Source organism: Thunnus thynnus, chromosome 6 (assembly GCF_963924715.1).
Source record: "Thunnus thynnus chromosome 6, fThuThy2.1, whole genome shotgun sequence".
NCBI lineage: Eukaryota > Metazoa > Chordata > Actinopteri > Scombriformes > Scombridae > Thunnus > Thunnus thynnus.
This window is the reverse complement of record NC_089522.1, coordinates 20364205-20865359: the sequence shown is the minus strand read 5'-3', so window position 1 is coordinate 20865359 and position 501155 is coordinate 20364205. Positions and strand designations below refer to the sequence as shown.

The 501155-nt window shown below is 41.1% G+C and overlaps 12 protein-coding genes and 4 long non-coding RNA genes across 43 annotated transcripts; 5 read left to right on the top strand and 11 right to left on the bottom strand.

Annotated features, from left to right (window-relative positions):
* Positions 1-25136: 25136 nt before the first annotated feature.
* On the bottom strand, positions 25137-26962 carry bhlhe23 (basic helix-loop-helix family, member e23). The gene has a single exon (XM_067593690.1). The coding sequence runs from the start codon at positions 26537-26539 to the stop codon at positions 25856-25858; it is 684 nt and encodes a 227-aa protein (XP_067449791.1). The 5' UTR covers positions 26540-26962; the 3' UTR covers positions 25137-25855.
* Positions 26963-40928: 13966 nt separating this feature from the next.
* On the bottom strand, positions 40929-77444 carry LOC137184642 (uncharacterized). Its single transcript, XR_010928694.1, has 3 exons — positions 77269-77444; positions 68226-69063; positions 40929-41007 (listed from the first exon to the last, which is right to left on the bottom strand). It is a non-coding gene; the product is annotated as an uncharacterized lncRNA (long non-coding RNA).
* Positions 77445-78812: 1368 nt separating this feature from the next.
* LOC137184640 (YTH domain-containing family protein 1-like) lies at positions 78813-87726 on the bottom strand. The gene is made up of 6 exons (XM_067592502.1): positions 87325-87726; positions 86474-86498; positions 84462-84541; positions 82278-83930; positions 82040-82084; positions 78813-81809 (listed from the first exon to the last, which is right to left on the bottom strand). Exons 1-6 carry the CDS (start codon positions 87349-87351, stop codon positions 81783-81785), a joined length of 1857 nt encoding a protein of 618 aa, XP_067448603.1. The 5' UTR covers positions 87352-87726; the 3' UTR covers positions 78813-81782.
* Positions 87727-87878: 152 nt separating this feature from the next.
* birc7 (baculoviral IAP repeat containing 7) lies at positions 87879-92565 on the top strand. Its single transcript, XM_067592503.1, has 7 exons — positions 87879-89803; positions 90313-90412; positions 90562-90643; positions 90796-90841; positions 91558-91767; positions 91974-92039; positions 92192-92565. The coding sequence occupies exons 1-7, from the start codon at positions 89263-89265 to the stop codon at positions 92389-92391; spliced, it is 1245 nt and encodes a 414-aa protein (XP_067448604.1). The 5' UTR covers positions 87879-89262; the 3' UTR covers positions 92392-92565.
* Positions 92566-92639: 74 nt separating this feature from the next.
* nkain4 (sodium/potassium transporting ATPase interacting 4) lies at positions 92640-147831 on the bottom strand. 2 transcript variants are annotated; one of them, XM_067592499.1, is made up of 10 exons: positions 147751-147831; positions 144082-144185; positions 143469-143688; positions 142003-142425; positions 121717-121854; positions 120299-120379; positions 113184-113384; positions 104135-104195; positions 95881-95965; positions 92640-95165 (listed from the first exon to the last, which is right to left on the bottom strand). In XM_067592499.1, the coding sequence occupies exons 4-10, from the start codon at positions 142054-142056 to the stop codon at positions 95156-95158; spliced, it is 630 nt and encodes a 209-aa protein (XP_067448600.1). In that variant the 5' UTR covers positions 142057-142425; positions 143469-143688; positions 144082-144185; positions 147751-147831; the 3' UTR covers positions 92640-95155. The 2 variants fall into 2 exon arrangements, with proteins under 2 accessions (XP_067448600.1, XP_067448601.1); XM_067592500.1 differs by lacking the exons at positions 143469-143688; positions 144082-144185; positions 147751-147831 and having other exon boundaries at positions 142003-142441.
* A 561-nt stretch (positions 147832-148392) lies between these two features.
* Positions 148393-184760, top strand: LOC137184637 (uncharacterized). 7 transcript variants are annotated; one of them, XM_067592492.1, is made up of 9 exons: positions 148393-148751; positions 173644-173851; positions 175513-175567; positions 175748-175838; positions 175956-176377; positions 176798-176962; positions 177833-177994; positions 180381-180515; positions 183778-184760. In XM_067592492.1, the coding sequence occupies exons 2-9, from the start codon at positions 173724-173726 to the stop codon at positions 184285-184287; spliced, it is 1668 nt and encodes a 555-aa protein (XP_067448593.1). In that variant the 5' UTR covers positions 148393-148751; positions 173644-173723; the 3' UTR covers positions 184288-184760. The 7 variants fall into 7 exon arrangements, with proteins under 7 accessions (XP_067448593.1, XP_067448599.1, XP_067448594.1 ...); XM_067592498.1 differs by having other exon boundaries at positions 148414-148751; positions 175751-175838; XM_067592493.1 differs by having other exon boundaries at positions 148414-148755.
* LOC137184639 (uncharacterized) lies at positions 178815-180477 on the bottom strand. Its single transcript, XR_010928693.1, has 3 exons — positions 180345-180477; positions 180043-180144; positions 178815-179810 (listed from the first exon to the last, which is right to left on the bottom strand). It is a non-coding gene; the product is annotated as an uncharacterized lncRNA (long non-coding RNA).
* Positions 184761-188911: 4151 nt separating the features above from the next.
* On the top strand, positions 188912-231353 carry slc2a4rg (SLC2A4 regulator). 2 transcript variants are annotated; one of them, XM_067592489.1, is made up of 9 exons: positions 188912-189397; positions 190961-191196; positions 216390-216490; positions 218818-219056; positions 221356-221456; positions 223474-223747; positions 225766-225912; positions 228953-229080; positions 229544-231353. In XM_067592489.1, the coding sequence occupies exons 1-9, from the start codon at positions 189128-189130 to the stop codon at positions 229653-229655; spliced, it is 1608 nt and encodes a 535-aa protein (XP_067448590.1). In that variant the 5' UTR covers positions 188912-189127; the 3' UTR covers positions 229656-231353. The 2 variants fall into 2 exon arrangements, with proteins under 2 accessions (XP_067448590.1, XP_067448591.1); XM_067592490.1 differs by lacking the exon at positions 225766-225912 and having other exon boundaries at positions 188913-189397.
* A 4388-nt stretch (positions 231354-235741) lies between these two features.
* Positions 235742-297692, bottom strand: zbtb46 (zinc finger and BTB domain containing 46). Of its 6 annotated transcripts, XM_067592488.1 has the most exons (9): positions 295706-296363; positions 275903-276126; positions 274786-275722; positions 251474-251755; positions 245637-245992; positions 244128-244170; positions 243879-244004; positions 240323-240498; positions 235742-240224 (listed from the first exon to the last, which is right to left on the bottom strand). In XM_067592488.1, the coding sequence occupies exons 1-9, from the start codon at positions 295749-295751 to the stop codon at positions 239784-239786; spliced, it is 2631 nt and encodes an 876-aa protein (XP_067448589.1). In that variant the 5' UTR covers positions 295752-296363; the 3' UTR covers positions 235742-239783. The 6 variants fall into 6 exon arrangements, with proteins under 6 accessions (XP_067448589.1, XP_067448588.1, XP_067448587.1 ...); XM_067592486.1 differs by lacking the exons at positions 235742-240224; positions 240323-240498; positions 295706-296363 and adding an exon at positions 297230-297692 and having other exon boundaries at positions 240524-244004; positions 275903-276123; XM_067592484.1 differs by lacking the exons at positions 235742-240224; positions 240323-240498; positions 295706-296363 and adding an exon at positions 297230-297691 and having other exon boundaries at positions 240524-244004.
* An 18402-nt stretch (positions 297693-316094) lies between these two features.
* Positions 316095-333494, bottom strand: uckl1b (uridine-cytidine kinase 1-like 1b). Of its 5 annotated transcripts, none has more exons than XM_067592477.1 (15): positions 333362-333494; positions 326958-327151; positions 326143-326249; positions 324753-324923; positions 324381-324452; positions 323009-323198; positions 322735-322796; positions 321791-321807; positions 319621-319719; positions 319414-319507; positions 318854-318916; positions 318582-318704; positions 318139-318246; positions 317890-318046; positions 316095-317798 (listed from the first exon to the last, which is right to left on the bottom strand). In XM_067592477.1, exons 1-15 carry the CDS (start codon positions 333433-333435, stop codon positions 317719-317721), a joined length of 1611 nt encoding a protein of 536 aa, XP_067448578.1. In that variant the 5' UTR covers positions 333436-333494; the 3' UTR covers positions 316095-317718. The 5 variants fall into 5 exon arrangements, with proteins under 5 accessions (XP_067448578.1, XP_067448577.1, XP_067448580.1 ...); XM_067592476.1 differs by lacking the exon at positions 321791-321807 and adding an exon at positions 320461-320480; XM_067592479.1 differs by lacking the exon at positions 333362-333494 and adding an exon at positions 330415-330854.
* An 805-nt stretch (positions 333495-334299) lies between these two features.
* znf512b (zinc finger protein 512B) lies at positions 334300-360693 on the bottom strand. 9 transcript variants are annotated; one of them, XM_067592467.1, is made up of 18 exons: positions 360464-360693; positions 359740-359962; positions 358095-358229; positions 349269-349348; positions 348991-349119; positions 348503-348678; positions 348108-348391; positions 347928-347999; positions 347024-347158; positions 345581-345708; positions 344294-344386; positions 341520-341618; positions 340704-340964; positions 340225-340563; positions 339786-339887; positions 339549-339611; positions 339198-339296; positions 334300-338198 (listed from the first exon to the last, which is right to left on the bottom strand). In XM_067592467.1, exons 3-18 carry the CDS (start codon positions 358225-358227, stop codon positions 337860-337862), a joined length of 2532 nt encoding a protein of 843 aa, XP_067448568.1. In that variant the 5' UTR covers positions 358228-358229; positions 359740-359962; positions 360464-360693; the 3' UTR covers positions 334300-337859. The 9 variants fall into 9 exon arrangements, with proteins under 9 accessions (XP_067448568.1, XP_067448570.1, XP_067448569.1 ...); XM_067592469.1 differs by having other exon boundaries at positions 340704-340862; XM_067592468.1 differs by having other exon boundaries at positions 359740-359917.
* Positions 360694-364092: 3399 nt separating this feature from the next.
* On the bottom strand, positions 364093-418319 carry samd10b (sterile alpha motif domain containing 10b). The gene is made up of 5 exons (XM_067592466.1): positions 417996-418319; positions 393095-393279; positions 380058-380226; positions 373195-373335; positions 364093-365860 (listed from the first exon to the last, which is right to left on the bottom strand). Exons 1-5 carry the CDS (start codon positions 418006-418008, stop codon positions 365838-365840), a joined length of 531 nt encoding a protein of 176 aa, XP_067448567.1. The 5' UTR covers positions 418009-418319; the 3' UTR covers positions 364093-365837.
* A 16305-nt stretch (positions 418320-434624) lies between these two features.
* On the top strand, positions 434625-448879 carry prpf6 (PRP6 pre-mRNA processing factor 6 homolog (S. cerevisiae)). Its single transcript, XM_067592465.1, has 21 exons — positions 434625-434851; positions 436069-436231; positions 436355-436473; positions 436578-436656; positions 437239-437415; positions 438080-438208; positions 438415-438509; positions 438608-438764; positions 439097-439259; positions 440191-440309; positions 440402-440620; positions 442156-442278; positions 442400-442521; positions 442715-442853; positions 443015-443134; positions 444486-444662; positions 444796-444929; positions 445402-445493; positions 445833-445947; positions 446099-446225; positions 447276-448879. Exons 1-21 carry the CDS (start codon positions 434664-434666, stop codon positions 447426-447428), a joined length of 2910 nt encoding a protein of 969 aa, XP_067448566.1. The 5' UTR covers positions 434625-434663; the 3' UTR covers positions 447429-448879.
* LOC137184629 (uncharacterized) lies at positions 448451-450024 on the bottom strand. The gene is made up of 2 exons (XR_010928691.1): positions 449889-450024; positions 448451-449521 (listed from the first exon to the last, which is right to left on the bottom strand). It is a non-coding gene; the product is annotated as an uncharacterized lncRNA (long non-coding RNA).
* A 2391-nt stretch (positions 450025-452415) lies between these two features.
* Positions 452416-455921, top strand: aar2 (AAR2 splicing factor). Of its 3 annotated transcripts, none has more exons than XM_067592463.1 (4): positions 452416-452522; positions 452785-453560; positions 453691-453920; positions 454837-455921. In XM_067592463.1, the coding sequence occupies exons 2-4, from the start codon at positions 452792-452794 to the stop codon at positions 455002-455004; spliced, it is 1167 nt and encodes a 388-aa protein (XP_067448564.1). In that variant the 5' UTR covers positions 452416-452522; positions 452785-452791; the 3' UTR covers positions 455005-455921. The 3 variants fall into 3 exon arrangements, with proteins under 3 accessions (XP_067448564.1, XP_067448563.1, XP_067448565.1); XM_067592462.1 differs by having other exon boundaries at positions 452424-452522; positions 452734-453560; XM_067592464.1 differs by having other exon boundaries at positions 452433-452522; positions 452766-453560.
* Positions 455922-493022: 37101 nt separating this feature from the next.
* Positions 493023-498999, bottom strand: LOC137184626 (uncharacterized). The gene is made up of 5 exons (XR_010928690.1): positions 498067-498999; positions 497705-497801; positions 496440-496577; positions 494359-494953; positions 493023-493327 (listed from the first exon to the last, which is right to left on the bottom strand). It is a non-coding gene; the product is annotated as an uncharacterized lncRNA (long non-coding RNA).
* Positions 499000-501155: the final 2156 nt, after the last annotated feature.

Here is a 501155-nt window from a genome sequence, read left to right as displayed (position 1 = left end):
TCATACAAAGACATTTTCACTTGCTATATATGGCAAGTGTGCAGATTTCTCCTAATTTATGCATATGGGAAATATAAAATGATCTTCCTGTGTAAACAGAACAAGTATGCTGTATGTTAACCACTACGGTAAGAGGGAGAATGGTTTTTTACAGAGGAGAAAACCTAAAATGATGAAACAATTTAAAATAACTGCGTATTGCTCATTATGTTAGCCGATGGTTCCTAATAATCAGCAGCATTCTGTTTGTGCATGCATGTGAGGAGGTTAAATACCCCACCCCCCGTCGCCCCCCTTCAACCAACCCCCCCACCCCAGTACCCCTCCACTCATCTGTTCCAGCTCTCCCCAGCTTCACACCGCTCACATCTCCAACACCACCAGATCTCCCCTTTTTTCCTGCTTGCTCTTTACTAAAGTTTGGCTGTCAATCAGCAGTGGCCTCAGGCAACAGGCACTGATGAAAAGACCCCTGAGACAAGGAGACCCAAATTAGATTTCAATAAGGATGTTGAATATTCATATCGGGGAAACATCTAAAGGTAAATGCTTTTTGATCTCAGCGCACAAATATCACTTGTGTGCATTCCCAGGTCCTGGCGCTCTGGTTCTACAGTGTTTTCTCCCCCAGCCTGGTCCGGCCCCGGCCCCGGCCTCGGCTCTGTCTTGCTCCTCGGGGGATGCGGTTGAATAATGATGATGGAGCTACAAAGGAGAAAAAGAGCTATAATGAATGTTTATACTAAAGGGACCCAATAGAAAGGGCATCCGTACTAAGTATTCAGTAATTAGTATTTAGCAGAAGTTGATCGCTGAGTGCACACATTCAAACGCACGCACACGCAGACACACACACACACACACACGTCCAGTGCAGAATCACTGAAGCATAATCATTTGCTGTGTAAACTTTAGAGAGGGAACCTCCCTTGACAGCAGCAGTCAAAACACAGTTTCATTCCTCCTGTCAACATGTTTACTTCATTTCTATAATTGAATCCACTTTGGTGGGGTCTTTTTCCCCCAAAATGTCAGAACAGAATTCACAATGTGGCTGTTTGTTTTTCTTAACATACCTGATTTACTCACTACAGAATCATAATTGTCAACTTGAATATTGCATATTGTGAACAATTATGTATCCTAACCCCAGTGTTCATTTTTGTCTTACCTTTATGTGCGTTTTGTATGTAAACTGCACTTATTATGAGATATCTAAAAAAGGCCAACAATCCCTGAATAGCCTGAAGAAATTGCCATCACTTCCATCTTCATGGAGATGGAAATGGTTGGAAATGGTGGAGGAAGTGGGTTGGAGGGGGGTGGGTGGGGGGGGGGGGACTGCCTCAGGCTCTTCTCCCCACAGAGAGTCCACTCAGCTCGGGAACACACTATGAAGTGAGTCCCGAAATGAGACCAAAGGATGGGAGCACCATCTCTTCTTGACGAAGGATGGGACCATCCAGCTAATAGTCCACGTCAAGTTCCATCATCAATAATGTGTCAGGAGCGGCCATGATAGTCCCGATCGAGCAACTGTGGCTCATGATGCGGGGAGACAAGCCAACTCGCAAGAAAGCCATTCTCATCTTACATTATACTTTTCTCTTGTTATTTCTCTCTTCACTCTGTGTTCCTCTCAACCTCCCCCCACCCCTTCCTTACAACATGATGGTCAATCCATTGCCAGGCAATCTGGTCTGTGATGTTGTTCACACCTCTATGGAGCCAAAACGAAAAAAAAGAAAATCTTTGACAAGATATAATGACTTGCCCAGGTGGTGTGTTTCACTGGTCTCTTGGTCTTATGGGTGAGGGCAACCAACCAAGGTGTGTCTCTGTGTGTGTGTGTGTGTGTGTGTGTGAGAGAGAGAGTGAGTGTGTACGTCATCCTACAGTATATGATGGTGTGTTTACCCCGGGCCCTGTGCTGTGGTGCTGTGATGCTGAGTGTCACCCAGCTCCGGCCTGAGCCCTGCAGCCAGAGAAACCAGCTGTGAAACTGACAGGTTTGTCTTCTGCACTCACCTACACTTCTTTCTTCCCCTGCACACATACACACACACACACGCACACACTGATACATACACATGCAAACACGTACACATAATAAGGCACACATACAGACACACACACTTTCATGGCCTGAGGTTTAAGTACACATGCACACACAAGACCGCCCCCCACCCCTCCCCTCCACATCCACACATATCCACAGACCATCACACAAGCTGCAGGCAGTCTCTCTCATGCCAGCTACAAACACAGTGCAAAAGGAATATGCTTACAGAGCTCCGATATATAGTGGCTACTCATAACCTGAACACATTTTTACAATTTGAGCAAACAATGAGCAAACAAGGACGTTTAAAATAAAAGTATGAATCAGTATTCATTATTCAGTCACTAGACCATGCTGTCCTTTTTATCTACATTGTTTTATTAAGCTGTAAATAGCAAAATGCAGGTAGTCATTATCTTCCAAGACCTCAGTTACAAGACAAATTAGATGTCAATACCTCTTACTGAAGAAAACAAAAGGCAATTAAATTATGATCAAAGCAGTTTAAGGTGGTATATGTGAAAATATAGTTCAATATCTATTTATGTAAGTAAGTTTCTAACCTGTTTTATCGACAAAAAAATTAACAGTGTGAGAAAAAAACAGATAGTGTTGTAACATCTTTACATACATGTTGATTTTTTTAATGTCTTTTGATTATGTGCAATTGTTGTAAATTAATTGTTCATATCAAATCTAGTTCAAATAAACCGGAAAGCATTTAAAACACAAAGGAGACAGGTAATAATTGTATCTCTTTGTGTGATATATACTATATACAGGTTTTAGTAACCTTTCCGATTAGAAACCATTTGTCTTTTACACACTTTATTTTCCCTGACAGCCTTCATTCCCTAAGAGTTCGGGTAACATTTAATTTGAAATTAATCTGCATAAGCGTTGACAAGGATTTGCATGATCGAATATGACTTCATTCTCCCACGTGAATCCATGAATCTTGCAGTGTGCACATGTAGTTTTGCATGGAGGTATGTAGCACATACATGTACATGAGTATTCTGTATCATGTAGGTCAATGAGGACATGCAACATTGCCACAAGCATCTGAACTTGTGGTCCATCCAGGAAAAGCCGATGAGTTACCCTCAGGAGATGCTGCCTTACATGGCACCTTCCCCCACACCTAACGCACACCTAACGTGCACACAAACCCTCACACACACACAAACACACACACACACACACACACACATACTTTGACACACAGTAGTGAATGATGCCATGTGTATCCAGGTGTCTGGCTGTGCTGTAGCACCCTTCAGATGTCACAACGACAGAAATCAGTGTTCTGACCAGAACGTCTGCAGGCAGCATGCATGCGTTACCGTGCCACATTTGTATACGTGAATGCGTGTGTGTTGGTGCATCTGTGCACGCACAGGTTTGTGTGTGTGCGTGTACTTCTATGTGTACTTGTGGTTTGCTTATTCCTAGAGGGTGGGGGTGAGAAAAACAAGTGAGAAAACAGCAAAACAAGTTAAGAGACAATGAAGAAAGCAACACTGGCACCTGTTTCCCCTGGTGTGGAGGGCGAAGAATCCACCTCAGAAAACTACATTGCTCCTGGTCCTTCGATGTACTCTGCCACTAATAATGCCACTGATAATTTTATCTCTAGATATTTCAGTCCAACAGCATGCACTGTATCACCTTTATCTCTCCTTCTAACCCTCCATAAACATGCGCCCTTCCTCACACACATGCACACGTTTTTTGGTTCAGTTATGTGGCCAGATGTCCAAGTTGACATAGCGCTTAAGGCGTTTGACTGGATGAAACAGTGCATTGGCTGCGGGTAAAGAGGGATTAAAACAGGGCCTGAGGCACTTGTGTTATATTGAAAACATCCTGGGCTGCTTTGTATGGAGATTTGCATACATTGGGGTCTGTGCAGTGATGGCCCATCTGCTGAAGTGCATTGTCCCCAAACAACAAAGTGTGTTTAAATATTTCACATCTCCATCTATTGGGACAGAGGTACACAGAAATGAGTGGAGACTGAATGAGAGAAATAGAGGGAGATGGAGGGGTGGGGGTGAAAAAAGAAAAAAGACAAAAAAAAAAAAGGAACGAGTAGATTGGCACAGCTTTGAATTTGAACTGCTCCCAAATGTGCCTCAGTCAGAGCCACAGTAAATAACACTATTGCCGGCCAGGATCCTGGAAAATGAGGAGAATCTAAATATAATATGTTGTAAATCTGAATTCTGGTGGAAAACATAGTTGTCTGAATACAGAAATGAAGACGCGAAGTGAATGTTTTGTCTGTGTTTGTCATGTAGAACAAAGATTATGCTCAAAATATTCAGCTAAATATAAAACAGGTTTTAATAGCACCCATACAATTTTACAAACTTCGCTTTTGAGTTTTGAAACTTTGAAAAGATTCTAGTCTGTATCATATTAACCAAAAAGACATTTTAACCTAATATAAATAGATTTATTTTATCATGCATGCAGTGTCAAATTAACTATGGAAGACACTGACGATGTTGGTAGAATAAAACTGGCAAAGATCCACAGTAGACTGGTCCAGTATTAAGTTATCATCCCTCTGGCCCAAACCCTCTTTATTGTATTAATGCCATAACTCTGGGTTTCTGTGACATTTAATGGCACTGTAAAATTAGATAATTACTGTAATATATCTGTGTACTCATGCCCGTTTCTGAGGTCAGAAACATAAAAATTAATAAGGAACAAGTGGGAGAAAGGGGACAGAGGAGAGATTAAATGAGAGAGTGAGTGTGTGTGAGTGTGCAAAAGAGTTTGAAGTGACAAAGATAGCAAAAGTAAGTTTTATTAATGCAAAGAGAACACAGTCAGAAGTTACTTTGTCATCCAATGTTTATGCATCCTCTCTCAATACCCCTGCATTTTTTATTTTCATTCTCCTCTCCCCGTGTGTCTTTCATTTCTACCAAAACACACATCAAATGAAAAACATGCTCAGGGCAGTGGATGGTGGATGGAACAGTAAGGTGATTTAACGACGGGATGGTTTGTGTGTAGGCTGGACAGCCTGGTGCAGCCTCCGTCTTCACAACCTGCACACACAAACCCATGCGCACATTTACACATACACACACACAAACACACAGACAGACACAGACACACACACACTGACACCAAATATCTGAAAAAACAGCCAAGATGGACGTGAGGAACATGTTGCCTGCACGGGGGAGGATTTTGGAAAGAAGAGCGTGGTCAATCTGTTTGTTTCTCTGCCACATCCAAGAAGAGTGATAATTTCATTTTCTTTCATTATTTTCTCTCTTTTATTATACTCCTAATGTCAGATTTTGAAAGCTGCTGAGGTTTATGTTCATGAAAAGAGCACATCAGATGATGGTTTTTATTTATTTTTGCAACAAAATGTCATTCATTCCGTCTTTCTTGTTCCCACGAAGTGAGACATCAAGACAGCAATACAGACAGACCTACTAGTGCTACCTGAAGCTTGCATTTCCCTCTGTCTAATCATGTCTCATAAGCCAGTTCATTTATGCAAACTCTTTAGTTGTAGAAGGTCACGGTTGGAGAGTCTGTGAAAAAGTATAACAGACACACACTAACCCCCATTTAATCAGGATTACAGAGAACAACCAAGCATTCACAGAGCATGACAGCAGTGGGGAAATATGGGACACACACATACATACACACACACACAGACGCACAAACACACACACACACGCACACACACAAACACACGCATACTTACAGGCATGCACACAAACAGAGTGCAAACACAAATCCAGCACAATCAATCTAATGGTGCGCATTAGTTAACTGCCAAATGTTGGGCTTTTTATGGCAGGATCACCCGTCCCTTGAAAAGATAAATACGGTGCACAGATCCCAGTAATTACAGCAATCCCCTTACAGCACACAGAGACCGTCCTCACTCACCAGCCTCTCTGGAGGACTGTCGCCCTGTAGATTAAGTCATTTAGGACAGTTTTAGGGCACTGGGGTGACTGACAGAAGAGGAGCTGGATGGAGAGGAGACAAAGGGAGGGAGAGGGGTGGTGTTAATGTGTTTTGTCTTTACAGTATTTTGAGGGAGGGGGTTGCAAAAAAAATGTAGGCACATCACGCAAAATTAATAGATACGGACATGGTCAAATGCATGTCGATACACCTGGGATAAAAGTAGTCCAAAGGCAAACTGGAGGCAATACTGCAAACTGGTGAAAACGTCTCTGTGGTGAGCAGTAAACTTCCTGTAAACTAATCATAATTTTCCAACTAATGAATGAATGAAAAGGAACTTGTCATCAGCCAACACATAAATTAATGTTCAGTGAAGGTCTTTTATTTATTTATTTATTTACAGATTTAAACTTAGTTTATTGATCTTATATTGTTATTTCACCAAATAAAGCAAACATTTAAGGCTACTACTCTGCCTTATGATAAAAAGGGAACAATATGATTATGTACATTGGATGGACACAAAAATATGAATATATGCAAAAATATGAACGAATATATGCAAAAATATGAACATGTGCACAATATAATACAACATAATACAATAAATTTAGCTACTTATACATCGCACAACAACAAATACATCCATCTCCTTAAAGCAGCCAAGAAAAAGTTCTTCAGCGACCAGTTTACAAAATCTGAAAGCAATATCAAGGCTACATGGAAAACTATTAATCAGCTACTTCAAAGACAAAAGGCCTCCCCACAGTTTCCTTCAGCGTTCACAGATGGAAGTTCTACTTTCAGTGATCCCACGGCTTGTAGTTTCAATGATTTCTTTTCAAGTGCTGATGTATTTCTTGCAAAAAAGATAGTTGATACAAAAATTAATTAATTAGATTATATAAAGGGTTCTTCTCCATCTTTTAGTAATTTTGATCTGCCTGACTTTAAGGAGGTGAATGATAATATATCACAATTTGAAAAATCAGCTCCAGGTCATGATGGAAGTTGCACCTCCCTAGTCAAAAAAGTCATGACCCCTATGATTGAGCATTTATCAATCATTATGGCATTATCCATCATAACCTTCTGACCTGAATGGCTGAAGTTATTCCACTATTTAAAACTTTACAAACTATCGTCAATTTCAATATTGCCATGTTTTTCAAAGATTTTGGAAAAATGAATGTATAAAAGAATCCTGGAACGCTTGAACTCATACAATATTCTGCATAATCATCAGTATGGTTTCCAAAAAAATCATTCAACTTATACGGCACTTTTAGAACATACTAATAGGTAGATTTATACAGATTTAGATAATAATGAGTATGCAATAGGTATATTTTTAGAATTTTTGAAAGCATTTGATATTGTTAACCATGCTATCTTGCTTTCAAAAATGTATAGATGTAAAATAATGGCTCAGTAATTATGACCTTAATAGAAAACAATATGTTTTTTTTAATGGTAAAAAGTCAAAAATAAATATAATGCAATATGGTGTACCACAAGAATCCATATTAGGACCTTTATTTCTTATGTATATAAATGATCTTGCTGCAGTAACTAACATGAAATTGCCATTGCTTTTTGCAGATGACACCAACTTTTTTTGCCTCAGATAGAGATTTAACAACTCTCATTAGAGAGCTGAATCATTTGTTTCAAACAAATACATTGTCATTAAATGTCAAAAAGTCTAATTTCATATTATGTGCAGGAAATAAGAAACGTGACAGTGAACAAATTAAACTTCATATGTCATATATTATACGTCTATTATAATTATATACTATACTACTATTATATACTATTATATACTATTATATTTCATATATTAAGTTTCATCAACATGTTTTTAGGTATATATATATATATACATACACATACATATATACATATATATACACACACATATATACATATATACATATATATATATATATTATTATAAATAAGAGGTACACAATACATGTTTCTTAACATCATATTATGATTTAATTTGTCCATATACTACATACTGTAGTAATAATATTGTATGGGCAAGTAGGCTACTTTTCCAACTTATCTGTACAAAATATTGCTGCTGCAGAAACAGCTTATTAGATTAGCAACTTTTTCCAAAGCTGTACCAAGTGCACCTCTTTTGTTAAATTGCAGTTGTTGACTATTTTTGACATTAAAATTATTGAAATCTGTACATTTGTCTTTAAAGTGAGATATAATAATGCAGATTTACCTTACAGTTTCAGATATTTTGTTAATAGTTCACAATTTCATAATTATCCAACTAGTCAGGGTAAGAATTTCCATCTTCCTTTGTATAAAACATCACATGGTCAGTTTTCTATCAAATATCATGAAGTTATCTTGTGGAATGAAAATGTACATTTAAAGGATTCCTTTGTCTATATACAAAAAGAGACTTCAAAATGCCCTGCTGTCAAAAACATTTGATTTGGAACAATAAGTAACTGTTGTTCACACTTACACTTCTCCTACAACTATTTTATAGTGCAATTTTTGAAAACTAATGTTTAAAATGTATTGATGATTCTGTTTTTATTTTACTTTTTTTACTGTATTTCCTCAAAAAAAAAGACAGTAGTTAATTAAAAGCCGATATAGCCGGGGACGTCATCGACACAAACAGGCCGGCCCCAAAAACAGGAAAAAAGGGTGGATAAACTGCTGTTACATAATGTGCACACCAGTTATGCATAATATAGCTACACGTCCACCACTTCAATTTAACAAATTCAATATAATCATACTATTTTCAACACTTTGTTGTTCTGGATTACTCATCTAAAGTATTATTGTCCTATTTCAGTCACTGTGTGTTATGTTTCTCATGATCCTCGGCTTCCGGAAGTGCTGTCACTTTGACAAACTTGCCAAACTCTTTTTATAATTCTTGATATTTTAAAACTTTCCTTGCTGAATATTGGAGATGAACATTGACTTTTAAGTCATTTTAACTGATCTATAGTTCAGCATTACTTTTGGACTTGCTGGGCCTAAATTCAGACAGCCTCCGTGTGGACACCATAACACAGCTAGTGGAGCTAATGGCTAACGGAGCTAATGGCTAATAGAGCTAAGAGCTAACCTCCACTTTAGAAAAGCCTCCCCTAAACCTACATTGTATGGTAAAGGAAAATGTCAAAAGTCCCATAATGTACAATAATTTGATCATTTTGTGACACTTTGTATTAGTAGTTGTAATTAGTCTAGGCTATTTTTTATTTCTCATTTTTAAAAAACGTGTCTAGATTTGTAGACATGTTAAAAGATTGTTTGTCTCAATAAATATGTGTTCTCTGAAAATTACACATTTACGCCTATGTGTTCTCTTGGTTATGACTCGCGTATGATAATTTTCCTCAAAATATGATAATTTTAAGCCTCTGGTATGATATTTCAATTAATTTATTTCCCATCTGGCAATGCTGTCCACAACACAGTAGAGAGCGAACAGAAGCAGATCAGAAAAACAAGGAGGCTTCATACTTAAATATGAGCTACTATACTTTAAACAGAGGGAATTAGAAATAAAGGCCTGTCTCTAATATAAGCCTGCTTCCAATAAAGGCCTGGTCCCTCTTCAGTTGAGGTAAATAAAGTGCCCACTATTTTGGTATTTATGGTTTTCATATAAGCCATTACAGGTACATCCTCACACATACTTTTACATTTCCTACAAGTGTTTTATGTGTGTGAAACAAATAAAAAATAAAAAAAAAAGCTGTACAATGAATTCTACCATTTTTAAGCTTATGTATTTTCTGTGATTGTCAGTGAGGTGTTGCTGGTCTTGCTATAAAACACAATGCAAAGGTACAGTGTTTCAGTCATCAAGGCCAAAATAAGGGATGTTACAAACACCTTACAAGATGATGCAAGTCAATGCTTCAATACAATACATGCTACATAATATTTGAAATTTAAATCAACACCTCACTGACAGTCTCAACAAAACGTGTAACATTTTGAGCTTTGGATTGTGTTGCATAAATTCAAGCCGTACATTTTTTGAGCTGTGTCCACTCCTTGTATGCTGTGCAATCACAATGTTATCACATAAGAGCTGTAATATGTTGATACATTTCCTTTTACCACAGAAAGTTTAGACTCCTCAGGATGCCTCGACTGTGTCTGTGCATGTAGATCTGTGCAAGTGTGTGTGTGTGTATGTGTGTGTGTGTTTCAAGGGCAGCAACGGGTGCAGTTTAGCAAAGGGAACTGAGTAAAGCCTTCAGGCCGCAGGGCGATTGATGTCTAGCGGGTGCCTGAGGAACACTAACTCACACTGCTCTCTGACTGCATCTAAAACTCTCATTAGTTTAAGTGTGGGAGAGTTCTCTGCCTCTGCACCCTTCAGACCACACAAAGAGGCAGAGGGCCAAAACCTCCTCAGATGGCTTTCACTACAGGGGAGACATGCAAGGAGGAGAAAGTGCATGTCTGCAAGCACACACACATTCACACAGGAGCACATTTCTACACACACATTAGTCTCTCTGCCTTTTCTCTTCCTTTATTTTTCTTGAAGCATGCATGTACATCACCATGAGCACGCAGCTTAACAGCAGGGCCTAATGAGGTCTGAAATATGAGCGGTAAACATTTGTATGGACAGATGTGGATTAATGTTCATCTTTTCTTCAAGCTAGAGATTAAACCTGATTTACTGCCTAACCGGTTTTCATTTTTTTCCTGCTTGATTACAGAGAGATAGAAATGAAGAGAGGAGGTAAATGAGACACAGAAGGAAAGAGAAACAAAGGAGGAAAACTGAGTGGTTGTGTCTCTTACTTATGGGGAAGTTGCCAGAGGGAGCCAGACAGTGAAAGTGGAAGGAACAAAGAAAAAAATAGCGGGATTGGATGGAAGAAGAGGCAGAGGGAGTCGTCAGATGCTCCTCATTCCTGTTGTGGGTTGCCGAAGTGAAGGAGGAGAAATTTGAGTCACAGGGACGGAATCAGAAATGTCAACAGATTGAGTCAGAGCAGAGCTGGGACCGTCTGGAAGGAGAGAGTATCAACACTGGCTGAGGGGCACGCAAGATTTCGGGACTGTCACTGGGCTAATGGCAAAATTATTGGACATTATGTGTGTGCGTGTGTGTGTGGATGTGTGTGTGTTGCATGGGGGCGGATGTGGGATTGGCTTAGTCTGCTGTCTATAATGAATGGTTAATGTTAGTCGGGGAAAAAATGAATACGGTCACCATCTGCTCGATCTAAGTCTGCGTTCTGTGCATGTGTGTTCTGCGTGTGTGTGCACATTTGTGTGTATGAGAATCATGAAGACACGCACACACACACTCACACACACACACACAATGTGCTCTTGGAGAGGGATTTGGAAATATGGAATGGAAGAAAAGGGGAGGGAGGAAAATAGAGAAGCGGAGGCATCAGAAGACAGATAAGCAACAAAAACCTGCACAAAACTGAGAGAAGAAGGCACAAGTCATGAATTCTGTCAGGTTTCTCATGCACATGTAGCCCATGGCTGCAACACACACACACACACACACACACACACACACACACACACACACACACACACACACACACACACACACACACACACCAAAACATTCACAACAACAAAATAATACAATAAAGGAATAGAGCATTTTTTATTACCAGTGCTGTAAAAGAAGTTGACAATTAAACTATACATAGCTTTTTAAGATCATGCTACACATGCTTGGATTTATGTTAGCAACACACTACAGACACACAGCAGTGGAAGAAATATTCAAATCTTTTACTTGAGTGAAAGTAGCAATATCACAGTGAAAAAAAATGCTCAAGTGAAAATGCATTAAAAACTGCACTTAAGTGGAAGTACAGCAGTACAGTATTATCAGTAAAATGCACTCACTGTAAGTATTAAAGTACTCTATATGCATAATGGTCCCTTTCAGAGAGCAAATTTTTAAATGTATATTTTAATATTGTATTATTGATGCATTAATGTCTAAGGAGCATTTTAAACCTGTAGCGGTTGCAGTAGAGCCAATTATAACAACAAATAAAATAGCTGTCAAATGAATATAGTGCAGAAAAATTATGGATTTTAATTCGATATGTAGTGAGGTAGAAGTATGAAGTAACATATAATGAGAATAAACTGTGAATATGACAGAGCTTTCGTTCACATTTTGTTCACATTTTTAGTTTTTGTAGCTCGAAATGTTCATCATATATGCCAAAGCCTTAAGTCGAGTTTCACACTCTGCATAATTGTCTGGAGTTCAGTGTGAAATAATAAAAAATTAGTGTTGAGTTATGTAAGATCCAGTTAATAGTTTTGACTGGATAGGCAGGCAAAAATTTAAAGACATTGTAGTTAGTAGTTTAAATGTTATGACTAAGAATTTAGGACCTCTGCACTGCTATCTATTACTAGATGACCATTTGAATACACAGTAACAGTATTTAAAGCTTTAGGGGGATTACAAGTGTTGAGGACACCGGAACAGTATCATCCCGGCTGTGTTCACACACTCTCTTGCGCCCACTCACACACCAACACAGAACAAATGCATGTCTGTTAGGTTTGTTTTGTTTTTTTCTGTGTGTGTGTGTGTGTGTGTGTGTCTGTGAGCACATCACATTTGTCTCCAAAGTTTAAAACACAGAAACCCTCACTTTTTATATATCATCACGCTCTTGGGTAACATTTACAGGGAGGAACTGCAGCACAGATAAAACATTTGTGATACATCTCAGAACACTGGGTTGATAAGTAAATACAGCCTACATCAATAATCCTCATGTCACTATGCACTCTGTATTATGCAGAGTTGCATACACACACACACACACACGCACACACACACACATAAACACACACTGCCAGGTTGTGATTAAATTCTCTGCGGCCTATGATCCGCCTCTAAATCTTTGCAATTTTCATTTTATGCAGCTTTAATATGGATCATAGTTGCTCTCAGAGTGCCCCATCTCCTAATCTGGAGCAATCTGAGTTGAGCCTGGCTGGGCCAACAGCTGACGCTAAGCCAACCAGTCACACTCAACCAGCCAGCAAGTCAGCCATGAAGTCTCTATGCAGTCGTTAGGCCCAAAATGCCACAGGATAGGAGAGGTTTGAGATATTTTTTGAGTCATTTTTTAGCAGATATGCAGCAACTTCACACTGTGGTAATGATCAATTTTGCCTAGAAACAACTCAACAAAGATGTGAGGTTGTTTAGGTGTCAATGAAGGGAACACAAATCATCTACTATGTTGACAATTTTGCAAAATAATATATTTCATAGTGAGACATTAGTGAATACTATAAATATCAAAGTATAAAGATGCCCCTCTAGTTGTGGCTGCTGATAATATATGTCATCTTGATATTATTATGATCTGATGGGCCTGGATTTCGCCGAGGTTGAAGGAGGTGGAGGGAGGGACTGAAGGCTAATGTTTGGTGAGGTCATGGAGCTGCGGTGTGTTTGGGAGGAGTATCGTGTCTGCATCAGAAGAAATCTCTGTTAGACACACACACGCACATGCAGTAGATTTGTACATGATATTCAGTACTGTACATGCAAGCACACACAGTAAATACACACACACACACACACAAGATGACCCTGTTTTTCAGAGCGTTGGAGGGGACATAAGAGGATTAAGTAATTAAGGGTACACTGTTAAAAAATGTATATTAATATTGTAATGCTTACATCCAGGAAATCCAAACCCGCCGTAAAAACTCTCTTGAAATCATGTAACTGTTCGTGTCAAGATTTAAAATAAATATGCATGATATTTCTAGTAAGATGAAGTAGGAATTTGCATGTTGGTGTGTTGTTTCTCTCAATCTAGATTAAGCTGTCATGTCAAAATACCACGCAGAAGCCAGCTGAAGAGCAGGCCCCCCACTGGGACTCCTGTAAATAATACTGCTGCTGATGGAGGAAAGCCCACAAACTGAGCAAAGCTAACTCTCTCCCTCCCTCTCTGTCTCTCTCTCTCTCTCTCTTTCACACACACACATAGCACATACACACTGCCTTACATTACAAGTTTGCTCAATTCATCAGTTGCTGTAATACTGAAGTTACAGTAGGTGAGTGATGATTATTTTTAGGGGGGGGGGGGGGGGGACATATGATTATTGTTACTGATATTAATGAGGAGCAGAGAGTGAAAATGCAAGAGGGAGAGTGAACATCAGGGGAAAAGGGGGCTCACCTCATCACCTCAGCCTGGTTAATCCCCCCAGTGGCAGACGGCAAGACCAGTCAGATATCAGAAACCCCTTATGGACATATTTAGAGCTCTGCTTTTACACTTTTCACGCTTTTAAAATGGTGGTAGGTACAGTATGATGAACGACTGAAGCAAAAAAATACCTTAAAAAACCTTCTTGTCCTTGTGATTTGTCAGTAACTGTTTGCATTGATTTTATCTTTTGTGCATTGTTCATCCTCATGACATTTGCTTATCCATAATCTGTGTATTATCTGTCTAGGGATGTTCCTCTAACTAATCCAGTCTCACATTAAAATGTTTAGGGTCCCTCCCTGCCAACACCACCCACCCAGACATCCAACCCTCCAAATCCCTACACTTTCTCTTCAACCTGTGCATCTGTGTTCGCAAAACCTTCAAACCTTTTGTGTGTTCCTGTCACATAATCTTCTTAGATCCCAACTCCAATTAGACACATTCAAGTGCACTATCCTAAAAAATATATATTACATTTCTCATTCCTCAAGAACAATAAGAAAAATGTCACAAATATGTTCCATCGTACACTATGGCCTTTCATACTTTGCAGCCAGCAGTACCAGCAGAATGGTTTTAGCACCAACAAACTTGTCCCTCTCTGTGCTTCAATATTAAGCCCTCTATTTGGCTGTCAGGAAGTGGACAAGTGCAGGTTCACCTCAGCGAACATGATTAAATCACACAATAACCTCCTTCCCCTTATCCAATCCTCTTAAGCAGACTGTATTACATATCTGCCAAACAAAGAAAACTCAATCAGAACAATCAACCAAGCCAGGCCAAGCCTGCCGCACCAGCTTGTCTGATCCCATTGCCGTGATTAAAATGAAAATGGAGCCGGGACATTACCAGAAATCCCATGTTCACCTTATAAGGAAGATCAGAAGTCTGTGTGTGTGTGTCTGTGTATCTGTGTGTGTGTGTGTGTGTGTGTGTGTGTGTGCGTGTGTGTGTGTGTGTGTGTGTGTGTGTGTGTGCGCACAAAGGGAGATAATATAAATGTGTCCTATGTAATTCCCTGGCTTGGATCACAAAACACTGTTTTTATTGTTTGCAATATTAATAGAGGAAAGATTACGATCGATGGGATTGGATTAGTCATATTTAGCATTTTCATTCTCAGAAAGTAATAAATTAATTTGTTTGTGAGCAGAGTTTTGAGGAAAACATGTTATGATTGTGCACGACAACACAGAAGCACCTGTATGATGACATTTGAAACTCAAAACAGCACCACAAATGTGCTGCTACATTTTAGATTCTGCCTGTCACAAAAAACAACATATCTGGCAATAAATGACCATACCTGTTGTAAAACATGAAATACAAATCATGTATACTATACAGCATTTTTAGATTTGAGTTGTTTCAGGTAGATACTTATTTCCATGAATTTTACAGAATATTTAACAGTGTGAAAATCAACTTGCAGACACTTAAAACTTGAGATTGATTGAGACAATCCACCACATTTTGTCACCTTTATTTTTAGCTACTAACCAGACAAAAACATAACTTTGCCAGAAAATATAAATCAAAAGCACATCATGTTAATATGTGATGCAAATAGAGGTTCAAGATGGAATTCATTGTCTCTCTATACACAAGACTCAGAAGAACAGATACAGTAATAACTGAAACAAGTATATGAATGTAAATGAATGCCAGTTGATTTTCATGCTGTGCTGAAATTTTTTTTAAACTATCAGGCTACTAACAGCATTTGTCGTGTTTGAATTACATGAGCAGTATTGCAGTGTATGTGTGATTTGTAGTTTACAGCACAAAACATGCAAAACCATGTAACATGCAAAATCACTATTATGGTCCTTTGATGAATTATGCATGTCTGTGTGTATATCTATTTGTGTGTGTGTGTATGTGGGGACTGTCCCTTTCCAGAAAAGCGTGTGTGTGTGTGTGTGTGTATGTGTGTGTTACAGTCTCCTGAGCGGGCTTACAGTAAGAGGCCCGCTTCACATTACTGTTGCTCCAATTCACTTCCTGGGATAATCCTTAACACAACAGAGGGAACTGCAGGTGACCTGGACCAACAGAGATACAGTATGGGGCTCCATTACCAAACACACACACACACATACTCACACACACACACATAACCATCCATTCATAAATAATATCAATATGACCCTCCCTTCACCCTTCACTCTTTCCCTCCTGCTTCATCTCCACTCCTGTGTTGTATTTTCCTCTCTTTCCCTCCCCTCCACAACTCTTAGCGAAACATATTGTAGCCCCGCTGCCAGAGATGACAGAGTGTCATTCATCCAAGGCTCCAAAGTCATCTCCCCCATTAACAGCAATGTCTAATTAAACCTGTAAATGACAAACACGTAGACACAAACACAGGCTGTGCTCTAATGGCCGGAGCAGGAGACTGATGGGCAGCTGTCTCTTGTCCATCCTCTGTGCAGATCAACCTTGAGACAGCAGACCTGGGGGACATTAGCAGAGCATTGATAATGACTGATTTATATACACTAGCCTGGCAGTTAGATAAGGTAATTGAATTCATTAATTGAGAACAATATTGTCTTTTTTTTCATTGCATTGTGGTATGTCTCACATATGATTTAATCCCTTTACAGATATTTCGCAATAGCAAAACAAAAACAGCAGGGGACACCTCGCAAATAAACAAGAGGTGTTTTTCTGTTGTTTGACTTGTGACCAAAACAATTGGAGAACAATAACTGTCTCCAGGGATCATATCCAACGTTATTATCCTCTTATTTGCATTCTATGAAAAAGGAATAACAAGGTAGTGGTGCTGTGGCTTATCTAGAGCTCCTGTACTAACCACTGTGGTATTAGCATTAGCAGCCTAAAGCTAACTCCTTCATGTAGCCCATAATGAAGACAGAGGGTGACAAAAATTAAAAGCCTTGAAAGTCGCTCTTGCTTCCTGAGAGAGAAAAAGAGTGGTGGCTTCGTTGCATAATGTTTTCACTGAAACTCCATCTCTCAGTGTCTGTTTTTTTCTGTCTCTCTCTTTCAATCACTAAAATTGTCCACTCTTCTACCACGGTGTCCTGAAGAAACCTCAGGATAAAGAAAAAGCTGAAATCCATTTCTATATTAGTACGAAAATGTTAGAATATTTCAGAGGAATTATCCCTTCCACAAAACAGAATAAAACCCCTCTTATTCCCACTAATCCTTCAAAGGCTGTGATATTACCTGATAGGATGTTGTACAGTGTGAATACTATCAACAAGACATGCCGAAAATAATGTAAGCAGGTCCCAATTGTAGAGATTAGAGTGAGCATGTCTCTATCCCAATTTATCTCTTCCCCGAAATGTAACGCCTCTTTTTTCTCTGTATTTCACCCTCTCCTCCTGTCTTATTTTCCGTCCTCTGATTCCACAGTGAATTATCAACCAACTGGAAGCTACACTTGTTTCTTTTCTTTTGTCCCACAGCTCAGGAAACAAAAGCTGTTTACAAGTTGTACAGGAAAGGGGTTAATGAGGAAAAAGAGGTGATTGATGAGCGTAATGGAATAGTTTGAGGAAAAATGTACTTATAGATGGGATTTTTACCCACATGAGATGATGACAAAACAAAGTGGCCTGAAGCCACCGTGAAGCCCTAAAATAAGCATTTTCCAAGCCTGGAGACACTGTGTCCTCTTTCATAGCTCCAAAAACATACATAACATTGTTTTATCACCTTGATACTTAATGAATTTTCCCATTTTTATTAGAATTGCTCATAAAGTTTGATTTTGAACTGAAGACATGTTTCAGAAATATGCTGAAAAGAATTATGCATTACTTCTGTTTCTGTTCTGTTCCCAAATCTCAAATTAGTGCATTTGGATTTCTGTTATTGGAGTTTTATATCAGTTAATGGGTAACTCTGGGGCATAATTGACTCCACACATACGCAATTAACGTCACTATGTAGGATAACACACTGTACATTTCAGTCTGTGAATGACTTTCTGGCCAACAAAAGGAATGTACAGTACTAGTCAAAAGTTAGGGTTAGGGAATTAGGGAATGGGAAGATGTGTCCAATCTTTTGACTACTGTACTGTACTGTATATTTCTTCATGCAAAGCTCATATAATTTATAAAACCTGAAATATTTCCTTATTTGGTGTAATCATAAAGCTCTATCCTCATTTCTGTATTTTATCACCTTCATCAGATGTGCAAGCTCAGTTTGTGGCAAAGGGAAGCATAACCACTTCAGTAGTTTTCTCTATGTGGGGTTTTAATAAAGTCAGAGGAAAACAAAAACATATATATACAAAGTAAAAAGAAATGGTTAATTCTGTGATGATTATTATTGTCATTTTTACACATAAAGCAGCACAATAAGGGAGACCAATGTCAACAAAACACAATTATCTTGTTTCTTTATATCATTTATATCTTATTCATGAGCAATTGTTATGTTTTTTGTTTTCTTGTTGACAGACAAGTAAAATTTCTCCTCAGTAGATGATAAATCCTCATTCTGGCCTTGTTTGCCTTCAACTCACATATTAAGTTCATCTTTGAGCTATTATCCGAGCACTTTATTATAACCAAAACAGACAGGGGAAGTCAATGGATGGGAAATAATCACCTTCAGGGTGGCTGAGAACTTGATGGACTCATGTACACTAAACCTGTGCAACAAAGGAGCCTCATGTCATAGAGCAAAGTGCTCAGACTGTTTGTGTGTGTGGTAATTGGTCCTAGAGAGAGGAAAATCCCGGAGACTGAGCCGCAGGACACTCAAAGCCCCTCAAGTCCAGCTCTTTTCTGCTCTCTACATATTGAACAGTGGAGTCAGGGGGCTAAGAAGATTATCACAATGGGATGAAGAGGCCGTAAGAGCCTTTGTAACCTCAGTGTTGTGGGAGGGTTAACAGTGAAAGTTGCTGCAACGATCTGAAGCCCTTAAACTGCTTGACCTTAAAAGCTCTGTTTATGAAAGAAAAAGCTGTGAAATGAGAGGGGAATAAAAAATAGCAAACACAATACATGAAATAGAAAAACAAAGGGGTTGCAAAGAGAATGCAAAACAATGTCAGGTAGAGAAAAGGTGCCATCAAGATTGCCTGCAGCAAAAGTGTCATTGTCTAATTTTCACCTAAAATGGAAAAATCCTTGGTGCACCTTCTCCATTCAGCACAGGATTATTTTGTGTGTATGTGTGAGTGTGTGTGTGTGTGTGTGTGGTGAGAGCGACTGAAGCATTGAAATGACATGAAGAGTTATTTGGGCTGTAATGAAGCTGCTTAATGAAATCAGTGCCCTTGAAAGTTCTTCATCAATTTTAGCTCCCTTACTCACTTGCTCGCACTCCACCATTCCAGCCTGTCAGCTAATCCACGTGCACGGCACAATATTAATTAAACACAGCATTTCCTGAAGTACTTAAGTGAAGCGCTATCATTGATAATGAGCAGGTTTAAAGGAGTCACATCCCTCCAAAATTACTTTTTAAACCGGCCTTATTAAGCAGAAAATGAGGCCCAAATCAGCCTACAAGCTCCTCATTAAAAGCCACTGATCCTTGGCCACGCGCATGTTCCAATGGTTTTAATTAGGCTAGCGCAAGATAGTCGGCGACAGGAAGTGCCATTAATCTTGTCTTTTCATTCAGAGAGGGGGTACAGCATGTTGCAGCCCGGCGCTCCAGCCTGGGCCCAGTGGAGCCTCAAATGCCACAACAGGATGAGAATTATAAAGTCAAGTGACACACTTTCAATTGTTCTTCATTTGTGTAGATGCAGACTGAAATATACAGTGTTACACTTCCCTTCTGTTACAACCTCTAGTATCACTTTGTAATTACAAGCCAGTCTTGCTATTCAAGTGCATCATTAGCTACAAACACACACACACACACACACAAACATACACAAACACACACAGGATGAAATGTGTCTTCATTTTCTATGTGTGTGTGTGTGTGTGTGTGTGTGTGTTTATGAGTTGCTCTCGCTGTACAGAATGGTCCCGGCCCTGCCTGTCACACCGTCTCCGCATGGAGGATTATGGATGGCCAATTACATCGCTTTTGTCATTAATTAATGAGGATAACGAGCTCCCCCTGCTCCCCACAAAATCACGGTGCTCCTCAGCTGGTACTGAACAGGGAGAGGGGTGCTGGGCCATGTGTGTGTGTGTGTGTGTGTGTGTGTGTGTGTGTGTGAGAGAGAGAGAGAGAGACAATGAGGGAGAAAAAGATACAGAGTCGTCTATGTGAGTGAAGGAGGTTATAGTGTGCACAGAGATGATAGTTGACCTCAGGGCTTTGCATGTAGGTTTGTCCGGCAAGTTGAGGTGTGTTTGCATGTATGTGTGTGTGTGTGTGTGTGTGTGTGTGTGTGTGTGTGTGTGTGTGTGTGTGTGTGTGTGTGTGTGTGTGTGTGTGACTGTTTGCTCACCACCAGTCCTGTATCTGTGGGGCCATTACAGAGATTAGGCATTGCTACAGTAACGGATGCCCCCGTTTGTCAGCTCATATCCTCTGTCAAGACAACAAGCTGAAAGAGAAGGAGTGATGAGCACAGTGATAGAAAAATGGGGGGAGGGACTGTTGAGGGAGGAGTAACATGAGGAAGAAAAGAGGAGGAACTAGAGGCTTTAACAAAGTGGTGGAGAAGTCTTGCAACAAAACTGTGCACTTGAGAACAGAGACGTCATGAGATCTATGTCCACGCAAGCCTTATTTGCTCACAAAAGAGAACCTACGAGAGAGAAGCCACCGCAGTGCTGAGCAGGACATCATATTCAACAACGGCTTAGACTGTTGTCATCTAGTGCTGCGTATCCCTCCTCCACCTCCGCTCCCTCCCACCAGGCCCAATTTGGCCCCTGCTACACTGTCTGGGTCTACCATGCGTGGTGTCAGGTGCCTTGTGGCGATAGGCAAAACGCTTTGCCTGCCTGCCATGTTTCGAGGGTTTGCGGCCATATGAGCACAAAACACAGGCACACATACAACGCACAAACACACAGACACATACAAACAGACATCCCCTCTCCACCCCCCTTAGACATCTGATTAACGAATGGAAGGCCCTGGCCCATCCCGCTGCACTCGCAGCAACGTCGCCCCGAATCACATGGCTCCTCGGAACCAACTGACTCACCAGCTCATCGCTTCCGACAAGGCGGGGCTGGGAGGGACGATGGAGTGTGATGTCATAGAAGAGCAGAGAAGTTGGGGGGTCCATGGGTGATGGGTGGAGGATGGAGGGCGTCCTTACAGCACCCTGCCGGCACAAAAACACTAAGGCACCAGCACCTCTTCCTTCGTGTCCTACACTCTCTTTCCACCACCCCACACACACTTATGAACCTCCACACACACAAACACACACACACACACACGTGTCTAGCTCTATTGTTTATCTCACCTCATCGACCCTTCCCCCCTCACGAACCTGCCCAAAAACAACCAAGTCTTCTGTGTCACTTGGCATCTAAAGCCACAACTATGCTTCTATGAGCAAATTTTATTTAAAAAAACCCCACTACACTACAATCTAATGTTTTATAAACCCCCTCGGTCCTTCACAGTAAGCATAATCAGAGCTGAAGCATGTTCATTTTCCTTCAAGGCCCCTGTTGTAAGTACAGTATGTGTGCATAGGGCTGTGTGTGTGAGACAGAGTGCTACAATGTGCATCAGACACATGAGCTTGCACATGGAGAGAACTTAATTAGAGAAAACAGCGCTGTCAGAAGCATTAGGCAGAGGTACGCACTTAAGGGCATATGGTTTCAGTACTATACCATCGGGTTGGAGAAAAGCACACAAACATACCTCAAAGCTCCGAGCCATGCTAATGAAATCACTCCCTTTCTATCCCGCTGAGAGCAAACACAAATGTTTACAGACATCACACAGTCTGTCCGTACTCCTGCACCACACTGGGCTGTCGTGAGAGTGTTGGTGCGCTGACTGTAGTGCTGTGTGTTTGTCTGCATAAAGACATTGTCAACAATAGGAAATAAGTAAGACTAGGTGGTAAATTCTCAATCTGTAATGGTTCCTTGCAATGTCACCACAGCTGATTTATTTTATCCTATCCTATTTTGCAAGTATTCAAGCTCTAAATTAATATTATCTTGAAAGTGTTTGCAGAACATGGATCATTTAGTAATCTGTAAAACCTTTAATGGAACAAATGACAGCAACAATGTGATTATAAAATGAGTTTAAAATCTAAGTGGAAATTACCATGTGTTCATTTTAAATACTGTACACCACTTGGTTTGAAAATTGTTTTTTTGGTGTGGAGTGGATAGTGATGATGCAGGTCAAAATGTGTATTTATTTTTATATTCTGCTAAAACACATCAATTAGAAGCCACTGGGATATTTTTGTTGGATATTTTAAGTGGGCATAATTGCCTTCCTCTGAAAATCGTACCCTGGTTTTAGTTTTTAATCATCATTTTCAAGAATTTTCAAATAATTACAGTCCTTTCGAGTTTTTCCTGAAAGGCTCAGTTAGTGTGTGCTTTGTTTATTATCTTGACACACGTGGCTGACTTTCTGCAGAGGCATGCCCAGGGCATATTCAAGCATTGATCTGTTTGCTGTGTGGCATCCAAAAAACAAATGTGTTTGTATAAGTCTAATTGTTTTGCTAAAAAATCATCCTCTTATATGTGTGTTTTAGCCCTTATTTTACTGTATGCTGTATTTTTGCTTGGTATAAACACAATGAATTGAGTTTCTGATCAGTTTCACTTATAAAAACATAAAGTTGTACAAGAATAAAAATGCTACCAGTGACATAAATTGTGTATCCATTAAGATTCAAATTAAAACAATTAAAATAATAATATAATTTCTCATGTACTGCTCTCTACCATGAAATTGAATAAGCACTCAACACACACAGTAACATAAATACACAATAATAAAAAGTGTTGTCTCACTGCCTTACCACGTCTTTATCAATATTGTTTTCTGCAGGCCTTCGTCTAGGAAAAGACAAAATATACAAGGAAAATGTAGCTTACACATGCAGAAACTACAAAATTATCCTCATTACAGGGAAAGATTAAGATAATTGGTGCTTCTATGTACACTCCATCAATTACTGGTAGGCTAAAGGGCCAGAAAATACTACCATGTGACCAGCAAAAACACAAATCTGTCAGCCTACATGCCAAGTGACACACTGCCACCATGCACACTGATAGCCATTAAGATAATAAGGGGAAACAATAAAACATATATTTCAGCAGCTCGACGTTAGAGGCCTATAAGTGGGGGAAGTGACCACCCAGCCGTCCGTGCAAAAAGGCAACCATCTCATTTATGGCAATTAGGCTGTACGGAGACTGATGGAACGCATGGAGCCGGGTCCTCACATCATCGGCAGCATTTGTCACATTTCATCCCCGCTGCCCTGACTGTCTCGTGGGGCCTCAGACAAGACATGTGTCATCAGAGGGCCAATTTAAGATGCCATGGGTGGCCTGTTGTTGTGACATGCAGCTAAATTGTAAGAGAGAGACTGGGGTGGCTCACTTAGTCACTCTCTGACTAGCATAAATAGACTGGCCTGATTTAAATGTCTGGTCGAATGTATGTTAAACTATGGCTTAGTTTGTGTAGAACAAACACAGACGTCAAATGAATTTAGTTGATGTGTAGATATAAGAGGAGTAAAAGTAACAGTTTTTTTTGGTTCAGGAAAGTTTCAAAATGAATACGGCAGATGGCTGCATGTTAATCACAAAATCATTCAACTTTGTGGACTGTCAGTTGTGAAAAAAGATTATTTACTAGCCTGTTAGAAAAAACAATGTGATAATAATTCAATACTACTATATGGATTATACTGGAAAATAATTGTCACATCTCCGGTGTTAATATTCAAGCTACAAATACACTAAACATCTATTATTGTCATAAAGTTATAGGTGTTTTTATTTACACACAAAATATCTAAACAATATAATGATTATCTGAAAAAAGAGCCACATAAGAGCAGCAACTTCAATGTTGCAGCCAAGTCAAATTCTGACCAAGAAAGTGTTAGTTTCCAGGTAAAGGTGACTGCTGTCAGACAGATAAAGACAATCAGAGACAAAGGAAACACACACTTGTTTTCAGCGATATAAATATCACAACACCATTAATTTTCTGATGCTTCTCTAAATTCATCCACTCCATCAACCTGCAAAAGAAAACTGGCCCTGTAACGTTCACTGAATTAAGTCAAGCAGGGAGACAGGAGTTGAAATCGTGTTAATAGCTGTCCAGGGTATAAGAGCCCGCCATGGAAGCCTGCAATCACCCAAATACCCAGAGACAGGTCCTGGGTGCCCCGGGCGGCTCTTGCACCCTTCCCCTCAGCACCACCGACCCCACTGCGTGCCAAACGGGCCCCACCAGCCCCACTGAGCTCATTTAGACCTATCTCTTCATGTCAGAGGCTTCTCATGCAAGAAAAGAAAGTTGCCAACTCATTTTTGGGAGGGCCACTCACAGGATGAAAGCTGGAAATCATTTTAGCAGCGTGAGATTTGTGTGATTCACAGATTTGTTAGGATTTGTCCATGAAGGGCTATGTTCTATTTCACTTATCATCTTCATATTTATTTTAAAAATCACATCTTTTAAGTTTTGTGTTAAAAGTAGATTTGTTTTCAGTCACATATAATGTCCACAACATGACAAGCAAAAAGAAATATGTTTGAAATAATAATTTTAGATAATGAACCTTATATAGGCCTATATATGCAATTATAGATGCTATTTTCAGAAGTGACTTATTTGTTTTTAAATGTGTGCTTAGTGTAAAAATGTAAAGCTGATAAATGGCCATTGAAAGGAAGCAAACCGAGTCCAAGCATAGATATGTGTTTTAATTATAAAGACATATAAACAATATATGAAATCCATGTTGCAACACAACCAAAACGCTTCTTCAGTGTATAGGCTGTAGTTATATAACCATGAGTATAGCCGGGTTTGGAGTTAAGTAATTTTCCACAGTTGTACAATACAATCATGTGAGATGTGCAATAACTTAAAAAAAAACAAAAAACAAACTCGTCAATACATCGTTTCAGAAAATATATCAGCCAACATCACATCATTTGATTTTTTTTCCCCCACATAGCATCAGTACAGAAAAAGGGAAGTCCTTTCATAATTGTTGTGTTAAATCTAAAAGTCGAGATTGGGTCGCATTTCTTGGCATTTACTTATGCGTGTTGTCGTTGTTGAATGTTGCATAGATTACAAATGAGAGTTTATAACAAAACGTTTCTAGAAATTTACCAAAACTCATAATTTGGACATGGCCTGTAGTCTCTGTTAAACGAGAAAGTGACAGGTGTGACTTCATCCTATAAGAAGGCCTAAACAGTTTATTTCCTATGTAGCGTCAGTTCAATCTGGATGAAACATTGCAGTATTATTACTTAACCATATTTTAAGATTATGCATTAGACTAAAACTGTTTTTTTCTCCACAGAATGATTTAAAAATAACTAAAGTGGGAGGGAGACCGACGTGGGTGCAGTATAGGTAAAAGTTCAGGAAAGAGAATTAAACCAAATCAAGGCTTGTCGTTACAGTGTTTGAAGAGACTCGACGGTGTCCCGGAATAAGTAGTGCACTTTTCAGCACAGGTGGCGAGTGCAGAGCCCGAGAACGGGTAGACGGCAGCCTGTCCAAAGGGCGCCAGAGCGGTGGGGATTGGTGAAGTTATGGTCTGTCCCTGGTTCAGATACGCCACCAACCGCCTCATCTCCTCCAGAGCCTGAGCCTGCATGAGGATATAGTTCTTGGCCAGGAGGAGAGTGGCTATTTTGGAGAGTTTTCTCACCGAGGGGCTGTGGGCGTAGGGGATAACGGCGCGCAGGCCGTCCAGTGCGTCGTTCAGGTCGTGCATCCTCCTCCTCTCCCGGGCGTTGATGCTGAGCCGCAGGGACCGCTGCTCCTTGGACTTCTTAGCGAGGGGCCCCCCGGGCTTGTCGTCCCCAAACGACGAGCCCCTCTTCCGGGAGTCCAGCGAGTCGAAGCCATCCTCGTCGTCGCTCGTGTGCTCCCCGCCACTCTCGTTGGACTTCGCGGTCTGCCCGGAGAGGAAGTCGGTGGCCGGTGTGAGCTGGAACCGGCCGGGACTTCCAGCACCATGGCCAGCGCCAAACCCGAAGGCTGACTGTCCGTAGCGCTGCGTCAGGTCGAGGAGCGCGTCGTTGCTGATGGACTTGAGCAGATTCTCTTCGCTGACATTCATGTTTTCTCTTCCAGAGCAGATTCTGACCAGGAAAAGTCTACTCTTCCGTTTTTTTTCCCTCTATCCTATCTTTTTGTTTTGAAGACTGCAGGCTGTACTCACTAGTTCTCTCCAAGAGTTGCTGTTTTCTAGGAGTTCCCTCTCTTCCCTCACTCCTTTCCTCTGTCAGTGCTGTGACTCTTCAAGAAGGAGGCTGTGAATCTGAAGCTGAGCCTCTACATGCATTCACCTCCTCTGTACACTGCGCTCCCCCCTTGTTGCGCGCATAGCCCACGTTCAACAACACTTCTCTAATTGTGCTCGGTGAGACCGGAGCGCTCGTGTCCCCCCTGGTACAGTCGGTTTCCTCTCGCGCGTCTCCTTGCCCTCCCTTGCCTTGGGCAGATTGTGACTCGCGCTCTGCCCTGCTCGCAAGTTAGTAGGAGCACGAGGCCCGCCGGGATTATCTGCCCGTCCAATCAGGGGGGCGTTTTAATTAACTCGGGAAGAGCGCAGGTCTGCTCCCAATTTCAATCATAACGTGATAATAACAACGCAAACTGACACGCAGCCAAGCTGTGTCTGTACTGCATTATCTACCATATTATACTTGTTTGACTAAACATGGAGGTCTTGTGATACATTATAATAAACTTGAATAAACTAAAATATTTTTATTTATTACATCATTGTGGGTATTCTGCTATAGCTTTAAAATCCAATCCACAAACAAACATGAGCACAATGCAAACCTTAATTTAGCAATAACAGACAGATAGGTGGATAAAAAAGTACTCACCAGTCTAGATCAGAGACACGTGGGGTGCAGGAGGGCACTGACAGGACATAAGGACTGTTGTGAGGTTTTTGAACATGTGATCTCCCGGTTCTGCTCTTTCTTATCCGGACTTTTTGTTCTGGATTTGTGCATTTTAACAACAGTGACAGACAAGACATGATGACACCCTGGTTGTTATAAGACTATAGTTTCAGTTGTGCTGCTTTCTGTGGACAGAAAGCTTATAAAGGAAGCGCTCCTGACCGCCATTCACCTTGCACGCTAGCAGAGTCAGCATTAGCACCAAATGCTCAGGGACAGATTACACTCCATCACCAATGCAGGTAATGTAGCACTTTATACTGGCCAGTCAGTGATTAGTGAAAGACAAATAGCTTAATTCAGTTTTGTCTGTGTATTCAATTTAGTCCTACCCCCTCCAGTAATTTTATGACAATATTAAAGGCCTACATATAGGTTTTTGCACCAAAAAAACTCCAAGTACTTATTGGGACGCTGCAACAAAATATAGTGATGCCATGGGATATAAAAAGTCTTATAAATTAAAACAATGTCACTGTGAACTCACTGCTGAATAAACCCCTAGGCTGTATCAATACCAGAGGGTAGAGAATCAGTAAACACTAACACTATCACAAACATCTTAACAAGTCTTCTTTCTATGTAAAATGTCCCCTGAGACTAAGAAACAGGTGTCTGACTGACTGGCACCAAGTATGAAACTTAAAGTGAAGGTGAGGCTGCCACTCTGTGTCCAGTATGGCACATTACACTGTATCATACACAATTATAATCTACAGCTCCGTTTTATGGCTTCTTGCAAGCTCACATCTCCTCACATTTGTATTCAATATTCTTGGGGAACTTTTGTTTAGGTGATGGTGCCACCTTGTGGAGAAAGAAGCTAAAGAAAAAAAGTTAGAATCCAGAAAATGCTACTTTAGGTGAGATACATTTTGTTGAGAACGTCAGAGATTTTGATTCCACTTGAAGGTCATGTTTTAGGCCGTCTGTAGTGTTGAGTATGTAGTGTTAAAGCCCCCCTCAACTCAAAAATAAATGTTTTTTCTTATTGTTATTTAGAGGTTTGACCTTCGCTGTGCAGAAACAGAGTTTGACTTGAAAATTATGTACATTAATCAGCTAAAGGGGAAAAGTTTCTCTGTACCTCAAATCTCAGTTTAAGACGTGTGTCTGCAAGCATGATTTGTGACATCACAACTAGTTTGGAGCCAATCATGGTCCAGTATGCAACTTACACAGGTATGATGTGGAACCCTGAATCTTTCAGCATCCATACACTGAAAATGGACTTAAAGGAGACATCCTGTGTCCAGCAGTGTAAACATTTGAAATTAACAATATTTGCATATTCATAGATTCTGGGCTTTTCATCAAGGGTGAAGTGTTAGATGTGCTTTTTAGAATTATTGTTATTATTAAGTTATTTTGTGTCAAATCCATATCAGAAACATATTATTATTCAAAGCAGAGTATTTTTAAATGTCTTAAATTATGTCTATTGGGATTCTTTTAATAAATGTCTCAATAAGTGTCTTTCATTCAATGTAGATGAAATTACCATGAAAACATAAATAAAATGGTTGTCAGACTTCTATTAAAACTGAAACACACCACTGATTAGCATTTAACTTATAATGACTTAATTGTTTAGCTGTCGTTGTAATTGCCTGAATTGCACTAAACTGAATGTGATGAATGTGATAATATTCATGAATGTAATTCACTACATACAGTCTGCATATCCCTTTGGCTCATTATATGACATCCTGACCTGAACAGTCTGTTGAGCTCTAAATCTGATTAACAGAGTAATGGTGGTCAAACAGTCATGCTTGATTTAATTGGTTTTAATGCATTTCAGTGCATTTAATACAGTATTTTTCTGTGGTCGTGTGTGCTCATCATCGCTGAAAATAGTCTAGAAGTGAAGCAGACAGCAGAAAAACACCAAGCAAGAACATAAACATTGTTGGATCGAATACTCAAGAAAAAGCACATATGAAAGCATTCACACAGGAGGAATCAATAAAAACAGAGTGAAAAAAAGTTAGTAGACAACAAAGGTGTGAATTCATCGAAACAACTCATCAAAACAACTACCATGACGTGAAAACACACTCAAACAAAACTAGTACCAGAAATAAAACACCTACAACATGACAAAAAAAAAGTGTTTTCTTGAAATTGAAATTTATTTTGGTCTGTTAGTAACAATGAAAACACAACAAAAAAAAACACATAGGCCTTTCCACGGTAGATATTTTGACTTGTCAGTCAATTTGTTCCAAAAGAGTAATTGATTGCGTAGCAGTGTAACACAAGATACAAACACAATGCACACAAACAAAACATATAAATAAAAACATCAAATAAACATAAAATAATTATATTATATCATATTATTCCCAACAAAAACAGTACAACACAGCATAAATATTTTTAGACTTAACAGATGTAGACTGGCTCTATTATGTTGTGTATTGTATTGTCTTACAATACACAACATCAAACAAAATTTTCTAATATACCTTCCATATTTATATAGACTTTCCTTTCTGATCACATTTTTTATGTTTGTGATTCAGACCTTTGAGGAGAGATTTGAAACATTCAGTCACAAAATGCTGTTGCACTGCTCTCTGTGGATTAAAATCTCCAGCTGATGAAAAACACAAGGTATGTCATCAGTTATGTCTGTGAATATGGCCAAAAATACAACATCTTTCAAAGTTTACATTCATAAAAAGCACAGCAGCAGCAGCAGTTCCTTGGAGCATGTGTTGATTTACTTGTTAAAGGACAGGTTCACAACTTTATGTGTCTTAAAACAACAGTCAGGTGCACAAATTAACATTGAAACAGGTTTTCCTCACTGTAATCATTCCTCCTGTTCATACTGACCATTAGAAAAGCCCCTCCAAATGTGCTTTCAGTCTAAGTGATGGGGGCCTAAATCCACAGTGTGTCCAGTCATTTTGTGCAAATGCATTTAAAAGTTTATCTGAAGATTATATGAGGTTTCAGCAGTCTGAGTTAGTCAAATAAAGTGGATATCTTCCACAGTTACAGTCTTATTAGTAAAAAAATGTCCCTCTTTGTGTTCCAACGGACAGTGTTTTCCTGTTCAGCTGCAGTGGGAGGATGATAACAGTAAGAGAGAATTTGGCTCTGAAGATATTGACTTGATTTGACTAATTTGGATGACTAAAGCTACATATTCGCTTCAAATAAACTTCTAAATACATTTTTGCACAGTGGGAAGGCTGTGGATTTTGTCCCCGTTTACTTACCATACATTGAAAGTGCATAATGAAGGGATCTCTTAATGGCCAGTGTTAACAGGAGGAATGTTTACAGCAAGAAAAACATTTGTTAGTGTTCATACAGGAACCTGACTATTGTTTTAGAACAGACTTGAAAAATTGTGAACCTATCCTTTAAGACTCAAAGGTGCATGTACAAGACTTTGGCCAGCAGATGGCAGAAAAGCCCATGAGTTGATAAAATACTTAGAACGCATGATGGACAATAGACTACAATCATATCAGTCCATAAAACACATTTAGAATGTAATTTTTGGTGATTTACTTATTTATGTTCACAGTCTTGTGTATAATATTCATGTTAATAAAAAAGCAATTCATGAAGGAGATGCAAAAGAAAAGCTTCAGTGTCTACACTGCCTGAGAGCCTGTTTAAAAGAAAACACAGGATGATTTAACATTTAAACTATTAAACTATTGAGTATGAAAACTATCCAGTGTGAGCAATGATGGTACAATTTTACCTCTCAGTCCATTAAGATCACCTCCCCTAGTGTTCAACTGACAGCACTGCACAGAGTCGACACCTTTTTCCAGCAGGACCAAGCACTAAAAGCTTCTGATTCACAGAGAATAGAAGAAACGCAAAAAAAAAAAAAAAAAGTGTCAACACACCAACTAATAATACATGATGCTTTTAAAGCCTGTGCTGCAGCTCTGTGTCGCCATGGCAACTGCAGGCTCAGCTGCCATACAATGGTGGCATACCACATTTTGGCTGTGACTGTGTGTGTGTGTGTGTGTCTGTGTGTGCGGAGAGTACAGGCTTACATTGCAGTGACAGTTGAGCACCACCACGGGGCAGAAAAGTCTTTTCTATTGCTCTGAATCTGGTGTCATATTTGACAGGAACAATGCATGTGTGCCTGTACACAAACGTGTGTGTAAACCCATGCATGCATGTAGACACGTAGTCGCAAGCATCCATACTTCATATGTGCTGTGTCCTGCTGTGTCACCCTTACACTTATTTCATTTGGCTGTTAGTGTGGTCCTGTGGTTGCAGTGGAATGAGGGCATTTTGTGGGAACAGTACCCACATTTTAACTAGTATTGACATTCAAAGTTACACCAGGTCTTGATTATTTCTAATATGTTGTATATTGGGACCCAGCAGGCTCCACATATGAGAGTTTTCTCTTCTGGCTGTTTCTCATATCCTAAATTTCAGCTGCACTCTCTCTGTCTAAGTCTGATTCTCTCTCTCTCTCTCTCACACACATACACACACACACACACACATGCATGCGCACACATCAAAGTGCCGCTCTGAGTAAAGATGGAACAGGCTCCTTTGATCTCTCCCTGTCGCCTCTGATTAATGTGTGGATTTACAGTGCAGACCTACAGGGACCTGGCAGCCATGACACCCTTCTGCTGCACTGGAATCTAGTTGTCCTCGCAACCAATCAGAACCCTTAATTTTATACATTGCTCCAATCATGATGCTTCCATATAGGCAACTACAAAAGAACGGCACAAACCCAAGATTCACACTCAACCTTAGACAACCAACCCAAAGTCTCTAAAATCCCTCCACTGTCACAAATCACAGCATACTCTGTACCTGTCCAATCAGAGAGATTTCACAAAGTCCTCTTTGCAAAGCGTTTCACCCCCAATCCAAACACAGTTACATGAGATAGCTGTTGATCGGTGTGGTAAATGTTTAAAACAGCCAGTCTTGGCAGTCAGTTGCACTAGTGGGTACAGTGTTGGTGTTTGGTGGGAGGTTTGCTGACGATGTCGGAGCAAATGTTGGAAAAATGTAGCATCAAGCATCAAAGGAAGTGTTTGCCTGGCACACATTGTACTTTGCGCATTGCACATTGCACCCACGTTTCATCATAAGCCAAAATAAGTAAGCAAAGTACCCAGTCTTTACTCTGTCTTTGCTCTTTTTTACCCCAATCCCCTCTCCTCCATGTCTCCCCTCACTTCTTATCTCTCTCCCTCCATGTTGTCTCCCTACACTGCAGTGCAATGCAGATTTTTCACAGGGTGGAGGTATGGTAGAGATAGGCGGGGTCCCATGAATAATTGTTGAAGATATTTTTACTCTGACCCACTTTGGAGTCCCTCTCGCCCCCCTTAAAGGTGCCGCAGCCCTACTCTGTCTTAAGTCAACATAGGATGTGAAAATGAGTGCCAAAAGTGTATGAACCAATTCACGGGTAAGTTGTGTGGTCTCAGCTGTCAAATTAATCTCTTCAGCCATCTAAGAAGGATTTAAGACTTGTTGATAACTCGTATTATCACTGAGCAAGCACAGACTCTACTTATCCGTATTCTCACAATAAATATCCACTCATCAGCTTTGTTGAAATTTTGGACTTGACATAAGAGATTTTCTGAAAAACAAAGTGTGGCCCTATTTCATACTCTATTCCATACATAATTCATTGCGGAAAGTAGAGGGGTTTGGGAATACGTACAAATAAATCTTTAAGTCCTCAAACAGAATTGACTATACTGAATATTGAGTTTTTTGTTGTGGACCTCCCCTCGTTGGTGGCTGGTAATACTAGTGAAGGCATAGTTACCTCCTGGTTAAAAGTTTACCTTAAAGGGGACATAACATTTGATTTTCTGTCATGATGTTGAATGTCTGTTAAACATGGTCAGAGTTCCACAACATGAGGTTAAAGTATGTAAAAATGCTCCCTGAAAGTCAAAAGTCCAGGTTTCAGCCTGCTCTGAACACTCTGCTTCCCCATCCAACTGATGTAAGATTGGTTGCACATGCCCACAAACAGCCTCTTTCCCGGTAAATCGCATTTCAGGCACTGCTAGCTTGTGATTTTCACTATTCATACACGCATTTATATTCAGGAACATTTCCGTCTTGCGCCTTTTCACACATGTGATGGTAATGCCAGAGTAGACGGGGCAAGGGACAGTCCGGTAATTGGCGGCAATGCAACACTTATGGATGCCAACCGCTCAACAGAAGACAAATAAGAAGATGGGACAAGGGGGGGATGTCCGTGTACACACTGGAAGACGTCTCATTATTTTCAGGAACATGGCGGGTGAGGAGCACCTTGGTTTTTTTCCCACCTGCATTCCGTGAATACCTACCCTACTCTGCCTCTAATTGGCTAGTACTCTTTGCCATCGTTGGTTAGGCTGGTTAGGTTTAGGCATGAGGAGATGAGATGAGATGGTTAGGGTTAGGGTAAACATATCAGAGTCAGAGCCAATCAGAGGCAGAGTAGGGGCGGGTCTTCGCAGAATGCAGGTGGGAAAAAAATAATGTGCAAGGAGCTCCAATGTTTTTGTAATGTGTTTAATATTAAACAAATTTGCAAGACACCAACAAAAGCATTGGCAAGGCAACCGTAAACAAGTCGCAGATTCAAATATGTCATCAGCGGAGTCTTGTGATTGGGTTGTTTCATGGTTAGTTTGCGTTGTCATCGCACATTTTTTTGATCAGATTTGGGCTCAAACATGTATGGATGTATTTGAGAAGTTGACATGTTGAGTAAAGAACGTGAAAAAAGAAGTGAAATCCTGCTATTTTTGTTTACTATGTTTACGTATAACCAAGTGGGCTCATCAGGAGGCTGAACTGAGGGGCTCCATGAAGAGCCAGTTAAAGATAAAAAAAAGAGTTTTTTGAACTGTAAATCATCCCCATAGGCCTCTGAACTGAACTCAAACAAATCTTTCCTACTGAGACTTTTTCAAGTTTGCAATGTACCAGGTACTGGTACATACTGCTGCCAAGAAATAGCTCAGCTTTTAGTAACAAACTAACTTCCAGCAATCAAATGGGAATCATTCCAACCTTAAACAGTGTTACAAAATCACTTGAACACAGTGTGACAAAGTTTAACTTGTGGCTTTACTGTAGCTGTATGCGCTTGCTGCGTAGGTCATTCAGCACTATGAACCCGTATACTCAACTTGACCTGATTTGACTTGACTGCTGGTGATACAGCTCTCACACATACTCACTTTTGCAGGCTCGCAGGCTACTTTTATTGTCTGTAAGTGTTAATTTGTTCAACAGATTGCTTTAAATACTTCATTTCCACATAATTTCTATTTCTGCAACTGTCATGACATATAACACATACATGTTAGTAGATTTTGTGTATTTACTGTAAACTAATAGTTATCAGCTGAACAGGTTAATGTAGCATAACCCTGCACTTTTGTTGTATGGAAGGTGAACAGCGCCTAATACTTAAAAACCTGAAAATTCAGAAGTTTGATATATTTGGAAGTCCGGACCCATATATACTAAGGCAACATGACATTCAAACTTTCTGGCACCCAACAGTTTGAACCAGCAGCAGAAATCTTAGAACTGCAAGACTGAATGATGCAGCAGTGTGAACAGTGATATGATCGCTGATGAATATACTGAAGTGCATTTGAACAGTGATATGAAAAATGAACTAACTAAACTATTCAAATCGAAAAAAGTGATTCCTAATTTTCACCTCCATACTGAAGTTGCTGAACTTCCTCCAGAGCTGAAAACAGAAGTTGTGACAGCCTTTGGATTCAAAACTCTCAGACTTTGAGGTAAACTGCATTGTGTAGGCCTACAGAATGTGAAAAAAACCCAAAAAACATTGTATCTACTGTGCATCAATATTTACAAGGCTTCTCAAAACACATGCAGGCAAGTAACCTATCTGGTTATAGTGGTTAGCATTAGCAATGAGCTAACGTCATCACTTTCCCCACTCTAGGCTAATGTTCGATTTGTTGCACATAGATTTGCTAATGTAGGTAATTTTACAATCCCATACACTATGTTTCAAGGATCTTCTTCTGAGATTCTATGGAGTTTGATGTTTTGAGATAGTTTTGCTTGCTGTTGACTGGAAGGCTTCTTTTATTTCAGTTTATTATAACTTTGTAATAAAAAGCTAAGCTACTTAAAAAAAAATAGGAAGGAGTAGTTTGACATTTTGGTAAATACACTTATTTTTTTGCACATATTTAGATGAGAAGGTCAGTACCACTCTCATGTTAGTACATTAACTATGGAGCTAGAATAATTTTAATTGCAATTGAAAGTGAATATGTGTCATTTTTGGAGCCCAGCATCCAGTCCTTGTATTACATCCATGCTCCCCCTGCTTTCATTCTTTATGCTAAGCTACACTCCATTGTTAATGTACAGACATGAGATAGATGCTGAACCTGCCATCTAACTCTCGGCAAAAAAGTGAATTAATATTTTCCAAATATTATAATGTTATGTGTTGTGTGCCACCATTACTGCAGTCAAACTGAATGTATTGAAAGGACCAGTGTGTAGGATTTCATGAAGTGAATACCTCTCCCCTCACCGTCCCCTTCCAAGCGTGTAGGATAATCTATGGTCGTCGCGAAAGTCGTGAAAAATGCCAAAGACCCTCTCTAGAGCCAGTGTTTGGTTTGTCTGTTATGGGCTACTGTAGAAACATGTAGGTGCAACATGACGGTCTCCATGGAAGAGGAGGTGCTCCCTATGTAGATATGAAGGGCTCATTCTAAGCCAATGAAAACACAACAAATCTTCTTAGTTTCATGGGATTATACACTAATTAAAACATGCTTATGAATATAATATTCCATTTCTGCCAAGTCCTTCCTGCTAGATGCTACTAAACTGACTGACTAAACTGTAGAGGCTTTTTAATATCAAAACTCTGTGTGAATTTGGTTGTGACTACAGACTTTGGGAAAAAAAACAAAACATTTATTTACCATTCATGTCCAATCCACAGTGTGGCTCTGAAAGTGCTGTGGAACTAAACCCAGCAATTACTTGCTAGCTTATGATTATAAATAAACAAAGTTTTTTTTTTTGGTTTGATTGCACTGTCGTCAAATGAACCCCATCATTTGCTAAAAATATGAAACACGTGATACTGTAAAAGTGGAATGTCACCAGGAAACATAAGAGAGTACCAGTGAATTAAGTTAAAGTGAAATAATGTCACAGAAAAAAACACCTGGCTGTCTGATAAAAAGTTAACTTTTAAAAAAAAATATAAGCTTTATTTGGCATTTGATGACTATATTTGAACATGGAACAGGTTCTATATGATTTCCTGGACATATATTTTGATAAATTATTACAAAGTTAAATCCTTAATATATATCATGGTGCTTTACATATGTTTATAAGTTAGGTGCCACCAAGCGGCAACTATTACACCTTGAGTCTGACGTTAATGCAGAAGTACATCAAAGTGTAATGCTGGATGGATGCTGGCTCCAAAAAAATCCCTGCCTCCAATAGACTCCCATTCAAATAGCATCAACTTCTCTCTAGAAATACTATGTCATTTATTTTTTTCAATGAGTCATTATGGTCTCAATGACTAAATTCAGGGCCTCTAATAAGCTGCTGGTCATTTTGGAAATTATTGCTCTGTTAATAAGATTTGAAGACTTACAGTGGCTTTGATGTCTGCTAAGTGGGCGTTGATTGACATCTGTGATCGACAGTTTGATCACCTGCTGCTCTCCATGACTATTGTCACAATATTTGGGATGTGATTTCAACACATGCCCTGTTGAAAGCAAAAATACAGAAAAAAATACACCACTCACCCGGTATCAGACTTAACTGAGGTGCTGGAGCTAAAAATTCCTTGAAGAAGGTCTCTGACTGAAAGCTCACTAATTAAAAAGATACTTGCACAGATTGGAGTGCGTGGATGCTTTTTTCATTCAGTTTGATACATGCCCTGTTTGCAAAATTTAGGCATAGGAAATGATATCTCTAGAAATAGCCACATGGTTATGAATGACCCATTATGGCAGATTCAGATTTGACATGGACTCTAACTAAGACTTTACACTTGACTTGAACTTGTATTTTGTGATTTATGAAGCATCACTGGGTGAAAGAGGCTCTGAGGTGATATATGCTCTTTTAACAGCGCTCCGTTTCAACACAAACACAGTTGTTCATAAATGGTTTATTTATAATGCAACAGTGCTGAACTCAGGCAGTCAGCCCCATCTTTGTGAAGGCTTTGAAAAACACAAAATAAGCCATGAGACATCAGATTTGAACAAACATTTCTGAAAAACTATTTTATTGCCAGTCAGATTTCAAGTCTTTGAATTTTGAATGTTAGTGAGCTGATTTCGGCACAGAACTCATTTTCCTCCCACAGCATCTTTATCATCTTCCGTTTCTTCTTCTTCTCCTACAATCTTATTCTTCGTCTCTGTAATGATTTTATGACATTTGTTTTCTGTCAAGGCTTTGGAGGAAGATAACTATACACAAAAACTCAAAAGAAAGGATATGCTATGAATGCAAAACTGACCTGATGTGTGCTCTTGTGCAAATTTAGAGAGATCTGACAGGTCCTCGCCAGTTTCCACCTCACTGCTTCTGTTATCTCGCCTTGCTTATCCCTTTTATCCCCAGCTCTGCTATATTTCTCTCTCTTTGTCTCTCTGCGCAATAGTTTCTCTTTCTGCCTCCATCTCTCATTCATGCCCCCCTCCACTCCCACACTCTTCCCCATATTTCACAATGTGAAAAGTCACCCAGAGTTTTCCTTCTAGGGTTTTTTTGCGGACAGGAAGTCCATATTTAATGAAGTGACTCTCTTGTTAAAATGCTTTTAAGTGCTCCTGTGCAGGGCTTCGGGCTGGAGGGGAGGGGAGGAGGCGGGGGCTGAGGCTTTTATTTATTCATTGGGCGGTTCAGTGCCTCTTCCCTGCTCCGGCTCTGTGAAGAAGGGAGAGGATTAGAGGAATGAATCCCCCCCCCCCCCTCCCTGACACACACACACACACACACACACACATACACACCCTTCCTCCCTCTCCCTCACTGGCCGTGTTCCCTCCCTCGGGGGACACCCCTGCGTCAGTCCACATTAACATCCATCAGAGCATGGTGCTCTAGAGGGGGACGAGCCTCTGTCCCACTGAGTCGCAACATACATGCATGAATACACGTACAGTAAGCGCAGGCAAACCCACATACACACTAAATACAGCGTGCAAGCCAAGTGCACACGCAGGAACACGCATTGTGTAGCAGCAGCTACGAACCAACACTCCTCATAGTTATGAGTCACAGACTTAAAGCGTCTCTGTCAGCTGTTTCCGCCTTGAGCTACACCAAAATTGAGTTTTGTTTATATACTACATTCAAATTGGACTTGTTTCCAGAGAGCCCTCCAATGTTTGAGTTACACAAGTGCAGCTGTCCCCTACTTGATCAGTAGGCGTATATGAACAAGTTTGAACAAGCATTTGAAGACTGCCGCAAAACAGACGGAGGAGAAAGGAGACGGAGATGAAGAGAAAGTTTCTCTGAGTGAAGGCTGAGATGGTGCGTTGTGCTGATTCCTCTCCTCTTTGTGTGAAGTTTTGGGCTGTCTGCTCCCTCTCGTTATCTCTCCTCGCTCGCAGAATGGGAGGGGAGCTGAGACTCGGGCTGGATGAGAGAGGCATATCATTAACCAAGAGTGTTTCTACAACAAAGCGCAGACTCCATCAAATCCCACTCATTCCCACACACTGGTGTCACACTCATCATTCTCCTGCACTGAACTGCTGTGTGAAAAGATGCCCTCATTTGTCGAAGGCACACATCATTTTTCTTGTCAGAAGGCCTAATAGAAATTCCTTTAATATTTTCCTCGCTCAAATCTTTGAGAATTTTGAGATACTAATGCTCATATCTAAAATTGGATTATATTTGTTAGGGCTTGACTGATGTGTGTGTGTGTGTGTGTGTGTGTGTGTGTGTGTGTGTGTGTGTGTGTGTGTGTGTGTGTGTCTGTGCGTGGGTGTGTTGTGTGCATGTGAAAGCGCTTTTACATGGATTCTCATTTGAGGGTTTCGCTGTAGCCATGCAGAGGGATGCAGATTCACCACGCTGACCTAGATTCCAAAATAAGGCGCATGAAATGGTAGATGTTGCCCATGTCAGCACACACACACACACTCACACATTACAGACAAAAAAAATTAAAACATATTACCTTGTGTCTCACCCTAATGTGTGTTACAAGATCTCTCTTTTCCATTCATCACTACTTACTTCGGAAGATCCAGCTACTGATTCAATCCATTCACACCAAATCTTACACACATCTGTAATTCCTCCCTCTTTTCTCAGTTCAGAGCTTTCCCCTCCTTCTCTCTCATCTTGGAATCTAACATCAAACCGAAATGTTAAAATGCAAATTCATGTTCCCAGCTAGCTCAGTTCACACAAACTTATAATTGGATTCTGACTATTAATATAAAAGCTTTCTTCATCCTCATCATTCGATCTCGTATTAGCCTTTCTGCGATACACACGAATCGGCAGTATTCCAAGATAAGAAAGACAGAGGAGGACAGAGAGGACAGTCGTTCTCATTAGCATGGAAAAGTGTCTCGTTGAATCATGAAGTAGGTCCAAACCAAGGTAGCAGAGTTAGGAACGAGTTAGGAATTCATTAGCAACATAATGAAAGTGTGCACATCTGCCTGGTTAACGTGAGGTCTGTGGGTTTTCCTCTTGACACTCTCTTCCACATGGTTACATTAACTCTCTTCTCTTTTTTCCCCCCTCTTCCCATTAGCAGCTACATTCAAGCCAACCTGTGAATGTTTTTGAGGCGGATGGGAGATGTGACACTCAGAGGGGCAGAGGGGGTGAAGCTCTCTGTGACTGGAGGCTAACTAGCATGTTCATCATCGCGGCTACCAAAAGACAGAAAGAGAAAATAGAAACAGACGCAGAAAACAGGCATGCAACGTTTGGGAAAGAGACAGACGGCCTGAGAGAGCACCAGATGCTGTGTGGGAGGGTTATTTAATTGATGATATCACACCTCTCTTTCCCTCTTTCTCTCCCTCTTGTTCTCCCTCTTTTCTTCCTCTAACACACACACACGTGCACACTCGCAAATACACACACACATTAACATTCATGCACACCGTATTTGCCCTGTCACCTCCTTATCCTTGCATGACACACCGCCCACACTTCTCCCTGCTCCGTCCTGCCTACCTTGGGCTCCCCAGGGATTTGCGAGGCCTGTGGCTTGTGTGAACCCGCAACAACACACTTGAATCACTCAATAATGTGGTACACGTCTCATCTAAAGTTATGATTAGGAAAAGGAGTCTTGCTTGTAAATGAAAAGAAAGCATACAAAAGGAGGAAAAACATCTCAATTATATGTTTTCTCTGCTCTATGTGTTAAGTTATTTGAAATTGTGTAACAACATCCTTTTAGTTTCAAGCGTGAAAACAACATCACCATGGCTTAATGTTACTCACAGTTTCTGCTTTCTTTGCTTCTTTTACTTCTTGCTTCTCTGCATGCAGGTAGAAACTGTTCCACATGCTTCTTGCCAAACTAGAAAAGCCCCAGAAAACGAGTCTCATTAATTAGCTTCTCATTTGTAAATGCAAATGAGCTTAATTAAAAAATAGACTCTCCTTTTGCGGGCTTCAAAGGGAGACAGTGAGGCCTAATCAGGAGGTTTGTTCAGCTGTGGCACTAATGAGACATATTTGGCCTAACGAGGGAGCGATGCCCTAATTTGTTTATGCTAATGATATGAAACAGTGCTTGTCCTTTTGGTGTATCTGGGAAGGGATCAGTCACACACACGCCTCTGTGCGATGTACCTTCAGGGTTTCGTTCAGCGTTGGCGAGGTGGTGCAGCGGCCTCGCTGAATTGTTTCAGTAGGTTAATTGGTTTAATTAGCCTAATAGAGATCATTGAGGCGACGACTCAATGTCAAGGCATATGTGGGTTTCTGAGGCATTTTCCATGCAAATATTGTGCAATGAAAATGAATGAGGAAAATAAACTTAACTCAGTTGACCTTTTTACTTTAAATATTCCTGGAGAAGTAATAAACAAAACAAAGCAGGTCCAGGTCAAGTCTCTGGTCTAACAGCTAAAAGGATAATTGTGGTTTATCACAAAGTGGGTCTTGTTTTTGCAGTTTTAGCCATCATTTCTATAACTAATAATAACTTTGTACACACTGTGTTATTTGCTAAGATCTGAGAGCACAACAACCTCACTAAAAATAAGTCTGAGCAAAAAACAAACAAACAAGAGCAGTTAGGTTAAGTTTTAAAGCTGCACTAACCAGTTTTTTATGTTAACAATGGTGCAAATTACTATATGTAATGGGAAAGACTTTGCAGTTCCCTTCAGCTCTACAAAACTATTTAGTATGTTAAGATCATTGTTTTGGTTATCTGGCCCACATGTCCACTCTTATCAGCTTCATTTCTAACAGTAGCAGGAAGCTGTTTTCAGAGTAAAAGATCTGATAAACCACGAAAGCACGAAACTGCAGACACAGTTAGCAACTTGCTGGTGAACATAGTTGGATCTTTTAGCAGCTAATGAGCCAGATATTTCTCTCAGGAGAAGATGGAGACCAAAACAGAGCTGAAACGGGAGTGAATGTTGGACTGACATTCGTCAAGTGGCCATGAACACAATTCCAAATGAACGAGTTGCTCTGTGTTAACAAGCAACTGTTTGATAACTTGTTCACTGCAGCAACTTTATAAGGTCATAATGTTTCAATGTTACATTTACAGCTTGTTCTGCTGCCCCAAGTGGCCCAAAAAAATCGATTAATGCAGCTTTAAACAAACCTCAAGATTAGCCAAACTTCTCTGTAAAAGAAAACAAATAAAAAATTAAAAAATAAAATTATTACCCAAACTGTCAACTGAAAACATTTATCCTTCCTCTACAATGAGGTGTCACAGGTATTTCAGGTGTGATCACTAGATTTTTATGTTTAGAGGATGTTTACCAGATCGTCTGACTGCTTGAGTTTCTTGCCCCATCTAACCTTGATCTAGCTATGTCGCTGTGTTCCTAGATCTCAACAACTGTGTTAATTACAATGTTATAAAAGAAAAGAAGGGGAAAAACAACAAAAATAAGACTCAAGTAGTAATGAACAGGAATTACTATTTAAGGCAACACAGCTTTAACCCTGTGTAGATGGATTCAAAAATGTGACTGTTTGTGATTTTTCTGAAGTCACATGCATCTTGTGACTCGTATTTAGATATATGTGGGTGTACATGTGCTTGTGTGCATACTGTATGTGCATACATGTGCATGTGTGTGTGAGTGACAGGGTTCTCTCCGCTATTTTGTTCACCGTTGAGTGAGTGTGAGGCCGAGTGAGACGGCAGCATGGCTGGCCCTCACTGATAACTAGGCGCAGGCAGAGCCCTGTGTTTCTATTCAAAACACACACTCACGCACACATACATGCGCTCACACACAAATAACACATTAATTAATCCAAAAATGGAAGGGGAATAGAAAAAAACACTGTCTCCACTTTTAATTGGACTGACTGTCGTCCAACCATAAAGGGAAAACAAGCTCAATCATTCTCCTCCATCTTGTCGCTTGTTGAATTATTGATAGACGGCGCAAACTGCACTCGAAAATGAAATAGGGAAGGGGCACTGGGCTCGAGTGTGTTTGAACGTAGTGATAAAATTTGATTATTCATGTGTGATGCATGCTGTGTGGATTCTTGTAACAGAGTGAGGAGGAGGAGTACTGAGTTTCTCCATGGTGACTGTAGAGAAACTGTATGTGCCAGACAAGCCAGCTGGTATCTTGTTGTCCAAGTACACAATGCTCTAGCAAAAGAAAGTAAGAAAAAAGAAATAAGAACTGATGTAGATGAGGTAGTTAGTGAGTAGACATTGATTATTCAGTCATACTTAAACCATTGTGTGAATGCTGATCTACAAACCAGTACACATTACCTTTCTGACCCATACAAACAGAATATCTGCCCCGTATAAACTCACACAATATACTGTAATCATCTCTTCTTCATGTAATCATTTTCTGCACACTGAATTTGATCAGATTGGCTTGTTTCCTAACAGTCACTCTGGGATCTTTTTAAAAGATTTTGGCATGCGAGTTTTCTATTTGTCAAGATATTTGCCTTCTCAGTGACGGGAACCAATGGGGTCTTTCTTCAGTTTAACTGAACTGTAACGCCTCTTTAAAACCAACATGTAGTTAAAGCCTGTTTAGAATTGGCAACAAATTATATTATACAGGTGATCTTGTATCACCTGTATAATGGCATTAGACATGCATTTAAACTCCCATTATTGATAATAATAGCCATATAAAATGAATAAATTCATACTGTTTCATGGACTTTTTACTGTATAGCACCTTCATAGAAAGACATTTTTTGTCCTCTAATGTTTTGATACTTCAACCAGATAATGAGAATGGGGTTATCTCTGAATAGGCTTCTATGCTTTGACAGTGACAAAACATGTTCGACTTAAACTTCTAGAGGCCAAATAGAGACCTTGAAATATTCCCCTCATCAATTAATCTCCATTCAATGACACACTGCTTTACTAAGCCAACCATTCAGCCTCCTCTGGCTGCTATAATTGTCCCAGTTAATTGCTTTTCAACTCTCTTTGATTACAAGGTCGGCCCTGAATGGCTGGTGTACATGGCTCAAAGTTGGGTGCTGCTCGCTCTTCCCTCGGCCCTCCTCCCTCTCCATCCACTTCCTTATGGTCCCCCTCCCTTTCATCACAACAGATCACACCTCTCTTCTCCTCTTCTCTCCTCTCCTCTCCTCTCCTCTCCTCTTCTCTCCTCTCCCACCTTTCCCTGACCCTACAACCCGAGTAATCAGTGTCGTCCGATGTGTGATTCTCATGAACCTATTCATCACAGTGATATAAGTATAAAATGTGTCCGTTAACTTTGATATAGAGATATAACCTGTCCACTCCGAGGTTGCCCAAAGTAGAGCAGTATAAATGAACCCTGAGTTGCATATCTGTAATACAGTAATACCTCCTACAAGCAGAGGAGTAGAGCTGCAACAATTAGTTGATTAATCAATTAGTTGATCGAATGATCATTAATCTGCAACTACTACTGGAGAGTAATTTTCCAAGCAAAAATGATAAACATTTGATGGTTCCGGGTTCTCAAATGTGAGAATTAGCTGCGTTTCTTGGTCTTATGTGATATTAAATTGAATATTTTGGGATTATGGACTGTTGATCAGACAAAACAAGGCCTTTAATTATGTCATCTTGTGCTTTAGAATATTGTGATGGGCATCATTTATAGACCATACAATTAGTTGATTAATCAAGAAAATAATCAGCATATTATTCAATAATAAATATAATGGTTAGTTGCAGCCTTACACAAGAGAATTTAAATACAAATATATGATCTGTAAACAGAGTTTCAATGGCTCTGCGTATCAAAAATGATAGTTTATTATAGTCAATTTTTAGAATAAGCAAACTGTGCATAGGAAAATGTGGAGAAATAAAGATATATTGCTATTGGCTCTTGAAAAGAGCGGAGCACAAATGTCCCTGACAATTTATGAGGCGTTGAGGTTGGTTAAGGAAGCAGAGTCCATGATTGGAAAGCGATGGAGGTTGGTGTGTGGATGTGTGTGTGTGTGTGTGTGTATGAGTGTGTGTGTGTGTGTGTGTTGCTCCTGCGTCTTTCTCCTCTCCCTCCACAGCTCACACGGAGGCGACAGAGTCCCTCTCATTACTAAACAGCACAGCCCCCAAACAAAGGCTCACGCACCGACAGTGTCGCGTGTTCAATACCGATAACTAGTGTGGCCTCTCATCTGAATTAGCATGCCGTATAGGCCTTGACACATATTCACACCAACACACACACACACACACACACACACACACATAGGCATGCATTGAAGTCCAAACAGACAGGAAAACACCACATACATGCACACACGTTCAAAGGCACACCCTTATGTGCAATTGTTCAGCTCTACACATACACACACACACTCATCGAACAGATAGCGATTACCGGATTACTCTGCAGCGGCAACTCGAATATGCATTCAAGCTTTGCGTCGTCAGCACTGGCTTTTGTTCTCCATGTGGAGAAGAGCCGCACAAAGCCTTCCGACATCAAAGCCGCAGAACAACAGGAATAGCAACTTGCAAAATACTAACTGTGGTTCTGAGGGACGCCGGCGGGTTGCTGCACAGAAGAACCATGCAAATAAGCAACACAGCGTTATTTCTGCTCCACTTGAATGTAGCTTTCTCTTCATCTGGCCTTGTGCATGTTTCACACCTGGCTGGTTAAATGTGCCACTGGGCCTGGAGATGCCTGCTGAGGGGTGAACGGCAATGAGGCACTCAAACAGACACACATGTACCAGGCTGACCTTTGCTCTTTTAAGTTCATTTCAGACTAGATCCTCATATTGCAAAGTGTAGTAAAATGCAGCGTAAGATCATCAGAAAATAGCATCTTTAAAATAAGTCAATTGTGGAGCTCAGTGCTATAGCTAAATAAATACCTCTCTCCTTTTGTGGAGACCATGTGGTAAAAGCCGGCTACAGACATGTTACCACCTGTTGTGACAAATATCTGCAATCTCCCTGTCTCTCTGTCACACACAATCACAATGGCTTGTTTATCCTGCTGTCATATTGCTTTGATGCAATGTCGCATTCTGCTGTGATTGGGCCAATGCTCCTTACATATAGCTGGGTGCAATAACAGCAGGGAGTAAAATAGGGGGCTTTTAAAACATGTTATGTCCCTGTGCATGCAGCCATACACATCAATAATTGCATATTTCTAGTGAGCACAGACGATTTCGCCCCTATACACTGCATGCTATCGATATTTCAAAGGACACTTCAACGCAGGTGGCAGTGACCCGTTTTGCAAATCAGTTCAGTGTTGAGGAATATTTACCGAACAGGCAGATAGCATGTCATTTCTCATGCTGATAATGAGGGGGAAATGTGAGGGAAGAAAACATAGAAGGGGAGCGGAGGAAGAAAAGTGAGTGAGAGGTGGAGAGCAGGAAGGGAAGCCTAAAATATGCATGTCATCATGTGGATGACTGATAGCTTTCTGTGAAAGCTTCTCTTGATGCGCGCGTGTGAGGCAGGTCTCTAATTGAGCTCTGCTGCCAATCAAGTGCTCATAGTGTGTGTGTGTTTACTTGCAGTGTAACATTTCCCTGCTGAAGCACTGAACGAACACACACACACACACACACACATACACACACAACTCTGTGTCTTTGATCATCTGAGTGAGACTGTTCTCTCCATGTTCTAATTAGCTTGGTGTTAAATGTGAGAGACAAGAGAGTTCAAGCAGCAAACCCAACAGATGATCACTGCATGGTGAGGATGTAACCATCACCTCTAAACTATCAATGCTAGTCTGTGGGACCAACAATCTATCAGCACTTATGTTACTACAAAGTGATACAGTGTTTTTTTCTGTCATCTCTGAGTTTTCTTAGTACCTTGTGCATATATGCTGGTACTTTAAAGGTGCAGTGTGTAGAATTTAGTGGCATTTAGTTAAATGGACCTGGCAGAAATGAAATATAATATTCATAAGTATGTTTTAATTAGTGTATAATCACCTGAAAATAAGAATCATTGTGTTTTTGTTAGAATGAGCCCTTTATATCTACAGAGGGAGTGGGTCCTCTTCCACGGAGCTCGCCATGTTACACCGCCATGTTTCTACAGTAGCCCAGAACAGACAAACCAAACACTGGCTTTAGAGAGGGCCTTTCACGTTTTTTCCAACTTCCGTAGACACCGTAGGTTCTCCTACAGTCTTGGAAGGGGAGGGGGAGGGGTATTTAGTTGGTTGCAATCTGCAACCTCACCACTAGATGCCACTAAATTTTATACACTGGTCCGTTAAGGCATCATCAAAATAGCCTAATAGGTGGAGACAAGCACACTCTGGATAAAGTAAGAGAACAATTAAAGAAACTCTGAATGGTTTGTCACTTTCAGACTGTAAAATTTAATTCACATAACTAACTACAGTAACCATTTTATGTGGATTTATGTATTTTAGCTCATAAAAAAACACCAGAAACATAAAAACAAGTGAAGCGCATCGCACAAGCACAACCTCATAGCTCATAAGAGCTAGTTAGAAGTTAAATGTCTACAGTTAAGTCTCAAGGCCTTACATCCTCCTCTGTTGAGAGCTGTGAATATGATAGAACACATAGTGCAGACATTTATGTTTTCACTAAACCATAATCCTCTTAACCTCTATTAGAAAAAAAAGTTTTTCCTTTTGAATGACATACGACAGAATTATTCCTTTTTCTGTACCTGCAGACCTCTTCTGTTTTTCATCCTGCACTTCCTCCCTCTGCTGGTTCACAGTCTCAGCATATACAGACACAAGCAGTTCACACAGGAGTAATATCAGTGTCTCCCACCTCCCTGCCATTCCTTTATTTCCCTTCTTTTTCTTACTCTGTCTCTCTCTCTCTCTCTCTGTCTCTCCCTCATGAATAAACATCCCTTACATTCACTCAGTGCTGGCGTGAAATGGCCACACAGCCCCTGGCACACGCAGGAGTAATGCCGCAATCATTATTCCACTGCAGTGGTCCCACACAAGCATATTTCACCAATCATGTGGCTCTCTCCCCTGGCTTTTGTTTGGATGACTTAAACAAATGATGTGGCAGTGAGGAGGGCCTGCGTACCACAGCTCCCCCTGTTAACACGGCAACCGTTGACACGGACACAGCGAAATTTGCATAAGAGTACGCTTGAGTGGTACTGGCAATTCCAACAGGGGTCCAGAGATTTTTCCCTCTCTTTCTGTGAGAGGGTGGGGTTGAGGGTGGGGGTAAATGGGGCGGGTGGTGGTTTATTTTTGGTTCTCCCGCTTTTCTCCCTCCTTTCATCCTGTTCTCCCTCTCTCCTGCTCTCCTCTCCAACTGCCAACTCCTCTTTTCTCTGGGGTTTAGTGTTGAATTGGAAGTAATGAAAGATGCACACATGCCATGAGACTGACTGGGCATTCAGCAATAGAGATGGAGGAAGTCTATTTGGCAGTGCTGCTAAACACATGCAAGACAATGGTGGCATCTAAGAATCAGCCCAGTTACAAATGAGGTTGATAGTAAATGTCACATATACTTTGCTGTTTAGGAGACCTAATACTGAAGACTCAAACAGGCAGCTATCTGTGTGTGCATGAGTAAGAAGAAATAATTATTTTTAATTAAATACATCAGTAGTATGATTATATTGTAAGTCTTCATGCAGCAATCACTGGAGCATTTCAGAATAATGGCCGTGCTAAAGATGATGATGAGAAGATGAGTAAAACGTGGAGGATGTTCAATAAAGTCTGACATTTGAAGAGGGGGGATGACAACTACTGTGGCGATGAGAGCACTGATACATTTAACAAGGACAGCACTGCTGATGAAGGTGAGGAAGAGGAGGAAAATCATGATAATGCTTATTTCTGTTTTGGCTTTTTGTCGACGTTAATATCTGAAAATAGAACTAGGAGTGCTGCATTCAGAGAAGTTAATCAAGCAGCCCGAAGGGCCACTGCTCTGTCCTTTTATGTGCCTATCTCTCTGTGCATTTCCCCTATCTCTATCTCTTTCATTCCCCTTATCTCGCCCTTCTTTAATCACAGCATATCAATGTGACTGATACATCTAAGAGATCACTTTGTGAGAAAGTTCTATTTGAATTCCATGAATTCGCTCTCTCCTGACTTTCAGACTTCTCACAGTGAGAGAGCAGCTCACAGGAATACCAAACAATGAAAACAAGCAACAATATCTTCCCAAATGTTTATGTAATGCACGTGTGCTGCTCGGGGTGTGTGCATGTGTGTTTTAATGTGTGCGTATAGGCACCAGTGACTCTGCTGAGTCCTTAGGGTGGGTGTGGCACGCTGCCGTGCAAAGGTTGTCTCCATGGTGATAGATGTGGGGTCATCTCCATGACGATAGATCGGAGGGGGTGTTGGCCACCAAGGTCGTGGACCAAGGACAAGGCAAGAGTGATTGCAGCCACCCAGACAGGAAATCGAAGAGGAGCACTCCAAGGGGGGGTCGAGGAAAAAGGTGCAATTTCACAAGCCAAATTACTTCTGGGATGGAGGAGAGAAAAATATCACAGCAATAACGGCACCAGGGATGAGAGGAGGGAAGGAGAGGGAGGTGGTGGAGAGGCAGGGGGCAGCAGGAAGAAGGAAGGAGGAAGGAGGAAGGAGGAGGGAGGCCCCAAACAAAAGGAGCAGCTCAATTATCAAAGTCATCAAACATGTATGCTCACATAAGCAAACAGACTGACAGCCTATTAGCTTGATACCACACAAACTTTCCATCTTCGCGTGACTAAGAGGAATTTTCACAAGTCTCTGCCAGAGTTCGGCTGTGATTTTCTGTGTGGTTTATCAAGCATGGTTTATTTCTGAGACTGATGCTGACTGTGACTAGAAAATATTGATTGGATTGTGCAACATGTTCCGCTGCAGCACTACTGATTTCTTTTTCTGTTCGCTCTCCTCGCTCCTCCTCCGCTCTCTGGCTATTCCACAACATTAGTATGTGGAACAACAGCACATCAGTAAATTGTTAACTAGAACAGGCACAGTGAATAAATGACGAAGACAACTTAAAATTTCTGCCTCGCTGGCTTGTTCTCCCCCTGCCCAGGGTTTCCCCCGTGCATTTTCTGTCTCACTCAGTATGCCCTCTATTCTTGTGTGTGTTTGTGCGTGTGTGTGCTCGTACACATTAGTGTCTGTGTCGGCAGGCTGAGTGCATTGAATCATTAAGTCCACAGTGCCACTGTGCCCATTGCCTCATTGCACCTAATTAAGCCCCTTTTGTTTCCTATCAATTAACATTGTAATTAAAACTAGTCGTGCTTCTGTTTACCCAGAGTCTGCTGATTCAGGGGGAAATAACTCACTAACAGTGATGTACAGGAATTCATCTAATAAATGCCTGCATCACACATGCATACAGTCTATACATGTACACATCAATACAAATACACACATGTTAAGAAACATACAGTACATGCGCACACATTCTCTGTTACACTTCTGCAACATTGAAGCTCAACTGGGCCTCTCAATTCACCAGAGAGTGTGATAGAACAAGGGGTGCTGATGGAGCTGGGAAATGAGAGCGGGATCCTTTGGCATGTGTGTGTCTATGTGTGTGTGTATGTGTGTGTGTGTGTGCGCGCATGAGTGAGTGTGAACCGCTGTTGAGTCGTTAACAGAACCAAGGGATTCACCTCCAGATAATCTCACACTAATCACCTAATCCTCTCTCCCTCAGGTGAACAGACGGGAAAAAGAGTACTTGACATCAAGTGGAAACAAGACAACATGAAACTCACTCATACACACACACACGCATGCACATAAACATACAGTATGTATTTATTATCAATTGAGTGCCACTCCACCCCGGGGTCTTTCCTGGAGCCCAGCCTGGACCCAGTGAATGTGGTAGCTGAGAGGAGAATATTGGTCAAACTGCTAGCCATCATGGACAACGCCTCTCATTCACTTCATGACACTATGACCATGGCAGAGGAGCAGGTTCAGCAACAGACTCATCCTGCCTCGGTGTACCACGGTGCAGCACAGGCTGTCCTTCTCGCCCACCGCCATCAGACTATAACTAACAGACAAACACTATGCACCTGAACATTTGCTCTTTTGCACACCCAGCTCCTAAATAGCATTTGTATATTTCCACATTTGTATATTTCAATCTTGTAGAGTGTATTGTTTATTTTTATTTATCATTATTCTTATACCTACCCTTATTGCTATTGCTGCTGTGACAAAGAAATCCCCCTTCCGTGGATTGATAAAGTACCAATCTACCTGCCTACCTACCTACTTACCTACCAACGCCGCCCCCCACCAGCCCCATCCTCCTCTACACGCCAATGTACATTTCACCAAAAAAAATATACACCCTATCCTCTTGTTTCCATGACAACTGACCGTAGAGCTGTGGGTATATGAGGCAGCAGGCGGCAGGCGAAATCACTGGAGTGAGAGGCGTACCAGTCTGTCACCTCAGCCTCCCCGGAGAAACAACACATAATACTGTACTACTGTACTCTCATCTCTACTCTCTCGTTCTCTTACTGCATCCGTTGCTCTAATTTACAAGAATACACAGATTTATCTCCCTCTACACACACATACGCCATCCTCCATGTTGCTGTAGCTCGGGACAGACAGCACTGGTGAATCAAGGGCTACAACACTGGACATTTGTGTGTAAAAGGTGTGATCTTCTTACTAAAACATAATCATTAACTGACACCCAAACAAACACTGCACATGCACTCTTGTCCCCTCCTTCCTCGCCTTTTCCTTTGCTGTCGGAGGTGACTGCTGCTGCTGCTGCTAGTGGAGGCCAACCTGTCCTTGGGTGCAGTAAAGGATTACAGCAGCACACACCATGTGACCTTAATTCCCCCCTGCCTGCTTCTGCCGCGCTCAGCCAATCAGGATCAGGGATGAGTCCAGCGTGTATATGTGTGTGTATGTTAGCATGTGCATATTTGTGAGTGGTGTCTTTACATTCAGACCGCCATGTTTGTCTGGAGTGTTTGAGTGTATCTGCACTAATAGATGGATTAGGTGGATAAAGGGGAATGTGAGGTTTTATTGTGTGCGCATTTGTGCATATGTGTGAGAGTGTGCGTGTGCCAGCTTGTGTTTTTAAAAGGGGGGGGGGGGGCTGATAGTGTGAATCAGCAGCAGCAGCAGCCGCCCCGGCACGTGTCGCACATTTAGACGACCTCATTCATCCCCAGCAACCCCAAAATCCCTCTGCTCCTTCCCCTCATCCACGAACAGACCTCAACCCCCACACAGCCGCCGCCGTCAGCAGGCTCAGCTGGTGGCTGAGGGAGGAGGAGGGGTGAACAGAGAGATGGATGGATTGGTGGATGGGTGGATGGATGGATGGATGGATAGAGGGCAGGTGCTTTGAAGACTATTTAGTAAGCAGCCTTTTTATGTCATTGGTTGTGTTTTTTTTCTCAAAAGATAGAGCAACAGAAGAGAAAGAGAGTTGTGATGAAAAACACTGATGGAAGATGGACAGTGTGTGCGTGTGTGTGTGTGTAGTGGGGGTAGAGGTCAATTTGTGTGTGTCGGGGGATGTCAATTAGATATGGAGATCAGACACAACATAAGCATTACATCAGGGGGAGTCGTCTGGCTGTTACGTCGGCTTGCAGCCGCCAGATAAGGCCTCTGAAGCTTTGTGTGTGCGTGTGTGTCTGTGTGCGTGTGTCTTTGTGTCTGTGACGCAGCAGACGTAACAGACGCAGCACCTTGCCTCATAAGACACCCGCAGTTGTTGGCGACCTTTGACCTTAACCAAACCTTGACCCCAGCAGAAGGCAACTGATTTACCCAACAAAGACAGATGACACAGCGGAGCCTGAAGCCAGGGGTAAACTCTGACCTCCAGCCCTCCAGTCCCGACCCAAACTCCATCTGAAGCCAAACACAACCTGCCCTGTCAACACATGCGCACACTTTTAGACAATGAAGCAGGAGGAACGCTTCACTCATCCATCAAAGCAGCAGAAAACCAATACCATCAAATAACATCCATATGCAAGTGAGGCCATTATTATTATGCTAATTGGTTCAGTTTGCTCATTGTTCATGGGCTGAAATCAGACAATTTATTTTGTCTTTAACAGCTGAGGTTTCATACATCACATCACAATTTTAACTGAAGTAAATGCATAAAATGTCATTTTGTTTCGCACTTTGGTCTTCAGTACATATGAGCTTTGGTAAATTTAAATTATTAGACAAAGTGTGAAGATAAAATACTTTTATTAGTGTGTCTATTACTTTAAAAGCATCATGAAGTCAAATATTTAATTCAATTCACAATTCAAAATACTTTATTCACTCCTCATTTGCACAAAAACACTCAAGCAATGTATTCACATGCATAAAAAACCGTAATAATACAAACTATGATAATGTAAAGGAAAAAGTTGAAATACACCAGAGTTAATGGCAGTGGCCAACAATGTGCAACACCACAAAGACACATTATGTCAAAAAATGCATTTGTCAATCTATACGTAAAGTAAACTGAGCACATATTTAAAACCAAACTTCCTCTTTGTGATTTATATTCAGCGGGGCTGCAGCTAATGATAATTTTCATGGTTACTTGTTTAGTCAATAAAACATAAAAAAACAGTAACAAATGACAGCTCTAATATACTAACAATCAAACGTATTCCTAAGTAGTCATAATGGACATGTTTGGTGTCTTATATAACTTTTTAAGGACCCGTTATGTAGGAGATCTCTGTGTTTTGCAGAAATTTTAGAACTGAGGTTAATTATACATTGCAATCTGGGAATGTAAACCAGCAAATAAATTAAAAAGTTAAAGTGCTTTCAATGAACTAGGTATAAAATATGCAGATTTGTACAGAAAACTGGTAAAAGAGTTCAAGCTAATCAAAGCCAATACATGTAGTTAATGTAATTCAGTCCACACAATTAATGTAACACCATTCAAATTGCTGTATCTTTGAAAATAGATATCAGTAATGTTTCAAAGTAGTTAATTTCTTTCCCTTTGATTCAAAAGTAGATGTATTTCATGCATAGAGTGTGTTTTTATGACATGCATATTAACTACATATGGTATCTGGATTTTTTTCCTGTTTCTGAGTCATGTGAAGTAAATGTCTGGCCCCTGCACTGTGTCTGTAACAGATGGTGTGTGTTTGAACGTGTGTGTGTGTGTGTGTGTGTGTGTGTGTGTGTCCTACAAAGTCTGGCAGAAGCACCTTGTCGCTCTGCAGTGCATCATGCCAACTCCTATCGGCCAACCTCGCAGCACCTTCCAATTTACCGTGTTCTTCCTCTCATTATCAGACATGCAGAATTATTTTCTGTCTTTCGGTCATACAGCGGCAATAAAAAGTCAACTGGACTGAAACTTATTTTGGGGATTATCGTCATAATATATGATGTTGCTGTATGGAACATGAAGATTTGGATCATGACAAGAAAAAAAGTAAATACGCCCAGATAAATAACATTTCTCATATCTTTCTTTCTGTTCTCTCTTACTGTCAGACATGCGTCACTCCAATCCCTGTGTATACATGCTATCAAAATTCGCCATGTCAAATGAATTTTTATGAATTCCACTGTAAGATCTCCTTACAGATGACAGAGATACATCTATGCCCAACATATCTGAAAAATACGGACCTGTTGGTGTCATGGATGCTGCAGCTCAATGTGTAATGACAAGGAAAAAGGATATTGTCTGATTGCGTGTTGCACTTGTTCAGTGATATTTCACAACTGTCCTAATAAGGCTCATAGAAATGACTCCACAAGAGGTTTGACATTTTCAGATCATTTTTCACATAGAACCGTGACAAGAGAGAGCGAGAGAAAACAAGCTTCTGATAGTTAGATAGATAGATAGATAGATAGATAGATAGATAGATAGATAGATAGATAGATAGACAGACAGACAGACAAAGTGAAAAAATCAACAAAGAAATAAAGAAACATAAAATTCCCTGGGGAGCACATTTCACTGGTAATCCAGAACAGATTGGGCTTCAAACTTATCTCAGCAAACTTTCTGGATTCATTGAAAATGTGATTGAAATGACAAAAAAGGGAACGCGGGGCGATGAGAGGGGAGCGTGCAAGAGAGACCCGTTCACGCCTCTGAAAATCTGTCAAAGTAGTTTGGAATTCATGAGTGCTCCTTGGGAAAGCCGTGCACATAGATTTCATTTCATAAAAGCAGAAAATGCAATACCCAGCTGACGAGCCACGGCGCTACAGAATTCTCTTTGGCAACGCTTTGGTACCATCAAGAGCTGACTACAAACAGCACAGCAACATTGATTTGACACGTGTCATGGGTGTTTTGTAAATGCTTTGGATATTTTCCTCCCCCAACATTAGACTATGGCTGCCTCCTGTCACAGTGCTGCTGCTGTGACAACAGCAGTGTGATACTCCAAAGCCATCCTTTCTCACAGGTCAAGTGGAAAACATTTTCAGGGTTTAATGTGGGCGGATGAATTTTCCATTGATTAAAAAAGGCTGGATGAATTAGAAAATGATTATTTTCAGTGTATGAGGCAATAAAAGTACACAGCATGGAAAGGGAGTTGGTGTGAAGACGAGCGGGCACACATCTTAGAGCATATCTTCCCTCCCTCTCTCTCTCTCTCTCTCTCGTCTGTATTCAGAGTCCGTCTCAGGGTTCTCATGCCGTGCTGCTGCTACTGCTGCTGCTGCCGCTGCTGCTGCTGCTCAGGGAGGCAGAGGTAAGCGTGGGGTGGGAGCAGCGGGGTGGGTGACAGGGCAGCATCCATGCCCAGACAGACACAACCTCTCCTGGGCTGATGCTACCAGCATTCCTTGCTTCTGGAGACACGCACAGATGAGCCCTGTCTGAAACCGCCGCTGCAGCCACAGAGTGTCTATGTCAATGTCATGAAGTGTGTGTGTGTATGTGTGTGCTTGCTCTCCAGTGTGCTCCTGCTAGTGGTAGAAAGTAACTAAGTACATTTACTCTCGTATTGTACATAAAAACATTTCTTGTATGTTTCTATTTTGTGCAACCTCTTGTTTTGTTATTTTCTTACACTTCATTTATTTGAGAGCTAGTTACTCTGTAGATTAAGATTTTACATACAAACGTATGATCAGTGAAAGAAATACTATGTACAGTGCCTATAATAAGTATTCACACCCTTTGGAAGTTTTATTGTTTTACTTCATTGAATCAAAGTAAATTTAGTGTAAATTTAGGTTTTATTTAGACTGATCAATAAAAAAATACCTTTAATGTTGAGGTGAAAACAGATCTCTATAAAATGATCTAAATTCATTGGAAATTAGAGATACAAATACTTGTTTGCATATGTAAGTATTCACTGCCTTTAATAGAACATGACTAAATCATCACTGGTGCAGCCAAGTGGTTTTAGAAGTCATAAAGTTCGCTAAATGGAAATCACATGTGTTCAGTCAAGGAGTTTAAATTGATTGTAGTATAAAACACTTGTTTGGAACTTACTTGGAAGGTCCAACTTTTGGTGAGTCAGTAGCAAAATCTACATCATTCTTCATTCCCCATGAAACCTGACAGAGCATGAGCAATTTTTTTGCAAAGAAGAATGAGGAAAAATTGCAGTGTCCAGATCTGTAAGGCTGATAAAGACTTCTCCGCACACACTCTTCAAGGCTCTAACTGCTGCCATAGGTGCATTTACTAAACACTAAATACTCATTTGGAGGAGCTGAATACTTATGTGAAGATATATTTTATGTGTTTCATATGAAATTATGTAAATCACTTTGTAGAGGCTTGTTTTCACTGTGGTATAAAAGGGTCTTTTTCTGTTGATCGGTGTCAAAAAAGTCTCCTTTGATTCAATGTTGTGAAACCCAACAGTATATAAAGCAGATACACTAAGCTCTATTTCAACGAGCTACAGCATAAAAATGATGTTTACATGTTCATGCATCAATAAAAATAATCCTATAATATAATATACAGGATATAATAACATAACCCCTCTTTGAGAGGGGCCAATCTGCATAATAACTACTTTTGGTATTTAAAGATGTTGTGCTGCTAATACTTCTGCACTCTGACTTTTGCATGCATCACTTTTATTTGTAATGAAGCATATTTATATTGGTGTGAAAACTTTTCACCCCCCTGCATGGCTACTACATGCTCCCGTAGCTTCCGTGTCAGCACAGCGGTACAGCTGAAACTCCGAAGAGCACTCAGAGAAGACGTTTGTCCAAAACAGTCTGTTCATAAAGATAATCAACCTCTCCAGTGCATCTCTTTGCACGTGAATGGTGGAGCTGCATAGGTGAGGTGTCAGGGGTGAGTGGCAAAGAGGGGAGGAGAGTGGTCGCTGTGTGGAAAGAAAAGATGGATACAATGCCGCGGGGTCTTGGCATTGCCTCCTTATAACGACATTACAGTGGAAAGAACAAGCGGCAATGAGCGACACCGTCATTAACCTCTGGCTGGGCTATAAATCAACAGCAGTTCACGCAAATTAGACCAATTCCCCTCGATCTGCCTCCGAAGGCCCTCACTAGGACTACGCCATTATAAATCACATACAGAGGGAGGAGGAGGGACACACATACACACACACACACATACACACACACACAGATAGAGGGAGAGAGAACGCAGACACTTATTGGTAGTGTTTTACAGTGAGTCATATAAGCTAAAAGAATTAAATTTCTCAGGCTTGCCCTTGGTGACTCATACATATTTTCATCATGGCTGCTTATTACAGATAGCTTTTGATTCTGTCTAGGGGCTCAAAGAAATTGAGGTTACTTGTACCCGTGTTACAGGAGAGGAGATGCTTTCAGTATGAAGATGGTATAGGTTATGCAATTTCAGATTATTATTCTGCACAGTGCAGCCCTTGGGACTGATTTGATATAAATATGAAAGCATACAGCATCACTTTTTTTCTCAAACAACAAAAGAACGGTTTCAACAGAAACCAAAAATAACATTGGCTACAAATAGAATACTCTAATTTGCCACAAATATGCTCAAATCTCACTTTTTCACCGTGATATCAGTTATTGTTCCAGCCAGATACGATTTGACACCGAACATTATCTTTTTCTCTATGGAAATTTTCAGCTGAATTTGGATTGGGCTGCAGATGAACTGCGTGTTCCTCACAGGGCGGTGTGGGGAGAGGGGTGGACAGCTGCCGTCTCTCTGTGGTCGTCTGTAGGAAAGAGTACATATTGCACGTCATTCGGAAAGGTAACAGATATGGCAGTGTGTCCCAGCCATCTGTCACTGGAGCTTCTCACGTCCACACAGACAAGGGAGAGCAAGGCCGCCGAGACGGCAACAAGGCCCCAGCCTGCTATTGTCTCTCAAGCTTGTGGGTGAATGTAGGGCCCCTTATCATCAGGGCCCACCGCCCGCTGCAGCCCAGCTAACAGGAGCATTGTTCACCACACACACTCACTCAAGGGAACAGACAGACTAAGGAGGGCTTGTGAAATTAAGATTTTGGCATACAGTTAATCTCCAACAGCACTAGTAATCCCATTATTGCCCCAAATCCAAGGTTTTATGTGTTATTAATCAATAAGAAAATTTAAAAAGTTGCACTCAGTTTGACGTCTTGTCCCTGATTCCAAACACTTGTCTTTGCCCTTTTATCTCTTGAATAACCTCTCAGACACACACTCATGTGCACATACACTTCCATCCAGTGCAGACTCCCACAGATAAGGTCCCGGGCTTAGTGGTCAGGGTCGATTTTCCATTATGGAATGTTATAATAAAGATAAACTGTCACAGCAATCAAAGCATCACTATCTTAAAGCAAAGCCAGGACCTCTGTTTTCAACTGCAACCTCCTCCCCATCCCCAAAAATAATCAGCCTCAATCCTCCAAAACACTGAAGAACCACCAACAGTCCCATCTTTTCCTTTATCTCTCCCTCAGAAGAAAGAAAAAAAAAAAGGAAAGATGAGGAAGGTCAAGGATCTGTCAGAACTAGATAAAGAAGGATAGATGAAAGAGGAGATCGATGGAGAAATCTTAAAACCCTCGCAGATTTTATATATTTTTTCCTGAAAAGAAAACAGGAAGATAAACTGCTGTCAGACTCTATATTCGCAAGTTTCTAGGTTTCTCATTTCATGAGTTGGAGTTCCGCATTATTGTAAAAAGCTAGTCCTTTCAAAGAAATTGTTTCAGTAACATACAGTCAAATATGTATATAATAATATATGTGCTTCTGTGTTTCTTTCTCTGTGTCTGAGTGTAAATCTAGGGAGAAAAAAGCCTCACTTATTCCTTTTTTTTGGGCAGCATCTTGGAGCAACGTGTGAGATGACACCAGCTAATCCCTGTGTAATCTCTGTGTTCCTCTGCTGTGGAAGCTGCCTCGACATGAAGGTCCGATGGCTTTGCAAATCAGCTCTTAATACAGTAATGTAGAGTGGAGTGCAACAGAATGGAGAGTAAGCAGAAATCCGGGCAAAATAATCATTTCCAAGAAACTTGAGGCGTTCAAATCTTCAACATAAACATGCAGCAATCCCATAATGGTTCACAGGGAAGGGTAAGGAGCAAATTTAGGGAACCGGCACCGTGGAGGTCAAGGTCTGACCCCTCAGATCCCAACTCACTACGCATCAGAACGGTTCCTCCATGGTTTGAACTCGGGGGGTTTCCAATCAGACAGATTGGTGTTGGGGCCCCATTTGACACGAGGGGCCCCGTGTTGATTCAAATTCTGGTGGGCCAACTGGCAGCCTCTCAGGAAACCTATTTCAATTACCATAAGAGCCTTGGCTTGTTTCCCTTCATCCTATTCTTTAATGGACTATGCATGTACCATCTCATGCAAATGACTTATCGCAAGGTCCTCTCCTTTTAGTGGTGTTGTTTACTTGGTGTGTGTCTGGAAGTGTGTCTGCGTGTATTTACCTCTACACCAGTGTGTCTCGGTGTGTGTGATTAACTAGAAAAGATATACCAGCCATTATCCCTGACGCATCTCTGACCCTGTGGTGGCAATGTTTTGGGAAAGTCGATGAAAACAAAGAACTCCAATAACACATAATTTTCCGAGGCAGTCTGTGTTGACATTACATGAACAGGAGCGTTCTATAAACCAACCGAAAAATGCAGTGGAAGTTGGAGATCAGACACAAGTCGTATCTGCGTTGTCTTCTGAGGCAAAGGGGGGGGAGAACGACAGCAGCGAGAGAGCAAAAAGGTGGGAAGAGGGTGTGTGTGAGTAATACAAAGTCAGTCAAAAGATGAGAGAGGAAAAAAGTTGACTTCAAATAATAATTTGTGGAGCGCTTGCTTATGTTTGTGTGTATATGTTTGGCAGATAATAATACAGTGAGTCTGGTCATCGCCCCCTGTGATTTTCCACCCTGCCTCCCGTTGTTTCATAACATCTTGTTCCTTGTGATAAAGGCTTTCTTAATCTCTACAAATAGTAATAGTTCAAAAGCAATACTCTTTTATTTTTGTCTCAGGACTGAAACATGTTGATAACTGATTAAGATTTTACTGTTGATAGAACGGCTCACCTCTATGTTTTGAGAGAGAGGAGGCGACAAATGAGAAAACGTTCATCAGCCTTGTGCTAAAAGGGCACAATGACACAAAAGGGCTTTTTCACAGTGGATGTTTTGACTTGTCAGCTTAGGAAAAGCACAGGTGTTACTAATAACATAAATAATGGCTCTGTTATTATATTCAAGTGTCCCAGTGGGCCATGACAGTGTGACCGTGAGGCAGTATTCACAATACCAGGACCCTGAAACTGAAGCAGCTAAGTGGAGTTCAGCCATTATTAATTGTATTATTTACACCTGTGCTTTTCCCACTGTGACATTTTACACAGTGTTCTTTATTGAATGTTATATAATAATAAAAAAAATACAGTATAGAACAACATAAATAAGGCTAATGTTTACCATGTTCACCACTTTAGTTAAAGATCCCTTCCAGACATTTTAAGATATTTATATATATATATATATATATATATATATATATATATATATATATATATATATAAAATACCCTGCTTTGAATAATAATTTGTGTCTGATATGGTTTTTCTACAAAAAAGTTCAGTTAACTAGTTAAGATTTCTTAAAATGACATCTATTCCTTCTCCCACATTAAGAAATACAGAATCTATGAATATGTAAATATTGTCCATTTCAAAAGTTTAACTGCTTGACACAAGATGTCTCCTACTTAACTGAAAAGTCCATTCTCAGTTTTATGTGCACTGAAGGCTTCAAGTTTTCACATCACACTTGTGTAAGTTGCACACTGGACCAAGACTGGCTCCAAACTAGTTGTGATTTCACAAATCATGCTCATAGGTTTACACCTTAAACTGAGATTTTCGGTGAGCACCTTTGGTATATTAATTTGAAAACAGATTTTCAGTGTCAAACTCTGCACATATATTATTCTGCACAGTGAAGTGCAAACATCAGTTGACAATCAGAAAAACAAATTTTTGAGTGGAGGGGGACTTTAAGTGTATCAGCATGCTAACTTAGCATTAGATAATTAGCACTAAACAAAAAGTGCAGCTGAGGCTGATGGGAATGTTGTTACTTTTGCAGCTTTTTCGTAAACCAAAGTACTGGACAAATTGAAAATTTGACCTGATGATAGCGCAATGAAAGGTCAGGTCATCACCAAAGTCATTACGATATATTGACTAGAAACCATTGATGACCATGTACCAAATTTTGTGCCAATCCATAAAGTAAATGTGGCGATATTTCATCGGATATGTGAAAACTTTGACATGCTTAAGGCGTTGGATGAACAGTAAGGGGATCGACAGAGGGATTCATTGTTTGAGACCACAAACGTGTATAAGTTTCATGCCAATCTATCTAATAGTTGTTGAGACATTTCACACAAAGCCAAAAATGTCAACCTTGTGGTGGCACTATAGGAAAAATCAGGGTACCACCAGATTCATCTACTGGGGATCACCTGTGTCTCTACAGAATTTCATGTCTAAACCAAAGTGGTGGACCAGTCGACCAAGAGCAAGGCTAAAAATAAACAATAAGCATACATAGTGATGAATTAAAGGAAAAAACACGAGGCATGAGGGGTCACTGATGAGTATGAAAATTGTGTGAATCATATATTGTAGTCTATAATTAGACTACAATATAGAAGATAATAGAAAATAATTTATGCTGCAGTTTATGGCTCCTCATTTATTAATATGATCTATGTTTGTTAATGTTTCAGTTGCAAACATTAATTAGCGAGCCAGTCTAAAAGATACCTTATTCTCCACGGGGGTGATGAAGACAGTTGAACACATATTCAAATAAACTCGTAATTAATTATGTGTATGTAATGACTAAAAATACACTCTGGGACTGTGCAGAATGCATCCAACACTCCTGTCATGTGCAGAAGCAGAACACTGTGTAGGTATTTAATCTTTCTTCGACGCAGAGGTGAGAGCTGAAGTGGGAGCAAACCTGAAAACAACTTTGGACTTGTATGAGATCCAATTATAAGAGGTGGAAGGGAGCTTCCTGCTGCTCTCCCCAGGATAAGAGTTCATCTGCTGGGGATGAGCTGTGGGATTACCTGGCCCTGGGACCGGTTCCCAGGCCGCAGGAAAAGTCCATTAGCAACTAGGTAATCTTCCCTCGATTAAAATAGGTGGACAAGAACATGCCAGAACAGAGTGCAACCCGTTTGGTGTTTATATGTGTGTGATTATGTGTGTATGTGTGTGTGTGTGTGTGTCCATCCATCGAGTGTCTCTTATTAGTATGCTTGGGCCATGAGGCTACACTGACAGTGGGGCCTCTGAGAGAAGCAGCGCCATGAATTCTTTAGCATGAGCTTGCATGTACCCTTGCTCTCATCACGCCTGAGAGGACAAGTCCAGTCAACGGGGAGACAAGGAGACACACACACACACACACACACACACACACACACACACACACACACACACACACACAACCTTCATTTGACACACACATCTATGCCTTCCAGCCTACTCTGAGCAAACTGAAGGTTCCTCTGGCCTACATGCAAACACAGTCTGCATTTAACCATCTCATCAGCACACTCAACACATTTCCCTCTGACTCACAGAAGAGGAGCCAAACGTACCCATGTCCACACATGCACACACACGCACACACACACGCACACACACATAAACAGAAACACACGCATGCACAAAAAAAAAAAAAAAAAATCTGAGGGAATTTTCAATCTCTTCTTCTCCCTTTCTCTCTCCCTCCGCCTGTGGAGAACACTGGCAGGAATCAGGGAGAAGAGCAGGGTTGCTAGGCGACAGGTTGTGGTTGCCATGGTGAATTTAAGTGGAACAGCTGGTCCAATCAGCATAAAGTGCGGGCAGGCGGGGGCAGAGCCAGGGAGGCTCATGCCAACACAGACAGACAGGAAGGAGAGGCTGCTGAGGCATGCAGGATGGAGGAGGAGAGGAGAGGAGAGGAGAGGAGAGGAGAGGAGAGGAGAAAAGATAACAGAAGAAGAGAAAGATAAAGTAGGCTAATGAGTGGAAAAGACAGAAAGATAAGAGGACACTAAAAAAGGAGGGATGAGGAAAAAGAGGTAGGAGGTCAGAAAGACAGGAATAGCCTCAATGAGAAAAAACCATGTCTGGTCAGACAAATAGATTGGGACCAAAAACTAAAAGATAAAGATAAGAGGAAAACAAAAGTAAGTTGGGACTCGTTCAAGGATATATTGACAAATTTATGAATTCGGGGATCTGTTTGATAAATCTGGTTCAAGACACACATGTTCAAATATTATCTTCACCATCAGAGCAACAACATGAAATGTATGTTATGTTTGTTTTACACAGCAACACCGCTCATAACGCAGCAGCCACGGTAATCAAAACCTGATAGAAAATATTTAAAGGCACAACACAGACTGGAGTGAAGAAAGAAAAAAAAAAAAAAACAGCACAGGCACCGTCACAGTTAGATGTAGCTAATGATGACGTGGTGATAACGTGGTGATAATGATAATGGGGTGGGAAAACGTGTGGATGTGGGGACCAGGGATTTCACAGGCCCATCATCAGTTGTGTGTAATGGCTGTTTTTTTTGTTATTGTTGTTTTTTTTTACATTTCTCAAACGTGGCTAAGAGGCTGAGGAGTCTGGTTCAGTGTGGTGTAAAAGTTTTCAGTCATGAGAAATCAGCAGCTCTGAGAGATTGGTTGGGTATGTTGGGGTGACAATGAGAGGATGGAGACATAAAAGATCTTATCCCCTCCTATTTTTGTTTGTTTTTTGATCTGTTAACTTAAAATGTCATTATTTGTGCACATTTATGAGTAATATTGTCATTTTTGTGTCACCTTGTCCCCATTGATGAATGCGGTGAGACATACTGTACTTTGAGCTGCTTCTTTGCATGAAAGGGATGAAATTATAATTATTTTTAGTGAGAAAGATTGAAAACAAGGATGCGCAAAGCTCCACACAAACTGAAACTGCAACTGAGAGTTAAACTACATATCAGTATGACCTGACAGGTGCTCCCTGGAGTCAGTTATTTCTGATTTTGCTTATCTGGTCAGTGTTCAGGAAATGGTCTGTTTCCAGGTCCACCAGTGGACAGCACTGTCTGCTGTCTGATACTTTATCAGTTATTGGTTTCATACTTTATCAGACGTCTGAGATTGAACCATGCACTGCACAGAAACACACACACACACTTCCACACAAACAAGATTCGAAATTCAAGAGTTGATTGTATTGACGTCAGCACAGGCACACACTTGCATACACTCAAGTACTTATTGCAGACTGTAAACTACAGCAGACAACTGTCTTTTAATGAAGTCAAGCACACTTTACTTTACCTTTTACACACTTGGATCAGAATTACACACACACACACACATATATACAACATACAATACACAGACATACAGTACATAGCTATCTTCAAGTCTGGTTTGTATTCAGAGGAGAAAGGAGACTTACATTCTCAGGACACATACGCATGTTTTCCTCAAGGAGGACACACTCTCAGAGAGTCTTGCATGAGCAGGCACAGAGGGGAGCGAGATGAACACAGGCTGCCACTGCTGTAACCAATCATGGCAGCCACTTATCCTGCTCATTCCCCTCAACAGAGAACAAAATTATTTTGCCGCCGTAGTCGTAGATTTTGCATGATTTTTACACCGGGAATAAGAATTTGAACACGGAAGGAACAAGATAATTACGACATATCTTTAAGAGTCTCTACATGCAGCTTGGACAGAGCGACTGTACAGAATTAACAGTGTAAACTAATGTTAATGATGAGAATAATATTGTTTTCAGCACATGACAACATGTGAGGTAAACTGTGGCACATTCAGGCGCTGCCGATGAATAGAAAAGGCTTTAGAGCTTGTCCAGCTCGCAAGATGTCCATTCACACAAAGCTCTCACTCTGTCACACCTTCCTCCTGTCACTCACACAAAGCATGCTGGGAGGCATGGTTTCCAGGGCGACCGAGAGGCACCTTTCCTTGACGACGATTCAGAATGCGGAGATGGAGGACATTAGCTTGCACCTCAGGTGTGGCAATATTGGTGCCTATAGCTCGACCACGAGCAGAACAAAGCAACCGTGACCGCTATGCTGGAGAGGAAAAACATAGAATTTGATATATAGCGGAGGGAAAATAGAACTGAATAAAAATGGGAAGAGGTAAATATATATGGCTGAAACAGCAAGTGAAGTGGGAAGTGAAATTACCAACAAGCATTTGTTCCTTGATGAACTTCATAGGTTTTGTTCTTTGCGGCTAGTTAGGATCCTCAAGAGCTCGGTGTGACAGAGGACCTACTGGGAGTTGAAACAGCTCTTTGGGTATCTCCTCTCAGTGATAAATGAACTAAGCTGCTTCACACTTATAGTGTGAATTAAAATTTCACACACACACACTCTCTCAAAAGACCCTCACACACTGTCCTAAATATGCAATAACACACTCCTGAATCCCCCCTCAAGGCTCCAAAATACATCTTCAAAGAAACCGTCAATCTGCTTAACACATTTTACACACTGCACACACACACACACACACACACACGGCCATAGCTGCACACATGTGTGCACAGACGCACAAAAGAACACACTCAGACCCAAAGCACACAGATCAACGCAAGAAATGGTTAGACTTTGTGATATCGTGTTACTTTCGGTGAAGGCCAAACCCATGAAATTCATAAAGAGGAGACACAAGCAGAGATGGGTGTGTCGTGCGCACGAACAACACACTATACACGGAGAAGACAACACACATCTCAAGAGAAACACACAGCGAAGGGAGAGTGAGAGGGAGAGGAAAATGGGTGTGTGTGTTTGTGTGTGTATGTGTGTGTGTGTGTGTGTGTTTGTGTGAGCGAGCGAGTGAGAAGGAGACTGAGTGCATAGAGAATTGAGTGCAGTTAGTAGTGTTTCCCCCTCGGCTGAGGCATTAACAAGCCTATAATGGACCCTCTTAAAAAGCTGACTAGGATCTCCTCCAAAACTAACTGATTTAGAGTGGCCAGGGCCCCCATGGGCAGTGGCCAAGTCCCCCTCTGTCCCTCCCCAGCACAGCCACAGCCAGCCCCGGTGGCAGGCGGCACAGACACATTGTGTTTGTCTACTGAACCACAAGCAATAGCAGTTTATAACACAATAAAACACCATGAGGAGGCATTAATTGGATATAATAGCCAGGGAATGATTTAGATGATTTAACACCTTTTCTCCAAGACGAGTACATAAAAGAGGGAGAAAAGGAAGAGAAGGATGAAAGGGAATTAGAAATGGACTTACACACCGTTTCCGACTCTCATTTCAAATGTTCGCCTGGTTCAAGTTCTCACCCACACACACACACACACACACACACACACACAAATATAGAGAGCACAAATGCAGATGCAAACACACAGCTGAGCACACACACTCGCACAAATGTGAATATAATGTATGCAAGTCAAATTTAGACGCATCTAAATAAGTTTATATAGTTATCAAATGAATAATCAGTAAATTTCACAAGTGAGTCAAAGGAAATAAAATCTGTGCTGCCTTAAAATGAAAGCAGTGTAATATTCATGTTTAAGTCATTTAGTAATCCTTGAACTGATGGCAATAATCAGTCACAGATGCAGCTGATGCTGATAGGATATGACAGGCTAGCTGGTAGGGAAAAAAAAAAACACACACACCGACGTGACCCCTTTATCGCTCATCAATGTGTCGATAGTGGCGTTTTATTGACAATATACGGGTCAGGAAAATAACAGACTCCAGATTCTTGCAGCAAATTATCCTCAAGACCCGCTTGCTAACCTGTCAAGATATTCAGTCACCTTATCTCTCCTCTCCTCTCGTCCTCACCTCCCTGTCTTTTTGCTCAACACGGAGCTGAAAGGAAGCAGGGCCTCGCATGTATGTACATAATTGGCACTTTACTGTCATATCAAATTCATATCAGTGCAGGGTCTTGGGCTGGGAAGAACAATGAGGGCCAGACAAAAGCGTGGCTCGGTGCTCTGAGAGTCGCCCTGATAATCGCAGCATGGGCCAGTCAATAAAACCAATCATCTCTAATCTTCTTATGGGGGGACTAAACAGTTCCCCCAGATACTCCACAATGCCCACTAGACACAATGCGGCACCACTCTGTACAAATATAAGGAGGAAAACAATGGTTGAACCGTAACCTCAGTGCACGACCTCATCAACCTTATCTCTGGCTGCATTATTGTCATTTCTAGACATACAAAATTCTTTAGGATATGAAATTAAATAACGTTAAGGAAAATAACTTTAATATACTGTAGGTTTTGATGTGATTAAGAAAATTAAATTTCTCTAAATAAAATGTGTCAAGCAAATCAAAGAAGCTGTGTGTTTACATAATAAATCTTGTTTAAATAGATAGGATATATTTTTTATTGTATGGAAGACAAAATCCCTGATATTACCATATTTTCAGTATAAAGCAGAGGTGTTTTACTGGATTTTTTGTGGGCTGCTTCCTCATATTGTGTGCCCTGGGTTACAGTAATGAAGAGTGATGTAAAGAAACACCTTCATCTCCTGGACTCCACTCTGCTGTTCCTCTGGAAGCAGCTCCTGCGACATACAACAGAGATGATTAAAGGTCAGCACCCTCATCTTTTAACATTTAGCTTCCACCATCTCACTCAGGGGCAGCGTCTTATTTTCACTCAGTCTATCATTTCTCTTATTTTGACCATAAAACCTAAACACACCCCTCCCCTCCCCCAAAAAAATTACATTAAATGATTTTTTTTTCAAATTTCATTTTTCAAAACAATTTTTCTTGTTATGTTCTCCATCAGCCTGTTAGTGGAGTTGCCCCAGACTTGAATACAGCTGTATGCAAAACCTCCCTGATGCTCCAACGCCCAAACCTCTCGACTGGGGCCTACCCAATCTGCAAAAAGAGAAAAAAAAAAAAGTGTGGGGGATGGGAGAGGTCACAGGGGTGAGCTATATGGTTAGTGTAGCTTAATCTTTCAGTATCTATTTTTAAAAAGAGAGAGGAATATAATTTAATATATCTGGCAAAGTACAAAATATAAGCCAGGCAGAGGAAAAAGACACACACCAACATTTACAAAATGAAACAAGTGAAAAAAAATAATATTTTATGCACAATATGAATCAGGCAAAAATATAAATAGAATTGTAAAACTTCCTTTAGTTATTTGTAGTTTTTCATGTTTAAATTTCCAATATATATGCGTGACAAGATCACCATTTCTCTCTCTCTCTCTCTCTCTCTCTCACTGTCCTTTTATCTGTCTGTCTTCCTCCTCAGTTTCCCTCTCTCTCTGATGATGTTTGGCTGAGGTGCGGGTTAATTGCGGGGTTAACTGACAGCGTAGAGGAGCTGTGTGTGCTGTGAATATGAGACCAAAGCAAGGTTTAGTCACAGTGTGGATGAGAGAAAGCTGTGCAGAAGTTTACTGAATTGTTGCAGGTTTGCGTGTGTGTGTGTGTGTGTGTGTGTGTGTGTGTGTGTGTGTGACAGACAGACAGAAAGAGAAAAAGAAGGACTTGTGTGTGTCTTTGTGTGACTCCACATGCACTTATAAAACAGCATCAGCTGGGCATGAATGAGCATCAGTAAGAGCAGCGCTTTGAAGGGAGGTTAAACGTGCGCCTTTGTTTTCACGTGAACGGCTGACACGCAGGATTTGTGTAAAACTCACCTCAGCGGCGGTGTCACCTCTGCTCTCTGTCTCAGTGGAATAAAAAAAAAAATCTGTCTTTGCTGCAGAGGTATTAGACTCGTTGGAATTTGACTTGTTTTACAACAGCTAGTAATGAATATCTATGGAGGCAGTTAGTGTTCGTGGTTATTCAGTGTGTCCTTTCAGGAGTCTATTTCCTCTCCAACCTCCTGACTGCTCAGACAGGAGTACATGACTGAGGTGCAGCTTCAGTAATGTACAATCTAATGATAACATGTGTGAATGAAACTCCTCTCCAGCCTTATGAGCGCATAGACGCTCAAATACACAATCAGCTGAATTTTGCACCACTTACACATAGGCTATATAGTGAATCTATGCTGTTCCTGCGTGGACACTTCACAAGCATGAACATTGGGTGTTATCAGCAACATCACTCCAATCTAAATCTTCACAGTTCAAGATAGATCTGAGATTCAACAGCCGTTCAAACGTACAATAACCGTGCAGAGGCAGACAGGATAATGACCCCCTTTTTTCTGCCCACTGTGTCACAAACAGATCAATGCAAACAGCTCATGACATTTATCAGATAGAGTCAAGGACCTCCACATTAGTACTGATGCTCACCTCGCTGGTCAAGTGGCTCAGTATTATTGATATGGAGTCCACAAAGCAAAGGACAAATGCAATTCGTTCGTCTATTAAACATCCAAAATGAGGAATCGCTAAAGGAAGGGATCCTTTGGTGGCGTGTGCGTGCGCGTGTGTGCGCGTGTGTGTGTGTGCTCTGAGACACACAGGTGACATTTCATCTCTCAACAAATGTGCGGTGTAATTTTTCTCATAGTGAAATGATGAACGGTGATATAGTGGGGATTTTGTCTCTTTCTGTTGTGCGGCCAAAATTCAGCTGACAGGCTCGTCCTCAACGCACCGGAATGACTTTTAGTGCAACTTTGAACGGAGAACATGCAAATCTTTCTTTTCTTTTTTGCATTTTATTGTTTTGTTTTTTTGCATGTGTGTATCAATATTTATATATGTATCAAATAATTTGTGTTTTGTATTTGTTCTAAATAAACGAGATAAGAAAGTGAAATGAAATAAAACAGCAATCAGTGGAATATGTAAATGTACAAAAACTGTTAAAATACATTTTAAATCATATATTGTTGAACACGTCTATAGCAGTGACCTTATTATGGCTTAACTTTATGAGCTAGCATCATATTTCAAACCAGGTGATAACCGTGGGAACATAGAAACAATTATATCAACAAGAGAAGGTAGATATGCATATTAATTTAAATTAAAATTCATTTTTTTGGATAACAAATATGATTTTGGTAGAATTTTTAAAAATATATAATTTTAGGTAATATTTCTGCATCAATATAAGCTTACCTGTGACTATGTGGAGCAAATTAGCTTTACTGAGGCTCTAAAAAAACTCTGAGCAGGTGCAACACAGTGTATCCAAAGTACAGTAAACTTTGCTTCCAACTTCTCTGTCTGTCTACAGTGTGTGTGTGTGTGTGTGTGTGTGTGTGTGTGTGTGTGTGTGTGTGCGTGTGTGTGTGCGTGCACATGTGTGTGTACAGGACTCGGTAATAGCCCGGTTGCAAGCTTTTAATATAGGCTAGTGTTTGTTATATCTTGCCATATATTACCATTTCTCCTTGGAGGGGCCCCTTGCATTCAAATCAGCGGCCGGCTGCCTGATCGTAGAGGACAGCTTACTAGGCCCCTTGAATTGTTCACAAGGAACAATGGATTCCTTTGTCAACGTGTTTCTCTTTCTCTCCGTGGACAATACTAGAGGGTCCTTCTGGCTCTCTGCACTTAAGAAATGTTTGCAAAATTACACCTCTTTATGTGCCTCTCAAAACAAGTAGCAGTGCCAGTATAAAAGTGTGGGAGGTTTAGGGAAAATGCACCGGAGATTTGTTTCTTTTTTTTCTTCTTCTTCTTCTTCAATGTTTTAAAGTGGGAAATGTCCCGCATTTAGTATTTAATGAATGGCTTAGCAATATGTTTTTTGTTTTCTTAGAGCCCTTCACTAGCGACTGTTAATCTGTGAGTAATAACAAATAATATATTAATTAAATAAAACATAAGTACAAAGGTAAAATAAATAGTTTACCCAAAAAAAGAGAAAGAAAATTTCAGCTAATAAAACTAACAAAACTTGTGTGAAAATTAATGCAAGATATGCCAAACTAACATACAGCATATAAGTAACCTACATATATATACTTACAATAAGTTATATTAGTGCTTTAAATCCCTGTCACGTTTCTGATCACCTGATGAAGGACAGTTAAGCATCAAGGTGTCTGTGTTAGAGGAGAGTCCTGTTATAAACTATAAGCTGTGTATCTGCATAACGAGCTTATGGTGCGGAGCTGCCCACCGGGCCGCAGCGCTGACCTCTCCCTCCTCCTGATGAATAGACCCATAAGCAGATGCCCAGCTGTGCCTATTCGGGCCTTCAACAGCATTTCGGAAATCGGTATGATTTCCCTGGGAAAGTTGGCTCTCCACACCGGGACAATTTCTCCTACAATGTCCCCTATTTCAATCTGGCATCAATGTTATTGCATTATTATTATTATTAATATTATTATTAATGTTATTAATATTATTATTGTTATTGTTATTATTATTATTTAGGCGAATGTGATCAATATTTCTAATAGACTCAGAAATCATTTCTATGCGTAAAGACATAACAGAAGCTAAGTGGATGTTTGTTTGCTTGCATGTTGTTTACAGGTGAATAGAGCAGCATCAAGCTTTTACGAATTACCTTTTTTTTTTAAAGAAAAAAAAACATTTTTATAACAATTAATTTTTAGTTATTTAGGCTATAACATATTGTTTCAACGTTTTATGTGTAATCTCAGTTTAATAGGGGCATATTCCGCAATGTTTACAAACGCATGGCTTCACATTAAATTATATTTTGCATCTATGGTGTGATTTTGCGCGGAGAGAATAAACTAAACTTTCCCTGGCGTGTGCGTAATTCTGCAGGTTCCTGCGTGAGCCTGGTCGTGCACCTCTATATGTGTCACTCTCTCACCATATTTTACTCAGCTGTTTGCGCCAACTTTGCAATTCATAGAGAGAGACTTTTCCCTGCATGTTTCATCACACCTTTATTTTAATGGTCAACCGAGCTTCACCTGCTGCAGAGAGAGTCCGATGACAGGCAGTGAGAAATTAAAAAAAAACATATTTGTTTTTAAAAACGCTTTTGGTGCCAACTCCGCGTTAAACTCCACCACGGCACGTTCCTTAATGTAATTCAAACGCACAGGAATATTTTCCCAGCGTACCTCAAAAGTCCAGGGGCCGCAGCTCGCACAACTGGGGCCGACTCTCCTCTCTCTTTTGTTGGGGCTATTGTGGGGGGCTGCGTGTTGGGATTGGGGGTGTAATGAGGGGGCTGCGACCCCCCGATGGGGGTGCATTTGCTGTCCAAAGACCGTTAGACAGTGGCTGAATGAATGGGGCCTGAATGTCATTGTAATGCACAGGGACAACTCCCCCTTCATTCAGCTTAAGATGTGGAGGCCGCTCAGCTCGGCAGAGGGAGAGATGAGGGGAGAAAAGCAAGTGCAATTCAATTCACAATCTCGCCCTCTCCTTGCTCCAGCGTGCACGAGGAGAGAGGAAAAACGGAGGCTATTTTCACTAAAAGTTAGGCGTTACTCGCATGCGTATTCTGCACAGATGAAGGCCTGCGGTTGCACAAAATGGAGAGGAAGACGTGATGGAGCCACAGTATGGTGCATAGCTGGAGGATACCCGCAACGACGAGAGTAAGAAACTGAACAAAGGATTTTGAGTGCAAGCCGGCGTGGATTTATCAGTATATAGGCTGCTGGACGGAGGACGCTTCTCCTGTAGCAGGTGGCCGCTACTGTCGGCTGGGTTATCACGTTTTTCTCTTTTTTTTTCTTTTTTTTTTTTTGGCAATGGGGAACCAATAGACCTAAAGGCCTTACAAATGACTTGCATTAGTGAATTGACTTGCATTAATGCAAATGCAGGAAGCTCGTTTTGAGATGTAGATTGCGACGGAGGCTGATGTGAAACAATAGGCGCGCCTGTTTTAAAATAGTTAATAATTGCATTTGTTTGAAAAAAGAGCACATTTGCGATTCTATAGGCTCAGTTATGGAGAGTGAAGGGCAGCGGTTTCATCCTGGACACCGCTGACGGTTCCTCCTCTCCATCTCTTTGTTCAGCCAACAGTGGGAGGTAGACACAAGCCACGATAGGAGGGAGAAACATTTGAAAATCCAATGACATTTTCTTCCGGGACAGAAATCAATATATTCCTGTAGGATTTTATATTTGTAACGGCGCTGAAATGCATAATGTGAATACAGGTAGACGTATGGCAGTGCTAACAAGAGTTATTCGTTCAAGAAAAAGATTACTTGAAAAATATATATGTGGAATTATACAAATCGATGATGGGCTGCAGACTACAGGCCCACTGTGGGGTCAACCTGCAAAAAACAAATGCAAAAAATATTAAAAAAAAAAAAAAAAACAGAGGCCAATCATTTTAATCGACACATTAGTTAAATGAATAATCTTTAAAACTTTTTTTTGAAATAGGACGCTACACGCAAAATATCTGTTTTATGTAATTTCCCACAGGCCTGCATTTAGGAGAGCAGACAAATATTTACGTTTAATATGTCTGGCAGACAACAACTGTAGTCAACACTAATAAAATAATTGTTTTACTCCAAAGTCAGAAAGCAGAAAAGATCTACATTTATCACATAATCAATTAGGCTAAAGTGAATTTCCTCCAACAGTGCTAACAGTGATGAGAGAAAAATGCAATAGGTAATGTGCATACACGTGTAGCATATAGTGTAATAAAAACAAATACGCACAACATAAAAGTATTTTCTATCTTCTCCTTTTACGCAAAATATTAAGTGATGCACTCTGCAGCAGGCAGCATATGGTTTAAGTCCTTACCATCTGGGATCACAGGCCAAAGGCTTTAGAAAAATAACCGTGAACACTCTGTTGCAGATTTGTCAAAGATACAATTCTATAGATGCTGCATGAAACATTTAAAGCCAAATGAGAGAACTGTAAGCTGATGTGGGCCTAGTCTGCACCAGAAATGTAGTAGATGGTTAATACATCTATTGGCTGATCAATACACCAGTGTTTCATTTGCAGAGTAGAATCTATTCACCTTCATCTTGGCATAATTTAAGTGTATAGGCCAATGGTGGGGTGGAGGGGTGGGTTGACACGAGTGAAACTTTATTTGGTGCTTTTTGGAGACGAGGTTTGCCTCACGAGGATGAAAAAGTGGAGGTCATGATTGAGCCTGCAACATTGCTTTGTAGCAGCAATTATGCACTGGACATGCACCTGTCTGTGTAAAACCCCTCAGGGTGTCAGCATTCAGGTGTGTGGAAGAGGTGGAAGTGTCATGTTATTTTGGTTTCCTCTGCACCCAGGCTACACTGTGTTTGTTAGTGAATGCCAACCATCGGCTACAACTATTAGATTTGTGAGCGTAAACAGTATGTCTGCCCCGATGCATGCATGCATGACGCGCTGCAGAAAGTCAGGCCGGTGGTTTCAAGGACATTTGGGGCTGATGAGGATTTGGTTTTAATGGGGGGAGGTGAGGAAGGGGGGTGGGGGTGGGGAGGGAGGGGAGGGGGGGGCTTGGGCCCCGGGCCATGACGTCATTGTGCGCCCATGTAATCCTCTTGCGCTGAAGCCCAATCAGCAGAGACTCGCAATTGTCTAGGATGGGAAGAGAGGGGCGCTCTAATCCGGGAGACAGTGGATCACACAGCCCGAAAGAGAGAGAGGAGAGTGAGAGAGGGGGGCATGCATCCAGGGCTGGATTGTGCCTGAAATGGGTCAGATTAAAAAGACGCGATCCAAAAGGAACCGACTGACTCTTGGTGGAGAGAGGACCTTCCTGAAGACGAAGAAGCACATTTTTTTCCACTTCAAAGACGACAGAATCAGCCTCTCGAAACCAGCTTGTAGGGATCTGCTAGAGTGCTCTGTGGCGCATAGAAGAGCGACTTGCCTTTTTCCCCCAGATATACAGTAGCCTTGATGTAAAACTAGCCTTCTGTAGATTGTCAGCTGCATGAGAGGAGAGAAGAGGCATCGCGCGTTTTGTCCGAGGGCGTTGATCATGGACAAGTCGGGGAACATTCAAGCCAAGTTAAATGGAACATACAGTACTCTTCGCAGTGGGATGTATGACTTCAAACAAATAGCCTTGTGGTGTGCTGACACCGTTGCTTTCTTCTGTCTTTCACTCTTGTCTTTGTGTTTTGGGGTCAGGCTAATGTTGTAAATTGAGTGGTTTTAAGGAAGGACAAAGCGAGAGCCTATATCGCCTCAGCTGTCATTCTGTGCGAGGTAACCTGCCAAGAGATGCGTAAAGACGCACAACCACAGAATCTGAGGCTAGAGATGTTAGTAAATGCTATGCGGCTTTTCAGGTGCAAGCTTTGCTTCACATCCTTTGATTATGTGTCGTATGCTGATGGGGTTTACCGCCGAGCAGTGGCGCAGTGATATCAATATTTCTTTGCGTTGAATCCAAAAGAGGCGCAGGGGAAGAATGTGGCCGCGCGCATTATTGCTGGTGTAGGCTATAAATCGGCTTTAGATTTGACTGTCTACATGCGTGTGCGCGCGCGCGTGACTGTGTTGCAAAATCGGCTTTAGATTTGTGTGTGTGTGTGTGTGTGTGTGTGTGTGTGTGTGTGTGTGTGTGTGTGTGTGTGTGTGTGTGTGTGTGTGTGTGCATGCGCCCCGAGCGCGCGCACGGAAGCGGGAGCTGTACTTAAATCGCAGTCATACAGTCTTGCATCCTCCTTGGCGGCAGATGCTGGAGGTTTGGGCGCGGGGAAGTCAGGCAGGGTCAGAGACTGCTGGCTTGGTTTCATTCTGCACCCGTCAGCAGGGTGAGAAGGCGACTTCTTGAAGGGTTGTCACTCTGCGTGTTCACAGCGGACCTTGATTTAATGTCCATACAATTAAGGCACGCGGTGAATGCCAAGAGAGGAATCTACACAGCATCACGCTTCAGATTTGATCACTTCATTGTTTCATCAGCTGCCGCAGGTTTTAGTTCACTACTTTGACCCACGTTACAGAAACAGGCCCTGGCTGGAAACCAGAGCAGCAGGATAAAGCTGACTGCTGTACTGTCACTCAGCTGCGCGTGAGTGTGCGTGCGCACGCGCAAGCATGCGTATGCGTGTCTATGTGTGTGAGTGTGCTGCTTTGACTAGGTGGGTGCAATGCGTACTTTAATAGGCGATTATAGCATGAAATTAGGTTACCGCCACTTAACTGATAAACCGCGTCTTTAAACAGGTTTTTTGTTGTTGTTGTCGTTTTAAATGTCTGTTTAGTCTCAGTTATGCAAAATAAAAAATGTGCAAAGACTCGCGCAGAATACGACACAGGTTTACGAAAACAATTGGACTTGAGCCGAGTGGGGTCAGTTGGCCTGTCGCTTGAGTTTTACAGAAATATCTTCAGTTATCATTTAAATTTAAGATGCTCTTTACCACATATTATATCTATTTTTAATTTAGAACCTTGCGAAAGGTTTGATTCATTATCAAATGCGCCAGTTTTCTCTTCGGGGTCAAAATCAGTTTATTTTCAGACGTAAGCTCAGTGCTTAAAACGGGGAGAGTTGACCTAAATATAGAAATAGCCTGATAAAATTGTATATTTTAAATGTACACATGATCTAAAGCATGGGTTAATGCTTCTGATGCACCGGCCGCAAAGTCTGCCTGCAAACTGAACATCCTGACGATGTGTCTGATATTAGAAACATTATTTGTGCATTAATGTTAATTCCTCACCTTTAGAAGCCTTTGCGAAACTCTCTACAGTCATTAAAATGTTAAAGCTAAGACTCTGTGGGCTATGGTTTCAGCTGGTGTTTCAGTTGTTAATACATTATTTCATAAGCAAAAGTAGGCCAACAGCTCCAGTCCACCACACCAAACCTCGGGCCTACAGCAGAGGCTGAGGAGCCTTGCAGGCACACAAACTGACGACGGCTGCAGCGTTTAGGCGGATGGAGTCAACATATAGAAATATAAGTGATTCAATGCCACCTACAGGCGTACGTCTGACAACGCAGCGTTGAAGCTGTAACCAATTAAAGGCCATAGGATTTCATAGAAGACTAGACTAAATAAGGTAAACACAATTCAATTCAATAGTTACTACACAAACTGCAGTAGTTATAAACAGGCCAGTTTAAGAAGTAGAATATTTTACCTGATGACTATACAAACTATTAGGTTTTATTATCCATTTTATTTTAAATTCAGCTCAGAGAAATATGGCTGTCATGACAAGCCAAAGGCCTTTTATACATTTGTTTTGAACAATAATTACATTAAGTACTAACCAATGAACGAATGAACCAAATGGATTAATCAAATTGACCAAAAATAGAAGAAAGCATGTAGTTGTATTAATAAAAAGGTTGAGCAGACTTTCCTTTTAACATTCTCCATCTACATCACAGGATGTCATTACTGGTAACTTTCACATAACTTGAACTTTCAGGTTCTTAGAAACCTACATTCCCATATTCAAACAACTGATATACATACATACTGTGTATATCTCTTCAATTTGAACATTTAGAAATTTGAAACAAATATCTCAGTAATACACTGTATTTATGCTACATAAATCTACATTGAGCTCCAAATAGAAACTATTAGCCTACAGAACAGTGTGTGATGATTTTTGCTTATTTTATGTCTCAGTTGGATATATGCTTTGTAATGATGTGACAACAAATAAAGCCTGAGCTGCACTGAGTTTTCTGCTTGTTCTTGTGATTATTTATATTGTGAGCGATCGTACACGGCAGTCATACCAAGTTCTGCATCATGCAAGATGTATTTCCAGAATGAAATCTGATCTGATTTCTTCTTTTACAAAGAGGAAGAACTGAAAACTTGAAAATGACGTATTCAGAATCTTGTGAGGCAGATTTGTACCAGAGAACAAGACACACTCTTTTGGAAGCGTATAAATCCTTATGCGGCATAAAATTATATTCCATACAATATAAATAGTGCAAAATAACCTCAATCTCCATTTCATATAAGATCACTTACAGTGTTTTTATTCCAGAAAGTGTTCTTTGCGTCATTTTGTGACTAGAGCGTCCCACCAGCAGTTCCTCCAAAATCAGGAAATCAGCACCACGGAGAGCTCCTGTGAAGGAAAGAAAAGAAAATCTTTTGACAGCTGTGGAGCAGATTTTATATTGTATTGCAAACCTGTGCTGAACACCAAAACAGGATGTGTACAGGGCATCTCAGGCTAAAGAATTAGTTCAGCAGGATTATCCAAAAAAAAAATGGATTTGGCAAACACGTACATGGATTTGGACCTAAATCCTCAGCATTTAATTTTCAAAGTAATTCAAATAGCCACCAAAATATTCAATACCATGCACTTGTATATGACGGATTTGAAATCTATTTAATACATCTTGTAAATACCACAAATATTAATCCCAGACAGCAGCGGTCCAGTTGTGTGATTGTTGTAGATCCCTGGAGCTTGTGGAAACAGAGGCCTCCTGAGAGAACAGTATAGTCAACTGTAGCATCGTGATGAAATAAGACAACAGAAAGCAACAATTCCAGGGGAGTAAAACCTTTAAGTGACATTTAAGCACTGGGACAGCCCTGCAGAGCTTCCTCTCTTTATATAAGGTCACTATATGTGGCTGTTTAGTTCCTAACAGATAATTCATGAGATCAAGACAAAGTAATTTCTGATTGGACAGTTTATTAAGGCTTGATTTCTTCTATAAAGAAAAACCAAGATAGATCTTTTGAACAAGTTAATATGCCCACTGCATCTGTGGTCTAGAAGATAATCAATATTTATTTAATATCTCATGTCATTAATCCTTTTGTAGTGTCGATACATACACTTTCATGGCTAACCGGACATCTCTCTATTGCAGCAAAAGATCCTCTGACAGTTATCACTGACGTGCATGTAAGCTCTGTACTATCATCACGAGTGGTTCATGCTTCCTGAGTGACTCAGTCTTCAGTGGCATCCTTTAGCTCCTCACCCCCCCCCCCCCCCCCCGACTCTCTTCTGCTGGACAGAGCGGTGTTGGTCAAAGGCAAACATGTGAAGGGCGTTCACCGTATTGCTTGGATCAACCTATCTATTGATTAGTGCAGGTTAAAAAAAGGGAGAAGAGATGAAGAAGAAAGGATCCTGTTAAGAGGTCAGTTCTCTAGATTACAAGGGGATACACTAGCCAGGTAAAAAAAAAAAAAAAAAAAAAAAAAAATGCAACGCAGCTCCACACATCTGTGAATACAGTTGTGAAGCATACGATTCATACAAGTGACCTCTGCAAAGTGCAGCACTTCTGCCATCTCAACATTATAGGGGGTGAAGTTCTGACACAATCAAGATAGATAATAAAGCATAAACACCGTCTAAGGACCCAAAAAACCAAAAAACAGAAATTTGAGAATTGGGATTTGAATATTTGATTTGGTTACCACGAAGCTACATCAGATTTAAACGCTTAAACAGATACACAAAAATGTCAAAATGAGAAAAAAATCCCTTAACATGAAAGAGTATTAGCAGCATTTCTCTCTGCATTATGGTAACCTCGGAATCCACAAAATACGGAAGAGAAACAATTTCAAACTAATCAAATAGAGAGAGAGAGAGAGAGAGAGAGAGAGAGAACCCGCTGGTCTCAAAAAATAAATCTGCATCCTGGCTTTGAACGCTCTGAAATGACACGAAAAACAGGGGGACTGTCCTTTAAAACGGACCATTAACTAAACAACATCACCACTCTCACCACAGTCAAGCTGCAGGTTGGAAACAGTTTCAGCAGACTTACTATATATTCCAGCTTGCCATGCATGGGCACACACATCTATTAGTGACTTTTTTTTTTAATATCCAATCTTTTTTCCATTAACATACCTGAAAGTACTTTACTGTATCATAATGGTTTCAGTCTAGAACAAACTATTTTTTTTTTTTTTTGCAACAACAACCAAAAAACACACAGAAACCACATTTCATTCTTATTTTTTTCTTACTCGATAGTAAATCAGTTACATTAATTTTTAGGTTATACATTTTTAGGCTTTCTCCATGAATATATAGGCTCCTACGTTAAAGCTTAGCATTACGACCAACATGATAGACTTAGCAAAACCAAATTCAAGGAAAGAAAAAAAAAAAAAAAACAGAGGATTAAGACAGAATGATGGTGAATGGACAAATATGTGAACCCTCCCCCCATTTTGGAACAAAAATGCAAAAGCAACAATTCATTCAATGTAGCAGTTTACATCATTACATAATTCTGATTATAAAACAATTTAAAATGGTGGATGCGACAATTCTCTCAGACTGGGCTGCGTACACAAGCAGAATCTCCTGATGACGCATACAAAAACCCCTTCAAGACAAACATCAAAAAGAAAGCAAAGCAGAGGGGTGTGAAGGATGTCAATAGTACAATTTTTGATTTAAATGGTGAGAGTCCTGGTTGTGGAGGACACATCCGTTATTTCTTTCCCAGAGGCCTTTGCAATTCCTCCTTTGAAATGTCTCAAGTCCCGTGTGACTTCACACTATCCCTGATTTCTCCAGCAGTGTCACTGTTTGAGCAGTTCTTTTGAGAAGTCACCAATAATTAGAAAAAAAACATTAAGGCTCCAGAAAACAGGTTTCTGAAATGAAAATTGTCAGTAGTAAGCCAAAAAATAGAGATTTTGTCAATCTGAATGAAAAATAGATAAACCATTGAAGTTTTATTATCGCACAGTTCCAAGTCCGACATTGCCTTTGGGATCCTCCAACTCTGTTGGCACAGTTAAACCTCTATAGCATGGCAATGTTGCCCCCAAATGGACAAATAGGGGCAGGACACATCCGTTCCTGATTGTACTGAAATATAAAGTGGCAGATTTTTTTTTTTCCTCCATGGTGCAGTCAAACCCTGATTCAATTGGAAAGAGGAGGGGGTTGGGGGCAGGAGAGAGAAAACCAGTCTGGTGAGAGAAGAGTACGAGATGGTAAGAACGGGAAGAAAAATATATATTAAAAAAAAAAACTGAACTAAAGTGTGGTGGTGGCTAGGTAATACATGAAATCAGCTTGTTATCCCTGCACAAGAAGTGGGTGGTACATGGGGCAAAAAAAGCACAAGTCTCGACAATGGCAGAGATTCACCAGGATTAAATAGAAAAAAATGAAGGGCTTGGTTGCATTTTCATATTCTTCTGTCTCTTAAATCAAAAGTCCTAGTGTAACTGTTGATCAAGCCAAGGATAAATGTCTTCTATTGTTTATTCCTGTTTTGGCGCTCCTGTTTGGAAAAAGACAAAAGAAAAAACAATATTACACATACAAACATTACATAAGAGCACAGTGAACTGCAGATTTTGATGATCAGATGTCTACATCTATCCATTTAAAGCAGTGATCAAATATCTAATATCTAAAATCTTCACTGTGTGATCAATGGCCATCAGAAAAAACCTTAATACTCCTGGAGTAGTCAATGACACTAACAAGAAGAATATGACAGTTGTTTACCTGATCCAACCGAGAGCGGTTCTGTATCTGAGGAGGTTCAAAAGTCTGTCAAAAGGAGCAAATAAGAGGAAACAGGAAAAAAAAACAAGAATTAATCACAACTCAAGTCAAACAATCAAAAGAAAGTAGCATCTAAAAAAAATGAGCATACACATACACTTTTTTTATTCTGTTCAAAAGGTGCCAAACACACATTTCTGATGTATTCAAGGTAAAACAATGAGATGACTGTACCCACCTTGCGCACCTCCTCCTCTTCTTCCTGCCTTTTCTCATAATGGGAAAAGTCATCAAAGATGGAGGTGGTGTGTTTGTAGGTGGCGATGATCTTGAGCACCTGCTTGGCCTTCTCCAGTGGAACCTCCTGGGTGTCACGGGAGTTGGTCACTGGCTTGTTGTCGTTATTCTCCAGGCGGATATGGCGCAGCTGGCTATTAGGCACGTCCTTAACAAACAACCAGTCCACGTCAAACTTGCCCTTCCACTTGTCCTGTGCCCAAACACCAGCGCTGGTGCCATAGTCCACTGGTGAACGCATCTCTGCCACGCCGCAAAAATGACCACTGCCGTTGACACTGAACAGCAGGTACACAGGGCCTTTACCGTTCATGGCCCGGAAGGCTGAGTCCAGCCGCTTGTTGCCATGCTCCGTGCTGCACCAGATGGAGTACTTGATGGAGCGATGGATATCGTCCTCGGAGTAGCTCTTAATGATGAAAACGCGACCATTCTTCAGGTTCCATTCAAAGTCCTTGGGGTTGTAGCTGTGGGAGGCACGCAGCTTCTCTAGCACTGGATGGGACTCTCCACCGGGTCCCTGGCTGGCAGAAGTTTGGAGGCCGCTGTTTCCACCACCAACCACACCCATCACTCCACTACCGTCCTGGCCAGGGCCACCTTGCCCATAGCCTTGGTTACGGTTGCGTGGGGCAACCCAGCGGGTCTGGGGTTGTGGGGGCTGGGTGTGGTTTTGGTAGGGCTGAGGTGGTGGCTGATGCTGATGGTGCTGGTGATGGGGGGGCTGTAAGGCCATAGGCTGCATCTGGGGCTGCACCAAAGACTGTGGAGGGGGAGGCTGCATGGGTCCTTGCTGCATGGGGCCTTGAGGTGGCATGGCATGAGGCAGGCCAAGAGGCTGCTGCTGTTGCTGCAGTGGAGCTGTAGCTACTTTAGTCACTGGGCCCTTATCCCAGGTCCCAATGTTCATGTTGTGTTTGATGGGTGGTGGGGGCAGAGCTCCCCCTGGATTGGGCATCCCTGGCTTCACCTTAGCTTTCAGCTGCTGCGGCTTGGCGGGTTTGCTTGCTATAGCAGCCCAGGAGGTGGGTTTGGGTGGGGGCATTCCAATAGGTGTGGCTCCATTCCCTGTGGCTGCCACCGTAGGTCCACCAATCACAGATCCCACAGCCTTGACTCCTGAACCCTGGCCAGTGACATCTCCTCCGAGCTTCAAACCAACCATGCCCTGCTCCAGGCTGTTCATACCAGGGGCTTTGTTGAGGGTGTCACTGTGAAAGCCAGTCTGACCATCAGGCACCAGGGTGCCCCCCAGGGAGCTGGGAGGATAGCTGTAGCTGCCACCATACGCTGAACTTTGAGTCTGCTGGCCCTGGGAGCCACTTGTGCCCCAAGCAGAGAAGGCAGGGTTTTCTGGGAAAAAATTAAACCTGTGCGGGTAAATGCTGCTTCCCAAGCCCCCCGGCTGGCCAAACACTGTGTCCGGCATGAAGTGATGGTCTCCATTACTCAACGGTCCGTAAGGGGTGAGGTATGGAATAGGGGGGTCCCCGCCTGTCGACCAGGGAGCCTCACTGAGTGGGTACGGAAATCCGATGGAGGGGGCGTAGTAGCTGGACAGGTAGGGGTCGGTGATGGACTGGTAGCTGTTGTTCTAGATGAATAAAAGTCAGCAGAGCCACAACATTAGCAAGTGACCTACAGTTTGATTCAAAACTAGTCTATAAACTAAATAAAATTCTGCTAGCGCTACTTTAAACACAATAGTACTTTTAAAAATAGTTTTCTAATCTACTTTGTATCCATCTTAGGGCTGGGCAATAATTTAGCTTAACTTAATATCATCAGAATACGATTCATATCATGTTATAATTCTACAAATCTCTGTTGTACAGATTAATGATCAAGAGAAAGTTCAAATTCAAATTTTTTGTACATACATATCAGTTATGTTCCATGTAATGTTATGTTCACAGTGGAACACAGTTCATGCTGAAATCAGTTTATTTATAGGTGATGCGTCACATTTATCATATTGAGACATACATTGATCAGAAAATATCCTCAATAATACCAGTAATATGATTTGGATTCTAACCATATCATCTAGTCTTAATCCATCTTTATTATATTAACATTTGTTTATTATTTGCAAGTTTCTTAAAATAGAGATACTGAGTGTTACCTGAGTTGATTGACTAGTGAGGTATGGCTCAAAGTCATTGTCATGGACAGTCTCCTTCTGATGCAGTGAACCATTTTGCACTGCAACAAAAAATTACATTAATGTACATTTAAATATACAGGTATGGGTGATATAGTTGTTGTTGTTGTTGTTTATATGCTATAAATAAATGAATAGATAAAAGGGACAGAGAGCAACAACCTGCTTTAGCCATTGTGCGCTGTACTAAGTTTCCAGTACAGCGCACAACAGATTTCAAGCTAAATTTGAGATGACACACTGTCACTAAATTATGTTATCCACATTAATCCATGCAGACATTAGTACATTTCCATTAATGTGTGGCTTCACTGTCATATTAGTAGTATATAAAGAGATACTGATCTATGAAAAGATAAACAACTCACATTTTTTGTACTCAAATCTGTCTGTCCATTTTGTATGTGCATGCATTCTTCCAAAAAAACCCAAAAATAAATAAGATTGAAATAAATGAATTGAAAGGAAAGACTCATGTCAGACTGCCCCGTGGCCCTTGAGATGAGCCCACCCTTCAGGTGAATGAGCCTGCGACCTGCTGAAAACCAGGCCTGCAGGCAAAGAAAGTCTCAAGACCTGCCTGTTTCTCCAACAACTCCAGTGAATCAAAGATGACTTGAACATCATAAAAAAAAATACAATTACGAGGCCATAATAACACCCTCAACACTAATGTTAGCGAGGGACTTATGACAATAAATAACCACTAAATCATCCTGAACAAGAAGAGTGAGACTGGAAAATATATATATGTAATATATACTGAACTGCTAATTTATGTTTTATGCATCAAAACGTACATAGAAGCTTCTCAAACCACTCAAACCTATCTTCTATGTATGTTCCAAACAGTCAGTATTTTTCTGCAATAGTATTATAATCACTGCTTCTGTTTCAAATGACTTGTGCATATTAGAGTGCTCACTGGCCATGTTTCCGTTGGTCAGGAAAACTCCCCTTTCCTAGTTCACAAACCACTTTGACTAGGAGGTGGACTCTCTAATGTGGGCCAACCAAAATCCACGCCTGCTCCTGGACTCAACAGGGTAAGGATTGAGAGAGGTACCCGTGTATTTATCCAAATCTTGGAATATTATTGGAACATTCAAGTCAGCTACTTCAGAATTTTCACCACAGCTCTTTTGAGTCTCTGATGCTTGATTGTTTTGCCTCGGTTGTAAGTCGCTCTGGATAAAAGCATAATGTAAATGTAACATCCTGAGAATGCAGACTGAAGTGTGGTTTGAAAACTTTCTGTTATCCCCAGTGAATCCGACCTGGCCACAACCTCCATTTTCTCTGAAATAACAATTACAGACATTTTGCAGACACCTTTCTAGGCTACAGGGGTTGAGTGTGTCATACTTAAAATACAGAATTGGCTGGAATATCAGTATCCAAACCTCAAGAACCAAATATTTTACTTCTAAATGGCTACAGACTGCACCAGCATTGCGCAGGGAAAACTCGCTATGAGCACCATGGACATTTTCTTATCATGGATACTATCAGTAAATAAAGCAATAAAATATCTTCGCTCACAAGCCACAGTGTTAAAATGGTTATTCAATTTTACAGACAGCGGTGGCTAGAAGTTTCTGAAATTCACCTGCCCTTTTACTGACATGGTGGGTGTTGTAATCCAACATATACACTGTTATTAAACCCCTGACCCTGATACTGTTTGTGTCATAATCAATTTCTGAAGAACGTCAATCACAACACAGTCAACCAAATAATCAGAGGAAAGATATTTCCCTCTACATGTTAAAGTGATTTCTATTAATTTGTACATTTGTACCCAGCATATAATAATTGTTTTCCCCAAATGCTGTGTAGCCTGACAGTTGTGTAAATCAGAGCGAGATTAACAGTCCATGAAAAGCTGGTGTATGCAAGGCTGATTTAGTGGGAGAGAGAAGGCCCAGACTTAAATGTCCAAACTGTCTTGACTCTGTGATGCCACAGCTCACCTTTAGATGCTTGTCCCTTTGATCTCTGCATCCACGTTGGATCATGAAAAGAGAAAAAGGAGACGTGGTTATTTCCAGTTGGTTTGAGATTTCCAACACACACAGGTTGAGACCGTGTAAAGTCCCTTAATGTTACTTATTTGTTGTCCAGAGGCTGAACATAAGACTACTTCCTGAAGAGAGGCAATGCCAAACATCTACCTAACGTTATTCTCTGGTGAAAGCTGTCAAGATACTTACAGCTGTCTACAGGAGGTTACTGCCATTTATTTGGTGAATAAACACAATGTAGTGTGCGACTTGAGTTAGTTAAATAACCAGCTAACGCTTGCGTTAATTCACGCACAACTTCGCTAGCTTAATGTAGCCCCCCTTCAAAATGGCTTTCTAAACGCCAATTAATGCATCTTTTAACTTTAGTTTGCCCAAACAGGCTGCGAGCATTTGGGTCAGTTTAAACACATGCAGGTATATGTGACACTTTCCGTTAAAAAGTTATGATTTACAGAGTAAGTTAGCCTCTTGTGTGATTTTTTTTTCACGTTAGCTTTAGGTTTCACGTCTTCAGCCTTTTAAATAGGGAGTTTTTTCCTGCTACGTCGGTGGCACAATCATATAGTTTCACTTTGACAACTGTTTACACGTTAATGTGCGAGTGTCATCCGTCTTAAACGCACATTAAAACATTTCACCGTTTCACGGAATGTGGCTAACTCGCTAGCTACATGCACCGGCCACCACCGTTCAGTGGCAAGCTAGCACTTCCGAGGAATAGCCATAGCCCAGTTAACTCGTTAGCAGACGGCTAGCGTGCAAGCTCTCTACAGGCGGTGGTGTTTCGTCCTTCCTACCTGAGGGTCAATGCTTGTGGCAGACATAATTCATTAAGCAAGTCCCTGGATTCTCACGGAGCCTGAGCTTTGTGTGACTGGATTTCAAGCCCCGTGATTTGAAAGCAAGTTCACAGCTCAGTTACAGTTAGCTATTCAGGCTAGTAGTTGTAGCTCAGGCTCAGCTGTGTGTTTTCCGCTGTGCTCGGATCCCAACTTCCAACAGTTCAAGTCTGTCGCCACGGATAGTCTGTCCGAAAGCAGTCACGTCCTGCACCTCGGGGGGTTTCAAGTTAAGCTTATGTGTCGCCGAATGGATCTCGAGTATTTCTATCCTTGGTCGCCTTTTACTTTGTCTTTTTTTTTATTCCAGAGAGAGAGCACCTCCTCAGTTACGTTAAAGCCCTGTACACTTCCCCAATGGCTGCTGCTCCATCCGGGCTTTGAGCCGCCGATGCAGTTCACGTCGCTCCCCGCGGGGGGGCAAAAGTTAGAAGCGTCCCTCAATTTAATGAAGTGCACAGATAATGCATGAGATAGAGTGACATAACACCCAACTCATAAACATTAATACTTCTTTTCTTTTTTTCTGTTTTTAGGTTTGTCTCTTACTGATTTTGCTGCTATTTTCTGCAATCTCTGTGGGTGTAAACAACGCCAGCGGGGTATCAGCAGACTGTGTGTGGTTTTCTGCAGGGCGCCTCAGATCTGATACAGTTTAGTTCAGCAGTGCTCATGTGAGACCGAGCCTACTGGAATGTAAAAAATGGCATTAGGTACAAAAAGACCACAGTAAACTTTGCCATGTCATATATACCAGTCATATATATATCTAAGACATCAGTCAAATCCTTCAAGTGACTACACTCCACCTTTCTTCCAGCTCTTTTTGGCATGGGACCCCACTGAGATGAAGTCTTCAAATGTCAAATTCAAACTTGTAAAACAAAACACTGGAGCTATTTCTCATGAACTGGTTAGCCTCTGGCCTGCAGTAAATGAAATTACAATAGTTATTCTCTTTCACCAGCAGGAGGCAGCAATGATGCATCCACAACCCCACGAAACTCTGTCAAAGGTCAAATTTATAACTTATTGTATGGTCTTGTCTATGACGCCGGGTGTTTATTACATATAACACAGACACTGTAAGAGCAGGTCATGTCCCATTTTGTGTAGATTATGTTTGGCCTTGTCAAGTTCTGTCTGCAACCTTATTACCTTCTTGACTGCCTATTTCAAATGTTAATATCCTAAAATTATAGAATATATAAATAAAAGTTATGTTACAGTGTAAAAGACCACACAGCATATTATAGTATTTGTATCTTTAACTCTTCAGTCAACTCTTTCATCTTCACAATTAATCTCAGAAACTCAGGTGTAGAAGACTTACATCATCTAGGCCCTTGAAGACAGAAAACACCAACAGGGGAAAGGTTGGTGTTTTCACCAGTAGGATTAATAGGAAAAAGAGTCACTTTTGTGCTTGTTATATTTCAAAAGGTCAAGTTTTCTTTCCTACAAGAGATTAAGTCTACTGGCATTTGTTGAAATCCATTTGTCCCTAATGGAAAAGCACCACAGTACTCCCTGTATTGCTGTGAGCAGTTTATCAGTTAAGATGGTTTAAAGCTTAAGCTTAAAGTGACCTTCAGCTTAATGTTATTTTTTAACAACTCTGTTATAACCATTTGATAGTCATATTAGTTGTTAGGATATAGTACGCTTCTGAAATGATTCACATTGTTAGCCTTTTTCCTAAGAGGCGGAGCAACATGGCATGTTCAGGCTGTCATTCATTCAAGGATCAATGAGCATACATTCTGGCATTTGGTGGCTTTTCTGGAAAGCAGTCTCCTGTAGGCCGCTGTGCAGGCCCCCGCAGCTGATCATATTATTTCAGCTGGTTTGCTGCACTCACCTTCAGTGCGCGCTCCACTATGGACCGTAAAAGGGATGACTGGCACAGGACAAAAAGAGAAAGGAAAACCCACATGCCACAGAATGACGGATGACAGGAGTACTATGCTGCACATCCTTGAGGAGCCTCAGATGCGAAGGGAGGGGGAGAGACTTCGAACTTTTCAGAGCTGGCCGGCAGATGCACCTGTCACATCTGGAGACCTGGCCAAGGCGGGCTTCTTCTTTCTAGGCCCCGGGGATAAAGTCCAATGTTTCTGCTGTGGTGGGATTTTAAGATGCTGGGTACACGGGGACAGCCCGGCTGCCGAGCACAGGAGACATTTCCCCACTTGTAGTTTCATACTGGGTCAAGCTGTGGGAAATATTCCACTCCAGTTTGGATCCTCTGACTCTGTGGACGGCCAGCTGTTGAGTCAACTCCAGAGGATGACTATGGATGACCAGGGGACAGCTGGACAGGCAGTCTACCCTGAGATGGAGGCGGAGGATTCCCGGCTCACCACCTTCCACAACTGGCCCACAGAGGCCTCGGTCCAGCCAGACGTTCTCGCCAGAGCAGGATTTTTCTACACAGGTGCTCATTGTCTCACTATAAAGCCTAATGCCCTAATCATCTGCTTTCTTTAATATTTCGTGAGCAGCATTTGAGTATTATCAGTGAAACATTCAGCACTGACCCAGTCACTGCTAGAGTGACCTCTCTTTGTGAGAGAGTTCAGAGTACAATTGTCCTGCTGAGTCATGATGTTGTGGACAGAACAACCTGGACAAAGCTGGGGCTGCTAAAGAAGTAGAGCTCCACAGCTTCATGCAATACACAGGGTGTGGAAACAATATCATGAAAACCCATAATGTAGTCAAATAATAGTACTTTGTGAAGATAATAACGTTAGTTTTATTGAGACTGTGTCAGAGAGAGTCATTTCACAGGTTGTAGTTAACACATGACATTGATTGCTTGTAAAATGACAATATACATAGCCTGATTTTGTTAGTTCATTTAGGACAAAATGAGAGCGTTAAGAGATTTTCTGAGTCTCCGCCATTAGATTCTTCTCACAGTAGTCTCGTACATCCTGTCAGGTCACGGCGACAACGTCAAATGCTACTACTGTGATGGAGGGCTGAGGAACTGGGAGCCGGGAGACGACCCCTGGCAGGAACATGCCAAGTGGTTTCCACGGTAACAACAGGGCTCGTCACAGGCAGATATAAAGACATCAGTTGAATACATCATTTGCCTACTTTTGCATCAACAAATTGTCTTTGTTTTTTTTGTTCTGCATTCATGCTTTTGCAGATTATAAAACAGCATCTTTGTGTTTTTCTCAGATGTGAGTTTTTAATCCAGTCAAGGGGGCAGGAGTATATCAGCAATATACAAGATGCTCATTTCCATCTGGGTGATACTATGGTGAGGACATTTATCCCTCTTATCCGCTCAGTATAAAACCTGCTTGGCAGACGTTATCATCACACATTAATAAATGACAGTTGTTGTCATTGCTGTATTGAAATCATTCATGGCTTTCATTATGTAAATTCAGAATATGTTTACTTTTCTAGGGTGGCTCACCGACATCCACAGGCAGAGATATTGGCTCCAGAAATGGTAAGTCAAATAACATTGAAACAAGGTGAGGAATGATGGGTAATAAGCTTGTACCTTTCTGCTTTGATGCCAGTAATCATCTTTGTGTATCCTGCGGTGCAAAGCATCAAAGTGTCAACACCCACTCTTGTGTGTTCACACACCAGGGGAAAGGTAAAGCAAACATTGCAAGTTTGCACTGCAGAATGTGCCGAGTGCAGAAAATAAAGGCTGCAACCAGTTGATTTAATTATTTGTAGATTAAACTGGGTGCACCAGTTTGGCTGAAACATGCATTTTAAGGATAGAAGCGTACCTTACACCAACACTACTTAAAATCTAAATTCTCTTTACCCATTTCCTGAAAATGAAATAACTGCATGTAAAAGTATCTGAGCTAATGTCTGGGTGGATTTCAGTAATTAGGGGGCGCTATGGATACCATTTGACTGTGCAGGGCAGTCATGAGAGGGCAATTATTCCATACAATGATGAAATCACAATTATAATCCATTTCAGCGGATATACAGAAGAGGTCTGTGCTTTGAAATGTTAATATATTTGGCAGACAAAGGTAAGCTGCTGTTTATTTTCCCACTTATGGAATAGATTGTTTACAGCGTGTGCTGCAAAACTGAACCTAACATCCAGTGGTAGATGTTTTGCCTTATCTGTGTCTGGTCCCTAGACTGCTTCTCTTGTTTTCCTCACTCTTCCCTTCCTTGCATTTCTCCCAGATATGGTTGGAGGTCTGGGAGCTTCGTCTGCCATGCTCTCCCCTGTGGTGCAGACTGTGCTCCAGATGGGCTTTGAAGCCAGCCTGGTAGAGAGTCTGGTTCAGACCAAGTACCTTTTGACAGGCCAGCACTACACTTCTGTGTCTGACCTAGTAACTGACGTACTGCAGGCGGAGGAGGAGGACAGACAGAGGGGGTCACAGAGCAGAGGTAACAGCCAAGCATTAATGTGCATTTCCATAATAAACACTTCAAATTCAATTTTCTGAAAGACCTAATTAGTCATTTTTCACTATGTATATTCATATATGTAAACCTGTAATGCAATGCAAAACGAGTAATAACCCAAATATCAATGTTACAATGGATGTCTGAGTTCATAATGTGGGTTTTCTTATCATGTTTGTGTCCCTCAGAGCCAGAGATGAGGCAAGGCTCCAGTGCAGGAGGTGTAAGGACACAAACACCCATCAGAGAGAGAGGTCAGAGGTCAACACTTAGAGGATTTGCAAGAGAAACAGTTCTTGCGCATAATAAATTACAGCATTGACCTGCTGACATATGATTGCTCTTTACAACAGTTGTGCATGTTTGATTATCTGTTTTTTTTTTAAGTATGTGGTTTCTCCAACAGTGAAAGACCCCACTCCAGAAGAGCTCCTGAGGCAGCTGCAGGAGGAGAGGACCTGTAAAGTGTGCATGGACAAGCTGGTGTCCATCGTTTTCATCCCCTGTGGTCATCTGGTGGTGTGTGGTGACTGTGCCGCCAGCCTGCGTCACTGCCCCATCTGCAGAGCTGTCATCAGAGGCAGCGTTCGTGCCTTCATGTCCTAAGGCTGTAGTGAGAAGCCACCCCTATACAGGTGTTGCATGAGTGGCCTTCAGTTTTCCTCTGTACTCATTTTCCCTTTCACTGATGAAAATCAAGATTATTTTAGCTATTGCAGGTTGCTTGTGTTGTCAGAGTTTACCGGTAATTTTCTATAATAAAAATTTTAAGCTGTTAAATGTGTGTATGTATGGTTATTGTTAATGTGAACTTGCAGCAACAGTTTTAACACACATGATGACACACAAGATCATTAAAAGAGCACATTCTTTTATTAATAAAACACCTATTTACATGACCACAAAGCACAGTTCTGGATAAATTGGATTACACAATCAGATCACATGGGGTTTAGGGCAACACTGGACACAAAATAGAAGAGAGAAATACAAAAAAAGAGAGCTTTTCCACTTTCTATACAAAGAAAAAGAATTATCTACAAAGAGGTGGAATCTTTTTCAGTGGAGACTAGCACATACACAACCATAACAGGTTTAAACTAATTCCAGTCACCGGCGTTTAGGAAGAGGCTGTATTGCACTGAGAGGAAGACTAGTTTTTACATCATGATTTTAGTAGCTTTTGCTACTAATACTGATTATGTTACAATATGAGGTGCTTTGTGTTTTTACTACACACACACACCAGTTCACCTACCAGGAGTGCGTAAACTTTAAATAATAGAGACAATAATGACATAAATTATTGCATCTTGCCAACAGAGTAGTGACCAATCAGATCAAAATAGTTCACTTACATCATACTGAAATTAGTGGTCACGTGTCCAAGATGATTTTCACAATCATTGCATCATCATCATTGCAGTTTGTGGACTGTCTATCTGTCAGTGAAGAACATCTAATATCACAGAGAAATCTGACACCCAGCAGGATATTTTTGGGTGTCGACAACAGACAAAAACGACTGCGAACAGAATGAACAAAAAGCAACTTCTTTGTTCACAACTCTTTTGATCACAAAAAAAAAGAAAGAGAAGCTAAGCAGACAGTTGCAAACTCAGCACCAAAACATGTTCCAGATTCAGATTTAGTGGGTGACAACATATCTTAAAACTAAATGATAAAGAGACGGACCAGGTGTAACTTTGAAAACATGCAGTAAGTAACAACCAGGGCAAAGCGCTGATTCCTCTAACATAATTACTTAGTAAAAACATACTATTTTGAGATTTAATGTTATCTGCAAACGGAAAAAAAAATTGTTTAAGACAAAACATGGAGACTTATGGAAGAGCAGTGCCGCACCTTGTACATGAACAGTTTGAACACCAGAGGGCTGTAGTGATTCACACAAACAGTGAACTGGGGATCTGACTCAGGTTGACTTAAGTTCTGATTTTTCGAACATGAGCAAAGAAAAGTGCTACCAATCAGTTTAGAGAGATGTGACCCACGTGTGTGCACTTTTGTCTAAATGTTACTGGGTCAAAATAAAAAGAGATGTAAGCAGGAAACGACTTACAGTTACAGTTTAACCAGCTCATATGCAGCCTGTTGAAGAGTTTTGTTATTATTTTTATATGTTACACACATAATTACAATACAAACCCTGTAAAAACATGCTATAAAACAATCACAACTGAGACTATCACCATTGAGAATCCTAACTGTTGAACTGATCTGCTCAGGTATCACCATGCTACTTTTACACTGAAGACCATACCCATACAATTCAACACTGCTGTTTGCAATATGACTAGCAAAACAATTCCTATTGTTTCTTGAAGTTAAAAATAAGCTGTGTAACCTTTTCTTGAGTGTGTGTAATGATCATCCCTGTCAGCAGCGAGCTCTGCCAGCAGTTTAGAGGATAAGAACTGAAGTGAAAACAAAGCTTTCAGCACACCGTCTAACACAAACACCTGACACTTCAGAAACAATGACTTGGCTGTTGGTGAAAATAGTCACAATAATAAGACTCCGGAAATAAAAATTTAAGACTCACATGCCATTCCTTGTTTCTGAACACCTCTCATACGCTCTTCCTGCATTTCTGATAGTTCACATTTCACACTCTAAATTGTGAATTCTTCTTCCCCTTGTTTCATTATTTACATTTTCTATTTTTGACAGATGCCCCTGTAGGTTTGGTTCCTTTGTTCCCTCCCCTCCCCTCCACCTCTCCACTCCCTCCCTGCCTCTTCCTGCCTTGCTTGTGTATTTATGCACACAGATCCTGGCCTAAAGTAAACAGGCTGCGCACAATAGCTCATTCCACAGACTCCACTGTAATTCAGCCCTCCGGCCAAGATCTGAGCCAAACCAGCAATAACATGCTAAATCACTGCGTCCTCTAAGACACAGTACCACAAACTGGGAATGCTGGGCAGCTCCTGATTACATACACAATGTATTTATATGCCGTATATGTTCTATACAGTCATGTTCTTGGGCAGTAGTAAACCTTTATGGGCAGGTCACAGCATTGAGGCCTCAACAGAGAACTCAAGACAAAGAAAATGATTGATATTTCCCTAAATACACAATATGCGGCTTTGTTACACTGTAATCCCCCCCCTGTTCCCTGAACCCGTCATCCCTCCCCGGAAAACAATGAACTCTAACTGAGAAGTGTTGGCTTTTCTGGGCAGTGCACCAGTAAATGACATGTTTAAAGTACTGAAAAGATGAAATCAAGAGGGGGAGGAATGTCTGGCGTGCCCCAGTGCACTGGGACACTTGTGTCAAAACAGCCATTTTGTCTCCGTGGGAATTTGCTGTGTCACCTCCCTCCTGGACGCTCTTCTATTTACGTAGACCTGGAGGGAACAGAAACATGGAAAGGAAGAGCAGAGTCCTTAATGGTTGTTAGGCAATGCACAGACACGCACACATACGCACTTTCCTAGATGAATTGATCCAGGATACAACTCCCGGTAGGTTCGGGAAACGAAAACTTCCTCCCATTACAGACGGAGCTGATTAAACTGTCAAGAAGCTAATAAAATATTCATGTCATGTTGGCAGAGAATTATTACACGACATACCAGGCTTATTGTTATTAAGTTCCCCGTGCAGAGTAATTGATTAATCCAATTTTAGACAGAATTTTGTATGTTTTCCTTCATGTGATTCTATCAGTAACTGCTTGCGGGCATGAGGACATACACACGCTCCACACACACATACACACAAAAGATACCATGAGAGGCCTTCATGTTCCCTAAAGCCCTCTGACAGGATGTAGCACGTTTCAGAGAGTAGTTTACTCCACAGACTCAAAAATCTAGATACAGAGCAAGCAACCGCCTGCTACTAGCAAGTGTTGTGTTATAACTTCCTGGATCCTGATTAATGAATAGATTGAGGGAAAATGGGGAAATGTGACCTTGAAGAGGAATAAATGAAAGTATTTGCAGGCAACAAAAATGTACTCGACCGCAAAAGGTAACGGATAATGTGGATTATGCACATGCTCTTACAGCCACATTTAAAAACAGACATATGGTTGGATGACAGCACATTCATACTTACAGGTACATGGGCTTTAAGAGGAGATGAGATGGTTTCTCATTGACATGGTAGAGTGGGAATGGGTCAAATCCACCAATAAAATCAACTGAAAACAAAGGATTAAACACATAAATTATGGAGTAAATCAAAAGACAGACAATAACAGAATAAATAAAAGGACATTAAAACAAAGATAAAAGTAGAAACTTAATGAGAAATGAAATGGAAACAAAAAATACAACAGGAACAGATGTAATGCAAAAATGTTGAAAGGTAGGCAGCTTGCCAAGAACAGTACATGCTTTAAATTTTTTTTTTTTTTTTTTTTAGTTTTAACTTTGACAAAAGTCCAACAAAACCCAACAAAAACAAAACTTTTTTTCATCTGTGCATCTGCCTCAAGCCGCAGGGAAAGCTCGGGAACAGGTGAAATCTGGCCAGCTGTCAAAATAGCCTGAGCCTTTTTATCGCTCAGAAACAGAGGTGACCTTCAGCCACCGACTGAATGTTCAACCCCTTCTGTTTATTTTCTCACTTAAGAGTTCAGACTCTAGGCGAGGTGCAGATGAGCTAACCCGTGCTATGTCGCCCGAGAGAGAGATAGGGGGACATGCGGGGGAGATATTTTGGAGATGAAGGGAAAAGGCTTGCGGCTCTTTGAGGGGACACAAAGGCTGAGTGGGAGAGAGAGCGGAGAAAGAGAGGGGAGGACAGGGGTGCGTCACGCTTGTCGGCCTGACTGACAGGGGGCCAGAGAGATTAGGTTGAAGGAGTGCAGCATGTCCAGGAGCTGTGAGCCTTCTGTAAACAGCGCGAGGGGAGAAACTGATATTGAACCTGATTTAGTGGGAAAAAAAAAGACACCAAACAAATAGCAGCTTTAAGTTCGGGAGGGTGACAGAAAAATGGGCAGATCTGTTACTTTTCTGGGAACCAACAGCTGTGGGGGGAAAAAAACAGACACAAGCCAGCCATGGAAACTACTGTAAGGCCAAATCAGTTCCATCCTGATAAGAGGAGGCAGGGTGGTCTGCTGGATGCTGATAGATAGGCAGGATGAGTGCAGAGTGCCACAGGGGGCAACGTTGGGGGGGGGCGGCTGTCCCTTTCCTCTGACCCTTCCCTGGTTAAACTGGGATTCACCGTTTCATCTGCACACCAGATACACACACACACATACACACATACAAAGACCTCTTCCCTGCTCTTTTCTGTACCAGTGATTTTCTCATTATAAGCAGGTGGGAATCCATCCCCTGCTATGATAAACTGTGCTGAGGAATACAGTTAGATGATAATGATTGCTACCATTTGTAGACACACTAGCAGCTCAGGCGGTGCCTTCCTATCAGTCCATCTGTCAGTTTGGTCCACAGTGAAATACCATGACAACTAATGTATAGATTGACATGAAATTTCATTCTCTAGAGGATGAATCCTGATGATTTTGGTGATCTCCTGAGTTTTCATTTAGTGCCACAAACAGGTCAAATTTTACACTTGCGAGACGTCGAAGACTTCAGTTCATTAAAGGACACGTTGAAAACCAAAAGACAAATTCCTTTCATGCATATTGTCATAATTAGCACAGGGAGATCTCTGCATATCCACCATGTTACAGTAAATCTGAGGACTGGTCAACAGGTGCACCTAAATACCACTAACTACACACTATACGGTCAAGAACTGATTGTGAGACTTTCATTTCGGTGGTAAATAGAGCTTTTTTTTGATACACTCACATATGTCAGGTGATATCAGGCATCCCACTGTAATGAGCTCCACTTTGCTGAGATGCTGGAGACTTGCTAAAGCAATCTGTTGTTTATGCTTGCTCTGTAAACAGCAAACAACACTTTGAAAATGAATGTGAAAAGCTCAAGTGGCCTAAAAAAAGATGATTTAACTTTTCTGGTGTTCTGGTATTTCAGTGTGGATGGCAAACTTTAAAAAAAAAAAAAAAAAATCATCTGAAAACACCAGTGAGGATGGAAAACATGCAGCATGAAACAGCGTATTTAATTTGTCCTCTCTAATGCGGACGGTGTCCTTGGAAACAGAAGTTGGAAGTGTATGTGATCCTCTAATAGTGAACTAGTTCAGTTTTTTTCCAGGCAGAGGAAGCAAGCTGGTTTTCACTTGTGTAGACACACACGAGAAATGAAAGGTATGTAGGTCAATAGTTAAGGCATCTATGTGGTGCCCCTAAACAAGCAGGGAGTACCGTAAGACGATTATGGTTCAGTTCAAGTGGAAAATGCTTGAAATCAGAGGACCTGTACTGAATCAGGAGACAGTCGATCTACAGTATAGCGCTGCATCTACTTGTGTGTGTGTGTGTGTGTGTGTGTGTGTGTGTGTGTGTGTGTGTGTGTGTGTGTGTGAGGGGTTGGCAAGTTGACAGTGGAATGAAACACAGGCACTGAGATAAAGGGAAAAAGACCAGGAGGGAAAGGCAGGGTTGGCGAAAATAAAAGAGCCTAGTGTGCAGACGATCGAGAAAAACAAGGAGAGACAAAGACAGACAGGGAGATAAAGGGCAGATAGACTGTTCAAGATTTTAGAACCTGTCTGTTAAGCTGGAAGAGATGAGATAGGAGACAGAGTTGTGGTCTCTCTCTCTCACTCTCTGTCTCTTACACACATACCACACACACAAACACACATATATACACACGATATTTAAGGAGGCTCCTTGTGGTTGGCTCCATTCTGCTATACTACATCTCTATCTTCACCAGGGGCGCCGCATTAATTTCAGAAGTACGAGGGCCAAAAAGTGTGTGTGTATGTGTGTGTGTGTGTGTGTGTTAAGGGCAGAACAATTAATCCAAATATTATCTAAATCACAATATGGCCAAGTTCAATATCCAAATCGCAGAGGCTGCAATTTTTTGATAAAGGTAAAACATGTGACAAAACACCATTATAAATGAAGCACTGTGGTGCCTACAAATCTTCTCCAGATGTAAGAAAACATGTTTCTTTGATACAGACCCCAACAAATGTCACATCATCATGATTTTAATAGTTTTTTTCACTGAGAATGGAAATTGTAATGCAAAAATGATCATTCACACTAATTGTGAGTCATATTGCAATTGTAATATCTGTCAAAATATTCGCAATATGACTTTTTTTTTTACCATACTGTGCAGCCCTGGTGTGTGTTAGTGTGTGTGTACCTGTAGCGGTAGATAGACAGGACACGCTTGCACCACAGGGTGGCGGTATAATTCCAAACACAAAGCAGCTAATTAGTGTTTGTGGGATTAGATACAAGCCTTTTTGTTCAATTACCCAAAACTACGAGTTTACAGGACAGTAACGTTTCTGTTTTCAATGCAATATCATGATTTAACCAATTCACACGAACTTTCAAAACGTGTGTGTTGACTGGCTGGTTGCCTGCGGTTTAAAATAAAAATATTCTTCCTGTTCTATGTTTTTATTTTACCTAATGTCTTAAGAATGGAAGGTAATGATTGCAACGTCCTTTTACCGTAAGTGTTGCAATATAGGGGCATTTGCAGGGATACAGTGATTGGCGACAATCCGGACCCCCGGATTGATCACTGTATCCCGGGCACCGGACTACTTCCAGCACCCTCGGTCTTCACACATCATTACACAGCCATCATAGCTATACAGAGTACTCATTTACTTTAAAGACCAATTTAACCGTTTTATGCTTAGTTATTTTGCATATGAAAACTTCAGGTAGGTTTGATTGAGAATGTATTCAAAGTTAATCATCCATGTAAAGAGGAGAGAAGCGAAAGACCAGGAGAGCCACTGGAATATTTGCCTGTGCTGATTATGTTTAAAATGACAAAAACAGACATTAGAGTTTATTTCTGCCTTATTAATGACTGTGTGTCTGTTTTAAACCCTCATTATTTGTCTTGGTCACTGAAACTGTCAATCTCCAATTCTGTCACATGATGTCCAGTGCTGCCCTCTCTCTGTAAATAACTGTGAGATTCAGTCACGCACTAACCCGTTCACTCATTCATAACGTCCGCTATCCAATCAATTTAATTCATATGATGAAGAAAAAAAGCTTGAAATGTGCGTCTACTTACAACTTGCTGTGTCTCCTGCAACTATTAGTTCATATTTACATCAAAATGCAGGTTAAAAAGTTGTGTGGAGCTATGCTATTTCTTTTTCTTGATTCTAGTGTAATCTGCTATTCTTTGTCTAATTTCTGGAAACATGTTGATTTACATTAGAAATAGGCCATGTTTTAATATTATTATTATTATATTTTTAATAAAATAATATTTTTAAGATTAAATAATAAAACAATGACTTTAGAGGATGTTTTTGCTGTGTAATTTTGAAAAAGTTATTTGTGTATAGGCCTTTTTCACAGCAGACATTTTTGACTTGTCATAGTAGATAAGGCAGGTGTTCCTTAAAATTGAAATAAATCACACAGTTGTCTGTGGGCAAAAGAGTTTTACTCAGTTTTTGAGGAGGTGGATATTCTGTATATCTACAGGAATAATCTGTGCTGTAATGTTAACCATTAAAAATAAGCTTTCCCTGAAATTGTAGAAAAAGTGGTTTGAAAACGTTCTGTCAAAGCCAAAATTAAGGACATATTTGCATATCAAACAGAATTTTGGCCCTGAATTATGTGTTACATCTCATTTATCTAGAAGCCAGTTGAAAGCTGGTATTCTTCCTCTGGCCATTGAGGTTGGTTGATTCAAAAGTTTTCCAGAGGAAAACAGATTGTGTGAGCTGTGTGATTTGGGTGAAGTGGAAAATGAGTCCCATTTTCTGATGACTTGAGAGAGTTACTGTTCTATGAAATTGCTTGACAAAACCCTGAAATATTCTTGTGTTCAGATGAGCAACAACTGGAATGGCTGTTTAATTTCGATGTGTTTAAACTTTCTAACTTTATCATAAAAGCCTGGAAAAGGGGGCAAGAGAGATTGTTTAATTATTTGACCTTTTCACGCTTTCATACAACCTGATCCACCCATCATCCACCCGGCAATCCATCCATCCCTCCAGTTTCTCTGCCTGCTGTGGAGGATTTTCTGGGGATGTGACTCAGCACAGAGGGCGGCAGCGTAATTAGCAGACATGCTAAAGCGAGCTTATCCCGGCGCTAGGCGGCTAACTCCATGACCTACTTTACAAAGAGGATTTTCCCCACCACTCACTCTGACGATGCGTCTGCTCACCACCGATAACTCTGTGTAACAAATTCACACACAAACACCTACATTCAAACAGTGACACACTCAGCTAAACACTCACACATACACACACAAGCACAGGCAGTGTATAGAAACATGCAAGTGTACAGAAACACACACGTACAAAGTGACAGAGCAAGAGGAGAAGTCACATCAAAAGGGAAATCACACACACACACACACACACACACACACACACACACACACACACACACAGTCACATCAGTTAGAAAGCCTGAAAGCCATGTCAAACCCTGAGCTGATGGTATATGATGCTTGTTATTCTGCCCGTTGCTTCTTGCACGCGCGCGTGTCTGTGTGTGTGTGTGCACGACGTGTGTGTATCATTCCGCTAGTCTTTATGCAAGCCTGAGCACTCAAATCTAACTCATCCCTCTCCCCGGAGAGTGAGAGAGTGCTCGGCGTGAGAGGAATTCCTGTCTTATCTCCTTATTCGCGAAAAGCTCATCTTGTCTTGTGTTGTTTGTTCCTGCATATTACCCTGTCTCCGTTTTCCCTTCTCGGCTTGCTCCTGACAAACACCTCCCTCTGCCCCCCCCTCACGTACTCCTCTTTCCCCTCTTTCTTTCTGTCTCACCTGAGGATTCTTCCTACCTGTCTTTTCTTTGTGAGGTGCAATGAGCTGTGGAAGTTATTGACCAGCGAGGCACTTAATGAGGTTGATACAACGAGTGACCAGAGACCTCTAACTTTTTTTTTTTTACAAGCACACCTCATTAAAGCTCGGGCAAAGAGAGAGAGAGAGAGGGAGAGAGCGACGATTTCTGAAACACAGTAAAATTGGATTCTGATACGTGATTATTCCATTTACCTGTGAGGAAGCCAGGGAACAGGGAGGGGGAAAAAAAGCATTTGAGGGAGAAGTAAAGAGAGGGAAAAGTTCTGAGTAGGAGGAGAGATGCTGAGGCAGCCAGGGAGCTCAATGCAGAAACTTCCTTTAATCTACACATCAAATGAGAGGGAGAATGAGAGCAGCAAAGTGCCTTGTCTGGTTTTTGTGTTGGTGCGAGTGTGTGTGTGTGTGTGTGTGTGTCTGCGTGCTTGTGTCTGCATGAAAAAATATGTGTGAGTGTGTGTGTGTGTGTGCGTGCGCAGGCAAAGGGCTGATTACAATAACAAAGAGCTAGCAGTTGGAAGCGATGTAGCAGCGTTTTACTCCGGCACAGCCTCGATCAGAGAAGTACTACCAGATAATTAAAACCAATAAAAATCACACCATGTTCATGTTCTGTTTTGACCCCAAGCTTTTTTTTTTTTTTTTTAAACCCAACTGTTCTTTATTGCTTTCTTGTTATTTTTATCTCTGCTCGTTTTGTGTTTTTGAGAGAGGATGACTGCCCGCTATGATTTTAAACAAACACAATCTGTGCCAATTGTCCAGGCAGGGAATGAATGGAGCACAAAGGCAACCGAAAATAAAAGAAAAAGTCGTTGAGAGGAAAAAAGTTTGGGGTTTTTTTTATACTCTGAAATGGTATTGCCCTCCAGGGATTACTTAGGGGCGACTGGTGATTAAGTGGTACTGCCCAGAGCTGGGGGGGAAATCGTTTGGGTGGTGATGCTAACCAGTCACAGTCAGTGAATCTCTGGTATGTGACCACCGAAGAAGTGCTCGGACTTCTGTGCCACCGGTCTACACGAACACACAAAGAAACCACATCAGAATTCCCCCCAAATTACAGGAGACTGCTGTATAAGATGCAATTAGTGCCTGTAGTGCTTTGTTCATTACGCTGTTTTCAAATCTAATTAGACTTTGGGTATCTCACAACAGGGGCTGACATGATTACAGCCAGGATCCATATGCTTCATAATTAGTATTCTAACAAGCGTATGTGTATAAATACGTACTGTATACCTAAGAAACTCCATACAGTCTCAGCTAATCCTCACAGAGAGAGCTTGTCCATTCATCCATTACAGATCTGACACCTAAGCCTTTCTCTATTGGGTTTCAAAGCATTAGTTAAAATTCACAGGGCCAAATTATGTAAAGGTGGATTGTCATGCATGTGGACACACAGCTAAATCAGATATTTATGACTCCTATTGACCCTAGATTAAATGTTTCCTGCCCTCTGATTGGCTAACCTCCAGGAGGACCTCTGACCGGCTGCCTATAAGGTCACAGCAGCTGGGTCATTTATCACAAGTGTCCGTCTCTGGTTTCTCAATCTTCTCTTATGACTCATTTCACGATCCCCCGCTGTCTTTTCCCACACCCTTTTCTTGCTCTCTGCCTGCTTTACGCATGACAGAAAAAGAATCAGAGTCCAAGCTAGCTCTTGTCCTCATCTAACACCATGTTAGAGGTCTACACACACCAAAGTACGCCGACACAGACGGGAGCTAGAGTGCCGAGATGACACACAGTGAGGAGCCACTTGAAAATGAAGGATGGACATGTTTGACGAGCTGTAAGAGAGACAGACATGACGAGGGAAGGTGTGTGTGTGTGTGTTTGGGGAAAAAAAGAGGGTGGGGGAGGTGCAATCCTGGCTCATAAAAAAAAAAAGACACCCACCCTACCCAGGCAACAGACAGCTGGAGCGACAAACAAGGGGCACATGGAGAGAAGAAAGTGAGAAAAGCGAAAGCCAGAGTACATTAAAGGAGGAGAATAAGAGGTGTACAACAACAACGAGGACCACACAGAATGATGAGGAGGAGAGACGAGGCGACGGGGGTACACGTGAAAGAGAAAGGAAAGAATTGGGCTTGAAGAGGTGTGGAGAGGGAACACATGGCTCTTTTGGTTCTGGAGGGAGAGCGAGAGAGAGAGAGAGAGAGGGCCCAGCTGGCGTGGGGGAGGAGAGAGGAGGGAGACAGGGAGAGCAGAAGCGGTGAAAATATGGGGTGGGATACTGAAGAGAGGGAGATGAAGAAAGATGCGGCCCTGTTCTCCTCAACTCGGGTGTTTTCCATCTCATCTGTGTGAGTGGGTCTGGGTGTAATTCATTCATTGTTACATGGCTCTGTTTCAAGAATGACTGTGTGTGTGTGTGTGTGTGTAGGGGTGAGGTTAGGCGACTCACAGCTGTCTTCCTCCTCGGTGATAGCGCTGACAACATAACAAGCGTACACGAAGCCCAGGAGCTGTGAACACACAAGCAAACAAGAGAGGTTAGACGACAAAGAACTGATAATGTGCAGATTATTTATAGTGTATGTGTCAAGATAATACACAACATTTGGAAAAGTGCGAGCTTTGTGGGGACACAGCCTCTATTTGAGAGACCCCACCGGTGTGCAGATGATGCAAGACTGAGCAAAGAACATCTCAAGAGCTGAAATGATTCCTTGATTAATTGAGCAAACAATTCATTTAAAATTAAAATAATTCTTAATTGCAGCCTTAAAGTGGCTATAATCACTTTGTTTTGATAATGACAATAGATCAAATGACCATGTGTGATATGAAAGAAGTCCCCCACAGTGATGAACCTGCAGAGGATGATCACCTGGCTCTGCAGCTCCCCTCAGCTCTACGGAGCTTTATAGCATCTTTCATCTCATTGTTTTGGATTACTTTACTGCGTTGGATCAGTCTCACTCTCATTAGGGTAAGTTTTGGTCACAGCAGGCAGCTGTGTAAAGCAAACCCTACTGAAAAAAAATCCATTGCGCACACTTTCCCAGCACCAAACGGCAAACAGACAAAGTTAGCGACAAGCTGGTGAACATAGTGGAGCATTAAGTCACAAGAGAGCCAGATATTTCCCTCAGGAGCTGGCGGAGACCCAAAAAAGTAGAGTGAATGTTGGACTTTTATCAGGTGGACACCAAGCAGAAATTACTATGGCTTGAGGCTGAAGCCAATGTGCAATGGATCCGACAGCCACTAGATGCTGGCTCCAAAAAAATCCATGACTCCAAACTGACTGCTATTCAAAAGGAGCCAGTTTCTATCTAGAAAGTCAATCATTTTTTAAAATGAGCCATTATGGTCCCATTTGCTAAAATCGGGCACTCTAATAATTTGCTGGTGGTTATTTTGGAGATGATTGCTCCTCTAATAAGATCTGAAGACTCATAGTAGCTTTGATGTCTGCTGTCTGGGCGTTGATTGACAGCTGTGATTGACAGTTTGCTCACCTGATGCTCTCCTCGGGTCCAGGGCACTGAGTCAGACTATCCTCACAATATTTCAGTCACTTTGATGTTATTTGATTATGAGACCTGCCCTGTTAGCACAATTTAGCCAGTTCACAGCTCACAACACGGCCCATAAAGACTGCTGATAGCAAAAAATAAACACATTCATGTTTTACTCTGCATTAATATTTGTGTCTGCAACTGCCGGAGTTGACGGGGCTTCTAGTGTGTACATATAGTAGCTCGTACGCACAAACGCACCAGAGCAAGCACATGAGTGACTGTACGGCGACAGACGTGCGGGCAAACATACAGTGCTGAGAATAGCCTGTGGAACTGGCAGATGGCTGTCATCCACTCAGAAACAGACCCAGTGAGAGACAGAGACTGAGACACAGTCTCCATCCATCATTTGGCACTCCGCCATGCCAATTAAAACAGCGTCGGGCACGCTGCCCTCCTTGCACGCTGGGTACACAAACACAGAACCAAAGGGGGAAATGACTGTGTGTGACGGTGGCTATTTATATAACATTCACTCAACCTATAACTTGGCTTACGCAATTATAAAAAGATACAAAGATGACATGCAGTTTGCAGGTCTTTCATCTCTATCAGTTAGCTTTCATTTCATTTTTCATGCGTACAATATAGTTGGCCTTTATTGAAGTTCATGCAGATGTAGATTAAATGTTTTATTTATGAATGAAACGCAGGTGTGGTGTCTGGTGGGGAAGGGAATGGGTCTGTCTCTGTGTGGGCTAGATAAGATACACAACTCTTCTCTCTGCTTCTCTCTCACTCGGTTTTTTCTCTTCAATATCTAATTGCAGGTCTCACCCCATCCATTACAGTGGCAGTGAAATGGGGGTGAATTAGCATATGTATAAAGCTAGTGTCAAACACAAGATGGTGTTAACAGCAGGGGGCACACCCTGTACTGTATGGATGTGTGTGTGTCCATGTGTGTTTTTGCTTTAAAAGTGTGCACTAAGTGTGTGCTTGTGTAAGTTAATATCTATGCATGAGAGCACGTTTGTTTACTTTTTTACGATGGGCTGAGATTACTCTTGTGGTCTAGGATCGAGTCAAACATAGTTCAGCCAACATGTCACAACAGAGGAGGCTTGAGGCTGAGGAAAAAGCAACATTTTGGGTGACAAATTGAAGGAAAAACCAACACACGATGTCTTAGAGAGGTGTTGAGCCATCACGAACTGCTCTTTGGTTCAGTACTCTCTGGCATAGATATTCCAAGCCTGTGGAACATAACTGGAGGGATGAAACCCCATTCTTCCTAAAGATATTCTCTCATTTGGTGCCTGCTATCAAAAACGTAGCTTCCTCCTGCATTAGCATTCAGTTGTGCTCATGATCATTGTGTATCTCAGACTCTGCTACGGTGGGGGGGGGGGATTTGAGAGCTCATGGACAGTCTGTGTCAAGCTTGTTCAGATTTGATACAGAGCATCACTTGAGTGGAGAAACACTGCCAAACATGATAATTTTTAAAGTTGTAAAATCCAGTCACACAGTATTATAAACTGCTGTACAGTGTTTTGTCATCTTATAAGCTTTGTAAACCTTCCTAGTGCCCATTTCACACTATTATCACTCTCAAATTTCAGATACATTTGTGAGTCCTGCAGGGCTTTCATGTGTTCATGCATGGGTCGCAAATACGATGTTTGTTTTGATTCTAGTAACTTGGCACGAAAAGCGAGAGGAGATGACCACATGTTGCAAATCGCAGCTTACAAATTGCAGACTTTCAAAAGAGGCCCCTGGATTACATTTCATCGTCTCACTAGTACCTGAAGCAACACGCCCAGAATAACACAGCGCCTTACATCTGTTGTGCTGTTTTTGGTCGGAACACCCAGTGAGTGACCCCTCATGCACTGAATAGAAGCAGCTAAATTCCTTATGTTTCATTTATTGAGGTTTTTCTTTAATTGGTCACCTGTCAGTATCTGTGTGTGTGTGTGACAGGGAGAGAGAAGAGCAAAGAGTGTCGCTCTACTCCCTACAGATGTTTTCATCAAAGAAATTTAATGAGCGAAAACACAATCATGTTGAGGTGATGATGACAGAAACAGTATGAAATCAGTCTTGATCTAAAGACATGCTATCGCCTTGAGGATAAAAAAACCACACAACACGACTGACACGCTGTAGCTACTTTTAGCTGCAACGCACACTTAAAAATAGCAGTTGTGAACAGACAAATCCAACGCACCACAAATTTCAAACTGAATACTTTTAATGAATAAAGGTCAAAGCTTGGGGTTGTGGTTATATGGACTATAAAGAAGGACTATAAGTAATATGCATACTCATGTCTGCCCATCACGGGCTGATCTTAAACCACTTTGACTTCTAGTTTTCTTTTCTATGGCTTTGGCACATCAAGTGTGATGTACAGGAAGCTAATACGATCAGAGAATTGACTACTTGTGGCACTTTGCTGGAGGCATTGCTGTCCTCAGCCAATATAGGTCAGTGTCCTAAATAACAACTGACAATTCCACTTATATCTCCTTACACATTAACTGGCCTTAAATCACGCTCATAAAGTCCCTGTCTCCCCCCCCCCCCACACACACACACACACACACACACACACACACACACACACACACACATCCCTGAGCTTCTTCTCTGAGTCCCCCCTGGCACTTCTGGAGTTCAGGGGTCATTTTAGAAATTAATGTCATATTAATTAAGCTCATAAAGCCACTGCCTGTCCTCTGAGAATCGATCTAAGTCTGTCTATGAGGACATGCCACACTAAAGCCAACTAATTTGCCTGTCAATCATTTGTTTTTTTTTTATCTTGTGCTCTGCACTTTTTTCATTTGTTAGTGATTTTGTGTCCTTGTTTTATTGTTGTTAACCTTCCTCTCTGCTCTCTCTCCTCCTCTGCAGGTTGTTGGGCAGTGAACAGTGATCAGGATCCTAACAACTGACTGAGAAGAAAGCACACAGGCACAGAAAGTTCAGTGCTGGATGTGGCAAAACATCAAAAGCAAAGCTGTCCTCCAGTGGGCCTTCATTTACTATTTACTATGTTGCAGAGGAAACTTAAGGATGCATTTGTGATAATGCAGCATTATCTGTGTTTCTTCTCTCAGATAATGAGGGTGAAAAGAAGTTCAAGGCTCCGGCATTCGTGTGAGTGCGCGTGTGAGAAGGCTGCCAGCTGCTGAGATAGAAAAAAAAAGGTTACTTTTATTTGCATAGGCTAATGAAGGTCACGTTTACACTGAATGTGCCGGTCCAGAAAGACACATTACTACCTTTGACAACGTACACTCGCTCATCAACATCAGTCCACTAGGCATGACTCATATTTCATGTTCAGAAGATTGAACTTTTCTCAGTTATTCTAGACAACTACGTTTGGATGCCTGTCAAGACATTGCCAAAACTAAAATAATTCAATTATCAGTCTCAACAGACACTTGCACTAGTTATGGGTTCTCAACTGTGAGTATTTGCTGCTGCTCTCTTTTTAATATCATTGAGTTTTGGCCTGTTGGTCCGACAAAATAAATCAATTTGAATATGCCATCTTTGGCTCTGAGAAAAATTTTAAAGGGCATTTTTCACTATTTTCTGAAAATTTTGACACAATTAATCAATTACTTGAAAACATTATTGACAGGTTAATTGATTATGATGATAATAATTAGTTGCAGCCTTATATCTATCTGCCTCTTAGTATTCTGCTACCGACTGGCCTCTGCACGTGTGTATGCGATGATGTAAATCTGCGTCCATCTACAAGCTAACTAACACAGTATTGATTGTAGCTCAGTGTCAGGAATGAAACTCACTAAGTGTACTTTAATGAAGGGAATTTGTAGGTAAAATATATCACAAGAGGAAGAGAGAACAGCGAGAGAGAGAGAGAGAGAGAGAGAGAGAGAGAGGTGCAGATGTCTTGTAGGTTAATTACACAGGACTTTCTGCCTGACAATACGGCGCAGGCTTCTCTGCACAAAATTAGATGTGTGTGTGTGTGTGTGTGTGTGTGTTTGTGTGTGTGTGGGCAGCTGCATGTTTAATGACAAAACATGATGAGATAGGGACTGCTGAGACCGCATCCACCTGTTCTTTTCTACCAGCCCCCCTCTCCAAATGTGAACACACACACACACACACCAATCTATACAGCTAGGACCACATGGGGTTGTTAAGTATCTGCATTGCTGATTTGCATCTTCCACATCAAATAACTGCAAGGAACAGCATGCTAATGTACAAAAAAAACACAACACACAAACACAAGAGGAGAAAAAGCTGCATAAAGAAAGAACACACAACTTGATCTTCATGTAGCCGTATACCGAAGAGTTTAGATGATGTCTGACTGAGCGGAAGGGAGAGAAATGGTACTCTCTGGACCAAGAAACAAGAAATGGACAGGCAGGTAAATAAAACAACCAGTACACTCTTAACAAGCAAAAAGAAAAACAAGTATGCCACAAGAGGAGGTTTACCCCTTTAATGTTGCTTGTTTTTCACTTCTAAGTTCTCCCGTGTTCACTCTCCTTCTTGCCTTCTCTCAGAAGTTTAAAAAGAACCAAATATTAGAGTAAAATTAATCTGAGGAAAATCCATTTCCCCGCAAAACAGATTAACAATTAAAGCTCTTGGCAGAGACAGCCTTTGAAGTATAATGGCGGGCAGTCATGTTTTTTATGATGTACTGCGAGTAGCCTGACACAATATTCAGTGGCCAGCTGGAGACTAATTTTCCTCTCTGGTCTTGAGGTCTTTCTCTTCTTCTTCTCTGTTTTTGGCAGCAGCCAGCAGACCTAATAACTGCTCACTACTGCATCATAAGTCTTTTAATCCCGGGGATCTTTATAATCCATTGAGGCAGATGCCGTAAAACTTACAGTGTGCTTACAATGCAATGTCAGCACTGACATATTACAGAGGGGCTTTATGCTATTATTATACTAGACAATGCATGGCCATTTACTTATTCTGGACAAATTACTAGACTTCAAATACGAGCACATCAAAAGATCCCTGTAGTTGGCTCCCTATGCAGCATACGCACAAATAGAAGAAAAAAAAAAAAAACATATTCGCCCCAGTGGTGATGGTTGATCAGCATGAGAGTTTGAAAACACAACGCGGACTAATGGACTTATCAAAGGGAGCACTCTGACCTTTTGGATGGATGAGGGGGTGGGTGGGGTGGTCATGCTGTTTTCATGCTGAACTGAGTGAACTTGAAAAATCCGCAAAACACACACACCCGGCCCGATAGGAAAGCACAGCCCCGAGCAATAATCACAGGGGTCTGCCCACACTAGGCCTGCTCAGGGGACCCCTCTAATCAACCGTTATTTCGTCCCCCCACCCTAGCCGCTGGCATTAAACAAGTCGCGCTTTAACGTAGACCGGTGACTGACATGACAGAGCCCATCTAAGCTCCAGAGAAAACCGAGAGATGGAGCAAAAGTGACAGTGAAAAAGTGAGTGGCGGAGGCAGGAAGAGAGAGAAAAATGTGCATTGTCATTTTAGTTGGTGGGAATACGATAGACATGAAAGGTCAAACTGTGTGAGATCTGGGCAGGAAAAGGAGACAGGAAGAGAGACAGAGCTGATGGGGGGGAAATAGATGAAAAAAAGAGGAAATAAGCAATGGAACGAGAGATTGACGCAGACTGCCGTTCCTCCCATTATCTGCTACCACACAAAAATCCCAATGCTGGTTCCCAGGGAATAGGGAGGCAATAGAAGAAAGCATTGCCTGTGGCAGCAATAACCTCTGCTAAATGATATATCTGTGTGTGTGTGTGTGTGTGTCTGTGTGTGTGAGCACTTTTCTTGGGCTGTTTCATAAGCTCACCAGCTCTGACAACCCCCTGACATCTCCTTCTACTCCCTTTATCGTGTACGAGTTATGTCTACCGATGTAAACTGAATATCACATCTTGCACGTCTTTTTTTCTTCTTCTCTCTCTCATATCTTTCTTCCTAACTACCCTCCATCTCACCGGAGCTGTTTTCTCAGACTCAACTGTTTTATTCAACAGTCGAGGCGGTGCACGGGAGCAAAAGAAGACAGGATGATGGGAGGATTAGAGAGAGTGGGAGAAAAAAAAAAAAAAAAAAGAAACGAGTGTGGGTTTTCCACTGACTGCATTGACAGAAATCAGTCATTATTATGACTGTGGCAGAAAACCAACCATTCAATAGCAATGTGTACTGTTGGATGGATGGTTGGGTTTCAGTAAAGGCAACAAAGAATATTAAGAAGGGCAGATGGAGCAAAACACTCCCCTCAGTGATAAATGAATAATGCGTTATCCTAGTTTGAAAATGTTGCCTCTACTTCAAGCTCACCCTTTAAACTGCAAAGTTACTTTTTCGCTGAACGTAGCCTGCGGTGGCAATAAACAACAACAACACAGTGCTGAATTTACCAAAACCACAGTTTCACTTCTGAATGGCTTCCTCCTGACTCATGATGAATCTGAGCAGATAGATGACAGTGATGCCTCCATTACTGGGCCAATGGATCCACATTTTTCATCTTAATGAAACATGCTCCTTGGAGCCCAAACTAAATATTTAATGGCCTCTCACGGCGACCTTGAAAACCACTATAACAAAGACAAAGGGACACCCCACTTTCTCTCTTTTCTTTTCATTCATTCTTTCAACTCTCTCTGTCTGTCTTTCTGTCTCTCTCCCCTCTCTTCCACCAGGGAAGACAAAGGACGAACCGAGACAAGAGTGGACATCTCAAAGGACTTTGCTTTCCTAACCCAAGTGCTCTGCTTTTAGCTTGAGTGGAAGCGAGCATTCAAGGAAAATTATGCCATTTGTGACAACTCTAGGGAGCGGTTTCCACAGAGATGCCATTGAATGCTTGGTTGGACATCAGCCATGTAAAAATGCAGGCAAATGTGTGTTACCATTTCACATGGAGGAGTAGAAATCGAACCGTAGCGAGGAATAAACCAGTTCGGTCCCTATAGTGCAGGGGCTAATGAGGTTGAGTGTGAGAGTTAGGGCTGTAATGTGAGTTCAGCCATTTTATTACCTTTCTCCATGGGGGTGATAGGATGAATGGTACAATCCAATGCCTCATGATGAATCTGAGCAGGGTGGCTCAGATTCAAGGTGGCACACTGGATGCCACTTCTAGCTTTCTACTGTGTAGTTAACTGCTTTGACGGTGCAGTCCCTGATGGAAATTAGTCCGAGATTAGATTGTAAGAATGAAAACCAACAGGACGCCGAAACCCACTGATGTACTATAGTTCAAGGCTGATGAAGCTGCTGTGTATTATTAGCTCTCTTTCTCTCTTTTTCTCGGTCACACACTGCCACCATTAATTCCACTCCACACGCAGTGACAGTGAGTGTGAGAAATAGGCGTGAGTGTGTACGCGTGCATTGCAATGGAGTCAGAGTGCGTGGAGGTGAACGCTGCTGTGTGTAAATGTGCATGTCTGAAACCAAGTACTCACTGTGTGAATGCTGCTGAGAGTCCTGGCTCCGGTCCAATATGAGGTTAGTCAGTCATACATGAGTGTGTGCAAATGCGCATGCTGGCAGGATGTGTGTTTCTGGTGAACTCATACAAAGCTGTATAAAGAGGACAATAACAGTCCTTCCAGTGTTTGAGTAACCTGTTAGTAGCTGGCAGGTCTAAGCCTCAGCCAGACAAAACAACAGATCAATTTTTCATTCAGTGACCCGGGCAGAGGAAGGGTGGCTGCAATAGACAAAATAAAAGCCTGCTGTGGAAGTATATTGAGAAAAGTGTTTGAAGGGAAACAAAAACATCACCTTCCTTTCTGTCATGTTCACCTTTCCCACACATGAATCCTACAGTGAGTGAGGCCGCTGCTGGGATTAAGTATGTAATATGACTGGTGACTTCCTGTGACATGTTCACACATGTATGTCTCTGCAGAGAGAGAGTCACATGTGCATTGCTGACTTGTACTCACAGCAACAAGGATCTGCGTGCCGCTATGCACGACCTCGATGTACTGGTAGTCCATGAGGCAGCCCATGACGGTGATGTAGGAGTGGCTCTCTGTGGTGTGGACCCCTGGAGCCTGCGGCATCTCTCTCCTCACACAGCCTGGCCCGTGTTCGCTCCACCAGGAGTGATGGGCTGAGATGTTAAATGTCAGCAGGTCGCTGTCCTGGAATGAGAGAAAAAAGTGTTTAGTTGGATTGAAGTCATTACTTACACTGTACTATCATTTATTCTTTATGAAACAAAGGACGGATCACGGGTCAGGATGTGGAAACTCTGGACACTTCTGGTAGACGCTGGATGGTTTTTATGGCTGATCTCTATTGCTAAAAGGGTTGATTCATCCAAATTACAAAACACATGTTCTTACTTACCCGAAGCTTTATTTAGCTGTGTAAACAGCTTTGGTTTTGATTTTATTTTCCCACATTTCAATATAGATTTCTGCTGTCACCCCAATACAAATGATGTGAGTGGAGATTTTGTTTGTGGAGGTCAAAGCACTGAAAAATTACAATTTAACAGCAATGTTTCTTTCCAAAAACAAAATCCTGTTTGTCAGGATAATCCACAGACCTTAAAGTCAGGCCTCAAAAGTTTTTTTTGGAACTACTTTTCAGTAAAGAAACTGTTGACAATGTGTTTTGAAGTTTATTTATAGAATTTTTTGTAGTTTAGTCACTGCTGTGAGCACTAAAAATTAAATTCCATTCACCTCCATTGTATTGTGGTAGAGGCAGAAACCAGGGCAAATAAAAATATCTACCTGATGGCTCAATACTCCTAATGGTAAGTGAGAAAATATGTTTTTTTTCATGATTTGGTTGAACTAACCCTATCATACTTTTAACTGACGACTGACAACACATACAGTTGAAAGGAGAACCTGAGTTTGTTGTTTTCAAGGAAAGTTTCACAACTTCTTGAGCCGTACATCAGGAACTACTAGAGCCAGCATTTTATAGACATCACTCTTTTACACCCTGATGATGTCCAATCAGCACACAGCCATATAAGCCCCACACATACAGACGCTCACACCAATCAATACCCCGATACAGCAATCTAACCCCCGCATCTGCCCCTCGGTGACAAGACATGCATTATTAACAGAGCCGAGAGCTGTTAGGAAACATCTCCTAACCCATCAACCCCCACTCACACATGTACATATCAACAACACATACACACAGCGGTACTTTAAACAACAGATCTGTGCAGTCGGTGTAAACAATCTGCAACAGGGCTCATGTAGAAAAGTAAAATGATGCAACTATAAATTATTCCTCTCTCTTCTTTTTGATCACTTATCACAACCCTCTGCCTCTTATTTTTATTCTGTCATTCCCCTCGCACACACACACACAGGCACAAAAACAAGGGCGACTGAAGGTCAATAGGTAGGACAGTGAAGACTAATGACTTGACAGATGCCATTGACTAGGGAAACCATCTCGATCCAAGCTGCAGCCGCTCTCATGACTGGAGTACGTCAGCGGCACATATTGAAGAGGCTTTTGGCAACTTACTGTCAGGAGTGTTATTGTTATGCTCCCATGCACCCCAAAGCACAAATCAATCCCTCCATATCATAGATTCAAGGTTAGTCGACTGATACCGCTCACACTATTTTCTTTAACAAAAGTCAATACATATTTGGAGACAATTCTGTTACTGGAATCACTGGAGACATAAGGCATTCTATAAAGATAAACATCAAATGATTAGAATCGTATTTCTCATGATGTATTGCTTCTGAAATACGGAGAGAAGAGTTTGTGTTTGTGTGATCACATCAGGGAGAAAACCTGAGTGGCTAACTGGATGTTGCAGACTCTTCTGGGTCTGATGAGAGTCTCATATTTACTTAGATTTCACAAAAGGTGTGTGTGCACAGTGGTTGCATATTGATTCATGAGCTGGTGAGAATATGTAAGTGTGGTCTGCTTTCATTTGGAAAACAAAGTCCGCAGTCAGACTCTGGGGTCAGACAGAGAGAGAGAGACAGAGAGAGAGAGAGAGAGGCAGAGGAAAAAACTGTTTTAGGCTGAGTCCACACTAAGGGAGATAAATATGAAAAGTCAATTTACACTGCGTCAACACTGCGTCATTTTTTAAAAGTTCACACTGAAATGCAAGAAAAAATAAGAAAATCTCTTCTTATTCTTTTTTGTAAATACATTTTATTGATTTTCAGAGTTTCCATCCCACAAAAATAGACAAAACAAAACATGTTTACCTGACTAACCATCCCCCAAACACAAAGAAGCACTATTCATCAAATATCTTGACAAACTGAGTTCCCCATTTCCACCCAATCCACCAACTCACCCGTCTGATCCACAAGAATACAGCTAAAACCTCTTCTTATTCTTTTCTCTTTCAATCAGCAACAACAAAATTGTCTACCTGCCTTCACTCATATTGTGTTTTGATACAGCTGAAAACACAAATTAGTTGTCCTTACTGGCATATTTTTCAGTTTCTTTCCATAATATACTAAATGTTATTTAGAAACAATCATATAATAACTATACTACAGGTTTATGTCATGTAGGCCATTAAAAATCCAGTTTGTTCCTGTCAATTTGGCATGACAGATATAATCTGCATCTATAAATTAGTTCACTTTTAAACTTTTGAAGAGAGTAGTAAAGAGAAAGAGGAGAAACCAGTCAGAGGTGTGAATCAGAGCAGCAGTGGATTCAAAATGTGTCTTTGTTGATGCTGTGAACAAAACACAGTTCTATAGCTGCTGAATTCCTTCAAAAGTGAATCAATTTATAGGGGCAGATTGTATTCTTAGTTTTCTAAACAGTGTCGTCTTTAGCTTTTGCCCGCCATTAGCACTTAACTGAATTTTAGGCTCTGTGACTGGACGCTTTTTTGCCAAAATGCACATTGGGACTTAAAGTTAACTTTTTTCTAACACAGCAGTTCATCTTTTGTACTGATTTTAGTGCTACAACTATCAGTCATCTAACATCATCTATGGAGAAAATGAAAAGGACTTTTACTCCTGGAACCAGGAAAACCTGAAATAGCTCCTCCCACTTCGCCACTCTACAAAACTGTGATCACGGCTCGTAAATGCTACTTGTTAACTCAGGAAAAGAAGGCAAATTTATACACTGTTACACTGACATGTCCTACAACTCACTATTACATGCTCACAAAGTTTTCTGACAAAATAAACATGAATTACAGAGATAAAAAGGAATAAAAGTTGGCCTCTTAACATGACTGATACACAGCAACAGCACCCACTCGACTGTGTCTGTGCAGGCATATGTAATTATATTTTTTAGTCAAATACACTAAAGGCAAAACAACCATTTTCAATCGCACTGAAACAGCATTGGGGTTTTAAGGCATTTTACTGAATCTAAATCCAATATAGAATCCACAGATTGAATGTGGATCCTTTCATACCCCTTATCAGACCAATTTAGGTTCATCTTTCAACAATTTAAGGGTAAAGAAAGAGTCCAGAGAGTGTACAGACACATTAGTGGCTTTGTGAGGATGTACAGGCTTTGCGCTAAATGCCAACGTCAGCAAGTTAACATGCTTACAATGACAATGCTAACATGCTGATGTTAAGCAATTATAATGTTTACCATGTTCACTTTCTTAGTTTAGTTTAATTTGCTTAATTAGCACAAAACACAAAGTATAGCTGAGGCTGATGAAGATGCCGTTAACTTTGCAGGTATCCGGCCAAAGTATTGGACAAATTAGTTTTGACCTGATGATGGCACTAGATGAAATCAGGGGGATCAGTGACAAGAGCATGTATGTCTGTATTAAATGTAATGGTAATCCAGTCAATAGTTTTCAAAACAACAAAACCACAAATGTCACAAAGACATTAGGATTCATGACTGTCTGTACAAAATGTCATAGCAATCCATCCAACAGCTGATATATTTCAGTCTGGACTAACGTGGTGGAACAACAGCCAGACCACCATTACCATCCTAAGAGACATGCATCCCTACAACTTCATATATAAAGAGCTGAAGTCAAAAGATGGACATTCAAAGAAGAAAAAACTCCCAGATAGATTACCCCTGTCTGTTTTTTCACAATGTTTTGTACATCTTTCTCTGCTAATATCAAAAGACAGAGGAGAAAGATTTGTTCAAATCAGGGCTTAAAGAATCCATTTTATTTATTGGACAGCATTTTCGAAAAGCTGAGTTACTGAGTGTGAAATGCCAAAGCGGTACACAGCTTAGTGTGGATGTGTCCAAAGTCTCTATGTCTCCAGTCACTTAGTGTGCAGGGTGAATTAAAAATAGAGAGGCAGTGAATGACTGCGAATCGCTTTAAACAGAGGTGTGTGTAGAGTAGCAGGGGTCTGTCTGTCAGTCTGTCTTGCACCATGGGGGAGGGGATAAAGGATCAATAGGAGGTGACAGAGCATGTGGCATATGACTCTGACAACCTGACCCCCCACTTCGAGGGCTTGGCTCGACTTTAAAACACGCCAATCACACACACACACGCAAACACACCCTCCAGAACAGTCCTGTCAACATTGAACAAGGCAGGCCAGACAGAATTAGCTGACTCTGTTTTATGATCAAATGTGCTGGGGACCTCTCAGAAAGCTATGTGTCACGTTTGGTTCTGCATGTGGGTGTGGATGTGTGTGTGTGTGTGTGTGTGCGCTCCATTAGCCAGCTCTCCTCCTGGCCACCATATGCAGAGCCGGGAGCCCAGGCTGGCTCCATCTGTTGGGTTAATGCCCAGCCTCAGCCCCAAGCAGCTGGCCCCTACAAGCTTCATTATTCTAGCAGGAACTCCACACACACACACACACACACACACACTCACAGTGGACACACATAGACATATGTAGTGAGAGACGGACACACTTGATGGAGCCAAGGTCTATCACACAATGACAAAGTCACCAGAGCTTGGGAAGGTGTTTCTGAAATTCATTTTGGCTGTCTAAGCTGGTGTGAGATGAATGTTGCCTGCATGAATTCATTATTCTCAATGGTCAGGCAGGCAATTGGGCACGATAGCCATCAATAGCTTGGGGAGGGGAAGGAGGGAGATGAGAGGAGAGGAGGAGGAGGAGGAGGAGGAGGAGAGCACATTGTAATGTAAAAGACAAAATTTGAAACTTTCAAAATATGAGGAATAAATTAAAAAAAAAAACATCAAAGGAACAGTGTGCAGAATGAAAAAATTTGGGAGAGGACAAGTTGACAGGAGGGGGGGGGGGGGGATGGATACATTTACAGGGTGAGAAGTGACAACCCAAACACTTCTCTTTGTCTGGATAAATACACATCTAATCTGCACTCAGGAACCACAGGGGAGCCTTGAAGATTTAACAGTGTGCATGTGTGTGTGGTGGTTTGAGAGGGGATTTATTTCTGATTATTTACCTATCAAATTGTGAGCTTCCACTCGAAACTCGACAGGGAGCTAAATGACTCCCACGGGTCAGCGGGCGAACCGCACAAACAATGCAGAGGAACACAGACATTCTTCAAGGGCAAATTATACATCTCCGCTGAGGTGTTGCAGTCGTGGGTGTGTATGGCGCAGATTCCTACAGCTTTGGGAGTGATTTATAGTTCGGTGCAGGATTCTTACTGGATGTCTGCGTTACGCATTCATTATACACCGCAAGTAATTGTGTTTACTTGGGCTGCACTTGTTCACACCAGGGCATTCAGGCTTGACATAGGCAAACAGCACCTAGTGGCAGTGCATCACATTTAATTACAGCTAAAATATATGTTCAGTGCTGATAAAGCTCAAGAATTCGCAATTAAGCCTTGATATTTTACAACAATAATTCTTAGTGGAGGAGCGATGATGAAAAAAAACACGACGTGGCACAAGATCAAAATTAAAGCTGAATAATTTCAGGAGAAAAAAAAAAAACAAACTCTGACTTCAGGTGTTTTTCCTGGAGAAGATGATTCAGGGAAACATATTTGCTTCACCTGTCTCTGTTTTGTCCCTGTCTGAGAGTTGGACTCATTCCCTTATTCACTTTGTGAGCCATAACTATGGAGGAGAAGGTTTGGCCTGGAAATGGCACTAAAAAATTAAATGGCTCTCCCACTACACTTGCCCGTAGGAGGAGCCAGGGAGGTTGTGTCTGACTATTTACACCCAGTAAATACAGCGATTGGGTTTGAACTTCTCGCTCACGCCCTCTTTTTTTATTCTTCGTATAATTATTTATGTCACATTTTGTTTGAGCAAACGAGTGCAACAGTGTGAATGTCGTTTAGGAGGGACTGTCTAAATATGTGTGCCGTTTTCTCCGTATTTTAACAATTATTGCATCTTCCCCCGTCATGGCAGGCTTTTCGCTCCTTTTTTCGAGTGTGACCATTCAGAACATTTATTCACACTTACTTACCTTCCCACACCACATCTCACAAGCATAACTCGACCATTAACCTTCCTCAACCTTCTCTGTGTTGTCAACATGACCGACACCAGATTCAGATGGGAGAGAATACAAAACAGCAGCCCACACTGAACGGGCAGAGGTGAAGGCAGAGAATGCTAAATTTTCATTGTCGTTAACATAAATGTAGTCTGGTGTATCAAGTCTATGTGTATTGTCACATTAGCATGGTCCCTTATCACAGGCATAAAGAAGATGAGTTAAAATCCATTTGCTTGTAATCAGTTTAACCTGGTGACCTGTGTGAATGTAGAAGTTATTCAGTCTCAAAACCCCAGTGTGAAATTGATTATGAATCAAGATTTGGAGAAAAATACATTCTTGGCAAAGGTGTTTAAAAAGAGAAATACTTGATACATAAATTACAGTGTTTTTGCACAGGTTTACAGTGAGGTAATGCCAGCTTATTTACTTCCACCTTCACACTGGATTTGTCTTTTGCTTTTTAACAAAACACCCGCCAGCCAATCAGAAACAAGTATGTCAGTAATGACAGGTTTCCAAAAAAGGACACCTACATTGTAGGTGGCCCAACACTTGCACACCGGAGTATAAATCACCTGACTTTGCTGACAGATGCATGACGAATTATTCAGAGAACAGCGGACTGAAATTTTTGAGAGTCTCACCTTGGACAGGCCTCCTACGTCCAGGTAGAAACAGATGATGAAGACATTCCAGGCCACCCATAGAGCTGCCCATACTGTATACTGGAGGGCAAAGACACAGACAGATTAGCTCCATGGAGAGTAGATGAACTGAACAGAACAGGATATGACAGCTACTGAACAAATGGCAGGTTGAATGAATGAGCTCATACAAAAAGTAAAGCCGGTGGCCAGTGTCCTCCCACACACACACACACACACACACACATTCTCACATGACATGCATTAATACACGCTCACATTCGCTATATGCATACAACCTCCATACACACATATAATTTTGCAAGTTAGACCTTGTTTTTTTCCAAGAGTGCCAGTAAGTTCAGCAAGTCTCTTTGAGCCCTGAGGGAGCTGCAGGTTTTTAAACTGCTGAGGCTGAATGAAGTTCACGACTTTAACCGTTTATAAAGCTGTACAGTCAGACAGCCAACTGTTGACAGACGCAGAGTGGTATTGAGTGGTATTCTATGACAGAGAGAGAGAGAGAATCATCGGTGTGAAGGTTGTGAAATCTTCTGACTCACAATGAATTGTGTGTTTAAAATGTCAGAGGTGTCAGAGGAAAAGTGGAGGGCAAAAAGGCACCTTCGTAAAAACATACATGTCGAATCATGAAACCCCCTTAGCTTGCTCTCTTCCATTTTCCATGTGAGACAATAGCTCTACTTTCCCTCTTTCCTCTCCTCTTTCCGATCCCTGCTTCCTCTGTTTCTTCTTCTCATCCTGTGTGGCTCTCGTTTATCCTTCTCCCATCTCCCCTGTCTCTCTTTATTAACTCTCTTTTCCTCCGTATCTCTTTCTCTCTCTCTCTCCCCCCAATCTTTTCCTGTCATCAACATCGCCATCTGTGCTTCCACTAATGCTGCTCAAAAAAAAAAAAAAAAAAGGCTTTTAATGCCAGATGAACGTTATGGTGTCGAATAAAAACTGAAGTGCGTAAAAGCACATTTATGCGGCTTCATAGCGGCGCTTTCTAACAAAAGGAGTGAAACAAGAGGCAGCGCTTGTTTTGCACCGTAGTTTCAAAGAATGACCTTCTCTGTCCAGAATCTTGACGTCGAGTATAAATCTGATGAGCTCCTTACTACCCCCCCCCACCCCCCAACGCCCCCACCCACTTTAATTAGCCCTAATTACCTTGGGATTAGAGTGATTTAAGGGTGTCGCACAATGCACAAGAGAGTGCAGCACACTTTGCAATTAGAAAGGAAAGGCAACAACATGTCCAATCCCCATGCACAGGCACAGGCAGAGGACTAATGCAAAGTGATGTGACACCACTTAACAAAAAACAGTGAGGAATAGGATTATGTGACAGACTGTGCTGAGTTTCACATGAACTGCGGGTCAAATGTGATATTTCAGTTGTGTGTACTCACCACCACAATGTAGCGCGGCCGGTACTGGATGGTGCCAAAGAGGCCGAGGATGACAATGATGATGTGGAAGAAGTTGGCAAGGATGGGGGCCCACTGGTAACCCAGGAAATCAAAGACCTGCCTCTCTAAAGCCAAGACCTAAAAGGGCAAGAGGAAAAAGAAGAGACAAATGTTAACAGGTTCACATCTACTGTGAGTAAACTGTGTCTCCCGCTGCAACAGTGAGGAACGTTGTGGGGTTGCCAAATGTTACACAGCCTCAGAAAAATGGCAGCACATATAAACACACTGGCAGCATATACCATTTATGGTTTATTGGAGACAATATCTATTCACCTCACAGCAACTGGCCAACAATCCTACATTAAGTGAGTCGACATGAACAGCTTGAGTGTTTAGCCTCCGACGGTGGGAGCGCCCAGAGGTGAAGACTGGAAGTTTTATAAAATAAACAATGACAGATTTATCGATCCAACCCCTGCTGAGCTAAAGAGAAGCTCACAATTTCCATCCTTCCTGCCAACAGCCTCCAGAAATGAGAATGTTCTGGAACTTTATGGGAGGTGAGGGCCTTCCTTAATAATACCACTGCGGTGAGCTTAGGCGCTTATTGAAATATGTGTTCACAAACAACGTGTGTACATGCACACACACACACACACACACATTCACATGTACAAGGAAAGTTAAATCCTCTACAGTGAAAAGAGAAATTCCAAAGTTTTCCCAATAGTGACTCGCCCCTTTCCACTCCTATGTCAATGGTGGATTCAAGACTTTTCTTTTTACATTATTATTCATGATATCCTTTTTACTGTTTATTAATCGTCATCCATAAATCTTTCTATCTCCCTCTCTTCTACCCCATCACCTTGCATGTCACATTTATGCAACAGCAAAAAAAAAAAAAAAAAAAAGCACAACAAAGCAATTTGAACCTTTAAAACTGTGAGTCCCTATTTGCATCAACTCAATTAGCATGCCACTTGGGGGGAAAATACAGGGAGGGGGTGGGTGTGAACCATTTAATTAGAATTCCATCGCCAATCCAATTCCATTCCATTCCCAGTGTGTGTGCGCGCATGTGTGTGTCTCAAGCAACGATGTGTTTCGTTGTGCGTCGACATGTCATTTCCAGCCAAGCGCTTGAAGATGGATGAGGGAGGGAAGAATCTCGTCTCTGCCGCAATGATAGGAACGCACCACCGAGCACATTCACGCAAACACACACACACACACACACACAGACAAACACACACAGTTGGTGCACAGCCGCGGCTGCTCTTCTTAATGTAATGGAAATGTTACCAGCAACCCGATGAGATATTGTGACAGGCAGGGGAGGGAGATGATCAAATAGTGAGTGATAATTAAAAATGAACACTCCTTCGCATAGAGTGTCAGACAGGGTGTGAAGCTACAGAGGGCGAGGTGAGCGATCTGTGACCTGCACCAAGCATTATCATACCAAAGTCCAGGAACTGCTCAGCAATCCTAAGATAAAGATTCATTCTAGTGACAGGACGAGAAAAAAGAGAGGGAATAAAAATTGAGATGGATGGTGAGAATATGGCATTTTAGGTAAAAAAAAAAAAAAATCAGATAAATGGAGAGATGAGAGAAAATGCAGAGAAAATCACAAACGTCATAAGCTAACGTAGAATGACTGAGCTCTGAGCTCTTTTAATAACCTGTCTATCCCTTGGATAAAGAAGGGGCTGAAGGAAATGAATAAAGTCAAAAGAGTCATACATCTTCTAGTCGGCTGTGGGTCATGGTTAGAGAGCTCAATAAAACTCAGAAGGCAGAGGGACGTCAGCAAAGATGAGGTGCAGCTAGGCTGCAGTTAAATTGGCTGACGTGCTCACAGGCCTGACCCTTTTGATTTGACAAAGGGGTGGTGGTGTTATTAATCAGCTATGACTTGGAGCTATGCGTTTCTGGATTAGCATAAGAGTTTATTCCTTAACATTTTCTTAAGACATAATCAAGGTTAGAATCAAGGTTAATAAAAATACATTTAAGCGTCTTTTGTTCTGATCCAGTCGGATTAAACGGATCAAATGTATGAGGAAGGCAATATTACCCATGATCAATGATATCAATGAGTATTTCTTCAGTTGATTAGAGACATTACCATTAGCAATATATATGTGTGCGTATACATATATAATATTATTTTTGTGTAAAGTCAATTCCCTTGCACAAGCGGCAGTTCAGAGAGGTTATTTATCTACATTTATCTGAGCAAGGCAGAGCAAAAAAAAAAAAAAAAAAGGAAATGAGCAAGAAGCAAATACACAGAAAGCGTTGCGGATGCATTTTTCAGTTGTCCGTCTTACACACATCTACCGCAACAGATACAGATCTATTTTAAATCGATACAGTTGTCTTCACAGGCTGCGAAACCGCTCCCATTTCATTCATGCAATATGCTCGAATTTTAAGCTTCGAGTCTGTTTTCTCCTGTTTTATGTTCAAAATTACAGTGCTTGTGTCATGTATTGCTGCCAAAATACATGCTCAGCACTGCCTGAATGCATTATGTGTAGACACAGATGGATCACTGAAGCTGCTGCTGCTGCTGCTCTGCTAACGTGCTGCTCATGCTACGTTACCACTCTGCTAGTAAAACTGCTGCAGAGAACAGAAAAGCCTACGTCTGACATAAGTGGTGCCACTTTGTCAGTAACTTTTTCTCATGATGATGTTGATGATGACAAAGTAGACTTACTCGTGAACCTGTCACATTTTTTATCATCTAGAGAAAAACAGCCCAGAAAGAACCCTTCATTTTTCAAACAGCACTGTGCTGCATATAGCACATTATTTTTTCCTATCGATGAAATACGATCATCAATTCAGCAGGAAAAAATATGATACAAGTTAAGGCTGACTGTAAAGATAAAGTGAGTGAGGGGTGAGGGCTTCATGAATATGTTTGCCTTCAACCACAGTCTGCCCCGGCTAATTAAAAATTGAAAACTTGCAAATGGTCAATCAGACCTAAATCATTAACAAAAAGCAATACGCAGTGCATCGTATACATAACCTCTTATGTCCATTTGTCAAGTCGAGCTCTGTAATAATGTGACTCCCTCCACACAACAACACAAAGAGGATAGGATGCTGTTTATCTTCTTGTGTTGAAGATAGTGGAGTTGGGTGCTCAGAATGTCCTCTGGTAATCCTGGTGGAGATCCAAAAGCTCTGCAAAATCTGTTTAACAGCTTTTATTCTATTTGGCTGGATAAATGCAAAAAAGCCTCGGGGGTCTTAACTGCACTAACACTTGGTGCAGTTTTTACATTGCAATAATGATAAGCCTAACTGAATAAAGACATTTTAGTTTGAGGGGCAGCTCATTTACATCTTTTCTTCATCTATTAGTCAACTGTAAAATATCTTTGGCATGTCTGTGAATTGGATTTGTGACCGTTTTTATAGAAAAAGGTGTATTTCAACAAGTTAAAAATCTTTAGCTCTATCATTTGTCTCCTGTCTTTTTGTCTAACACTACACACGGCTCACTATTATTCAAATATACACAGAAAAACACACAATGTCCTCAGTCAGCACACATGCAATCCCACATGGACTGCTGCCTCAGCAAAGGGCAATAGTCATGATAATGAGCATGAACCTATATCCCTCCAACACACATACTTCAGATCCCTTGATGTATTCATTACACCCGGCCATGGACCCTTACCCTGAAATATTTCCACCAGTCACTGCATTAAAGAAATGTACAGGCATGAGGGACTTGTGTGTGTGTGTGTGTGTGTGTGAGTGTGTGTGTGTGTGTGTGCGAGCGAATTCTCTCCTCTGAGATGCTGTAGTAAGCCTATCACGTTCGCTGCTAACTCAATAATCCACCAAGATGACAACAATCAATCAAGGATAGAAAGGTCTCTGCTCACCCAGACACACACATGCAGGCACACACACACACACGCACACACACAAACCCATAAGGCACAATTAGCCCACAATTCATAGGAAGCAAGTTACTGGAGAGTGGGGTAGAATTGGATCAAAAAGATACCAATACTCTTCCAGGAATAGTGAGCCGGCTACATAACGGCCCGTAAAAGCCTCCCGCCGACCTCCTGCATGCACAAATGACTCCCTATAGGGTGACGGAATCTCTTAGTGTGTATTTTGGTTTGGGGTGTGTATATGTGGAGAAGCTTGTTGCCCACACATACCACTCCTCCCACCATAAATACTAAGCAATTAAGGGGTGGGTACGACAGCAGGATGCAACAAGCGCCTCCACTATTGCCCAGATCTTCTCGTTTGTTAGTTTTATCTTTCTATCTCTATGTTCACTCTAGTAATTTCTTACCACTATCCCTCGCTCTCAGAAACCATAATTTACTCTCCCCTTGAGCGGCAGTGATACCAGATTATTAGCAAGGATTGCAAAAGCCAATCCTGCCACTTATGTTACACGCTCTTAGCTGGTGTAAATTCATGCCATCTCTAGAGAGATGTGCATAAACAAGTAGATACAAAACAGAGGCGATAAAGAACACACAAATGGACACAGCCCTACACTATGATATCTCCTTCCTAAACGATCAAATCGAGCATATCAAAGCCCCAAAACATTTCGATCATCCCCATCTTCTTTAAAACACCACGAGGAGGAAGAGAGGGGAGTAAGCTGCAGATAAAAGTGATGAGAGGATCAGAGTAAATGTGTCAGGGAGAGTGAAAAAAAAAACGTTTGATCTACATCGTTTGATAGCTAATTAAGATGTGCATATGTGCCCATGATAAGTGGCTGAAATTCATGAAAAACAGTTGGACTAAAGCGTCCAACTGAGATTTAAAGAGAGCAGAAACCACAACAAGTGGCAGGTTGGCTTGACGGTAACTCAACTGTGTTGTCACGAGTTAGCGATACACAGTAGTAGGACACACTTCTGATGAGGCGTTAGGTGCAAAAGGGAGATATGGCGTATATACTGACCTGATGACATTCCCCCACAGCAGTGACCCTCTCGTTACCCTTCAGCTCCCCACCTTAGCCTCTAGATACTATAAATCACATCAGTGTTTCTCTTTCTGTGTGTCCTCTGTGAAATGTCCTTGTCTGATAACATGTTACTGAATGTGTCATCAGGATCTGTGGCTTTGAAAAGCTGGTTTGTGAGTGTGTGTGTGTGTATGTGTGTGCCCATTCTGTATGACTTTAGGCTGCATGAGTCAGTCTCCTTTGTGTTCAAGCGTATAACTCTGACTCAGACAGTCAGGCAGAAGGGCGACATTGACGGGTGCCAAGAGACGTGAAGGTTGAACTACAGAATTACAGAGAATTTCTACAACTACATTTAGCGTGGTTTTTTTTAAAAATCTCACTGGTTTCAACTTAGACATAGAAACACACATTAGATAATGAGGTCAAGCCTGATACAATTATAAGATTCAGAAGGGCAATTTGTATGTAATATCCATTACCAGTTTGTTTCATATGTGCTTTGCCCTCTAACGGGCAGACATACTCTACTACCTGCTGGGAGTCACAGAGTCAAGACAAGCCGGGGCAAAGCAAGGCACTTTATAAAAAGCCAGCCAGCCTCTGATTCATGCTTGTCTCGTGTACCGTCTCTCTTCATCTATTTTTGACACAGAACAATTGTTTTGAGTTTCTTCACAAAATATGGAAATTGCCTGGAGTAACTCCAGCTCTATGAGTGCTTGCATAGCCCTGTAAATCAGTGGTTCCCAAATTGAGTGTTGAGTCACAACACAAGTCTGAGGAGGTAGCAGATTAGACAATCAGAAAAATGTTTCTGCTACACAAAATCTGCTTATTTTTTTTATGATTTTCTTCTTTGCACTTTTTTTCAAATTGTCTGATAATTTAATCTCTTTAGGGCTCTAAAAAGATATTTTAAAAAAATTGGAGAGGAAATAGTCACCCTTTGGCTGAACTGGTCAGCCCCCATAGATATATGCAAACTGTGTTGAGGGGTCACAAAACCTTTGTTTTAAGGGGTCATCAGCCAAAAAGGTTAGAAAGCCCTGCTCATACCCAGCTGGCACGAGGTGGACAGAATGACTGCTGTGATGATCATAGAATATGTTTACATGCATTGTAGTAACCTGCTTACTATAAATTTGTGTAGACATGTGGCAGGTCAGTAATCAGATTGCTCTCATACCCCTGAATTTATTTTGGAAGCATGGCTTGATTATTTTAACAGTACTGACAGAAGTCGCTGCTCCCTGACCTTTGTGTCGGAACAGACCGACTGCAGTCAAAGGACCGGCAGACGGACAGAACGGAGCCTTTCCTCAAAAGGCGAAAGCGTGTGAATGGTCAGCAGAGTTATTTTTACTTCTGGAGGCTACATTCTGCTAGTTTTAGTTTTAGTCTGACGTAATTATTTTAAATACAAGGATGGATCCCTCTGTGTAATTTCATCCACCCGCTCTGCTGTTACAGTCCCTTTTTGCTGTCTATGGTTATGCACATGAGTACTTGTGAAAAGCAAAATTCCACCTACCTATCTACCTGGGGAAACCAGGTTTCTCTAATCCCCTATGCCGACTATGCTAACCAGGTTTCTTGTTAACATGACAGTTAGGAAAATGGCTTACTGGAAAAAGCTGACTATAACCAGGTTCCTTAGGTGCATGTAAAGAAGGGACTATTTGGGAACTACACACATACTGATAGAACTGGTGTTACTCAAAGTAACAACTATACAACTGTATCCTGAGAGAAATCAGCTATTCTATTCCAAATCTAAATGAAGACAGTAACAGAGACAAGCCATGAATCAGAGGCTGGCTGGCCGGCTCTTCTTTAATGTACCATGCTTTACACTGGCTTGTATTTACTCTGTGACTCCCAGCAGGCGGTAAAGAACTTCTCAAAAACTTTCTGCAATCCAATTTCTCACCTCTCGCCTGAGTAAAGTCATTATACTCTGGTGCCTGCCTGGTCCTTGTGTAACTAATGGTGCCAATCTCAGTATGTGTATGATGGGGTGTGTGTGTGTGTGTGGCTTTCATTGGGTACATGGAGAGTTGGATAGATAGATAGCCCATGGTGGTGCCTGGTCTAGCAGAGCTGAGACAGGGATTAAGAGGCAGGGTGCCTTCATAAGCCACTTTCTTCTTCACTGTTAGAAATATGGTCTGCATAGTCGAAAACACAGGAGCTAGTCCCTTTGTAGTTCTTTAAGTACCACTTGTTTTAGGTAGCAGTGCTAAACAGACACCGGTGGAAGTGCTTGTGGAAGCTGTGGTTTTTGCAGTGTGACTATTCAATTCAATTTAAATTTTATTTCAGACTCACAAGAGGGTCCATTATTTAATTTAAAAAACGTTTCATACGTAGGCTATCTTGCCAGTGTTTTCTGAGCCTGGATGAGTACAGAGAGCAGCTCATCCTAGGGCTATGATGTTGTGCTCTGACTCATCCAAGCGACACAAAATTTTACATCAGATGTCTTTGAAGTGCCTCACATGTAGGAACACCAGAGAGTACAAACAGTTGACTGGCACTGTGCCATCTGGGAACCCGAAGCAGCAACCTCATAGCATCATTGTAAGCCACTATGAGCCTCTGCTTACTAATTTTCCTGTAGCAACACCAAAGATGAGCTGAATACAGAGGTGTGCAGAAAGCTCTAAATAATGAGCATTTTACATTTGACAGAACACATAGAACAAAATTTGAGAAGCAACATATTGGCCTGAGCATATAGTTTACAACACTGTCGATTAATATCTCTTTCATTATTCAAATCATCAGTGAGAAAATGGCCAAAGTATTTTATTTCCATGTATGTCATGAGGGGAATATCGCACTAGTGAAACACAGGAAAAACTCATTTTTATCCTCTCTACTTCTGACTATCATGACATTACTCTTTTCAGCATTAAATTTAATATCATAATCCTTGCTGTACTGTGAGCACACCTTCAGTTATTGCTGCAGCCCAGCACTACACAGACTACATATTACCAGATCATCAGCGTACATAAGATGATTGATAATAGAGTTTTCAACAAGACAGCCTGTGTTATAACCATTCAATTGTTTCGATAGGTCATCCATACCAACACCATTATTTATATAAAACAGGGCAGATACAGCATTGCCCCATTTAACCTACATTGTCTAATGGGCATACCAGAAAACTAGTATTTTAAGTATATACTTTGGAACACCTCTAGCAAGCAATTTCAGAGATAATTTTCATGATTAATTCTGTCAAAGGCCTTGGATGCATCAATAAATCACATAAATACAGTGGAAGTTTGGCTTCCATATTTAGAAACTATTTCTTTTAAAGAAAAAATACACATATTAGTGCCATGTTTCCTTTTAAAGTCAAACTGATTATCAGTGGTGAGAACAAACATTTCCAACCTTGTTAGCAGGATCTTTCGAGCACTTTAGAGAGAATACTGGCACAAGAAATAGGTCTATCATTATCCATGCTATTTAATTTACCAACCTTCTCCCAAATGACAGGCACTAACAATACAGAGGTGATAGAATCTGGAAGGACACCATGAACTATGAGACCAGTAAAACACATGATCCAAACCACAAGCCTTGTTATCATCTAGCATCATGATGGCATCATCATCTGACCTGACTACCATGTTTTCAAAAAGATCAACATTTTCAGCTATAACTACGTTACTTTTAAAATAGTTTAATAAATTACATAATGATCACACCACACCTCAGTTATTTTATCTGGGCCACACACACCCTCAATGTTGGATGATAAGGAAGTTTTACTATTATTCATAATTCTGACCTCTTTCAAGAAGTCATAATCGTTATTATCCTGCAGCTTCCTGGCAAGTGAATCAGCTCTAATTGTGTTCTTATTGCTTTTAATAAAAGGAAGAGCATATTTAAATCTTGCATTGGTAAGTTTTCTTATGTTTAAGTAATGAGTATGACCAGAGTTTAAAAGCTTCTCTAGCTGCAGCATATTGCTCAGCCATAAAATCATTCCATCCATGTTTAATATTATGCACCTTGTTCTTATTTTTACAAAAGGGCTTACAAGAGGCATTAAGAGCTGTCACAATATTTTCATACATTGCACATAGTTCAATACCAAGATGTGGGTTTTTACAGTACATATTAATACACCAGAGCATCCCTAGGCTGTTCAATATTATTTAACAAGTTGTCAGTTGCAGTGGAATATCTGTTAATATCCTCCCTAGTTAGATTTGTCCAGTCCAGCCTCCCTGTATTAACATCATTACCAGTAACGGCCAGCATATGTATATTCTCAACATTTAAAGAATAACAATTGGTATATGATCAGAGGTGACCATCCCATAGTATATCTATATATTATCCAGAGGGTCATGAGCATCTGCTGTGCATATACAATGATCAAGCCAAGAAGGTTGTGTGCCAAGCGTCACTAATGTAAGTTAAACTCTTATCAGGCAAGAACATTTTACTGGATAAAATAAGATTGCTGTTATTACAGAACTGCAACAAGTGCAAATATAGAATTGCTATCTGACAAGTCAGCATTATAATCCAAACAAAACAAAAACAGTTTGAACTAAGTTGAACCATTGTCCTCAATGAATGAATAAACAGATGCTAATCTGTTCAGAAATTCATCCTCAGACTTATAAGATTCATAAGGTGTAAAGATATGATTGTAAACTTATTTTTATTATAATTAATCTCTAACCCAATATCAAAATCAACATTCAGTCTTACCACCTTCACCAGTGGGTCATATTTGCTATTTGCTCAGTATTGCCACTCCAGCAGGTATCCTACCTTTAACTGTTTTTGAAGGCACAGGATGTCACACTCTTCCAAAAGTGTGTCAACCAACAAACGTCTTGTTTTAGCTGCAGCACTGTGCCCTACACGCAGGCCACGTGCAGTGTATAATAAAACCTGGATCTTGCTTTTCCTCCTCGCTCCCTAGAGGGGGGCCCTGATCCCTGCCCCAAAAGACTTGAGGCACACCCGTGCATTATCACTAGGCGGCGGCACAGAGGTCTGAGAGCTGGGGTTTTCCCCTCTGGACCAAGCAAGACAACAACTATAGTGCCTCTAGGCTGGTGTGTCTTGTAGTAGTGCCAGACAAAAGATCCGGCTGGCCAAAGCTAAGGATCATACATTTCTGGTACTTTATTATATTCAGCGGTGACATGAAATTAGCTGAATCTGCTATGTGCCGACTCAGTCTTTCGACACATAACCTCCCATTGAAAGCCTTTATGAATCAAAGTGCTCTTAGTGCTAATAACAAGCTAATCTCTCAGTGCTATTGGGAACACACAACACACAAATCCGTCCCAGTGAAAGAAACACGATAAAAGCCAGTACTTTGAACTGACTCTCCCTCTGGATGCTGGCAAACCACTTTAAACTTTTCACTATTGTGGTTTGTCCTGTGTTATGTTTACTCTGTTACTGTTGGTCACTTTACGATTAAGCTAAGAGCATCCTCTGGAGTCCACAAGCATTTTCAGTTCAGTTTGATCCACTTCAGTTCAGTATGGTTCATGTTAGTTTATTAGAGCTTAATCAGTTCAGTTGAATGCTCTCCCCTCTCTGTATGTCCAGATCAATTGAGAGTTCTTGACCTGTCTGGTCTGTCAACTGGCCTCATTACTGGTTAAAGTTGCTCCACTCTAATGCACCATTCAGACAAAAACAGTGACGCAGGTCAAATCCACATTGGGGGTCTATCTGAATGGGTCCACCTCGCCCAAAAAAAGAGAAAGACAGTCAGTTGTCAGTCTCATGTGCATCTAAAAGAACAGATACACTTCTATTTTAAATCAATACAGCTGTGTACACAGCCCACGTAACAGCTCATGTTTTACGCACATAACCGCAACCCAAAGTGTATTTTTTACGCTTCTGTTTTCCTACGTTTTATATGTGTAACTGCAGTGATTGGGTGTTGGGCTCTGAGTGCTTCCAAAATGCAGGTGACCTACATTCAACCTGGTGTAAATGGTAGGGGTGTAACAGTTTGTGTATTTGTCCTGAACCATTCAGTACCGGAGGTTCAGTTCATTACTCGACTTTCCTCAGTTCGGTATGCTCCCTGACCCAAACAATTACTGTCAGAATAGTTTAATAATCCACTCACGTCCGACGTGCGGAATAATTCTAGCAATTGAGATTCACCTGGAACATTTTGACAGTGCATCACTAGGCTGTAGCATGCTCATGGATGTATGCTTCTTAGCTTAGCCAAGTTACCCTGGACGGTTGGCTTTTCACTCCAACTTTGAGTGAAGCCAATCGGAACAACTATAAACACATTTCATTTCCAACATGGTGGGACAGCAAGTTGAAGAGGAACCAGTTCTGATTGACCATAAATCATCACAAAACAGCTGTCAGCAGGTGTCCTGACTCCTGGCAGGAAACAGAAAGGTTGTTTTCTTTTTCCACTGTAGCATAATTAAACTGTTTTAGTAATAGTTATGGCCAATAAGCCATTGTTGGATGTTTACATTTTTCAAAATTAAGGACCAAAATATTATTTTTTACCTTTTTGTTTCCTGCTGTACCAAAAACGTACCAAACCGTGGCCCCAAAACAGAGGTACAACCCGACTGTGAATTTTGTGTACTGTTATGCCCCTAGTAAATAGTAAAATTGATGATTGCTCTATTCCATTTAGCTGCTTCAGTTTCAGGGTCCTGGTATTGTGCATGCTAGCTCACTGTCACATTGTCATGGCTTTCTGGAATATTTGAATATAACAGAGTTATCATTAATGTTACTAGTAACACCTGTGCTTTTCCTTCTATGACAAGTCAAGTGTGAGACTTGCTCATGTTAACAATGTGGGTCAGATGATTAAGATCAGAGAGGATCATGTCTACATAAGTAAAACAGAATTCCAATAATCCCAACAAAGGAGTCATTATCTTTAGCTTTAACTAATAGGCTATATAATTTTTAACAGTTAACCTGTCCCACATTTACCCATGTTTGACTACTTTCATTCTCTGTTTTATGAATTACAGCCTGGACAAAACTGACCAGACGGCATTTAGAGGATTTCTGCGCAAAAAAAAAAAAGCTGACTTGATGATGAAGCAAGGTTCACTGAGATATAACCCAAATTCATACATAGTGACAGCAAACATCCATCCTAACACAGCTGGTATCTCCTGTAAAATGTTTATCTCTCTCAGTTTCTCTTCCTCCCTTTATCTCTCTTCCTCCACTTTACCGTCAGCCAACATTTCTTTTTAGTTTATCTGCAAAGGTGGCAGTAATGTATGGATTATTAGAGGCTAGTTTAGACTTTGCTGCATCAACTTGAAGAGGAATGCTGCAGAATTGGGATGTGATGATTTCAGCCACAACGCAAGGGATTAACGTCATTTGTGAGGTTTTGTCTCCTTTTCTTGTGGCTCCAAACTGGAGCTGTGGCTGTTTGTTGAGTGGGTGTTGTATGGAAAATGAAGGATGAGACAGCATACCGGCATCACACACGGACACACATAAACAAGTGGTATATCAGGTAACACTCAGGCATGTTAATCTACATAAACACAGACATAAAGATCACACAAACATACTTTGATTTCTTAGAGGAGCTGACAGAAAAAAGCAGAACAAGAGGACAGCGACAGATAAAACCCAAACACACCAACAGTGGATAGGATGTGAGGGAAAGTGACGAAATGAGAGCAGCTTAAAATCAGCCAATCCCATCTCCCTTCCTTCCTCCCCATTTCCCGGATATAACAAAAAACTGTTTAGGTTTCGCCCCAATTAACAAGTAGGCAATTTAGCTCCGACAGAGGAAATTCTCATTATGAATACTCAGTCAAGAACGGCAAACAGCTGTCAGCAGTTGGTACCCTCCAGCTCTACTTTCCATAATTGAGTCAGTAATGTTGCTCTTTTCATCATAACACCATCACTCTTAATCTTTCATCCACTAGTAGAGGAAGTTATGCTTTGTGCATCCCTGTCATCCAACTGTTTGATCACACAACACAATTAGAGGAAAAACATCCATGAAGTCATCAGCCGCTTGTAAAACAAGGACTGAATGCCAAAAATAGTGGGGGGGGGGGATTTAAGTGAGATGAATATGCTTTGCAGCCATTCAACTGAATGTGATCTGTCAAGATAGTCATCCCAGCTGTGGTGCTCCCAAAGCAATTTATTCGATGCCACACTATAACAAATGACACCGCTGGAACCGGTGGAATGGAAAGAGAGAAATGGGCTTGCAAATAGTTCTAGTTTTATCTCCATTATAGCTTAATATTGCAGTGTCATTGATGTGGAACACACACAGACACACTCGCACAACCTTGTGCATGGATAGGTACATGCGCACACACTCAAGATTTTGCCTGCCCAAGGTTTTCACCATAACCGCATAATTAATGGTCTGTTAAATTGAAGACATTAAAATGGTGCACAGTTGTAAAAGGGGCCACCAGGGACAAAGAGGCGGATGTTTTTTTTTCCAAGAACACACATATTATTATAAACCAACATGCACATAGCAAGGGCACGACTCCAAACTCCTAGGAGGGTCGAGAAACAGCAGAAAGGTTACCAACTCTTTGCAGTTAGCAGGGAACAAGGCTGCTTTAATCTTTGCTTAACAAGTGACTTCAGACAAAAGTATAAAATAAGCAAATTTCAGATGTGTGTCTCTAAGCAAACCACTCTGCTACATCTGACTGGTTGCTAAGTAGCATTTTGGGTGGGTCGTTTTTGTGGTGAGGTTAAAGGCTATATGTAAGAGGAGCTATCTTTAGAGTGACAGTTGTCCTGAGAGCAGGATGTGTACTGAGCCCCGTGTTCTACAGCCCAACCCCCCAGGTCGTCCACCAACACTAGTCTCTCTCCTCAACATGCTAACTTAGATTTGCATCATCCCACATCTCCTTATGACAGGTTGGTCTTCATTTCCTGCAGGATCTTCAACATCTTATTGTATTCATAAAGGTTTCCATGATTACAGTGCACCCAAAAGAATGAGGGAGATGGAAAGAAAACGAAACAGGAGGGGAAAAAGCTAAACATAGAGATGTCAGGTCTCCAGGGTCGTGCTTATAATTGGCCCAGAGTGAGAGGTCGAGCCACCACCCATCCCCCTTTTCTCTCTCTCTCTATTTCTCTCCACCTTTCTATCTGCATTTCCCCCCAAATCTCCAGAGCCCCTGGCCCTGCTGATAAATCAGATGGCAATCAATAATTCAAGCATATTCAAACCTGGTATCCCAGCAGGGGGAGAATATGGGGAAGAGAATCAGGTGGGGGGGGAGAATAAAATAAAAGGAAAATGGAGATAGCACAAAGCCTTGTTGTGTTTCGACAAAGGATACACGTTAGGGGTGGAGCATGAACCGTCATTATACATTCAAGCAGTGCTTCTCATCCCTGAGTACCCAGGTTGCATTAGGTTCTCAGGTGCGATGACACACTGGAGGGAGCTCCAAAAGTCTGAGTTGTGAGTATAAATTTATTATGCAGTCACCTTGCCTTGTGACCTACAACACACACACACACACACACACACACACACACACACTGTAGGCTGTTGTTTAATCAACTTTTTTTTGATGTGGCTGGTACTTGTAGCTAAGGCCAGGCAGGGCCTGTCAGGGTCTGCTCTTCTGTGGATGAGGGCTGTTCAGGCATAGCAATCAACACAGTCTGGGTCAAGACCACAATCAGCACTGAACACCGGGGGTCCATTTGACAGCACAAGAACAGCACACACACACACACACACACACAGTACCTAATTATGGCGACCTGCATGACCTTCAAAAAGAAAAGAATAACAGCTCAGAGACAATGTCGGACGGGGTTAAGACCTTCATTTCTGAAATCACATGAACCACTCAGGCTTCTATGGCCCACAATCACACTGTTAGAACCTTCTACACTCCATCTTCCTCTTTTAAGACAACAATTGGCCACCAAATGAACCCTCCTTTAAAAAAGGACTGGCAAATTAAAATTTGCACCCATTAGTTGATTTAAAATAGTGGCTTACATATCTGAGTCTTAAAAAGCACAGAGTCCTTGTTAGCAGTGTCTGACTGGCTTTCCCCATTGTCTGAACAGCTGCTGTTAATTAATAAATCTAACAAGGTCCTAATGTCTGGTAACAGAATTTTTTATCAATAATCACGCCCTTCCATAGCCGCTGAACCATCGTAGCCAGCAGGCTTCAGCAGGCTTGCCAACATGGCTGTGTAGACTGCCGAGATGGTGCCTTGGGGACCGGGATTAATATATGTGGCTTCCATTCCAGCTCATAGTGGGCTACTGTCAATTCAACACAGATTTCACTGCTTTGTTTTTTTATATTATGGTCTTACTCAGTCTGGCTTGTGGATTTATTTAGTTGCCTCTTCTGCAGTAAATGTAGATATTGGTGGTGCACGGCAAGCTTAGTATTATTAGAAATGATGGGGGGTGTTTGTACCCATATATCAAACCGCTAAGTTCTATAACATAACATGTTTCTTAAAAGTGTCATTTTTGATTTTGCTGCTTTGACTGCACTTGAATTTGACACAAGCTTACAATGCTTTGGGCTCAGTAGTGATAGTCGATGCTTGCTGGTTTCCATATAATTAACTGACAAAGAGTCAATTTAGGCTTAAAAAGAGCACATTACAAGCCCCAACACCAACCCACATCTGGTGAATATGACCATCAGAGTGTATCTTTCTAAATGTAGTAATGCGTTTTCAAAACCTTTCATACACTCCAGTCACAGCTTCATTTAAATCTACTTTCCTAAATAAGAAATGAACTAAAAAGCAGATAAATATATTGCTATATATATATATATATATATATGTCTGTTGACATTCTTTGAATACACCTAGTTTAGAGGGAGTCTGTCTCTGTATAGTAAGCTGTGTCTAACACACACAGACACCACAATTTGTTTCTGCATGGATAATTCAGATAGGAGTGCTATCTTATTCTGCCACCATCTGTGCAAGTCAAAGCAAATAGTAAAAAAAAAAAAAAAAACAGGTTTCTGCACACAATGATATGAATCACAATCCAGAGAGGCTTTATGAAAACTTAATAGCGGGCCCAAAGAGGCGAAGACGAAGAGAAAGAAACCGAGAGATAAAAGAGCTGTGACCATCCACTCTATTCCCACTGGCCTATCTACTCCATCAACCTGGCACTGCCAAGGAAATACAGTTCATTATCATTGATCACACTTGTCTCCACACTCACAGAGACACACTAAAGAAGTTACACACATACACTCAACAAAAACACCCACTAGACACGTTAGCCTGAACAGATCTCTGGAGCATCTGTAGCTGCTGAAATTGAAATCTTCAAGCTTTTTCCAGTTTACAGCTTTAATATTTCACTGGTTACCAGGTTTCGATATTTCACCTCTCCCGGGGAGCGGCAAGACAGAACAGGATTATACAGTGGCAGTAACTCTCACACCCAGGTTTGTTGGCCTGATAGCATGCAATATTTTATTGCCATGCAATTTGCCCAGCTGCAGTAATTATTCTTAATTACAGCTGTGTGGTGTATTAGGCCAAGACCTTGTGTGTGCGCACGCGTGCATGTAAACTGGTGAGGTAGGAGAGACAGTATGTTGCTAGACATCCAGCATCTCTAAGCTCATGTATATTCAACAGCAAATTTGAATATTAGTGCTTCCATGAAGCAAATGAGTTAGCAGGAGAAGCAGGAAAAAAAAACCAGCCTAAATCCTTTATAATGTGTGGGAGATGACGTGATGCCTGCCAAGGGATAATGTCACGCCTTTAGAGATAACACTCTTCAGGATGAGGCGCTCTGCTTCTAAAGCTAAAACTTTCTTGGAAGCACTTTGGTTGAACCCGGTCTTCTTCTCTGAAGCCTCCACTACAAAGTTAGTATATTCTCTAGTTATGGCATCAAAAGAGCAGAGGAAAAATGGGCAGTGTGATGCAACATATTACACACATACACACTCACATAGAGCTTGTGGGTAGTCTGATAGTTTTTAAGGGTGAAGATGAGGTAAGACTTCTACATCTCTACTCCCTCCATACCGAGGGTCACTACACTGAAAGCACTTTGTCCTACTTGGGTGCTAGTCAAGCCATTCACTTTGACAACATGGACCACTTTTTTCTTCTCCTTGCCTGAGATCAAATAAAAGCCCTTCCAGCTCTTTCCTTCATTTCTCTCATCTTGTCAGAGGCCAACAAAGCTGCACTTCCTCCCCTTATACACAGGCTGTAATCTTTACCCAACACTAGACCTACTAACCCATAACTCACAGTTCAGAATGCGCAGCTGCGTCTGTGGGTGTGTCTGTGTGTGAAGAAGGGTGCATGAAATAGTGTCTCTGTGAGGTTGCATCCGTCAGTGCTGCCAGCGCAGTTATGACCAGACATTTTCAGGGTCAATGTTCACTTCTGAGCTCATTACCCTTGTTCACTGTGATTATGAGTGTGGGTGTATGTGTGTGTGTCTGCCCTTTCCCGAAAAACCATCATGACCAACGAAGAGGTCTCCTTCATCAATCACCCACTGTCCACAGAACTGCATTGGCCATCAGCTTCAGTCAGAACAACATCCTTCCTCATGGCCAGTCGCTGACATTCACAATACGTCTGGACCGGGTCCCTAATCTGTCCAATCGAAACGCTTCCATGCCAGGTCAGCTTTAGGTCAACACCTCAAACAGCCAACCCGTTGAGACAAAAAAAACGAGCTCGTCTGTTTCTCTGAGTACAAACAAATCATTAGACAGACAGGGCTTCATGCCAGAGCTTGCCATTCTCTGGGGCTGATCGGGGGTTCTGACAACCATCCAGCCCTACTGTCTGGAATAGTTAGGCTGCAAAGAGAAGAGGGAACAGAGGCGTTTCGATCAATACAGCCTCATTATCTGCTGCCTTCTGTCCCAGAGAGATGAGTCCCACCGCTCAGCCTGTTGATGAGGAAAGCGCACCACAATTCAATTAGGGGATGGTCGAGATGCCAAAAGAGGTTTGATCAAAGCACTCTGCCTGGCTAATTAGCACACACAGTGGTTCACAGGGGCTATTTTTACATCTGAGGAGCAGAGTATGTTGTTTTGTTAATGGTAGTTTTACCCTGTAATGGACTGGGAATAACCTGGCTCATTGTCAATGCATAGGTTTCAGCCAGGGGAAAGTGGGGCCCCTTGTGCTGCTTCACACTCATGCGCACATGTATATTCATGTGAACACGCACACATATAAGCACACACGCGCACATAAACACACACACGACTACAACCTGATGACCTTCTGAAAGGTCATGCGAGGTTTAATGCGACCCCTCTTGGCTGGTTAAACTCATCAGAAATGCGCAGGTGTGTATGTGTGTGAGTGTGTGTTTCTGCAGACAGGAAGTGTCAGGTCATCCAGAAATAGTGCCGAGGGAAAATAAAGCCGTTTCCAGGAGTCTTCAGGGACTTTTTAGGCAGCCCGCTGACAGCTTTATAAACCTCTTAACAAATGGTCGACCTCCTTCTCTCTAATGAGGCAAAAAGGTCCGAAGTCTGGGAAGGGAAAACAGGTGTGTCCCTCAAGGTGGGTTCATAGCCTCCTGTGTTTGTGTTTGTGTGTGATTGTTTGTGTGTGTGTCATCAGAGAATGAGTCATGATTTTAATACGGAAGCAACACTGAGGCCATTGTGACCTAAGCCATGTAAACACAAGCGGACTCTCTTTCTAATGTTCAAATTCCCTTTTCCTCACTATCCCACAAATTTACAGAGCTGAAACCTGATAGATACACAAGTGTTAAACACAAATACACACAAATCCACTACTCATTCTGAAAGAGGAAGTTGGGAAAGGGCAGCAGGATAATACGGTCGGATGCAGCAGTGAGTAATTCAAATGACACCAAGAAAAAACTAAAAAACAACAACAAAAAAACAATTGTCTTCATCTTTTTCCTCTGAAAAAACATCTCAACTCCAAACCTATAACTCCAAGAGAGAAGTCTGATGTTGGCTTGGAGGAATCTAACATGATGAAATGGAAGAGCACATGTTATTACTTAGTCGAACCAAACTTGGGTTTGTTTCCAACACAGTTATATGGCTGCTATCAACTGCCACTTCCCGTCATATTCTTTCATTATTTTATGTGTTGATGTGATGACTAAACTCTCCAATTTTTCTTTGTTCTTGGGTTCCCTCATGTGTGATACAATATATCAGGACTTTCCAATTTGACTCTTCATCTGGTGAGGATTTTATTGCTCCCCTTAGCTGTTAAAAACAGCATTTACTTGGGGGCTTGTGTGGTGTGAGCAAGCTCAGTTTTAATACCACCATAAATAACATTGTCACACCCTGTCAAGTAAACTCTACTCAAGTGATAGTAGCAAGATAAGCGGGCCTGTGAGTCAATGGGAAGCATCATCTCAGACTGCACAGTTACCATCAGTAAAATGTCACAGTCCCACACTTCACTGATCAGCAACTGAAATGCTCCAAAGAGCTATAAGTCTCTGCATCCGCTGTGGTTTGTGGATCACCACTTCCAGAGATACAGTTGATTTAGCTTCTTGATGAAAACATTCTTTCAATCTTAAGATCAGAGAGGAAATGTATGTATTGTTGGCACTTTTAAATGTTTTACATCATGAGGCAACGACAAATCTGGATATTAATCTGAAATACAGACACAGGCTTTGATGGCTGATGCCTCACACAGAAGTAGAATTAGGTGATGGGTTGTATCTGAATGTATGATAAGTCTTTATTTCGGTGTTCAAATCCATAAATTTGTTGATGCTCTTTCATCATGGATCACACAGCATAGTTACCCCAATACTGTCTATCACGGTGTCACTACTTGAGGCTGTTATTGCTGAGAGGAGCTGACTTCCTAACAGCAACAGCAGCATATGTTTTCTGTCACAGCGCCAAATGTCCTCATGGATCAGGTAAAGAAAATAAACAAGGCTCTCACTTAAAATCAGCACAAAATACAAAATCTATCAATCCAGGGTCATGATTTCTATTCAAACGCAATATGAGCAAATATCAGCAAAGGTGATGGATACTTGTTTATATAGTGTGTAACTTTTAGGATATATTGTGACATTTCTATAAAGCGTCCTGTTATCAGTTTTCAACATGTGACACTCAGCCTCCAATACCTACTGTCCAATAAAAACAGACATTTAATCTTACCCTGTGGTATTTAACTGTATTTTAAATACTAAAAGCTGTTTTCTCGCAGTGTTAAAACTTGTAAAACAAGTGCGGGTCAACTCACCAACTGTAAAGTGCAAATAAAGATGAGGGTGCATCGTCCGCTGCAGCAGCCCATTGTGTTCGCCGTGAAAACGTGACTCTCAGTCGGGAGAAACGGACTTGGAAACGGGTCGGAGGAGCTCGAATGTGCCGACCAGACTCAGTCCTGATCCAAGCACCGGCGTCCCATTCTCCTCTTCGGCTCCGGTGTCTCTCTGCTCAGCCGAAAGCCGCGACGGGATCGCTCTGGCTGGCTGTTTGTTTGCCTCCGCTACAGCCGGCCGGTCGCAGCTGAGGTGACTGACTGGGTGAATGGTTGCGAGCCGGTGTGTAAAAAGGAGGAGGAGGGGTTGGGGGGTGGAGGGGGGTGGATGTTGGTGTTGGTGGGGTAGTCGACCGGGGGCTGGTATGGGGCTGAGGGCGTCAACTGGTTTCCCGGAGCTGTCTGTGGTGTGGCAGGCAAAAAAAAAAAGAAAAAGTGAGCGCTTGTTAATTTAAAATGCTTCAACAGGAGCAACCAATTTATTGTCATGGTGACAGAACGCATTAAGCCACTTTAAAAGGGCGGCGTGCCAATTATATGTAAAAAAAAAAAAAAAAGAAAAAAAAGAAAAAAAAAAGTGATGTAGCCCGTTTCAGGCATATATTTATGTGGAAACGTTAAAAGATTCATACTGGTGTTTGTTACTAAATAAACATTAGGGTCTTATTTTTGAGATTCAACGAGTGTGTGTGTGTGTGTGCACGCGCAGGCGTGGGTGAGCGCGTGTTGAAGGGAGATGGGGTTAAATTAGCTGCAATTGAATGATGCTAAAGATGGAGAACAGGCGCCATCTTGTGACCGTATGATGAGACACACTAATAAGTTTTTAAAAAGCACCGCGCATTGTACTATACAGGGTCATTACACAAAATGGAAGCCAGATTTTTTTTCTCAGTTTAGCCTTATGTCAACTTTTTTTCAATTATTTATCCAGCCTAACTGTTAGTTTATTTACATGGGTCAATACAGATAAACAATGCGACACATGTACTGGTTAGTTCTGTAAATCCAGGTTAACACAGCTAAACAAATGTTGCCACAAGACAAATGTCATCCTGTTATTAAATAAAACCAACTGAACACATTTTCGTTTAGCACACACACACTTAAAACCACTTATCTAGCCTGTGCAGCACTTTATTGCTTATGATTATTTTCTGTTAAGTGTTTTAGGCTATGTCAAGTTTCTTTACCCTCAACTTCCACTTTTGTTCACTTTCTATACGCCTTCTGCCCCCCCCCCCTTCTCTCCAAATCCTCCTTGCCCTGCCTCCCTTTCTCCTCACAGACCTTTTGTTTGGATCTCCATTTGCCTTCTGGGTAGCCACTGCTTGGTATGATATATAATAGAAAAGATCTTAAAAGCAACTCTCTCAGTCACCCTCCTCCTTCTCCTCCATACACTGTCAGAGTGTATGGAGGCAGGTCCCACCTCTCCTCCTCACCAGCTTGATAAATCTTTTACGCGTCTGCGGGCTGAGTGAGGGAACACTTCACATCTCATTTCATCACGCACTCCTCCGCTCTGCTCCTATAAAGTGCCGCTCCTCTCCTCTCTTCTCTGCCGTCCCACGCCGCCCTGCCCACCTGTGTCCAGCACCCGGGACCGGGAGGAGCCCCTCCTCCATCGCCAAAAATAACCTGAGGGTATTTATGGAAGCCAGCCTGCAAACACGAATTGGGCTTTTTTTGGTTAAGTTAAAAAAAAGGGCTGAGCATCGGTACTAGTAGTCATGCAAAAAAAAAAAACCCACCTGCATCTGTCTATACTCCACTACCTTCTTTCCAATCATATTTTCTTGTCTCATATAGGCAGACTTAGGAACATACTTAAGTGTTTTCTGTAATCTGTGCACAGTCAGGTGGTGCATCTGTTGTATGACATGTTGCACATGTAGACCCATGACTGTGACTTAAAAAACTTTTCATTTTCAAGACTAGTGGTTTTTTTTTGTGAACTGAAATCCATAGACTACAGTTTAGCCATCTTTTCAGTCATCATTGTATGACAATACAATATACTGTAACGGCCACATTCTTCATTCAAGGTTCACTCACCGCTGTTTCTGGAGAGATTTTTAACCATATCTCTCCATCTTCACCAGCAGTTGGGAGTTCATTCAGTTGTCCACCGAACTTGCACCACTGACACCGCTTCTCACCTGTAAACCAACAAGGATGAGAAGGATGCTATGGAAGAAATCATGACAAATACTGAGCTTACATGTCAAAAAACTATAATGAAGACTGTGTGATACAGTTAAAAGCTTCAGAAAAAAAGGTACTAAATAGACTTTGAGTTAGGATTGTTTTGTCAAAGTAATATTTTTAAGGTCAAACATAATCTCTTTCAGCTGGTTTCAACAATTCATTAAAGCCATGTGATGCTTATACTGTGCGAAATACTCCAGATAATAATAATAATAATCTAGAACATCATGTTTCTACAGCTACCCAATTACAATAACATATTCTAGATATCAGGTGAGTCATATTATACACATTGTACCCCAAATTCAAGCTGTTGTATTTGCAATCTTTGGAAACGTTTAAATCTTTACAATAAAATTATGTGGATTTTGATAAGACTTGGCTACACAAGCCACGTTTGTACCAGCTGGTCTAACATGTTGAAGCAGGTCAAATGTGGGAACTAGTTTATTGTGCGTAGTCAGCAGGATTAACCAATTTGCTTGTAACAGATGTCTTGTTTTACTGTTACACATCAAGCAAGCAAGCACAAGAGCTACTAGTAGAATACATTTGTGACTGTCCTGCAACTCTTGCATGCATGAAGCTCACTCATTCACAGCTGCATTTCTTATGAGAGCATGTTTTCCGAATGTGTGTCATGTGGGTGGGTGGGTGGTTGGTAGTGAGTAAGACTGAGAGAGGAAAGCCGAGGCTAAAATAAGGTCACTGTTATAGTTCTATTAGAAGCATTGATGGAGGTTCTCCTTGTGTTCCCATTTTGCCCAACACCTCCTTATCAACTCACTTTTGTGTGTGTGTGTGTGTGTGTGTGTCTACGCGTGTGTATGTGTATGTGTGTGTCCAGAACATTTCTTTCATGACAAGTGTGTCCAGGCCCTCAGGGGCTGCTGTTCTCCACAAAGACACTAATGTGAAGTGACAGGACAGCCAGTGGTGCGCTGCTCTGTGGGGACCTGCATTGTGGAGGAGACCCAAGAGTCTGGCTCGTAGTGGACAACAATAGAAAAAAGACCTCAAAAGGACAAGGCTTTTCTCTCTTTGAAAGCGTCTTAGGCTGTCGCTTCTAGTTCCCACTCTCTCTTTCTTTCTCTCTGTTTCTCTTATGGCCTCTGTGTTTCTCTTCTCTCACGTTTTGGCGCTCAAACATACCAGCAAAAATCCCCCATGTAGGAAACTCACTCTGTTTCACTATTATCTAACAGCAAATTCATAATTTCTGAGGCTGAAGGAGACCTGAGAGCAAAATCAATCCCACCCCCCTACCCTTTCCTACACTTACAGGAGCCTGAATGATTTGATTTTTCCAAAATTATTGTGGTACAATACTAGTTTGCTTACACCACAGGCTTATAAATGATGCCATTATTCAGGCTGAAATACTGTATGTCACCCAGGGAACTAGTGTGGGCAACAGAAACAGCACAGGACTCTCACTATGCCAAACAGTTCACCATAAACTCACCTTAAATCATTAGCAAAATATTATTCATTCGACAATTCACTTTAAAAGGGACAGATTACATGGTTGCATCAAGGATAAAAGAGTTAAAAGAACATCAAGGATAACACAGGACTTCCATTGTGGTCCTTGTTGTAGTTAGATGTCATGGGGGTGTATGCATGTGTGTGCACGTACGTGCGCTTGGAGATGGTGGAGTATGGTGTTAGCGGCATATAAAAGCACAAAAGACATTATTATACAGAAAATATTCACATTGGGCATTAAAAGGCACCCTTCTTATTATACTAAAACCTGTCCATTAAATGAGCTACATACTATCCTGCCTACACAAGGGTACATTATCTAAAAGCCAGTTTTTTGCCTTAAATGTGACTGGGTTTGTAGTCTGTTTAATGCTATTAGGAACCTTGTTTCAATCCTGGGCACCCGCATATCTAAAAGAACTTTTACCCATCTGGCTACTGATCCTCATGAGCTGCTCCTTTCAGCTCTACAAGGACATCTATCAACACAAACTAGCCTACATAGCTGCAAATTACAGCCACCACTGGCTGTCCAACAAGCATATGAATGCTTTCTTTATTTAGGCCCATGCTCATAAAAGTTTAAGATTACGCATGTGCCCTCGGAGGCAGAGTCTCATCTGATTTTTCTTCACTATTTGGCCATGAAGAAAATTCCAGACACAATGAAGAATAAATACAGAGGCTATTATGAGGAGCATGTCAATAATTTATAATGAGATTATGCTTGCTGAGGAAATACTAGTCCCCACAATCATTTTTTTGGCAGTTGATGTTATTCTGACGCTGGCCGCTTAGAGGCGCTAGTCTGTGAGGTCGATTTTAATTGAATGGATGCCTTCATAGCTGCGTCAAGCCAGACACAAGCGTGACACATACAGGATGTCAAGTGATTTCTTTCAAATTAAAAACTATGATTAATTTGACGTTCCTTGCTACAAATACGCCTGACTGCAAAATAGTGTCCAGTCTTTGGTCTAGATGCATGAACTAGATAGGGGAGAAAGAGTTTGATCCTTCACTGTCTGTACTTCGTTATCTGAACCAAAGGAGATGGGAGGATCAGGCAGATCTGGGTATGCTATTTGTCAATCGGGTAACTCTGCCCCATGTCCAGAAAGGTCACTGACAGACGGAAAAACCTACTGTTAAAATCCAGACTTCATCAAAGCTATTAAACACGGTGACATTGCCAAGAAGGAAAACTTTTTAAAAGTGCAAAACAATGTGTTTTTCATATCAAAAATTTCATTTCAAGCCTCCTTGGTTCATTTCAAACTTGAACTTTACATTGATGCTGGTTTGAACATTGCTTTGTCTCTGCTACTAGTTCAAGACTTCATCTAGGCACAGGTTTGAGCAAGACAGCCTAATGCAGGCCTAATACTAAATATAATAAGTATCCTTGTAATATGTAATATATAAAATATCCTGGATATTAAAATTATAATATATTTCTAATTTTAATCATTTTAGTTGTTCGATGGACACTTCAGACATAACCAATTATACCTGGTTAACGTTAGCATACAGTTAGCTTGCCTTAGCCGTTACTGAGAACTAAGTTCATTGCATTGAAAGTCTCATTGATCTTTTATGATCTATTATTATACACATAGCTTATACATACTATTAAATATCGGAAAATATTTAACATTGGTGGAAACAAAAAATGAAGGTAAACTGTCATTTACATTTTTTAAATGCTAGTTCAGGGTTGTGCTTAATTTCGGGTCCTCCTTTAAAGGGAAACGTCGGTATTTTTCAAGTTGGACAATAGTTTTCGTTTTTTTTGTGTCTAAGTGACTAATGGGGACAACAATTTTTGTAACTGGTCCAGTATTGGGCGAGGACACTGCAGCTGGTAGCCGTGACATGGGCTGCAGTGTAATCAGACGGGGCAATAGCGCATCGTCAATGTGTGTCCACCAAAAGTGCTTGTTTTGCCACTGACAGGCTCAGATTATTGTAAGTATCTGACAACTTCATGGAAAGGACGATACAAAGAAATAAAACTTTTTTCTTTACCTTTGACTTGAACCGGTTTGTTTGTTATTGTGTCTTCTCAATGAGAAGTATCGCGAGAGTTGTCGAAATCAGCTAAACATTCTTCAGCCATGACAGAGTTAGAGAATAGGAGTTCCGGGAGGAGTTTGGTTGGAGTTCAAAAAGCGTAGCGTAATGTTATCTAAAAGATTTTCAAAGCCTTTGCTGAATATTTAGCTGATTTTGAAAGCAAAACTTCCTATTTCAGAACGAGACTTCTCCCTGAAGCTAGACTTGGTTAAACACAATGACAAACAGTCCCCATTAGTCACCAAAGAGATGGGAAAATAGGGTCCAAGTTGAAAAATACCGGTTTCCCTTTAAGTTGTATTCTCTCATGTATTGTTTATTATTTATATATAATTATCATAATGTTATATATTTGATGTACTCATAGTATATAATATTTGATATTTATACATATGTGATTAATATAATTTTATATATATTTAATAATTACATTATTAATTATTATATAACATTTCTAGATTACATGTTTTATTATTTTATTTCTTCTTGTTTATTATTTTAATTCTTCCAGACTTTTGGACCAACAGCTACAACTTTGCCTCGCGTTTGTCAATCACGTATGATTTTGAAAGCTTTAACCGGAAACTAAACGTGTTGTTGTGCGTGTGTTGACAGTGGTTTCAGTCACATGGTGCTGCCTCGCTGATGGAGCCAGATGAGAGAGGCAGGAGGCGAGCCCCTCCGGTTGCGCGTCAGCATCCCCTCAAATAGGAATCCGCTGCTGTCACTTCTGCTCTACATGCTGAGAGACGGACGACTGTAACCCTGAAACAACAATTAAAGCCCAGATTCACTGTGATGTCAAAGAAGAAGAGTAACGGGAGGCTGTGAGGAGGCTGGAGCTTTTTTTTGTTGCAAAGAATGATAGTGAGGATCAAGGCGCGCTGTCCCAGGAGAACTCATCCGAAGAGCTGGCCGTGAGACACCGGGATGCTCCTCTAACGCACCGGGGGGTGAGTGAGTACAATTCACCCGATCTCCGTGTCCTTCGTTTTTGGTTCCACTTTGATGACATCTGGACAGTTTTGGACAGTTCCGCGTCCCTGTCCCCTCTTTAACGCCTCTGAATTATTCCCTACTCGATCCCACCTGTCTGATCAATCATTCATAGGCTTCTTAGTAAAGTGCAGCATAACCGGTTGGTCAGCGATGTGTGAAAGTTGCAATTTGAAAATGGTGCACTTTGCACCCATCTCCCCTCCTCCCCTTGCACACACCCCTAACTTAATGCATGCACGCATCAAGGTTTAATATCATGCAGTGCATTACAGTGAGTGATCAGGGGGGTCGATCATGTCCCTTTTTTAAAGTTTTGATTAAAGTGAACATGTGTTGCACAGTGTCGGTGTGAGCCTAATTAATAAAGCCTTTGTTTGGGGCTCTCCAATCACAGACACTCATCATTAATCCGCTGATGGCCCGGAGGGCGTGGGTTGCTGTATGCGATGATAAAGAGAAAGGCACCAGTCCTACTTACACAGCAGGGTCGATTAATTATGGACTCAGAACTGAAGAACTCAGTGACTGTTAGGAGCACAAGAGGAGACGTGGACATGTCAGGCGGAAACAGTGGCTGTTAAAATCAATTTCATGTTTAATCTTCAGCATTAATCAGTGAGTTGAAGGATATTTTTCACAAAAAAAACACACACACTCTGTTCTTTAAGATACATGATTGGCTTACAATGATGTCTACCTGGAAATGACAACATTCCTGAGTGATAAAGAAATCATTATTAATCTTTTCCCATGACTACATATGTCAGATTCCATGTATTATGATTCTTTCACCTGTAATAAGCTATAGAGTGAAATGCTGGCTGTGCTGCTGAATGTGTGGGTGTGGGTGTGAGTAGAACTTCCACAGCAGGCTCAGTGCATGTAGATGAATGAAATGCACTTACTATGCAGCAAGGGTTCCCATCTCCAGTGTGCGTGTGCGCGTGTGTGCCTGTGTGTGTGTGTGTGTGTGTGTATTTCACCTCATTACACTCATTGTGTTGACTTAAGCAGGAGGGTCACCCCTGAGGCCCGTTCTCCGGGCCTTATTGAGGAGTGATGCCCTGAATTACGCACTGGTGCTGATCGCAGAGGCGCAGGAGCACTTTGGGAGAAGAATTTCAGCTTACGTGTGAAGTTCATGACTGTTTATTTTAAAGGAGGCGTCATGTATGAATGTGACGTTTACAGCTATTACACAATCACCAGTATGAAGCTGCACTTACTACAAGTGCGTTCTGTTGAGAGGCGCTTAACTCCTGGATCTTGTGTGTTTCAAATTTGCGATGGAGCTCCAGCTCTGGTTCAAATCCCGAGCAATTATGTTCACAGTCTGCCCACGCACACTTTGCACAGGAGCTCCTCTATTCTTGGTTGTTCTACAAACTGACAAAAACTCCCTTACAGCCTGTGTGCTGCATTTCTCCCGAGGCGTTCTCAATATTCTCCCCGTGTATGTATTAAACATCAAGCTTGTCGAACTGCAGGCGTGGGGCCGAGCACTTTAAGGCAGAGTCAGCCTTCTGTGGAGGGTGACAGAACAGTCAGATGGCCCCCACAGGGCAGAGAACAATTCCTGCTGCTGATGCACCCAAGGCGACAGGACTGGAGCGCTCCTCCTCCTCCCTCCCCTCCCATCCACACTCCATCCCATCATCCCTCCCTACCTTCATTTCGTAGAAATGAACACACTCTCTTGGGCTCTCTTGCACACTTGCACACCTGCACCGTGACTTCAGTACTCTGTCTATCTCCCTTTTGTCTCCAATGCCTGCATGCATACATATATATATATATACTCTCTCTGTCATAAACACATGTGCAGACATGTGCCTAAGGAGCAATATTTATGAGTGGCTTTTTAGGTCATAAATCATACCTGCCTACACGCAGCATCTCTATACTTCACAGACACCTTCTTACATCCACAATCATAATTTCTTGTACTCACATCTAGTCAATCATAATCTACATATGCTACTAATCCTCCGAGCACATGCAAATAGCCTGAAGCCTCTTCTATACACCAACACAGTGACCTACACACAGAACTATTGTCTCTTACACACACAACTATACTTTTAAGTGTCAAAGTGTTCATACTGAATGCAAATTTTAGAGACGGCGAGCTGAAAATGTTTCAAATTTAGCATAAAATTCATACTTATTCATTTAATACTTATTATTATGTATGACTCTGAGGAAAATAATAGAAAGAATTGTGATTTCTGGTACATTTTGAGGTTGGATTGAGTCTGAGTTGTCACACAAACATACCAACAGTCTCATACATAGTACACTAGCTAGCAAATGTACAAATATAACACTTGCTGTTTAGGGTGAGTACATACACACTCCACAAACACAGTGGTCAAATTTAGAAATAAATAAAGTATAAAATAAAGTAAGACTGTACTGCAAGGTACAATTATATGAGATTGATGAAGGAAGTGTGAGTAAAGCACACTGATGTGTAAATATATATATACGAGAAATCCAGGAGCCATCCAGGAACTGAAAACATTTTCAGTTCCTGGCCTACAGCCCTTTAAACCAAGAAGAAGAAATGGTAAATAATCATATAAATCAAAGTGACCTTGCTGTTGTTCTGACAAAACTTTTAAAGTTGTCCTTATATCATCTGTGCCTCGATTTAAATTCTCCTTGAAGCCTAAACATTGCTAGCAAAGCCACTGGGTAAGAACACGCTTTGTTTCCAAGATGTCTGTGAGGCAGTCAGGAGCTTATCATTTCAGTTGCCTTCCTGTTCAATGAAACGACATTCTTTCTCAAATTAAAACTCTCTGAAACATCACTATTTCCCATCCGTCATTCTTTCTCACACACAATCTTTCGCTCTGTCTCCTAGGTTATCATCCTCTCTCACACACACACACACAATTATAGTCTTCACACACACGCTTTCAGTTCTGTCAGACATATTTTTCAATCTCTCTCACATACCATCATCCTGTCTTATAAACAATACAATTCTCTCTCATACAAACTACCACTTCTCACTTGCATTATAGAGGGTATAGTTGCGTATGATGGTGTGAGTGAGTAAGAATGATAATGTTCCTATGAGAACAAAGCGGCTCACAGTTATTGAGGGATTGGAAAACGTCAGTCATTGTCTATAGCCTTTGGGTTGTTTGTAAAAGGTGCAAAAGTGTGATGTGAGCTCTACAGATCAGAGAGTAAATGGTCCGTGAATCCTGAAAGTGTGAATGCGCACGTGCATGCGTGCATGTCAGCTGTGTGCATAATAGCTCAGGGATTGGGGGGCCGTAGATTGGCCAGTCAGCCAGACAGATGTGCCCTAGCCTGGACTTGGAGTACGGGGCCTCAAACTGGCCTGCCACCCAGCATTAGTGCCATGGATCCGTGACCAAAGGGCTCAGGGCACCAAAACTCACTGTCTGCATAAAATGCTCTCAATTATTAATACTGTGTATAGGGCAATAAGAAGCATTGCACAGACCAAAGGAGGAAAAAAAGGAAGTGGGCCCTGAAGAAAGAAAGAAAGAACTTTGAGAATGTGTCTGCGAGGGATGGCAAGCAGCAAGAAAATGAACAGAAGGAATTGTCTTTTTCATTATCGATTAATCTGCCGGTTACTTTTTTGATTGATCATTAGTGGAGAAAAAAATGCCATTCACAATTTCTCTAAGCCCGCGGTGATGTCTTCAATATGCTCGTTTTGTCTGACCAACAGTCCAAAACCTAAAGATATTCAATTTACTGTCATATATGATTAAGAAAAGCAGCAAATCTTCACAGTTGCAATAGTTTTATTTCTGCTTAATCCAGTGGTGAACAAATATATGGTCCAGTGCATTGGTGATACTCTCCCTTAAAACATAGAAAGAAAAAGTACACCGACCAGTCAGACCTTCATCTTTTCACAGTACATGACATCTCAAAATTCACACCAGTCTTTGTGTCACATGATTTTTCAATCCATACATTGAACACACAATTATACAGAATCCTCACCATATATTGTTGAGTACATGGGTAGTTTAGTATCCGTCATGTCAGTGTGCACTAAATACATTTCAGGCTTGGTACCGTATTGGGAGTAGCTCGCCCATTAGAGTGGGAGCACTGTAATTCATAAGTATTGATTCATGTCTCAGCAGCATTACAGCATAATGTCCCTGTACACGACCATATACAAGAGCAAGCACAATAAATAAAACAGCAACAACAAAGCAGTGATTTACATACATATGCTGTTAACTCCCCATAATGTCTAATGTGATAAAATCATAACACATGAACATGTAATAAAGTGCTCGCTCTGAATACCGCAGCTCCATTATTACATGTAGATAATGTACTGCATTCTCTGTTCCCCTTTAGCAGCCGAGCACGTGAGCTCAGAGATAACATCCTCTTCCCTTGAAGCTCGTGCCAACTTGCGTTGCCTTTTATTTTTTTTAAGCTACAATTTTTACACCAAACTTTATTCTGCATTGTTTAATGAAATAACAGACCCGCAGGTCCTCATCAGGTAATCTAATGTGATCTCACTCCCAACTCAGCAATCATTTTAGTTAATGAAAACCACTTATTACGCTTATTTGTTTCTCTCTATTGATATATTATTTAGCCTAGTGAACTTCTTTTAAATATGCAAGTGTGGCTTTTCAGTAATGGCTTATCTCAGACACTATCAGCTACGTCCCTTTCCGTTTATCTTCTACCTGTGGTTTCAAAAATATTCAGTGTGGTTCCCACGTGTAAAAAAGTCAGTCTAAAGTACACGGAGATCTACTACGTTTAGACAGAGATACCGCAGAGACATTTGTGAGTTTGCAAAGACACAATTTTTAAGCGACCTAAGGAAACTTGACTCAGCGTGACCTTCTTCGGCACTGTTTCTGCCGTCGGCTGTCGGACTGTTCCACTCTGCGTTCAGGCCTCACAGCTAAAGTACAGCAGGGAACTCTGTGTGTATCGCTGACGAAACAGACTTAAAGTTTGAGTTTGTCACTTTTTGTGGGCGGAGAAGTGTTTATACCAACAACAGTTTAATCTGCGCAAACAGAGCGAATCACCTGGGTCTCATTAACGAGGACGGGGATGCTCCCTCTCTTCCACACTTCTACTTTGTTTTTTCCGTGCTGTTAGGTGCATTTTAACATAAAAAAATATCGCCTGCTCTTGCTGGAAAGGGAGGAGTGTTACATAACCGCTTTTTAATGCTCTTGATTTATGCTGAGCTTCAAAACAGTGATTTGCTGGCTACAGGTGTGGTTCTTTAGACTTTGCTTCGCACTTCTACCCAGAGAAATTTAATATCAGCTTCCATGAAAATACACACGGCGGCAACAAACCAGATCAGCAGCTCACAAGGCAAGAAAAAAACTTCTACCATAAAGTAGCAAACACGTCTGCAGTTAGAAATGGGCCTGTTGCGTCATTAGATCGAGATCATTTAATGATGTAATCTTAACATATGCGGCAGCTACACTGAGGTATGAGGACCATCTTGTGAGTGAATATATCAGGTAGAGGAAGGATAACTGTAACAGAAATAAACAGACTAATGTATGCTGTTGCCTCAGTAAACATTCTAATGCAGTATCTGTTGTGACTTAATATATATTAACAGGATATAATGTGTGTAGCATATGTGTTTGTGCAAGTATGTGAGTGTGTTTCTACGCCCCACTCAGCCATCTGTCTTTATTTGCATATTAGTATGTATTTATTTGTATGTTTTTCCCTAATTTGCAACACAATTATGGTAATAACATGAATATGAGGAGTGTCCCTCCGCTATAAATGTCTCTTCCTGTTCAAGACACAGACAGCCAGTGTGCGGCTGCCGGTGGGCGAGTTCACCTTTGCAACAGTAGCTGTTTATTGATTCCTCTGACAGTCACACAGGTGTTAGCGATGGAAGATCAGCCTCTGCACTGGAAGAGCGCGAGGACAGCGGGGCATTCATGCTGACTTGTGTGTTTATTTATTCATTAACAGGCGGTTTGCTCCTCAGCTTTTCCTCAGAGGACCGTTTTCACCTGTTTTACCTCCTGAGGTTTCGAGATAGCGATGCATGCGGTATCAGATCGGTCTTGGGGTCTATGCGTACACACACATATGCACAGTAGCGCTTTCCCCCCACTTCACCCTCCCATGCTTACCATGAATGAGCGAGACTGTTGGGACAGTGGAAGCTAGAGGAAGAATTAAGGGTGGAGCCGGGGACTCTCGGGACTGTGGCAAGGCAGATCCTTTATTGATTGGTTTAGTAAGAGAATCCTCAGGCTTTTAGTGGTGCTGCTTAATAAGAGTGGCTTGTAGAGAGAGAGATCACATCAGCTGAACTCCACTCCAGAGGCTGCCTTCGGCTCTAAAGAATAGTTCACAGCAAATCAAAACATCAGCAGGAGAGGGCTAATCCATTTAGATGATGTTTTTTTGGTATTGAACAACTGTCAAGATTTGGAGAAATCTCTTTACATGAGTACTTGCGTCAGACTCGACATTTTTCTCCGTGAGGTCAGTTATACTGTTCAGTTTTTCAAGAGTGAAATAAAGGTCATAGACTTTTGTCACGAGGCTAGATGTTAAACACACTTTCCCAGCTCTGTGATCTTCCTATATTGAAACCATAGCAGTCAAATGTATGTGTATACGTATCTCATAGTACGTAGCAGGATCACACAAAGTGAACCTCCAGATCTTGCAGTGGGTTTTGTGTGCATGTCGCAGCGAGGATGTTGTGGTTTATGCATTGACATAGCCTTTTTTTTTTATTTTTTTATTTTTGCTGCACGCATCCTATCTGTCTAACTTGGTGTTAAGTCAAGAGCCCGGCTTCAGAGAAACACTGAGCTATTTTAGGAGGCAGCAGATTGTGTTAAGCGAGGAAGTGAAATGACACAACTGGGGTTGAGATTTCTTGGTGCCTGAAAACCTTGAAAATATCTTTATTTAGCCTAGTGCTTCTCTCCCCTGACACCTTGCAGATTGCACCTAGCTACCATCAGATAATGGGTAGCTACGGAAGCAAGCAGCACATCAAAGCCTGGAGATACACAAACACATCACTGACATTTTATTGTAAAATTACATTTTTAATCAAGAAGACTGTTATCTCTATACATAGATTATTTTAATCTTGTGTAAATTGTGCGTCATTTTGACATTTTAATATATAGATTATCAAATTTTAAGAACCAACTAATTTAACTTTGAAGAATGTGTGTGTGTGTGTGTATTATTGAGAGAAAGGCTGCAACTATTTTGGTCTGTTTTTGATGATTTAATTTTATTATTTATGTATTCACCTCCACATGAAAGAGAGCCGAGGTCCCAAGTGGTCTCTGTCTTTTTCTCCCTCACACACGTATTTCTCTCGTTCATGCAAACACACACACACACACACACACACACACACACACATACACACACACACATACAAATCCATATTTATTTAGTCATTTTCGACCATTTTTGTGGTTGAGAATACCCGTCAGCACTTTGGTATTTTTATTTGATGGGATCTATACACCTCTACCCTACCTCTGTCAGACTCAAGCCGATGCAGTTCCAGTGTAATTTGACACATTTGTGTGTGTGTGTGTGTGTGTGTGTGTACGTGCAGTACAATGTGTTTGCATGTGCTTGCGCTTGTTTAATGAAAGCACCTGCTGTGTTGGTCCCTTTCATTCACCCATCTGATCAATAGCAGACTGGGTCTGTCGGCGTGATAGCTGTCATGGAATCTCTGCTAACCCAATTAACCAAGCCGTGCGCTAACCCAATTAGCAGAACCCCTGCACTATATTAACCCGATTCACACTATCACACACACACACACACACACACACATCTCATTGACAGCAAACATGCAAGGCCAGCAGGTCAAACACCAAGTGAAATCACTACTGATATCATTTGCTTCCCCCATACTGAGCAGCAATGTCTGTAAAATATTAATGTATTGTAATCTTATGTTGCTCCTTTCAAGTTTCCCTTATAGAACTCAAAACACTGGATTAGCTCAGAAATAGGACTTTTATTGAATGTGGCATGTTTTACATTTTGCCAGTTTGAAAGAAGCCAGTGATTGCTGTGCAGTAGATTCATCTTGTCTAAAGAAGTATTTCACTGCACTCACGCTCAAGTTGAAAGATTTTGAACATTGTTTTTCTCTACAGCAGCCCAAGTTATTCTTGTGATGTTTCTCATCAGCTATGAAGAAAACTCACTTACTGATATAACCAGATGGCTAGCACAACTAACTTTAGTCCTGTATACAGATTATGTATACAGTCATTTTTCAAGAACAAAATGTAAAAAGTTCTCTAGTTCCAGCCTCTCAAATGAATATAATATAATACAAATTCATCATATCATCATCATATTTTCTGATTTCTTTAGTCTTCTATGAAAACTAAATTTAGTAAACTAAATATCTTTGGGTTGTTTGCTTGGACAAAAGACAACATTAAAGGACGTCACTTTGGGCTTTGGGAAACATTTTTCACCATTTTCTGACATTTTAAAGACCAAATGACTAATCGATTAATCAAGAAAATAAACAACAGATGAAAATAATTGTTAGTTGCAGCCCAAAATCTCATGTAACTTTACGTGTTGTCTGAACAGCTAGCCACTGATTTAATGATTAGCTATTACATTACCTGATTAAAAGTGCCTCTTTCCCTGCTTAGTGGCTCTGCTTTGAATAGTTTTCAACTGGATTACTGCCATCGTTAACCAGAAATAGCAGCACAGACAGAGACACAGCATGCCATTCTTATAATCTAACACCACTCAACTATGCAAATGACATAATAGTTAACTAATATACTGTATATAAGCCATATTGTGTATGGCTCTCAGCCTTAAACATCACATATTTTCAGTGTAGCAGCAGGCATTTCAGCTGGATCCGATTAGTCATCTGTGACTTTTCGACAGTGTCAGAGGCTGTGAGTAGTGTAATGGATGAGCAGGCATAGTAACTTGGCAATAGCTGTGCTGGAGTGGAGGTGTAAGGTAGGTGGCCTTGGACAAGAAGTGTAAAGAAAGGCAGCATGACTCACCTAGAGAGGAGCCTGCATACTCCATTGAGAAGCAACCCACAGAGCTCTCTCTCCAGTCTCCTCTTCATCTGCGATGCTGTGTAGGATAGTCAGACAGGGAGGGAGGGAGGGAGGGAGGGAGATTGATCGCAAAACATGCATGTAGGTTAACATTTCAGAATTCACCTGAGGTAATGGCTTTTCCATAAGCCGCCATTGTCGAGGCTGACCTGGCTTTTAAGACTGAATCAAATCGATGGCTTCTCCGTCTGAGGCTGGGAGGAGCAGGGGGAGCCTCTCTATGTCTGCACAGCCATGATAACACTGCTCAATGGGCACTAACCACCTTTCAAATGGAAATGGAATATCCAGTGAAAATTAGACACAGTCATCTGGATGGTACTTAGCACTGGGCACTGAATGGGAGATGGTAGCGTGACGGTTGAGGGGTGTGTCGCACTTTGGTTTTGTTGTGTCAGAGCGTAGCTTTTACAGGGCATTTGATGTTCATGCTGTGCTTTTTTTTTTTTTTCATTTGCACAATCAAACACACACTAACAGAAACTGTGTTGCATATCGGGGCATGTGAGGTTGAAAGCGAGCTTACAAGTGCAGAAAGTGACTCACCCAAAACCATGGGGGTTGTGTGCTGCAGACAGTATGATAACTTACAGTATACACTCATCACAGCGCATGTTCCTGTATGTGCCCTACCTCCTCTCCCCACATCTCTACTTCCAGCCTCTTGCTCTATCCCTCATTAGCCTGCTTGCAAACACACATGCACACCCAAACAATCTCTGGCTAAGGGGGTACATTCATAAATTTGCTGACGTGGAAAGTCAGTGCTGTGATCAGATTGAGTACCGGCTCAATCCTGTAAAACCCCAGGGGAATGGTTTAAAATAAATCACTCATAGATTCTGCCTGCCCTAAGGATTAAAGTGGAGGAAAGTGTGTATGAATGTGTGTGTGTTGGTCATCTGTCAAAATGAGATAGCTAAGTTTATCTGTGCACACGTGTCATTGTGTTTCTGTGAATTTACTGCATGTACATACAGTATATGTGTGTGTGTGTGTTACAGAGTGTAAAGTTGATGAAAAGAGCCACTGGGCGGGTGCTGTGGTAAATGCTTGCATGGAAGTGTCGACATGTGTAACTGCTCCAATTGGCTCTCTGGAGTCGTCCTCAGGGAAATAAGGGTAGCGGGCACAAGCAGAGATAGGCTGCCACTGACACAGAGTTATGTGTCTGCCCTAAATGTGCACGACTTTACTTGTTTTTACATCAAAGATTGATGTCACAAGGTGCGGCCAATGTGCAAAATATGCAGATATATAAAAAATATTTGGAAAATGTGTGTATCTGTGTGTGTGTATGTAACTAGGTTTCATTTGTTTTTCTTTTTATCATATGTCTAATAATTTGTGTGTGATTTGTCATTGTGTCTGTAATTGTCATAACATGCGCATATGTGTACATGTGTGTGTGTCTATAGGCTATGTGTGAGCAATGTGTTTGCTCAGGACCTCCAAGGACTCCATATGGTGTCAGGGTTGGTAAATGTGCTCTAGGGGCAGCATTCAGCAGCTGTTTGTGGACTCATAGTAGCACTAGGGCTACTTGGCCCTAAAATAATATCACGATATTTCAGGTAGTTTCTGCGATAATGATATTCTTGACGATATGACAAAATACTGAAAAATATTTTATTATTAATTTCAACAACATACAATTGCAACAAAATAAGGGTTATAGTTTTGTATGTCAGCATAACTGTAACAGTTTGCCTTCCAATATTCAGTAAAAACTAGAATTATCTCTCAGTTCTTTAATTTGTAAACAATGTCTGCTTGGTTTAGAACTCAAAATAGCTGTTGAACTCCTTTTGGCTTTCCTCATACTCAGCAGGGTGCGCCTGCTTGAGGTGGTGAAATGAGTTTGTTGTATTGCCCCTTTTGTTGCCACAGTCTTCTTGCACTTCTTACATATTACTGTGAATCGATGTACATCTGATCTTTTGTAACCAAAGCATTTCCTCACTACTGTAGTCGCTCCCCTTTTTGGAACTGACTCCATGGAGCCGATAGTGATGTTACTTTTGCCTTCAGCCATGCTTGTTGTTGCTCTTTGTAATGGTATGACGTCATTACGTCAACAAGTCGGAATATTGTTTTCACGATATTAATTTTTTTTACCATATTAAAAATTATACCGGTGTTATCGTGAACAGTATGATATGGCCAAGCAGCAACCTCCAGGGCTGAAAAATTAAGCCAACACGGAAGTGCCAAATACTGCAGTTCCCCAAATGGCCACTTGAGGCTGGCTCCAAAAGTGAGTCAAACCTCACAGACCCCCATGTTAAAATGCCCAACTCATGACTCATGCCCATTTCATGACAACTGTATGAGGAGTGAATTTTTATATAACTCACCCGTTTAAATTTTATTATGCACTATTCAGGGCGTGGCCACTTTGAGTGAGAGCTGCTACCACAATGTTGGTGAGGTAACATAACCATGGCGTAACCCCAGATTCACAGTATAGGTGTAGCCATAGCATTCATGAAAGTTAATTGTAACTAATTTTGGTCACCTAAAAAAGTCTTGTCCAGCCTTTGGTTGTTCTGAAAGACCCTTTAAGGAGAGAGATATTCAGTTTTTTTTCTGGTAAGTACATTTTGTTTTAATGATTTTAAGCCTGTTTTTTGCTAGAGAAAATTAGCATTAGCATTATCACATTTAACCATAGACTGTAAATGCAACATGCTAACCAAGCTAGCTGCTAGCATTAGGGTCAGCTCCACCCTCTCGTCCAAATATGGTCACTTCTGGCTCCAAAAATCCAAGATGGCGACGATCAAAAGGCAAACTCAAGACTCCAAAAGGGAGTCCACAAACCAATGGGTGACGTCATGGTGGCTATGTCCATTATTTTTTACAGTCTATGGATATGGCACACCCTTAAGTAGCACACACTGAACCATGGCCTTAGGACTATACCGTGTAAAGGCCTGTGGCTGAGTTGACGTCTACCCACAAACCCAATATCATGCAATACAGCCAGCATGTTGTGGGTTTTAAACCTCCCACGTCACCTACTTAGCCAAATACCGTGCTTTTTCTCTCCCCTTTCGTTTTTGTTTTGTCTTTCTGCACTTTTGTTGAGACAAAGAAAAAAATGACAAGAAAAACAGTGTGTTATGCATGTGCCGGAAGATTTCTCATAAGAGTAAAAACAACAGGTGTGGTATGCTTTAGTTTCAGACCACAGGAGCAAGACTGCAGGAGGTGCTTAAAATGCCCTCTTGTGCAGAAAGGTTGAACGCCACGGTAGCTGAGTTTCAGTTTTGCTGGTAATTCAAAAAGTATTTTTCTTTGTAAGGTGCACAGTTGGCTTAGAGAGAAGATAACGGAACTAATTCCTTCCCTCTTCTCCTTCTGCTCTTTGATCCTCACCTCCCGCTTCATATCTCTTTGATTGCCATGTTTATGACAGCCTCTTTTCCTTCTCTCCTCTTGCCTCTCTCCTCTCCTACTGTGTGATGTGGCATGTCAGCGGTTCATCTTCCGTTGGAGGGCTTCTCGCACTCGCGCACGCTCAGACGCACACGTAGACACACACACACATATGGAACACACAGTCTGAGCGAGACACACCCGCCCTCTTTCTTATAGAGGTAAAGTGAGTGCACCAGCATCCGCGATGAATAATTGAGTTATCTGGCTCCGCGCAGAAATAGCAATCTCCCCACACAAGTGTGAAAACATCACTCGCCACCCGAGACCTGGGAACTGGCGCTGCCATGTGGGTCTACACGTGCATGTGTGTGTGTTTCTGTTTGTTTGACTTTGGGGGGGGGGGGGGTTGCATGCGAAAACATGGGGGTATAATCCTGAAGTCATCAGATGTTGTGCTGAGTTTTTGAATGAATTTGTGATGTCTGAGGATCTATACAGAAAAACTGAACAGGGCCATGACACATAAATGCCCTTGGAAACTGAAAAATCTAAATGTTTCTCAGTTAACTTTCCATCGAGCTGGGCTGCCATAAATGATTTGTGGGAGCGTGTGACTCTGGGATTCTTTTGAGTCTGTCTTGAGGAAGAGAAATACTTTGGAGTTTGATCACAAAATAGCTGCGCACATAGCCTGAAGCTTCAAAAATGTGTCTTATATACAGTATATATTGAGTTACTTCATTAGGTACACCTGTATCTAGCAATCCAACACAATACACCTGCAATAATTCCTACCTTTGTGACGCTTACAATGTTTTTTGGATCATCCATTCATCTGTGATCATTTTTGAGACTGTAGTTAGTAGTGAATAGCAGCGTTTCTAATATTTTGTCTAGAGCTGCAACAATTAGTCAATTAGCAGATGGACCAAAAATGTGTCTGCAACTACTGTATCTTGATAATCTAATAATTGTTCATTTATTAAGCAAAAATGCCAAATATTTGCTGGTTGCAACCTCTCAGATGTGAGGATTTGAAGCTTCTCTGTGTCGTCTGTCTGAGAGGAAACAGCATTTTTCTCAATTTTCTGGCATTTTATAGACAAAACGATTAATCAAAAAAATAATCTGCATATTAATTGATAATTAAAATAATCATTAGTTGCAGCCCTAATTTTGTTCTGCATTTACATGAAATTACATGTGCAATGACTTACCTGTCCATCTACATATGTGTAGGTGCACAGGTAAGTCAGTGCAGTCACTCTGTTGATGTAGTCATACAGTATATTAAAATGTAAAAGAGGACAATTCTTCATAGTGCAAACTGGCAATTTTCCTGCACCTCTAATATTAAATAGTTTAAAATAAATTGTCAGTGCTGCATGAAGAGTAAGCCCTATTTTTACAGCCTCATTTGATTGTGATGACAGCACCTCTGGAGATTATCATTGCTGTTTAAATCCTCATAACTAGTGTTATTGGTAGAGCTTAAGCATTCCGTCTGTCTCGGCAAGGACTGACCTGATGTAAATCAGCTACGAGGCCTGGCATATACCCTCCATGTGAGCGACTCCCGGGAGCTCTCTGAAGCAATCCGAGTGGTGACACGACAAAGCTGAGGGAGCAGAATCACAGCAAACTGACAAATAAGGCCAAATCTGACAGGCGAATCCTCAGAGCAGCTCCACGGTTTGACAGATCCTTCAGCAGAGGAGTGTGAGCCAACGCCCTTCACAGCGGCAACATTCATTAATGCTATTTCGTAACGCTACGGTAGAAATGATCACGTAGTAGCGAGTCTTTGGGAAATAATTAACTAAGCACATCAGATATATTACAGACATTATTGTACAGTATGTGTTTAAATTGAGATTAAATAGTGAGGTTTGTAGGTATCTACAGCCAGGCAGTCTTCTATGTAGTGCAGTAACGTGGGCAACCAGCTGTTAGGTATAAAAGCTCCGAGCTATGTTATGGGGAGACGGTGGCAGATTAAACAGCAATCCTACTGATCCAGCCCACACACTTCCCATCCCCACTCCCCCTCCCCCTCATACACACACACACACACACACACACACACACACACACACACACACATTCATCATGGTGAAGAGGTGCTGCTATGAGTGACCACTTTGTCTTCTGTTAGGCTGCAATGTTAAAGAGATCTGGTCTGTACGTGTGACAGGCTGCTGCCATAATAGGGAACAAACCTGGAAACAGGGCGAGGGTGAGACGGAGTCTGAGTGTGCGGGGTTAAATCTGGGGCAGGCTGTCCCAGGATGGACGGCTTCAACAGCTGCCAGTGTGGATATGGGGAGGGATGCTGGGATGATCCTGACAATATCAAGACACTAGAGATAGCAAGACATGATGGCAGAGCACACAACGAGCGAAAAACGGTGGATCCCGGCGTCTTGGTGCGGTTATGAAGAGTGTGTGTTTGCATATGTTTGACAGCATGCTTGCACTGGCATATACTGCAGCCTGTGTGACTTCGATTTAGCAACAGCAAGCAGTTTGGTTTTAGGCTAAACGAAGTGAGCTCCAGGCCCGTGGTCTTTGCTCTCTCTGTGTTTTCGACAGGCTTAAGAGTCTTTAGCGTGGAAATCGTCATTAATCTGCTCTGCGCAGACAAGTTGGGCAGAGCTGGGAATATCAAAACATGTAGGGAGAAGTCTCCCTGGATCATTTGAAATCCTGTTTGGATGTTTCACTACATTGCAAGCGGAGAGATTGAGCCGTTCCCGCTCCCGCTTTTTTTGCGTCTGTCTCACTCATTCTTTTGTTCTGGTGTTTTCCTCTCCCCTCTCCTCTCCCTTTTTTTTCCCGTCTTTCTCTTTTTCTGACGTTCTCGCTGTGACTTCTTTCTCTCTAGTCTGCCTGTCTCTCTCTCTCTCTCTCTCTCTCTCTCTCTCTCGCTCACTCTCTCGCCTCTCCTCTTTTTGGTGCTAGATGGGGGATTGGGAGGGTTCCTCCAAATTGGCACACAGATGAATAATGCATCTAAAGCAAAAGCAGAGAGCTGGGGTTGTCTGTCAAATTCTTTCTCTGTATTACAGTTATGTCGAGAGTTAGGCTGATACTTCAGAGGAGAGAAAAAGATGTTCATTGCTCTTTACCCAACTTCCCATTTACTTTTCCCGCTGTCATTAACTCTTTATTGTTGGTAAATGCGTGCATGCATGTTCACAGAGCACTGTGGGCATCACGCAACTCACACGCAGATGCAGGCTGTGAAGGATTCTCGGATTTTTTTGGAAGTTTTTCGGCAAGGCTGCTAGTTGTTTTTGCTACAACACACATCCATAATGCATGTGTGGGATTTTGATTTCATTTGATTCTCTGTCGCTGTGTGCATGAGTTTGTGTGCATGTGTGTGTGTGTGTGTGTGTGTGTTCGTATTTCTCGCTATTCCCAAACTGCGGTGTTAAAAAGCAAACTGCACTCGTGAGCATAAGCTCACAGTAGCACCATCATTAAAGTAATGAGCAGGAAGTTGGCACTGAAGTCAACCATAAACAGAGAGATAGAGAGAGAGAGCGGGAAACAGGGAGATCCCCAATCCCATAAGGATAAATCTTAAATCCTGAATGTTGCTTCTGACTCATTCTGGTTAATTAAGTCGAGTCAAGTGAGAGGAAAATGGGGTCTTGGCTTGCCTGAGTCTGTAGGATCAGCACTATACTATATTTGCGGCTTATGAAGGAACTGGAACTGTCCTCTGTGCACTCAGAAAGCACTGATAGAACAAACTGTATCAAGTCTATTCGGCTTATTTTTATTAGCTTGACCCCTCACAGCCTCTCACACACACTTCCCGTCAGGTTTTAAATTTACATACACACGCCAAGAGTGAATGCTCCCATTCAGCATTTGGTTTCAGGGTATGTACACTACAAGAGTTTTGTTCATCACATTTTAGCATTTTGCTCCCGTTTGTGGTAGATGTTATTTGCACATATCCTGCACTCAGCAGCTAAAACAGACACACACATCCACCCCGAAAACAGAGAGAAACAAAGAAATCTGTTGAGCAACCTTTTGGGATTTTCTTTGTTGTTTTATGGTGGAAAGATTTCGCCATGCGACACAGGATGAGGCAAACGAATGAAATGTCAAAATCCTGTGTAACTCTAAAAATAAAACAACACAAGGGTTTGCCATTTGAGGACATCATAGGCGGCACGATCGGGTGTGGGACAGATAAGACAAACAAGCGAAGTGGAGCTGCCAACTGTCCTCTTCTGAGAATAGAAGAGAGTGGATTTTTACAAATGTTTATGTGTTTAACATTTTTAACCAAGTCCCCTTAAGATTAGAAATCTTTTTTTTTTTCCTACCCATCATCATGACAGATATAAACATGGCAGACAAACAACAAAGGTCTTTACATAAGCAAAAATAGCATCAAATGAGGCCATATACAACATACACCCTATAATTTATTTATATAGTAATTACATCATACCATTTGATGAGGTAGTACAGACACAGATGTACAGATTTAACCTTAACCCTACCGACTGAGGTACCCGCAGACCCCAGAGATATACTTTCTTGTCATCTCTCACAAATGCTTTATTCTATCGTGCCAATTTTTCAGGACTTTGTCAATCAATTTGTTCCTAATAACTTCATGTATTGTGTTCTGTTTTTGTTTATAATTAGCACTTTTTAAAAATACCATTGTTTTGGGGTCCTGGGGGACCCCAGTCGAAAGCACACAATTCTGCCTATGCAGTATTAATAGATGGAACTACTTATTAAGTTCATGTTCTAGTTTAAAGTATCACACACTGTCGGTAGGGGGGGTGAGGAGGATGAGGGGCACTCTGTCAGTCATTTTGAAGGCTTTGTGGAAATATTGTACTTGGGATAAAAGCTGCAATTTGTATTAAAGACAAAATATATTTTCATTTTATACAATATGCAAATTAACTGTAACTTTCCCAAAATAATAATAATCTGTTGTTGTTTTTTTCAGATGACATTAATTACATAATTAATAATGTTTTGAGAAGAAATACATTAACATTTTCCTATGATTGTTGTTTCTTATAGTTTATTCTCGGGGTCCTTATTATAAGGCCGGCGTTATTCTACATTCTTCTTATTGTCAAGTCAACAAATGCCATGAAAGACTAATACCAGTAATACATTAGTCTTTCACTCAGTACTTTTTCTCTACCGTTTCTGTAGTACTCAATACCCATGCTTATTAATTCCTACTGAAAACATTGAAAAAAACAACAGAAACACAAACGTAAAAAAAAATTTTTAAAGGCTATGTAATTTCACGAAACAGGTGTTGTAGTTTTTGGCAAACATTTCACAAAAAGGAGTAAAAAGTGCTTTTGATGGGAACTATGTTCAGCTGCAGATTACAGTAATACACATTTGGTGCTGTAGTGAGTATTTACAGCAGTAAAGCAGTGTGTGTGTGTGCGGTTGATTTAAAATAAACTACAGTGCCAATCTCATCCAGTGCAACAGTTTGACTTATTCATCCATTTTTAACATGTTTTGATGCTGATGATGATGTTTTTGGACAACAGTGGAGGTCTATGACACAGAAGAAACACATACAAACCTTGTTAGTAGGATCAATCAGTTTTGATCTTCCAATCTGTTGACAATAAAAAAAACTTGAATTTCACCAACCGTATCCTTTAAAAAGTGTACATATAATGTACATGATCGCATTTAACAATTCAGAGATAATTGCACACTTGACACTTAATCGTCTCACTCATTAAGAGAGGGATGTTTTCAAAGCTTTGAGCAGAGTTCAAATCATATTTGCTCTTGCTTATGAGATTAGAATGTTAGTCCAGGACAAATAGCTCAGCAGGTTATGTTCACTTGATCTGTTATGTGACCACTTGTAGCGGGTCGCTTTGGGATAGGCACTAAATTGCAAACTGAATTTCCAAGTGCCGGTAGAAGGTCTTAGTCCTCAGTGGGTGTGTCTGTGAGGCTTAGAGATAGGCATTGCAGCTGATGGCAAAAATGTCAGAGGGTTAAGCTGTAACCCCCTCCCCACCCCTCCCACCTCTGCCTTCTACTGTCTCCCTGCCTCCCTCGCTCTTCCTTTTTTTTTTTCCTCTCTGTCTCCCCATCACTCCCATGTTGTTGTGCACAGTGCAGCAGTGTCCCGCGGGGCCAGAGATTGCCATGGACATGATGTGATTTCTCGTCTCTCCTCTCAGCTGTAATGTGCTGTAGTCCGGGCCTCTGATGAACTTGCCTCGCGATGTTTGGAAGACATGTTGCCCTCCACACTCCCATATTTTTCCTTTACCATCACCATTTATTTCCGTCCATCACAGATTATGTGTCCATCGATGACTTATCTTCAAAAAGCGTGATGGTTGGGTGAACAGTGGGCAGACTGCTTCACAGCTTGATATCCAGGGGCTGATGTAACTGAACATCTTTCATACATCTAATAGGGATTGTTAGCCTGTAACTGACGTCTTGGTTGTTTACCTCTTTTTCGAAGTGGCATGTGCTTAGTTCATTTCATTCATTTATCGAGCAAGAGTAGTGCCACACACTCCCCCACACACACACGAATGCAGCGATCCTCACATCTCGCGGTTTACTCCATTGTTGTTGCCCTTGATAATAATCACTTAGTTGGATTTGTCCTTATGTGATGACAGAGACTGAAAGCCGCACTCAGGAACATGACGGGGACATATCAGCCTTGTGAATCTCTGGCAACAATTAGGAAAATTGAACGGATGCCGGCTTTGTTAATCCAATGTAGAGAGAGGGAAAAGAGGCTTTTTGGGGAATCTTTATGTGATAAGTACGGCCGGCTTAGGGAGGGAGATACAAGGAAAAAGTGACCATCAAAGTGTGACACTGAATTGGAAGTGGCAAGTGGAAGTGGGCTGTTCTTAGGTGGGGAGGAGCACAAGGTCATATGGGTCATATTCTCACAAGCACTTGTAGTACGTATTGTGTTTGGAACATATGATATGACTGTTTTACTACGAACAGTTTCTCTTTTGGTTTGAGATGCTTAAAATCTAACTGGAGTAGTATCCAAGTATCCAATTATCTGTTAGCATCCAAATGTTTCGCTAAAATGTCAGTTTAAAATACTGTCTCAGTCTCTGTATGCTTCCCTATAACTCTTCACCAGAGCTGAAATAATAGAAAACACTTGAACACTAATGAAATACTATAAATATCATCCAGAGGCAAATTTTGATGGACCTCTGATGTTTTGAACCACTTTGTAGGTACAGCAAATGTTATAAACGGTTCAGTTCAACAAAAACATATTTTCTCACTCACTCATAGTGCTATCCAGCCAGGCAGATAGTGTCAGTTTTATATTCTTAATCTAGGGAGGTGAATAGAAGTTAATTTGTGCAGAACAGCTACATGTCTTTCCAGAAACAATGTCCTCTCTGTCAACAGTTTTCATAGAGACCATTTCTTACGTTGGAAGTACAGTAGGTTTAATGAAAACTGTTCTCTCCGAGGCCCGTGGGTTATGTAACTGGGACATTGATTCAGAAAAGACAAGCTCATTTTGAGTAAAAAAAAAGAAAGAAAAGAAATTCCATTCACATCCAATGAATTAAATGCATGCATTAAATCAATGCTCGTCTGCATGGCTGGATCATTACTAGTGATCAGTGAAGGAATACGAGGTGCTTTTTGCTTGTTTGATTGTTTGTTTAACTGACCGTTTAAGGCTGGTTAGAGACACCAGGAGCTGTAGAGCTCCAGAACTTGATTGATTCTTATTACATTAGTGGTTATAGTGTCGGGGATAACTGTAACAGGGTAAAAATACATCTAGATTCACTCCTCGGAGAAACACTGTGCTTGTGGTGTAATTTAAGATTGTTCAGTTTCTCAAACTGACAGTCACAAAACATTTTAATGTAAAATTCTGAGATCTAACACAGTATTACTGTATTATGATGCAGGTCTATGAGTCTGCATATTCCCTTCTCTGTTTCCAACACTTACATAATAGTTAAAGAGAATAATTTAACTGTGCTGAAGCTCTCATCCATTTAAAAAAAAACAAAAGTCAGGTGTGCTTATTAGTTTTGAGGATGTGCTGCTTTGTTTGTGATGTGATAATAAACTGAATCTTTGGTGCTTCAGACTGATGGATGAACAAAACAACCAATGTGAGATAATCAACTTAGTGTTTAGGAAATGGTGGTTGTCATTTTTCATTATTTCTGATATTTTATAGACCAAACAATTAACCAGTTAATTGTGAAAATAATCATCAGATTAATCTATAATGAAAATAATTGTTAGTTGCAGCCCTAATCATGAATTGTTATAATTGAGCCTTTGAGTATACGAGAATGAGCACAGCAGCTGCACAGATTCCTTTAATTTTAGGTGATTGCAAGGAATCACTTAATGCACTTTATACACACTCAGCCTCCCAAAAGCTGCTCAGTTTATGCTTTGTACAGCATTCGGCTCTGTTTGTATAAAAGTCAATGTTCAGTTTTTCTGCTCTTTCAGTAAAAGCGAGCCTACACAGGAAGCTGAACCAACATCTCTTGAGCCAACTACTGACGGCATTAACAATTTATAGCGACTCATGATGTAATCCAAAATGTAACAGTAAATGTAAATGTCATCCCTTAAAACGTAACTGAAATCAGGTTACGCTTATTTTTAAACCTTCAAAAACTGCCCCACTTTTGAAGCAGCGCTGCCATCCGAGAGACCCCAATATGATATTTCCGTCATCAAACAGGATTGTTCTTGGTAATTAATTACTCATTTAATTAAAACAGATGACACATCTAATTAAACAGATGACATTTTAAAAAAAAACCACTATAATATACTGTAAATTCATTTACAAATGAAAACCAGCATTATGTTATCAAGGTCTGTTGAATCCTGTTACTAGAAAAATGTTTTTGTGATTTAACCTACATGAGACGAGGCTGCATGGATCTGGATCTGACAGAATTGTGAATGATGAATAAATTCCTTCAAGAAAACTGTTAAAACACAAAGAAATGAAAGTGAACTGGGGTCTGTTGAAGCTGAGAGCTGGAAATTACAATTATAAAACTCAGATTGTCTCAGAGTTTGTCTCTTTTCAACAATCTATTTTAAGCATAACTGCGAGTAGAAACTATAATTAGCTTCTGTTGAGTAGATACTGAATAATAAGGAAGCTGTAGAGAATCTGTTAAGACCCCAGTTGCACGTCTGAGAGTTAAATACCGTGCTGGTTTGGCTTCTCATTGCAAAGTGATTGTGTAATCCAAAGATTGTTAGATTTGCAACACAACATACTAGCGTTTTTATGCTGCTGTGTGTTCTCTTCTTTGCTGCGTACGTGTGTGTGTGTGTATGTGTGTGTGTGTGTGTGATCTCAGAGGAAACCTTCCACCCTGTGGTTGCGCTGCACCGCTGCATCCTGCTTGCTGCTCTGCCATTTCTGCTGCCTGCATCCGCCCCTCGACGCGTCTTCGCAACTCTCAGTTTGACCTCATTACCACCACCATCATTACCATCTGTATCAGTAGCTGCACCCTTCATCCTCCTCATCATCTTCATCTGACATCTTTATTATAATCATCACCGGCAGCAGCCATCGATAGGGCTATCGCCGCCGCCGTCGTCATCGTTCTCAATATGCTGTTATTATCGGTGTCGTCATTTTTACTGGTTGATGTTCTGAGATGAAGACAGATGCTGGAATAAACATTCTTGCACCCTGACTGTGTGTCGTTGTTGAGCGCGCTGCAGGGGCGTTGTGCAGAAACTGCCTCTCCTCCTCCAGAGTCTTGTTCACCACTTGTGAGCTTCACATACTGTTAAGTATGCTTCTAGACATGTGCTCCCATCCTGCATTGTGTTCGCTGGCGTTTCAAAAAAAGAAAAAAAAAAAAAACGCACCCATTGTATGTGTTTCTCCTCTGAATTTTTCAGAAGGGGCTGACAAAATGCAGGCAGAAACAGACCGCTGATGACCTCCTTCTCATCGCCTCATCCTTTTTTTTTTTTTCTTCTTCTCCCTCTGTTCCCCCCCCCCTCCCTGCGCTCATTGCACATTCTCCCAGGCTTCCCCACTATTTCTCTCACTGTCTTCATCTTCTTCGTCTCATCACTCTCTTTTCTCTCTTCCCTCCCCCCCTCTACCCCTCCACTGTTTATCACAACCTCCCCTCTTCATTCCTCCTTCATGTTTTAAGTGTGCTCCCCTCTTTCTCTGCCTTCCCTCGTTTCCTTGCATCTTCTCCCACCTGTCTCTCCTTTCATCCCACTCATGTGTCTCATCACCTCTCTCTTACCCTTCCCTTTCATTCACTCTCTTCCTCTCATTTTCCCTCTCTCCACGGCGTTGTTCTCTGCCTGCCTGCCTTGCCTGTCTGTCTATTCTATAAAGGGCTGTCTGAGGCCTCTGCTCTGCTAATTCATTCGCTGTGCATCGCCTCACATATCTGCAGGGTCAGGCAGACAGACAGAGAGAGAGAGGAGGAGGAGGAGAGGAGATCTGGAGGAACAGAGAGGGGGTGAGGGACCAAGAAAAGAGGACATGAAAAAAAAAGATGCAGTTTTATCTCCAAGAAACAGAAAGCCAGAGCCAGATCCTGTGGTGGTATATTCCAGAATCGCTCTCTCTCACAAACACAATATATACAGTAGCTTGCCATGACCTCCTTCTGCTTACTGCTTGCTTTGTCATTTGGATCCCGGATGTTCAGCTTTCTCTCTAATCTAATACTTGAACCACATTGCTGCCATTGTCTCTGTTTATAAAGGAATGCACAGCATATGTAGTGTATGCATGTTTGTGTGTTGTTGTGCTTCTGGAAAAATGTGCAGAGTAGTGAGTGCAGGTATTCACAACTGTTCCAAATTCCAAATGTCTGGTGCTGATACATCAGTAATTGTGATCATGCGTTGTACCTGAAACTGAACATATTCTCATGTTCAAGTGACATTTTAGAAGCTATGCTCTGGGAGCCGGTTGCACCAACTCTTTAAATTCAAACTCAGCCTAGTTGTAATGTAGGTTTATGTGGAGAGTTTGCATCATGCATCATTATAAATAAAGCCCACAAGCTAGTTCAAATGCAGAGATTAGTTGTTACTAAATATTTAGACACTGTAACTGCTGCATAGCTAGCTGAACTTATGCTAGCGGACAAAATTAACATTAGCTTCCTAATGTATGAAATGTTTATATTCAAATGTATAAGAGGTAATATGGAATATGGTCAGTATACCTCAAATTACAAAACATTATGCCATTAACGTTAGCTTAATTGACTAAATAGCTTGGGTTTATGTTAGCTTAATCGGACTTCCCACCAATTCTAAACTGCATGAATACTGCTTGAACTCTAAAACTATTTTTCCATGTATCGATATACACAGAAATATAACAATGTACTTGTTCTGCAACCATTTGCAACGGATTGGTAGTTAAGTTTAATATATTGTTTGCCCTCAAAAACTGTTATTTGGGGTAGTTATGTTTTAGCTAGTGATGCTAAGTGCTACAGATGTTTTAGCAACAACTTTACACATTACAAGTTTTCAGTTGCTAAGATATCTATAGATATAAATTGTTTTTAAAGGTACTTTCGAAGCAGAATTCAAATTTGTCTAAACTAATCCAATACTGAAGGACGAACATGTAGATCTCCTCAGAGGTAATTCTGTCGGACATTGATTGAGTGCGTGTGGAGTGGGTGGTTGTGGAGGTTTTGTTTGCCCTTGTGTGTTCAGGTATAAGAGAGGTGAAAGGGCTATGTTGTTTGTAGTATAACACTCACTACAATATGTACCATAGTTTAAAAAATTTAAAATCTTGTTGGAGGTGTTTGAGCCACTGCTGATTGGAGAAAAGGGAACGTGTTCTGCCAGGAAATGAAGTGTAGCAGTAGTGGATCTGGTCCATCCTTCAGTAAGACACTACTCTGGGGAGCTCAGTTGGTTTTTCCTGTAAAACTAACAAAAGAATCTCTCTGGCTAGTCAAATGAATATTACGGCATTATTTGATCTTTTTTTTCTTGTTAACAACAAAAAGAAAGATGATGATGAAACCTTTTTTGGCATGCTCATTGTGGCTGCCTTGTAAGGTGTTCTATTTTCTGTGCATTATTCTTCTAGCAAGTCAAAAATAGAAACTGATATGTCAGAAAGAGACAGTGACAAAAAGCCACAGGCAAACCAAGCACGCACACACCATTTCTCACCTAACTCTCTGCAGCATTTCTCCAGTTTGTTCTTATCTCTCATGTCACTCATGTGTTGTATCTTTTCTTTTTCTTTCTTCCTCCTCCCGTATCTCTGCAGGTTTTCCTGAGCAGACGGTCTGTGTGGCAGAGTTTGAGCTCGAGTGGAAGTGAGTGAGTGAGCGAGAGGGAGTGTATGTCATGGATGACAACGGGCTAAATTACGGGTACCATCCCTACCGAAACTTGCTGCTCCTGGGAGCCATTGCAGCAGCATCCGCCTTTGTGGTCACCATCCTCATCGTCCTGGTCTGCGTGGGCTGCCAAAGGTGAGAGGGTGGTCACGTAATTTGAAATGTGTAAAAAAAAGTAGGGTGTGGGCAGAAATAAATAATAAAAAAGAACTAGATTTATATCATCTCCACTGCCAGCTTCCCATGCCCTCTCAAATCACACTCATCATCCACTCCTTCTTTTATGTGTCTCCACTTCTTCTGAACTCTTCTCCTCCCTTCTTTCTTTTCCCTTCATCCGTTCTCTTCGTCTCTTTTATCCCCCTGTTCTGAGCGGAGTGGCAGTAATGAATGTTAATGGCTGCAATTGTCAGATCAGATGAAATAATGTTTACAGGACAGTGAGGAGACAGGCCAGAGTCAGAGCAGCCTCACGTCACCCCTCTTAAGCAGACTCCTCAGCAGGCAAAAGCAATGGAGCACCCCGCGGTTTAAAGAGGATCAGACTCTGAGCTAGGCAAGAGCAATGGAAGAGCCTATGGCTTTTTTTTGTTTTTTTTCCAGAACCCTCGGGGACCAATCAGAGGCTGCACTGTGGCTTTGTTGCCATGGGATACACAGATAAGGATGTAGAGAAATGTCAAACCAGCTCATGTCATGGAAATAAAACCACACTATGTTGAGATCTAAATAATAAAATATATGTTCCCCACCGGTGATGTTGAGGGGCTGACTGCTCAGTAGTTCACCAGTTCAAATTCACTTTGTCATGCACCAATACAATAAATCCTGGAACTAGTATTGATTGAAAAATACCTCCCTGAACTGATTCTTTTCAAAGCCAAGGCTTACAATAGATATCCTGTAAGATCTTAGCCTAAAACCTACAAAATAATTGGTGCCCTTCTTTATACGTCTCAATGCCTCCATGTCATTTTTACCTTAAACCCCCTCCTGTGCAATCTTATTATGAACATCTCCAAAGGGAGCCCTCCTCACCTTCTCATGGTTCCCTTGGGGTATAGTGGCCATATGTTTGTGTGAATAGGATGGAGTTCCAGCTCACTAGAGGAGACAATAGCTAGCTGTGGTAACATGGATCTGACTCTGGTACTTTTTTATGTTCAGTTGTATTTCGGGCGACTTGTTTAAGACAATATTTGTGTGATTTCTGCACCTGTTTGGAAAACAGAATTGCAGTTTATTGCTACATTGTGTTTTGCAGCGCAGCAATAAGATCTCACATATTATGTGATGTAGAGCCTCGCCCTCCAAAGTGAGAGAAACGAGATGGGGGTAGAATGGTTCTCACATTCACACCTGCACCCAGGAGCTTTTGTCGTCGTACTTCATCTCATCTCTCCCTCTCCATATCAGCAGTTTCATATAGCTACAGCCTCCTTCAGGGATCCACAGTGATGTGTAACTCTATTCTAGTAACATTTTTTACACAAGACGAATAAGTAAAATGGCAAAGGGAATTAGCATGAAGGGAACTACATATTAGTAATGATCTTTCTGTGCAAGGATCTAGAAAAAAACACAAGAAAAGTTCCACAGTGAAGGACATCCTCCGCTTTGGCAAAAAACCTGAGTCACGCTCCACTCGCTGTTTGACTGGACTCTTGTTATCAACCAAGGACTTTTATGCCCTAACCAGAGTTGATGCTGATAGTATCTATCTGATCTGAGTGTGTGTATGTTCTCTCTCTGTCCACCGGCTCCATTTGACCTTCCTCACTTTGATGTTGTGTCAGAAAAAACAAGAGCAAGCACCCCCCAGCCGGACAGAAAGGGACATCTGTAAATATGGTGAGACATGTTTTCATTACTCTCTTTCTTTCCTTCCCTCTCTCTCCATCTCCTTCTTCTCCTTTCTGTCTATCCTTCCTCCTTGAATAGCTGGTTGTATATAGTGATGCACATGCACGTGCACGTGTTTGCATGGTTTATGCTTGAAGTAACATGTTCGTGTGTGTGTGTGTGTGACAGCAGGGCACCCTTCGACATCCTAAACTGAACCCCATGAGCAAATCTGACACCAGGCTGCATGAGATCAATCGCTTTCCCTGCAATGGAAACTGTAAGTGACAGTTTGTATATGACAATCTACAGCATAGCAAGCTCTTATATGATTTACAACCCAGAGCTGTTACACTATTTCAGTGCTGCCCCCTCCCTCCTCCTTCTCTCTGTGCAGCTGTTAGTAAGAGCCGTCCAGCCAGTATGGACCTCCTGCTCCTCCACAGCCGGCGCTCCCAGACGGACCTGAGGCCCTCCCATGGGCGCCAGCTTCCCCAGATCCCCACCAGTCCCCAGGGATCTGGTCAGGGGGGAGGGGGGGAAACAGGAGGAGATGGGGGAGGAGGAGGAGGGGGGGGAGGAGGGGGGGAGGCTAGAGACCACACCTACACTGAGGTGGGCCTGCGGAACAATCCAACCCCCACCCATTGCCTGGATGACGGACTATACGAAAGTGTAGGTGTCCGGGAAGGTGACGCGGGCCCCAAGGTCCCTTCTGCTCCACCACCCACATCAACTAACACTCCGGCTTCAATCAGAGCTGCCCAAAGCCCCCAAATTCAGCCCAATGGAGCCCGTAATGGAAACGGGCATGGGAATGTACGTACATACACACAGCACCAAAACTATAAGCTTTTATTATGATATAAATGTGAACTGGCTTGCGACTCATACATTCAGTGATTCACATTTGTCAGACAGCAAACTCTCCACAAGGGGGATTCAAGGGGTCATTTCCAAACCAGTGCTACACATGCTAATCTGTGCTGCCTATAGAGAAGGAAAGTAATATAAGCAGCACTTTAGACCTGCAGATGTAGACAGGTTGAAGTAATTTGTGCTGCAATTTGCATACACTTGTGTATAAACAGCTATTTCTTTGTTTGCCTATAGATTCGATGACAATGGCCGGGCCTTTTTTTTAGAGCGCTTTGCATCAAAGGTTCTGTTTCCTTGTTAATGGATTTGTGATGGTAATACAAACATTTATGCATGTTTCTGTGTCTTTTTTTCTCACAGGGTGGCAGAGGGAATGGCAGAGGGAACAGCACCATTAACGGACCGATGACAGGAAGAGGTAATGGGGCAAGTGGGGTCAACAGGTCACCTTTGCCCTCTGTCAACTCCCTAGCCATCCAAGATCCAGCTGCAGCTGAGTATGCTTCCATACGGAAGTTCAGAAAGGTAACAATAAACATTTAACTTTTCAAGTTATTCACAAGTTAACTTACATGAAAAAGATCATACTCAACTCACTGATTCAGTTAAAGGGGATGTTTGGTTTTGTGGAAATTCTTATTAATTAATTTATTTTTCTTACTAAACCGAACTTGGATGAACTTGTAGACAGTTTGTTGCAAGGCCATACAACCAATCCAACCAATGCTAATACAAGGTATGCTCTCACATCGTCCAACAAATAATGTCATATAATATAAATGATGTTTTGTTATTTCTGGAGGGTCATTGATTTGATATAATGTATTTACTATGTTTGCTTGGGTGACAGGTGACATTTATCCATCCCGTCATGTGACAGTGTCTATGGCTACTAACATCCCATTAGTGTGATATTAATCAGTCTGGGCACTGGGCTCAAAACATCACTTAGTCATTTGTGATGACAACACATTTTTTGCATTGGCAGCTTTATGTGTGTGATATGATGAGCTGTGGTTAAAAAGCCAAGTATTGCAGCATCATTTTTTAATGGTACAGGGTAGAAGCAAGACATCTCAAAGACTCAATACTGACAGCACAAAACTAAAGGCTGATGAAAGTAGCCATTATGCAAATGTAACTGTTTGGATTTTGTACATACTTGCTAATATTTCTTAGGAAGAGGTGTTAAAGTTCATAAACATTAACCAAAATTTAACTATACCTGAAATATTAAAAAGAAAAAAGACAACTAATATCAATCTACAGTCTCTATTAAGGTCTAAAATACTCTTCTGACATGCATGAGAAATCCAAATATACTTCATCATGTGGACTCTGTGCTGTGCCCATTGAGCTTTGTTAATGTTTTCACTGGTGACTCAATACCTCAAGGTTGACAAGACAAACAGGAAGGAAAATAACGGGGCCGACAGCCAGTCAGACAGCCAATCGAGCGTGAGTGATTCACCCTCTACTGCTCCTCCTCCACTACATCGCAGTCAGGAGTTGCCACGCAAAACGCTGGAACCGTTTCACCTCCACTCCTTCCCAAAGGTAAAGGAATCATTGGGTAAAAAAAATATATATATACTCTGCTCCAACCTTATGTGTTATTTTTCCTAAAAAAAATCCACCATCCTGTGTACATCTGTCTGCTTACCACCAGAGGGCACTGTCCACAAACACAACAGCTCTTAATGCTCAAACCTGAGGGTTGATATTATTAATGTCACTTCATCAGATTATACCATACATTTATACTTTTATGCATCATTATCATAATTGTCAGTTATGTTTATTTTTCAAATACGCTTATTTAGATAACAACTGATAAAACTTCCTAACTAACCAACCTTAATAACTCATTTATTTGAATCTGCATAATAAATCCACATAATAAAGCTGTTCGTGTCAGCTAAAGTGTGTTTACAAACAGTCAAGGCCACGGTTTAGGGCAGTGCTGAGAGGGAAATAGAGGGACAATGATCGGATGGTGATCAGCCTTTCCTGTGGGTTTGCTGGCACACATATCTGTTCTTCATGTCTGTGTGTAAGACTGTGTGTGTGTGTGTGTGTGCTTGGCAGAGCATAAAACAGTTGACTTTGTCTTTTCTTTTAGCGATTTAAAGAGATTGATAAGGTTGTTTAAACAATTTTGTCTTAGCTGTTGACTTGCTATATCCTTGATAGTGTGTGTGTGTGTGTGTGTGTGTGTGTGTGTGCGTGTGTGTGTGTGCATGTATGTGCATTTGTGTGTGTGTGTGTTTCTTCCGTCCTTTTGCACTGTGCTGCGCAGCATGGTATTAGAGTGGCTAGTAAAGAGTGGAAGGATGGATTATGTAAGAGCCTGGCAGGCTGCCAAACTGCCTGTGTGTGTGTGTGTGTGTGTGTGTGTGTGTGTGTGTGTGTGTGTGTGTGTTCCTGTTGAATCTATCAGCAAGTCTATCTAGAAACAGCTAACAGGTAGCCAGCAGCCAGTGAGGGGATAAATAATGTTCACATATTGAAGCCATTTACTCTGCCCCGGCTTCTATTACTCACTGCACAGGAGGAGCGTATAAAAGTTTAATCATCCTCGGTCGCATGTGCACACACCACTACATGCTTTCTAATTGGTTTCTAATTGGTTTTGATCACCAGCAGTGATAAAATTTAACAAGTTGCAGTCAGTTGTTTGTTTATTGTTTATTATGAAGTTTATTTCTTGGAGACCAGGTTTATCTTGTTTTTCAGGAAAGGATCACATTGACCTAATAATAAGCTGATATGCAAATACAGTAGTTTAACTTTAGCTTAACTAACAGTATGTAACCTTTAAATCATTCTTCAGTATTTGTGAAATGCAGCAATTCAAGTTTGATGAGGTTTTGTCATTTTTTTGACACAGATTTCTATTACCTCCCCTTGAATGTTGCCACAATTACCTCTACTAGAAGAGTCAGATCGGGTTGTTTTTGCAGCACTGTCTCCATGTCAGTGAAACTGCCTGCCTGTCAGAAGTTTATCTTTGACGAAACAGATTTGCATAAAACCTTGTGGAAAAGTTGGTCTCAAAGCAAGGAGGAACTGATTAACTGTTGCTGAAAATTCAAACTGAGCTGACATTCCTTGACATAAGACATACAGTAATTAAAGTAGTATTTAATTTTGTATAGCAGTTATTTTTCAAAAGATATAAAGTTCAATTTGAAAGAAAACTCTTAATAGCAACAAAAACATAAAGCTGTGGCAGCAAATGAAATGCAATAAGATGTCAGTAGCATCTGATTCCAGTTAGGAGCTGGCTGCAGGGATAATTTCCAACGCCCACTCTCTTTTTGACGGTGCCACTTGCTGATTCATTTGTTTGAATCTTGACATGAAAGCTACCCTTTGAGAGCAAAGAGAAGGAAAAAGCCACATCATTTGACATACTGTAGGTGGATTTTGTAGAAATGGAGAAATCGATCACGAGAAAGCTTTAAAAGTGACACTTTTATGACCATTACCTTGTTTGGTCAATAATTTTGATAGAAACAGTACTGACCAAATTTGATTAAAGCAGTCCACATCACTCCCACAATATAACAGCCTAATCCCTCCATGCAACCGTGACCTCTTACCTTCATAACAAATGTGTGATGCACTCTCTCTCCCTCTCTCTCTGTCATGCATGCACACACATGCACAATCCGCCCGCACTGTGCAACATGGTCACTGTGTACCTATTGAGCAAACACAGCAAATAAAAACTTCCGCAGCTCACAGGTCATAGGACGAACACTGACAGCAAAAAAGACAAAACAACCCACAGTCAGGAACAAAAACAATACAACTTTCCTTACATGTAAAAACATGTTTTAAAACTGCTGCACCCTTCCTGTTTAATTGTGCAATTTACTTTGGGATCAGAAATGCAACTTACCTACCCAAACTCTCCAATTGATTGATTGTTTACTAGGAGGCCGTGTTCATGGGCAACGGGGAGCAGTACATCTGGAAGCCGCCAGAAGATGATGACATCATCACCTTGCACCCACCTCCACACCGCATAGAGAACGGACAGGGGCACCCATCGCCTCCAACTGCAAAGGAGGTAGTGCATTTATGTGTGTATGTGTGTGGTAGGGAGGTGGGGGGGGGGGAGACGACTCCACAGGGGACTGGAAGGACTTCAGGAAGACGGATAGACGGACAGCTCTCTGATTTGTGACTGCTGTGTTTACCGATCGGGGCGCCCGTTTGATTGGGCATGCCGTCATAACACCGCTGCCCTGTGACCTGCCTGTCATACGAGGTCTCAGCTTACAGCCAGAGGTTACGTTACAACCATCCAGCGCCCCCACCCCCACGCCTGAACTCTGACCCCAATCTCCCAAACCCCCCACTCATCTATCTGTCTCCAACGCACGACTCACCAAACGAATCCAACATTAGTATCACCTGTCACCACTTTGCATTTGTAGATACGTTCGTTAAAGGTCAGCTTTTTTTTGTTTTGTTTTTTGCATTATCACCCCATGCAGACAGAATGTGATCAGCCCTGACTGGGATGTGACCTATACTGTATAAATATATATGGAAGTGTATTTCTTTTAGTGAGAGGGGTAAGTCTGTATTGGCCAATCATGTCACAATGTCACATACCCCATCACATGTGCTTCCACACGCAGCACTCCACCCCCACTTCTCCATTTTCAATCCCCTTTTCCTCGTTCTTGGCTGGACACAGTGTAACATACTGAGAGAGTTACAAGGAGTTGGGGAACTTTTGTCATGTCTGTGGGGCCTGGGGGAGTCAATATGAGTAGATGGAGGGATTTCCCTGAAATAGACCACTGTCTATTATTAGTTTGTTTAACAGAGCTTCTCTTTTCCCCTATATTTTTTATCAATTCAGGGCCGTTTTTCCATGTCATTAATTTTGCAGCTAAGAGTAAGTCTCTAAATTTGACACAGAAACATTACTTCATGCTGCTTATGATTATTAAGACACACAATGAATGTGTCGCTCACAGGATGTGATAAAAGATCATCTAGATAGAGAGTTCAGTAAAGCAGCAGTCCTAACAAGTTTTAAGCTGGTGAGGTTCTTTTCTTAGCTAGTGTTGAGCCAAAGAGTTTGACTGCTGCATGTGGAGATTAAGGGGTTAAGTCTTTGCTGTTTGGCCTCATGAGTTAAACCCCTCCTCTGCAAATCAGACTGGTAGCAGAGCAGCTGGCCTTGACTGCATTCTGCAATCTCTGTCTCAATTTATTTTTCTTTCTTTCCTGTTTTTTTTTTTGTTTTGTTTTGTTTTTTTTAACTTTTTCTCTCTGTTAGTTGCTGTGTTTTTCCGTTTAAGAGTTTGTTGTTGCCCTAACATGCCCATTTACTTTGTATCTTCTGGAGTTTGTCAGTAACAACCGTCAGAGGGTGTTGAGTTTCCACTCCCACCTAAATCCCCTCCTCTCCTCTGGCGCTCTCTCCTTCTGCTCCACTCCCTTCGTGGATATTAGGAGGCGCTGCCTCCCCCATCCAATCAGGTTGCACCAAGCATGTCTTACCAGATGAATATCGACTGCTACCAGACCGTTGCGGAAACTTGTGCCATATTTGCTATTCATAAAGTTGATCACACACAGATGCATCAGTCATGCATACTGTTGTGTTTCCATGGATAATCACTGTCGGTTGGAATTAAATGTGCCTTCTTGAAGCCTTGGTTTAAGCAGAGAGCTAAAGCATTATCAGAAGAGACAGAACAGAAAAAGAGCACAAGCAGAGGGGAGGAGAAAAGAAAACATACAATGCACAGGCTTCCTCAACAGCTGCAGCCCAGTTTTGAAATCCCCATCATCTTGTGACTTCCTTCCTCTGCTGCACAGAGCTGCAAATTCTGTGTGCACAAATGCACACACATACACACACTTGCACATACACACACACTGCACATTGTGTGCACACACTTGAAGCATACGCCAGGGTCTTTGTTTATCCAAAAAGGTCACACAAGAGATTTGTGGGGGCAGGGTATATGTGTGGCTTGAGGTCTGTCAGAGAGAGAGAGAGAGAGAGAGAGAGAGATTCACAATGAAAGTCATGGCGGTTTGCACTTGAATCATATTTCCCCAGTTAAACTATGCTATATTTTCTCTTATGTAAGACATGTAATGTAAAGGCACCATGTAAGTAAAGGGAAGGTGAGCACACATACAAAAAATGGAGTCCTGCCTGTTGTCTTTACACTCTCAAGTTTCAGTTATTTGGGAGCAGAACAATAACATGGCTAATCTGTGTGTGTGTGTGTGTGTATGTGTGTGTGGGAGGGAGAGAGAGGGAGAGAGAGAGTTTGCATAGCCAGTGTTTCTCAGGGCCACTAGAGCAGAGCTGCTGGTCTGGGTGTGAACACGGAAGGTAAACATGACCATGTCCCACAATCCTCCGCTCTTGTGCTCCCCTTGTGGAATTTTGACACAGAAATGCCAGAGGTCACAGCACTGGTTTATCCGAATTCTCTACAAGACCTCACACATGCCTTTCAGTTGTGACTTCCAGATATCAAATCTTACATGCTTCACTGTAAGCACACAGATACAGTATAAACATTTGCAGATAGTGTATATGTACTGTATGCCTGTACAGACACATGCACACACCTGCAGTTACTGTGGTCACAAATACATGTGCCTCATTCACAGCAAAGGAGATGTGAGCAAAGTCCATTAGTGAACACCACTGAGCAGGTTTTTTCTTTCTGCAAGTTGGCTGTCATCCAGATCTTTCACACCATACCCCGCTGTTCTGTTGCCAAAGCAGTTGTGAAATTTTAACAGGTCCATCCACTGCAAAGCTAACTCTGCCTAGACCTCAACAGACTGATAAGACAGTTTACTCTGTCTTATCCAACCCCGTCAAAATAGGTCAGGTTACAGCACAGAGCAGGCAAAGCACTGCGCACACACCCACACAATCCATGCTCACACTCAATGTGTGCACACCAAATTAGCAGCCTTATATTTTTCTCCTAAGTTAACAAATTGTACCTTTATGTCTGGCATACATACAGACAGAAATACACGCACATATAAAGATAGGTAGTCTGCAAATACTCATAGCTATCTCAGAAACACAAGACTTTAAGGTGGCAAACACATGATACAGTGACTGTTCATTTAAATTCCAGCACGCAGCATGTGTAGGCTATGTATCTGTTATGGTTATAGATGTTCACTTATAGAAACAAGGCCATGAATGAAGCAGAGTAACAGTCACCTTCTATTTCAGGAACTGTCACCCAAAGACTGTAGAGTTATAAAATAGTTCAGTGTCATTAAGTGACACCCATACTCTGCTCTCCTCCTCTGTGTGTTCTCAGATTGCAGATACCTACTCCATTGTATGTAAAACCCAGAAGAAGAAACCTCCCATGGAAAACAACGGAGCAAAGACCCTCCCACGCTCCTTCGGCGGGGATAGAGGAACCCGGGGCAGAGGCCGAGGAGTCCAGGCCCAGGCACGATCCCAGGAGGAACCCTGCTATGAGCCGGTGGGAGACAGGTCCTGGCCCACATGCGCAGTGGCCGAGTCCGACCCTGCGTATGCCACTATTGACACCCACCGGAAACGTGAGCAGGCGGGAACCAATAACAGCACAGCTGGGGGTAGTGCCACTCTAAAGAGAAAGAAGCAGCAGCAGCAGCAGCAGCAGGCGCCACCAGCGGTACCTCAGGGCTCAGGACCCACCGCCCCGCCTGTTAGAGGCCTGCCTGGTGGGGAAAACTTCTATGAGACCATCAGTGATGTGAAACAAGGGGGCAACAGCTCCAGCACCACCACCATCTTCACCTTTAATGATGGGATGGAGATGTACGTCACTGGCCTGTAGCTGGCTGACAGGCAGAAAGGGCCCAGAATCCATGAAAGGGACCTTCCTGTTCACTGGCAAACAGGTTGCTGTACATAGATACAAGGCCCTCTATAGACAAACAACATGAAGATCCATTTTGTGTTGACATCAGGTACAAACAGGGTCTTAATCCAGGTTCAGACTTCCCCTGATTGGTCTGTAGTTCAGAACCAGCCTAAGCCTAGTCCAGCCCAAATAAGGACCAAATATGTTTTAACAACAACAAAAAAAGAAAAACAGGAAAACTGCAATATACATCTTCAACCCACTGTGTCACTGACCATACTCACCTGTTTGTCCATCATTTTCCATAGTATCTTTATTTTTATATGAACACTGTCTCTTTAAAGAGTATGTGATGTAACTCACAACCTGAGAAGAACACACTTATATATATATATATATATATATATATATATATATGTATGTATGTGTATGTATATGTATGTGTGTGTGTGTGTGTTTGTATATATATATATATATATATGTGTGTGTGTGTATATATATATATATGTATATATATGTGTATATATATATATATATATATATATATATATATATATATATATATATATATATATATAAAAGAAATGTGCATGCATTGTGCAAAACACAAACACAGACCTGACTATAGACAGCAGTAGCAAGGAAATTAGGAATATATTAGGAGTATGAGGCACACAGTTAGCTATTGTCACCCATACACACACACCCACATACACACATACACACACACACATATGCCTCATCTGGTGGGAACTTATGTAATATAAGCAGATGGATGTCACAGAGATTTGCGGTGCTTAGCTCAACCTAAGCAAACATCTGAAACAGGTTCTGTCTGTGCAAACTGACCTGTTGCCTGGCAGGAAGCTTCATGTTTTGTTCAAACATAAGCCTTTAATTTGTAGGCCTGCTTAAACTCAGAGGTAAGTGAAGGTTATTGTCCCTGTTTTACAAATCACCATCAATGTGCCCTAAAAGCAGTTATCAATAGCAGCCCTCTTGATAACCCTAAAAAGTGAAATATGTTCACTAATGTAACCTTCACGTAAATTATAAGATGAGTTAACAATCCACACTCAGATTTGATAAACATCTGTAGCCAGAAGCATGATGACACACCCCAGCACACCCCCACACAGATACACACATACTTGGCAGTCATGTGGGGTGAGGTGATCAGGTCAGGGGCATTGAGCGGGTTGTGCAAGAATTTCACCAGAGTGGTACAAGTGACAGATTTCACAATGCGAGACTTCTAATGTATTATTGGGCTAAATGAGAAAAGAATATTTTCAAAAATAAGGAAATACTACAGGATGCTTCATCCTGAACAGTTAATATGTCTTTTGGGCGCTGTAAACATCTGATTTTATGACCATTGTAATTTTGCACTTGACAGCTGCAGGACTGGCTGGCTTAACTGCATATTAATGTACTGTAAAGGGCGTTTCTGAGCACAGTTCTGATTCGCTCTCCGGTCTCAAGTCAAAGCCAGAGCTCCCCGTAGCTCACTAGACTTAAGTCTGGTGGTTGAAATAGCAACAGAAAGCTTGGACTCCAAGGAAAACAAAGAGCTGGGCATAAAAATTACCAGTGAGTGTCCTTTGGAAGATTGCCTCTCGCCCTCTCCCCACCCTCCTCTACAGCCTCTGCACTGAGTTCTCCTCCATTATAAACAATGTCTTTCCCATGTAGCTTTGGGGAACATTAAAAAAAAAAGAACAGAGGAGGAAAACAAAACATTAGAAGGTTAATAAATGGGTGTAGAGATAAGAGGTGAAGAGGTATACAAACTGATCAATGGCTAGAATGATCTCACTGTGAGACAAACCATGCAAAGAGAAAGGTCAGTAACATACGTTATAAATGCTACTGTGTGACAAAGTATGTAAAAACAAATGCACTCTGTATTTTAATGCACTGTTTATTTTTTCTTACCTACTGACAATGCCGTTGGTTGAATAGCTCATGCCACTGCCATGAAAACAGTACTTTTATGTTGTTGGTGAAATTTTTCCTGCTTGATCAAAAAAGTGCATGCTTTGATATATGGAGATGAAACAAATATTGTGGTACTTAATTGATCTCTTGTTTGTTAATTGTTTCTGTTGTACTTTTTTTGCCATGTGATGCAAAGCAGCGTTCAGTTTTTTTTTTGTTTTTTTTTTCCAAAATAACAACTCTGAGGAGGAAGGGGAGAGAAATAGAAAGATAGATGGAAGCCACTGGGAGTTTAGGGCAGAGTGTTGTTTATCCTCTGCTCTGGGGGAGCAAGAAAAAATGATAGAGGTGGGGGAGGGAGAAGAAGAACAGCTAGTATAAAGCTGGATGAGGATCACTGCAAATGGACACGGACCCAAAGGACCCTCCTCCTCCCAATCTGTGTTTGCGCGCACACACACACACATACACACACACACACACACCGGCAGGCACACATACTGCAACTTTGAGCCATGTGCGTTTCCAGTTAAGGGGAGGAAGCACATTTTGCTTCCACTTGGTCAGCCCTTGCATATACTCCCTCCCCCAGCTGTGTTCATCCTCCAATAACGGACACAGACCTCTCTTTTCTCTGCTTCACCTCTCTCCCTTGCTGTGCAGGGGAGGGGCCTTTGATGTCCAGTTCTGAGGGACTCAGGGAGTGGTATGGGGGTTGGGGGGGGGGGGGGGGGGGGAGGCTGTGGGTCAGGCCAACCCAAGTCTGATATCAACAATGCACCAGTGGCTCAACTACTGTCTGATATGAGAAATGGCTAACAGCTGAGACACTTAACAAGCTCTGTCGAGGCTTCCCTTAGACAATGCTGGCTGGAAATCGCTATCACACTTAATCCTTTTTCTCTGGCTGTCAGTTTGTGTGTCACATTTTCTTTATCCTGAGAGAAAGCACTGATCTGATATATTTTGTTGAACACTGTTATACACTGATTGTGACAGATGTTCACTGCACAAATACAGTATAATGATGTAAATGTGTAAAATACTCTGTTGCTGTTCTGATGTTGTTCCAATGTAACATACAGTATACAGTATATTTGTTGAAAAAAAAAAAAGATGGTTATCACAGACACATTGTACTTTGTGGATGCAAAATGTTTCATGCTCTCCATGCAGATACAGATGCTGTTTGTTAATTGTCTTCAGATATAATTATGGGCCAATACTGCTGTGACAGCTGTAGCCAATGTTGTATGTTCTTAAAGCACAGGGTTTAGTTTAAAAATAATAAATATAATAAAAAATATAGTGTGACAGTGCAGATATGCAAAAGATTGTAATGTTTTATATTAACCTTCATAAAATATTAAAGTGAGTTTTTACTTTTCTAATAAAGTGGCACATTATAACGTGTGTTTGTCTTTTGCTTTTAGTGTTATTGCTTTGCACAGATCAGAGTATCAAACTAGGCAGCATTACAGTCTTACAACTCTGCAGCAGCCTCTTAATAATAACTGTAGCTTGCAATAAATGCAGCTTGCTATAAAAGGTGTTTGTGTAAAATTAAGCAATAAAACAAAAGTGGCTGCGCTGTGCAGGCATTTTAGAATAGGCTAGATAAAGAGGCATTCAACAACGAAAATGGAGAGAAAACAAATGTCAATATACTGTAGGCTATCTTTGAATAATAACTGTTGTTTGAATATGTGTATGGATTTCACATTTTCACAAAGCACTCATAACTTTAGGTAAAGGAAGTTGTTGGAAAAAAAGAATATAGAGGCAGGGACATGTTCTAATAATTTGCAATCTGATTAAACTCTTCAGAGTGTATTTTGTACACAGGAAGTGGACACACGAACACTAAAAATAAAAAAGGAAGAAATAAAAAAAATAAACAGTATGTACCTTTGTGAAGCGTCTGATGCAATTACCCTAACAATGCAATGTTGCACTAAAGAAAGAGTTTCTGTTACTTTAACTTATAATGCAATTAAGATAACGTCACGAACTATGACATCAAGTGATCATAAATCAAGCACAACTCTGTGACTGTCTCATAAAGCTGACCCTTGCTTCACAAAGTATTATTACAGGGCTATTTTCTTGGATTGCATCATTTTACACATGGAGTCATGTTATTGTGTCCGGACATTTGTTAATTTTGATATCAACTATGGTTAGGATATGAAATGTTTACTCTTGTCGACTAATAAAGGGGTTTATAACTTTTGGAGGAGGAAACAATCTGACCAGAGATGTTCATTTCATCGATAATAACCCGTTTGTAAAGTATAGTATGTGCAAGGAAAACACGATCAGCTAAATCACCATTTGATTAGCAAAAAACATAAATGCGTAGTTTGCAGCTGAGGCATGCAGGCATTTTTTTCCTCTGCCCTCCCTCTCCTACCTCGCAGACCGGCTCTTCGTCGTCGACAGACACCGGCCGGTAAACTGATGGACACGCCCCCTCCCCCTCTTCCACCCACTTGGATTAGAAAAAAAAAAGTGATTGACAGAGTTAGAACAGCCAATCACAAGCCGCCTCGCTGTGGACGCGTGCCAAAGTGTAATGTTTATGTATGGCGAGGACCAATAGGAGTGAACTAGAGGGGGCGTGGCATTCTTTTGGAGGAAAGAGGCAAAACAATCTTTTATCCTCCTGACCGGGCGGCTTTTTGGATATCCTGGGTAGTGGTGGCGGTGGCGTTGGTGGACAACTACATGTAGGCTAGAGTAGAAGTAAAGACACAGACAATACCTGTCAACTCGCGACAATCCTGATAAATGTATCTAACTCCAGTATATTGCACTAAAATCTATAGAAAGCTGGTTTTCTTTCTTTAGTCTCCACTCGCCCTGTCTGAATATGGATTCCAGATATATTTTGGACAAGCCGTTGGTCGGGACGAGGGTCGGTGGTGCGGATTTTCACTGCCGGGCAGGCCGCTCCGTGCTTCGCGACACCCGGGTCCCCACGGTGGAAAAAAGCGGTCCCATGCCGGCGTTCACAAACGGGCCCGTCTTCTACCAAATTGTAATGGACGGCGGCTCCGCGGCGGAGGTTAAAAGCGAGAAAACCTCTCCTAAAGGGAACGGACTGTCTCTGGGTGGTCGGATATTGCTCGACATGGAAAAAGTAAGTGCCATTTAGCCGTGTTAAGTGTGTACGCACGACTCCATTAGCCGGTACAGTCAACTGCACACCAACTCAACACTGATTATATCAAGCATGTAACGTCACCCTGTCATTACCGGCTGTATAATGATAAGTTTAAGAGCTCACACCGCTTTCATGCGCCGTTATTACATTTTAACGGTTGATATATTGCTAGTGCGACGCTCACGAGACACTACAACTATTGTGTATTGTGTTGTGCGGTGTTTTTTATTGAATGTCGTCTTTACAACTCTAAACCCACTTTATTTAAAGTGTACGCAACTTCAGCTGCTGTCAACCCTTGTTCGTAAGTCATGTCGGATCCCGACCGCTTTAAATGGCGGCTCATTCTGTGTGCAAAGTTTACTGAAAAAAAAGGGGGCAGGGACTGCTAACTACAGTAGTAGCCATACCCCCTCCCCCATAACTTGAGAGTGGAGCTACGGCAAGGCCCGGCTCCTCACATACTACTGAACAAGTATACGTACTTGGAAATAGACTTTTAATATATTTTCTGATTATTTTCTAGCAGTTTATTTTTGTATTTGTCTTGCACTGCTTGTGTGTTTTTGCACTGCATTCCAGCATTCCTGGGCCATGTGTGTTTGCAGGGTCAGTAACTTTAATCATGTCATATAGTTAATAATTGGCCCTGCAACATAAAATATGCATATTGGCAAGTTGCCACACCTACTTTGAGATGGATCAAATGGCATTTTATTCAAATAGGTTCTGTGGTTTGCTGTGTCTGTTTATAGAAACATGGAAATATTTATGGTGCATTTTGTAATTGGATATAAAAGACTTGTATATTCAAAACAATTAAACAAATCACTCAGTCATAAAATAGACAATGGTAGCTGGAACCTTCACCATCACACTAACAAATTGTGTCTTTATTTTGTTTCTGTGTTAGCTGTGGCCCCACTGTGATACTTTTTACTTTTCTGAGATTTGTAAAAAAAAAAAAAAAAAAGCAGCAGAAACAGAAATTGATATTTTTAAATCTGGGATTGCTTGTGTGTTTTGGTTGGTTCCTTAAGTTTCTTGAATGTGAGGTGATAAATAACAATCGTACTTCTTCTTTCTTAATTGCACAGAAAAGTGAAGACATTCAAAAAGGTGCTTTCTGACACCCTAGGGGTCAAGCCACTGACCATGAACTGCAGCGTCCCTGGTTAGCGTCTGGCTGTCATTTCCTGTCATCTATTCAATGTCAGCTGTCAGTAATGGCCCCTATACCCCCAAAATACTTTCAAAAAACGAGTCATCACTAAAAAGGTGATTTCTTTTGTGCACCAATCTTAAAAAAAAGTTTAACCAAAAAACACACAGGGTCTCTGTGATCATTCAGATTCAAATAAAGGTATAAAAACATCCAAAACCACCAAACAGTCTCATGTAAATATATTATATTTCATGTCACTAGTGATGATGTTGAAGCTGAAATTTAATATTTCTGAAAATGTCTGGTGTAGGCATGCTGATAAAGGCCTCAAATGTTAGATTGGCCGTCATTTTTTTATTTCTGCATTTTTCTAGACTGGCCTGGGGGACCAAAAAGATACCGGTTCCACTGGGATCCTGAAGAGGGCCAGTCCTACTCACTGCCCAGGCATAAATGGGCAAATGCCAGGCAGCTTCATGCACTTGGACATCAGGAACCCAGGGAAACAGGCAGAGATGGCCAACAACTTCAGGGCAGCACAAGGGCAAAACGTACCACCGACAGAGAGACAACCTCTCCCCTCCTCCCACATCCCCGTCCCCAGAAACAGGTACAGAGAGGCTGATGTCTCTTCATCTTTGGTTTTATCCCCTGAGTGTTGCATGTTAAGTAAATGAGACATCACATCCAAACAATAACAGCGATTGATACAATTCAGACTTTGGCTTGGTATCTAAACATGAGCTTTGGGCAGATGTGTAATCAACCCTATAGGATTCTGGGGCCTGCTGTGAACTATCAGACCTACATTTGTGTACCTAGCCCTTGTTTCTGCTGACTCTGAATTTATGGCAATAACTGATATTGGCTATTTTAATATTCCACTCACTCCAAACCTGTGCTCCCTAGCAGAGACTTGATTAGAAGTGGAATTCACCCTCTGGCTACAACTGTGCAGTGGTTTGGGCATGAATGGTGTGGGGGCGTACTGGTCAACTGACCACATGTTTGGTGTTCCATCCAGAATTGTTTCAAAATATGCGTTAAGGGAGCCAAAGCTTGAAATGAAGGCCAGGATTGCCCAATCGTCTTACAGAAGCAAAAAAGAGAGAGAATGAGATAGTTATAGTAGGTTGTAGGGGTGTAACGGTACACAAAACTCACGGTTCGATATGTACCCCGGTTTTAGGGGCACGGTTCGGTACGATTTCGGTAATGCAGAAATAAAAGAAAGATAGAAAATAGCATTTTGGTCTATTTTGAAAAATGTAAACATCCAACAATGGCTCATTGACCAAAACTATAACTGAAACAGTTTATTTTTGCTGCAGTGGAAACTATTACTGAAACCTTTTAGTTTTTCTGCAGTGGAAAAGGAAAACAAGCTTTCTGTTTCCTGAAAGGAGTCAGAACACCTGCTGACAGCTGTGTTATGCTGATTTATGGTCTAACTGTATATAAAGTAGTTGAAACTAGCTCCACTTCTAGCAACTACAACAGTAACATGCTGCTTACTGATGCTTCAGTATAAATAATCTAATAATATATATATAATAAATGGAAAATTTAAAGCCATGTTAAAAGTCCATGTAACTGAGAATTGCAACTGCCTTATTTGAGCTGGATTGAGTCTCTTCCTTGTGTGTTTGATGTTTGTGTTCCCTATCTGTTGTTTTTATTTCTACTTAAACTGTAACTGGTGTGCTGTTTTGGCCAGGTCTCCCTTGGAAAACAGATTTCAATCTCAAGGGACTTCCTTGTTAAATTAAAAAAAAAAAATCAGTTAGAGGGACCAAACCACTACTTTTACTTTTATACTTTTTAACTATATTTTTCTCTCTCAGAACTGGTTCTTACGACGTGCTGTCCGACCACGTCAGAAATCACGTGTTTTTATCGTTGTTCCAAGTGGCGTCACTCAAAGGTGAAGTGAAAAACCGACCATCACAGAGAGGGGAGGGGGACGGGGAGATGTGATATTGTTTTGCTACAACGATAACAGAGCATGTTTTAATAATAGTGTTGCACTAGGTAAGTGTTACAACAGGGTAACCAGGCTACCTTGGCTAAGCTGGCTAGCATACATCCATAAGCTCAAGTATATCCAGCTGTAGCCATGCTATAGCTAAGTGATGCGTACATCCATACAGTGACAGTTCTGGGTGAATACACGTACCGCTACACCCCTACATCCCTAGTATGTTGGTGTTGTTAATTGGTAAACGTTTTTGTTTATTGGACTTCTCCATGTCCTGCTTGACTGTTTCTAAGCCCCAGGCCTCTCCCCGTTGACCCTGTCTCTATTGACTGGCCAGGCTAGTGGATGTGTTAGTGTGACATGCCCACTTTGTGTCAGACAGGAAGATGAGCCTTGATGTGTTTAGTTTAGTTTATTTGTACATATATATATAAAAAAAAAGACAGTAAGAATTTAAAAAAGTTTGAACATTGTGCAGAAGAGGTTGGAAGCCAATAATGGCTTATGAAGATACCTCCCCTATATAAATATCAATAATCATACTTAAAAAAAGAAAAAAAAGATTTAAAAAAACAATGATCGCAAAATCATCAAAGTTTCAAGACTAAGCAGTAATGCAAAATTGATAGAAATGTCCAATTTACATAGAAGTTTATGTTTACAAGTTGTGATGAGTCACAATGAATCCATGAAGTGTTATAAATCTTTGCTAATTATAGTCCAAATGTGCGCTAACGTGTTTTGTTTGATGTTTCATGTGCAGTACACTCTTTGATAGTCCTTGGGCCAAACTTACATGCGCGTGCAAACTGTTCCACACAGAACAAGCAGAAAATGCATCCAGGGACAAGCCTAGTGCACTGATAAATGATTATGTAACAGTAAAGAGGATTGGGGCGAGGCTTATGGGCAGAAAATTATGTCATTAGAAACTGAATTTGAGTAATGTGTATTTGAATTTGAATTGCTCAAGTTGAATAATTGCATTAAAAAAACAGAATTTAAATCACATAATTTGAATTTGTATTTTTAACTTGAGTAATTGCATTGAAAAACTGAATCTGAATAGCATCATTTGAAATTGAATTTATTAGTTTGGAACTGAATTCCAATAAACTTGAAACTGAATGTAATATTATGAAATTTAATTCAGTTGCTTTAAAACTGTATTTGATCCTCACAGAAAATTCAACTCTCTATATGGGCTACCTCAGATTCAGTTCACTGAGACACACATCTGGTCATTGAGGAAGAGCAATCGAATGCAGATTCACAGATTCATACATGTTATACATTTATATAAACCTGTGAATCGAGCCTTTGCTTCTGCTTCAACATACTGAAAACTAATGGTGTTCAGCTCAGAGTGTCATGTCCAGAGAACTGAAGTGAATTGTGCAATTTCAAAAATGAGGCACAAAACTCAAAAGTAATTTTTCTCTGAAATGGCTGGACATAAAACTACAATTTTTACATAGAATAGAGAAACACTTTAGGCTCTTGAAACATCAAGCTCCAATTGGTCGTTGATATCGTTGAGAGAAAATAGTCCTTACAGTATGTGAAAAGGAGTTCTGTGAATCTGCACTCAATTAATCCTCCTCAACAACCGGATGTGTGTCTCAGTGAACTGAAATTGAATGGCCAGAACTTAATTTGAATTGTGAGTACTGAATGTAGAAGTATAAAGAAAACTAATGAATTCAATAAACTTGCTTCTTCAAATGATGCTATTTGGATTCAGTTTTCCAATACAGTTATTCAAGTTAAACAATACAAATTCAAATTATGGGATTAAAATTCAATTTTTTAATGCAATTATTGAAGTTGAGCTATTCAAATTCAAATATAAATTATTCAAATTCAGTTTCTAATGACACACATTTCTGTCCATAGAGGCTGTAGGCAGTGCCTAAGCACTCTTTCCTTCATTTTACACAACTATTGGTTACTGTCTGTCTCAAGTCTGTGTCTGTCAGACTGCACAGTACAGTCTACAAACTGAGGAGCTCTTCATCAAATTCGTATAGAGGCGTGATACCACAGTATACAATCATTCAAAATATGTCAGGATATTACAATTTTTAACATGAAAACAACAAAGATAGATCATAAAATGACTATAATCCATCAACAAAACAGGATACAACTGCCAAGAGCGTGCTTGATCCCAGGCGTAGGGGTTTTGGGAATTTTAAACACCTCACTCAGCTCTTTCCTTCCTTCTCTCATCATCACGTGAACTTCACGTGCCACTGGTCATGTATGATGTGTGAGGGGTGTCTCTGGGGAGCATGCAAGACTGAACATGTTTTGAAACGAGAGTGAAGTTGTTCCTACTTCTTTGTGAGTGTGTGTTCGTGTGTGTGTGTGTGTGTACTTTTTCCCACTACGGACAACAGAGCGGCTGCTCTCACATCCCAGTCCAGGTCTTAACCAGATTTGAAACATCTCTTTTTTTCACACTATGTTGACGGCTATCTCAGCACACTCCCACCACAATAACAAACTCTGAGTTGACACTACACGGCCGCTTAAAAAAGTTGCATAACATTATATAACTGTGTGGTCATATTAGCCGGGCCTCTTTGTTGCTCCATTGACCTTTCAGATTACCTCCCTGTCTTTATCCCGCTCAAATTGGCTTTTGTTTTGAAGTTGTTGACAAGAGGCTCCTCTCTTCTCTCTCACCATGAAACAAGCAGCTTTCTTAGTGCTTAGTGCTACCTGGCATTACATTTTCGTTTGAAGCATTTAAGTGTTCAGTTTAAAAAAGGGACTCTTGTTTGCCATGTAAACCCAATAACAATACATAGTTGCACTTCACATACACACTATTGGACTGCAGTGTGAGACATATTTTTCTGGCCATAGTGGCGAGGTTGCTTGACATCCCAGTGTGTGTTTGTGCATCCGTGTATGTGTGTGACCCATTCTGCATTTGCCGCATTATGTGCCCTGCTTAGGATAATGTTAACAAAACCATTTATTTTAATTTGCTCCCCACCATCTAAGATAATACACTCATTGTGTTGCAGGATTAAATATGTTTAAAAGACCTTAGCTAGAGAGCTGCTGCTCATCTCTGTTTGTTTTACATCAACCGCTGTATCAGTTTCATATTGCTTCTCACATACAAGCTAATGCTTTCACACCTTTTCTTGTCAGTTTGCTAGCGCTGAAAAAGTAGGTCACTGTCCTTTAGACAAGCCCAGGCAAGGATCTTGCGGAAAGAAAAGGGAGGAACCAATACATTCACTCACTCACACATGTACATATTCATCTAAACACATTCAAACCAACACCATTTACTTAAACATTCCCACCTGTCCTGTCAACCTTGCCTCTGTGTGTCTTTCTCTCTTATCGTCGGTCTGTCTCTGATTAGTCTTTCTTTCACTCACACCCCGAAGCAGAGCCCGTTCTACCTGTCAATACTCATCAGCGTGGGATCCATCGTGCTGATAAAGGAACAAAGAGCAGTTTCAGTGAACAAAAAAAGAAAAAAAGGAAAAAAGAGGTCTGACAAAATGAAGAGGGGAGGGGGCGTTTTGTTTTGATGTTAAAAGCTTTTCTTTCTTATCTGTCCTTGGTCAGGTACACTGTCACCACAGTAGGGAAGCATGAATAGAAAACACTGAGTCGGCATAAACAAGACACCAGAGCAACCAACTGCAGTGAGGAGGGGGGGGTCGGGGGTGGAGGGGAAAAAAGACGGCTCTGTTTTTAACATAATTACTGCCCAGCCTTTGACTCAGTCTGTTTAGAGTCACCAGGAGGGTTTAGGCTAGGCAGGCAGGCAGGCAAGCCGGAGCACAGTCCACCACTGCTCCATCCCCCTCCGACCACCCCACCACCAATCCTCTTCTCCCAAAGGAGGCATTACAGCCGGTTGTTGAAGGTCAGAGGAACAGCTACTCGCCCCCACTGTAGTCTGGGATGTCTAACCCACATCCAGCCTGCTGACATGGCCCCTTCTCAGGTGGTTGCTTTCTTTTATATTTCCATATAAACAGCAGTTGTCTATTAGTTTACCAGTATTATCATTAGTGGCAAAATTCCTTCTGAATTTGAATTAGTCTTTCCATCCTTTTTTTTTTTTTACTCCCTTCCAGACAACAAGAGGTTAAACCTCTTGCACCGACACAGGCGGGGGGTGAAAGGTCATCCTCAATGAATGGAGTCATGCAAGAGGGGAGGGTCAAATCAGGACGCGAGCAGGCATCTGGCACGTCCACCAGGTCAGCCTCAAGATCTGGCTTACGTGTCGCATAGGCAATTTATAACCACAGAAGATTGTAGCAGACGTCTCATCATCTAACAAACACGTCTTTACTGTCTGCCAACTTAGATATGTACGGAGGAGTGAGGATCTAGTATCAAAGGAAAAAAAAAACTTTTCTTATTTAATCTGTGTTTTCAGTGTGCAGCTTTGCGGCTGGCTCTGAATCACTCATTCTTTAACAGTAATGAGGGCCTCTGGAAGAAGCTCCTGCTAATGGGTGAAATATGTGCTGTGTGTGTGTGTGTATGTGTACAATGCCCTAATGAGATATTAATCATCTCCTGTTATGCAGTGGATAAGAGAGGCAAAATCAATTTCATAAGTGAGAAGGAGAGTAGGAGGCATGAAGGAATGTTTTCTGCAAACGGTCCACTGTGGTGCAAAAGTAATGTTACGCAGGCAAAGTTGGAAGTGGTTCCAACAGATCACGCGTCGATTATACTTTTTTAATGTATAGTAGCGTATGAGTGGGTTGTGTACTGTGCATCTGTCCTCCAGCAGAATGCCTGTAGGGACAGAGAGAAAAATAAACTTATCAAGAAGGAAGGAAACCCTTGTTGTGCAGCTTTGGCACTGCTGCAGTAAAATGCTTTACCCTTTGCTCACCCACACTAATAGACACTTACATAAGGCGTCCTGTTCTGCCTCAGTAGCATTTAGAGATGACACAGTCAACTCTCTCTTTCAGCCTCTTTTCATCTTTCATCATATCCCTCCCACAACTTCTCTTTCATACAAGAATTATCACTCCTTTGATATCGTTCCCTTCTCTATCTGTGAGTTATTAACACGCTCATAAAAGTGCTGAAAAGTTAGCTGCAGTGAATCGAGTGTTTGTGCCGGTGTCTCAGTAGTGACGTTTAGCTCCATATTTTATCACAATCTAAACATTGATACCGTATAGTATAAGACAAAAATGCTCCATAGTTTGGCTGAGATGTTGGGCTTTGTAAGATGCCCTTTCCTCCCTCTTTTATGTCTTTTATCTGTTCCATACATCTCATTTTCTGTTTCTCTTGGCCTTTAGCCCTTTGCCCCTTTGTCTGAGGGTCGACTGGCTAAATCCTATTCAAATCCAGAGGAGATGAAGCCACCAGAACAATGCTGAGTCTCTCTCTGCCCCGGAAAGATTACTCCATCCTCCTATAGAAAATAATACGATTTCTTATCTTTTTGTCATGTGTTTGTCTTTCTCTTTTCTCTCTTTCTATTTTTTCCTGGAACATAAACATGCATGTTTTCAGCATTTTTGTGATATTGTTTAACTTTCACAATTATTCAGTGACTACATCCATTCATAAGGTAGGAAAATGATAGCATACTCATCACTGGAATGTTCACAATGTTTCTATTGGCACTGAAATCACAGATCCACTGAACATTTGGCAGACAGTAGATGTGCAAGCCAAGGGTTGATTTTTGGTTAGAAATATTTCTGCACTGTAATGCAAGTTCAAAGCTTCATTTATCTTGAAATCACACAGGCCGCTTAGATTATATAATTATACATTTAAACTGCAGATTATAACGATAAAGCTAATCTTGCCTGTTTTATGACTTCTCACTGTGGCAGATTAATAGGCACAACACAGTAGGAAAATTCTCTGAATGTACTTTGTAACGCTCCAGTGAATTTGCAAATGGCTTCCAAAACCAGATCCTCGGTGGCTGTGAGAGTAAGCCTTTTAAAGTCCGAAGTAACTGTTTTAGAAATGTTCTGTAAGGCCTTAGTTTCATGGGTTTTGCTTTCTCCTGCTCTCAATCACTGCACATATAAATATCTGAACACACACACACACACACACAGAAACACACACAGCGTGTTGCGTAACTCAATCATAAGTCATCCCAGTCTGCTGATGACAAGCAGTGAAATACAGTCCAGAGACTGCAAACAGAGAGAAGTCTGAGAAACACCTAACACTTTGTATTCTGCGGAGCTGAATGGCTTACATCTGTTTGAATGTCAGAGCTTTTTTTCTAGTACTTGTGTATTAGTGTAGCATTTAGTTTAATACGCATATCGCATTTAAAGCTAATTTGTGGGTTTTTTTCTCTTCAAGGGAATATTTATAATAGTTTATTTTCATCAATGCTGCTTTTTTCCTATAAATATTTTCCCAATGTTGATAGTTTTTATGTAGTTTATTAGTTTATAATTCTCGAATATGATAAAAATCTGAGTTCCTTTCTTCATGTTATAACATCAAGACTACATTCACCTGACTACAGCAGTGTGCATGACATAGAAAATACAATGCTCCGTCTAATCACTGAGGTTTCTGACTTCATCCCGAGGAACGTCAGATGTTCATGATCCCACTTGTAATTTAAGGATTATCGACAGCCCTGTCTTTTAATTTGTTTGTAAAAGAAAGCTGCGCTGAACTTCTGGCATTCCGATTGATTTTATATTGACAGTTAAGTAATGTGGGAATTGACTTTTCAACATGTCTGGGCCTGCAAGGGATCGGCTAAATCAAGACATGAATAAGAGCCGAAGATTGAACGGCTAGCAACTTCATTAGAACACATTTCAGAGATTCAGCTTGAATTAACTATTTTAAACAGCATGCCACACCCAGGCTGCTGGAACCAGTGGGCCCAGTTCCACTCTAAGCTCCTAGAAACCCACAACGCTATGTGTGTGTCCTTCAGTGCATGTGTGTGTGTGAGTGTGTGTAGACATGCGCATCCCTAACAATAGAGCTGTGTGGACGAACGGTGCAGGAGGACAAGACAATCGATCGAGCAGCTCTACAAGTGAACAAGTTTGTGTGTTTTCCTTTTTTTTAAGTCTCATTTCTCTGCTTCTCTCTCTCTCATCTACACACACACATACACACACACACACACGTGTACTTAGGTCACTTTTGGGGACATTACATAGACTTACATTCATTTCCTGGACACTTACAATGTCCCTAACCACTACATGCCTGACCCTAACCTTAAACCTTACCCTTACCTTAACCACCCAAAAATCAGCATTTTACCAATCAGAGACATGGCTTTTGTCCCCAGTTGGACAAGCTGTCCTCGATGTCTTTAGTCTGAAATTTGTCCCTGAAAGTAGCCTATGACACACACACGCACACACACACACAGACTATCATTCCATAGCCATAGTGAGGTAGTCAGGTTTCACTTAACACAGATCTGCTAATAACGCCGTTCTATTCTCACCTCCCGGCTATTGCATCATGCATCAAAGTATTTGCTATGCCCTGCTGATACAGTGTCAACGTTTACACGTATGTTTACTATATCTATATGTACAAAGTCACACGCCCACGACTACATACTGTGCAGAGCTATATCTGATGTTCATGAGTCATTTTCGTGCAGTGATACAGAGAGAGGCGGGGGAGGAGTTTGACAGCTTCTTGCTTATGTCCACAATGTTTGTTTTTTCACCCATTAGCTTGGAATCTGCGGTCTCCTCCTTCTTGCTATAAATTTATTGATTTATTAATGTCTTCCGCTCACACAGTATTCTGTTGTGTATCTATCTACAGGCACTTAAAAAAGTGGAAAGAATAGTTGAAACTTTGTAAAGACTGCTTTATTTTCAATGTTTGTCTAGTTTTACATTAATAAAGAACAAATAAACAAATGGAATGAATCAACTTTACATCCCTAAAACAAAGTTTCCATTTTACTGTGATATTCAAAGTTTAACTAGGATTAGGGCTGCGAAATTTATGTTGTTTTAAATTGGTCTTCAACTCAATTGTAGTTTATTGAAAAGTCTTAAACCAAGTAGGTGTGACTGTGACAAGGTGTTAAAAATGTGTTTTAGCCAAGAGCATTTTTTTTTTTTTGAGCAGAGTAGTCTCTTTAAACGGGAGCAGACACACACCTCTGAAGTCCTCTGACTGCTGCCAAGATAACGTGGAGATTCCGGCCTGGGGAGAGGTAAAAAGTATCCCCTCTTCATCTTAGTGGTGGTGGCTTCCAGCACCAACATGCCATTGCACAAAGCATTGAGTGTGCGACGCCGGTCAATCAGGTGCAGCGCAGGGCCCCGATCACTGCCCAAATAACCCCCGCACCAACTCGTAGCTGTTCCAGGGCATGGGAGTACAGAGCGGTTTTCACAATCTGGTTATTCTCACTCTTCTCCGATCAACTGCACTTCCGCCCACTCTTGGTTTTCATCCAGGGATGCCAGTATTCACTTTTTTTTCTTGTTGTTTTGTTGATATACAATAGACAGTGGTGTAGTCCTTCCGAGCATACCCATATTACATGAGGTTTGTGATTTATTCAGAGGGCAAAGCTGATCTCCAGTGTCAGCTTTTGCTTTTTCCTCCCTGCTTGTCCAATCTGCCTCAATCTGGTTTGGACCAAAAATCAACACCATGGTCACAATATATATACCAGCTCGTGTTTAAACTGTGTTTTGTTCACCATAATTACACATGAGAAGATTGAAGAGAAAGAGAGGAAGAGACACAGAGACAAAGAGAGAGAGAGAGAGAAGGAGGGAATTGAAGGGAAGGGCATAGAGAACCTGAAGGATAGTACCAGTAAATCTAACATTTGTGACAGTCATCTCCTGCAAAATTATTGTGGCTGGTGTAGCATCAAGATACCAGAGCGTGCTGTCCTATTTTCAGAGGGATCCATTTTCTGCCCTTTCACAGACTTGGAAATAGCCCAGTATAAACAGTCTATCATTATAAACATGAAGCTTGATTTGGCTTCATAAAAAATCTACAAGAAGACACTGAAGTACACAAAGAAATATCTCATAAACTGATTTGACTGTCACATCCATGGCTTTTTTTATTTGTGATCTTATTCTGGGTCTACAGTGACCACTTCATCTTAGGTTTAACACTGTAGAATTTGTATTCTTTTAAAAGGAAACATTAGAAGGTCTATTTACATATGGCACGCATTGTATAATTACAGGAAATGTATACAAGATGTAGTAAATGTAGTTGTAAATGGACTACAACTAAGTGATAACAATATTATCTGTCAGATTAAGACAGAGAAAAAAGGAGGAGGTGAAAAGATGAAGAGTAAGGGTATCTCTTGTCCCCTTATAAGAATAAAGGGGGACCAGGGAGTGTTTTACATTTTATAGGCATGCTGAGCTGTTGTTTCTGTCTCTGGTTTCACTTCAGCTCTCCTTAATGGGGGGATTCATGTCAGCTCCTTTACATTTCACCAGATTTACTAGAGAATGTAGATGCACCAAAGGGCACTTTAGATGCCAAGTGCATGCAAGTCTGCATGTCTTGTATGTGTGAACAAATGAAGTGAATAGTGGTATGTTGGTATTTCTGAAGCTGGTTCTGTTACAAACCTCTGAAGCCTCACTAGCTAACCCAGCCTTTGGACCTGTCTTACTACTGTAGCTGCCTTAATCAGCTACTTTCTGTCTTATTATTTAAAAATAATATCAACTTAAGACAGCAAAGATTAAGGTAATTAGTTCAGTTACTGCATTATCTGGCTATTTATTGCATAACATATAGATAGATGCTTTGGTCCTCATCAGCAGGATCTTGTACAGACACTTGTCCTACAAACCTTTTCAATATGTGTCATTAAAGAATAGGTTCACAATCGGTCTGTCTCAAAACAATAGTCAGTAATGGCCAGTATGAACAGCAGGAATGATTACAGCAAGAGAAATGTGTCAGTGTTCATTTGGGCACCTGACTTTTGTTTTAGAACAGACTTGAATATTTGTAAACCTGTCCTTTTAATACACACATTGTCTTTTGTATTTCTACAAACACAAGTCAGCTCTTTAAGATTTTGCAATAGTCAGTAAACCAAATCTGTGTGTGCGTTTGGTTAAGTGTGTCTATGAGTCTGAGAGCGAAGAGTCTTGGCTGTAGAGAGGCCTGACTGTTTGACAGAAAAACACTTCAGTCACACAAGGCATGACTTTCCCCAGGCCAGAGCTGCTAGCTGCGTCTGGCAAGCTCTCCCATCTGTCTGTCTGTCTGTGCAGGAGAGGATGGCAGCTGAAAGAGTCTGCCCTAGTCTGACCGTTGCCTGAGTTTGGCCTTGTTTGAAAATGCATGACTCTCACAGGGGGGACCAGCCAGTCGCATCCAACTAGCAGTCATTCTCATCCTGTTTTGTGCAACGCAGCCATCGTATTTCAGCATGTTTGTAAAAGAGTAAAAACCAGCAGTCGGGTGCAGAGTCAGGGTGTAATATCTTCTCAGATATCTCGTGGAACAGCAGCTCTCCGTCTCTCCGCAGCTGTCTGTATGTAGACACTAGGTTTTATCATCATCATCTCTCCAGTGTTTCCACAATGTGCTCTTATTGCCTTCATTCATCTTATTAACTATCCCATCGCTGACATTGGAGGGTGATAGAGGGGCCGTTTTCCTTTCTTTACTCCCTATAGTGTCATAGCCTACTCCTGTAGGATGTTGAAACACTGATAATTTGGAGAGAAGTGCTTGGCTTTTGTAGACACAGGGCCAGAAGATCCAACATTTTTAGATTTGGTTTATGGCTTTTTCTTTGCTGCATTAATCAGTATCCAGTACAGTCTGACAGGGGCCTTTTGGGGTCCAAAGATGGAGTGATGTACTACAGCTTTCTAGTAACTTAAGCATGGGGGTCACATCATGAAATTAAAGGCTCATTCACCACCACCAAAATTAATAGAACCCACTATCACCCTCTATTAAGTTGATTGACACGTTTTTAAATACCCAGATACTAGACAGCAACTACATGTAAGTTAGACATATCTAGTGATCCTGTAAATGCTCAGTTCATCAATGGAGTGTAAGTCTATACTTTTCGTTTTTAGTCTCTTGAGAAATAGATCGAATCATTATGTTTTATTTATTTGTCATAATATTTGATTATGTGAGCATATGGTAATTATACATGCTCATAAAAACTGCACTTTTGACTTGCAAATAAAAGTAATAATAACAGCTTTGGAAGAAACAAGAATAGTTTGAGTATCAAAGTGAGTGTGCTGTATTATTTTGAAATGCCTCGATATAAACTGTAGGTTGTAAATTGTTCTTAAATTGTGGGAACATGATAAGTGTGTCTGACCTTTGAGACACCAGATTGCTAGACACAGATCAGTTTTTAATCATAGTTTGTGATAATGCAGCTCAGGCATCAGATATTGAAGTTGAAATAGTAGTGTGAGTTGATTTAAAAAAAATCTGACTATTTATGGGCTATTACCCTTTTTATGTCATTAATATGCTACACATTTCTGTTTGGAGAGAGAGGCAGATAAAATTGGCATGCTGGCTCTGAGGGTTTGAAAGGTCCACTGTGCGACTGTGCTTTTGTTCAGTTGTTTCGCTTCAAATGTTTTCATCGTCATTTATTTCTGCATAGTTTATAACAGCGTATATAGATAAGGGTCTGCCTCTCTCTCTCTTCCACACACGTGCTCATTTACAAAGGACCATAAGTACTAGCCGCACCGCTTATTTGTGGGTGTGTTTACTTTTGGCACTGCATGTTTGGGAAGGAGGAGTCTGCGAAAATTCATCTCATCCACATGTCTCATCACACTCCCTCAAAAGTCCGCAGCCATTTTTCCACTAACTGCTCCTTTTCCTTTCTTGCACTTTTTTTTTCTGCTGTAGCTCCAGCTCCCTCATTTCAAGAAAAAGATACTGATCAGTTTATGATCAGTTTATTTTACTGGCAGGATTTTTCGTCTGTCTCATGCTGCCCTGCAGATATTTGGCTTCATGGGAGTAAGTAGAGCAGAGTGGCTTTGGAACAGTGTTGGTTTGCTTTCGCAAAACACAGGAAACCAGGCAAAGGCCTGCTTCGGCTTGTGATGGCAGAAGAGCAAATCTCAAGAGCAGGCGAGAGAGGGAGTGGGAAGTGAAGAATGAGGAACAAAATAAGAGTATGAGTGCTGCAGAAAGAGAACTGACCGCTCTGTTTGGTGCTCTCCGCCATTTTAATCTTAGTTCTAAGTTTCAAGATCAAAACTTGTTTTCTTTTTCAGTTTTATCCACTTCGGTTGCTATTTTGTGTTATTTCTGAATTGTATATCCAAGTCTGTCTTGTGACATTATCCCCCCCCCTTTGTCTTGTTTAATTCAGAGGGAAACAGGTTTAGTTGATGATATGCAGAATGAACTTAGCAGGCTCGATTTGATCTGGTTTCCCTTAACATCCGCATAACAAACAGTCAGCTCAGTTGTTCGTAGAAGAAGATGACGTGTCTCTGTGATTCTGGAGAGGCAAAACCTCAGTCTAGCCCAAAGTGGTTTGGATTATTTAGATACGTGAAAATATGATTTGAATGGATGTCAGATAGGGTTTTTCAGTAAGAATAAAAAAAACAAACAAACAACTCAGCTGGCATGCTAAATCAACTTGTGAATGAATGAATAGTTTTATTTCCGTGTCATTTACATGTCCCATCCCCTAACAACAAACCAAATATTCCGGCATGTTAACCATCATCTAACAACACAATACATAAATATAAACATAAACATAAACATCATCCAAACATCTATCTACTAAAGGAAGGAATTTCTGTATGTATGTATGTATGTATGTATGTATGTCCTTCACGTATCTCTTGAAGCGTTCATCCGATTGACTTCACACGTGGCGGGTGTATGGCTGGGGACCCAAGGGATTGAAGTGTTGAATTAGGGTGCAATTTTGACAGGTGATATGTTTACTATTGATAAACTTTGAATAAACCAGTGATCAGCGAGCCACTCCACTCTGTGTAAGGGCAGGGCGGAGCTTCAGGGCTCTGCCAACCGACTCCAGCATGTCAGGGAGAGACCAGAGACGAGGCGTGACACGAGTCAGAAAAAAGTGCTCTAAAACAAGAAAAGTACTGAGCGAAAACAGAACGAAGAGAGGACACCTTTACCCCCAGACAGAAAGCGTATTGTTAGCAGCACGTTTAGCAGATCAGAGCAAATACGTATAGACAATAGGAACGATCTAAGACCCAATGTGATCGATCCACATTATTTTAGGATGCACATCATTTTATTTTTAAATGAAGTGCTTATTTTAGGCCACCTGAAATGAGAAAAGAACATTTATCTACTATTAGAGTACTCGATCGTATTAACTGTATTTTCTCTACGTGGTTTTCGAAAATGCATAACTTTTGTTGTTTTTTTTTTTTGTTTTGTTTTTTTTTGATTGTAAATCTTCCTTATTTTCTGACTGCAAAACAGTATCATCAGCATAAAGAAGAATGTTTACAAGTACATGGCCACATAATACCTTTTTCCCCAGCTGCTTTACCTCTCTAGCCGAATCATTAATAAAAACATCAAACAATGTTTCTGATAGAACATCACCTTGTTAAACACCAGAGGGCGTGGAAAACCGTTCTGTAAGACACTCATTTACTTTTACACGAGCGGTGGGTGTCCTTTATAAAGACTTAACAGCTTGATAGAATTTTCCATTAACACCTATTTGGTAAAACTTATATTTCAGGAAATCATGATCAGCAAAATCAGTTATTGTGTTTTAATCTGTTGCTAACCGCTGTAGATTTGGTTTAAATATGATCTATACAGGCTCTTCCCCTTTGAAAATCATTGTGTTCCTCCTCTTGTAGACTGTTTTACTCTAAAAACTGTACTAATCTATTATTTAAGATGGAGGAATACCATAATCAAAACTTGTTTTCAGCAAGCAATACAATGAATCAAACATTTTGGGAGATTTCAATACTTCATTAGGCAACTCATCCATGCCAAAAGCTTTTTAAATTTAGTGGTCTCAAATGCCTTTTGGACTTCTTCTCTTCTTAGGTCTCTATTTAAAAATTCATCACTATGCCGGTAGTGCTTAACATGGTCCCTCTTCAAACAACAATATGTTCATAAAATTCATCATCAAAGTTTTCATACTGTCTTGAGACCAGAAGAAGTTCCCTCCCATTCATTTAATAACTTAACCAAGTCCGATAATATTTCTCCTTCACACCAAACCTGTATAGGAATCTTTTTAAAGCATTTTGGGCCCAAATTATTTATCTCACTCCAAAAATGTTGTGAATTCTTTGCTTGTATCTGCTCCAAATGTATTACTTGTCCTCTTTGATATCTTCGTTTGTAGAGCATTTGATTTCCTAAATTTAGGCTTATCCACATTATCATTTAACTCTGATAGTACGAGTATACAAAACTCATTGTACCATTTATCTAGCTCCTCTTGTGTTTTGTTAAAAGTTTGTAATCTCTCAATAAGTTTCAACATCGCTGTACCTCCCATATCTGAGATTAAAAAGGTATCTGGCACAGTTTGTTTCACCGACTTTTTAATCTGTTTAGCTGTAGCAAATACTTCTTGAGACTGGAGCATTTTATAACCAACACTAAAATTCATCCACAGTAATGAATGATCTGGTAACTGACAATGATCTACGATCAAATTGAACAAAGCTCTATCCTCTACCACCTGTGAAACAAGCAATACCTTAAAGGGATAGTTTGTATTTTTTGAAGTGGGGTTGTCCATAGTCAGTGTATTACCTACAGTAGATGGGGGTCGGCACCCCCCCAGTTTGAGGAAGCAGACAGGAGCACCGGCACGGAAGCTAAGCAATGTACTGCTGGGGACAGGGACAGCAGCAAAATGTATTCTAGCCACCTAAATAAAGGCCCACCTAAAAAAAAATCAATATCTGTTTAAGTGTACACCATATTTAGAATATTTTCACCGCTTTGCCTTCCTTTCAGACAGTCTTTTCCTTTAGCACTACATTTTCTCAACCATAGAACTTAAGGTATTTCTATGCATGCTGCGGGTAATATGCCACAACAGCTCTTTCTGACCTAACAGCTGATCTGCAGAGTAATACAGTGCGTGGATAAAGTAGGCCTAATCTTTCCCGGCGGGAATTTCCCTTAGCAGTGTTTTCAAGTTCAGCTTAATCAGCTGGTCAGTGTGAGATGTGGCTTAATTTACACATTTTTAGATGTATAGAGTGGTCCTTCAACTTATGCTTTTGGCAAAGAATGCCAATTTTTTCCTCTGTGGATGCACACTGCACTTTCACCAGCCATGGTTGGCCTCCTCTACCACATAGATGTGCTGCATCAACAATTTGAGTCTTATTACCTCGGCCCTGACCCTTACCTTCCATGAAAAGCTGCTTAATCTTAGCAAGAATATTTTCCCCATCTTCCTTTGGTAATCTAGCCACAATTATGGATACATCAGTTTCAAATCTTATTTTGGGCCTCACAGCTGCACCCTCTGAACTTGAACTGAGCTTCTCCTCCAATGACTCGAGGCCCATGACTCGAATGAAAGAGGACAAGCTTGTTGAGAAGGATGCAGTGTTTTAGAAACACTGTAGAAAAAGGGAAGTAAAACTAAGGCCACTACTCAGGAGAGACTTCCTTGCATTCCCCTAGCAACAACATTGTTATTGAAGGGGGACTGATAGAAGTTGTGAGGGAAGTTGCTATAGCTACAAGCTAATCTTGTTGTGTAGGCTGAAGTGACAGTGGGGTAATAAAGTAAGGTACTGGTACACATTAGCCAGTTCACCCACAGACATGAACACTGGAGGTGTAATGTATTGGTAAATTATGCAGTGAATGCTCCATCTACAGATGACTAATTAAGGTTTCTTTAACTGTTTTAAATAGTTTTAGGTGTGCAAGAAATTGTGGTTAGGATTTAATGTCTTAAAGTGGGATGGAAGTAGTAGGCAGGGTGACATTAGGCATAAGGTAATGGATGCAACTTACCAAACATGCAACTTGTTGGAGGGTTTTGTAAGGGGTAAAGGCAGGACTGCTTGTGTGGGACACTGCAAAAGTAATTATCTGAAATATCGCCATGTCTAGCTGTTTACTTAAGATATGGCCACAGTATGTAATTCAGGTAGTGCGTCATGAATCTACTCTGTCATCAGCCAGTTGATTGCATGTGCTGAGTCAACATTTACTCACGGGAACCTGCATTACAAGCGCACCTCTGATGGTGACATGGGATGTTTGCTGTAAAAGTGAAATATACAAGTGTATATGATCCTGTCTGCGTAGTTTATCACGGACAGTGTAGACGTGGGGAGTCAGACATCACTGAGGGAATCATGCCTTTTGCTCTGTGTCTATCCTCTATTATTTTGCCCGAACAAAGCTGTCCGTTGTTTGCGCTTGGCCCTAAGGCTACAGATTGCATTCGAGGATCAAGAGAGAGAAAGAGAAGGCTTTTTGTCCAGGGACTGAATAGCCATTACACTCACAGCCCACATTAAAGAGACACAGCTCCTGCCTACAACAGCCTCTCCCTCTCCAGGGGGTTCAGAGCCTGGGGACTTGCGTAAGGGTCAACATGTGTATAGACTGCACAGTAATGAATGAATTACAAAGATGCACACACACGCACAACACAATATCAATACATTTTTATTAATTCTGTATTTATAATACATGCTGTTCTCTACAGAGACATGTCATAAATACAAAAACAGGAAAAATAGTAAGAGAGAGCAATGAGGGCAGAGGCAGGGGATCACAGCTGTAAAACATGGGGGCACAGGCCTGTCAGGTCAGAGGATAGAGTGTTTACTGCCAATCATGGCCATCTGCCTGCAGAGCGAGCAAGGTAGTGAGAGAGAGAGAGACGGAGGACATTACGTAATACAGTCAGGGTTTTCACTACTATTATAACACTTAGGCGCAGCGCCCAAGTGTTTTTTCGCAGCGCCTAAGCCAAATGAACAGAAAAAAAACTATATTAAGAGTTTTCTACCATGTTTTTCTGTCATTTATGATCACGCTAGCTTCTCTGTCCTCTCCTATGCTCTTTTTGTCGGTGTTTGACCGAGGGTGGGGCTCAGCTCCTCCACACACACACACACACACACATACACACAGCAGGGAGGCCGTGGTGGAGACAGTGAACCAGGTAAAGAGAAAGATAAAAGTTGATGACAACTACATTTGTTACTGTAACTGCAATAAAAAGTAAAAAGCCAATACGTACTTTATCAAACCACCTGTTCAACAAGCATAAACATGTACAAAAGTGATATTTTCTACTGCTTTGTCCGCAGTCTCCCAATATGTTTTACACGACCACAGTGCGCTGGTGAAGTTAATAGCGAAAGCTGTCTGTATGTAGCCTAACTGTTTAGATTAGTTTGTAATATATATTAAAATTTGGTAAAGTCTTATAAACTTAGCTACTGGCTGAGATGGCAGCTCCCTTCCCAAACCAGCCCCTCCTCCCTCTACCAGCGGTACCTGCAGGCAGTGAGTCACACCAGCAGGAGAGGGAGGAGGACAGAGGACAGGAGGAATGACTGACACTGACTGATGTCTGCGTTCTCCATTCTTTCTAAACATCACACAGTATTTTGATGTTGGGGAATATTATTTATTTTACTGATATTTTTAGATTTCTTTCCAGTGAGATATTATTGAGTTTTTTATCGTGGCTTCGCTGTTTTAAACAGCACTGTTGCTGCTATAAAAACAGTATTTTGTCAACATATTTAAATCTATTCTAATGCTATTCTGAATTTATTCTTTTTTTAAAATGATGATTCATACAACTCAATTATTTAATAATGAAAAAGAACCGATAAGAGTATTAATAAAGAACTGGACCAATAAGAGCATGGATAAGATAAAGATCAAATTTTAACCATACTCATCCCTATAGCGACAGTCTGGAGGCAGGATGATAGGGACGGAGCCATTGAGAGCAGTGGGTGTGTTATTAATAGTGGGTATGGATGGGGCAGACATCATCAACACCAGCCTGGTCAGCCTCAGCTGTCACTACATTACCTCATAATAATACAGGATATACCAGTCAGACCACATCATACCATTCGCATCACTGCACTTTTCAAAAGCCCTCATCTTCTTCTTTATCTATGACATCTCATGCTTTAGGATAACACACACTGGCTCATCTACATAAACAGTGCACAGTCCAAATTCCCCCCACAGCCAGTCGGGATCCTTTGAGCCTTAAACAGACTGAAAGGAAAAAAAAAGAAATAGAGATGCATATCAGAACACATGACAGAAAAATGTATGGTTAACAATGCTCTTGTGGTTTCGTGGTTGCCGTCTCTTTCTCTGTCAGCCCTCCCTCACGATCTCTCCCTCCTGAGTGTGTGCGTGAGGATGAGCGATGTGGGCATATGTTTTTAGAGATGAGTTAATGAAAAGCTTTGCCTAAGGAAAAGTCTATCTCACGACTGGAATCACCTATTTTGGGTGCGCATATCTCTACCGCTGTGTGTATTTGCATTTGTTTGCGTTCGGCAGAGATAAAAAAGAAAAACAGACAGAGAGAAAAAAAAAAGCAACATGAAAACACAGTCGGTCAGTGTGTATCCTATCAGGACTCAAACACAGCACACAGAAAATTGATGTTTACACATGTGACGCTGCTTTTCGACTCCTTAACCGCCAAGGTCACACAGCGGTGTCCGTGCCAATCTGAGAAACACACATCTGCTTTGGATATGAAGAAGCAGACACAAACACGTAAGCGGTACAGTACATACAGAGACACACAAATACACTCTGATGGCTGTTTTGGGGATCAGGTTGATGACATGATCACATTGGATGGATAAGTGCTATTTAAAGCGACCACGACTGGGGCTGAGAGATGGGGGGATCATTGTTGGCAGCGACAACAAGACCTACCATGCTGAACTCAACACAGCCGTGAATCATGCTGATACAAAATGTAGGCTATAAGCTTCTTGGACAGCCAACTTATAACAATGAAATCTACGGATACTGCCCAACCCTTTCCACTCTGTCTTCCTCTTTTCTCTTTAGTTTCTAAAACTGGCTTCTTCCAAGCAGCCTGTGTGACACACAGTATTTTTCTAGGTAAACAAGATAGACCTCTAGTGTGTTGTCCAGGGCTTAAAGTGATAATCCACCTAAAATCTGTCTTTTGAGAACGAAACAATCACCCCCTGTAGCTACAGACTTGGAAGGCTGTTGTAAAATGTCAGTGGTTTTGCTTCTTTACAGAAAGAAAAGGGTTGTGTGTGAGATGGCGGGGGGGTTGTGAAGTCATGCTCTGGCAAACTGAGTCGTGGCTTTGCCAAACAGGTGGGATACACACACATGCAGGAAGGGTCAGTGATTAGATTAGGTTAGGAAATAGAAGTAAGAAGTTCAGTACATCAGTGATAAACATGTCAAGTTTTTAGACATGTGTGGCCTCTTTGTCGCATTTTAGAGTTGTTATGTGTGTTGGCCTGGATCTGAAGTGGGCTTCTATTGAGCGCAATGTGTGCTAATAAAGCAGGCAGATCCCAGGGATTTCAGTTGGGCTGGTAACAGGAGCAGAGGTGTCGTGTTAAATATAGAGTCTCTCGTCTCCCCAACAACAGCACAGAGACCGCTATAGTACTGGATGGGAGGTGATGGTGTGGGGTGCCAAACAGAAACTCAGCAGCATCATATCACCATTTTCAGTATCAAAGTCCAAGTGTCCTCTTGGGAGTTCATGTGGAAATGTACTGTGTTGGAAGTTTTTTTTTTTTTTTTTTTTTTCAAGTGTATCCAAGTACTGGAAAGTTAATTATGAAAATGATTCCACTAAAATCTGTCTGAACATGGACTCAAAGTAATTTACTGTTACTTGATGAAATGATGGTGATATTGGAATCATCGCTTATTTGCTCACACAATACACAGATACACACGTGCATGGATACATGTTACTTCCCTCTTTTCCACACTTTGACTTTGTTGTTGCTACTTGTGTCTTGGCTTGGCTCAAAGCCGTAGGCTCTCTATCTCCCTTTCTCTCTGTATGTGCCTGGGCCTGGTTTGTTGACTTAAGCTGGCCCATGTGTTGTGCCTCTGCCAGAGGGGAGGGTTCTTGGCCCAGTCAAGGCCAATACAAGTTGAGGGAGGAAGGAAGGTAAGGAAGGGGGTGGGAGGTGAGTGTATGGTTTTGTTTGTGCATGTACTAAAGTGTGCCAAATGCTCCAACCAGAGGCATCCACAAATGCATGTTCTGCACACACACACACACACACGCGCTGGTACAGTAAATAGGGTGAAGACTTCCCCATTGATGCATAGTACCTGTCTCATAAAATGCACATTTGTCAGTGACAGGGCTCGTAAATTTGACAGCTCCAAGTATGAATGGTGTCACTACACTACATTAAATAGCTCAGTTACCACACAGTGTGTGTATGTGCCTACACATGTTCATATGCACATTTGGGGGATGGGCTGTTATATTTACTGTGCCATCATTAGATTTACTGCATGCCATAAATGTACCATGGTTTGACTGAAAGGCTCTTGTAAACATCCAGATTTGGGAAGTCAAAAACCAAAAACCCAAACACACACACACACACACACACACACATATATATATATATGTATATGTGTGTATATATATCACACACACACACACACACACTCAAACAGAGAGACAGAAAGAGAGACCAACTTTGTTGTCAACAGTCTTTGCTCTCCAGTTGCCTCTTTCTAGGTGCTAAATAAAGGCATCCCCGGTTTAACTTGCTCCAAAATAAAGCTCCCACACTTCCCATAAGAAGATGCAGACAGATCTCCTGTTGCTTTAGTGCAGTCACTATTTAGCCTGTCCTTCATTCCCTCCTTGTTTAATGGCTCCATAATTATTTCACAGACAGACGAGAAGTGATGGAGAGAGAAGCAGACAGTATCATTTAGCGTATCTGCAGGCACTGATGTGTTCATCAGCAGTGATCAAGAATGGCGGGGCACTTATCGAAGCAAGCTAGTTTTATGATGGCAGAATGTGGCAGCCATCTGCTTCTTACTCGGCGTAAACATTGATATCAAAGTCGGTCTGATAGCAACAGGTTAGCTTTACCGCTGTCAGCATGAATAAGAGTCAATCGGCAGTTGGCCCTCTGAGACAGAGTGTCTAAAACATGCTGTTAAGCCAAGTCAATTTTATTTTTATTGCCAGCAATTTAATATCCTCTGTCCTTAAACCCTCGATTAGAATAAGGAAAAACTCCCTAAAATAAAAGGGAGGATCATTCTCCCATGTGTACTGAATAGAACACAAATTAACAGAATACAGCATTGAACAGAGAAACAAAATTATAATGGATTTATAATTTACATGAAGAATGTGATAAAGAGGATGCCAAGCAGTTTCCAGTTAGGGTTGTTTATTGCTTAACACGTGCACACACAGACACTCACAAACACTCGCACCAGATGTAATGAAACTGCAGTGGAGCATCAGAGTTCTGCCAGGAAGCAGAGGAAAGGAAAAACCTCAATGTCAGGAAATCAGGGTTTGGTGGGGGGTATTAATGGGGTCTGGTGTGTGCCCGTATCTGTGTGTGTGTGTGTGTGTGTGTGTGTGCGTGAGAGAGAGCGAGAGAGAGGGGGATACTAAAGTTTGAATTAGCCCTGGAATCAAGTAATAGGCTGGTTGTCTTCCAGTGTGTGTGTGTGTTTTCTGATCTGCCTCACTGATACACACAAATACACCAAAAACAGACATGCATGACTGTCAGTGGTATGTTATTAGTATACCACTTTTCCACACCATAGGCAGACCAAATGAGACTTCACAAGGAGTCCGTTTTCCCATTCGCGTTTTGATGGTTTGAAAGCACCATTTATTTAAGTCCAGCGTCAAGCTGACAACACGTTGTCCGTGTTGGCAAGAAAATGAGAAAAACAGCACAGAAATGTTATTAAGAAAGAGGCAGAGGCACATAAATCAAAAGTGTGTCCCTGGCTGGCCCTGTTTAGCGCTGAAAACAAGGCTAATGACTGAAACAGGACACGGCTAATCTTGTTATCTCTTTATCTCTCGTCCAGACTGTGTGTGTGTATTTATGCATGTGTGGTGAGTCTTGTGTACATGTTTGTTATCCGCCTCTCCTCTGGGTATGTTCTCTGTTTTAGCTGTGGTGTGGATATTATTCTTTGCATACTGTGATTACTGGCACTTTATAATTATAACGAAACTGTTTTGCCAGCTGCCCACATTGTACTACAGAGTTCACACGCACACACATTTCAGCGGTGTTCTGAGACGTTAAAGAGTAAAAAACCGGCATCTTTTGAGTGAACATAGCTGTGGACAATCAGACAGTCTCTGAGAGATTCCTTCATATCTGGTGCATTCCTCGGTGATCTGTTTGCTTCCCATCCAACACATTCTCATCAGCGTGGGAGCCGAGCCACTTTTTGAACTTTTTCTGTGTCCATGAAATGTTTTAGAGACTAGTCACTTCTAACAGTGTGTGTATGTGCGCAGGTACACGTACGCTCACTGATTTACAGTGTACTTCTGTATGTGTTTGTGGACTCCAGAGTGAAGTTTTTGCGTTGTGTGTGTGTGTGTGTGTGTGTGTGTGTCTGTCTGTACTGAGACTCAGAGTGGATCTCTGCCAGGCCTTAGGGCTTGGCTGGGAGAATGCCTCAAACCAGTTTACTCTGGTTGTGTAGTGGAGAAGTCTGGGGGCGGGACAAGGACCTCTTAAAGCTGCAGACCATGTGTATCTTCCACTCTGTGTGTCTTTGTGCATCAGTGTGTGTGTGTGTCAGTTTTGTGTTAGTGGAGCTGTGTTAGTGTGTCTGTTCATATGTTTATATTCTCCAGGATTTGGATGTTGCATACATCCATACAGTGCATGGTAGATATATATTCGCTTCACTGTATTGGTTTTGACAGCTTGCTTTTTTTGGGATTTAACATGAGAAATGTATGATGCAAATCAGTGTGTGTGGGAGTGCACAAGTGTGTGGGTGAGTCCTTGGCCCTGCCTTAAATAATTTTCCCTGCGTTTTGCTTTCAAAGACGATAAGAACAGAGGTGAAGAGTGCAAGATAGAATAGATTGAAGGAATAAGTTACGCAGAAGTCTGCGCTTCATTGCAGGGTGACACAAATTACTGTTGTGCTCAGTCACATTTTTATTAGATTGCCGGATGCCAAAGCATACTCTATGGGCTCACTGTGCATGTGTGCATACTTTTGAGTCTGCACTAAGTGTATGTGTACTCTGCCAGTTCAAGTGGGCAGTATAAATAAGGTTAAAGCTGAGGGTGGACTGCTCAGCATGGGGTGTACTGAGCAGGAAGAGAGGAACAAGCGTCTCTCTCCTTCTAGAAGCGGTGGTTGCACAAGCAGTGCAGAAATGCACCACAAAACCTTTTCACTCTCAACGCTTTCCATCACACATGCACATAACTCAAACACACACACAAACAGTAAGTTACCCAAGACGTGCTGTACATGTACTTTTGGGTCCCGCTGTGCTCTGGCTATTTCTTTTGTTGATTTTGCTCGTTACATCATCCAAATTTCATCTACCATCTCTGTTGATATTTTTGGGGGCTACAGAGATTTGTAGTTTTCTCTAGTGACTTGGCCAGGCTTTTGCTTCTAGAATAATTTTCCATTAATCTCATAAACAGTCAAAATGAAAAAAGTATTTCACAGAGTGCGGCTGAAGAATGGCAGACAAGAGCACTGCTGATAATCTACACTTGACCTTTTCCTATGTGATCAATCTGTATTTTTGTGTTTTGCAGGAAGCCCTCAGGTCATGCTGATAAGGAGGTGATGGCTGCCACCGTCCTGACTTCACTGTCCACATCCCCTTTGGTGCTCTACCCTTCTTCTGCACCCACAGGTAACACCACTGTCTCAGTGTGTTCATCTTTGCACATACTGAACCTGCAGCTGAAGCTACTCCATCAAATACTGTCTCATCCACTGTATTACACAAATCGAGATTACTCACTTTAAATCACACTGAGGTTTCTCACTCTCAGACAGGTGAAGCAGGAAGAAAAATTCATCATACATCATTTGGTGTTTTCCCTGACTAAGGCGCCGATCAGATAGAGCACTTTTTGCAGGTTGCAAAACACGAGGCGCATAGCACTTCCTTTTTTGTTGAAGCCTACAATTTAAAAAAAAGAGCAGCTTGCTGTGTCTTTTTTATTATTGTTGCTAGGCAACCACCTGTCCTTAGCCTAACTGTTATTTTGCTGTGAATTAAATTCACAGATCTGTACCTACTTTTATTTTTTTAGATAGTTATTGATCATGGCAACTACAGTTGGTCAAGTCATATAGCTCTGGGTATCCAGCAACAGTCACCAGTAGTTTGTCCTCCATGATTGTTGTCTCTACTTGTTGTCTTCACCACCACAGAAGGCTCGCCTCTCAATTCATCCGATTGGACAATGGGGAAAAAACACAAATGATCAAGTTTTTTAGCTCGAGATGTTCAGGGCGCTCCTGCAAAAACGCGAGGCACTCAGCAACGCAAAAGCAGTAAACCAAAAGCTCCAGGCTGATAAAAAGTGCTCTGTCTGATTAGGGCCTTATGGTGACTTAGCTGATGAGTTGTTTATGTTTGAACCTGTATTCACCTAATGGAAGGGAGTCTTACAGTATTATAAGCGCTATCCCCTTATCTTTATACATGCATGTCTACCCAAGCACAGCACCTGTTGCCAACTGTTCAGTCTTGACCATAGCACCACAGCTCCTTTTGTTGTTTCCAGTATTGCCGTGGTTGCCGTCATCTTGCCAACTCTGCCAGACGGTCAAAGTCCTGTCAGCTTTTTTTTGTTTTTTTTTTAAAATTCTGCATTAAACGAAGGCTACTGTTTTTGCACCCTGCGGTGTTGTTTTTGTCATTGTAGAATTTAGCAGTCATTAGTATCAGAAGATACTTTGGGTTTGAGAGAGCTAAACATGGGTTTTGTATGGACAAAACAAGACATTTGAAGTCATATTTCAGATATTTTATAGACAAAACAACTAATCATAATGACAATAATCGTTAGGTGTGGCCCTAGTTTTGAGTTGCAGTAAATGCTCTATTGTATAGTCCAACCCCCACTCACTCCACGCCTCCCCTAACACATTAAAAATTGTTTTTTGTGACAATTTCCCCATGTTGTATCTTTTAGAAGTTGAAATAGGACTGGCCATGCTGTCTGGCCCACTCAGGGTCTTAGTAATTCTGTGAAACAGAAATCCTCATACACAGAATGATTTATGCTACATATTCATATGAGCTTAATTTTCTATAGAAAATAGTTATTGGTTGGTATAAGTTAATCCCCAACATGCACAATATTACGCTTGGCACTATCTGGGGGTTTATGTTTTGTCTTTTAGTATGTTGAGCTGCAGTTAAAGTCAGTTCAAACCAGCGGGATTATAGAGTCTTATAGGTTAAGCCTTATTGGATTGGTCAAAAGGCCAAAGTGTATAGAAAGGGTTTGGGGGCCACAACTTAGAGAAATAGTATAGTATCTTGTCCAATCAATTAAAGCCATGGTGGGCTTAATGGGCAGAGTTCAGTATAGCTAAATGAAAAATGTTGGGGACAGTGCGGTATCTACTTAATGTAAGATTATTTAAGAGTATTAAAGATATTAGAATGTATGCATCAAACAGGCTGTCATGGCTTAGAGCTTCTGAACGATTCCACGTTTTCATTTCCATTTCAGAGGTAGGATTTGGTCAGGATTGTTGATCATATTGTCCATGTATCATGTAGCCAAGATTTTTTTTTTCCTTCAGGCTTTTCAAAGTAGTGCACAATTATAATTATGTTTACATTTGGCTTTCTAAGCTCCTGTTCATATTTGTCTAATATTAAAATATTTTCAACCATTCACTTCCAAGCTGCCTTCCCTCAGGTGATAATCTGAAGTTAAAGGGGAACTGCACAGACTTTACTCATCAACATCTGTTCACAGGTCTTGGGTAGTACAAACAATAGACAACTGTCCTCAGCCAAGTTGCATTGTGGGTAATGTAGGTGTCAGGTTTTGACAAGGAAGAAGAAATTATGGAATAAAAAAAATTACTGCTGCACCAATTTTTGGTCCTTTTTAAAAAAAAAAATGCCATCATGAGTCCAACAATGTTATTGGAGTGTAATGCTATATCATGGGAGTACTCTTTTAAATGTGTGTATTTTTTAAATTCCAGTCCCAGAGCCAGCCAGCAGGGCTTGGAAAGAGGTGCTGTCAGCCAGCTACAGCAGTTCGACCAGCGGCAACTGGAGTTGGGATGCCAGTGACCAATCAGTGCCCTCCACACCGTCCCCACCTCTCTCCAACGATGCCAACAAGAACTTCCTGCTCTCGTCCCAGGGTGATGATGTCAACGAGGATGTCACAGAAAGCACGCACTTCATGTTTGAGGACCCCATACCTCGAAAACGAAAGGTACGGATGGGCGTCAAATGTGACGTTCATGTCCTGCTGTAAGAAGCAGAAGAAGGGAGTTCACATCCTGTAAGTGTATGTGTAATTTAGATTCTGTCCACTCCACTTCCAACCTAAATTGGTGCATGCTGTGTAATACTTCAGGGCCACAGCTGTAGAGAAACATCTCTGATGTGCTTTTGTTATTTCTATTAAAGTAGTAGCAGGGAAAGACCTTGGAAAACCCGCAAGAAGCATTCAGAAAATGTAAGCACCATGCAGTTTAACAGCCTGTGACATAAGGCCCGTGTGGATGATGGATTATGTTCTCTCTTTTACTTCTCTCTTTACTTTTTACTATTGAAATAGTCCAGAACATCAAAGTGTTTACTCTGTCAAGAAGCTTTCCATCTCCTACATCGCCCTTTTAGCGGTGAGGTGGGGAGGTTTAGTGTGAATGAAGAAGAGGAGGCAGACGGGGGAAGGGATGAACAGCAGGAAGTAAGAAAAGGTTCAAGGGATGCATAAAAATGAGGACTATCAGAGGGTGTAGAGGAGGAGAGAATTGAGGTTCAAGGTAACAACGGGCAGAGAAATGAATCTCAATATTTCCTCTAGCTATACAGTGTCAGGGGAGAGTTCATATACTGTACAATATGTGGGAGTTTGCAATTCAACCTCCCCTGGAGTCGGGCAGCAGTGAAGATTATTGAGATGCCGAATATATAAAACCATAAAGACTCCAAGGACGATGCTGCCAGAGACTCATGCCATATCATAGATAAGCAGACAGGAAATGAAACAGGATGACGGGAGGAACCCACGAGTTGGGTGGAAGAAGGCATATATCATGAGCTAACCTGCTGGCTTGCTTTGTGTTGTAATATAGCCGACGCCAACCCCAGAGGTCTAAACCTTCTATGAGCGGCTGCCCTTTGGATTGTTGGCTGTTTGATTTTGTGCAGGCAGTGAGTAAGAGGATTATTAAACATGGCAATCACCAGTCTTACTGTAATAGTGTTAAGATGCAAGAAAAACGCTTAGGGAATTAAGTGATTTTTGATTGTTTGTAGGCTTTAAGAGTAGCTTTGCTGTGTCATTTTTATTTGGAGGGTTGTTTTAAACAGCATGCATATAACTAGCACCACTGGAGCAGTTTAAGGGCATGTTGCCATTGAATAGAATGAAAGGGAGTGACAGCAGTTTATGAGAAATAGTACTGAGGAATATGTAGTATAGGAGAGAGTTAACATAACCATTGATAAAGCCTGTTCTACTCTCACTTCTCTCGCTCTGTTTTCCTGTGTGTGTCTCTCCTGCCCCCTCCCTCCCTTCTTTTCTTGCCCTTCTTTCTCCAGAGGCTGTTGAAAGGTAATGAGAGTACACACCCACTGTCTTTCATTAGCAGTGATGCAGGTCTCTGCCTGCTCAAAGGACAGCTGCCAGCCCTGAATATGCAAAAGGGAAAATTAATTGAAATTTAAAAAAAAAAAATAATAATACAACAACAAAAAAACACTCCATGTACCCATCACCTCACAGCTTACTCATGACCCAAGGAGGGTTATCCTGGGTTTTATGTCAAATCATATTTGAGAAGGATCAGATATGATAAGCATTTAAAAATAATACTTGTGATGATCTGAGGTTAAAAAGAGGTCAGTGTGGTTTTCACACATGTCCATATACATAGAGAAGTGAATGTTGTGTTAAACATCAAGGCTGCACCTTAACACCAAACTAATTCTGATAAGGTAGATCCATACTTCAGCCTATAGCATGCACAGACAGTAGGAAGAGGTCAAAATGGCATTTATTCTGCTCATCAATCTGCCAGAGAACATGAAGATGCTGTGAGGTAGCCAGAGAAGGGTACAGTTTTATTGTTCCCTCTCTGTCCCTATCTTTTTATGTCTGTCTCTTTCTCTTTCAATCTGTATGTGCCTGAACTTGTCACATATTGGGTTTCTATTTTTATAGGCTTGCTGCTCTCATAGCTCTCTAATGAGGTGTAGTGTTTGGCCCCTTGTAGAGTGGCGTTCAGTCCCCCACGAAGGCTTTTCTATTGAGGCTGCCACACATCCACACAGAGGAACCTCTGTTCCCATGAGATACTCATCAGCAATCTGTATTCGAAACCAAAGATAGATGCATAAATGGCATAAACACACAGATGTCAAAGGGGACATCAGTTACATCCTTAACATTTTGTGACACACTTTCTATGAGGCACTTTTTCATGTTTATATTAACATTTAAAGGCTGTCTTAATCAGCGGTCTTAAGACTCAAAATGACTTTGTGGTGAATGTCTCTTTCAGAACTCCATGAAGGTGATGTTCAAGTGCTTGTGGAAGAACTGTGAAAAGGTCCTCAGCACCTCCTCAGGTATCCAGCGACACGTCCGTACCGTCCACCTGGGGTGAGTTGCTAGTCACACATACGGCACGGTTTCCACCAGTTGACCCCCCTGCCGGGCCTAAGCATCAAGGATTATTTAAAAAATTATATATATCTGAAGATGTTTTCTAAACTAAAATGTGTAATACAAGTAGGGTAGCTCCTTTTAAAGAATAGCTCAGTGTGTAGCGAGTGTGCAGTCGTGAGAGAGACAGAGAGGGAGAGAGAGAGAGAGAGAGAGCGTGTGTGTGACAGTGAAACTGCGGTGACTGGAGCAGAGAGTATGAAGTTAGCAGTATAGCTGTGAACAGTGCAGTGTGTGTACAGTTTAGGCTACTTATCAGTGAATGCACGCTACAAATCCTCAAGACCCAAGACAAGTTTCTGTGTCTTGCTTGCCACCCAGCTGAAGTGAAGTGGGTTAGCACCGACACTAGCAACGACTTCAGCCCAGACTCACTTAAGGTGGACTCCTTTAACTGTCATTTTAGTGACAATCTCAGCTGCTCCTCTGAGCGCCAGGCTATATAAGGATTGTTATTATGAGTCACATTGATAATCTTCATTGTGAAATTATCATTAGTTAAAAGAATGTTTTATTTGTATTCATAGTCATGTTTTTTTTATTAAGAATAAATTCTGTAATTGTTGACATTGACACTGATTATGTCTTTTATAGAACTACAGGCTTAGTTCTTGACTTTAATGAAGACCTTCACTGTCGGTTAAGTAATCCTGTCTTTGCAGCTTCAAAGAAGTAATACGAAGCTTTGTGATTTAAATAGTGTGGTAAGAAAAGAAAAGTGACACACATCTGACTTATCATAACTTGGATGCTGTCCAACTGCCTGTCTTTACATCTGACTAGCTAAGCTTGAATATTTCTGCTCCTGCACACGGGTGTCTCGTGCTTACAAGGTACACTGAGGAAGAGAAACGGAACTTTTAATATCACCAGCAATGTACAATGTACTTAGTATCACAGTGCTTAAAAAATACACTGTCTTGATTGACTGAATATAATATAAATGTGTAAGGTATCATATGTGGTTCATTGTGTCAGTAATGAGTCATATAGTGAGGTTTTCAACAATAAAGCACATATTCACAGCTTTTACCCACCGCAGCAGGTAGACTTGAGATGAGAGGAGAGAGAGAGTCCTACAGTTACCAAGTATTAAATTAACCTCATACAGTATTTGAGGAAAGGGGCCAGGTGTCCTCACAGTTATTAGTCATTTCATCACCAGCCTGTTTGTCTGTTTCCCCCTGCTATTACTGCCCCCTGCTGTTCCGAAAAGTAACTTCTTTTGGATATGCAAAATTTTACATCATAGGCGAAGGCGTTAGCATTTTTCCTAACATTTACCGTCCCAAATCATAATTGTAATAATTGTGATCTAATCCACTGTTTATCTTGATGCATTTTTGGTAAAATAGAAGCGTTATTATCTACTTCTAGGCCGAATTGTCAATGACAGTGACAAAAAGTAGTTTATTTTTATTTTTTTATTTTCCATTTAGCTAAGCTCAAGCACAAGCAACAGTCTATAGGTTAATATTCCTTAGAGTGCACATGGACCTGAGCCTCAAAATGCTTGCAGATGAGAGAGAAGGGAGTAGAATTTCAAATACTATAAAGTGTTGATTGGTACACATGTTGTGTTGACTGGTACTCATGTTTATGGATTTGAGATGAAAGGGAAAGACTCTCTTCATCTTAAAACACACCTGTATTGCCCACATAAAGAGTTCAAAGTTTACGATACCTAACATTACAAGCATGAGTGACCAACAGAGAGTAAATGCTATGCATCAATAAAGGTGATGTGGTCAGGGCAGTTAGCTGAGCACAAGAAGAGAGTGGCTGCATTTACAGTGTTTTCCAGGTAGGTGAAAAACCTGCCCCCAAAAGCTGCTTAACCCAAAGTTCAAAAGTATAATGCAATATCTCATTTCCAGAGCTGAAACTGAAATTAAAATGGAGCCAAAATAAATTTAAAAAGAGTTCCTAAGTAGTTTCTGTTGCTTCCTTCCAGGCGTAACAGCGACTCGGACTACAGCGATGGAGAGGAGGACTTCTACTACTCAGAGATCGAGGTCAACATGGACAGCCTAACAGAGGGCTTGTCCAGCCTCACGCCCACCTCCCCGACCACAGCTGGTCCTCCGCCCGTCTTCCCTCCACCGCTCACAGATGTCCCTCACTCCGAACACATCAACATGAACGGCTTGCAGAGCCACGTCCCAACACTGCTCAGCCAATCAGCTCCCTCCACGCTCTGCCATATCCGCACTGACCACGCCTACCAGGTAATTCATGCCACAAGACAGACACTGGATACACACACATTTGCACTGCAATATCATTTAAAACAGTAAAAACACTGAAAACTTTAAGCAGTCATTCTGTAACCAAGTCTCAAGGCTTCGGATTTCTGCAGAGGCAGGTTTTGAGATCAGTGTAGAGAAAAAAAAAAAAGCTCTGAGGTCAGGCTGAATTACTTAACTCCTACACCAGTGTGGGAGTTTATATCAGGGTGAGAAAGAACAAAAACTTTCCTGCAAATTTTAACCCAAGTTCACATAAAGAATGAAGTCAATATTTTTTATGACCAGTGTGGAAGATTTAGTGGCATCTAGCGGTGAGGTTGCACATTGCAACCAACTGAATACCCCTGCCCTCACCCTCCCGTTCCAAGGGTGTAGGAGAACCTACAGTGGCCACGAAACTCACGAAAAACGTGAACGTTCAACATGGTGGCCGCCGCGGAAGAGGACCCACTCCGTCTGTAGATATAAAGGGCTCATTCTAAGGTAACGAAAAAACAACGATTCTTATTTTCAGGTGATTATACACTTATTAAAACATACTTATGAATATTATATTCCATTTCTGCCAAGTCAGTTCCACTAGATGCCACTGAATTCAACACACTGGACCTTTAAGTCAGTAAATCTTTAGTCACGAAATTTAATAATTAAAAATTCCTGCTTGCAACACTTTTATCTGAACTGCTGTGCATCAGCTTTGGGTATCCATGCCTCCTCCCTCTCTTGTCCTTCCTTTTTCTTCTCCTTCACCTAACTGTACCATATTCATGTGCACTCCTTGCTTATATGCCCTTGGAGGTGAAAATGAAATGTTTTCAGCTGGAAGAACATATTTGGTTAAAGTATAAATCTTTCAAATATTCAATACTGAATGCAATCATTCGCAGTGGTTGGGGTTATCCTTGAACTTTCATTAGCCATGACGACACAAAACGCTAGTGTAAGTAATGTATTTTAGAAGCGTTTGTTGAAATTTTCTATACATCCCAACAGCAATCAATTAATGAAATACTCTGACAATATTAAGAAAAAAATCCAGCATCTATGGCTGGCTGTAATAATAATCTAAGGCTAAATAAGGCTACCTACCTGCATATCTGTGCGCATGACACAGAAAGTTTGGAGGCCAGGCTAGCAGTGGGACACTGATAGATAGGAAGTTACATGACTTCATGAATTGCAGAAGGAGAGAGAAAAAAGACGGGAATATCAACAGAAAGCAGAATGAAAAGCAACGTGCTCTCATCGGACTATTGCCTGTAGTGTGGGGAAAACCGAACCGTGCATAATCTTATCAACAACACCAGAGTGAGAGACTTTCAATGGAAGTCAACTCTTAGAACTGAAACGCGATATCACTCCAATTCATGCAGGGAGACGAGACACTCATTACTTTTGTGGCAGACTTCAAACAGGTGTGAGGCGGTCCCATTCACCGTTTACTTAAAGTTGTTGTGCCGTGAGAGGAAGTTGTGTGTGTGTGTGTGAGTGAGTGCAGTAGTAAATATTGTTGTGTTGCATGCATGTATGAAGCACGTGAATATGCCCAGGAGGGGCTTAGGACAGAGAGGAGGCGGGGGGAGCTGCTGGAGGAGGGTTTTATTTTCAAATTCAGTTTTTTGTTTTTTGTTTTTTGTTTTTTTGCCTTTTCCAGAACAATATCTACCCCAGCTGTAAATGACTTCAGTTCTGCTCTGCTCTTTTTTAAAAACTGTCTGTGCCATTTTCTACAAGTGCCTGCCAGTAATCTACAGCTATAAATGTAAACTCGCAAATTTCCTGTTTATGTAAAATACTACATTTTTGTGGTGGGCAGTTGTGATCTTGATGCATGATCAGCACGATTCAAATTTAGAGGTGGGGAAATTCCTTCCCTACTAAATATATGATCTCTTTTTTTCTGTATTCTCTTCCTGTCTGTTTCTGTCTGCATTTTTCCTGTTCCTCCTTGTTTCTGTCCCTCTCCTGGCTGTGCGGGGTGGTTGTCCATGTTCCAGGCCACTGCTCCAGTGAGTATCCCAGTGGGTCCTGAGCTGGCTGAGTTAGGCAGTGGTAATGGGACCGGGCCTGGGACTGGGACTGGGACTGGGAATGGCATCAGTGTGTCGTGGCAGTCCCCTCCTGTCATTTTCAAAGGCATCCCGGTGAGTGAGGCTTTGTCTCACGCCTTTTTATCTTAACCATAACTTCTCTCTTGCTCTTCCCACCTGTGGTCATTTGAGCTTTTTGTCACTCGCTCTCCTTGCTTCTTCATGCCATCGTTTTTTTTATATACAGAGGCATCAGGTCGCTTCTTTATTCAGCACAATTCATCCAAAGGTGCTATTTAAAGAGCTTAACATCTACTCAAGATCAGAATACTTCAAAACAAATGTGCGTGTTTGTACAGCACCGAATATGTTGCAATCATCTACTGTATGTGATGTCTGTTATTTATGTAAGATGTATGCAATAACATCTAATACAAAGTATACATTTAAAAAAAGTTGAAAAAGATTATAAAGAGTTAAATTAAAAGAAACTGAAGCAATACATGTTTGAAAAAGTGACAAATGTTTATTCTCTGTAACATCCTCAGAGCATCTAGCAGGCTATTTCAAAGGCTGGTGCTATATTGGCTGAAGGCAGCATTGCCATGAATCAGAGTGTGGGCTCATGGGATAGGAAGGAGACAGTCAGGGGACCTGAGGGATCTAGGGGGAACATATTGTAACTTAAATAGCACATCAGACGTACTCAGGCACATAACTGTTTAAAGATTTACAAACCAATAAAAGGGTCTTAAAATCAATAATAAAACTGACAGGCAACCACTGCAGGGACACAAAAAACTGAAGTAATGTGAGCTCCCCCGGTTGTAGATAAAACATGTACAGATGAATTTTATATGAACTGATTTAAAATGTGGCTTTTTTTTTCTTTTTCCTTTTTAAAAAAAGACCAGAATGGAGGGCATCAAGGTAGAAATCTCTCTAGCCATCAGCCTTAGCAGTGTGAGCAGCATCACTTCAGCAATACTTTAAGTCATGAACTTTTTTTTTTTTTTTACATACCTTATGTAGGCATAAAAATTGAGATTATACCCTAGTATGATGCCTACAGTGGCTATTTCTTCCTATTAACATAGCCCACAGGAAGCCTATAGAAGTCGCACAGTACAGAGCTCCACAAGGTGATAATTTAGCTCTTGTTAATGAAAGGTGTTAAATAATTTTCTGCCAGGGACTGAGGTCAGTTTACTTTCAAAGTCTGTCTAAAAGAATAAAATGTTTACCGGTATTCAAAGTTGCACCGAGACTGAGAAGAACAAGCCTTTTTCATAGAGATTGATTGTCAACACGTTCACAACTGTTACTAAAGCGGTCTCTGACCCGTTGTGTTTGTTGTGATAATAACTGTAATGAGTATAACATTAGACATTCACAGCTTATATATAAAAGCTCTATATAAAAGCCGGAGAGACAACGTTCCAGTATGTGCAATCTTTAATTATTGATCCAAGTATCTCAGATTAGATAAAGATGCTTATAATATTTTGTTAAGTACAACTTTTTGTAGTTTATTCTCACAGTGACAGTATCATATTTGGGACTTTCTGTTGTCATTTTCCGAAAAGGATGGAAATCTCTTTGGTGAAAATGTATTTCAAGAAGAGGGAGGAGCACAGGGTGACGTATAAGAGTGGAGGAAGGTGCACACAGGTGGACTATATCTTGAAAGAGATTGGAGACTGCAAGGTGGTGGCAGGGGACTATGTAGCTAGGCAGCATCGGATGGTGGTCTGTAGAATGACTTTGGAGACCAAGAAGAGGAAGAGGATCAAATGGTGGAAGTTGAAGGAGGAAGACTGTTATGTGGAGTTCAGGGAGGAGTTAAGACAGGTGCTTGGTAGTAGTGAAGAGTTGTCGGATGGCTGGGTAACTACTACAGAAGTGGTTTTCAAGAATAAGGGTGCAGAGCTGTAGCAACTACAGAGGTATAAAGTTGATCAGTCACAGCATGAAGTTATGGGAAGGAGTAGTGGAAGCTTGATTGAGAGGAGAGGTGATGATTAGCGAGCGGCAGTATGGTTTCATGCCAGCAAAGAGCACTACAGATGCAAGGTCCGCTTTGAGAATGTTGATGGAGAAGGTCAGAAGGAGATGCATTGTGTCTTTGTGGATCTAGAGAAAGCATATGACAGGGTGCCGACAGAGGTGTGGTACTGTATGAGGAAGTCGGGAATGGCAGAGACGTATATAAGAGCGGTGCAGGATATATATGAGGGCAGTGTGACAGCGGTGAGGTGTGCGGTTGGAGTGATGGATGGGTTCAAGTTGGAGGTGGGATTAGATCATGGATCGGCTCTGAGCCCTTTCTTGTTTGCAATGGTGATGGACAGGTTGACAGATGAAATCAGGCAGGAGTGTCTGTGGACTATGATGTTCTCAGATGACATTATGATCTGTAGTGAGAGTAGAGAGCAGGTTGAGGAGAGCCTGGAGAGGTGGAGGTATGCACTGGAGGAATGAAAGTCAGTAGGAGCAAGATGGAATACATGTGCGTGAATGGGAGGTGGATGAGTTTGCATACTTGGGGACAACTGTTCAAAGTAATGGGGAGTGCAAGCAGGGTGGAGTGGGTGGAGACGAGTGTCAGGAGTGATCTGTGACAGAAGGGTAACAGCAAGAGTGAAAGGGAAGGTTTACAAGAGGGTAGTGAGACCAGCTATGTTGTATGGTTTGGAGGCGGTGGCACTGATGAAAAATTAGGAGGCGGAGCTGGAGGTGCTAAGATTTTCACTGGGAGTGACAAGGATGGACAGGATTAGGGATGAGTATATTAGAGGGACAGCTCAGGTTGGACAGTATGGAGACAAAGTGAGAGAGGCGAGATAGAGATGGTTTGGACACGCAGAAGAGAGATGCTGGTTATTTTGGGAGAAGAGGGCTGAAGATGGAGCTGCCAGGCGAGAGGAAAAGAGGAAGGCCAAAGAGGAGGTTTATGGTTATGGTGAGGGAGGACATGGTGGTTGGTGCGACAGAGGAAGAAGCAGAGGACAGGAAGAGATGGAAACAGATGATCCGCTGTGGCGACCGCTAACAGGAACAGCCAAAAGAAGATGAAGAACTATATCAACTTCACCGACATTGTCTTAGAAGTATATTTAAACAATGCACTTGTGATGTCTTTTCACTTCTGCAGGGGCCCGTGACTCATGTCCGGACAATTAGCTTCGGAGAAAAGCGGCAGCCGGCAGCCAGCACACACACCACTGTTAACAAGAACCATGCTTTGATAACGCCGCCACCTAAATCTACACCAGGAAACAGGTATGCAGCAGCCATTTGCCGTGTTTCCACAGTGATGCAGGTTGGACACATTATTAGTATGAATTACCTAAATCCTTTATCTTTTATTAATAAGCAACCGATATTACATTTCGAGCAGTGTGTTAGAGTTAGTAGTTTGTTGCTGATGAGATGTAAAATAAGGACATGGAGACATTAATTTATGCCATTATGCTGTTGAAAGTGGGCACCACTGAAGTCCCAACCAACAAGAATCTGCATTGCTTTTCATGGCTTTGAATCATATCACATCAGACATCAGATCAAATGAAAAAAAATATTGCAGTTACATGAAATCATCAATTTCAGGCCCTACGACTTCACACACACGCACACATTTAGATTCCTTTGATCAAATTGTACATATATATGTGTTTTTTTGCCCGTGTGGGCTTCTGGATGTCTGTGTGCATGCCCTTATGCTGTCACATCTGCTGTTACCAAGGAAACCCCGTGGGGAGGCAAAGAAGTGCCGAAAGGTGTACGGCATGGAGAAGAGAGACATGTGGTGCACAGCCTGTCGCTGGAAAAAGGCCTGTCAGAGATTCACCGACTAATCCAGCCCCCTTCCTCTGTCCGCAAGATGATCTCTAGCTTTTTCCGGAGCGACAGCGAGGTGGACTCTTCCACTGAGGAGATTTCTTCACGAAGGAGCTCTTCAGTGCTGCTTCCTCCAGTCCAGCAGGGGGGTTCGCTTTCTCTCTTTTTCCGTTTCCAAACACGAAGAGAAAATATAAGCGGCAGGTATAAACAAAAAACAAAAAAATCAGCAAGAAAAAAAGAACTTTATGCAGGTTTGGAGACTTTTTTTTAAAGACTGAGACATTTTCACTTTCTTGATGAATAAGGAAAAAGAAACATTTAAATTGGATTCTGAACCTTCTGGTTTGATTTTTTTTTTTTTCCACAGCCTCGACTAAAGGCAATGTTTAAAGACTACAGATAAGCTTTTTGATATACTCTGTTGTTCATTATAGGAGCATCATGTAAGCTACTGTTTATGGGGTGGATCATGTCTCTTTTGGAGGTTCAAGGGTTAACATCAGATTTGCTCAATAAGACCTCTGTAGCATATCCCTTTTTCAATGTCACTGTTTAAGGGACAGCAAACCTACCAAAGGCAAATCGCCTGTTCATTTTAGAACCAACAGTTTAGGTGTAAGCGCTTATCCCAATCATACATCACTGTCTTCTGCAGCCTTAATGGATATTGACTGTATGTCTAAAAACATATCACTCAATATCTAATACACGTTCAGTACAACCAGCTCTACTTTTTCACAAAGATGCACAAAACTGTCACACCGAGTGGTACAAAAAGGTTCCCATTGACTTTCCAAAATATTTTCAAGAGATGTACACAATAGATGAATATATATTCCCCTCTTTTCTATACTTGCGCCCTAGATTTGCACCTTGAAGAAATAAGTTTGTCTTTTTGAGTATCACTGTAACCACAGCGTATACCTGAGAGAAAGGATACCTATTTCTCATATAGAGTTTATTTTCAGCAATGACTTGCTGAAGCAACTAGCAGTTGCACTGTGCAATTAGCAGGATTACAGCATTTAATATTGTCTTTCTTGCTTTGATGTTGTCATTGTTAATAAGGTGAGTTCAGGCAGAAAGGCTCAGTTTTTTTTTCCTTTGACAGCTGATGTTCTTAAAGAGATTGTTTACCACAATGAATGATAACCGCCCTTTGAAACTTTAACTTACAGTCTGACTGATGGTTATTGTACGTCGGTCAGCAACAAAGATCGTAACCCAACAATCACTACCTGATAATATATCAGGCATTCTTGTCCATTTATTGCAGTTTCACATGGAGAGGTTACCCAATCTTTAGTCTTTTAAAAAAGAATCTAGCATTAACCAGCAGTGCATCATTTGTAGATACCAGACTTAACAGGAAGCAAAACTGTTTTCTGTGGTTTTAGCAGATATATGTTTAGTCCTGTAGAATCATCACTCTGTAACATTTGAAAATGAGAAGTGAGAATCAAAGTCAGTGCAGAGTAGCAGCATTAGTGGTCGACTGTATACTGATTTATATGGTGTAGCAAAAGTTCTACCAAAGTGGAGTTTTACTTTTTAGAACAGGCCTGTAATGATAAATAACAGGCCGACTTTTCCAATCTTTAGATAAAATATAGCTGGTAGATTTTTTGATAGAATTTTTAATTACAAAGCCCGAATTTGTTACATTTTTTGTATTTATATTAGTTGTCCAAGATACACAATAGGAAAATATATTTTTAAAAAAAGCAAAGTCAGTAGTAATCTTACAGACATTTAAACTTCAGGAGACAACCGAAATTCTTTTCTTCTTCTTCTGTTTTTTTAATATTTGGAAAAGATGCTCTCCTGCAACACTCCTACAAAAGAGAAATTCAGCTAAATGACTCAACTAGTTATTCTCTCAAGGTCACCAGCCTCAAATTGAACTCTTGCAGGGTGAAGTTTATTTGTAATCGGCTAGAGGACACTGACGAACAACATAGAGATGATGTCTTATTGATATTAGTCATGAAAGTAGAAGACAGAACCCCATATTAGTAGTCATATTTAAGAACGGTGCCAATTGTTAGTAAAACAAACAAAAAAAAGTGATTGTTTTTCTAATTGTTATGTAATTCTTGTATTCAGAGGTCCCCAGAAAAATGTTAGATTTTTCCCACATTGTTCAGCGCTGAGCTTTTCAAGGTGATAACCTGCCTCCCATAAACCATGGAATCAAGTCAATTTATTTATATAACCCAAAAACTGGCCTCAAAAGGCTTTAAAGTCTTGGCAACATACAGCATCCACTATCTTTTGACCCTGGATTTAGATAAAGAAAAACTACACACACACACACACACACACACACACACACACACAAAACAAAACCTTTTAGCAGGTATTTTTCTGATCTGGTTTCAAAGGTAAAGTCATGACAGAAGATGTATATTTTTGAAGAGAGTCACCCTTGTGCTCTTTTGTTACCAGCTTTTTGAATGTAATTTCTGCTGCGTGTCCTCCTACTTTCTAAGCGCTCCTGACCTGATCTGATCACCATAGCAACGTATGACAAACACACACACACACACACACACACACACACATAAACACACACAAACACAGAGGGCCTGTCTCTTCATCTCTGAGAGGCCTTTCTTTCAGCAGACTCCTTGACTGAGGTACAGTGCGACTTTAGACCTCTGTCGCCATAGAAACACCTGTACTGTCCTCCGTCGCCACAGGGTCACTTGTACTGTCTGCTGTTGGCTGATACCATGTTATAGGCGACCGATTATCGCTTTCTGATGAAAGCTAGGAAGCCTGTTAATTGATCCTCGCTCACTCGTGGTCGCTTTAATAGTAATTAATAACTCATTCAGTTCCCATTATCACAATCACCATATTGTTCTGGAAATGTTTTTGGATTCATTATCCTGCCTGTAAAAGCGTTTATTCCAGTGGCATCCCAGATAAGCTAGGCCTCCCTCTCTCTCAGCTTGTGAGAGTGATCTGCGAGGCCTCTTCCGGTCAGAAAACTTCACAAAGTGCCAATGAAAAGAACATAAAAAGGAAAGGTATACTGACCTAATGAAATTGCACTACGCTGCACTGCGCAAAGACATGTTTTTATACATGGATGTTTTATATACACACATTTTGAAGTGATTTTTTTTTTTTTTTTTTTCCCCTCTCTCTCTCAGAGGGGGCGGGAGGGGTGTCGTCACTGCCTGATGGAATAAATGGGGTGTCAGGGATAGAGGTCGTGCACCTCTGGGGTCCCCATTATTAGCAAGTGATCTTGACAGTTCACGTCTTGCTCTCTGTGTCAGATTTATTGAACATAACATAGTGGTGCAGGCAGTTTTAGAAGTGTGGTACTGGGAAGCACAGTGTGGTACTTGGGTAGTCAGTCACTTTGCCTCTCTTTGGAGGAGCGCCAAGGGCCGAATGCAGCACCCACCTTGTCTCAGCAATGGGAAAACATCCGTCTCAGTCAGTGGCTTCACATTATCTTCTCAATAACAGATGATTTACAGTGTTTTATTGCCTGGAGTTTCTTCACAATATTCACACACATTTTACACCGTAAAAATAATCTTTGTGCTTCCTTTACATAAATAACAAAAATAAAAATAAAAAAAACAGGTTCCTGCTTCTTTCCATTTTACTGAGCTGAGGTAATAACTGTGTAGATGCTGTTATTAGTGCTGGATACCACTTTTATATTACTGTTATTTCTGGTTTGGTCTTTGTTAGAATGTCAAATGCAGCCCATCAGGTCTCTCTCCATCCTCAGTGTAAGCACTTTTAGATTCCACCAGCAGGGTTAGAGGTCAATGCTTTTTGCTGGCAGTGAAGGGGGCTATTAGCAAATGTTAAGCTAACAGGTTCCTGTGCTCGCCGGCCACTATTTCACTTTTTTTTTTTTTGCATGTTGCACAGAACCGGTCAGTGACGATCATGGCCCACAGTGCAGCTTGGGTCACCATGACCAGGAAGAACTTTGGGTAACAAAGTTGCTCATGTGCATACATCTTGGACATTTTTGTAGAAAGGAAAAAAAAAAAAAAAAGATGATTACAACTTTTACTGAGAACATTGGAGATGGAGATTGAACCTGGTTTTTCATGGGTGTGCAGGGAAAGTGAGAAAAGAGTTTCAGGTGATGGAAAGCGGACAGGAGAGGCGCAGTGACGATTAAAGATGGATTCGCAGTTTCAGGGCTTTCTTGTACATATGCAACATAAAGAGAATCCGTGAGGCTTTTTCATATATTGTTGTTTTTTGTTGTTGTTTCTCTGTTATATGAAAAGGAAACTTTTTTTTTTTTACAGTACAGTTGCTCAGAATATTTTTCTTTCTTGTTTTTAAAAAAGTCGATTGAGAAGCTATAGTGAACATAACACGTAAAGATTCAATGTATATTGTAGCTTAGCGGCAAAGGGGAGAAAAACAAAACCTGTTGAATGTAAAACCTACAAAAAGAAAAGTCTTTTTTTTGTTGTTGTTGTTGTTGTTGTTCTATTTGCTGGCTAGTTAGTACTGCCTGTAGTGAACCTGTAACGCATCCTGATTTTTTTGGTATCCAAATCTTTTAACACCCACAGACAGCTGTCGCCACACTGCTAAATCATATCAAATAACACAACCATGCAGTATTGCTTTACTATCTTACTTTGTGCAATGAGATGCTTTATCATGGAACAAGAACTAACTTGAGCTTTTGGTGACATCTGGGCTTCTTGTTGATCTGTCTTTTCTCCCTGCCAAAATAATCATTTTTTTCTGATTACATGTGGTTATTGTTGTTCTGGATGTTGTTTGTGGTTGTGACGTTAAGTTGTTGTTAGGCGGGATAACCTTCAATCTTTTTATTCACGATGAAAAATCCTAACATTGTGGGAATCTTTATCCTGCCCCGCACATTCCAACAGACAGCACGCTTTTAGTGTCTTCCAGTTGTTTCCTAATAGACATATCCTTCCCATTTCCTTTTCACTACAGTGATTCTCCTCTGATCACCTCTTCCTTTTTCCATCCGCTGTTTCTTTGTGCTATCCAGCTTTACTGTGGTCCCACCCAAGCCTTTACCCAGTATATTAAGCTAACTAAACCCTTGAAATGTGCATCAAAAAAAAAAAAGCCTTCGTTTTTTTCCAAATATGTCAATGTATGTATGTCAGTTTTCATTTGTTTGTAAACCAGCAGCAGCAGCAGCAGCAGCAGCAGCAAAGCCAATGGATCTCCTTCCAAATCAAATGTAAAGCATTGCAATGGCAGCTCCACTCAGTTCTCTGCTTCTTCTACTGTGCTCTTATTGTTCGTCCAGGCTTTTACCCTGTCTGTCTTATTTTGACGACCATTTCTTTTCTCTGGTTGAATTTTTACTGAGCCTGACACTGGCTGGTATGAAAACTGACTTTAGCTTCTTGTTTTGTTTTGTTTTTGGTTTCTCATTGATTGATTGATTGTCTGGTTGAGTTTGAGGTTGTTTTGCATGTCTAGCATCGCTCATCCCCCCCCGCCCCGCCCCCCTTATTCTTTCTTGTTAGGAGATACAACACTGAAGGGTTTTATGTGTTAGATTTCCCCCTTTCAGTAACTGATAACCCCAAGGCTGATGTAGTCTGTTTTCCTCACACACACACACACACAAACACACACACACACACACATTTTGAGGGGAAAACGTGACATCAGCCTTGGTGTCTTCACTGGAGGGCAAGATTTCTCCTGTGTGTGGGCTCGGCCTCTGGTCTTCATCAGCAGTCCCACGCACACGGAGGAAGCACTTTCTGAGGAGTGGTGCACTCAAGGAGTATTTGTGTGAATGTCAAGCCTATGAGTAGTGCTTGAAAAGATGGATGACCATGTATGATGCTGATAATGTGATCTATGTGATGTAATGTGACGGAAAGAAAATAAAACTGAATGGAAGAAGTCTGCGGTCAGATTCTTTATTTATCCTAAATATGTAGGTGGATGACAACATCTGTGGATGAATGAAACTGGATTCATTCCTGTGTGTCTTATTTTCTTTTACTTGTCTATTCTGCCCCCTTGTGGACAGCAGCTGGTTTGTCCCCCATCAAGCATTAAAAAAAAACAAAGTGATAACAAAAAGCACAGCACACATTGGTCACTTCTTTACAGCAGCAATTTCAAAATTTATTGAGACTGATTGGCTTTTGCAAATAATAGTCAAGCTAATTCTTCCACTAAACATGAAGTTAGAAAGAGGCTTGGACGGCCGGTGGGCCAGCCCCAACATCAAAACAGGAGGCTCATGGTTGACTGTAAAAATGTTTTGTGATCAGTACTATCAACCGAAAAATATCTGCACAAGAGCACTTAATCTGCCCAAAACAAAACAGGTGTAAAAACAGGACAGGTTTTTTTGATTATTTAACACATTTTGTTACAAACACAGGTTTATGATAATCATCAATATAAAGTCAGTATCATATTGAACAATATTCCCAATGAAAATAAACAAACCTCAAGCTTCAAGTGCGACCTTTTACAAATTAAAGACCCTCTGAAACTTGAGAGAGAAAATAAATAATATATAATAGTAATATAAATTCATATATATGAAGGTATACACACATCACTCTTAATAGAAGAACAAAATCTAAAGTAAAAAGCGCCAATTTTGAAATATAGTATAATATAGATATACCCATATCTATGGCTTCATGATTTGCACGTGTGAATCAAGCTATACAGGCTAAATGAGGATTGCAATTTGTACACGTCTAAGAATACCCATATTCATCTGCAATAGAGCAAACAGTTCCAGTTTTGCATCGTGTGGAATGAGACAGTTGTGTGCAGATGCCGAAGACGTCGCTTTGGTTTGACAAAATGAACACAGGCATGCAGTTAAGACCACAGAATCAGGGCACAAAAGGTCATCAACACACGGTGGGAAGGAGAATCTAGTCGCCCATCATGATTTGTCTCTTTGAAGTTTCATCCTCTAAAACTTTTTTTTATTTTTTTATTTTTTTTTTATTTTGCACCTCTAATCTGATCAGTCACATCTCAGCAATCTCTATCCGTCGACACACAAATGTTCAGTCATCTCTTGGACACAAACACACGTCTCACAAGCACACAGGTGAAATGTCATTGAGGCACATATTGAGGGGTTGATGGCAGACGTTTTCCTGAAGTACAACCCAGTATGAGGAAGAAGACATACAGTACAGGTCGTGAGAAGAGCGCGGGGGCCCGGAGGGGAGGGAAGGGGATGGGGGAGAGGGAAGGGGGAGGGGGGGAGTCACGCACACATCCAGACGTCTCTCAGTGGCCACAACAGCACCACAGGACAGAGATTTGTCACTGATCATGGGCTCCTTCCACACCCACCATTAACATTCATAAAAATCCAACCCCATTGTCTTTTTTTTTTTTCTTTTTTTTTTTTAAAACCACCCCAAAAAATCACAACTATTTGATAAATGGGTCAAACAAACAAAAACAATAAATAATACAAAAAAAATAAAATAAAGATAGTTGCCAGGCATGAAGAAAGCATCACAAATCATACTGAGAGTTTCTCAGTGGGGGTTCATGAGAAGTGCAGTCCATGGCACCTATAGCAGAGAGGCCTGATGTGTGCAACCGGCACTGGCAACGAAATGTTTCCCAGAGTTACTGCTGCAGTGCTCACTTTCCCTTTATGTGAATGAACTAGAGTCAAGCCAGTAAAACACTGGCAGGTAGAAACGCAGCATGTAGACTCAACACTCCTCTCTGCTATCTCAGTGGGAACAGCGTTTTGTCTACGGGCTGCTTTTCTACTTGATTGTGTGTCATGCGAGGCGTGAGACAGTAGGAACTATAAAAGAAAGAAAGAAAAAAAAAAAAACAGCTCGGTTTTAAGATGCAGTCTTCAAAAGCTAGCCGGTCCTTTCAGGCAGCCCTTCATATTCACAATAATACCATAACATGTGCACTTTTTTTTTTCAAACTGTGACAAATAGTGACAAAAATAAAAACAACCCAACAACAAAACTGTTAACCACAACAATAAATCCAAAAGCACCTGCACACACGGACTGTGGAACAAAAGCACTTCATGTATACAAGGTACTAGATTGTTTTTGGTTCGATATTAATCAATTAGTGTCCATTAGTGATGCAAAAGCGTGTGCTGAATATATGTTGCAATCAATATCTAACAGAGAAGTTTTGACAGTGAATTTGTTTTCCCCCTTGGTAAAAAAAAAAAAAAAGCAAATACGACAGAAAAAGCGTAAACTGGCACAATAAAAGGTTGATAAAAGCCCCATGGCTTGCTGTCCACAACAAGGCAAAGTATAAAAGCTTTTTTTTTCTTATACAATATATAAAATATCAAAAAAGAACACACAATAAAGCTTAGCATCCAGCACTTAATAATAATTAATAATAGTAACATCAACAACAGTAATCATAGTTCTGATAATCATAACAATAAGACATGTCATCTGCCTCACTTGAATTGTCAATAACTTTGCCAAAAACATGGAAATAATCTTAAGAAATCAATATAGACTTTTTTTTTGGACACTGGACACTCAAACATTCTTGCATACAAACACCCATCCTGTCCCACCCAGCACACACACAGAGAGAGAGAGAGAGAGAGAGAGAGGAGGGAATGACTTCTTAAAAATTAGGAATCCACAAACAGTTTTTTTCAATAAATAGCTGTTAAACAAAACAAATTAATATTACACTCTCTACGAATATCAAACTCTGAATTTCAAGCACAAATTTTGATCCTCTTCTTTTTAACCTTACAAAGCCGGAGAAAATATCACCAAAAAAAGAAAGATAAACCATGGAAAGAAGTCTGCATATTCTGTATTCAGAAGTTGGAATTACATGACTGACCCAGAAAAAAAACAACACAAAAAAAAAAACACAGAAAGAAAAACTATTTTCAAACAAAGGCAGCTCCTCCTTAACGTGCGAGAGACTTGGCTCTCAGGTCCTATCATCACAACCTCCATCCAGTGTGAGAGAAACTGAACCAGAGACAGCCAGAGAGACAGAAAGACTTGATAGTCATGTGGATCCATTGTGTGCTTGTGTTGATTTTCCAAACAGGGAAGCAGAAACTGATGGCCACGTTTGTATTTCAGAGTAGGAAGAGGTTCAAAACTCTTGCATACGCTGTCAAAGTCTCTCTCTGTATGTCTCTCTCTCTGTCTCACGCACACTTCACTCCCCTTTTAAATCCCAAAAAATCGTATGTACATTTGTCAAATCTCCAGTATTTGTTGGAATGGAATCGATAGAAACCGTGTGGTAAACTTAAGTGAAGAAAAGATTAAGGACCCCACTGAAAGGCATAGGCTATATAAACAGCAATCTGCACAAAGATTCAGTGATTTCTATCTCGTGATAACAGTCAAGAGGACATAAAGTATATCCTTAAAGGTAGGTGCGGTCACCGAGTTGTTTAGGTAAGTAAAGATCAGATCAAAAATGTAAACCACGGGTTCAGGGCTTTGATAGGAGTCAGTTGTCATTAAAGTGCAAGTCTGTGGCAGTAGGACTCTGCATCAACAGTGTGCCATCGGGCTGCCCCGCTCCTCTGACACACGTAGCTTTGCAATAGATTTAGACTGTCCCTTCACTCATAGAGAGACACTTTCCCCAGAAACATCACAGCCAAGGTGGGACCAAGACACTTCCCTCCTGGCCATCTCCCTACACTGTCTGTGATCCTTGGTTTCCGTGGTGATTGTGATGGCAAACATACAAAGTTGCAGTCTTGTGTTGGCCATGTCCTTGGCAGCGTCCTCGTTGATTCCTGTTGTGACAGAGTATAAAAACTACTGGACTCTGGCCTGAACCCTCAAGAAAAAGAAACACAAAAACACTGCATCAGAAGTAAAGGAGGTAAGCAGAAAAAGCCTTTCACTCGAGCCATCTCTTGACCGCTCTTCTTCTACTATAGCAGTCAAGGTTGAGAAGTGTGTGTGTGTGTGTGTGTGTGTGTGAGCGTGTTACTCGTAATGGTTTTGGATCATTGTCGCGCATCGCCCTACAGCATTTCCATCCAAAGGAAGGCCTGCCCACGGTGGGACGAATGGGTAAAGAGAGCAGAGGATTCTGCCCGAGAGATCGTAAGAGATCTTCAGAGATTGGTTGACGAGCCACTAACAGGAGCGTGACAGATTCTAGGAGATCCAGGCAAAGTCCTTCTCACTCCCGTTCTGCTGCTCCCCCTCCTGTGCCGAGGAGTCGCTCTCCTCTTTCTCATTGTCCAGTGCTCTGTGTGCCTCAGTGGTTATCCCTGAGTCCTTCCACTTCCCTCCTTCTTCCTCCCCTTCCCCCATCATCTCACCATCCCCTTCGACCATCATCTCCTCCTCCCCTTCTCCATCCCCATCACACTCCGCCTGGTCATCATGGAAACGGTCTCCAGGATACAGCTCCTCCTCTGGAGAGATGTCTCCTCCCACTTCCCCGTTGTGGTCCAGCAGCGCGGCCATGCCCCGACCAGAGCAGTCGGCGCAGACGCCATGGCGACGGGAGCCGTGTTTGATTCCCACACTGGCTGCTGACATGAAGACTCGGCTGCACACTTTACACACATACTTTTTATCTTTGCTGTGGACCTGTTGGACGGAAACACATCATTTCAAAATTTTTATTTGCTTATTTGTTTAAGGTGTGATTTACTGCCCCCTACTGGTGATCGTGTAACTGCACTCACCAGTGTGTGCCTCTTCATGTGCTCCCTTCTGGTGAACTTCTTGCCACAGATTTCACAGGGGTAGGGCCTCTCGCCGGTGTGGGAGCGCATGTGCCTCTTTAGGATGCACTGGTGCATAGCAGAGAAACTGCAGTAGGGGCACTTGAACTTTTTACGGATCACCGTGAAGTCATTCACTGTAGGGACAGAAGGAGGGAGGGAAGAGAGAAAAAAAAAGATTAGTGTTGAATGAAGCTCTTTTAAATAAACCGAGACGTCACTTTTCAGTTATTACATTTAATTAGCGGTATGGTCTAGAAATGTACCATCAATTCCCATGGCCACCCCAATCCCAGTCAAAGCTACAGTTGCCCTGGCAACAGCTCTTCCTCCATACTAAAGCAATAAAGGCAAAGAGATACTATAAACACAGGCTCAACAGTCACTCTGCCTTAGTTGCTCTAGAAGGTCTCTGCTATGGACGGCAGAAAACACAGACAGAAAGACAAACACAGACTATGACAAGAAGGCTGAAGGATGGGAAATAAAGTCACACACACTCAAAGGAAGGGTTCAGCAAAATAAAAAATGAAGAAAAAAAATGTCAATACCATGTCCCAATCTTGTATAGAGGTCTGATAAGCCAATTATCTCAAGGTCTAGACTTATATGATAGTTATGCCAGGTGAAGGGCATTCAAGTAAACAGATTGTTTGTATTGTGTGTGGTGTGTGTATATGTGCGTTTCTACCCAATGAGAAACTTTACCGTTAAGGCATTCAGTATGTGAACATGAAAGATCAGGACTGGATTTATGAGCACACAAGCACAATACACACTGTACACAAAGGAAGGGTCAGACACACATTTAAGGGGTTATAAGCTTTAAGTGATGATATAATTACCTCCATTTGCAAAACGACTTCTGCTCTAATTAAACACTCGACAGCAAAAGAAAAAAAACAGAAATAAAAACATGCAGGTACACATAAACTGCACGACAGATACAAATATTTTAGACAACAAGTTGAAATGCAAAGACATAGGAAGAAATATTGTGTGAATAATATGTGCACGACACGAATAAAAGAGGAAAAAGGCAAAGAAGTTTTCACATTTTCCATCACAGTTTAATTACAGCATCAAAAAACTACAAGCAGAATTGCATCCTGTTTAGAAAAGTACATCTCTTTGTGCGGTAATTGTGGCTTTTGCAGTGAGAAAATTCATAATCTAAAGCTAAATATTTTACAGTATTTGCAACAACACATGTTCAAACTCACAAAAACACCACATGACAGCCACACAGTCAGTGTTTGCCATTTCTCCTCAATGGCTGGATTTTTTGCAGAGTTCCTGATTAGTTCCTGTCTTCTCTGAGCCTGCCAGTCTGTTTCAGCGGCTGGCTAGAACAGCGTGTGCTACCTGAGAAATGGGATTTTGTATTAGACAGGATTTGACATTTGGGAGAGCCCTGTCTATATACAACAGCAAGGGGTTAGATTCCCAATAGACACCAGTTCTGCTTTTAGTGCACATAAAAATGACAGTTCTGTGTGCTGGAGTGACCGTGAAATATTAGAGGGAAACACGGTCTTCCCTTTGGGTATGGTATTCACATTATGGGTATACACAATAAGAGCAGAGAGCTCAAACAAGAAAATATCCTGTTTTATCCTGCATCCTGCACTTGTCTCCCTTGATCCCCTCTTTTCTACCCCGCACTCATGACCACGCCATTATCTTTGTCTGCAGCAGTGACATCACTAAGCTCATCTGGTTTAAAGGGCATCTGCCCTTCGGTCTGCACTTCCTCTTTAGATGAGGGGTCAGGGGTTAAGAAGGGCCGGAGCCGTGAAGGACCAATTACTGTCCAGCTCCTGCCGCACTCAGCGACTAGAAGATCTGGAACAGAGGAGATGGACAGAGGGAGAGAGAGAGAGAGAGAGAAAATGACACCACCCAACCCCCATCTGAGCTGCTACTGGTCTATTGTTTTAGCTTGCTTTGTCTGGTTCGGCACAGCCCCTCCATCTGCACTGATCTGACAGCAGTGACTGAAGGTAATCATGTCATACTGATGGCTGAGGACAAGCTGCTACATGTCCAGTAGAGGAGGATCTGTGGTCAAAATACTTTGTTTTTCTTTTCTTTTTGAGTTACAGTTTAAAGATTTTATTTATTTATGCTCTTATTAAGTGAAGTTATTTTGTGCCAATTTTTAATTTACATAATTTGATTTGGGTCTTTATTCTGCTCTCGTGATGCGATGCTTTAAAGTTCCTGCAGGTGGTGTGGTTGTGTGGGCTGTGAGCTACAGTACAGCCTGGCAGATCTAAACTGTGTCTGAGTGTCTTTGTGCCCGTAATGCAGGGGTGGACACAAAGATAAAGATCTCTCTGCCTAAAAAAGGAGTGAAGAGTTTAGTCAGACTGGTGACTGGCGACGGAGAGCCAGACAAGTGGTTTAGTTCACAGAGACGGAAAGACACCCCCCTGTCTTTCCATTCACCTGTTCATGGGTCTAGTCATTGCTCACTTAAAACTATTGACAAACCTAAAGACAAACAAAAAAAAAAAAATCAAAACATTTCTACATAATTTCAGTCATACGTTTTTAAAACAGATCAGCTTTGCATAGCCATTGTGCATTTTTGACACATATGTTTTCAATCCATGTTAAACCAGCCTTAAAAAAATAATAATGACATTAAATTTCACAAATTGTAAAAAATTAAGTGTTACCTATGTAGGTATATATCATATTAATAGTCATTTAATTTGAAAAGAAATTCTTCCCTTCTCAGTGCGATGACACTACAGCGCATATTTGGCATGCATGTACAACACATGTGAGGATACGCTGCTAATTGATGGGTATGAATGTGTGCACATAAGCCAGTCTCAGTTTTCCACATTGATACTACGATTATGATTTTCAACTTTCATCTCTTGAGAGAGCCTCCACAGCGGATCTGTGACCCCACCCTGAGACATTTCCATCCCAGTGCTGCCTCCCAGCACAGCTCCTGGCACTGACCCCACCTGGCAGCACACTTTAACATGTGTCGCCAGGTTTTTCTGGGTGCTAAAAGCCTTGGCACAGGCAGGGCAGGTATACCCTCTCTCTTTGGAGTGCACAGAGGACAGGTGCCTGTGCAGGTCTGTGCGGTCTCTGAAGTGTTTCAGACAGCACACACACTGCATCAGCTTCTTCTTGAAGTGGATAGTCTTCTCATGTCGGTCTGCGTTGGATTTGAGGGTGAAGCTGGCTGGGCACTGCGAGCAGAAGTAGCGCGCCGGCGTGGGCTCGGCCACTGCAGGGCGGTAGAGAGACTGGTGGAAGTGGAGAGGCTGGGGTTGTGGCTGGTGACGGGGCTGGTTATGATGGTGGTGCGGGCCCTGCATGCTTGGCCAGTCCAGAGACAAGGCCATCAGAGACAGGGTGTGGTGGTATTCATGTTCCCTGAGATGCTCCAGGCTGCTGAACAGCCGTTTGCACAGGGAGCAGGCAAACCCCTGTGAGGGCAAGGCACCGGGCTCTGGCATGACTCTTTCCCCTGATCCAGCTTCTTCGCCCAGCACCATCAGCCCTTCAGTCCCTCTGCCAGCCGTGAACATTGACGCAGACACAGTCAAACCACCAGCACAGCTCCCTTCGGCCATCTGATCCCTCTCGACAGGAGACTGGTCACCTTCCAACGCTGAGAGAGCGAGAAAGAGAGTGAGAGTGAAAGTGAGAGAAAAAGATATGGTACAAAAGGAACCAACTCATTCTTAATTGATCTAGACATGACATATTTCAACTTCTAAGCCCTGAGCCATACCTGTGTTGTATCCTTTCATGTCTTCTTTGTCTTTTACACCATCCTGTAAGCACAAAACATCCCGTTATGTCACATGCACACATTTATACAGTCTGTATGGAATGTTGTCTGGGCATGCAGCAGGCAGACAGGTGAGACAAGCTGTGAAGATAGTTTTTTTCACACATGTGAGAAACAACCAAAGAAATAAAGATGTGAAAAAAGTGGAAAAAAAGGAAGAGTGAAGAGAGGTCATAATGATTCAAAGACACAGGTTTGAGATTGGCAAGCAAACACAGGAAAACGTCTTGTAAACAGCTGACAGTTCTGGACGCTAGAGCTGTCCTATGAGACACAGAATGAGCGGTTAAGTTGATATACAGTAATAATATTATCTGTGCTCAACCGCACCTACCCTGTATCCCCTGAGGTGTTTGCAAGGTGCATCAAACACCTGTCCCTACTTTTTCCTCTCTTCTACATCCCATCTAAACTGTATCTCTCCTCCATCTACTCCACGCTCCTGCCATTCCTTCACCCCCACCCATTTCCTCAGCCCCAACACTCCTCCTCCTCCTCCTCCTCCTCCTCCTCCTCCTCCTCGTCTCTAAGAACAGAACACCATGCACTGGGCAAACAGATGGCTTGTCCGTAGAGATAGGGAGTCTTGTTGGGAGGCAGGTCCGCTGAAATCAAATGCTGCTCCTAAATGCTCACCCGCACACACAGCGTACACGCAGACTGACACGAAACTCACATTCACACATGCTCAGACTGCCATGCTCACACGCACGCCCACTCTCACACACATATACAAACACACATACAAACACACACACACACCGAAGAGAACAAACAATTTCCTGGGCTGCGAGAGCAAACCTCTCATTGTCTTCTAGTATTGATTCTACTCATTCTCATCTCACTACCTTGCCCGTTATCTGCCATCTCTAAGCGCACGCTGCCATTGTGACCACACGTGTCATCTCTAATGCTACGTCTATAAACTACATTACCGCGAATGCTTAGAAGTGACTCTTGGCTCGAAGGTGAATTCGGGTCTAGCTATATTAAAAGGATTATATGAAAAAAGAGAATCGAGAGTGAAGAATTGGAGATCTGGAAAGGAAGAGAAAGCAAACAGAAAAGAATGGCAAACAAAAGAAAACAGACAGCGTTTCTTCTCCAGTGTAGCAGGAAATATGCCAGATTCCACACAGAGAGTGAGATACTGAGAGGAGTTGAGAGATGATGTGCTTGTGTGTGGAAAAGACTCTCTACTGTTGAACAATAGACCCATTAGCCCCCACTTCTCCTCATAAAGACCCCACCCCCCATTACACCAATGGTCACTTTCTACTCTCTGTCACCTCTCAACCCCCTCAGTGAGTTTGCAGAAACAGGGTGAAGCGGCCCCCTGGATACTCGTCTCCACTCAGCCTTACATGGATCAAACTTTTATCTGACTGGAGGAGCGGTACCCAGAGAACAGCCTCCGCCCTGGAGCTGAGCCAGGCTCTGTGTGCTTACCTCAGGCAAGGTGGAGGGCTCCGGGCCCTCAGGAGCCTCTTCCACTTCCATGTCCAACCCTTCTGAGCGCAGCGGGGGTGCCCCAGCCCGCAGACCGGGGGCCTCCAGGGGCCGAGGCTCAGTGGGGTTCAGTGGAGTGGGTGGAGTGGGTGGACAGTATGCTGATGTTGATGATGATGATGATGATGATGATGATGGCGGTAGCGGCGGTGGTGATGGTGGAAGATGAGGAGGAAGAAGAGGAAGAGGAGGAGGAGGAGGAGGAGGAGGAGAGGAGCCAGCCCCCTGTTTGTTATGAATAGTGGCCCCCGTGGCCCCTGGCCGGAGCGTGCTGCAGTAGTTGTTGGAGCGGAGCCCTGAGGAGCACAGGAAACGAGTCTCACCCACCCACTCACGTACAACTGCAACTCTGCTAGCAGCTGGCCACCAGAACACAACGGGAGAGAGTGGGCAGGGGGGCACACAGAGGCTGCCAGTGCTACACTATCAAACACTATGGAGAGGGGGAGGAAGAAAAACTCTGAAGTTTCACTTTCCACCAGCCGAGGGGAAGGGGTTAGGGCTTCTCTTCTCTCTTTCTTTCTCTCTCTCTCTCTCTCTCTTTCTTTCGCTCCTCTGCTCTCCTTCTCCTTCCACCCACATGCGTGCGCAGAGGATGGCAACGTGTGTGTGTTTTGTGAGAGTGTGCATGTGCTGTGTGAGCAAGTAAAATGCATATAAGGAGAGGGCTTGAGGATCCTCTGTAGCGTGGAGGGAGATTGTTTTGGAGAGGAGCCATCTTGCAGCTCGAGTGAAGACTTTCTGTACACGCAGGGTAAAGGACGACTATATCGACCATGTAAGATGTTTACCAGCAACAAGTTAAGGCACACCGTAAAAAGAATTTCAAATTTCTTTCAGAGCCTTTAGCTCTTCATAGTTATTCACACAGAAGCTTTTTCTGCTACATTAATATTACCATTACACTGAGTGTGCATCTCTTATTTCTCATACTGCATATTAATCCAAGTATAATGTGTTTTGGGTTATTCTGTGTGTGTGCGTATACGAGTATGTGCAAGTGTAGGCAGTGTTTTAGGGAATGTCTCCAGAGTTATGCAGTGGGTTAGCCATTCATTGCCCTCCTCTGCACAACGGACAGAATCACACAACCATGAGGCTCGACCATGGACGGATTCCTGGAATGTTAAACTACCGCGCTCGACACTCCCCACTCCCACTTACTGAGAACACACACAAATGTTCAACTCCCTATCTCCTCCTCACCTCCGGCAGTGACAGGAGGAGCAACGTTAAGAGCGAGGAAGTAATAAAGAGATGAGCTACAGGTGAGACGGAGCAGCTCATTAACAAATGTTAAACAGTGAAACAGTCTTTGTTCAAGCCTACGGTAACTTTTGCAATCTTGTGTCACTGAGTTTAATATTGCAGTCGTGTCTGGCAAACTGTAAAGAATGCAAATATTAGCAGGCTGACTCATTGCAAGCGACAAGATGAAAAAAAGTAAAGAAGAAAAGACATCAATGAAGAGTAACTGAATGATGTTAGAGGAACAACAATACAACCTGCATTCTCTACCTGCCATAAGAATGTAGTCAAGGCCTATTAGATCTATTTAGGCTTTAGGGAAGCAATTACTGTATGGCGACGGACCCATTGCCAGTAGCTAATCAAATAATACTTGGTAAGTCAGTTAGGAGAAAATAGACAGATAGGATTGGGATTCTCCATGACTCAGAGGGTGAAAAGGCTTAATAACGCCGTCTTACCACTGAACCTGGATTTGGATCCATGTTTCAGACACTATGTACACCAATCAGCCACAACATTAAAACCACCTGCCTAATATTGTATAGGCCCTCCTCCTGCCATCAAAACATCTCTAATCCGTCAAGGCATGGACTCCACAAGACCTCTGAAGGTATCTGGCACCAAGACATTGGCAGCAGATCTTTTAAGTCATGTAAGTTGCGAGATGGGGCTTCCATGGATCAGACTTGTTTTTCCAGCACATCCACAGCACAGATGCTCGATTGAATTGAGATCTGGGGAATTTCAAGGCCAAGGCAACACATTTTTCATGTTCCTCAAACTATTCCTGAACAAGTTTTGTAGTGTGGCAGGGTGCATTGTCCTGCTGAAAGAGGCCACTTACATCACGGAATACCATTATCATGAAGGGGTGTACTTGGTCTGTAACAATGTTTAGGTAGGTGGTACGTGTCAAAGTAACATCCACATGAACGCCGGGGTCCAAGGTTTCCCAGCAGAACATTGCCCAGAGCATCACACTGCCTCCACTAGCTTTCCTTCTTCCTATAGTGCATCCTTTTTCCATCTGTTTCCAAAGTACACGATGCACATGCACCCGATTGTCCACATGACGTAAAAGAAAACATGTTTCATCAGACCAAACCGCCTTCTTCCATTGCTACATGGTCCAGTTCTGATGCTCACATGCCCATTGTAGGCGCTTTGGATAGGGGTCAGCATGGGCGCTCTGACTGGTCTGCGGCTACGCATCCCCATACACAGAAAGCTGTGATGCACTGTGTATTCTGACACCTGTCTATCATAGCCAGCATTAACCTTTTCAGCAGTTTGTGCTACAGTAGCTCTTCTGTGGGATTGGACCAGATGAGCTAGCCTTCGCTCTCCATGTGCATCAATGAGCCTTGGGTGCCCATGACCCTGTTGCCGGTTCACCAGTTGTCCTTCCTTGGACCACTTTTGGTAGGTACTGACCACTGCATACTGGTAACACGCCACAAGACCTATCTTTTTAGAGATGCTCTGACCCAGTCGTCTAGCCATCACAATTTGGCCCTTGTCGAAGTTGCTCAGATCCTTACACTTACATTTTTCCTGCTTCCAACACATCAACTTCAAGAACTGACTGTTCACTTGCTGCCTAATATATCCTACCCCTTGACAGGTGCCATTGTAACGAGATAATCAATGTTATTCACTTCACCTATCAGTGGTTTTAATGTTGTGGCTGATCGTATTTCCTGCAGGCAAGAGATTCTTAGAAAAGTGTTAACAATTCAAAAAAGTCTATATAATGTGGATTAGGTGACCTTAAATGGAAAATCCCATTACCACTGTATTGATATCTGCCTTATCTGTCTTATATATTGTCACTTGCTCTTTTATTTTTTTTTTGCATTTAAACATAGAGGCAAAGGCATTGCTATATAGGATCCATGTTTTAAATCTGGATTGCACCAGGCTGACAAAATTAATGTCATAATCATGAATAATGTCCTAAAAAATCCTAAAACCTAAAAGAGTTCACTGTAGAGCTGCTGGAAGCTACAGAGTGAGTCAATTTCCAAAAGTAGATTATGAAATGATAAGAGCGGGCAGAGGAGAGAAAAGTTCAATAATGTCAGTATGATCCCTATAGTTAATTGGATGTTCTTTACAGCCAGAATGTGGTGGCAGTGTGGACAGGTGCGCAGGGATAGTCCAGCAAAATCCATTGTCTGGCATTGATTGTCTGACGCATGGAGGGGTAGCAGGGCCAAATCCCAATGATCTTAATTGGATTCAGGAGGCTTGATTGACATAAAGACTGGTCCCACCGTTCCGCTGTATTTTGGCATTCCACATGCTTGGAGGATATTGTCCGTGACCCATGCAAAGGATTGCAAAGAGAGGAGCTACTCATTTGAATTGCACGCCTTGTCAACAAAGTTTGAATTGCTACATGTAAAGTGAGACAAGTATTCAGTGGTTAAACTGTAAAACATTGATTCCCAGTTTGGTCAGATTTTGGATGTATGAATCTTGGCGGGGGGGGAGGCATGATTTATTAAACAGTCAATTATACAGAAAAGAGAGAACGAGAGAAAGAGGGAGGGAGGGGGAGACAGGAGCACTGTGTCAAGGCCTTTTGCTGATATTCAGTGGTCTCCCTTGAATTGGGCCAGGTGACCTTGCTCTACCTCTTCTCTACCTAGATCAATACTTTCCCAGGATTTTTAACCAACATACTTTGATGCTTCACAGCTGAAGTAAAAGAGGGAAAAGAGACAGGAGTGAGACAAATAAGGAGGAACTGCAGGAGCCGGCCAGAAGGGGAGGGAATGAGGGAGAGTGTGAGGGATGAGTGTTAAGGAGGGGTGAAGGAGAAATAGATGGAGGGAGGAGGGGAGGGGGTGGTGTGAGGGGGAGTACAGGAGGAAAAAAAAGGACAGGAAGGATGTTAAGCAGGGGTGAAGGAGAAGCAGGGAGGAGAACAGGAGGAGGGGGAAAGAGGGCTGAATGGAGGGAAGGAGGCAGGGAGCGGTGATCTGTCAAGCCAGGCAGACTTATCCTCCGCCCAGTAATCTGAGGTACAGTGTTTGTTTATTTTCTGTCCTCATTTAGACGCAGGGACAGATCCGGGGAGGGAGGGAGGGAGGGGGGGGGTTGCTGGCCATCTCGACAAGCCCATTTCCCCAACCCCTATTGTGTAGGGAATTCAAAATAGGGTTTGGCTGACCGAAAAACCTCCCCGAGGTTTCTTTGGTGGCAACTGAAATACATCTATAAGACTCATTCAATGTGTTTTTTTCCATGCAGGGAGCAAATGATTAACATTCTCTGAATTCTCAAAATCTTCTATTCATATAGTCAAGGCTGAGTCTATCTGTAAAGTGTGAGTGTGTATCAAAAAGCCTCTTCTTCTCTTTTCTGGAGCCTGTGAGGCTGTCTATCTGTGCTGTGACAGCATCTGATTCTCCTCTTTAAGCCAACAGAAACATCTCAATCCCACACACTTAACACTTACACAAAAGGGTGATGTGATGTGACGTGCGTGTGCGGGCGCGTGCGCTCATGTGCAACTGTGAACGTGTGTTTTGGTCTATACAGTCTTGGCCCTGTCTTTATTTTGTAGGTGAGTGGGGCTCAACTCAAACGGCATGACTAGGCTCGGAGTTGTACCCTTCCTTTGCTTTTCTTCCACTCACAAAGACAGGCAGAACTCAGGACAAAAGATCCAATTACTAGCCAGTAAAAGCAAAGAAACATAAACACACGAGTCTAACACACACACACACACACACACACACACACACAATGTGCCCACGCGGACATGGACTCAAGCATATATACGCTCACGCTGGCACACACACAGAGATACACACATGTAGACACACTGACAGTTTAACACCCTCACTGAAGGCAAAAAAACCCTCACTGAAGGAAGAAAAAAAATCTCTTGTTAATGTGGAGAAATGAAGTACAAATTAGGATGTTTATTGATCTATTATTGATCAGATTAGAGAATGGTTTATTCTATAAGTCTTCAGTTAAACATTTAAGATGATTTTTACAACTGATGGTGGTGAGATACTCAACATTTGCAGTTCTGTCTTGTTATGTTGCCGCTGTGAAATACAGCCGTAGACCCACTGATACGCACAAAGAAACTGTCACATTAAACCAAACAAATTTTCTCACGACAGCGAGAGTGATCCCAGCAAAATGTTCTCTCACTGAGTCACCGCTGACTAGTCATCACTGGCGTTGCCACACAAACCCGTTACACACTGGAGTGTCACCGCACACATACATACATTCAGAGTTATCCAAATACAGGTGCTGACGAGGGAAAATACTCTGCAGCAGAGGTCAAAAGCAGTCAAGCTTGTATGTTTTATGTCTCACAGGTGACCACATGAGCAGGCACTCAGAAATACACCAGTAGGTTTGAAACAATTTGTGTATACCCGAGTTGTGAATTATGGATGTGTGTGGCTGGTTGTGCATTTGTGTGTGTGTGTGTGTGTGTGTGTCTGTGTGTGTAACGATCAGTGTGCAGACAGTGTTAGTAAATAGTGACTTACAAGACAGGGAGTGTCCTCCTTTGGGCAGGTACTCGTACAGCAAGGGGTTATCATCTCCCATCATCTCAGCCCGCAATGACAGCAGGCTGTTCTTACTCATCAGCGCTGCCTTCAGATTGGCTACCGATGAGATTGTTCCGCCCCCGGCTCCTCTCCCAGCCTCCTCCGATTCGTTGGGACCCAGGAAGCCGGGCTCAGTGGCGAGAGCCTCTTCCTGTTTGAGGAAGAAGTCGAGGCGTTCGCCGCGGCTGTCTGAGCTGTTGGGTTCGGTCACGTCTGCCCCTGAAAACAGATGAAGTAACAGAAGATGGGTGAGGCTCTTCTGTCCTTCTGCAGCGATCACAGACTGTCACTAAAATGCTTTTCCAAACAACACAAGCTGAAGCGGGGAAGTTCAAGTGCACGGAAGGGGAGAATGCCTTGAAACATTTCACACAGCCATGTTTCAACTTCATTTCTTAAGGATTACATTCATCTATATAGGCTGACAATTCTGCCAGTTTTGGATTTGGGAATCCTTTTCAGAGGGGATAAAGGGGATGGTGGTCAAACTACAAAAACCTCTGCATTGTACTTGAAAAGTTGTCACCTTGTCAATGTAAGGGCTTCACTTGACAGCGATAACAGCTTGAGAGAAAATATTAAAAAAACAGCATATTAAACCAATTCTTTCAAACCTCTCAGCCGAGTCATCATTTACACCCTATGTTTTCAGTAGCGACTACCAACACGTCACCGCTCTGATTCATCTCTCTCTCTCCTCGACTCCCTAACATACCTCATCATCACCAGTCAACAAAAATACAGGGAGATCATAAAGAGACACAGAGAGTGAGAGAGAGAGTGAGAGAGAGAGAGAGAGAGAGAGAGAGAGGGAGGCAGACACAGACATGGCGTGTGTATGTATGTGTGTGTGCGTTATGTCTGTGTGTTTAGCCGTCAGCGTCGTTGAAAGCAGAGTGTGTGGAGAAGCTGTCAGCAGTAGACATGTCGCTGGAGGTTCCACTGTAGATCTACAAGACTGTCAGACCACACTGCTGACGACAGCTACGCTCAACGCTCTCGCGCACAAACGCACGCGCAAATACAGACTCACAAACACACTTTCATTGCCTCCTAATTGACATTTAACTGATGACAGGTTGCTTTCTCTAACAAAGACTTAGACAAAAATACACACCACGCACATCACTGCCTTAGAGACTTTGAATTGCTTGTCTACACCTAAAACAAACACACATGGAGACTTCTGAGCGCTAATGCAGACTTGAGTGTTGCCTTAAGGGGGTGTGTGTGCATAATTATGTCTGATTGTTCTGGACAGAAACCTTCTGACATTCTAATATATAAAGTCTACCGTTCCACAAAGCCCAATGACAGCTGAAATCACACTTAAAGCTAATGGGGAATAAACAAAGTGAGACAGAAACAGCGGTGATGCGGGGGCACGGGGAACAGAAATGGGTGAAAAAGCAAAGGAGACACAAAGAGTGAAAAATAAAATGGGAGCAAGAGAACAAAATAGTCCTCTTGTCCATTTTAAATACAGACAGGTAGTGCTAAGTGTTTCCTGTGCAGCCCAGTGCTCGTCTGCTGCAGGGGGAGTCAAGGTGACAGAGACAGTAGTTTGCCTCCACGTCTGGAATACCGATGGGTATACAGCCTCTTCACAGCCTACTGGGTCAACGTTGACCACTCTCTCTCCCTCTGTCTCACAGACACACACACACACACACACTGTCAGTCATTTTTCATGCTCAGTATAGATAAATGATCACAGATCAGATGGATGGATACACGTTCTGTATGCACAGTTGCACATACACACATAGATTTGAGAGGTGCAGAGATTCGAGTGCGATATTGCGGACAGGGGAGGAGGAGATGGAGCGGGACAGATAAGAGTGACACACATACGAAGTAATCAGCAGCCATCAAACTACTAGCAGACGCAGAGGAAGATATAAAAAGAGGAGATAAAGTGGAAGAAATGAACTAAGAGAAGAGGCACTGACAAGGTAGTAAGAAAAAGAGAGAGAGAGGAGAACAAAAAGGCAGGGGAGTGTAAAAGCGGGGGTGTCGAGCTGTGGAGGAAGGAGAGAAGGATACACACAAAACACACACACATGCATCCACGCACACTCCTACCCGCACACACACACACACACACACACACACACACACACACAAACACACACAAAGTTAATTAAGGAGGGGGTGTAGGGGTTGGCGCAAGGGGCATGAGGTGCAGGAATTCATTAGAGCTCTGCCCCCTCCTTCAGTGGGCAGCCCAGCAGCCACAGGAGTCAATCAATAACATAGATCTGCTGTTGGCCAACAACAAACACACACATACACACACACACACACACACACACACACACACACACACACACACACACAACCACAACCACACACACGTATATGGAGAAAGGAGAGGCAGACAAATGGAAGGAGAGGAAGCGAAGGAGAGAGAGAAAAGAGGGTCACCTCTGACCCCCATCTCCCTCCACTCATCTGTTCATTGGACGAGTGAGTGACCCCTGACCACTTTTCCCAGCATCCCCTGGACACGTGCATCTACAGATGGAACATGTCTGCCCTCCTTGCCGTCATACAGTAACAATGCTTCAGTCACACACACACAGCAAATTAACTGGCAGAGTTATGGAAGAGCAGTTGCTTCATAATTTCTTTGCACACAACACTTAAAACTCTTTCTTGTACCAAAATGCGTGAAATGAATATCTGTGTTTTACACATTTAGTGAGGGACTCTCCCTGTCCCGCTGACACACTCTGCCGTGCAACGTACAGTATCCTGTTTTCTGAGGATTTATCCACATTACTGAGACTAAGCGTGAGATATTAGAAATTAGTATTCAGCTGACCACAAACAGGCTTCCGCACCAAATAATCGGAATATACTACATAATCCTCCTTCACTTATGTAAGCTTTATCGGGCCTGCGTGGATGGTGTGTTACTTAAATCTCATCCTGTTCCGACAGATAAAATCATTTACCACACCAGAAACAGTCGCACCTAATCCCATGCACGCAGCTTATGGATTTCATCATACGAATGCTGGGTTTCGCTAAGGATTTGTAGACACACATATTGTGGTGTCTTTCAGAGGCAATAGGTTTATCTGGAGTTTTAGACACTGTGGTTACATCATTCCTTTGTGCACATATGCTGAGTGTTAACATACTGGTTGTCATGAGACAACCTATGAATTTCAATGGCATTGGGATATGCCTTTGAACTGCATGGTCAGATACAAAAAAAAAAACCAATAGCATTTTCCTCATCTTTTTTTTTTTGCCTTTCTTCTGCCTTCACAGTGCAGCAGTCTCTGTACAGTGAAGGGAATTTTCATTTTCCCCTTCATAAAAGAGTCCGAATAATTTAGATTCCTGCTTTCTGAAGAGATCCTCCGTTTAATTTGGTTGCCATGGTAGCCGGGCACCCTTGGCTTCAACATTTATGCTAAATAAAACCCCCTTTTAAAAGGAGAGACAAATATGTGGAAATGGTGGTTCTCTTTGTTCATGTGTGTGTTTGCATGTGTGTGTGTGTGTGTGTGTGTGTGTGTGTGTGCGTGCACATGCGTGAGCGATGCTGCGAGCTATGTGAGGGCTTGAAAAAGCAAAGGCGGAATAAGACTTGCCTTGGAATAAAAGATGTGTGTGTTGAACTATACTTCAAATGTGTTGTGAGGGATATTGCATTTATCATCCATTGAGAGAGTTACGGCTAATGGATAGAAGATACAGTTTTATGTGCTGTGGTTGGAGGCAGCACTGTATATCTGTGTGTAGAGTGTGTGTGTGTGTGTGTGTGTGTATGTGTTTCACAAGGGGAGTCGTGTTATTAGAGAGCGCGCTTTGACGCAGTAAAGAGGAGGAGAGAAAAGGCCTGAAAAGGGAGGGAAGGGTCAGCTGACCCAGTTTGACCTCTGATCCTCTGTTCTGATTGTGCTCATGAAGTGTGTCTGTGTGTGTGTGTGTGTGTGTGTGTGTCTCAATAAATGCCTCCTCTAAATGAACCCAAACACCATTGTGTGAGGAAGTTTCCATTTTCCAAAATATATAGGTTTTTGATAGATAAATACATGTATAAACGTAAATTGATACACATCTACTTGCGCATTCACACACACACACACACACACACATAACCTGGCTCCTTTAACACCTCCAGTCACACACACCACGCCTTCAAATCAACAGAGACAGTAGCCAAACACAATGGAGAGAAAAAGTCCAGGGTGGTTAAGCAACGAGTTACTGAGGCTTGTCGACCACAAGAGAGCTGTCAGAGAAGAAAGTAGGGCTTGTGTGCATGTTTGAGTATGGGAGTGCAAACAAAGGAGAAAGACTCTCTCGCTGTGTATCTGTGTGTGTATGTATGTGTGTGTGACGGAGAAAGAGAGAGAAAAAAGCCTTGCCCCAAGTCAGCCTGGTTAATGGCTCGGCCAGCCTGAGGTTGAAAAGGACAAGGCATTACAAGAGCCTTGTTGTCACAAGACTCTGCTGCTCGCCGTATTTGTCTATACAACATTACAGCGACATGCTTCCAAACGCGAAAAGTCTCTCCTTCACCTCTTTTCACAAACTGCTCCATACACTGTATGCGTGATTAGTGTGTTTGTCCTCGAGTGGACAAAGAGGGGAGGAAAGTGGAACTTGCTTCCTCAGCATGCCAGAGTTTGAGAGGGTAAAAAAGTAATTTCAGCCGAGAAGGGGGAGTGAGGCACTAAAACAGCTCAAGAATTCAGAGGCAATTTAAAAAGCAGTGTGGGAGAGGGGAATGAAAAAAATGCTGGGTTAAAAAGGAGGGAGGATGGAAAGTAAAAGAGGTTGTTATTCTCTCTCTCTGTCTTCCTCTCCCTCTCTCTCTCTGTTGTTTTTAGGGACTAGCCGGGCCACAACCTCCAGGAGAGATAGGGAAGGGTGGGTGGTGGTGGTGGTGGTGGGGTGTGTGTGGATAGGGAGGGCAAGCATAAATCAAGCAGAGCCTGAAGGCTTTAGAGGAGGGAGGGACAGAGGGAAGAGAGTGGTAAAGGACAGGGAAGAGAGAGAAAGAGAGAGAGAGAGAGAGAGAGAGAGGGAGAGATGATGGTGCTGGTGGTGATGGTGGTACTGCTGGGGTCTCGGAGAATAAGAGAGTGTGGGTGGAGGGGAGGAGAAAAGAGAAGAGAAGAGGAGCACAGCGATTGCAAGAGTGGTGGGGTGAGAGTTGGACGGTGGGGTGATGGAGTGTGGGTGGGTGGGTGAGTGAAGGGGGAGCGAGGAGAGGTGAGGGGGAGGTTACAGAGGCTGTAGGAGGGAGGGTGGGCAGTGACGGTGGTGGGGGGGGGGGGGAGCAAGTGTGTATGTGAGAGTACGTCCACACTAAGCCAGCTAAATTTGAAAATGCATCTTATTCTCTCCGTGTTGGCACTTCATCAGGTTTTTGACACTCAAAAAAGCCTTTTGAAAACCTTCTCCTGAGTGGATGAATCAGAAAACACCATCACATTTTAGGCTCGTGACATCCCTCATTATAACCGTGCATTTGCATCTGGCATTCCTTCAGAACATTGGTTGTGTATTCTCAGAAAGTAGCAATAGTTAATAATTAGCCATTAGAAATTAGTCTGCCAGACGCAGTTAAACACATGAGCATGATATGAAACATGCCACCGCTGCTAGTCAGTCAGTCTCCGAGCTTCTTTATGCTCTCTGTACTGGGGCGTTTATGACACACTAGGATTTTCTTCTCAAGATTGTACAGTATTTCATTCAATAAAGAGTGAACGGGGGAAAAAAAGCTATCAGAATTAACAAGCTTGCTTACCGTCTGTTAACAAGTGGATTTGCTTGGTCACTAATGTGACAATAACTTTCTGTCGTCTTTAATAACTGTCTCTGTTATCACTCATGTAAAATGTCAATATAGCTAATCACGTAATATAAATGTTGTCATTAGTATTTATGTTTAATATTTCCAGTTTAATTTTCAAAAATGTGATCAACGTTTCAACGCAGCGGTGCAGTTACTGTTCACCTAGTTAAGAGGCTATATGATACTCATTCTGACAACAGAAAAGGGGAAACATGTAAATAGAACAACTAAATTGTGAGTTTCGCTGTATCAAAATAATCATGATGTGCAGAATGCAGATAACGTGGCTATGTCAGTCCCAGTCCTTATCACATGTTGGCAGTGATGCACTATTTTACAAAGAAGAGATGTATCTATTATCCAATTGTTTAAGTGTTTCAGTGTGGAAGGATATGTCTACGAAAATGACATGAAAACGCTGGTGTGGTCACACGAGTCATTTTCGAATGTAAACTGCGTTTTCAAAATTAGCCGCCTTCTCGTGGACACAGTCTGAGTGAGCGAGTGAATGAGCGAAGGAAGGGAGGGAAAGAAGGAGTGGGTGAGTGCATGGGGGATGGAGGATTGCAGGGCTCAAGGTAATCTGGGGAGTTAATGCAGCTTAGAGGGACTGAGAGTGGGAGGGAGGTAGAGAGGGAGAGAGGGGGAGTGATGGCAGAGGGAGAGAGAATATAAAAATAATAGGGTCAGCAGGGAAAGAGAGGGAGAGAGAAATAAATGAAGATGTATCAGAAACAAAAGCTGAAGCAACTGAGGATGGGGAGAGAGAGAGAGAGAGAGTAAAAGTACAGGGAGTGTAAAAGCTGGAGAGATAGGAGAGTGGAGGGGGAGAGAGCGAGCCGAGTGAGTATGTGAGATAAAGAGTGGGCTAATGAAAGGTAGGGTGAAGCTGAGCGAGTTGGCGGGTAGGAGGGAAGTCGACAGAGAGAGAGAGAGAGAGAGAGAGGAGAGAGAGAGCGGGGGAGAGGTCTGCATGGGGAAAGAATGCTGGGTGGGGAAGGAAGGCAGACACGCAGGGCTTTGTGCTAAAAGCAACGAGAGGGAGATGGAGAGATTGAGAGAGAGGTTATGTCTTGGCTTCATGCACAGGGGAGGAACTGGTGAACAGGCACGAGCCCAAAAGCACCGTCCAGCCCGGTCCAGGGTCGTATTTGAAGGGTGAGGTGAGAGAGAGAGAGAGGTTGAGAGGAGGGATAATGGAAAGTGTAGGAGGAAAACGACAAAGACTCTGGGTGGGGATGCTTTACAGAGCCTGTGGGTTATTGGTGTGTGTGTTAACACACTCCTTGACTCACAATGACCAGCTCAGGAGCTTGAGGCAACTAACTAGCCAGAATTACTGCTTTACTGCTCTCCAGACGATAATTTTAAATGAGTTTAACAACCAAACAAAGTTGGCGGAATCAACATATTTCCACATTCTAGAGTGGAAACTATAATAGAACAAAAGAAAATCAAATGTTAAGACACATGAAATTTAAATATGTGCAGTAAAACAGACACCGCCAAGAAACATGTTTTGCACAATTAAAGCTATATCCTGTGAAAATCAATCATCTTAAATTGGACTTTCCATATCCGCATAGCCATCCACGGAGAGTCTCTTTGGCGTAAATTTTGTCAGCTGCTCATGTCTCCAAGAGTCTGCAAAAAAAACAGCTACATTAATGTCCGTACGCCGCCCAAAATCTATGACTTCACAGACTTCATATGACTGCACAAGAGGAACATGTCTGACACTCGATGGAGGATGTACAGAATAGTTTGCTTTTTGTCCATTTTGGAGTATATCAAGGTAAAATCCTAAGTCACTTATTCTGTTTTTTAAATCCTTAAAGTCTTCCTTGCTGGTCTAGTATGATCATTTCAACCTTTTTTTTCAAGACAAATGAACTTGCTTCAAGAATTGTTTGCCCTGATGAAGGTTTAGGGACAAAAATGCATGTCTTTATGTTTAAGTAATTGCATTGGCCTTAAGTGTGCAGAGCCTTTCTTTATCCATATTTTATGTTTTGGCCTTTGTGAACGTTAGCATAATTTAGCATTGATGAGTATCAGACAAAAATCGACAGATCACTGCCTTATTCAGGCACTTACTTCTAGACATTGTATAAAACAAGGTGACTTATTGTAATACAGTATGTTTAAATAATGTTGTACTGGCAGATATTTTCCACCTGTTTTAGGAAAAGAGGACTTTAAGAACAATGTTGTGTGGGCCTGTTGGTTTTCTGTGTCAAGAAACCTGTCCTTGCACTGCAAAAACAAGACCTCTAAGAACATTTTTCTATTTTTTTTACAGACTTTTTTTTGGAGACAAACAAGTGCTGTGGAGACCACTGGAGCCCCCATCAAGTGGCTGCCTGACAAATGCACAAAAACACATGAAGACAAGACATGCAATCATACACTACAGTCACAACAGGCAAGAGAGCAGATGACCAGTACAAGAGGTTCCTTGACAAACACTCAATGTCAGTGTGCTCCGTCCACAGAGGGACACTCCACCGAACAGGGAGCAGGGGGTATTATATGTTCTGTGGAGAGCATTAGTGTGCTGTCGGGCTGCCCAGTGACCAGAGAGGCTATTGCCCCTCTCCCCTCTCTTGCTCATCTCTCCCATCTCATAACATTAAGACTGTGCCTCTGTGCTTGTATCCTTGGCAACCTGCCTCCAACAATGGAGAGAGCTCTGGCCTCAGCATGGGAGGAGTACGGTGCCATGGAGAGGAAAAGCAAGGCTGAGGGAGATACAGAGTGATGGAAAACTGGCAGAGAGGCTGGGCAGAACAGGAGAGTGAAGGAACAAGCGTTTGTCGCCCGCGCTTGTACGAGGGAGCAGAGCGAAGGGTTAAACAGCAGAAGGAAGTGAGACAGATGAGGTGTGGGTGAGGAGGGAGCCAAACCTGTGCAAACTGTAAGCTTAGTGTTAGTAGATCAGTGGAGATCTGTGTCAATCTTGAGCTAATAAAAGTTGGCTGGATCTTAAGATCAAGGCAGGACAGATCTGGACCTTGAACCTCACACCACTCCACAAGGCCTCAGCAGTCCAAAGCCTGTGAAGATACCACCGAAATAGTAGACAGACTTATTTGATGCAGCTCTAATTCCGTAATCAGAGATCTGCCACTGCAACCAATGTGGAGCTGATTTTGCACAATGATCATGTAAATAGAAGTTTGATTTTATTTGTTTTGGAGCAATATTTCTCTGCAAATCCAAAACTTGCAAGCGAAACCAAACTGTTCTGCAGAGGGAAATCATGTGGGAGTCACTGCAAGAGAGATGAAATTGCCACAGCATGCTCCCTCTATGATAAGTAAGAGGTAACAGTAGAACTCACACTGTGTGGACGGAGGGGAAAACCAGAGCGAGGGACACGTGCATACAAAGGACTCTGTTCATCTTCTCTTCCCCCACTGCAGCCGAGCTGAGCCATTGAGATTAATTGCTTATGATCAAATCAGCAGAAGCTGTGCAAATTAAAGAGCGGTCCACCCACCCCACTACCACCCCTCCTCCCTCACCTCCACAACATCTCCCACCCACCCCTGAGCCACAGCCAGTGGGCAGTGTGTGTGATGAGCCCCAGCGCTTATTCAAGGCTACAAACGTGTCATTTCCTCTTTCCACCGGAGAGGAACATAGAGCTCAGAAAGGGCTCGAAATGGAGCAAGGGGTCAGTCAAATGGTGCGGGAGCGTGCACGCACACACACACACAGACACACACACACACACACACACAGTGCCCTGAGCAGAACTACTGATATCTCACCCTGCTTCTCAAAACTGCTCCTCTCCCTGTTTCTCCCTCCCACTCTGACTCTCTCATTAAGAAGCCATTAGAGAGAAGGGCAGTGTGAGAACACATGACCCCTTCCTAACCCCTGTAACACACCCCTGAGAGGGAGGGAGGGAAAGAGGGAGGGAGGGAGGGAAAGAGAGAAAGGGGCAAAAGATATAAACAGAGTCAGAAAGCAAAAGGGGAGGGAGGAAGGGTAAGATAAAAAGGGTGAAAGGGAGAGATGGGGTAACAGAGAGAAAAGGGGGGAAAGTTGAGAGTAAGACTCATAAAATGAGCAGAAATATGAAAAAAGTGAGCAGTGAGAGATTAAACAAACAAAAACAAACAACCCCACAGGGGGCACAGGTACAGATAAACAGCAGAGATGTCTGAAATTCTGTTTTTGAATTTCATTTTTTCCTAAAATGTGAAATATCTGGTTATACAACGAGACAAATCCACTGCTTCAGATGCAGCTTCTGGTGTTTTTTTCTAGTAGCAAGTGACAGTTCACATCATGATCATCAAGAAAATGATTCAAAACATGTTTTGAAAAGTGTATTTACACTGTAAAAATATCAATATCTCACTGTACTGGCAGATCTTTTTCACTTTACTCTCATAAAACATTTCATGAGATGATTAGACGTGCCAATCGCAGTGTGCTCAGTGGAAAGGTAGAGGACGAAAACATGGCAGATAGAATAGGTATGTATGAGTCAGAATGGAAGAGAGAGGTAGAGAGGCGTGTGATAAGTACGCTGTGACTTTAGGAGAAGGGGATAATTTGGGAGTGGAGGGAAAGACGGCTGGGCTGCTTCCTTAGTCGGACACAGGAATGTAGAGCGGGCGGATCCCAGTGCGTGTGTGTTTCTGAGTGTATGTGTGTGTTTGTGCCAGACAGGAATCCCTAACCCCCACAGACTCCGGCTCCACTTATCAAGGCCTGAACAGAGGGGTATGGAGGGGGTCTGGGTGTCCTGCGCTATCATATCCACCTCTAACCCCCCATCGCTCCCTTTCTCCTCTCCTATGCAACACACACACACACACACACACACACACACACACACACACACACACACACACACACACACACACACACACACACACACTCTAAACCTTGAAGCTGGATGTCTCTGAGGCCAGAGGAACTATGGGAAGGCCAAACAGTCTCACCACGAAAAGAAAAAAAAAAAAAAACCTGCCAGGGTCACAGACAATTACACCATATACACATGCAAACTCACATTCTGTCTCTCTACCTCTCTATCTATCTTTTAAGCTTTCCCACACACACACACACACATGCACACACACACACACACACACTCACACATACACACACTTAAAACAAACTCTAAAACCCTTTGTAGCTTTTCTCAATAGCCATCACCTTCCACCACTGAAGTATTCACTCATTCACTCTGAATTCACATAAACTTTTCTTTTTTCCTCTCAGGGACACAACTTTGAAAGCTGTAGTATCAACTGGGGAATTAGTGTTAATAATAAAAAAAAGAAACCTACGGGTACTCCTGTTGTGGGAGGTCCCACCTGAAACAAGCCCATGACCCATTTTAGATCCAGAGATAGGAGGATGAGGGGTGGGGGCTGAAGAGATAATAGAGAAAGTGGAGAGAAGCTCAAATAGATCAGATGAAGTTATTCTTTGCATGCTGCTGCATGAGGGTAGTGAGGAGGAAAGAGTTGGAAGAAGAGAAGCGGAGGAAGGTGGAAACAATGAGTACAGGCAGGCAGGTGATCTGGGGCAAAGGGGTTCAGGGGAAAGAGGGGGGAGACAGTGGAAACAAGGGAGAGTTTGGTCTCTTTTTATAAAAATTATCATGTTTAAGGACAAAAAGCAGAGGACAGAGCTAAAGTCCTGATGTTACTTCCTGGTTAGTTGCTGTTCCACAAGCCTCTGTAACTCTGTGTAACTGATTAAGGGTTTTTCCCATCTGTCTCTCTGAAAAAGCCAAGCATGCAAGTTAAGAGGGTTGCTATTAGAAGTTTAACAAAATTAAAAGATTATCATTCAAAAAACTACAGCTCCCATAAAAATCCAGCATGGCAATGTACATATCTTGTGTAATCATAACAATTTCTGTGTTATTCTTCCTCCTTTTGGCATCATCTTTAAACCTAGTTATGTCCATTTTGGGTGCTTATAATAAGCTGTAAACACAACACTGACATATATACACATTCAGCAAATATGGAGCAGCATTATCATTCATTTAGAGTCATGTTTTTGGCCACCTGGTGAATTTAAGTCCAACATTCACACTCCTTTAGCTCTATTTTTGGACTTCACTTATTCCTGAGGTAAATATCTGGCTCTTAAGCTGCTAAATGCTCCAATATGTTTTGACTGCTGTTCAGTGCTGAACAGGTAGCACACAGTGGGGTTTTAATGCTTTTTTTTTTTTTTTTTTTTAACAGCTGAAAACAGTTGATGAGGCATTGATGAGGGTGGTGAAAGTGAACCATAACAGTAAGGTTGTGGTCTGGAAAACCAAAACAATGAGTTTAAAGACAAAAATCTACATAGAGCTGAGGGGAACTGCAGAGTTAGGTGATAATTTTCTGTGAGTTTGTGACTAATAGCAACCTCATTCACATTGTACATAGTTATTTGACCCATTGTTAATATAAAAAAAATTGACTAAGACTAAGATAAGAGGAAGTAGATTTTCTTGCTTTTAGAACAGAACCTGGAAGTTCCAGTTTTACACAAGTAAACACTAACACAGATGCTCGCAGATCCTACTGATGAGGAGGAAGTTTAACCGTCAGCCTCAATACTTTTGAAGTCCATAGACTCAATATGAAACCAAACAGACACACACACACACACACACACACACACAAACACAAACACACACAAACACACATACTGTACAAGCAGCGACCATTGCTCCAGTGTACGAGATGAGTAAAAACAAAAGTGACAGTGTGAATTGACGGGATGGAGAGGAAGGCCCAAACCGACAGAGGGAAGGAGGGACAGAGGAGAGAAGGAGGGGACAAATAGTTGTGAAGGACAGATAGTGGCTTCCAGGACTGTCTTCATCGCCTCTATAACTATCAAACCCAAAAAGAACCACACACATGTACACACAAAAACACACTCACACACTTGTATGTACACAACCCAAGCCATAATTGTCCCCTGTGGTGATTTTGGCCTCTCCCTCCTAGTTTCTCATTGCTGTTGGCCAACTCTTCCATGCCTTTAACACTTTCTTTTTTTTCCTCTTTTCAAAGAGAGAAAGGGGGGAGGAGGGGGGGGTTGACAAAAGAGAAAGAATGAGGGATGAAGGAGAAAGAGAGGTCTAAAGGACGGAGGAGTGCAGGGGTGTGGAGGGGTGTGACGGCGGAAAGGGGGAATGAAGGGAAGAAGGAAAAAGGAGAGAATGAATGTGTAAGAGGAAGGGAGACTTTGCCCTCCAGCGGGAACACTCCCACGATTGTGTGTACATGTGTGTCTGTCCATGTGTGTGTTTGTGTGCGAGCTGTGCCCCAGCCAAACCGACACACCCACAGGCTGTAGACCTCTATATCCTGTTCGGGTTGTCCGTTTGTCCAAACATCATGCCCCCCCCCCCCTCCTCTCTCTCTCTCTCTCTCTCTCTCTCTCACTCTCTCTCTCTCCCCCCTCTCCACCTCCTCCACATCGCTCCCCTTTTCTAACTGGTCTGACGGGGGTAGAGGCTGCTGGGGGAGTGGGTACGGTAAATAGAACAAAGCCACCTTTCTAAAATAAACAGGCTGGGAAAGAGGAACTTCAGGTTGATTGAAAATGAGAGAGAAAGAGAGCACAGATCCAGTCATTCGCCTACTGTACTGTAATGCGCTTTTGTTTTTTAAAGGTTTCTGCTTCTTCCTGTCAGTCAGTCTGCAAGTGTATATGTCCATTTCTCTTCCTCTCATACGCACACACACACACACTTTACTAGTCTCAATATCCCGGCTGCTTGTGCTCGACTAACTCTCTGTGAACGCTGGGTACAGTGTGACACATAAGCCACAGTGAGCAGTGCTGCCAGGCTCACGGCTACAGGGCCCATTACTGGCTATCAGATCACTGGAGGAGAGAGGAGAGAGGCATCCTAGCTCACATCACATCACATCTCCATCTCATATCTCCAAAAGAGGAGCCTTGTCACAGATCTCCCATCGAAGAGGAGGAGGAGGAGGAGGAGGAGAAGGAGGAGAAAGAGGTCTAGCTCATATGTAAGGCTCATCGTTTTCACTTTTTACAGGTTTGCCATGAAAAATACCAGAATTTTTTAAAAAAGGAGCACACTTGGTTTTAGGCTCCCATATAACAAAAACTTGTTTCCTGCTGTAAGAGGACACTGATCACTGCATTTTACAGTAATCAGTGTCCTCTTGTGACACTGGCAGGTTCTCCAACTTGCAACCGCTCGTCACAGCTGGAATATGTCGTCAGATTGTAACCACTTCAACCTCAGAGTGATTTTCACAGATTGTTTTATTTGAATACTTTTTGGAGGCTTTATCTAGTAATTCACAAGCAAAAAGCGGAAAAAATGTGTTAAAAAAATATAAATATAATGTTGTGAATCCTCTCCTGTTAATCATCTCGGGAACTCTCAGATTTATCTTGCAACCCTTTGGGCTGGTTCTGGGCCACTGGCTTAGACAATGCTTCAAGTAATTGAAAGTGAAGAGAAAATGGGAGAAAACACAAATGCGCTGCTTATTATGTACCCGCTAACTGCTCAAACCTTCTAAGTTAAGTTACAAAAAATAATAATGGTTAAATTACAGGATGTTTGGAAGGTGAATGGTATTTTAAAAATCAGTCTTGACCTGGAATTTTTTACATGAAGAAAAATTTGTAGTGATTTTTTACCTTATAAAATTCAAATGTAATGAGCTGAAATCATACAGTAGCCCTTCACTGATAGAAAGGAGGAGGGAAGCAAAATGAGATGGTCCAAAGTCCCTCAGGTATTATCTTCTCTTAAAGATGGCACTGATATTAGAATAAATAACTGGGCCAAATTATAGAGGATGCCGATCGTTCTCACACCTGAGTCTATAGATGTGTGCTTCTCTCTTCTAGTTACAGGAAAAGTAAAATATGGTGACATGTAAATGACTATGTATCTCCTGTTTTGACCAATAAAAGCAGTTGTCAAAAAAAAAAAAAAAAAGATGTGTGTTTGATCTACGAGCTGCAACCATTCATGTACATGAGGGGCATGTGATGGAGTTTGAAGTGCGTGTCTTGATATGTGGGGGATGATTTTAGCTGCGGGGGTTCTGCTATGAATGTTCAACCACAGAAACCTCCTGACCCACCCACCCCTGCGCCGTGCCAACAGGACATCCTGTCAGGATGCATTCTGGGTAGTAGACCTGAGTAATCAATGCCAAAGGATGTGTGTGTGTAGAGAGTTTACAATTTGAATGAAATATATGGATTGTAATTTTTTTATCTGCAGGTGTTATGAATGCATGCGTTTATATACCTGTGTGTAAGTTAGTGGGTGAGAGTGTACAGTATAGTTGTGTGGGCCGTGGCTGACTAAAGCACACACATGGGCCCAACCCAGGTGCACTCTGGGTGGGATGGCTAATCTTTAACCCCCCACACATACACAATGCACACACTCCTCCTCCTCCTCCTCCTCCTCCTCTTCTCCACCCAGCAATCCTTCTCCGGCCTGTTCCAGGGGCAGGAGGTGGAGAGGTGGGGGGTGCTGACGTTTTGGAAAAAAGCCACGGTCAGTAGTGGGGAGGGGGCAGCTTCCTGTCCAAAATGGCTCTTTTAAAGCCAGGGAATTATAAATAGAGCAGGTGTCAGTATTGAGAACTGAGAGAGAGAGCTGTGAGAGAAAAAGACAGACAGCAAGAGTGTGAAAAATTGTGTGAATGTGTGTGTGTGTGTGTGTGTGTGTGTGCGCGCGCGTGTGTGTGTGTGTGTGTGTGATGGCGGTGGAGTAGGAGAAGGGGCTTTTAGCTGGTGGACTGCCCATAATGTCCAGCAGGATATGAGGTCATATGACAAAGATGGCTGGTGGGCGGTGAGAAATGATTGGTTACCACGGTGATAATGGAACTTTTTTTTCTGTTTAATTTAGTGGGGACCGAACTGGAGGCTGACATGAGCGACAGAAAGAGAAAAAAAAGGGGGGGGGGGGGGAAGTACAGTATTTTAGTCCGTCACAACCCCTAAAAGAACAAAAAAGCATTCAACCCCTCTTCCTAACACACAACTGAGAGATGAGGGGGGGAACTGAATGTGTGTATGTGTGTTGGCAGGGTGGTAGCAGGGGACAAAAAGGGGAAAGAGAGGATGGAGGGAGTACGGGAAACTGAGGGAGGTGGGGTGAGCAGGCCACAAAAGTCAATAGGGTGGGAGGAAAGGGCTGAAATCATCTGTGCAGTCAGAGGACAAAGAGGTAGAGCAAACAGGGGGTGGGGGGCACGGAGAGAGACACCGAGTGAGGCCTGGAGTACAAAGACAGTGAGAGACAGAACTGATAATAGACTGACTGTGGAAGAAGTGAGAAAGATGAACCGGGAACCACAAAAAAAGAGAAAGACATGGATAGAGAAGAGAAAATACAGGGGGAGAGGCCTCAACATGATGTAGTTATCTAACCCATGGTGTGTCAAGCACTAAGCCAAGAAGAAAGGGGTTAAAAATTAAGTCCACACAGTCTGAAATATTAAATCTATTTTGGTTTTTAATGAAGGAGGAGTGAATTAGGGAGGAAATATGAGAGTAGATTATTAAACCGAAAGCGAGGAGAAGGGAGAGAAAAAAGTGGAGAGGTGTGCGAGGGGTGAGGGGGGTTGAAATCTGTTCACGGTGTTTTAAATATTAAACCTATTTCAAGTTTAATGAAGTGCAAATACTATGGGGAGAGTCTTAACTGGAATACAGAGAGGAAGGGGGTGAAAGGGGGATCCGATTCATTATTTCAAGTGTTCACCTTTAGACTGCCGAGACTTGGGGAGAGGAGCGGAGGGAGACAGAGAGAGAGAGAGAAAAAAAAAAGATAGAAAGTTTATGTGGAAGTGCAAACGAGAGGGCAGTTTTTGAGAGTGTCTGTCTGTGGGCCCCAGGTGAGTCCAGAAGGCTTTGGAACTCCTGAGGATGAAGGCCTGAACTCAAACAAGCCAAAACATGTAGCGCTCCCAAGCTCACAGGAATAAACAGGACAGGGTTCTACGGAAAAATCACTTTTTTAGTATGTCTCTGTGGATATGTGTGTGTGTGTGTGTGTGTGTGTGTGTGTGTGTGTGTGTGTGTGTGTCTATGTGTGTGTGTGTTTGTGTGTGGTAGAGGAGGGGAACTCTGAGGCCACAGAGCGGAGAGGAAGAGAGTCAGATAAAGATGTTGGATTTCAAAAAAGATTCTCGATGTAATCAATGTGCAACAGCTAGAGGGAAATGGAAAGAACAGCCCACGTGTGATTGAACTGTTCACGTCTACATAATCAGATGCTCTAAGCTGTGTGTGTGTGTGTGTGTGTGTGTGTGTGTGCAGATGAGTGTGTGTGCATCATACCGGCCATGTACCGGATTGCCAAAATCCCCCAAGCTGCCACTAAAGGTCACCATGTGTGTGTGTGTGTCTGAATGGTTTTTTTTTAATATCAACACAAAAAAAAAAAAAAAAAACCCAAAACAAAAAATATTTCCTTGCTGTTATTATGTGGGATAAAGATCAAGTTGGTGTTTGCCCTAAGTATAAAAGAAGTAGGAAAGTAATCAATCATTGACTCATGTTTTCACTGGCTCAAACTTCTTCTCAATCTGAGAATGAAGGTGCCACAAAGAGAATGTGAGCTCCTTTGAAAAGTGACACTTACTTCAGTCAAACAAATGACAACATCAGTGTGCAGGAAATAAGTGACAGATGATAAGGCCTTTGTTGACAAAATGACACATTTACAGACTTTATTATCCATATTTTAGAAATACTTCAAGTAATTATTTTCTCCTTTTTAGAAAAGACTTGCATTGGATGTGCAGTACAGAGTCTGAGAGGAGCTAAACAAGTGTAAAAACTGAAATATCATGTCAGTATAGAGGAGCATACTGTATTTTAGCAAGGATGTTAATATAGAACATAGCACATCTAAATTAATACAATACAAAGTCTTTGAACCTGTCTGATAATGTGATATGGATGATGTCTATGGTATTATGTCACAAGATACAACAGATAGAATGAAATTAAGAGTGCAACTTACTCATTTTCTGTATTGATCAGTCTGGTGATTATTCTTTCAATGAAATGATTCATTGTTTAGTCTCTAAAATGTCAGAAATTTGTGACAAATGCCCAAGATAACATCTTCAAATTAGTGGTTTTGTATGATCAACAGTCCAAAAGCCAACACATTTAAATTTACAACCAAACATAACAGAAAAAAGCAGCCCATTCTCACATTAGATGATAACCTCATTGATTAATTGACTAATTGTTTCAGTATTACGTGGATAACAAAAAGAGAGAGGGTGATATGATGCATCAAAGACGAATATACTGAATTATTTGAAAAAGCTTGACTGTAATTTTCAAAACACCTTGTCTTTGATTTACAGATGCTTTTTAATTCAGGTCAGGAAGAAGCAGCGGGGACCAAACTAAAAATAATTTCAGGTAATTATTTAAAGGTTTACGACATAAGCAGGCAGAGGCAGGGACTATTTAAAACTCTCCTCCTCAAAAATTGTCAACTCTAATATAGCGTAGTGGAAAAAAATATACGCACATGAGCAGATCACTGGAACGAGTATGCAAGCGGCACCGATTTCTTCTCCCTAATTCACATGTGAGATTTCAAATATTTGTGTCGACAGACAAGGTGAGTGTAAGAAAGAGTGAGATCAAGCGTTAGCGAGAGAGAGAGAGAAAAGGAAGCTGAGTGCTAAGCGGACTCAATAATGACGCCAAGTGAACACAGCAGATGTTTGCAAGGGAAGGGGATCTGAAGAAAACAAATCCTAATTCCTGCAGCTGTTTATGTCAACATGGGCACACGGCATTTTCATACAAACGCTCTGAAACCCCTCTGTGTTAATACACTGAGCCTTCACACAGCCATATATTATCCTTATATTACAGAATAATCCAGTAAAATCCTCAGTCAGGCAGCCCTTGTGTTGTATGTAATATTAGCGTTTATAATAGTAAAGCATGGACACCGATCGCAGATGAATGAGAGAAAGAAAGAGAGAGAGAGTGAGTGAGTGTCTAAGCACTTCTCATCAATAAGGAATGAAGCAATTAAGCTAATCTCAGACTGAAGGTGCCCTCTCTTCTTTATACCTACCATACCCCTTCATGGAAACCAACAACTGGACTTGATGTAACAGCAGCCCCACCATATACACACACAAAAAATGTGCTTATGTTAAGATTATGATCCTACAGTATGTCCCAAATATGAACATTGACCCAAAAACTAATGGTAGAACAAACCCTAAACTTTTGATCAACCCCTAAACAGAGAGGATCCATTATACTAATGATAAGTTGATTAATCAATGATAGACCTTTCTCGCTCAAATCTTGACATGATAGCAGGAAAAGCACAGGTGTAATTACTATGGCTGCAACCAACAATTATCTTCATTATCAATTAACCTGCTGATTATTTTCACTACTGATCGATTCGTCATTTAGTCAAAGAGATGTTTAAAAAAAAAGTGGAAAAAATGGCATTCACAATTTCTCAGAGGCCACGGTGATGTCTTCAATTTGCTTGTTTTGTCTGACTAATAGTCCAAAACCAAATGATATTCAACTTAGTGTCATATATGATCAAGAAAAATAGTAAATCCTCACATTTGAGAGGCTGGAAGCAGAGGATTTGTGGCATTTTTGATTAATGAAATAATTGCTGGTGAATTTTCTTTTGATCAACTAATCGATTAATGGATGCAGCTCTATTAACGTTACATTCCAACTGAAATTAAATTGCCTTTTTTGTCTACTACAGCATTCGTACAGTATCTGCTCTGTAAATCACTTGTTCTGCGTTCTCCTTTGAGAAAAACATTAGGAAGCAAAAGGAAGAAATGTATATTTTAAATTCTTTGATTTCATGATGGTGCCCCCTAGTTTTACATTATTTTGATTAAATACCATTCCACCCTCTGCTTACATAGCTGGAGTCCTTATTTCAATTATCCAAACAAATCAAATCTTCAATGAAGTCATAACATAAGCATTCTATCATAAATGGTCACACTGAGCCTGACAGCATCCTGCTACACATCACAAGCCGTAGACTGTTAAGAACAACCCACATTATCTTTCCTGCTAAAGTCCCCTTTCATTTAACTTACAAACATGAACACACGTCTTCTCCTGCACCTTAGCTTGTTGATCAAGTCACCTAACAAACATGCACTGGGGAAAAGTGCACCTCTAATGTCAGTTAGCAGGTTAGATAGCTAATTAGCTGCTCAGCAGCAGCGCATTAAACAGCATGTAAACGTACCTGAAAATGTCACTTTGATTCGGTCAGATGCCGATTTGGTCGTTGCTCTTCAAAATCCCTGTCAACAGCGCACTGTCTGTCCATGACTTGTAGCTACAGCAGTTTGTTTACTTGGTCTCCGTTGCGGACTGTGTAACACTGGTAGCCTGCCAGCTAAAGTCAATCAAACAAGCCTCCTCTTTTCTTTATTCTAATGAAACAAAACTATTAACAATACATTTTAAAGCCCTGTTGACATTATTTTTGACTGTAAAGAGGGATAATTTCATGTGATTTTAATTGGACTTTAATAATTGCTGCATTCTATGTAGGCGTGTGACATTCAGGGTCCTGATATTGTGCCTGTTGTCTCCCTGTCATAGATTACAGAGCCATTGTTAGTGTTATTAATTACATCTATGCCTTTCCAACTGTGACAAGTCAAAATGTTACCTGTAAAAACTAGTTGGCCTAAATAAAATTTAATCAGCAACCATTTTGATAATTCGTAAAAAATAAACATTTTCTGGTTCTCAGATGTGAAGGTTTGATGCTTTTCTGTTTTATGTCTTTGTCAATTTCATAATTTGCTTTTTATTTGCCAAGACGGACTTGTCCCACACACCAGTAGAAATAATGAAGTAATATTTAAAGGAATGTGTAATTACTTTCATACATTTTATTGCCAGTAGCACATGATAGTAGACGTGCCTCACATCATCAAAATAATGCATTTGTACATTATATTTGTTTTTATTCACTATCAAGTTAATATAAAAAAATACAAACTGTGTCATCCCTATGTAATAGTTCTTTGCTGTCTACCTTCCTTGAAATGTTGCGAAATGTTGTAATTAGGAACTTTAAATAGACTGTACATCACTTTCTAATTCCCTGGCCCTTCCATATGCCCATACAACTGATTTGGATCTTCTACTGCAGGTGACAAAATCCTGGACTTAAGGAGTCTTAAGACTTAAGTGGACAAACTCTCATAAGCCCTTATAGATCCTGTGTATTTTTACCCTCCCTTGATCAAAGTAAAAACAAAGGATTTTCATTATAAGGATTTATGGGCCTCCCATGGTACATGAACAAGAGCACTCCCACAAACAAAACATCACACCACCCCCCATACCGCCTCTATGAGCTCCCAGACCAACAATGACCTCACTAAACCTGTTCAGCAATCCCCCAAACCTTCCCTAAGCACACAGAAACCACCTCGTGCAGACTGATTCAACACACAATAGTGAAAAATATCCTCACTGTCATACACTACCACTCTTAAACGTCATGTTAGCCAACTGGTAACAAGATATTTTACTGCTAAATGGCAAGGTCCGCCCTCTGAAGGAGACCCAAATAGTTGATAATCTCACAGCGACTGGCATTTCCTCCTTCCCCCACTCTCTGCCATTCTGAGCCCAGTCTCGAAACCCAGTTAAGAATGGGGATAAATGGTTGTTTTTTTGGCTAACATCAGGTGAGTCTATAACGGTAGCAACACTAGACTTTCTCACCTTTAGGTGAGAAAACACATCTCTTGGTAATGGCTGCCTTACCACAGCCAGACTTAAACTCTACCTTGTGCCACAGTACAGAACCATGGAGCAGGCTCAATGGTGCCATTTATTTTGTGGGTGTATGTGGCTATGCATGTATGTGTGATTCTGAAGCTTAAGACAAGATGTACTATACTTGGTCTAATGGCAGGTCACAAAAGTTGGGACTTGGGACACTTAACAGCCAAGCGGACAAACCCTCAGAAGCCTTTATGGATGCTCCGTCCTCTCCGCACACGCTGCCTTTCTTTTTTTGTCTCTGTTTTTTGTCTCTCTCTCATTACCCCCCTCATCCGCCACTCTTTCTTCACCACCTCTCCCTTTTCCCTCCTCTCGCCCTTTCCAGAGGTCCTTCCCTAAACCCCAGAGAGAGGGGGAGGAGCCTGGGATGGCGAGGACGCGCTGGTAATCCGTGCAGTGACCCAGGTCAATTCAATTATCCTGTTTTCTTTCGCTGCGCGACGCGTGTGCCCATTTCACAGCCAACTCCCTTAATGCGCCCAGGATTAGCTTCTCTTACTTTTAATGATCTACCTATCGACGCCCTGGGCCCCACAGCGCACACACAGAAGCGCACACACACACACAGACATACACATATATACACACAAACACACACACAGCCAGGTAAGTGTTTTTTATGCATTAGTTTTAGTGTAAAGGAATTCACTAAACTATTCTGCAAGGCTGAGGATCAAGAGAAACATTCTCAAAATAAATATGTGTGCTTGAGTGTGTTTGTGCATGTGTTCGCTTGTTTATGTGGGTGTGTATGTTACATAAACTGCAGTAAGAAGAGGATTGTATTATCCATCTGCATTTACCCAGGCTTCACCTCACACCTCCAAGATTTGAGATAATCATCTTAGGCCCAACACGTTAGTGTCGAAGCTCGCTAATCTCAACCCTGGAGGAGGAAATAGGTCATTTTATGCTAGTAAACTGCGGATGGCTGACACGCATGGAAATATGAAAGCGCAATTCAGAATATAAAGCACACATGGACTGTAAAGTGTCATGTACCCTCTGTTGAACTTGAGTTCAATAAGTCCACACAGCAGTTTGATTGCTTCCACATAGCTGCTGCTCTATCAGTTAGAAGGTGTCTTAAAGGAAAAGCACATTAGATTAGATTCTACTGTAGTTAGGTGTTGAGGCGACGCACTCACTTAATTATCCAACTTAATCTTGTTATCTTACCAGTCATTCACTAATTACATAACTGGATAACCAAAGAAGGCAACATTACAAAACTGCAGCAAGTCTGGGAAACACTAAAGTCATCAAAGCAGCACCACAAAGTCCTTTCCATGATGGAAGTGTAAGTCTGCTATCTTTTAGCCTTTGTTCATCCTTCCAGTTTAGAGAGGTCCAAGTTAAATCCACCTCCTATTGTGACACTGAACTAATGATCTAAATAACAAATCCACTACAAAACTCGTGGCTTGCTTTTCACCATTGACCTGAAACTACTGCAAACAGTCAGTTTTGCCCAATTAGTCTGAAAACATAAATCTCTGTATCGCAGGGAAAAACATGCAGTAGCACTGGAGACAGTAAACACTGTAAGAAGCAGGTTTTTCAGCCTTACCTGGGATTTCCTGTCCGTTGTAGTTCCATCCAGCCACAGCCAGCATGGAGGGCAGAGGAGATCCAGGCCTACTGTCCCTGTCTCTCTCCCTGTCCCGCTCTCTGTCCCAGTTCCTCTCAGCCTGCTGGGTAATATGTCTGACCGTGTCCTTGTTCTTCCTGTTCTTCCTTCGCCCTGACCCTGATAGGGGTTGCCAGGGCCCCTCTCCAGCTCCTGCACCAGCTCCCCCTGCCCCTTGCTCCCCCTGGCTCTGGGCTGCCCCCCTGGGATTGTCCCGGGGATGAGAGGAGGAGGCAGGGGACACCTGTTCCTCTTTGACGGTGACAGGCCTGTAGTCGTGCGGCCAGGCGGGCTGGGAGTCGTGACAGGCTTCCTCCTGGCTCTCATGGCTCTTGGGGGGTTCTTGGTCCTCCTTGCCATACGTGCTGCCTCCCTCGTGGCAGCTGGCGATGGCTGAGTCCCCAGAAGAGTTGGCCGGGCTCGTGCGGCGTGCCAGCCAAGGGGAGGTGCTGCGACCAGACATGATGGAGGCCAGGGCCTCAGAAGCCATGCCCACTATCCCTCCTCCTCCTCCTCCTCCTAAACCCGCTCCGGCTACACCCCCTGCTCCTGCTATACCTACTCCTCCTCCACCTCCACCTGCACCTCCCCCTATGCTGGCAGCAGCGACAGCTCCCATTTCAAAGTCGGCCAGTTCGTCAGCCATCTCAGAGCGGATGCTGATGTCTAGCGCAGCCTTGATGAAGCTGTGGCAGGCCTGGACAATGTCTGTCATCTGCAGGTAGCTGGCGGCTGACATGACCTCGATCACGTTCTTACTGGTGAGAGCGAGGTGCGCAGAGTACATGAAGTCCAGGATGGCTTTGAAGCCTGTCGCTGTGACAATGTCCAGGTGAGTGACAGTAGTCTGGTGGTGTGGCTCTGCCCCTTTTTTAACCTGAAGGGTGAGGAGAACCAGTGTTCATGGCAGTTTTCTTGTTTATTTATTTCATGCAGGATATAAGTAAAACACAACTTCTCAGACTGCTTTATCAGCTGGAAAACACACAGAACACAACTACTATGATCTAAGAGAGTAACAAGTACTTCACAGACTCCATGACCCGCAGTCCCTTACCTGGCAGTAAAGAGTCTTGAAGTAGCGTGAGGAGCCCAGGAGGACATTCTTATGGGCCTTGAAGATCTTTCCGTCCACAATGACACAGGCGTCGCAGAGGATGCCGTGCTGCCTCTGCTCATTGAGCTCTCTGAGGAGCTGACGGTAGTGAGAGGAGATCTCCATGTCCTCCTTCCTGTTGTTCATCTGTGTAGCTGAACAAAAGCCTCTCCTCAAATCGTCTGCTGGGAAATGAAAGCAGACACGCAAGAAATTAATCTAAGATGCAATGTATCAAAATGCTGTAATGTACCATAAAACAATTTTACAATTTCACAAAGACCAAGAGTGACAGAAAGATAAAGACACCAACAGGATAACCAACGAAATCGAGTAGTTTTGTAAGTTTCAAGGAAAGAAATCAAAATCATCTTGGCAACATATTCAAATATTTCTACTGTAAGTCCACATACAGTATATGGTTGATATCAGTAACTATATTCAAACCCCTTTGCTTAGAATATCGGTTTGATTTTAATGTAAGGGGGGGGAAATAAATTTAACTAAAAGACAAGCCAGGGTAAGGATATCTCAGTAATGAATGTGACATAAAAACAATGACATCAATAGAAACCACATCTCAACTGCTGTAGTTTGATGTCTAAAAACAGCCCCAGTAATAAATAGTCAAAAATCTCTGTGTTTAAACCGTGTCTGACAGGTTCATTTGTATGTGCGTGTGCGGGGGTGTGTGTGTGTGTGAGGGAGAGAGAGAGAGTGTGTGTAAGCTCATTAAAAATGTCAGTTATAAAGCGTAACACTGTCACAAAACTGTTGAAAATGAGAAAAACACCTCAATTAGTACAGATCACTTTACCATTAAATTTATCAATAAACACAGCCTCAGTTGATCCTTGTTATTTTTTTTTTTTAATCTCACTTTTCGACTGTGAACCTTCAATCAACTGTCTAGTTAAGATGAAAATTCACTCTTGAACCTTCACCTCAGTGTTTCTGATCTTGCACAGTTCAGTCTAGGTTGTGAACACAAAGTTTTTCTGAAAACTACAGAGAATAGATCCTTAATGACAATTTGTGGAGCTGCTCAGCTGTCACTGAATGAGGATCCAACTTTCTGTATTCATTGATAGCATTCATGGTGATGTTCGAGGGACGCTGGCATATTTTATTGTTACTCTTACAAAAAAAAAAAAGCCACAGAACAGCTCAAGATCTGAATTTTTACAATCTATCAGCCCATAAAGCTTCTCTGCTCCTGGTTCATCTCACAAAAATTGATCTAAGATGTAAGTGAATTTTTCCTTGAGCACAGATAAAACATTATCACCTGTGTATTTTCCAGTGTACAGGTTAGACGAAATATGTACGAGAGGCATTTTACTCTCGCGCACAACAGAAAGGGATGCAGGTGAAGGCCACAGAGAAGGGAGAGCAGAGGGAGACAAAGGGAGCACATCGCTATGTTGAACCATTCAACGAGGTGGCGGGAAAACAAAGAGAAACCGCATAAGCCCTAGCAAACACAAACACGCACACACACTCACAGAAGAAGAAGATGAACACACACACACACACACACATGCTCAGGCAAGTGCATTAGCCGGAGCATTAGCAGCCGCCGCTCCCGCTCTCGTCTCAGTGAGGGCTAAATCGCGAGGACGCAGAGTGTTACCAAACGCAGCAGTGATTTGTTTTGGGAACGCCACAGCTGTCAGCTCTCATGGGCCATTCTGAGAGATGACAGCTCGGGTTGGCCAAGGTGACAGCAGCGTTTGCTTGGGGGCCGGCACACTTCAGGTCATGTTTAGCAAAGCTCTGCTCAACCTGATGGCTTGTAAGATCAGATAAATCCAGAGTGTCTCCCACGTCCACTTGGACAAACACACCACCTATGAACAGCAGTGGATGAGCGGATGGAGTGACGGTGACAACTGCTGAAACCTCCCTTTCTCCAAGAAAGATATTAAGAGGGTCTGATCAATGCATGGCTGGCTCACAACCTTTCACTTTGATTGGCATTTCTTTAAGCCTTAGAAATAAAAGAATTGTGAGGAGCAAGAAACTTGGATGTGAATGCAGAATAACAGTGTCCCTCAGAGTCTCACAAGGCAAGTTTTGACGCAAGCGTTTTTTATCCTCCGGCTCACACATTTCTTAGAAAAATCTATTGATGGTCTAACCTTGAGATATTCTTCCCTTTCTGTGTTGCCCTGATGGAAGTATTGAGAGTCTTCCCCTCTCACCTTTGGAGACAAACCGAGCTGCTTTAAAGACATAGCTGCTCTCCTCCTCCACTTTCTGCTCTTCTTCTTTCAGGGCCACTGGCACATTCAATTGTATAGCCCAGTCTATAGGTTCTCTCCCAGAGCCACATAAAACACAGAAAAAGTCATTTATTCACAGAGAAATACCTTAATACTCTGCTATTCGTTCTTTTTTTCCAGTCAATGTGGATGGGTCACCGTACAACACACACCGGTCAGCAGCCCCCATCTCTGAAACGCGTATCTTCAGTATTGGTCGCTCAGAGGAAGCAGTGAAAGAAAGCCAGCTATACCAAATCAACGGCTGGAATAAGACTGTTGTTGCTTAAGTGTTACATTCATGTTCCTCCACCTCTCAGTTTCCATCTCTCTCGCCATTGCCACAGTCGCGGTATTAATAAGTTTAAAACTGACAAGCCCTCAAGCGAACAAGCAATACACTAATGACAGCCACAGAACTGGTAAAAAAAAAAAAAGTTTCAGTTCACTCAAACTGCAAAAAAGCAGAATTTCTCACTTACCCCTGGTGTTATCACGCCAAACAAATAGTTTTGCTATCGTTTTGAGATATCAGTCTTTGAGATTTATGCTTCCACCCAAGTACAAGAATGGATTTTAACTTTTGGTGCTCAAAGTATTGATAAAAAAAATTAAACAGATATGTCTCTTTCCAAAAACAATGTTCGTGTTACTTTGGATAATTCACAGAGCAGGCTGTCAACGTAGGGACTATTTATTCAGTAGATAGTAGCTCCAAACAAAATTCAGCTCTAATCTCACAAAGGGATATCTCAAAACCTAGACAAATAAAACCAGGCCTATCTGCATGGCTAGATACCACTAGAGATAAGTGAGAGGATATTGTGTCTTGTCTCTTTTGTTTTTTACTGTTAGACTCTTTAATGCAATTTAGAGAGTAAGTCCGGTAACTGAGACTCAAGTTCATTAGTCCAACTTCTCATTCTGTGTGGTAATGCAAGAAGCTAATGATAATGTCAGTTAGGTTCTGCACTCTGATACAGGAGGCTATGTTTCTAAGGGAGTATAAACAGTTTTCAGTAAGAATGCAAGTGTGAGTTTATGGTGTGGATGTGTGGCTAGGATTGCACCCAAAGACATGTTAAATGGTGCCTCAAATTTAACAAAAACAACGATCAGTGGAGGGTAAGACAACAGCAGGACTGAGAGAACGAGAGAGAGAAAGAGGAGAGGGAGAGGTCTAATCAGATTTATTGCTTCAACAGACTCAGAGACATACTGAGTTAGTAGCTAGGCAGGGAAGTGGAACTTTAATGGAGTGCGCTCTGACCTCTAAACTCTTTGCTTGTCTAATTGGCTTGTTTAATTTCAGCATGTCAATTCCCTCCAGTCAGAGACCCCTTTTCCAGAGGAACCAATCCCAATGCTACCCCTACTACAGTACGTAAACACCCATAAATACCTCTCTGGTGTTTATTCTGACTTTTCATTTCCTCAGAAAGCTATTCAATCTTATCCCCATGAGCTTTGACCATTAACAAGACCAAAACCCTCTCCCGCTATCACGTGAGTACAGAGACCTTGATTTAAAGCACTTTTTTTTCCTCGAATATCCACTTGGCACAAGATGGGAGAGAAAGGTAAAATGAACTTGTCATGCAATCAACTAAAGAGAGAGGCAGCGACTTTTGTGTTTCACCCAAAGCATTAGCAGTCTCACCAAGGCTACAGAAACTAAAGCCTGCTTTCAGAATGTCACAGAATAGAAAAAAGCTTTTCAGCCTTCTATGAAATTTCACCGTGAAAAAAAAAAACAAGGAAAAAGTCATCAGGAGGCAGGCTGACAGTCTGTGCGTGCTTATATGTGGTCAGAGACGATTGTTTCTGTAAAGCGTGCCACCAGAGCTCCAAGTCCCTGTCACCCTTCTGAGGCAAAATCAAAAGTGACTGTCCTCCTTAGCCACCCCCCCCCCCCTCACCCTTTCCCTCACATACACACAATCAAGAGCCCCCTTCCCCTCAAAACACACACATACACACATCTAGCTCCTGCCCCTAAATACACAAACACATGCAAGAACTAAAAACACACACGTTCACACGCTAAGCAGAGCCGTCATGGCATCACACTCGGTTTGTCCTGGTCACATCACAGCAAAGTCACTTTAGGCCCCAGCCAGATCACTAAAGTGATGAGACGTGTGATGGAGTGAGAGAATGGGGCTTCTTCCTTCTTGTGTTTCTCTTAATGCAGCCTGTCCCTCCGAGCCACTTCTCTGCCTCCTTGACCGCACAGGACCGAGGGGAGACAGAACGCAAGGTCCTTCTGGATCAAAGGCACTGCAATACTTTGTTTGTACTTTGGGTTTAAACACGGACAGCTTTCACAGTGAGCTCATGCTGCGATTTCACTAGATATTCAGGTATCACACTGGATGAGGATGTTACACATGGAACATCTTCACACAGGGTGATAACACATGATCACACACATATTTCAGCGAATACAAAACTCCCTTGGAGCACACTGTCTCTTTGGTAAAAAAAAAAAAAAAAAGAAAAAAGAAAAAAAAATGTCTCTTGATTCACTCCTCATTAACATTCCTGTCACCAGATACAAGGTTTAACTGGCTGCAGGTTCCTCCATGTATGTTAGCACTGTCCGAGCAGTTTCACAGAGTTTCAATTATTTTTTATTTTGAATTAGAGGATTTTCAGTTGGTCGGGGCAAATTATCATTTAGTGGCCAGTGTGCCGCTTGCAAAATTGCGACCCTCAGCTAATCACTCTACACACAAATTGTGGTCCTCGGCTCAACAAATGTAACAGTTCTGCTCATTATTTGATAAAAATGACTTTGGTTGGACGAGCATGTCAAACTGAGTGAACGCTGAGTTGTTGAGTGGTGAGTGATGAATAAAATACAGCTTATTGTCAGACTGATGACATTAAAAAATAAACATTTGAAGTACATGAGCTGAACCTTTATAGATATATGAACAGTGACACCGATTTTGCTGTTTGTTTCTATAAACTTTAAGCTTCCTTAATCAATATTTTCATATGAACATCTGGTCAAATCACTACCCGTAATGTGAAAGTTGTTGCTCGTAGTGACAAATCTGCCCAGCTCTGCAGCTCCCCATAGTGCTATAGAACAATTTACCCTCTTTCAGCTCATTGTTTTGGTTTTACAGAGTGTTTATAGTGTGTTGTATAGTGTATAGTGTTGTTTGTATGCTACTTGCCCAGCACCAAATGGCAGACAGACAAAGTTAGTGACTAGCTGGTGAACATACTGGAGCATTTAGTTGCTAAAAAAATCCTCAGGAGTGGGTTGAGTGAGGTAAAAGGAGAGTTAATGTTGGACTTGGATTCATCAAGTGGCCAGAAACACTAATCCAAAATAAATGTTAGTGTTGCTCCATATCTGCCAGATGTGTAATTTATCAATTTTTAATGCTGCTAACATGCTGAGTGTCAACTTTATAAGAAGTTAATATATCAATGTTGTGTTTACAGATTGTTACGCTTCCCCTAGTGGCCAAAAAACCAGTAAAAGCAGACAAATACAAAATGCGAATAAATAATACAATTGATTGAAAGAGCAACTGAGTGATGGTCCGATCATCTTTATTCGCACTTCTGTTAGACTTTTTAGCATGTGACATTTATTAGTTTGTCATCTGACTTGGGTTGTTCTGCACGGTTTGACTCATCTGTAATCACGGTGCTGCAACAAATCTCCAATCTTTATGCACCAATATGCAATCAGTTCATCTCATTTCTACTTTTAAGGATCCTCTATTAGCAGTGATTTCCCTTCTTTGCACATTCCTTTTTTTTTTTTTTATCTTTTGTTGAAAATCAGCAGGGAGAATGCAGTAAAAACTGGCCAGAAATTGAACAAGTGAATGAATGTGAGGGGGAAGGAGGAGGGGACATCGAGTCAGGATTCAGTAGCCAAGAGCTGGCATTTATGTTGTCAGCCATCCCAACTTCATGCCTCAGCTACAAATTTTTATCAGTTTGGCTAAAAAAACAACACGTTCCTTTTTGCATATTTTTTATTAGTGACCAGCTCACTATCATACCGGAGCAAGCAGTTTCTGTGGAAAAAGCAAACATTTTGGCAGGTCTGCTCTAAATGAATTATGTATTATATAAAGCTTTCAAAATAAAGTGAAATAAACGATGTTAGCCTAAAGAAAAGGATATTAAGAGAATCTCTGACGTGATATGCTAATATCTATGATAAATTAAATGGTACAGCAAGAAAGAATTAGTTTTCTTGCAAGAGGACTCTTTCACATATAATGAGAGGAAATACTGGGAAAAAAATTACAGCGTGCATAAGTGGAATTAAAATTATATTCAGCTGGACAATGGAGGCAATGTTCCTCAAACACATGACAGTATGATGGAGGATAGCCATTACTTCCCATAGTAAATTCTACTACTTGAACAAAAAGATAAATGATAGATTTAAAAAGCTGTTGCTATTATTCAAATTCACAATCCTGAATGTGTGATAAGTGTTATTGATATTGTTTGTATATTCACTTCACAAACATGGGGACCATGAAAAGTCATTATAAACATGGGATGAGGTAACACAGAAATGGATCAAGGAGTAAAAAGAGAAAAGAAAAAAGTAAAGAGCCGGACAACGAGAGAGATAAATAATAGTGAAAAACAGAGAGAAAAGAGATAGAGCAGAATGGCAGAGACAGCAAGGCTAGGAAGATAGAGACAGGAGATAGAAAGAGGGAGAGACAGGAAGAGAGTGACTCAGGCAGCCAATATTTTTTAAACAGCTTTGCTTCCACTCAACTGGGCATCAAGGCCATTATCCCGGGGTTAATCCCCAATCCGACGGAGCTGGCAGCCTTCCGGGACAAGCCAGGGTGGCAGCCCATCAACAAGGCAGGCATGGACAAAAATAACACACATGCACATGACACACATACACACACAGCCAGACACAGGCAGGCAAGCAAGCTGCAATTAGAAAAAAAAATAACACAACAAAGCTATTAGCTGTGAATAGCTCATTCTTAGCCTCTTTGTCCTTTATTTTCTGTTGAAAAATAAGCAACTGTTTATGTTTGTCTCTCATTTTATCTCTGTCGTTGCTCAACTTCTTCATATCTCACTGTAAGTATTCATGTTGTCAGTTTCCCTTGTTTCTTTTATCACACACCCTCCATCTGTTCACCTTTATTTTCTCAACCTTCCCCACCAGCTCTAATCACGCCACATTTTGCACCTCTACCTCGCTCTCCCTTTCTCTGTCCACTCTGTTTCCCTGGCCGGCGTCCAAGGAACCAAGTAGGAGGAAGAGATTGACTCAAAGAAGGATAGCCATGTCATGTGGAGAGGGACCAAAGAGGATCCAGGAGGCTTAGGCAGACTTAGCGTTACTCCCTTCATCCCTTGCCCCCCCCCACCTCCGACCCACCCTGTATGCCCCACCTGAAAAAATTACCTGAGCCCTCCACCTGAAGACCTCCATGCTTCACCTTTTGCCAATTCACAATCAGTGCACCTGCCAAGGAATCTGTGCCCCCCTAAGCCTCCCATCCAGCTTATGACATGAAACTGTACAGGTCTGCCACCTTGCCCTCTCACCTTCATCCACACAAGGTGTTAAGCCTTGAGTGATCTTATGGAAATCCAGTCGTAGTAAGGATGGACTGGGATCATCCCAGAGTGACCGCAAAAAAGGTGTGACTCTAAGAAGTTAATGTCGATGTCCTTTAGCCTGAACGCTGACGGCTGAGGTTCAGCTTCACCTGTGTCAGTGATTCAATTTGACATATCAAGAGCTTAACAAAAAGTGTGAGAAATGGCATGTGTCCATCTCTTTGTTTGTCTTTTTACGTCTTTTTTCTGTGTCTTCCTCCCTTTACACTTGCGCATGTGGGTGCGTACGTATGTGTGTGCGTGTAGTTTCTGGGCTATCTTTCTCTCTAGGCCCCTAAGCCTGCTATGTCTCCCGTGGTAGCTCCCTGACTGACGACCCGGGGCTTAGCCTAAATTCTCTCTCTATTAAAAGCTGTGAAATGCAAATAATGAAACATCTCATTACCACTGTCGGAGAACCCAAAATGAAAGGAGGGGGGAGAGCGGGAGGGAGGGAGGAGGACTGTGAGACAACGAAAGAGGGTTATACAGGAGGGAAGGTGAGAGGACAGGAGAAACGAGAGTCAGAAATAAAGGAGAGGAACAAGGGGAAGAAAGGATGGGAGAAGAAAGGGGAAGGAAGGATGTGAAAAGCGGAAGGGTGGAGGAGGAGAGGAGAGGTGAAGGGACGGGAACAGACATCCAGACAGTGAATCTTTTGTTTGATATGTGTTACCGTTAACATAGCGGGTAACCAGGATTGGCCACCTATGCAAACAGGGGTGGAGCCCTAATGAACTGAGCTGTGAGTTAAGAGGTGTCATTCAAATGTCACACAACCAGTGTTGGAATCTTCCACTTATCTACTTCATACTAAAGTTTAGTGTAAAATCAGGCCATCAGTCTTCAGCTTTTCATTGAAGCCGCTGTAAAGTATTTGAAAGTAATGTATGCACTTCTCAGAGCGCATGAAAGAAATTAGTAGTCGGTGTATATATGTGTGTGTGTGTGTGTTGATTGGTCATTTTATTACACCCCAAGAGCGTCATTAGTTAGAGAGTTTTACTTTTTTATCTCACATTAATCAAAACTGCAGTGGCTAAACAAAATTATATGACTGTGCTTTCTCATAATTACTCAAATTCAAGTGCACTTTTGAGACAGAAGGAGGGGGCTATGTCTTTGCCAAACATATCTGTGTGGTACAGGGAAGTGAAATCACCTACAGGAAGTGTCTGTATTTGGTTTGCAGGTGGGAGGAGATTGGTGGGTTGGGTTGCAGTTGTAGTTTGGGGTGGACGAGGAGGGGGGTGGGGGGGGGAATTGGTCTCATGCGACAATAATAACTACGTCACCTTGTGCGGTCTGGAGTAAAACCCAGTTCTATTATTAAAACAGTTTAGAGACTCATCTGCTGATGTACAAAGTCCGTATAAATCATGGGGAGGTGGAATTTTAAGGTGTGACATTGTCTAACAACATTATTACTTCTGGGAACTCTGTGTTGTATAAGGGTATTTTCTGGTAACTGATGCATCATATTTTGATGCTTTTGCTTTCATCACTAAGGTTAATAGTGCACAGAGTACAATGACGTGATCTACTTATATGGAAACTCAGGGTTTGGGGATTTTTTTTTTTTACATTCTGCATTTTTAGCAACCATTCCTATTGATTATGATAACATATTACTTGACACAGCAACATTGCTAGAATGTGGGACATGAGGCGAGGACAATGAGATTAGATTATTGATTATTTATCTTTCTTTGTGTATAGTATTATATTATTCAGAGTATTCATACTGTCAGTATTGTTGTTATGTTTGTGCATATATGGTATTACGTGTATGATGTTTAATTGAACTGCTGGATGGGCCAAAGACAATTTTACACTTTTTTAAACGGCCTTTCACCTACATATATCTCTGACTTATTGACCTGATATATGCCCTCTTGGCCATTAAGATCTGCGGATGGAGCCCTGCTGGTTACTCCCAGGTCACGGTTGGTGACTAAGGGTGATCAGACATTTGCTATTAGAGCTGCCACACTACGGGATTCTCTGCCTGCTGAACTCAGACACACTAATTCGCTGGCTTCTTTTAAATCTCTTCTTAAAACTTATCTCTTTGTAAAAGCTTTTGGAAATGTTTGATTAATGCTTTTATTTATTTGATCCTTTTCATTTTATCGTCTCTACTTTCTTTTTTATCTGCCTTGTCTGGTTTATTTGTAAAGCACTTTGTAACACTGTTAAGAAAAGTGCTATACAAATAAAGTTTATTACTATTATTATCATTATTATTATTATAAGTGGTCTAACCCTAACCGTGACAGCCCTTAGACCTAAAGCACACAATTAGACATAGGCTGTCCCCATAGCATATAAAGTTATTCACATTTTTCTTATGCAACAAGGTATTCTAATTTAGATTTTAAGTCGCCAACTTTCAGTTTCACCTCCAACCTGTGTGATTATCTGACTGCTCATCTTCCTTGACTTTGACCTTTGGCCATAAATAATCAGGACAGCAAAAATAAACATAAAACTAATCCAGGTTGTAATTCTCCCCTTATCCCTTTGCCTTCTTCCCCACTTTCACCTCCACTTTCTTAATTTTTTATCACTTGCCATATCTCAGTTATGTTTTGACGAGCATCAAAGGGCTTTGTGCCTCAAGTGATGATGACAATATAAGGCTATGGACTGGCTCAAAACTCACATTTAACACCCATCCTGATCTCTCTCTGCCAGCGAGCCACTCAGAGTGCATGCGTGTGTGTGCATGTGTTGTCCAGATCCTCTCATACTGTAAGTCTTAATACAAAACCTGTCACAGCAAAAAAAGCAACCTGTCACGACTCAACTAGACACATGACCACACAGAACACACTAAACCTGTTCCCAAGCTGTTAAAACAGTCACTGCAGCCACCAAAGGTCTCTCTCACACACATACACACACACAAAAAGAGTGAGTGCACAGTAGAGCTGGGCGATACAGACAAAATCAAATATTACTATGTTTCTCACCAAATACCTCAATATCAATATTGCAACAGTATTGTAGGGATGACTATGGGTGCTTTCACAAAATATTTACACAATGAGATTTTTGAAAAATAATCATCATATCATGATCATCGGATATAATGACTAAGTGGTTAAAGGCAAATAATAGATAAGGTAGAACAGTCTGATAAGTTCAGAAAATTACATCACTTTACTGTAATGTAGCCTTTAAAACCAGGAAAAGACAAAACTTATGCCATATCATGATATTATGATATCCGATATCTAAGACGATATCTAGTCTCATATCACGATATTGATATAATATCGATATATTGCCCAGCCTTACCGCACAGTATGGAGGAAATGAAACAAACCAGGTGCAAGAATGCAAGAATGCAAGAAAGATACCAGTCCTAAAGACATAAACATCCGATCACACCGAACTAACGAGAACTGAAAGCTAATTGTTGTTTGCTGGAATCTGTGGTTTTTGAATGTGCAAGTGAATGACTGAATGATGGTGACTCACTGCTGGTGGCCAGTCGCTATCTGGTGCCGAGGCGGGTGTGTGTGTGTGTAAGGGTAACTTGGTGTGACTGTTGCTCTGTCAGACAGCAAACAGAGGCATCTTTCTCAAATCCACACTGGGCCACAGCTTACAATGAGCTCATGCAAAGAGGGGAGCGAAAAAGCCGCAGCTTAAGTGTGTACTCATGAGTTCAACAGGCACACCCTCCTTCCCCCCTGAGCAAATATTAAGAGACTTCACTCCCAGCTAATCTAATTCACAAACACTCCAGAGCACACACAAACAAGGAAAACACATCATTTTAATATATTAACTTAGCCCTCAACATGCAACATTCACTTACAACTTTCTAAGGCTCCCACAGCCTACCTAGAGTACAACTGAGCAGCACAATGATTTACATATAGATAGAGAAGTGTTTATAAAAACACATTTGTATATAATAGCCTGGGGCTGCGTTGTCACTCATCAAGCTGATCAAAAAGCAGCTATACAACACTGATGAATCTCCGAGCGCTTTTACGAATCTGTCCTTCAACAGCAGAGAAAAAGGAGGTGAGATAAAGAGAGAGAAATCAAGGGGAGAGGAGAGGAGCATCTAAATATAGAGACTCACATTTTGGAGTCAGAAAAGAGACAGTGAAGGGTAAGAAAGAGGAAGGGAGACAGGAGATGCAAGAGAGAAAAAAAGAGGGAGAGGAAGAGAGACGGGAAACAAAGAATAGAGCAAAAAGAGAAGGAGGAAAAGTAGCAGCAAAAGAAGACTAGAAGACAGAAGCAGCATCATAGTAGCTCGAGATCGATGGTTGCAGAGCCTCCGTGGGTTTCTCATCTGCGTTGCTTTGTGGACTACTGGAGAACTGGACATGGAGGACACTCAATTTTGTCTGCGAGACTTGAGAGTTCAATATACTGCACAGTGTATCACCACAGACGTTTATCAATACACAGCGTCGATACGGAGGGTCTGCCCCTTCACTGATCTTTTTAACAGTTTCAACACTTACTGGCTGCAGCCCTTCTGCTGACTAAATTCAAACAGTAATCAGTGGAGATGCAAAATCATTGAAGCTCTTTGTCTTCTTTGTTTCTGTACTGTGCCGTGATTGGCTGTGCACAGAGGAATTACTGAAATGTAATCCCGTGTTGCCTAACGTTACGGGCGAAAAGGACGCTGATTAAAAAAAAAACATGAGATTTCAAGTCAAGTTTCAATTTTTTCTTTTTTTTCTTTGCTGAAATAAAACAAGGGACTTTTTTAATGGACTTTTGCATAGATGAAGACGTGGACGGTAGTATGGCTGGAGGCCACCACCAATGATTGATGAAGTGGGACCAGACAAATGCCTCACCTGGATCCTCACTTCTGTCCCATCCTCTCCTCTTCTCTCATTCCCTTCCTTATCTGTCTGTCTGTCTTTTCACTCTGAGCGTGTTTACTCGAATGCGGTTTGACATTTGACTGTCACCTGTTGACTAACATGAACGGCTGCCATGGCTTGCAGGCTTTTGGAGCCAATGCTGCTTCTTTTCCCTTGACAGTGACGGAAAGAACTGCAAATTCATCTACAGAAGTGGCATAGCCAGACATAAGAGACAAAGAGAGAGAGAGAGAGAGGGAGAGAGATAGAGAGAGAGAGAGAGAGACAGAGAGAGAGAAGAGACAAAAGGACCACTGTGTAAACTCCCATGATCGTGCTCACCATCACTAAGGACAACACCCACCTTGGAAACCTAATTTTGAAGAAGTCACACATTCCCACATTGTGAGGCAGTGCCAGTATCAGGTGTCTGTCCAAACCACCAATCAACCGCCACCCCCTTCGTGACACACCAGCGCACACACCAAAACAACAGGGAGGGGGTTGAGGGGGGTGGGGGGTGAGATAGAAGAAGGGAGGTAGGGAGGGGAGAGGTGCGGGGGTGAGAAAGAGAGAATAAAAAGAAGAGGGCAAGAGACAGAGCCAGCCAGAGACAAAGGCAGAGAGAATGACAATGAGTGAAAAGAGGAAGAGTGGGGGAAAAAAAAAGAGAAGGAAAATAGACAGGGCGAGATGAGGTGAAAAGCACATTGCCAGCTCACCGTGCGCATTCACAGAGCAAGAAAGGAACAAAAAGACAGCAACAATGAGACTTCCACATATATGCATGTTTTGGTGTGTGTGTGTGCGCGCGTTTGCGTTTGTGCAAATACATGTTGGAACGAGCAGTGAGAAGGCCGTTGGGGGAGTTTGCCCCTCGCCACTGAAAAGGGGATGTGAACCTACTCACTTCTGTTCACACTTTAGCTTCACCTCTCTTGTCCATAAAGGGAACTAAACCAACACAGGAGAGCTTGTATAAAAAGTCCTACAACAATGACAGATCTCCACTTGCCTCACAGATTTAGAAAGTTCACGTAATAATACACCAAGGATCAGTTTCTTAGTGCTGAAAAAGCCTTTATAAATCAAAAAATCCTACATGAGAAGTCGCCCTCTAACCTAAAGACAGAACTTATTCTAACTTGGACGGCTCATCTTGGCAGCTTAGACTACAGCGGGTCAAAAAAATGTTTGTGTTTCACGATGAAAACTGGACCCTGCATCCATTTGTCGCTAGCTGTTGCATTAACGGGATGTATAAATATGAGCTAGGGTCAGGGGGAAGGATAAAAATGAGAAAGGGAACAGGGAGAGGGTAAAAATGAGAAAGGGAGTAGAGGAAGGGTAAAAATGAGAAATGGAGTAGGGGAGGCCACAGGAGGCACCTGGCCCACTTACAGCAGAGGAGGGGGTGGCGGTGGTGGTGGTGGAGGAGGAGGAGGAGAGGTGGAAGATTAAGGAGTGGGAGGGAAAAAAGAAAAGGAGAAGGTAGAGGAGGAGGAGGAAGAGGAGTGAGAGGCCTGGAGAAAAAAAAAAAGCGAGGGAGATGCAGTTGGGACAGAGCAGAGGGCAAAGGGAGGATAGGGTGAAGTGAAAGAACAGGAAAAGGTGAGGAGAGAAAACGACGTGAGACGAGCAGGCAAGAAAAAAAAAACCTAAAAGATGAAATAATGGGAAGGGGGGGGGGGGAGGGCAGAGGGGGAGGTGAGAGAAAAAAAAAAAAAAAAGAAGAGGTGGGGGCTGGAGAGGAAGAGGTGGCCTTGCGATGCTGAGAATGGAGGTGGTGTACGTGTGTGCGCGGGATGAACGTGTGTGTGTGGGTGTCTAAAAATTATGACGAAAAACTAACACCTCACCCAAAGTATGAATAACCAACCACAATAGGCCAATGTAGGTTCAATCTCTTCTCCAAGCACATTCGAGCAGCCTGCCTATACCACTAATATCCCACTAATACCACCCACAGTCCTCGCTCCACCTCACATCAATGAATATTTCATGTCCTGATGGCACTTTTAAAGCAAAAACTAATTAGCAAATCCAAGTTGATCTGGCATTAGTCATATCAGGCCAATTAAAAGCCCAGTCCTACTGTACATGTTAATGGCAGCGAAGTGGAATAATTGTATGTTGAGCAGCGGAGAGAATGTTAAACAGGCCTTGTTAGCAGCACTTTAGCACTCTAGCCTGAGTCCATGGCTGGATTACAAAACTCTACTCAAAGCAGGATAATGTTCATTAGAAACGCACACACACACAGGCGCGCACACATCTTTGAAAGTGCCAAACGAAAACTCTATCCATTAATTAGAGTGTCACCATCAATTCCATGGGGTCAGGTCTGATACTTATAGCTAAAGAAGAGAAATATTTCCAGGGAAAATTATGGTTTTATGCTTCAGTAATAATATTAAACAAAGATCCAAATACTGGCAGAAGCTCACAGGTCAGATGTTACAAGAAAACCGTTTTCTGCTCCACGCAGTGTCTCAGCGGTCAGCGCCAGTCAACATAAGCTTGTAGAGACGCTATTTGTGTGGTACTGAGAAGAGAAAGGTGTTGGTTTGTATTTGAGTCTTTCCAACTTTCCCCACTGTGTGTGTGTTTTTTTTTAATGCAGGAGTTTAGATTGAGACAGACAGCATCGACACACACAGACTAAACTGTGCTGCACAAAAAAGCGACAGAATAACAAGGGCTAGAACTCTTTTGGAGTGGATGTCTGTTTCATCAGCCCCTCCGCTTCTCCCTCCTTCTCCCCACTCTCTCTCTCTCTCTCTGTCACATTTCCCTCTTTTCCTTCCTCACTCTGCCTCCCCCTGTCTCCCTCTCTCACCTGAGCTTTGATATGGAAATCTCTCACCAGCCAGAGCCCGAGGCTAGTTGACTGTTTCTAAAGATGTATTTGCTCAAAGCCGCTCAATTTCTCATCAAATGCTCACACTGTGCGTATAAAAGACAAACTCTTTTCACTGGGAAAATAACAACTAACAACCAGGTACGTACTTAAAGGATGCTTTCAGCAGTCTGCAAACCCCCAACTTGCAACAAAGAGGTTTTTCCAAGTCCAAACCTTCAAGTTTTTAATAGCTTATATAAATTTGACTAAAAAGATGGTGACCTTTCTGCAAAGCGGAGAGCCGAAGACGCTAAACCATCTTGTCGAAAGAGTAGTATGAGTGAGTGTGTTTGTGTAGACAGTTTGCAATGCTTTACCAGTCCTGTCCTGCCAGGTAATTATACTGCATTAAGGATGCCCACCCTGCACGTCTACAACACTGAGCCAAATAAAAGTGACAACTGGAACCATTCAAGGGCATAGAAAACCGTTTTAAACATTCAGTGAAGTGAATAATTTCTGAATAAGTCAGAAAGTCTGTTTGGGAAGACAAAATATTTTGCCAGTTTCTAGTAAAAGAATGCAAATCATGCAAACGACAATAATCAGTCCCATGTCAGCTCATTACCAGAGAGAAACAATATCGGTGGTTATAGATGTTTTTAAAAAAGCATTCTTTTTTGAACCATTGTCTCACAACTCATTGTCATCTTTTAAAGATTTTTTTTAAACATGGATAAAAAAAGACGTTTCACTTTAAAAATACTTTTTCCCCCCTTTCATTGTTCCTGCATATTTATAAAGGTTTGAGTCGGAATATCCTGAAGCTTAAAGGTGATTTATGTTTTAAAATTATGGGAGTTGACTGGTCCTTATGTTTGAAAATGTGAAGCTTTAAAAATACAAAGGACATTTTTGCAAATATCTGCTCTATACAGAGAAACATTTGGCACAGCTCAGCCCTTATCTGAAGAGATAAGGGAATAGATATAATTTCAATAGATAGAATTTACAAATCAGTCAGTGTGTTGTCTCTCTGAAGATATAATTTCTATTTCTGTCTTTGTTCTCTCATTAACAACAAACAGAAAACTAATTGAAAGGATAATATATGTGCATGTTATCTAGCCGGCTTGAATTACCTGACGTGTGAAACAACTGCTGTCATCACTTCACTTGTTGTAATATTTGTTTTGACAGCATCCGTACAAGTGAAAATGTACAGTATATAAAACCACCAATTAGAAGTGCATTAAGGAAGAACAAAAAGAGACGAGGGACTGATTTCAAGGCTTGCCCGACTTTGGACACTGATGGAACTGATAAGCGAATGTCATAAATTCCAGAAAATAACTCATGAGGCTGATAAGCATTGTGTGATCATGAGGCTCTGCTTGGAAAGAGCCGATCTGCTCCGCATTCCTAAATAAAAGAAGAACACACCCTGATGAAAGCACATAAACTGAAATCCCTCATCTGCTTGCTCAGGAATGTGTGATCCAAAAGGTGTTTTGCAATATCAACAACTCCTAAGAAAAATTTGACTGCACAAAAAAAAAAAACCTTTATTTTTTTAGCAACGATCAAATCAAAAACTCACATCTCAACTTTCAATTCATACTCGCAGATTATAAAAAATAGAGAGCAAGCTGTAAATTACCTTCCAATTCAATATTCAGGGACAAAAGAACATAAGACAAGAACAAGAGAGCTTATTCCTTTCATTGACCTTCTATCGTGCGTGCAGGAGCATGCATGCGTGCACGCACGCGCTCTCACAGATACTGCTATGAAATATTAACACCTACGTGAAAAGACTAGTGGGGTGGTGGAGAGTATTTGTGTGTGTGTGTGTGTGTGTGTGTGTGTGGTTTGGGGGTGTGGACGGCTTAAACTCACCTGTTCTCTCTAGTTGGGGGGGAAGATGAGCTTGTCAGATAGGTGGATAGGGAAGACAGCTGTTACACACAAACACACACACACATCCCCCACTGCATCCGTGCAACCCCATGGGGATTAGGAACACCTGTATTCAGCACCGCACAATGAGCTATAGAAGCTATTTAAGCTAAAAAAGCCTTGGGAGTTATTAGGGGATGGGGGATGGAGCTAGTTTGGATCCGGGGTTTAATGTGTGCCAAACTGTCTTAACATAGAAATCAGACGTGAGAATGGTAATACTCAAAATGTGACAGATAGAGGAGAGAGTTGTCAGAAAACTCCGGAGAGACGTGGCGTGTCATGTAAGATGTGTACACGCGAGTGTAAACGGTTCATTTTGCAGTGTGTTAGCCAAACAGGTGATCCCATTAACAAGTGAGCTCCTAGGGGGGGATGTCGACAAGAAAACTGGCAGAGAGAGACAGAAACAGAGAGATAAATGGAGTACAAGGTTGCTAACAAGGAACAAATGTCTCTTTATGGAGCATTTGTCCTTCTATTTCTGGAGAATGACGATAGATTAGGTAAGGTTACTGTACAGTTTAATATAATTTTTGTCTAAATAAAACACACACACACACACACATACACAAGTGAGGGGGTAGTACACTACATCCCCAGGGTTTGCGTAGCTGAAGCCGACTAACCTGCTACCACACAGTTCAGCCCACAACCTGCATGGGAGCACTGAGCACCACCCACACACCAGCAGGCTTAAACACACACGCATACAAACACATTCACAAACAAAGCGAAGAGGCAAGTGTCACGAGCTTCAAACCTGACTACCACCCAAACCCAAGCCCCTCCACCTCATTTTCTCACCCTCTTTTCACACCCAGCCCGACCTTCACTGTTCCCCCACAACCCCCCCCCTCCAAACTCTTCAACCTTGTGTGTGGATACTATCGAGCCTAACAGCCTCCACCGCCTTCAATACACATCACACGCAACTTTGGCTTTGACCAACGATAACTGAGAGGTGAATTTAACGTACTTATCTTGTTTAATCAACTTTTAAAAATGTCCATTCATGTCAGATAAGACAAGTGGAAAGTGCTTCAAATCCTCCTTTGCAATCCCACAAGCACACGCGCAGCTAATATTTTTTCCATCTTTCGACCGATCTCGCCTACACTCCTCCTCCACTCATGCTTGTAGCTGTTGTCTTGGTCTGTATTATATTTTCCCCGTGGAACACACAGATGGAGAAGGTGCAGACACACACACATGAACGTGCACACACTGATGTCCACTACTCTTATAATGGTAATGCTACACAGCCCTCCCTGAAGGAAGCAAGCTCAGAAGCAGGGGGGGGCAAACCAAAAGCATTCTGGGAGATGGTGCATGTCACGGTGACAGTTAGGCTGACAGGTTTATTTGTTAAAGCTATAATAGCCGGGAATTGCAAACATTACAAGCAGATTTCTAAGCTTTCGTCTGCTCATGAGGACTCAGACAAAATGTGCACGGATGGACACACATGCGTAGAAACACACACGCACACACACACAAACACACAGACACACACAATCCTACAATAATTGAATAACTGAATAAAAGACTTTGGAGGGCTTATCATATCAAGCTCCAACCCTTAACTCGGCAGTAGGAAGGACAAAACAACCGGACAAATCCAGCGAGGCCTAAGACAATTTGGAAAAATCGCTAGATGGTCTCTTAATCCCAAAGATCCAGTTAGCCACTGTCACAGAGAGGGAAATGCTTAAATCTTACTGACTGGACATGCAGTTATAGCTGTAAGCTAAGAGGGTGCACTTTAAACGAAAGTTTAAAAGAAAAAAAGGCTTTCCTGTACTGTAAAGTTCCTGAAACTACAAAAATAACTAGAACACAGAAGACAAAAAATATACTGGTATAGCAGCTCCCTGACTCAAAGAGTTGGAGGATCTCCTGCAAAATGTGGAGTGCTTTAATTTGCTAAAAGTTAGTACAACAATGGCTGAGTGTATAATAATGATGTCCTCTCAGGTGATGGGTTTCCATCACTGATGGCTGAGAAGAGATTATATCATTTCATCAGCAGCAATAGGCTTCATATCATGTAACAAGGTAGAACAATATATCCTGAGAAAGAAATCTCTGTGCCAATCTAAGTTTGCCTCACATTAGTAACATAAAAAAAAGTTTGGGAAACTGCATGCAAGGAGATAATGATTAGATGAAGGATGATACAGGTCAGATCTCTGTCACTTTTACAGATTATTTGTACAAGACTCACCTGGCTGCAGGCTGCACTTGGAGGTGCACGACAACCAGGCGCGCATTGCTTTATATACCGTACACAGAGCGTAAGTGAAGTGGGGATGTTCCCCTCTCACATGGTAAGCATGGTAGAAAATGGAGGAAGACGGAACTGACCGGTTTGAGAGGGCAGACACAGACAGCAGACATACACACACACACACAGCGCAGGAGACAGACAGTCAGCGAGAGAGAGGCAGAGACGCTTCCAGCTTCAGTCGCCAATAAAGAGAAAACACTTGACGCCACACTTTTTAACTCTCAATACGCATCAGATGGTGATCAGCGGTACCTCAACAATTACAAAAATTACCCGAGAGCACCTTCTGCAAACAAAATCCCCCCCCCCTCTGTCTTGTCTGGTAGTACTCTGGGGTTGGGTGTTGACGCAGCAGAAATTTCCAGCTGGAGAAATCCCCCTTTTGGAGGTTAATCGAGGGGAGAAGGAGGAGGGTTTAAGCCCTTGTCCTCCAAGCTCCGAGCGCTTTCATTTTGAATCCCCTCCAGACGGCTGCACGGGGGAGCATCATCATATTTTATGTAGCACAATATCTCCGCATGCAATTGCATGACCCCCCTCAGCACGGGTTGTCAATGCCGTTCAAAAACTTTGCAAATTTCACCAGGATCCGCTCGTTTCACCAAACTCAACCCAAAACACACGAAACCTAACACAGGATGATGTATGCGCCAGCAAGTGTCACAAACTGACAGATATTTCTTAAAGTATAGCCTTAAGAAAATACATTTGTGTAGGCAGATGATATTTATTAAAAATAATATCCTGCAAATTAAAGATTTGTTTTCCTCCTGGGCGCTATTACCAACATCATTAAAAAACTCCAAATATCCATTTTGCGCACTCAGTATCAAACAATTTCCATTTTAGATCAGTTTGACTACATATATTAAAGCACACATTATAAAGTATAGTTATATCTTTACTGTGTAAGACAACTGTCTGTGTTCCACAATCAGCTACATAATGTGTGAAATGTACAATGTGCGAATCTCGTCAGCGAATGACAGCTTTTCCAAATATCAACAAGCGTAATAGACAGCTGGCTGTCACGTATGGAACAGGTAGGCGTACTTTCAGACTGTCGCTTGCTCACTCGGTCGGGTATTTAGCTGTCAAAATGCACTCACGCCGTGGCTAACATTATGCCAATGGACTGGAATAAAAAAGCGGCGGAAAAAACAGACAGGCAGGCCTTCATACGGTCGCTTTTCCGATGGCCAACTATAACGAGTGCCACGATTGCGAAGAGTTGCATTGTGTCATGTCTCCAACCTGTGCGCCCACCAACTATCAGCTGTAGACGCGATGGCTGCGTGAGGCAGAAAACTAATTGTTGACATGATATAAAGGCATGGAAATCCAGCGATATCCGCCGCATCTGAATGAAATCTCAAACATGTTAGCAGGGGGGGGAAGCCGGGCTGAATGCTGATAAAATGAAAAAAAGAGCTACTACTAATATAAGGAAGTCAGACATACCTGTTACCCCATGGGGTCTGGGGTGGACGCGGTGTCGGTCCTTCGGAGTCCAATCTGGTGTGACAGCCTGAGAGAAGAAAGGAGGGGATGTCCAAAGCCCTAGGTACTGTCCTTCCTCTCCTCTGTATGCTTTCTTTAAGTGTTATTCCCCCTGTTTTCTCCCACTCCCCGCTCTTCCTCCACCAGCCCCTTTTTTCTTTCTCTCTTTCCCTCCCCTGCTTTTCCGTGTCTTGGTATCAGGAGCCTCCCCCTCCTCCTCCTCCTCCTCTGTGTATGTCTATGTCTCTCTCTCTTCCTCTCTCTCCGTCTCTCTCTCTATCTCACTCTCCCCCTACACTCTCTCTCTCTCTCTCTCTCTCTCTCTCTCTCTATCTCAGTATGTCCCCGTATCTCCTCTCTCTCTCTCTTTTCTCTCTCTCTTTCTCTCTCTGGGCAGAGTCAGGAAATGAGACAACGTGAACGCACCGCGCGTATCCATCTGATCTAAGACGTGTCCCACTCTTATCAGAAACACTCAGGCAAATTCAGCCATTTTATATAATAATAATAATAATACTAATAATAATAACAATAACAATAATAATAATAATAATAATAATAATAATAATGATGATGATGATGATGATGATGATATTTCTGTGTTATGATGTAAGCAGTGGGGTTGTCATGAGTCCTGTCTGTGTGGTTTATGGTGCTTCTGACTTGTGCGTCTGTTGCCATAGGGCTCAGTAATGACCAGGGGCTTACTGTAACTTACCCCCTCTTGTGGCAATAACAAGGAAACAGCAGTCAGTCACATACTGTAAAAAAAAAAATTAAAAAATAAATAAATAATAAGAGTGACATTTACAGTTTGACACGGTTTGGCTGGAAAACACCTTTGGGAGCCATGTGATGTGCAGCATGCAAGGCAATTTTTGGCAAAAAGTCTGGGGTAATTCCACTTTAGCCTGACCTCTCCCTTTCACACATCAATGATTTTTTTTTCTGATTTTGCTTTGTTGTTAAGTTATAGGGGAAATTATGAGGTATCAAAGTTGTTTAACGCTTGAGAAACAACAGAGAGAGAGAGAAAGAGACATTAGAAGTGTTGTGTGTTTTCTCAAGCAGCTAGAAAATATTGTTTTATTTATTGCAATATTCACCTGATATTGTATTGTACTCTACCTGCACTTTCTGAACCAGAATCAACTTTATTGTCCGAGTACTGCTGACACACAAGGAATTTGACTTCAGCTGCCAAGAGCTCTCAGTGTGCTTATACAAACTGAGCGGAGAGTACAGTAAGACAAAAATATAGACATAGCTAAAAAAAGGCAACAAATACAAGCAGACAAACACACAGCTGCTCTGTGTTGTAATCACAAAGTTGGAACACAGGATATCATCATTCATTTTGTTGTAGACAGTGAATTTCTGAGGAGCTGATTGTGAAAGTTGTTCAAGTTGGTTTTCTATTTTTTGACTTTTTCATAGTTAGAGCTGAAACTACGCGGAACTCAGGTTCTTTAGCTTATATGAAATTTTGGTGTCTTGTAAGTTCATGGGGGTTGTAAGCATGGCACAATAATAAAAACTTAATTCATATTAAGAGGCTACAATATAGAAGCTGCGTATTTTCTATGAAAAAGTTGGAAAAAGACTTGAAAAAGACAAGAAATGTGAACAGGAGTGAGTTTGTGTGTGTATATGCACTCACCGAGCACCTAATTAAGAACACCTGTGCAATCTAATGCGATCCAGTGCAGCAGCTCTACCATAAATTCTACTTTCACAAAGCTTATACATTTTCAGTTTTTGTTGACATTGTAAGAAAGGAGATAAATCTACTTATTTGTTTATTATTGAGGTCATAGTGGGTGGTGGTGATGTACTGGAGTGCATTATATTGAATGTTGTTCCTAATATTTTGACTCCCTCATGTATGTTAATGGGGTGGACAACACCACCCCATTAACATAGTGAGTGTATGTGTGTGTGTGCGTGTATCAGGGTCAGGGCATTACAGTGAACCTTGTGTGTGGATGTCTGTAGTAATGAGGAACTGCGGATGAGCATGTTTCTTAGGAAATAAGTGTGTGTGCTGTGATCAGGAATCGTTGTAGGTTTGAGGAAGTGGGAAAAGTTAATGGGGAAGAGAGCGGGTGGCACAGCAAAACATGTAGTATGTGTGTGTCTGTGTGTGTGTGTGTGTGTGTGTGTGTGGGGACAGAATGATGTGTGGTATGACACAGCAGGGGGTAGAGCTGGGCCTCCATCACTCTGGATAGTTGGCTGCTGAGGGTCGGATAACGGAGAATGTCAGGCCATGTGGATTAAGGATGTAGGTCTGTAATGCCCAGGCACGGATCTCTCTCTCTCTCTCTTCGAGTAGGGTCCGCAAATACAATCCCTGCCTGAAACAAGCTGCTTTACTCAAAGCTGTACTACCTCCTGCCAACATGGCCTTTCAATCCGCCTGACACGACAAGCATGACCCCGGCCTCTTTCTATGCCACATCCTTAACCCCCAGCAGCCCCCCCCTCTGTCTGTTCGTGGATGGGTTTAGGCATCATTAGGCCACTTACACATGTATTCAGTCCTGGGAACACTCATCACGACAATCCTCTCAGGACGGAGAGTGGTGGCGTGTGGGGCTAGCGGGAGTTCTGTACAATGGTTTTGTGTATCTGTGTGTGTGGTACTTATGTTCAGGAAGAGTCCTTGAAACACAAGGTGGTAGGGGTGTTCTAGACTTTTGTGTGTGTGTTTGGATTGAGGAGGAGGGTCAGTGTATCAGGCTGAATAGAGCTCTTCTACTGTATTCTGCTTTTTCCACCGCTGGTTTGACTTTTAAGAAATGAAAGTAGGCATGTTGTTTTTTGCTTTTAAAGTTTGTCGATGAAGCCTGGGAGATGGCATTAAAAATACAGATGCGGAAAAAAGAAACACACACATCTTTGCTCAGCGCAGGAAGTGAAACCATGTCCCTTCGTGATGACTTGCGTTTGAACTGCGACAAAGGGATGAGCTACATAAACGCACTTTAGGAAAACTTTTTTGAAGTCAAGCGTTAATTTGCTCTCCCAGCTCGAACCCCCTGCTGAGGAACGCAGTGGCATAATTGGTCACATCGAATTAAAGAGCAAAAAAATCTACAACTGTCATAAAAATAGCATGAGGTGCTTTCATAGCCCCATCCACTACCCTTCACTATCAATTTACCAAGGGGAACAGCTGTGTGCTGCTTGTGCCATCCTAGCCCTGCTTGTATAGAAAGCAGAGCCTGCGGCTGAAAGAACACTATCTCTACCAGGTGCAGGCAGGGGATGGGGGAAGGCATTACAAAGGAATATTTGGCACAAGGTGTGAGACAACAATATGCGTGAAGGTGCAGCTTAGTGATACTCAAATCGGTATTGGGAAATGACAAGGCTTTTATAAAGAGTACTCCCTCAGACAGAAAGAGCAAATTAAGAGTATGGGAACGAAGGCCATTGATGGTAGGAAGGAAGCGAGGGAAGGAAAGGATTGAGGGGCAAGAGGAAGGAGGGAAGGATGGCATTAATAAAAGAGGAAAAGGAAGCCAAAGAATGAGCAGATTTCTCAAAGAAAGTAAAAATGAATGAAGCACAACGAAGAATGACACCAAGAGAAGCAGAATGAATCGAGGTTATTGGATTTAAAGGATGTATAATCATCCAGAGGATACAGAGAATGTGTTTGTGCTTGCTGCCCACACATTTTGTTCCCGTGTGAAGGCGACATGCAGGGGGGTGCCGGGGCTGTTCGCACCATTGCCTGTCCTCGTGTCACCCATAAGACTTCCTGTCATCCCTAAAGCCTTTGTGCCTACTGTATGTATATGATGCAGAGATGCCTCTGGACAGAGCTGCAGATAGCACCCTCGTCACCCCTCAAGATGTGGTCTTCTTTGATAAGGACGACTCCTGGCTGACCTCACTGTGTCCATCTGCATGTGCGGAGAAAAACACATGAATTTTCCCCAGTTAGGGGCCGAAATAATCTTCCTCCTAGATGAAAAATATTCAGGCTTTTCATGCCCTGGATTTCTGAGGTTTCAGCCCCCGTATGCCTCGCTCTAACCCTCCTGGCAACTTCGTTTTTATAGGGAATTCAGATCTTTTCCTGTTTATCATATCTTAGCTCCCTGTGTTATGAATCCCACATTAAACTGCCCTCTCTCCCTCTGCATCTCGCTATCTCCGTCTCTCTTTCTGCATGTCTACCCTCTTGATCCCTTCCTCCACTTTCCTACCCCCTCCAAATCTCATTTACTCCATTGGAAGTAGTGGGAGAAAGAAAAGAGAGGAGTACAAAACGACCTTCTCTTCCCCGAAGCAAGAACATCTTCTTATTGTGGAGGTCACCGTCTCAGTGCAGCCCCACGCTCTGAACACTACTCTGCTTGTTTTAATGATGCACAGAGCGGAGGGAGAGGGAGGGAAAGAAAAAGAGAGAGACAGAGAGGGAGGAGGGGAGGGGGGGTGGATGAAGATGGGAGGATTGGCTATTTTTTTCTGCCGACTCTGTTCACCCCCACCCCCTCTCCTACCTTCCCTCCCCCTCTTCTGTGCAGAAAGTGCACCTCTCTTTCCACATCCATCTTGAAAGGTTCTTCTAAGCTGTCTAACCTCTCAGCAATATTATATATTATTGCTTGCCTCAACCCACACTGAAACCTGGGTTGCTATGCTACAATAATATGACCTCTCATCTCTTCTCCTCCACTACATTTCCTTTCTCATCGCTTCCTCTTATTTCTGCAGGGAGGCAGGGGAAGGGGTTAACAGCATCCCCTGTTCAGCTTCCCCCTCCCATCAGGCCTCTCTGTCTCTTTAATGACCTTCTTGGGCTCAGTGCCGCTGTTTGATTTGACCCTGCTGACCGTGTGGGGTCATGACCCTATTCCACACCACAACAAATTATCTTTGACCCCTATGGAAGGAGGATCCTATCTGTACAAGTCGCCATCTATCTATGTAATTATGTACAGTATACAGAATGTATGTAATCTATCTATCTATTGCTTCTTTATTTCTTCAAGATGATAGAGAGATAGAGATATAGATAGATACAGGCTGATATGAACTGCTGGTTCTGAAACTCTCAACCCAAATCATAATGCACAGCCAAAAATCCCTGTTACATCATCCATCTCCAATCCCTTCCTCCTCCTCCTCGTTCTCTCCCTGTGCCATCCTCTTCTTTCTCTCTTATCTCTGCTGGCCCCGTCTCTTGGGGGTCGTTCGTTTTTGTCATAATCACCTTGGAGATTGGGGACCGGTGCCCATGGCAGAGCTGAGCGGAGGAAAGGAGGAGAGAGGATGAGAGAGAGAGCGAGAGAGGGGAGGTGTTGAGATGAGCAGCGGAGGACAGTCTTGCGTGGGGTTGGGGGGGGGGGGGTATGACGGCTTGTCTGGCTCAGCCCCGGCTAATGTGAGGGGACAGCCTTGGCTTTGCCTAAACCACACTTACGCCGTCGATGCCAGGCAGAGCGGGGTGGAGAGAATAGACGGATGAAACGCTCTCCTTTTCAGCGCTGCCTTCTCCCACCCGCTCTGACTGCATACGGAGGCGCGTGGGGCCCCAATGTCACACCCTGTAGGTGTTTAAGCTGCTTACTTACACCAACAAGAGAAAGAGATGAGGCAATAGAAGACAGGGGGAGAGAAGGAGCTGCGAAAAGGATGAGAGAGGGAGAATGGGAGAGAGTTAGAAGAGGATGGGGGTGGAGGTCATGGTTGTGGGAGGTTGTAATCTGTGAGTATCCCAGTTTGACTGTCTTCACAACGAAGAAGGGTTGTTTTATGTGGGGGATATTCATCAGTCGTTATGCTGGTGCGGTTTTGAGTGTCTGTCATATATCTGAGTGTGACGATTAGATACCGCTTTGACTGAGACAAACGGAAACAGGCAGAGTCATCAGGATGATAATATGATAAGTCTTTTTCTCCTGCCCCACCCCACCCTGCTGACTCTCAGAATTAAAACATTTCCCAGACTTTTACACCCTTCCAGGAGAGGCTGACTGGGAAGGCGTGGGATGCACCAGTCAGGAGATGGTTTCCTCAGGGAGGGGGAGATGGGGATCACTATGTGTGTTTCAAAAATCCTATCTTGCTGTCAGGCATGTGTGTGTGTGTTCAGGCCTGTGTTTGTCTCACTGAGGTGTGAGGGGGTGATGATGACGCATGTTGGAGGGGTTTAGCATCGGGGGGAGGGAGTATTAAGGGACGGACACAAGAAAGACCTTTGTCAGGGATCATTTAGGGCTACTATGTAAGAGTAGAGACACGAGCATACAAGGGAAGGGTCAGAGGGTGACGGCCGGACAAAGACGACTCACACCGACGCACACGTTCGACATTGTGCACTCGCTCTTTTTCTCTGTGAGCTGCTCTGGCTGTTTTAACTCCTATTTCTGTCCTCTCAGCAGCCTTCTTGTTGATGCATGCTGGGTAGGTTCTCAGACACTCCCTCCTCAGGTCACTGGCTCTGTTTGTCCTAGCCCTCCTTTCCTTCAACCCCTCCCCTCCCCCTCCTTCCCCTCCAACTCCTCTCTGCCTCTCCTCCTCGCCTGACCAGTTCCTCTAATTTGGTTTCTAATTTTTTTTCTGTACCTCATCTCCTCTCCCTTCAGCTATGTGGGGGTAAAGTACAGTCCCTCCCTCTTGGCCGTGTTTGTGTTTGCTCTGCGCTTATGTGTATGTGTATTTGCACCGTGTGTATACACACACGCTTGTATGTAAATCCCCTAAAGTACCCAAGGTTCTTAGCTGCATGGTCCTTCTTCAAAATGATGATTGAAGACCGATGGCCTTTAGGAAAACAGATCCCACTTACAAACCGCGGTTAACATGTAAGGAAAAGCGTGGGTTTATGTCATGTGTATGCACGCACTAACACATTTACGACAAAAAGAAAAGACTAGCAGACCAGACAAATGTGTTAAATGTGATCCGCAAGTCAGACTACAATCCCATGTTATAAATCTGCACACCAGATTTTTTTTTCAAATATCAAGTTGTCAATGTGTGTGTGCATGCGTGTGTGTGTGTGTGTTGGAGAGGGAGATAGAGACGAATTGAGCACAGCGTGGTGGTAGAGCTTACAGTAAATGGAGACATTTAGGAAAGCAGTAGATAGACAGACACAAACACACAGATCAAAGAGATTTGAGCATTACAGTACACGGGGGAACAAAAGGAATAGAGAGAGAGAGAGTCAAAGAGAGAGAGGATGTGAGTGAAGGTGAATAGAAACCCCAATCAATACGCCATCCAAGAACTGCTCGAGCCAGCGAAGGAGCAGAGAAATCTGAAACAGGGAGAGAGAGAGAGAGAGAGAGAGAGAGAGAGAGAAGAGAGAGAGAAAGAGAGAGAGAAAGGAAAAGTGGGTCAAATAATGAGACGAAAAGATGAGGACAGAGATACGGAGGGAGGGAGAGATGGACGGAGCTGTGGTAGAACAAGAGCGGGGTCAGGAGAGAGAGGAAAGAGCATGAACGAGGGAGTCACGAGCTCCTGACCTCTGCTGACCTCTCAGCCAGGAGGGCCCAGGGAGCGTAGGGCAGGGGAGGGGATGGGAGTGGGGGAGGTTTGGAACAGGAGGTAATATTGATGTGGCGAAAAGACGGGGGATAGGACGTGATGTGTTGAAGAGGGTGAGGAGGAGGGGTGAGGATGAGGGTCAGAGGGGTTGGGGATCAGCTGACCATGCAGGGACAGTACAGGGAGGTGTTTTCTCTTCACTGAACCAAACCCAAGAACAAGTGGTCTGTCAGTGCAGTCATCAAATTTAATTCACCTTGATACTCACGTCTGTCTTGCGCACCTGTTTATCTTTTTACACAAACCATTCTGATAACTGACTGTCATTTAGCATCTTGTACACATCAAACATTTGGCTGGTTAACATTACAGTTGCTGCTGGTTTCCATTGAGAGCATTTCATTCATGCTTCACTGCAAAGAACACTATTTAACTATCAAACAGTGAGACCTCAAATTATCCCACAATGCAACATAATATGTAGTGAGTAATCAGAAGATTTGTAGTCATTTATCAAGTGCCAACAATCATCATCCTGTGTTAAGGCTGGATTACCAACTAGGCAAAACATGCCTCGAGGCCCCATAGCTAACTCCAAAGCCTCAAAAGATTCAGACTTTCTGTGTCAGCTAGTTTCTGCCAGGTTACTGAAAATTTGTTTGGGAATATTTAAGCACTACAGCACAATATGACATCATAAGGGCCTTCAGACAGGTCCACACAGCAAATCTAGCGCCACGTATTGCAGAACAGAAAAACTTAACATATTGCACTGTGCCACAGCACAGGTAGTACTGTACCAGCTATTAACAGGCTACAACATATGCTGCATGCCTTTGGTTGCCAACAATAAGAAAAGATGCAGGCTTTACCTGAACCCCGGTGAACTCTTCTGGCTTTAAACCAGAATACGTCCGGGATGAGGGTTATTAGTTATTGTCCATCACAGCCTCAACAAAAAGTTGCTCTTTTCAGCAGCACGCTACTTTCATGCGTTCCTATCTCTACTCATTCTCTCTGGTGTCTGCCCTCTGACAGACTCATCATAAATACAACACTGTCTCCCAGAAATTACATTTATATACTACTAAGCTGCAACAGCAAATAAGTTTTGAAGGTAATGTAATGCCACCCAAATTACATTTTCTGTCAACATGATGAGAAACTGTTGTTCATTAATGTATCTGGCAAGTTTAAAACATGTTGATTCTGTCGTATGAGTAAAATCTTCAGTGACAGCCTATTTTATTTTTTTCCCCACTAAAATATCAGATCTTGCAACACAATATCTGTTGGAAGTAAATAGAGCATTATTAAACCTTTTTATGGTTATGTTCACATACTGGCAGCATTTGGTTAAGGTTATTGAAATATCATGGTTTGTTTAATTCAGAAAAAGTCTCCAGTGACTCAGCACAAGACACAACATGATTATTAATATCTAACAACAATCTTTCACTTAACCAAAGTATTTTTTGTTTTGGATGCAACTGCATTTGGTACGCCTGCCATCCGCCCCGACCTCCTCCGTATGACTTCAGTGAGGTACATACAGTAAATGTATATATTCATTTGAAAAAATGTTACCTGTGAACAATCCTGGCAGCAATTATGTTTGTCAGTGCAACATAATTGGGCTAATAATTTAGTGGTATATAAACGTAATTTCTTAGAGAAAGGATTGGTTAGATAAGACCCGGCCTCTTGAAGTTTGGCAACCAATCAAAATAAATATTAACCTGTAACTGTGACAACAGAGAGCGGGAGGAATAAGGGTTGATAGGGGGCCCTTCACAGGTTATTCCGTCCATGTCAGACCTTTCTCACATAAGATATTTTGACATATCGGAAAATCTCAGGTGTAAATAAGAAAATGAATGATGGCTGAATTCCTTTTAGCTGATTCAACTTGAATATAATGCAGCCATCATTAATGTCATTAGTAACACCTGCGCTTTTCCTACTACAGCAAGTCAGAATCTCTGCATTTACACAGATTTACAATTACAATGTTATTTTTGGTTGTTCCGTTAATTTTGCAAAAGGACACACTGTATAAACCTCATAGTGCCAAACTACATGTAGTAATGTACATCTGGAATCAACAGCATAAAAATTTTATGAGCTTTGAGATATAAAATAAAGTTTGATTCTGCATCTACAGGGTCCATTTCTTGTGTCAAAGTTAGAGAGTTTTGGGTAAATTTGAATGATGTCTCCTGAATACCCTCCATGTCTTTTTCAGTCGGGTTGGACTATGCCTCTGAGAAAACATTTAAATGTATTATTTTAACAAGTTTTTGCATCTGCATCTTGAGCAGTATCAACATACAGTACACATAGTGATAGAAAATCATCTTATACACAAGCTCAATTTTGTTAATTGTTTTTAATCAGGAAATTCATCAGAAAATAGCCAAAATGTTTGAGAAAAACAACCAATACATCACAATATTAAACAAAATTCCATTATTGTGGCTCTATATCTGCATCTGGATGCAGCTCTGGTGTAGGACGGATTCATTCTAATTTCTGAATGAAGAACACTGTCATTTATTTTACAGACATTCTTAAAATAAAGTGTGTGTCAAGATAATTCATCCACAAGTTAATTACTAAGGTCCAAACAATATTCTGTGTATTTATGTGTCTGCCAGCACATAAATAAACTTACTAAACAACACTCATCTTCCAACACCTTGTGGCAAGTATGCAACATAACAACAGACTCCTCTGTCTGTGCCTATAAATAATGAATTAAGATCACTTCAGTTATGCTCATATTTTACTCAGATATCATGAGTCTGAGTACATAATAGTACAGATGTTTCACTCTGTAGGTGAGTGTGACAGTGAGCACAGTAAAAGTTGTGTGATGGCTTTGGCAGGTGAACATTTGACAGAATATTCTTTAGCATAGAATTCCTCATATAGTGAATATTGACTGAGTGAATGTGGAGGGTTGGAAACACAAATATCTTCTCCCGAGCCTACGCTCACATGCGCATTCACACACTTATTGTTTCTCTATTGAGTAAAATCAATACATTTGCAGAATGTTGTGTATTGCCGTGGAAATGTTTAGCATTATGACCCCAAGCAACATTCCTCCCTCTGTTGCTCTTCATGTATCTCCTCTCTCCTCTCTCTCAAACCCTCAATTTCTGCTCTACCTCCCTCTTTTCCTTCTCTTTTCTCATCCCTTTACCCTACTCCTTGCTTTCTCTGTCTCTCTCTCTCTCTCTCACACACACACACACTCTCCCTTTCTTCAGCCTCCTCACAGTCCAGATGGCCTAGCTGCCCCCACACTCACTCCCCCACATACACTCACTCCATGCACTCCACCCCTCTCCTCCTCTCCCCTACAGGAACAGCACTCCCTTTAGAGGAGTAGACCTCACCGCCCCCCCCCCCCCCCCCCCCCCCCCCAGCATCACCACCACTGTGCTCACACACACAACGTATACACACACCTCCCCACTCACATACACACATGCACGCTCTTCAACACATCTCTACTGTCCCTCCACAGACCACAGGCTTATATACGCCTACTCACATACACACTGACACAGAAGATCTCGTTCAGAATTCGCCTCTTCTGCAGCATAATGTCTGATGGGAGTATAGTAAGAATGCTGCTATTGTAGGTGTGATGTGTGGCACAGTGAGACAGTGAGACGTGGCCAGTGATCAGATCAGAGTATGGCTGTATTGTTTTAATTGGGTCATTCAGTCACAAAAAACAACACAAAAAAAGATAATTCAATTTCTTTTAACAACGGGGAATGTTGCAGAATCTGCTCACCGATCTCTTTCAGTGGTGACTCAGCTCTTGCTAAGCACAGACGGGGTCTTTAGAATGTCTTTCAATGAGAGTTGCACATGGTTGATGACATGATGAGAAACCGGCATTGGGAAGAATGCAGTGAACCTATCACGAGTGCAAACCCACCTGCGTAGCCACAACGGCTCAAGCACAAACATGCCTACATACATACGCTCATTTTAACTTATCTTTATAATTAGCTGGCGGAGGGTCAGGCACAGAGAGAAACAAGAGAGATGGTTGTCAGGGCAGGGAGAGAAAGAGAGAGCAGGGAGAGGTGTGACTACTACAGTACGAGGGAAGAGGACTATTGTTGGAGTGTGTGTGTGTTCATTGGCTAGGGAATAAAGGAGAAAGAGGGGAGAGTTGGTGTACTAGCCGAGTGTTTTCTAGGGCTTGGTGTGTGGCGGTGGTAGTGGTGGTTGTGTGAGGGAGGGGGGTGTAGGCCAGGGGAGGAGGGTGTGGTTAACGGTTATAGCGCTCACAGGAAGCCGTGAGGCAGGGAAAGGGGAAGTGAACCACCCCCACACTGTTCCAAGGCCGTGGCGGCGCTCTCCTTGGGCCTGGAACTAACTGACCTCAGCTCACAGCTCCCACCACACCTTTTAACCCTCCAACACACACACACACACAGATGATGGTCACTCGCTTACATAAACAGTGATTGCCGAAGCAGAAGTTGACCATCACGTACCTTTTCGTCATGTGCTACACTGACCGTTGTGTCATTTTGAATTTTTATACTGTTGTAACAAAACACTTGGCTGTTTGCCTCATGTGCTTTTTGTCTATGTTGAGGAAAAAATATTGGCCGGGCTGGAAGGTGCTGCATGTTTTAGCTCATTCACTACAAATCACATAATCTTTATTTATATTATATCCGGCCATTTTCTGAAGCGTTAAGTGTTTAGATTGACTTCCCGCCTACATTATGCACACAGCTGAACAGCATGAAACAATATGAAAAAAATATCTTGCAGAGCCTTGATGATGCAGTTAACTGATCGTAATCATACTCATGTGATAGACGAGACCAGAGAGAATTTTCAAGTCTCCTTTGCTGCTGTATGTAAGGATGTTTTAACATTTTAGTGTTGTTAGATGGCTGCCAGAAAGTACATTGACAAGGTACATTGTCAAAACTAATTGTGAAAATGATCATTTGAGTTTGGTTGCTTTTTGCACTAAAATGGTTACTGCTCAGACTCAAATCTGACATATCAGAGTGCTCCTAAATCCATCAACATAACTGTGATGTAAAATTAAAGAACAATTAAATATTTATTGTGATGGATTAACTATCTTAAGCGATTTTCATTTCTCTAGATATTGATTTTCATAGTTTGGCAAAATGAGTGGAAACCAATGTTCCATGGAAAGTAAAAAAAAATCAACCAAATCTAAATCAAGGAAAAAAAAAAAAAAAGTAGAAATAGATTTAACCACAAATCCGCCTGCATGGTTCTTTGAAAAAAGCAACAACAAATTATCTGATCGTGCAGCAATACTTTTTACAGTTTTTATAAGTGCACATGAATTCAACCACCTTTCCTTACATGACATAAGCTGACCTGAACATCCTCTCTGAGACTCAGTTCAGCTCACACTTTTCCACCATGATCTGGCTTTTCAGTCTGCACACATGCTCATTCAACTCACTAATTCCCAGCAAACTGACCCCAGGCAAAGTGGCTCAAACCCTTCAACCCCGGTCGGCTGACTCACAAAGCGAATCCTGTGGGGTAAAAGCTAGGAGAGCTAGTGTGAAAACACACGTACACACACACACACACACACACACACACACACACACACACACACACACACACACACACACACAAATGACACGTTTAAATTATAGTTAATAATTTCTTTCTTTTATTAAAACATTTTTGATCAATTGAGATAAACAGTAAAACACAAAGACAGTTAAAAATGAACAGATACACAGATTTGTATGTTTTTTAATTCCTTCTCCACTCATAAAATCAAAGTCAGTGTGTAATATAAGAGTCAGCATTCACTGATGTGACCCTGGTCAAACCGGTTGGACATAATGTTACCTTGGTGACCGGGTTTAATCTCTCCACAGAGAGCTGGATCCCAATCTGACCCTTAACCCCGATGAAAGAAAGGTCAATGGGGTCACACACTCCTCTGGTCCATTTTCTACACAACCATTTTCGTCTGAAAGGGTGTTTGTAAAATCAGTTTTCATGGGCAAAGGAAAGCTGACGTGAATACATTTAGTTGTAACACAGTTGTCCTGATAAAATTACTGCAAACCAGAATAAAGACTCGTGAGTTTGCGGCAGTAAGAAAACCAAAAAGCAAAGATTGCAACACTCCATTGTCCTTTAAATATTGGCAGGGATGTGACAGGGTGCACCTGGTGTCTCTGTAGAACAAAGAGTTTCTGAAGGGTGGGTTGCTAACATAAAGACCTTGTAAAATATCTGAAAACCAATATAAACCAATGTAAGCCAATAAAGGACATTTATAGCACACAATCAAACAAGAAGCACACTTGAGTTTATAAGGCTGCATCAATGTTCCTCTCATCTTCTCTACAAAATCATAAGACAACAGAAAAATGTCTGCAGCTTCACCGGACAAAAAAAAAAAATCAAAATTGTCAGAGATGCCAAAGTCTATTGAGAAGTTACATCGATTTTACTTGTCATTTTTCTGCATCATTAACTGTGCGGATTTTCTCGAGTCTGAATATAGGCCATACTCTCTGAGGAGCAACATTATCTGGAAATAGTAAAGTGGATAAGAGCTTACTTATCTTGTATGGAAACAGTTGCTGGGATAGTTAATAGGAAATAGAACTGGAAACTTTCTTACTAAATATAAAACAAGTTTGAAAAGATCTGATTGGATATATTGAGGTTCATCTGCTTCATTTTGCACTTCATTTTATACCTGTAATTTTTAGATTGAATTACAGTTTAATCTCAGTGAGAGATCAGGATGTAAAAGGCTATTGCATTTGATTGCCTTAAAAGGATATGAACATGCCGCTGTACAGAACTCACTCCAGAAACGCAGATTTAAAAAAAACGTCCATCCTGCAGCTGAATGCACGCAAACTCTATGGTTTATGGAATTTCTTGTTAAAAAAAAAAATATATTTTGATGGAATTTTTGGATTTATTAAACAGTTCAGAAAGCAAGGAGACAAAAACGACGAGATGTAACAAAGCTGACAAGCTCAGCAACCAGAACCGTCTAGAAGTTTGTTTCAGGAAAGAAAAGGAAACTAAAGTGCTACATTTGTACAAGATGAGATGCTGCAAAGGCTGCAATGCTTCTGATCCATGGATTGCTTTAAGAAAAGGATTAAGATATACCTTTTCAATATTTTTTTTCCCCTGAGTCTATCTATATGAAATGATAATGATGGATTTTACTTCATTTGTAGTGTTGTATTTTCATGAAAGTAATATATGTCACTGTTTTTATACCCTTACTGCTAATTTATATTCTATCTGTGATTCGGTAAATCAAATTGAATTACATTTGTGTTACAATCAGTAAAAGCATATAATGTAAATAAATTAGTAAAAAACGTAATTACCTGGTTGCAAACTCTGATTTTATGTTTGACTCTTAATCTATTTAAGCAGATGATAGATGCAGCGAAAATTATTCCTGTTACACACACACAAACATATAATCAAATATAAAGTTGGTGCACATATAAAATAGTAATATCGTAATTTATTTAAAAAGTTCCTCAGATGTTTGTCCTAATTGTTGGTGATAAAGTAAATGAGTATAAAATTACACTTGTATACGCAGCCCATATACAGTATGAAAGTATGAATATACTTAATTTATCATATAAGTATATGGATATACTTTCTTATCCTGCACCTTTAAAATGTCAGTAATGTAATTATGTCATCTTTTCTATTCTGAGATAATATAATTATGAACTGAAATCAGCAGTCGTTATAGGTTCTACAGATGTCAAATGAGAACAGCAGAATTTATGAGCCGCTTTGTACCAAACCACATTCTTAGCATGGATCAGTACATCACTGAAGAAAACAGTTCTTTGTCTTCTATTTTTTATAAAATAATATCAAACTTTAGCTGTGGCAGGTGTGTGCCACATGACAGTTGTTACAACGCGAAAGCAGAATGTAAGGCGACTGTCAAAAAATACATTTTCTATCATTTAAAAATAATGAAAACACTTAACAATAATACTAGATGGATGATTTAGAGATTTTCTTTTGGGATTAAAATCTAACTGATAAAAAATAATTTCCACAAGAAGCAATGGCCTCTGCTCTCCGGTTCTTGTGTACATTGCTCCCTCTACTGGTTAATAAGCAGAGTAATATTGGAGGAAATTGTTGCTCTTTGCATGTTTTATCTCAACATTATAACAGCAGCGTTCTGTGTGAAGGCAAAATACCCTGTCGAGGGTTATTTATTTTGAACAACACAAGCTGTAATAAGTGGAATAAGTATTTTTCTCCATTGTGCTGACATTAAGTATTTAACCTGATTCGATATAATTAGAGAGGAACCATAAATATATATTTTGACCAAAATAAACACTAAAGTTATAATAATTGCAGCCATAAAATGAAATAGTAATGAATTACTTCACATTCATGAAACACAAAATTGATAAAATCCTAAAAAAAAAAAAAAAAAAAAAAAGGGTACTAGTTGTCTGTCTAGTCAGCAGATAATTCAAAACCTTGCTGTTTGAATATGAAAACATATTCCACCACAGTCCAGGCAGGTTTTGGGGGTTTCTTCTCATACTCTGCTGAGGGGGAGTTAGCATTTCATGGGCTGACGAACCTGAGATTGAGCCTGAAATCACCATTCTCAGGTTGGACAGTCCTAGAAAGAACCACTCAAGAGTTAAAACAGGACTGGGTGTCCAGTTCAGGCCACTCCGTGAGCATCGGTACGCAGTGACCACACAAAAATAAACTTACTTGTATATAAATAAGATGGAAAATACGTACATCAGAGGATGATTCTGGTCCAGATGTGTTTACACACCTGCGATTGCGCACCTTCTCGCTAATACAATGGTGGACGTTATTGTCCTCTGCGTAATACAAATTTTCACATACACCAAAATCCACTTCATGAAAATATGGAAAAGAGACACTGTAAAAACACAATTCTGTTGGTCCATCAATGTTTCTAATTACCATCTTCAGAAGCACATAATGTTTGTAATTTATGGCCCTTGATGTAATTACAGTGTCTGCTGGAATTAGCTTTATTGTAAGTTTTTGGGTTTTTGTGACCAAAAGGAACTAATTTGTTGTTGCTATGTTGTACCTTAATTAAATAAAAGTAGAAATTAAAATAACACAACATCTCTAATATAAAGTAATTTAGATTTTGTGCTGTATGCATGGTCACGTTAAGATTTTGGCGCCAAAAATAACCAAGGAGAAAAAAACTTAGAAATTGTATTTTTCTTAATTGATTAAACTGCCATTTTGTTCATCTTGGTAATATAATTTCACTTCCTAATGTAAAAAACACTGAATAGTTTTGTATGTTTTTAACAGAGAAAAGATACAGAAGCTGTGCACAATGATGAAATGAAAATATTACACCTCCTTGCAATAAAATGGAGGTTTTAATCACCAACCAACAGCCACAATTAGTGCATTTAAACATATCTGGCTCATAGTTGTATAAATTTTCCTCATTCAGAAAACTCTGAGCACAATATACAGTGAGAAGGTTAACACCACATCTGGCTCTCTGTTGTTAGCTAACCTGCACTGAAACCACTCAGAGAGCAATTAAACACTCAGCCAACGAAGCCTAATGCACAAGCTGCATCTCATATTAAAAACATCTAAATCACACTGGCTTGACTTTATGAGGGCAGTCCAGTATCTTAGAATTTTTACACTCATGATAAATGTAGATGGAGAGTAGAGGAGCACACGCACAAAGAGAGAGTGAAAGGAGAGGGAGGGAGAGGAAGGGAAAGAAAATACTTTACCCTCTTCAACAGACTAATCCAAAAACCTCTTCACATGATTCAGAAATACTTCACCGTCTGAATAATTCATCCTGAACTATCTGCATTAAGCCACTGTTCTGTGTTGGCCTACTCATGCCATCACTTCACATTTACAATCCAGACACACTCACTGCCATATAGTACATTAACCAAACAAATAACAACCATGAATACATAGTTACTTTCCAGCATTTCCTCCCTTTCATCTTTCAACAATCATTACAATAATGGAGGACTGTGGCAAGTTTGTGAAGTCTCTAAGAGCTTTCAAAGTCTTTTCTGCATACTTCTTACCCACATGGCAGACCCTCTGACTCCTCAAGACCCAGATGAAGAAGACAGTGGAGAGAGAGAAAAAAACAAAAAAAAAACAAAAAAACAATCTCAAGAAATCTTCATCACATAAAGTCAAGACTAAAAAACGGCAGACAGGAAGACAGCAGAGCAGTCTGGAGCAAATGTGACATGAGGATGAAAAAGAAACACAGGTTGCTGAGTTATAATGGCCACTCCTGCTGTCTTAACCAAGCTGTGACCTCATCATGCTCTACACTACCAATGGGGATGCAACTCTCACACACATACACACACACATACACACACAGCACCTTCCTGTTTGTCAGTGCTGGTGGTAAACTTTCCACTGACATCTTCATTCAAAGGACCAATATGATGTTTTCGTGCATTTTGTCGTTAAAAAACAAAAACACATCTGAACTGAATTTAAAAACTCTTATTTAGGTAAATGTCAGCATGTACAGAAATATAGAATTTGTATGTGTATGTATGTGTGTGTGTTTATGTGTGTAGGGATTTTTTTTTTTTTTACACCAAACTCAGTCAACTAACATTTTTATAATTAAAAGCTTTCATATCTTTGACATACGCAGAGTTAACTCTCGATAAACTAGAGCAGTAAGTGGAAATAAAAAAAAAAAAAGTCTTGCTGATGAGCTTTCTGATATTCTTAGCTCTCTCGCGTCTTTTGACTGTCCTCCTCACACCCCCTCCATCAGAAAATGCCGCTCTCGTGGGTCAATATCTGTCTAATAGGCTGCTGGTTTGTAATTGTCCATCAGCCTCATCAAATGTGTGTCAGTCATATTTTACCGTTGCTGACATCTTGACAGCTGTCAGCGATAATTATGGAAAGTGATGGAAGATATCAAGGTTACTTTCCATGAGAAGAGGACAACCACAATATCCTTCCTGTTCATATTCAAAGTCTAAGTAATGTCTGCTTTTGTCTTGAAATATTTGAGAAAAATATGTGGGTTTTTTAACATGATGAGGTTTACTTGATGTGCTTTAAGATGTTTTTTTTAAATATATCACTTCAGATAATCACTTAAGAGATGACTTGAACTTTAGCTAAGATATAATATCTGTGTGGTGAACACTATATAATACAAGTTGTACTTAACAGAAATGAAATAATACGCTAGAAGCAATTTAAAGGCTCTATTGCACTTTTATTAAATATATATAAAAAACACATGCAGCAGAAATGGTGAACATAAAACAGTGGATTTTCTGTACAGACTGTAATGTGACTTGCTAACAGTTACATTCAGCAGCAAGCACATGCTGTTCAGTTTAGCAGGTGACTAAATGGGAAGGCTGAGCCAACAGCAATCACAGTATCTGCAGCCACTGTCAACATGGATGTACAGAGTTCAATTTTCAAGGCATCATTTTTTTCTTCCTCATAATGTACCTTTAGGTAATAAAGCAAATGAGGGATGTTGAACTTCTAAGAAATGTAAATACTGTATGATAATTAATTGTGAACTAGTGGAAAATGATTTTTACTGTAACTCAATACCAAAGTCAGTATTTCATGATATCAAAATGAACTTGCAGCACTCCTCTCCCTCTGATGTCTCATTGCATTAGCTCAAATAACCATATGGATAAACACTGTGGAGGGCAACCCCATGTCTAGCAAACAGTCTTTCTTCAAAGTACAAGGCGATATTAATTAGGCACCGTATTTAAACAGCTGATTAAATTCATTTCATTCAATACAAACACCAAGTAAAAAGATCAGGCACTAAAAGGAATTTGTGAAGACTCCAGTTTTTCAAATGTAGATGTTCATATGTTAATCAATTCATGCTGTATGTACCCACATTTCTTTAACAAACAATCCTGTCTACTGCATGAAAAACAGAGGTGAAAAACAGGACGTGTAAGACTGAAATAAACACTTCATCTGTGTTTGTGTGAATCTGATGACCCATTTTCATAGCTGCAAAAATATGTATGACTTGCCTGCTGACTGGTCAGGTCTATCCATAGTAAAAACATGTAAATGAGGGACATGCTGCATAAATATACACCACAAGTGCGCACTTTTAGTGGTACAATGAAATACAGTTTTCAATACCCTTTTCAACGGGTTAGGTCAGCATCCACAGAGAAGGAAAAGGGTGAACCAGACAGCTAAAAAAAAAAAAAAAAAAAAAAAGACATACACCTACACATTTTCCGATTGAATGGTCCTTCAGAAAGTGCTCATGGCGATGGAAGTTGAGTAACAACAAGTTCTTGTTCCAATTTAACTTTTGTGAAAGTTGTGGGGTAGAAAATAACCTTAAAAGCTTTTTTTTCCTCCTTTACGGCACGTTCATATTCACATTCAGTTGTGTCGTCCACAGTACACGGCTTAAGGCTATATATATATATATATATATATCTATATATCTATATATCTTCTTAAAATAACATGTTTGCAAATTTCAACACAGAGATTGTCACAATCTAAACACCAAAATAAAATATTTGGACTTAATAACATTCTGTACATATAAAAATATTTTAAACTTCATATCACAACTTTCCACAACAGCATGTACATAAAAGATAAAATAATATAATTTAAACGTTTCAACAGGGGGACTGTACATAAGCAATGTTTTGTCCTGTTTGCAGTTTATTTTTCAGGGCACCTTGTTTGGCCCCTGAGAGATGTACATTACAGCCCGACAGAGGCTTAGAGCATGTCCTCACATTGTCCTCCGAGGGGCACAGCCCTGAATCACCCAATAAGTTAGTGCACTGCCAATAACTGGATCAGTAACTAGGCTCATCTGTGTCTTCGTCACTCCAGTCAGGGGGTGCATCTGTTCCAAAGTATCGATCCCCAAAGTTTCCTACAAGGACAAAAAAAAACCAAAACATCAGTTAAATCAAACAATCTAAATGTCTTACACACTTTCATATTGTTTTCTAAGCTTTACTCACCGATGCCAGGTATGATGTGGAAAAGGTCATTGACCTTCTTGTCGACAGCTGTGGTGATGATCTTGACCTGTGGGAACGCGTAGGCCACTGAATGAACTCCCATTTCAGCCATTAGCAAAGACACCAGCAGGATTTTGTCCTCCTGTACATCATGGTCCTGAAAGAGAAAACATACCCATGAAAAAAAAAAATGCTACATGTGGACAATGCAATTCATTTCATGCAAGACGAACAATCCGGTGCACCCACCAGTAGGACTCGTACAGCCATCATGGCGGCAGCTCCAGTGGACACAGTACAGTCCATAAGAATCACGTGATCTTCACTAATGTCTTTCGGTAGACGCAGGTAATGAAGCTGAAAATGTTTAGACAAAGGATGTGGGTTAATACCAAAATATAACATACATGACCAGTACCTATATCCTGTGGCTTTTTTGTAGGTGGCATTATGCAGAAATCCCCCAACCCCAACATTTCCTTGAAAGGACATATAGTTAAACAACACAGTGTGAGATATTAATAAAGTGTAACTAAACACATACTATTTTAAAAAAAAGTGATAGCTGCTATATTTGGACGTTGCAGGCGTATGTAGGACAGAGACAGGAAAATGTTTTACACAGTTAAACGCAAGAATGTGCTACAGTTTTGAAGTACTATAACCCATATGCCATTAATTTAAATCTGCACCTCTGGTTCTCCTGTGTCCTGATTGGTCTGGATAAGGATCTTGCCGATGCGGACGTCTTTGCAGACGGCCCTCAGAGCCGGCTCCATGGTCTCCCCGGCTCGTAAGATGGACACGCCTGTGATCTGTAGAAAAACAAAAAAGAGGGAAAAAAAATTAAACAGAGGTTAATTGCATCAGTTTGGATAGAGACAAAACTCCTCTGAATGGTTTTTAAAATAAAAAAAAAAAAGTTGTCAGAGAAGACGGCAGGAAGTAAATGGAGTTCACTCACCCTCTTCCCGTGGAAAGTCCTGCCTTCATAATCCTCTCCCTGGGGGGTCTGGACTATGTGGACCTGAGATAATATTAAAAAAATCATAAGAGTGTGAGCACAGTGCTGTACTACACAAGTCAGAGAAATAGTTTGTGACCAGCTATGGTTTATTTCCGATGAAGCAGATTGTGTCACTCCTTGTTTGATGTGTGCGTGTGTTTGTGAAAAGCAAACATGTATCTTTTTAAGGTATGAAAACTTTCCATTGTGGTGACTTGATAAGTTTCCATACTTGTGCTGCAGGCCACTCTGTGTATATCTGATTCTTTTTTTAGCAAATGCAAACCTTTGTCTTTTAATACTCAGCTGTTAATATTCTTTCTCCATTTCAAGGCTGCATATTGTATCTCTCTCTTACTGTCTGTCTATCCATTGGTTATCTCACACTTTCATTCTCCTACACATGTCTCCATCTACGCCCAGGTATGTAATGATTCAGTCAGTGTCCTACTTAATAAAACGGATTACAGAACCTTCATGCTATGAATTAATTAACAGAATATCTCAGTCTTTGGCACCTGTGAGGGGAGGAAGGAGAGTGCTCGCTCGATCAACAATCGCATCAATCTCTTGGAGTAGAAGATGAACTCATCACGGCTGGTTTCCTTGTTTCTAAAAGTGTTGACAAGTAAAAGAAAGATACAACATTTATACAACATTTAGCTGATGTTTTTAATGGAACAGATGCAGTTGTTAATGTAACACATCCTGTTTCTTATTTTTACCTGATGATAGTGTGCATGCCCCTGACCTGGGGTGTGCTCTCTAGCACACTGAGAGTCTGGGGGAGGGGTTGGGCCTGATGTGCAGAAGCCAGGGCTGCCCTGTAACCACAGCAACAAATAGTAGAGCGAGGGTGGTGCGGGGGTGAGAGGAAAGGGGGAAGATGGACAGAGACATAAATACAATACACATGAACATAAATGCATTTGACACTTTTCTGTACGTGTACAGAATGTGCAAGTTCACACACAAGCGTGTACACACGTACTGTATGCACGTTCAAACACGCAAACACACACGCAAAAAAAAAAAAAAAAAAAAAGACTTGTAAGTACATGCAAAAAGTCACAAATAATTTTCAGTGGTAATTAAAGCAAAGTTGATATTGATAGTTTGTAACCACTATAATAGGATTGTTTGGGGAAAAAGCAGACACACAAAAAATTGCAAAGCAAACAGTGCCAGTGTTGAGAATTTTAGTGGAAAATTACAGCGCAGAGACCATGATAATGGAAAAAAAACAGTTCAAGAATTAAAACTGATTAATTTAAAAACTTGTTTGAAATAACGGAAAATTTGACTGTAAATAAGATGCATCCTTGTTATTTTCCATGTCTCTACTACCTGTAATAATTCCACACAAGGTTTGTATATTTTGTTAGCCTAGGTCTAACCTGGGCTCTAACCTGAGGAACAGACACACTGTTACAAATACTCATTGATGCAGTCATGTTGACTGGCATCGCAGTGTATGAGTCTAAACATGTCCAGTACCAACAATGCCACTGAGATACACACTAGCCAGATGCAAAGAAAAGAGAAATCATAGCAAATCTGCTCACATATCCCAGCGAAGTTTCCTCTACGGGGGAGAGTTTTTTTTCGACGAAACACAACAATCACAACACAGAGGACACAAAAAAAAAAAGACGAGGAACAACAGATAAGAGGAGGAAAAAAATGAGAAGAGACACAACATCAGGTGGATGAAGGGATGAAGAGATTATCACACACAGCGAAAAGTGTGACAGCTGAGGCTCGAAAATGTCAAACGTCTCGGAAGTACGTTTACCACATGTGAACTACCATTTAAAGTCATGTTTTGGTTATAACTTGTTGTATGTATAATGATACTTCGAAGAAATGAGATGAATGAAATGAAAATATAATGTATATTCATATTTTTATTGCTTTTTTATATTTTGTTATTATATTTTATATATCTTTTTATATAATGGTATATAATTATCCATGTATAACCGGAGTGACAATAAACATCTTGAATCTTGGAAATAAAGTATAAGGCCACGTCTCATAAAGATTTTTACTGACGCAAGGCTAAAAGAGAGAACAATCAGTTTTGGATCAAATTGTGATATCTATACACGTGCATCTATTGTTTGTATGCGTGGGTGATGCACAAGCTATCGTGCGGCTGTCACTTTTTCACCATGTAGAACAGTCAAAGATGGTATTTCAGCTCACAGGCCCCAGCACATCCTGTGTCTAAAGACAGACACCAAGCTCACTTCCTCTCTCTCTCTCTCTTAGATACTGTGGCCGACATTCAATGGAAAAACTCAGCGCTTTGTAGTAGGGTATTGGAAACTTTCTCTGTGGCGGAGGTATGTGATAGTCAACAATAGCTGTAGAGAGAGCTTCCTCTCTCTCGCTTTCTGTTATAGTCACTCTCTCTCTTATTCTTGTTGCCGCCGAAAGGAGGGGTCAGTGACTTGACTCATAGGTGTATTTTTAGACACAGAAGGCAGGAAGAGTGTGAGTTGTCATTTCTCTAAAAGGCAGAGAGAGGGAAAACCAACATCTTTACATTAAATGCTGGCTGCACCGCACCACTTCCAAACTTTTGCTCTAAACTTGACTTTGTCGACAGCAGCTTTTATGTATTTTCCATATTTATTCCATGACGGTGTGGATCATGTTTTGGCACAATTTTATATCAGAGTTTTATAACTGATCACTAATTAGTCATATTTGATCTACAGATACAAGGCTGCCGCCTGGTGATGTCTCATGGCAGCCAGCAGATCAGTGGAAGGTAGAGGTTGGTTTTGCGGCCTTGTTTTTCTCTCCCTGACAGTAAGAAGCCGGAGCGGTTGGGGAACAGGGCAGATGGTGAGGAGAGAATGATAGACAGCATAAAGGCCACTCTACCTGACGCTGAGCTCTCGCTGTGAGCCATGGAGGGGTTTGGGATGAGAGGGATGGGGGGGGGGGGGGGGGGGGGAGAGTGAGAGAGCAGTTCATCAGCATCTTGTGTGTTACTGTGTTACTGTGTGTGTGTGCGTGTATTGAGGGAAGGAACTAAAGCAAACTCTTTCACTAACAGTTCCATACGTGCAAAAATGTGCCTTTGGTGACAATTAGTGCATGTTGAACAACAAATCCAAAAGTTAAAAATACAGCACAGTGTCTATATCTATATCAGTATCTATAGAGTAATTATGAAACGTCTCGGATGTGTTAGACGGTGTTTGTCATGCCATGAATTAGCACTATGAACCTGAACCATGGAAACAGGATTTCTATTTGGGTTGCACAATTTATAGCACATCATTGTGTAGGAGTATTTAATGGTTCCACAATAATACATTATGATGATAACTTCAATTCACCTGAAAACACATATAGACTTAAATATATATATAAATACTTAATAGTTGTTGTTACTTTGTGTAACATCACCTAATATTACCACCTAATATTTCTTGAGAGTAACATAAATAACCACATTAACAATTGTTATCACAGAATTTAGTTAAATAATCTATCTCTATCTGATTTTTCCATTCTCAGCCATCATGCACATTCGTTCTCCCCTGAGGTCTGTGCAGTGCGTTTTCTATCCACTAGAGGGACTGTTGAAGCTTGTAATTACTGTCCAATAATGACAAGTGCTGATCATCCTTACAGTACAACAAATAACCTTTCAGTTCTAACAGTAAGCTGCACTGAGTCAAAAAAAAACCAAACAAATACTAAATATCACCAGCAAGGATGAAGGGCCACAATGCTCTGCTTATACAATATCCACACATATTAAACCAGCATTATACATTTTCTGTGTGTGAGAGTGGTGTGTGTGTGTGTGTAAGTACCTCCTCCAGCTGACTGTGGACATGCTGTACAATCAAATCGATGGCCACCATGTTACCGCCACCTGACAGGAGGAAAAACAGAGATACATGGTGTTAAACTGAAATCACGGGCATTGAAAACATAGAGTGACTTAATTAATTTAACAGCAGTAACATGCAAGAAAATTTAACTAAATTTCACATACACAGAACTTAAAGAGGTTATTCCTTTTCTTATATTGCTAGTGTCGTAGCAGTAGCTATGTAAATATACTGTATGTGTGTATGAACGCACCACGTGGCACCACAATATCAGCCAGTCTCATGGTGGGTTCAATGTATTGCTCAAAGGCCGGCTTGACAAACTTGTTGTACTGTTTGATGACACCCTCGATGTCTCGACCCCTTTCTGTAATGTCCCTCCTCAGCCGCCGCACCAGCCGGATGTCAGAGTCTGTTTCCACGAAGATCTTCATATCCAGCAACTGAAATGAAAACATGAAACACAGAGAAAATGTTTAGCTGAACACACATCTTATAACATACACTCACAGAAAGAAGAGATCAGAAAAACAGCAAGCTGAATATACCTTCTTGATTCTATTTTTAGCTTCTTCTTGGTGTTTAAGGTCAAACTCGAGCAGCAGACAATTTTAGTTGTATCATGAAATAGTACTGCAAACCACATGTGTAAAGACATTTGCTTGAAAGTTGAATTCAATTGATATTTAATTTTTCTTGACAAGAAATTCTCAGAAAAAAACGTGTCTTGAAATTATTTTAATATGGATAAATGCAAATATTAACACAGACAAGGGCAATGTAGCTGCTGAAACACTGTTTTCTTTTAAAATAAATTACCATACTGGAGCTGGTGACTCTTAATATTAATAATTTATTCTGTTTATTTTTGACAAACAGCAGCTCGTTAAAGCAGGTATGTGTTTCGCCTAATTATGTCCAGAAAGCAAGATTAAAAAGCCAATGTGTTTTTGTAATTATATAAATCGCAGCTACATTCATATTCATATGTATATTATGTTATCGAACAGTTAGATTTGTAGCATTTTGTGTGTTTCAACTCAACTGGCCTGTTTTTCTCCGATGCTTATAATTACTCTGATATAAACAAACTTAAAGAGCACCTGACAACATTAACCTAGTTGCATTAGTGTGCGTATTAAAATACCTGTCAATCAATTTGGATGTAATTGGAAGCAACAGGTTCCAACAAGAAGCCGACAAACGTTTTTGATAAAGATCCAGTAAACGAATCACATTTTACAGTTGAAAAATAAACGTGTCAGCGCTCTCTGGTGGACAAACTGTGATGTAGACATTATTTCTGCAGCACTTCAAACATATGGTTTGCATTGCAATTTCTTGGCACTTAGTGGACCAGTAAACATATACACCGATACTGATATATCTGTGATTAGCTAATACTGTGCCAATCCTGTATTTTAAATTGTTTACATTTAAATCACTTGCTCAGCTTTTTTTGCATAGACAATACTGGTTGGTGTCAGTGAATGAAATAGAAAAAAGTCACGCTCCACTTATGCACAGAAAAACATGTTTGGCCATATGCACAGATAAAAATACATCTGACGCCAGAACCTTCCAGTGACCAGCTGAATATGTTAGAGGATATAAACCTGCCCTACCTGCAAGAGCATTTTATCTGCAAAGGCCATGATTCCCTCGAAGATGATAACACTGGCTCCATATACCGTTTTCTGTGGTGGATACACATGCATGTAGTGTTACAGTACAATATACAGACAAAACACAGTGCATGATATACAGACAGTATACTCCTAAATATATTGCAACAATCCTCATGATCATGGGACAAATCACAATAATGGTTTGTCAGTGACCATCTGGAGTAGCACATTTGCAATGTGACTCTAAGCGAGGAGCATTAAATCCCTCTTAGGTAATCGAGAAACTGAGATTATATGCAGTAATTCGGACATGCTACTTAATTTACAAAAGGCGTTGCCTCGTGTTTGGACGTGTGCATTCAACCTTACCCACTCCTTCTGTCTCCCATGAGTTGTGAAATCATACACAGGGATTTTTACACTCTTGCCCTGTTTGAGTTTGCGCAGGGTGTGTGTCAGCAAATCAAAGTCAAAGGCGTCAGGGTGGTCAAAGTTGTAGTCGTTACTGGCAGCCAGGGTCTGCTCTTCTGAGGACAGGACCTGAGGACAACAATCTCATCAGTGGAATGACTTTACAGTAACCTTGCCAAAACAATAATGCTTTCCAAGCACAATACAAACAGACTTCCTGAGCGAAATACTGAAAAGTGCTTCCGCTGTCTCTCAGTCTCTGGTTTTTGCTTAGACTCACATATTAACATTGGCATATCAAGGACAAAAAGTGGTGAAACGATATTGCAGAAATGAATTCTAATATCAGAAGTATACATGCTCAAATCTTGTGCAGAAACACTTGCACACAGATCACTGTTCAAGAGCAGTTGAAGTTAGTAGACCTAAATTTAGGAGAACATCATGCGCCACTGTGACGTCTGTACCAGGTGGTATGTGTGTGTGTGTGCCCTTAGGATGGTTGAGCATTAAAACCCCAGACCTGGTATTTGGCCGTTTCAGAGCAGCAACACCCCCTTCTCAAGTGAACAGATTACCCTCTTAATATGATAAACTGATGTTACAGGTTCGCTGGCGGCTGTGAGCAAACACGAGGCATCCCCTACTTGACCTCTTCCCAACAGAAGAACAGGAGATATGAATTTCAAAACAGATAAATTCCACAGCAAGTGTTTCGGATGCCGACCTCTGGCAATGCAGTGTGCAAACTGGCACTTGCTGGGGGCTACAGTGCCACTGGTCACTGGTAAATCCCTCCTACTCTGCTCAGTCTGAACCTCTGCTGTCAGATTGTGACAGGATTACATAACCAGAGAGTGGGTGGTGGTATGGAGGGGCAGGAATGATGGCTCTTGCTTGATTGCTCTCAACCACTCTTTCTCTCCCCAATACACTAAGCACTGTGTTTCTCTTTTAACTCATCTGCCTTGTAATATTTTATCCTGTCTGTCTCCTTTCTCTCCAGTCACTCCTCTTATGCTCATTTTCCCTCTGGGATCCAAAGGGAATCCTACTTTTTTCTCTTTCACTTTGTCCTCTGCACTCAAGTGTCACTCTTTGCTATCCTCACCTCAGGCCACTGGAGGGTTAGCAGCCACACAAGACAGAGATGAAATAATGATAAAAGGAACAAGTGATTTCTTGGACTTCATGCCAAGATTTTAATCTCTAGAGTCTAAAATAATCTGGAGCGAAATGCACAAATATGTCAAAATCATATGATATATATCAAATGAGAGGATTCCTGTATCATAACCCCTAATTACAATTCATATGAACAGGTCTGCAGCTGCAGGAGAATGCACACCTTGTAAAAGGAGTCCATTGAGAGTAGTACAACCCATGGAACATCTAGAGCTTCAATGATTTTCCTGGCCACGGTCGTCTTTCCTGAAGCACTGCCACCACACAGGCCTGTGACAGTATATTGACATAAAGACATTCAGTGTATTTCGCAAACATGTTTAATAGCAACATACCTTTGCATGGTGGGAAGTGCCAGCATGACATAACACCCTGTTAAGTGCATGTTGAGGGTGCTTTAGGCTATCATTTGCATATAGACAGGCAGGCAGAAACAGAGACCATGGTCTCGTTCAACGTAAACAACCCCATTAACAGGTGAAGGAATTTTTTCCGTTTCTCTTGTGCGAAACACATTTTCTTGTCCAATAACTCGGCAGCAAAGGGGAGCCACCTCTAACTCAGTTAAAATGTCAATAATGACACTGAATGAGCTTGTCAATATCCATTAGTCATGATTATGGCAATTGCTGATTTCTGCAGAAGACACTTTTTATCTACTTACACAGGAAATCAGTTCATTTTATTTCCAACACATAAATATTCCTGTCTCAGAGACATGTAAGTTCAAAGGTGTACTAGTAAGTACTCAGTTTATAAGATATTGATCCAGTGTAGGGCTGCTTTTGTCCTTCACATTTGAGAACTCACTCTTAAAAAGATGTACTTTTAAGTATCGGCACTGTACTGTAAGTGTATATTCTGATGTGTGACATTGCTATTTATGGCAGAATGCACTCTCAATAAAACAAATATATAGAAGAAAAGAAAACATTTGTGTTGTAACATCATGGTGTGCATCTTTTTTAAGTGTCCTACCGATGACGAAGGCCTCTTTGGACTGTGTTCCATGTTCGTTGTACCAGGGCGGGCGACCGGCGGTGTAGATGGTTCGTTTGGAGGTGCGTAGGAGAGGAGGCTCGGACTTACACTGGCTGGTGGTCCTTTTCCTGGGTGAAAGGCCTGTGCTTACTGAGGGGAGGAGCCGGTCCAGTGATCCCTCACCACCTCCACTGTGAAGCAATAGACACACAACAGAGCACACCATCACTGTTTAGTAAAGCACACATTTATAACTTTTTTTGACCTTTGGTTGGTGTTTTTTTTTTTTTTTTTTTTAAACTGGACACTTGCTGGTTTTGCATACAAGCCTATACACCTTTAAAAGGAGGAAATGTTGTCTATGTTTTGCAGGTACCATCATTATAAACAATTATGTTTTATATAGTGTTCAATAATAAAACAACTTTGGGTTACAGTGTGGTGGGGATTCTGATTTTACTTGATAAACTACATACGGAAAAGATACAACACCTGCCTATTAGTGTCCTTGTGTCACAAGTTGCATTTGAAAAACCTTCAATATAAGCTTAAAAGAAAGAAGCTGGTATTAAATCAGGCAATGAGGTACAACAATAACATACCAGTCATGTTAATAAGACACTAACACAACAAAAAGAACAATCAAGGACAATCTTTAATTAAATGAAACCTCCTCCCTGTTACAACACAATGTGTCACCACCACAAAGACAGTTTGGGTGTGTTACTAGAATTGACTGTAAAGAAAGGTGTCCCAGTTAACTGACAGTAAACAAGACTGAGCAAGTATCCTGTTACCTACTGTGCTGGGTTAATGTTTAGTTTTCATACCTTCACCAGGTGAATCTTGTACTGCAGTACCAAAGTACACTATATGTTAACTTTGTGCAAAAATGTTGAATCAGCTACACAAGTACAGTCCGACAATCAATTGTGCAACTGAATCATGTGTACATGCAATATGCTGAGGCTGTTACAATGACTAAGATCACTGTAATGATAAGTTATAACATATAACAAGATAAAAAAGTCCATATAAACAAATGACAACAAGCCAAAAGGTATGAGGCTCTTGGAGTGAATTTGTATAGACTATTCAAATGAAACACAACCCTCATTCACATCTCCTGCTCGACACCATAACAATACAACAACTAATGACCACATTTCCACAAACAAAAACCTTGTGTAACACTTAGCGCAAATGTCTTGCATTTCAAAACAAAAAAGCAGTGAGAACAAACTTGTGCAACTGCTTTTCAACCTAATTTGTAACAGTATCTGACAATGAAGTTCCTAATTGTACCACCCAGAGAAGAAGAGTTAAATTTTATGACTTGACTGGAGGAAAATGAAGAAGCATGAGCATTAACATTCTGTTAATGGTTATGGCTAATTTAGATTCAGAGCAGAGAACAACGATACAAAGAGCTGGTCTAACACATTGCTGAGTAACCCCTCTACAATCCAACTTCCCCTGGAAAGGTTGCTTCAGCCTTCTGACAAGAATCTGGTCTGAGAAAGTCAGAGGAAGCATCTGTGGTGCATAATCTATACAGAATATTATAGCTTGAAGAAAAACAACTTGGAAATCATCAGTAACCAATCACTTTTAATTCACTGATGTCACAATAATAATAACAAGTAGCACAAGAATATCATTAAGGAGTGTCACCAAAACAAATGCTGCCTTGGTTGTATTACAAACACAGGTATCTTTGAGATAGTTGCCTAACCTGAAAATGGGTGATAGCAACACTTACTGCATTATCCGAGACATCAACACTTCACCCAGTGAGGTCTGTAAAAACCCAGATGCCATTATGATAGTACGATGTGTCAATGAGCAGTTGTAGATATTCCTTCTGTCTATTTTGCTGTTATCCAGTCAACTCTCAGCTTTCACATCTTTATATAGGCCATACACCTCCCCAGGTAGAGTATCAGGAGATCAGAGGTGAAACAAACATGCAAGACAGAAAGTAAAAATTTATCTTATCGCACCAGGGTCACCTGCATGTGGATGAAACCAGGGAGCAGGCTGGGACTGAAAGAACACATAGACCATGCATGAGGCATAGCACACTCCAGCTGGGTTATCAGTTAAAAACAAACCAGGGTGCCATAAAAGATTAGCCTAGTTGACTATGCTGAATCATCCACTTGTCGACACCAACAGTCACAGTACTCTAAACATTACAGTACACGGATATAAGAATGCAACACTGTGTAAAGAAAAGGGTTCACAGTGCAGGGTACCTGAGACCAGACTGTGAAAAGACTCTTTGCGGTGCTTAACCCCTAAGGTCAGCAATGGTTAAGGATAATAATAGTAAATGTGACACAGGGTCATGTCTTACACTACAAGTTGTTTCTGTCTTAGAAAAACTTGTTGACTTATTGGCTTCCAGCGATCCAAAGATCAACTATAAAAAAACAACACAAAAGCATAATGGCTCACACATATTGTACATGAACTCAACCTACCTAAAACTAACATTTATGAAGCATGACTGCAACTTTGCATTTCAGTTTGGGTTAGGGCTGGGTGATAATCAAGAGAACAGCATTAATAAGAATGTTTTCCAAATATATGATGATATATATTTAAATGTTTGAAAAATCACATAAAGACCACCTGTCACACACAGGGTGCAAAATCAACTTTTTTGTCCACCGGCCAAATGGCTAGTGAATGTTCAAATTTTACCAGTCACTCAACAGACTACCATTGTTTCTTTGGCTGGTGAGTGAAGGAAATTTGCCAGCCAGTTGCATATTTCACCAGCATTTGGCTGGTGGCTGTTGCTAATTTTGTGTCCTGGTCACACATTAACAGTATTCTCTATCTTTTATCCCACAGGCAGTATAACAGTACAACCAAAACAACCAATTTATTTTAAACTTAGTCTGATTTTATGTTGTTCTTCACATGTTTAGTCAGATGTCAGATGGTTTTTTGAAACATTTTTCAACAGTTTTATTACGGAATATGGTTTTATGTTGTTTTTTATCTATGGTTTTCATGGATTCATAAAATTAATCTTTGATATTCATCGAAATAAACTGCATTCTAGTGACACCTGACGAAACCTCTTGCTCAAGTTTTAGTTACAACTTGCTTACAACTTAATTTGGAAAAACATTTTGTAAAATGTAACACGGTCATATTATCACAATACAACCCCACTGAAACTGCACAGAGGTCATATCATTGCAGTCACTAACACTAAATTTGTATTTCTGAGTCACAGATGCAAACTTTCCCAAAGCATGTCAACAAAAACCTTCAGGCTATATTCCAGAGCAGTAGAGACTGGAGTAGCCACTCCTGTTCATCCACATTTTGAAGACAGTATCTAAAACGTTACATAAGACAGTCGTGCAAGAATACACAATTAATCGTATAAAAGAAAAAAAAGAAAAAAATGTATAAATACATAAAATGCACTTACCTGCCATCAGATCTTAAAGTCCAACAGCCAGATATTCTAGCTCCTGAGTAAGCCGGTAGAGAGTTCATAACTGGAGAAAATATAAAGGAGGCTTCCAACGTAGGTACTTCGCAAGTTGTGTTTTAATCTTATATTACTGCCAACAGGTATTTATATATTCACTCAAGCACAATAAAGCACTTAACAGCACTTCCCTCTGGTGCAACACATCCAGAGAGAGAGAGAGAGAGAGGTTGGGAAATATATAGGGGGATCAGCTTGGATGAGAAACGAAACTTTAAACATCTGTTTAGCTTTCAATTCACTGGAGCAAAAAGGTGAGAGAGAGAAGTCAATGCAGCTTGGTAGAGAGAGTGTGCACTCAGTGTGAAACTACAGCAAAGCTTTTCCCTCCTCTTTCACTCGCTCTCCACTCCTCCCCTCAGCCAACAAATGTAAGAGGATAACCTACCCTCCAGATTATGTTCATTAGGTGGTATTAATAGCATCAGGTTAGAGCCAGACCTTCCCACTCCTGGCACACACACACACACATAAACACACACATGCCAAGCTTGGGGTCATCTGTCTTTGACAGTCAGTTGCGCAATATGTGGCCGGAGTTAAATAAGAATCAGAAGAGAGCGACAGAGACGCTGAGAAACAGACTGGAAGGAAACTGAAAAACTGAAAAAGACAAGAGCAGGAGCAGACCAACAGCCAGTCGTTATTCTCCTCTGATGTTGATGCAGTTGTTTGTATTCAAAACAGAGATCCTTCAGGCTGCATTGGGGAGGTGAAGAGAGGGAGAAATGGTGGGAGGGAGAAGGGAGAAGGGAAAAGGGAACGGCAGAGGGGAGGAGATGTGCTTTTCCCCTGCAGGGACTCACCATGTCTCTGTGTGCCTTACACCAGAGTCTGGAGACGTCAGCATGACAGCCAGCACACACACACACCCACACACAGCGCTGGCCCCTCCCTAACTTCACTCACTATGAAGAGTGCGGTATAAACAGCATGATGAAACCCAACACTACCTCTGCTGCTCTATCAGCTGACAGTCTGAGGAACAGCCCTGAGCAACGCACAAGTACAACACATAAACACACACACACACACACACTCCTCCTGGGCCACAACTTGTACAGACAAACAAATCATTATTCTCAGAGATCAGAGGAGACAGATTAATTGTTTTCCGACGCAGCAAAAACAAACCCAAGAACTGTGCAGGCCACAGCTTAAGAACCACACCGCTCTTAGAAGTGACTAAATATGATTTGAACCAACATTTAAGCATCCCCAAATATTTGGAGTATGGACTTGACAAGACCTCATTTCTGTTTACTTCCTCGTGAAAACCACAAGGGAGAGACACAAGGGAATTCAGTGTTTTTCTCTCATCTTCAGGGTAGTTCTGGGACTGTCGGTGTTACTTTAAACTGCTCTCTGAAGACAGCTGCAACGCAAGAAAGCCATATCGCAACAAGAATCCTGAACTGGTTGCTATGCCAAACATTCAGCAGTCTCTGTACGGCTACAGAGACGCACAGAAGGGTTATAGGCTGGAGATGAAGTGAAACTTACCAATATTGTAAGTACAGTGAGACAAATATTAACGACATAATATACTGTATATAACATAAAAACATAATATGGGACAGATCAATTTGTCTCTAAAGTCTAGAGTAATTTAAACTTTTAATTTAATCATTAAAGAAACAATGTCTTCAATGAAAAATGGAAGTGACACTTCAGAGAGGCCATGACGGTATATAATATTTTGACATGACCCAAATTCCAAATGCTTATTCTGATCTATTTTAGAAACAAGAGCAGAGTTACATAAGAAGATATATATATATATATGGGGTGGACAAAATAACTGGAAAACATGCATGCAATTGATTCATTTCCTTATGTTAGGGAGGAAACTTTTGAGGGCATAGTTTATGGTGCTTTTGTGTTGGATCACATTATATTCACCTGATGACAGAGCTTTCCGTATTCCATGTGATCACAAATTTCTGCCAATTTCACATCAAAGTATACTTACAAGTCTGTATGTTTACACACATCTCCTAACTGATTATTACCAAGCACCTCTTTTTCACTTTTTGAAGCATTGAAGCAGCTATATTAATGTCATTAAGGCTTTACTATGTCGGATGTGACCATGTGAGTATAACTTTAAAAGCTTGTGATAGTGGCTCTTTGATAGGAGCAAACCCTCAGTGGATAGACCAATGCAGTAACACCCTCTGGTGGCTTAGCAAGGTACCGAGATGAAGGCTGGTTTAACTGTGGGTGGTTACAGAGAGCTAACAAACTGGGTCAGTCTGAAAATTAGACATCTGTATGCATATTCGGATACGGTATTAGTCACCAACAATGAATTTCCTTTCTGTGGTCTTGTAATTTCCCCTAAACGGAGGACTTACTCATACTGCAGTAGCAATAGTGTAAACCCTGCCACGCTTCGCCCCTCTGCTAAATCTCTCTTCATTTTCTCATATTTATTCAGGATATTATTTTACCTATAGCTATACCCGTCAAACGTTAAAATACGTTAGCCTATTTTGAGCAAATACCGTTTAGTGTAGTGTCTTCCTGGTTTTAAAAGATGACAATGAAGTTATTTTAGGAGGGCACCTCGTGTAAAATATAACTCTAGCTAACAGTCAAGTGAGAGAGTGGACAAAGCGACTTAACCTAAAGTAGTCTAAAGTATGATATGTGTAATAAACTAATTATTACACTTCCTGGCTTCCCTTACAGCGACATATTTTTTTATGCAAGATATTAAAAGCTACCCATTAAGGCACACAATGTGACAGGTCGTGTTTCCGTAAAGATGCTTAACGTTACGTAAAAAAAAAAAAAAAAAAAAAAAAAGTCACCCAGAAAATCTTCATGTGATTCCAACGATTCTCAAATATAACCCTAAAGTCAACCCGTTTTTTTTTACCTGTTAGACACAGAAGAAGTTTTCTCTTCGTTCTCCATCTTTGAGAGCCTTTCTTCCCTGCTAACGGCAGACATCGCTACTCTGTTGACAATCAGGTGTTGGACAGTACAGTTTGCGCTGAGGCATCATGGGACATGTAGTTCGTATCGTATTTCACTATTGGATGGCTACACCAGCGTGGGCTCCGAGATGGACTTCAAGCCCCAGAATGCAGCTGTTCCGTTTTTTTCAATCTACAGCCAACAGCATGTCCAGTACAGTATTATACTCATATAGGGCCTTCCCCAAAGCTGGCAATGGGTGAGGTTCACCAGGCCACGTGTGAGTGGATTTATGATCCGAATCTTGACTCGTAAAACTTTTCTATGATTCAGTTATATCACAATTATAGATATACATCAAAGTTATAAAACTTTATTTATGTTTAAAGTTATTTGACTTCATAATACAGAACTTAATCAAAAGTCAATTACAACTAAAGTAGGGCATTAAAAGTATAAATACAATAACCTTTCTGTGTCAATTTGCATCTGTATGTCTGAATTGTAATAAATCCTGCATTAAAATGATAAAAGCCGGTATGAAAACATGAAATATCTCACACACTCATAGCACAAGGAAAGACCCTTATGTAATTATAAAAGCTGGATTATTCATTTAAATAATTACATTTTTAGCAATAAACCCCTTTCACAGCAGACATTTTGACATGTCATAGCAGGAAAAAGACAGGTGTAACTAATTATTGATGGCTGCCTGTCAGTGAGTCAGCATGTATACGACAAGAAGGAGGAAATGTCACATAGGAATACTGCCATTATTGATCTTATGAGTTACACCTTTGTTTGACAAGTCAAAATGTCCACTGTGAGAAAGGTCTGTTACATTTTATCCACTGTGGCATGTGTGCGCTGGATAACAAACATAGTTGACACAAATTTAGTCAACAAACTTTTATTAATTAGTTGAGGGATACTAATGCACAGGTAATACAACAAGTTTGGGAGAAAAATTGTAACAGCTCAGACTCAAAGGAGGTGTGACGCCTCCTATGTTAGGTACTATACAGCTTAATTTCAAATATGGAAATCTTTAATACATCATTAGTCTCATTTCACCTGTTACCTATATATCATAACCAGTTATGAGCTACAACATCATCTCTTAAAACTCTCAACAGTTTCACCACAATGGCCCCGACAACAGAAGTGGATGCCATTTCCTGCTTTTCAAGTAGGTAGCATACAAAATGAACCACTGTTGTCCAAATAAAAGGGTAAAATTCTGAGGTGGTCTAATGGGATTTCTAAGGATTAACCTTGGTTTTGGAAACAATATTGCTGATAAAGGGAAGACACTTGAGCCTGCTGTTTCTCCAGGTACAAAAGTCACACCACACACAGTCCAGGTAACTAGAAAGCTCCAACAACACTCCTATTTCAAGCCTATTTCATGGTATAGTAAGTGCACTAAATACAGAAACAAACACATATACATATGCCTTGTTGTCCCATATTGAATAGATGATAATAAAGGACTCTCTCAATGTGTTTGTCATCGTGTACTGAAAAAGCTCAATTTATGTGCATCATCAAAATGGATAAAATAACAGTGTATGCCGACACATAGGCCTACAATGTTCTTTGTGGTCTACAAATTTTTTCAACCTTTTTTTTTTTTTTTTTAGATTTCATAATATGTAAAAAGCATTTTCAAAGCAAACAAATAAAAGTAGGGGAGTGAAAAAAGCCATACAATTTTGAGAAGACACATCAATATCAAAATATCAGCAAGCCAACAAAACCAGCTAAATATGGTGTATTGCTGTACTCTCTAAACATGTTGCAGTTAGCTCACACTGCGGGATAGATATGTGTTTTCCACATCATAGGAAGACAGATAGTAAAGGGTGTGATAAAATATAAAATACCCACTGTTAAAAGCAGTGCTAAACTATCATATTGCAACACCAAAGCTTGTCAGGTAAACACAGTCAATGTGACGTTATTAATGAAACGAGTAACAAGCAGCTGATGAACTGATTCTGTGCCACAGCATAACACTCAACAAAAAGTGTTACCAATTCTGACATCCAGTCTTACAAAGGTGCTAAATGTTTAACACACACGCGCACGCACACACACACGCATACACATACACACACACACACACACACACACAAAGGTCTGGACAACTCATATTGAAAAGGTCCGAGGACCAATCAGTGCTTGTCTAACTTTTCCTCTCCACCAGCTGAACCTGGATAGAAGGTAAGAGGTCCATCCCACTAACAGAGACAGACACATGCATAACCATCCCCACCTGAATACACTCCATCAGTTGATTAAAAATGGAGAAATTCAGCTCAAATCTTTGCTTTACTATATAAAAAGGTCACGGCGTAGGGATGACACCACCTGGGACACACAGATAAATTTCAAATGAAATGTTTCTTGAAAATGATCCGTTGACATCAGTGCTTGATTTAAATGATGACATTGACGTTTGTTGGTGCAAAAATTCAGAGGACTTGCCAGTTAGGAGAAAAAGGTAGGATGGATTAGTGGACTTACTGAGTTGTAACAGGTCCTTAAGGTAGAGTGGCAAGTAAAGCACCCTTATTATCTTACCAGAATATCCTCACATTACAACTTTATCCAAAGCTATCAGATTGCTATCTAGGTAATACACACAAGAGAATATAAAATAGATTTATGATCTGTCTTTTTTTTAAGCAAGCAAGTCATTATTTTTATGGACAATTATGAACTTTTCATTTGCTCAAATAATCAATAACTGTGGATTCAAGTATCTACTTTAAACATGTTAAAGTGAAAAATATTCTCTGATTGCACACATTTTAGATTTGAAATGGAAGTAATTTGATAATATTTGTTTTTTTCTTTTAAATATGAAGCTAAACTAACATTAGAGTAAGTGGTAAAGCAGCCTTAAAATTCAACAAGACCAGTTATGGCTTTGTGTGGTGAGTCAAAATTATATGGTCATGTTGGATTACATATACTAACAAGAAAGAGTTAACCATGCTGCTCATTACCCATGTAAAGACAAATTTAGTCTTTCTCTAGTTTAATTTTTCATGAGAGTAAAATATTCCCGCTCCTGTGCCTGACAGCCACTAGGTTAGGTTGAATAATCCCGGAGTGCAAAAATACAAGAGGGGAGCGAGAAGGGTTAAGGGTTAAAGTGCAAGGCAATAACTTTGAGCGTCCAGGAATTAATTCATATACATTACTATAAGTGAATCTTCATTTGCAATTTTTCTGTTTAATAAAAGATTATTTTCCTCAGCCTCTCTATAAAAGATAGCATTCTCTTCTCAGCTCTTTGATTCAAGCTAAAGCAGTAGCCAAAATATGGCCTCTTTTTAAAATGATGTTACCTCATTTGATTGTGCTGCAATGGTGCAACAAGCTTCACACATAATTCATCCTTCTGTCAAACATTTAGCTTTGCCAGTCCTATTTTAGTCAGAATACTTCAAGTTTTTTTTTTGTTTAAAATTCATTAAACAATGCCATATTAAGTATTATTGTGATTAACGTATATTCAAACGTTAATCACTTTTTGGGTATTCTGCTTATTAACTTCAGTGTAAAAGAACTGTGGAAATAGTCTTTTGACACTTAATGATGGTTCTCAAAGCAGATACCTTCCATCATTATGTGATGCAGGTAAACTAAAGATAAATGTCACTGAAATGATAGCCACATAGCTGTAGGAAAAACAGACTGGAATATGATTAACAACTGACCGACATTTTAGCTTATATGACATTTGCTTACTTAAAACATAAAAAGTAAAAAACAATAAAAGTCAAATCAGGAAAAAAAAAAAGTCAAGTTCAAAACAACATTGCACTACAGCACACACTGCAAAAATTCTGATTGCTCATGATCCAATTGGACGTGTTAGGCTTTGTAATGACAGATGGCATCATTGCTTTGAGTATATAGATATATAGATATAGATATTGTTTATGTACACAGTACAGTATATCTGTGAAAAAAATGTGAAAACACTATCTATAATTAAATGACTTCACCATGCTAATAGAATATCCTTTTTAAAACCTCTCAAACACAACATGAATCTTGTAGAGAGAAGTACACTCCATTTGTTAGGAATACTATTTCTGTTTAGAAAATGCTATTCACGTAGAATTCAGGATTTGATTACTACTGACACCCCTGCTGTGAGTACAGAAACTGAAAGGTGGGCTTTAAAAAGGAGACAAAAGTGGAATGGAGAAATAAAACACTACTGGTACATGAGTACTGTGTATAACAGTAGACACATTAACTGTGGGGTTTCAAAACCAAGATCTGAAGTCTGTACTAAATGTTTTACTTCCTAATGGTTGATTCATCTTTCTTCTCAGTGCCAAGTCCTTGTGGAGTTAGAAAGGTCTGTTAGCTTCCTGGCATAACATTTACAGTAAGCGTCCACTCTGGCTCCTGGGTCGACAAAAGCAGAGCTACTCTGACAATGACAGCCTCTTGGGTTTGTTTCTTCTGGCGGCCTTGGGCTGTCTGTTTTGGCCTGAATGAGCACTGTCCGTAGGGTCGGGGATCTGGGTGGGAGACTGTGTTGGGCCAGAGAAAGGGGTCACAGCAGGGGTTGAGTTTTGAGGAGTGGTAGGTGCTTCAGTTTTTGTTTGGAGAGGGGCAACCACAGGGGGGCGGTCTTTGGGCTTGCGGCCCCTTTTCTTGCCAGTGGTGGCACCGTTCCTCACCTCAGCTTTAATCCCATTGTCCTCTGGCACTTTAGTCTTGCTACTGGAGACCACTTGACTGGCTGCTGCACGGAACCAGTTCTGAGGCAATAAAACACACGGTTAGTGACGAGCTCAAGCTGTGAAGAAGAAACAGGAACATGTATACATCTGTATAACCTTCCAATTGTAAACCACAATGTCTGTAAAGAGTACTATGGTGCCCCTGAAGTCCCAAAAAAAGGTAATTATTTGAAGTTGGAGTTCGGGACTTTTGTCTCCCCCTTCTGGCAGGGAGAGTAATTACAAAAACACTGTTGACACGTGCTTACGTCATAAGCTCCATCGTAACCTACTCCATCACTACTGTTGTGGCTGTAAAACGGTGGGTAAATTGTTTTGAGTGTCACACAACCCCCCCAAATGACTCGTTTCACTACCAGAATTTGATCCATTTGGTCCGATAACATTTGAAAAGTCTAGAAGAGCCGCATGATTAAATTATTTTATCCCCATTCAAGTTAGCAGAGGGCTAACCAGAAGTTAGCCGGCTCGGCCGGGAGAAGTCTCTGGGTGCGCATTTAAACAACCAGAGTGGGAATGTCCCTCCAGACATGAGATTTAAAAACTGTATGCTATGAAATACAGAGAGATTTATCTTGCTGTGATAGGCTTAATCAGCAATGTGTGAACTCGTCTGGCAAGGGCTTGAATTTAACAGATGTTCATTTATATGTAAAAGTTCCGCACTGCAGGTTTAAGATGTTCACATTATGGGAATAAGCTATTATACTGTGGGAAAATGTTGTTATTGTGTTGGAACAAGATCTATATGTTGAACATCTCTATATATGTGCCAACATGACCTGTTTCCACAAGTTAATGACTTTGTTGCACAACATAAGCATCTTGTTTCCCAACAAGTTAACACCATGTTATCACAAGATAAATGTACCATCTTCTGCAACCTGGCGGGGTTGACTCTGTATTAACAGATATGGAAAAACTGCCTGTGACAGTGTAACTACAGTGATACTAAATGACCAACGGAATGGGCTTGTTTTAAAGCTACCTGTGAAGTTAACACTGAGTCTGACCCACCTGTGAGTGTGTCTTGCTGATGTGGTACTTGACACCGCTCTCTGAGCTAAACTCCTTCTGACAGATCAGACAGGTGTACTTCCCCAGTTCTCCACCACCCTGCAACACACACACACACACACATTTTTATTTTTTCTATTACTTTGTTTTCAAATCAGGTTCAACTTCTTCTTCTACTTTTATTTTTAATTGTTTTTTTTAAAATCATCTTTTTCTTTTTTTACTGTTCATGTTTATTGCTATGCTGCATTATATTGCATTGTCTTCTCTTGCAGGGATACATGCAGGTTGCAGAGTAGTAGTGTCTGTATTGGTGTCAGTGGTGTCTTTGCTGCAGGTGGGTGTTTGTACCTGGCTGCAGTTGGCAAGGTGAGCTTTTAGTCCAGACACACTAGAATAGACAGCTTCACAGTTCTGAGAAAAAAACAAAAAAGAAGTGAACAAACTCACCCAATACACATCCTGTGAAAACAATAGCAAACAATTTTTAAAAATAAACATAGTGCTCAATGGTAAGAAAAATCCCTGAATTTATTTTTTTCTTTTATTTAAATATGAGAATTGAAAAAAACATGTCAGTGCTCTCACTTCATTGGTGCAGCAGATGAAGCCCTTCTCCTTGACCTGGTTCTTCCAGGTTTCTAGTAACTCTGGGCTGAAGTTGGGGAGGCCAGGACGAGTGTAGTTTAACTGAACACAAAGAGAGCATTTATTAGCAGTAATCTTGGTAGAATCTTGTGTAGAAGGAGCAGATAGACAGGGGGACATATTTATCTCTTGACGTCACTTTTCACCACTTACACCTGGAGTGTGCATGGAGCCTTTTCATGTAAAGATTGGCTTTGATGTGTGTCAGTGTGTAATCCTGTGTGTGCTTCTGTATGTGTGTTGGTTCTTATATCTTTGTTTACAATGCTGCTGAACATCTGTACCTGTGCAGGTGTGTGAGACGATTACACATTTATGTCTGCTACTTATGTCTACATGTGGATCATGTGTGCATAATGGATCTACTCTCCATCCTCACCCTCTTGCTGTCAGGCACCAAGTCATCCTTGATGCGGCGTTTGGTTCCCCAGTCTTTGGCCAGCTCATCCTCCGCTATCTCCTGCAGGTGGAACACTGCCACCTGAGCTGACCGGCGCCTCACTCTACCGCTGGGGGTCCGTTCAAAGTCCACCTCCACCTCGTTCTGTACTGCTTTTTCTTTGACTCGCTCCCTGTCCTTTTCTTTTTCCCTGTCCTTCTCCCTGGCTTCTCTTTCCTTCTCCATAGGCTGGCTGGATGGTGCTTTCTCTTGCCAGTCCTTCTTCTCAGGCTGGCTTTGCTCCCTTTTGCCACCTGATGGAGACTCCTCGGAGACCACCTGGAGGAGCAGTAGGAAACTTTGAGTGGAACATGTAAATAAAATTTAGCTTCTTAAAATCTAGTGAAAAATCCTTGTAAACAGTATATGGAAAAAAAAGACTTGTCTTCTGTACTGTAATGTATCTTATCTTTTCTTACCCTCTCTTTGCCAGTGTTGTTGTTGGTGTCAGTGATATTGTCCTTGTTGTTGTTGTTGGTGGTGGTGGTGGCTGTCATGGTGGTGGTGATGCTCGGGGAGTGTTCAGTGCGTACATGGTAGTCTCTGCCAGCCTTGGAGCGGTAGGTTTTCCCACAGTGCTGGCAGAGAAACACAGGCTTCTCATCATCAGAGAACTCTCTTCCACAACGCTTCTGGTGGTACTGGTAGCCCATCAGACTGGAGAAATGGGCTGAACAGCCCTGTATACACATGTAACCCATAATGTTTGTGTGATTGGATGAGGCCAGTGGCAGAAATGAGACAGAATGAAAACACACATTAAGAAGGGAACTGGGTAAGTGGAGCAAAATGGAACAATATTGCTGCGTTTGGTCAATATTTTTGTGGTTAGTGTTAAAAAGACAGGCAAACAGGAAGAAACTGCTCATTTTTCAGCATGAAGACATGTCACTGTAGAGAGTCTATTTTTTGCAGCTCTTTCTCTTCCTCTCTCTGTCTTTTGCACTCCAGTGTGAGTAATGGGAAGCAGGGTGTTGATGTGGTTTTGGGCAACTTGTCAAGAACAAGGCATAAAGGAAAAAGGAGGGAGAGAGGTAAAAGGAGGCAGACACAAAAACAGGGCCTGAGGAAAAGGGAGAAGCAAAATCGAAACTGGCAGATGAGGAGAGAGGAAAATGTGACACAAAAGATAAAAAAAGTTGGACAAATGGAAATGAAGGACACGGGAAAGCAAGGATAGTAAAGAATGAGAGAAATGAAAGAAAGGGACATAGGAAGAAAGAGGGAGTGCATACCTCACTAGGACACTTGATTCGTCCCATCTGTTTAAGCACTCTGCGCAGCCTCTCTCTCTCCTCATGCTCGTCCCCCGTCTGGCCTTCACTCCCCGAGGGCTGAGGGGAACAAACACAATGTCGCATTAGTGTGTCCCACCACAACACCTCCCCGTCCCCCCGTCCCCCCCCTCTGACTTAAAAAAAATGGTGATGAAAATGTGTTTTCCATCTCTGGTGTTCACACTGTGCCAGGATCATTAAATGGTTTCATGGTGAGGTTGTTACTCAAGGCATGTTTATGACAACTGTCAAACTCATGTTTTCACTCAAGTGTTGGCTGGTGCCAAACCCCAGCAAAGACCAGAACAACAGATGGCAGGGCTGCCAGGGAGAAGAAAGAAGAGAAGTGCAGGGGACTGGAGAGAGTATGGACTTACTGAGGAATCCCAGTGGGGCGAACTTCATGTGTTTTCTCATGTGTTAACACACAGAGAGAGAACTGAGATGACTGAGACTCAACCCTAGCTTTCTGTCAAGGTAAGGAGGAGATGAGATACCGCCAGAGTACTTCACTAGTCAAGTAAATCACGCTCAAGCCTGCAGGCGAGAGAACAGACACCAGCTCAGCCTTTGATTTACGCTGGCAGGGGAAGAAACCATGAAACTACATCTGCATGTATTCTTAATGCCTCTATGAGACAGAGAAAGAACAAAAGAGCAGGCATGAGAGAAAGAGAGCGAGAGAATAGACGGCAGTATCACAGTGGCAACAGCGACATCAAGGTCAAACTCAGTGGGTGATCCCTGTCCTTCTGTCAGCCCGCTGTGTTTTCCCACACTGCACTGAGGCTGTGCCATGTGACCGCACTGACAACACACTGGACCAAGGGTTAGTGCAAACACCATATCAAATCATATAAAGATCAAATCAAACTGTAAAACACTACTTGTAGAGACAAGAACAATTGGCTCCACGTAGAAATTATGGAAAAATCAATAAAAGATTCAACACAAATAGTGAAAGAACCAGGGACTTTAACAGATAAAACAAAATGACAAAAATGTATAAAGGAGTAAATGAATCAGTGAAATCTTTTTTGCAGTATCCAATACATGAACACACTTCTATACCTACAGGATATAAAGGTACTGTGGATTGATATATAGAGTAGGAACACTGGAAAATTCAATACCTCAGTGTATCCCAAAGGGTCATATTTACAGACACAACACCTCTGTAAATGTCCTTAGACAACCAAGCCTGTCAGCACTCTCTGTGTTCCATGGCCACAAACACAACACCTAGTACAGTGAAAGCCTCTTTACACAGAAAAAGCTATTATACTTAACTATACAGTCCAGTCAAAGACCCAAACAGCTTCTGTATATAAAAAATATATGCCGTATACAGAAATATTTGCATAAAAGTCAGGACGCCTTGGCCTTTCAGTTTTCTACATACTTAAAAATATGCCCAGAAACACATTAACGATATACACAATAACATAAACAACAATAAATAATGTGATTGCTGCTATTAACTAGATACACAGATATAGTAGCAGAAAGCACAGATTTCCTCCTGTCCTCCGGTCTTGGATTTAGTATTTTCTGTTGTTTAAAGTTTTCTTGGGTAAAAAAGAAATAGAGAATATGACATTAGTCAAATGTGCTTGTGATAAAACCTTGCTTTAATCAGCAGCTACTGTAGTCTTATGCACAATCACAGAAGCCAACACACGATCGTAGAATTAACATGATGATGGCTTTCAGTCCGTCACAAAAGTTTTAATTATCTTGAAAATGTTGCAGGAAAGTTTGGTAGTTTGCTGAGGAGAACTACCTGATGAAACCTTTGAGGATCTTAGTTTTAACACACCAACAAGTGCTGTCTCTTGCTCTGCTGAACTGGAATGCCGCCAATAAGGTCAGGGTACAACAGGTCCAGACTGAAGACAAATGGCGGTATCAAACAGTTTAAGTAACCGACAGCTGGCACAGCCATCTATCATTACTTTTAAACTGCCAAACATCACACACCCAAAACCTCCAACACACATTCACATGCGTGTGCACATAGTCTACATCATATACTATTGGCAAATGTTCTCACACAAAAACACAAACACACGTGCGGCATGCCACAAGCTTTTCTACATGTACACTCATTAATCTTTCATGATACATTTTGAATCAGGCAATGTTGAATTATTCAGCAAACATCATAGCAGGACCATTGCTCTAATGCAGAGAGTCATGATAATATCCTAATGAGGCTCTCTACTGTCAGACTTAAAACAGCTGCAAGAAATATGAGCACTTCAAGGACAAGAATACCAATCACCAGTTCAAATGTATGATTGTTTGCAAACCCCAAGATCAACTTTTTAGAGAAGGGCATCACAGCTAACAATGAATACGCAACAGATTAAATGTACTGTAGTATAGCTCATCCTTATATGGTCATCTACATGTAGATGCTAGACACTCTGCTAGTGTCAGCTTTCACTGGGTTTGGTGAAAGCTGACACTGGCGGTAGTATATGGTGGATTTCCATACATAGAGTCATGTGTAAGTGTGACCTCTTTCTGAATGGGTGTGATGCTTTGGTGTGGTGTCTAGCGCCTAACTACCCTGTTCAGTGGGTCAGTGTGACAGTAGTGAAACATGAGCTCTTTGAATCCCAAAACCTTCACAGGGCACCGACAACTGTTTGAAACTTTTGAATTTCACCACTGAAGGTGAGGCATTACAAGGTGATATGTGTGCGTGTGCACCTCTGCAGGTGTACCTTGGTGCTGTGTTCAGCCATGGTGTGGTAGTTGAGGCCAGCCTTGGACCTGAACTGTTTGTGGCACTGCTGGCACTTCAGGGCATCCTGGAGCTGCAGGGGGTTGAAGGGGGAAATTATCAAGGAGCCCACTTTTGCTTGCTTTACTCTTTATTGGATCTATCAATATAGCAACATTTCATCTGTAACCTAATAGTGTGTGTTATTAGTAGATAACTGATCAAAACAAAGGGCAAACTTTAGGAACCAGAAAAAACCAATTTAACACACTGTGTTCCTTTTTTTGTAGCGTTCTTGCCTCGCCACAGTATTGACTTAGTGACACAGGGGTTTTGATGGTGAGTGACCCAGTGGTAATGTGATGATTTTGTCATTGCTTAACGGCAGACTGTCACTTTAATAGAGTCACACAGGCCACTGGGCCGAGGAGCCATTAAAATGACTGTAGGAACACGTCTCTCTGAGGGCCTGGAGGCCACTGCGCCATTCAAGCTGGATTGTCCCCAGAAAAAACTCGATATAATTTCATTGGATTACCTTTTTTCCTGTGCTTCACTTCCTACCTCATTTATTACAACGTTTGAGTGCAATGCAAACAAACGGCGTATGTGTCCGAGCTGAAATGGATCACGGGGGAGGATCCTTGATCCATTTCAACGGATATTGGCTTTCATATCAGAAAAAAGGGAATAAAGGAGACTACATGAGGAAATGGGAGACGGACTTTACTGAGATATAGCCTGATATTATTTGTACAACCTTCTGATCAATATCTTTACTGTAAAGGCTCCCCATACCCGGCGCAATGGGGTCCTTAGGGGGGTGTCTTATTATGTTGCAGTCAAAGTTATAATCCAGTGTGAAAATTACAGCTCTGGGTTGAGAGAGTTTTATTTCATACCCAGACAGGAGAAACGTTGTCTAACAATTATGATTCAGAAAAGTCCTGTCAATATGTAAACTGTTTTTTGTTGATATAATATATGGATTCTAGGCAGTTATATTAACACATTATTTGTATTGCATGGTGTCACATGTAACAGAGTAACAGATTTAAGATTGCTTTCCAAATGAACTGCCTACCCACAGCATTCAGCAGGTATTACATAATGGTTTAATATTAAGGACATACATCTAGAAGCGAATGCAGTAAATGGAAAAAAAATCCGGTATTAACTAGTCTGATAGGAAAACAATTTTATTGGTTTCACAGCAAGCTCTAGGAGAAGTTATGACAGCCCACCCACTCCTCTCCCAGTGTGATGGACGGCTGTATCGCCCACTGACCTTCTGGCAAATCTCCATGTGTTTCTTTAGGCCATGGATTGTTTTCCTGGTGACGATGGAGCAGGTGGGACACACCACTTCACCTCGCTCTGAGATTGCTCGCTGCCATTGGGTGTCAGGAACAGCACCTTAAAAACATGAGGATATTACTCTGTCAGCCAATCACATATCAGTGGTATGATGTCCTTGCGGATATAACATTTCCTTTTGTGTACTTAGTTTCCTTGGTTTCTTGTCTAACAGTTGAATTTTATGCTTGTGTTGGCAAGTAACAATGTGTAGAGAAGAGTCACTGATGTAAAATGATCCCTGACCGGTTGCTTCCTGAACAGCAAGCGAGACCAGAAGTTCTTGATAATAATAAGCTTTATTTTGTATTCATATCATATTCACATCGTATTATACCTGCTATTATTCATCTCCTTAATACTTTGATTAATCATTTTTTTGTCATAAACTTGGTTTGTTTTTAAATTTTTGACATAAAAACTGGCTGATCAGGTCAGCATCAGCTAAGAAGTTTGGCACAAGTTGTCAGAGTCATAAACTCAGTCTCTGCATCCAGCAGGTAGTCACTTTGAATTGATATTTTAAAAAGCTTTGAACTTGGGGCTGGGCATAAAACTTGACCAAACTGTTTCCATAGAACCAATATTGAAATGGTCAGATAATGAAAGTTTATTCATTCAACAGTGATGGACTTGCTAAGTTGTTTTTTGTAGAAAAAAATATTTAAGCCCCTTTCACACATGCAGTGCACATGCAACATTTCCTGCATGGACTCATATGCATGTGAATGGGAGCAGGGATCGATATTCAAGGAAATCTGTATTGCCAATTTCCCACCTCAAGACCAAGTAACATTTCAAGGAAAATTCCGGTATGGCTGTATTGTGAATTAAAGCAGTAACATTGCAGAGAAAAGCACGTAAAGGGTTATGTTTGTCTGACGAAAGACGCTTTCACGTGGAGCGAGTGAACCAATCAAAAGACTCTGCTGATGACATATTTGAATCCACCACTTGTTTGTGGTTGCCTTGCCAACGATTTTGAGGGTGATTTGTCTTGCTAACTTGTTGAATACTAAATATATTACAAGAACACTGGTACTGGACAAAAACAGCTCCTTGCCTGCCATGTTCCCGAGGATAATAAGAGCAGCTTCCGCCACATACACATACAACCCTGCCTTAACCCCCCCCTCAGTTGGCATCAGTGTTGCATGACCACCATCTGCTGGACTGTCCCTTGCCCCATCTATTCCATTGCCATGGCATGTGTGAAAAGGTGCAAGACAGAAAATCACTAGCGGTGCCTGAAAGGTTATCCAGTTATTTAGCAGGAACTATGTGTGAAAGAGGCTTTACATTCAATAAAGTAAGGTCAAATGATACATTTATATGGGCAAATTACTTCATTTAAAAAGTTGATTTAGGTGTTTACCAGAGCTGGTCGTGGCTGGGTCTTTCTTGGAGGTCTGACTTGAAGAAGGTCTTCTCTGAGGCTCCTCAGTGAACCCACTCCCCTCCGATCTCTTGGCACGGCCTGCCTTCAGCTTCTCCTCCACCTTAGTCATACCTGCAACACACACACACACACACACACATAGACACACAGTCATGGTAGTGATTAATACTCCCATTAAAGGTAAAATGAGAGATACAAGCAAAGAGGGACAGATGGAGGACAATGCTGAACAAGAGAAATACTAAAAAAGGGAAAGTTGATACTGGATATAAAAAAGAAAAAGTCTCTAAAGAGAAAAGGGTAGAAAATGACAAAAGGAGGTTGTTTTGAGTTATACTGGAATGGATTGAAAGACAGCACGAGAGAGCAGTAAACTGTGATGAATTATTTGATAAGTGATGGTAGTACAGCTCTGAGTATGCTACAGTATATGAGTCATTGAACATTTTCAGCATGTGAATGAGACAGAAAGAGAGAGAGAGAGAGAGAAGGCTGTGTATATGTTCTTGGTGTGTGAGTCACTCATTCATTAAGCAGGATATGAAACACCTCTACAGTTGGAAAGGTTAAAAGGCCAGTACCAACGATCGGTAGCAGTAGGGATCGTTTACAATCACTCATTATAGCCAATCACATGAGTGGTAAGGTTGATCTGAACAAGCCTCCAACCCGCAATCCCTATCGTCCAACAGTTGTTTCCAATGTTCAGTAATCAGTGATGAATCAGTCAGCACATAATAGCAGTCTCTTCTTCACAACTTCATTTATTCACTTATTAATATCCTGTGCAATGTTGTTTGCTTCTTCTGGCTACGTTTTCATAATAAAACATTGTTTACTGTCAACAAAAATATGTGGTGAGGGAAATTTTGGATTCTACCTTTCAATCCAAATGTTCCAGAGATAGAAGGCTGCTCTCCAGTGAATTTCTTGGGCGTTTTCTGCTTCCGTCCTGGCTCAAGAGAAAAACACAGAGCAGAGAAGGGTCAAACACGAACACAAGTACGGTGCACATAATGAGAATATGCGGTCCGTTCCAAAAGAAATGCTGTAATCTTACTGTGTCTCATTCGCTCCGGGTCTTCGTCAGGGAAAGAAGGTGGAAGGCTGCCCCCCTCGCTTTCACTGCCCCCTGCGTCAGACGACGTGCTTTGTGACTGCGACTGCTGGGACTGAGGCTGGACTGGCAGGGATTGGTGAATCTGCTGTGAAGGCTGGCTGTGGTTGTGCTGTTTCCTCTCACTCTTTTGGTGGGCCAGCTCTCCGTTCTGAGAGGGCGTCGACACCTCGTGGGTCTTTTTCACTTTGAAGAACACCGGAGAGGGGGGACTGTTCTCCATGGGCCTGAATTCACGGACCCAGCAAGGACAGTTTTGGGCAGTCAGCATTATGACATTACTAACACCATTATGTGGGTCAGTGTGGGTGGAAATTTGAGCTCTAAATTCCAGTCACCTTTTCTTGGTGTTGGACTTGACAGGGGTCTTTTGAAGCTTAGCTTGCTCGTCCTTGGGCTCCATACTAACTCTGTCTGGGTGGTTCCAGAGCTTGTGCTTCTGCAGACGCACCTTTGTGGCAAATGCTGCCTCACAGTAGGGACAGCCATGACTCAGCTTCTCGGTTACAGTGGCCTGATACAAACACAGACGTGAGGAGAGGGGATTTAGAGAGAGAGAGCTCCCTCCCTACACAAAATAGATAACAGTGGGTACCGTAGCTGTTACTGGAAGCTTTCAGTCGACTAATCATATGTTCTTGAAATAGCACAACTAATTGATCATGTATGATCAATAACCACTACATATTTGGAACGTGAGCATTATAAATACTCTAAAAGTAATGTGTTTCTCTTATACTTCACTGTGATCCACTGTTAAAGTCTACTCTGAAGCATAAGGTAGAATTAGCCGCATAGCAGGAAAGAGCAGAGGTTAGTGACTCACCCCCTGGCAGCGTTGATAGTGGTACTTGACGCCATAGATGCTGGGAAACTCTAACCAGCAGCCTGAACACGGACACTTAACCCTGGAGCGGCGCTTAAACTCTTCCTTCCATTGTACTATCATATGGGCCTGCTCAGGGGTGAGGAAGAGAGAATTGAATACATGCAAGGATGATCGCTATACTGTATATTGTGCATATTCATGGGAAGCTGCCTACTCTGTGCAGGAGGAATGAAGCCCACTTCAAACACCCACTCAGTTCAAAGAGAGATACTCACAGGGATGCTTCTCAGTTCCTGCACCTCTGCTTTAGGACGACCTTTCCTCTTCCCCTCTGCTGGCTCATCACACACAGGACCTGGCAAAATGAGAGAGAAAACCATTTAGCGCAGAACACCGCCAGTGCCTCATTATTCATGGAGTATAAATTTTAATTACAATGGGTATCATTAGAATCTCAAACACTAGTTGCATTCAGACCTGCTATGTTCTATATGTATCTTATCTATATGTATCTTCACACTTCTAGATACACTTCCGTTATGTTTCACAGAGCTACACAAATACCCAACTTGAGTAAAATACCTTTTTAAACCTTCAAAATCCCCGAATGTGTTCACAGATTAAAACTAAATATGGATAAAAACACATATGACAAAAACAAATAAGTAAAGCTGTGGTGGTGGGTTTGAATAGTAAACAGTGTTGGGATGTCAGGTGTGATTGTCAGAGAAACAGAGGAAGAAAGAGTGCATGTATGAGTCTGTGTATGTACTCTATGTGCATGTGTGTAGGAGTGAGAGGGAGAGAGAGGGCAGTGTGGGTAAGGGCCTTCTCTTGAGCCAAATAGATCAGCTATAAATCGCTAGTGCCTGGGTGAACCTCTGACACAGCACACAGCAGACCGACTGCCTCAGCTCTCTCTGCTCTCTATTTCTCCCTCCCTCCATCTCTCATGCTGCTGCTTCCCTCTTTTCACACCCCATGTCTAGCTTTCTCACTTTCCTTCCTTTTACCTCCCCACACCCTTCCCGATCTTTCTCCATGGGAACTTCAGTGGACAGGCAGTGCACTGGCTCATTACTTCTCTTTTCTGGGCTACAATTAGACCTCTGCACTATCAGCCTTGCACTCCATTTCCTCTATACGGTGTGCTACTGAGGGAGGGAAGATGGAGAGAGCTGAGGATGAGTGTATGCATGTGTAAGAGGGGAGGGGGGGGGGTATGGGGGTACGGGGGTGACAAAAGGAGGAGAGGAGAGCAGAGGGATGCTGAGACAGATAGGAGAGAATTGCAGAGGCGGATGACTTCTTTCTCTGACCAAGCAGAATACTGAATGACAGTGCTGCAGGTAGGAGCTGAGCTATACTCTGCTCTTCAAAATGATCTATCTTTACATGTACTCTCAACTCCCCCTGCATTGATCTGGCAAGACCGGATAGCGGCAGCAGAAACAAAGCAAGAGGCAGACAGACAGAGATGCTACTAGAACCTATTCGGTTCTATCAGATCTAGAAAATGTCAAAGGGAAACTACTTGAAGTAGAGATCATGATAGTCCTTTGTTGTGAAGTGGAATGCAGCACTGGTCTTGCATAGACTCTCTTTTAAATCCGTCTCACTTCCCCATGCTGTGGAACATGACATTGTGTCTGCCAACTGCTTTCTTCTCCTGCAAACTCATTGACAAGCAGTGACAGGATGCACACATGCCTTGTGCAGCCCCATTTGTGACGGGTCCCAAACTGGATCAGAGCACTCTGTGTGCCTACCGGGATTATAAAAATGGTTGGAGGATTTTTCATCAAATAAATGAATTGACTTCCTGCCATCAATGCTCATACAAAAACAGCTCATGTTGGCAAAAGGATAGGCTCAGACCCAAAAACATCTCTCTCCGTCAATGATGTTAATGTGTATAAAAAACACTCCAGGCCTAACCTACCATGACCTCCCCCTCTCATTTCCCTCTGTGTTTTATTACACAGTATCAACTTTCCCTTTTTCCCCTCATTTGTCTTCTTTTTGTTTCTCACTCACGAGCACAGACACAAACACAGGCTGACAGATTATATGTAATCTTTTACTTCAGACTCAAAATAATAAGGAAAAAAAAAAAAGGCTAGGCTGAATAAAATTGAATGAGAAGTAGCACGATGTTGCTGCCTGTGTTTGGGAACAGTTCATGACACAAGGTGTAAACACACACGCACACATACGAGCGCACAATGATACACACAAACAGGCACACAAAACCATTACCAGTGTGTGTGTGTGTGTGATGTGTGTGCATGGATATGAGTGTATTAATATTCTCCAGGCGGCAGAGCATTTCTCTATTAGCTGTCTGGGTAGCAGCTGTAGAGGTGATGCAGTCGGCGGTGCAGCTCTTGTGCTGAGGAGGAAATTGAGCATGCATTCTAATTCCTGTCTTAGAAAATAAAGGTCTTGTAAAAGAAAGGCATAATTAATGAATTCTGCTCTTGGGAAAGATATGTTCTTGTTGCTATGGGAATAAGATCCACTTGTCTTAGTTATCACTATCAGAGGCCTCTTTCCAGCAAGCAGAACAATTAGGCCCACATAAAGCAGGCTAAGATGCAAATAGGCATGTACACACACAAGCCAAGGCAGTGCAGGTGCAAGTGAAAACATACTATAAAATGAAATATATACAACAACAGACTTGTCTTTCCCGGGGTGAAATATGCAAACACATTAAAATGTATTCAATATCTTTTACTTTGCTTTGCTCGCTTGAATATGGCTAGCACACTCACAACCATTGTCTTCATATGAAACAAAGCAGGCCCATTGTGTCGAATCTAAACCTCGGTTCTCAGGCACAGGCCAAGGGGATAAAACAGCTGTTCAGCTAATGTCAGGGTATGACTCGCTCCCAGCTGTCTGCAACTGTTGCTCCGCACTGGTTAACCCTGACAGAGGAGAGAAGGGAGAAGTAGCGAAAAGAAAAGAGGCAAAGAGAAGAGAAGAGAAGAAGAAGAAGAAGAGAAGAGTCAGGACCCAGGAGTGCTGGCAGCTGCCTAATGATCTCAAATAACCTCTGAGTTCTCCTAGCTACGCCTGCAACTGCTCCCCCTGAGTGCAAGGGTGCACACATTACCAACAAACACACACGCGCACAGAACAGTCATTTGTTTTCCTCGACAAACACTCACACAGAAGCCTTTGTCTGTGTCTGCACAGTAGGCTTTAGACATACTGTAGTTTAGAAAGACAACACACACAAATACAAACACCACTCACCGCTGACACAACTCCATGGAAAGGAGTCATCGGATCACTACTTCCTCAATCTCAACAGACAATAGATGGAGAAATTGATACACCTTGACACAGTGCAGAGTAAACACACTGGCAGAGTGTAACCATCTCCTGTATGTGTAAACTATACTGGCCAACATTTTTTCCTCTGTGTTTTTTACTTATGGTGCCATCTCTTACACACTCACTTGTTTATCGGCATGTCAGCACTTTGCCACTTTCACACTCACACACATATGCACAAACACACCTCCTACTACTTCCTACTTTCCTACATGTTATTTTTCATCCTGTGCTCTCATTTCCTCCCTTCTCTTACACACACACACACACAAACACACACACACACACATGCACACCCCCACACACATGTGCACGCACACACACATACACACACACACATGCACACACACACACAGTATAAACCTTCCCATCATATACGCACCTCTCTTTGAAGACGTCCCCATAATTCCCTCCCAGTCAGGCCTGATTCCAGACAGTGAGTAAGAGGAGGAGAGGTGGAGCAGCACCAGAACAGTCTTGCTACCCAGACACTGACTAACTGAAGGAAAACCAGACTCTCTGGCTCTCACTCTCTTTGTTTTTTCCTCTCTCTCTATCTATCTCTCTCTCTTTCTGCCCTCCCTCTCTCTCTCTTTCTGTGTGACTCTGTATCTATGCGATCCTCTGACATATATCCTGTATACTTGTTGATGCACACAAAAACATTTTTCAACTACTTTGTTATGTTACAGATGTACTTATAACTTCTGAGAAATATTTGCAGAATACAAATTATTTTCTTTGCCTTTTCCCACCCTCTAATAATTAATAAAATGAAATATTTCTTTGCTGGAAATCTTTATCAGTCTTTAAGTGTTACAGTGGGTCATGGACAAAAACCAAGGGCAATAAATGAATGTCATAACCTGTTGAGATCTGACTGTAAAGATGAAACTGAGAAGTGCCAACGTCATCTGTTACTTTTTATGGTGCAGATTTCCTAGGTATGATGATGCTATCAGTTTCATACGTATTTTAAAGCCACAACGTACCTGCATGCACTGTGACAGTTCATTCTTTGATACTACCAATGGGGACCCCAAAGTGGTGAATTATAAGTAGTGGCTCTAAGAGATATATTTGTTAAGGACATAATGCATATTTGTTGAGGACATAATGTATTGTACTACTCTATGACTAAAATAAAAAAAGACTTGGCTTTGAAATCTCCTTACTAAATCACTGGTAATTAGTGCCCAGTCAAAGAAAAGTTAGTGTCCTAAGCAAAAACTATTTTTACTGCTTCCAGTGGTCTGAACTACTGTATAGGGAATCACTTTATGTAGAGGCCAAGACTCACCACACTGACCTGCGGTAGACTATCAGTTTACTAGCCCCACTAAACCACACTTAAAACAGTCAAATCAAAGGAAGGAGCTTAGGTTCGAGATTTCTGCTACATTATCTGGTGACTCACAGTACCTCGGCAGCCTCTTCAGACCTGCATTGATTTTACAGCTTTCCACATCAGCTGCATGCTTCATATTATTGGAAACCTAATCTATTGCCTGATGCCCATTTGGCCCATGGCCAATAGTGTGTTTAGTGACATCCAATCACAACAGCTTCGGATGACTGGCCACATATGTGGCCAGCAAATTCCTGGGAGACGACAGGTGAACTGACAGTGAAGCAAATAAAACATTTTAAAATCTAAGATGACAGGTGGGAGATGACAGGTGGACTGACAGTGAAGCAAATAAAACATTTTCAAATCTAAGACTGACTGGATCGAAAATTAGAGAAATATACACAGATCACTGAGGCATGTTGTGGTATACACACAGTCCATGTACAGCACCCATGAAAAAAGGTACGTGTTTATGCAACAGTGCATACAGTATATGCGAGCCAGACAGACAATGCCTGCTCCAGACTGTTTGCAGTGCCCTCCTTATGGACAGTGACTCACCAACTCAATCTCTACCTTCTTCCATTTCCCTGTACTCCTTCTCATCTGCCATCCTCAAGCCTGCCAAATAAAGGTGTGACAAATATGACAAAGGACTGTCCTCAAAACGAGATGCAGCATCAGGCTGAGAAAAGCACCATAATTCAATTTCATTCCAAAACAAACATTCTCCGATCTATAGCTCTTTATCGATTTTATCTTTTGGTAATTCACCAATTTGAGAGACTCAATGCATCAACAGGTCGAGAACTAGAAAATATAAGAAATATGAGACGTGAAAAGAGTGAGGACGAGTAGTGGGGGTAGCGGGTAAACAGGGTTGTGGGGATGGAATGGAAGCTAGCAGAAATGGTGATGTTGTATAATAATGGTAATAATAATAAGTAGGTGTGACAAGGAAGAGATGAAGAGTTTGAAGGAGGATGAAATGAAAAGGAGTGACAGTTATGTGTGAAGAATGGGACCACAAACAAGTGAGAGAAAGTGAGAGAAAGAAAAAGATAGAGGACGACTGAGAGATTGGTGCTGAGGCAAATATGCAGGGTCAGCAGATGGCGACTATGGGCCTGAAATGAAATGATGTCGTGCAGTCTGTGTAGTTGACTGTCATTTGAGAACACACATGCATGTGTACACACACACACATGCACACATACATACAGAGACATGTAAACACAAACAAAACCAAACACTCAAGCACAAACTAGAACATTTAACATTCACACATAACCGGAGGCATTCAAACCTATGCAGATATAATAATCCAACCCACTTACTCTCTACCCCTCCCCGTACTGATAGAGACAGCACCTCCTAAGACAGGAGCACCCACCTCCACTACATACAGCGTGCCCAGTGGACAATGTGTCCCGGGATCAGGTAGGGTACTGCACCACTCTCCGTCAAAGAAGGAGGATGTTCACACACACACGCACGCACGCACGCACGCACGCACGCACGCACGCACACACACACACACACACACACACCTAGACTCTACTCATTATGCTTGCATTAATCTTTGCAGAAACGGGTCTAATCTGAAGGCTTGCCTAAAGAATTTGGCAGATCAGTATTAGCTCTGTCCAAATACTTTTACTGTCAGTAGCTCAGAGCATTGGTGGAGAAAAAAAAAAGACAAAACCACGGCCAATAAGATGTTAATATGAAAAATATCTGAGAGTGAGGAAGAAAGAGATACAAAGAGAGAGCAAGTCACCCTCAAGACCACATCCTTTTCTGTGAGGTGTCTGGTGTGGCAAGGTGACAGCTCAACCACACTACTTACACTCTAGGAAAGCACACGCATCTAATTTGCAGTCTTTGTTTCCATGTATGAAAACACAGAGGAATTTCAAGAAAACCACTGGTATAAAAACAGTCTAGCCAGAAAGCATTTTTTTCAGAGTTACATCATGCAAAGTGATAATACAAAAAGCCATTTCCAAACTTTTCACAGGCATGGAGTGAAAAATGAAAAGCAACCAGCAGGAAGAGGGCAGATTATGTGGTATCTGGTTATCTGAAGAGCACATTGTGTACAATGGGCATAGACTGAGCACTGAAAATCCTCTACAGGGAGCCTTAGATATTGATGCCTTTGTTTCCCCAAACCGAGGCTCACGGCCCCCTTGGGATAGACAAACTAGCGCCAGACTCATTATGATTAGCACTGTAGCATTTCTCCTCATCATTAGATATAGAAAGCTCAAGCCAGTCACTGATGAGTAATAAGTAAAAGGAGGCCAAATTGAAGAAGATGGTTTCTTGTATAAAAAGGCTAAGTATTTGGATATACACAGAGTTGGAATTTTCCTGGAGGAAGCCTAATCACAATCACATGACCCTTTCCTAAAATATTCCTGCTTTACCCTCAAATGCACTTCTGTGGGTCATAACACACACCAGATATGGTGTGGTGGACAGGGAATACAAATGTCACAGTAATCAAGGACCTTGTTGAAATGAAAATGTAAAATTCCTCATGCATCTCTTATGCTCTGCGTTGTGTCTAAATGAATTCATACTGTTATACAGTTACACTAGATTCTGTGTGTGTTCCAGTAGCCTTGTGTTTCCCCTTAAGGTTGCTGGGTGTTCTTAGAGAATCACATAAAACTCACTGGCAATGTTACCAACTAAGCCTCTCTAAAGGCTAGGGAAACCCCTGGTAATGTTCCAGATAAGAGCAACTTTCCAGCCAAACAAGACAATTCTTCAACTACAACATAGTGGAATGTAGATTCATATCTTGGGCAATCAAATTGTGCTGGAAGCTGTCCTTAACACAGACATTAAAAAAACAGTCTTACAGTATCAAAAACACTGATATAATTATTGTAGCTGTATTTCCGAGAAGCTCGGCATTAATGAGAGTCAAACCAGAGCTTCTATGGAAAAAGAAAATGAAACAGACAAGCAAAAACAATAGAGGCTTAAGTTACCGGAAAAAGTCCCGTAAAAACCAGGTCCAAGCCATCACCTGTGATAGCATTACCTCAACACACACACACACAAACACCAACACCCACAATCATCAGCGTTACTCATTACTGAACCTCAGCCAAGTGTGTTTCACTCAATTCTAGCCTTCAGTCTCAAAACGATCAAGGCAGAGCCAACCACCAACTTTGCACTGATTGATTTATAAAAACATCTTGTTTATGGAGTAATAAAGTGTAAAAAATCTATAAAACATAAGACTCTGAGAGGCTGCAGAGAAAAACCTGTCACTCAAATACACTGTGTTCTGCTACAATAAATTCTTCAAGAGAAAAGAAACAACACATCAACCGGCAGCCTGTAGACAACGAGGAGCTGGAGACCATACTGCAAGCCTGTGAGCGCTGACCATCGTAAGGTTAGGCAGATAATCAGAAATTGACATAAAAATGAAAACACTTCAGTAAATGGATTCACCACTGTGAGAAAAAAAAAATCTGCTCTATTCTTTCCTGCACTCTACTTCTATCTTGCAGGATAAGTTTTGCATTACTGTCCACAGCAAGCAAGCAAACACACACATGCACGCACCCTCGCTGGCATGCAAATCCAGCCTAGAGGGCTGAATATTAACACGAAAAGAAAACAAATTGAAGCACCTTAGTCTAGTTTTGGTGCTGTGTGTGTCTGGGTTTGAGAGGGTATTTTGTAGCAACCAAAACAACTGGGTCATATTAAAACAGCCCCAGTTTTCCATGTCTGCCTGACTCTATTAACAAAGTCATGATGATCTGCTGGTTATTGGATTGAAACATAATTCCCCAGTCCGGCTCTCTCTTTCCAAAATCTTCCATCTCCATCCAGATGGCTTGGGGTTTCACTCATGTCAGTGCTTGGCAATACTTGTTTGTTTGGTTTTCTCACTGTAAGGCAGTCTGAGGAAAAATGTTGTAGTTTCCAGGCCCTTCTGTGGCGCGAGGGGTAGAATTACATTGAGGCTGGGGAACCATTGATTCTTAATAAAATATAACCTATTCAAAAAAAAGCAGCAGACACAGTTATATGTATGGTATGTTGCTCAAAACCTTTGGAAACAACAGCGAAATCCTGAACAGCTAGCCTAGAATTACAAAAGTCCAGCCAATGGAAAGCCAAAGAGACAAATGTGCAACAATACAATAAACTGCATATGTGCTAATATGTCATGTAAGCAAACAAGAGCTATTCTTACACTCCATCACCAAATGGAATTTATCCTGGAATAAGTCCAGGAGCAAACCTGGGTCACACAAACAAAAGCTCCCCCAGCTCCCACATTTTAAACAATCTGTGAAGAAACACAGCACAGATCCAAAGTCGCACGTTGTTTTTATTTAACAAAGTGCGGCGGCTTTTCACTCACTATGTTTGTTGTTGTTTTCAGGGCCTGCCGTGGTTCTAACAGGCTCGTGGGGATGTCCATGCTTGGAGGTCCGGCCCCTTGGCAGCCCTGATGAGGACAGCTTCCCAAGCCTGGGGCCACTTGGGCTCTCCATGCCTGCAATGGTAGTTGAGGGGGCACAAACACACAAGAGATATAGATAGCTGGAGGCAATATTTGGATGCTTTCTACTACCGCTCATTAATCCTGTTCCATTGCTTGTCAAAACATTATTAGCAATGTCCACTGCATCAATAGTCTGTGATGATGTTGTCTCCTTGTTCAACAAAGCAGCTTCTTCATGTCGGCCATCGGTGCTGTCGGACTGAAGGTTATCTGAGTTGGAGGCACACACATCATCTGCAGAGGTAATGAGGGTGTGACCTTCCATGTTTCGTTTCAAAATCAATATTCTGACTTACACACTAACTCCATGCTCTGCCCATTAGACAAAAGGTGAGCCAAAGAGAGGGGAGAGAGGTGGCAGGGGGGTACAAAGCTCCTTTCCTGAGCTGCCTAGCCTTTCTTTTTATTTAAAACCAGTGATGCATCTCTTGATCAGGTCACATGGTCAGCAAGTTTTTTTGCTTTCAGTAAGCTAATCCTCATTTGTTGACTAGTTTATATATTACACAGAATTGTCCAACCATGTGTTCTAGCTTTCATGGCCACAGCATCCATAGCAAGTCATATGTCAGCTATGAGTTCTGGGTGCTGAACCCTCATTCGCCGTCAGCATGGGACAGTCTAATAGATGAAGGCTGACAATCGCTAATTATGCTAAGTGGGACTGATTACGATCCAACATGCTTTCTCTTAGCACACATTCATGTCACTCTCCTAATGAATTACAACAGCACACAAAGGGTCACCCAGTGGGGGCCACTCAGTTTCCGTTTACACGCCATGCCATGCACTGTACATTGAACGATGATGGCTCATTTGTCAACAGTGATAATATGCTCAGAGTTTGTTGTTAATAATCTGACTTTAGAGGCATGGTGAGCTCGCTGCACGGTGCAGTTTGCAGAAATAGTGCACACACAAACAGTGGACGCCTTCCTGTTCCTGTATGATGTGTGAACGTGTGAAGAGAAGGGTTGAGAACTACAGACTAGCAATTAAAACTTGACTGGTGAAAAATAATAAAATGACTGAAGTATCCTTTAAATGAAAAAAGCATGATTGTTATATTTAATGGTGAGAGTCAGTAGTGATTTCTATACTTTTTGTATGCAATGCATTTTTATTTCCTACTGTATGTTATAACATTCTTGTAGGATATAACATTTGTTATTTTTGCTTTGCCATTTGTTAAACACCCCTCAATTTTATTTAGCTGGTGTTTCTACAAGTAAATGACAACCCTACATTATCATACATTTAGCTAGACACAACAAAACCTGATGACTCCCACTCACATCTCCTCACACAATCTGCTGACAAACCAACCTGGAAATAAGTATTTTAGCTCCGCACGTGGCACACTGCCATGCTGTGTGTGTGTATGTGTGTGTGTGTGTGTCAACGACAACGAGGTTACAGAGTTGCCTATTTATGTGGTTAACATGAGAATAAAAAAAATAATAAAAAAGAGACTTTCTTCCTCCTGCTCGGCCACACCTACCTGAACTGTCGGGCAGTCACCCAGCACTAGGGGCCGGGTGGCCCCGGGTCACCCACGTGAGGGAGGAGGGGGGGTCAGGAGACAGGCACCTTAAGTGGGCGTTTTTCCACCAATGTTATGTTACATGGCAATCACACCTGCTGTGCGTCAAGGACCGGTCAGACCGGGGTTGGGGGGCCTGAAAGGAAGCGGACAGTCGTCACCGTCGTCCTGTCCCCCAGCTCTGCAGACGACGACGAGGTGGAAGAAGAAAAAAAAAGCACGGGCAGGAGAAGAGAAATTACAATCTCGCCTGTACATGAAAAGAAATCCTGGATACTTTCACCTTATTCCCAGTTTCCAATTGCCTTGCCCCCCCCCTCCTTTCCTGCATTAATATGTATACCACGAGGCACTTCTCCAACCTCTGTCTTCTCGTTAAACACTCCAGAAATATTAGAAATAGCCACGAAAGATAGGTAGGTCCCCGACTCCTTGAGGAAAAATATTAGAATACGGGATGGTTTATATAGGCAGTGAAGCAAAATGGCGACTTTATTACGAAGGAGGAGTAAAAAAAAAATCCTTGCGCTGGCTGGAGCTAAAGGGAGGCACAAAAATATGTTTAGTGCATTAATTTCGACGACTGCGAGACAGTTGGTTAGAGTAAAAGAAAACGAAGCGAAGGAAAATCAGCAGAAACGCCAAACCTCGGTCGGTTTTGGTACACTCCTCGGTTCCTTACCTCGGGATTATTTCGGTTTTGGATATTATCTCGGCGGCCGTGTACAGTATTACAGTAATGTGTGTTGGGTCATGCGCGTATCCACTCCACCTTTGACAGTTGCAACTACAGTCTTGAGGCAACTTGCAAACTCTCGCGTTATTATTATCTATATCGAGCGGATTTAATATTGGGGTTTCTGTCAAATAAAGTCGCTGCGATACCGGCTCGTGCTGCTCTTCCGACGTAACGGCGCTCGTTCCTGACGAAAAAAAAGGGGTCAGGGCTTAAATTCCTTAAATCAACCTTCGCCAAGTATTTTAATCTAGTTGCTGATATGTTCTCCCGATGCGTCTTCCAACCTATAGCGGTTTTAACAAATCAGACAGAGAAAATGGTTATAGTCCAGTCTGTTGTAGGTTATTCTAGTTGTCATTACCTTACTGTAGGCCGATGCTTTAGTCAGTCACTGCCAATACCCCTCTCCAAAAACCACTGGAATAATAAATATGCCCAAAATTTGGAAAAATAAAAAAAATGCTGAATTACAAGAATTAGAAGAAAAAAGCTCTACATAGCAACACATATAATGCATTTGTTCATTATATATTTATACACACACACACACACACACACACACATATATATATATATATGGCTTTATAATCCTCAAATTCAAGGTCAATATTAAGGCTATTAATCCTATTTATGTTAATGACAGCTAAGGCCTACAGTCAATACACTATTGGAGTTTTAATTGCTGTAGCTGCTACTGCTGGTTATGTGCACAATACTGATATTTCCCCCATGTAACTGAGCTAATAATAAATCTTTAACATATGGTGTGAACCCACATCTTCCCTGTATCACAGCTCACTCAATGAATCATTCACGGCATCATTGCCACCTCGCTCAGTTTCAGTCAAAACACACACAGAGAGGTCTCTCTCTTTGATTGGTGCCAGTTATCGTGGCCTAATATTTCCCATTAGTGGAAATCATCTGAAACCATGATGTAATCTACGTGTAAAAATTGTTTTCAGTATTGCCAGTGGAGGGCAGGAGAGCCTCATTTTTGTTTGACTGTGCCGTATCAGCCCACAGTATCACTAGTGTTTAAATAACTTGAAATCTGTTTTGTTAAATTAGTATTACTTTTAAATCAAAGAGAGAGAAATGACAACATTTTCATTCATTGATCACCGAGTGCCACACAAAACAGAGCAGTTTTATAATATTAACCTGCACAAAATGAACAGCCAAGTTATGAACAAAAGTAACACAAGAGAAGACAGCATTAATTAATCGAATTATTAAGGTAGCAATAAACACATTTCCCAAAAGTCAAAGTTATAAATGATTGCATACAAAGGATATGTCTTAGTTTACAGATTAAGCAAAATATATGTCACTTATACTTCTTTAATAGTAATATTAGAGTTTATACTTATGGTTGTAACTGCCAAGGGATTACTTCCATTAATGTCCAACCTGGGTTTGTCTGCATCAGTGTTCCACTAAGGGGCAGTGTTGTCTTGTGAGTCATCAGGAGCTGCGCAGGGATCCCCATTGCATCTTTGTCACTTTTAAATATGTAGCTGGTTTATGTGTGTTGGTAAAAACACATCCCGGGATTTACCAGATATCTGCTCACTAGACTTGAGGGGATGTTCAGCTTGTTTCACTGACTGACAGCTGCCATTCTCCTGCAAAGTCTATCCAACTGATAAAGTTAAACCTGCCTGCTGTTCCCTTTAATGGCTGCTGATGAATTGTTCACGCAGGGCCTCGTTTGACCTGTGATTAATCCTTTTACCATGGCAGTGATTTATGTTCCCGCTCCTCCTCTGCTGAGTGAGCGAAATGCTACTTAATGGTTTTTAAAACTGGCCAGGTGGAGTGGTCTGTGCCCTAAAAGGCTCCTCAAGAGTCCATCCAGCAGCTGATTGTGTTATTTATCTTTTGACCTTTCCAGTGAAAGTTGAGTGAGCACAAATGCACTTTTACATACTGAATTGCTTTGTAGTAGTATAAGGAATAATAACACTTGGGTGCTGGCCAGAAAAATCCGTCTTTGGCTGTTTATGCCACTGAGCAGCTCCACTGAAGCAGCTGCTTCAGGGCTCCTTAACAGTAGTTGATGAGACAAGACAGAATGTTTCTCATTCTCTTTCAGCGCTGTCAGAGGACTGAGATCCAGCTGATCAAAGCCACAAGCAGATAACGATAAACAAGCTGGATGGAAAGCCTCAGCGTTTGGGTGTTTTAAAGAATAATGAAGAAAGACAAGCTTTCAAAAATGAATCGCACATTTCCAAACATCACGGAGAGAAAGAAAAGACACTTAATAGTAAACAGTACCCAATTAACTGCACTATCCAACCATCTGCTCCACTGATTTATTCTCTGTCAGGGTTGAGAAGGCCACTGTTCACTGAATCTGTTTATCATACATGTGCCTTGTTATTAACAGGTGAGATGCTTCATGTCTCTCAGTAATTGGATCCCAGTGTGTGTGTGTTTGTGTGTGTGTGTGTGCGTGTGTGTGTGTGTGAGAGAGAGAGCTAGTGACAGAGACTCAGTTTGTGTGTCACTTTAGGCAGGCAGCGCTGTTTTGCATTTACAGAGTTAGAGTCGTGACTTGTGGACCCTGAATGACAGGTTAGAGCGCAGGTGACAGTGTGAGACATTTTCACTGTCTAGCAAATATAAAGTTCAACCCCTGAAATTCATCTTTTTATATTCAGCTTCACTTTATTGGTACTTTCTCTTGATGCCAGGATTATTTTCTTAACTGCTTTTTTTCTGTCTTCGTTCAGGACATTTTTATAGCAAAACACATTGATGAAAACATACTATTTTATCATGATAATTGATGAATGAATGAATGAATAAGGGAAGGGATAAAGGAAGATTGGGATAAAGGAGCGATTGAAGCCAGGAACAAAGAGCAGAAGAAAGGAGGTAAATATGGAAAAGCAAAAGAGAGAGTAATACAGAGAAGAGAAACAAGGATCCACAGAAAGTGTGCAGCATTTCTTGGTTATGTCCAAGTTATCCAAGAACACTTTGTGGAGAGGGCCAGTGACGTGAATCACTTTTGTGGCACTTAAAGGATAGGTTCACAATTTTAAAAAGAAATAGTCAGGTTCCCTTATGAATATTGAAATTTCTTGCTGCATTCATCCCTCCTGTTCATACTGGACATTAAAATATCCCTGCCAAATGCACTTCAGAATCCACAGTCCTCATTCTTTGAAAAAATGCATTGAAAAGTTTAATTGCAGCTAATATGAAGCTTCGGCAGTTTGAGTTAGTCAAATGAAGTGGATATCATCCACAGTTACAATCCTTTTAGTATAAAATTCCCTCTTTGTGTTTGCCTATTGCATGAGCTGTGGTGAAAGGATAGTAACAAGAAGAGGAAATTTGACACTAAAAAGACTAACTTTGAAAAATATGGCTGAAGCTTCATATTAGCTTCATATGAGGAGGCCTTTAAATTAAAGTGTTTGGTTTTGTATGTGTACATGTGTGTATACTGTATGTGCACAGAGATGAAAACGTGAGAAATGAGAGATGTTGCAGTGTTTCTATAGTAAATACAGTGAATACATTATAGTAATACAATTGAAAATCAGGACCAAAGCTTCATCTCAATTAGTTTATTCTAAAAAGACAGCTTTCATCATGTTCCATACCATATGTCTTCATATCTGTAAAGCAGATAAATATTTTTATTTTTCCTTTTTGCATTTCAAACAATCCATCAATCATCTGACAAAGTAAACCAAAAGAGTTCATATTTACAGTACATCAGGTAATCCAAAAATAATACAGTGAATTTTCTCCCTTTTAACAGTCAATTACTCAAATTTCCCAAAGACTCCTTATCAAAGGACAGATGGAAGGATGTTGGAAAGGGAAGTTTTGTTTGTTGGAAGTTTATTTATTTATTTACGTGACTTTAACATCATCATCATCATCATCATCATCACACATAGCTGTCTGCTGCTGTCTACGGAAACGTCAAAGGTGCTCGCTTCAGTCACGTTGGGAATCTTGCATCTGAGTAGTTGTCACAGCATTTTGATTTCTGAGCATTTGAAATCAGTGTCACACCAGGGACAGAAAATGGGGAAGAGTTCAACAGAGGCTTTTTCATATTTGTGTGCGAGAGATGACAAACAGTATACAGTAGCACACACAAGGGAAATAAGCTACGATGCTGCCAATAAGAATATATTTCCCTCAGCAGACACTCATAATGTGGATTTCAACTTCAACAATTGCAAAAAGATTTTTTAATGTTTACCCAGTACAGTTATTCGTCTTTACTCAATACCATTTAAATTATTGCTTTATCAAGCATAGACAATCAGTGATTATCACAATACAGCAAGTCTGTGTCCTCCGGATTTATTCCATTGATAAAAGACTAAGTTACTGTTAAAGTATACATAGATTTACAGTGTATGTTATTCTACAATTCTCAATCTGTATATATATATATTTCTAATTTCTCACTGACATACTGCAGATCAGTCATAATACAAAAAGAATGATTGTGGGAATGAAATTTGGTTTTAAGTGTTATTGTTGATCCATAAAACTACAATGCCAAAACAAGTCCTGAGAGGAAAATGCACTGTGACCTGTGGGTGAGGAATTGATTAGGATTTTATTGGCGTTAGTCAAATGCATTTAAGACCAGCTCTAATTCCTTCTGAACAGGCTTGGTTTTGCAGCTTCAGAGGGGAGATGGAGATCGATTGGGGCCTTCTTTCACTTCATATCCAGTGGCCAAATGGTGGCGCTGCATGTAAATCTACTACCTAATTCATACCATCAGACACATGTTGTCAGAGTCACTGGATTCAAAGGTTTAGGTGATGTAAAATCATGCTGAAGAATTATTCATGTAATGACCTTAACCAGAAGAGAGAGAGAGAGATAGAGTGCACATGTAAAGGTCATGTTATGTCAAAAATAAAGCTGTGTGTTTTTGTCACAGAGCTTCTGTTTAAATTGTAAAATTAGTCCAATCCAAATGAGACAGAAAACCAAAAGGATATTTGCCGTGATCTAGCATATACCAGTGACAGGCCTACATCATCACTTGGGTTGTGATTCTTACATCTTATCACTATGTTACAGTGGGTATCCCTGTCTTGAACGGGGCTTTTTCTGTGTCTCAGTGTCTGTAAACCATATTGGCTGTCTTGAATGAGAATCCTCCAGACTGGTTGGCATGTAGTCTATAGGCTCGTCCTCCTCCCTTTCACTCGTTGACTCTCCGTTCACATATCTGAAGACAGCAGCGCTTCCATGGCTCCTAGAGACGTATTGTGACAGAGGATGAGGGAAGGGGCTGCCAAATGGATCCAGGGTTGAGCTAAGAGAAGTTTCCAAAGGAGGCTGCAGAAAGAGAGGGAAGGGAGACAGAGGAGAGGGGGGGGGGGGGTACATAATTAGGATTCACACAGACCAAAAAAGCAGAGGTTAAAGTGCAGCAATGGTTTTCTCTCACATAATTCCCCTCAGTGCATGGTCAAAAACACAAAGGATGGACTTCATTTCATGGACACACCAATAGACTCTATACGAGCACGTTTAAACGCATTTAGTGGATTTAAATGTTACTTCGGTTCGTTTTCCACGTCTTTTCTTTTTGTTTCAAGAACTGTGAAGACTTCAGCTGTGACCGATTGTTTCTTTTTTTAAATTTTTTTTTGTTGGTCTGTCTCAATTAATGCACCTCTGTCTGCCCTCCATGCTATGCATCTATTGAAATGAAAACACATTTAAGACCCTTTCAGAAGCACAAGTATTAGGCTCACAACCCTACTGAATCTGCATGTGACACCTTACTTCCCCGATTATGGAGTAACTAGTGTGGCTGGTCTCTCTTTATGTAACACACCGCACTCAATCACAAAGCAACAACCTCTATTACAACCAGTAATTTAGTATGACACACTGGTTGACTAAATAAGTAAGAGAATAATGGCAGCGCATGAAGATTGCTGCAATGTCGCTAATGTAAGTAGAGAGACAGACACTGATATTGTGAAACTCTAACTGTGATTAATGAGACAGACTGAGCAAATAAACAGAAAGTACAAGTTTGAAATAATAAGCAAACAAGGTTACAGGACAGCCATACAACTGGATTTATAATATAGACAAATGCCCATATTGTACTGTGTTATTCTACAGTGCTGTTTCAATATACACTGTGGTTTGCAGGGCTGATCAACACATGAGCTAATATATCTTTACAAGCAAGGACATCATTATTATATAATTATGACATTAAGTGAATCAGCGTGTAATAAAAAGCCTTCTTTCTCAATGTCATTATCTCTTTCTCTCTCTCTCTCTCTCAAAACAACAGATGCGACCAGGTGGTTTCCCTGACAACTAGCCAGTCCGCTCCATCCTGAAATGACACCAAGTGTCAGTGGGAAGGCAGACTTTCCTCTTCCAGACTGCTGGCATTTCAGCTGTAAGCCCTCCTCTCCTGATAGCCGAGGAAGAAGTGCCACCTGTCTCTAGACACGGACAGATGTAACATGGCACTGGAGTGAACCTGAACCAGGAAATGATGGAGAGAGACAGAGGGATGGAGAGGCATAGAAATGACTAGAGGCTTGTACAGACACAGAGAGAACCGATTCTCTGATAGAAATCCTTTTAAATGAGCTCCCAATGGAGTCGTCACAGCCTAGGTGCAGCAGCGGAGGAGAGGCGGATGAGAAGACGAGGATGAACAGCAACCTGGCAAAATTTGTGCTAAGGAGAACTGACATGTTCCTCCTTTCTGTCTGTCTGTCACACTGAGTTTCATTCATATTCTAATTCGTAGCTACAGTTCGGCTGGCAGGCACCACATGGAGCTCTGAGTAAAGCTTTGTAAGAATGGGCAACATCACAGGAGCATCTCAAAGCTACATGGTTATCAAGACAGTCTCCCCTGACAACCAAGTTGCGGCCGACAACAGCTCTTTTGTGTTGGGATAAGGGTCAAGGGTTGCATTGGGGTTATTTGCACCGTCATCTGGTTTCAGCTAATTACTACAGAGAACATGGCAGATGGCTACACACAAAGGCAGAGACTGACTTTGATGAAAATTTGATGTGTTGAGAAGGAAGGAGGGACTGACAGTTTATTATAAAGATAAACCAACAACCAGAGGCTGAGAAGAAGAAGGAGGGCAGATTCCCCACTGGGCTCTGATCTGAATCCCCCCTCCCAGATGTTACAACAACCCCTGCATGGTTCACGCTACCCTGAGAGAGCTATGGCTCTGGGCTCTGGAAGACTTCCTCCTTACCTTTCACTGACTTACAAAGCCTAGGCTGCTGAAAATACATGAAATATTGTAAGTGAAGTGTCTAAAAATACAAATATAAAATTCATGCTAAAAAAAAATAATAAGAGACAATACAGTAGCTTTCCCAACCATGTAAGGGTGGAGACATAAACAACAGGCTGTGAAATAATGCAATGCAAAGTATACTGTGGCAGTGAAGGCTGAAGTGGTGGATGGGCCTAGATGTACGTATGCATTTGCATTCATCTTTGATGTTCTCATTTGAATTTCCACACTCCATGAATTTTTCAACTGTTAGTGCCTTTAAAATTACAATAAAGTTTCTTCTTTAACCATGACCTGGAACTTTGCCCTAGGTTTTAGCTCTACTACAAGAAAAATCTATGTTTTGAGTTTCAAACACTCACGAAATTTGAAAAGTGGCTGTAAAAAGTTTATAGTTTCATATAGTTAGTTAAAAAGTTTGTCAGTTACAATAGGTTTTTGCATTGATGTGTATATTATTTATACTGAAACTTCTTAACCCACTCATGGTACATGGTAATAGCCATATTTTGAACATGCTGAGCATAGATATGGAGGAGATATTGTAGATATAGGAAGGCAGTGATGTTGTTTTTAGATGTTTTATGGATGTTTGGTTCCCCTTTGCTCACCATTTCACATGAAAAACATGTGGAAATGTCTAAATTAATATAGTCAAATTATTCTTTTGCTCTGGAAGAACTTAATTTTCCTCCAAAAGTGTCTACAACAAATAACCTGTGATTCAGTGCTTGTGCTCTTTCATAAAATGCTCGCCTGTACAATTCATTCCCTCGCTGTCTGCTGTCTCCAGTCAAAATCTGATTCACATTCACAAAGCGGCTGATAGGGCCCTGTGTGCTGAGCTGTGTGTTGTGTAAAACATCAAATTCATGAAATTATAGTTCCATTCATGCATTATGTACTAAAAGAAGTGAGAAATATCCCGCATAGAGCATCCTCCGAAGGACGCACACAAAAGAAGAGCTCTGAAGGGTTGATAAAAGTCACCACAGCTAACCTTACTTAATTTAAAAAAAAAATCCATTGTAAAAATATCATTGCATACACCTTTACACATTTTCTATGAAACAAAAAAATATCTACCTCATTCTGACACAGATACATGATTTTTAAAATTAATTTTCTCACATTCTTTCTTTGGTTTTTGTGCGGAAAATGACATTTTAAACAATAATTTGCAAGAGAAATAATGTGATTCTATGTTGAGTGTGAAATGTTATTATGGCGCTTTGAGCAAGATTAGCATGGAGCAGAAAGTAGAACCCCACAGTCAGGGAATACTATCAGACCAAGCTTTTTTTTACTATCCATGCTCCTTCATTAACCTCTTTACCCTTCTCATTTCTTTATCTCTGGGATCTGTCAATTTCATCCTGTTTTTTCTCGGTTAAACATCTCACCTCTCTGTCTTCTTGCCCCCTATTCTTCCTTATATCCCTTCTCCATATTCAGATTTTATCCCACAGGCTCAGATTGGAGACACTCACATCAGATTCAAGCTTATACGAATTTTCATCCTCTTTTCAAAAGTTCATGTGAGATCAATATTTAATTTTTGGTAAATCCATTGGAGATAAATCAGACCTGACAGGCGTTATGACACAAGGCTCCACTGAATCACACCAGAATTGTAAATGTATTGGGAGAATCATTTGGGAAGAGTAGCTGGAAGCGTGTGTTAGGTTGTGTTGAGTACTGTGAACCATAGGGGCCTGTGCTTTACTTTTACAGAGCAAATCCTGAGGGTGCATCAGCTGCTGTGCGACAAGTCTAGCTGTTTCTTTCTCACCTTCAGTCCTCATACTTCCATCTCACCATCATCATGCTTCTTCACACATATCAACCCCCATTCGCCAGTCAAAACATCAGCATCTTTTCCCTCCTACCTGTATCACCATCGTCATACAGAGTGTCACTGTATGTCTACACAAGACTAAGAAGCTCTACTTTGAGCTAAATGCTAACACTAGTATGGCAACATACTAATAATGACAAAACTAACAAGTTTCACAAAATTAATGCTTACCATGTTCACCATCTGAATAGGCAGGTATTTGGCCTTAAAAATGGATGGACCCAATTCAAATTTTGAGCAGATAATGGCACTAAATTAAAAGTTAAGGGATCACTGGTTATAGCAATTAATTCTGGTGGAGACATGAATGTCTGCACCAAATTCCATGAAAATCCATCCAATAGTGGTTGAGACATTTCACTCAAAATTACAAAGGCTAACCTTATGGTGGAAAAAGTCACGGGATCACCAAAGTCATTAGGATTCATCATCTAGGCAGCATAAATGGCTCTACAAAAACTGTACTGGTCCATGTAATAGATGTTGACATATTTCTCAGGATAAGTGAAATCTTTTACTTGCGGGTGGCCAAACAGGAAAAGTCAGGGCATGACCAAAGTCCTGAAAGTGTACTGACTTCATCCTCTGGGCACCATGAATCTCTGTACAAAATTGAATGGCAATCAATCAATCCAATCCATCAGTTGTTAAAATATTTTAGTCTGGACCAAAGTCGAACTGACAGACTGTCTGACATTGTTCTTAGAGCCACGTCACTATCTTGGCACAAATCACTTGCATACTGCATGAGTTGTTTAGAGAAATGTGATGACCTTTACATTCCTCTTGGATAGACCTCATTCATTTCAGCAGTTTGAAAGGAGGCTGAGATGCAGAGACATGGGTTAACTTGCTGGTTGCATAAACTTTACTGCAGTGTCAGTTGTCATGCTTATAATGACAGGATTGTAATTTTAGTATGAACTGTTTTTTTTTTTTTTTTTTTTTAAATGTTCGCTCCAGACACACTTCATCACCTCTGCCCTTATAACTACCTCATCACACTTCTCATTTAATTTTCAGCTCTGAAACCGCTCCCATTATCACCCCCTCACACGCTTCCTACCTCGTCCAACCTCTGAATACCCTCTAACCCTATGAACCTCAGGTGTTTTATGAGGCTACCAAATTAGCTTGCCCTTATAGCTTAGAGTCAGAACCTGCTGGACTGGCAAATTACATTTGCATTTCTCTATTAATAGAAGTGTCCAACAGAAATTTAATCATTTCTCTTGACCATTCAGTTGCATTCAATCTCTCAATTTAATTTCATTCAATTCAATTCAATTCAATTCAATTCAATTCAACATGCCAGATGGTCTGGTACATACGTCATAAAAACAATTTCCTATACAGTAATTTTCTGAGAGGAATGAGCTAAAATGTTGAGAGGAAACAATACAGAGTGAGTTTTGGTGTCCTGGTGAGCCACTGATTTAAGGCACATGCCATGTAACCATGACATCCTTGGTTTGAGTCCGGACAGGGATCTTTTTTCCATGTCATCCTATGTTTCCTGTCACTCCCCTGTGAATCCTGTTCACTAAATACCAGAGGTCTCCCCCTACCGCGGATTTGTATCATCACCAATTCAAAGAAAGGGCTTTTTGGTTTGTGGTTCCTATAATATTGGATTAAATTAGGATTAATAAAGAGGATTTCTCTCTTAAATGTTTATTACAATTGAATAGCAGCTCAATTCAGCCCTGCATGCATTGGCTGATCTTCTTCCGTGACAGATCCCCTTGTTCTTTCATTGCATTTGGTTATTTATGCAGCTTACTTTCTACTTTTGTTTGTTGATTCAAGAATGACTTTTCTTGTATCTGCTTTATCAGATGAAGTTTGTTATTTAAGGGTTTCTAAATAGGTATTGAAAATGCTGGAAAATGCTTAAAGTATTACTATTAATTAATAATAATATAAAAAATTAATAAACTATTTCATGACTTCAGATGGACTGATTGCATTTTAAAATCTCATCCCACTATCAGAAGCCTGTTTATATGACTTACTTAGTCTGTATAGATTACAAGGCTGCACTATTGTTCCTTATGTTTTATATGACATCTACCCCTCCTTCTCCCTCTCTTTATCTCACTTTTATATTGCTGTGTTGCCGTGGAGCTCTCACACACAGTTGATGTTGTGTCTACAAACACACTTTCAGGTCCCAAAGGTGGGCCACGAAAAGATTAAAACGGACATCAAACTCAGAGTTATTTATATCATCTCTAACAAGCACTTACCTCAAAGCAGACTGCAGTGAGTAGGAATACGCAGAAAAAAGTGTAACAGCATCAGCAGCATGAATGATCAGAAAGTGAGAGTGTGAGCTTGTCAGATTGCAAAGACCACTTCATTTATTCCTTTGAATGAAACTGGTGATTGTAAGAGCCCTTCACCATCAGTTCATAATGATCAGCTGATGGCAGAAACAACTTCATTGCTCTGTCTGAACCAAAACCAAAACAAATATTCAATTTCAGACAGAGGCACTTATGTTAAGGGAAATGGATCATTTAGAGCAAATGCTTGGCTTTTTTTTTTTTTTTTATAAAAAATAAGTATTTTTGCAGAAATGCCTCTGCTCTTCAGGATGCTCCACGATTAAGAAGAGCACAGTGATATGGAGCTCATAGGAAACAAGGAAAGCAACAAACATGTTGCAATTCCCTCTAAATGCTGCAGAGTCCCTCTCATTTGAGGAATGAGCTCAGCCAGTATGCTGCTGCTGAATATAGGCCATGATCTTTTGGCCTATATATGATTATGGTGCTCAAAGGAAAACCTGAATAAAATAGGCTCTCCATACATTTGGCTCTCAATACAAAATCTATCATAACATTAAATATGTATTTATCAGAGTCAAAGTACCTTTGAAGAGTTCTAAAAACATATATTTGCAGCACATTTTTGGATAACTTTTCTTACAATCGATAGGTACCTATATTCATCTTGGTGCCCGCAGGGAACATTTTGGTGCCAAGATTTGAAAAAATCTCCAGGGAACATTCACAATCCAGTTTTATACAGAGAAAGGACATTGTGTGGACATTTTGTTGACTCATAGCCATCAATAGACACAGAAAACAACCACCCACAACAGCCAAAACAGGCTTGCAAGGAGCAAGCCACGTCAACTGCTGAATTCAGGTCAGCTGTGATTGACTGGGCCAGTTTATTGATGGCTGGATAATAAAAGTGTTTACCGAAGCCATCATTCTGAGGGAGGGCAGCAAATCAAGAGCTCCCATCAATACAACCACACACACAGCCACAAACAATTGCACTTTGATGCCCATCTCCACGTATGTCACAGCAGGCATGCATGGTCTCAGGCTGCCTCCTACCAATTTACCCAAACCCAAATGATCTCCGACTGTTTGAAAGTTTCTTTATCTTTCCCTCTCTTCATCTTTCCCTCTCTTCTACATAAACACACAGAAACACAAATACACACAGAAATGCACAGACACATGGTTACTCACGCACACTGCCTCGTTACTTACTTCTACTAAGGAGTTGCAGGTTGCGGACCTCCTCTCTGACCTGAAGCTGGAGGACTTGTTGGAGGACCTCCTGCCTCAGCGTCTCCTGGACAATTCCCATCCTCTCTAGCTTCTCCCCGTTCAAACGCAGCAACGCCCGTCCTGCCAGGAGAAGCCACGAGTGGGTTAGATTTATCCATTAATTTAGCCCTCTTTGCATAGCATTAATATTACAAAGAAACCTCAGTAATATGATTTATTCTAGGTATATTTGCCATTTCAGTCACACATATGGTAAAACTTGCTACAAAGCTCTTGCTCTCCAGAGAGGTATGTCAGACAATAAGCTCTGACTATGAGAGACCCCTCAAAAAATGCACACTGTTGATCATTTGTACTGACTTTATTGAAGAGTAACTGGTGGTCACAACATCCTTTTTTTCGCACCCTATATAACAGTGATGTAGCAACATTTTTTCTTATGATGTTTTTAATGTTTTTCCTCACGAAATTTAGTGTGGAGTTACTCTTTAACAATGTTTCAGTCCTTAGACCTTCATCGGTTAAAATTCAGCAGCACCTGTATCATGTATATATAAACATAGCCTGGGAAAAAACACCAATTAGAGGTTACAAGAGGGTGGTTTTTACCTGGCTATGTTTACATTTATCTGGTACTAGTGTTTGCTTGTATAGATTTTACCTGATAAAGGTCTGAGGACTGAAACATCTTTAATAAAGTGTGTAGGTTTTCAATGAATGAAGCCTTAGCTTGACGCTTTAATGATTCCCCTCGTCCTTATCCACATCAAAAAATCCACAGGACTACTCAGTAAAGTTGAACTGTTCACTTCGACACAAAAAATAATTGCTACAGATCAATTGTCCATTTCCAAAGTTATCAAATTACTGAACCAAATTCAAGCGAGAAACGTTGATGAAAGAGAAAAAGAGAGGTCATAAAAATGTGTGGCTCCACTCTCCGCTTGCCTGACTGCCTCGAGATTACCAACCCTCGAGAGTATCAAAAGACAACTGATGGTGCGCAGTTGCTAGGAAGCAACCATCATAATCACCTATTCCCATAAATGAGATTTTATGCATTTTAAATTATCCATGCACATTTTAAGTGCAAGGATTCAATTAACTTATTGCCTTATGTAAATATGAACTGTAAATACATCAGTCTGTAAATACTGTAAATATTCCTTTCAATTCCTTCTACATTAATGAACCATGTAAATTACTGCTGTTTTACATATGAACTTAAATTATTGCATGCTAATTAGTCAAAACTGCATTTAAGCTCCTACAAAGCGGGTTGTAATCAACAGTTAACCAGATGGTAAAATAATTTACTAGAGAGCTAATTTATCTATGAGCAGTCCAGTGTGAATGTGTCAAAACCACAAAACAGCAGAGTACGCTCCCTTTATTTGGCACCATATACTATATAGAGAATAAAATTATATTGAGATGTTAACCTAAAATACAGACACAGTTGTGCTCCAGATGGGATTCAACATCCTGGTGTCCTTAAAAAGTTATGTGCTACAGTATCAACAGACATCCCCATTAAATACTGATTCTGTCGGTGAGAGCTAGGTGCAGTCCTCTCCATACTCAAAACACAGCCCTTTGTGTGGAAGTGGGTTTCCTCCCAATCTTCACATGGATTTCACAGGGATAAGAGACTTAAAATAGCCATTTGGTTTGAATGTGAGAGCCTACATCTTGCCTATGTTGAGAGTGTGTTTTCAACTGTATGTGTGGCATTTTGTGTGCAAATATGCATGAGTGTATTTCTGTGTTAGCTCCTAGATTCACTGTCTAATTTATATCCATGCTGTAGCCTTGCAGTCAGTAGCAGTAAAGAGTCTGGCATGGGGAGGCTTACTAAAGCTGGCTGTTTTCTGGGGCTGAGTTTTACTACAGAGTTTGGCAGTTAACCCTGGGGACAGCCGCATTTAACATACCATTACCCACAGTAAACAGCTTTTACAACCAGGCTGCACTCAAACAAACAGAGGCGACAAAAAAAACTTACACATACATGTATGTTGAAGCACACACACACACACACACTCACACACGCACGCACACACACACACACACACACACACACACACACACACGCACACACGCACACACACACACACACACTACTACAGGTAGGGGAGCTATGTCCTTCACTGGTGCAGACAGAAGAGGAATCCATCATACCTGCAGCAGCTCTGTACGATGCCCAAATCATAATTAGACTCATTACTCATGCAGCTCACTCTCCATATCATTCCACCCATTCCTGTTTCCTTCCGTTGGACATCAGTACATCCTCTGTATCTGTGTCTTTCTCTCCATTTCTGTATCTGTGCATTATATACCAAGTTATGTACTTCATACACATAGTAAACAGTCTCTTTCTCTCTCTCTCACACACACACACAGACTCAAAATGTAGATAATGGGATACAATTATTAAACCATGTTTGTTGTTCCCCACATTTATCCACAGCAGCTAATAAGCATGTCTTTGGGAAGAGTGCAAGAGAAAAAAAGAAAGATGGAAACAGAACAGAAGGAAGGTAAAATAAAGGAGAATTATAGTACCATGTCCTCTGTCCCTTTCCTGAGCCCATGAAATATAAATATCCTTAATAGAGAGTTGGTAGTCATATTTCATAAGAAAGGCAGCAGGGTGAAAGATGGATTTTTATGTGCAATAGTATGGTAGACTGACCCTCAGTGAATAGGGGCCCATGCTAAGGCTAGGTGCTTCTAAAACCATCTGTAAAAGCAAATGTAAGAGGCTCTAAGCAAGCTGTAAAGTAATAATCGCCATGAAACCGCCTAAAACTAAAACTAAAACTAAAACGAATACAATTACAATACCACAATACTCAAAACAAAAATGGTTTGGGGTGTTTCGTAATATCTGTTGTCCTTGTGAGTCTAACAATTCCATATTCTACGACTGAAACCTTTTTTTTTCACGGTTTATGTGGCCAGACTTATTGACAGTCTTCGCATGTTTGCAACTGTATGACTCATTTGACTCATCTGCTGACTGCTGCACTCTCACAAATCAAACCGCAGCTCTGTCTATTCCAATCTTTTCTTTTTTTTTAACCACACCACTGCGCATATAGCTATATGTACCCTCTGGAGGTAAACTGAATTTCGGCCTGAAGAACACATTTGATGAGAGTATTGAACGTCTAGAAAATTCAGACAGACAACTAAACATTATGTCAGGAAGCAGAAATAATCATGATTTTTGTTTTCTCGTCCCCTTTACAACTCTTTGAGATATGATATATAGCTCCCACTGGAAATAGGAAAGCCAAACGAGGAAAGAACTGTCAGCCAGTCCTTGCCTTACAACCAGATGGGCTGAAACAATACAGACAATAGCTACATCTACTGTGGGCATGGCTCCACTCCTCGAGAGACAAAGCCATGATAAACCAGTTAGCTTTCATAATGGTCTAATGGACATGTGTATGTGTGTATGCATGCGTGTGCACATGTGGTTTAAAGACAGATTATTTACTTCTCCTCAGAGTCCAGGTGCTTTCTGTTTCTAGCACATAGAGTGGAACAGCCCATTTTGTGTGAGCACAACTACCTCAGGGATACAACAACAATCATTTTCCATTCATTTTCCGCACAGTATCAGTTATTCTTTTACAATCACACACAGACACACACACACACACACACACACACACCACACACAGTTCTGCGCCTGCATACACGCAAACTTCACCAACCTCTTCAACTCATCTCCCCTGCAGCCCTCTTGTGTGTGCTTGCCAACAGCAGTACCAGTACCTCCTAGAAAAACCACTGCCCTTGGTCTCTGTGTGTGTGTGCACAAATGAGACAAAGCAGATGAATGGAGCTCGAATCAATTCCCCTCAGACAGACTTAATACAGCTCTTAATAATTGCCTGCAGACAGGGAAAGTAGCGCTGTCAAAGGGAGAAAAGAGACACAAAAACAAAGCTGTTTCAATAGAGATCGCTTCTCTCAATTTGGCTTCAAAATAAATTGCTTATTAACAATGTCGGTGGGCAAATGGGAAGCATTTCTGCCTTGGCTACGACAATAATGACTCTTAAAACAGTCTCAAAAGCAATACAGGAGGGAAGGAGACTTCTTTATTAAAGAACAACCTTTAGATTAAATCTTTGATGGTTGACCAATTCAGTGCATATGTTCCCTGAAGGCTTACATACTATATTACATTTCTGTCAGCTTGCACAGTAGCATCAAGGTTAAGTATGTAGCTATTTGGCTATCAGTCACTTTTATTTCACTTTCAGCATATGTTCTAAACACTGTATGTTCTCTCTATATCTGCCCTATCTCCTATTTACACCTGGTATAAAACTGTGACCTGTATTGGGGTATTTTATCTGGATAAGGAAAATTTAATATAAATTCAAGGTGTACATTCATGCAACAGCAGCTGGAATGCAATCCACGCTGCAAGACCACATCTGGAGGTGCTTTGTGATCAGATCTGAGTCTGTAAATGCAATCCGCGTAGCTTGCAGTCATGAGAAAGTCTCCGTACATGAGCTGAGGACAGCAGGTGACGGTTTATTGACTGTCTGACAGCTGAAGTCTTCGACCCTGCTGACCTACAGTGTGTTCGCAATTTCCTATAACAACGCAGGCAGAATGTAGATAGCAAAATAAAATGCATAAAATAAAAACACCTGGTGTGAATGCACACCACATGATCAGGTGTCATTATTCTGAGAACTAATCTAAATACAAATCAGATTATTAATATCAGGTCAAAACTGGGCTTCTGCCACTAAATCACTAACACAGCATGCCACGATTTTCACTGCCAAGCATTAAACTTTCACAGCCTGCCAATATTACATAAAATATAATCTGATCCATAGTTTATACTGTGCTGAAAGTCTACTGTGGTGGTGTAGGAAGTATTCAGAACCTTTTACTTAAGGAAAAGTAGTAAAAAAATACCTGCATCCAAAACATTACCTGTAAAATACTCATTATGCCAAATAGCTCATTTCAGAGTGTTATATTACTGTATGACAGGGTTATTAATACTGATGCATGAAGCTATAAGCAGGATGTATAACATGTTGAGATACATTAAACTACAGCACCTACAATATTCTTCAAAGAAGTGTAATGAATAGCAGTGCATTATAGTTTATCATGTATTTAACATGCAAAGCCCTAATCTGATAAGTAATTAATAACTATTATCGTCATATTTCATACGCACCCTGACAGTATATTTCCTGTCAATCACAAGCACCTGATTGAATTAAACTGCTGTGCAGACCTCTGATTTTCTCACTGATTATCTAGTCAAGTCAAGTCAAGCATTTGGTGACAGCGGCAAGGAAAAACTCCTCTTCAACAGGAAGAAACCTCAATCAGAACTGAACTCTAAGTGGGCGGCCATCTGCCTAAAAATTGTAATGGCTTATAAAGTGATTTTGTTAACCTTTCTTTCTTAACCTGGTCTACTGATAATAATGATATTAGGGGAAAATGTAGGACAGAGAAATAAAAAACAGAGCTGATAAAATGAATAAATAATTACAAAAGATGATAGTATGAATCTTGATGCATAAATTAAATATAAATGCAAGAGACACTGAAGAACACTGGAGAACACTACACTGATCTCCTCAGGCAGCTTGCTCCGCTGTAATGGTGCCCTCACCGAGAGACTGAGAGAGAGACGCAGTTACTTTTGGGTCACTGAACTAAGATGATACAGACAGAGAATCCATTTCTCGACTGTTGGTCAGATCCAACATCCTTCTGTGTGTGAATCAGGCAGAGAATTCGTATGCAGAACATTTATGGATGTGATTCTTTGATATCGGCCATATGCGTCAACAACAAAAAGACATATTCACCCAACATTTGCACAAGAAAACACTGGCGCTCATAAACCAGACAAAATTAAATCCAGCTGGATATCAGCAAGTGAATACATAAGGATAATTGGATCTAAGCCTCTCTGTCTCCCTCTCTTTGTTTGAGAATACATAAATAAAAATCATCAGTTCAGAGCTTGTGTAATTATGCGGCGGTGGCGGCATTGTAAACCCAAAGCCAATGTGTATGTATGTGCCTGTGTGTGTATGCAAATGTAATTGAGTGGTGGCTGACCCTACTCAGCACAGAACAGCAATCTGTTCTCTGCAAAAGAGAAACTGCTCAACAGTCTGGTCTGTAAAGGCTGAGGATATGTGAGAATACATGTGTGTTTGCGTGAGTGTGTACACATTTGTACGCACCTGCTCATGTGTGTCTATTGGTTTGGTTTGTGTGTATACGCAATCGCATGAGTTTGTGTGGGCAAGCTATCAAATAAATGCACATGTATCTCTGTGTGTGGCAGAGGGTGTTGTTTGAACTTGAAACACGATAACCCACCATTTTTCCCGCAGTTTTTCTTTTCTTCACTGAAAATAGGCTGCGCTCCTTTCGTTACCTCACATGAATGCCTTTTAAATCTCCTTTGGAGAGATTTGGGTGTAAACCTGTTTCCACTTGAAAAAGCTAAGCTGTGGAACCACAAACCTAAAAATAAAACTTGCGTGAGATTTGGTAAGCCTTTTATGGCATTGGTTTGCAATAACTTAGTCCACAGAAGCATCACTGCTGTGCTTATTAATGGGAGCAGAGGTCAGTGAACAAGGTCTGAAGATATCACCATCAAGAAACACCCTCTTCAAGACTTATTTGTCAGTTTTTCATCATTTCTGCACTATTTATAGTGGCAAAGATGAAAATTTGCTCTAATTACAACAAAGAAAGCCCAATCAGACACTTTTGTGTACATGCATCTTCATGTGTTGTGCACTGTACAGTACCTGTGATTGCATGATGGGAGAAGGCCTCTACATAGGTCAGGTAGTTGTGAGGACAGTGTTTTTTAAGCCACTTGCAGACGTCCTGCTGAGTCCACAGCACCACAGGTTTGGACAGACTGGACAGCGTTGGGCTGGTGTGGTACACAGTGAAGGCTTCACCCGGTCGCAACTGAAACACACAAGAAGCAAAGAAGTTTATATTAACTGATATAGCATGTGCACTGTATGTGCATTTAAAGAATTAGGAAGACAAAGCCATTGAGTGTATTTAAGGGTCCAAGCAGCGGCGTTCACTGCTGGAGCCCTATTGTTCTTCCTCTTCATTTTTCTCTGCTAAAAGTGTTGGAGCAGCAAAGTCACCAAAATTGGCAGGTGGGTTGCAAATTCCACCCACTACTCAGGCACTTAAAATGATACTCATTGACCTCAAGGTGGCGCTGTAACTATCAAGTTTACATTTTTGCAATTATCTGGAAAATGGCTTGGCCTGGAGTCAAAATTATTTCATCATTTAAACCTCTCAATTCTTCTGCATCTTTGCTCTGATGGTTTTCTGCTCTAAAAATGACAAATTTTGCAACTTTTTCTCAATTTTCTCAAAAACATTTTCAAGAACTCGTAAGAAACCGTAGGGCAATCATCCCAAAACTTAGTCAGGATCATCTACAGACTTTGTTGATCAACTACCAAATTTCTTTTTCTTCTTTGGATACTAAATATCACATGTCTCACTAAATATCACTGGTGTTCTCAGTGATATAAGTGTCTTACTGTAATTTATACTGTGAACATAACATTTTCTTTTTCACCCAATTTCAGAACGCAGAATTGTAATCCCAACAATTAAATTGTTGTGAATTTTTAAAGTTTTGTGATGTCCCTCTCACTGCCTTCTGTGTGTGAGGTTGGTTTGGTTCCTGGCTCAGGAGCCCATGGGCTTGGTTGGAGAGGGCGTCAGGAAACTATCTGCACCTGGGCAGCTGTGGCTTCTTTGTTAACCTCTTTCTCTTGTCATCCTCCCAGGCCTGCACCAGCCAGATGGGTTAGGTTTTGTGTTTTGTTTGCACGCATCACACACACTTCATTCATCAAAGTTATTCACTCTCATTCACTTCAATGCAGTACTTTGTTGTACGCAGAAGTAAGTTAATGTTTTGTGTCAATTGCTGTCAGTGACACCTGTGCTCTCCTGATGGTCCAGTGGTTTAAACACATGCCTTGTTACTGGTTTGAATCCAGCCTAGCATCATGTAATCTTCATGAAAATATCACAAAACATTTCTTTGTTGATAACAATCATGTGATTAGTGTTTCAGCTATTTATCTGTAAATCTGTAATTTTGGTGAATATTTGAACTTCAGCTGCATTAAATCCCATAGACTTCCGTCAACTTTGAGGTTGTGAAAACAAAAGATGGCTTGTTAACCAGCAAGTTGATAGTCCAGGGGTTAATCTTGTGACCATGACACAAGTTTCAAGTGCTTATTAAGTCAAGTGTTGCCTATCCTATCTTTGCTAAAAGTGTTTGTGCAGCAAAAACCGTAAGATCTGGAATCACCAAAAATTGGCAGGTGGGTTGCAAATTCCAGCCACTACTCAGGCACATATAAAGACACTCATTGACCTCAATGTAACACTGTAATAATCAGGTTTATGTTTTCGCAATTATCTTGAAAACAGCTTAGCCTAGAGTCAAAATTATTTCATCATTTTAATCTCTCAAGTCATCTGTATCTGGTCTTCTACTCCAAAAATGTCAAATTTTGTAATTTGTCGCAATCTGTTTGGGCCCTGATTATTGCTGCTTGCAGCTATATTTGCTTTTTAATTTTCTGAGGTGCAATACGACACAAGTTGGAACATTGCTTTTTTATTGCTTTTTAAAAAGATAATCACCTTGTAATCGCTCTGGCTTACTTAATTATGCAACATGCTGGATTCTCTCAGTAATGTGAAATTAGCTGAGATGATGCATTCTAACACCACAGTTTGCAACGAAATCCCTTCTGGTAGTCTGGTATATCACAAATCGAAATTGTGCAGAGTTCACATAAAGTCCTTTAATGGAAAGCAGCTTATTAAGGGTCTATACAGTATTGTGTAGCCTGCAGTATTGTATCTCTCACTTATCAGATTCTGTACGTTAAGCCAAAAATGTACATGTTTCCTTTAACCACTTAAGAGAAGGTTAGCCTGCTCTTATGCGCATATGAAATTATTAGCGAAAACAATGAAATGCATTTAAATTAGCTTGAATGTTACCCAAATTAACTGGGAACACAAGGTTTAAAAGCTTGCAGGCACTGAAGGGCAAACAGATGTTTTTCACCTTTCAACCCTAATTTAGAGAGAAGGATGCAAAGCCGCTATTTCCCCTGCATCACCATATTTTATATTTTCTCTCACATTATTCTAATTATGTACAGAGTGGCACTTTGCCCCTTTGTCAACAACATATCTTGATACAGTAATTACATTCCATATATTGTTTCTATCAGCATGGGCAACAACAGTGTGGTTGGTGGCTGGTATGGTTTGTTTCCGGGGGTAATTTTTCTGACAGCAGCACCTTCATTATGCAGTCAGCCCAGCATTAGTGTGACTCTGTCATCTTTATGTTTCTGTTACTTGAAAAGACATCTCTTCTCCTTGCATACTAAATTTTGCTCTCTCTCTCTTTTCTTTAAACACCTTTCTGTGACCCCCGAAAGTTGAGACAGCCGGCTTTTCTTTGTGTGTCACGGCCATATTATTATGGACATTAATAAAGTCACAACCAGTTCATATGGACAGAAAAGCACAACCATCTCCCTTGTCCCCTCAGCTCCCTTTCTCTTGTGTGACTTACTCTCATATCTAATCCATTCATTCATGCTCTGACTGAGCCAACTCTACAACAAAGGCTTTGGCTGATTTTCAACAGAAAAACACAGAACTGCTGCCAAACGTTCCACTCCATAACTGACTGCATTTAATGGGATTATGTATGCTGAAATGTCATACATACAAATGCAACTTGCATGCACTCTTATAGCTTAACATACAATGTTCTCCCTGCCGCTTATTAGTTAATGACACAAAGACCAACTCGCAGAACACCTTCACATTTCAATATACTGTATAAAAGACACAGGTTCATAACTATTTACATCTTTGCCAGCTGCTGTAATGAGATCTCCTCCTGTCAATTTAAGCACCAATCAGCCCTATCAAGTTCTGGCTGGTCCACTTGCTAAGTGTGTTCTGCTTTGTAGGCCTTAATTGAAAACAACTCCGTTTCTCCGCTCCAGTGTGTTTGCTCGTTTCCTAATTACACACATACTTCTACCCCGACTCAATGGGGCGCTGAAGCCATTTTAATAACCCAAATTTACTGCTCACCCCATCATTAATTGAGATTGAGTGGGGGAAGGTGTGGAAATGCTTGCTCTTCTGCATGATTAAGTGTGGACAAGAGAGGGTAAAAATGCTCCCTCATCTTTGGATGGACATTACTTCTGCCTGCAGTGAAGCTGCAAGCCTGCTGATTTAGCCCCTATCATCTTTACAATCCTCATATTGACATAGTCAAGTAAATATTGGAGTGAGTGGGGGCTGCAAGTGCCTGGACAATCATTAAGTATGGTAAATTTAACACAGCAAATAGATCTTTAAATCAAGTGAAAGGCAACAGAACCTGCTGTTTGCTCTCTGAGGGCCAACCAGAAAGGTCGTAATCTTCTCACCTGGAGGGATTCACAGAAAAAAATAGAGGGATTTTCTTTTACTTGTGAGGGGATGTGAGTTTATTTTGAGTGAGTTTACAGTATTTTGGGCTGCACTGTCCAAGTTAAACAGATGCCAGTTAACTGTAGGTCATCTCACTTTCAATTATTGTTTCTATGATATATTTCCTTAAAATATGGCTTCTTAATATATGATGATAGATAGGTCAAGGTAACAGGATAGAATAGCAGTGTGGGTGTTATGAGTGGTGATAAGAGTAAGGGTATGTTATTTTTTTGTTTTTCAGTGCTTATTAATAATACTTTAATTATGAATTATTACCACTTTAATAAGGGATACATAACATTTTTTACATGGAACTGCAGAGGATTGCGTTACATAAAAAAGGATGATTGGCAAAATTATGTTAAAATGATGTGATTGTACACAGTAATGGGCAGCACACACCAACAACACACACCAGCAACACACGTCTTGATGTGCATCATCCAAAGCTGACACTTCCACTGTCCTGTTTCTCAACGTGGATGTGCCTCAACTGGCCAGAAAAGCAGTAGTTTTATCATAGCCCCTCCCTGGATCAACACATCTATTGTGTAGTACTGTGACTACTTCTTTCGTGTGTAGTGTGTGTGTGTGTGTGTGTGCGTCAATTGACATGTGTGCTGCCTATGTGACTCTTCCTATGTGTGTTGCACTTACCAGTGAAGAGGAGAGCAAGAGCAGATTTCCCTGCTGGCTCGAAAACCCATAACGTTGATACATAAATCAACACTATCAAATAGTCCAGTTAAAGATTCAGATGGCAGGTTCATAATAATCCAGGGACCTATTTATGAGAAAATAAAGTTTAATAAATAGTGTATATATGCTTCCAAAAGGATGACCCAACAAACTGTAATAACTTATCTTTAATAGTGGCTTCACTACAGGGGCACTTCATCATCACAGAACAAATAAAATGTCCTTGAGACCCACTGAGGGATCATTTTACAGGTTTTCATAGTACCCACAACAAATCTTGTGAACAGATATAGATCTTTGTGTATGAATGCCAGTCGTATTGATTAATTATTGAATCTTTCGTGTCTCACATTTATTTAACGGTACGGTGTACGTCATGAAAAATTGAGTAAACTACAAAGAAGATAAAGAAAAATGACAGACTGATAGGCAAGGTAGAACGGTAGAACAAAGACAGACAAAGAAAGACAAAAAGAAAGAGAAGGCATCATGAGGGGGAGTGGGGTACTCTACGTGAGTAATGGCCTTCATCATCAAGAAGCAGACAGAAAGGAAATGGAATGATAGCTCCCCATCACCCCTCCTTCTTTCTTTTTCCTCTCTAACTCCTCTTGCGCCGTTTTTACGGCCATCCATCAGAGTGTATCTCCTCTGGCCAGTTCCCTGTCGTCCCTGTTCACCCTTTACTAGCTCTCCCACTCCTCCCAAGACCTACTTCTGTCCAGCGGGAGGAGCTCCCTCATTCATTACGTACAGGAGAAGAGGGGAGGAGATGGAGCTGAGGGGAAGTGGAGGCATATAGGCAAAGTGGAAGCTGTATATGGAGCGGAAGTCTAATGAGAGATGGAAGATAGAGAGGAGGATTAGAAAGTGGGGGAAGGTGCATGCATTAATATGTTGCAATCAGCACCAAAAAGGCTGGGACAGTGAGCCAAAGTCAGCTGCGTTTAACTGTTCAATCCTTACAAACTAGATTTAAAATCAAACAGTGAGAGGAAGCAAACACTGAATTTGAAAAAACAAATGAAAAAGCAGGAAAACAGACAATTACCTTTAAATTAAAAGGGTGACATTTAGAAAAATATTCGCTTTGAGAAGACCAATATCACTTTTATATCTGTAGCCTACGTTAAAAATGAAGCTACAGGCAGCAGCCTGGTAGCTTTGCTCAGCTTAGCGTGAAGATTGAAGGCTGGAAACGAGGAAACAGCTAGCCTGGCTCCGTCCAAAGGTAACAAAATTTGCACCTGCATCTCTAAAGCTCTTGTTCTTGTTAATTAAGACCTCATTACAACTTCTCATTGCACCTGGCCAAGAAATAGTCTGGCACATTACCTTACAACCTTATAAACCCATTAACTGTCGTTTTTACACTTAACTTTTTTGTGAGTGAGTGTTAATTTGTATAGCTTTAAAGGTGCTAGTAGGAGGATTTTGTTAGCCAACTTCTGACAGGCTAACTGTCTCCCCCTTTTTCCCTCTTTATGGTAGGCTAACCTAGCTAGCTGCATAGAGATATGACAGTAGAATCAATTTTCTAATCTACCTCTTAGCAAGCGAGCAAATACTGTATATTTCCCAACATTTAAAAATATCCTGGGAGGTACAAGGTGAATGAAAAGTCAAATACGGGCTGCAAGTGTAGATCACACAACAATGCAAGTGTTAATTAATATTAATGGCAATCCACACAAATACCCTTGATGAATTGCGGTGGCTAAAAATTTTAGGTGTCACTATGTATTCAACAAAGACATGCTCTGTCTGAATTATTCTCCGTCTTCCTGTTTCCTTACATAGCTCTCCCTTCCTACTCCACATACTGTGACTTTTCTCTGCACTTCTCTATTGATCATTCTGTTTGTATCCTCGAACAGCTTATTTGTCCTTCCCTGCTTACTTTGTTCTATCATGTCCCTCACCCCCCCCCACACCCCACACACACGCTCCTCATAAATTTTATCCTCTGCCTGCCTGCCACCCTCCCTCTCTCCCTGTCCTCCCTTTCTCTTGTTTCCTCCTTTCTTCTGCCTTGACTTCTGAGTACTGAACTGCTTTCTGTCCATTTTAGTGCCTGTGTTACTGTGTGTGTGTGTGTGTGTGTGTGTGTGTGTGTGCATGTGTGTGCATGCCCTGTCTCTCACTGTAGCTGAATCAGGGATTAGCCCAAAGTCAGGGGAGCGTGAGGAATCCTTAAAATTCACTCTTTGTGACCACCTCTTTTCCGATGCCTCCCTCTGTCTTTGCCCATCCAGCCTGCCTCAGATTGATCAATGTCGCTACGCCAATTAGTAGTCAAAATCTGAATGTGTGTGTGTGTGTGTGTGTGTTTGCCTGTGTATTTGACTGAGTGAATCAATGCTTTATTGTATGCTCATCATGTACTGTAGCTCACACCTGCCTTTCCCTCTCTGCTCTGCATCTTCTCTTGCTGTCACTTCATCTCTCCACAGGATACTAAACACTCCTCCTCTATTTTCCCTGTATGCTCTCCTGTCTGACCTAACAACTATCTCTTTCTATCTCCTCACTTACTGTACCAATCTATCTCTTTCTCTGCTGTCATTATAAAATCAGATCGTCAATCTGTCTCTCCAATCCCAAAGACCCTGACAGATCTTGACACATGATCTGTCATATCTCCCTCATACCTCTCTCTCCAACTTCTCATTTCATCTTACCCTTCATTCCTCTCCTCCCAGTCGCTCCAAATCCTCCCCTTTGTCCCTGGCAGTTTCTATTGCATCATTTAGCGTCCTTGTGTCTCTCGCTGCTCAGTCTAGCCTGGCACATACTGTATGTGTGTTTGAGTGCGTTTGTGATTCTCAAAATGTTTATATGTGAGAATTTGGGACTGTCTACTCGACTGTTCCTGCGCAAGTGAGTATATGTGTGTGTGTGTGTGTGTGTGTGTGTGTGAGTGAACTGTCAACATCCATTAGCTTCGTACAACTCTGCCTTTGGTTGTCCTCAGGACTTGGAGTGTGTAAATGTCTGGTGAGCGGGCTCTCAGTGGGAGGACAAAGGGCCAGATGGGATTTTCACAAAGCTCTCTATTTAGTATGAGTCAAACATGTGTCTCGGACAAAGCAACACATCACTGAGTGGCAGGACAAGGACAATGCAGGCTAAAACATTTCTGCCCCAGTGCCCTGCAGCTCTCATATTTTTCTCTTTCCACTGTGTCTTTTAAATCTCCAGCGTCCACTGCATCATCACTACACCAGCCACCAGCAGCAACCAAGATAATGCCTCCAGCATTGTCTGATCTGGTGCCCCTATTGGCAGGATAACAACAAAATGGGTTGTTTGTCAGTGCATTACAAAATGACCCAAAAAGGATTCATATAAACGTTTTCTGATGTGCCATCTCTATGAAGTTTGGTTAAGTTTAAGGAAATAAAACTTCTTGGTTAAGGTTAGATTGTGGTCATGGTTACAAGAAACAAACTGTTGCAAGGAGTCATGATGCCAACCTCCTCCGGTGGCAAAGTTAGACACTTTTTATGCCTAACCATCCAGCTGACTTCCTCCCTGAGTTTTCTTTTGCATAAAAATATCATGCTACTTCCACCTTTGCTTCTGAGAGAGGACAATCATTATTTGCATGACAAGAGGTTGCTTATCAGGAAAACATAAGCTGATTTGAACTTTTGAACAATCAATGCGGTAGTTTTTCTGGTGAAATACTATAGCATCAACTGCCCACACTGAATGGCACTGAGAAGAACTGGCCAAACTCGAAATCAGCAAAACTTATATAAAAACATAGTATAAAAAGTAAATCACTTAGGTTATAGTGTTCAAATTAAAGGGCCAAACATACAGCATTGTAACAAGACTAAGAATCTACAGCTGACGGCTTTGTGAGGCTGTATTTAGGCACACATGCCAACAACGATGTTCAGGAGGTATGTTTACTATGTTCACTATCTTACTTTAGCATGTTATTATGCTCACATTTTCTAATTAGCACTACACAGGAAGTACAACTCATTGGAATTTCATTTGTTTTGCTGGTACTTGATCATAAAACAAAGTATTGGACAATTAATTGACCTAAGTGATTATAATTCATCCTGAGTGGGGCATCAATGTGTATACCAAATATCATGGCGATCTAGTTAACAGTTGTTAAGACATTTCACTAAAAGCCCAAAATGTCAATCTCTGGGGAATATAAATGTCTGTACAATGTGCTAATCCATTAAATAGTCTGGACCAAAGTGGTGTACCAACTGACAGACAGACCAACATTGCAATCATGAATGCAGCCTGCAATATACCATGCATATATTGACATCTAATGTGTAAAAGCAGATTACAGCTCAATATTTGGGCACACAATGACAATATAAACTATACTCATAGGATACTACACATTGTATGCATGATGGTGAATATGACGGATGGCACAGAGCAACATACTGACACTGGGATGTTGATGTCACCACAGTAGTGCCCGTTTAGTGGAGTTTGACACTATTTTAATGGCGTTGTTCGACTAGCATTACCAAAGCAGACAAGCAGTACAATCACAACAACAGTAACTAATGCTGGATTCCATGTACTAATCTAATTGGTGGCCAAATAATGAGCTCGACTGGAGACAACCACCCTAACAATCTAAGGTGTATTTCCTGGCATAGAGTGGTCAAGGTTTGAAGGTTTTGTGTAGTATACTTGTGTGGTTTCTCTCCGTTGGTCGACTGCTTTGTGTTGGTGTCAGCTGAGAAGGTCAGCCACTGTGTTCTGTAATGAGGAAGGAAAAATAATCACATACTGGTCTATCTCATTCGCCCAACATGGCAAATTGGTGAATAAGGGCCTTACTTTCTGCAACAAGCTTGGTCCTGATATAGTAAAAAGAGGGCACAGTGGCTGCTGTTACTGCCTAAATTGTGTCTCTGTTATTCCACCTATTCCCCAGTCTCATCTAAAGGTTCACCCACAAGCTGTGTGTCAGACAGCAAAATGAGCCATCCACAAACCCCTCCCTTTGCCCCATCTGGCTATCCAAACAACAGCCAATGCAAGGATGGCACAGAAGGTGTGCAAAATACACAATGACTCATTATTTGGAAAAATCCTATTAGTAGATAGGTCTGCTTACAGGTTCACCTGCAGCAATGTAACACAAATGAGTATATAACTCTGTTTTAACAAATCATTTAAGCTGCCACATTATTTTACCTGTATAAATGAATTTGTTTTAAGTACACCTTCTGGTGCAGCAATAAGTCTTATTCTGTCTTGTTTCAAGACACTCACTTTCATTTCCAGAAATGTACTGAAAACGGACCACTACACAGGGAACAAATGGTATTATTTCATCTTGTTGGTATTTTCTCTCCTTTTTCAAGTAAAACCAATGTTATATGCTAAATATTGCATTGTGAATGAGAAAACATATACAGTGTACTTGGAATACATACATTTGCATCCATTTATGTGTACCTACTTGGTCAGTAGGGCTGCAACTGACAACTATTCTCATTATGGATTAATCTGCTGATTATTTTCTCAATTAATAGATTTGTTGTTTGGTCTATAAGGTGACAAAAAATAGCAAAAAATGGCCATCACATTTTCCTAGAATCCAAGATGACATCCGTAAATGTCTGGTTTTGTCCAATCAACAGCAAAATCTCAAAATATTCAATTTATAATGATATAAAAATAGAGATAAGCAGCAAGTCATCTAAATGATGGTGCTGGAACCAGGAAATGTTTGACATTTTTGCTTGAATAGTCGCTGATTAATTTTCTGTCGATCGACTAATGGACTAATTGTTTCAAATTTGCAAATAAATGCTTTGATGCTGGGAGCATCTTTGGTGAGCCAGGTTTGTGCATGCATGAACACCAGTCTAAGATTTCTCTTCTCCCTCGCTGCTGTCGCTATTTCGTGTCTCCCCTGACTGTCTGGTCTGCATCAACATATTTGTGTGTGTGTGCCCCTTGCAGGATGGGAGTTTCTGAAGTGTATAATGTGTTATATTAGCTTTGTTAAACAGATAAGAAAGATTCCCCAGGTCCCACCTTATATACAGAAGCTGTGCTGTGTTTCACTTTACTGGCTCCCTCATTAGAGCTGATGTGTGCACAACCAGTGTAATGGAGAATAATCTAATCATTACTCCTGAGAGAACTGGACGCAAAAACACCAATCCACACAGCTCTCACACACACAAACACACACACACACACACACACACAGGCACGTGCACGCCCATATACACAGGTGCTTGAAATTACAGATGCACAAATGGGCACTGAAGAAACGTGTGAATGCACAGACACACACAAACACATCAGAGAGAGCTGGACTGCTCTCTCATTTGTTGAATAATGCATAAAGAGGCTTGTTGCCACAAGGAAATGATAAGCCTTACTTCTCATGGTATAGAGGAGGTTTAATTATCCAGTCTGTGTAATCACATGGAAACAGCTTCCCACTCGTCTTTTATTAAGCCTTTTATAGCTATTATAGCTGAGGGGCCACTCTTATGAATTATTGAACACTCCTGCAGTGCATATGTACATCTTAAAGCCTCATAGTTGCAAACTTTCTTAAAGGCAGCAGGGAGACTAAACAAATGACCTCCACTGGGCTATCCGCTCTCTTTCATGTGAGAAGCAGGAGCCAGAAAAGGAGGCTGTTGTGTCATGTGCTATTTTAGGTCAAACACAGGCGGAATGCCTTAAAATAGACTTTTTTTTCCTCTATGTTTTGCCTCTCTCTGGTGCTGCACAGATGGGTTTCCATTTTGCACAAGAGCAATGTGTGAAAGTAAATGATGCTCTGGCTCCTATGCTTACATTATACGGCTGAGACATTGGGCCACCCGGCAGACTGCCTGCATTCCTCACCGAGAGCAATCAGCACTGAAATGACTTTCATATCCTCTGTGTGTATACCAGTCAGTTCTGTTAAAGCTGATGCTGAGCTTTGGGGAGAAACACATCTCAGAACTAAATGAGAATTTTAGACATATAAGATATAGAGCATAATAGTATTTGATGTATATTTCTGTCTTAGAAAGCACACTTTCTATGCAGTATGCGCTCCCTTGTACGAACAAGCACCGTTACATCACAAGCAGTGAGGTAACAGCTCTTGTACCTCTCCCCTTTTACATAACCAATTTCTCTCTGGTGGCATCTACCAAAAGCTCAGGTGAGACCAGACACCGTTATGTACAACATAAATCAATTAGACTTCCTGCTACCGCTGAGATTTGACAGTTAGAGAAGTAGCACTGGCGCTGTTGGACTAATGTGCTCTCTTGTCTTTCTGATGAGAACAGTTTATCTGCCCCAGTGTACATACGGCTTTTCCCCCTGTGTCAGGACAGCTTCATGTACCACTCTCTCTCTCATACAGCTAGAGAGGTTGCTTTGAATATAACGTTTATGAGCTACCAGTGAATTCACGCAGGACGATATTAAATTACAAAGCTCCCCTCAAGGGAAATAATGTTTTCTTAACTAAGCTACCTAGACAAAAAGTGTTCAAACTACTTCATTAAAATATTTGACTGTGATGTAATTTCATACAAAATAAGAGAAGTGAACCATAATATTAATTATAAATTCTGGTATAACATAAAACAATTTTGAATGAGTTATGTTGTAGTTGAAATAACAAGCCAGGTGATCACTATGCCCACATAGCTGCTTGGCATAAATCGTTGTTTTATCGTTACCTGTAATGACTAATTTGGATGGCTGAAGCCTCATATTAGCCTCAGATAAACTTTGGAATACACATTTGCACAGAACGAGGACTTTGGACTGTGTCTCACATCACTTACAATAAAATCGTGCCTTTACTGTAAGTGGGAATAGGAAGGGATCTCTTAATGGCCAGTATGAACATGAGGAATGATTACAGTAATCAAAACCTCTTTCAGTGTTCATACGGGAACCTGACAGTTATGTAAAGACACATTTGTGAGGCTATCCTTTAATGATTCATCTAGCACCCTTTGCCTTGAGCTGCATAATCTCTAGACACATGGGAAATGTTTGATTGCTCTGAATGGCTCTAAAAAGTTGATTTGTTCATAAGAAAAAAATATATGAAGGCAAAAGTTCAAAATAAAGGCAATTTATGCCTTAAACTATAACAAAAATAGTTATAAAAAAGTAAACATTATCCAAATGTGGAACTGGCTGCATTCACCCCAACCTATAGTGTAAAATGTGATTATTCTTAAAATCCCTTTTTTTAGACTTTGGCAAAAATAAGCCATATTTTCTTTTCCTATGCTGCTATGATTGCCCAGTGGCTGGAATTTATTCCTTTTCAAGAACCCAAAATCAGTGACAGATTATGCACAAAGCATTTCACAGCAGATTGCTTCACCAGTGAAACCAAGGATGGCCCAGAAGAGGATGCCTCAGAAGCTTTCTGTTTGTTATGGTCCAAATTGTTCAGTACTGAGCAGAACCCTCCTTGGCTGAAACAAGTTATTTCAGGGCTAAATTTTGTGGGCAAAAATGCATTTTGAAAGTTATTTACATGCAGTGAAAACATTCCTCCACACGGCCGTCTTTATACCTGGATGCCCTCTGTGCCGGGCTGCTGCAGCAGTTTGACTGTGCGTGTGTGTGCTGTCTTCTGGCCGCGGCCGTCGTGCCAGGTCAGGTTGCTGCCTCCGGCGCGACGTGGCAGCTGGTAGCTCAGTTCCTCAGCAGACACCGTGTGCTCCAGGGAGGCACGGCAAAAACTGAAGCTGGACGCCGCTGAGAGGACAGAAAACAAGAGCGGGAGGAGAGAAAAACAGAATGAGATAAGCAGAGGGAGAACACAGATAAGTGCTCACTTTGTTTTGTCTTTGTTTAAGGGGTTTGCATACACATTGTCTATGAACCGAGCAACAGGAACACCAAAAAAAACAACTACAAAATAAATGATTGATAATCCTCTAAGAGCTTAACAGGCTGCATTCACTCCAGATTACACGCTCTGAGTACTGACTCTCATACAGCTACAAACAGATGGCTGTTTGGTGATGGTGGTGGGCAGCAGAGCTACTCCAATGTGATCTCCAATTATGCTGAGTGCATATTCACAGAGGCAGTGCATAATATTTTGGAATTGTGTCTCTCTTGCTAGATTAGTCCTTGATTATTTAAATCCTACATCATGAATATTTGATGTTTTTTTTTTCTTCACTATCTCTGTCTATCCTTCCCTCCTTTCCTCTCAGGACTGAGTGTTAGCTGCGAGACAATGCCAGTGAAGCAGACAAGTTGTCAATACAGGGTCAGAGTGCAGTTCTGGCGCCACGGGGCGTCATCTGCAGTTTACATCGAGTTGAACAAGCTACTGTACTGCGGTTGCTCATCTGTGGCAGTGGATTTATTTTCACAGGGACAAAAACAGCAATTGCTCCCTTTACCTAGGCACTAATCCATTAGTAATGTGAATGATAAAAGAGAATACGACTGCACATCAGCCAGACAACAGAAAGAAGACAGTGGGGGGAAAAGCTCAAGGGAGTGTGTGAGAGACACACCTGGTTATTGTTGGCTTTCGGTAGTTTCCTGATTTTTTTTAAACATCATGCAAACAAGGAGAAGAGAAACCTGAAATTTGGTATGTCAAGGATACATGTAACCAGGTTTCTTACAGTTAAAGTAACACTATGGTGGAGGAGGAATAGTAGGAAAGATAATTGCACACTGTAGTACAGCATTATACACCACTAATACACTTTAAATATACCTCCATTGGTTCAAAACTATGGTGGAGGAGAAATAAGATGATTAAATGAAGGGTTAATGTAATGTATGTACTGCATGTATGTATGTAAAGCTCAAATTTCCTACATTAACCTCCCTGAAGTCTCTGGTTTCGTGTGTGCGTGTACTGTAAACCTAGTCATTGAGACAGAGACAGAATTGCTGATGAAAGAGCTAAAAGTGGAACAAGGCATAATAAATGTTGCATTCATTACTTTTTAATATGAAAAAAGTCTCTTTACAACAGAACAATGTCAGAACATTCTGAGAGAAAAGCCTCATTTCATCTCCCACGAATAACTTCTTAATTTCTTTTCCTCCCTCCTCAGACTCCTTGGGGACCATATGTAAAAAAAAAAATAATAAAGGAGAGATTGGATTAATTTGAACAAAGTATGTTAAGTTATGTAAGGACTTTACAATGTGTTCATCCATTTATGTATTTATTATATATCTTTCTTAAAGTGATTTTTGCCTTATCCTTCCATTTCCTCTTATGAGAAACAAGAGCTGAATAAGCAGATGTACGCTGTCAAAAAAATGAATGAAAGCAAAAAACAAACAAAAAACCAAGTCAAACGAGAGGACTCAACAAGAACTTTTTCTCAACCCAGAAGTCTGTTCAAGTGTGTTCACACAGCCATGATAAAGGAATGAAAAAAGGGTTGGGATGAAAAAGAAAAAAGGCCTGTCAGGAATCACTGATGTGTAACCTTTTGTGCCTCTCTTCCTTCTTATATCGCTTTCTCTCTCTGCTCTTGTCTTGCACTTCACTCCTGCTTTCCTGCTTTCTATATGTTGCTACTTCTGTACCTTCTTATACAGCAGCATCTTCCTTGTTTCCCCTCAGTGCTTCTCTCTGTCTCTTTCTAGCTGGCAGGTTTTTGGGGTCGTTGGGACAAACCAAGCCTAGCCCTGATGTAATTACTGCCAGTCAGACTGAGGGGGAGGAGACAGGAGGAAGGAACTTGGGAAGCTAAGCGCCTTGCAGCCCTAAAGACCTGCCAATCCCACAGAAAGAGACAAGAGAGAAAGCGCAAAAGCAAGACAGACAAGGGAGAGAGAGCAAGAGAGAGTAAAAGCAGTGCTGTAAATTAACACTAGATCCATGCAAACTGACAGTAAACTGATCAAACTGTATCTAGATAAAAGAGCTCAGCGAGGAGGCGGGGAGACATGTTAATAGACCATGAAACAACTTCATTTCACGAGGTGCTAAAGACAGAGCTTTCCAATTATTACACAGACACCACCCTACGCTTTATAGACACCACTTTTAAAGATGAAGAAGTGCAGCATCATGACTTCCCAGTTCCACTGAAATTTCAATCTCTGCCATATCGCCAGACCTCGCCACCTCCAGAGGTCATAAAACGAAGACAAAGCACTCGTTCTGCAAGCTTTAATGGACTTGGTCGACTTAACCTCATGGCTCGGGATACAGCTGAGAATTTAAAATCAGCCAAAAGCCATTAAATATCCATACCTTCTAACGGATGTGTCTTTTCGAAATGACATTGCGACATATTCAAGAGTCACAAAGGTTTAAGAAGTGCAAATATATTTCAAATGAGCCTGAATGAGAGGATTTAACTGCGGATAGACGTGTTACAGCTCAGTGTCGTCAAATGAACCATCCTTGCCATTCAGCAGCAGGGGTTATCTGTCACCTTTCCTCGTCTGTCTCAACATGCATTTGATCAGCCTGGACAAGCGCCAAATCTCCTCTGTCATATTCATCACCAACTGGTGTTGTATTATCTCTCGCTGCCCTTGCCCGTGACTTTTATCACCTCCAGTCGAGGGAGGGGAGAGAAGACGCGGGATGATGGAGAGGGTGGATGGAGGCAGGCGGGATGAAAAGCGAAAAGCATGATATGTGTCTTCTGAGTTACAGTCAGTGAATGAAAAAGAAATAAGACGCCCAGTGATGTGGTGCATTTTTAAAAGCTCAGGAATCTGTAACTTGAGCCTCACAAGCAGAGAAAGGAGTGGAGGGAAAGAACTGTTGGAGGTAAAGAGTGCCAAAATCAAGGGCAAAGTGTCAGACAGGTGTTTTGTGTGCGTGTGTCTGTGCAGAGGGTAGGTAGGTCAATACGACTCAGCCCAGTGAAGTGTAACCTCATATCACCTCCTCTTGACTGAGCAGCATATCTGCTGTGCAGAGTGGCTGCTAAATCTCAGAGGTATTCCCTTTTGAAAAGGTAATTAAGCTGTTAGGAACGGCACCCTGGAAGGTCGTTCCAAACCAAATCCCTCAGTAGATTAACATGGCATCACTGGACATTACTCATTTGACTCCAAAAGAGAGTATCTAAATTAGTCTGTGTGGACTATTTTGCTGTGTGGGCTTTTTTGTAGGAGTTTGATTTTTGCATAACCTTGGCATCGACTTCAGGGTGCTTGAGTGTGTGTGTGTGTGTGTGTGTGTGTGTGTTCACCTCATCCTTTCACATGGAGGATGAGGCGTGTGGTCTGGCTAATCCACCTTATTTCAGGCATCACAGGGAGGGTGCGGTGGTGTATTTCAGCAGCGTGATATTGGCATCGGCTCCCTCCCTACCAAGCACCTCTTATTCAACTCAAAGATAAAATTTCTATTTGCCGTCCAAGTTTTATATGGAAGAGGAAAGAAAGAAAAAAAAAAAACACTGTCATCCTCATTCGTCTGTAATCTGCAAGGGGGTGAAACTTCATCATGAAGTGATTTCATGCCTATGTAACACATTAAACCTGAGTCCTAAATATAGCATCCAACAGAGCAGTGCTGCCAACTCCTTCTATGTCTAGTACATCTACCAATGATCCAGATTTGTTGGTCCTATAGTGTGCTGGGGGTAAAGCAAGGGGCTATTTACAACGCTACCACTCCACCAGACCCGGTCTTAACCCCAGGAATGAGCCATGAAATTACTCCATTTTGAAAGAGCACAGAGGGGGGATCTGGTTGCATTTTTAAAAATAAATATATAAAAAAAAATATAAAACCTAGGACCCCAGGTTTTTTTCCCCATAATGCATTGCACTCTATTATCCACTCTGACATGAGACATTGTTGCAGAGGCTGCGGCTGAGGTTTACCTTTCACAAACTATCAGTGTCACGGGAACACGCAGATAGGGAAATAGGAGTAAACAATGGACATCCACAACGCAGGCTGATTGAAGATAACAACACACCAACTCTCATCAGGACACAGACGAGGGGAAATGTCAACTAAATCTGCGTGTATGAATGTGTGTGTTAGCGAATGCTGGCATGCTCATGCATACGTGAGTGTGACTCGCGATGCCAGTGTGAGATCTCACACATCCACACATCTGTATAATCCCTGTCTGCTTTCGTTTGGGCCAGTGGATCTGAATAAAGCTGCAGAGAGTCTGCATATGCAGCCATGTGGATGGAGGCTGAATTCTGGATTCAAACTGCAGGGCAATTATGGCTCAAAGTGCACGCTGTAGCCCAGAACACAGCTAGAGTTGGCATTTCTGTTATGATTCTGCTAGTCACTGCAGAAGTCTATCACCATGCACCCTGAGCAGAGAACAACACAGGCTGGTCTGAAAAATGCCAACCAGCCCGACCTTGGCTTCCTCTTTTTAGAGCAATGCTGCAAAGAAACAAAAAAGTGGTAGGTCCAGCAGCATTGAGGACAGGATGACTTTGATTCTCTAACTCTCTGGCCCCCACTGCACTTCCACAGAGACAGACAGAACTATTGATTATCCATCACTGTGTCAGAGAACATACAATTACAGATCACTTTAGATAGAACACACACAGACACAGACAGGCACGCAAACAGACACAGTCCACCTAACTCTTCCACCAGAGGCCACTGGCTGTCATATCCACTCCTGCTGAAAGGAAGTCAACTCACTACATGTTTCACACAAGAGGAGGAAAAGGAGGAATGACACAGAAGAAGAGATGAGATACTGGGGTCTGCCACGGTCGTGCCCTCTTAAGAGGATGAAGAAATGAAGCCCAGGGTAAATGTAGGAACAGAAAGACGGAGAAATTGGCAAGATGACGAGTCACAAAAGAGAGAATAGATGGAAAATTAAGCTTCAGAGCAGGGCATTAATATTAATTGCATCAGGAAATGAAGGAGGAGAAAGAGGGAGGGGAATGCCAAGGAGATGAGTTTATGGAGATCGTGTGATTGTCTGTTGTTTCTCCCCTTCACAGCCAAGCCCTCTTCTGATGACATGGTGGGGGGACAGATTAAATCTCACTGACAATCGATAATTCAGAGCGAATGTCAGAAGAGAAGAGAGGAGAAGGAGGACAGGGACGAGGTCAAGTAATCGGATGTGAGGTGTGATCAGGCTTGATTAAACTGGGGAAGAGATAAAAAATCAATGAGGGCCTTTTCATGTGTAATAGTATGCTGGTTATCTAGGATTTGTGGAGTATGCCGCTTATGTGTTGTGCATATTCTGGTCTTGAGAAACCTGTATATGCAAGCTGAAATACTCTGATAGAAACCAGAATTCCAGGAAAACCAGGATTCTGATTATTCTCCGCCATGTGTGCAGCTGTGTCAACAACACAAGTTACAGAGTAATAGTAAAACCAAAAATATGATGATAAACGATGTAACAATGGCTATACACGCTGAAATCAAAGTCAAAATCTGACTTCTTTAGTGCCGACCATAAATTGTATTGTCCCCTTAACTTCCTTTTACAGATGAGGAAATAAATCCAGACCTCTCTGTCTACAGGTGTGCAAAGAAAGATCACTCTTTAACTCAAAGCTAAATCCAATAAAGTGGTAAATGCAGCAGTCAAAAACCAAACTGTGTTCAACCTCAACTGTTGAGGTAACTCAGACAGTACAGAGATGAGTCCTGCTTACGGTTATGATTATGTATACAAGGTTATGAACAACCAGATTTCCCATGTTCCATGTAAACGTTACATCCGGATAAATAAGATTAAAAAAAAAACTGGAATTCAAATACAAATGAGCAAAACACTTAAAAATCCCCCTCCAGTCAAAAATGTGTTTTTCTTCTTGTTCCTTCAGTTGGATGTTCGAGCTACACTGTGCAAAATGATGTATGTGCAGAATCTGACACTGGGAGGATGGTTTCACATTCATCTGCAGAAAAAGAAAGTTTCTCTGAGCTCATCTTAAATCTAAGCTTCAGGGTCATACCTACAAGTACAGTTTATGACATCACAACTATAGAAGTCAATCAAGGGCGCGTATACAGCCTACACAAGTGTGATGTGGAAACTTGAAAACCTTAAGTGGACATACACTGACAATGGAGACATCTTGTGTACAGCAGTTAAAGTTTTGGAACAAAACATATTTGCATGTTCACTGATTCTCAGAAGGAGATGTCTTCTAAGGATTTTTAACAAGGTGACTGAATATTTTTTTGTGGAAAAAAACCAAAACATGTCAGACACAATTTATTATCCCAAGCAGAGGATGTTCTAAAACATGTCTGGAGGGGATCTTTAAGGCAAACAATATCTAAACATGCACTGCAACTCAAACCCCTTCTGTTTTTTCACGAGATGTGAAAGAAGCAAAGTATTGGAGAATTAGGGCCTGGGGACACCATGCTCCTGTTCTCATACAGAAGAGCAACACAAGCTCCACTTAGCTGCATTTGCATAATGAATCTCTGGTATAATCATCATAGTGGATCTAAGAAAAAATAAAGCATCAGTGTTTTTCTAATGAAGCATTAAGTGCCAGACATCTTCGAGAGCAAACCCTATCTGTGTGAATTTGCATGATCTTGTTTATGAGTTATTATATTATCAGTCGACAAGTCAGCACTAACTGGCGAGGTAATCTGATGATCAATCTGTCCACACAGCCACTAGACTGTTATCATTCACAACTCATGAAAACCTTTGACAAATCCATCCAATTTAGCCTGGCTTGGACTCACAAGGCTTCAAATGGGATAAAGCATGAAATGTGTAAAACGACATTAAAAAGGTCAAGCAGTAAGAGCATAACCTTATGCATGTTTAAACAGTTTTAAATCACACGGCAGTGCCATCCACAAGCAGGCATTATAAAGGTTATACTAAATTGTATCCGATCGGTTGGATAATTTAATATTGTGAAAGGTCAGGTGCTTAACTGTTAACTGATCGAACTCAAAATCCCATACAAAATTTTACACTTTGACTTTGAGATTTGAGATGTTTCAGTGCAGGAAAAGTGAGAGAATGGCACTATTATGTTCTTCTGAATTGCTGTCATTACAGCTGTCAAATAAAAATAACACATTATTCTTCAGCTTTCAAATCTAAATGCACACTGTGATCTAAAATGTCTTCACATTTGTCTGTCATGAAGACCATCTTCTGCTGTATTCTACTGGAAAGACTCCAAAATGATGGGGGTGGGGTGGGGGGAATGAAATGAACAGAGGCACATACAGTAACTTCTCAGCTTAGACAAGATTGGCTTGTTAAATATTTAGTGTTTGTTTACAGCTGTTCCCCTGAGTGGCAAAGTGTTCTGTCTGAGTGGATTAACGGATGTTTGGGTACAAAATATTAAAGCTCTGAAATACTCCATTTCCATCTTAACTTACCAGCACAGCCCCGATTACAGCACATGCTGAATTAACAGCAAGATATAAAAGAATGTCTGCAGGCATTTTTATATCAAAATGCAAACTTTTCATTTCAAGTGCAATTTAAGCCGATCATTCGGAACCAAAGCCATAAGCCAGATGGTCTACTAATGAACTCTTAAGTGATTTAACCAATCAGACAAACAGATTTTACCATTATGTTTTCTTTTCCTGAATTTAAATCAAAGATGCAATTTACAAGAGCCAAATGCAGCATGCTAGTTCCTTGACTTCACAACACAAATACCTTCAGTGATAGCTTGCAAGGCCGTCCTGCAGGGATCCACCACACTCTGTTGGCTGACCATAGAGAAACCAGCTCTAACATTACAACTCTTTGCCCACCAGTAGCTGACCGCCATCTGCAGAGGTTAAACTTGCCAAAAACGAACCGAGAAAAGTCTGCGTCCAACATCGCACTCACACATGCACATTCCAGCCTACAGTAATGAGTGCGGACTACAGTTCATTGTGATTGTCACATGCGGTCTGTAAATCGATGCGGTGCACTCACAGTGTGGTTCGGTGAAAGAATGGATGTAGAGGGGTTCACCACTCAATACTTTATTGAGTGTCCTTAAGCCATGACTATCACACAAGTATCCTACTTTGCGCATGTATGTCAGTGTTCATAGACCTCTGTGACATATTAGAGTAGAAATGTCTGAGCAATGTAGCGTGGCAAAAATAACAACCGGTCGATAACACGAAATGTACATGCACGCACACACACACACACTCGCACAAACAAACACAAAGGTTATTGAGCACCAAGGGGTTTGCAAACAATGAAGTGAATAAATGACCGTTGTGAGAGTTAGTTGATAATCTGCTCTACACACCATCCCTGCATCCACACAAAGAGACCAGGATGAGGGGATAAAGGAAGATAAAGAGGAATGAAAAAGAGAAGGAAATAGGCTTATAGAATGGGCGGAGGGCTGGCGGAAAAAAAAAAGAAGATAAAAGTTAATGCTCCGGAGAAGCTGAGAGGTAAACAGAGAAAGAGAAAAGAGTGCAGGGGAGAGAGAAAGGAAATGTGCCAATGAATTTGAAGCTGAGATAGATGGAAAGAGAAAGAAAATAGGAAGACAGGGAGTTAGTTTGTAGATTCATAAACAGCATGAAAAATTAGAAACAGCAACTCAGCGGCGGCAGTGATAGGAGTGGGGCGGGTGGTGGTGGTGGTGGTGGTGGTGGTGGTACTGCTTCTGTCAGCCAACTGAAATATAACTCAGAGCTTTGAAGTTTTTAAAGTTTGTTGTGCTCCTGTGTGATTTGATCCAGGAGTCTGCTTCTAATCTTTCCCGGAGGGGAGGCAATGGAGAGAAAGAAAGAAGAAGAAAGGTGGGTAGAAGATGCAAAGGTTGTGGCAGGGCGCCACACAGGAAGGCTTAGGCAATACTGCTGAGACAGGTGAGTGGAGAATTGCAGCACCGCCACTGGCGAAAACTATCAAACACAGAGATCAAATAACACCGCTCTATTTCCTCACGCACATGTTGCAAAGACGATTTCAACGAGCAACAGAAGATGTAAACTTTGCCAGCACTCTACTTCCTATTTAAGTTTGCTGTTTGAGCTTGAAAAAGATGCAACACGATGTTCTCAGCAGCTGTGGCAGCAGCAGGTGTCTTTAGTGGGAGACTGAATGGTATGCGTGCACAATACAGTCAACCATGTTTGGTACAAGCCCTTCAGGAGCCTTCTTGTTTTCGGTCTAACAGCGAGACAAATTAGCTCACACCTGGGGGCACTCGCCCATTCTCCTTGTCTCTGCATCCACTCTCTGCAGCGCTACCTGTCTCTGTGGGTCTTTGCAACATGCTGTGCTGATTGGGGGTCTGTCTCTCCCAGTTTAATTGCCATGTTATCAGCTCCACTCCACTCCACACTGCCACTTCGCCTTTCAGTCAGATGGACATGCCAATTACTTCTCCTCCACACACACACACACACACACACACACACACACACACACACACACACACACACACACACACTTGTTCTTGCTCACTCACATGGTTTCCTGAGGCTGTGCTGTCAGGTTACATAGCAGACAGCAGCTGGTACAAAGCGGGCAGTTTGGGATGAAACAGGGAAGAGAATCAAAGCTCTTTGTAGAACTTATGCACACATGCAGATAAATACACACATCAATACACATAAAGTCCCGGCAGGAGCTTCTTGTCCAGGCTCAAAGATCCCAAGGGAACCTTTCTACTTCCCTTTTCCTCTTAATCCTTTACTCTCTAAACACACACACTGTGTTTCATTCATCCTCGTTTTCTTATCCCGTCTCACTTCTTATTTCTTTATGTTTTTACCTTTCCAGTCTTTTAAAGGAATAGTTCCACATTTTGGGAAATAGATGTATTTTCTTTCTTGCCAAGAGTTAGATTAGAAGATCCATACAATTGTCTGTACTTTATATATGAAGCAAGAGCCAGCAGGTGACTCACTTAACTCAGCATAAAGAAACAGCTAGCCTGGCTCTGTTCAAAGGTAAAAATAAAAACCCCTAACTTAACCTTTAGGGCTTATGCTAGGAAAGAATTAGTGTCATCTGACAAGGTAAAAGTGTTTATAGTTGTTCAGAACGGCCACACTCAAAGGTAGAGTTGTTGATGCTGATGCTGATGCTGTCAGCTGATGCTGACACAATAATAATATAAATATAGGGATAACAGTATACACTTTCAGACTGTCTCCTCTGGAGGGCATTCGTAGAGTTGCACTTGATTGTACACCCAAAAAGTGACTGAAATATTGACTTAAAGTCGAAAGCTGTTTACCCATCTGACAAGCCTTTGTGGTGGAGTATACTGGCTCTTTAACCCCACCAGCACCTCCAAAGATCACTATTTGACACATTATGTCTGGTTTGTTTAATCTGTACAGACACCAAAATGTAAAAACAAGTTGTTTAACAATTACGTGCTGGAAGTATTTCTCTGTGGGCGCAGTTACTTCCTGAAGTCTTGTCACCACTGTGATGTTGAATTAATTAATTTGTGAGTTAATTTGGGAGCTTCAGAGGAACATGTAGGTGGATTTTTTTTTCTTGAACAGAGCCAGCTAACAGTTTCCTTTATGCTAAAGCTCATCTACTGATAGATTCTCATGTAACTCGGCAAAAATGTGAATATTTCCCAAAATATCTAACTATCAAATGAATACTTTAGAGAACAGACACTACAGTTTCTAATAGTGTTTCATCATCCTGGAATTAGTTGATCAGTGGATCAGCAGAAAATTAATCAATCTTGTTGTCTCGATAACTGACTAATTGTTAAGAGTCGCAAAAATTTGTTGCTGGGAAAAGATTTGCTGGTCACAGCTCCTCAAATGTGAGAATTTGATGCTTTTCTCAGTTGTACATCATTACAAAGTGAATATACCTTATTTTGCACTATGGACTGTTTGTCAGAAAAAACAAGCAATTTAAAAGGTGAGGTCTTAACAATTTCACGTTTTATAGACTAATCAAATCAATAATCAATAATCAATCAATCAAATCAATAATAATTAATCAATCTCTGAGATTGATTAAAAACACATCAAAAGCAAGCAAATAACTTTTATATCTTCTTTTAAATAGAAGCAGCATCTAATGAATGTTTCAGTGCCTCTTTCTCAGTGAATCTGATCACACAACAATCTCACTTATTACTAAGTAAATCTCTTGGAAAACTCAAATCATTATAGTAAAAGTCATTAATAATTAAGTCATTAGTAATTAGGTGATTTAGAAACAACTTCTCTTATCCATTTTGTCAGGAAATACGTTACAGCATCCCAAGTTTTCAAACACTATCAGCTCTCTATTGATAACTGTTGACTTCTAATGATGCCAGATGTTTCATAGACAGCACAGTGAAGTAGAGACTGCTCTGGGCTCTTCTTACAGAGCCACCAATTATTCAAAATCAATGTGTGTGTGTGTGTTCATGGGTCTGTGTTTGCTTGTTAAGGCTGACACTGCCAATTCTCATGTCTGTGTGTGTGTGTGTGTGTTTGTGTGCCAAACCAGCTCTCATTCCTACTCTCTCTCTTGCACTCCACTGAACCATTTCCTTATTATCACCCAGCTACTCGGACGTCACAGACAATCACACACATGTACAGACACACACAAACTTAAACACACTCCAATTATTCCGCAGACACATCGTGTTAACAATGGGGCATTAATAGCACATGCGTGAGCAACCCCGTTTTCGTTCTTTCTATTGCTCTCTCTCTCAAACACACACACACACACACACCCATGTCTGTGCCATTACATCTATTCATATCAATGTGTTGGCTGATTCTGGGCCATTTTCACTTTAGATGAGCGAGGACAAGAGAGAAGAGCTTTATTATCCAAGCCTTAATTATTTCACTTTCAGTCAAATTAAGTGTACCTCAAGCCCATCCCTCCCCATATCTTCCAGTGCAGCGACTGTGCTTTTCTCTGCTGTCACCCATTATGAAAGCCTCGATGACAGTTTTAAAAGTTTAAGAAAATCTGTCTCATCTCTGGTTATCCATTTTGAAAAGCTTTTCCTCCATCTATCGAAGACACAGAGTTGCTTGCAAACTTAATACGTGACTTGTGTCAGTTTTGATTCCCAGCTGAAAATCTTCCTCTGTGCCACAGTCGGTGACTCAGCCCGCCGGTGCAAATGTGTAAGCGTGTGCATATATATGTTGCTTGAGCTCTGTGTGTAGAAGTATGTGTCTCTGCGTGTGTGTGTGTGTGTGTGTGTGTGTGTGTTCGCTCCTGCCAAAACCCAAAGCCTGCAGAGCACCAGTGACCTGATATGTAGGGCGAGACCGAAACGCCGGGATGACAGCTTAGAGCCCGCCCCCACTAACTCTGACTGACAGCCTTGTAACCTCGGCTGCCTCCCGCGACAATAGTTTGGTCTTGCTTCCAATTTAACGTCTGTCATTCCTAGCTCAATATAACAACTATTTCTGGGCCAAATTCTGTAAAAGCATCACAACTAGACTGGAGGACAAGACAAAACCAGATGAAGTGGAATGAGAGGGAATAGATGTTTTTAGGGCGATATATTTTGGGACTGTGACAAACTGATGGCTGTTTATTTCTTAAAGCAACTGCCAAGATCTTCAAAAGTCTTACACTGCCCAAGGTGCCTGTGCGGAGTCAAAAATACATGGCTGTACATGTATCTGTACAGAATTTTTTTTTTGTCTTTTAGTCCTACAGCTTTTGTGACCAATACAGCACTTAGGCAAGTACATCCCACTACCTCTGCCTCTATCTCCCACTCTTAAGGGACAAATCCCTCCTAATCTAAGGATAAGGTACAACAGCCACATGTTTCAGTGGATTTCAACAAAATCAGGTCAAAAGGGTGCAGACAGTCAAAAGAGCATTATTGTACACAAAGAGTGCACAGAGTCACAGCCAGACTTCTCACCAGACCAAAGTAAAGGATTAAGACAGCCACAAATCCAAAGAAAACCAGGGTAAAAAGAAAAATGATGAGGGAATCCAAGAAGAAACTAATTTTAGGCTTCAGCTACACTTGCTCACTTGATTTCGGAGATTCCAAACCAAGTAGCATACTAAATCGAAATTATTGTTTGTGAAATAGGATCTGTAGATGTTCAGACTCTGGCATCATAGCTCCAATCACTTTTTGAGGATGAATCATTTAATAAGAAGTCAGAAAGGGGCATATGAGGTAGTGGGTTACATTTAGGCTGAAAGGGATCTTTTCTGTTCAGCCTCCAGGATATTTTCTGGGCTGTGACATTAAGAAAATCAGAGTCAGAGTCAGCTCTTATTTGTGGCTGAAAGGCAGGAAATCAGACATATAAAAGAAAGATGATGGTCCGCACTCCCTTAGATGCAGTTTATTGAGACATCCACCAGTAAATCAGATGTACACACAAACAAGAAAATAGCATGTCGGATTAAACTGCTGACAAATATCCATGTAGTTTGAATACGTTATAAATCTCTGCAATATGTATTCACCATGGTGTGAGGCATTTCTTGATAGTGCCATATGGCTTTCATGTATCTCTGCCAGAGCTTCCCTTGGGCTCAGTGAGCGTGGCAGGGAAAAGGGAAAAGTTTGTGAAGTGAAAATCTCACATGTTCAATGAGCATGCAAAGGATTGTGGGACTGACGTGATCGGGGAGGAGCTTCTTTTTAAAGTGACTCCAGAGAGATACCATCAGGGAATGACAAGAGAAAGCAGAGAGAGAGAGAGGAATGTTGCAGAAAAATAAGAGGATGAGGTGGTCACAGGGGTGACAATAAAGTTTAGTTGAGAGAACATACAAACTAAGCTGGTTAAATTAATAATTGCATGTTTTTCTCTCAGTTTCCACCCACCCAGCTTCCAGAAAAAAATGCATTTTTCTCCTGTCAAAATTGAGTTTATAAAGTGTGAGTATATAAATCTTAAAACGCGTTTCAGTGTGTATGCTTTTACAAAACGATGATGTAAGCTGCCCACCGGGGGGCTGTGTGACAGAGACTTTCTGACGGCTCAAATATTCTTTGATCTGATCATTTTAAATGCCAATATTGCTGAACAGCGCAGCTGTTGTCATTAAGCTTTATTTATGTTGATTTTGTCAGCCGACAAAAATAATGATTTTATCACTGCAGCATAGCGGCTTGAGAATGTCTGCTGGAGTAGTGTTTATGAGGTGCAGTTATACCAGTATTTCATGCTTGTTCCCTGACAACAGAAACAGGAAAACATGTAAATAAGAACAACCATATTGTGTACAGCTAACACTGTATAGGTGATCACAGAGAGCAGGATCACAGGCTGACAGAGTAACCAGCTTTGTGTGTAGCTGTATGGCAGCAAAGTAATGAAGACAACATTCTGTCATCTCTAACTTTCTCTGTGATCAATCATTTTAAATGTTAATGTAGCCGATCACACAGCTGTTGTAATTAACCTGTATTATTGATTGTGTCAGACCATATCACGACCATTTAATAATGATTTGGTCAGCTGGTTTATCTGTCTCACTCCTTTAATCTCTTCCACTAACTGTCTTTTAGAGGCTATAGTGGGCTCAGTTTTAAAGCTACCATACAAAACTAGACGACCTTAAGAATCCATTGGTACAAACCATGTCATGCTAGCTTGACAGGAAGGGGGCTAAATAATGCTCCAAATTTATGCAAAATTTTGGTGAGGAAAAAACTGGCATGGCCATTTTCAAAGGGGTCCCTTGACCTCTCATCTCAAGGTATCTGATTGAAAATGAGTTAAATGGTTACCCACGAGTCTCCCCTTTACAGATATGCTCACTTTATGCTAATCCCATGCAGCTGTGGACAAACAACATGCTGTTTTTTTGCATGTAGTATAAATGTGTTATTTTCACCTATTCTAAAAATGGTGTATTTGAATATTTCTGCATAGTGGGTCCCTAAACAGTCTTGGAATTGCATAAATTTGGTATGACTGGAAAGCTGAGACTCTTGTGGATTCAATGAGCCCAATTTGAATAGGCGCTTAACCAAAACACAATGTTCATTACATTGATTTATTACTAGAAAAACTTAGTGCTGAGCTGCATCTCAAATTAATCTTCAGGCTCCCAGCTTTCAGATGATGTATACCACTTCTATGTGGCATATACTGTTGACCTGCTATCTCTCCCTAAACATCCCTTGTCCCCCAAAAATGGGTCTATGGTAAGGGGGTGGGAGTGGAAGAGGTTAAACATGTTTTGTTGTTTGCCAAGTGAAAAGAGGTTGAGGAAGTAGAGATTAGCCTTTTTTGCTATTGTTTCTGGGTTTCACTGTGAGCAGAGGTCTCTACAGAAAAAAATGCTAGTGTAAATGAAAACATCGTTTTAAAAATCTGATGTCATAGTGTAAACCTAGTCTGAGAAGGAGCATGAAAAACAGACAACAAATGCAGCAAATGAAAAAAAGTGGTAAAGTAGAGAGAATGTTAGTTCCAGAGGTTAAAGAGAGTCACAGAGAGTTGAGCTGCATTTAAACAACTCTTCCTCCCCACCTCAGCTGTGGAGCTGACACGCTGACACTTGGCTGCCTATTGACATGGTAAATTGAGGGCCCATTCGAGCAGCACTGTGACAGTCAGAGGAGGCAATACTCTATCAAAGCAGTATATTCACAGCACACAATTACAACACACATCAAGGGACAGAGAAGGAGAGCAGAGAGAGAGAGAGAGAGAGAGTGAGCGTGTAATATGGACAGAGAAGCAGGGATGCAACAGAAGGTGAGCCGTATGGAGGTACGACGATTTAAAAAAGGGTGAAATGTAGGCTGGAGCTGCAAGAGTACAAGCAGAGAGAAAGGGAACAGCTAAAAGGCTGAGAGGAGGGGAGGACAGACAGCAAAATTGATTTCTATTTTTTGAGAAACTATGAACACACACACACACACACATACTTGGATAGTTATGTATGCATATAAAATATCTCACATGCAGATCAAACCTGCCACAGATCATGCTACTGGATTGTGAGTGGCAATGTAATTGCTTTTCAAGTGCATGAACGTGACTTGTGCTACTGAGTGTGCAAGGATGCCTGCCTTGTTAGAGTGTAGCAGGAGCCATTAGCCATTTGGTTTAATGGGCAATCTGCACCACAGACTGCACTGACCCCCGGCACTTGGTAGGAGGAGCAGGCCAACCTATTAACAAAGAGTGAAAAGCTCCGAGCTTACCCTATCACACAAGGCCACACTTAATTAGACTGTTTGTTTAGCAGACTCTAATGGGAAGATAGTGAGTGGGGGAAAAGGTTGACTGCTCTCCTTGAAACTGCCGGCTGAAAGACATCTGGTCAAGGATGAGTCTGAAGACACGATATTAGTGGAACAGGGCCTCATCACGTTTGTCGCTATCTCATTTTCTCAGGACAGATGGTAATGATGGGGAGCAACAATGGACAATATCCATTAATGGTAAATTGAGTCATTACAATTCCACTAACATTATCTAAAATAAAACTACACAAACGCTTTATTTGGAAGGCCAAAACACATTGATTAAATTGATTTTGTGTGTGTGGGGAAGAGGGGGAGGAGGAGGAGAGATACAGCAAAGAGGAGAGGGAGAGAGACGGTGATTGAGTTTATGTGTATTAAGTCAGTAAGTAACAACAGTGTGGTACATGAGGGATACAAGCCCTGTATGAAATTATACCTAATTAGTGCAATCCTTCAGAAAAATTACATCTCTCTTTTTCATCCGTCCCTTCACCCTTTCAGCCCTTCTCCCTTGATCCTTCTCCCTGTGCAGAAGGCTAATTAAAGGAGAGAAATTGGATATGGGCCTATGCGCACTCTAATTCAGCGAACAGGAGGAGGAGGGGGGAGGTGGGGAGGGAGGGGGAGGGAGTCGGACCCGAGACAAGGGCACTGGATCAGAACGGTGAGGCCTTGTCACTTCTGAAAATATTGGAGGGATGGCAAGGTTAGCAGTGAAGGCAGACTGGATGAGACAGTTGAAGTGTGACCCCTCAGAACAAGCATCCAAAATCCTCCACATTCTCTTAATCCACTGCTGATTTATAGTGAATTGTGCTCTCCTCTTTTACCACTTTGTCAATCTCTGAAAGGCCTGTAAGACCAGAGCGTAAATGTTTATCTATTAATTTGTCCTCTGTCCATCCATCCTCTGCACACATGGGTCAGAGGTCAAAACAGTTGGCAGTTTAGTCTGAGAGGGCCCCTAGACAAATCCATTAGATCGATAACTCATTGGAAATGTTCTCCATCAACTCCAATTCTGTAATGGATGTCTGAGTTTGAATGAAATTGATTACTGTATTATTATTATGGTGAGCAGTCTATATGTGCTAAGTATTATGCATGAGTTCCTTAAAGGATAACTCCTGTTAATTGCAACTTGGGTCTTATTATCATAGACAAAATCCACAGACCTCCTTCCATTAAAAAATGAAGCTAATATGATGCTTCAGTGATCCAAATTAGTCAAATCAAGTCAATATCTTTCAAAGTTATGATTATAGAGAGATTTGATTAGATATGATTACAGCGAGCAAAACCTGTTTTGATGTTCATATGCAACCCAGTCTCATATCAAAATGTGTAATAGCTACGTTGGTCCACGATGCAAAATGTATTTGTTTCATAATAACAGCTCTAAAATTGTGAGATGCCTACGTTTTTTCTTTTTTTTTTTTGCCTATTCTTTTCTATTGGCCTGTGTCCACGTCGAGTGAAAACAAAAACAAAAAGGTTGACATTCCTTTTATTCTTAGTCGAAAATGCAATATTTTAAGCTAGTTTCAGCATTCAAATGCGTTTTGATAACGTTTTTAGCTTTCTAATCTTTGTTCAGTGAATGTATGTATGTATGATGTTTAGTTTGTAGTTATAAAGATTGTTTCAGGTCCTGCTAGAAAATTGTTGGAATGCAACATTCTCTATTGTTGCTATGGTGGGTACTATGGATGCTGATTTAGCTGAAAACACATAGTTTGCATGTTGTTTGAAGCATTGTCTTTGAGTTGTGTAGTTATCTGAGCTGTTGTGTTATTTGTGTTATTTAATGTAACTGTGCTGTAACTGTATGTAACTGTAGTGTTCTTTCAGTAAAAAAAATGTAGATTTTAGAGCGGGGATGACGTATTTCTTCTTCTTCTTTGGATTTCTGACAGACTGCATCAGTCCAGTGGGCGGACTGGAGGACCTGCTGCTCACTTTCAATTTTAATGATATCCTCAACATTTCTCAACAATAAAAAACACTAAAATGTCCTTGATAACTCAACAATACAATAGATTAATGTTGTGGCCATCTGTTTTAATTATTTCACCTTTGATTCTGAGAAATCAAGTTTTTGTCATCAGTTTTGGATAGCAGAAGCGGCTACATTAGCTTACCCATGAGCCTCAGCCACCATTGCTATGGAGATGGAGACAGTCCATTCTGTTACCCGTTAAAAAACTTTAATTTACTATTATATCTACTATCTACTTGTAATTACTGAATATATTCCAAACTGATTAAGACAACAGAGATAGTGATGTTTGGATTCAGATAGTTGTGACTGCAGCTGACTGGCGGCAATTTGAAATGGAATGTAACCTACCCACGGCAGACAGCCAAAAAACAGGAGTCGAACATGCCAAGTCCACCCACAACAATGCCCTTCCTTAACCCTAACCTGCATTTGCACTAAATTGCATCAAATCTTGTACCATGGCCATATGAACGGGATGAAGACGAGGTTATCAAAATGGACTTTACATTTCACATCCCTCGTTTAATCCCTGCACTTTCATATATTTCATCAAGCTGGACTTTAGATTGTGCATTGCATTTAGCCTCCACTGTTACATAATTTAATTATTTATGCACATGTCACATTTCATTTTTGCTCTTGTCACCCACATATATTTCATACACTTCATTTCTTCGTCCATAGTGCAGACCATAATTTCCTTTGCACAGTCGATATTTCATTTCAAGTTTTATATCCCATCAAAACTATTACTATTCCATTCCGTAAATAGATTTTAAAAATTCAATTTAATTTTAATACTACTTTGTTTATTTCATAATCATCATTATTATTATTACCTTACTTTTGCCTATTTTTTAGTCTCTGTGTTGCATTACTTTGGGAGAAAACACCAAGGCACATTCTTTGTTTGCTTGCATATGCTAATAAAACAGATTCTGATTCTGATTGAATGGGCTATGTCATACTGACATAAAATCCCAAAACCAAGAATCATAAAGATACAAAAAATCTCCAGGGTTATGTAAATAGTAGCCTATGCATTCTGTCAGAAGCCTGCTGGATATCCTTATATGCCTAGGCATCTCTGCAGCCTGGTTTCTTCCCTTAACGATAATTAAAGTGATCATAACGCCTGATATTGATGTTTCATTCCCTTTGGTCTTTTGATGATGGTGGTGGAGAGCGCTGTCTAACACGTCGGACCAAAATCTCCCATAGGTGTTTAATTTTGTTGAGATCTGGTGACTGTGAAGGTCATAGTATATGATTCACATCATTTTCATACTCATCAAACCATTCAGTGACCCCTCGTGCCCTATGGATGGAGGCATTGTCATCCTAGTAGAGGCCACTCCCATCAGGATAGAAATGTTTTATCATAGGATAAAGGTGATCAATCAGAACAACTTTGTATTGATTTGCAGTGATCCTTCCTACTAAGGGGACAACTGGACCCAAACCATGCCAGCAAAATGCCCCCCACAGCATAACAGAGCTACCGGATCCCCTCACTGCAGGGGTCAAGCATTCAGGCCTGTACCAGTTTTTCCTTTAATTTGTCACCCGTCTGTATCTTAAAATATTGCATTTTCCACTGAGAATAAAAGGAATGTCAGCTATTGTTTTTTGTTTTCACAGGCAGAAATTGACAGTCACGTGACGTGGATGCAGGCCAATAGAAAAGAATAGGCCAAAAAAGAAAAGAAAAAGAAAAAAATATACAATTTTGAGCCATCATTGTGACACTAACTACACTAATTGTGAAACTAACTAAACTAATTTTGCGCTATGGACCAATGTAGCTATTACACATGTTGATGTGAGACTGGGTTGTCATATGGGCACCTGCTTGTTGTTTTAAGACAGACTTGAAAATTGTGAACCCATCCTTTAATTGCTGAACTCTGACAGAGCTAAAAACAAGTTAGAAGGGCCAAAAACTAAAGCAATCACATGATATATGTCATACAGGTTTCAACAAACTCCCAGTTTAGCCTGATTTATTTGGAAGAGAAAATAAAGGCAAGCTGTAATATTATAACCCATACATCCATCACAGTTTTAAGAGTGATTTCCTGGTTTAACTTTGATATACAAACTCAGTTGTAGGTGTACATAGTACTGTTCAGTGAGGGATTATTACCTTCATTTCATGTGCACTAAGTTTAGTTTTACCTTCAAATTAATCTAAACCTTTGATTTGTTTGTCTTGTATTCTTATATCAATGTCGCTGTGTTCCCAGGTGAAAGCAATTACTTTAGTGAATACAATGTTGTCATAACTGATAGAGATGATGACCAACATTATGAAAATAATGCCCAAGTTGTAATAAAAATATTTTATCCTTTAAGATGTCAATCAACCAACAGAACAATTGAACACTTTTCAAAGCCCTTGTTAATGCACTCTGAGAATTCCAGACGCCACACCAGTTTAAACAAACACAACCCTTTCTGTCTCCTCTACTCCCTCTGTCCACTTTGTCTTTATTCCTCATTCCGTGCATCTAAAATCAGCAGGCTCAGGCCAGGTGCAGCTGTAGAGCTGGGGTGGATCAGAGAGTTGATGATGGATGACAGGAGGGTGTGTACGTGTGGGTGTGCGGGTGTGTATGTGTGTGTTTGAGAGGATTCTCCATGCATTATATTGAGTGACACACTCCCTGCTGTGAGGAAGCAGGGGATGATGATGGACACGGGAAAGAGGTTAACAGCTTGCATGATCTCTAACACGCACACACGCACACTAAATTACTGTATAACCCCACTGTGCCACTGTAACTGAGAGGGTTAACACACTATTACCATATTACTTTACTACAGAGGCCAAAAACACATTTGCTTCCAGCACCAAATGCGCCAAATGGACGCTGTCTCCAGCAGGCGACGTTATGCACGCCAGGAAAACAACAAAGGGTGTATTTGTCTGTGTAAAGCTAACACTCCACACCCCCGCCTCCCCCATTGTCCCACCCACTGGGGTGCTAGCTCCCCTTCTGCTTCATCTGCATGTTCACACACACACACACACACTCACACAACAACATAAACACAAACACACACACATGGACCAAAACACATGCGCACAACCACATGCACGCGTACAGATTGGATTCCTATGGCATAGCAGGAGAAACTCACTGAAAGGGGCAAATTATTACACAGTTGAATGAGCACAAGGCTGTGTGACCTAATCAGAAGACAGGGTGTGTTTGTGTGCTGTGGGGGTTTTGAGGGAAGGGTTAACAACAGTCTAGAGTGTCAACAGTTTCTAGGCTTAACACAACAAAAAAAGATCAATGATCAGCACCTTAGATGTAATTATTTCAATATTTTTGTGGTAAAATTATATTTGCTAAGATGACTGCAAGCAAGAACTTCATCATATTTTCATTCTTTAATGTAAGTAATACTTTTCTTAGAAGATGCATCAGTGTTTTTCATGTAATTTTAGTGTTCTTTAAAGAAGAAAATCTTATTGAATCTTCTTTTATTGGGAGACATATACTGTATACTCATTTCTCTCACTTCTGTTAGCCCCCCTCCTGCTTACATGTCCATCATGCAGGCCCCAAATAGAGACTATTGCAGCTCCTACAGCGGACTGTCTACCCTCATGTTCAGAGAGACATGGGGGTCCAAATAAATACATGGCTTGTTTTTGGATTCAGATCCTGCTGTGTTCTTGACTCCATGTTAGCCTGTCAGGTTGATGGTGAGCATGGCTTTTTTTGCTTTATGCGTATGTGTGTGTGTGTGTGCATATGTCCGGAAGTATACGGATGGATGGAAGCCACCCTGGTATTCTCTGCACCAGCCCAAATCTTTGGATATCCTGCATGCTGTGTTTAACCAGGCCTGCCTCTTGGAGCGGACACATATGCAACACACACACTGGGTTGCCCTCATGCCTTCTCCTGATGTGAGCAGGGGATGAACCATGCTGCTCTCTCCTCCCAAAAACCCTGCTCCTGTGCACTGGACAATACAGTTGCATCATTTGTACGGCTGCTTATCACAGATATGACAATGCAGCCAGATGTCCTGGGCGATTTAAGCAAACGTCTGATGAATTTCATCCACTCTGAACAGCCAAACATGGAGGGGACATAATTATATAGCGTGACTTACTGTGCAGCAGGCAGCGAGGAGGAAAATGTAATTCTCTCAGCAATTTACATGAAGATGAGACAAAAATGTCTATTATACCATTTAAAATGCAGAGCACCCCTTGTAATTGATAGTGTCACAGGCCTGTAGCCGACGGCCCACCTGACAATGAAACTGCAACCTCTTAACAAATGGAAATCAATGCGAACATTACCAATCAGCTCAGCTATTATACTGCACATACTCCACCAGAACACACTCAATGCGCTTCATGAGGTTCCCAGGTGCCCCACAGTAAGATGTGGTTTTTATATAGTTCAATTTTTTCAGAATGCTGTGAAGGATTAGTGCACCTACCAGCACAGATTTAAATATTTTGAGCAATTATATTCCCACCTTCAATAAAAGGTTCAGTATCAAAACCATATAAATTTTGAAAAAAGTTATCTAAAATGAGATTTCAAAATATCAAAGAAAATGTTCTCAAATACGAGTCTACCCTAACATGTATAAGGATTCTTAATAAAATTTTGTCCCTGAGGTCCCCTGATCGGCACCACTGGTTGTAAATCAAACCATGTGTGTGTCTTCAAACAGTGCTACAGTCTTTTTGGACCAACATACATTAAAGTTTAAGTGGCGCAGCACACTGTCAGAGCGGCATCAATGCCGAGGGCACTGAGTAAATTAATGATGCTTAAGTAAACTATGGATTAATTATAGATAGCCCAATGTGTCACTAGGCATATATGCGTATCTGAATGAGTGTGCTACCTGCAGCCATGCTAATGAAGAGATAACCTGCTTCAGTAGACAGAGGACAGATAGAAAACACACTTGGCACTACACTGATGCTCTCACAAACATTATTGCCCTTGAGCAGAGCGAGGCTCTGATTAGGCTTCACTTAAGTTAGTGAGCCTGGAGCAAACACCAACCAGCCAAGCACAAGGAAGAAAAAAGGGGCAGGACAACAACAACAACAGTAAAAACAGTCCAAAAACATGGAAGAGCTTTTTATACATGGTATCTGAATGGCTAATCAGTTTGGATCCTTCAAGATAGGAGAAGTGGGGAAGACATCTCAGAGACCCAAAAACAGAAATTAAGCTGAGGCTGCATAAAATGTGACTATCAGGGAAAGATCTTTAATCTATCTCAACATTTCTCACAGAAATGTTGGGTTTTCTATGAAATGCGAACACACAAAAAGAAAATGTATTTATATTTATTTCATATTTTCTATTTATATATGTTTTGTTCACTTTCTTTTTTATTTTCAGTTGAGTTTGTTTGGGTTGAAGATTAGATAAAATGGTTTGGGTGACGGTTAGGGTGTGAGTTCGGTTATGGTATTGTTTTACTGACAAAAAATAAACACAAAAAGAACACACAAAAAAGCCTGGTAAAGTCCTGGCACCCAGTCCTTTGATTTCATACATATCAGAAAAACATTATATTTATTTTCTGTGTGAAAGAGCACATCTGTTTACACCATTGTGTCTCTATTATGAGTCAAACAAAAGAATGAAGAACAAAGAATGATGTCTCATTGTTATCTTCCTAAGCTGGATACTGGCTGTAATTTATTCAGGTGAGGCAGGTGGTGATATAAGGCCTATAAATATATTCCAGTAAGTATAAATAGATCATGGAAACAAGGAACTTCCACTGTAGTCCTCTTTCCAGTAAACCAAATAATTTGTCGGCTATTTGAATATTAATATATTCACCAAAAAAAAAAATGCAGTCAGTGAAAATCAAAGCTTATCACACCTTTCAGCACCACTTTGGGTCGTTCATAAGTTTCTGAATGAATTATGTCAAATTCAAGTCAAACCGACAGAAAAAAGTGGAGTCAGACTTATCTTAACAGCATCTGAAATCATGTCAGGATAGCAACTTTGATGATTTTTTTGGTCAGGATAATGAAGATGTAGAGGGTTATTCCAAAACCAAGGAAATTACATATATTATAATATAGCCTCTTTCCATTAACTGCAGCTTACTGTATAAATGCTTCTATGTCTGGTAATGCATTTTTAAACAAAAAGCGCATGTCCTTCTGGAAATTTTATAGTTACATTAAAACACTGCTGTGGATCTGAAATATCACAAAGTTCTGTAAGGTCACTATAAACTCATCATGGAGAGCAACAGTCACATTAAGCGGCTGTATGAAAACTATGGAGCTCATTAGGATGTGTCAGTGAAGAGAATGAGAAAACGCTCTTACCGTCCACAGCCATGGTCGGTCTCAGCGTGTATCTCTCCGTGGTGTCAACAGCACTCTCCCATTCTTCTGCCAGACGGATAAAATGTACTGCGTGTCTGCCCCCGTCTAACCCACTATGTGAGCATGGAGACAGCTCTCACTGTTGTCGTAACCTACTGAGAAAAAGAAACCTGCTTCACACTCTCTCCCTCTCTCTCTCTCTCGGTTCACAGCCATTTGTTGTCCGGGACGCCCGGACCAGTCCGATATGAAGCGGCTCCCTCTGAATCTCCGCCCCCCTCTCCGTACCTGACCGCCGGGAGACAAAAGGTCATTACGACCCGACAGCTGTTACTGGATACAGACTGGATACCTCTCTCTCTCTCTCTCTCTCTCTCTCTCTCTCTCTCTCACCCCATCACTCTCTCCTTCTCTTCTCTCTCTCTCTCTCTCTCTCTCACCCCCCCACTCTCAGTCACACACAACCCATTTTATTTTTATGGTAAACCATTGGCTACAGTAGGGGTGTTCATTATTTTTATAAAACTATCCCAAAAGACAATAATACTGTCAATATGATGAAGCTTAAAATAGCCCTAATGTCACTTTACGGTTAGTGCCACACTTGAGCCAATTCCTCTATACAACACAGAACTTAAAGGGAAATTATGGCATTTTTCAAGCTGGGTGTAATTCCCATATTTCTGTCATTTTTGATTCATGATGATGATAAAAAAAAAATTTACTCAAGACTGCCATTGTAGAGATTTAGAAAAAGAAGGCTGTGGTAAGAGCAACATTGATCAGGGCAAGTAGTGCGAGCCTCTTCAATTTATTTGAAATATTTGTCTTTGAAAACACTTTGAGTGTGACTGAAAGTAAACGCAGAAAGTGATCTTCTGGAAATTTCTCTATAAGGTCTTCCTTTAAGCTTCAGACATGAAGACTGCACAGTGCGTACCATGTCGTTTTAAAACTTGCAGACATGAGCCGTTGTCTTGCATTCTCTGTGAAAGCAAGTGTGACGACCCATCCTGCACCTACTGTGACCTAATTGTGTTCTCCTCTCTCCCCTTTCAGGAACTAGCCAGCAGTGTGAAGGTCATCAGTGGGAGGAGGTTCACCTGGGTTTCTGGTTTGGGTAGCCTACATAACTGGCCAACTCATTCTGCTTCCCTCTCTCAGCTCCGTCATGTTTCCAGACTTTACCAACTCGCCATGGTTGTAAAATACTGACTTGCAGTATTATAAAGTGCTATGCATTTCATCATCTCACTACTACCTGAAGCAACATGCCCACACTAATACAGTTCATTTTTGGTCTAAACTGGGTTCACACACAATTTCCATCTGGTAATAGCTCAGAATAAAAAGCACTGAGTCTACATATTCTTGAATAATTCAATACAAATATACTACTACTGATGCAGAGAAAATCTCATTTAAAACATAACTCTGTTTGCTGTAGAAAGGTGAGTGTCACTCAGTAGTCAATTTGATCCTGCGGGATCAGATTTACCAAAAAATATGAAATAATTCGTGTTACAACCCTAATTCCTAATTATTCCAGTCACCAAGTACTTCACAATGAAAAGCTTAAGTGACTTTTAAATACAAAATGTAACTGTTTATCTGATTTACTAATACTATAGGTGCTTTCTGGTGAGTTGGGTGATTTAGTCCTCTTTAGTCCTACATGTGTACAAAATACATGAATATGAACTTTTGATTAGGCTACAGAACAACAGCCAAGTAAAAACATCAAAAATGTAACATGGGCAGGGTTTGAAGTAAAGCTACATTGTTTAGTCAGTTAATCTTTAAACTGGTAAAAAGAAAATTAATCAGCAATTATATTTTGATAACCAATAATGAACAACGTGTTGGTTCCAGCTTCTCAAAAATGCAGATTTGCTGTTTTTCTCTATTTTATATCATTGTGAAGTGAATATCTTTCGGACTTTTGGTCGGACAAAACAAATTACCTTGGGCTTCATCAAATGACACTGAAATGTCTTAATTTTATTTAAATGATGTCCCATTGCTGTCTGTGTAGCAACGTGAACCACTTTGTAACTGGTGAAATTGTTTTCTTTCTCCCACTAAGTACTAGTGGATTTAGTGTTATAATGACCTACATGAAACACATCAGCGATTTACAGCAATATCCCTAACTTAGTCCTTAGCCTAAGAATGGACGTCCTATATAAATAAAGTATTATTACTATTATCTTAATACATTAAACATTTGTTCACACCCTCTCTGAACACACTTTTTTGTTTTTCAGGAGGTTCATAAGGATAAACTGTGAAAGAGGCACCCCGGCAGGACGGGAGAAAGTCATGTCACAGGAGGCAGAAAGTCACACAGAAAAAGATGACATCAGCCAACCCTTGTGTTCTGAGTCTACTAAAGAAATTAAAGGACTTTTGAGTGGGACTTCATATAAGTCAATGAACCCTCTCACACAATCAGTCTCTTAGCCACACTTTTCAGTCACACTTGCTACTCGCTGAGTTATTCTTGGTCACTCACTCACTGATATTCACTGACCCACTCACTCAGTCATACACTCATAGTGACTGTCATTCACTCAGTCACTTTGTCAGTCATTCACTCGCTCACTCACTACAAACCCATATAATTACACACTTAACTTGGACAGTTACAGCTTGCATTAGAGGAGCATGTTAATATTTTTTATGTCTTTATTTGTGTACAATGTTCAGACTGAATACACTACTTGTTTCAGTATTTACTTTTTAAATGACTGAAATTTAAGTTTAATTACCTGAATGAGCTCCATTCTTTGTTTGTTCTATTACTAATCTAATTTATGTACAAATGTTTAGCATCTTCATTTAAAATGTTAATAAAGTGATTTGAAAGAAACACCTTGACGTTGTGTCATTTGTCTTAACATTTTAAATCACAATTTAAACGGCTGTTTACTCACTGTTGTAAATACTGTCAATGAGTAATTATATCAAGTCACAAAGTTTGGGTGAAAAATATTTTAAAAAGTAACAAAACTCACTGTAGTCAGTTATATAACAGTGTGTCGAGTAGTGTGTTGTACATATTGCAGTTTACAGTAAAAGGTGCTTGTTCTATTATTATGGCTCACACTGACTCCCCTTTCTCTCCTTATAATTTCATGTTAACATTTTTAAAGCTCAGAAAATTCTGACCCATCACCTCTTCTCTTTTTAATGCCTGATAGTTATCCCATGACTAAATCCTGGTTTATTCATAAGGCAAGTGCTTCTAGCCTCCGATGGCCTTTATCCTCCTTCACAGAATTTCTATCTCTCCCCTCTTTTCCATCTTAATTCCCAACAATTGTTGGTGAATGAATCACTCCTATCGCTAATTATGTTTACTGTGTAATTGTCTGGTATGTTGTTTCATTATGTTCTCCTCATCTCCTCTCAGAATTGAATCATCTTCAGGATGGTAAGAATGCTCTCATTTATTTTTGGGTATCCTGTCCTATCTTAATGGCCTACACTTATGAAGATGCCTCACATCAACTAAGTCTAATCTCCAAAATCTCTGTGTTGTTTATCACAATAAACATTGTTATTCACTTTTAGTTGATCTCTCCTTATTGAAATGAGGCTTTTGCACAAGTTCAATAAGGAAGATCTCTATCATCAAACTCTGCCTAAATATCATGGGTGGACATTGCTGCTTCCATCTGTTCTATTTCTCCATCACTTCCGCTTTCCCGCGCTGTCAAAATCCCTTCATTCTCAATTCTAACATCACCACACCTGACCAATGATCTTTCTAGCTGCATTCCTCTAGCCAATCAGACTTAGTGCTGCTCTTTAAATATCATGAAATTCTGCTCTCTGTCTTTCAAACCTACTGTTGTATGTTGTCCATGTTGTCCATGTTGTCCATCTCAGAACGGCAGTTTCCTCAGTCAGTAGAGCCTGAGAGCAGAGTCGCGCCAGCACGCTCCACTGGGCCCTTTGAAATGATGCAAGGTTAGTGTGAAAGACAGCCTGAGGGACTGTGTATGCATTTGTGTGTGTCCTATTCCTTTTGTTTCTTTGTTTTTATGTTTTTGTTTTCTTCCTTTTTTCTATATTTCCTCAACAACAACAACAACAATTCAAGGCGCTGGCTTGCTGGTCCGTGAAAATCGCACGATTTTCATGTCCCCAGGTCAATTTTTTTGCTATATGAAAAGATCATGATATGACATAGGTCCTGAAAAATACAGTGAATATCAACGGGGGACGACAGGAGTTGTCACTTGTAAACTACTTGTAAACTATGCTGGATGAGGGGTCTATTTGTATATTCTTACATTGGTTTAGTCTCAGCACATGTAGTGACACATTGGGCTCTATGGTACCCTGTCATTTGGGGATGGAGAACTTATCACTTGGTATGTTCAGGGAACTGGCCATGTAATGAGGATACATCAGATTAAATAAGTAATCCAATGACACCCACAGTAATCTGATCACACTCACAGTAATCAGATCACACAAGTAATCAGAATACGCCCATGGTAATTTGATTACACCTACACTGATCAGTTACATAAGTATCCCCACAGTAATCCAAGTACACCAACAGTATTCAGATAACATAGCAGAGGTTACTCAGCAGCTGCTGATTAGTAAACTCACCTCGTCCAGCGGGCCGGCAAAGCCCATCTTTCTTCAGTCAAACATTTTTATAATCTTAAAATTAATACAAAATATTTTCTAACACCGATGGCTCATGTTTTATCTCCTCTCAGCTGTTAATGTTCACTTCTTATCAATAATATCAATAATAAGATGTTTTATCTCCTCTCAGCAGGTACAGTGTTCATTTATTGTTAATAATGATAATAATCAGGGGTGTCTTCGGGCTTCAGAATGAACCTGAAAACAAAAATAAATTACTTTTGTATGATTTTCTTTTTTTAACTTTTAAAACTCCAGAAAAGTGTTTGAATGTTCTGGTCAAAGGTCAAACTGTCACTTTAAACCACTGTGGAGACATCAATGCTGCTCGCTGTGAAACTCTATAGTAAACTATAGTAATTTCATTGGCTGTGCTGGTGAGTGAAATCTCTACATAGCATGACACGAGTCCTGCAGCAGTGTTGATACACTGAACTCTAAAAAGGTGAAATATTTCTATGGAGTCTGGTGAGGGTTAGTAAAGGATTAGTGAGGCTGCAGCTGAATAAAAGCAGAATCAAAAGAGGATTTTCTCTGTAAATCAGTGAAAACATACTTACAGTCTGCAGGCTTATGGACGACTGGATAGACAGATAGATGTTTTATTAACTGTGGGTGTAATCTGATTACTTATGACACCTTTTGTACTTTTGGAGCAATTGAAGTTCAAAGTGAGGGCTTTTGGAGCAGTTTTCAGATCTCATCAGTGTGTGACATCATCAGACACAGGGGAGAGCAAAGATATTTTTAGACCAGAAAAAAAAAAAAAAACTGTAAACACATCTCACTCCCACAGTTTTAACTCTCTAAGCACATTTCATACTTCAAAATGTTACCACAAGCCTCTTGTGGTAACCTCTTTAGACTCTCTCTCAAAATGTAAATATATTTCTCATAGGGGTTATAGTGTTTGAGATCTAAACATTAATTGGTAGGGCTCACGCTGTCTGGATCTGATTGACTGTAATACAAACTGCAGGTGGTCTCTCTAGTGTCTTAAACTTACAGATTCTCTCTTCCTTCAAACACTGTGTACATACATTATACATTTTCATCCACTAATGAACTGCCACTAATGATGTACAAATCTCTGGGCTACAAGCTTTAGTTTTAGGCAAATCAATTTCTCCTCAACAAAATGGGAACTTTTTCTTCACACATCAGGGTTAGTCTGCTGGCTCAGTGGTTTAAGTACTTTTCTCACTGTTCTCATGGTCTGCTTCCACAACCGTATAATCTTCAAGATTACAAGGTTGTGGGTTCAATCCCCGGTCTTGGCAACACTGCTCCCTTTAAGGAAATAAAGTCACAGACACACACAGCTGGTTCCAATCAGCTGATTGAGTTCCTCTCTCTTCCTTTTAACTGTTAGTACATTCAAACACATACACACACCAAAACAATACATAGAAAGACACACTACATACTGGCATGCACAAACACACACACACAAACCCCACTCCTTGTCATCTTGTCTCCTCTTTTCAAATTAAGTTGTTTAGAAACAGTATTGGCTTATATGAATATGCTTCCCAGCATGTATTGCAGTGGTGTGGAAATTGTCCCGGAAACCTTTTGTCGGGACAATTTACATGATGGAGGCTATTGTGTGTCTTTTTAAAGATGTGTGTCAGAGGAGTCAGGTGGTTTTCTCTCTGATCAACATAAAAACAATTCAACCCATGATGAAGATAGATGTGCACGTTACTCACTGTGTACTGATGCACATGTCACATCTTTATAACTTCACCCATAAGCAGCGCTGCAATATTAAAAGAAAGTTGTTGCAGCTCTAATCGGCTAGCAGCAATCAGGATATGCACATTCAAGTTTGACTTGTCATTTCTTTCAGCATCTAACCTTCCACTCATCCATGCACCCACTTTCATCACTGATTTTACTGATTTCATTACACTTTATTCTTATTTGTTTTTGTAAATAGTTTAATTTCATTAATAGTTTGTTGACCTACAGTTTTTGTGTGCTCTCCATCCCTCTTTGTCTGAACTGAGAGCCAGTACAAGCTAAATTAAAAGTCAGCCACCGTATCAGACTAACATAAACAAACCAGCATGCATTCATGAGTACAGCAAGTAAGTCATCCGGCAAGTTGACAATGTGGATCAGCTGTGCTACATGGCTTTCTGTGTTTACTTTCATTGAGACTTAAAGATAGTTGTTTAAGATGTTTCCCGTTGGTTGAAATTGAAGTAGCAGAGGCTGAGATATTTTGACTTGTAGCCTCTTGTATGATTTAACCTTCAAAAATGCTGGATCTTAAAATTACCATAAAAGCATCATCCATTAGTTTTCCTGCCTTTAAGTTATTTCTATTATCCCCTCATCTTTCAAGCTCCAAAACCCATTTTGTAAAGCTAGTTTTCTGTCAAGCTCAACCCCAGACAACCTGATGATGTCATCTAGGGAGATCATCCCTACAGAACTACAGAAGATATTATCCAGGTCTCTATGATGAATCAACTGACCTTTTTTGCATAATTGGTGGAGTGCCCCTTTATGACGCTGAGCTTCACTGAAACAGTAAGTCAAGAGTATGCGTGGGCTAAACCATCTATACAAACACATGGTGTCTGCACAAACCAAGAAGCAGAGACAAGGAGGAGATCTGCTGGATGCCTACAGAAAAGCTTAAAAACAGCCGTACCCCAGTAGACACCCACGTCAGCCACTATTTTCCTGTCAAACAGCCGAGTTTCATTTCAAAGACAAGAATTTGGGAGCAAGTTCTGAACGTGTCTTTGCCAATGTAATCTCTCCACATACTCAGCTAATTGATTCTGCTGGCATTCAGATGCATGCAGACTGCTGAGTGCCAGTGCTGTTTTGTAGAACAGTGAAAAGATATGTCCCTGAAAGACTTCAAGAAAGTCCATCAGTCTGTGTGAGAAGATGAGGGCCCTTCCCAAAGCCTGGGAACTGGATCATCAAAGGGTGAATAACAAAGAACAAAGAACTACAGCTGGTCCATCAGGGCTTCACCAGAACTGACTTGGAGTAAAAGCAGTACACACTCACTTATACAAACAAACACTCATACAGATTCATAGCTGCACCAACTGTCTTTCTCTTTATCAAACACACATCCAAACACATGGTGAAACACACACATTTGCACACACTCACTCTCAGAGACAGAGCTTAATTTAGAAGTGTGCTACTGTGTGCCTGTAAGGACATTTTGTCCTGTAAAAAATTGAGCAGCCAAAGCTTGTATCTTTAATTCAGAGGTTGGTCAGTGCAGTGAATAATGAATAGACCGGGACCTGCAGAGATCAAGGGGTATGACTTGCTGAGCATCAGTCCATGGGGCGTCAGGTGGCAGAGACACAGCAGCTAAAACATGAGCAACTCTCGTGGAGAGAAATGTTTGTACAGCGTTATGTGGTACATACAGTGCAGATAAACCTGAGGGAACAGGAGCTCAGGGGAATGGAAAATGTTTCTGTTTTTATTCATTCTTTTCTCTGTGGATATTCATTCTTTGCACTGTGTGTCAGGAGTTTCCACTGATAGTTTGGTTAAAGCATCTTTTCTGTATGATAAGCGGTTGTGGAGGGGAAGAGTGATTGTTACTCAGCGAGTGTTACAAGCATATACATTGCATCCTATAACTAACAGATGATGCCATTAAACTTTTAGCGTCTACTATTAGTGTCATGCCATCACATATGGCCTGTCCTTGTCATGCCAAGACAAGTTTATTATTTGCTGTGACAGTGCAACACAAATGCATGCACATACATTCGGTTCAAACAACACACACACACACACAACTTAAGCTGTTCTACATTTTGGAAAACAGCTGTAACACAGAACAACAGTATGTTTGTGCTGCAAACAGCCAGATTGTGGCTGATAACATTAAGAAAAATGAGCTTCTGCTAGAGCTTTCTTCAAAGAGAGCCCACAAGAGAGAGCGAGAGAGAGCACTTCCTCAAGAGACACAGAGAAGCTATTGATACTGGAGTGTGGCATCAGCCTTGCCAAAGCTGGTGTCATGGTGAATGGCTGTCCCTGAGTTGGCAGTGAGAAATATTGCTGCCAAATAGAACAGAAAAATAGAAAGAAAAGAGCATGAGGAGAGAGTGGACTAACCTTGGGTGCATCTAAATGCTCAGAAGAAGAAAACAGAGAAGATTCAAAGAAGTTGGATTTCAATAGAACATAAGAGTTCTCTTCTGCTCGTACTTAATCTGATCTGAAAGGGAGGGCTCTTTCAGGTGGAAGTGAAAGCAATCTAATGAATTCCCACAGGAAGCTATTTACTCCAGTGAGATGAGTGCAGATGATAGAGAGGAATCCACTTTATAGTGTTAAGTTGTGGCCCTGAGCTGTTTTCTTAATCAGAGACCTGGGGGAGTTTTCGTAATTTGGTGCATATATTGCAGAGGCCTCCTTTAAAAAAAAAAAAAAGCAGTGTCCTCTCTTTTTTATTCAGCATGTGGAGCAAAAGATGACAGAACCTATCTGAGAGATATATTCCCTTTGCCTCTCCCTGATCATCACCTTGTGTCTCCTGCTCTGCACCCTGTATGTGTGTATCTGTGTGTGTGTGTGTGTGTGTGTGTACTGCATGCTCCTGTGTGGATGTTTGCACATATGTGCAAGGAGGGAGGGATGAGACAGGAGGGCGATTCTTATTCCGCTCACTCTCTGACAGTGACCTCAGTCTTATGCAAATAACCACAGTGTAACAGACAGCTTCTCAAGCAAACACAAACACGCACACACAGATAAATCTATCTATATATATATCTATCTTCTTCTTATCTTTTCTTAACATTATCTCCTGCTTCCTCCCCTGTAAAGCAAAGTCTTGCTAAACTGAACAAGGAAGAATGTCATCCTCAGCCTCTGGCTGAATGTCATTGATTCCTTTGATGCTGTAGCGCAAAACCAAACTCTCTGGGTGTGAGTTTATGTGTGAGAAAAAAGGAATGACAGAGAGGAAGACAAGGATGGGAAAGCTGACCTTATCTTCTTAATGAATATCTATACAGACAGGGACCAATTACGGGAAAAAAACTGAATAAACAGGCCTTCACGGACATCTTGACTTGTCATTGTAGGAAAATCACTGTGGCTCTGTTATATTCAAGTGTCCCATGTAAGCAATGACAGTGTGACAGCAAGCCAAAGTGCTCGTGTCACAATCTGCTCCTCAGTCCCTCTTTGCAGCCACACACTCCCATCCCCAGCTCTCCGCATCACTTCTCCTTGGCCGTGTTCGCTGTTCCTACGCCCCAGACCTGCCATTCTCCACCAGTTCACCAGATGCCCTCAGATCTCTCCCCAGACCTTGCTATCACTGCAATCACCTCATTCCCCTCACCTGTGCTTCCTCACCCATCTCCCCTTCTCTCTCTCTCTCTCTCTGAGTTTAAGAGACTCTTGGTTCAGAAACCTCACTCCTGTGCTGACAATCACGTTTTCCCTTACACACTCCCTTTAAGTGTCTGATTCCCACACGCAAACTATCAATAGACTGTTTTGCCTCTCTCTCTGGTGTGTTAATGGATGTGTTTGCTTTTTAGTAGAGCGAGTTTATTCAGGCTACTTTCAGTCTTTTTCTGGCATACTGGAACACACCCATTGTGTTTTCTGGGTTTTTGGTTTTCTGTTTTGCTGTGTTTCCCTCCTGTGTTCATGTGCTCCTCCTCATCTTGCTTTTCCCTTCACACCTGGCCTGTATCAGCCTTGTTAGTCCTTCCCTGCTCCTAGTGTTTTCCCTAGCCAATCAGCCCCTTGCCTGTTCTCTTTCTAGTCACCTGTACCACATTCCCTCATTAGTTCAGTTTGTATTTTAGTCCTGGTTTTCCCTTCAGTCCTTATTGGATTCTTTGTTCAGTTCTGTTCAGTTCAGTTCTACTCTACTCTACTCTGCCTGCTCTCAGACCTCAATAAAGATTTGTACTTCAAGTTCCTGTTGCCTGCAGTCTCATGTCAGTTTATCAGTCTCAGAGTTTGGGTCACCTGCTTCGCTCCGTGCAACAGCACAATACTAGGACCCTGAAACCGAAGCAGCTAAATGTAGTTCAGCCACCATTAATGTTATTTACACCTGTGCTTTTCCCACTGTGACATGTCAAAATGTCTTCCATGAAAATACATACAGATGCCTCCATACAGGGTATTGCATAGTAAAGTAAAGGCATTGACATCCTATGCTCTGTGACATGTGAAAAATGTTGTGCAGGCCATGCTGACCTCAGTTTCTGACCGAGAAGATCTAAGCGAGAGCACGAGTGCACATTTGAGAGTTCAGTGGTGCAAAAATCAGTCTCCACAAAAACCATCTTTCACAATATTCTGGATTAGTGGATGTGTGAACGTGTGCCAAGAGACTCATAGGGGGCATTTTCCTGGCATGGTTTGGGTCCACTTGTCTCCACAGAGGTCACAGCAAATCAATACAAATTTGTTGTGAGTAATCATCTCTATCTAATAATAAAACCTTTCCATCCAAATGAGAGTGGTCTCTTCCAGGTTAACAATACCCCCATCTACAGGGAATGATGGGTCACCAAATGGTTTGATGAAAGTTATGTAAATCATATACTTTTGGATATGAGCTTTGCAGTCACCAAATCTCAACGCAATTAAACTATGGGAGATTTTGGACTTACTTGTCAGACATTGCTCTCTATCACTAAATCGTAATAACTTCTTCTCACACCGACCAATGACAAACTCATATAAAGGCTGAGGGATAGTTCAGTACTTTTGGTAAAGTGGTAACACACATTTCTTGTGGTTTTTGCTCATTAACAGTAGCCATCGGCCCAATGTTAAATAAAGACACACTGTGAAGACCACGGCTAATGAAAATAGCAAACCCTGCAAGTCAAAGAGAAAAGAAGAAGAAGAAAAAAAAAAAGGAAGAGGCAAGATTTGCAGCATCACTTATCATCCCTTCTGATCTCGAGTCTCATCTTTGAAAGTCAGTGCCCTTTACCCTGGTGGTCACTCTTGTCTTCCCCCAGAGATGGTCCTTTTTGAGCATGATTGCTTCACTATGAGTGATTTATCTTTCCACTTTTTTCACTTGGTAAAGTTTGAGTTTCTGCAGATTGGACTTTTCTTGCTCACTCATACTATGCTTAACTGTTTTTTCTTAGAAATTGTTTGAAATTAACAAAGACAATTCAAAAGTAATAAATACACAGTAATGCATTTTTAAAAAGAGAGCAATCTTGGTAGCCAAAGGTACCCACAAATATACTGTACAAAAAATGTAGCTTTTTATATTTATACTACTTCTGGATACCTAAAATGTATACTTATGTAAATGCCTCCAGAAAAAATATCTGAATATTTATTTTCTGACTGAAACATAATTTTGTTGTAATCCTCTCTGCTGTTATTCACAGCCACTGATGTTTCTGGTGACTGATAGCAGAGCAGAACATTAAAGTAATCAACTCTCTCAGTCTCATTGTATCGTCTTCCTCACAATGTCTGTTATTATCTTCACATGGGAACAATTCTCTGAACAGAGAGCACTAAAAATGTGAACAAACTTCAGAAAATGCATTGCACATTGGCTGATTTAAGACAATACAAAGACAGATTCTCTGGCACGAAAAGGCAGACAAGAAAACAGTGTTACATTCACTTCATCTTTATATAAAAAAGAAGTCTTTGTGTCAGGTCCCTGGGAATGACTCTGATTGGAGAGAGGCCAGGTTTATTCAAGCTTCATACTTCTTATGATAGAATGCTCATTCTCTCTGTCAGTCCCTCCCTATTACTTTTAAACCCCTCTCATCTCTTCCTATCTCTTCAACTATATGTATCTTGGTTTTCCATCCATCAAAACCGTCAAAACTCAGGTAGTATGAGAGTTTCCTCTCGTCTTCTCTCGTCTCCTCTCGTCTCCTCTTCTCTCCTCTCCTCTCCTCTTCTCTCTTCTCCTCTCCTCTCCTCTCCTCTCCTCTCCTCTCCTCTCCAGCCTCATTCAAACAACAGGTCAGGAGAACAGCCTCAGTCAATAATCTAATTTATCTGCTCAGCCATCAGGGAAACAAATCAACTCTACCTTGGATCATGTTAGCTGTCAGACATTTAATGTGAAAAATATGAAAACCCTCTAACTAAACCAGTGTGAGTGTCAGTCACTTGCTCCCCTCTCTTGTCCCACACTGAGTAAAACTGAATGCTTACAAGGGGAAACAGCAGCAGGGGATGCTGTGATATAAAGTGAAACATAAAGCACATACTGTTGAGCTAAAGAAATTGAGTTTACATTTGTTGTGTGTGCATCTGTATAAGTCTTTGCAATAGTCTTTTCCCACAGACTCAAGGTGACCTTACTGCTTAAGGAGAGGAGTGGGGGGACTCCTTCTCTTTACACGGCAATTAGCCTAATGAATCATATCCAATACAATTGACCCACAATGCACATGTGTCACATTTGTCAATGCATTAGTATTCAAAACACAAAATCATTTCCCTCCCTTTGTGCAGTGTCTCAGGTTCTGCAGTAGACTAATTAACGGACTTGTGTTTATTCAAAACTTTGTTGGTGCACTAAGCTCAGGATCAATAAAATTCCATTTGAGCATCTGTTGCCCAAAACAACTCTGGTCTGCCATTCCTAAAAGAAGGCCCTAATAGCAATTTACTGCTGTCCTTTCACAAGGACACCTCTCTTTGTTTCAGAATAATAATAATCAGCACTAAATAAATCATTAATCCTCTCAGGACTTTCTTCTACGTACAAAATCAGGCTTTGTGCATGTTGACTGCCTCCAACTAAGCGATGGTAATTGAGTTTGTGCGTGTAATAGTGAAAAATGATGATGTCCGTGTCCTATTTTGTGATTTTTCTTTGCCCACACTGTTTTGTCGAATATAATGAGCTAAAATTGACTCACAATGCAGCTCAGGCAGTATGAATGATGTGTCTGTGTTTCTTTGTGTGTGCGTAGGTGTGTATTTGTAGGTGATGCATGAAAGTATATCAATAACCCTGTCATCTCCGCGTATCTCTTCACTGTGTCTAGTTCTTGCAAACAGCAGCTCTCTTTCAATAAGTGGACCGCAAATGGAACATGATGTTATTTGTCGGGATATTTCATCTTGTAATTCTTAGCACTTTTCCTAGAGACTGCTTCTGCCGCTCCCATGCAGCTCCACCTACACTCAAATCTACATTAATTATCACATTGTGGACATCTGCTGTGACAGATAGGACAGATTGTCCAGTGGTTCTCCTCTCCATGCCGTGTCATATGCACTGAATAAACAGATTAAATGGAGTCATGCATCCATGCAAACTGGCACACACATGAATGGACAAACATGCAGAAACATGCAGAGCGCAATATGCTTGCACAGCAATACACACAGTATCACATACACAGAAATACAGCTATAATTTGCCTCGTTTATAGCACATTTAAATTCACCAATTACACACTTTCTCACACATCAGTTTATCATCATATCACAAATTAAAGTATTATTCACAAAATGAGGGATGTTATTTTGTGAATCTTCCTCATTAAAATGCAGTTCTATCCAAATGAAGTGATTAGTCTTTGTTTAAAAAAAAAGAAAAGAAAAAAGGCCATTGCCATTAAATGGTTGCCTTTCAACTTTACTCATATAGACAAATCACAATAATGGCTTACTCTAACAAAAGGAAATTATTCTCTTGCCTTCAGTGCCAATGTGCCAATGGACTGCCAATCACAATCCCGATTTATATTGTGACCTCTTGCATCTATTATTTTTAAAAAATGTACATATGTCCCTTTCACACCACTGTGTCATGATACCAAGTTGTCTATAATGCAGGTAAACTGACCAAAAAATGTTTTTTTTTTTAAATATCTTCATTCCACACACTGTTTCCAGCTCACAGCTGCATTTACAGGAAGCATTGCCAAATGTTTTATGGCAGCACATCAAAGGGAATGATGATAGTATGTTCTTTGGCGAGACCACTGTTACTCAGTCAGTCTTCACGACCCCCAAGCAGATATAAGCTATCTTTTGCTGCCACAGCAACCACAATGTCAGATTTATTATGTGTATGTTTGTGTGTAGAGAGTGTTGGTGGATTCCTGCTGGATGTGTTTATACATAGTAAACAAGACATTTATGTGGAATTTCTATTTTAGACATGCGGATGGTTACTACTCATGTATTAGTCATAGCAGAGATAAATGAATCCTTTCTCATGCAAAAGAAGAAGAGGACTGCAAGTGTGCTTGGACCAGGCTCTGAAGGATTTTCTCATTGTTAACATTGGCCAGTATTACTAATGATTTATTTATCACTAATGAGACTGACCCGGATCACTCATCCATGGGTCAGCACTGTGCTGAGCACACTGACATATAATCTGTTTTTTTTTTTTTTACTGCCTATCCCTTATTATATAAAACATATGATGTGAAATTAAGCTACACATTATTTTGCCTTCTATATGTGATTATAAAAAAAACATTTGACTAAAATCATTGAACCATTGATCATTGAACTAATCACAGAAAAGTAAAAGAGGCAATGCAATAGCTGGGTGAAATGAGGGCTTGAGTCGCGCTTCATGCTTTTAATTGGTCCTCGGCTGTGTGAGCTATATATCTTCTAATGTGTCTGACAGTCCATTTTCATCATAACATCTTCTCCCAGGAGTGAAATAATGTCTGCCCTCCAGGCGATGTAAATGAAGAAAAATGTAAAGGCCCTGGCCAAGGCTCAGACTGCGGATGGGTGAAGTTAAACGTGATTGAAACTAATTGATGTATGGCCTCACTTCATCTCAGGGGATGAAACACAGAGATGTCATGTTGCAATGTAATTACCTTTATTGCAGTCTCTCGTCTCATGTTTGAATATAGACTCTTCAACATGGATATTTTTCACTCATAAGTTATTGCTGTAACATTACTAACACATGTGTGTCAGAATTACATTGAAATCACTAAAAATATATGGCTCCATCAACTCTACCCATCTAAATAACCTCTCTAAGAAAATTGCCTCGAGTACACTTCAATATTTTATTAACAACTCTACTGAGACTATCAGAGTATGCAAATGTTTTTACTGTGGAGTACCAACTGATCCTTTCAAATATAAAAGGCCTGACATTATGAAAAATGGGAAGGTTTGTTGGGCAAAACGTAACCTTCAGGGCCCAATTGTATCTTCAGACAAATGTCAGTTGTGTCATGCAGAACCATTCAAAAGTTTGGACACACTTTCTCATTCAAAGTCTGAAAGTGTGTCCAAACTTTTGACTGGTTCTGCCATAGTTGGGATCACAGGTCCATTTATGACACTCAGCATATTATGTTGATTGCTGAAGTTAATTTAATTACTTTTGAAGTTTGCAATAATGCTCTTAAGAAAAGGAATTATGAGAATATTACAGTAAAGTAGAATAATGTACAAACATCACCGAAAACACAAAACCCCACAACAGCTGATTGACTTTGAGCATTTTATATAAATATGTTATGAAACTACTTCATGCAAAATACTCAGAAATGTAATAAATGACCATCAGAAACCAAGTTTAAATAGGCCTACAGTATTGAGTCCATAGAGGAATACCTCAGTATATATCTTATAGGTGGACTTTAAATTTTAATTTATAGACTTTTAATAGCCTATTATTCACAGCCTATAATTCTTCAGCTTGTGGCCCCCTCCTGTGGCTGCCATGGGAAACTAAAACTTGCATGCATCATTACAACTATCTCAAATTAAATAATTTCAATCACAAATTCACACATTAAAAGCTGTAAAGTAAATATCATATACATTTGCATCAATCATTTTGGACTTAATACAGGGTATAACCTTAAGAGAAGTGAAAATAAGAAGGGATCAGCCTGTCCTGTGGGGGCGCTGTTACAAAACCACAGCGGACATTTCTGGAGGGACGGGGTCGCTGTTGGTGTGAGCGGATGCGCGACTGTTGTTTATCCGGTAGTGAGCCTCCTCGTCGTTAGAGCAACGATGGCTAGCGGTGCGGCAAAACAAGCGCCCAAAATTGTTTCTAAAACATCTGCGGGAGGCACCGGGGCGGCGGGGGCTGGCGGTGGGCCCCCGATAATGCCCCTTGCCTCTCCGCTCATGGGGAAAAAGAAGAAACCGTTCCTGGGGATGCCCGCTCCGCTGGGATACGTCCCCGGTCTCGGCAGAGGGTGAGCTAACTAGCTAGCTCTGTAGCTAGTAAGCTACGGAGGAGGTTACCGTGTGTCTGCCAGATTAAGACGGCGGTAAAGCAGACTGCCGTGCGTTGCAAGAAGTTACGTTTGTGTTGGCAACTGAACTGACGGGAAACTTGATGTAATTTTAAAAAGCTAATGTTACATTTGGTAGATTAAAGCACATAACAGTAAACGGACAGTTAAGTAATAATAGTTGGATACAAGCATTACTGATAGGCACTCTAGGTATTACCTCCTAATCAATATCATAATCAGAGTCTGCTTTAATGGCCAAGTATGTTTACGCATACAAGGAATTTGACTGAGGTTTCTAGTGGCTCTCAATGTGCTTACACATAAAAATCTTCAGAAACATACACACGGACAAGCCAAACAGAAATTCAACATAAACATATCACTATTATGTACAAGCAAGTAGGTGAAAAAATAGATGCATACATATAGAAACCACCAGTGGACAACAACATACAATGTGATATACAGGTGAAAACGATTCTGTTAACTGTAAACGGGATATAAATAGTGCAAAGGTGTGAAAGAGTGCAGGGAGTGCTGAAATAAATATTGAATGGAGTAAAGTCCTTATGACCTCCCCTGCTGTATCCCCTGATTCTCTAAGTTACATTTCTATTTGATGATCAATGGCCACATACAACGAGTATGTGGCCATTGATCATTGATCATCTCTGACCCATCCCACTCTGGACTCAGACTCTTTGAACTTCTTCTCTCAGGAAAAAGACTGAGATCCTTAAAAACCTCCACCAACAGACACAGGAACAGGTTTCCTTTCCAGAAGCTGTTTTCCTACTAAATAGCTGAACTGTTATCAATCTGGACTTTACACTTAATATCCATCCTTCATTTAATCTTAGTACTACTTTGTTTGTTTCATTATTACTATAATGACCTTATATTTTTATTCTTCTATGTTGTGTTTGTGAGAGCCACACATTCTTTGTATGCTTGCATTGGCTAATAAACAAATTCTCTGATTCTGATTTAAGTGGCTGCCAAATTGGTCAGCCAGTTTGATTTAACAAGTCATCCAGCAAAAATTATAGCGGTGCTGAAAGTTTATGATAAGTTATGTTGTCATGCTGTTTTTTGGACATTCCCATCTTGTATGCTTGTCACAAGGCTCCCTTTGTTTTATCTGTGTAACTTTTAAATTAATTGTTTCCATTCAGTGCTACTGGTTTCACCACCCGATCTGATATCGGTCCTGCTCGTGATGCCAACGATCCAGTGGATGACCGACATGCACCCCCAGGGAAGAGGACGGTTGGGGACCAAATGAAAAAGAACCAGGATGATGATGATGAAGATCTGAACGACACCAACTATGATGAGGTGCCTATGATTGAACTCTCCCTGATTGGGATTGGGATGAAAATGTATATAGATGAAAAATGGACCAGACGAAAACTCTGCTTATATCTCATTTTAATCACAGTATAATGTCTGTTTTTATAGTTTAATGGATATGCTGGTAGCTTGTTCTCCAGTGGGCCATATGAGAAAGATGATGAAGAAGCAGATGCTATATATGCAGCACTGGACAAGAGGATGGATGAAAGACGCAAAGAAAGAAGGTTGCTAAGAAACACAGACTATTCTGCCATATGAGTTTTGGGGTAAAAGCATACAAACATTTTACAAGTGTGTTCATGTTTGACATGTTCCTGTGTTTTTTCAGGGAGCTGAGAGAAAAGGAAGAAATTGAGAAATACCGTATGGAGCGACCCAAAATCCAGCAGCAGTTCTCAGATCTAAAGGTACAAATTTACACATACATACACGTACCTAGAATTTTCATCTATTGTCCTCTCCCTACGCCTCTCTCTGAACATTATAAGGATGTAAAATTTATCGTAACTGTTGGATGAAAAATTATATCTTCCCCATTGAATCTAGAATAGGAAATTATCCTTGCTTTAAGCATGACCACCATGATTTTTTGAGATTATCCAATGGGATTCACTAGGGTTGCTTCCGCTTAAGCATGTAGATATTTTTCCTCTACTCACAGAAGATTATGTATTCTGTGGTTGTAGTAAAACTGTGAAAATCATTGGTAACAGGATTTAAGGGTTTTTCACAAGATCGCAGCAGTATGTTCCTATAAGTCTGTTACAAAGAAACCACATGTGCCTTTGTTAAATCAGAAATGGGAGGGGAAAGTCGCACACTCATGACATTATTTTTTAAATTTTACACATCAGTATTTTGGCACACCCAGCCTTCTTTGACTGCGCACTGTTCTATGATCAAAGAGAAATTTCAACAACATTGCTGACACTTCAAGATCCACATCTCCCTTTCATCCTTCTTTATTCTTTTTTTCCATCTCTACACAGAGGAAGTTGGCAGAGGTGTCAGAGGAGGAGTGGCTGAGCATCCCTGAGGTGGGAGACGCCAGGAATAAGCGCCAGAGGAACCCCCGCTATGAGAAACTCACCCCTGTCCCCGACAGCTTCTTCTCCAAACACCTGCAGACCGGAGAGAACCACACCACTGTTGACCCTCTGCAGGGGGTCAGTATACACGCAAATACACAAAAAACACACTGAAAAAAATCCACACAAAAAGATATTTCTAAACACACATGATGTAGTTTCAATCTGCACCAGCAGGAGTCAGGATATCTCACTGTGAACAAGGAAATCACTTCTGTACAATGAATGCAGTTTGCAGTTAATCAATTTCTTTTTGCAACAATGTAATCAGAGTCGACCTCTCGGCACAGTGAGGCTGCATATCATGGGAATGTGGCATTGTTGTGATTAAAAACTGTGATTAAGAATGAATATACAATAGGGTTCAAAAGTGTGAGACCACTTTCCTCTTAAAATGTTGTAGAGAAAAAAATCAAACTTTATAACACAAATATATCAGCTGATATTTGTCACAGGGCCTGTTTCTCCAATTCATTGTGTATACAAGCTGTTCTGAATAGAAAACAAATTAGAAGCATGGCCTGTTGATTAAAAAGTTGTCAGTTTTTCTGGTTGAAAGTATCACTATGACCTACACAACACTGTGTAGTATGAATTTTCACAGGTATCATTTACAGTACTTCGAGAAATTTGACTTATGACGTAGGCCTATGTTTCATAAGCCTTTTTGCCATGCTGTAACAAGATTCTGACAGAGATTATGATGTTCCGCTCCGTTATCATTGCTTCCTCTCTCCGCTAGCTGGGAGGTCTAAACACCCCTTACCCAGGAAGCATGACCCCTGGCTTGATGACACCAGGGACAGGAGAGCTGGACATGAGGAAAATCGGTCAGGCCAGGAACACACTCATGGATATGAGGCTCAGCCAGGTAACTAATGCATCATCCACAGCCACTTTCACCTTTACCCTGTTCTGTGATTCATGCAGGCAGGTAAACGACTAGATTAGCATCAGCAATAAAAACAGCAAAGTGACGCCATCATGTAGGCTTTTCGGGATTCTGCTGGTCGGTACGCCTGATACAAAGAATTTATTTATTCTCTTGTGTCTGTCGGCCTTTTTGTCTCTCTTCAGGTATCTGACTCAGTGAGTGGACAGACAGTAGTGGATCCTAAGGGTTACCTGACAGATCTCAACTCCATGATCCCTACGCATGGAGGAGACATCAGGTAGAGACATACTGGTGACATCAGAAGTCCATGTTGTTTATTTGTGTAAAATAAATTTTTACATGCCTAATGGTTTATCTTTCACTCTGCATGTCCAGTGACATCAAAAAGGCTCGCCTGCTGCTGAAATCAGTGAGGGAGACCAATCCCCATCATCCGCCTGCCTGGATTGCCTCTGCCAGGCTTGAGGAGGTGACAGGCAAACTGCAGGTGGCCCGAAACCTAATCATGAAAGGCACTGAGATGTGTCCCAAGGTAAAAGATGATGAACACAAGCAAACTAAATCTGTTGAAGGCTGACGCACATGTGCAAATAGATAATGTCATTCGCTAGAGAAATCCTAAATTAAGCTGTTAATGGGTTTGTTGTAGGTTGATGTTTCGAGAGAGTAGGAAGTTAAACCTATTATCTCTAATATAACTTTGCCCCGGATATTGTATTATAGTGATAAGTGATAAACAGCAACCATTTCAGTCAGCATTACCAGTTGTTTAATTAAATGACATGATTCTGCCTGGGCAAGTTCCAAAAGGGGGAAAAGTGGTCCTTGTCCTCATTGGTATAAGCATTTCTCTCTGCCCGTCAGAGTGAGGATGTGTGGCTGGAGGCAGCCAGACTCCAGCCCGGTGACACAGCTAAAGCCGTGGTAGCCCAGGCTGTCCGCCACCTTCCACAGTCTGTCCGCATCTACATCCGAGCCGCAGAGCTGGAGACAGACGTCAGGGCCAAGAAACGAGTCCTCAGGAAGGGTAAGGCGATAATATTAACTGTAACAATAAATGAAAAAAAAAATCCTAAAGTAATGCTTTTAAATTGTTTTCCATTTGTGTAAATCCATCATCAGTTTGTGAGAGTCAAGTTAAAGTTTTGAAAAGTTGCTGTTATGTTGTGAAGAGGAGCGCGTACGTGAATGAATACGTAAAATTTCCCTGCCAAAAAGGAAGACACTAATTTCTCCAGGGCAATCGTTCTAAACTAGTTTCAATTTGTCCACTGTATCATAAAAGCACCCACACAGACCCACTCAGGCCCTGCAGACATAAGATTGCATAAAAGATTTCATAAAGGTTACATTTGGCAGCTGTGGTCCTGGCTTCTCGTCAAGGACAGCACCCTATTTGAACCACGGTGTCAATGCCCCTACAAACACACGCACACACGCACACACATATCAGTATTTCCCAGCAGCATACCCCACTGACAGAGATGGATGTGGAGCTTCCTCCATGGGAGAGCTTTATCCGCCCCTACATGTTCAGTTACCTCTGCTCTACTTTTCTTCATTACACACACACAACATTCTTTCTTCCCACTCAGGCACTTCTGACGTTTAGTACTCATACAGGATATGCTGTTGAGTGTTTGTTTTTATTACTTGTGCATTTACTGTAATCTGTAGTGCTTCCATTTCCTTCGGCGCCATTGTTATGTGTTATGATGTGTTGCCAGTGTAAATATCATTAGGTCTGTGTATTCTCAAAAGTACTAACATTGCCATTATTGTGCCAGAGTGGCCAATTGGTTTATTGAGATTCTGTAACAAGATCCAAGAATTTACAATCCTCTAACAGCTAGTTTATTGCCCTGAGCAACTCATTGACCTGCCCAATCACTGCAAGTTACTTGAAATAGAGGTCTCGATGGAATTACTGAATAGTTGTGCAATTGTTACCCATGTAGCCCTGGAGAACGTGTCCAAGTCAGTTCGACTGTGGAAGACAGCTGTTGAGCTGGAGGAGCCAGAGGATGCCAGGATCATGCTCAGCAGAGCTGTGGAGTGTTGTCCTACTAGTGTGGAGGTACACTTGGAGATGCTGTTCATACACTGCAATACAACATATGGATATATGTTCTACCCCTGTATCTCGCTGTGTCTGTCTGTCCTCCCTAGCTGTGGCTGGCACTGGCGAGGTTAGAGACATACGAGAACGCCCGTCGCGTCCTGAACAAAGCTCGAGAGAACATCCCCACCGATCGCCACATCTGGATCACTGCTGCGAAGCTGGAAGAGGCCAATGGCAATACACAGATGGTGGAAAAAATCATTGACAGAGCCATCACTTCGCTACGCGCTAACGGCGTGGAGATCAACAGAGAGCAATGGATACAGGTGTGTTCCTGTGCCTTTGTGGTTTCTCTGACATCACAGAGAAAGAGAGAGAGAGAGAGCAGAGTTTCAGTAGAGATATATGGTAGAGGCAAGCTGCTTCCAGTGACTAAATAATTGCATTCCCTGAGGCCACAAGAAATGAATATACTGTCAGGATAGAAAATCTTCAAGTTAGGACATAGACATCAAAGGCTTCATATTTAAAGAGTAACAGTATCGTTTCATTTGAATTCATCGTAGTGGGCTCCTCATCTAACATATGTAAACTAAAGTGGACAGATTATTAGAAGAGGCTTTGCGAATATTAGAAGAGCTTTTTAAAGGTACAGTTCTCGATCCAAATTGTCACTTGCATAGTTTCCATCCAAATTTAGGCGCAGATTTCAAAGTATTTCCGGAAAATGGGTTAAAGAAAATGCAAATTAATGTCCACTTCTGTCATGCAAATATTAGGAACCGGGCGCATTGCGATGCTGATTCTCCACTCCGGTGTCATTAAACCATTGTAGAGGAAGAGGGTGCAACAAGATGATGTTATTAAAAGAGCACCACTCAAACCTCAATCAAACAAATGAAAATGATGTGGGAAAACATGATGGAAACATGGCATTTATGTGTTTTTTATGTATTAACTTGAGGAATGTTAGTCCCCTTATCAATCCACAAAAGTCTGATGTCTTTGTCTGCTGCAGTCGTTTGTCTCTCTTCAGTGTGTAAAAGCTCTTTTGCAATGTTTTGACTTTTTTTTTTTTTCTTCTAATTTTCCGCTCAAGTTCTTTCATGCACACAACCATAACATGTAAAAACAAGCCAGAGTAAAACAAGCCTGTAGTTTCAATTACAATCAGCTGATCAACATAAATTATTTGTCTTATTTTATATCTTAAACGGAGACTCTTTGTATTTATAGAAGTACCTGTCAATTATAAGGTCAAAAAATGATTGAATGATCGGCCCATTAAACCTAAGTGTTTAGGGAGTAGATACTGCGTCATGTGTTTTTCAGCTTTGATATCATGCCAGCATACTTTGGCAAAGTGGCCCTCTACTATTTCATCTGGGTGCAACAGAGTACAAGCCAGCACTGTGACTGGCATTTTGTGCATTTCACTTGTTTTGCAATCATTGGCCTTCACTGCAGTCCTTTATGCTTCATCATAGCACCAACAACAGATGAACTTTAAAATGACTGGATTTGGCTGTTCCTAAAAGAATTCTTTTGTGTGTAGTAAGACCATGAGCTTGTTCTCTGATCTTTCCACAGAAAAATCAGTCTGTGCAGAGATTACCTCTCATAAAATACTATTCATTCGTAAACTCAACATGAATATCTATAAATAATCCAGGTTCATTTAGGGGTTTCTCTTGACATATGATATGCATATTAATTTCCACGTAAATGGCTCCCTTGCTGACCTACTACTGAGGTCAGGAGTTTATGCCTTTACTCTCTCTGTTATTCTGTTCTATTCTATTCTATTTTGTGCAACCACACCCAGTCTGTTTTCTCATGAATGCGTCTTCTTGTCATACAGGATGCAGAGGAGTGTGACAAAGCAGGTAGCGTGGCTACCTGCCAGGCTGTGATAAGGGCAGTCATAGGGATTGGCATTGAGGAGGAGGACCGCAAACACACCTGGATGGAGGATTCAGACAGTGTGAGTATCTGTATATCGGTTTTGCACAGGCCATGCTTAGACCCTGACACCTAAGGGGGTCGTTCACATACTCATGTGTTGTCAGGGTTTAACCTAACTGAAAAGCTTGTATATCTTTCAGTGTGTGTCCCATGGAGCGCTGGAGTGCGCCAGAGCCATCTATGCCCATGCTCTGCAGGTGTTCCCCAGTAAAAAAAGTGTCTGGCTTAGAGCTGCCTACTTTGAAAAAAACCACGGCACCAGGTGACCAGATTTGTTTTTAAATGTAGCAGAGATTTCACTACTTTATTCATTAATGTGTTATGTAATCACTTTGTTATGAGTCTGTCTTTAACATTCTGGTTTTTCTCTCTTTTACTTCCAACCTGCTTCATTCATCAACTGCTACTGTGCTCCTCCCCTCCATTACTCTTCCATGTCTCAATGCATCTCTCAGGGAGTCTTTGGAGGCCCTGCTCCAGAGGGCTGTGGCTCATTGCCCCAAGGCAGAAGTCCTGTGGCTGATGGGGGCCAAGTCCAAGTGGTTGGCCGAGGATGTGCCTGCAGCCAGAAGTATCCTTGCTCTGGCCTTCCAGGTGACACATTCATGCAACGTTGATAAGAGCAGCTTTTACTTATAGAACTGCCTCAAGTTTTTAATAGTATCCATGAGAGCCTCTGTCGAATTCAATGTGTTTTCCCCCTTTTACCCACACACTCTTACTTCTGTCCCTCCTATTTTTATGTTCATCTTTAGGCTAACCCTAACAGTGAAGAGATCTGGCTAGCTGCCGTCAAGCTGGAGTCTGAGAATAATGAGTATGAAAGAGCCCGTCGACTGCTCGCCAAGGCCCGCAGCAGTGCCCCCACGGCCAGGGTGAGTGTGTGTGTGTGTGTGTGTGTGAGAAAATGGGAGGCAGAGAGATTTCCCTGTTTCAAACTCTCATGAGGGTACTTCTGCATGTGACTGGGTGAAGTTAAGGAATTAGTGTTTTCTTTCAAACCATGTTTGACTTTTCTCAGGACATTTATGGAATACACTAGGGCTGGATGATATGGTTATCACTCACCCTCCCCCTGCGTCCTCAGCCATGCAACGCCGCTGTTTGGTCGGAACTCACCGGCCTCTCAAACAGACAATAGCCGCCTCCTGTCACCATCTTTGGTCATGACGAGCGGTCTGACTGGGTAGTGCAGAGCGGGTTTTAAGCCAAGGTTGTAGTGGTCCCTCATTACCTCTTTGGTTTTTTCGTGACAGTTTCCTCACACTAGGTTTCGCTCCCACAGCCACTCATTTTCTCCACACGGGGTCATTCGGAGTTGTTGTGAGTGCGTTTGTTTGTCTTTTGCAGATTGGCTGTTCGCATAATCCAACTGAAACAAACTGAAAAATAATGAAAAATAAATCTCACAAATGTATCATTATCGTGTGAAAATTAATTAAAAATTATTGCCCAGCCCTAGAATAAACACACATGGCCTTTGCTTTTTTGGCTGTTCTGGTTTATGAATTTGTGAAGGTCATGTGTATTTAAACTGTCCTGTCCTTTTATTCACCCCTACTGTGAGCCTCTGTACCATTACAAACAGTTTGTTTTGTAATTATGTAATTTTGGTATGCTTATACGTCTTACCTATGTTTAGGGGTAGCTGCATTATCAGTTTTCATCTCCACTTTTAAACCAGTTTTTAAAAGTAAGTTGATAGTGTGTTGTACTTGAGGTGTCTTCTACAAACGTGCTGTTTTTCTCAGGTTTGGGCTTGCCAGGTTTCTAAACCTTCAAACCGTCAGCTCCACTCTGGTTGTCAGATGCTGTCAACAGTGTTTTAAACTATCACACTATCAGGTCTGTAGACCTGACAGTGATATGTCTATCAGCTAATCTGGCTACACTCCCTTAAGTTATCTGTATTGTGTCTGCTGGTAGATATGACTAAGAGAGGCTGCTTTAATGTCGGCTGTACTGATTGTCCTGTCAGATAAGATATCAGTGTGGATCTAATGAAGCAATTAAGCATTTGGCTATGCCCAAGGAAGTTGGTATTTGATCTTCTGAAAGCTAGTAAGGTATTTGCACTGCATGAATTGGGCTGCAATAAGTATTTCAAAATATTTTTCAACAGTATTCATATATTAAAAGCCCTTGGGAATTGTAATAGGGAGTTAATGGGTCTTGTTTATACATATTTCATGGCTTAAAAGCATTTGTGTGTTTGTATCTCCACAGGTGTTTATGAAGTCAGTGAAGTTGGAGTGGGTGTTGGGGAACATAGAGGCTGCCCAGGAGTTGTGCACCGAAGCCCTGAAACACTACGAGGACTTTCCTAAACTTTGGATGATGAGAGGCCAGATCGAGGAACAGTGTGAAAACATGGATAAAGCGAGAGAAGCCTATAACCAAGGGGTGAGGCGGGGGGAAGTGTTTGGGGTTTGCTTAGAACCAAGTGAACTGTTTTCTTTTTCTTCATATTTTTTTTTTTTTTGATGAAAATGATTGTTTCCTTAATAATTCTAAAATGTCCTGTTTGTTTCTGCAGTTGAAAAAGTGTCCCCACTCGGTGGCCCTGTGGTTGCTGCTGTCTCGTCTCGAAGAAAGAGTTGGACAGCTGACCAGAGCCAGAGCAATCCTGGAGAAGGCACGACTCAAGAACCCCCAGAGTCCTGAGCTATGGTGAGAAAATACACAACAAAGGGATTGTGTTAAGATGCATGAATGCAAAAGCAGGACGTTGCCTGAGGAAGAGCTTTAGCTTGAAATATGTTGCCTGGGCAGATGGTGTATTAAGCATATAAATATTAATCTCAGTGTCCGATGCCTCTTAAAGGGAGCTCTGTTTGTGCTCTGAACAATCAAAATGTTTACTTTGACATTCAAGTGGCTTCTCTCTTTTCCTTTGTTGATATAATTTTGGCTCTTTGGGAACCCTTTCATTCCACTACAAGAAGGAGAAAATAAGGCCAAAGGTTCTATTTATATCTGTAGGAGTGGACAATAGAAATATTTATGACAGAGAACATGTGTATATGAAAAACAAAGTAATTATGATTAATTACTTTATGATTACTTTGCCTTTGCCTCATTTGTTAAAAAAACAACCTTTTCTTTAAATATCAAACTGGGATTTGTGTTTCATATTAACCAGGTTGGAGTCGGTCAGGCTGGAGTTCCGGGCCGGACTGAAGAATATTGCCAACACACTGATGGCCAAAGCCCTGCAGGAGTGCCCCAATTCAGGTGAGAATATGTTGCCAGTTTTACAGAAACCAAACCAAAGGGACCAAGAAGAATTTTCTCAACCCATAAAGGAGCCAATAGTCCTTTATTTACTTGTCATTCTGTATTGCAGAACAAAATCCAAACAAATGATGTATGATCTTTCAAATACAGCAATAACTTACAGTACACCTAAATATATTTAAATGTATTCCCCAAAAAGAATATCTCCAGAACAAGACAGTATTCCTATTGTTGAAGTTGCAGGTTTGACTCTTACTCAAACAATTAGTTAATGTACTTGTGTTCGTAACCTCAAATTCTCCGCTTCACCCCTCTCTGTTTTTTTTCCCCTACTAGGTATCCTGTGGGCTGAGGCAGTGTTTTTGGAGGCCAGGCCACAGAGGAAGACTAAGAGTGTTGATGCTTTGAAGAAGTGTGAACATGATCCTCATGTCTTGCTCGCTGTAGCCAAGTATGACTCACTGTTTTCATCCCTCGCTTTCTGGAACTCTTCTCTTAGTGCCAATCTTGATTATATTGTCTTTCTGTGCAGTTCTGATTTTATAGGATATTTATGACCTTTTTTTATCGTTTTCTAATGAAATCCTGTGCACACACCTTAGGTTGTTCTGGAGTGAGCGCAAGATCACCAAAGCCAGAGAATGGTTCCTCCGAACAGTAAAGATTGAGCCAGACCTAGGAGATGCGTGGGCTCTCTTCTACAAGTTTGAGCTGCAGCATGGCACAGAGGTAAACATCTCATTGTCTATTCTAGACACGTTATAAGAGTAGTGTCACTTTGTGTGTGTCAGTGGTCACATTTACATTACAGCTAAATTAATTATCACTCCACATTGGAACAAGTAAATCGTGTACAAAAGAGTTCACTTTTGGCAGACAGATTCTGCAATCGGATTTAAAGGACCAGTGTGTAGGATTTAGTGGCATCTAGTGTTGAGATTGCAGATTGCAACCAACTGAATACCCCCCCTCTCCCGCCCCCCCCTCCCCTCCAAACGTGTAGGAGAAGCTACAGTGGCTTCTAAACCAGCGAAAAATGTAAAGGGCCCTCTCTAGAGCCATTGTTTGCTTTGTCAGTTCTGGGCAACTGTAGAAACATGGCAGTGCAACATGGCGGGCTCCATGGACATATAAAGGGCTCACAATTCTTATGTTCATGGAATTATACACTAATTAAAACATACTTATGAATGTTTTATTCCATTTCTACAAAGTCTGTTCCGCTAGATGCCACTCAATTCTACACACTAGACCTTTAAGCTCAGTTAGTACGCCATTAGTTCATCTCAATAGTATGTACTATGACTGCACTGGGAAAATGTTGGATCATTACAAAATATTCTGCACAAGATACAAAATGAAGAAAAAGTAGTTGGGGAGAGAAAATCCAGAAATAAGACTAGGTAGGTCTGTTTTCCCTGGTTGTTGTAGATATTTTCTGTGCCAAGGTTGTGAGAAGGAAGAGTTTAAATCCCAGTCATTTACTGTTAAATCAATGCATCTAGTTACAAGTGTCAAATGGATTGAAAATACCATTAATGGTAATGGCCATGGTAGACTGAAAAATAAACATTACTATGGTCTCAGGCATTCTGTATGTGGGAGTGAAGATGTGCCAATAAGTACATAATGTTGTCACTTTTTGTTGTCTATTTTTCTCCATGCATTATTGCTTTTACTCATTAACAAAGTTGGTAGTCATCCCAACAAACTTTATGTGTGGCCAGTGCATGCATTGTGTGTTTTGGGTGCCTAACCACAATGTGCTCCGTCCATCAGGAACAACAGGAAGAGGTGCGAAAGCGCTGTGAGAATGCGGAGCCCCGCCATGGAGAGCTATGGTGCGCCGAGTCCAAACACGTCCTGAACTGGCAGAAGAAGACGGGAGAGATCTTAGCGCAGGTAGCCAGCAAGATCAAGAATACATTCTGAGAAAACTGAGGAAATGTGAACTGAAAACCCCTGGAGAACAGGGAACAGCCATGGACACGCTCAACGATTGTTTTGTACCAGGACTCTCCCATCTCAAGCAGACACAAAGTATTCATATATACCTCTTACCTTTTTCATGTTGTATTGTTTTACAAAATTGAATCACAGTGGTTGTAACTAAGATGGTCTTGAAACTAATCAACAAAGATGATTTTAATGTCAAAGTGAAAACAAATCTTTACAAATTCAAAATAGCATAACTAACATCCCTAATCATTGCTCACCCTCTTCAAGTGAATAATCAGGAGTGATACATTTGGCTTTGATTCTTGGCAGCTTTGCACATGTGTGCTACTGGTCAAACTTTGTACAAGGGGACTGTCAGTGAAGTGCAGTTTGCAGGACGGATTGAGGTTTGGACTGACTTTGCCATTGCAGGACACTGATAGAGACTTTTCCGTCATGTTTTCATTTATATTTTGCTGCAATCGTTCTACCTTCATAAGTATTTGAGGGCCTGCTGCAGTGAAGCATTCCCACAGTATCATGTTTCCAGTGCCATGCTTCATGGTGAAGATGGTGTATTTCTGGTTACTGGCTGTGCTTCATTTAACTGTTCCAGTGTTCCTGGGAAAACCTTGTTGTCCAGACTGCAAATGACTTGGCAGGAATGATTGTAGAATCCCTGTCTTCTTGTGAATGAGTATTTTTTTTGTAAATTAGAAATATGTGAATGTAAAGAATGGCAAAATTATCAAAATTTAAACCATCGTCTGTCAACCTCTGCAACTGTGATTGCAGAGGTAACTTTCATCTTTTCATCTTTTGTGAGCTTTAAGTGTTGACAAAGTGACCTTTGTCTCATGTTGATGACACACACGTGATTCATTATGTGAATTCTAATAAATAGTTGCACCAGTAATGACTTAGGTGTGTTCTAACGAGCAGGGTTTACAACTTATCGACAGTTTTGTTTTATACTTGTTTTCACTTTGACATTAATGTATATTTTTCTACTGGAATAGTGTTGAAATTCTAGTTTCAGTCATTGTGGTTGTGAAAATTGTAAAACAATTGAAGATGAACAAGTAGAAATGAAAATGGATACTTTTAATGGGCTCAAAAAGACACCACGTTGATTGCAGCTTCTATACTGGACTGAACCCTTTTGTGTCAACCAAACTTTTGTTATTGTCCAAAATTGTGTTTGTTAAAAAAATAATCAAAACCTGTTTTCTGAGGAATTTTATTTCCATGTCTTGTCCACACACATTGTAAGAGGTCTCATCTGGATTGTGCTCGTTAAGCAAGACGTGACAGTGTGTATAAACTCTGTGTCCGGATGAATTACATGATTTCTCATGTTGTATTGATTATCTGCTTTTTTTGTAGCTTTCATAAATGTGTTGAAAAATCCTTTTCAGACATCCAATAAAAGAACAATCAGTGTATTGCATCAGTCCCCATTCTTCCCGTACAAGTCATAAAAAGTTTGTTATGACGTGAATGTCCAATCAAATCTTGCACAGTTAGTTTCTTTGTGGGATTTGTTCTCCTAGACCCCACAGTCTAGAAGTCTTTAAACCTCCCATGCAGTTCCCATGCATGGTCAGCATTTTGGTTATTATGTGTGGGATGTCATTGTCACTTTGTACCTTTTTTGTTTGGCTTAAACCAGGTTGCATGTTCTAGATTGTTCAACATCATAACCACTAAGCACAGTTATCCCACTGGTTTTCAGTAGCTCACACTAAAGCTTATGGGGTCCATCACCAGTGAAGCCACCCACTCTGAAAATGTGTACAGTGAAAGTATCAAACAGCACCCACTTAATGACAGCCGCTCTTCACACCACTCCCCCCCGTATAAGGTCTTTCCAACGAAACCGAAAGAATGAAGGCAAGTGATTGATTGCAGAAGTTTTCCTCGACTTGATCGGACTGGAGTTTGGTGAAATCTAAAGCCCAGCGTCAGCAATCCATGACGGGGAAGGAAATAGGAGCAGTAATGACTATGTTGAAAACCACGTTGCACCACATCAGACGTCTGGCCACCACTGCGTTAACCTATCCACCAAAGGACCTGTAAAGATACTGAATTAAAAAAAAAGAGTTTGGATACAATGAATGCAGCCAGATCAGGAGTAATTCCTCGGATCTCCTTGATACTGACAGAGATGGGTTTGCGCGTCTGAGGATCCTGCAGTAGAACATGATAAATGGTAAGTGTGCGTATTTACGCACCAGATGAGCTGATACACAACATTATTAAATACCATCGTGTTCACATTAGTCATGATGACATGTGCTGCAAACGGCTGGATACCGATGGATAATTAAACAAAAGTCCTGCTGGGGCGCGTCCGAGCAGGAGCCAAGTGAACATTGATCTATTATCTATTTCCTCATTGGTGATTTCTTTCTTTAATTGTTATTTGCTTAATATAGTAATAACACACACCTCTCTCTTTCGTAGTGTCTGACTGGAACTCTACTCCGTAGTGTCCTGGTGGTTCTCTTGTTGGCCAACTCTTGTGGTAAACGTGGATGTAACTATAAAGAAATACTGGGCTCCTACAGAGAGGTCGTCTTTGTTGAGCTGCAGAATCTGGTATGAGAACATCGTTGCAGATGTGCGATTATGTGCGACTTTGACAGAGACATTTATCTATTTGTTTTTTTTCCCGATCATTTGACAAAGTGGAAGTAGTAAAATGCCACTTGAGTTGCAGCTGTGGTTGCACATGTGAGGTGATGATAGGCTGCCATCCAGTGTTTGTTTGTTCACCGTGTTTGTAAAAGCTCATGGCCAATTTTCTCCTTTGAATGCCAGGGAACTGAAATGTATTCTCATAAATCCCTATTTGATTCTTCTGTTGCAGAATTTGACTGGTTCATTTAATACCTCCAAAGAGAGAGACCCCTGCCCCTCAGGAAAGGTAAATAGCACCCCAGTATGTGCACCTTCAGCACCATGGACAGGGTAACACTGGCTCTTTCTAATTTATCCTGATACTGTGATACAATGGGTTTCACAAGACCTGTCATATCATTTATCTGTGTGACTGTCAAACATTTCAGATCTGGCAAACGCAGGATGAATTAATGAAGTGTTACTTCTGTTGTTCTATGGTGCCATTTAAATATGATATAGATGGACTATTTCAAATGGCGTTTTATTTTCCTCACTTTTTTGTTTGCTTTGTTTGTCTTTGTTTTATTTTGGGGCTATTGCCCCATGGCAGGCACGTCGCATCCTGGGTTCCATCTATGGTATGACGCAGAAGATGCGGTGTCAGAGGGGTGGCAAGCAGCAGCCTGAGCTGGACAAGCCACTGGAGAGCATGGAGCAGCTCATTATTCACAACTGCAAACCTGATTACCTGGTGAGGCAGCAAGAGCTCTATTCTTCAGTTTTTTTTGTTGATTAGACTTGGAAAGTTTGACACAGAAATAACAAATGATAAAGTAAAATAGTTCTATTTTTGAGCCTCCATATCAAAGGTTGGGCTAGAGAAAATGGTTTGCATATCTATAAGCATTCTCAGGGATGTGAACCTGATAAGAACATTCTTAAAATAGATCACTGGATAAAAATTTTGCTGCATAACATTGCTTTTATCCTTGCTGAATGCTTTCAGGGGAAGAAAGCCACTTGTTCATCTGTCCAGAAAATACGAGGGAAGAAGAGAAAGAGGATCAGGTTCATCAAAGTTATCAAGGCACTGGTCACATGTTGGCAGAAACTTCAGAGCGTCTATATGCTCACAAAGTAGGAAACCTTGAGTCTTCCCAATTCCTGTAAACCTGTGCCATGTCCTCATGAAGATACCAGGTGAATTTCAGAAAGTTCACTCCATCAAACAGAGAATATTACATGACCAATTACTCGATATATATACAGTAGATGGCTGTTTTTTTTCAAATGCAATGTCATGAATGTTTACTGTTTCCAAGTTCTCAGTGTTTTGTGTATTAAAACTATACAGGATGTCGCATGTCAGCGTGTCTCCTTGTTTTATAAAATAGTTTTATAGTAACCATAGATAAGCTAATAATATCCACAATTCATTTAAGTAATTTCAGAATATGCACAGTTTCCAAGGCCTCTCTTGTTGTAACAACCATTTGTTTTTTATGTTTGTAAGCCATATGCTATCATAGCCGTGAAATATTCTTCTGTCATTTGGAGCATCTGGAGTATATGCCATATAATAAAACTAACTTTTTTAAATGTCTGATTTATACTTATCTGAGGTGTTGATACTGTATATTATTATTAGCCCAATAGTGGTGGAGGTTGTTGTGTAAGTGTTGTATCAATATATCTTTTAACAATACTTTTTTATTCTGAAGATGTTTTTTTAAAAACATCTTTATTAGTAGAATCTATATACAACAACCACACAGATTAACAAGAAAAGACAAAAAAGTAATCAGTAATACAAAGTATGAATAACTAAGTAAATAAATATTAACACAATATATATTAATAAATAATAATAACGTTAGACGTTACGTTTGGCAGTACAATTTCCATGTGTTTCAGACACTTGATCTCTACTGGTTAGTGCCTTCGAGGAAACCCTATAATAACATAATTTAAAAACTTTTAATTTTTTTTATGTAGATCAATTTACCCAATAGAATAATCGTAATTATTATATCTTTTGAATTGAGAGTATAATTGTACTCAAAGAAATCAACAATATCATCAGTACACCACCTTGGTAAAGCCCATATTAGTGATGGACGCGGAACTTTTCGAATACAGCACAGTTTCTGTCCGGAGCTAAAAATATGTGGTAAAAAGGCCATCCATGCCTTAATTATCCCCCGCCCTCCCACCCGCATTCCGCGAAGACCCGCCCTACTCTGCCTCTGATTGGCTTATTTTCGTTGTCTTCGTTGGTAAGATTGGTTAGGTTTAGTCATGAGGACCGCGATTGGCTGGATTAGGATAAGAATATCATGGTCAGAACCAATCAGAGGTAGAGTAGGGGCGGGTCTTCGCAGAATGCGGAAAAGTAAAAAATAACACGACTAAACGACGTCTCAACGAACGATGCGAAACATCAACAACTAATAACACAAGGTATTGTTTCCATAAACGTGAAATACTGTTAACACCTTTATAGAAAAGTACATTTAAAAAGCGGCTTATTTAATTATCTTATTTCGATAGCATAAAAAGTTGCTGTGATAACTGTCTGACGGACATAATTTGAGGAAATTCTGTAGAATATTCTGAGTAAGAAAAACTACCCTAATAGTGGAAAGTGGAGTTTAGTTTTTGCGTTATCTAGTCTCTCTCAGTAGGCGAGTTTAAGTCAAGTAGTACTTGTGCTCCCGGGCAGAGGAGACATGGCCAGCAGCAGCAGCTCTGTGGACATGGATCCAGATGTTGCTCGGAGGCTGTTTGAAGAGGGAGCTACCCTGGTGCTGCTGGGGGTCCCTCAGGGTACAGAGCTGGGGATTGACTGCAAGAGTTGGCAGGTTGGTCCCCGCTTCAGAGGTGTGAAGATGATCCCTCCAGGCCTGCACTTCCTCAACTACTGCTCGGTTAACTCACCGAGCTGTGGAGGAGAAATCGGCCCAAAGACAGGCCTCTTCCTCACTCTTAAACCTAGAGAGATCCTGTTGGCTAACTGGGATCCCAAAGAGGAAGATCTGGACTTCTCAGCCTCCCAGAATGAAGAGGAGGTGAGCAGGATCAGGGAGAATCTGCAAGATCTGGATCCATACCTTGGGCCCTATCCCTACGAGGTGATGAGGAAATGGGTGTCCCTGACTGACCGTCTGTGTGAAGAGGTGGCCAATAACTTGCAGCCTCTCTCAGGCCGAATATGTGCCTTCAGTGATGTCATTCCTGAGCTTCAGTTAAGACACACCAAGGACAGGGCAGAGCAGCCGAGGAACGACACAGCCTGCCAGAGCATGAGAGAGGGACTCAACAGGCTCCCCAAGATGAAGCAGAGGGAGGGGACGGAGTTGCGCTTCTCTGTTATCCCCGAGAAGACCTACCCTCCTGGGGCTACACCAGCCGAGATCACCCAGTACAGCATGGACCTCAGCTACACCCTGGAGACTGTGCTGGAGAAGAACCACGGGCTGCAGCCTCTCAACCTGCTAGGTGAGTGCCTGTTATGTGTTCAGGGATAGATACAGAATGCGTTAAATACACAAACATTAAGGCATCAAAATAACACACAGTTACATGTTATATGTTAAAAACAACCTTCATTTTCTCTGTCCTCTCTCAGGTGAGCTGCAGTTTGCCTTTGTGTGTTTCCTGATCGGAGATGTGTACGAGGGCTTTGAGCACTGGAAGAAACTTCTGGCTCTTCTGTGTCGATCCGAGGCGGCCATGCGGAAGCGCAAGGAACTCTACCTGGGGCTCATCGCTGTGCTCTACCACCAGCTCGGAGAAATCCCTCCTGACTTCTTTGTGGACATCGTGTCTCAGAACAACTTCCTCACCTCCACACTGCAGGTAGACGCGCAACTTCAGCGTCCCATATGTATTGGGGAAAACATAATCTTTAAGAACTTAAAGTACATTCAAATGAAATAAACAATGATGTATTATCTGTCAGCATTATCAGGATGCATGACAGCATCTCGTGGTCTAAATAACATATTTTAAATGGAAGTACAGCAATTTATAGTGTCCACCAAATTTTTATTGTCATTTCCTAGTAGTTCAAAGGGTCGGAGCTCTTTAATTGATCAATTATCTCAGAGAATCGAGGTGGTTCTTACTGTCTCAGTTTTCTCAGATTGACCCATATTTGATGCTACTCTTTGGCATAGGAGTAAATAGTTTTATTAATTATCTTAAGCCTGGAAAGTAATCTTCTCTCCACCAGGAAAGAACTGGAGAGCTGTCCTAACCTGTTAGGACTTCCTAGAAGGTCATGAAAAATATAAACAGACACTCCAATAGATGTGGACATGTAGAATATACAACTTTTGATATAAAGTAGCAACAAGCTTTATGAAGACATTGACTGATTTCATTTGGATGCAATCACTCTATTTTATGACAGAAACTGAGTTTCAGTACTCTCCTGAAAGAGTTTTTACATTACAAGTTTAATTAGCAACAAGGAAAATTTCCACAGCAAAAAATGGTGTGTTTTCTCCACCTTTCTAAAGGTCAAAAGTTTCTGATATGATAAAAAAGATTTTATATAAACTCATCTCCTCAGAACAGGCTAGAGGATACGGATGTGTGTCAAGTATATTGACCACTTGATACATATACATGCATTCATGATCCTGGATGTTGTGGCTCAATTGTCCGAGTGGTGTGACATAGACATCAGTGTCAAAGCATCACCTTAAATTATTGTTTTGCCATGATTGTTCACATTTACGATTACATTGTTTGATTTATTCTCTCACAGGACTTTTTCCAGTTTGCCATCGGCCCTGGAGTAGACGGCACACTCCGCAAGAGAGCAGAGAAGTTCAAAGCACACCTGACCAAGAAGTTTCGATGGGATTTTGAGGCAGACTTGGACGACTGTGAGCCTGTAGTGGTTGAGCTGCCTGAAGGTGTAACAGTGGACTGAAATTGCTCTACTGTGGACTTACATACATGAACCATAAGCAGGGAACAGGACTGAAGGAGATCAGAGAAGATGACCAGATCCAAACGTTCTCAGAAGGCTCGAGGAAACAAGAACACTCGGCCACTCCGCTGCTACAGTCCTCCAAATGACCACACACTCTTGGTGTCAATACATTAATAGCTTTCTAGCAGTATGTATTGACAGTATGTGTCCTCAACACATACTGTTTGGGTTGAAAAATGTCTTCTTGTACATTTACACAATTTGTACACTGTTAAAAAGAAAGCAACCCTAAGTGTTAGTCATGACAGGGCTGCAGTATACTACATGGCAGTGGCGCCCTCTGGTGGTGGGTTCCTGTAAGCTCAGCAAGCAAGTTCTCTTTGCTTTGCAGTTATAGTCACATTGCATCACATTTATTACTAAAATCAGTTGGTCCCCAAATATTTTTTTACTTCAATTTAGTCAGGCTTCTTCAGTTCTTCAATTAGTGGCTATGCTAAAAATTATGAACAGTGTACACAGACCCGTTATCCTCATCAGTGAATGAGAACTCAATAGTTCACCAGATTTGCCTCATAATAACTGTATAGATGAAGGAACTCTAATTATAAATGTAATATCTTTATAAGAATTCTCGATATACACGATTTTGCTACAAGAAAACAAAAGTATAGTATTGTGTGACTGCAGTGATTCTATACCTCATTTATTAAAAATGAATAATGCTGAATGTTGATGAATCCTTTTTGTTGCCACACTGTTTGGAAAATGTCAAAGTCGTGGTTCTTCATGTTAAATTAGTCAAACATAAAGACCATGTCTATTTTCCTCAAAACATTTTTACAGAATTTTACTGTTCTATGATTTAAAATAATAAAAGTTCCCTCTAATAAATGCAAAGCTTTTGGTACAAAGTCTGCAGTGCTTTCTGTTATCATTTATCATTTATGTATGTGTTATACCAGTAAGTAGTCATCTCTTTCTCATCCACCAGATGGCGTTGGTGGGCTTTTTGTGAACACACATAACTTATTGTATCCTCCTCAGCATTTTCATTGTTTATGAAAAAATGTGCGTTGACACAACATGAAAAGCTGCTGTTTTCAGTGCTGGGAAGAGCTAGGTGCTTGTTGCCATTGGCACCTTGACAAAACTGTCAGAACGGAAATCATCCCTAAACTTTCTCTGATCTCAATCTTTTCTGGTGTGAGGCAGCTGCAGTGAAAGCTTGAGCCACAATACAAGCTGAGAAGATTTGCGAGTAGTAGGTGTGGGGTTCACACAGAGCAGCTACATCAAATGGATGACAATTACACGCAATTTATTAGCTGTGCATGTGTGTGGTCCAGGTACTCTTCACGTTGTGGGGATTGGCCTCCCTTATGAGGACAGAAAGCAAGCCCCCTTCATCTAAATCATTAATTTTAGGGTGAAAACTTGACTTAAAGTTAAAATTAGTTTAGCGTTATGTTAAGGTTAGGATAAGTCTCCAGGAAATGAATGTAAGTCAATGTAATGTCCTCTGAAGTGATGGAAACATGACTGTGTGTGTGTGTGTGTGCCTTGTTTGACTGTGATGGATGGGACAGGCCTTGTGTTAGCCTGTTGGTCCATCAATCTATTCCCGTGTTAATTTCTCCTCTGCCCCTCCTGAATCTTCTGCCTCTCCAGCTGGACTCCTCTGCTTTGACATGCCCTGGCTCCATGAACCCATCTATAATCATAAAGCTGCTGTGAAAAGGACCAAAGCTGTCTAATGTAATTATCTGAATCAATAGAGTCTGGGCCTGTTGATGGAGCTCCAAATGCCAATACAAGAAATCCTTTCTCTTTCCAGAAGACAGATGGTATTGTGAAATGGATGGTAATGCTAGGCTTTATAACGAGAGCTCCCCCTTTGAAAATTTACGCACATCTTAAAAGAAGATCAGTTCTGTATTTGTGGTCCACTCTGAGACCAACTGGGGCCCTGAGCTGGTTGTTATTTTCCTTTTTGAATGCAATTAGATGGAGAAAATGGCTTGGAACACGTGGTGGAAACTTATCAGCACAACATGGAAGGAAATGTCCGCCAATTATTTGTAGATTCATTTTCCTCTCCGGGGATGAAATACATTGTTAATAAAGACGCTCTCAGAAATGACACTGTTGGGACGTCCTTGGCAAACCAGCCCCCACCATTAGTGCTGGAATTACAGTGTAAAGCAAGTCAGCGGACCGCTCATTGTCCTGCTTGTCTGCACCGCATGCACCCTGTCACCCTCACAAAACGCTCTCCTGCCATGTTTCTGGTATGGCAACCATTTTCTTTTTAATCTCTCTTATTTGTTTCGTTTGGTGCGGCCACCCCTAGGGTCTGAAGCACGCTGGGAAACGGGCAGCGTTGATTGTGCAGAACCTCAAAGCCTAGCAGGCCCTGTCAGTCACGGTGGAGCTTTCTCTCCATTAGATGTGAGCTGGCCATTTCCATGGGGCTTACAAGCTGCTCACCCTGCCAGTGTAAACACAGGCCCCTCTGTTTCTTTCTCAGCCACTCACCCGCTCTCCTCCACCCTCACAACAGCAGAGAGGATGGATGTTGGTGTGTGTGACTTCTTGACCGAGCACTGACTCTTATTTTAATATTAATTATTTTGGATTGAACAAATCAGGTGTTTGATCATGTGTGTATAGAGTTAGTTAATTATTAATTGACCCAGTGGTTTCTGACCACTCGTGCATCCGCAAAAAATGGGTAAAATTGATCGATTTCATTGTCCAAATGGAGTGGTGGAAAATCAGTGGAAATCTTTCCGTTAAATGGGAAATGTGTATGGATATCAACAGCCAGAGATTCAGTGCCATTTTTTGCTGTTTTTAAATCGCTCTCTTGTCATTTCTCTCCCTATTTCCTAACAGATGAATTCAGTCATCCACTGAAGAGAAATCTGTTTCTTTCTATGAGCACTTTGATGTATGGCAAGATGCATAATTAGAACGAATAGCTTGTCAAAAAGTGGGCTTTTGGTAATTACCCGTGTCCCAAGATTAGATGTGGGGAAATATGTTGGTACAGGAGTGGAAAGAGTGTTTACTCTCTGTTCTTTTATCACTGTTCTCCAGAGATTTCATTGGCAAAAGTATATTTACAAACCTCTGGCAGTGTATTTCAGTTTGAGGTGAAGTTAACAGGTCAAACTGCTTATGAAGAGCAATAATATATGAATATTTCAAGATAAAAGTTATGACTTGTTCACATAAACTGAATATGATGACAGGGAAAGTTTGTACTTGTGTATTTATGGTGTGGATTCTTTTCCCTGTCCACACGTATTAATTTCTAGTTCCTACTATCTCTCATCTTCTTGTCTCTGAGTTTTCACTCTGCCTCTTAAGTGTGTGTTGATGACCAGGCTGCGATTCCTCTGTATTCCCTCACTGCTGCAGCACCAGCGGGGCTTCACATGTCTGACTCGCATGACCCAAATGTGAGGCAGGCACGTGTACATTTTCCCAGGACGTGTATATGAGTGTGCAGTGTGGGCTCGTGCACATTTTGAGATTTGGTGCCCAGACATATGGACAGGGGAAGGTGTGGGGGGGAGGGGGGTACTAAAAGTGGGGATGGGCGAGGTTAAAAATCCCTCCTGGAAATTTCATACACACCAGGGGAGAGCGAGAGTGTGTGCGAGTGTGTGAACAATATGTTCTGTTATAGTGATCTGCTGAAGTGATTAAAGGCAGGAGCTAAAAACAAGGCGGTAGACCTTTGAGGTCTGGTCAGCAGGCATGTGTGTGTCAGTGTCTGCCTTTCTGATCATGTACAGCATAAGGACACGACAGCTGGCCAATAAATTTCCCAGGCTAACTATCCGAAGTTGTAGAGGTGAAACAAGTACAGCCTGTGATTAGCACACACGCAGACACCGCAGCACAACAGAGGAAGAGATAACCCCCACTGTCATGTCTCACTGTTGTCAGAGCACTCATAAAAGTGTCTGAGCCTGTGCTGTATATCTTCCTTGAGAGCTTAACTTAACACTGGACAAGTCATTTTTAATCAAGCGCCGGTTTAGACAAACCACAGTAAAGAGCCTTTCCTGTTCCCTATTCCCAGTTTACAGTCCATCAGATATCTTTCACTCTCTCCCCCACCTGCCCATCAGATGAATGATCTCTGACTTCCATTTTTAGTGTGTGTGTGTGTGTGTGTGTGTGTGTGTGTTGTCTTTGGCTATGGCACTCAGAGCATGAACTCTGGCAAACCATGTCACACCAGAAAGGATTTGAATACCCCTGCACCCCAAATACACACACATACACACACACACGCACAATCTTTATCTTTTGCTCACTTTCTCTTCCTCCCTCTATTTTTCTTGTGTGTCTGTGTGTGTGTCTGTGTGTGTGTGTGTGTGAAGGTTTTTTGGGGGTGAAAGCAGACCCCTCCTGGTAGCCCCACACCCAGGGGAGAACCCGTTGAATGGTTAAAGGCTGGAGAGGAAGGGCAGGGAGGGAAACCCTGAGCAGACTGGGCCTTTCAGATGGCGCTCTGAAGAGGATGAAAACATTCATCACTTTCTGTTTTCTACTGGGTATTAAAGTTCTTCCTGTTTTCTTATGTCCCTTTTCTGCTTTCTATCATTTTTTTTTGTATTTTCTCTTTGTCTCATTTCTCTTCCCCCCCCTCTGCAGCCTGCACTAACACCTTCCACCTTTTGAATAATTCAGAGATTTCTGATGCATTATTCAGACTTTTCTCACACATACACGCAGCTTTTGTCTGCTTTGATTTTTTTCCCTTAATGTTAAAATACAGAAAACTCTCCTTTGTCTATATATGCCCCAAGGGAACCCTCCCCCCTACCTGCCTTCTCTCCTGCCTCCAAAACGTCAGATATGGAATATGTTGTCAGCAGGTATAAATATTTCCACCATGGAAAGAAAGATTCAAGGATTTAACACAGAGTGGTATTTTCCTATAAGTAAATAGCTTTTTAATAGCTTTTTCCCCAAAGTGAATGCAAGCACTGCGGGGCATGCAAATGTGCACACAAGGTTTTACACTATACTTTAAATTACTGCTAAATGTAGGGCTGCTGCAGCTAAGGTGGTAGAGCAGGACACTGAACCCCAAATTGCCCCTGATGTTTATGAATATGGAGAAGAAATTGGGTTGTTTTGGACAAAAACATCTGCAAAATGAAGTAATACTCAGTGAGTTTGAATCCCATGTTTGTGTTAGATGCTGAGCTCACTATCCTGTAAAGCAGTGGCTCTGAACTTTTTTGGCTTGGGACCACTTAAAACAAAATATTATATTACATTAGATTGTCCAAAATGACTCACAATAACCCAATTCAAAATCAAAAGGAGCAAAAGCTAGATATCAAAATTCCCTACAGAATAGACCAGATCTTCCAATTTAAACTACCAAACAGTTCATTTGACCACACTACAGCTAAAAGCATGTAAGAGAACTATAATGCAAGTACTTTAGAACTTTTTTTTAAAAGAAATGGAATGGGAGTAAGTGCTAGTATGGGGGTGTTGAAGAGTAAAGGATGGGTTTTCAGCTTGTGGCAAAAGATGGGCAGTGATTCAAAATGTGATGAATGTTGCCCCTCAACATCGGTTGCAAACATCTACCAGCTGTGACCAGTTCAACCAAGGACTGATTTTTTTCCCCAAAGTAGTATACCCTGTGTTTCTGAATTCTTCTTCTGTTACTCATCTTGTGACACCTCAAATTTGTCTCATGACCCATTGTGGCTATCCTGAGCCACTGCTGTGGCTGCTTTGCTTTGGCTTGTGCTGGGTGTGACAGTTTTAATCTTGACCTTGAAAACAGTAATTTAGCTTAATAATCTTAACTCAAGTTTCAATTACAACTTTTTTCTGGAGCTTTCAACCACATCTCACTGTCTTCATCAATGCATTGAGTTTTCTTAGTGCTATGGATATTGTTAGTATTTTGACAATGAGCTCTTTATCTGTATTTGGTTACCTTCAGATGCTTTTGTTCAAAGTAAAAAAAAACAACAACTCTACTCGCTAATGAAGACTGTGAGATGTGGTTGAAAGCTCTGGAAAAAGTAGATGCCACTGTAATTGAATGTAAATGTAAATCAAATGCTTTTAAAGTTCAAGCTCTCCCTCTGTTTGCTGATACCCCACTTCTGATTCAGCTATTCTTCTTTGTCACTTTGTTTTTTTCACTTTTTCCTGTTTTTGCCGTCCCTCCTTTACAACCTCCCTGACTCTGCTCTCTCTCAGAGGGCAGTGCAGGTGTGTATAGTCCACCCTCATTAATCATGTTGGCTCATTCTGAAAGGCCCGGGATTTGTTTTGTGACACAGGGAGCTTTTAAAAAGCCTCAGAAAAATCCCTACCTCCCGTTTTATTCCCGCATCTCTTTAATACAACAGTAAATCTCTGCCTCTTCCTGTCTCCTTTGTGTACTTTTTTTTCCTATCCCACTCTTTCCTACCGTATTCCACTTCCTCCATCCCTCTGCTTCTCTCTGTCCAGGCTCAAGTTGAGTTATGGGACCGTCATCCAGAGTAGCAGAGCAGGGAGAGTCGGGTTTGATCTGTTATCAGTATTTTCTATGTTGCTGTCCCTTCTCCATTATTCTGTGCTTCCACTCTCCCCAAAATTCACTGTTAATCATTAGCAGACCCAAAAAGAAACATCAATTCTCATCAGGGTATGTTTATTAGAGATATTAAGTAAATAACTCTTAATTACCATTTTCTTTAAAGTCTTTCCCTCCTTCTCTTTGGCTTGAACTCTCCCTCAGTGTTGCTGGCCAGAATCCCAGACTCATCTCAGCTGATCGTCACTAATCTGAGCCCTAGCTGTCTCCTGTCCTATCTTGCTGCTGTCATCACTGCATTTAAATCTGTCTAATTGGACAGACTTCTGTCAGTGTGTGTGAGTGCATGTGTGTCTGTGTCCGTGTTGTGGCCCGGCTTACTGGAGCCAGGTGGCCACGTGTTTGGCTCACAGGAGGCCATTTTTCTATCTATGTTAAACCACAGGCAATAAACACAGCCATGTGATGCACACAGAGCAAGGTTTGATGCCAAAGACTTGGCAACAGATGCATGGGAAGACATTAAATATAACCAGGAATGGGACATTTGGCTGGTAGGTTTGAAATTTGTATGCACATATGACCAAAGTGGTTTGAGTTTATTCCAGGATGTTAATGGAACTGTGAAGATAATGGCTCTGGATCTGAGATATGTGGCCTAATAGCTTTAACGCAGATAAGCTGTAGCTGAAAATTCATCAGATCTCTAGTGAGTAGGTTGGGTCTTGTAGCTGACATGGGAGAAGTTCAAGGAGTTAGAGCCCATTATCACAAGCAAAACTAACACAACTAAAAGTATTAAATCATCTTGATTTAAGAAAACTCCTCCGGCGTCAGCAACATGTTAGGTGTGGTGTGATTGTGGTATGTCGGCTTAAGGACATTTAAGGGGCTTAAGTTACTCAACCAAAATCATTAACAACATGCAGAAGCTGCTCATCTGCCATGATGTCACTAAAAGCTGCAACAGAGCATTTTTCAACCATAAACACTCCAGCTAACAGCTCTCTCTCTCTGCAGCAAACCCAGAAGGACGATCACTCATTTGTTTCCACAAGCATAAATACCTTTCTCTCTCTCTCTGTCTTTGTGCTGCTCTCCTCCCCTTTCCGCCTGTCATCCTATCTCTGCTATGTGGCTTTGTCTGGTGCTGCTGGTGCTGTTTACCTCTCTGACCCATGGTGTCTGGCCAGTAAACAGATATTGGCCCTGATCGTGGTCTGGAGCGGCTCCATGTTTCTGCTCTGTGCCTTCTCCATATCCACATTACTGCTGAACCACAGCAGGCTAATGAACGTCAGGTCCTTACTGCCCACAAAACGCCTGCATACAAACTACTGGAGTGTCCTGAGAGAAGTCACAGGACTACTACTGTGGACATGCCAGTGATTTTGGAGATCACAATATAAACATTAAAGGCTGGATGGAATACAGGAACATCAGGACATGATTTTGCACAGAATATCAAAATATTTTCCTGTACAGTCATAGTCAGTTTGCTAACATACTGTTTTCATACAGAGAAAACGGTATTACATTATAATTCAATGATGTCTCAGTCCACAGCTGCAACCTCTGTTCTACTCTGTCTTCAACTGAAGCAAAGGATCCCATTGTATATATTGTCTTTACAAAGGTGTGTGCATGTGTGATTTTGTATGTATGTGCTGTTGTAGGTGTGCTCTGGACACACACATATACACACACTAAAACTTCTGTTTTGCCAGGTGGGGTGTCAGAACCTGACAGGGATATCCACCTCTGTGTTCAGATTCGGGGTGTCTTGTTCATGTAGTTTCTTAAGGGAAGACGTCCTGTCCAAAGTAAACATTTGATCTGAGAGCTCACTCAGTCAAATGCAGCTGGCTCTAAAGAAAGGCCCCGGCCATATGCTGAGTGTATGTACAGGGATGCAGAGTGAAGATCTGCTTTATAGCTAGTGATATTCTACTCTCACAGCTTCCAGTCTACACCCCTTCCTGCACCCCCAACACCAGGGCTGCCAGGATTCATGGGTAGACAAACAAAGACCCGCACTGAGACGGAAACACGTGCAGTGATGTGGTCGCTTTTAATGGTCAGAGAGGGGAAATGGTTTTTTTTGGGGGGTGCTGACTGTTACTCCCCAATCTGAGGGGAGTGATAGTCATGCATATAGACAAACTGGGCTTTGTTCCTTCTAGTAAAGGTGTTGATAGTCTTATAGTATGCTAAATAGCTGTAAGGTCATGTATGCTTATTTCATTCAAAGCAAAACTAAAAAAAATGTCAACTAAGCAATAAATGCACTCTTGTTCAGTTCACACACCTAGATGTTTTACACTTGGTCTGGTACTACCAGTAGCTTATGGTAGCTAGTGCTTGCAAACTCTAGGTAGATATTGTTGTGTAACTGACAATACTGATTTGGTTCACTGACTTTATGACCATTCACTATTTGTGCTACTGTTTAGCACTAGCATTTACTATTATCCTGTATTTGTCACTTTTAGCAAAAGTTACATCGGTTTTCTTCAAAATGTTTGCCTTTTATGCAATTAGTAGAGAGAAAAAAAGTTTAAGAGTCAGAGAGAGAAACAGCCCCAGACACACAGAGTGTTTGCAAGGTGTGTCTCTTCCTGAATAGATGTAAATTTAAAGGAGGATTACGCAAATAATAGGTGGATACATGTTAACAGAGGTGTATCCTCATTTATTCCTGTTGATTTACTGATGTCGTGCTATTTGTGACAAGGAAAAGGAGGCAGGAACATAGCGTAAGGGGGATTTCCATTAGCCACAACAAAGGTTGTAGTGGGCAGAATAAATGTTAATTAAATACATATATGATCCTTTATTTAATCAGGTAAATCACACTGAGATTGAGATCTCATTTTCAAGAGAGAACTGAGTACATTAGTGTATCTATGAAACATGAAACAATGTAAAATGGGTAATGCCAATTATAATAATTAACAATAATACCATAATAGTAATAACAATAAGAATAAAAATAATACAAATAACAAAAATAATGCAAAATAATAATAATAATAATAATAATAATAATAATAATAATAATAATAATAATAATAATAATAAGTCAATTAAAAACAAGTTAAAAACAGTCACAGCTAAAATCAATCAGGGTCTTGACTAGATTTCTGAAATGACCCATCAGAACCAAAGTATCATGCTTCAAAGTACACTGCAAAAAATCTAAAAGCACTCTTTCCCAAATTAGTTTTAATTCTAGGAACCTGTAGCACTAGCCAGTCCTGGGAGCGACCATTACGTGTTCCAACTCTCCAGCCAATAAGTGATTTCAAATATAAGGGCAATATTAGACTTATATATAACTGAAAACCAACTGTTAGTAAGACAAATTGAGCAATTTGGCTTTTATGAATGAACCCAGCATCTGATTACTTTAACACAAATGAATAGTGGATGTGGAATTTTGGTTTGTGGTCATTAAACTTGAATTTGATCTTGACCATCAACAAACTGCTTGTGTCTTTTTTTTCTTGAAGACTGTGTGCATTTGGCTGCATTTACCTTCATATTACCATCCATATGAACACGATCTGCACCTTTGCTTTCTCTCTCTCTCTCTCTCTCTTTCTCTCTCTCTCTCTCTCTCTCTCTCTCTCTCTGTCTCCAATAAATATGATGGCTTTTGTATATTTGTCTTAAGGCACTCCATTTCCTTATCATTTCCAATGAACTTGATTTTTATTTAGGATTAGATTCTTTATTGTGTTTATAGCTGAACTAAATACAGTAAGTGGAGCGCACTCAGAGAGCACAAATCCCATGAATGTGTATGATGTTTTCCTATTGGATTAATAATTCAGTGTAGGCTCCAGATGATAATATCATAATTTTATGTGTAATAGTTTGAGTAGTAGTTTTTCCCAGGTGGACTTGAACTACAGCCAAAGTAAATGTTTTGAAATCAAGATCGCTATGTTATCATTTCTTGCCTGAGTTTGGTGATTTCATTGAAATACAAATGCTGACTGCGCCTATGAGCTCTCCTTTACTTGCAGAATGTGTCTGGAGGTCTGTCCCAAGCCAAGTCAAAAGATTACTGTGAAATGAGTTGCTGTCTTAGTAAATCAAACACTGAATACATACACATTGTGGCTGCCAATTCAATGAAAGCCAAATGGACAGAATCCTTCTTCAGAGGGAGTCGTATTGGATACACTCCCTTGATACCCTCATTCACAATAGGTTGAATTCATTTGCTTGTTTCGCAATTTGTACTATTTTTTTATTTTTTATCCTCTATTTATATTTTTATATATTGTTTTATGATTTATTAACCTACATCATGTGATTGTGGCTCACCTGCTGGGATAGACCTGTTGTGCCAGTTGTGAACATCTATAATTAACCTCACCTCTGTCTATTGTTTGTGAAATTAACAATACACATGCTGCGTCTTGCCTGAAACAGCCAAGTGGCAATTTAAAAAGTCAATTTGGAGTGCTGTCCTAGTCTTTCTTTTTCGTTTGAACTACTTTAAGCATCCAGCACCCAGTTTTCATGGTATTATCGTGAGTTGAGAATGTTGCATCTTTTTTTTTTATTCGGTGAAAGCCGCCAATTTCTTAGAAAATCTGGCCCTAAGAGTCTACAGCAATGCTGGCAACTCTGTGAGGCTGTAAAACAGTGCTTTAAACGTAGTGCTAATGCTAGCATAGCAACATGCTCACAGCAACATGGCTAAGGTGCTGATATTTAGCAGGTGTGTGTTTACGATGTTCACCATAGTGTAGCATGTTAGCATGCTAACATTCGCTAATTACCATTAGACACAAATACAGCTGAGAATGATGGGAATGCTAATTGTTTTGCATGTATTTGGTCAAACTGTTGGCCAAAGTAAAATTTTGACCAGACGATGATGCTATATGAGCATGCTATATGAAAGTCAGTGGATCACCACAGTGATTACAATTAATCCTGAGGCAGATATGGATGTCAGTACAAAATTTCATGACAAGCCGTCAAATTTAACTCAAACCCACAATATAAGTCTTGTGGTGCCACTAGAGGAAAGGTCTGGGGATCACCAAAGTCACCCTAACCCTAACCCTGGGGACCATAGGTGTCTGTATAAAATTTTGTGGCAAACCGTTCTGTAGAAGTTGAGACATATTTGTAGTTGTTGAGATATTTCAGTGTGTATCCATGTGTAGGACTGACTGACCAACATTGCTATCCATAAACCGATGTTGTTAGCATGGCTAAAAATATTATATTTGGAATTATCTTAGCAGAGAAAGAATAGATATTCTTAACTCTTAGTACACTGCTATTTCAAGTATGTATACCAGTCAACAGCTCAGAGCTGTCTGAGCAGTGTCTCTGTATGGTTTTCAGCTTACTTTTTTGATGAGAGACAGGTTATCCTCTTGTGTTCAGAAATAGACAGGTGAATTAACCATATGTTTAAATGTTTGCCTTCCACATCTACTGGCAGTAACAGGCAAGATCTACAGGCTCTTATCAAAAGATGATGGATAACATCTGACACAAACTACAAGCTTTGGAGATTCATCAGCTGACGGCTCTATTGCTTCTGTAAAACATGTTTTTTCTCTCTCTTTTCATTGTGAATGACTGAAACACACACAGATTTTCTGCTATTGGCACAGTTACACTTAGAGAATTGTGGATAATGTGCATGGTAATAAAGAATGGTCAATTCACTGATTTATAGAGACAAGTGAAGCACTTTTTGTTACTTTTTTTTCTCTTAATAAAGGTTTTATTTTTCATACTGTTTCCACTTAGTTTTATCATTATATTCATCTATTTGTTTCTTCTGTCTCATTTAATTTGAAAGGCAGTGTTTCACTCTCCCTTTCTTTTGGCAGGCCTGTCAGTCTCATAAAAGCAATGGGATGATTGGCAAATCGGTGGCCGTCACACCCTACCAATTTGGAGCCCAGCTTTTCACACAATTATTTCACACGCCCGGGAAAGACCTCAGTCTCCAGCAAAGACATGGGAGTGTATTGTAAATGTGTTTGTTTGGGTTTTATGTTAAGAAGAAAAGATTTCAACTTTTTTTGTGTCAAGAGGGTTGGTGGCTGGGACATGAGTACTGTGAAGCCATATATCAAACGTATACACACCATACAAAGCAATGAAACCCCTTTTCCCTTTGGGATACATTGCTGACGCCTACATGCTTTAGGGGGATTCTAGGCTAATCCAAGAGAATTCCTGACTGGTCCGATTGGGAATTCCTTCAGTCGTCGCCATGCCTCAGTTTCAGCAGTAGTGCTGTGGTGCTAAGTGTATACAGTCTGCCACAGGTCAGATATCTAGGGTCACCGATGCACAAATTCTTACCTTAATAACCAATAGCCTGAGAAAACACAAGGCAGTCTGTAGATTGGCATGTAAGGGTTTCTTAATCCAAACCACACAAATCTACTTACATGTGCATGCATGCACTCGCTCTCTCTTTCCCACACAAACACACACACACGTGTTTGACTGGCACATGTTTTGCTGTGGCAGATATCCTTCATATCCTGTCCAGTAAAGAGCAGAGACTTGTTAGTCTTTGAGATTCCTGGATGAGGGGCTAAATCCATGCTGTCACTGCTCTCAGAGGCTGATGATTTTTTTTCATTAAACAAAATCATCCCCAGGCCAGGAAAAGTAAACCCTCTCAAGCCACAGGGGACATGATCAACCCTACATGTAACAGTCTTTCTCTGTGATATCATCACAAACATACAGGTATGTGTGAATGTGTGAGGAAGATATTGTTTATTTTAGGAGCATGAATTACTTATTAATGCACGCAAATCATCCAAAATTTTACCATTGATACCTGCCAGGCTCCATGCATAAAACCAGGGATTGCTGAGGAGGAGAGAGAGAGTGAATTGATATAAAGTGAAGAGGAAGTTCATTAGTACCTCATGCCTCTTGTGAAAAGATCCCATGTAATAGGCATGAAGGTATTTTGTATGATTAATGGACTTGGTAGACTGGGGGGCTTTGGGTCATGGGATCTGGGTGAGGTCAAGGACAAGGTCATGGGGATCATGGAGTTACCCCATTCACACTGAAAGTTTGTTGATGGGTTTCTCAGTTTTGATGAATTGTTGGTGATGCAAGAGGCCATGCTGTATAAAATTTCATAAGAAGTGCTGAATTATAATGCATTTGAAATGTGCTATTTTGGGTTCCTGTCTTGACAAGGCTGTATTTGACGAATTCCACGACTTCAGTGTCCATAGTGTTTGAATTGATTGCAGAAATTCCAACTGCATATTATGGACCCTTCCAGATGGGCTACAGAGGTGAGTCAATATTCCAGGGATCTCTATAGGTCTGTTAGTTAGGAAGCAGGCCATTTCCTGCCGCAGACCCCAAGTTGTGCTTCCCAGTCAAACCAAGTACTTAATAAGCTAACTGCATACCTGAAGATCCTGATGTCAAAACCTTCAAACATGACAGATTTCCTTGTTATACAGTAGATCCTTAGCAAAAATTCCATCAAAATTCAACCTGCCCACAAAAACAACATGAAACGTGTTTGCAACACCTTCTGTTGGATCAAAATCTTAACTTTTTAATGCACACATAACACGCTTTTTGTGATTTCTGTTATTTCTATACTGTTATGATGTCAGATGTCTATGTTATACATGGTCATGGCTCCCTGAAAGTCAAAAGCCTGCTCTGAACACTTTGTTTGCAATGTTACCTCTATTTCCTCCAACATCAGATTATTCGCATGCCCACAAACGGGCTGTTCAGACTTGAATCTGATATATCAGATCGGATTTGGGCTATGATTTATTAATGTACAGATATACTTGAGAAGTTTTCATTTTAAGTAAAGAACAAGAAAAAGAGAAAAGGGAAATCCTACTACTACTTATTGTTTATGACAAGCTGTCGGAGGTCTGCCAGGACTCAGCTACCAGAACGTGGCCAATCAGAAAAGTTTGGGAATGTGCATGCTACGTCCCCTCAATCATCTCAAAAACACAGCAAAATGTTTGATTCTTTTCATCTACCCATAACCCATGAGGTGCCTTGATTACCTTGTTTAGTAATATCTGTAATATAATGGACTGAACGATATTTCTCCTATTTTAGCATAATCTTGACTGATTGTCTGTCTCTTTTAAAAATAATTGTTTGTTTCACAAGGTACTTCTGAAACAAACAATACTGTCTGAGATTAACAATTTGACACTTGCCAAAAAATGGCGTGTTGACTATCCATACACTGCCTTGGTTTCTCTTGTCATTACCTCTATATGATGTGAATGAACCTTGTTGTATGAAGGCATGGGCAGACAGGGGCACATGACAAGAGGGAGACAGTTATGGTCCCCCATGACCTATGTCGAATCTACACATTAGTCTTCTTAAAAGCCATACTTTTTCAATATGTGCTCCCTCCAGCATCACACCCAGTCCAGGCTCGGTCCTCTTGCCATCTGGAGAAGAATTCCTGTCTTTATTAAAATGTGAGATTTGTTTGGCTAGTACTGTGTCATATGAAGGATTATGCGGCCAGACAAAAGAGTCTGTTTAAACCTCCCTGGGCCTATACTGTAGCTCTCCTTTAAATCAATACGTTCCAGCTCCCATGCGCAGACTGTACAGTCCATTATTGATTTATTGACACTGATCCACCTATCAAGCATGATTACATTCCAAAGTGTATTATGGCAACAGTCGTTTTGCACTTTGTCAAAGCCAAGTGAGAGACTCAGAGGCTCCCCTGAAAGTCGTATATGTGCACACATGCATGCTTTGCGTTTTTCAAGGGTATGGTGATGTGCACATACATTAGGGTATGTAGAGTAGAGGCACTGGCAGCAGCTGTTGTGTGTTTGGTATGTGCTTTATACTTTACAGTATAATGGCATGTAACCTTCGCTATATCATAAAAACATATTTCAAGAATGGCAGCAGGAAGTCCAACGCATATATTAGTATTTAAGTGATTTATATGATTTCATATCTACCCATATTACTACAACAACAATTACAAACCAATTGTGTCACACTATTAAGCTAATGTTAGTCAGGTTTTACTTACCACATGTGTGGGAGTTGCACTAAGTGGTGTGTCTGTCCTACAAACCTCAAAGTGGCCATGTGGTTTGGGCTAAAGGAAGATTTACACTTGTGTGTCACAGTGTGTGGTGGCCCAGCTGTCTTTTATTGCTCCAGAGATATTTTATTGTTGAAGCACTTTGTAATCTTGTCATTTTGAAAAGTGCTATACAAATAGTTGTTGTAATTATTATTATTATAGTTCAGTGTTGCATTTAATTCATTGCCTCACTCATCCAATAAGCACAAACACTTATTGGATGTGTAGTACATTATTATACATTTCATGATTTAATTAGATATAGGCAACATTCACTTCGTGACAGAGAGTAGGAATCATGTCAAACACAAGGGTTCGCAATGGAGATAGTTGGATGCAACATGCTTGATGTTGTCTTCACTATCAAAACTCTCAACCAATTTTGGAAACTTCTAGAAGAAAGCACACTCAGCCCAAGCTGAAAAGTCACAGTTCTTCAATTTGCCACATGACATCTTTTGTACCACTGTCCCAAGTGCTGCGGTGAGCTCTACCTTGCAGATGTATGCAGTTTGCAAGTGTGAGTCTGTGTGTGTGCGTTTGTGTGTGAAAGAGAAAGATAGAGAGACTGTGTGTGTGTCTCAGTAATGTATTGGTGTAAAGTTGCTACATGGATCTGCCCTCTGATCTCCAAGTGCAACAGTTGACCCTGAGAGGCTCTCACCTGTCCAAACTGGCCAACTAAATGATATCTTCAGGTTCTTCTGCCCATAATCTAAACCACACGCAGACATACACACGCACAGTTGTGTTTCCATCACTTAAGAGGACATTACATTGACTTACATTCATTTTCTTAAGACTTATCATAACCTTAACTATAACCATGACTTGCCTAACCCTAACCCTTAGTCCCCAAGTCCCCACAATGTGATCAATGTGAGTGTGTAACAACAACATGAGTAATACATGGTATACACACACACACACACCCACACACACACACACAGACAGCAGCATGTGATTTTACCTCCATCTTCCAGAGCTCTCCATGCTTCTCCTCTGTTCTGACCCTTTGCCAGATGCAGCCCATCCTCACAAGAAAAAGGACAGTATAGGTCGAAAATTCAGCTGGCTAAAATGACCTATAGTTACATTTATAGTAGTGATGTGCAGGTCAGGGTTTTTTAATACCTGCACCCACCTGACTCGTTTATGAGAGCCAATCCGTACCACCCAATCAACAAAAATATGCGTTAATCAACCACCCGATCCAGTAAACCAGTGGGACCTGCAGGTTGTGGGTGGCCCACACATCACTAGTTTATGCCATTTAGTGGCCATAGTAATTATGACCTGGGGGAGTGATGCAATTCAGATGACGTCAATATAAGGTGACAAACTGTCATATTAGGAGGAGGTGGGTTGGGTGGATGGCTAGATAGGTAGATGGCAAAAAGTGGACTTAGCATAACTTAACATAACGATTGTCGTGGTGTTTACTGCTGTCATGATGATGAAGGTTGCCTAACTATAAGGAAGTGTTAACCACGTTACAAGTGATCATTTTAACCCAAACCCTGATCTTTCCCTTACCTCAACCAAGTGGTTTTTGTGTCTAAACCTAACCAGACCTTAATCACAATGTTGTCACACCATAAAACATCATTATTTTGTAACAGCGATTTGTAACAGTTTTGGAAAGCGGAATATTATGCTCCTATTTTGGAAAGCGGCATATAACGCTCCTATGAGTCATTCTGGAGTGCAAGTACAATCGACCTATGTGGTCATTTAATTACGAGGATGTGTTGGCCAGAGGCTGTGAAATGAGATTATTATGTGTGAAATGAGGAGCCCTCTCCCTTCTTCTTATGATCCTGGCAGGACAAATCAGGGTTAAAGACAGACGATAGATGGTGGTGAGAGATAGCTGCAGGCTAATGCTGCACCACAGGGGGTTACAATACTGGACGGAATTCTTCTGCATCATTACACATAACTTTCTTTGCATCCTGTGGCCTGAAGGAGAAAAGCTTATCCAACCAGAGATAGAGATGAATGATGCATAACCATCTCTTCCAGCTATAGGACTCCTTTCATAAACGATCCCAGGTTGAACAAACATTCATCTGGGCGTGAAGTGCGGTCCTCACCTCCTAACCTGCGATTCCTCTAGCTTGCAGCCTACTGCAGCGTCTGTCTGACTCTGCTGCGATGGCATTCCCTGCATACCTGTGCTCTCAACTGACAGGGGCACATGCGCAGGTCATAGGGCCACAATGGGGAGCGGATGTATGCGTATTAACTCAAATCTCCAATGACATACCCATTTTCCCGTTATTGTGGATTAATCTTTCCCAGGCTGTAAAGGTATAGAGAATATGGGTCAAGCTGCGGAGTGAAGGGCGGGTGAGGAATGAGGGGTGTAGGTGGGTATTTGAGAGAGAAGTTTCAACCCTGGTCTACTGTGACCTCTGACTTCCTGATGTGAACCTCAGGCGAGCTCAGTGGAGGCCGACCTCCTCTGACGGAGTAATTAGCGTGAACAATAACGTACAATTGGTTACAGTTGGATTAGCTTGAACTAATCTAATAAGGCATGCAATGCACCAAGTGGCTCAGTGAAGCGCTCAGGTTGGGGAATGATACACACTCTTTGATGTTTTAATGAAAGGCATCTCTCTCTTCTCAGCTCGTTGGCTGTTTGATTGCCATATGCACTACAGATAATGATGGAGGTATGAAGTTTCTGGAACAAAAGAAGAGCTATGCATAGCCAAATTAACACAAACATGCTTTTCACAAAATATTTTGCATTACTCCACTCCACTCATATTTCAGTCCTTACTTTTTCATTTTTGTCCTTTCTCCCTCAAAATGTGTCCTCTGCCTTCTTTTGAGCACACATTGTGTTTACATGAGCATCTCCATCTGTAAGTCCTTTATTTGTCATTTCTTTGAGGTTTCTCCCCCTTTAGATGATGCAACACAATCAATGGTGCCCATTGTAGGCCTATATGTATTTCATTGTAACATTCTTTTTGGACTTTTAAAAAATGTTTTCATCTCAGAGTCCTCAAAGGAAACATATAAATCAACAGATTCTGTGATGAAATGCATCCATGGGATCACCACAAGAGTTTTATGTCTCATTTTATTTAGGTTGTTCTTCTGGTTGTATTGATGCAATTGTGCAAATGTTGTCAATTTACTTTATGTCAGTAAAAGACTCGGATGATACTTTGATTCTGGCACTTATTGCACAAAGATCTAAACTCCAAGTGGACACAAGCTTCTATTAAAATGTGATTCATGTGTAGTTTAACGATGAAAAGTCGAGGATAACCCTGAAAATTCAGCAATATCCAGATTTTCAGGGTTACTCACATTTTTTTTTCTTTTTTTGACTTTGGTTACGTCTGACTTTCCGTGTTTAAATAAACAAAGTTCATATGTAAAGTTAAGACCAAAAGATTATCTTTAAACTAACATTTAAAAGCAAAATGATCAGGGTGCCTTGGTATGTTATTTCTGTGACACATTTACAATCAATTGTAAGTCACAGAATGCAATTAAATAAAAGTATATCTGTTGACAGGACAGTCGATTCTCTGCATGCTTTTTTCCAACACAAACATTAGACTTGGGGAAAACATCAAGTCATTCCCTGTCAAACGCTAAAGGCCAAGGGAAGTCATGAGTCATTACTATTAAAGTCAAATGTGAGTTGCAAGTCTTTTTTTAGTTTTGTCAAAGCCATGACATGCTAGTTCAAAAATAGGTTGACCAATCTAACATTTGCCATTTAGCAAATGCAAGCCTAACAGATAGTCATTGTTTGGATGTTGAGCTTAAATTTTAGTTAGAGGAAAAAACTGATCAATGTTACACTGTCAAAAGCAAAGGTTAGGATTACATAATCTGTAGAGAAGCAGCAAATACTTAATTGACAACATACCTTTTGTCAGCTAACAATTGAATGTCAGCATTGTGCAAATGTTTTGATTCCGATTATAATTTCATAAATATGTCGACTGTGCTTTACAAATGTATTTTTCTCATCACTACTAACATCCACTGTCAGGGAGGGCGTGTCTCCTCCAATACACATGCATAGCCACGCGCTTCTTTTCACCTGCTAGCAAAAAATCTCAGCTGGAGGGCCCAGCACGCAAGGATGGTGATGTTATCCCTTATCCCCTTAATTTTTACCCCCCAGACCCTAATCCACAGGCGCCCTGGTAGTGCAGTAAACAGTTGTGTTCGATTAGGCCCAAAACAAAAGCTGTACGCCCTCAATTGAACCCGGGTCTCTGCAGAAGCGGATGGAGCCTTTTTTCTCCTGCGCCACCAGGACTCCTCTCATATCTCTATTTAACAAAGAAAACCTCATTGCCAGACCGCAAGTGAATGGAATATTTTTTAACTATTCCCTCATCTTTTCAAAAGACTGCATCAAATCCCTACAAAGACCTCTGGATCCCCGTTTGGAAATGCTTCAAAACAAACTGTACCATATTTTATTTTGTCACTGTCAGACAATGCTGTATAATTTAATGTTCTGTGCTGTACACCACCGTGCCATTCCATGGCACAGTATTTTATTGTTGACTAGACACAAATGAGGAGGTGAACACGCTGACCTGTACAATCACACTCATTTCCACAAAGCCTCCAGTGGCAATTTGGTCTGTTTACTGCCTGAGGTGCTGATTGATTGCAGCTCTCTCAGTGTTTACTGTTGTGGAGTTGATTCCAGCATTATTAACAGAACCAAGTGGACTCCAGACTGCAAACTCTGCAAACCAGCCTCTGGTGAGTACTCAGTACAGTTTGTTGCTGTCTTCAGCTCCTGACCAGCATCCAACAAACTGAAGCTTCCTTTCCTTCTCTCTCTCTAGTCCCCCTCCTCGGGCAAAAAGGATGCCTGAAAGGAATGTACTTGATTTATTTCAAATGTTTTGTATTTCCATCTCAGTATTTCCATTTTTTCTTCATTGTATCATATTAGCATGTTATTCAGTAAATACTGTATGCCTCTTGACTTCTATCAGATATCCTGAATAGTTTCATCTAATTTAACAACTGTAGCCAAAAAATGCACAGCAAAGGAAGGAAGACATTCAAAGGGAAAGAAAGCATCCCTGTTAAATGTGCTTAGGTTTAATTCTTTGCAGTGGGAGAATGTTTAGGAGTAAAGGATGCCAACTTGGGCCACGAAGGCTGTTTCCTGGGGAAATGACTCTGACCAGCTCTCCTGGCTTTCTGTCAGTGTGGATCAGGAGCATATCACGAGTAACATATGCTGTCCTCATTCTCTCATACTAACCCAGGTTCACAGTTTTGTTCCTGTATATTACCATACTGGTTAAAAAGTGAACAAAAGGGGACTGTGAACCTTTATTTGTTGGTCAAAGTCATACAAATTGTAAAGTGGGACAGAGATCTTGCTGATATGCAGAAAGTAGCTACTTATCTTGATTACTTTGCCCTAGTGGAAAAGGCACACAATCATTTAATGTACAATTACAGCCTGCTCAGTAAAATTACAGGGTCAGGTCATGTGGTACAATGCAGAGAGGTAAGTCAAAGTCAAGAAGTCTGAATTCAAAGCAGAATTAACCAACCAAGGATTTATAATGTACACCGCCAGTACTATTTAATTAGAACAGGGGTGTTAGGGGAGGACTAGCCTCTATTACCTCTGATTGGTGAGGCTGAAATTATTTCCATTCCTCCATCAATTAAGTTCAGTGGAAGAGGACCCATCTGTTTGTGGTTATAGTGCCTGGCTCTGAAATATATTCTACCCTCTGATATTCTTTTATTTTAATGCTGAATGGGCTTCGTTATGATCAGAGAACTTTGAAATCCATGGTTTGGGTTATAAAATACTATTCAGTACAGTTAGCATATCTGTGTGTGTGTGTGTGCTCATAACTGAAAGTAGACTCCCATCCATTTGGCAGTTTAAAGGGAAAGTTATCCAACAGCACTGCATGAGATTTCATCGATGATTATGCTGTTTACTATGTTTGACTTTCACACAGTGAATTCAATAGTTTAAGGAATGTTATATGTACATGCAAACTATCTTGTAAATCAAGTTTATGCAAGCAATAAGAGGTCCTGGTTTTACTGTGGGAAGGAAAGTTATAGCATTACTGTTTTAATTTGAGCATGCTTTTGAGTGATGAAACAGACACAAAGCAACATGTTCAGTAAATCTTAAAGTCGAACTGAAACAGTAATGGTGAAAACACACTGGAGTGAGCAACATCATCTCTGCCTCCTCTCGATCCTTGCTGTGGGTGTGTCGATGCTCGTAAGCTCGTAAAACTAGTGGCTTGCTCATTAGCAAACAATGTGTAAATATGTAATCTCGGACTTTCTCCAATAATTTATGTGACTTTGGGCCAAAAAGCACTTGTTTTGTTTGTATCTGTCATCCTTGAGGCAAGCACATACAAAAGAGAGACCCCAGAAACTACAATAATAAAATTCCTATCCACAGACATATATTCATAGCAGGTGATGAATAAACTTCCAGACCAGTGACTGCATCACTTTTTTGTTGTCAGTTTTTTGTCAGATTCGGCAGATCACTGCGGAATCAGCAGGAAAATGTTGCTGTCATTTGCATAAAGTTAAATATTTTCAATTTTCACTCCCTCCCTTTTTTCGTATTACCAGTCAGACAGGAGTGACCAATGATGCAAAGCAGTCCACTAACATTATGTGTTCTCATTAACATTAGTTAGTGATTTAAGCTGTCTGTCCTTTGTTAGGACCTGCTGGTAAGTTTGCAGAAAGTGGAAGCTAGTTAACTTAGCTTGCTAATATTAGCACTGATTCCTGTTCTATAATTACTTTTCGTGCATGTTGTTTTCCTGGACACTCAGTGCTATGTTCGCCCTGCATTATAGAAAGGAGGTATTTGCTGTTTTTCTTGCATGGGTCCATATGTTACCACATATGGTGTAGGCTATACTTCATATTTCAAATCACTATAAACTCGGATAAAACAAGTTTTACTTTAATAAAATGCCTTTCACACAGTTGACTGCATAGAAAGAACCTGAACATCTCTGGGTTTGCAGAGAAAGAGGGTTGAATGAGTGCATGATTCTCCTTGACTCAGTAGATCGAACATGTTTGGAATTCTTGGCCGCTCTCCAGGAGAGATGGCTTTCATTTTTATGATCACAGTCATATAATTTATTGTCATGTGTCATCAAGTTGGCCCACAGGGAATGCTGACATTGAACTTGGGAATAGTTTGTTGTTTTCGTCACAGAACACCCAACTATTGAGAGAGAATGTCAACAATTCTGCTTTTAGTCTCACTATTGTTGGTATCATGATATGTTGATGATTTCTTGTGGTGGTGTATTATTTCATTTGTAAAGGAGAGTGAGAAATAAATGAAATCCAGTCTTTTTTGAGCCCATTTTAAGAAGCTTTAAATCTATGCAACATTTTGCATGTGTCAGTTTTGTACTCACACATGCATTTATTAGAAATCACACAAATTAATATGTTAACAATTTGCACAAGCACACACTTCCCGCAGCTGCTGATTTGCGGTTTGTCCATATGGCAGTCATATTGAGCGAGAAGGAGAGAGGAATAGGGCAGAGCTGTTATGATGTGCTTGGCCGGTAGCCTGTGTTTGGAGGAGTTGTGTGGTTCTGTAGAAGTGACCAGAGAGATTTTCAGTGATTTTCATTTCCAATTTGGCTTTTTCATGTGGCTCCAGAGCTTATGTAACGACCTGGCCAGCGGCTGCTGTTACATCAGCAGCAACAGGACAGCGATGTCCTTGGAGTTGCAAGTGCAGCTGAAGTCACACAGAACAGCACATGTTGAGGCATTACAGAGGCTAAATGGCGCTTGACTGTTTTCTAGGACCATTTGGACCAATCGTTGATAGGTGGGATTTATTCAGATAGGCCCGGAGGTTCAAAACCCTAAAAAGATGGTTGGCTCTGGTGCCTGGCTGGTGATAAACTAGATGCAACACACTGGTGGAAAGTAAAAATTCTGGAAATCCTTGGCATGGACCTTGAGAAAGGTTCATAAATAATATGGGAAATAATATGTGAAGCCAGGATAGCATCTGGCTTTTGTTTGACCAGCAGGCCACAGAGCCAGCCTGTTTCTCAGACCTCGAGTATCTCTATCTGTTCAGTTTACCTCTCTGCTGCCCTCAACAGCCAGCTGTGTTAATAGATTGTTTGGCCATCATTGACAATATGTCACTCAGAATTGTGTGAGCTTGACTTCAATGTTCAAAGTAAAATGGACTGAACCTAAAGTGAAAGTAACTTAGCTACAGGGGTACAACGGTACAGTTGTTTTTATCAGTGCAGTTTGGGTTTACAGATTTAAATTTGGGTAAAACACATTCAAATACTGATGATCTCTTGATACCTCCTGTGTAAATTCTACTTTTAATGCATTTACTATATGTCAACCTTCTGCATCCTGACCTGACGCAGAACAGGTTGAGAAAGTGGTAGCTGTAATTCTTTTTTAAGAATTACAGCTACCATCTTGTGGCCATCTTGAAAAAAACACATGACTGATTGAAACAATGTAAATACATAACTGAATAAATCTTCACAATTATCCGGTATGTCAATACAGTACAGTCCAGTGTGAGAAAATAGAAGTATCTTTTTTGCGCATGACCTGGATGGGATATGAACCCACAATCTCTGTATTACAAACTTGATTTTTTTATCAGCTCTCACACAGAATAATTAAATATGTAGTTCAGGTGACCTCATCAGCTCCATCATAATTTTCATCAGCTTCATGAAAATAGTAGAAAGCCAGTTTCTCTTCATTACATGTATGGTGACATATAATAATATATTTAATTTGTGCTGCACTTTTCATTCATAGACAAACTCAAAGTGCTATAGTATTAATAAAATAGAACATACAACATAAAGAAAATAGTAATATGAGTTAAGATGAAAAAGCCTTCCTGAATACAAAGGTTTTTAGGTCTCTTTTAAAAGAGACTAGGGTCTGTGCTGCCCTCAGATGGTCAGGAAGGCTTTTCCACAAGCGTGGTGCAGCAGAGCAGAAGGCTCGATCCCCCATGGTGTGGAGTTTAGTCCTGGGGGCCCAGAGGAGCAAGCTGCTGGCAGATCTAAGGGTGCAGGTAGAGGTTTGTGGTATGATCAGCTCCCGTAGGTAAGGAAGTGCATGTCTGTTGATGGATTTGTATGTGAGTAGCAGGACTTTGTAGTCAATCCTGAAGGAGACGGCGAGCCAGTGCAATGAAAACAGAATTGGTGTTATATGTTTGTGTTTTCTTACTCTTTTCAGGATCCTGGCAGTGCTGTTCTGAATGTACTGGAGCTTCTAGATGCTCCTGCCAGGGGTCCCTGTGAGGAGCACATTGCAGTAATCCAGTCTTGAGGAGATAAAGTTATAGACCAGTTTCTCTGCCTCTGACAGGGTTAGAGAGGCATGGAGTTTAGAGGTTTTTTGAGATGGTAGAAAGAGGTTTTGCATAGATGACTTATATGGTGATCAAAAGTCAGCTGAGGGTCAAACCTAACACCCAGATTAGTGACTGAGGAGGAAAGGGGGACGACCTGGCTGTCAAAGCTGAGATAAGCTATGGGGGATGACTGACTCTGTTGTGGAGTGCCAATAAGAAGAGCTTCGGTTTTGCTATTGATTAAGTGGAGGAAATTTGTGCTCACCCTGGCCTTTATCTCCTTACGATAGGTGCAGAGGTGTGACATGGCTAAAGAAGGGCTTGAGGCAGTTTTGATGTACAGCTGGGTATCATCAGCATAGCAATGAAAAGACGTCCCATGTCTGCTGATGACACGTCCGAGGGGGAGCATGTAGAGGGTAAACAGGATGGGGCCGAGAACCGATCCTTGTGGAACACCACAGGTGACAGGGAGCAATCTAGACTTGCATCATGCCAGTGAGACATACTCAGTCCTAACGGAAAGGTAGGACTAAAACCACTTAAGTGCAGAGTCTGACAGTCCAATGGTCATGTGGAGGCATACTAAGAGGATAGTGTGATCCACAGCGTCAAAGGCAGCGCTCAAGGTCAAGGAGAATCAGGACAGAAGGGGACCCTGCATCAGCTGCAATTAGCAAGTCATTCACAACCCTGAGCAGAGCTGTTTCAGTGCTGTGTGCTGAACGAAAACCTGACTGAATTTTTTCAAATAGGTTGCTGTATTTAAGGTGGTCCTTAAGCTCAGAAGCAACCTCCTTATACAGGAAAGGGAGGTTGGAGATGGGTCTCTATCTATCTCCAACATATGTATCCTGTGTAATCATTAAGTTGTACATAATGTATATTTTTGTATTTGTTTTCTCTTACAAGTGAGTATGGCAAAACTGTGGATCTTTTAATGCAATTCTACATAAAGTTTGACCATTTTTTAGATCTCATCTGCACTCTATCAATAGTCTATCTTTGTGCAACCAGCCTTTGATGTCTTCCTAGACAAAGATCCATTATGAAATATAGGCTGCCAGAATGAACTCTTCACATGGAGTAGCTGTATGTCAGAGTTGCCCTCACACTGTATAGGAATACAGTTCTACGACTGATCCTTTCATTACACTGAGTTCAGCCATTTCTGTCATATTAACCAATGATGAACTGGAGCTCAACTAAGAAAAAAGGCCTCAGTAATTGTTATTTGTTGCTCGTATATCTGAATTCACATCACTGTTGCCCTGAAACACAGCACAACAGTGAAACACACCCCTCACCTACATGGGCTAACCAGATGTATGGCATTTTTCATATAACCTTGCCAATGTATTCTCTCCCTCCTTTGTGACACAAGATTTACAGCATGTGTGCACTCTGTAAGACCTCTATTATGCTACTCAAGTGACTATGACTCTGCAGCCTTTCCATCTACTCACATGTGCACAAAGAACGTCCCTCCATGTGCTGAAGTTGTTCCCAATCGCACTGAGATCTTGGGAATACCTGCTTGGATAATTAGAAATTCCTCTTGGCGAGAGGCCATGTAGAGGCAGGAATACTGGATCATTATTTTGTCATTTCAGTGACCCTGCCTTGATGGATCAGCTTGACCTTAGACACAAAAAAGAGATGGCAGAGAGCCGTGCTGGCCCAGGTGGTCATTGTTACACCATAGCAACTGTAAGAGATGTGGGGAAAACAACAGAGGAGTGGCACTCAATTGTCCGTCAACAAGGCTGTTACAATAGATAGCCAATTTAAAAAAAAGATGGAGAAAAGAGATTTACAGAGATGGAAAAAGAGGGAGACTGAAGGTGTGAAAAATGAAAAAATGAAAAGGTCAAAGGAAGATGGAAAGGAAAGACATAATAGAAAGCTGCAGAAGGAAACAAAGGAATATTATTGCAGGGAGGAACTCAGTGACTCAGAGTGAGAAGGACATAATGCTGACAGATGTATAAACCCCAGGGACAGAGGAAAAGAAAGAGAGAGCAGTGACTAAACTAATAGTCAATAATCAGGTCAAAGGTCAAAGTGGCAACAAGACTTTGTAGTCCAAAACACAGATTGGGGGGCTCTGGTGTCTCAAGAGGTCAAGTCTGTTTGTGGGTGAATCCAACTTGTCAATTTGCATTAGTGAATAATTAGAAAAATCAGCTTTGCATGTGTATTGTTGGATTGATGAAGAATGGAGTGTCTGGCAGGTGAAAAAAAAAAAAGCTGAACGGGTCACGAGTTGTTTGTGAGTCAGTGAGCTGTGTGACAGTGAGTCTAACAGCCCCTCTGCAGGACAGGGCTCCACCTGTGACTTTGATATTAGAGCAGTGCTGACATGGATGGTTTCAAAAAGACTCTTCTGACCTATACGACAGAGAGAGGGGTAAGTAGAAAAACACTGAAGTGGAGATATTGCCTGGAAGGAAAGGGAAGCAATTTTGAATTCTAGGATTCCAGGATTCCCAGGCCTCCCACAGCGGCTCGGAAGCTACAGGAATCAAATCGTCTCAAAGTGAACAGGATGGTCTCCTGAGTGGATGTGCATCTATACAAAGGATGGGATCTATGTCAAGAGAGTCCACTGTCTGAGCTGTTTTCTCCTGTGCGCAGTTTATATTTCTCTCTTTTCTCCATTCAGGTTAAAGTGAAACTGAAATTTGAATTCTCTGCACTTTTTGTTTATTGCGATATAAACTACAGTGATGCCGCAGCTATTGTGCATATTTTTTCATTGTTCAAGAGGATAGAAACCTTTTTTATGGAAAAAGTGTCTAAGCTTCAGGCCTCTGGGTGGGCATTTCCCATAGCAGGAGTTTATGACATTTCAGGGCACACTGTCAACCTCCGTAATATGCTACTGACTGTAGTACTGTACACACAAACCATAATGCAAGACATTTTTTTCCTGCACACATTGCGTTGCAGCGTTTCCCATAGGCCCTACTTGGGCCCAGGTAGATTAACACCTGCCCAGGTAGGTCTGTTTGAGTTGCGTGCTGCAGGTGCTGCAGTGACTGAATGGGGACAAGAGGATTCTCTGTGTGCAGCCACCTAGCCAGTGTCTACTGCACACAGGCGTTTATGAAACATCGGTAAATTGTATCATCTACTGATCATGGGTTTATAAAGAGAACTGGATACAGGAACAGTGCCGGGCTTTGAAGCAAATTTGACATAGTGGCCAAACCGTCTAATAACCTAAATCAGCAGATACATTTTTTTGAGCATCACAACCCCCGCGAAATGAATTGTTTCACAATTAGAATTTGATCCATTTGGTCTGATCACATTTTGAAAGTCTAGAAGGGCTGCATGATTGAATTATTTTATCCCCAATCAAGTTAGCGGAAACTAGTGGAAAATCAAGTGGTTGATAGCTTTTATGGAAGCTAGAATTTTTAGTGTCCACCCATACAGATATCACACCAATCAACTGGAGAACACTAATGTGAGGGGTGGCAGAAAAATAAAGCTTAAATTTGGTAATCACAGTTTTGACCAAATAAGTACACAAGTCAAATATCAGGATTTGACTTATTTCTAAAATAGCTGGTATCATGGAAAAAATTGCTTTGAGATGGATTAGGGTGATGGTGGGGGCCCTCCTGTGCTGTAAAATTATTCAATTCTGTCTCCTCAGTCTTCTTAAGTTATTTGACATTTTGAAGTTTGCGGCTCAAGAGCTAGCGGTGTTGAGGTGGAACTTGTTACTTATGTCACACCCAACAGTGAAATCTAAGATGCAGGAATCGTCACCACCACCACCCAACACTACACTGAGCGTGTACATAACTTCTGTAGTCGGAGTTTGCATTTCAGCCAGATGATGAGCAAAGCAGGACACAGGAAGTGTGCTTAAGCTAAGCTAGTGGCCTCCAGCTACGTTTGAAAAAATCTTACCGATTTTACCACTCTGGGACATCCTGTTGAAATCTCAACTGTGCAGCAGCAGGTGCAACAGCAGCGAAAGGGAACTTGCATTATTCATTAGGTAGTATTCCAATTGGCTGGGGGTTGAGGTGGGGCGTCACATCTTTAGCCAATCGGAGTAGGTGCTCATTAATAATGCAGATTTTATGTAAATAGCTTCTGAATCACCCTGCGGGAAGTCAGAGGGGAATCTGGGCTGTAAGAAAAGATGGACTTAGAGAATCTGAACAACTTTTGGTGAATAAAATGTCATAGATATGTTTGAAATAGACTCAGTATTTGTAAATAATAAGCCAAACAAGGCCATAATACCAGATCTTTAACAAAAATTAATTTTACTGAAACTTCAGTTCAACTTAAAGAATTTGTTCTTGTCCCTTCTTACATTCAAATTGAGTAGTTGATCTCTGTCTGTAGTCACTTCCTCAGTGGCGCTGACACTGTGTTGGGTGGTCTTGTTATGACACTTATACATACAAAAGCCCCCTTTAGCAAGACTATAAACATACAAAAGGATTGCATTGCCTCAGCTCTGTCATTGTCACAAGTGATTAATACGCGCTTCTAGTGTGTTGTTTACACTCTGAAAACAATGAGTCAGTATATTGGACAGCATCATGCCTGAATGATTTTTGATTATTTGGAGAGCATGCTAAAACAAAAACTGCAATTTGAGGATGACATAATATATTAATGTACCGTGACCAGGGAAAAACTAACTGGAAGATGGGTCGTAGCACAAAGCAGTCTGGGAACCACAGGGAGACAGAGCAACATGTGGTCACAGAAAAAGAAACAAACACAACTGTTCCCTAATTCTGCTGGGAAAAAAGGTGCTGATGTGCTCTTCTGATTGCGAGACTGTGCTCCCATTCACTATATCAGAAAACAGTTAAATTGTAAAAATTGTATGTTACAGATTTGCTCTTGTAACACTACAATATACAGTATGCCCTTTAGGTTGTGGCCCACAGTGATGACAATACCTATATGCACTCTGCAGCTTGATTTTAGCCTATGTTACCAATAGCTCAGGGTACTTATCGAGCATATGGAAGCAGTATGTGAGTAAAACGCATTTGGTTTGTTGGCCAGACATGAGAGAAAATACAATGGGAGGGATGAAATCTGAAGCACAAATCGAGCTGTAAATTCAGAGTGCGGAACGGTGGTTGTGAAAGGTCACATAGATGAGCTTGGACACCTTCGTGGGGAATAGCTGTGTCATATTTCACACATGACTCTGTTGTTGGGCACCAGCAAGAATTTCTACAAATGAGATTTGTGAAAACATATTACATTTCATACAAGAGCAAAAAAGATGCATCAAATGTCATGAAGCTGGTTTCAACTCTGTATCTGTATACATATGGCTGTGCAAGGGGAGGGGTTGTCTGTGTAAATGTGTGTGTGCATACTTCAGAATCATTGTGTTTTGCTCCATTTTCCCTGGGTGGATCCTGATTTCTGGCAGAGATGATGAATATTGTTCTCTTAAAAACACTGAAAGCCAACACCACAATCTCTTACTGCCCCAACTCAAACCTCTAAAGATGAGAATTGTCCACATGAACTCCTCTCTCTCTCATTATTGTCTTCTGCGTCACACAGTGTGACATGCTGGCTTGGAATTTCTTTTAGAGTGCCAGAGCAAAATGATATTCTCTGCATGTCCAAACACTAATCAAATTATGACCACAGTCAACGTCATTTAGAATTACTTTAATGCTCTATGACATGTCTTAACAGTGACCCTGTCCACTTTGACATTTGGTGTCAGTCTGACGTCTCAGCCAAAGCAGGTGCCAGGTGCCATGAGGCAGGTGTGTTTGGAGTTTCACAGTAAAAGGCTGCCAGAGGGCAGATATTTAAAGATGCTTGTCAGGTGATTTTCTGACACATTTTTTTTTTTACTCATTTCACTTCTCATCTTAAAAGGCCAAGCATAAAGGGATTACAGGGTACAGACATGTCCAAATATCCTCATCATCACGGTAGGCTCCAGGTGTCAGGGCACGTTAGCATCAGCACCCCCAACCAAACACATCTGTCCCCCTGCATTAAGCTCCAAATCTAACCTCAGGCTTCCCAAGCCCAGGACAGGCCACACCTAGTTTAACCTGTCCACAGATGTCGACTGTTTGGGGCGAGGGAGGAGGGCAGAGCTGCTGAAAAGTGGGATTGGACTGATTCATTGGATGAGTCCCAATGTTTGATTCCATAATCTAGTAACCTCGAGCTACTGTCTGAAGAAATTAAAGTGCTCAGCGGTTGTTCTTTGGACTCTAGTTTATATAAACAAATGACAGTTACATTTCTTAGGAGAAATCATCTAAAAATAATCTGCTAAATGCCCTTGTCTGGCTAATAACAACTGATGTTTCTGCTGCATTAAGGAATCAGAACTTCATATTTGCACTAAACAGTGAAATTGCTGTGTCACTCTGTCCATAGGTGATTTTATACACCCTCCTCCGCACAAAGCCAGAGCCAAATATTGTAGAAAGACTTGTTTGTAGTCAGACAAAGCATCAGACTGCAAACCCATCTGTTTTTACAATTTTAATCTCAGATTCATTTTATATTAGTTTTTAAAACATGGAGGGAGATGAGAAGTCTACACCCACTCTCGTGAGGCTCTACTGTACTGAGCTAAATGCTAAATTTAGCATGCTAACATGCTCACAATGACAATGCCTTTTTTTTTTTACCATTTTTAGTGGGTATTATGTTTACCATGTTCATTATCTTAGTTTAGCATGTTAGCATGTTAACATTTGATAAGAAGCACTAAACACAAAGTTGGCCTACAGCTGAGTCTGATGTCACCTATATTCTGCACCGAGACCCCTCAGATCAGAGAATCAAATGTTAAAAGTTTCACGGTCCAGGCTTAAAACAAAGGGGGATCATGCTTTTAGGCTACTGTTTTAGTCACAACACCATTGAACAAACTCCCCCTCAGTATCAGATCAGTTGAATAGGTGCTTCAGTTTAAAAAACTTTTAAAAACCCACCTGTACAGACTGGTATTTGTATAATATCTTTTATAATGTCTATTCAAATATTTTTATGTTGTTCTTTTTGTATTTTGTTTTATAGCTCTATGTTTGACCACTTCTGAAAATATGCATTTTCTGTGTATAATGTTCTTTTAATTTTTAATTTTTTTTATTTCTCTATGTTCGCTGCCTTTGCACCTATTTTATGGTACTGTATTTGTGAAGCACCTTATAACTCTGGTTTTGAAAGGTGCTATAGAAAAATGTTTATTATTATTATTATTATTATTATTATTATTATTAATTATTATTATTATTATTATTATTATTATTATTATTAATAATAATAATAATAATAATAATAATAATAATAATAATAAAAATGGATCACCAAAATTATTACAGTTCATCCTGATTTTGTCTGATTGACTAATTTCTGCACCAAATTTCATGGAAATCAATCCAATAGTTAGTTGAGCACTTCACTTAAAACAGTAAATGTCAACCTCATGGTGGCGCTAGAGGAAGCACCAGGGGCTCACTGAAGTCATTAGGATATATAATCTGGGAACTATGAATATCTGTACCAAATGTTGTACCACCCCATCCAGGAGAAGTGGAGATATTTCACTGGATAAGTGAAAACTTTGACTGACTGGTGGCGCTAGATAAAAGTTCAGTGGATCACCAAAGTGAGTAGGCTTCATCCTCTGGGGACCAGGAATAAGTAAACATGTCATGGCAATCCATCCAATAGTTGTTACAATACTTCCATCTGGACCAAAGTTGTAGCCTGACAGACCTACATAAAAAATCTACCTTTAGGATGAAAACTGTTTACACTATGTTCTCCTTTGTATTTTAGGTTTTCAGGCACAAGAAGAAATTACACCCATTTTTTGTTGAACAGTAATGACTTTACCAGTCAGGAGCACAGCTTATTCCTCAGGACATCCATTTTCTTTTATTGTTTTATTTTTGTGAGAATTTGTTATAAAAATACAAACAGCATACAAAACAGAAAAAAGCATTCACCCCACCCCAAGACACTGAACATTAACCAAAAAAGAGGAGAGGAAGAGACAGGAGGGTAATATTACAGTCTGCAAAAATGTATATAGTGGTTCCCAAGTCCTTTTTTAAAAGACTTAATAAAAGACAGAATAACTGAAGCTAAAATCTGCATCACCCCTGACAAACATTCACAGAGCAACAAATCCCTCCTCTTTGGCCTTTGGCAACAACTTCTGTCTTAGGCTGGTGTAATCTGTGGAAACCTGAAACACACAAGTGAACAGTAGATCAGTTTCTAAACACAGTATCATCCCTACCTTGTCATCATTCCTGAATGGGAAAGCGGATGAGTTTAGAGCTCAGGACAGGCCAGGTCCCATACACACAGAATAGATCTGTTGATCTCCTGGGCTCTGATAGGTTCCAGCTGCCCCCCTCTCTCTCCTCTCTCACAGGTCCAATGCATCCCAGATGTCTCACACTGACTGGCTGGACAGACTCACAGCTGGCTAGGAGCATGGGGTGAAAGACACGGTGAGAAAAAAAAACAAAAAAAAAAAACAAAACGCAAGAATTGAAGGTACCTGCCAGAGCTGGATAGCTCTGTCACACTGTACACTTTATAGATGGTTCATCTGTTTCTGTTCCATACAAATGAAACACAAAACACAATATTGCAGACAAGCAGCAATCATAGTTGTATACCTCTCAATGCCAAACATCTTCCATGAACAAAGAATATAGTGTGTGCATAGTGTTTATTTAACTACGCAGTTTTTTAGGAGAACAATCTGTCATGGGTATTACCACACAGACAGGCACACATGCGTACACGCTCAGGCAAAAACACAAACCAACTTTTGTCTCTGCTCCTGCCCATCCTAGATGTTTTCTGATGTCTTTAAATTAAACATGTATTGCTTTTGTGTTTCTGCCTGAACAGAATGTGAAGGTAATAGTGTTTTAGAGAGCTTGTGGTCATTGTCCCTGGGAAAACATTTAATTAACTGTTGCTGCCACAGTGTCTCCAGCAAGCAGAACAGAGATGGACCCAAGAGACAAGAGACCGCTTGCTTCCAGAATCCCGTCACACCGGCACTCCCTCCTTAACCCAGATCTGCCTCTCCTCTGTGTCACATAAAAATCCTGCATATGCTGCACAACCTACACATTCATATACATACATATACACACACACACACATAGGCAGGCAGGCTTTCAGTCAGCCTCTGTCCCAAGTGCTTTTGTCTGGAGCAATCTATTAAACTGTGGAACACACCTTTAAATTGGTCTTTTGGGATGATACCTAATGCACATTTCATTAAATGTTTTGACATGCTGTTGTTTTATTTATTGCAGCAGTCATAAGAAAGTGCGCGTCTGACAACTTTTTCCATTAAAAACGGCAGATGTGCGCATGTGTGTGCATTCATGCATGTGTTTGTAGGAGAAGGGGGTATACATGGTGTCAAGACTAATGCATTTAGCACTAAAAAGTATCTGTGTATGCCCATTTTCTTAAGGTCCAGTAAACAGCTGCTCACACGGGGGAGGAAGAGATGACTTGTGCTCAAATGTTCCAAAAGGTTACCCATCAGCTCCCAGCAAGAAGCCATGAAAACAAAAAAACACAAGATGATCCCCCTTTGCTGACGTTTTTCCTGTTTGTAACATGAAAGCTGAAGTATTTGATGGAACTGAGGATGGATGAGTAGAGAGCAAAGGGGACTTGTTAAAACTTTGATCCAGTGTTGGTCTTTTTTAAAAGAAGAACACTCACTCCCAGCTATTCACACTACAGATTTGAAGGTTCCTCTGAGGGTTTCTGATCACCGCCGTTTTACAACAATGCATACTTCATTCACTGAATCATGTGTTTAGGCTTTGACTAGATGGCGGTATTCACGTGAGTTTGACCATGTCAGTCCTCCCTGGGCTCTCCCGTGGTCTTTTAACAGAAGACATTTAATGTCAAGAGGCCCTGTTGAACCAGATGGCCCTTCCATTACTTTTCCCAAATCAGCTTCAGGACCAGAGATGGCAACACATGGGAGCTGCTAATGACATGTTGGCATAAAAGTCACAAGGAGGAATTTATTTCTACTGCCTCTATTTTACATCTAAAACAGATTTGTTTATGGCCACATTCTCAAACATTGTAGGAACTTTTTGATGGCTTTGAGACTTAAGTTAAACAAATTCTACACAGCAAAATCACCAGTGTTAAATTAACTCTGAGAGTGTTAATTTTTAACACTCACCCTGTAAGGAGTTGAAAATTAACACTAGCTAATACTGAGTAGTGTTGATAATACTCTACACTAGTGTCAGTTTTAGAAAATCAACACCACCAGACTACACTGCAATAAAGTAACACTAATGGGTGTAACGCAGTCAACTCTAAGGATGTAGAAAGTTGTGAACAACCAATGCCTCCTCCAACCACTATACCCACCACAACCACCTACCCCACATACCTATCAGTCACAAAAAATACAAGACAACAACTTGCACAAAAATATTGTGTATTAAAAGGCAGGTACACTACAAACATAATTCATGAACTGAACAGTTAAGCATGGAGTCATACAAATAAGTACAAAAAAGGTCTGTAATACACCAGGTCATCTACACAGATCATTTTGAAGCCATCTGTTTTCTCCTCAATACTAAATGCTTTTAAATGATCATCAAAATACATTGTCGAGACTTTACAAGTTAGAACATAAGTGTTGTCATCTCCAACAACTAGCTATACTGCCAATCCTTTTGAACAAAGTCATCTCATTTTCAACATCAGAACATACATACATGCCAACCTGATACTCCGTGCCATAGCTTTTAACCCAAGAAGTTGTGGAAACATTACAAAACACATCAAAAGTTTCATTTAGCGCCTCACTGCCCTCTAAACTGCATGACTTCAGTAATGGGGCCAAACTGCAATCTTTTAAAATAAAAATTCTCAAAATGAAGAGCCAACTGATTCAGATGTGTCTTTACCAGTGTTTTTCTGATGTTTTTAAAGACTTTTTGAAGAAATTGTGCTTTCCTCCAAACCACATGCACCACATGTGTATGAGTGGCCTCGTTTTCCTCATACAGCTTGGGTAATGGATCATTAGGTGGTGCTTTGGAATCAAATTTCGTTCTGGAAAGAAAGATTTAAAAAGCTTGTGATGATCAAAAATCAGATGTTTCAAATAGCAAGTCATACCATGGGTTGCAATTGGTGGAAACACAATGTTTACGATTTGAATTAAGATGAGTTGGAAGTTCCAACAGCTATCATTCCTGTAAACTAAATCTCCAAACATCAATGGGATATTGTGTAAGAGGAACCGTGACTGAACAGCATTAAGGCCTAAGATCTTTGCTATTGTCATCCAGTTTTAGCCCACTCGGCCTGTTGTTTCTCTGTGTATATTCATAATTAAAGCTCATAACTCTCTCTGACAATGAACTCAAAGATATGGAGTTCTTAATCAAGTACTGAAACACAAGCTTTAACTCATATTGCACCACTCCTTCCAGTAGATTGCATTATATCTACTGCGTAGTTGTCTGAAGTATGGAACAGCTGGAGGGAACTGAGCAGACACCAAATGTTGAGGCCAAAGCAGGATTTTGGTGTTCTGAATGAAGGTCTTTTGAATGTAAAGTTAAACCTGGATGATCACTAAAAATTGATTGCAACTCTCTCTTACCAGTTAAAAAAAATCAAACAACAATAATATGCACTAAACGATTCAACAAAACCAAAAAGGCCATGTAAAGCTAAGTTGTCACCAGTAACCTGAAAAACTGAACCCTTCACAGGTGTGGCTGAAAAGGGCTCCTGCATTCATCAGTCTCTAAAATCTTTAGGTCATCAACAAGTGGCTTTAGAATAGGATCAAACTTACATTTTTTTAAGTCCTCTGAGTGAAAGAGGGCTACAAGATGAATGTTCATCAACACAGAATTGAGCTTTGGTGGCAAATTTCTCAAAATAAAGTAAATACAGCCAAGTTTGTGCGCTCCCCTTTTTTGAGCCTAATGGATTGGCAGTTTCAAAATCATCAAAGTAGAGCTGGATCTGAAGAGCATGTTCTTGTTGAGAGAATAAACTATGATTCCTGAAGTAGAAGCCATCATTTATATCTCTGTAAAACCCTCCTGGTGTGGTTTTGCTTTTTGGAAACTGTTACAGAATTCACTTTTCCTAAACATATATGAAAGAGACCCCATGATGGGTACATACATGAACTTATTGACAGGAACTTGCCTATTTGTGCCCGTTGTATTATCTCTGCGTGTATCAAAACTCACACCAAGAATATGGTCTACAGGTTCAACTATTTTCCATTTTTCCTCAAAATATCTCATCCTTTTAGATTCTGACATGAGAATGGATTTTCAAGCTGCTCAAAACAATCCTCAACTTTCTCTAAGGTTTCTCTAGATGCATCAGCATCTTTTGTATGAGCATGAAATGTTATTAATCAGTTCCTCCATTGAACCAACTAAAAATTGCACAGTACTTTCTGGAACTCCAGAGGCTTGCACTTGAGCAGTAACAGAGCTGCACATGTCTAGTATTTGCCTTTCTTCAATTGAAATGTGTGTAGTGACAGTTGCGGGAGGATCCGCATTTACTGGCTGCCAAACAGAAGCTCCAGGCTCAAACTCAAAATTGCTCACGAGATCTGAATCAACATAGTCTCCATGTGCTCAAGATAAGTGCCGCTTGTAACCAGAGTATGTGTAAAAAACAAATGAACATCCAGGCTCTCCACAGTTCAAATGTAAAGACGTTCCTGGGCACAGAGCTGGAACTTCATATGTCTAAATAACTTTGAACAACTTGTGTGGTGTACCTTGCAAATGTGAACATGTGAACATATTTCCAGTCAAAGATGTGTTCCTTTTCAAACTGCACAGCGAAGAATTCTTGCTCTAATTTCCTCGACCCGAGGACTCTCCTTCACACTGCCAACATCAATGCCATACACGGTGGTCTGGATGAATATGTAGAAGTTGCAGAACGCCTCATCCAGGACACAGCAAAAACAAAATGTACCTCGAAGAGCTCGTCAAAAGGCACCAGCTCCGGTCTGCTTCATACAGGGAATGACCTTTTGGTCCAGGACGATGTAGAAATTCTAGATGCTGTTGTTTCTTTCTCTGACGCACAGGAGAAAGGGCTGAGCAGGGCCAGTTTCCTTGAGGAAGGTCTCCATGCTTCTCCCCACCTGAGGGAGAGAGAGAGAGCGAATGAATCACATGGAATAAAATTTGGATTTTGGGTTTGAGTGCCAGCACTGCTGCCTAGAATTAAGAAAAGATATTCCAATGCTTCCAATACTCCAAGTGCACAATTATTTTTGTTTTCACGTGCACCATTAATTTTAATGAAGACAAAGCTGCTCCTGTGTTGAAAAAAAAAAAAATCTGCATCACTTCGGGTCCTCTTGTCATCATCTCAAAATCAGTATCAGCCCATGAAAACCCCATATCAGTTGACATCTAATGTGACATTTACAGTTTTAAGAACATAATTTCATGAACTTCATCGGGCAGTCAGCAGCATCCGATGTTTCTCTGAAGACTTCTTGTCCTTGGAAGTTGGAGGTAACCTGAAGAAGCAAAAGGATGGCAACCACCTAACAGTCCCATACTAGAGAATGAGAATTAACACCATAGCAATTATTTTCACTTAAAAGACCATACCAGTGTTTTTTTCATGTTTTAGCCCATTTATTACAAATCACATATACTTAACTGCCAGCCATTTTCCAAATCACACTGTGGGTTTTTAGATTGATTCATTTTTCCTACCTTCAAGACAGCCACTGGTTTCCATTAATTTCAGTACGGTATGAAAATCAACTTCCAGAGACTTGAAACTTGCTTGAGATAGGCAACCTATCACAGTGAATATTTAGTTGTAACATTAGTAACATTTTATACTTTTTTTTCTTTTTGGACATGCAAGTTTAAAGTCTCTGGAAGTTGATTTTCATACCATACTGAAATAAATGGAAACGAATGGCGGCCTGTAAGGTAGGAAAATTGATCAATCTATCATCAATCATCAATCTAAAAACCCACAGTATGATTTGGAAAATGGTCAGAAGTAATGTTAAGTATATGAGATTTGTAGTAAAGGGGCCAAAACATGAAAAAACACTGGTATGGTCTAATGATACGTTGTGTTGACTTCACAGGGAATATAATGAATGCCCTAGAGGCATGTGAAATACTGTCTCCAATTTACTCTTACCATCTTCATCAGACTCCTGTTGTGCAGACAAAAGTAGCTCATCCACATGTGCACTTTGAGGTAGATTTTTTCAATCTGCGATGATCCTCAGTTTGAAGAATGTTGGCCATTTTGCAAGGAATTTACCACACACTTCCTCACCAAAGAGCATTATGAAGTCTCGGTCAATCTTAAACACTAAACACAACATTGGAAAAAAACACAAAAAAACAAATTAGAGAGCAAACAAATAAAGCAACCACAAAGCTGTCAACAATTCATTTTATGTTTTTCCAAGCCTGGTGGAATCTTGAAATCTATCCAGGAATCTTGGAAAAAGGTCTAGGACAGTGGATGCTGTGGTTGGGTCTTGAACCACCTTTTGTCTGTGCTGAAATGTTGCCTTCATTTTGTCTTTGACAAGGGTCGTGTCAGTTGAGTGCCTCATCACCCACATTGTTTCCTTGCATTCATCATCTGACAACTGCCTCACAATTGAACACATGCTGCGATGAGTCTTAGGGCCATCTTGAAAAGTGGTCTTGGGTTTCTTGATCTCTTGAGCAGAGTTGCGCTGGACAGTTTTCAACCCTCATGCCAGGTAACTGGAACCAGTCTGGTGATCACAGAAATGTTCCTACTGATTAAAAGAAAAAAGGTTAATCTCTTACTTGTTTGAGAACAACCACAGATCCTAAACAGACCTGTGGCATGTGTGTTCAATTCAATGCACTGAAGCACTATGGCATGATCATGGGTTAAACAATTCCAATAAAGTTACTTAAATAGCACAAGGTAATAACGTTACCTGCCATTTACGTTTGTAGGGCAGGAGAAGAGTTATCAGGTTACTGTTTACAAATCCTATTACTAACACAGGCCAGTTTGGAGCAAATTGTGGAATGTTAAGTATGACTTTGGTTTTCACAGCAGGAGACTGTTGGATTGAGTTCAGTGCTGCTGTCTATGCATCTCCAAATGACAGGCATGACGTGATATGACGCCAGACGCATTAGAGATCAATTTAGATCAATTTTTATACATTGTCCTACTGTCTGGGAAACACTACATCTCACAGTCAAAGATGCCCTCTAGAGGCCATCTGACAAAGAGACAGATAACTGCCTAAATGACTGACTGATCTGAATTAGCCTCATAATATGATGCCCTCGACTGCACCATGGGAAAAGACAGCAGCATAATCAATGCTTTCATAAAGTAATGATAGCATGGATGTATCTTAATGTCAATACATACATAACTATTCTTTGAATCCAGGTCCTTCAAGTTTGGGAGCAAGGTTGTAATGCCAAGTGCGTATGTGATGCGGACATTTATGGGAGGGATTCTCCTGATAAGAGATAGATGCATCATTGAAATGTGACAACAAGGTAATGTTTTAATGTAGGTTTAGACCAATATATCAGGGCTGATATGAGCATTTTAGGAGTATTAGATATTGGTGTGTCCATGTCTTTCCTCACCGGCTGGTTGACCTTTCATGGAAAACGTTCCATTTGATCATTTCATCATGAGCTATATTCTTGTTTTGTTTTTTGGTGATTTTCAAATTTAAAGATATTGAGTATTGGTACAAAAGCTATCAGCTATCAACAGCTTCAGTTAAAACATATCAGACCCTAGTTTAAAGATAATTTACATCTCTTCCAATGTTGATGTCAGTGGGTCCTTCAATCAGCTGTTTTTCCGAGCTTTGGTAGATTCAAGTATTATTGTTGAATCTGAACTCGATGATGACCCTTTGGATACACATGATGGAGACCACTCTGTGAAAGATGAACCCTCTGAAGAAGACTCCTTGACACTGTTGTCTAAGAATGAACACACAGCTTGATAGATAGATAGATAGATAGATAGATAGATAGATAGATAGATAGATTCTTTATGGTCCCTCAAGGAAATTTGTTGCCACAGTATGTACAGAGGTAGTACACATCCACAACATAACTACATGAAAGATTCATACACATACACTTGTGCTGTAAAATTCAGTTTACAAGATTAATAACAGATACATTAGCTACAAATTATTACATTAAACAACTAATTTTGAGAGAAATACAAAGGCTGCAATTTCTTACCATTGCACTCTTCAGTGAAGGCCTTGAAGGACACCTCAGATGACTTCAAAAGTTAATCAAATATGTCTAAATCCTCTTCCACTCCTGCAGAATCCTTCAGGATCAAGGAAGTAAAACCTGGCTTGAATTTTGCCAGCACTAATACAGAAAAGATAACTTCACTAAGCGTCATAACATAATATGATTTCAAGTTAAACATACACCAACAGTGAAACCCCTGTAGGCATGAATAAACATATGACACTCAGATAACCTCGTTGTAAAAATTTGGGGTAATTGTAGACATCCTCTGTCTTTGGTACCCTGACCCATTTGTTCACTCCCTTACAGGAACCAGCATATCACCACGTTCAAAGGGAAGAATGGTATATATAACACATACAACCAAACATATACAATCTACTTACAAACATCTTGCACATGTTTAGAATTAGCTAAAATACCCTTGGTTAAAAAGGACCATACTTGGTCTAGCATGTTTTAGCTCATTTACTGCAAATTGCATAAGCTATACAGTAATAGCATACAGCTCTCTCTCAATAATAATATAAATAAATTACTTGAGTAGCCTATACATAAACAAATCTAAACATCTATCATTGTTTATTTTTGTGGCAATGCAACAACAAACCCAATTTTCTAAAGGAAAGTGATAATTCAAAACCAGATAATATCGTCATCCTAAAATGTGTTGCATTTAAAGGTGCAGTGTGCAGAATTTAGTGGCATCTAGCAGAACTCACTTGGCAGAAATGGAATATTCATAAGTATGTTTTAATTAGTGTATAATCACCTGAGACTAAGAATCTTCGTGTTTTCGTTACCTTAGAATGAGTCCTTTATATCTACATAGGGAGGGTCCTCTTCCACAGAGCCCGCCATGTTGCACCACCATGTTTCTACAGTAGCCCAGAATCGACAAACCAAACACTGGCTCTAGAGAGGGCCTTGGGCTATGGGTGCTGAAACTATCGCTACAGCTCAGCGCTGTAGCCCGTATTTGTAGTCCAATCAATGGCCGCTGAAAGGAAGTGGGCTACGCTTTGCGACTGTTTCGTGTCTGGTCTGGAAGAAAAATCCAGAGCGCCTCGTCTGGGGGTGCTTGAGTCGCCATGCTTTTTCTAACAAAGCAGGCTCAGTGCAAAGCTATATGCTGCCAGTGTTGATTGTGGCTAGCAAAGCTATTACTAAACCTAAAGCTACTCAATGTACCACTGCCAAAATTTTGGACAAGTTCCTCCGAAAGCTGTTAAAACTTAATAGACCTTTGTCTCCTCTCTCCCACGCTGTGCCTGTCCTGTTCGGCCCAAATGTGCTCTCCGGTTGTAGGCTTCCAAGTTCACCCCACAGTCGATATATAGGCTTCGACAGTTTCAGGTGAAAAGAAAGAAAAACATGTTTATTAAAAGCAACATTCATTATATTCTCCCTACAGTCAGAGTGTGCTAAATTAGCTATCTACTGAGTTCATGCTAGCAATCAGCCAGTTCAACGAAAAACATTTAAAAATGGGATGTGACACTTACAGATAAAATATTTTCATACAAATGCAATTCAGTTCACGCTTACTGACATTACTTGTGCTAATATCAAACTAAAACTTTAAATTTGAGCGAATAAAACTTACCACTGCAGTAAGAAAAATGGCGACCACAGATTCTGGAGGGCATTTCTTCACTGGAAATGAAAGTGTGGTCAATTTAACACTTGGAGTGTGAAAATTTTTGAAACAATCAAAATCCACACCTACTAACACTTGAGGTGTTAGTTTTGATAAAGTGTTAAAATAACTCTGAACTCTGTTGATTTCAATTAACACTGAAAAATGAACACTGTCAGTTTTGCTCTGTGGCAATTACAGCAATTTAGTTTTTCCATACTATTGGAATAAGTTTTTAAATTTCAGCAATAAAAAGGATGAGACCAAAATGAATTCATCTTGCCTTGAACCCAAGAAATTAAGTTGAATTAATTAACTAATTACACCATTCAGCTGATGCTTTTTCTGTCCGAAAAATAAGGCTAAACCCTTCCCTCAAACTAGGATTCAATCATAGCTTTGTGTCTGTAATTAGGCATGACAGAAAGTAAAGTTTTGGCTTTCCCCACATGCATTTACACATTTAAAGAGTTTGGAGGGTGGTGTCTGTTTTTTAGACTGTCCCAAACTAAAAAATCAAGAGCAATTGGGGCAAGGAATTGATTAAACACTGTGAATTAATTAAACGTTAGCATGTTCGTCTAACCAACTTACAACCTACAGCAGTAAATAATGCTAGTGTAGACCACAGAGAATATCATTAGCTAACTACTTTTAAGCCCCATTCACGCCTAGCACTGTTAGACTACTTTTCTGTCACTGCATGGAGCTTGTGCTGGATACAACCATCAGAGTTTACGGTAACGTTGTGCTCTTGGTTTGATTTGTGGAAGTTTACACTCTGGCAACCCCAGCCAATCTCGTTACTTGAGATAGTGTGATGTGTTTTTTTCTTTTAAAAGTGAAACATACTGTCTAACTTGTTGCTTGTTTTTTGTTTTTTTTTTACAACAAGCTAAGCGTTCAAACAGGGTCATAGCGGAACAAAATTGAATTTTTCTAATCATTGCATAATGTAATCCTAGGCTAAGTCAGGGTTGCATACTCTCACTTTTTTGGCATGAGACTTGCTTTCAGGCTCCATCAAACAAGAGGAAGCAACAAAGTCACCCCTTAATGAAAAATGGCTATTTAGGTTTTGCAGAAAACATGTTCTTTTTGTTGCTCACTACTGTTTGTGTGTAGTATTCTTTACTTTGAGTTCATAAGATACCTGTAATCATCACACAGCAGCAGGAATAATACATGTGTGGCACAACTTAATTTATTTAATTAATTAATTAAATCTCCCGACATGATCGGACAGGATTGAATGGTAACTGATGTTCTGTATTTTTCTACTCATCAGACGGATAAGCTGTTACACACAGATTTCAGGCTTATACAGTAAAAAGATTTGGAATAAAGCAGCCGTCCTCAGGATGACTCCAGAGCTACATCACAGCTGTGGAGACATTTTTATTATGAGTAAAAATCCAAACTCAGTTTCCTCTAGAGAATCAAAATATTTTTTTGTCTCGGGTATTACAGGGAGATTTCACTTTTCAGGAAGTGTATCCATATACTGAATGCACCGGCTAAAATTGTTAAAGAAAACAACAAAAACATTTGGCAACAGAAAATGTAAGTAAGAATGAAAACACATTTTACTGTACTAAAAGTTACTCGTTGTTGCCTCATCGCACAGTTGGACTGTGTTACTTAGGCTAAATCATAAATTCAGCTAATAAAAAGACATTTTCTGTGGTTGTCAGAATATTTACAGTTATTTGGATATTTGGGCTTGTATTCTGGTCTTTTGGGGCTTCTCCGAACTTTGCTGAACCAGTCCAATTAAAGGGTTAGTTCAAATAAATATCTTTTACCTCTAGTGGGCTCTATTCATGCAGATAGTTTTGGTTATATTTGTCCAGGTTTTGATATACCTGTTTCTGAGATTTCTTCCTCCACCCCAATACAAAAGAAGTGAATGAGTTTCGTTTTTGTTGCTCACAGTATAGAGAAAGCATTTTAAAAATTCACTACTATGCTACTCACAATACTAAAGTACTACCATAGTGCTCACCTGACATACCCATCTAAATTATCAGAGGTTGTCTCAGCGCTACTACAGATTTTTAACAGAAAGCCTACATTACAAACTTGAGACATGGAGTTAGTAAGACACGACCATTTACCAGGAAAAGGTGTGATCATGTTTCACTTGAAGGATCTAGTATTTTTGGAGCTTGACTCAGGGATTAAAGTCAGCTAAAAGTCAGGATATCTCAACCTCCACTGCATTGATTTTGACAATTCACCTCTCTAAACTTTATTGAAATGCTATACTTTATTGTCAGAGAACCCTTTAAAATATGTAATTCTGTAAATTCTGGTAAGCCTAGAGGAGTTTATTTAACTCTATGGTAATGTAGTGTGTTGGATTGCTTGTTTCTTTTGTTTTTACATGAGTCATGATATTTCTGTAAATGGAATGGGTAATGATTTTGCAGGAAAACTTTAAAAAAATAAACATTTTCACCAAGCTTGAAATCTTCAAAGTAAAGGGAAAGAAAAACATGATGATCGACACTGATATATCTTATCAAATCAGAAACACTGCAGTTATCAGTTGAGGCAAGAGAGGGAAACACAAACAGCAAGGAAGGGAGAGAAGGGAGGTGGAATGCAGAAGAATGTTTTGTGATGTACAGATTCCTGAGATCACATGTAGCTGTAAGCAGCGGCTGCATGTGTGAAAGAGCTCTTTGTCTGCAGCCCAGGTTCTTGGGTTCAGCTAATCAAATGGATTAGAGACGGCTTTGAAAGTCCGCCCATCGGAATTGGCCATCCGCACAAAAACAAACACACTGTAGTGGCTGCAGCAGTCCACTTTCACTAAGGTGCCTGTTTGTATTTGTGCATGTGTGTGTCTGCATACCAGTGCGGTGGGCTGTATTTGACTCTTTGTTTTCTGGTCTGTGTGTGTGAGCTATAAATGGGGGTCTATTTGCACATGTCCAATCTCATGAGAGTAAATAAAGCAAATGTGTCCTTCAAATGCTGATTAGCAGCTGTATAATTCCTTTTCATGAGGAAGACGACAGCACTGATTGATCTGACCCGACACATCAGTG

Bases quoted from the DNA above. Each gene is read 5' to 3' on its own strand.
- bhlhe23 (XM_067593690.1), bottom strand. From the start codon at position 26,539: ATGAATGTCAGCGAAGAGAATCTGCTCAAGTCCATCAGCAACGACGCG.
- LOC137184640 (XM_067592502.1), bottom strand. From the start codon at position 87,351: ATGTCTGCCACAAGCATTGACCCTCAG. The intron at 84,542-86,473 runs GTGAGCTGTGGC...TTTTTGTTGCAG, and splicing joins AAAGGGACAAGCATCTAAAG to TGCAAAATGGTTCACTGCAT. The intron at 82,085-82,277 runs GTGGGTACAGTC...TCCTTTTGACAG, and splicing joins AAGAGGAGGAGGTGCGCAAG to ACTTTTGAACCTCCTCAGAT.
- birc7 (XM_067592503.1), top strand. From the start codon at position 89,263: ATGACTGGCACAGGACAAAAAGAGAAAGGAAAACCCACATGCCACAGA. The intron at 90,842-91,557 runs GTAAGTCAAATA...CATTTCTCCCAG, and splicing joins AGATATTGGCTCCAGAAATG to ATATGGTTGGAGGTCTGGGA. The intron at 91,768-91,973 runs GTAACAGCCAAG...TGTGTCCCTCAG, and splicing joins GAGGGGGTCACAGAGCAGAG to AGCCAGAGATGAGGCAAGGC.
- nkain4 (XM_067592499.1), bottom strand. From the start codon at position 142,056: ATGGGCTGCTGCAGCGGACGATGCACCCTCATCTTTATTTGCACTTTA. The intron at 113,385-120,298 runs GTGAGACTCTCA...CTCTCATTCCAG, and splicing joins ACGTAGGAGGCCTGTCCAAG to GACAGCGACCTGCTGACATT. The intron at 95,966-104,134 runs GTGAGTCGCCTA...CTTTGTTTTCAG, and splicing joins CACCGAGGAGGAAGACAGCT to TTGATTTTATTGGTGGATTT.
- LOC137184637 (XM_067592492.1), top strand. From the start codon at position 173,724: ATGGATGACAACGGGCTAAATTACGGGTACCATCCCTACCGAAACTTG. The intron at 176,378-176,797 runs GTACGTACATAC...TTTTTCTCACAG, and splicing joins ATGGAAACGGGCATGGGAAT to GGTGGCAGAGGGAATGGCAG. The intron at 180,516-183,777 runs GTAGTGCATTTA...GTGTGTTCTCAG, and splicing joins CGCCTCCAACTGCAAAGGAG to ATTGCAGATACCTACTCCAT.
- slc2a4rg (XM_067592489.1), top strand. From the start codon at position 189,128: ATGGATTCCAGATATATTTTGGACAAGCCGTTGGTCGGGACGAGGGTC. The intron at 189,398-190,960 runs GTAAGTGCCATT...GCATTTTTCTAG, and splicing joins TATTGCTCGACATGGAAAAA to ACTGGCCTGGGGGACCAAAA. The intron at 221,457-223,473 runs GTGAGTTGCTAG...GCTTCCTTCCAG, and splicing joins GTCCGTACCGTCCACCTGGG to GCGTAACAGCGACTCGGACT.
- zbtb46 (XM_067592482.1), bottom strand. From the start codon at position 295,751: ATGCGCGCCTGGTTGTCGTGCACCTCCAAGTGCAGCCTGCAGCCAG. The intron at 276,127-295,705 runs GTGAGTCTTGTA...TTCATTTCCCAG, and splicing joins CAAGTGCAGCCTGCAGCCAG to CAGACGATTTGAGGAGAGGC. The intron at 244,171-245,636 runs GTAAGCACACAG...TTGTGCTTACAG, and splicing joins AGCCCTCCACCTTGCCTGAG to GATGGTGTAAAAGACAAAGA.
- uckl1b (XM_067592476.1), bottom strand. From the start codon at position 333,435: ATGTCTGCCGTTAGCAGGGAAGAAAGGCTCTCAAAGATGGAGAACGAA. The intron at 326,250-326,957 runs GTAGGACACTTA...ATACTGTCACAG, and splicing joins CAAAGAGGCCTTCGTCATCG to GCCTGTGTGGTGGCAGTGCT. The intron at 318,247-318,581 runs GTGCAGATTTAA...AAACATTTTCAG, and splicing joins AGGACACAGGAGAACCAGAG to CTTCATTACCTGCGTCTACC.
- znf512b (XM_067592467.1), bottom strand. From the start codon at position 358,227: ATGGAGAGCCCAAGTGGCCCCAGGCTTGGGAAGCTGTCCTCATCAGGG. The intron at 348,679-348,990 runs GTGAGTCACTAA...TGTTTGTATCAG, and splicing joins ACTATCAACGCTGCCAGGGG to GCCACTGTAACCGAGAAGCT. The intron at 339,888-340,224 runs GTGAGGATGGAG...CTTTGTGTTCAG, and splicing joins TGGTGCCTGACAGCAAGAGG to TTAAACTACACTCGTCCTGG.
- samd10b (XM_067592466.1), bottom strand. The intron at 380,227-393,094 runs GTATAAAGACGG...TGTGTGTTTCAG, and splicing joins CCGGCACAGAGGGCATCCAG to TTGCGACCGGGTGAAGCCTT. The intron at 365,861-373,194 runs GTAAGTAACGAG...CTCTTTCTGCAG, and splicing joins CCTGCAACTCCTTAGTAGAA to CCTCCTTTGGAAACTTCTCT.
- prpf6 (XM_067592465.1), top strand. From the start codon at position 434,664: ATGGCTAGCGGTGCGGCAAAACAAGCGCCCAAAATTGTTTCTAAAACA. The intron at 443,135-444,485 runs GTGAGTGTGTGT...GTATCTCCACAG, and splicing joins GCAGTGCCCCCACGGCCAGG to GTGTTTATGAAGTCAGTGAA. The intron at 446,226-447,275 runs GTAAACATCTCA...TCCGTCCATCAG, and splicing joins AGCTGCAGCATGGCACAGAG to GAACAACAGGAAGAGGTGCG.
- aar2 (XM_067592463.1), top strand. From the start codon at position 452,792: ATGGCCAGCAGCAGCAGCTCTGTGGACATGGATCCAGATGTTGCTCGG. The intron at 453,561-453,690 runs GTGAGTGCCTGT...GTCCTCTCTCAG, and splicing joins GCAGCCTCTCAACCTGCTAG to GTGAGCTGCAGTTTGCCTTT. The intron at 453,921-454,836 runs GTAGACGCGCAA...ATTCTCTCACAG, and splicing joins TCCTCACCTCCACACTGCAG to GACTTTTTCCAGTTTGCCAT.